General features: G+C 41.7%; 4 protein-coding genes and 3 long non-coding RNA genes across 21 annotated transcripts; 3 read left to right on the plus strand and 4 right to left on the minus strand.

The window, feature by feature from the left end:
- Positions 1 to 53119: 53119 nt before the first annotated feature.
- On the minus strand, positions 53120 to 314088 carry bcor (BCL6 corepressor). 11 transcript variants are annotated; one of them, XM_055644605.1, is made up of 17 exons: positions 312862 to 314088; positions 312481 to 312562; positions 107714 to 107841; positions 103619 to 103712; positions 97686 to 100508; positions 96185 to 96241; positions 95581 to 95761; positions 92762 to 92839; positions 88796 to 89152; positions 86985 to 87347; positions 75213 to 75550; positions 64660 to 64929; positions 62561 to 62727; positions 60381 to 60526; positions 57229 to 57306; positions 55319 to 55466; positions 53120 to 54376 (listed from the first exon to the last, which is right to left on the minus strand). In XM_055644605.1, the coding sequence occupies exons 1-17, from the start codon at positions 312969 to 312971 to the stop codon at positions 54088 to 54090; spliced, it is 5709 nt and encodes a 1902-aa protein (XP_055500580.1). In that variant the 5' UTR covers positions 312972 to 314088; the 3' UTR covers positions 53120 to 54087. The 11 variants fall into 11 exon arrangements, with proteins under 11 accessions (XP_055500580.1, XP_055500579.1, XP_055500582.1 ...); XM_055644604.1 differs by having other exon boundaries at positions 86985 to 87350; XM_055644607.1 differs by lacking the exon at positions 96185 to 96241 and having other exon boundaries at positions 86985 to 87350.
- On the plus strand, positions 136618 to 158565 carry LOC129702696 (uncharacterized). The gene is made up of 2 exons (XM_055644617.1): positions 136618 to 138223; positions 156744 to 158565. Exon 2 carries the CDS (start codon positions 156955 to 156957, stop codon positions 157873 to 157875), a length of 921 nt encoding a protein of 306 aa, XP_055500592.1. The 5' UTR covers positions 136618 to 138223; positions 156744 to 156954; the 3' UTR covers positions 157876 to 158565.
- LOC129702698 (uncharacterized) lies at positions 274539 to 304445 on the plus strand. 2 transcript variants are annotated; one of them, XR_008724419.1, is made up of 4 exons: positions 274539 to 274961; positions 280267 to 280439; positions 292557 to 294228; positions 299452 to 304445. It is a non-coding gene; the product is annotated as an uncharacterized LOC129702698 (long non-coding RNA). The 2 variants fall into 2 exon arrangements; XR_008724418.1 differs by lacking the exon at positions 280267 to 280439 and having other exon boundaries at positions 274541 to 274961.
- A 136-nt stretch (positions 314089 to 314224) lies between the features above and the next one.
- Positions 314225 to 340606, plus strand: atp6ap2 (ATPase H+ transporting accessory protein 2). The gene is made up of 9 exons (XM_055644616.1): positions 314225 to 314447; positions 319035 to 319162; positions 319962 to 320090; positions 324897 to 324992; positions 325872 to 326009; positions 328029 to 328082; positions 331457 to 331606; positions 338996 to 339115; positions 339372 to 340606. The coding sequence occupies exons 1-9, from the start codon at positions 314240 to 314242 to the stop codon at positions 339564 to 339566; spliced, it is 1218 nt and encodes a 405-aa protein (XP_055500591.1). The 5' UTR covers positions 314225 to 314239; the 3' UTR covers positions 339567 to 340606.
- Positions 323730 to 328038, minus strand: LOC129702700 (uncharacterized). The gene is made up of 3 exons (XR_008724423.1): positions 327898 to 328038; positions 325736 to 325839; positions 323730 to 324800 (listed from the first exon to the last, which is right to left on the minus strand). It is a non-coding gene; the product is annotated as an uncharacterized LOC129702700 (long non-coding RNA).
- On the minus strand, positions 334251 to 350378 carry LOC129702699 (uncharacterized). Of its 3 annotated transcripts, XR_008724420.1 has the most exons (5): positions 350301 to 350378; positions 345950 to 346071; positions 342176 to 342486; positions 340797 to 340966; positions 334251 to 334389 (listed from the first exon to the last, which is right to left on the minus strand). It is a non-coding gene; the product is annotated as an uncharacterized LOC129702699 (long non-coding RNA). The 3 variants fall into 3 exon arrangements; XR_008724421.1 differs by lacking the exon at positions 342176 to 342486; XR_008724422.1 differs by lacking the exons at positions 342176 to 342486; positions 345950 to 346071.
- A 4489-nt stretch (positions 350379 to 354867) lies between these two features.
- med14 (mediator complex subunit 14) lies at positions 354868 to 427787 on the minus strand. Of its 2 annotated transcripts, none has more exons than XM_055644620.1 (31): positions 427393 to 427787; positions 425743 to 425769; positions 419021 to 419126; positions 416161 to 416334; positions 413697 to 413826; positions 412755 to 412883; positions 411847 to 411954; positions 410479 to 410611; positions 408302 to 408452; positions 406722 to 406833; positions 405594 to 405719; positions 403990 to 404068; positions 403665 to 403824; positions 402234 to 402434; positions 394048 to 394182; positions 393062 to 393138; positions 387607 to 387767; positions 384731 to 384877; positions 384551 to 384642; positions 384218 to 384370; positions 378688 to 378957; positions 377708 to 377845; positions 376395 to 376503; positions 374884 to 375015; positions 372449 to 372622; positions 370954 to 371189; positions 370448 to 370627; positions 362777 to 362884; positions 361793 to 361918; positions 358561 to 358750; positions 354868 to 355495 (listed from the first exon to the last, which is right to left on the minus strand). In XM_055644620.1, exons 1-31 carry the CDS (start codon positions 427563 to 427565, stop codon positions 355422 to 355424), a joined length of 4311 nt encoding a protein of 1436 aa, XP_055500595.1. In that variant the 5' UTR covers positions 427566 to 427787; the 3' UTR covers positions 354868 to 355421. The 2 variants fall into 2 exon arrangements, with proteins under 2 accessions (XP_055500595.1, XP_055500594.1); XM_055644619.1 differs by having other exon boundaries at positions 372443 to 372622.
- Between the last annotated feature and the right edge of the window lie 22780 nt (positions 427788 to 450567).

The following is a 450567-nucleotide window of genomic DNA, read 5'->3' on the forward strand; positions in this document are numbered from 1 at the left end:
AAGCTCCCCCGCTCACGTGACCATGCCAGCCAATAATGAGGGTTCGATATTACCAGGGCCACCACTAGTGCCGCTCCAATACCCTTATCCTGTATCTGTACACTGAACAGCTTGATTGTAATCATGTGTAGTTTTTTCGCTGACTAGAAAAGCCTTGCACTGTACCTCGGTACACGTGGCAATAATAAACTAAACTAAATCTATCTGCACCTTCCAATTTAAAACTCTCTGCAAACCTCAGTTTCTGTAACTGAGCTTCATATCACTTCTGCTATTGCTCGTCTGACCTGGCATCTGTTTGGTTCATTGCACCTGTATTATTTTGGAAAATAAATTCTATGTTAGTATTGCTCTTTAATATAAAGCTTTGTTATAATTAACTTTTAAACTATTACTTCCAAATGTAAAAGCAGTCTTTCTATAAATCAGACTAAGGCCAGCGCACCATCAAACAATTCAATGTTGAATAAAATCTTACTGATTGATGTAACCTTTTTTCACTTGACTAGCACTGGCGAAGCACGCTAGGAGCTGGAGGAAGATATTTTTTAAACACGATTCTGTTATTGTTGGCGGAGGAGGGATTGAAATTGTAAGTGATAAAATCTGATTACATTTTTCAACTATTTTACCATCTTTATGCCTGGATATGGTGCAAAGTTCATTTACTATAAAACTAACAGAATACGAAATGTCCAAAATTCCTCTACACCTAGTTAAGGAACAACTTTTAGTTCACTGAGCTGGTGTGAAATTGAGAATTTAACATGACTTTTCACAGTGTGGCTGATTAACTTGCTTTCCAGTGTGAGAATTACAACAATAACATTTGAAATCTCCAAATCTGAGGAAGGACATTATTGCCATAGAGGGAGTGCAGAGAAGGTTCACCAGACTGATTCCTGGGATGTCAGGACTGTCTTATGAAGAAAGACTTGGTTTATACTCTCTAGAATTTAGGAGATTGAGAGGGGATCTTATAGAAACTTACAAAATTCTTAAGGGGTTGGACAGGCTAGATGCAGGAAGATTGTTCCCGATGTTGGGAAAGTCCAGGACAAGGGGTCACAGCTTAAGGATAAGGGGGAAATCCTTTAAAACCGAGTTGAGAAGAACTTTTTTCACACAGAGAGTGGTGAATCTCTGGAACTCTCTGCCACAGAGGGTAGTTGAGGCCAGTTCATTGGCAATATTTAAGAGGGAGTTAGATGTGGCCCTTGTGGCTAAGGGGATCAGGGGGTATGGAGAGAAGGCCGGTACGGGATACTGAGTTGGATGATCAGCCATGATCATATTGAATGGCGGTGCAGGCTCGAAGGGCCGAATGGCCTACTCCTGCACCTAATTTCTATGTTTCTATTTCTATGAAATAAGAGAAAAACAAGTCATAATTGAATGATATCAGGCTTAAGTTTTAAAAAGCCAGTTGTTAGTGGAAAGATATTATTATTTATTTATTTAGTGAATGCAAAGTCCTTTAGCCAAGCAGTTGCCTCTTGATTTGCTGTATGAAGGGTGACAAGTCCTCCTTTGAGTCTTTGTTGAGGGCATGCTTCAATGATGTGTTGCATTGTTTGCTGCTCTCCACAAGCACACCGTGGGGTTGGACTGCTGCCCCATTTGTGAAGGCTGCCAAGCAGGGGCCATGTCCAGTCCTGAATCTATTCAGCCTCACCCACTGCTTCCTTGGGAGATTGGTGCCAGGGGCCGGTAGGGTGGGGTCTGACACCAGATGTTTATTTGGGACGTCCTTGGACTCACATTCCTTTTTCCAAGCTGATTGGATGGTGAAATCAGCTGGTGGTGGGTTCTTCCAAATTGGTCGTCTAGATGGAAGTCGAGCAGTGGGTGGGTTGAAGATGTCCATGCGAATTGGCAGGTGAGGGGAGTTTTTGGTCTTTTGGAGCATCCTTTGAGTGAGGACTACTCGCCGGATGTGTGGAGGGGCTATGTTGGATAGGACAGGGAGCCAGGGGAGTGGTGTTGAGCGGATTGTTCCTGTGATGATCCTCATTGTTGAGTTCAATTGGGTGTCCACATGGTGTGTGTGGGATGACCTGGACCAAACAGGGGCACAACATTTGGCTGAAGAAAATGCAAGGGCTAGTGCTGAAATGCACAGTGTGGGGGCTGCTGCCCCCCCACTTTGAGCCAGCAAGCTTACTGAGGAGATTATTTCTGGACTTCACCTTAGCTGCTGTTCTTTTGAGATGTTCCTTGAATGATAGGGTCCTGTCAAGGGTCACTCCGAGGTAGGTTAGAGTGGGGGCATGCTTCAGTTTGGTTCTGCTCAGATGTTTGGTTCTCTTGTGGCTTCTGCATTATGGAGGTGGAACACACTGGAGACCGTTTTTTCCTGGGCTTGGTTTTAGGTGCCAGGTTAAAAGATATTATAAACCAATTCCATAGTTTAGAGATTATTTGAAAGATTGATTTACTTGGCGAGACAGGTTAATGAGACTTGACCACAACAATATAAAGAAGCAGAGGGGAGAAAAAACACTAGGATATCCTTAATGGCTCTGAGCTGTTTAATTATTAATTATTATTAATTATTATTATTAATCCTAAACTCCTCAATCAGTAAACCAAAATGCAGAAAATATTCTTCTTTATTACAGAGGATTATCCAATTTAATTTACACTGTTAAATTAAGAATTATTATGTGATTGTTTTGTTTGAGTATGTTGCATAAATAGATTAATGTCCCTTTAGTGTTTATTTTAATTACAAAATTAAAAGGATGACAATGGTAAAATGGAGCCAAAAGAAGAATATGCCTAAATACGTTAAGGCCCAAATTTAAGGCACAAAACAGGTAATATGAACGTAGCAGGAAATTGGTAAACTGACAAACATTAGTGCAGAAAGAGGAAACATTGCAACGTTGCATTTGATGTTATTAGGTCAGTAAAGAATACAAATGCCTTTGGGCTTTGTTTCACTTGTAAATCAAGGTGACATTTTTACGGCGTTGTTGCACTAAGGTAAACTGAAATGACAACCTCCAATTTTTTTAAGAAAACACAAATTAAAATTTCTTTAAACTTGAAACAACGCAGTTTCAAAAATAATTGTTTTAACTATAAATCTGCCCCACACTCCTCATAATAGGTGAACTGGCCTAATAAACATTCAACAGAAAATCCTGCAGTCAGTGCATGCACTTTTTGATTGGTAGTCCCAACCTGCCAGATTCTATGGCATCGGGTCAGTTGTTTAATTGCATTGTTTTTGTGGATTGCCTTGGCATCTGGTTAGCCATGCAAGAATCGTCGGGAATCCATAAGCATCGAGGAATGAATGACAAGTCCTTGGGAATCCTGAGGGAGTCTTCCCACATACAGACAGTGCAAGCAGTGACACCTTCCAAAGAAGATTTATTCAGCAGAGTAGCTGCCGTTTCTTGCATGCACCTGCACTACTTACTTGCGATGGTCCAAAAATGTACCAGGAGTTATGTAGCACCTTCAGTCGCAACATGGATATTGCAGTGATATCTGCAGTCACGGGATTCTGGCCATCTGGTATAAATGATTTAATCTCTCCCATTTTTCCCCCCTTTCTACTGGCAAAGTAGCAAACATATGTTCTCAGCAAAGAGAGCTACAGCATTCTGCCTGATGCTGCACTGAATGGTCAATTAACAAACCTGGATTTAAATGATTAAGTTACATGAAAGTTTGTTTCAGTGGCTTTAATTACCATAAATGTGTTTGTACTGGATATTTTTTTTACAAGCCTCAGTATATGCCTCCTGCCTCCCTGCTGTAGCATAAGGTCATTCACAACATGTCCAAATTGCTGTACAATATAATTTTGTTAATGCCTGTGGACGGGTGCCAGGTGCCTGTTATGAAGACGCACTTCCTTCTTTGCATTCCTTTCACTCCTCCAAATCCAAAACAAATCATCGGCAGGCCTGTCGGAACATCGCCGCTGTTACCTGCAGGGATGAACTGTAGGCAGTGGAAAGATAGCAATGGAAAGTGGACACTAAATAAACATTTCATTTTGAAAGAAAGCAGCTCAAAAAATAAACACTGATGCTCAAAGATGTAAAAATCTAAATCCAAATTGCAAATGTTAATATAGTTTTAATTAATCAGAGAATGCCCCATGCAAATTCCTATTCCCTTTTAACATATCTACTCAGGCAAGTAACACGAAGAACTCTCGGCCTCTTCATGAGAGTCACCCATTTCTCTCCCTCCAGATTTATATTTCACTTCTCCCCATCCTTCCTTATCTGATATCCTATTTGGCTCCATTTCAATCAAGTCATTGTTACCATTGCCACCCATCTGCCAATCACCTCTCCTCACCTGTATCCACCTAGCAATTTTTTCCTCCAACCCGCCTTACTTTGCAAGCTTTCCCCCCTCTATTCCATTAGTCCGAAGAATGGTCCTGACCCAAAACATTGTTTGGGGTGCAAGTGGTTCTTCATTAATTTCCCTTCTATCTTGAGGCAGAGCGAAGTGTAAGTAAGTTTATAGGCCAAGTATTCACATACAAGGAATTTGCCTTGGTGCTCCGCGCACAAGAAACAACATGACATACAGTGACAGTTACGAATGACTCAGAAAACACTAAACATTAATAATAATAAAACATTAATGATAAAACACCATTGATCATGCATGTGAACCAACAAAATACCAGATCAAAGGGAGGCTACAGATTTTTGGCTGTTGAGTAGAGCAACTACTCGTGGATAAAAACTGTTTTTATGTCTGGCTGTGGCAGCTTTGACAGTCCGGAGTCGCCTTCCAGAGGGAAGTGATTCAAAGAGTTTGTGGCCGGGGTGAGAGGGGTCAGAGATGATCTTGCCCGCTCCCTTCCTGGCCCTTGCAGTTCATCAAAGGAGGGAAGGTTGCAGCCAATAACCTTCTCTGCTGATCAGACGATTCGCTGCAGCCTCTAGATGTCGTGCTTGGTGGCTGAGCCAAACCAGACCATGATGGAGAAGGTGAGAACAGACTCTACAATGGCTGTGTAGAATTGGACCATCATTGCCTGTAGCAAATTGTGCTTCCTCAGCTGCCGTAGGAAGTACATCCTCTGTTGTGCCTTTTTGACTGTGGAGTTGATGGTAGCACCCCACTTAAGGTCCTTGGAGATGATGGTTCCCAGGAACTTAAAAGACTCTACAGATGCGACTGTGGTGGTGTTGTTGATGGTGAGTGGGGTGAGGGGAGGGGGAGCTCTCCTAAAGTCTACAATCAATTCCGCTATCTTAAGAGCATTGAGCTCCAGGTTGTTGCGATGGAATCAATGGAGGTGGGAAGGTGGGGAGGTGGTTTTCATGATAGACTGTGCTCGTTCACAACTTTCTACAATTTCTTGGGGTCTTGGGCAGAGCAGTTGTAGTAGGCTGTGATATATCCCTATAGGATCCTTTCTACGGTGGAGATATGCTAAATGTCCTTAGTCTTCTGAGGAAGTGGGGTGTTGGTATACCTTCTTGGCATAGCGTCAATGTCATTGGGCCAAGACAGTTGTTTGGTGTTTGGAAGTTCACCCATACAAAACAGTATAAATCACTTGTGAGATTTAACCTTTTGTGAAAGATCTGGGATTTACAGCAACTCCGTTGCCATGAGGAGGAATGGCATTGGAACTGCATGTGCTGCATCAGCAAACCACCCTTGGCCACAGGCAGATTGCATTCTGGCAGAAACAAGGCCACTCACTTATTGCAGCAGAGAAGGAGGAAGCCATTTAGCCCTTTTAGACCATGCCAGCTCCCATTTCCCTTATCCCTGCAGTTTATTCTCGCTCATCCACCCAGCAACTTTATTTGATTCTTTTACCATGCCTGGACTAAGGAATAATTTAGTTTTGAATTAACCCACCAGCACATTTTTTGGGATGTGGGAGGAAACCAAACACCCAACTAAAAAACCCACAGTCGCGGAGCAAACTCCATACTAATAACCCTTGAGCTCAGGATCAAAGCTGGAGCTATAAGATGACAGCACCAACTGCTGGACCACCATGCCATCCAAATTAACATGTCCACAGTGTAAGACACTGCCAGTGATATCAGAATATAGCTGAATTTGTTTCAGACTGGGGTTAGAGTTGGGGGATGGGAAGAAAGCAGCTTGTAATGACTTCACATTGAAGCAGCTAATTTTACTGAACAAATTCAAAACAATGCTTTGTTCCAGCCCTGAATATAATGATACGATTGAAGATTAAGCACAATAATCAAGTGTTCTTTGATATGAATGTACTCACATTTGCAACTTCGACATTTGTAAAGAATATAGGGCTATACAGTGCTTGGAAAAATACAACCCACTATAGTCTTTATAAATGCGCTTCCCACTGCTACTGATATCAGTTTGAAAATGCCGCAGGTCTTTAACCCTCTCAGGACCCAGTGAATATTAGCTCCACTCAATGAGTTAAATTTAGTGTTGCCGACCTTTATACTTGACTTGCAATCTTGTTCAGTGAGAAATCATGCTCAAAGCGCCGTCTTACAATTTAAGGGCTGTGCTCTGAAAGCATTTTATTTTTTCCCTGTAATTTATTGTAAATACAGTCATTCACCCTCAATTTACTTTATGCAAAATGCTATTTATACAGAACCTAACATCCTTAAATAATCACTGTACTGGTACTTTGCTGGGAATGTTCTCCTGAGAAGATTCTTTTGCCTCACTAAACAGAGATAGAAATAGAGATATACTTTTTGTATGAATTGTGTTCAAAGGTATATGATTTTTTGTTTGTATCTTTGAAGCATCCTCAGATGGATTGTCAATCATGATTCCACATTCATATGTGGACTATGCTTATTACATGCCTGTCCTGCTACACTGATATCTCCTCTGATTGTCCCACATTCTAACTTTAAAAAAATATCATATCCCTGCCAGACTTGTCTATGGATTAAATTTAAAGCAACACAGGTAAGTGGCAGCAGTGCACCTTTGTTTCTTTATGATTTGAGATCAGAGTATTGGAAGTGAAGTTCCACATTCCTCCTTTAACCTAGTGATGATGCTTCCAATGAAGCTCATGTGACAAGTGCAATATAGATTACAGGTTGTTTTCATTTTGCACTGAGGTGATTTGCAGTCTAATTTTTTTTTTAATTCAAATTTCACCCAATTTCTTTTCTTTGCCAATTCTCTCTCCCGGCCTTTCCACCTTAGTGTCAGAAAAATGCATCCTCAGGGGACCATACACTTCTGACACCCTCCCTCTTAGCACTTAGTTATATCAGGCTGTGACAGTGAATTATCTACATACAGCCAAATCCATTACTGTTCACCCATGCATTTCCAAATGGCTGTTGCATAACCTTTGGCAGCAGATTCTCAGGTTATATTCCCCCCCCCCCCCCCCCCCCCCCCCCTCAGTAATCCAGAGGAGGTGCAGACAATTGAATTGAGCTAGCATTGCACGGAATGAATCTTTTTTGATTCAGTTGCTCACTGCAGCACTAGGGGGCTTTCATCTCAGTTGTTTGAATTTAATTAAATTTAATTCAGAATTTGAATTTCAATTGCTGCATCAAACACTATGGGAACTCATTAAAGTGTCATTGTTTAACTTTTTTCACCGTTTAGTTTTCTTCTTACACTTTAGATCCATGGCTTCACATATGCTTTTCCTCACTAAAAATAAGTTAGGTCACTTAATCCCAGGGGTCTGTGATTTCCAGTATGAAATGACCCACAAACGTGAATTCTCCAGAACATTTTGTTGTGGGCTGATACTCCAGTTTTCATTTTGATTACCTCAATCACACTTATTAAATCCATTACATCCCTGCTGGCAGGCTATACAAGTTTGAGAAAAATAAAAACAGATTTACATTTATATAGCAATTTTCACAACCATAGCACATTCTAAACAAATTTACAGCAAGTTACAGTCCATATTTTCTACTTTGTAAATGAATGTAGGAAACTGCAGACTGATTAAGCACAACAAGCCTCCACTGCTGTGCAAAAATGACCAGATAACCCAAGAGTTATTAAATTATTGATACTCCTAACTGATTTAATTAAAAATATATTATATTGGCCTGGATGCTATTGGTAACTCTCCTTTTAGTTTCAGCTGCCAAAGGTAAATGGACCTTAATTATATATCTCAGTTGAAGGATAGATTAAATCAATATATGATTGATTTATTAAACATTTAGAGTTTCAATATATACTAGACCAAGTGCAGACCCGTTGGGTCTGTTCCCCCAACGTGCGGTTGCAGAGAGGGGGAGGGGGGGCGTGGGAGTCCAGCTGCGGGAGGCGGGGCACAAGCGTACTTGTGCTGGGCGCAGGGCTTTAATCCACAGCGGCGGGGGGGGGGGGGGGCCGGGGGCCTCGATAGGGGGGCATTGTGCCGTCAGCAGCTCAAGCGGCGATTTTATTTTATTTAAAGTGAGTTTGTGGTCAATTTTATTCAAAATCTGGGGAAATAATTGACTTTGTGAATTTGTGGAAATAAGTGGATTTCTGAACTCATAAGATAAATCCCTACCGAAATTGTAAAAATCTCCGCGTTTTTGCGTCAGGTTTTCGAGGAAATACGTTTTAAAGGCAAAATGCCGTACACCCCCCCCCCCCCCCCCCCACACACACACACACACACACACACAGAGTTTTAAAAGTATACTAGACCAAGTGCAGACCCGTTGGGTCTGTTCCTCCAACGTGTGGTTGCGGGGAGGGGGGGGCAGCATGTGGCGTCACACACACTAACTACCCCCTTGATATTACATTAATATTATTAACTTGCTCCTTTTACCCCATAACGGCCTTATCTACTGACGCATAGTCCCCAACTAGCAGGCGCTTCTAGAGAGGGGGGGGGGGGGTAGAGAGAGTGAGGGCAGAAAGAGAAGGGGCAGAGAGACAGAGAGAGAGGAGCAGAGACAGAGAGAGGGGCAAGAGGGAGAGAGGGGTGGAGGGAAGGAGAGGGAGGGTGGGAAGGGAGGGGGAGAGGGGGGGGGAATGGAGGGTGAGGTGAGATGGGGGGAAGGGAGGGAGTGAAAGGTGGGGGGAAGGGGGGTGAGAGGTGGGGGGAAGGGAGGGTGAAAGGTGGGGGGAAGGGTGGGTGAGAGGTGGGGGGAAGGGAGGGGGGGAGAGGGGGAAGGGGTGAGAAGGGATATGGATGGGAGGAGCGAAGGGGTGAGGGGGGTAGAGAAGGGGGGGGCGGAGGAGAGGGGGGTTTGTTACCGAACTGAACTCACTGTGGAATGAATCCATTAACGGAGCCACTCTGCTGCTGTATTCTAAGTTGCCCTTGCCTTCCCTCTGGAAGCTTCCTTGTCCCCATTAGATGCCGAGTTCCCAGAGCCCTGGTTAAACGTGGGGGCCACTCACGGTTAAGTCTGTGAAAGAGGCCCCATCAGAGACTGAGCAGCAGCAGTTCCTAACGTGTAGAATTAAAATATAATAACTTGGTTTGTACTTCTAATCTACCTTTAAATTTATTGTAATCATATAGGCTTTACTTCCGAATCAGGGGTTAAAGTACATTCCAAACCATTTGGATAAAATTCCTCTCAGCTAGCCATTGAATCCGAACTGTAAAGCATTAGTGAGCTCGTCTCCATTTTCTGCGACTGACCCAATTCCAGCGAAATGATTTCTAAACTAATGATAAAGTTGTAGAAACTGCATTTGCACTGATCATGCTATGAAATTAAAATTCTGGAACATTTTGACAATTGTGAATGAACTGCACTGAAAAAAAGCACTGCAACAGAACGGAAACTCCACCCCATGATTTATGCACCAATCAATGGAGGGCTTTTATCTTTCGGATAAAAAGACAAAATCATTCTAGGTTATTTCAGTATGTTACTTCTGCTTGGTCGCTGGAAGAATTTCAACAACTAAACTGAGCCTGTCACCTTCATGTGAAATAATCCCTTATTAACAGCTATTGAACCTAATACTGAACGTTTGTCATTAAGCCTTTAATTTTCCAGCACTGCTTTTACTCTGTTAAGTTTCAGTTAAAGAAACTAATAAGATTTGCAATTGCAGCAAGCTGAAAGAAATATTGTCAGGTATGGTGTAGATGAACATTTGTGTATCTTTGTAACTTTAATGATTTGTATCATAAAATAAATATTTATTGTGAATTTTACCTTGGCTGTTTTCCAAAATCATTAGCATTCTGTTCTGTACACAAATGAAACTGGATGAAGATAAATGAATATTTAAAACAAAATGTATTCAATTTTTAAGAAATTGATTGTAAATTGTCTAAATAATATACATTGTAAAAGAAAGAATATATGCAATAAAATATTGTATTTTGCTCCAATCCATGTGTTTTGAGCAAGGGGAACCAAGAGTTATTCTGATTTGTAAATAAGTTTCAGCACAATGAATATTATTCATTTTGTCGCCTTTTCCACGAAGCATCGTCTCTAATGGGCGTGTCCCACAGGCGATTTTTTTGGGCGATTACTGGCAACTGTCATAGTCGTAGCAGATCGCCAAAAAAACGGCGACTGGGCCTCCCTATGACAAAGTCTACAACAACATACCTCCCAGTCGACGTCAAGCTACAGCAAGCTACCGACAACCGGCGACCATTAGGACGTCCACCTACGACAAACTACGTCCACCCGCAACAAGCTACCGCAAGGTAAGACAATGCAGTCGCCGGTTGACGTAGGTAGTCGCCAATGGAATTCACCGAAGTCAGCACCAGTGACAACCTATGCCATCCTGGCGACAACCTACGTCATCCTCGTGCTATCACCTACGTAAGGCTACGATTGTTGGCGTCAACCCACGGGCGCCAGCTGTCGCTGAAAAGTTTTGAACATTTCAAAATCCAGCTGCAACCCGAAAAAGGATGCAACTCTTTGGGCAACTGAGGAGACCATGCAGGCGACACCCCGGCGACCATGTGGCGACAGCCTAGTCGCTTAAAAAATCGCCTAAGTGGGACGGGGCATAAGTACATCTTGAGCTGACATTTGAGTGCCTAATTCGCTCTTTGTGAGAGATTTACTCCAGGGCACGTCATGCTCAATACAGCTTTGTTTTGTGTTATGGGGTTTATAGAGCATGAAAACAGGCCCATAGTGTTCACACTCTGCATCGCCCCTGTGATCACACTAACTATTTTCAGCCCCAAGGGTCCAGTTGAGCTATAGGCCTCATTTTACTCTGTCCCACGAGGTGGAGTACTAGGTCTCAGGTGATGGATGCTGAGCCTCATCACAGCTCATGCAGGTAAACAACATTTCTTATGTTTCTAACATAGCTTTAAATTAATTCGTTTTTATTTTAAATAATACTATAAAAAAGAATTTATATGAGATTAAGTTAAAAACAAACTACCTTTACTACCCTTTTCGATTTAGATCAGCAACCCTATTGAGATGGGTTGGTGTACAGCTGAAGGGCAAGATCCAAAATTATCCAGCCCCTCAGTTCAGGATAGATGAAATGCAGCCTTGGACTCAGCTGAAGGTCAGCTCTGCTTCCGACTTCCACGCCGCAATACATTGAAAATCAGAAGCACGCTGACCCGCAAAGAAGACCTCGCTATAATTTCTTTCTTATTTACAAATTAAATAAATTATGGGTCTTTGCCACAAACATTATGGAGCTCATTATTAATTGCTCATTATTAATTGCTGCAACACTTTCGGTGGCGCCATGGAGCAGTAAGAGACCCTCATTTTAGCTCCGCTCCGAAAAACGCGTTAAAACGCATTAAAATACCTGGAAAGCAAAACGGACCGAATGAAAAATACCTACCGGCAGATGCCTGACGTTGCGCAAGTGACAGCATCAGAAATCGACGTATACCGACTGGATACCGGTATCTTAAATGCGTAAACGGATTCTGCCGACTCGACCTCAGACTAGACAAAGAACCTGACTGCAGGTTCTTCAAGAGCAAGAGAAAGAAACCTCTGAAGAATCTGAGGGAGAATCTGAGGAAGAAGGACTTATTTCTACCATGGAAGAGCAAATACAAGAACAAGCTTTAAGACGGGCTATGGCAAAAGACTGGAGAAATTCTAACTGAAAAGCTTGGAAAGCTAGAAACAAGACATGATGTCGGGAATAAAGAAATTTGCGGAAAAATTGACATTCTACAAGTTCTCATCGAAGAGGTAAACACCGTTTTGAAAGGAGAAATTAAAAGGGTCGAAAAAGATATTAGCAAAAAGTTGGAGCCCATTCTCCTCACTTCCAAAAAACAAAACAATGCTATCAGTGAACTCAAAGCTACTACTATGGACATCTCTGACACAACGCAAAGACTGAAGGAAGATCTAGACCGTGTCTCTGGGCAACTGGCCAGAATGACCAACAAATGCCTCGATCTTGAAGCCCAGTCCAGACACCAAAAATTAAGAATTGTTGTAGTGAAGGAAGGGAAGGAAAGTGGAAAAGACCCTCGGGTCTTCACTGCCAACTTACTGCAACAGGTATTTAATCTGCCTGAGAGACCTAAAATTGATCAGGCACATCGAGTCCAGAGAGCCCGATCAGGTGCTGGAGCCCCACCAAGACAAATTATTCTTAAACTACACGACCTATCAGTTCTTGAAGATATCATGAAGAAAGTGACAAGCGGTGGAACCCTGATGTTTGAAGGAGAAAATATAAGAATCTTTAGAGACGATCCAGCAGAGGTTGTCAAGAAGCGAGCCTTTTCACCAAGACACGTGTTATTCTCAAAGACATCCCAGGCTTAAGATATGGAATAATGTATCCTGCCAAATTAAGAGTAACATACGGAGGATCGGAGCGTTTCTTTATCGACCCAGAAGATACATTTAAATACGCGCAAGATTTTAAAAAGGACCTAAAGGGATAAGTGGATAAGAAATAATTGGCATAGCTTGTTTGATTAGCAGGGCTATGGCCTACTGAACTTTCACTGAACCTGTTTGATAAATCGTGTGTTTAACGTACACCTTTTATGTGTATTTATAAGGGGTAGACTGATATAATCTGTTTTTTTATATAAAAATAAATATAAAAACCTGCAAATAAGATGGCCGACAGGTTCACAGGCGGTTAAGTCTAGACATACTTATCAGAGATAGATTGTAAACTAAGCGGGTAGACGGTTCAAGGTTTGTAGCTGGAATATTAGGGGCATTAATGAGCCAATTAAAAGGGGTAAAGTTCTTGCCCAATTAAAATCGATTAATGCTGATATAATATTTTTACAGGAGACGCACCTCAAAGATCGAGCTCATATCAGGCTGAAGGCTAACTGGACTGGTCAAATATATCACTCCTCTTTTCTCTCCAAAACTAGAGGTACTGCAATTATAATTTGTAAGGGTATGCCATTTAAACATAAAACCACCATAGCAGATAAAGATGGCAGGTACGTCATAGTATCTGGGGAGATATATTCTACCCCACTTACTATGGTAAATATCTACGCTCACAACTTTGATAATCCACAATTTTTTAACAACATTTTTAATATAATCTCAGATTCCACCCAGCAAAACCTGATAATCAGGGGAGATTTCAACTGTGTTTTGGCAAATAATAAAATGTCCTGATTTAGTCCAACTAACAGCTGACAATTATCCCATTCCTTAGCTTGCATCTGAGGAAAATTTATTTCAAAACGCATTGATAGTTTACGATTATTTAAATGGTAAATGTAGCTTCAGAAGCGTTTTCATTTTGCATGTTAAAACCCACCTGAGAACCATGGGCGATTTTGCAATTTTACTGACGGATTTTTCACTTTTAAAACTTTTCATATAACAAATGAATAAAGATAAAAAAGTCAATAATGCCTTACTTTTGATGAAATGCAGCGAGCAAACGCGATAATTCCCGATATTTTGGATCTTTAAATCTCCACGACAAATGTCCGCTGATCACTTCCGCTGGATTTGCACCTTCAGCTCCCTCTTGAATTTACCTTAGTTTCTATCTTTTTTTTGGACTGTAAATTTAGGTAGCTGTGCCTCACGGTCACCCCGACTGGCACAGTAAATTGCAGCTCAAAAACTGGCCGTTTTCGATGTTTTTAACGGGTGTGAAAGTGCGTGTTTTCCCATTCACTAACATGTACCGGAAGTATCGCATGTACTCCACTTTAAATTTTCGGTCACGTGGGTGCGGATCTACGCTCCAGTGACCTTTCGTGAAATCACCCTATTGGCGGTAGAGTGCTGACATGGATAGAGAACTGGTTGGCAGACAGGAAACAAAGAGTAGGGATTAACGGGTTCCTTTCAGAATGGCAGGCAGTGATTAGTGGCAGTGCCGGCCTTAGGAGGTGCGGGGCCCAATTGGGAATTTTTCGTAGAAATATATAAGTAAATAAATATGATTGAGTCACGTGTCGTGAGTAACATGACAATTCGGGGGAGAGTTCCTTTCACAGCGTGTGGAATCTAGCCAGGGATAAAGTTGCGAGGAGGGAAGGAGCGTTGAGAAGGAGAGGGTCGGGCTCATGCCAATAACACTCACTCACCGCTGCGGGTGCCCACCGCATTGTAGCCGGGGAGAGAAGCAGCTCGCATGGCTACGAGTGGCCTCCATCACCGGATAGTGGAACCGATTGCCATCTCAACGCCTTCTGCCGGCCCGTTCACCTTTGGCAGTGCTCTCCGTCTGACCAGTGAGGGGACCAGCTCAAGAGTAAAGATCATAGAGCGGAGTGGGTCAGCGGGTGATGGATAACATCACAGCGGGCGGTGGAGCTTAATCCTGTGTCAGCGCGAACAAGGGATCAATTGAGGTTACGCGCAGCGACTCTGGAGAGAAGACCCTTCTTTAGACTGAACTGAACTCTCGTCGGTGAGAGTACGTGTGATTGTCTGAAGAAGGGTCTTGACCAGAACCGCAACCCTCTCCCCAGAGCCCCTGCCCGTCCCGCTGAGCCACCACAGACAGGGAGTTGAAGGTAGACACAGGGGGGTCCACCTTCAACTTCAGAGCGAAACAAAAAACACAGAGTGCTGGAGGAACTCAGCGGGCAAGGCAGCACCTGCTGAGGGAACACATCACTTAACAGGAGCCGCCACGGGCCAGGACTCTTCCCTCCCCCCTTAACAGAAAGGAACCGCAGATGCAGCCATCACCGCAAAACGTCTAAGAATTAACTGTAGATGCTGGAAAATCGAAGGTAGACAAAAATGCTGGAGAAACTCAGCGGGAGCGGGTGTGAGGCAGCATCTATGGAGCGAAGGAAATAGCCAATGTTTCGGGCCGGTCTAAAGGGTTTCGACCCTAAACGTTGCATATTTCCTTCGCTCCATAGAGGAGGGGGGATGCAGGGAGTCAGATGGACTGCGCAATGACAGGGGGGGGGAGGGATCCCAGTGTGAGAGTGAGTCACCACCTGCGTACAGTGTTCCCACATCCCTTTTCTCCACCAAGCAAGGCACACCTCTCTCCCTTCCGCCCTCTCCCCCCTTCCTTCCCTCATCCTCCCCCCTCTCTAAAGAAGGAGCCGGGGGGGGGAGGGTAGGGAGGTAGTGAGAGGCAGGGAGAGGGAGATCTAAAGGGTAACTGGTTTTGGTCTCCAATCACCTCACAAAGGACAGCCAACAGTGGTGGTGAGGCAGAAGGGAGAACTCTCTCTCTCCGTCTCTCCCGCCCCCTTCTCCGCACCCCCTCTCTCTCCAACTCTCCCTCCTTTCTCTCTTTCCAATATCCCCCCCTCTCTCTCCCCCCTCTTCCTCTCTCTTCTCTCTCCAATTCTCTCTCTCTCCCTCTCCCTCTCCCCCCCCTCACTCCTCTCCCCCTAGCCACGTTTATATCGGCAATTCACTCCACGAGTGTGTGTGTGTGTGTGTGTGTGTGTGTGTGTGTGTGTGTGTGTGTGTGTGTGTGTGTGAGCCGAGCAGTATTTCCCATTGACTCTGTTCCATGAGCTGCTCGTATTGACAGTAATCGTATCCACCTCTTAACTGAAAACAAGTGGTTTGCAAACTGAAAATCCCCCCCCTGTATCTCCACGCCCCACACACACACACACACACACAGACAGAGAAACACTCGTAGACACACAAGCAGATAAAGAGAGACACACACACAGCCACAGACACACACACAGAAACACAGAGACATACACAGACACAGAGTCACACACATACACAGACAGACAGACACCAATGTTAACACAGACTCAAACCTCCAACCAGAGCTGCTGTTGTACGGCACCGAACGAGTTAACACAACCTCACCCCCACTCACACACGGCCCGCCTGCCCGCTCCCGGCGTTTAGCATTGAATACTCACGGCTGAGTTCGCTGCGGTGCTGGGGCTTGCTGCCCTGTAGACTCCCCCCCGGTCTGCTCCAGCGGCAGCGAGTGACACAAATAACGCATTTACTGAGGAATGCATTGTTTAACTACTTGCTAACTACTGCCTGTTTACAAGTGTTACAGCAGCAGTTAACACATCGTTTGTTATCCATATTCGTTTTGTTAAAAAAAAATCCGTATGCCGAATGTTTTTAAAAAAATCTTTATTTAACATAGCGAATTTGTATTTCGCTATGTGGGGCCCAATTTGGAAAAATCGGTCCAATCGGCCTAGGGCCGGCCCTGATTAGTGGGGTACCTCAAGGCTCGGTGCTGGGACCGCAGCTATTTACAATATACATCAATGATTTGGATGAAGGGATTCAAAGTAACATTAGCAAATTTGCAGATGACACAAAGCTGGGTGGCAGTGTGAACTGTGAGGAGGATGCTAAGAGAGTGCAGGGTGACTTGGACAGTTTGGGGGAGTGGGCAGATGCATGGCAGATGAAGTTTAATGCGGATAAATGTGAGATTATCCACTTTGGTAGCAAAAACAGGAAGGCAGATCTAAATGGCGTCAAGTTGGGAAAAGGGGAAGTACAACGGGATCTGGGGGTCCTTGTTCATCAGTCTATGAAAGTAAGCATGCAGGTACAGCACGCAGTGAAGAAAGCGAATGGCATGTTGGCCTTTATAACAAGATGAATCGAATATAGGAGCAAAGAGGTCCTTCCGCAGTTTGTACAGAGCCCTAGTAAGACCACACCTGGAGTATTGTGTACAGTTTTGGTCCCCTAGGAAGGACATTCTTGCTATTGAGGGAGTGCAGCGTAGGTTTACAAGGTTAATTCCCGGGTTGGCGGGACTGTCATTTGCTGAGAGAATGGAGCAGCTGGGCTTGTACACTCTGGCGTTTAGAAGGATGAGAGGGAATCTCATTGAAACATATAAGATTGTTAAGGGTTTGGACACGCAAGAGGCAGGAAACATGTTCCCAATGTTGGGGGAGTCCAGAACCAGGGGCCACAGTTTAAGAATAAGCCATTTAGAACGGAGACGAGGAAACACGTTTTCTCACAGAGAGTTCTGAGTCTGTGGAATTCTCTGCCTCAGAGGGCGGTGGAGGCAGGTTCTCTGGATGCTTTCAAGAGAGCTAGATAGGGCTCTTAAAAATAACGGAGTCAGGGGATATGGGGAGAAGGCAGGAATGGGGTACTGATTGGGGTTGATCAGCCATGATCACATTGAATGGCGGTGCTGGCTCGAAGGGACGAATGGCCTATTCCTGCACCTATTGTCTATTGTTTGAAACTGAGTTTTCTTTTGAAAATCAAGATTTTTAATGTAAATGAGATTCGGGATCCCATTGTGACGTCATTGTGATGTAGAACGGTCTCCCATTGTGACGACATTGTGATGTCGATCGTGTCTGACGGGCAGGGCAAATAGAAAGGTGGTTTGAAAAGTGATTTTTGGAAAGTTTAAAATGTCAATAACTTGTAAAATAGAACATCAATCCGAACGAAACTTGTTTCATTTACATCCCAGGACAATGGTGAGTAAGGTGGGCCAAACATTTTAATGCTATCTTGTACCGTTCTGGCGGGGTTTTGGGATATCACGCACACGCACGCATACAAACAAACAATATATATATATATAAATGTGCAGTGAAAGTTTATTTTTATACAGAGAAGTGTGGGTGCCTGGAATGTGCTGTCAGGGTTAGTGATGGAGGCAGATACAATAGTGACAGTTAAGAGACTTTTAGTTAGGCGCATGTATATGCAGTGAATTTTTTACCATCCTCTCATTCCCCTCAATGACACAAACAGCAATGTTATGTATGAGCGTCATACCTTCCAATCCCTTGATACAACATTAATGGCTGATTTCAATAATCTATCTACATAAACCAGTGACTCCACTGTAATGTGCAAAAATAAACAGATCAAAAGTAGTGCCGAGAAAGAATACATTTTAAACTACATTCCATTGTAGAGAAACATTACAGCTCTGTAAACGCTTCAATTTCTAAACTACAGACTGCATGGGCTAGTAACACGCCAACGGGCTAATGTTTCCTTCCTGCACCTCTAATGTAATTGGTAAACTCATTTGTCTTATGAAATGAAAAGAAAGTCTACTTTTTTTTAACCAGGAAAATATCAAATAGGTTATCTTTCTCCTCAACAGAAGTGCACAAGTGCTTTGAAACAAATATTTTTGATGAAGGATAAAGCAGGAAATTGGCTCTTCAGCACACAGTCCACGATGACCATCAATCAACCATTCAGACTAGTTCAACGTAATCCCACTATCACACCCACTACCTACACACTAGGGCCAATTTACAGAGGCCAATCGACCTGCAAGTCTATTGGGATGTGGGAGGAAATTGGAGCACCCGGAGAATATGCAAACTCTGCACAGATAGCATCCGAGGTCAGGATCAAACCTGGGTCTCTGGCGCCACTGTGCCACTATATTTGTAAAAGTGGATTATGCCATGATCACCACACTTTAATACAAATCTTCATTGTATTTTCAAGGGTTTTTTAATTTATACATGCAAATGTTATATTTTTATTCAGATATAAACATTATGAGAATGATATAACGTTTAATCCAAGTGCTCTATTTTAAGGAAGGATATATACTCAATTTCAATGCGGATATTTGTTCAAAATAAGTTTGGATGATGTAACCGGTTGTGGGGAATAAGTACACCAGTTGTTCCAAACCCTGCGTCCTGGTACACAGTCTGCAGAGGTTAAAGTGGTTTGGATCACGTCCAGTGCAACTGCAAATCTGAATTAACTCTTTACACCTTTGCAGTAACAGCATTTTTACCCATCTCACTGCCTGGCACAAGCAAGAGCGAATGGCAGATTGCCACTCTGAGTAATGGGCAGCGCTACTGTAATTCACTTCTTTCCAGCTTTGACGCTGCGACTCACAGTACACTGTCTTGTTTGTTAATGTCCCTCCCAAGAGGTTATTTGCTAACCTACCAACATTTCATTCAGAGACTTGCCAGATTTTCCATTTATTCATCTATGAGTTTCACCTGCAAGAACAAATTTTGTTCAATTAATCCGAACTTTGAGTGGAAATCAGAGTGGGACAGGTCACAGGGTAAACAGGCATCTAAACATCAGGCTGTACTTCATCTGTTCTGTCACCAAGATTTCAAAGGTAAACCAATATTCTGATTTAGTTTAGTGTAAAGATACTGCATGAAAGCAGGCCCTTTGGCCCACTGAGTCCACACCGAACAACGATCACCCATTCACACTAGTGTATGTTTTGTTTTTAGAGATCCAGCATGGAAACAGGCCTTTCAGCCCACTGACTCTACACCGACCTTCGAAACACCCATTCACATCAGTTCAATGTTATCCCACTTTTTCATCCACTCCCGACACACTAGAATCAATTTACAGAGGTCCATTGACCCACAACCCCACACGCCTGGGAGGAAACTGGAGAAAACGCACATCGTATCAGGGAGAATGTGCAAACTCCACACTGAAAGCACCCGAGGTCAGGATCGAACCCGGGTCTCTGGCGCAGTGAGACAGCAGCTGCACAACCGTGCCAAAATTATTGGTACATCAACTCCTAAATGGTAATTGTAAAATGTTTTAGATGAAGAAAAAGTCAAATAGGTCAAAGTCTAAAAAAGATTGCAAGTCTTCAGCAAGCTGTGGATACATTGAAAGCTGATTCTAACAGCTGTGCATGTGAACCCTGCTTTAAAATTGATTTTTTAAACATAATTTTCTGTGATTGAATGGAATTTGTACTGAGCAAATCCTTCAAAATGGGATGAATTCTGTCCATGCTTGGCCCCTGCCGTAATGACTGACCTGCTATATGTGGTCAGGTCTCAGGCTTTCTGACAGTGCTGTTGGAAGTTGACAATCACTTGTTAACATGCCTTACAGGGACACCCAAGATTCCAGATCGGCACGGCCATTACACTGAAATACATAGCCAGGTAAAAATGCTACATCATTCCTGTTGCCAACATCAGCTAAAGCAAGCAGAATTGGTGATTGCTGGAATCAGAGCCTCTGGAGATGATTTATTTTCTTTGCTCACATCTGACCTTGCTTCTAATACCCTGAAGGCTTGAAAGAGAGAGTATCTGTAATCTTTTTCTTCTACAACTTACCATGTAAGAAATGCCGAGCTACAATTATGGGCGTCCCAAGGGATTTGCTAAGGGAGAGGAACAACAGGATGAATGAAATGTGGGTTAGGCAGTGTTTGAAGAAGTTGCATCCTCCTTTCCCCATTAATCCACATCCTTCACCTTCCATTCCCACAACAGACTCTGCATTTATGGAGGATTTAGGGAGTAGCTTTTGCCTGGAGAATGCATTTAGGCCTGAGGGGTGGGGTGCTTGTTGTATGTGCCTCTTTACATGGTCATGGGGACTGTGTCAAATTGGTCCTGCCAGCTCACAACAATGACTCCTTGCTGTGCATTTGTGTGGAACAGATTACAGAAAATTGAGATTCATTGATAGTATTTAATGGTCCTGAACATCTCTTAAAGTGAAGGTGCACAAGGAAGCCAAGAGAATGGAACAATTGTGCAGAAAGAATTGATTGCAGACCTTGCAAACTGGGTCCCGAGAACATCAATACCACGTTAGAGCCTCTAGTGCACGAGGAGAAGGAGAAAAGAAGGACATTGAGGGTGACAAGTGTTCTGTGACTGAGGCAGCTTCAGGGTTAGGTTTGCTTGATGATTTTGTTTCCCCTTGCAGGTCAGACTCTAAAATGCAGAAATGTTAAATCTCTGGCCCACTGAAAAGGTATTATACATTGTGTTCAGACCTGTCTCCACTAAAATCATAGCCTGTGTACCCTGCATGCAGCTATTGTTCCTCATGTTCTCATTGAAAATCTAAACAACTATTTAAAGCAACATCAATAATGTAAGACTTCTCCAATTTCAGGTCGTATCGTATATTACAAGAGCTTTTGAAGAAAGCATTATGTTACCTTTAAATAAATGTTCTTTTAAATACATTAAAAAATGTAACATTTGCCAGATAAATTATTATGAATCAAATTACTAGCTCACAGTTCACCTTGCCAATGGGAGTTTTTTCTGTTGGTTGACTGATCATAGTTCCAGTGATGAATCACATACTTGAGCTTTGCACGTCTGTCTTGAAAAGGGAGAAACCTCATGAGAGTCTTCAGATTTGCCATCTGCTAACTGGAACTGCAGTCCTAAGTCCTTGTCCAAGCTGGCAAGTGAATGATGAACTGCAAACTGCTTCGAATTGAATTAAGAGATACTGCTTGGAAACAGGCCCCTCGGCCCACTGAGTCAACACCAACCATCGATCACCCATTCGCACTAGTTCAGTGGGGATCACGAAAGAAGCCTCCTCATGGCGATCCTCGGAAACGATGACACGATGCACTCTGTGACGCGTTGGGCGACCAATGCTGTCAAAATGTTGGACGACGACAGAAGCCAACAGCGAGCTGTAAGTCATCTGACACACTAGTGAATGAACTCGTTATTATCTCACTTTTGCGTGCCTCATGATTGTATTCATTCAAAATGATCATTTTTTTTAACTTATTTTAGCCACAGTAATTAATTGTTCAAACATTTTTACTTTAGTTGGGATGTAATTACCATTTTGAATTCTCAGTAAACATCTCTGATATATATGTACATCAACACTCATCTTCCTCAAAATCTGTTGATGTAATATCAACAAATCCAGCATAAAACAGATTTGTGCTGTTAGGAACCAAGCTAATGTTGTCCAGATTCCACTTAGATTTCTAACTTTCTCCTATTTCCTCTCAATTCACATCTTTCATTGCTTGAAAGATACAGCATGGAACTAGCCCTTAAGCCCACTGAGTCCACATCAACTATTGATCACGTGTGCATACGAGTTCTGTTATCCTACTTTCACAACCAATCCCTACACATTAAGGACGATTTGGGGGGGCAATTGGGGGGGGCTACAAACCTGCCCATCCTGGATGTGGGAGGAAACCAGAGCACCCAAAAGAAACCCATGCGGTCACAGGGAGAACATGCAAACTCCACACAAACCGCACCTGAGGTTAGGATCGAACCGGATCTCTGGCACTGTGAGTCAGCAGGTCCACCAGCTGTGGCACTATGTCGCCCCTCTATTTCTTCTTGCATTTCATATACACGAGACTAACTGGTGTTTGTTCTCAAGGGTGAGAATGACCTTAACTGATAGCACAATGAGAAACTTGAACCCCAATCTCTGCTTTGGCTTGCATTATGGAAACCTTAGTTCAGGATTACATGTACAGGCACTCCTATGTGCCTATGTAATAGGCGACTTATGTAAACCTACAGTTACATAAGCAATTCCTTAAGGCCACTGATGCCCAAGTGGCCTCCATGTTGGAGCTCCAACGTGGTAGTAACGCACTAGCACTTCCGTTTCTGATTTATGTTACATCTGACTTATGACACAAGGGCCGCAGGACATATTCCTTACTTAAGTAGGGGAGCGGCAATATTTGCTTTATCCATGTCCTGAGTCGGTGTAGGATCTGGTTCCTTGTTTGTGGCCCTGAAATACCTGGACTGAAGGAAGACATACATTGGTAGCTGTGTCAATGGATTAAGTGTAAGATCACTAGGTTTCCAGCTCAAAATACAAATTCATAACCGGCCAATACCAGCCCACTTGGTGTCACCAGGCATATGTGACTTTAGCATTCCCATCTGCTTCCTTGTTTGTGTGTCTCTGTACTTCAGCTAGAATTGCCGCATCACCTTATTCAGCGAAAAGAAAATGATTAAACGAAACTGCCGAAAGTGAAAATCCCTTTTGCAGACTTTGAACCATTTCTTGGGATTAATTGCATTCGTTATCTGTGAAGACCTTTGTGATTAAAGGTCATTACAGAGCACCTATTTGAAGGCGGTAATCCCATTTTACATAGAGATAAAGGGAGGGGAGAAAAAGCAGCCTCAAAGAGAAGCAGAATACACCAGAAGAGATCCCTGTGGTATACCTCCAGCACAATGTTATGCTGTGCACTCTCACAAGTTGTGTGTCAAGAGACTGCATATGTTCATTGCTGCAGCCACAAGATCCATGAAACATGACTGCATCAATTTTATATCATCTACATATATATAATATAAACATATGTATGATATATATATAAATATATGTATTATGTATATATAATATCGATATTATAATAGACTCATTCCTTGGGGCGACATTAAATAAACCAGAAAACAGTTTACAATGTAGAGGCTTCGATCTGAAAACAATTTCTGATGATGAGTTTTCAACATGAAACATTAACTCTGTTCCTCTATCCACAAATGCTGCCTGGCCTGTTGCGTGTTTCTAGCATCTTCTGTTTTTATCTCAGATTTGCAGTAACTGCAGTTTATTTCTTATTTTCAATAACCGATCTATTGCATGTTGATCAATCTCGTCACCAATGCTATTTTCAGCAGGAATTCACCTCAATTTATACATATTGACACCAGACCCAGGTGGATGTGTGAGAGCATAATAATAATTATTCAGAATCTACCAATCCCCCAGGTATGTAGGTGTATTGATTGCGTCCACAAGACATTGCATGCTTAAAATATGAACCCAGTGTTCACAACATTTGCAATAATAATGATAAGTTTTGCTAAGAGTAGTGTTATACCTTTTTACATAATTAGTCTAATGTCCTAGAATCTCAACACCCAAATCCCATCATAAGTGGAACAGTTTAGAGGTTACAGAGCAGAACGGATGAAAATAATATATAATTAATATGTGGTGAAGAATATATAGGATTTGTTAATATTCCTATTGAGATTGTGAATAATTAATTAACATTTGTTCAAATGTACAACAGGCCAAAGAGAGACACAAAATACTTGAGTAACTCAGCGGGTCAGGCAGCATCTCTGGAGAAAATGAATAGGTGGAATTACAGAAGCCAATTAAGCTAGAAACCCGAACGTCTTTGGAATGTGGGAGGAAACTGAAGCACGCGGAGAAACCCCACGTGGTCACAGGGGCGAACGTGCAAACTCCATACAGACGGCACCGAAGTCAGGTTCGAACCCGGGTCTCTGACGCTGCGCAACTGTGTCGCAGTGTTTAATGTTTGACATTTAAATTTTTTTTTTCGATTTTAACAATTTTTGATTGTCAGTATTATTCGTTGATAGCCTATATTGCGAAAATATTTTTTTCCATCTGCATCTGCCCTGTCCGCGCGGTAACAGGTCGAAGGGTTGGTGTGTGACTGGTCATTCAAAAGCAGGATTGGATTGACCATTCTGTATGCTAACGGATCCGCAGAAGATAATATATTTACCATGTGGGTTACCCACAAAATTACACAACCGTTCGAAGCATTATTTAATTGGCTTCTACTAATATGAATAATGTTTATGTCAATCAATCTTCCAACATAAATTCACGTTGCAACTTCCAGCGCAGCTCGGGTTCACTGTCGGATCCTCCGCACATTATCATTAGAACAATTTCGCATTTCAAGAAATGAAAATGCAATGGAGGAACTTAAGAAAATTTTGCTGGGGGTTTGCGAAAACTATGAACATTGACTCAAATTCTATTGGGACTGGATACTTGGATTTAGGCGCGTGCTCTGCATTATTTCAAAGAAGAATAGTATGAAAGTAAGGATAAGCCTCCCCGGGAGGTCCCGCGCGAGGACGCCGGCCCAGGCCCAGGCCAGGCCGCCGCGGTGCTGGACGTGCAAGGAGGGGCAGAGCAGCGGCGTCCATCAGCCCGCCAAAGGTAAACACCATTTCATTTTCAGTTCTCATCATCTTTGGTTCTCAGTGTAGCGGAAACGGAGGGCCGAGCGGCTGAAATTTCCGTCGTTTCCCACGCGGCTTCTTTAGTGCCGGGGCTCGCGTTCAATGATCTCAAACCATTGGGCTGATAATTTACGCTTGGGTGACGGGGAGGTTAAAACCAGAACCACGCTTTCTCGGTTGTTTAGTCAGTGATAAGTTATTATTTAAAGGCCGTCTTCTGTGAACAGCACACTAGTCTCAGCAACTATCAACTTCTATGGACTGTTTTTGTTTACACAATGGACTTTGGTCATTTTGCACTAGTATTATGTTCGTTCATCTCTATTTTTGATTATGTTTTATTGTGTTTGGGCTTGTTGTGCTGTTGCAAGTAAACATGTCATTGTTGCTTTGGTGGTACATATGACAATCTTGAATCAGTCCTGATGACTTTGTTTTGAAAACTATCCCATAGAATTCAGTCTGAAGGGTCTCGACCTGAAACGTCGCCTATTCCTTCGCTCCATAGATGCTGCCTCACCCGCTGAGTTTCTCCAGCATTTTTGTCCACCTTCCGTAGGGGGGTTGCACGTAAGGTCAAAGGGCGTGACCCACAGAATAACTCACTCCTTCTGTAGTACAAGACCGCTTCTGCACTAGTAACACACGAAACACGTATGTTCTTACCTGTTAAAAACCGCCAAAATGGTCAATTTGTTCGCTGTAAAAACTTGTGGAAATAGGGGTAACCGTGAGAAAACCCGCCAAAATCACTGCTGCTCACTGACTTGCGAAAGAGCGGCGTGCCGGCGGATTGAGGGCAAGTCCCGGCCAATGACACCCATCAGGGCTGGAGGGTGACTGAGCCCTCTGAACCCGAGCACCAAGGTGTAAGCGGCTGAAGGAACGGATCCCTCGGGACAGCCCCCACTCTTCCCCGGGGTCAGCGCTGTCCAACCAGGGCCGTCCTCCGCCCCGTCTCCCCCTGTGTGGCCGGGCTGTGGGTCGGCAGCGCCCACACACGGGGCCGGGTGGAGCGGGGCCACGGCTCCGGGCAGCGGACACACGGGGCCATAAACCCGGCAATATCCCCATCAGCTGATGCAGAGTTGGGGACAGTCTGGTCCCTACGCCCACCCAGAGTCATTGACCGCGCTGCACTGGCACCGGACCCGACCCCCACACCGGGGTGATTCACCCACCCGACCCCCGGACCCCCACCCACACACGACACACCGGGGTGATTCACTCCCACGACCCCCACCACCACACGGGGTGATTCATCCCACCCCCCGGACCCCGGCCCACACACAAGGTGATTCCACACCCCGCCACCCACAGACGTCCTGGGGTCTGCGAGTGTGGAACCAGTCAGCGTGGAGTCTGGATGCTGGAACAGAAGACGGGCCCGCTGTACTGGCAGCCACAGTAAGTGCTTACCTGACGTTCACCGCTTGTACTCCAGAAGGCGTTGCGTGACAACAGTACAGGTCACGGGTCGTGACCTCGACTGCCGTGCAACCTCCCTATAGAATTCTGAGTTGATGGGTAATTTGGGCCGCCAGTAATGGGACATGTGCCACACTACTGCTCAAACCAGTTACACACTGAGTTTGTGTGAGATGCAGCACTCAGTAAATTGAAAAAAAAACTGAATGGAGTGTGCTCAGAATTGTTAAAAGAAGTAATGTTTTGGTGCGTGATTGTTTGTGTGAAGAATGCCAGGCCCACAACTTCATTGCCAAGATGCAGAGGAAGCAAAAGTAACATTGCTGTAATGTTAAAACCCAGTCGGAAAGGACACATTCCTCACAGTAGCTTTGAAGTCCCCAACTTCGCACTAAGAATGGGATGGCTGTTTAAATTGAACACAGGCCTGACCCTTTGCTACACATCTGGCTGAGGTCAGTGCCTGACTTGGGGAAGATTTAAGGTACTAATCTAAGACCAATTTAAAAGTGATGGCTTGGGCATATTTTGCACCACTTTTGACATGGCTTTCAAGAAGTCCCAAAGTATTTTGCAAACTATTAAGGTCCCAAAATATGGGAACTTAGAAATGCAGCCAATTTAGAGATGCAGCGCGGAACATCATGTATCCAGTTATATTAATCCTATCCTGACTCATTTTATTCTCCCCACATTTCTATCAACCCCCTCCAGACTCTATCACTTACCTACACAAGAAGCAAAATGTACAGTGGCCAATTAACCATCTTTAGCACATGTGAGGAAGCAGGAACACCTGGAGCGAACCGATGTGGTCACAGGAAGAGCTCGCAAACTCAACACAGATAGCATGGGTGGTCAGGATTGTAGCTGGAACTTTGAGGCAACAGGTCATCTTGCTCTGCCACTATGTTGCCCCTTTGCATAGCAATATCCCACAAACAGCACAAAAAACAAGATACAGTTGAGCCTGCATTATGGGGTGGGGAGTTTATGTTCCTATAAAAAGATCCACCGTGATATAAAATATATATACATAGCTCCCTGAAAGTAAAAACACAAGCAGAAAGAACGATAAAGATGGCATATGGCATGCTTGCTTTTATCGGTGAGGCATTGAGTATTGGAGTCAGGAAGTCATGTTGCAACTTTGTTGAACTTTGGTTAGACCACATTTAGAGGATTGTGCACAATTCTGGTTGTCGCATTGCAGGAAAGATCGTGAAGCTTTAGAAAGGATGCAGAAAAGGTTTAGGAAGGTGCTGCCTGGGTTAGAGCCTATTAGCTATAAGGAGAGGTTAATCAAACTTAGCTTATTTTCTCTGGAATGCCAGCAGCTGTGGATAAACCTGATCTACAATTATGTGAGGCACCAATAATGTAGACTTTCAGGACCTTTTTCCAAGCATAGAAATATCAAATACTCGAGGACATAGATTTAAGGTCATGGAGAGCATATTTTAAAGGAGATGTGAGGGGCATATTTTAAAGGAGATGTGAGGGGCATTCAAGAGGATTTCAGATGGGTAAATGAGATCACATGCAGGTACAAGGGAGTAGTTTAACATATTATGCTTGCCACGGACATCTTTGGCCGAAAGGCCAGTTCCTGGAGTGTATCATTCTAACCGCGGTAACATGAGGTGAATGGGCTTCAAGCATTATGTGTAATTGAAAGAAACTTCCAAAATTGGAATTAAATGTAACATCTCCAAGTTTGCGGATGGCACAAAGCTGGGTGGCAGTGTGAGCTGCGATGTGGATGCTATGAGGCTGCAGGGTGACTTGGATAGGTTGGGTGATTATCCATCTTGTTTGTAATTCTCAACATCCAGCAATGAACAATATTAGCTGATATTTCCCACTTAAAGAATTCAAGTCAAGTCAAGAGAGTTTATTGTCATGTGTTCCAGATAGGACAATGAAATTCTTGCTTGCTGCAGCACAGCAGAATATTTTAGGCATAAATACAGATACAAGCGGAGTGGAGAGCCAGTGAGATCGCACCGTTGATCTGTTGTGGTGGTAAGCGAACTGCAGTGGGTCCAGGTTTTTGGCGAGGTATGAGTTGATTTGCGCCATGATCAGCCTCTCAAAGCACTTCTTCACCACAGACCTTAGTGCCACTGGTCGATAGTTATTGAGGCACGTCACCGTGCTCTTCTTGGGCAATATTGATGCTCTTTTAAAGTAGGTAGGAACCTCAGACCTCAGAAGTGAGAGGTTGAAAATGTCCGTAGAAACTGCAGCCAGTTGGTCCGCACAGGTTTTTAAAACACGCCTGGGTATATCATCAGGTCCAGGCGCTTTCCAAGGGTTCACCCCCCTGAAGGATCTTCTGATGTCGGCCTCTGTGACTGTGACAGAAATACCATCACGGCGAATGGGGCTAGAGAAGGCACATCAGTGTTCTCCCTATCAAAGTGTGCGTAAAGCGCATTGAGTGATGCTTCGCTGACATTTGAGCTGCCTCCTTAGTTCACCTTGTAGGAAGTGATGGCATTTAAGCCCTGCCACAGTTGCCGAACATCTGTCTCATCCTCCAGCTTGGAGCAGAAGTCCCTTTTGGCCATTTTGATGGCCTTACCAAGGTAGTATCTGGACTTCTTGTAGACCTCTGTATCTCCAGACCTGAATGCCCGGGATCTGGTCTTCAGAAGAATGCGGATCTCATGGTTCATCCAAGGCTTCTGGTTAGGAAACACTCGGAAGGTTTTTGTTGGGATGCGGTCCTCCACACATTTCTTTATGAAGTCTGTAGCGACTGTGGCGTAAACTGGCTAAATTCAAAGCTTTGTGCAATTCAGGGTTAAAACTTAGGAATAGATGAAGCTGATTGAAGAACTCAAGCATGATATTTATGTGGGTCATATAAATAAGGGGTAAATAATGACAGTCACTGAAGAGCTAGGGAAAATAAATAATGCATCAATGAAAGTTTGTTCTTTGGCCTATGCCAGTACATTGGATTATGCACTTGGGCATTGGTAAGAAGTCTATTGCAGTCCATGAGAAGGAGGTTATAGCCTTCAAGGGTCCGCTCCAAAACCCGAAAGAACGGCAAACATTGATGGAGAAACCCAGATGATTATCTGTGTTTGCAATAAATGAACATCAATACATGTTTCCTTCTCTACTTCCTCCCATTTTAATGAGAACTTCAGTGTTTTTCCACTGTACCTTGCTCAGCTCCTCTGGTTAACTCTTTAAAAGAGTAGCAAATTATTAGAAAAGCATCCCAATAAGCATCACCGAATAATGAAAGGCTTAGATAGAGTGGGTGTGGAGAGGATGTTTCCAGTAGTGGGGGAGTCTAGGAACATAGGGCATGTCATTGGCTACTTTTAAGCAGATATTGTGTACAAAGGAACTGCAGGTGGTGGTTTGTACCAAAGATAGACACAAAGTGCTGGAGTAACTGAGCGGGTCACGCAGGTCTGAAGAAGGGTCCTGACTCGAAAGGTCGACCATCCTTTTTAGGGGCATCAAAGGTTATGTGTAGAAGGCTGGAGAATAAGGTTGAGAGGGAAACGTATATCGGCCATGATCGAATGGCAGAGCAGACTCCATGGGCCGAATAGCCTAATTCTGGTACTATGTCTTATGTATACTACTGAACCTGAGAAGCTTGCTTGAATCCCATCCTGGCAAATGTAGAATTTAAATTCAGGTAATTAAATAAATCTGGATTTTAAAATCCAGTATCAGTAATAGTAACAATTCAAGGTTTCGAGGTCAGTTTATTGTCACATATACCAATTAAGGTACAGTGAAATTCAAATTACCATACAGCCATACTAAAAAAAATGCAACAAGATACACAACTACATAAAAGTTAACATAAACATCCACCGCAGTCGGGGTGATCGCACCCCACATTCCTCACTGTGATGGTAGGCAATAAAGTCCAGTCTTCTTCCTCTTATTCTCCCGCGGTCAGGGCAGTCGGACCATCCGCAGTCGGGGTGATCGGAGCTCCCGCAGCCAGTGGTCGGGGCGATCTAAGCTCCCGCGTCGGGATGGTTGAAGCTCCTGCAGTTTGGAGTTCCCGAAGTCAGTCTCTAACCAGGGACCGCAAGCTCCGCGGTGTTAAAGTCCGCAGGGTCCTGAGGTTAGAGCCCGAAAGTCGATCCCCGATTAAATCACCAGACAAAAAACTCCTTTGTGTAAGAAGGAACTGCAGCTGCTGGTTTAAACCGAAGATAGACACAAAAAAGCTGGAGTAACTCAGCGGGACAGGCAGCATCTCTGGAGAGAAGGAATGGGTAACGTTTCGGGTAAAACAGTTATCCATATGCCAATTTTTCTTAAAGTTGCTTGTGGTGAGCACAGTGATTTGCATAATTGAAAGTTGATTGAGGGTTCAATGGAAAATAAGCAACTGATAATGTTTAACATCTCCTTCAGAAATAATTAATCGAGATACAGAGGATGCAATGCCCGCTGATGCCCTCAGCACTAAACCTGGCAGAATTTGGAGGGTGTGCAAGAAAACAACTCTGTTGAATTGCTGACACAAAGAGCTGCAGATGCTCATTTACAGAAAGGTGCTGGTGTAACTCAATCAGTCAGATAGCATCACAGGCTCTATATCTGTGCTACGATGGAGCTACGATGCTACGATCTCTGTTTCCTCATGTCCGGTTCACAACAGGCCAGTGTGCATGAACAGTGTGCATACAATTGTTTATTGTGAATTTGTATCTTCATATGCATCGTTAACTATCTACACAAGGGATGTGACTGTAAACTATATGAATGCCTCCTGGATGAGAGACGGAATTGTTCTATTGTGAAGCATCTGTATTGTAATGTAAAATAACGCTGTTGTTCTTTCATTGCAGAATAGAGTTGCAATCTGCATTATAATAGTGACGAGTAAATTAATTACAGTGGGGGATTCGGGTTCCTATCTACTTTCTAAAAGTCAAATATATTTCCCTGTAAAAAATTTCTCATGTTTTATTATATTTAGTTTGAGGTTTATCTTTCGGTAATCATAGAGCTAGAGAATTGCAAAATGTGGAAACAGACCATTCGGCCCAACTTGTCCACTACGAACAGCGTGAGAACCCTTCTATTCGGATCCCATCTCCCAACATTTGATTGAAAGCCTTCTATACTGAGGCAATTTGAGAGGTCTTCTGTCAGTAACACAGCTTTAACCACTCTCTCAGGCAAAACGCTTCAGGTACTTACCACCTCTGGATGAAGAAAGTTCCTTCATATCCACTGAAAATCTCTTTTCCCCTTTCCCTAAATCTATATCCTCTATTGTTATCTATCTGGAATACAGGGAAAAGTTTACTGCAGTCTACCCTATCAATAACCATCAATTAGATATACTGCATTCATATCCCCTTTTAACCTCCTCCACTCCAGGGAGAACAGACTTCAGTCTCTCCTCATAACTGAACCCAGGTGATGTCCTGGTGAAACTCTTCTGCCGCCGTCCAACAATAATACATCCTTTCTATCGCATGGTGACCAGAACTGCACACAATTTCCCAGCTGAGGCATGACTAAGGTCTTATAAAGCTCGAACATATCCTCCCTACTTCTGCAAGTAATGCCCCAATTTATGAAAAGGAGTATCTGATATACTTTTCTCACCACATTATCTACCTGTGCTGTCACCTTGTCACCTTCAAAGGTCTACATATATATGTACTTCAAAACTCTTCCATTCATGGTATATGTTCAGGCCTCATTAGTAGTCTTAAAATGCATCACCTCTCATTTTTCAGCCCAGTTCAACCACGTACTGATATTTTTCTGCTGTCTTAAGGCACACAAATCTGCGTGTCACCTATGAACTTGCCGATTGTGCCTCCCATATTCACATCCATTCACGTGTATCACAAACAGCAAGGGTCCTAGCACTGATCCTTGTGGGACACCAAAGGCATCCAATTGCAAAACCACCCGTATAGCCTAACCCTTTGACTTCTATTGCCCAGCCAATTTTAGATCCAATTTGCCAACTTCCCAGATCCTATGGGCCTAAGCTTTAGAACCAGTCTCCGACATATCAAAGACTACTAAATTCCATTTAATTCACCTTCTGCCCATACCTCATTAATACAATAGGTTACCTCAACAAAATATTCTGTTGAATTAGTTGAACAGTATCTGCCCTTGATAGAGCCACGTTAGTTGTCACTGATTTGATGCCTTTCCAAATGATCATTACTCCTCTCCTTCATCATTGTCACCAGTATCTTCTCTACCACTTGTCTGTCAGGATCACGTCTTTCATGAAAACCTTTGTTTGCGTCCTAGCCAGCCAAATCATACAAATATTACCATCAGTGGGCTGCTTGCCCTGTAGCCATTTTTGTGTTATTATCCTCAAATAAAACGAAATTCCATGCAGTTCATTAGTTTTCCCATGGCATACAATACACTAACCTGGAGTGCAGGAGGATGAAGGGTGATCTTATATATAAGGTCATGAGTGAAATAGATACGGTGAATGCACAGAGTATTTTACCCAGAGTTGGGGAATCAAGAACCAAAGGACATAGGTTTAAGGGGAAAGATTTCATAGGAACTTGAATGGCAACGTTTTCCACACATAGGGTGGTGGGTATATGGAATGAACTATCAGAGGAAGTGTTTGAGGTAGGTACTATAATGACATCTAACAGACATTTGGACAGGTAGATGGATAGGAAATGTTGAGAGGGATATTGAGCCAAACTCAGGCAGATAGGACTAATGTAGATAGAGCGTCGAGATCGGCATGGGCAAGTCAGGCCAAAGGGCCTGTTTCCATGCTGTAAGGCTCTATGTTTACGGGCTTCTCCCTGCTTCCGTTCTTGAAAAGTGGGACCAGGTTTGCCATCCTCTAGTCGTCAAGTATTTAGCATGTGACCAGGCAATGTTCACCACTTTCTGCAGCCTCCTTCGTTCCTGGGCATTGGGTTACTGAACCTTGTTGACATGCCAATCAATATGCTCTCTGCCTGTGCATCATTGCATCTCTACTACATCATACTTGTGCACATGACAATAAACTACATGTTCTCTTATTTTCCTGTTGCAAGGTCTTGGTTCTCAATACCATCTCAAGTGCTCCTTCTACAGTTTGAGCACTAGCTTTCTGTAGGCAATAGATATCAGCAGAATGAATTTTCATGAAGTGAAATTAGTCTGAATGGAAATAGCATTATTCTGTTTGACTTGAAGGTCATTGAGCCCAGCCAATTCTCAGCAAGCCTTTTAATGCCTTTTCCAGAAGAGCTTGATAGCCAGCAAAGAGAAACAGGAGCCATCACCAATTCCTCTCTTCCCCACAGCTTAGAATTCCTGCAGTATTTGTAGTGACTGCACTGCACAAGAACTTAAACTTAAAACAGACAAAAAACATACTGCAAAGGATAGTAATCAGAAAGAAGGACCACAAATATTTGAAACCATTAATGAATCTAGCAACATACATAAAATAATCTCAGAGTGTTAGTGTGTTGGGTGAATGGCCTTCCAAATTCCACTAGGGCTTTTGTTTAAACTAACATGTAGCAGATTGCTTGTCGCAGTATCAACACAGATGGTCCATAGGTCTTGCCCTCACTAATCCATCTCCAAACCGCCCCTTCCTTGACTTCTCGTTCTCTTTTTTCACTAAACCTGTCTTCCAAAATGTACTACAAGCACAGAGACTTCCACAGCGTTCTGACTGTGTGACTGTGAATCAGCCACACAGATTGTAGCTGTACTTGAAAAGGTCTTTATTCAGGTATGATAAACAGCCATTCTGGAGAATCCATCTCTTTCAGAGAAACTCGGGAGAATATCTCCCAACTCAAAATACATGGAGTTAAGAATAAAGATAATAGCAGGTGTTTTAATGCAATTTCAATAGGTACAGTTGAACAGTTTAATTCAATATTTTGAGTCTTGACAAATAGTTCCATGGAATTAGGCAGTCACTTTAGGAGTACGTTGTAATTGACAAGATATGTCTGAATATTCAAACTCCTTGCTAGGGACCAAGTAATTCACGTGGACTGTCCGAAAGCTTCTAAGGACAGACATCCCAGACAATGTAGTAACGGCTGGATTTCAGCGTGCACAAATACTCTCAGTTATTGATTGCTCAGCTGAAGATGTCTGCTACTTGGTTTGATATAGGCTAGTTAATGCTCAATGGATCAATGGTGCTTTATGATCACATGTGCATTGTACAGTGAAATTCTTTTGCATAGATCACACATGCACGAGTTGCCATATTTTGCCACCATTTACAAAAACTCCAAAGTCCAGTCCATGCTCTTGATGTACTGGAGCGGCCCGTGGTTCAGGAAAGCCACAGGCTGCTGCAGGGCCTCCTCCATCGCCCTCGGCCGACTCAGCCTGTGAATCAGCGTCCCTTTGTGTCCACCTTTGTGTCCTGGGGGCTCTTCCTGCATCTGAACTTGAAGGCGCTGGAGGCAATACCCTGAGCCCCATTATTTTGCATTTGGCCAATGCAGATGTCAAAAAACACAAAGTGCTGGAGTAACTCGGGGGTCAAGCAGCATCTCTCGAGGACCTTATGGGGCTGTCCCACTGCGGCGACCTAATCCGCGAGTTCTGGCGAGTTTGCCCTCGACTAATACTCGCAGCATGGTCGGCACGAGGTCCTAGGAGGTCTTTGTAACTCTCCTTCATGCTCGAGAGTGGTCCCCGTGTACTCGAGGCCTCAGCTAGGTCGCGGCGAGGTTTTGAGAGGCGGGGGATGATCCCCCCCTCATTTTTTGTAATCCGGATTTTAAAACCTGGTGAAATCACCACTTTCCGTGAGACAGTGGGGGTTGGACTGCTGATCGAGGGTGCCGATTGGACGAGAGAGACGTCGGTCAGTAGGCAATGGGGGCGGGACATGATGAATCAGCGCGATCATTGGAGGAGGGAGATGTCGGTCAGAGGCGGATGTAGGGGGGTGGGACTGAGGATACCGTGCGGTGATTGGAGGAGGGAGACGTGCCAAAACACTGCGCACAGACCTGCGCCTCCAGGATTGATCCCGGCTCTCCGGCGCTGTCCCGTCCCCACCCGATTGCCCCGCCCCACCTCCCCATGGGTGGCCAGAGACGTCGGGAGTCAGACGGGAGCTGTGCCCCCAGGCCCACAGCCAGCACGGAGAAGCAGCGCTGGTGTCCTGTCAGTCCAGGCAGGGCTGTAGGTTAACCCGGCGAGAGAGGCAGAGTTGAGCTGTATTTAGCGCTGGATTGAGCCTCCGAAGCGTCGCGTGTGTCTGTGAGTGTGCGCATGTGTGCGCGGCCGCCAAGAAATTGTGTTGCCCCGGTCCCCTCCATATTTTGATAGCGATTTCCATGCCTGCTTAGGGCCTACACTTTCATTTATTCTGGAAGTCTACAAAGTGCTGTTTGTTTCTTTGGGTGGGGATTTCTCAAAACAATAGGCAAACGTTTTCACCATGTGAGAACCTTCTATTTAGCTGCAATCTGTGCTGCATGGATGGACAATGTAAAAAAAATTCCAATATCATTTCAAGAAAAAATAAAATACTGAAAGGCTCTGGGTGAAAGACTCTGTCCTTCGATCCCTTTGTGTTCTTCTGGCCCCTTCCAATCTTGCCCTTTATCATCCCCTCCAAGATTCTGCTCACCATCAATAAGATCTACGTTTTATTGCCTTACGCCCCCCCAGTGCACCAACACTACCAGAGCAGAAACATATGATGTGTGTTTGACAGTACTGGGACTGTACTCTCTGGAGTTTAGAAGGATGAGGGGGTTCTCATTGAAACTTAAAAAATAATGAATGGTCTGGATAGAGTAAATGTGATAGATGATGTTTCAACTGGTGGGAGAGTCTAGGAACAGAGGCCATAGCCTCAAAATAAAAGGATGTACCTGTACCTTTAGAAAGGAGATGAAGAGGAATTTCTTTAGTCAGAGGGAGATGAATGTGTGGAATTCATTGCCGCAGACGGCTGTGGAGGCCAAGTCATTGGGTATTTTTAAACTGTAGATTGACAGATTCTTGATTAGTAATGGTGTCAAAGGTTAGAGGGAGAAGGCAGGAGAATGGGGTTGAGAGGGAAAGATTGATTAGCAATTATTGAATGACAGAGTAGACTTGATGGGCCGAATGGCCTAATACTGCTCCTATAACTTGAACTTATGAAAGCATTGGCCAAGATTTTGCACAGCAAATGCAGAGAAAATGTCGAAGCTCGAATTATTATTGTGTGCTCTTTACATCAACTTCTGGCTTCAGCCAGTGCAGTCAAAGGCAACAAATGGAACTTGCTGCCAGCAATGCCCTTCTCCTCAAACTGATTTTTTTTTTGTCAGGGTCAACAAAGAGTTTATTTTTCTACAAATATTTGCAGACTATCTATTTAAATAAAAAGAATATTTTCCTTCAGAAGGAACTGTTCAGCCACTTATCGTCAAAATTAATGGCAAATATTTTAACTGTCCTAAAAAATTATATTTACAAGTGTGGTTTCAATCACCCAGAAGGATACTTAGATTTTAAAAAAATTAAGTATAATTTTATTTAGAATGTGTGTGATATTTTAGATTTTCCCCAAGCCTGTATTTTTGTCTCCATTTTTATTTTGCTTTCTGTTCAATGATAAAAATACAGTATAATTCCAAATTTTCTTTTACATCTTGCATTGTTGTCTCTAAGAGCTGTTCAAGATAATTGGTTAATTAGGTTTTCACCAGTCTGTTAATAGATGCTCTGGGTCCACTCTACATGGCACAGTGAGTTCGGTATTCCGACTGCGCATGCCCAGGTCATAGGTCACTAGCTATTAAACAGTCTCGGCACTGGTGGTGCTGCATTGTGCGCAGGCTTGCGTTTCGTCCGTGGTCGGGGTCGGCTCTCCGTTGTTGCGGATGCTGTTGGGTTGCTGCTGGGCCGTCCCCCTCCCTGTTGCCTCCCGGTGAACTGTCCCTGTCCGGAGGTGTCTGGGGTGGCCCTGGGCTGTTTGGGGCGGCCTTCGACTTGCAGCTGCTGGTTCCAGCTCGGCTCTGCCTATCCCGCCGGGTTGGGCGGCAGCCCTCCACCTCCACCCCCCTCCCCTCAGTCCGAGATCCTGATGAAGATGGGCGTCCACCGGCCCTGCTCGAAGACGGCCAACTCGGAGCCGCTGCTGCTGGAGTCATCCTGGTTGGAGAGAGAGTCTGAGGACGGGCTTCTGCCGGCCATGGGCAGGCCGGGCGCCCGCTGGAGCTGCTGGTGCTGTTGGTGGTGCTGGCGGCAGCAGCAACCTCTTCCCCCTCCTTTGACAAGCACCCAAGCCCAGAGTCTGGAGAAGGCTGGCGCTCTAGTGCAGGCCAGGCCGGGGCCCTCGCTCCTCCTCGGGTGGAAGTGGCAGCGAGTACCGTAGGGGCAGAAGCTGGTGGTGTGGAAGGTACAGCTTGTACTTGGGGTAGTGACTGAGGGAGCGCAGCTCGGCCAGGCCATCGGCGAACTGGCACTTGTGGCTGTAGCGACCCATCGGGGAGTGGGTTCCTCTGGAGTTGGAGCGGGGTTGGGCTGAAGTTGGCGCTGGCTGTGGGTTCTGTGGACCTGGGGCCACTGGTGTTGGTCCGAGCTGTCCGTTCGCCCGGCAGGAGAGGTGGAGGTGAGTGGAGTTGGCGCTTCGCACTGGGCCGGGGGCCAGAGTCCCGTCCGTCTGGACATATCCGGCTGTCAGGGGCACGGGTTCGATCCTGGCTCCCATTCTTCCCCCCCCCCCCCCCCCCCCCCCCCCCCCCCCCGGTCTACCCCAACCCCCCTCGATTTTTGAGGCAATATTATCTGTAAATTTGTCTGTAAATTTGAGTTTGCTAATTGTCATTCAAGCACAGGAAAGACCATGCAGTGGTTAGCTCATCCCACACTATCCTGCAGGCTAGGCTACTCCATGGGGTATCACAGCCTACCTCAACCTATCTTTACAGTGCCCAAGATTCCAGACAAGAAAAATCATAGGAGAAATTATTATAACTGATGTTAGAAGAGTTTCGACCTGAAATGTCACCTATCCACGTTCTCTAGAGGTGCTGCCTGACTTGCTGAGTTACTCCAGCACTTTGTGCCTTTTTGTGTAACTGAGGTTTGTCTCCCTAACTGATGGTCATTGAGATTACTGGCCCAATCTTTTTACTGTTCCCCTGCTTTCAGCTAACTCAGTGGATTAGAACCTAAATCTTCCTGCATGATACTAGCCCGCTAAACTCTGAAACATCAGGGATAAGCTGCGGTTTTGTCATGAAAGCCAGTTTTTATTTTAGTCTGTGCACAAACTACAGTGAAGCAACAAATTTCCGAACAAAATTACAGCCATGGTGCTTGTCAGTACCTCCCCACTAAATGTGTTGTGTTGATCGGCATTATATTTGCAAGCAATAATTTTTTGTTCTGTATTGTTCTGTTTGAAATGCAGTTTGCACCCACACACACTGTAATAAGAATGATTCTAGGTCATGCTTATCTTTTAATCTCAGTACACTCTTTCAAATCTTCAAGTACAGTCCTTAATGGTTCTCCAGAGACCACTCTCAATAAGTACATGGTGTCGGGTGTGGTTTTGCAAATACTTCAGGAAAGCTCCACCCCTGTCCCGGCCTAAGTTTTCGCAATATTTCATAGATATTTAAGTTGGCAATGTGGAAAATATTATTAATGGAACATGTGAAATTCATGTTAATTTTATTGCCACTTATTAAAATGTGAATTTCTAGTTTGCATTTCCATTTTACCTTCTTAACGTGATTTAAAACACAATCCGTGATCTCTGCTGACCTGCGTGTTTTGTGGCTCGGTGCCATAATCTGGAAAAACACCACTGCCAACCTTTCATCATCATCGTTGAAAACATTAGCGACGCAGTGGCGCTGGTTTCCAACGGGAACGGTGACGGACGCACCACACATCTCTGTCCTCCAGTTCCTGCGGACTTCCGCCGCTCGAAGTGTAGGATTTTGGTGTGTGTGCTTTATCATCATTCCTTATGCCCCTGTCCCACTTAGGAAACCTGAACAGAAACCTCTGGAGACTTTGCTAGGACATAGGTAAAAAAAAGAGAAGAGGTCCTGAAAGAAGAATTTAGGGAGTTAGGTAGAGAGTTAAGGAGAAGGACTGGAAAGGTAACAATCTCAGGATTACTGCCTGTGCCACGCGACAGTGAGAGTAGGAATGGAGTGAGGTGGAGGATAAATGCGTGGATGAGGGACTGGTGCAGTGGGTATGGATTCAAGTTTCTGGATCATTGGGACCTCTTTTGGGGAAGGTGCGACCTGTACAGAAAGGACGGGTTGCACTTGAACTCAAGGGGGACCAATATCCTGGCGGGGAGATTTGCAAAGGCTACTGGGGAGACTTTAAACTAGTATGGTTGGGGGGAGGGACTCAAATTGGGAAAGCTAGCAGTCAGTGTGTGAAGCAGGGGGCAGAGAATGGTAGCACTCTGACCCAAAATGTAGGGGAGAGAGAAGAAAAAGAAAATAATCAGAGAATAAGAGAGGGTGGGTTTCTTAAATGTGTATATTTTAATGCTAGGAGCATTGTAAGAAAAGTGGATGAACTTAGAGCCTGGATTGACACCTGGAAGTATGATGTTGTGGCGATCAGTGAAACATGGTTGCAGGAGGGCTGTGATTGGAAATTAAATATTCCAGGATTTCGTTGCTTCAGGTGTGATAGAATTGGAGGGGCAAGAGGTGGAGGTGTTGCATTGCTTATCAGGGAAGATATTACAGCAGTGCTTTGGCAGGATAGATTAGAGGGCTCGTCTAGGGAGGCTATTTGGGTGGAACACTTAGTAAGTAAGAATACTTAGAGATAATATATATAAGCATCTGGATAAACAGGGTCTGATTAGGAACAGTCAACATGGATTTGTGCCTGGAAGGTCTTGTTTAACTAATCTTCTTGAATTTTTTGAAGATGTTACACGGGAAATTGATGAGGGTAACGCAGTGGATGTTGTGTATATGGACTTCAGTAAGGCCTTTGACAAGGTTCCTCATGGAAGGTTGGTTAAGAAGGTTCAATGGTTGGGTATTAATGGTGGAGTAGCAAGATGGATTCAACAGTGGCTGAATGGGAGATGCCAGAGAGTAATGGTGGATGGTTGTTTGTCAGGTTGGAGGCCAGTGACGAGTGGGGTGCCACAGGGATCTGTGTTGGGTCCACTGTTGTTTGTCATGTACATCAATGATCTGGATGATGGTGTGGTAAATTGGATTAGTAAGTATGCAGATGATACTAAGATAGGTGGAGTTGCGGGTAATGAAGTAGAGTTTCAAAGTCTACAGAGAGATTTATGCCAGTTGGAAGAGTGGGCTGAAAGATGGCAGATGGAGTTTAATGCTGATAAGTGTGAGGTGCTACATCTTGGCAGGACAAATCAAAATAGGACGTACATGGTAAATGGTAGGGAATGGAAGAATGTAGGTGAACAGAGGGATCTGGGAATAACTGTGCACAGTTCCCTGAAAGTGGAATCTCATGTAGATAGGGTGGTAAAGAAAGCTTTTGGTGTGCTGGCCTTTATAAATCAGAGCATTGAGTATAGAAGTTGGGATGTAATGTTAAAATGTAACAAGGCATTGGTGAGGCCAATTCTGGAGTATGGTGTACAATTTTGGTCGCCTAATTATAGGAAGGATGTCAACAAAATAGAGAGAGTACAGAGGAGATTTACTAGAATGTTGCCTGGGTTTCAGCAACTAAGTTACAGAGAAAGGTTGAAACAAGTTAGGGCTTTATTCTTTCGAGCGCAGAAGGTTAAGGGGGGACTTGATAGAGGTTTTTTTAAAATGATGAGAGGGATAGACAGAGTTGACGTGGAAAAGCTTTTCCCACTGAGAGTAGGGAAGATTCAAACAAGGGGACATGACATGAGAATTAAGGGACTGAAGTTTAGGGGTAACATGAGGGGGAACTTCTTTACTCAGAGAGTGGTAGCTGTGTGGAATGAGCTTCCAGTGAAGGTGGTGGAGGCAGGTTCGTTTTTATCATTTAAAAATAAATTGGATAGTTATATGGATGGGAAGGGAATGGAGGGTTATGGTCTGAGCGCAGGTATATGGGACTAGGGGAGATTATGTGTTCGGCACGGACTAGAAGGGTCGAGATGGCCTGTTTCCGTGCTGTAATTGTTATATGGTTATATGGTTTGCGCCCCACCCAAGGTTTCCTTGTGGTTCCCGGAGGTTGTAGGTGGTTGCTGGAGGTTGCAGGTAGTGGAACCAGGTAGAGAGACTGACAAAAACCTCCGGGAACCACATGGAAACCTTGGGTGGGGCGCAAAGTCTCCAGAGGTTTCTGTTCAGGTTTCCTAAGTGGGACAGGGGCATAATGCCAACTATCCGACCATGGAGCAGGAAGCACGGGATTACATGGTACCCGTGGCAGGCGAAACCCCCCCGATCTGACCTGAAGTCCAGGATACCTTGGAGTTTATTGGTAGAAAGGCCAGACTGATATACTGATGAGGTAGCCAGTGATCCTCTGGTTAGTTTATGGGAATCAAAGGAAAATCCCTCATATCTTCCCCCTGCAAAATACCCTGTAATCCTACTGAAGAATTCCCCAATCAAAGTTTAAAATGTGTGTACTAGGTCAGGGAAGATGGATGTCAGCTGGATATTGCTTCTACTTGCAATCCACTCCAAAGTACAGACGTGGACTTCAGGTGAAGTCCGCATTAATTTTGTTGTGATATCTTCTATGAACAATGTATATAAATAATTGACAAATACTGAGAACCTTCTGGCGCATACTGGCTGCAGTTAGCACCTTCAGAATAGGAAGGGAGAACATTAGGCAAAGAATCATAGAAATGCTTGATTAATGCTATTAATGCTGTTGGACAAATGTTTACCATGCATCAAATTCCCCTGTTTTATCTGAAAATAAATAATAAAGTGCCCTCCACAATGTTTCAGACAAAGACCCATCATTTATTTATTTGCCTCTGTACTCCACAATTAGAGATTTGTAATTAAAAAAATTACATGTGGTTAAAGTGCACATTGTCAGATTTTTTTAAGGGCCATTTTTAAACATTTTGGTTTCACCATGTAGAATTACAGCTGTGCCATTTCAGGCCACCATAATGTTTGGGACACATGGCTTCACAGGTGTTTGTAATTGCTCAGGTGTGTTTAATTGCCTCCTCAATGCAGGTATAAGTGAGCTCTCAGCACCTAGTCTTTCCTCCAGTCTTTCCATCACCTTTGGAAACTTTTATTGCTGTTTATTAACATGAGGACCAAAGTTGTGCCAATGAAAGTCAAAGAAGCCATTATGAGACTGAGAAACACAAATAAATTTATTAGAGATACAAGCCAAACCTTAGGCTTACCAAATTCAACTGTTTGGAACATCATTAAGAAGAAATGGACCACTGGTGAACTTACTAATCACAAAGGGACTGGCAGGCCAAGGAAGACCTCCACAGCTGATGACAGAACAATTCTCTCTATAATAAAGAAAAATCACCAAACACCTGTCTGACAGATCAGAAACACTCTTCAGGAGTCAGGTGTGGATTTGTCAATGACACTATCCACAGAAGACTTCATGAACAGAAATACAGAGGCTACACTGCAAGATGCAAACCACTGGTTAGCTGCAAAAATAGGATGGCCAGGTTACAGTTTGCCAAGAAGTACTTAAAAGAGCAACCACAGTTCGGGAAAAAGGTCTTGTGGACAGATGAGACGAAGATTACCTTATATAAGAGTGATGGCAAGAGCAAAGTATGGAGGAGAGAAGGAACTGCCCAAGATCCAAAGCATACCACCTCATTTGTGAAACACAGTGGTGGGGGTGTTATGGCCTGGGCATGTATGGCTGCTGAAAGTACTGGGTCACTTATCTTCATTGATGATGCAACTGCTGATGGTAGTAGCATGATGGAAGTGTATAGACACATCCTATCTGCTCAAGTTCAATCAAATGCCTCAAAACACATTGGCCGGCTGTTCATTCTGCAGCAAGACAGTGATCCCAAAGCAACAAAGTTTTTCAAAGCTAAAAAATGGTAAATTCCTGAGTGGCCAAATCAATCACTCAATCTGAACCCAATTGAGCATGCCTTTTATATGCTGAAGAGAAAACAGAAGGGGACTAGCCCCGAAAACAAGCATAAGCTAAAGATGGCTGTAATACAGGCCTGGCAAAGCATCACCAGAGAAGACACCCAGCAACTGGTGATGTCCATGAATCGCAGACTTCAAGCAGTCATTGCATGCAAAGGATATGCAACAAAATACTAAACATGACTACTTTCATTTACATGACATTGCTGTGTCCCAAACATCATGGTGCCCTGAAATGGGGGGACTATGTATAAACACTGCTGTAATTTCTACGTGGTGAAACCAAAATGTGTGAAAATGGCCTTTATTAAAATCTGACAATGTGCACTTTAACCACATGCGATTTTTTTCTATTACAAATCTCAAATTATGGAGAACAGAGGCAAATAAATAAATGATGGGTCTTTGTCCAATACATTATGGAGGGTACTGTACATGTGAAATATATAAGAGGATTAATTCCTTTCAGCTTATAGCATTATTTTTCAATATATCATATTAGAATAGGATATATTAAAGAAATATGTTATTTAGATTTAGGTATGTACCGTATTTCCCGGCAATGAAGAAGCACCTGCGTCCGAGACGTACCCCCATTTTAAGTCGCCAAATTTTGAAAAAAAGGCTGGTGGGACAGGATCAGGTTTAGTCAGTACTAAAGATGTGAAACTCCTTCAAGGAGGCAACCTGGACCGGGGATCATCCATCCTTTCCTGTCCCACAATGCGCTGTGCGGTTCAGGTCTGAGGGACGGGGACTAGCATGGGAAGAATCCTAAAAAATCCTAGCATGGGAAAGTGGTGTAATTTGCATAATATGCAAATTAGTGTCCGCCATTAGAGAAAATTAATAATTTCTACTGTGGTTTGTAATATGAGCAGCAATTCCAGTATCCAAAACCATGTTTTCATGATCTGTGAACATGATGAACATATTCAAAGGTTAATATTATGTTTAACTTGCATGATTGTATTGTATTCAAATTTATTGTCATTGTCTCAATTTGAGACAAAAGAATTTCCCTTACAGGCAGTATCATAAAAATAAAAAATAAAAAAATTAAAAATAAATAAAAAAAAGATTTAGCTTTTTCAATCAGCGACAATAAAAATTGGCTGATATCTTTCCATCCGTGTGCTGATACAAACAATGGCATCTAAAAGTCATAAGAAAGCAAGCATGAAAAATTAGATAAAGCAGCAAGAAGTAAAACCTGGAATATTTGAGGTAGTGTCACCCAATCAAGATGAGAATAGCCATATTTATAAATAAACATTATATATATATATATTTGACATTCGTTCTCACAACTACAACTTGGCTAGTGTTCTTCGTGAAATTTCAGGCAATGTCACTCAGCAGCACTGCTGTCATCTATCTCCATCCGAGATGAATTTCCACAACTTAGACCTTTACACACTCCACACATCCATGTGCAGTCAATGGGAATACTCATGCAGGTGCATCTTCTGGTGTTGCACCTGGTTATGCAGTTACACCTGAATATCTTGGTCAACTTCGCTGGTGCAGAGGGGAGATGTGTCTGTACTGGCATTAATTGACCAACAGTGATCTTCCATCCCCATTCTTCTGGTTTCAATTGTCCAGTCTGAAAGTATACTTGCAGACTATGATACTGTTGGCGGCAATGTCTGAGGCTCCACAAATTTGTTGCTTTTTGCCACCTTCTCACAGAAATGCTTGTAGCACAGAGCATCTATACATTCACCCTTCTTGCCATTAAAGATGTAGACTAGGGCTTTCTCTCCTGCATCAATGATATCTTTCTTTGCAGCACCCTCTTTTGTAAACAGGTCGGCAACTTGCTGGAAATCAACATTGTTCTGGACTTGCTTTAGGGCTCCTGCTTTGCCTACACCAAAAACCTTGATATTGTGTCACATCCAAGCAATGCATGTACGAAGAGTAGTCTGGAACAGATTTTCTTTCCCAAGATCTTCATTGTCTTCTTAATGTTCCATACCCTGTGGTTTTTGGTGTTGGCTTTGGTTTCAGGTTTCATGAATAGCTCCTTCTTGATTGCATCTCCATTACAGATCTGTATCATCACCAATAAGAATGGTGTCAACAACCTTGGCTGACTCTACTGCTGCCTTGGCGAGCATGATGTCTGCATCTCCTTTGGCATGAATCGTTGTGCAGCCCGCCCTCTCAAGGAAGGAACCCAGCATATGAAGAAACCTTTGTTTGTTTACTTTGTTGACAAGCAACTCATGTTTCTTCAGCTTCATCAAAATCTCTCCTGTGAATATCACATTTGGTCCCTTGGAGATAGTTGGAATGCATTCAAACGCTATTGAAGGTTGTTTGATGGCTAATGAAGGCTATTTCTGGACTGAACTGTGGAGAACCACTGCTACCAGTTAGACAAGTTGCCATGTTCCTGAAATTAATTATGAAATATTATTTTTCTCTAATGGCAAAGCTAATTTGCATATTATGCCAATAACTCCACTTTCCCATGCTAGGATTTTTTAGGACTTTTAGTAGGTGATTAGGGGACCATACTGGAATGGACTGCAGTAAAATAAATTATTTTGCAATTAGTGGTGGGTAACCCCCTCAAATTTGCTAGATTGACTGGACTAGTAGTGCCCAGGTTGGTTCGCTTGGTCTGGATGCAGTTCCCAGGTCGCGAAAACTAACTGAAAAAAAATACGCCTGCGGGCCGGATGAGTTGGGGTTACGGGCTGGATCTGGGCCGGAGGTTGCCGAGCCCTGTGTTAGGCCTCATTGTGCCCCCCCCCCCCATGTTTTAAAAGCGATTTGGCCCAAGTCTATCTTTATTGGCTAACAACCTAACCTTCGGCCTCCAAGAAGCAGGTACATTTTCGGGCAAAAAATAGCGTCTTCATTGCTGGGAATTACGGTAATTATCATGTGCCCCGGCGAGAGAGAAAAACGTGTTTCGTTGATATCAAATAGTACTGTACATAAATACAATCATGTAAAAGGTAAAACACAAAGAAAGATACAGAGCGCAGGATAGAGTTCTCAGCGTTGTAGCGTTACAGTTCCTGAGAGAAAGTCCAAAAAGTGGAGGCATCTTAGATAGGACATCTTGGTACAAATATGGCAGAAAAAGGTACTTTTGTTTATGATTTCATTACTTGCGAGTTATATTGAACAAACAACTTTACCAAGATTTGACATTCTCCAGGTTTATGAAGACTGTGGGATATGTTTTCTGACCAGTGTAATAGTTGTTGAATCTTCATGTATTCACTTATTCCATAATGTTCTAGCAGACCCATCAACTCTTTATTCCAGTTTTCTTTTCATATCCCGACATGTATACTTAATAGCCTACTTCCTTCCTAGTCCAGGATCAATGATAACTTGAAGCTGGTTGATGATGGCAGAATTGGCGGTTGTCCTGGCCCTTGTCGTTTAGTACAAAGGCCACCGATCATTAAAGCTGTTGGAGAGTTATGCAATCTGTGGGTTTCATTTCCTGGCATAAAATTGAATTTGGCTCGAGTTGAGAAGTTAGCCAAAAGTTGATTTTGTACATGTCGTTTTCATTCTCACCTTTTTTTAAATTAAGTTTTCAGTTAGCCTCCTTCTACATGAGTGCAGAAAAATATAATTTTAGTAAAATGATACACTGTAAGTGGGTGTAAATTCCAGTAATTCTCTGGTTTGTGCTACAATTGAATTAACATGCAGCCAACAGCGAAATGAACAGGATAATGGGAGTCAGTAAAATGGTACCTGCTGCTCTTTGATAAGTCAGAAAATGTTTTGCTTTGTCACAAATATAAACTTTGCCAAAATAGAAGGTTGTTGTTAGAACATTAAATGCCATTAAATATGTCAAAACAAGGAACTGCAGGTGCTGGTTTGTACAAAAGGACCCAAAGTGCTGGAGTATCTCAGTGGATCAAGCAGCATCTCCAGAGAGCATGGATTGGTGACATTACAGGTCTTGACCCCTTCATCAGACAAAAATTGAAATATCAGCATTCTCCACAGAGGCAGCTTGACCCGTTGAGTTACTTGAGCAGTCTTGTGGCCATTTTGGGCACCATGTTATAGGAAAGATGGAAAGGGCGCAGAGAAGATTCACAAGAATATTGCCAAGACTCAAGGGCCTGAGCTATAGGGAGCGGTTAAGCGGTCTAAGACTCTATTCCTTGGAGCGCAGGAGCATGAGAGGTGATCTTATAGAGGTGTACAAAATCATGAGAGGAATCGATCGGGTAGACAGACTGAGTCCCTTGCCCAGAGTGGGGGAATCAAGAACCAGAGATCATAGATTTAAACTGAGGAGGGAAACATTTATAAGAGCCTGAGGGGTAACTTTTTCTCTCAAAGTGTGGCGGGTGTATGGAATGAGCTGCCGGAGGAGGTAATTGAGGCAGGCTCTCACTCATGCAGTGTACATAACTGAAGCCAAAGCCCGTGCAGGATTTACTCAGTGCTTGCCGATGTCAAGCGGGTAATATACTTGGTTCCTGAGCACTCCTGGGATTTGAAGTTTTCTCCTTGGAGAGAGACCAAGAAAATAGAATATGTGATAGATTTTTAACACTGTCTTCCAATGATCAACCTGAACTTGGGTGGTGAATAACATAAATACCACCTTGTATCATTTCATCAGGGTTCTGTGTTTGTGAACCGAGGCTATCATGGCACACAGGTACAGCAGTAGAGTTACTGCCTTACAGTGCCAGAGACCCAGGTTTGATCCTGACTATGTGCGGAATTTGCACGTTCCCTGTGACCGCGTGGGTTTTCTCCGATTGATCCATAATTTCCTCCCACATTCCAAAGATGTGCAGGTTTGGAGGTTAATTGGCTTCTCTAAATTGTCCCTAGTGTGTAGGATAGAACTAGAGTATGGGATAGCACGTACTTGGTGGGACAAAGGGCCTGTTTCTATCCTGTAAACTAAATAAAAATTCAATAATATTAAAATCTTGGCAATAGTGATATTGCTCTGCAATAAAGCTAACAAAGTGATACAAAGTGCCTCAGGCCGAAACGTCACATATCCATGATTTCACGAGATGCTGCCAATCACACTGAATTACTCTAGTACTGTGTGTCTTTGTTGTAAACCTGCACTTGCAGCTCCTTGTGTCTAAAAAAAGTGATGTTTTTGTCTTTTGCTTCAATGCAAGTATGGGAGGGAGTGAAGAAATAACGTGTTTTGAGCTCTGTGGTGAGTCTTCACTGAGTCTCACTTCCTCTGTTCATCAACAAATTTGGCATTTTCATTATGAACTTGGGATTTGTAAAAGGGCGATTGTCTCAATTTACTATTTTGTCAGTAATAAATGGGATGTCGGGCAGAGATTTTGGAAGTTTGAAGAGGAAATAGGTAACAATAGGTAAATAGCTAGACCTTCTGATGTGATCAGATAAGCTGTCACATAGGCAACCAGGTGGTGGGAGAGGTGTAGTGCTGCTTACCTTTGAACCGATTCGTACAAAGTATACTTGATTGTAGAATTGTTATAATTGTAAAGAGTTTTTTCCTAATAGATGAGCTTTGGCCTCAGTGCGAGAATAATGAGGTAAAATATTTCCATTGATTTCCATTCCTCACTGTCCACTTGTTACAGTGGAGTTCAGCTTGGTCTCTATCAAACTTCTGTAAGCTATTAATCTGTTTTATTTGCTGGTTTTTACATCCTTAGGGTGTTTTTTTCCTCTGTCACTGTATTTGCCATCTTCTATCAACAAATAATCTTTGCATTATCATGACCATTTACTTCCATCTACATTTGATCATCGTCTTTGTATGTGCCTTGGCTGACCTGTTGGAGACTTACCTTTAACTTTGTTATCTCAAGACTTGACTGTTCCAATGGTTTCCTGCTCTGCTTTCATCCTTGACCTCTCCATACACTTCAGCTCATCCAAACATGACTATTTAGCCTAAACGCTCTCGAATTGATTGATTGATTGAATAGCCTTGTGTGGCAATAAAGGATTGAAAATATGGGCCAACTAAATTGCCTGTCACCAGTGAGGGTAATAGTCATGGGTGTTTTGATTAGTAAGGGCATCAAATATTATGGTTACGGGGAGAATAGGGTTGAGAAGGAAAAATAATCCAGTCATGATCAAACGGCGTAGCCGAATTGATGGGCTGAATGACCTAATTCTGCTCTTATGTCTTATGGTTTCGTGGGTGATGAGAGTAATAAACACGATGTGCAATTGTCCTACTGCTGGCAAACATACTTTAACCAGTGCTAAAACTGCATTTGCAAAGCCATACATCTTCCAGCCTGCATTTCCTCCCATTCAGACATTCTACAAGAGCTCTCACACTTGTTACTAAATAAGCTCTGAATTGCAACAGACTTATTATTGCACTATATTTGTTATTTATTATGTGTACACACACTGAACTTTTTTTCTTCTCCCGTTACATACTGTGTTTACATATTCTGTTGTGCTGCAGCAAGGAAGCATTTCATTGTCCTATCTGGGACAAATGACACTCTCTTGACTCTTGATCTTTTCATGTCTTGGCTGTTTATCAGCCTTGTTCAGGTTTGCAAACCTCCTTCACCTCTGCAACTTGTAACCCTTGTGTATTCTTTAGCTATAGAAAATCCCCTCAGTAAAACATTGACATTTCCTGTTTATTTCCCTCTCACTCCTTTTAAAAGACTTGTTAAGGTGTGCTTATTTGACCACGTCCCGTCAACCATACTTATAGTCATAGATTGATACAGTGTGGAAATAAGCCCTTCGGACCAACTTGCCCACATTTGGTCCATATCCCTCCAAGCCTGTGCTATCCATACACCTGTCTAACTGTTTCTTAAATGTTGGGATAGTTCCTACCTCAACTACCTCCTCTGGCAACTTGTTCCATACACTCACCACCCTTTATGTAAAAAAGTTATCCCTCAGACTCCTATTAATCTTTTCCCCATCACCTTAAACCTATGTCCTCTGGTCCTCGATTCACCTTCCCTGGGCAAGAGGCTGTGTATCTACCCGATCTATTCCTCTTATGATTTGATACACCTCTATAAGATCACCACTCATCCTCCTGCGCTCCAAGGAATAGAGTCCCAGCCTACTCAACCTCTCCCTATAGCTCAAACCCTCTAGTCATGGCAGCATCTTCGTAAATCTTCTCTGTACCCTTTCCAGTTCGACAACATCTTTCCTACAACATGGTGTCCAGTACTGAACACAATACTCTAAATATGCCTCACCAACGTCTTATACAATTGCAACAAGATCTCCCAACTTCTATACTTAATACTCTGACTGATGAAAGCCAATGTGCCAAAAGCCTTTTTGACTACCCTATCTACCTTTGACCCACCTTCAAGGAACCATGCACCTGCACTCATAGATCCATTCTGCTCTACAACACTCCCCAGAGCCCTGCCATTCACTGTACAGGTCCTGCCCATGTTAGACTTCCCAAAATGCAACACCTCACACTTCTCAGTATTAAATTCCATCAACCATTCCTCAGCCCACCTGGCCAATTGATCAAGATCCTGCTGCAATTTTTCACAACCATCTTCACTATCTGCAAAATCACCCACTTTTGTATTATCTGCAAACTTGTTAATCTTGTTGCATATGTTCTCATCCAAATCATTGATTATACATGACAAACAGCAAACAGCAACAGTCCGAGAAGCAACCTTCCACCATCACTCTCTGCTTCCTTCCATGAAGCCAATTTTCTATCCATTCAGCTATCTCTTCTTGGATCCCATGCAATCTAACCTTCCAGAGCAGCCTACCATGTGGAACCCAGTTACATGACAAATCTTGTCTGCAACTGCTCCCATGGAGAAAATTTGGTTGCTTTAGTTTGTTTAATTGTCATAGTCATACATCATTGAAACTGGCCCTTTGGCCCAACATGCCTATGCCAACCAAGATGCCCCATCTACACGTCCCACCTGCCTGTTTTTGGCCCATATCCCTCTAAACCTTTCCTATCCATGTACCTATCCCAATGTCGCTATAGTACCTACCTGAACTACCCCCTCGCCCCCTCCCTCTGGCAGCTCCTTCCATTTACCCACCATCCTGTGGCAAAAGTCAGGTTCCTATCAAATCCACCCCCTCTCACCTTATTTGCAAATTAATATTTGATAGGCCAGCCTGAGTGCCAATGATAGACTTTCAATCCCAGTTGGACGTCATTATCTCCAGTATGCTGGAGTTGTACAAATGGATTGAATGATCCTTTCCCCAATTCACTTATTAAATGTTCTTCTAAAGACACTGCCAGCAGGAGAACAAATTTCAATGCTTACACATTTTATCAGTATTAAACAATCACAGATCAGGGTATATTCAAGCCTTATTGGCCTTTCCAGCAATGTGCCATGACTCAAATGACATGGTTTGAGTAGGTTCTGAAATTAAGCAAAATTATGTTTTGTTAAAGCTAATTCACAGTCTGTTAGATTGATCAGGTTTCTTACTTGTATTAAGTATAAAGATGAATGCTTGAGTTCCACGGACAAAGCAGTGTGGTGTGACTTTGTACTGTGCTAGCACATGGTTGGCTCAGTATTTGTATTCAATCATGTGTCAAATCTGGCAGTGCTGGCCTTCAGATTATTTTGGTGTTGGTATTCACAGTGCTGTACTGTTACCTAAACCATGTTATTGCACATTTCATATGAGTTTTTCCATGGTATTGTTTTGCTAAGATGCTCCCTAAGACATAGCTTTGTCATTTCCACCCTTGGGACAAAGGTTCTACTCTATCCATGCCTATCAGAGACATTTGATGAGATGAACAAGAAGCAATATGAACAAATGATAGCAATAAATATCAATAATTGATAGTGGCTCAGCATTAGATGGTCACCAGCAACAGAGACAATAACATTGGATAGATTCTCTGCAAAACATCTATCCTTTGTGGAAGAAGGGAGACTTCCCTTTAGACAGTACGTTTTTGATGTACTTTTATGGAAAATCAAAAGCTCAAGAATTAGCCAAGGCATGGTAGACTAATCAACTCAACATCTCACCTAAGGTCAATTCATAAAAGGAGCCAGAGAAATGCTCTCTATGATATTGGGAAGAATGGTCTATTAGAGATATTAAACATGATGTTCAGAAGCAATTTATTTTTTAACAAATTTGACAGATTTTCTAGATTAATAGATTGGGTGTAATCTGGTTACAATACTGTATGATTTTGTAGAAAATCCTTCAATAAGACACTTCACAAGACAAATATGCTGGATTAAACTAATGGAAAAGCTGCAATGTCAAAATAGTGAGCGTCTTAATATATTGAAGCATGAAATGTTAAGAATTTTTCCTATTTAAATAATGTTGCACACAATCCTTAAAGGTATCCAGTGCAACTGAGTTGGTGGTATATTACCTAAGAAAGGTGAAGATGAAAAAGATAATTTAGAATGGGCAATTATTTTGATTGATAATTTTGAAAGCACATACCTCTGTGGTAATTGTGGTACCTTACTTAATCACTTCCGGGCTTGCATTGTGATTGTGAGATTATACGTGTACACGAGTAATATGGCACATTATGTCCCTTTATCAAACCATGTCTTTATTACGAGACACTTTTTTTTGGCTTTTGTTTTAAGGAAAAAATTGTTTTAGTCACTGTGTAAAATATAAACCTAAATATACAGCAGTTTTACTTACAAAGTTAAACAGATGGTCTAAAATATTATACAACTATCAGAAACATTTAGTTCCCCAACATCCACAGTGTATAACTCCACTCTTGACAAAACAGATTTTATTGTACAATCCTCTAAAATCTTAAATTTCATAATTTTGTACAAAGTACAGAAAAAATATTAAATTCATTTTTAAATAAAATCAAAAAAGTAAAACATGTTTACATATATGTATAAGGGACTGGATGATGTCTGAGGGTGGTTATTTAAAAGTAAATCCAAATCAATTTTTATCTGATGCAAGGATACCATTTTCATTATCTTACAAGCTGCTGGATTTTACCCAATTAAGTGTACCTGACCACACAGCAGGTAACTTTGTAAACAATAAAGTGAAGTGCCTCACCACAACCAAGCCTCCCAAACAGATTGTGTGACAGAGTCCACAGGATCTGAAAGTGGACATCATCTTAAAATCAGTGCTTCTTTAAAAAAACAAATTAAAATAAAATATTTTATCAAATGAATGTGTTTACATATGCATTGGGTCAGGAAAAACATTCCTAACTTGGGCTACTTGCCGATATGCAGAAAAATACATTTACATAAAGATAAGAAACGGACAGCATACAAAAGAAATGTATAAACAAAGAGATACTTTTCTGAAAAATTGCGTTTCCATCCAAAAAGGAATTCTGGTTTTCAAATGTACAAGAACATAGACAACATTATGTCATTTAGTATTTAGAATATCATTTATCTCCCCCCAGACACAACGATCCACATCATTTACATAATTTACAAGCATTTCTTTAAAATGTAGGCCATGAATGTAAGAACAGCTGTTAATGTGTGAGAACTGTTCCTTCAACAGTTAATTAAACGTTTCCACCTCATTGTCAGCATACAGGTATGTGACAGATGATCCCAATAAGTCCTGAAGTTCACTTGTGAATTCCACCAGCTCCAGTGTTTCTTTATTGTCATTGTCTGGAGTTTCAAAATCCTCCGGATAAGTAAAAACTTGACTCAAAGAAGCCTGTCTATAAAATTCCACCTCAGAAATGGTGGCATTTTCAATGTGAGGGAATGAGGTCCGAAAGATGCGCGCTGATACTTTCAATCTCCGTAGTACATCAGTGAATAGCAGCCAGTTCCGGGGACTGTTTTGGAGAACAAGAAAGAAACATGTTACAAGTTTTAAAATAAGCCAAGTCATTATAATGGATTGCATGAACAGTATTATAGTTTGGAAGACTGTCAACTAATGCAATATAACAGTCTCAACACCTTGCAAAACTCATTCTGACTATCCCAAAGTACATACTCTAGAGTCTGATATAGTTTCAAAGTATTATTTCAATTCTAATGTAATAAAACATTGACCAATCTGTGCAAGGAGCGCTCCTACAAACAGCAATGTTAGAATGATTAGATTTTTTTTTAGGATGTTAAAAAGAAGGATGTCAGAGAATGGATGCTCCCCCCCGTCCTGGCTTCTGAAAACCTCCACAGAACCCATCTGCCCTGAACTACCACCATCTTTTTACCCCAGTTCCTCCCATTCCTTTCAGCCAGAGCTGCCTGTGGCCACCTTGAACTAAGTCTCAGAAACAAGCACTGAGTGTACATTCTCAATACCAAGAAAGTGCAATTTAAGGCATTTTGGAAAATCTGACAGTTTTTGCCTGTGGATAATTGGAGATGGATGGAGGAGGAGAAGATGGCAAATGACAAACAGTTGTTGATGCCTTGCCTGAAGTGCCAAAAGACATAAATAGTCATAAACGACCACAATCACATTTCACTTTTCAGGCGATTTGTACTTTCATCTGAGACTCTGAAGAAATTAGGTTACAACACCAGTAAAGCCATCAGGTACAGGGGATGGATGAGGGATTGGGAAGCATGCTGTTTTTCAGTGTGCCCTCCAGTTTTGGGTCAGAGGAACACAACCCGAAATGTCACCTACCCATGTCCTCCAGAGCTGCTGCCTGACCCACCCAGCACTTTGTGTCTTTTTCTGTCCATCAGTATTACTTGTTAGCTGCTTACATTTACCAATAATCACCTTGGATAGCCAAAAATAAATGTTGAATACATACCCCTGAGAGAGTGAAACCTGAATATTGTAACAAGGTAAAAGAGGCGCATCAGAAAACTCGAATTCCAACACATCATCATTATACTCTTCCTCATCACCAGGGTTTGGTGGATTAGCCAAGACATTAAATCCAGACTCTTCCACTGGTTCTGAAATGGCAAAACATAATGGTTACTTGCAAAATAGAACAGAGCTTATTTTTGTGGCTATAAAATTCTAATGCATAACTATTAGAATCTTCAGAATGTACAGCTTGATACCCCTTTCCCTCCTGAAAAAGGCAGAGCAAGGCTTTGGACACAATTGGTTTTTCACCCATTGGGAAGGGACAGAGTTCAATTAGCAACCACACAACTCACCCAATTGGGTGCATGAACTGCCAGGAATGTATAGTATTGAAAGACTGCAAAGGTTCATTAGTATGCAGATATATTTCTTGTCATATCAAGTTTTGCCTTTTAAAGTATCAAATGACATAAAACAAATAATCTTACAAAATATTTTTTTTCTATTCACAGGCCACTTTCAAACAATATCAACGTGTATGCAAGTGGATGCAAGTCTTGTTATTGAATTCCAAAAGGAACAAGGATGCACTAACGTTCAGTTCGATATCCAAAACCCAAGGGCCAGTTAACATTTAAAAGTTTTCTTTTATTGTTTCAGCCTAAGATGCCAAGTAAAATGATAGACTGAGCCCTTTGAACTGGTCTGGTCCAGTGCGTGAAGGAATTTCAAGCACTGTTAGATATATGTTCTGGGAGTTCGATCCAGTGACAATCAAGCAGCTATATTTTGACGTTATGATGCTCAGACCTTGAGGTGACCCATGTACCTGGTGTACAAATTCTTTCAGGTGCTGGAGACTTTGAGATTGGTAGATGCTTTCATCAAAGCTGTGAATTACTGTAGTGCACCGAATAGAAGGTAACTTTGACAATAGTTTACATTCTGAGGGAGCAGATCCAATACTCAAGCTATGGCACATGGTAGAATTTCCTACAATATCCCGTGTCCTCCAATTATGGAGAAATTGAGTTGAAGGTTGGTATTGGAGACAATCACCATGCAGATGAAGGGGGGGAGTGAGGGATAAGGCACATGAAGCCAGGAGTGAAGCGAGTTAGGAGGGGATCTGATCCATGGGAAGATGTACTACTGTAGGGAACTGAAAACTGGAGAACAATAGCTATCCAGACTTTCTGGCAACAGCCCAGGTATGATGATCTCTTCAAATAATGCCGAAGCCGGCCAATAGCCAGTACCTAGAGCTTTTGCTGTCCCATCTCACTAGTAACGTTACCTTTCAAGGAGTAATTGGTCTTTTTTTTTTCTAACAACATTTATTAAACTTGCATTTACCAGCATTGGTTCATTTGGCAATTATACAAACATTTAGCAGGTTTATTAAGGCCACCTTGTATTGTTGCAATGATGACAGAGCACAGGTGGATCCCGCTCTAACTCACTTCCACCACCATAACTGCTAAATAAAATGCGAAACCCTATCACCTCACCCTGTACAATGGACACACCGTGCCCTGAAGGTATAGCAATGAAGGACAACCTACTGCATATACTCCAATGACCAAAGCAATCTCCACCTCTACATCGTGCTCCCCCTCACACTTCCCTCCTGTCTCCATCCCTCCCTTAATCTTAACCATCCCTCTTCTCCCTTTACTTCCTCAGGTCGTGTTTCTTCCCTTCAACTCCCCTCTTCACCTGTCCCTTCAATTGCTGTCATTTCTTCATCCATTTCAACTACCCCCTCCCAACTTTCCTAGACAATATGTAGAAAAAAACAGATAATCTTGAAGGGAATTTGTTTGTTGCATTGATATAGTACTTTTGTATATATTTAATTATTACTTTTCTGCTGAAATTGCAGTATCTTTGTGTATCACTCACCACACACAGAGCTGCCATAGAAATCCCAGTACAAACCAGGGTCATCATTGATTCGACCTTGCAAGTCGGCAAAATACTCTGGGGGTGAGGTAAAAACACACATATTGGTCAAAGCACTGAAGGCCAAATGACTACACATTGTAGTTGTGACATACAACATAAAAAACATTAACAGAAAACAGCAGCAAAACATATATCCCAACTCAAGTTAGAATTAAAATGGCTGATTTAACAATGATGAAGCCAAACATGTAAATATAAAGTAACAATGTGTTTGACCAGATGCAGAATATCATTTACATATGAAATTCCAGTATCTGAAGAAAAGCATTCTTGATCCACTTCACCCTACAACATTACTTCCCTTTATTTTTAAACCTGGCTTTTCTTCTCTCCTAGGAGATTGCAGGCTTTGGTGAGGGGATGTAATGCACGACCTATCATGATGTTGCGTGGCAGACTACACCAAATGGACAATGCCTGTCTGACATTTATGTGTGTTCACATGTAAAATATAATTACATAGCTATACAAAACACTAGGCATCATTTTTATGACATTTCAAGGCTGCATGTTTATTTGTTCGGTTCTCTGCCGTCAATGACACAGATTTGCCTTTTGTGAAGTGGGGAAGGAGAATCGAGAACAATGAAGCATCATTGAGATTTAACTGCTAGTTTTGAAAAAAGGTATCAATGCATTTTTTGATGAAACAGCAAAGTCCATTCAAAGCAACTCAACAACTGTTAATTCAGTGTCCCCATTAATCGTGTCTTTTATTTAGATAATTAGGGAAAATATTCTGCATTTATAGAAAGAAACAAACAATTAAACAAACTGAATGTTTTATATTAACAGTAAATTATTTATTTTAAGCAGAAGGAGTATATATGTATGTTTATACAATATATCTAAATGCTAACCGAGTAACTATATGAGCCGGCTTAAAGTTGTCTGACTGGATTTGCATAGACTCCAGAAACACCTGCAATTACAAATTTGGGGTAAATTGAGATTCAATGCAAGAGTGCCAGGTATTTATATTATTTTGTGCTACCACTCCCTTATGGAGTCAAGCAATAGTACCCAAATAGGTTAGAAGTTTCTTTGGGCAAATAGTAAGTCCTTGAGGATACCATAAATCAGTGCCTGTTTTTTCAGCCAGATAGCTGTGTTAGTGTTCATTTAAATAACAGCTAAGTTAAGTACTTCCTAAAGGCAACTGGGTCCTATCCCATTGCAGAGATACATCTGATGAAATATTTTTTCTTAGTCCAATTTAGTTCAATTCCCCTGTGACATATAGAGGGTAATACTCTTCCCAGATAGAAAGGAAATTAAGTTGCATTGGTCTAAGTGACTATGACCAAATTATTACAGATCATTTGAAGTCAACCATCCTCCATCTCAAACTACAAACATACAACATTGAAGAGTAAAGCACCAGAACAGGCCCCTTAGGCCAGAATATCTGTGCCGAACATGATGCCAATATGTTATCTACCTGCATATGATCGATATCACTCCATCACTCCATATTTGTATGCCTTTCCAAAAGTCTCTCAAATGCTAATCTCTGCAACAGGATCTGCAGCAATTGCCCTATATTTATTAGGAGAGTTTACAGTGGTCTCTATCATCACTTCTGTTTCTTTCATTCATTTCACAGAATCAGTTTTCTGAGCAGATCAAATTTGTTTTCTGCAGAATTAACTGATTGCTGTGGACTTGGATATGCATTTGACCTCATCTTTAACTCAATGACTGTGCTGAGAGCAGACTTATTATCATGCATTATACATTACATTCAATGCACTTTGCTTAAGAAAAAAAGATTCTGTTTTGTAAGTTGGCATTGTCATTGTGTACAACATCATGTGATGAAAGCACGTACATCTATGCCCAACCTCGACCATTCCCATTCATTGTTTTAGTTTCAGAGATACAGAATGCCAACAGGCCCTTCGGCCCATCTGTACACTAGTTCTACCCTGCTCATTAGGGACAATTTACAGAAGTCAATTAACCTACAAACCCGCACATCTTTCGAATGTGGGAAGAAAATGGAACACTCAGAAAAAACTCACATAGTCACAGGGAGAATGTACAAACTCTGTACAGACAGCACCCATAGTCAGAATCAAACCTAGGTCCCTGGGGCTATAAGACAGTTACTCTATCGCTGAGCCCATGTCTAAAACCTTGCCCAAGTTTTGATCAACTGGGTATTGTATGTAATATTAAATGCACCTGGACTGTTCCTTAATGCTGACCTTGCATTTTTGTTATTGGGAACATGTGCTCAGTACACCACTGGTACACGCAGTCTCTGACTTGATTTGCAATGGAAGCATTGTGCCACTATTGCCTTATCAACCTCAACAAGGCGGCCCCAAATAACGGGCAAACAATGATCACATTAAAGCTGAATCAACTCATGTGACAACTTGTGTTATAGATTTTACCCAAGCAAAGTATGCCACCCAATTAATAATATTTGTGATAAACAACTTATAGACAAAGATTGCAAAGACACAGTGTGCACACGCACGCACACACACACACACACACCCCCCTGAGGTTATCAAATCAGGTTGATATAAGTCCAAGACTCTTCGTCAGACACATATCCATGTGCCTATCTAAAAGCCCCTTAAATGCCACTATCATAGCTGTTTCCATGACCACCCCTGGGAGCACATTCTCTGTGTTAGCTCAAAGTATATACACAAGGCATGAAGGACGTTTAAAAACAATCTATTGAGCCAATGGAATATTACTGTTTTAAATATAGAAGATAAACACAAAGTTCTTGAGTAACTCAGCGGGTTAGGCAACATCTCTGGAGAAAAAGGATGGGCACATCTACACAGTTTTAAATATGCTGGGTTCAGGTTATCTGAATCCATCCACAGAAAGATATTTTGTCCATATTAAGATTATGTACTCTTGCTACAGTCAACCATTCTAGATTTCATGCTTGTCAGTTATTCTTACAATGTCATGTTTTTCATAGGAGAGAATATCCCATTAAAATATAACCTGTGGTAATTACTTGAATTAAATAGTTTTTAGTCTTCCACTGTTGCGCTGCCAGGTTTATAGCAGAGGGAATTTTACAAAGCACAAGTTGAACTGGAAGATGAACATACCTGACAGAAACATTTCCATCACTTCACTATGTGCCATTTTGAGAATAGTTCGACCAGAGTACGTGGCCAGAGTTGGATCTGCGCTGTATGAAAGCAAGAGTCGGACCACTTCCAAGTGATCGTTTTCAACTGCATCATGGATTGGCCTGCAGAAAAAAAAAGCTATTTAATTTGATGTTCGACTAGCATGTTTCCTTCCTCTCACTTCTGCTGTAACTTATGATGGGTTAATGATATATATATCATTATATATATATATATCATTATCATTATATATATATAGATATATATATATCTATACCGACGGTAAATCACCGAGCACTGGTCATTCATGATAACCTTGTAGCAGTAACCAATTTGTCCATAATTATGTATATTCCATCAGAGACCAATAAACACCAGTTTGGCATTAAGCTTGAATTAGTAATTTTACTTCCTTTGAGAAGGATACAGGATTGCTATTTGTTGGGGATATTTTGATGGTTCTCTGCAGCCTAAATTAATCACGCAGCTGCATATGCAGGGGTAAACTCAGTAATATTTTATTTAGGGAGTATTTGTTTAAGAATCAGATGTATAGCTGTTCAGTAGAAAGACAGAAGTACTGGATATCGAAGGGTCAATTGAGCAACATTACTAATGGCAAATATAGTTCCTATCACTGTGCTCACAGAGATCATGTAACATGTCCTATCTGAATACCTCTTGGCTGCATTGGGCAATGTATTTGACAATGTTTAAAATAAAATACTCGTGTATAGTACCTTGCTTCATATCCAGACATCACATAGAAACATAGAAAATCGGTGCAGAAGTAGGCCATTCGGCCCTTCGAGCCAGCACCGCCATTCAATATGATCATGGCTGATCATCCAACTCAGTATCCTGTACCTGCCTTCTCTCCATACCCCCTGGTCCCTTTAGCCGCAAGGGCCACATCTAACTCCCTCTTAAATATAGCCAATGAACTGGCCTCAACTACCTTCTGTGGCAGAGAGTTCCAGAGATTCACCACTCTCTCTGTGAAAAATGTTTTTCTCATCTCGGTCCTAAAGGATTTCCCCTTTATCCTTAAACTGTGACCCCTTTTTCCTGTACTTCCCCAACATCGGGAACAATCTTCCTGCATCTAGCCTGTCCAACCCCTTAAGAATTTTGTAAGTTTCTATAAGACCCCTCAATCTTCTAAATTCGAGCGAGTGCAAGCCGAGTCTATCCAGTCTTTCTTCATATGAAAGTCCTGACATCCCAGGAATCAGTCTGGTGAACCTTCTCTGTACTCCCTCTAAGGCAAGAATGTCTTTCCTCAGATTTGGAAACCAAAACTGTACGCAATACTCCAGGTGTGGTCTCACCAATACCCTGTACAACTGCAGTAGAACCTCCCTGCTCCTATACTCAAATCACAAAGCATATTACAGCTAATGAAGATTAGTCACTCAGTAAACCTGAACAAACATGGATGACAATGTCCGGACATTCTATTTTATTTTTGGTAACCTTAATTGCACTGGAAATATTGATTCGGACACTGGAAATAACTCCCCTGCTCTTCAGATTGGTGCTTGGACAGTTAGAATTCATCTGGGATAACAAACAGGTTTGGTCTATTGACTAAAAGACAAAGTGCTAGAGAAACAAAATGAACAGACAAACTGTTGTTAGGCCATTTCCATCCGCAGATGCTGCCTAACCACTCAGTTCCTCCAAAACTCAAGATTCCAGCATCTGAAATTCCTTGTGCTTCCTGGTTTGGTTTAATATTTTACTGAAAAGATGGCACTAAGCACAAGGAAACATTCTCACTTCACCACACTATAATAAGTCTAAATCTCAGGAGCAGGACTCGTACCCACAACCATCGCACTCAGTCGCTCTCTGTCACAACTATCACACATGAGGCTGAACCTTGGTGCTGCAATGAGAAAATGCTCCATTCCTTGTTTAATTCTACTTTGCCCAGCTAAACAAAAATAACAAAGTAATTTATATGCAAAAAAATTACATTTGTACAGGTACATGTGAGAGGGATTTGGTCCAAATGCTAGCAGGTGGGAATAATGTAGATGGGATATCTTGGTCAGTACGGGCAAGATGGGCTGAAGGGCCTGTTGCCTGTTGGGAGAGGGGAGAAGAGGGAGTAGCCAGGAATGACTCCAATAACCAGAGAAAATGTATACCTTGTTCCATCCTGGGCACTGCAGTTGACATCAGCTCCATGTTCCAGAAGGTGACATGCAATGCTGAGCCATCCTCTGGCACAGGCTTCATGTAGAGCACAATAACCTGCATTATCGTGATGATTTACATCACAAACCTTGTTTTCCAAACAGTACAACACGACCTCCTGGCGAAGAAAAACACAATGAATTAACTTGCATTATGAAACAAAGGTTAGATTTCTGCTGCAAATGTACCTGCCAAAATGCCCCAATCTTTCAATTCACCAGCCTTCATTTCCCTCCCTTAACCTCAATGTTTTTCTACCTGCTTTCAAATATTCCTCTTAAAGCAAGCTGTCATCTGAACTTGTATCACCATTGGTGGCCTTGAATCTTGTTCAATAGCCTTCCCTGTGGAGGACCGTGGGAGTTTTTGTTCCATTAAAGTCTTTTACATACACATTTGTGTTGTTATTGAGCTTCCAAATATTTCAAAGGTTATTATCTTAAGCTAAAAAGTTGTAGCATTGAAAAAACTATTTTGCTGTAGGATAATCAATCTAAGCCTTGTACGTTGAATTGGCAAATATTTTCTAAATTCGTTAAAGTTGTTTGAATAATGTGAAATTTCCAACGTAATAAGATATAATAGTGGTTTATGAAGGCATTTAGATGGGCACATGAATATGCATTGAATGGAGGAACATGGATCATGTGCAGGCAGATGGAATTCATTTAGCTTGGCATCATGGCTGCAAACCCTGTACCTGTACTGTTCCATGTTAATTAGTAAGGGTGTCAAAGGTTATGGGGGGAAGATAGGGTAATGGGGTTGAGAGGGAAAGATAGTTCAGCCATGATTGAAGGCGGAGTAGACTCGATGGGCTGAATGGCCTAATTCTGTTTTTATTACTTCTGAATTTATGTTCTAATCCATTTGTGGGCCTGAAATACCTTAGGCATGATGGTAGTGATGATGATACAGTGTTGGTAAATTACATAAATACCATGGTAGAATAAGGGAGTTTCAGTAAATATGTGGGCAATGGGAAGATATTGAAAAAGGGAAAGAACAAAGGATGACAGATTTGGAAAGGTTGCTTCAAATATCTTGGATGTCATGTTGTGGGTGTCCAGATTCTCAACCTGCCCTGCCAACCATCTGGAGCATATACCTATGTATCTCTGTTATTGTAGTACGCATTTTAGAAAAGTATCCTCTAGATTGCATTGCCTTTATTCTTCCTAAATGTAAAACCATTTTCTAGGCATTACATTTCATCTGTCACCTATGTGTGAATTTGGAAATTGTGGCCAAGTGGACAGACCCTTTAATAAGAACCTGAGGGGCAATGTGTCTCACTCAGAGCATGGTGGGTATGTGAAATGAGCTGCCAAAGGAGGTAGCTGAGGCAGGTACTATAAGATTTAAAAGGCACGTGGACAGATTCATAGATATTAAAGATTTAGAGGGATACGGACCAAATGCAGGCAAATTTAACTAGCTTAGATGGGCATCTTGGTCAGCATGGATGAGTAGGGGTCGCGGGGCCTGTTTCTGTACTGTATGACTGACGCTTGCCTTGGAGATTGCAGAGCTAAATTGCCAACTGGTATCAAAGCTGAACTACGAGAAGAGATTGAGTAACACTGGAGTTTAAAATGATCAACAGGTGATGTCATGGATTGTCAGGTTGCACGCTTTTTCCTTCAGCTGAGGAATCTGGAACCAGACAGCAGTCTCAGAGTCTTGTGTAGGCCATTTAGGACTTGGACAAACAGAATTTTTTTTCTCACGATGGCTATGGATCTTTGGAATTCTCCACCCAAAACAGTGTGTACTCAACTGTTGAGTACATTTGGCAGCAGGAGAAGTATTGAAATCAGCAAGGAAACAAGATTAACCGTGATCTTTTTAACAGGCAGAATAAGCTCACAGTACTATTCAATTTATCCCTGTGGCCATTTCTTATTTTTTTATGGTGTACTCTTAGAAATTGCAGTATACAATTTTTGTTCTGTTTAAATATTGCATGTGCCAAAATTATTGTGGCTTTTAAAAATAGGATACAGTTTTAAGAAATTTTAAAATGATTTCTGTTTAAACAAATATCTACCTCATAGCCTAGACGTGCTGCTCTTTGCAATAAGGTTTCACCGGCATTTTTATTGACAATGAGTCTGCGTGCCTCCGGTGGCATGGGGCGATTTATTGATGTCTCCTGTGGACTGATGAGTGCTTGTGCATTCAGAGGCCGGGAGGACTGCAGTATTAATGGAATCGGCAATAAACGATCAGAGGACTTCTGCTCGCATGTTTTCTTTGGTGTGGCATCTGTGTCCATAGTTAGTGCTGGGCGTTTTCTGGAATTCCTGATCACACTGACCTGTAGTAAATTAACAACGGGAAGATTGTTACTAGGATGGAATTTGCACAAATAATTACTTTGTGGACATTTGATCTAAATTCTCTGCTTAATTAGGAATAAAGACGGGTCAGGTGAAGAACAACAAAGCAAATTCTATCATTTACATAGTGCCATGTTTTTCTGAAACATCTCAAAATTGCTTTCAATGCAACAGATTATCATGATGTGAAATCAAGGTAATTGTTTAGACAAGACGAACAAAATTCTGCACATTCTTGGAACGGCACACAACTTAGCCCAGAAGTGAAACATGTCAGACATATTCAAAAAATATAATCTACACAACCAGTTGAAACTTGGCATATGATCAATTCTTAAAATGGTGACTTGCTGGTTCTGGGCTGTCAACACATGGATTGTGGGTTCAAATCTCCCCTGTGACAATTTCTGGTGCAATGGCTTTCAATTAATCTGAATATGTGTAGACTAGCACCAGAAAACAAACCACTGAAGTTCCAGACTGTTATTAAAACTCAGCTGGTGCTCTGATGAGGAAAGGAGTCTGCAATCCCTTTTCAGTATGGTGGCACATCCCTTTAGCACCTTCCGTTCACATCACATTGAGACTGCCTTTTTCAGTGCAGTCCGTTTTCCAAGATGAAATTAAAAATGAGATACACAAATGCTTAGATTGGCAGCAGTGTTCTCATATGGCTGAACAATTGCCAATGCCTATTTATTTTAAATAGGTTAAAAAAATGTAATATTTTATATTAAAAATAGCAGGATTTCGTCTCCTTTAGGTACAGATATATAAACTTGATAATCAGAAATAATGCATGTTGAACCAGGTGAAGTTATAACAGTAGAAACAAAAGCTTAGCAGTGTTAAGGAGAAGAATGTAGTTAAAATGCCGCAGTTTAAATTTGAAGAAACAAGGAACTGCAGATAGTGGTTTACAAAAGATACAAAGTGCTAAAGTATTCAGCAGGTCAGGCAGCATTTCTGGAGAACATGGATATGTGACGTTTCAGGTAGGAAACATATGCAATTCAATGTAGGGCTTAGTAACAGTTTGGCAGTAGCCAATAATAAGTTGAAATGGAGAATACAGAAAGTATCAAGATATTATAGGAATGATGAAGGAAAATGTTGCAGAATATGATAGGGGGCAGATAGAAATAAGGAGGAAAAGAGACCCAATGTAATCAAGGTCCAAGGTGGTCACAGGTGGGATTTAGTGCAGAATAGAATGGGGGCATCTTTAGGTTTGGATAAACCAGTTTATATAGAGTAGATGACTGGAGGCAAATGAAAAGAGAAACTGAATGGTCAAGACTGGAAGTGATCAGATGACTAGGAGTAGTTTATCAGCTAATGGATCACAGAAACAGTGAGAAAAGGTTATATGATGCTTAAAATCTCGTTTAGTTTAATTATGAAAGTCATAACAAAAAGAAACTTGCAATTTTGAGTGTCTGCAGGCTTTTTCAAAGAAGAAACCAGTTTGTTGGCTATTTCTACCTGTTTGTGGAATTTTATTATTTATGCTGTTTAATAATACTGAATCTATTTACAACATCCCATCAGGCAACAGTTTCTAAATAATTCCAAATCTTCTAGTGTTCCCTGCTGTAATGAGTACAGATTCTTCAATCTACCATACCATCCAAAAATTATTTTATTCATCTTTTCCAAAACCTCACATGCTTCCCAAAATATTGCATCCATTACATTTTTCAATCATATTTTTTTTTAAATATAATAACACGAGATGTTGTCACATTACCAAATCCTGGAATTTGTCATAACTTACAGTAAATGTTGTTTATAGTTTGTGAGCTAGCCTATGGAAAGGTAAAACCATTATTTATCCACATCAGTGGTGAACAGCAATTAGGAGACAGGTATATGTATAAAATAGAACTGAAACAAGACCAACTAACGAACAGTTTAAGATTTAGCTACATGACAGGATAGGAACTCCAAATCCTTTTGCAAAGGCACCTGAAGACAGGGGACTCGATTTGAAGGTCTGATAATCCTCCAATCCAAGAGCACTTGATGCAACATGTGGGTGATGCTGTAAACTATAGCATGTTAAACTAGTTTGCTACCAATCTAGAATATGGCTGATTCACACCCTAAGCACTCTCAACCCTTGCAGTCACCCAAAGTCATCACTCTTCAGGGGTGCTTTGAAGGAATACCAGCTTAGGTGTCAGGAGTCAAGTGTGTTTTATTGTCATATGTCCCAAAATGAAACAATGAAATTTACTTGCAACAGCACAACAGATATGTAAACATAGTACTCAGTGGACACCACAATACATTTCTCAGTCTAATTTCTCAATTCTCAATCTAAGCAGAATCATATAGGGATACCCATTTGTTTCATATTCATGGAGAATATGAAACAAATGTGCAACTAATTTAAATATTTATTGAATTACTTTTCCATTTTGATGATAGCAAAAGTTAGAAGGCAAAATAGATTGCAAGTGAAGGATTGAATATGAAAATACATCTCAGGGTTGTTGTCCAGTTATTTCATAAATGTGGTTTAAGTAATTGGGGGCAGGGGGATGGAACACCATGGCATTTTGGAATCTGGTGAACCATTTTTCTTTGCTACACATTAAAACTAAATCATAGAATCATAGAAAGATACAGCACAGAAATGGGTCTTTACAACTGACATTATCCTTTATCAACTGTGATGCCTAACTATGCTATTTGCCCTCTTTAGGCCCGCATCCCTCTACATTAGGCCTGCGTCCCTCTACAAGTATCAAGTACTTGTCCAAATCCCTTTTTAACATTATAATAGTATCTGCTTCTACTACCTCCTCTACCAACTCATTCCAAATCTTCGCCACCTTCTCTGTGAAAAACATACTCCTCGGGTCTTCTCAAAATGTTTCCCCTCTCACCTTAAACCCATGCCCTCTAGTTCTAGACTCCTCTACCCTGGGGGAGAAAGGATTGTGACCATCTATCCTATTGTTCACCCTTTGTAATAGGCATTTATCAGGTAACTCTTCAGCCTCCTACATTTCAGGGAGAATAAATCCATCGTATCCAATCTCTCCATGTAACTTCAGCCTTCCATACCAGACAATATCCTGGTGAATCTCTTATGCACTCTCTCCATTGCTACCACATCCTTCCTGTAGTATGGCAATGAGAACTATAATTTTATAATTGAAGTTCTTAAGTGTGGTCTAAGCAATGTTTTGTACAACTGCATGCAACATGATGTCCTAACTCTTGAAGTCAATGTCTTGACCTTTAAAGGCAAGCATACCAAATGTCTCTGTCCTCTTTCCACCAGTGTCGCCACTTTCAGGGAGCTATGGACTTGCACCCCTAGGTCTCTGCATTTAAGCACTCCTAAGGTCACTGCCATTTACTTTATATGTTTGACCAGAATTTCTCCCACTCACCCCTCCAGATCCCCAATACCATAATTGCAACTAAGATAGTACATGAGTGCTATTGATAACTCTCTAGGAAATCAAGCAGGAATGTAAAAATAACTCTCAAGATAATCCTGTTTGGATTATGTTGCACCAGGTCTATGGTGAAAGGTATTAAACACACGCTCCACTAATAACCTGACTTTGGATTCCATGATATATCTGTGAACAACCTACCCCAACACGAGTCTAAAAAGAGTTTGATCCTATAAATTACGGTCATATTTACGGCTTCTGCTAATTTAATGTGGTATGACACTTTGTAAATCTTCATGAAAGGAATGACAGTTGAGTTAATGCCTCTGTCTTCATCAGATCTGTTTCCACCTTTATAAGATAGCTGCGTACAGTATAGGAAGTCCAGTATACAATGAAGGGAAGTGGTTTCATAGCACACTGAATGCAACGTGGCACTATGTGACAAATCTTTCCTGCTCTTTTTTATTTTTCACCACTATGTTTAACGATATATGATCACGTGTGCAATGACAGTGGCAACCACAAAACCAAAAAAGTTTCACTCTCAAAAACAAACTTGCTCCTTGCAGTCACTCCTTCAAACATCTATTATTAAAAATAATGCCTTGTATTAAAATGTACTCACAATCATATGGACACAACATTTCTTGGCTCTAAATTACTTATTTTGAGTAAGTTAGCATCACACATCATTTTCACCTCCTGGCCACATTAATCTTGTCAGAAAGTACAAGAACTACCACAATGCTAACATTACGGCCTCCTATTGTTCAACTGTCTAATACTTAATTGTGGACATATGGAATTGTTACAGCACAGGAGCTATCCATTCAGCCCATTCAATGTATATATACTGGCTCCTAAAGTAAACCAATCTGTCCCATAACCCTGCTCTTTCCCCACAATCTCAAAATTATTTTCCGATAGGCCTACAAATTTCCCCTCGCATTCCTATCCAGTTCCATCTTAAAAGCCTTGATTGATTATGTTTCCAATCCTCTTGCAGGTAGTGAGGTTCAAGCCATAGCAACTTTCTGCAGAAAGGTAAATTCTCATCAAAGTACTCTTCTATGATTGCAGCAACATTTTAGACCTGTGTCCTTTGGTCCTTGCTAAATAGACAGCTTCCCTCTGTTTATATTGCCTGATCCAGCCGTGATCTTGCACAACTCTATCAAATCTCTCTCAAACTTCCATGTTGTAAGCACACAACATGGCTTCTCCTGTCTTGCCACCTAGCTGAAACCGTTCATCATTGGAACTACTCTGAGAAATCGCCCCTGCAGCCTTAAGTCTGGTGATCATAATCAGTTCCAATATTCCAGGTACAGCCCTGACCAATGTTTTGTACAGATTCAACATCATTGGTTTGTTATTGTTACATATACCAAAATACAGTGAAAGACGTTGTTTCCATGCTATCCCGTCAAATCATACTAATACACGAGTGCAAACAAGCCATAAACAAATACAACAGGTGTTGCAAGGGGAAAAATAACCAAGGTGCAGAGTAGTGTTATAGCATTACATAGTTACAGCTACAGAGACAGTACAGGTAAAAAAAGTGCAAGAGCCAGTATGAGGTAGGTTGGGAGATTGGGACTATACCCGTAGTTTATGAGTGGTCCGTTCAGCAGTATGCTAACAGCAGGAAGAAGCTGTTGCTAAATCTGTTTGTACATGCTTTCAAGCATTTATATCTTCCTCCTGATGGGAGTTGGGAGAAGAGGGAATGACCAGGAAATAGGTGGTCCTTGATTATCTTGGCTGCTTTCCCGAAGCAGCGTGAAGTGTAGAGGGAGTTGATGGATGGGGGAGGGGAGACTGGTTTGTATGATAACTTTCCTGCTTTAGTGTTCCATGCCTCTATTTATGAACCGCTGATCCCATATAATTTACTAATCACTTCTCTCAACATGCCCTGTCACTTACAAGGATTTATGTTGGCACAGTTTCCAGGGCATTACCATGAAAGAGAAACTTATTAAAATCTACCTTTAGTTATTTTAATCAAATTCATTTTAAGTGCTGAATATAAAGGAGTTAAAGCGGAAGTTTAAAAAACAGTTTTATTTCCATATTAGCATGAAATTTCTAAAATTGAATTAGTAAAAACCTGAAAAATGCACTATGAAATTAAACGCTAAACATAATTAGGCATATGATGCCATGCAAAACCATGCATATATCTGATTATCCAACATAAATCTTCCCAAAATTAACATTTCCCTTAAACTCCACTAAAACCGTATTCACATTACAGCTACAAATCCAGACCATGAATCATGCTGACCATGTGTAGATCATGCAATGCTAGTAGTTTGGGTAAACAAAATCTCCCACCTCTTGTTCCCTGAAGTAGGCTGTGTTAGAAGACATAATAGTTCGATTTAAGCTGATATAAATGGAGGTGATTCACCTAATTTATTTTTTTGCAGAAATGGAAAATTCTGCATAAGCTAGTTTAAAAGAATAATAATGACTAGCATGGTATTGAAACTTAACCTGGGTAACAACTGTTAATGCAAGCAATATTGCAAGCAAACATTCATAAGAATCTGTAGGGAATGTTATCTGAAATATAAGCAAGCAAACGAAATGGCAAGTTGTATGAACGCTGATATATTTGCCTCAAGTGTTCACCAGCAATAAATTATATAAATCTTGAATTTTTCTCTTTGCAAGCAAAGTGAAAAATTCCTTTGAGGTAAACGAGGAAGGAAGGATTGGGAAGTAGAAGGATTATTCTCCACTATATAGAAAAACAGGTCTACATTGTAAAGCTGAAATCAGGATCCCTTTGGGAAGAGTTCATAATAAGATTTGCAGTATTCTAGACCTGAACAAATGTTCTCTCTTTCCTGAAGAGTAAGAACATCTTGTAATGCAGCCTAATCCCAACTGATTAGCCATATGGTTGCACATGGCAAAATCTCACACAACAAATACTGAAAGTGGTGCATGACTTGTAATTGGATCCTGAGCAAGTTCCGTTCTAAATTAACCAAACAAGCCCAACAGATGTGTGTATAGAAGTACTAACCAAGAAAATAAGGAACCAGGACATTTATGCTAAAGTGTGTAATTACGATTAATTGTTTCCATCCAATGATTTAAAATGACACCACCAATTCATGCATCCAAATTTAAAAATCATTGCACACAATTTTATATCATTAGTGTAGTTGGACAAAGAGAAAGGATATTGAACCTCCCTGCAGAGAAAGGTAACACCTAAAACAGTCTCCCTTCTTAGGATTCTCTCCTCCCATGGGGCAACTAAAGAGTTTCCCAAGATCCCTGTTCTGGTCTCAAGTGAACATTCTTTAAGTTGGGTTCAATCCTTATCTCACATGAACTCCAGACATTGTTTGTCAGCAATGACGATGTACTAATAACAAAAGAATCCTTTGAATCATTCTCAGGAAGTTTTTGCAATTCTCTACCAAATGTGATATTGTGTGGTGGCTCAGGTGTTATGTATATTCAAGATAGTAGTCAATAGATTTTTACATATTAGACCTAGGGATTTTTGCAAGAGCTAACGTAAAAAAAAAATCAGCTGCAACTTATTACTTGACGAAGTAGGCACAAGTCAACTGCCTTACTCCAAGTTCTTAGATTGTTACGTTCCTTACCTAAATTGGGGACACTAGGGGAGCACTTGTTCTATTAACTTCAATGAAAATAGCTCAAATTACTACAAATTAAGTATTACAGAGAACAATAGAGCACAGGGCCAAGCCCTTGGACTCACAATGTAAGTGCTGAACATGATGGCAAATTAAACTAATCCCTTCTGCCTGCACATGTCCCATATCCCTCAGTTCCTTGCTCATTCATTTGAAAGCCCCTTAAATGCCGCTTATCGTATCTGCTTCCACCACCAATCCTGGCAGCGATTCCAGGCATCTGTCAGTTACACCGCACATCTGCTTTAAACATTCCCACTCTCACCTTAAAGCTATGCCTTCTAATATGTGGTAAAATGTTCTGACAGTATACCCTATCCATGCCTCTCATAATATTATAAACCTTTATCAAGTCTCCCCTCAGCTTCCGATGCACCAGAGAAAATAATCCAAGTTTGTTCAACCTCCCCTTATAGCTAATATCCTCTATTCCAGGCAGCATCCTGGTAAACCACTTCTGCACACACACCAAAGCCTTCATATCATTTCTGTAATGCTGTGACCAGAACTGCACATATTACTCCAAATGCACCCTAACCAATATTATTTTAATAAAATTGCAACTTGTGTTCCTGATTCTTATACTCAATGAAGGCAAACACACAATATGCCTTTTTTTTTTAAACTATTCGATCTACATAAGGTAATATTTTAAGGGAGTTATGGACCTGGACACGAAGATACCTCTGTACATCTATGTTGTTAATAGTTCTGCCATTAACTGTATGCTTTCCCCTTACAAATTGCTCTCCCACTGGACCTTTGACTTTCTCACACGCAGACCACCAACAGTGAGGATAGCAACAATAATTCTCAGTGCCAGTGCCCTGCAAGGATGCTTTCTCAGCCCCTTACTCTACTCCCTTTGCAGGCATGACTGTGCAACCAAGTTCTGCTCTAATTCCAATTACAAGTTTGCAGAAGATAGCAGTGGGCTGGATCTCAAACAACGACGAGATGAAGAACAGGAAGGAAATACAAAACTTAATAACATGGTGTTGAACCAACAATCTCTCTGGTTAGAGCTAGTTATTGACATCAGGACGCGAGGTGGAGTACATGCCCCCACCGGCATTAATGGTGCCAAAAAGGTGATGGGTGAGAGCTTCAAGATCCAAGGCATTAATATCACCGACAAATTTTCTGGCTCAACCACACTGAAGCTACGGCCAAAAAAGCACACCATGCCTCTACTTCCTCAGGAGACTAAGGTAGTTCAGCATCTCCCACTATTCGTAACAACTTCTACAAATGTACCATAAAAAGCACATTATCAGGTTGCATCACAGCTTAGTTTGGGAACAATTCTGTCCAAGACTGCAATATCCAGGTTAAGTAACAAATAAATAGAAAATAGATATTTTGAAGGAGAAGATTAATTTAAATAAACTAGCAGCCACTATACCACAATTAGCACTACTAACAGAATATGATTTTTTACCGTTTTATCTGCTAAAATGGTTGACTGTAATGGCTGGATAATGCAGTAACTGTTCTCAGGTTTTCGGATATCCAGAGAGGGAGATAATAACTAATATATTAGAATATAATTGTGTGAGCAGTCTTTCAATGTCTCTTTCAAGTGTCCACTCTTCGCAAACTATTCAACCAATGTCGCCAATATGAGGCCAATCTCATCATTACCCCATAGCATTAACTACAGTAAACCCTCGTTATAAAGAATCATGGGGGGAGATGGAGGACCGTTATTGCGATCATCCGCCATAACCATGTAGGTATTATCGTTGTATGTAGTTGAAACAGAGAACTGCAGATAATGGTTAATACACAAAAGAAACACAGAGCATTGGAGTATCTCAGCGGATCAGGCAGCATCGTTGGAGAACATGGATAGGTGATGTCTGGACCCTGCCTCAGACTGATTCAGTCAGCTGAGTTACACCAGCGCTTTGTGTAATTTCACCTTGAAACTAGGCGGCGATGCCACTGGTCTGCACCAGTGAGCTCTTTTTCATTGGTTCACGCAGCTGTTGTTGTGGCAGACACTTTGGCCCTGAGAGCGCTTTCTTCAGGCTGCTGCCAACGATAGGACGTGCTCGGTCACTATGGGGCTTCCTCCACTCGCACTTGCTGCCGCTTCAAGGTGGAGTATGTCGGCGACTCCAGGAGAGAAGGTGGAGACGGTGGCGGGGAGACTGGGGGGGGGCAAAGAGGATGGGACGGGGAAAGATGCCATGGAGTGGGGAGCAGACAAAGCCACCGAGCAGCAGCAGCAGGTGAGAGGGGAGGGAGCCCCACAGTAACCGAGCATGACCTATCGTTGGCCGTGGCCTGAAGTAAGCACTGTTCCCAGGGGCTATAACCTGAGTGTTAACAGACCATGCGGTGGGTGAGGAAGGACTCGCTTGTGCACCTTGTGAGTCGGGGTGGGGTTGGAAGTCGGAGCTCTTAACAGCCGGGGAGATGGTGCGAGCTGGGGGTGGCATCAGCAGGTCCGTCTGCTACATCTGAAATCCATTATAAAGGGGTCCGTTAAAACGAGGGTTGACTGTACATTTGAGTCTGAAGAAGGGATCTGACCCAAAACCTCACCTATCCAGTCTGAATAATGATACCGACCCAAATCACCACCTATCCATGTTCTCCGGAGATGCATCCTGACTGTGGAGTACTCTAGCATTTGCATCGTTTTTTTTTAATAAACCAGCATCTGTAGTTCCCAGTATCTACTTTTGGGCTGTGGTCATTGTGTCCTATTTAAGGGAAGAAAGCTTTGCTGATCATTCTTTTCATTTCTAAGTCCATTGGTATTAACAAACTGGTGCCCTAACTGAGATCACAATTAAGCACCAAACTAGAATCAAATATAGAATTATTGTAATCTGGATGACTCAGTAAGAGAACAGTGGGCATAACATCTCATTGAACCATCAATGGAATTCGGCAGTATAATTATTGTGCAGTATTTGATGAATAATTGTACTACCAAGAGAGTTTAAGCTCCGTTTAGTATCATGTATATAAATTACAATATACATGGTTTTTGTATCTGACTGTGAACTTTACCTGCAACTGAGGATGACAGAGATATTTACAAGATGATATCTTCCATGATTGTGACTGTCAGCCATATAAGCCAAATATAAAAATATCTATAAATTATGGAATAATAATAAATTATGAATATACCTTGTCTTCTGAACTCTCGATATCAGTGGAGTCATCTGCTGTCAAAGACGACCTTCTTCTATCTTGACGTGTTAGGTGTTTTGTTTTAAATTGACGTTTTCCTGAAGGCTTTTCCCGGTCAGTGTTTGAATACTTTGGTGAAACTGGTGAATAAAGTTGGTCATCTTCCTTTCCAAAACACAAGATACTCAGTTTACGACTTTCCTTGCTTCTTTGCCTTTTAATTGATGATCGTGGCACTGGTGTACTGGTTGAGTTTGGCTGTAGTTGCCAACTACTACTTGTTGTCCCAGATAGAGTTGTCTTCTTCCTCGGTGACACTGGAGGTGTTGAGAAACCTAAAAAGTGGACATCATTTTCAATAATCAATTAATGACATGTTAGACCAAGCACCGAGTTCCATAACCTCAGTGTAGTACCATCATAGATCATTTAAACACTGCACAATTAATATGGTGTTCTGTACAAGTGTGAAAAAGCTCAGTGGTCAACTTTGGAAATAAGTTCCAGAACTCCTTAATGCAATGGGCTGGGCAATGTTTACATGTTTAGTACCACAGCAGGAATGACTAGTCGGCATAAATAGTCACTCATTTCAACGCGTACCTTACAGCCACTATAATTTCCTATATTAACCAGAGTGCACACAGGAATGATGAGTGTACGCAGGAACAAAGAGTAGGGATTAATGGGTCCCTTTCAAAATGGCAGGCAGTGACTCGTGGGGTAACGCAAGGCTCGGTGCTGGGACAATGCATTTTGTTGTCTCTGTACTGTACACTGACAATGACAATTAAAATTGAATCTGAATCTGAATCGGGGACCGCTGCAATTTACATTATACATTAATGATTTAGATGAAAAGATTAAAAGTAACATTAGCAATTTGCACAAAGCTGGATGGCAGTGTGAAGTGTGAGGAGGATGCTGTGAGGATGCAGGGTGACTTGGACAGGTCGGGGGAGTGGGCAGATGCAGTTTAATGTGGATAAATGTGAGGTTATCCACTTTGGTGGCAAAAACAGGAAGACAGATTATTACCTGAATGGTGTCAAGTTGGGAAAAAGGGAAGTACAATGAGATCTGGGGGTCCTTGTTCATCAGTCACTGAAAGTAAGCATGCAGGTGCAGCAAGCAGTAAAGAAAGCTAATGGCATGTTGGTCTTCATAACAAGAGAAGTTGAGTATAGGAACAAAGAGGTCCTTCTGCAGTTGTAAAGGGCCCTAGTGAGACCACAACTGGAGTATTGTATGCAGTTTTGGTCTCCAAATTTGAGGAAGGACATTCTTGCTATTGAGGGAGTGCAGCGTCGGTTCACATGGTTAATTCCGGGGATGGCGGGACTGTCATATGTTGATAGAATCGAGCGACTGAGCTTGCATACTCTGGAATTTAGAAGGATGAGAGGGCATCTTATTGAAACATACAAGATTATTAAGAGATTGGATACACTAGGGGCAGGAAACATGTTCCCGATGTTGGGGGAATCCAGAACCGGGGCCACAGTTTAAGAATTAGGGGTAGGCCATTTAGAACAGAGATGAGGAAAAACCTTTTCTCCCTGAGAGTTGTGAATCTGTTGTATTCTCTGCCTTAGAAGGCAGTGGAGGCCAATTCTCTGGATGCTTTCAAAATATAGTTAGATAGAGCTGTTAAAATCTGGGGATATGGCGAGAAGGCAGGAACGGGGTACTGATTTTGGATGATCAGCCATGATCATATTGAATGGCGGTGCTGGCTTGAACGGCCGAATGACCTACTCCTGCATTTATTGTCTATTGATTGAGTTATCTGGGACAAAAAGTGCAGGTTAAATGGCAGCTTTTTCAAGCATGTATTTGTACAGTTCTATATGTGTATACGTGTGTGTGTATATTATATATATATATATGTATATATATATATGTATAATATACACACACACACACACACAAAGGTTCTGATAATGATTTCATTTGTAACATCACATCATTGAAGCACAGGAAGATACTGTTAATAAAAATCATAATGACACTATCAGATGTGCATCACGTCATACATGAATATGTACATGACGTGGCTGTTAGGTGTAGTCTGAGGAATCCTGTTTGAAGTAATGTTTGTGCATTCTTCTGTTCCATCTCCGCAATTCCAATCACATCACAAATTACCCCACCCCCTCCACATACACCAATTCCTTGTTTCCTCTCCCCATCAATTGTTGATCCTCGGTGGTTACACAAAAAAGCTGGAGAAACTCAGCGGGTGCAGCAGCATCTATGGAGCGAAGGAAATAGGCAACTTTTCGGGCCGAAACCCTTCTTCAGTTCGCTCCATAGATGCTGCTGCACCCGCTGAGTTTCTCCAGCTTTTTTGTGTAACCTTCGATTCTGCAGCATCTGCAGTTCCCTCTTAAACAATTGTTGATCCTCTCTGCCCTCTAACGTTGTGTTCCTGCTCCCCCTCTCCCTTACGATCTCCTGCTCCCCTTCAATTGCTCCCTGTTCACACGTTTGACTCCTCCTTCAATCTTTTCTCCTTGTCCCACTTCAATGTCCAGGCGAACCTCAATCTAACTAAAAGAAAAAACAGCTGCCACAGACAACAGACTCCAGCTGGGTACATCCAGCCCCATGACATCAGATGCTCATCAGTCGGTGAGTGGGGGAGGTAGTGGGAGGAAGGTAAGCAAGGATGTTGCTTGTCTCCCAGTCAAGTACACGAGCACAAAAGACCACATTTTCCATGCCAGAAACCACTGCCAACTTGGTGGATGTGTTCGACTGTCAGGGTTACACTTCATGAGTCAGAAATCACTTCCAGGAATTTGCTCTCTCAGGATTAGACTCGCCCATCACCAAGCAGTGAACCAGTAAAGTGCACAGTTGTGGTAGAAGGTTGTATTACAGAAACTGTTGCACAAGAAAGGGTAATTTTTCACCAGAGGATTGTCACAAGTTGCAGGGTGAGTTATGTCCCTTGTCAGGAAGCAACACATAATTACAAGCAACATGCAGTAGAGTTAGTTTCAATGCCATAATTTTAAAGGTTTCACTACACTACAATAAAACATAACAGGAGCAGCAGTAGGACATCAGGCCCTTAAAGCTTGCCTCACCTTCTAACAGGGCTGCCAACTCTCACGCATTTCGCCAAATTCTCACGCTGATCACAAATTTCTCACGCTCTGTCATGAGAAATTCTGTGATCAACAAGAATTTCAAAACTCATATCAACTGCATGGGCCGCGGGTGTTGGAGAGCCTGGGCTGAGGGAGGGATGGAAGCAAAAGGGTGGGGACAGGTGCGGACGGGGAGCCGTGGCTGGCTAGTGTGTGCCGGGCTGGCGAGTGTTTGCCGGGCTGGCTAGTGTGTGCCGGGCTGGCGAGTCGCTCGCTGCAGCTCCGGCCATGGAGGAGCCCCAGTGCAAGAGTCCCAGGCCATCGGAAGCGTTGCGCCACTGCCGTGAGAATCTCTGTGCCAAATTCACCCTGGTGCCCGGCATGGATCAGGCTGCGGCTCGGTATATCCTGGAGGACAACCAGTGGTTGTTGGAAGTAGGTACCAAGCACTGGGTAGAAACGGTGGAAGATAGTGGCCTTCAAATGGGGGTGGTTGGAGAAAGCATCCTGCTTGCCTGCTAGATTTTCACTTACTGTAACTGCAGGAAAAAAATTCCTGATGTTGGGGGAGTTCAGAACCACGGGTCACAGTTTAAGAATAAAGGGTACGCCAGTTAGGACTGAGAAGAGGTTCTTCGCCCAGGGAGTTGTGAATCTGTGGAATTCTCTGCCACAGAAGGCAGTGGAGGCCAATTCACTGGATGTTTTCAAGAGAGAGTTACATTTAGCTCTTGGGGTTAGCAAAATCAAGGGATATGGGGAAAAAAAAACAGGAAGGAGGTACTGATTTTAGATGAACAGCCATGATAATATTCAATGACAGTGCTGGCTCGAAGGGCTGAATCGCCTATTCGTGCACCTATCCACCTTGAGTATATGGCAATAAAACTCGACCACTTGATTTTGAAGCAGTCATGCACGGTGGAGGTATAAACAGGCCCTTCGGCGCAACTTGCCCACATCCGCCAACGTGTCTCAGCTACACTACCTGTTTTTGGCCCATATCCCTCCAAACCTGTCCTATCCATGTATCAATCTAACTGTTTCTTAAATGTTGGGATAGTCCCTGCCTCAGCCACCTCCTCTGGCAGCTTGTTCCATACACCCACCACCCATTGTGTAGAAAAAGTTACCCGTTAAAAAGTTATCTCTTAAAAATACTTCAAACAAAAAAACATTGAAATCATACTTCTACAGTGCACTAAAACATGATTTTAATACATCAAATTTCAAAAAGACCCTACCCTGGGAGGGGAGGCAGCCCCCTCCCACACCCTCCCCCATTCGGTCACTCCACTCCCTCGCCAGGTACCCCCAAGGCCAGTGATCAGTGCTCGCTCAGCCCCCCCACTTTCAAAAACGCTCCGTGGCCCCTGGTTCAGACAGAGAGCACTGGCAGATGTGAGCGGGGAACTGAGACCAGTTGTCCATGATGTTTGGATCCCAATGCTCAGCGCTTCGTGTTTCGGAGTTGGCTAATTTATTGATTTGTAATTAGCCTGATTTGTAATTAGTTGACAAAACCTTAATTTATTAATCCAGAATATCCAAGGCGATGGGATAAGTGTAATTTTAAAATTACATGCAAGGTGTCAAGCTGTCTGTCACAACATACAGCCCCGAAAACCCATTATTTCCTTCAGTTATATATTGGGAAGGTAGCATTATTGTCATTTGGCGACTATTAGTTTTAGCTTGAACCAGGACATCTGAAGATTCAAAGTTTAATATAGTAATTGCGCTGATACCGACTCCAACCAACCACGTAATGAATATTATCCATTCCAGAGGTTTTATTTTTCTGAGACCATTTAAACCTCACTTGGATTTCAATCACTTAAATGTAAAAGTAATTGGGAATGGGGAGCATTGGAACAAAAAATTGCCCTCAGTACATATTAACTGTAATATAATAATGTATGCAGTTATTGGACTTTGTATTTCTGAAAAGTCCCAGCTGAGAGGAAGACAGCAAATTCCTGAAACACACAGTGCTGGAGGAACTCAACAGGTCGGGCAGCATCCGGGGAGGGAATGGACAAGCAACATTTTGGGTTGGGTCCCTTTTTTGTCTCTTCCCTCCATAAATACTGCCTGACCCACTGAGTTAGAAACATAGAAACATAGAAACATAGAAATTAGGTGCAGGAGTAGGCCATTCGGCCCTTCGAGCCTGCACCGCCATTTAATATGATCATGGCTGATCATCCAACTCAGTATCCCGTACCTGCCTTCTCTCCATACCCTCTGATCCCCTTGGCCACAAGGGCCACATCTAACTCCCTCTTAAATATAGCCAATGAACTGGCCTCAACTACCCTCTGTGGCAGAGAGTTCCAGAGATTCACCACTCTCTGTGTGAAAAAAGTTCTCTCTCGTCTCGGTTTTAAAGGATTTCCCCCTTATCCTTAAGCTGTGACCCCTTGTCCTGGACTTCCCCAACATCGGGAACAATCTTCCTGCATCTAGCCTGTCCAACCCCTTAAGAATTTTGTAAGTTTCTATAAGATCCCCTCTCAATCTCCTAAATTCTAGAGAGTATAAACCAAGTCTATCCAGTCTTTCTTCATAAGACAGTCCTGTCATCCCAGGAATCAGTCTGGTGAACCTTCTCTGCACTCCCTCTATGGCAATAATGTCCTTCCTCAGATTTGGAGACCAAAACTGCACGCAATACTCCAGGTGTGGTCTCACCAAGACCCTATAACAACTGCAGTAGAACCTCCCTGCTCCTATACTCAAATCCTCTTGCTATGAAAGCCAACATGCCATTCGCTTTCTTTACTGCCTGCTGCACCTGCATGCCTACCTTCAATGACTGGTGTACCATGACACCCAGGTCTCGCTGCATCTCCCCCTTTCCCAATCAGCCACCGTTTAGATAATAATCACATTTATCCACATTAAACTGCATCTGCCAAACATTTGCCCACTCACCCAGCCTATCCAAGTCACCTTGCAGTCTCCTAGCATCCTCCTCACACCTAACACTGCCCCCCAGCTTAGTGTCATCCGCAAACTTGGAGATATTGCCTTCAATTCCCTCATCCAGATCATTAATATATATAGCTGGGGTCCCAGTACTGAGCCTTGCTAGTCCACTAGTCACTGCCTGCCATTGTGAAAAGGACCCGTTTACTCCTATTCTTTGCTTCCTGTTTGCCAGCCAGTTCGCTATCCACATCAATACTGAACCCCCAATGCCATGTGCTTTAAGTTTGTATACTAATCTCTTATGTGGGACCTTGTCGAAAGCCTTCTGGAAGTCCAGATACACCACATCCACTGGTTCTCCCCTATCCACGCTACTAGTTACATCCTCGAAAAATTCTATAAGATTCGTCAGACATGATTTACCTTTCGTTCCTTCAGCTCTTTTTCTTTTGCTGAAGATTTCCTGCATCTGCAGTTTCTTGTGTCTCAATGACTACCAGAATACTTTGGTTTTAATTAATTCACTATTGTTTAACCTATCTTCAGTAAAATTATTTACAATGATTTAAAAAAAGAAAAATCATTTGAAACTATTTAACTCTGTTTAAAATCATGAAGTCTGATTGTCACTCATACCCTGCCTTGCCCCATGAAAGAACCATGGAGAAGAAAGGTTGAGTGCAGTGAATGCTGTAGATACTGTAGTAGACTGATGGAGGCCGAGTGTTTTGGCAACTTGGATCAGGCTTGATCCAGTCCACAGCAAATCCTATCATTAAAGCAAGTACTAATGTTGGGAGGCCACATCACAGAAGTACACTACTATCTGTTGATGCAGGGAACATTATATTTGCAATTCGTTGTGCAGCATAGAGCCATTCCAGAGCCATCTGTAACACAAAACAGAATGGCAGTCTATGCATCTCCTACTGTCAAAGTTTGGCTCATTTCACGGTCACGCAGATCAGAAGAGGTGGGGAGACAATATAATGGAGAGGCATTAGGTGCAGTTTGGGTCTGTATTCCTTGGGATTTAGAAGAACAAGGGATGACCTTATTGAAACATAAGTCCCTAAGAGGGCGTGACAAGGTACATGTGAAGACATTTGCACTCACGGGAGAGTCACAAGAACTTTGCTACCAAAAAAGGTATCAGCCATTCAAAACAGCTGAAGGAATTTCTTCTCTTGAAGGCAGAAAATCTCTAGAATTCTCTGTCCCTATAGAGGCCAGATCATTACATATATTTAAAGTGGAAATAGATAAGTATTTGAAAGGTCTAACATTTAAGGGCTATGGGGAAAAGACAGAGTTAAGACCAGCACAGATCAGGAATAATGATACTGAATGCAGAGTAGGCTTGAGAAGTCTTCTGGCCAACTCCATGTATTCTTGTGGTTCGTTTGTTCTTGTGTGCTGCAGCCAAAAATGATTTTGTTCTCTTCTAGAACAACATGCCCTTAGCCTTGTCACTCATGCCAATACTTTGCTGCATGGCAACTGCTAATATGATACAAGATCTGCAGACAGTTCACCCACTCCCCTGTTCATGGAGCTAAAGGTCGTCTTCAATCTCAAGCATCTCACAAACAGCTGTCTAGCCTTTTCCATACATTACTGATCAGAACAAGGTAAATAATTAGTATTAAAATATAAAATGGTCACTTTGGATAAGGATGCCAAACAAAAAGAGGTAGTGGAGTTCAAAATCGCAGCTCAGAAATGATGCAGAAAACTGGATAAAATGTACACACGAGTGGAGTACCAGGTGAAATTTGGAACAGTAAAACACAAAGTAAAAATGGATCGGTGACTTTGATACTCCAATAATATCGCCAAAGTTATTAGAAAATGTTGACTGAAACATGGCAGCCAATTTAGCATCATTCAAAAGTGCAACCAATTCAGAACAAAATAGCCAAAAGAATGGAATGTCTGACATGGCCATGATCAAACTGCAGAGCTCTTAACAAACAAATCTGGAACCGTTTTCATTATTCCCTCACTGGCAAGGCATCATCTATTCCTAATCTGGATTTAAATTGAGGAGTTAAAAATCAACCACAATGACAGGTCTGAGCAGATGGCCAGATCAGGGAGGAATGGCAGCCTTCCTTTCTTGAACATCTGGAAAACAGATGTTTTTAGGACAACAATTTCATGTTTACTGCTGCCGAGACTAGCTACATTGTAACTGTTAATTACCTGAATTTAAATTCCACGACTGCTATAATAACATTCAATTTTGTGTCTCCAGATCAATGTTGTAGAACTCTAGCTACTTGTCCAGAAACATATCTATTAGCTACGATGCCCTGCATCACGTTTGCCAAGGCACAAGAAGAGCCTAAAGGAGGACACTGAGGATCTTGGCCGTTTAAGACTAGGTATCTAACAAATTATTTCATAGATGTTTGTATGATGATAAAAAATAAGTTGTTCTTTAAACTGGTATAAAATAAGGTTTAGGGAACAAACTGTGAAATGCTTCTTAATACAAATGCCTGGGACAGACTTTTGGACCAGATTAATGGAGGCAAAAATCTTCAAGGCATTTGAGAAGTATTTGGATACAGCAAATAGTGGTATTTTAGGTTTTTCTGGGTGAATGACACTCTGCCTTTATTCATGCTGTGTGTTTAATCTGTAAAATCGTGAAACATTTAGCAATCCAGAATGTCATATCATGCATTGATTGCAATATACTGGTTGACAAATGCAGAACAGGCAAGTTATGTTTATTTTGATAAACTGAGTTATGTCCCTTTGTCAGAATAATTCAGATGAACAATAGTAGGCAGCATGCACCAACCCACAGGTTTATGGGAGGGATGGGAAGAAGCAGAACAATTTGAGGATTCCAGGAAACACAACTGTAATTTGTCTCTATAAGGGTAAGCATGTGTGTGCAACACAAGATATGGTATTCTGTGGAATGGAAGGTCACAGCTGAGCTGAATATTTATTGAGGTGCAATCTCAGGTACATTTCACTGCACCTTATGGTGCATGTGACAAATACATTTGAACTTGAACTTGAGGGCTGGCAAAGGCAAATGGGAAGCAGAGCCTTGGTCTTGTGCAATGGAGTATGTGGCAATTCAAAATATTGTCAAGTGCTTTAGCTGGGATACACTGAGTATTTCAGGACAGCTTGATCTTTCAAGAACTCGCCATGTGACGTGCATAATGATGGATCATAATCTCATCATGAATGAGCTCCGTTACTGTACACAACTTTCAAAAAGGGACTGTGAGCCAATAGAGCAGCTGATATACCTCATTCAAAACATCTAATGTAAACATTTGCTGAGAGCAAGAAACAAGAGGATGCTGAACTCCTTCAAAGGCACAGTGGCACAACAATAGAGTTGCTACCTCACAGCACTAATTTGATCCTGACTTTGGGTGCTGTCTGTATGGGGAGTTTGTACGTTCTCCCTGTGACCACTTATGTTTTCACCTGTTGCTCCGGTTTCCTCCCACACGCCAAAGACATACAGGCTTGTAGGTTAATTGGCTTCGATAAGTTGTAAAATTTCCCTTAGTAGGGTGATTGCTGATCGGTGTGGACTCAAAGAGCCAAAAGGCCAATTTCCACGCTGTATCTCTAACGTCTAAAGAAAGCCATTGCGATTGGCCAGAGATATGAATGGCCAGTAACTTTGGTGATACCTAAATGAGCCACAATTTTGAGAGAGAACGTTTAGGATGACAGAGAGTCATCAAATATTTGAGCACAGTACAGGCCATTTGGCCCAACTGTTTGGGCTGCTGCTTATTCTAATTCCACTCTCCCTCTTCTCTTTGCGTACCTTTCAAAATTATTCCTTTATACGAACCTTAATTTTGAAATACATTACGGAGCCTTTTCCAACGGCAGATTGCACTAGAGAATTTCCCCAGTTAATAAAAATGATTTTTTTTTGCCATCTATCCTTTTATTTGTTCTGTAAATGTCCACAGTTAATGTTCTCCACTTAACACCTCACTGTCCTGGAAATCACGCAGCATTTTTTATTTTAATATTTCATTTCCAAAGCCTTTTAATGAATCATGCCTTAATCCTCTAAATTTTATTGCAAAAAATCCCCTTTCCAACTGCTTAAATTTCCAGTAAACTGTGACTTGGATAATGATGTTTCTTTGCTCTGCTGAAATCTTAATACTGGTTTCTGTACTCAATTATACTACTTACTTTTTACTTTCCCATGTACTCTAGTTATCAGATACATTGACATAAAAACCATAAAAAGCTATTATTTTAAGCAGGAAACACAAAACAAGTCATTTAGAAACCGTGATAAATGTTGGATAGAAAGTATGTCCTTGTGGTCAAAATAGAGAAAATAGATTTTTCTTTAATAGAAAATCCTTTAGAATAATGGCAATTCATATGTTATAATGCCTTTGTATTCAATTGAACTCATTTTCAGACCAAATTACTCAACCCTATTGCTTTCTCTGCCACATTTTCCAGAAATTATGGTGCAGAAACTTTATACAAAACATACTAAATTATCACAGCAGTTGACCAAGGAAAATAATAAAATTGTAGTTTCTATCTACAGCTTTGGTTGACTTTTTCTAAAGAAAAACTAAATGAACGTTGACTTGCGTTAACAAATTTTGATCATTCATAAAAAGCTGATCATTCATAAAACAAACCCCTCAGAAGGCCAATTCTGATGTTTCAACTTAATCTCATGTGTGTTATGATACACATTGGACTTAGTTATTCCATTCTATACTCTAGCCACTTTGAATTCCTCTTTTTACCCTCTCTTGTATGTTAATTTTCTGTGATCATGCTCTAAAATTTACAAATCCCTTCTTCTGGACTTCATGGTCAGTTCTGTTCTCTTCTATTTCCCCAGTTCATTCCAGTACATCTGTATCGTCAACATTACAATCCACACTACATCTTCTGAATATCTTCTATTCCCTCCAATTCTTCCATTTCCTGCTTTTCCTTTTGCATGTAAACTTCCCATGAAAACACAGGAGAGACAACAACTGCCCATTTACCTTCTTCCTTCCCACCAAACTGATACCAAATGTTCCTTCAATTGAGAGATGATCAATCTGAATTTTTGACTGTCTCTCCATTGGTCCCACTCTACTTCATGTGTACTAAAAGCATTTTATTTTTACTTCAAATTTCTAATACCTTTCATGTGTCATGCATCTTAAGCTTGGCAATATTAGGCTAAATGTTAGTATCATCTGACATGGTATAATTTGATAACAGCCCCTGTCGATTTACCCTGAAGTAAATCTTAACAGACTAGGTAATCTATGCTTAAAACTGCAGGGTTTAAAGTGGTTTGTGAAACAAAAGTGGGAGCCAATCAATAAATAGATAACTGCAAGGAAGTATCTAATAACTTTTTGCTCAGGAATAATAATATAATCAGTATAAAAATCAAATGAGAGTGAGGTCAAGTCCTATAAATTTTCTTTGATTGTGACTTCTCCTAAATAGCTACAATGCGCTGCAATGCTGAGATCTACATTCTGCATGCTGCACCTTCCCCTTTGCTCTAGCAATTGTACTTGAGTTTGACTATGATATATCTGATCTGATTGAACAGTATGCAAAACAAAATGTTTCACTGTACGAAGTACCTGTATAGGGAGAATCTAACAAGAGCCCTATTTTCCTTGATGAGTACATTCAGTGTTTCATAATTAAACAATTAAACAAATATACAGACTATTCCAGATTTCAAATGTACCTTTCTCAAAGTCACTTCTATTGAAGGTCTCTTCAGATCCATTTCTGTTGGACTTGGTCACTGATGCTTTCTTTATGGTTTTTTCATCTGTCCGGTCCTTGACTTTTGTTTCTTTTGCAATAATCTCTGACTCCTTGCCTCCAGCTAAATCCTTCCTGCTGTGTCGATCTGTCTTGGAAGGCGAGGATTTGTCGGGGGACACTTGCTGCTCCCAGAGTGCCCGCAGATGATGCAAATGCCTTTGCTTGCGTGGATGGAGTCCTGTCAGTTCAATGCACACCTTTAGGTTTGTTACTTCGCTTGTGTGCGAATCTTCTGAATTATCCGTGGAGTCATCATTCATCTCTTTTTCAGTCCATTCATCTACTTTGAAAACAGCTTAGGTTAATGATAGATGCCCTACACCTAACACTATAAATAAAATCATGTTGCTCTAATGTTCTGAGAAACACCTAAATATTATGCTTTTGAATATTTCAATAGAGATGTGTTTTTTTCCTGTAAATCACAACAGACTCCTTACAACTCACAAAGAATATGTCTCCTTAGATGGACATAAAATACTGGAGTAACTCAGCAGGCCAGGTAGCATATCAGGATAAAATAGATGGGCAACGTTTCAGGTTGGGATCCTTCTTCAGACTGATTGTAAGGGAAAGCAAGAAAGGACCAGGACCAATTAGGGGCGACAACAAAAGACAGGGTGGTTCCAATATTGGTCAGGGAGATGTGATCTCAAGAGGAATACATCATTGAATGTATCTCCTAAGTGGACTCTTCGTATCTCCTACATATGTGTCCAACTCATTCCATCAAATGAAGCTCAACAATTTATGGACAGAAGTATCCTTCTATCCTACAAAGACATCCAATTTTCTGCAAGTGACATTTTATTTGCCAATATTTTTTTTTTTAAAGCCAAATGAAATATTAATAAAGTGTTTGATTCTTGTGGATTTAGTTTCTGTAGGGCACAGCTCCTGAATTTAAACATCGATCGAATTTAAACACTCATATTCTATGCTGTCACACCATTAATATATCCACAGAAATTTCATATATTATATCACATATTTCATTGTGACATAAAAGGCAGCCAATTTGACCCATCGAGTATGCTTCTTCCCATTGCTCAAATAATTTTCCTTGCAATTCATTCTCTCCAAATTTCTATCAATAGTGCTCCTCCCCCTAGATTTCACCGCCAGTGGTAATTAATGGTGGCTATTCAAACTACCAACCCACATCACTTTTGGATACAAGAGAAAACCAGTGGAAACCGTGCAAGGGAGAATGAGCTAAGTCCACATTGACCACATTGTGGCCAGTATCAAACCTGGGCTGCTGTGCCTAGAAGGAAGGTAATCTGCTAGCCCACAAATTAAGTGGCAGCCTGATTATTCTTATTATAAACAAAAAAATGTCCATCTAAAATGATTTATTATTTTGGCACAAGTGATTTAGACTGCCCTTAAATATATAAATTGCTTTTCTATTGATAATTAATTAAAATTTGATAGAATAGAAATTGATTAGATTAATCAGTTTCTGTTTAATGCATTATATAATTGTATATTCAATGCGGAGGAAGGAACTGCAGATGCTTGTTTAAACGGTAGATAGACACTAAAAGCTGGAGTAACTCAGCAGGACAGGCAGCATCTCTGGACAGAAGGAATGGGTAAAATTACAGGTTTAAAATCGATGGAATTTTTCACATGGAAAAGCTGTTTAACCTATTTTACCCAACTGAGTCTTAACTTTATTATAACAACACAAGCAGTCAAAAAGTTCAAAACATGTCACCTTACCCAAAATGGAATTTTGTCTTTTTCTTTTCATCCTGAAAATTTCTGGCATCATTGATCGATTGATGCAAGTCTCATTGTACCCCTTCATCTCTGATTGTACTTCATGAGTGTATATTTCGTCCTGGTTGCTTCCTAAAATGTCCTTACAATATTGATTATCCTGATCAAAGGTTGACTCAGAATTATAACTTGCATCCTCAGGATGAGATGTCTGTTGAGGCTTTTCAAAGTCCTGATTAGAAGAAGATACTTTCTGTGTGGTGGAACTATCTGCCTTGCTTTGATCAGTCCAATATTCGCCATTTTCATAATTTTCAACCAACCGATCTAGGTGCTTTGCATTGCCATCTAGATCATCTGCAGAAAAAGTTGCTAATTAGTTCCCATGTACTTCAATGTGATAACAAGCAGAATTCAGTGTATTTTCTTCCAAATAACTCCTTTGGAAATAAAACTTTTTTTTCAATTGAGAGAAAAAGTTAATTAATGACAATTGTTCAAGCCTTGCCCAAACCACTGAAATAGCTAGAACAGTAGTGACAAATTGTTTCGTTTCGTTTAGAGAAACAGCGTGGGAACAGGCCCTTCAGTCCAGAGTCCGCACCTACCAGCGATCCCCGTACACCAGCACCATCCTACACACTAGGGACAATTAAATTTTTTTACCAAAGCCAAATCACCTTATACATCTTTGGGAGGAAAACAGAGCATCTGGAGAAAACCAACAGTGATCACGGGGAGAACGGACAAACACCTGTGCAGACAGCACCCGTAGATAGAATCAAACCCGGTTCTCTGGCGCTGTACGGCAGCAACTACACCAATGTGCCACCCGCCCACCAGTTGGATACTGGAAATCATGCAAAATGATTTTAGGGTGACAGATGTGTTCTGGGAGCTTGTTCAAAAGAGAGAAAGCAAAAACCAACAAGTACACTCAACTTGTACTCATGTCATGTTGGGAAATTCCCTGGATGAGGTCAAAACTGAAGGAACCCTTGTGAGTTTAAACAACGACACAAGGTTAAAAATGCAAGGAGACCAAGCCATGAAGGAATTTGAACCTGAAAGTGTGGTATTAAAATTAGTTTGCATTTGAGGACCAGGAGCTAAATATAATTTTTTTAAAATATAATTTTGCATGTACTTGCCCAAAGAAAATTAAAAATTAGAAGTGCAAATTCAGCATAATACATTAGCTGTTACAGAGACAGGATAAGAATAATGATATAAACATAACTCAGATGAAGTGTGTGTATATATATATAAAAATAACTTTGAGCCTTTTGTGTGGAAGAAAGTATGAAGTTAATTCATATCGACAGCTTTGAAAATATGATTCCACGTGGAAAATCTCTTTCTCCACATAACAAAAATGTAACTTGTTCTTTCTATAGACCCAAATAATTGATTTGTACAGAACTACAAAATTGAAAATGATCAGCTCTCATCCATTGAGGAAACATGATAGTTGATAATTAAAATGTTAAATCTTTACTTAGAATGGAAAAATATCACAGATGAACAATGTAAGAATATGGGAAAGGAAAAAGGAACACAATAAATACATGAAAAAAGAAAGGCCTACATATACTTATGTTTTTCATCTTATAACGATGTCCCCAAAATACTTTACAGATGAAGTATTTTTTGAAAGTAGAAGCAAGGACTTAGGTTTATAAAACATAGACACAAAGTGCTGGAGTATCTCAGCGGGTCTGAAGATGGCTACCAACCTGAAACATCACCTATCCATCTCCTGGGATACTATCTGACCCGCTGAGTTACTCCAGCACTCTGTGTTGTTACTTTTTGAAAGTCATTGTTGTTACACTTAGAAATGTGGGAACGAATGTATGCACATCTAGGTCCCATTAACAGTCAAAATATGATGGGTACACAAGAGTAAAAAAAAGAGCAGCTGGAGAAATTCAGCAGGTCAGCATCCGTGGAAGGAAATCGACAGTTGACATTTCGGGTCATTACCGTTTATGCAGACTGAAAGAGTAGAGTAGAGTTTGAGAACTGAAGAACTGTTAAAATACGAGACATGAATTTACAAATGATGGAATCTTGTGTAGAACACAAAATGCTGGAGTAACTCAGCAGATCAGGTAGCATCTCTGGAGGACATGGATAATTCACATTTCCGTTCGGTATCCTTCTTCATACTAAATAGAATGTCTTGTAAAGTGCTAAGATGGGAATTTGAAAATGGTTACATCAAGGAATGATGAGGGACACAAAAATTGAATGAAGGAAAAAAAAGAGTTTGAGAAGTTTTCAAAATGGATTAGTGGGAAAAAGGGATGTATGAAAAACTTGCAAATGAAACAGAATCAGCTCATCCGCAAATTGGGGAGAATGAGAGTACCAGTCACCCTACCACAGTTGGCTGTTGTGCACAGGTTTAAGGATCTCATTACAGAACAAAGATTGGAACACTAGAGAAGGAACATTTAGTACAGGTCATCCATGGCTAACAAACGGATTCCATTTTTACAGATGTCCACAAGTCAATTTTGTCCAATAGGCAGAAAATACATAAAAAATCACTCAATATGGTAACCATAACGCCACAGTGTTGTAATGAATAGCATCAAAAGCACATGAGAATGATAAGAAAGAACAATTACTAAAGTAGAGAGAAGAAACTAGTGGTGCTGTTTGCAGGAACAAACGTGTATATATATACACATCAGGCATTATTTCCCAGTACTTGTACAGATGCTTCTTAGAAAAAAGTAGTTGCCTCCACCATCTTCCCAGACAGTTCATTGCAGAGGATGGATGTAATCTGGAACATACTGCCTTAGAAGATGGAGGAGTACTTTCATTTAACTAAATTTAATTTAACCCTCAGTTAGGAACTATCAATGGAGATTTGACTTGCTAAGACAAGAAGGCATTGGACAAAGTGCTGGGTAACTGGGATTTGTACAAATAAGTATTTGACATGGTGGCCCAGAGGGCCAGGTTCTATGCTCTTTGACTCTATTAGTTGGTAAACAGGTAAAAGCAGCATAAATTTGGAAATAGTAGAGATCAAAAAGATCATACAACTATTAACACAATGCTATTACATTGATAGCGTCCACAGAACTAAGCTCATTACATTTAAAGCCGAGTTAGATAAATATTTGAAAAACATTGCTTAAAAATCATTCAGAGAAGAAGCATGCAGATGCGATGAGAGTAGATAGTTGGCATTGACAGATTAAAAGGTATTAGAGGCTAGATTTTTGACATTTCTACCAATAGTTAACAAGAAGAAGAGACAGATTTTTAGTAAGGATTCTGTCAAATCAAATAAATGAAGATTTGCAAAATCTCTAGTTTATTAGGTCCTTTTTATTTGTGCACCCATTTTCCTAAGCAATAATGGTTGGTTATAACTCATTTATGCATGTACCTAGTTTCAAATTCATTTCCATTTTAAATCAAAAATAACAATTCCATAAAAACCAAATCAATTACCAATAAATCAGTAAAAACTTCCATCTTCTAAGAACCTTTCTATTTGATCTGAACCATTTTGGCGATAACATTTTTGAATTAATATTACTAAGAATGTATTATAAGTAGTCTGTCACCATTTCACAAGCCACCGAATTGTTGTACTCGAGTGTTAGTCAGCACTTGGACAATTATTCTAACAGATGAAATGTTATTTCGGTACATACCTCTGATAAGTTGAAGCTGTTTTTCTTTTGACTGTACCAAGAACAATGCTTCAGAAATGAATAGTTACTGAACTGCACCAAGATGCTGACCACATACACCGTAAGTTTGAACATTATGGACATTTTAAAAATAGTTCCTTTGGCCACAACTGATCACCCCGAGCACTGAATTACAAGCACAACATTTTTGCTAAATTAATAATACTTTCTGAATTTTTTTAAATGTGTGGGGACCCATTTATATTCCTTGAACTTTCCTCAATAGTGGAAAATGAATACATACCAGACTTGTTGTGCGCTCGCACTTGCAGAAGAAGTGGAATAAAGTCTTGGAATCCATTCTTTTGTTTCTTTTGGAAGGCTAATTTAAAGGCAAAAAAAAGCATTGCCTTATCCAAACAGTTGATTTTTCAAATAAAATAAGCTCAATACTATAAGCTGTTTTGGATGATGATCTTTTCCATAATACCATAGTTGAAGAAATATATAGAGAAATTACAGATTATATTGAATGCTTGATGCCTTCATGCTTACTATTTTAGCAGACACACGAACCCATTTTAAGTAAATGAGTTAATAATTGCAATAAAATAATAAGTAGGCAAATGGCATATAGAAACATAGAAAATAGGTGCAGGAGTAGGCCATTCGGCCCTTCGAGCCTGCACCGCCATTCAATATGATCATGGCTGATCATCCAACTCATATGAAGATATGAAAGTCATTTGTCAATATCATTGACATCAATTTAAAACGTAATAATTCTTATTCTATTTATATACTCTAACCTAACATTCACACTTAGACATTTTAGTGGTTATCATTGTGTAATGTTTGTTGCCGAGTCTTTTAACTTTAAATTTTCAAGTCACTAGATCACTTTGTTATACTTTTCAGCTGTATAAACTGGGATGTTCTGTAATTTGTTGGCCACTATGCATCAATTAAGCTGCATTATAAATCGTTTTATTTGTCCCTAAGCTACGTGTTGCTGGAAAATAAAAGGTATCTGCATTTTAACTGAGTTCAGGTAGAGACTCATCTCCGATCAAATAGTCTGAACTGGCTTGTATGTGAACAGGCACCTAGGTAGGGACTCCCACCATCATGCATCAATGGCACTGAATAAAAAATATTTTTTACAATATAAATATGACTTCTTGCTAGTGTTACTGTTAATAATATGCAAGATGAATATCGGTAGTGTTTAGCCTTCTAACCAACAGAGGACAATTATTTGTATAACAGTGCATTTGTGTGAAATCATTTGATCACAGCTAACAAGAATCATATGACTCATAGCACATCCTGTAATTTATCACCATGTGGTATACCATGGTAATACTCCATAGCATTGTTGTCATGGTAATAGTTTCAATTCACCACAGCAACCAGGCAATTTCATTACTAGTCTTTCACTGTCAGGTAGATACAAAGTGCTGGAGTAACACAGCGGGTCAGGCAGCTTCTCTGAAGAAAAAGGATGGGTGATGTTTCCGGGCGGGACCCTTCTTCTGATCGAAAGGAGAGGGGAGGGAATTGGAGGTAAGAAAAGGAAGGGCTGGCAACAGATGACCAAGGAAGGGTGTAGCTCATAATTGCCCATTGTTGGCTTGGGAAGAGGTAATAACGAAGGGATGCAAGGATGCGAACCGTGGAATTGGTAGGATGACTAAGGTGGGGGAGGAGGGAGGGGGAAAGGGTGGAATGCAGGAGTGCTGGGGATGCTGCCAGACCCACTGAGTTACTCCAGCACTTTGTGCCTATCTTTGGTATAAACCAGCCTCTACAGTTCCTTTCTATGCATTTGCACTGCCAAGTTCAAATGGCAGACAAGTAGGAAGACTAAGAGGGCATTCAAGAATTAACCAAAAGTTCCATAGCATTAACCACTTTGAGAGAGAAAACTTACTTGCTGAATTGATCAGTGACACTTGTACCTTTCACTTCTTAGAATCACTTTCTGAATAAGGTATTGAAAACCAGGTGATACTATAAGATACAGAAATACTAACTGCAATAGCCAAAAACACACAAATATATCGGGATGAAATAATTGTTTGTTTAGAAAATGGGTCCTGGGTTATTATACTACACTATTCAGTCTGTTGTCTCTGATATCATATGAATTTCACATGTTGGGATTAGGTTTCTTCTTGCCTGTGCAACAAACTTTTGAATAATTCAAGCATAACTATCTAAACCACAGAACATGTGTGAAATTTTAAACTTGTTATGTTTCTGTCAAATCTACATATTTTTTCTGCAATCTTTCAGTTTTGATCAAGGTTCAGATCCCGACACAAACTTTGTGAGATCCTGAAATTGCGAGATTCCATCAGTAAAACTGGCTCAGGTCATCTTCAAATTTACCAGAGGCAATGGCTCAACATGTATTTACATGTTAGAAGGAATTAATTTACTAAGAAACTGCAGTATTTCTTTAAAAATGAAAACTAGGCTGGCTGGTTGCAATGGTGTCCACTGTTCAAAGAATATATTTCTGAAAGTTGATAAATCCTCTTTTATTTTATAATAGTTTTCTTTTTCTAATTTATGACAATAATGGCATAACCAAAATCAAGGTTATGTAAAATGAACAATAATTCAAAAATATATACTGCTCAACACATTTCTTCAAAAATATTTCAGACTATCAAGGTAATGTAGATAAAATTAAATTCCTATCATATCAATGGTAACTGCAAAACACTTCCCTTAGTTCATCTGGGTAAAGATTTGAGTTTCTAACTTCTGGATCAAAACAGAGTGTTATTGTTCAAAAATATTTACTAGATCCTGAAATACTATTCACTGCAGTATATTCATGCACTATCCCATGTAGAGTCCAGAGATGCAGCTAATCCCAAATTCCCAGCTCCTGTCTGGGATTTACTTTTCTTTGAACGGCTAAATGTTGGCGTCTCTGAGTGGAACTGCCAGTCACAGCGGACATGATATGGTGCACCGATTTGAAAGTCATCATGGAGGAAAATATATTTTAACTGGAACTAACGTAAATATATACCATTGCTTGCAATTAATAGATCACTAACCCTTCCACATGCAATAATTTATCAATACACCTGCAATGTAATTCACCTTCATCAAAATTCTCTATTGATGTAAACTCATCTTCCGAATCTTCCTTTGACTTTTCTTTCTTCCCAGTGAAGTTCTTCCATTCAGTGTCATCTATTTTGTTGTCCTCTAAACCATCCTCAGATACCATACTATCATCCCGCTGTTTCATCTCAAGCTCAGAAAAGCGCATCATAGCACGCTAGAATTATAAATGAAAGTATTATTAAATGAAAAACATAATCTCTTATTGTCAGCAGTAACAAATTTGCCTTATTTTCACACCTGTACTGAATGCTCATTGAAAGAGAATTTCTAAAATCAGCAAAAGCTAACACTGAACAGTGTTCTTAAGTTGTATCAATGCACTATTTAATAAAATGAATAACCATAGTATCCCCTATGAAAAAAGAGGATTGTTGCATGTTTTTTTAAAAATCAGTATATTTCTATTGTATATAATCTTTGAAACATGCTTGAGAGTTTCAACACAACCAAAGTAGTCTGTAGACTAGTGCTGGGGTCCACATCTATTCACTCACTGCCCAAACTTGTGTTAACTAAAATCATTTAACAATTCTTTTCATGTAAGTTAAACAATCTGAGAAAAATCTTAAGAACTGACCTCACAGTAAGCAGCAGGCTGATTTAAAATACTGTCCTCTTGTGATAATCCTTCCATCTATTCAATTAAAATGATCACTCAGTGGGGAACTTTATCATTCATTTTTACAGACACAAACCATTATTTCACAACAAGAATGAAAATCATCAAGAGGCTTTTCACCTATCAAAAATGTGTGTAAAGGTGGAATGTTTACTGAAAACCTTACATACAATAAATATATACAGTACAAATGTGTGAAAAAAGCAAAGAGGGAGGATGGGGAAGGGGTGAGGAATTCACCTAATTAATGGACCCATATGTTACATGGCTAGTGTAGGGAGAAAACGTATTTTTAAGAGGTCATTAAACAGATCTCTAGTTTATACTGCTACACACTTTCTGGTTTAAGATTATCGTACAAGAACAATAATAGCAGGCAGTGCGAAGCATGTTTTAACATGCTACAGAAATACAAAATAAGTGTGGCCATGCAGATTTCCAAAATTCATTCAAATAAGCAGCACAACCATGAATACAAGGACAAAGCCATTACATGAAAGTGAACAAGTCTTCATGTTATTTCCTAACCACACTATATTTGGTGATTTTTTTATACATACATATTATTTTATCCCTTGTTTTGAAAATATGCATTATGTTGAGATGATACGAATGAGATGACTTTGTTAAGAAAACAGAAAATGAATGTGATCTCAATGGTATAACATATAAACTGGCATCAATTAGACAAATTTGTTTATGAAGGAACTGCAGATGCTGGTTTAAACCAAAGATAGACACAAAATGCTGGAGTAACTCAGCCGAACAGGCAGCATCTCTGGATAGAAGGAATGGGTGACGATTCGGGTCGAGACCCTTCTTCAGTCCCTTCTTCAGTCTGAAGAAGGGTCTCGATCCGAAACGTCACCCATTCCTTCTATCCAGAGATGCTGCCTGTCCCACTGAGTTACTCTAGCATTTTGTGTCTATCTTCGGGACAAATTTGTTGATTGATGCCAAAACATATATGGGCACAGTAATTTAGTGGTCATGGTATTGCACCAACAACCAGAAGGTCTTGAGTTCAAATTCCACCATGGCAATTTGAAGAAATAAATCAATTACATTTTGAAATTTGTGGACAATATGGTCTTGACTCCAATCAAAATCCTCCAAGGTTTGCCTGGTCTGGCCTGCAAGTAACTTCAGCCCCTTGCTATGTGACTGGCCATTCAGCTCCCCAGGATAATGAGAGGGTCACTAAATATTGTCTTGCGGGTGTTGCCAATTTACTTTCATGCTCATGAAATTGTTATGATAGATTAGTCCACTGAATAATTCCTTCATTTCATGGCCTAGCAATAGGGTGTATGGAGCAGCCTTCAGAAAGTTTCAGAAACCTATTTTAAGTAGTGTTCATGTCTCTCAAGCAAGAATATTAAACGTTAAAAATGCTTTATAAAATCAAATATTTTTTTAAAATAAAGAAGCACCACTGACAAACAAGTTAACAACTCACCTGTAGTGCTCGTTGTTCTCGACTAAGTTGGCTAGAGTCTGCATATAGTTCAGTTGTGACACACTTAAATTTATCTCCCACATACCCAGCTGAGTTTGCTATTCGCTTAGTTAAATTAGATTTCTTCGGCTTCATAAATCTAGCAGCTGTTACCTCCAGATCTTCAGTTCTGTCTTTGGTATCACTGTGATTCAATTGAGCGAAAAACTGCCCAGTTTCAGCACCAAATTCCTTCTCTGTATTTGTTTTGCCAGAAGAGGTGGCAACATGGTCAAACATAGGACTGTTCTCCGAGACATCAGCAATTAATTGAACTGTTGTGCTTTCTTTGCTTTGGCTGTCTGAAGTATTTTCTTTGTTTAAGTTTTGATTTGGTAAACAATGGCCCTTTGATAAGTTACAGGTCTCTACTCCCTTATGGGCATCTCTGTCTTTTTGGATACCATCTTGTATAGAAATGGTTTCCACAGAGTCAACTGTTTTGTCACTGTTTTCCTTTCCAGAATTTTGTTTGTTATTGCCTTCTGATGGGATGCACTTTTTAGATATTTTTGCTTCAATTTTACCTCGTTGATCATTGTGTTCTAAGATCAGGTGTTTGTCCTTATTATCTTTGGCAAAGGTTTTGCCATGATTCTTTGCACTGTGACATAATAGTTCGTTTATTCCTGAAACAAGTAGCTGGTCTGCATTTATTTTTTGAGAAATCTCTGGTGGTCTCTCTCTGGTAACAGGCTCTTCTCTGCATCTAAGACGATCATGTGATCTGGATCGCCGTTGTGTTCCTTCACTCCGTTTTTCTTCATGAATGCTGTGTGACGTGATAATAGGGTTGATCAAATTCTGGGTGTTGTGAAATAGGGTATATTCACTTCTGCACGTTGGCAAGCTGCTATAAGAAAGTCTGTGCTTTGGTGTCAAGTTTCCTGCATATAGGTTGCCACTGGGCAATAAGGCAGGATGGGGGAACACGAGTCCTTTGTCGGGTAAGGGAAGGTGGCTAATTGGGATTCCGTCTGGCGTTGAGTAAGTGAAATACCGATTTGGATATGGTAAAGGTGGGGATAGAAATGTCTCATTTGGAGTTAGAAATATTGAACCTGATGGATGACCACTCTCAGTTGCATGCGACACAAAATCTTGACAGCTTCCTTTGGTCCCTTTAGTGGGCTGCTTACTTGGTATTGGAGAGGACTGTCCTGTTTGGTGAATGACAGATGTCTTATTCGAAGAGTTATTCCTCTGTGCCTTTTCAGACTGAACCCACTCAGTGTTAACATTTGGTGAAGGTGAGGCGGATGCAGGTCGGCCCAATCCAGAGACCGAACATGGAATATGAGTAACAGAACTATTGGAACTTCCAATCCTTGGACACGAGGAGCTTCTCTGGTGTGGAATTATGCGCTCTAGAGTTTTATTGCTCACCAATATACTACCAGTTGGATGGTCTGCCGGAGAACCGGTACTAGGAATGGCCCAGGTTGAGTGCAATTTATTGATAATAGCAGGCCTTTCAACAAGAAGATCATTATGTATTGAAGTTGAAAAGCTTTCAGAATGTGTATCCTTGCTTGCCAATGAAGAGTTGTTTCTCCATTTGCCAGGTGCCACTTTATCGATGCTCTCAGTCTTTGACACCTGATCACTCGTGATCTCACCACCGCCTACTTTAGAAGACAGATCTAGAGGCTTTTCATTACAGTCTTTGGTGGACGGCTGCTTTTCTTGCTGCACTGGAGTCTTAGTCATTTTTTGTTCAGGCTGAGTGTTTTGTGGATGTGCTGCTGTTTGTTGGAAGTTTTCACTAGATTCTGGCTTTGAGGTTTTGCCATTTACTGATCGAACGGGAGAAGTAAATTCACTACTTAGACTTAAATAACCATGAGGAAGTGCCATTGCAGGAGAAGGCCCAGATATCCTAGCAAGATGCTTCTGAAATTCAGAACTCTCTCCAATCTGCTGTGAGGTTAGGTGAAGCCGGGAAGATGGTCTTGGAGATTGCAACAGTGAAGCTGGGTCAGCAGAATTTGACTTTTCATTAGCTGGAACCCTTGTTTTCTTGTTAGTTGAAATTTGATGAGTCAAAATATGTGGATCAACTGGCAGTCTCGGGTTACCTGTCATTATCCCAGAAAGGCATTTTTCAGAACAGTGAACCATAGAGGGCATTATGGGTGATGTTGCAGTTGGCGTAATCCTTAGTGGAGAAGGAAGAGATGATGGGATGGGAGGCAAGCCATAGTGTGATGGTGGTATGTATAAGAAGCGGTCACTGTGACTACAGACGGGCGAATAGGTTATGTGCTGCGGTAAGCCATAAGAGTTCTGCGAAGGTATCAAACATGTTTTATACATGCTCCTTGGGTAATTGCTTGATGAGTCCACAAATGAATACATGCCTGTTGCTGGGCTCTCTATGTATGGATTAACCCACGGAAGTCGCAAGTAACTTGGACCAGTTCCATTCACCGGAGTTTGTTTGCCAGCTGAAGATCCTTCTAAACCCATTGGTTCACCTCTGGCACCAGCAGCATTTTGTAGACCAGGAGGTGATTTGTACAGCGTACTAAAGCTTTCATGAGCCTTTGTGCAACCACTGCCGTTTTCCAGTGTTTCTGGTGGATGTACTTTGTAATTCAAATCAGGCATTCTATCGGTCATAAATCCCAGACTGGTCATGGCCACTGCAGCCTCTTGTTCCTTTTCATTTCTTAGCCCATGTGCAGTAGGGTATATAATACCATTATGGTTTCTGAGCTCCTCTTGCATGATCCCACTGGCAGCTCGAACTCGATCAATCTGTCTCACTGAGGCCGCATCCACCTAGACAAAATTTCATAAAGATTAATTGTACATATATTATTTGAGAAACACAAACATCTTCTGAGTTTTTTTGTTCTTTTTCTGTTTTTCTCATCTGTTATTTTAATAAAATGATAAAATCCATTGTCAATAAGTATATGAAGGAAAAATAATCCAACTGCTGTAACCTAACAAAACATTACTGGGTAAAGCAACCAGACAGTAGAATGGAAAGTATTTATATTCTATGTCTTGGCTCTTACCAGAACATTTCTGTTTATAGAGATAAAATGAAGTAACTGTTCTAATGATCACCAACTAATTTACTGTGCCCCAATTTAGTACCTATTTAACTGCACTGCTTCCTTGCCACTGATTATCTTGCTCCCACAAATTGTTCACCAACTCCCATTCATTCTATCTCCTTCTAGTACGTCAGCCATCATTGAGTGAGGTGTAAAATCAAATGTACCGGTTACATAATCAGCTAATTTTTTGGCATTTTCAGCTCAATCATTTCAAGCATCACCGTGCTTTATCATCACAGTGCAGATTATTTGCTAATGCCCAAACAACAGTAACAATTTCCAATTACATTGTGCTTTTAACACAGGAAAGCTACCCAAAGCTGATCACAGCACATTCTCAAACAAAAAGTTGAAGCCGAGTTATACAAGAATTTGTTAGGGAAAATGATCGAAAGATATGGATCTAAAAGAAGAGAGAGAGCAGTTTAGGAATGGATCTTGGCAACTTCAGGAATAATTGCCAATGGTGGATATTTTGGAAATTGAAATAATACCAATATAGGGAGGATCGAGACCACAGATTTCATTCCAAAAGCAAGACCCATCACAAGGTGTTAAGTAATTCAAGAGAGCACAGTTCCCTCATTCTCTCTATGCTTATGACCATTTCCATAGGCAAGGAATTAACAGATTGACTCTGACTATCTCCAAAGATGTAGCAATTTATTCTGCTATTGGTTTCCTTACTCTCTCTTCACCTCAGTTCTGTTCTGTACTGCCCCACTCCTTCAACACCTGAACTGTTACCATTGTGAGTTTTTGCCAAGATCCTGGAATTAAAAAATGAGCAAACAGCAGCAAAAATCCCACCTAGTCCCTGACCCATGTTAGTTGTTAGTTCAGGTTTGCATTCTGATAAGTATTCAAGGGTAGGTTGGATTGGCCCAGTGGCTGCTTTATCCAGTTCAGGATGATTTATTTAGTATTGCTGAATGGGTGCACTGTTTGGGATCAATGGCAATGCATGTACAGAATAGTGTCTTTTTATCCCTTTTCTCCAAATGGCTCTAGGCAGGATTGGGTAAAAAAAAAAAAATGCATGTAGTCGGGCTTGGGTCAGATGGCCACGGTCAGGATTTAATTTTACCCCTTACAGCTAAACTGTAATGCTCTGTTGAGTTTATGATAGCAGGAAGCCATTGATGGCTGTTGTATTGTATATAATCTTGGACCAAATCTTGCTCATTCAACTGATTCTCAATCCCAATCCCATTGACAGGTTGCCTTCATTGAAAACCATCCATAGCCACTAAATAACCCTGCCACATACGTCAATAACTTGCATTCATGTTTGAGGAGCCTCTATACACAACAGTGCACTGACACACCCCATCCTAACTCAACAGTAACATAAGCCTCCTGTATTGACAATTTAGCCAGCCTACTATCCCACAATCCTTCAATTCTATGTCCAAGCTTCAAATCCCACCAGATAGCAAATCCCCAAAGCCTTGGCATTGCTCAAGCCCATCACCTTGTCATTTCAATCTTATACATTATGATTCATAAACCACCACATTTTAATGCAAGTGGTGTCCTCATCATTCCTTCTCCACACCAATCAAATCTGGCAAACTTGCTTCCAGGCCTGACACAGTTCAATCCCTCCCCCTCCCTAACCTCCAATCCCTTCCCATCTTGCAAATACATGTACCTAATATCTTAAGCCCCAAAACTGCAATTGGGCTTCAGGCATAAATGAAAATTGTAGCAGGGTTGGAGAGGGGACAGAGGAGTCATGCTGCCCACCGATCTCATGAATCAAAAAATATATCATTTTTTAAAATATATATTACTAAATAGTTCAGCCAATCTTTTTATTTTTATTCCTGTTGCTTCTACATTGAAATGGTACCACCTGGGATTTAATGTTGCATTCAAGTCTAATTTTCTCAATCAGTTTAGCTTTATGATTGATGAAGAAGGGTTTCGGCCCGAAACGTTGCCTATTTCCTTCGCTCCATAGATGCTGCTGCACCCGCTGAGTTTCTCCAGCTTTTCTGTATACCTTCGATTCTCCAGCATCTGCAGTTCCTTCTTAAACACATTAGCTTTATGATTGATGTAGCTGCTAATATTTGAACAGCCTTTTGTAAAACTTGAATGTAGTATACGGAAGATAGGCACAAATCGCTGGAGTAACTCAGCGGAGCAGGCAGCATCTCTGGAGAAAAATAGGTGACGTTCTGGGTTATAACACATCTTCAGACCAATAGTAGAGTTTGGGGTGGGGGCGGGGGGAGGAAAGGGGGGGGGGGGGGGGGGGGGGTGGGGAGAGAATAAACAGGAGGCGAGAAAAGGCCAGCACGAATCAGGACCTCAGGAAGGGTTGTCCCCATAATGGCCCGTTGTTGGCTGGGGAAGATGAGATAATAAGGTATAAAGATGTGAACAGTGGAATTGGTAGGGCGACTAGGATGGGGGGGAGGGGGGGGGGGGAGAGAAGAATGCAAAAGTTACTTGAAATTAGAAAAATCAATATTCATACTGCTGGGCTGTAAGCTGCCCAAGCAAAATATAAGGTACTGTTCCTCTAATTTGTATGTGGCCTCACTCTTGACAGTGGAGGAGGCCCAGGACAGAAAGATCTGTAAAGTGAAAGTGGTAGCTGGAGGAGTTTAAATTAATCCTTAGTGCTCAGGAAAAACAATATACAATTTCATCTTGTGACTTTGTTCCAAAAAGTATAAACTTTGAAACTACTGTTCAATAGAGATCAAATTCCTCTTATTTTAAAAGAATCATAAACCCATTGTAATAAATTAGATAATTCGTCCATTAAAATATCAGAAAAAATATGGACAAACTAAGGGAATAGCTTACCACACTCAAGTTGTGGGTCATATGATTCTCTTCTCTCATCCCAAAACGCTTCATGTTCTTTTGTATTTCACCATCACTTACAGATACCTTCCTACTGTAAAAGGAATTCATATTCAATCATTTCTATTTACATTCTTTATATTGCATTTAATAGTTATTTTTTAAATAAAAGTCCCAATTATTATCACTTCCCCCAAGTTAATCTTAACCTGCACACACAACACCATTATATTAAACATATAACAAGTGGCTTTGTGGATCATTATCACACTTGTATTATTCCAGTAGGTGTTTCTCCCATGGGATACAAGTAAATAGTTTCACTCTTCCTACAGTAGTTATGGCAAGGTTTTTGTTCGTTATTTCAAAAATTTCAATATACACTGAACAAACATGTAAACTTCTGTCAGATAAAATCCAGCTCAGACACTGTCCCTGTAAACTCGAGTCAAGTAAACTTCTCTTTTCAGCTTTACTAATGAAATTGCCAAAGGGTTTCTCCAAATTGGCCAATGGAACCAGTAAAGATCGGCAGACGTCGTTTTTAAGTATTTCTCTGGGCTTTCGGCATCTGATTTATGCACTATATCAGTTTTTCTGTAGGAAATAAATTGTAGGCAAGTAATAGCAACATCATCAAATGATAACATTTGAACAAAAAAAAAGATGTAAAGTGAGGTCAGAAAGAGAAACAAATGCTTATAGAGAGAGGATCACATATGAATCAAGCAATTTTTGTTATCTGCAATAAATCAACTTGTAGGATTCCTTAAACAGGTACACAACTGATTTTCCGTTTGATAGTCTGGCCACCTCTTAAAATTACAATACAGAAAATATTTTGCAGCTGCAGTATATGTGAGTACCCGGTCTTCCCTGTGTCTTTGGAAAGTCTGCGGAATCCTTTTTCTCATGTGTTTAAAAAACAAAATCTGATTTAGAGTGTGTATGAGCCTGAGGGCTGCGAGTTGCCCGATGTGAGATCTAGTGAATGGGCCCGGTTAGGGGACAGACAGGGAGCACCGCAAAGCAGTTCCTGCACAGCAGCCCAGCTCGATTTGATGTGTGCTTTTACTTTACGTTGTGTGCCGGTGACTGCTCACGTCTTCGCCCTTCTTGTTCTCTGGATAAACCAACATGTCGAGTGAAGACAACTCATATTATTATTATTATTTTGCATTATTATTATGTGACCACTGTTGTTCCGGCAAAACGGACAATCTGGCAAGGCTCTGAAACCACAGATGTCAGAAAATCGGTGGCAGATCTGTATAATCAACCTCCAGTAACATTACACGATAAGTTACGCAGAGCAAAAACTGATGTTTCAATCCCCCCTGGCTAATTAGACACAAACTAATAAAACAATGATCGCCAACTTGTCTTGCTCCGATAATAACGACTTAAAGCATATGTAGTTAGAGAGTTTGAAGATGGCCTCAAGACAAACCATTCACATGCTGGAATAGAAAACAACACAGAGTGAGCCCTATTATTCCTGGTTAGGCTACAGTAACCAGCAGAGTACACCACAGTGGGCTGTTAGAATAATTGCAGCATTCATGTTGAAGCAATCTAATTTATTCACATAAATGAAAAGAGAAAGCTCTTCATAGAAAGTAACCGCACACGCACACGATTGCATTCCTAAGCTCTACGAAACAATATTCTCATCTGCGTTGAACCCTGCTAACTGGGGCTGCCAGAGCTGTACTACCCACAACAGCCCAGTACCTGTCACCTGTCAAAAAATATAGTTTACCCTAATGGCTCAGAATTCAGTTCAATTTTCCACCTTGTACCAGATAAAATGAAATGCTGTTTTATTCCTTGGCATTTATTTTGTTTTTGATTCTATGTAAATATGGACCATCCTAAAGTGCAAGTGAAAGACAATTTGAGATAGTTTTTTGATATAGGAGTCTGGTTTACTTAAGTCCTGAAATTCTGTGTTGAAATACTACTGAGAACTAAACACACGATGGTTAACCTTAAAATCATCACACATACATGGGCGAAGTGTGAATCTCTTATTGAATGAGAAAAAAAATCAAATTTAGTTCTAGAGTGTTACCTGTTTTGAGCAACATTTCCCAGCATCAGTAGATAATCAATTTAATGGCATGTGCTTTGTAGCAGTAATAATGCAAAACGATAATTGTTTGCTATCATTACATAACAAGACCGACAACAACTCCAGTATTTCCACAAATGCTTGTTTTAACCCAGAAAATCCATCAGTACTCTCAATGTGCCCTGCCTCTTGTGGAAGGCTGTCAGATTGCAGACTCCATGGTGCACCAGCTTACCCGTTGTCACTGGTTAAAGCTAGAAACAAATCAAGGAAACAGCACTATTCAGAAGCCCCTTATTGAGCATTTCATAGGGACTTCTGTGAGTGGCGGGACAAACCCTTAGAATCTGCCTTAGAATCAGAGTCCTAACTCATGGAGATATGGAGGAAATTTCACCTGACACTTTTTTCACCTTGCACTTTATACTGTGCTCTTTTACCTCTTCCCACCATTCAGTGGCCTAATCATTCCATATGAAACAACTCACTTACATTACTTCCAATTTGCATCACTGCTTTCAATGCTCATAATGTGGTCTCCTCAGTGCTTGAGAAACCAAAAGAAGTTTAGCCATTCACTTTGCAGAACACTTTGCTCAGTCTGCAAGGGGTCCTGAGCTTTGAGTTGCATATCACTTTAATTCTCCACCCTCCTCCCCCTTTGACTTCTCTACCTTTGGCCTCCTACACTGCTGCAACATCGGCTTGTAATAACACCTTATCTATCATATGGAGAGGTTGCAGACATCGGGTCTTAAGATTGCATTTAATTTTTTTCTTGCCACAGTAGTGGCTGTACTTTTCTGTTCTAATGTGCTTTTTTACTGACGGTTTTAAAAGTGTGACCGTGGACAACTACAGTCCAGCTGTTTTCACTGATATTTCTCTGTTCTCCTTGTCCTTGTCCCATTCTAAAATTTAAAATACATTTGTTTTGTATTTGTCAGTTTATGTATTTATGTATTCTGTCCCTTCACGGATACTTTTAGGATACTGTTACAAAACATCTAGTCTTAAACTCTGTTTTTTGTGCTACTCATAATGTCACCATAGCCTGCATGTTTACTAAATATCCATTCATTAGTTACTTCATTTAATTCTTACTAATTAAGGCTACTTATTTCTTTCTCATTCTCTAAATCCCTTATAAATTGACAGTATTTGTTGAATGTTCTGACCACCGTGTAGCCATATGTCAGTAAATGGCTGTAACATTCCAAGGTGAATTCACATGAAATGTCTTCCTTACTCCATATTGTACTTAATAAAGTTAATTTTATAAATGTGACTGGTAGTTTCTTTGCATACATATTTAAAAATTGAATAGAATTTAAAATTGCTTTTGGGAAGTGTATTTGACATTTTTGTTTCCACCTTAATTACTCGTCCATTTTATAAATGTTATTTAGTTCTCTGTACAATTTATTGGAAAAATTGTGTTTTTTCATTCACGGCTTGTTGAGTGAAAAATCTTTACTGTAATCAGCTGCTCAACTACAACAATTTTAAAAAGTAGATGATGCCAGGGATTCTCTCAAAATGACATTGACAGCAAATACCATGACAGAAAATTATGTTAATATTATGAAGATCGCAAGGTCTTTTTGGAGAAGTCTTTCATGGTAAACGGTAAGTACTATTGCTTTCCCACCAACCACAAATTCCACCAGGCCACTTCATGAAGGTTCAGTTCTTGTAAATCAATCTGAAATTGGTTGTCACCTCCCGTACATTTATTATTTCTTGTGATAACTGAAACAATTCAATAAATTGATTGATTCTGCTTGGAAAAGGAAACATTTAGCCAAGACATCCAAGCATTAAAACAGATTACCACTGCCATATAATTCAAGTGAACCAAATCCAATCTGTGCATGTTTAAGAGCTGGCAAAATTATTAAGTATCTCTGTGCTCATAATGAAAGTCGCAATCCAATCCGTTGTGTTTTTCAATAGATTGGATCCAAATGGATCAAAAATTTGTTTTATTTACTACCATGCAAAAATATAAATTATCTTACCCTTCCTCATTAATCCCACACATGCGAACTCTATCAGTACTCATCCAGCTGTGAAGGTTGCTGTACAAAGGGGTTGCTGACAGCATGACGTCTTTTTGATTGAAGCTTCCCTTCTCCACAACTTTGTTCTGTAAAATAAAAACAAATCTTTATCAATATGTAAATATACATCCTTATTACCAGAAACAATGGACATGCAACATTTAAAACATCTTATTTCTGACACATCTTTTGCACGGTTGCCAGAAACATGGCGACTCTTTGTGTACTGCCTAGGTGAACTCTGCTGTATGATTTGACCAGATTGTATGCCAAGACAAAGAATGTCACTCTTCCCAGGTACATGCGACAATAAAGTATCATTGACATCTGCATTTCTTTTTACAATTATTGCTCTCATCAAGGACATTTTGTATGGCGGCACAGTGACGCAGTGGTAAAGTTATTGCCTTACAGCACCAGAGACGCGGTTCGATCCTGACTACAGCTGCTGTCTGTATGGAGTTTGTGCATTCTCCCTGTGACTGCATGGGTTTTCTCTGGGTGCTCCGGTTTCCTCCACACTCCAAAAGCATACAGGTTTGTAGGGTAACTGGCTTTGGTAAAAATTTGTAAATTGTCCCTAATGTAGGATGGTATTTGTGTATGGGGTGATTGCAGGTCGGTGAGGACTCAGTGGGCTGAAGGTTTCAGTACACTGAATGTGCAAACCAAATGTTTCTGCACGGTATCTCCAAAGTCTAAAATATGTTCTTCCTGCTCATAATTTGGTATTAAAAAGTAATAATATCTCCACCATTAATAATATACAACAAATGGCAACTTTTTAACATGTGATCAAAGCTGATTCTATGAATTAGTTAACATTTCTACTAATCATTTCAGGTGCAAAAACATTAAAAACAATTAAACTTGTGTTCTGTGCTTTCTGTGTAGCCTCTTGACCAAAATTCTACTTCACGATTATGCTCATTTCAAACATTTAACAATGCAAAAGAACAAGTACTTTGAGGAAAGAGAATACCGTACAGAATATTACGGTTACAGTGTTTATTTTGTATAAAGCATTCAGTTTGCCGAAAACCTGGCTGCAAATCTTCGCTTAGGATGGCACGATGGTGCTGCGGTAGAGTTGTTACATTACAGCACCAGAGACCCGGGTACAATCCTGACTACAAGTGTTGTCTGTACGGAGTTTGTACGTTCTCCCCTTGACGGCGTGGATTTTCTCCCAGTGCTCCAGTTTCCTCCCACATTCGAAAGATGTACAGGTTTGAAGGTTTATTGGCTTCGGTAAATTGTCCCTAGTGCGTAGGATAAGTGCTAGTGTACATGGGTTGCTGGTTGTTGTGGACTCAGTGGACCGAAGGACCTGGTTTGATGATGTATTTCTAAACTAAACTAAACCAAATGATTCAAGCAATTTACACGTTGCAGTATTGGTATTGCCCTCAAAAGTTTGACAGATTTTTTTTTATTTTTAAAAATTTTTTTATATAAGGTTTATACTAATAATCTACATTTACATACAACCACCCAACTCTGCAGCAACACAGTAAAATAATTACAAATGGAACCCCGGCTGATTTTGCACTTTTTAATTGAGATATTCGGAGTCAACTGATTTACACCTGACAAACAACTGCTAACACAGTCAAGGGCCTGTCCCACTTGGCGATTTTTCCGGCGACTGTCTGCATCATTGACACCGAAAAGGTCGCGGCGTGATGACGTATTGACGCACGGAGTCTCCTCAAGTGTTGCAACTTTTTTTTTGTTGCCGCTGGATTTTGAGATGTTCAAAATCTTTTGGTGACCCTGATATGTCAGTCAATGACGCCGGGAGTCGCCGAAAAAACTCGCCAAGTGGGACAGGCCCTTTACTTTGCAATCTGATGCGGCGCCTTTTTATGCCACAGGGAATGCTCAACAGACACAAGAGTTTTTGCATTATTTTCTCCTGATGTGACCAATTACACCTTTTACAATTGTAATCTCAGAAAAGGGATTTGTTAAATTATTGCATTCAACATTAAAAATATTTTTATCTAAGTGATTTCAGCAACTCTTTATAAACATTTTAATGAAATTAAATAACATGCTGTGATGATATAGGAACAAGGAACTGCTAATGTTTCATTTTCCCTAATGCATTGGCTGTAGCATTGTTCATCATAACTAGTAATCAGGGGTAAAATATCTCCAAAAGAGAGATTAAACTCTTAACTTAATTGTGCACACCTCAAGGCTCAACAAATTTAAGTAATTAAAAATGATTAAGTAATTATATACACGAGACGGCAGATGCTAGAATTCAGAGCAAAAATCTCCCCCTCTTAACCCCATTCTCCTGCCTTCTCCCCGTAACCTCTGACACCCGTACTAATCAAGAATCCATCTATCTCTGCCTTAAATATATCCACTGACTTTGCCTGCACAGCCTTCTGTGGCAAAGAATTCCGCACATTCACCACTCTCTGACTAAATAAATTTCTCCTCATCTCCTTCCTAAAAGAATGTCCTTGAATTCTGAGGCTATGACCTCTAGTCAGACTCTCCCACTAGTGGGAACACCCAGATAATTACTGGGACCTGCAGTTAATCACCACAGAAACTACTTTCACCTTGTTTGCAGACTGCAAAATGAAAGCAGATAGTCATATACACCGTCTGCAATAATCTCAAAATGCTCCAGCAATGCAGCTATGTCCTCATTATGACTTCAAGCAACTGTTACAGAAACATGCCTGATAATAATCTGCTTAAATTTAGCATTAACTCAGACTCAGATGTAGGTGGACTAGGATGCTAATTGGGGCCCTGCCATATGGGCCCATAATGCTCACAGTGTGACCTTTAGTTTACTGCTTAGCTAAAAATCTTACTTAAGAGAAGGAAAACATATGTTTCTTATTAAAATCCTGCAATCTATGGTGTAAGTCAGTCAGTAATTAAAGAAAATATCCTTGGTTGTGATATTACTGTAAGGCAAGACACACCATTCCTGCTCACCAATAAATAATAGGTGCATATATGAGGCTTTGGCGGTAACCATAATCTGTTACTGCGTTCCAGTGCAAGAATTGATGCCTTCAGTATCAAAGATTGTCATTTGAATTATGCATTTTAAAAAGCAAATGCAGGTCCCAACACTTGGCACTGTTGCTTATTTTGTTCAGTAAAGATGTGCATGACTATCTTCCTGAGCATCTAAACAAGTTGCTACTACCTTGAACTGACATCTTGCTGGTATTATGAACTCTCCTATTAGTAGAAGTGCCATGTTCTCTTGTGGCCAAGGTCTCAGACAGTTCATAATTCCATAGACTCTCTTCAGCTCCTTTGAAAGAAAAGGTTAGCGTCATTAAAAGTTGGAACCTGGAACTCAAATCACGATTGTTTAGTACAGTCTAGTACTTGACACAAACGGAGGTTGATTCTACAGTACTGGAGGCTCATTGTAGAATTATTTCAAGAAATCCACTAGGAATTGACAGGAGATCTTTGAACTTGAAAGTGAAAGGAGTTAATGACCAAACCTACTTCAATGATATGTCACAACTATGACTGTTATTAAGTGCCTTCACACTGTTGGGCTAACCAACATTACCATGTGTATCACAATAATCTTATCAACACATCAACACGACTTGGTCCACAAAAATTAAAATCAAGACGTTGATGGAAACTAACAGAAGGATTTAGTTTAGTTTATTTTCTTTTAGAGAAGCAGCATAGAAACAGGCCTTCAGCCTACCGAGTCCATGCAGACAATCAGCCATTCATACTAGTTCTATGTTATCACACTTTCACAAACACTCCCTATCCGTTTGGAGCAATTTTTTAACGAGGTGAATTAACCTACAAACCCACATGTCTGTGGGCTGTGGGAGGAAACCAGAAAACCTGGGGGAAATCCACGCAGACAGCACCCAAGGTGAGGATGGAACCGAGCGGGGTCTCTGGTGCTGTGAGGCAGCAGCAGGTGGACCAGCTACACCACTGTGCCGCCAAATGCTAAAACAGAATTCTCAAAGTGGACACATCCGCCTCAGAATTTATTTTTGAACAAAGACAAAGTGGGTGGGTTGCTCAAGATCAGGGGGGCATTTAGACCAATGTTCAAGTAAAGCATTTAGACTTAAACTCTTCCCAAAACAGAAGATTAAACTGTGTGCTGCTGATCACACAAGTAGCAAATAACTACATTTAAATCAAGGTGGTTAAATCCAACAAGCAAAACAAATTCATATCAACTGGAACAGAACATCTGCAAACTGCCAAAGATTACAGCCTACAACAGAAATCTGTATTTCCTTTCAAAATAATATCCTGTCTTAAAAATTTGCATTGAAGCCATATTGCATAAAAAGTGCTGTATATTTTGAAAAATGCACAGGCTATATAAAACTTTAAAAAAATACTAAATGTGAATTATATGCTATGTATTGTGATGCTGAGGTGGATTCTATAGAAAGAATTGGCCTATTTATTTACAAATCTAAGTTCACGTTGAACAGCTTTGTTCCTTTCACTGAACACAAACTCTTGTGTACACACGCCTTCTCAACTACGAACTACTGGGGGGAACAGAGGGGAGGACTACATTTAACAATGGACCCATTTTATTAATCTAAATAGTTACAGGATTATCATTTAGCAGCACCTAATGCATTCGCATTCAGGTCACTGCTAAACTGGTCAGGGGTGAAAAAGAGAGGCTCTTTGTAACCTTGTTTTAACAAATCTCACTTTAACATTGAAATGAGGCTCTAAACAAAAAGTAGTTGATTAATTTAACAGACTAAACTTTTACTTGCTTGTAAAGATATTCCTCCTCATCTCAAGCTTTACCAGAACCCGAGCAACCTAATCGACAAGATGTCCCTGGAGTAAAACAAAAACCCCGAAAATGAGTGAGATCAGAGAGTGTAGCTGTGCTCCTCCTGGCACCATATAGCAAGCTATGCTCCTGCTCTTGAGCCACAAATAGGCCACACATGCCCTCAAGCATGTTTCACTGTTCAGAAAGATCATAGCTGACCCTGTACCTCATGATCATTTTTCCACCCAGAACCAATCCTTTGACACGGGTCTTGGAAAAAAAAATCCCTGGTCAATTTAGAAGTGACTTGAACTCCAAAGTAATTAGATGCAAGCCCTTGTGCTATTAAAATATATTCCTCTACTTGTTTAAAAGTCATAAAATGTGCGCATTGATAAGTCTGTATCACATATCCCTAGTGTATAAAAATACATCAGTTTTGATTGTACTCACTGGATGAGTATTCACCGCCCTCTGGGATACAGAATTCCAGAGATCGACAATCCTCTTAATAATGACATTGCTCCTCATCACAATCCGAAATCGATGACCCAGTATCCTGAAATTATACTGCCGAATCCTACAGTCTCTAACCAGTGAAAGTCATTTTTCTAAGCTCAATGTCAATTATTTTAGAACCTTACCTGTGTCAACAAAACCACGTCTAATTCTTCCTAACACTAGTGGATTTAGGTCAATCTTACTCATCATCTCCTGGAATGATTTATTTTCCCAGGAATCAACCTACTTAATCTCTACTGTATCACTTACAATGCAAGTATATATGCAATCTAAGGCTAGTGGGCACCAAAGGGATCAGAACTTCATCCTTAATTATTTGAGATCTACATCAATAACTATCCCTAATGTCATAATTTCCAAGTTTGCTTGGTGAGATTGTGAGTAGAAACGAGGATGTAAAAAAGTTCCAGGGAGATAAAGGCAACTTGAATGAATGGGCAAGAACAGAGCAAATGCTGTGCAATACGGAAATATGTAAAGATATCCCCTTTGGTGCACTGGGCAGGAAAACAGAACAATTTTAAAGAATGAAAAATTGGGTAATGTTGATCTTCAAAGATACTGAAGTGTCTTTCTACAAGAATCACAGAGCCAGCATGCAGGTGCTGTCAATTAGATAAGCAAATGTTAAATTAGCTTTAATTGCAAGAGTATTCAAATATATGAGTTATGGACATTTTGCTGCAATTATACAGAGTTGAAATGAGACTACACCTGCAGTAATATTACAGTTTTGGTCTCCTTATTCAATAAATAAGATACTTGCCAAAGAGGGATGATTTGTTGGACTGGTACCAGGGATTCACTCTAAGGGACTGCCTCATTGGTACATGTGTGCCTGTTGTTTTATTTTTGATGAAGGCAGAGATTTAATTTACTTTATCAATATATAATTTCTGTCAGAATATTTGGGCAGTTTACACGTCACACCAAGATCTAAAACTGCAATAAAATGGAACGGAAGGTATTGAAACAACAGCATTAATCAAATCCCATTGTGAGTTTTCGGCTATATACAAAAAGGTTTACATTTAAAGAAAGTCAGAGATCAGAGCAAAGTTGCACTCTGTAAAATTTTAATCTCCTAGTTGTTGGTCAACATTAATAAAGTATAGTTAAACACACCTGTAACGGGAACTCTGTGTACAAATGGGACTTAACAACTGATTTTAAATAGTTTTACTTCAAGCACATATTATTAATTCTACATAGATTTATATACGAAAGTTATCCTGTTTCAGTATTGGACGGTTAGTAACATACTGTCGACTGCTATTTGCAAGTGAAACAGCAGGCAGCAGCACCTTCTATCAAAATTGTGGAAATTGCAGCACAAGTCACAACAATGAAAAACAAAACAATATTTAAGACATTGTCGACAAAGGGATTAGAGTAATATTGGATTGTTGGAACCAATCCAAAATATGGTCTTTAACAAGAGATGGTCTTTAACAAGACAAGAGATTATTCTTGACCAGCCTATAAGTAAGTCAAGATATAGCTCGTCTGTGTAACAACAGTAACTTCATCATCCTATGCTAAATCATTCCAAAGAGTAGTAACCCCCATAGCTCTCTACCCAATTATCTTGTTGTACTGGGGCAGTTCAGGTTGCAAATGACCCGAGTTATTGAAATACAACTTTATGCAAATTCTCCTCTACATTTTTAAACCATTTTTCAAGCTATTAATAATATGAAATATTAATGTCAGTGATAACAATAATAACAAGGTGATGAAGAGTCCTGACCCAAAACGTCACCTATCCATTCCCCCACAGATGCTGCCTGACCCACTGACTTACTCCAGCATTTTGCATTTTATGCAAGATTCCAGCAACTGCAATTTCCTGTTTCTCAATAATAATAATAATATATTTTATGGTACCCATTATTAACTGGATACAACATATATCTATTAGATGGTGAACAAGGTTATTACAAACTGCAGCAGGATCTTGCTTGATCAAGGGGATAAGCTAAGGAATGGAAAATGGAGTTCAATTCAGATAAATGCGAGGAGTTGTATTTTGGGTCATCAAACCAGGGTACGACTTTCACAGTGTGCGGTAGGGCCCTGGGAGTGCGATGGAACAGAGGCACAAAGGAATATAAGGTACAAACATCTCTGAACTTAATGTCACGTGGACAGGATGGTGAAGATGGCTTTAGCACTAGTCTTCACCAATAAGCGCATTGGGTATAAAAGGCAGCACATTATGTTGCAGTTGTACTGTTGATGATGCTGCACTTGGAAATTGTGTTCATCCTGTTATAGGAAATATGCCATTAAGGGAAACTGCAGAAAAGTTTGATGTAGAGAGGGTGAGCAGGCTTGGATTTGATTTCTTAGAGCATAGGGGGCTGAGGGCTGATTTTATAGACATATAAAATCACGAGGACAATAGATAGGGTGAATGCACAAAGTCTTTTACCTAGGGTAAGGGAATCAAGAACCATAGGTTTAAAGTGAGAGAGGAAAGAAGGAACATAAAGGACAACTTTTTCACTCAGAAGGTGGCGGGTACATGGAATAAGCTACCAGAGGTTGTTGATGGAGGTACTACAACAACATTTAAAATACATTTGGACAGGTACATGAAAAGGAAAGGTTTCGAGGGCTATGGGCCAAATGGGACATGTAGATGTCCAGACTGGTTAGAATGGTTCCCTGTTGGATAACTCTAGAACTATTATTTTAATTATGGATAATGAAATGAAAAAATGATCGTATATGTAGAGCGATATGATATGGATGCCACTAGAAAATGGGCATTTCTGACGTAGATAAATTGGCTGACAGACAGCTCCCAGGAACAGAACCATGAAGGCAGAGAATTAATTTACTTTATCAATATATAATTTCTGTCAGAATATTTGGGCAGTTTACACGTCACACAGATCTAAAGTGCTCAATGCTCTTAAGACAGTAGAATGGATTGTAGACTTTAGGAAAGCTCCCCCTCCCCTCACCCTTCTCACCATCAACAACACCACAGTCACCTCTGTGGAGTCTTTTAAGTTCCTGGGAACCAATATCTCCAGGGACCTTAAATGAGGGGCCACCTTCGACTCCACAGTCAAAAAGGCACAACAGAGAATATACTTCCTGCGGCAGCTGAGGAAGCACAATCTGCCACAGGCAATGATAGTCCAATTTTATACGGCTGTCACAGAGTCTGTCCTCACCTTCTCCATCATGGTCTGGTTTGGTTCAGCCACCAAGCACGACATCCGGAAGCTGCAGCAAATCATCTGATCAGCTGATAAGGTTATTGGCTGCAACCTTCCCTCCATTGACGAACTGTACACTGCAAGGGCCAGGAAGCGAGCGAGTAAGATCATCTCTGACCCCTCTCACCCTGGCCACAAAACTCTTTGAATCACCTCCCTCTGGAAGGCGACTTAGGACTGTCAAAGCTGCCACAGCCGGACATAAAAACAGCTTTTTTTCCCCACGAGTAGTAGCTCTACTCAATAACCAAACACCAGAGCAAAAGGCGGCTACAGATATTTTATTTAATTCACATGTTTATTCAATAATGTTTTATTATTAATGTTTAATGTTTTATGTGTCATTTCTAACTGTCACTTGCGGGCGGAGCACCAAGGCAAATTCCTTGTATGTGAATACTTGGCCAACTTATTCATTCATTCATTCATTCATAACAGAACCCATCGACTGACTGTTGCTTTTTAAGTATTCATAAAAAAGCTATCTACATTTCATATACCAACGGTATGGGAGGAGCTTCATTACATATGTCCCACTGCAGCGACCTAATCCGCAAGTTAAGAAGAGTGGCTTTGACCTTCAAGCTCGAGAGCACTCGCCTGGAAAACTTCGAGCTGGATCGACCATTCGCGTTGAAACCACGAGCTGGATTGACCGACCGCGTGCGTGCGTACGCACACACACACACACACACACAAAGGTGGGGGCCAGGGAAAGCAGGGGAGCGCTGTCTGAAATTCATACCTGCGATGAAGAGGAAGGTAAACAGCTGCCACAGTGTACGGTAAGTCCTTTAGAGAGTGGGGGGGGGGGGGGGGGGGGGGGGGGGGGGGGGGGGGGGGAGAGAGAGTGGGAGAGGAAGGGGGAGGGGAAGGGGGGGGAGAAAGGGGGGGGGGGAAGGAGTGGAGACACTTTTAAGAAGTGCCTGACCTGCTGAGTTTCTCCAGCATTTTGTCTCTCTCTTTACTATAAACCAGCATCTGCAGTGCCTTTTAATTACATTTGGTATTGTCAAACCTGTACTCAGAATTGAAGAACTCACTGCAAAAGTTCTGATAAGTCGCCGCCACAGGACTTTATGGTCAAGTTAAGACTCAAACATTTTTAACAACTCTGAATATGAAGAGCACTAGATGACGTTGGACACGTCGCGACTCTTGCACTGTGCCTCAGTGCAATCTACTATTCTTACACTCTTATACTTAAGTAAGATTGTGCCAATGTATAGTGAGATTTTTACTGAACTGTGTGCATAGGACTTCAAAATCCTGTTAACCATGATTCAAAATGTAAGTGACCCAAACACTTCTTCAAATCAGACTCCTGGAAAATGAACTCCATCTTTCATAATACAAAGTAGAAATTCCTGACTCTAACTTAGCATTCAATGAGTGCAATATAGATTGTGCCCTGATGTACAATGGGCAACATCAATCCAGGCACCCATTTACATGGTTAATTAAAATACGAGTACGAAAAATCTGGAGTGAAGAATTAGATTTGTTAAACTTAATGATGAGCGACCGTACATTAAACAAAAAGGATGTTTGTCAGTAAAGTAAGAGATAAATACCAAGTTATTAATTTCCGAGGATTTACAAACATACTTGTTACAAACTTCAGTGCAAGTGCTTCAAGTCATGCCCATGCCATTTACACAAGAGGCAGTGATGTAGTGCAGCACTGGAAACATTACTACTGTCACCTCTATGGCCACAAGCAGGCTGAATAATCCCAATATTACGGAAGATCTCAGCAGTTTTGAGAAAATCTGCACAAGGCAGCATATCTTCCTCTTTTGGTTCAGATGAACCATTTTCCAATGTTAAAGGGAAGGATTCCAGAATGTTATAGCATATCAATCTGAATCTGTATCTAAGTTGTCTAAAAGGATCACGATACCGATGGGTTTTATCGACTCATATGGCAAACTGATCAGCCCCAATTGATCCAAGAGAAAGTGATAATTAAAGCCACAAACAGTACAAGAAAAAAACAGTTAGTTAGATCCTGACTCCAAAGAAAGGATAATGATCAATGAGAGTTTTAGTGATAGGAAAACTATACCAGGTGAAGGTTTCTGTGCTACATTTCAGTGATCTGGCCTTAAATTTAGGAGTCATAATTTAAAAAAGTCTTCTGATGATGCACAAAATGGTCAGAGTAGTGAATAATGCCAGAACGTGGTGGTGTCATTTATTCCATTTGGTGAGGGCAAATAACGCAAGGAAATATACTACATGGTAGGATTTTGAGTGCTGAAGAGAAAGAGGGGATGTTGGCGTGTACATCCACAGGCTTTTGAAAGTAACATGGCAAATGGAAAAGATGATTAAGATGACAGAGGATACATGCCTTTATAAGCCAAAGCACAGAACACAAGGGATGGGAGATCATTGCCAGAACTGATAAAACACTAGATACAGTTCTGATTACTACATACAGTTCTAGATAGAAAAGATGCAATATGTAGAGAAGAGGTGTAGAAGAATGTTATTTGGGTCAGTGAAATTTTGTCATGAAGAAAGATTAGATAGATTTATTTTACAGGAGGAAAAGCTGAGGGAAGACTAAATAAAGCATGGTCTATAAAATTACATGAGGGCCAGAGAGGGTGACTAGTAAAGCCCTATTTTCTTTAGCAGGGAAATCAATAACTAGGGGCTTAGATACTGAGAAATTAAAAGAGTTGAGCAAAAATGAGAGTATCAGGGGTCTAGAACTCAATGCTTAAAACAGGGGCAGTGTCAGAGATCCTCTTCTTTAATTAACTGGTTGGACACTTGATATTGCACAACCTATAAAGTTACAGATCAAGAGCTATGAAGCGGGATTTGTCGGAGTAGATTTAATTTTTTAATTAGAAACGGGGGGGCTGCATGGCCTCCTGTGCAGCAAATTGTTTCGGTTCTATGACGCAAAATCTTTGTGATTTCAGTTTCATCTCCTAATTGTTTACCTTGCCCATCCCTTTGCAAAACTCTTCCCACCCCAGAGTTCCAATTGTTAGTTGTACAGTTGATCTTCTGTTCTAATTTCTTGGGACCAAGCATTATTTGGATTCTGGGCAACTTTGGGTTACACATAAGCAGTGTGTTTGAGTACCTGTAGTTTTTAAATGTTATTTGCATATTATTACATACAAATTATGAAGATTTCCACATATATTTAGACAAGATCTTCTGCTGTAAGCTTATAGATCTACTTTGATAATTATTATATATTCTTTGACATTATCAATTCAAACTTCAGATGACAAAAAGCAATGGAACTTGCACTAATGTAGAACAACAAAATAATCTGCTGGAGGAACTCAGTGCGTCAGGCAGCATCAGTGGAGTGAAATGGACAGTCATTGTTTTTGGTAAGGATACTTCATATGCACTGAAGGAGGGGAGAGAGCCAATATAAAGAGGTAAAGAGGAGGGATGGGAAAGAGGTGGCAAGTGTTAGATGGATCCAGGTGAGGAAGATTGATTGGTGGATGGAGTCAGGTGGAGGAGGAAAGGGTGGAGATCACAGCAGAGGCTGGGAGGTGATACGTGGAGACAACAAAAGCCTGCAAGTCATGCATGGACTCTTGAGTTTAAGTTTAGTTTCAAAACTAATACTTGATAACTTGATAAGAAAGCAAGGTAAAGCATGGAACCCAATATGGGAGGTAGGGTGGGCTGTCATTTTATATGTTGAATAGTGGAGGCAGTTCCTGTAGTGGCCTTTAAGAGGGTTCTGGATATGCAGGGAATGGAAGGATATGGGGGATGATGCACAGGTAGATGAGATGGATTTATCTTGGCATCATGTTCAATACGGACATTGCGGGCCCAATCGTCTGTACAAGTGCTGTACTGTGTTCTATCTATAATCTTCCCGTTAATCAAATCTCCCCATTTGAGATGTGGAAGAAAACCCGCACAGCCGCAGGGAGAATGTGCAAACTCCACACATACAAAACTGAATGTCAGCATTGATTATCCAAGGCTATGAGAGAGTGGCTCTATAGCTGTGCCACCCCATATACCAAGAGGAGAGGTACTTCTGATTTTAGGAAAGTTTGGAAATTTTACTCTCCTTCTTGGAACAGAAAATGTCAAGAAATTGCCTAACTAGAAGTTACAAACTGATGAAAATAGATTAGGGATTCAACAAATATGAATAAACACATTATAATGTTATGGATATAGGTTAAGTTGTCAAACTAAGTACAACCTTTCCCCTTTTTCCTTATTCTCCCTCTAAGTTTCTTTGGGAATAAATCAAATTCCCCATGATTTTGCTTTTAATCATTTCTTGGTTTTACCAACATTTTTTTCTTTCTCCAAATTTTTTGTTTGGTATTCTGTCATCTATTGTAATGAGTCGAGTCATACACACATCAAGATACAACACATGTTTATTAAAGTCCACTTACAGCATCGGTCTGCAGGACATTACAGTAACTAGCAGCTACTCAGACTGACTTACGTAAGCAAACTCTTGGTAATATGAATTGCATATTAGGCGGAGCAACTACTAACAAGCACTACAATTGGTTAGTAGGAAATAACCAATCTACATCTACCACTAAGAGTGTGGTAATTCCTTCTTCAGATCAATCCATTTGGGTTCTGTCCACTTATTTTATTAGTGATGCCCTGTCTAACTGCTGCAATAGTTATTGTTAAAATTAACAAAACAAACCTACATTTCTTCATTCTCTATTATGCTCCACAGAAGTAAATGCAATTTAAATAAAATGTAGATCACTTGTTAGAAGTCAGCATTTTTGTTACCAGTTTCTCAGTTCTGATTACAACCTCCATTCTCTTGGCTTGTTCGTGGTGTGTACAGTGCTTCACATGAAATTAACATGGTCTTGATTCTCATTGCAACAGTTTCATTAGTGATGTTTCATTGCTTCCTATAATCATATCTGTCCTCTTATTTATTAAATTTGCACTCTTTTGTACCCCGACCTGCACCCTTGTCTCAAACTTACTCTTCAGAGCTTTAAGCTACTATTATTTCTGCCCCTCGCATTATGTTCAATTAGTTTGTATAAACCCGTTTTTCTTTTCATTCCAGGTTCAGGGAATAAAATGAAAAATTATGCAGTGCACAACTGTTCAGCCAGCTCTACAATTTAGTATTGATAAAGGATGCATACTTGAACCACCATATCAAGGAACTGCAGATGCTGGGTTACCACAAAGAGAGACACAAAATACTGCAGTAACTCAGCAGGTCAGGCAGCATCTCTGGAGAAATGGAATTGGTGACGTTTCAGGTCGAGACCCTTCTTCAGACTGTCTATCTGTCCATCATATATAGTATTTTGTCACTACAGATGCGGACTGAGCTGCTATCAATTCAACAGCTTCTGTTCTTGGTTTACATTTTCAACAAATAGGCAGGCTCAATTTTGAACCAAAATTCTTACTTTAACAACATTGTTGAACTGCATGGAATAAATTGCATACTGTAAATCAAGTTCCAAAATTTAAGATGCAAGCAACCTTCAAAAAGGTAGGATAACTACAGTATCGTATCCACAGTAATGTTATCATTTTTTGCATTCAAATTGGAAATTTTTTACTGCACTTTCATGAGAAACTAAATCATAAAATGGGAGTAGATTTTCTAAAATTTAATTTTAGTCCATTGCTGGGGTAACCATTTATTGGCAATGTACAAAATCACTAGTGTTGCTTCTTGTTCCCGATCCCTGGAATAGCAGCAGGAGGCAGACCACAATGAAGGAAGGGATAGAAACATAGAAAATAGGTGCAGGAGTAGGCCATTCGGCCCTTCGAGCCCGCACCGCCATTCAATATGATCATGGCTGATCATCCAACTCGGTATCCTGTACCTGCCTTCTCTCCATACCCCCTGATCCCTTTAGCCACAAGGGCCACATCTAACTCCCTCTTAAATATAGCCAATGAACTGGCCTCAATTACCTTCTGTGGCAGAGAATTCCAGAGATTCACCACTCTCTGTGTGAAAAATGTTTTCCTCATCTCGGTCCTAAAAGATTTCCCCCTTATCCTTAAACTGTGATCCCTTGTTCTGGACTTCCCCAACATCGGGAACAATCTTCCTGCATCTAGCCTCTCCAACCCCTTAAGAATTTCTTATAATTCTGCAGGACCAGTAGTCCTGATCTTACAAAATTATTGTGAGAAATACTGCTTACGAAAACTTTCCTGTTGTTCAGAGCAACAGTCTGTTGGAACAAGAAATGGTGCTGAAGAGGAGGAAGGTGGCAATGAAATTTGGGAGAGAAATAAATGTAACTGAAAGAATAATAGTGTGAGGATGGAGGAGGGGTACAAAGGTGCCACCCTTAACTGAAGGCAGATGAGGGCGGGAAGAGGAAATGTTAGTGTTAAACGTGGCGGAGAAATTAAAAGCCTTCTGTGATCTGGGGATGAGTTACAGATGGAAATCAGCATATCTGCAAACTCTGGGAAGTAAGCTGAATAATTCCTCCAAGTCACAGAGCCAATCATGCAAGGAATTTAAAAATTATTATCATTAGCTTGAAAAACAGCAGAATACAAAATCATAATTCAAATATATTTCATGAATGAATATGACAAATGTCTTACTAGTATTTTGAATACTAGTGCCCCATATCTTTTCCCATAAGTCACAATTTATTTTCAGGAATATTTCGGAGTTTGTTTTTGTGGGGTTCTCCTACCATTTTTGGTTGTTTGTCTGTTCCAAATTGACTCAGCTTCCAATCCCCACTGTTGGTTCCTTCTATAATGCAGACGAGAATCTCTGATCATGATCAATCAGTAATTCCCATCTACAGATGTGTGTCAAATCCATTACTGAAGTAGCATCAGAGAGCCAAGACTATCAAGAATGTTGTGGGAAGCCCTTATGTGTGTGTAGTTAGAAGTACTTAGAGGTTGATGCTGCCTCTGTCTTTGTGTACAGTTATCAAAGAAGGGAGTTGGGAAGAAATAGAACAGAATGGCACATAATCATTTGGGGGATTTCTCAGGTTGGTCTAATGCCAAGAGCCAAATGCCAATTTTTTCATAGAAACATGAGGAACTGCAGATGCTGGAATCTTGAGCAAAACACAAAGTGCTGAAGGAACTCAGCGTTTCACTGTACCTTGGTACACGTGACAATAAAATAAACTAAACCTGTGGAGGGGATGGACAAGTGGATCCCCTCTGCCAATCAACCCCACCTAATCCATCTATCATTTGCCAGGCTTTGTCCTGTGCCACTATTTTCCAGCTCCCCCTACTACAATCAGTCTTACATGTAACCTGTCCATTCCCTTCATAGATGCTGCCTGACCCGCTGAGATCCTCCAGCACTTTGTTCTTTTTAAAAACTATTTGTAATCTACAGTCAAACTACAAATGATTTAAATCGCTGCAAAACATGGACATTTACCTTTAAACCTGCCTAAAATGTGAAGTGGGTGGGAGGAGCGGTTTCGGATTAACAGTTTGTCTCCACCAAGGTGAAACACAACAGTTCTGAGAGCAACTAAGCCTTTAAGAATAGAATAATAAGTCTCCAAATCAAAAAATCAAAGAAACTCCGTAAAAAAAGACTGAAAACGGGCAACGTTGAAATGCTAGGTGCGTTTAGATAATGAATCAAAAACACTTCTAATTAACTCGTCGCGAAATTCTAACGTTGCAGATTTGATTGCGGGTGCCAGTCAGTGGAATATGCTAAGTTTTAAATGTACTCCACCCAGGCCTTCAAATGCCCTTATGATCAATATCGCTACAGACAGAAACACGGGAGAGTAGAAATTCATCTCAGGCAGTGAGATCAAATCGATCGCCCACGAATCTGCAGGGCCCGCTTTTTAGTTCCACGGGTGCATATTCTTACTTTATACGTTATGGGTGGGTCGTCTATTAATTATTCATTTAACGTCACATGGGACTATCATTTTATAGGACATGATGTATGTCCTAAAAATAATATGCATTTCCGCAAGCTAGGTGGTCAGATTGAATCAAAACCACGGTCACGTAGCGTTCTATCGTGCAACAAATGAAAGATTCAAACGCACCCAATTTGCCGTAAGATTGAATCCTTGGTAGAATTAAATGTGGTGGCTTTTGTTCCCTGTCGCGCGATTTCCCATTTCTCTGACGGAGAGTTGATTCCTCAGCACAATCGTGTTAAGAAGTCGTAAAAGTAGATTTTGCGCCTTCCCAGTGTTTGTCGACGCGTTTTTCGTGCTTGGCAGTACTAGGCAGCCCAAACGCACATGACGATGGTTATCACATTCATCTCCGCAGGGTACAAGCTAGTTAGGATTAACTGAGATCGCGCTGTTCCCCCGGGGCATTTGGCATTGCCGACTCGAGTCTACTGATAAAGCGTTGCCTTCGCCCGCAGCGCAATACCTCCAGAGACCAGAGGAGGTAAAATGACACACCGAAAGCGACAGAGAAAAGAAACAGACATCGAGATAAGGGATATAAAGAACGCGGAGACAGAATCGAGACAGAACAGCGGTGGGTAGTCGAAAGCGAATTAAAACAGCGAGGCAAAACGGGAGTGAGGGGTGAACGCGGGGGCGGAGAAGAAAAGACAAAGGCGAGAGAGGAGAAAAAGGGGAAGGAAATCGAAAGGAAGGAAAGGGGAGCAAGGACGAGGCGAAGAGGTCCACGAGAGGAATAATAGGGGCTCCGAGAGGCGACAACGGCCGCCCGGGGGAAGTCGAAACAGCGAGTGCCCCGAACAAAAAATCTGCGGCGAAATGAACCAGAACAAAAAAACAATTCACCCGCGCCAGTGCTCTGTTAAGCATCTGTCTTGCGGGGTGGGAGGGGTGGAAGCGTGTAAGCCGGGAAAGGCGGGGGTAATTATCACATTACTTGCACAAAATCTATAACTAAGAAAGCCGTCTCATTGATTTGTTTCCCAATAAATCTTCCGTAAACAAACGGAGCCCCTGTCATACACCCTGCTTATCGGGACGATGGTGACTGCACTTTTTTTTAAACAAAGCACTTCGGAAATTCACACCATGCGAAATAACTTATCCCTAAACACCAGATAAGACCACCAAAATCGACATCGGTTAAGCTTCTATTAATAGTCGCTATAAAATTCACTGTTTTATTGAAACGTGATTCCCCACGCAAAAATGAGTTGCCGTGTTTATTGGTTCTAAACTGCTACAAATCAATATTTAAGATGTCAAAGCAGCGCCGTGCCCCATTTGAAACCTGTAGCATCATTCTGAAATGACCCACGTTATTACAGTAACCTACTAACAACAGTACTTAGTACTCAGCGGCACTGACGATCACGTGTTGACATTTTGAATGATGAAATTGACAGGAGTTTTTAAAAGCATACTTTACATAGGTTGGAAATAAACTTATATTTAACTTCAGGCTGAACTTTAAGTGAACTGTTGAAGATGCTATGCCGGTTGCCTCACAAAACTGCGGCGCCAGTAATCATTTTATTTCAACAGTAACTGGCTATAACAGTTTAAACAACAACGACGTTAGGGTTTTCAGTGAGGACGGCAGCTACATTTGGTCTGACGAGACACATTCAGTTGATATTCATAGAAATGATTCTTTAACGATACATTACCTAGCCATGTCTAACGGGTCAAAGCTGTGGGTGTTCAGTGTCTCATTGTTAGTGGTTCTCTACCAGTGTACACAATTGTAAACAGTTCCCCCTTTTCATGCGAGTACAGATAACACTCGACTCCCCCCTCTGGTGGCAAGTTCTAATGTTGAGACCGAGTAAAATAGGCCACACAGACATAGGCCACATAATCAGCTGGCGATGCAGTTGCGATAGTCACGATACCTTATTAATTAGGTAAAATAATACCGTGAATTTCATTACGAACCAAGTTGGTGATCAGATAGCCATAGACACCCCGTCACGTAAACCAATTGGCCTGAAGAAAGGTCGAAATCCGAAACGCCGACTCTCTCCCCAAATGCTGCCCGGCCCGCTGAGTTTCTCCAACACTTAGTATTTTGCTCAAGACTCCAGCGTCTGTAGTTCCCTGTAACCAGAGGCATTGAGAGATGCAGCATAGGAACAAGCCCTTTGGCCCTCGGAGTCCACGACGACCAACACTAAACTAATCCCACTTTATTCTCTCCGTATTGTCATCAGCTTCTACAGCTCATCTGCGCACAAGGGGTAATTTACAGCGGCACAAAAAAAAATCACCAACCCGCAAGTCTTTGGGATGTGTGGGGAAAGCAGCGCTCGCGAAGGAAACTCACAGGGAGAATGTGCAAACCCCACACAGACAGCATCCAAGGTCGGGATCAAACTCGGGCTCTGACCCTGTGAGCCAGCGGCTTTACAAACTGCGCCCATGGGTGGCGAGGTTGACGCCAGCATTTCTGAGTCCGCAATGATTAAAGGCCAAAGGAATATCGCATCGTCGCCAAGAACATGACCATCCCCATTTAAAAAAAAATTAAATCGCCTGAAATCTCAAATATTTGACACAGACATGCATTTCACCTGATAGGATCAGCTGTCCAAACAGGTATTAATCGCCCCCGAATCACTATTTAGACTTTTCGGCTAAAATAGTACATTGTTTGTCAATGTTATTAAGTTGAAGATAGAAGATAATGAATCACTCAACGGGAAGTAGTGATAATGGGGACCCTTCATACTTATGGAAGATCATCTGTATTCCTGTTCCCCAGAGATTTTAATTTTATGCACAGTGCACTGAGTAGCGTCTGGGTTTAATAACTCCCAAATGCAGTAGGAGGGTAGAAAGTGGATAAAAAACACGATGTTAAGAATTTGCAATGTTTTCCTATTAGCTTTTTAAGCCAAGTTTTGTGTTTCTGTTAGTTGCTCATACATGTCGATTATTCACACAACTACATCCTTGCTTATATACGTTTAAAATAACCCGCAATGGGCGTACAACACAGCCCCCCCTCCCTGTTAAATAATGTGATCTCGTGACACTACTTGTAAATGGTACCAGCTGGTAAGTCAGTTTTGTAAATAAACGAGCGATCTCTCCGTGTCTGTGATATAAGCATATGTACGGATGGATGTAGTTGTATATTGACACAAAATGAGGAATGTTTTTAAGGTGTAGAATAATAATGTAACGTGAACGCATTGCCGTGTCGTGTTTTATTATTAATCTGCCTCTTGACCTTTTTGGGAGGTCAACGGCCGGCTGCTCGGACTATGTAATGCTTGTTCTGCAACCACGATGTCAATGCTGAGAATAGAGGTGCATTTACACTGACGTTAACATTCTCGGGCCTGCTTTCCTGGAACCTGAACTACAGGTACTAACAGGTTCTTGACGGCAAGTCCTGTTTACACTGGCGGCTTCCCGCATGACTGAAAGTTTAACTGTCTTGTTTAGAGAGAGAGAGAGAGATCGAACATCCTTGGATACAGAATTGTGTCATAGCTGCTACAAATATAAATACAGGGAGAGCTGGAAGAACACAAATTCCATCTCAGTTCTAAACGTTTGAATTAAGGTTGAATAGGATTACAACTTGAAGACGGGCGGCACAGTGGTAGAGATGCGGCCTCACAGCGCCACAGACCCAGGTTCGATGCTGACTATGGGTGCTGCCTGTATGGAGTTTGTGCGTTCTCCCCGTGATTGCGTGGGGTTTCTCTGTGTGCTCCGTTTCCTCCCACATTCCAAAGACATGCAGATCTGCAGGTGAACTGGCTTCTGTAAATTGTCTCTAGTGTGTGAGAAATAACCAGTGTACGGGGATTGTTGGTCGGTGCGGACACAGTGACCCGAAGGGCCTGTTTCTGTGCTGTATCTCTAAATTAAACTAACCTAAACCTCGCATACATGTGCACACGTGCATTGTGAGTGTATATTCCTCCGTATGGTGATAAACTAGACCTATGTGCGGTTCAATTCAAACCCGCAATGCAAAGACACCCAGACTCAAATTAGGAGGCTACTTTTAGCAGTTTTGAGATTCTGTTACGAAAGTCACCATTAATTCAGAAAATGCGCGCGACGACCTCTGCGACTATCTTTCATATGTGGATACGATTGGCATTTCACCCGGGTAAACTCCAGGTTATAATGGTTGCATGTTTAATTTTGCTACTCGATGGAGCGCTTGGACGAATTACATTTAAGGGCAGCTGCATCGCCATTGTCTAAACGTTTAAATTAATTACAGGCAAGATAAAGGTGTCAGAAAGGCACAAGAATTAGATCTTAACAACTGATTTGACACCACACTGAATTTACACACCAGGAAGTCTCGCTCAGTTTTGCATCAGTAGTAATGGTAATGCACAAACCTTTTCAGAAATGGAAAAGTTACTAAGCAAATGCACACATTGCACAACTGTTATGTTGTTATAACTATTATATAGCTTCAGCCCTATCTGTTAATTTGTGGCATTTTTAAAGTCGACAGCAGTGTCAAAGGACGGCTTTAATCTCCGAATACCATGAATTTAATCTTCCTTATATAAGGTAGATACGAGGAACTACAGATGCTGGTGTACAAAACAAGACATAACGTGCTGGTGTAACTGAGAGCTCAGACAGCATCTCTGGAGAACATGGATAGGCACGTTTGCCTGCAACCCCCCCCCCCCCCCCCCCCCCCCCCCCACACATCAGTCTGAAGAAGAGTCCCAGCCTGAAACATCACCCTATTTTTTTTCTCCAGAGATGCTGCCTGACCCAATGGATTACTCCAGCACTTTGTGCCCTTATTTCTTCCTTCTATTATGTTATTTATTGTTGCATACGAGGCAAACACTCTTGTTATATTTGTCCAGTTCTTGTGCAGTGACAAATAAACCTAAACAAAATAGGTAAAGTACTCAAAAAAATAAAATATCACAATTTAAAGAGCCCACATTACTAGTCGTGGAATCCAAACAAAAAGTATTTCCTGAAATAATCGACATTACAAAATAAAACACAGAAAATGGATTTTCAAAGTGTGAGGAAACCAAACACAGCCAAGAGATGAACCAGGTACACTGCAAACTGACCAAACTGGCACAGCACTAATTGGCACAAAGCAAGGCTTCAATCCATTGTCAAAGATAGCATTTATGTAAAAAATCTTTTCTGCTGCACACTAACATTTTTGTAAACTCTGAGCTTGTACTTCATCTCTCCTTACAGTAGCACAAGGGTGGAAAGGTGCATGAATCGTTATGAACATTGGAACAGCTTTAATGCAATTAAAGGAGGAAGGCTGTTTATGAATGTTTAGGCTTTGTCGATAGTGTAATCATAATACATTTGTGTTCAGTGGGGGAAAAAAGGTGAAAGAAACAGAAGGATGATAATTATCAGGGAGTAAGGATTGAGATGGGCTGTATTTTAACACTTTCTACAGTGTTTTGCAACATTAAGCATTTTTGAGGTATTGTTACAAGTTTTACTTCCGTGCTTCTGGCACTGAATTGTTTCAAGGTTGTGCACTGTGTGTGCAGTGAATATTGCTGATATTCAAATGCATAACGTATTTTAAGAGAAATGTTGACATATTAAGTTGGAAAGAAAACAATATAAAACAATTATGGGTTTCTTACTAACTGTGGATTACTTAAACAAATAGTAAGCAGTATTAAAGGTACAATATTTGTGGCAAGGAGTATACCTGTGTACCTTACAAAACAACTTAGCCACTAAGTCTGTATGATTTTAGTGATATGGGCATGAATAAATATTTTCTCTCCCAATTCTACCATTCATGTGACTCCACACAACAGAATAGATTATAATTGCCAATAGTCCTCTTGTATATTACTCCCAATATATAGGAAATTGATTATTAAATGTAAAGCAGGTTGACATAAAAGATTATCAGTAAATGGAATGTTATGATAATGTACAATATTTGACCATAATTGCTAAACTTAATCCAAAATGGGCAATAGATTATTGGAATGTGGGATATGATATAATTAAGACAGCACAAAATTCTGTTCGTTAAACGATTTAGGACACGATTGGGAATGGCTATTTATGAAGCAGCACCATGATAAATAAGAGCGGCATGGTCTTATTCAGTTTTCTTTCACAGCTGCTTATTGAATAAGGCTGAGGTACATTTTTGTTAAACCATTAATTTCACTCATCCATATTCTCTGCATTCCAGCAACATGAACATCTACATTTATTCAGTTGTGAAATTGCCAGTTTGGCTCCAATTATATTTTAATATTAACCTTAACAGTTTCCTTTCATCCAGTTTGTATCTTAAAATATCTATATCCATATTTTATGGTTTTCCATGATGGCATGTTTGTGAACTAGTTACATTAAATATATGAAGTAAGGATATCGAACAATGCAATATCCATCATTGGGAAATTATCCCCCAAGTTAACTTATCTGACCAACCGGCTGAAAGTGATCAAGCACTTAGTCAAAAGTTATGGGGCTTAAATAGTATTATTTGCGGGACCACACTGCACTGTGGACAGCTTGATTGTAATCATGTAGTCTTTTCTTTGACTGGATAGCACGCAAACAAAAGCTTTTCACTCTACCTTGGTACATGTGACAATATATATATAGACTAAAGCTAAACATTCTTATTTCACTTCCTAGCTCGTATTTTTAGTATAAGCATATTCCATGAGAAAATATTCAAAAATCATTTATCCTAGATAATATTTCTATAAAGGCTGTACTTTCACTCCAAATATAAATCAAAAAGCAGAAGGCGCTTATAACTTGATGTTTTTTTTAAAAATCCATAAGATATTCACACTGTTCCATCCTATCTACGGAAAGGTGAAGTTACAGATATATATTTTACCTGAGTGAACAAGAACAAATCACCGATTTAAAAATGTAATAATGTGGACAGTGTCCGGGAAAAAAACGTAGAGCATGTCATTCATTACTGTTAATTAGTTTATTTTTCTCAAAAGTCCGTTCACGTTAAACACAAATGAGAATCAACACACCGTAAATTAAATTAAGTCACAGCACTATGTTCTTAACTCCCTCTTGGGACCAAATTGCACGTCATATTACAGGAGCGGTGGGGAAAAAAAGCATCTCTGCAAAGCGTCGCGCATAGGTTTAAAAAAATCACTGCTCGCATTCAAAAGCACACTCAGAACCAGCAAAACAATGCGGCGTCTCTAGCCATGTGCGGGCTGGCAATGCAGAGTGGTCACTGGATTGTTCCCCATATCGCACCCCGCACCCGTGACAAACACGTTATTTACATGGTGGGTAAACGGCTCGAATTTATTACAGGTCGACTTATCTCGCCGACGTATCCTGACAATTATTACACATGACAACGCATTCAGGGCTCTGACAGCTGAAAGCGATACATAACTTCAGGGAAGAGAGGAGTGTACCCGGACCCATCACGTGCAGCCGGCTGAGAAATGACCTTGAGGGCTGGTCCGTAAACACATGTAACCTTTGTTCTCATCTACTGGCGGGATCAAGTTGCCCGGGTTGGAAATAAAAAAGAGGTGGAGGGGACGCCCAGAGAAATTTCACTTTCAGAGACCGACCGATAAAACTTCGATGAGAATCTCTGACGAACTTGTTTGCAGCCAAACGGTTAGAGGGGATCGGTGGCACGAAAGAGAAGGCTTTTTGGTTTCGCCCCGACTGTGGCTTCCACCCAAGTTTCATCCGATCGTCTCCTTATACATTTACAAAACGTTGATTCTTGGCAGTTTAAAATGGCGGCAACCCGCAGTTAACTCCACTCTTATATAAGTCCATATTTACAATTTGAAAAAAAGGGAGAGGAGGGGAGGGGAGGGGGGATATTTCCGTTGGCCACTAGGCGAGGAAGAAAGTTGCAGATGTGTAAAATTGCACCGGAAGGCCCTGGCAGGGCGGAAGGTACAAATCAAAGGGTTTTTAACAAAAACATTGACTGCATTTGACACACTATCTTTGTTTGGCACTTTAATACTTGGGACTAGAACCCAAGCGCCCGGACAGACAGAGCCGCTGCTGAAGGCGACGTTGCCTGGCAATGAACCGACTCATGCGATCAATAAACCAGGTGGACAGGAGGAGGGAAGTTTGGGGGGGGGGGGGATACTGATTTGGTTTACAACTATTGCTGCTGAACATTTCGTGACCGACCGCTCTCACTCTGCCCCGAGACTGGATTAACTTTAACGCCGAGACCTTCTCCATTCCGCACAGACTGCGCGCCATTTTAGAAACTACTCCTGCTCGCCAGACACAAGGAAAGCACTGCTCCGTGGGGACTGAGTTCATTTTCCGGCTGCGCTGCCCTCCCTTGCGCCACAACGGTGCAATCCCGATCCTTCTCACTCTGGCTGAATGTGTTGCATGCCCCCCCTCCTCCCTCTCCCTCCTTTAAAACGGGATAATCAGATTCACAATGAAAAGCTGGTTGGCTCAAAAGCGGAGCTGCCAGTCAAGACCGCCTGAAAACAAAGATAAATTCGAAGGGACGTTAGGAGATATTGATCGCGGATGGTTGATTTTTGCATAATTGTGGAAGGCAGGCAACGAGCCGTATTCCCCTTTGACGAAGCAACAGCTTAGTCGGCAAGATCGATTAGCGGAAATCCCTGGGGGAACCCGAGAGTAGTCTGCGGGACTCCTGCAGCAGTATCGAGCAATCTTTCTCAGAAAAAGCAGACAATTGGCTTGGACTTTTTTTCAAATGCCCCTTAATTTCTTCCAGCTAATACGGAGGAAAATATAAACGTTGCGAGAACCGATAAATCCCTGAATGTTAAAGGGAGAATACGGGATGTGATACGATGATGGTCAATTGGAACATCAATCAACTGGATTTCGGATTTTGTTGCGACTAACTTTAGAGAAATGAGATGCGTTGGCGTCAACAGAACCGTGTTACAGCGAGAGCTGTAAACCGGGCTTGGTTTTATTTATTTCCCAGACCAGTAAACTTCAAAGTGAGCACGATCTGATCTGCAATTCCTACGATGGCCTCCTCCTAGCTTTAGCAAAATCAGCCGTCCGGTTAAACTGCAGAATCGCTCCTCCTTTTCCTGACGGTTGGCGGAATCGGCAGCTTCCTTGCAAAACTGGGAGAAATGATCGCTGTGCAGGGCAGAAACTGCACGCGGTTAAAATGAGCGTAATCGACAGACTTCGACAAGGGTTTGCAGAAATGCAGCTTCATCGGGGGGGGGGGGGGGGGGGGTTACCAGCAACTTCAGTAAGCAAAACATTGGTCAGCGGAAATCCAAATGGGATTGAAAGGAACATCTCCAAGTTAGACTGACCTGATGGAAATACAACGGACTCTTAAGAAAATTCCCCACGTGACACAAAATCCAGCCCCACCCGGTTCGCAAACTGCCTAAAATCCATCAAACGGCAGCAAAACGTCCAGATCACCCAGTGTACAAGAAATCGTCCCTTCCTCGCAGAACTGTCCGGTTGAAGGGGACAAATTCCCTCCTGCCATCTAGATAATAATATCGGTCGTTTTCAGCCAAATGCTGGAACAGTTAAAATGCGCATAACGAGATTATCCCACACTTCAATTCTTCAGTATTAACTCCCCTCCCCCACTCTCCTTATCGAGAGACAAAACCGGTTCCTTGTTCTGACTAAAAAATAGAAATGCTGATAATACTCAGCAGCTCGGGCACCATCTGTGGAGAGAGGTGCAGTTATCATTTCAGGTCAATGACCAGATGAAAGGTCGTGGATTTGAAACGTTAACTGTGTCACTTTCTACTGATGTTGTCTACGCTGCCGGGTATTTCCATTTTATTAACAATTCCAACAAACACAATAATTTTCTTTATTCGGACCGGCCTCTTTTAACTAAGAGGTTGTCCATAAACAGCCCCCTCCTCTTTTGAGATATGCCAGCTGTTTAAGTTTGTTTTCTAGTTACTTTAACATTATGACTGGGGTATTGATATGATCAATGCACCGCCCCGAACAATACTTCACTTTTTATCTGTTGTACTGCTCCCTTCAACCGACGAGCTGGATGGATTCCGGTATTTTTTTTATTATAACTGCAAGTAAGAATTTCATTGAACCGTTTCGGGACACATGACAAAAAACACTCTTGACAACTCAGGGGAATCATGGATCACGGAGTCCTTATGCAGGATAACATAACGGCGCCGACTAATGCCTGCGTGTTCCATGTCCATTGTAGATTGCTATATATTTTTTTGTAACTGAGAATTGAGTTATGCTGTGCGAATTCAATAAATTTTAAAAAGCCACGTTCTGTTTCATCACTCAAGATCTTAACTGACTCTGGAGGGACGCGACCTCTTGGGAGAGAAGCAATCCCGCTACTTGACACTAGGACCATAGTAACATCGCGGTATAAATCCCATTTAAATGTGGTCAAATGTGTGTTAACGCTCCTGGACATTTCTGAAAGTTTCAAGTATTAGGGAGCGAAATGCTGCCCCGGCCAACTTATAACATTTAGTTCTGGGCAAGCTGCATAAACTTGGTTCTAACTAACTGGAGCCAATAAATCCAGTTATAAACACGACACAGCGCAGAAACAGACCACTCCGTTCAAAGGGTGCATGTCAATGTAAACTTACCGACCCCAACTCCATTTCGCCCTGTCAAAATATAATCCTATACTCCCTACTATCATTCTGTGTACTGGTCACCCCTTAACTGTGTTAATACTATTCTCCATAAACACCTCAGCTCGTACCGAGTTCCACGTTATCGCCATTCTTCTGAATGGTTGGGCTGTCTGTCTTACAATCATATGCATTTTCAGACTTTTCCTCCTATTGAGAACTGACACCCCCCTCCCCCTGTATACATAAATTATGCTTTGCTGTACCAAATTATACTTTGCTGTAGCTTTTCATATACATATATATATATATATATAGACACACACATATGATCAAGACACTGTCAAAACTGTACATAGAATTAAATTGAAAAAGTTTAACAGGTTACCTACCGATTCAGAATGCTCACCCTCTGTGTTTTGACACTTTAGACTAGCGTTTACCTTCTTAGGAATATACTGGGAATAAAATGTCAATCGAGGGGTATGCATCACGTGGAGAGGAGATGAGTTTAACGCAACATCATGTTCCGTACTGACATTGGAGGCAGGACGCCCTGTTCCCGTGCTATACTATTCTATGTTCCTCATGGTCAGACGGACAAAATGGAGGTGGTTTGGTCGGCAAATCATATTTCTAGTTTATCTCCTTACATAATGGGTGACAAGGAAGCGTATTAATTAGGTAGCTTTTTGATCTAACCCTTCGATTGATAAATCCGGAGAATTAATACATGCCTTCTTGAAGTTATCAATATTGGTTTTATTCCTTGTTCTTTGTTTTGCCTTAGAGCCAACACTTCCTTTTAATGTTGGTTTTCCAAAATAACAAGACACCGCATTCGCACTTTTGAAATTAAAAATGACACAATTTCAAGATTGCTGTAGCGAGATAAAACCAGCAAGAAGTACAGATCGACGAAGAGGAGACATTTTTTTGAGGGGAAAAAATCCACAAAGCGCTGGGGTAACTCGGCCGGGTCAGGCAGCGTATCTGGAGGACACGTATAGGCCACGTATCCGCGTTCTCTAGAGATGCTGCTTGACCCGGCCGAGTTACTCGAACACTGTTTTTTCCTTGTGAACCAGCATCTACTGTACCTTGTGTCTCGACAATTTTGGAGAGGCAGATAATCTGAAAGGGTTAATCTACATTTCCATAGACAAATGTAATCTTATATATTAAAACGCTGCATTTTCAGAACTCCGTCCATGGTTTTTTTTTTAAAGAAATCATCACACTGGCAACGGAGTTGTTACCTCTTTTTTTTTTAAAAAGAAGAGGTGGGAGTTCGCATCGAGGCTGTCTCCTGGAACAGATGTCAGATTATTTCCATTCGTCTCTCTGGATCACCGCTGTAAAAACCAGACTACATATTCTCCCAGATGAAGGAAGACCACGAATCCGCCCAACAACAACGTCATTGTTCTTATTGCTTTAGAATCCACAGCGGCAGCTGCTTTCTCTAATCATGAAATCAACCTCTATATATAGAAAATTATCATTTGCGAAAAACACAACAAGCTGATTTCAAACACAGACCCGAGACTGAGTGAACAGGGCCTTTATTTCCTAGCAGTGTTTTTTTTTCACCCAGCCGCAACTGAACAATTAATCACACTAAATTACAGGGAATCTCTGTTACTGTACAGGGTGGGTTATTGGTTTGTGGCATTGCCCTCCGTACATTAGTAAACCTATACTTTTCAAAACGGGCCAAGTATCTATTCCTTCCACAGTACGATGTGTAACCCTATGCAGCAGAAGCAAAACAAAAAGAAAATGCGACGATGTTTCTGGTTCTCTTTCACTTATATCGCACGTGTTTCCAGTCACAGTGTAGAACATATCCGCATCATTGAGAGACTATCTCCTGGGTATGGATCTCAAACCAACTGGATACTAGACAGGGTATATCATTCAATTGTTAGAAACTCATTCTGGGTTGCCATGGGGCTGAACATGACAAAACTTGCTTTACATGTCTGACCGCAACGCTTTGCGGGGAAATTATACCCGTTTCAATTATACGTGTATTTTAAATGTTAAAAAAGATACAATGCGAGATGTTTAAAAGCAGATCTTAAATCTTCTCTGCGCGGCCGCAAAGCACAAAACATTCAAACCTAGGGCGGGCGTGATGATGGTATATGTAAGAATGTGCCCGAACTGGCTTCAAAAATCCATTGCATCCAATGCCTTAGGATTACGTAACCAAGGGCCTCACTTCTTTATCCAAGAATATTCCAATTATTTCAAATTAGTGTAACAAATCTGCTCGCGGACGATCCATAAACCACGCACCCGTTTTACCCGTCTTCTGGTGCCCGTGACACCTGTGCAATTAAAATAGAAAATGTTCATTCGCCACACGTGATTCACACGTCCTCCTTTGGAAACTCGTTTTAATCTTCCACTTTTCATCACACATCTGTTTAAAATGTGTCGTTAGGCAACAAGAAAATCCACAGTTGTCACAGTGGTCTGTTTTACGTTTCAGCTATTTTTTTCAGGAAAGGATTCCAATTGGTGTTCAAACAGCAGATAAATAATTTATTCCATGCACGTTTTGAGTGCTTTTTGTAAATAATTTGAATTGCATTTTAGCAATAAAAAGGAGCTGTGCGGTTATCAAGTTTTATATAGACTCAATTTTCTAATGTGTTTAAATGCAATGCATTGCCAAACTAGTAACCATCGCGCGCATGGGCATTCTGGGCGGTGCATTCAAATAGTTGCAACTTAAAAACAGATATTTATATTTGCGATTGGTAATGCGATTGTCTCGAGCATCTCAGAAATTAACGATACCATTAGCGAAGTTCGACGTCTGGACTTAATTCCATCCATCCCATAAAGTTAAGCCACTACTCACTCACTCACACACACACACACAGGTGCATACGTCCAGTATATATGCCAACGATTAACAGGGTACGTTTTAAAAAACGATAACGGTATAATGCGGTTCCTAAAATGTGCTATCTCAGTCAATCACCGCTAGAACACAACTCGATATTCACAGCAGAGGCACAGGCTGCCAGAATCCTCCAAAGAGCTCAGCGATCCGTGCCTTCTCGTCCCTTTTTTCATAAAGGTTTTTTTTTAAACGGCTCGCGATCTCAGGTTTCAGGGCTGGTCTCCCAGGGGAGGCAGGAGCGGAGTGCGCTTCAATCAAACCCTGACTTCTCCTCTGGGAGCCGAGCCTGAAATCTGATCTCGCCCACTTACTGCCTGCCTCATTCCACGCGTTTTCTTTGGGCGTAATAACCTTTTAGTTTATTGTAAACACAGTCGGGAGCGATGCTCGATCTTTTAACAGGATGCGTGGATGGCGAAATTGGCGTCTAGAGCATTTACTGCGCTTTCTGGCCGCTATGAAGTGGTAACATCCAAGGCCAACGCAAGTAAGCATATAACCATAGAGCCTGATAATTAAATGGCTGCATGCATTCAGAAAGCCCCGTAAGAGGCCACAGAGGCGAGCTGCTGCTGATGTGAAGGTAACGTGGACGTTCCATGCAAAAGTGAGAACAGCTTCTGGGTGTGCGGTCGCCAACGTTAAAACAAGGTTGCGCAAAGAGCTCACCCGTCCCACTCTCAACGCACACTCTTAATGCACACGGATCATTTCAACAAATTGTAGAAATTGTGCGTTGTTTTCGCATCATAACTTATCTGCACCGACATCCACGGTGCAGAGAATATTGAATAGAACGCAATCAACTAAAACATGTTGAGCGTATGAGAATTTACAATCCTCACAAAAGCTTTTCCATGCGCCGGTATTATCAGGTCTTAATTGTTTTTTTCATTTAATAACCCAGCATGAAATAAATACAGTGTTTCACATTTCCGCGTGTCCCCTTAACGTAGAACTACGATGTAACCAAAATAAACTGTTAATTTGGTAATACCAATTGGACGGGTTAAGCAAGTCCAAGTTAATTAAGTCACAGTCATCGATCTGGTTCCAGAAATATTCGAAGAATGAGTCTCGCAATGAAGATTAGGACAACCCATATGACATTTTAAAGGAATTAATTGTTTTGTTCTAAATTTTTTAAAGTCTGCGCCACACGACGACAAATTATGTGAACACACACCATTTCAATGATCTGTCTTGCAACTGATGTTAATCCAGTGGTTGTGCATTGCTAACAATTTCAATTACTGAATGTATTTGCACTAAAAGTTAATGAAACAAACCAGAGCCTTTGTTATCCTGAGACCGCTACTAAATTTAAGTTGCTTTTAAATTCAGGGCGAGTACAATTGAACAACCTTATATCTCCTGGCAACACGTGCCTGTATATGAGGGAATGCTGTTATGTAAATAACAATCCATTAGTTAACAGATGAAGGCAATATGTATTTTAAACTTCCTAGCATTTACTGGTGACCAGTTTGCAGGATAAATGTCAACTGAAATATTTCACACTATTTCAATTCAGATCCAAACCTTTTTATAAATAGGGCATTATTTAACAAATTACTTTTTATACAAGATTTATTTGCATTATAATGACTAAATTCCCATTGTTCTGCTGTTGTCAGGTTATAGAATCCACAAAAAATGCAGCATAATCCAAAAGTAGAAAGTGCTAGTGTGCGGGTAGACCATATAATTCTGTAAATAACAAAATGTTATTCATTTTGCAAGGGAAATTCAATAGAGATATGCAATTTATGTATGCGAGGGATTGGTGAGTTCACATCTGAAGTACCCTACTGCATACAGTAATGGACTGGAATAAATAGGCTGGAAGTTCAGAGGTTTTCTAAGCCAACATCTGGAATGAGAGAGCATTGTCATATGAAAAAAGATAAGAAAGACTGTGCTTGTACCCATGGAGCTATGGCGATGGGACTTGCTTGTAAAGCATGATATCCTGAAGGATCTTGACAGAGTGGAAATGGAAATGATTTTCCTCTCGAGAAAGTATGTTGAGCTAGGAGTAAGTCTTTAAAAGTGAGACATTACCCACTTAATTCATTGTGACATAGGCCCAGAAACAGACCCTTTGGCCCACAGAGTTTGCGCTGACTATCAAGCACTCATTTGCACCAATCCTATAATACTCCAATTTAACTCTCCCAAAATCTGCATCAATTCCTACAAACTTCACACACAAATATACACATCAGATTCTATCACTTACCTACACACAAGGTATCAATTAACTTAACAACCCACATATCATTTTGATATGGAAGAAAACATGAACATCTATAGGAATCCCACAATCATCAGGAAAATATGCAAACTCCATATAGCCGCTGGAGGTCATGATTAAATCTAAGATGTGAAACATTATCTCTAAGATGGACACAAAAAGTTGGAGTAACTCAGCGGGTCAGACGGCATCTCTGGAGAAAAGGAATTGGTGACTTTTCGGGTTGAGACCCATTAATTTCCTCCAGAGATGCTGCCTTGTCTGCCGAGTTACTCCAGCTCTTTGTGTCATCTTTGGTTTAAATCAGCATCTGTAATTCCTTCCTAGACATTATCTCTACTAGCTGCGATACTGTACCACCCAATATTGAGATTATGCAATATTGTTTTCTCACGGCATCCCACGTCTTTTGGAATGTACTTCCTCAAAGATTGATGGAAGCAGAGTCTTGAAATATTTTTAATGCAGGCATAGATAGGAACCTGATTTTCAAAGGGGTGAAAGAATACCACAAGTTGATGGGACTGTGGAGTTGAGGTCACAGTGCTCTCCATAATGTTTGGGACAAAGATCCATCATTTATTTATATTTCTCTGTACTCCACAATTTCAGATTTGTAATAGAAAAAAAAATCACATGTGATTAAAGTGCGTATTGCCAGATTTTATTAAAGACCATTTTTATACATTTCGGTTTCACCATGTAGAAATTACAGCTGTGTTTATAAATAGTCCCCCCCATTTCAGGGCACCATAATGTTTGGGACACATAGCTTCACAGGTGTCTGTAATTGCTCAGGTGTGTTTAATTGCCTCCTTAATACAGGTATAAGAGAGCTTTCAGCACCTAGTCTTTCCTCCAGTCTTTTTTATCACCATTGGAAACTTTTATTGCTGTTTATCATCATGAGGACCAAAATTGTGCCAATGAAAGTCAAATAAGCCATTACGAGACTGAGAAACAAGTATAAAATTGTTAGAGATATAAGCCAAACCTTAGGCTTACCAAAATCAACTGTTTAGAACATCATTAAGAAGAAAGAGAGCACTGGTGAGCTTACTAATTGCAAAGGGACTGGCAGGCCAAGGAAGACCTCCACAGCTGATGACAGAAGAATTCTCTATAATAAAGCAAAATTCCCAAACACCTGTCCGACAGATCAGAAACACTCTTCCGGAGTCAGGTGTGGATTTGTCAATGACCACTGTCCATAGAAGACTTCATGAACAGAAATACAGAGGCTACAACTGCAAGATGAAAACCTCTGGTTAGCTGCAAAAAAAAGGATGGCCCGGTTGCAGTTTGCCAAGAAGTACTTAAAAGAGCAACCACAGTTCTACAAAACAGGCCTTGTGGACAGATGAGATGAAGATTAACTTATATCAGAGTGATGGCAAGAGCAAAGCATGGAGGAGAGAAGGAACTGCCCAAGATCCAAAGCATACCACCTCATCTGTGAAACACGGTGGTGAGAGTGTTATGGCCTGGGCATGTATGGCTGCTGAAGGTACTGGCTCACTTGTCGTCATTGATGATACAACTGCTGATGGTAGTAGCATAATGAATTCTGAAGTATATAGACACATCCTATCTGCTCAAGTTCAATCAAATGCCTCAAAACTCATTGACCAGCAGTTCATTCTGCCGCACGACAATGATCCCAAACATACTGCTAAAGCAACTAAGGAGTTTTTCAAAGCTAAAAAATGGTCAATTCTTGAGTGGCCAAGTCAACCACACGATCTGAACCAAATTGAGCATGCCTTTTATATGCTGAAGAGAAAACTGAAGGGGACTAGCCCCCAAAGCAAGCATAAGTTAAAGATGGCTGCAATACAGGCCTTATACAATATTGTTTTCTCACAGCGTCCCATGTCTTTTGGTATGCATCACCAGAGAAGACACCCAGCAACTTGTGATGTCCATGAATCGCAGACTTCAAGCAGTCATTGCATGCCAAAGATTTGCAACAAAATACTAAACATAATTACTTTCATTTACATGACATTGCTGTATCCCAAACATTATGGTGCCCTGAAATGGGGGGACTATGTATAAACACTGCTGTAATTTTTACATGGTGAAACTAAAAGGTATAAAAATACCCTTTATTAGAATCTGATAATGTGCACATGTGATTTTTTCTATTACAAATCTCAAATTGTGGAGTACATAAATAAATGATGGGTGTTTGTCCCAAACATTTGGAGGGCACTGTATAATCAAAACACTCATGGTTTTACCAAGTGGCAAAGTAAACTTATTAATTCATACATTCAAGTGTAACAATGTAGTATTCATAAGTAAAACGTCTGTAAAAACAAATCTTGCAACATTGTCACATCTTGGCACACGTTCTACATTTTTGTCCAATGTCATATATGATTGCAATAAGATTCTGCTACTTCTACCATCTAGAATCCTTTGGCCAGATGGGAACAAAGAGATTGTTTTACAATAAATAGCCGTTTTCAAGCACCAAATCTTCATGAGTCTGAAATAGATTGTGTAAACACTGTACATTTATCCTCAACCATTGACCATTTAGAAGTGGTTCTAATGTTCGTTTCATTGTTACCAGCATGCATAAACTGCAGCTTGTGGAGAATAATGCAAAATCAGTTACTATTGGACAAGATCAAATGTCCACAACATTAAGTTATTCCATTCTTTTAATTAAAAGCCAGATGCAGCAAGTTTCTGCTCAGCACACTAGTTTATGCCGAACAGATGAAGGTACGAACTTCACACATAATTATAAGAAAGAAGCTTGCATGTTAAAAAAAAAAATGTAGATCTAATCAAGATCTAATCTAATGTAGATGTAAGTCTCATTTGTGAAACATGATTTAAAAATATTTATGTTAAATTTTAAAGTATATGAGCGAGAATATTTTTAGCATGGTATTTTTTTTTTTTAAACAGTCAGTAGATTACTAAGTATTAGTGGCCAACACAATAAAATTGGGGAAAACACAAAGAAATACAATCAGTTGTAAGAGGGAAAATCTAAAAAAGATTGCTGCTGTAGGAAATATGAAATGAATAACAGAAAGTTGTGGAAACACTCAGTTGGGCAAGTGGTGTTTGTAGAAAGATAAATAGAGTTAGGTTTTAGGTCTATGACCCTTGGTCAGATCTTTGGCCCGAAATGTGAACTCTGTTTAACTTTCACGGATGCTACCTGACCCACTGTGCGTTTCCAGCATTTTTTGTTTTTAATTAGCTATTAAAGTACAGGATGAAACTAGAAAAATAACAATGAAATTACAAATACAAAATCCATTTTACTTACGAGTTATAATTTTTATTTTGGCACCACATTCAGCTAGCAAACAGCCCATTGTATCCGTTACATCTAACGGTTGTGTCTTGTCACATCAGCTGTTCCAACATTAAGTATTTCTGACAACTGTTCTGATTAATAGTACTTCACCAACCCCTTATGCCATGGACATAAGCCAATATTATTAGAAGTGAAGTTTTGTTACAAATAATAGCATTATTGCTAAGTAATACCATTATTATAAAAATAAGGAAAAAAATTGTAAACTTCACGTTCAAATCAGATTAACTATTGAGTTCAATTCATGAAATTTAACCGAACATGGCCAAAACTTTACAGTTTATAAAACTTAAATGAAAAATTGAGCGACCATTTAGCTCACTTAATTTGCTTTAAAATTAAATATATAAGAGTAAGGTCTCAAACATAAGAAAAATGTGTTACAATCCAGTTGTATGAATGCTATGGCTATAAGGCCATTCATCATGGAGGTCTTAAAAAAGACAATGGATTGTTTTTCCCGAAACATTTACATTTCAGTACATGAAATCTGACTGCATCATGTAGGGGACCATCATTCGATTTTTTTTTGGACAACTGAATACAACTCGGTGTTGAGCATTTACTTTCTTTCCTCTGGTTACCATTAATTAAATGCAATAAATCCACCCCGTGCTGTGCCTGCCAAGTTAAAATCAACCTAAGAACTAACCCCTGTAAAACTATCAGTATCTCAATGTGTGATGATCCCTTTATGCCTGTCACTTGAATCCATTCTTGGCACACAACTTCTGTATTGATCACGCCTGTCTGTGAGCCTCTGAGATAAAAATATGGATTCAGTGGTTTTGTACCAATGTGGAGGAGTCAACCTTATGGATGTTTCAAATAAGAGGCAACAGATGCTTAAAGTTATATCTTCACTATTAATTTTGCTTAACAAAGAAGTTGAATATTGGATTAGGTCACATTGAATCCAACTAAACATTTTTGATCCTGATATCAACTCTAATTCTCATTTGACCATAGTACATCTACTAACGTGCTTTTATATCTGCTGAATTGCATGGACATCGGTTCTGATCTTGATCTTGAATTAGAAACAGGGACCTAAAATCTACAGCCCGCTGTTTATATAATGGGATACCATTGGAGATACCAGGGCAGAAGGAGAAGGAAGAAAGAAGACCAGAAATCCCCTACTAAATCACTCATCAACTATGTGTAAATACACCAAATAAATAATCAAGGCCGAAAAAGGATCACACATTACACTTTACAGAGCCCTAATAGAGATAATTTTCGTACGCTTGATTTTTGCCATCCCTCTCAAGTAACAACTACAAGAGTTCACTTGTTGCTCGCCATCAGAAGGTGTGTCACAGATGGTTTTAGAGGGGCGATATCTGGAAGGAAATATCCAACCAAAGGAACTGCAGATGCTGGTTTACAAAAAGTAAACGTAATGCTGGAGTAAATCAGCGGGTCAGGCAGCATCTCTGGGGAACATGGGTAGGTGCCGTTTCAGGCAGGGGCCCTTCTTCAGTCTGATTGTATTCGGGTGGAGGTTTTTTTTTGTGTTATATCCTGTGAACTGATTAAGATGTTCAATCATAATCATGGGCCATGGTCAAAGGTAAAGCAAGGTTTGTTGGCTACTCTGCATGGTTTATGCAGGTTTGTGCCATGGATTATTGAGGAAAGATTAGAATAATGACATTTACGTACAGTTCCTCCCCAGTAATTATCTTCAATGACATTCAGTGAACAAACGTGTATTTCAGGTTCCTCTCTTCTTGGTTTACATTGCATGGGGTTAAATGGTGACATTATCCAGGTTGCACTGTCAAAGTAATTTACTTTCCCTGGTATTTATGTTCGAGTGGATTTTCTTTTACCTGACTACTTTCTACTTGTGCTCCACGGAATTTCCAGGTAATGTATCTCTCCATTCCAACCCTCTTCACATGGATTTTTTTTCTGCAGTTAGGATTTTGGACTCTGACCAGTTGGCGTTGTAAGTTGTCATAAATATATTACACATGTATCAAGAGTCCACGTATATAACGTTTCCATCCAAGTAGTGTGTTTTAACATAGCTAATGAAGTTCGCGATTGGAAACAGCCTTAGTACATGGTTACATATGGTCGGAAGAAGGGTCCCAAGCCGAAACGTCGCCTCTCCCCCTCCCCCCCACAAAAATGATAAATTATAGCGATCACTATGTGATAAAAGACGTGTGCTAACTACGTGTTCAATGGCACCGAAAATAAGATATCGTCAACAATTGTATCAGAATTAACACATCTTATTGTTCATGTAAAAGATACCGGTGAACCTACGATTTGGGTAACGGGGGTTCGATGACAGCGGAAATACTTCTGAATGGAGATCGGCAGCACTGAGGTGTTTGTAGTTTATGTCGAACAGCGCGGCGGGACTCTGTTTAATGACGATTGACCAAGGGACCCATACAGGAAAAGCTTTATAACCTTAGTGGCGAAATAAAATTAACAAGCCCGTGGAAGTCGAACATGTTGGAGATTCTGACATTTCCAAACACACGTTTGCAAATGGATATATTCCCGGATTCTTGACAGGTGAAGTGAACTTAGGATATTAATACATTTGTCTTTTTTTAAGTAATTTCCGACCATGCAGATGCGCAGAGCATGTCTGCAATAGTGAGTCAGTGCTGTCGGCGCTTCCACCTCAATCAACTCTTTTCATTCGGTGGTTTCATTCATTTCAGTATTACAAAAAGTTCAAGAGAAAGGCTGAAGGATATTGGAAACACCATAGCAGGGGTTCGGTGAATTGTACAATAGTAATTTTGGATATACAAGTGTACTTGCGCTTAAAGGTTCAAGTATGTTTCATGGTGTTAATCCGGTGATACGCGCGGGAGGGCGAGAACACCTACATTTGCGCAAACGCCTACTGAACTACGCCCACAGCAAGACATTCCCAACCAAACTTTAAATTCCTCATCCGCTCGGAGGGCTGCGGTACGTTTAGAAAAAAAAGACAAGGCGCATCTCAGAGTCCAGTTTACTTCCCCTCAGTATTTTCCCCTGCGACTACAGTCCCTACTCCCCGGGCTTCCAGGGAGCCGACCACTGTTGTCTAGACCGATCGATCATTTAGACAGAGACGTACAATACGGCCAAAGCCTTCAATCAGGCAGAACTGGCAGCTACCATACGGGTACATGTCACCTTTCAGGTAACCAGCTCGCAGTTGAACAACCTTCAACACATCTCGCTCTAACATCCCCCCCCCCCCCCCCCCCCCCCCCCCCCCCCCCCCCAGCTGCTCAAATGACAGTAAACACGTTGAGGGGGAGTCGGTGCGTTGTCTATATATTACTCTACAACGCAAACACTTGATAACATTAAAGGTGCTTTCGCAATAACCTGGAAGACACAGCTCTGTCAATATATATCACTACGCTGCACCCACAAGGTCTTTCACTGGCACTCTTCGCTTTTGTAAGTCTAGAACCGTAAGCACTTTATTGGTAAAATATGCATAAATATAGAACTGTTCTTCGGTGTTGCCCGCCCTTCCTCGCCAAAAATAACTTACATTTTCTACTCGAGATATGTACAAAATAACCATGTTTCCGTTATCTTCAGCTCGTGTTAATTTTAGAATAAAGATAACAAATGCGTAAAAAGGTTTAAAAAGCATCTGGTTAAACCTCCAGAGCGGAATTCGGAGGTTGATCATAGCTATCGCTGTGTGGGGGGAAGGGGTGATACTGCACGGTTCAGCTTTGCGGTGGGAAGAGATCCGCGTTCCTTTGTACAACACAGGCAGAGCGAAACAGTATTTGCAAAAGCGCCAGTTCCTCTGCAGACGACGAGCGTATTTCACAATGCGCCTTTGCACTTAAAAAAGGTCAGATTGATGTTTGCAAGTCCGCGGATCTTAGCAGATCGATGGTGTTTGGTGAAGCCGAATGGATCAGATAGTGAACCGAATCGCGAAGTTGCGTTCGGACCCACACAGACTGCTAATCCCGAGTCCCGAAACTTATCCTCAATATTAGCTCGAGGTACGTTTTCTAGCGAAACTGGTGGGATTTTATTTGCACATCTACTTTTACTGAAACGAAAAAAGTGACTGAGTATCGCACGTTGTGGAGCGACGACTTCACCCAGTCTCCGTTTTCCGACAGTCCGCGGTCCCACAGCGATATTAGAGATTAGAAAAGCCCCGTCCATATCCATTCAGTTCACATAACCCTTTCTTACCTGTTTCCAATTTATCCACGTAATATAACTAGACAAGTACTCCGACGTCGACCTCTTGGTTTTCTCCGCTGCATCCACGTGTCTTTATATTTTCTATAGCCAAGATATACTTCTTTTATCTGCGCATATGAAATGCGAGAGAAGCAAGCTTATCACCCCACAAATCAGGATGTCCACCAGAGGGAAGGGGGAGGGGGTCCGCTCTTTAAAAAGGAGAGAGAAAACCCATCAAGGGAAAAGGCCTTTGACTGCCCACGAACGGTGCGTTGTGTGACCGCCGCGACTGCTCGCTCCAGTTTAGTCTGCCACGGTTTCAGTATAAATGTTCGCTGCACAGGTGGAGATCGGCCCCGATCCTCTGGCACGGAACTGTTCGCAGCGCCATGTTGCCTCCTCACTGTACACACAGCGGCCAAACCATCCGGTCTATCGCCTCACACGCTCACTTCGTCGCCCCTCATCCCCCAACTTGTCGAACCTCAGGCTTGTGGGAGGAGAGAGAGAGAGAGAGAGAGAGAGGGGGGGGGGGGGGGGGGCGGTGGAGGAGCAGGGGGTGGGGTGGGCGCAGCAGTACTGAAGTGAAGAGCCCTCCGGCAGATCACTGGCGCAGACGTGGTTCGGCTACCACAGTGTGAGCCGATTTTTTTAAATTTCCGATCCAGCCCGAACGTGTAGCTCCGCTCCGGGACTGGAAAAAAACCCCACTCTACCCATAAGGCCAGTCGTTAACTTCAATTACCATAAACATCAAGGTTCAGCTTGTAACCCCAGAGCAAGAATCTCTCCCGCACCAGCAACATCGCGAGCAGTACACGCCGCACAACGCTCGTTCATTAAATATATTTCATAGGCACACTGCAAAACAACTGACGCTTGTATCATCCGAGCACAAGCTTCAATCGCGCAAGATATAAATGGCAAGGCTGTTAAAAGTTTCTGTCTTGCGGACCCTTCGGATCTCGTCTGTGGTCTAACATTGCACATTCTAGATCATAGATTCCCAAACTGGCAAATAGTGGTAGTTTTTAATATGGAGAAGGAGGTGCCCCGTTTATATTATTCGCTGATTACCGTCACTGACGAGAAATTCTATGCTGAGTTGTTAACATTACCTATCAACTATACTTAAACATCGGAACCGGTCACATTTAGGCACACTAATTCGGATACTTAATCGGTACGGATAATGTTGTAATATTCAAATCACACGTTGGTCAAGTCATTAGCCAGTTCCTTCATAAATGTGTCTTAAAACTGAGATCAGCTCAAGGGCGGCACAGTGGTGCAGCGAGAGTTGCTGCCTTACATCGCCAGAGACCCGGGTTCAATCCTGACTAAGGATGGTGCCTGTACGGAGTTTGCACGTTCTCCCTATGACCGCGTGGGTTTTTTCCGGGAGCTCCGGTTTCCTACCATACTCAAAAGACGTAAAGCCTTGTAGGCGAATTGGCTTCGGCAAAATTGTAAATTGTCCCTGGTGTGTAGGATAGTGCTAATGTACCGTCAGATCGCTGGTCTGCGCAGACTCGATGGGCCGAAAGTCCCGTTTCCGCGCTGTATCTCTAAAGTCTCCAAGTCTAAAACTTATTTCACGGTAATTTTTATTACATTATTTCAAGTACATAAAGTTATGAGCGGCATTGAACTTTGGCATAGGTAGGCGTCAGAACTTTGTTTCCCCCCCAGGGAGGAAATGTCAAAGGCTTGAGGGCAAAGCTTTAAGGTGAGGTCTAAAGGAAATAGGCGAGACAATTTTTTTTAACACCGAGACGCGTTGCCAGGGTTGGTGGTGGAGGCAGATACGATAGTGGCATTTTAGATAGACACAGGGATATGCAGGGAATGGAGGGATATGGATCACGTGGAGGTAGATGAGGTTAGTTCAAAGGCGTTATGTATAGTACGGACATTGTGGGCTGAATAGCCTGTACTTTTCTACGTAGTTTCCAAATATTTCATAGATATAAGGAGAAGAACATTTACGTTATGAATAAATACCGAGAAAAATAAAACATTGCGGACCACTCTATTGTGTTCATTTGAAATTTTGCAACATTGTCCAAATATCTGACCGTTTCTTAATCGCTTCTTCAGAATACAAACGGAACTTGTATTGGTAATAGGTGTAGGCACTAATGATTAAACGTGTCACAACTGTGGTGCTCAAACTGACTCGATTGTCTCCGCAAACTCTTCCCTTGCCCGTCCCTGGGGAGTTGACCAAAAGGTCAGGACGCTTTGCGCACGTCCCGCGCGGGAAAGCTTCCTTCCACCTTCGGACACTCATATTCCACGCACAAGGGGGCACCTATATAAAATATGACATGTTGTCACGTAACCACGGGTCCCACAGAGAATTGTACACTCATCTCTTCCCACGTCCTCTCGCAGCCAACACACTCCTGACCTGTCATTACCAAGACACAGCTTCCCTTACAATCTGTCACTCACACACACAAACACACTCTTCTCACGCTCAATCAGTCCTGCTCCCGCAGCCCGACAAATAACTGTTCCGTCCCTGGCACTACTTTACTCTGCCAATCTCACCCATAGTCTTGAAATAAGGGCTTACTCGTCCGTGCACACCCCGTATACCCTCTCACCATCGTGGTCTCAGTCTCAGAATTGCACGCGCGTTACTCCTCGACTCACACACGCATACTTCCTCCTTCACACGCCCATAGATCACATCCTCCTGCTTCGCCTCTCGCTTTCTCTCAAACAGTCCTCGTTTCCCTCACACACACAAGCACGTATCTACACACACACACACACAAGCACGTATCTACACACACACACCACACACACACAGTCCCCGTTTCCCTCACACACACAAACACGTATTTACACACACACACACAAACACGTATCTACACACACACAACCACACACAGTCCCTGTTTCCCTCACACACACAAACACGTATTTACACACACACAACCACACACAGTCCCTGTTTCCCTCACACACACAAGCACGTATCTACACACACACACACACACACAACCACACACGCAGTCCCCGATTTCTTCATTTCTCTCACACACATGGTCGCAGTTTCCCTAATATCTCTCTCTGCCTCATACATGCACGCACAGTCAGTTTCCCTAATCTCTCTTTCACACACGGGCATACACCCGTTTCCCTCACTCCCGCCCTAAAACACACACGGTTCTAGTTTCACCCATCTCCCCCCCCCCTCCCTCCTCCCCCCCCCTACACACACACATATACACACACACACAGTTTTCCCATTTTCCCTCCTTAAAACACACGGTCTCAATTCCCCCTAATCTCCCTCTCTCCCCTCATTCACACACAGTCCCAGCTTCCCCTTTTATCTCTCTCTCTCTCTCACACACACACACACACGGTCAGTTTCCATAGTCTCTCTCTCCCACACACACAGTCCCAGTTTCCCAATCTCCCCTCCCCCCATACACACGTTCCCAGATTCCTAATCACACACACACACGGTCCCGATTTCCCTAATCGCGCGCTCTCTCTTACACAGACGCTCCGTTTCCCTAATCTTACCCTCTCACACACATATGCACGCAGTCTTCGTTTCACTCGCCTCTCTCTCCCCCACACAGTTTCCCCATTTCTGTCTCCTTCCCTAAAACACACTGTATCAATTTCCCTAATCTCTCTCTCCGTCATGTACACATATATACAATCCCAGATTCCCTAATCTCCCTCTCACACAAACACATACCTCGTTTCCATCATTTTCTTTCCCTAAAACACACACGGTCCTAGTTTCACTAATCTCTCTCCCATACACACAACGTTTCCCCATTTCTCTCTCTCTCCCTCTCCCTAAAACACACGATCTCTCCTCCCCCCCCCGTCATACACATGCAGTTCCCTTTCCTCCCAATTTCTCTCTCCCCAAAACAGTCCCAGATTCCCTAATATATCACACACAGACACACAGTCCTTGTTTCTCTCATTTCTCTCACCATCCCTAAAACACAAACGGTCCTAGTTTCCCTAATCTCTCTCACACATACCGATTCTCTCCCTCCCTAACACACGCACACAGTCCCAATTCCCCTAACCTCTCCCTCTCTCCCCCCTTCACACATACAGACCTCATTTCCCCATCTCTCTCTCTCTCTCCCTCCCTAATACACACACAATCCCAGATTCCCAAATTTATGAAGGGTCTCGACACGAAACGTCACCCATTCCCTCTTCAGAGATGCTGCCTGTCCCGCTGAGTAACTCCAGCCTTTTGTGTCTATCCCCAATTTATCTCTCGCTCTCACACACACACTCACAAACACATGCACACGTCCCCGTCCCTCTCACTACTCTCTCCCTCATATACACACGGTGCCCGTTTCCCTCACTATACCAGTCCCGCTCACATTATCGCATCACCCAAAGGCCTCCTTCCACACTTCCACCTTAATTGGCTTCGGCAAAAATTGTAAATTGTCCCCAGTGCGTGTAGGATAACGCAAGTGTGCGGGGATCACTGGTCGGAGCGGACTCGGTGGGCCGAAGAGGGCCTCTCCTTCTCTCTCTCCTCCCCCTCTACCCCCTCCCTGTCGGCGCACAATAACTCAAGCCCCCCCCCTCCTCTCTCTCTCTTCCTCTCAGTTTCAGACATTCGCTATCCTTTCGACATCCTAGGTGCAACAACCTCCGTTGCAACCACAGAGATTCGCATTCCCCTTCGTCACACATTACTCCCCCGCAATCGCATTCAGTCACGTATAATCAGCCACACGCATTCGTGCACCCGTGGCCCCGCACGAACAGTTCACAGCAGCAGCTGCCTCACGGCTGCGAAGCGTTCGCAGAACCAGTTTGTGTTTCTCTGAACCCGAGCGGAAACAGGGCGCTCCGAGGCTGACTGGACTCCTGTTAAGGACTGTTTTCGGCACCATCTCAAGGAAGCTCGACTGTTAGTCAAAAAGAGACCACCGCTCTTCCCACGACTTTCTCCAGAAATAACCTTATTGCAACATCTTTCTATTTCAATGCGAGGCAACAAAAGAACATCGGGGACTGGGGCTTATTTTAAATGAGAATAGTTTCAGAATACAAGGATAATAACTTTGAAAGATGAATCGATCCGGACGTCCAAACGCACGAAACAATTTGTGCAAGAGTTAGAGGCCCTTTTTTTTTTTTAATACATTCGCATCTAGTCTCTTTTATAATGACAGAGAAAAACGTTTTATTTAAAAAAAAATACACTGGCCGTAATTTATATGCCAAAGATAGTCCCTCTCTATCCCATGAAGTGATCCACTCTCTTTTTGAACCATTAACCCTGGGACAAAATGAAGATTAGATTCTTAATGCCAAGAATACACAAGGCGAAAGGGGGGTGGAGGGGCGTTTAACGACCCTCCCCCCTCAAGGGAGAGAGGTTGTTACCACTAAAAAGATTAGTCACAATAGAAGATCTGGCCGTTTGTGTTCTCTGCATTGTTTAATGTAACAACCATGCCCTGGTTGGAGGTGTGCTTTCACACCAATTTGTGTCAGCGTGTTGCGACTGCGTGGTGCTTTACTTTTGTCGAGTATTTCGAGGTCTGCACACTTTGGCCTCTTTAAATCACTCGCAGCCTTGGGCTGCGTGCTTACTAATGTGCCAGAATTTCCACCGGTGTTACAGACATCCTTTAGTATCGCCCTGATTCCAAGCAGAGACAGCGGGGAGGTTGCGACAGTTCACTTTAGAGAACACATCTGCTCGAGTCTGTTTCACATCCTAATTCAGGGAACCGCGACCTTCTCTCGGAAGGAGCAGCCGATACAATTAGAACTAACGTCAGCTGATTTCTGTAATTCCCCCAAAGGAAACGTTTGTTTTAGAGGCAACAACCCGGTTCGCTGGTTTGTTATCTGTTGTTACAAAAGTGTTATCAGTTACGATTGTTTCCACGTTCTTTGTTCCACATTTTACTTTTGGGTGAAAATAAAGCCGTGGATGTCTGCGCCTACACGTTGTGATGCGATCCTTATATACATTCGGCGTTCATTGTGAGATTGGTGTAATTTGATATACGGTTTAGGTTTTTAAATATTCAAAGGGATTACATCCCTTTTTCATTGATTTCACTGCCGATAACGAGGGAGAGCAGCGCGAAGTGCGCCACCTGTCTCGCTGCTAATGTTGCGCTCCACCACAAAACCAGTACAGCGACTTCACAAGACAAAGATGGCGAAAGCTCCCATCCCCCACTCTTCAGAGCAACTTCCTCGACCCGACCGCTTCACCGTAATATGTACAGCGCCAATCTCAAGCTTATTACCAAGACTGAAACGCCTCGAAATAGACACAGGAAACATGAAAAAGGAAGGCACGAGAAAGGGTGGACACAACAACAAAGCTGCACAGTTTAAACGTGAAAAAAACTGGAATCATCTCCACGCTGTTGGACAACGTAGAGCTTTCTCAAAATGATTTCATTATTTTATAACTTGCCCGCACGAACAAAGAACGTCAAATGTACCTCAAAATTCGCCCGATGAGCGGCGGGAAGGGCGAGACACGTCAAAGTATCGATATCTGCTTACAATACAAAGCAGAACAAAAGTCTAGCAATGACTAAACTCCGACCGTAAACCTTTCTACACAGTAAAAACAACATTTTAAAGGAACGTTATTTACTTCATAAACTACCGGGGCATTAAGAGCCACCGTCCATTTAGAGAATTGGCTGCTCACAAACACACGCACCTCTCCACCAATTTCGGCATTCGCGTTTCCTGCATCGCGATTCGAAGTTGCATAAACACTCATTTGTGACCAGGCTCAGACACAGGCTTCTCTGCGTGAGTTTGACATCGTTGCCAAGTTAAATCAAACAAATTTGGTTCAAGACAAAATAAAAATAAAAATTAGGAGATTGTGATTTTGAAAGAAGAACCTCATCCTGCACTATTGCGATGATCCTATTTCGAAAACTTATTAAAAAAAATTAAACTGAAAAGACATTTGTGCTGCATGCATACAATCTTGCCAAGCAACAATCTGCCCATTTAATATAGGATTATAAATATTACTCGCCGACTTTTAAAATGCAAGCCATCAAAGACGCTAACACGCATTTACACATGTCAGACACCAAACACATTACCATAATTTATCTCTTAATATAAAAATTGCAATTTAGTACAAGGTATTTGGGACAAAGTGCAATTTGTTTACATAATTTGAAAAAAGGAAATAGAAAATGTAGTTCTACTTAATACATTAGTCTGGAGAAGGGTCCCAACCATCCCCTGTCCAGCCCCTCCACAGATGCTGCCTGCCCTGCTGAGTTCTTCCAGCACTTTGGGTTTTGCTCCAGATCCCAGCAATTGCGGTTTCTTTGTACCCATTATACTCCTCCCCATTGGAAAGGAGTAATGGATGTGACTACTGAAACACCAGTGTAAAATCGATGGTACACAAAAATGCTGGAGAAACTCAGCGGGTGCAGCGGCATCTATGGAGCGAAGGAAATAGGCAACGTTTCGGCCCAAAACGTTGCCTATTTCTTTCACTCCATAGATGCTGCTGCACCCGCTGAGTTTCTCCAGAATTTTTGTGTACCTTCGATTTTCCTGCATCTGCAGTTCCTTCTTAAACACAGTGTAAAATTGATGTTATACTTCAGAATTTGACAAGGAACAAATTCCATAAGTTGGAGGTAAAACAACAGAATGCAAAGATCTAAAGGCCAAGACTTTGCAAAGTCGAAGGAAGAGTTCAAAGATTCTCACTTTTGGGCACAGTAAATAAACAGATGAATAGCAACGACTGGCTTAGGCCTTTAAATAATTTGGTCAAATATTGTGCCAGCACCCATTGTCCTGTATTCCTACATGAACAACATGATGTGCGAGGTTCCATAAATCTATCAAAAGTCATGGAACTCAAGCAAATGTCGATGCTTTGAAAAGAGAGATAAAATTACAAAAGACCTAAATCTATGATATAGCTTTCACATCCTCAATACATGCTAAACTGCATTACAACCAATAAATTACTTTCTGGGCTGCAGTGTAGAAACGGCAAATGAAAAATACTACAAATTTGTTAGAGGTTCAATGCATCTCGTATAGCATGAGATCAGGAGCACCACAGATGACATAATTGACTACAGAAAATGCAGGATATAGTTAATGAAGAACACTTGAGTTGATATCAGACCTATGGCACAGGAGTTATAAAGATCATCATTTTGAGTAGATTAAATAAGATACTACATTGTTTCTTCCACTGCGTACAGTCCAAAAACCTGTGGGGATTGACGCATTTAAAATTAAATTGAATTATTTTCCATTAAGATTCTGAAATGTTTAGATGGCACTTTGGAATCATAGGTCACTGCTTTCAGGAACCCCCTACCACAGTTACTCTCCCCCTTCTCCCCACACACCAACCTGACGCACGCACACACTATGTTAAATTTCTCTAAAAGAACCAACTATTTAGTTCCATTAACCAAATAGCGTCCCTCACTCCCAAATTCTTTTTCAAATGGAGAGCTATTAAAGAGACAAAGCAGCCTTTTGTATCTTTAATAGCTCAAAGAAATGGGACCCACTCATCAAGGCTAGAAGAAAGCTACCATCGTTTTAACTTTTTGAAAAAGGGGGATAGGCAATGCTAGCACATTAGCAGGGAAAATACATGAAAATATCACCAGAGGTGCATTTTATCTTATCTGGGGCAACCAACATGGTTTGTGGCAAAAAAGCTTTTTTGTCACAGATCTTAATACTTGGAGGAGTTACCAGATTGGTGGGTTTGGACGATGCAAACACGTTGACATCCTGGTTTTCAGAAAACATTTCATAAACAACCTCATGAGAAGATTCTTTACCGAGGAGACTCATGATGTATTGGTTCTAGACACAAAATGTTGGAGTAACTCAGTGGGACAGGCAGCATCTCTGGAGAGAAGGAATGGGTGACTTGTCGGGTCGAGACCCTTCTTCAGACTGATCTTCAGTCTGCAGCATTTTGTGTCTATTTTCGATTTAAACCAGCATCTGTAGTTCTTTCCCATGCATTGGTGCTAATCATCTGAGGGGAACTGACAATTGGCCTAATCTCTGCAGGCTGATAGTTATGGGGAATGGACGAGTTTGCTCGGAAACTGGTTAGCAATGATGTCCCACGGAGATTAGAGTTAAGACTTGGCTAATTTTTATATTTGTTAATAATTTTTACATATATTTTAGGAGTCGCTCCACCGTAGAGGCCACGGAACCATCTAAAACGTGCAAACAAAGACGTGGGAAGCGGGGAGGCTATCGAGCTAGGCTGAAATCAAACCCGCACCAGCCAGCTCTGCCCAGCATTATCCGCGCGAATGTCCGGTCCCTGGTGAGTAAAATCGACGAACTACGGCTGCGGATCACCACACACAGACGGATCGCCGACTGCAACGCCATGGTCTTCACCGAAACATGGCTCAACGATAACATCCCGGACAACGCCATCGAGCTGGAGGGGCGCACTGTCTTCAGGGCCGACAGAACAGCGGAGGACTCCGGTAAGACCAAGGGCGGCGGACTGTGCATTTATGTGAATAACACATGGTGTACGGACGTTGTTAGGATTGGTAGTCACTGCTCTGCTGACCTGGAATACCTGATGATAAAGTGCAGGCCCTTCTATCTGCCCAGAGAATTCACATCGACTGTTATCACTGCAGTCTATGTACCCCCAGACGCTAATGCCAGGCTAGCAATGGAAGAGCTGCAAGCTGCTATCAGCAAACAACTAACTGCACACCCAGAGGGGGCATTTATTGTTGCGGGTGATTTCAACCACTCCAACCTTAAAACTGTACTCCCCAGGTTCCATCAGCATGTTTCCTGCCCAACCAGAGGAGACAATATTCTGGACTTAGTATACACTAATATTACTGAAGCCTACAAAGCCCTCCCCCTCCCCCACCTGGGCCAGTCTGACCACCTCTCTCTGTTCCTGCTCCCCAAATACACACCTCTGATCAGACGTGTGAAACCTACCGTGAGGACAGTGAAGGTTTGGCCTGAGGGGGCTGTCTCTGGAACAGGACACAGTTTCAGCAAACAGACTGGAGTCTGTTTGTCACCCAGGCCACCTTTAACTCCCAAGTGGACATCAACTCATACACCTTGGACCATGACCCCACTGCCGATCACCAGGCCACCATTTCTAGCATCATCACTGACTTCATCAATTCCCACGCCCTGCCCGACCAAGCGTCCAACCTCATCGTTCCCCAGCCCCGCACGGCCCCTTTTTACCTTCTCCCCAAAATCCACAAATCCGGCTCTCCCGGCAGACCCATTGTCTCTGCGTGTTCGTGCCCCATCGAACTGATCTCCACATACCTTGACTCCATCCTATCCCCCTTGGTCAAATCCCTTCCTACCCATGTTCTAGACACCTCAGACACTCTCCGCCGCCTCCACGCGTTCCACTCTCTAGGCCCTCACCTCCTCATCTTCACCATGGATGTCAAGTCACTATACACCTCCATCCCCCACCAGGATGGCCTCAAAGCCCTCCGGTTCTTCCTCGACCAGAGGAGCAACCTATACCCAGCCACTGACACTCTCCTCCACTTAGCGGAGTTGGTCCTCACCCTCAACAACTTTACATTTGACTCCTCCCATTTCCTCCAAACACAAGGCGTAGCTATGGGCACACGCATGGGCCCCAGCTACGCCTGCCTCTTTGTCGGGTACGTTGAACAATCCTTGTTCAATACGTACCAGGGCCCCATCCCCGACCTCTATCTCCATTACATTGACGACTGCTTTGGGGCCACCTCCTGCACCTACACACAACTGACTGACTTCATCCACTTCACCACCAACTTCCACCCGGCACTCCAATACACCTGGACCATTTCCGACACTTCCCTACCATTCCTTGACCTCACCATCTCCATCGCAGGGGACAGACTCCTGACCGACATACATTACAAACCCACTGACTCACATGGCTATCTGGACTACACGTCTTCCCACCCTGCCCCCTGTAAAGACTCCATCCCCTACTCCCAATTCCTCCGCCTACGCCGCATCTGTTCCCAGGATGAGACATTCCATTCCAGGGCATCAGAAATGTCCTCGTTCTTCAGGGAACGGGGATTCCCCTCCGCCACCATAGATGAAGCTCACAACAGGGCCTCATCCATACCCCGTAACACTGCTCTCTCTCCCCATCCCCGCACTCGCAACAAGGGCAGAGTCCCTCTGGTCCTCACCTTTCACCCCACCAGCCGGCAAATACAACACATAATCCTCCGCCATTTCCGCCACCTCCAACGTGACCCCACCACTCGCCACATCTTCCCATCTCCCCCCATGTCTGCCTTCCGCAAAGACCGCTCCCTCCGCAACTCCCTTGTCAATTCTTCCCTTCCCTCCCGCACCACCCCCTCCCCGGGTACTTTCCGTTGCAACCGCAAGAAATGCAACACCTGTCCCTTCACCTCCCCCCTCGACTCCATTCAAGGACCCAAGCAATCGTTCCAGGTGCGACAAAGGTTCACCTGCATCTCCTCCAACCTCATCTACTGCATCCTCTGCTCTAGGTGTCAGCTGATTTACATCGGGGAGACTAAGCGTAGGTTGGGCGATCGTTTCGCCGAACACCTCCGCTCAGTCCGCAATAACCTACCTGACCTCCCGGTGGCTCAGCACTTCAACTCCCCCTCCCATTCCCAATCCGACCTCTCTGTCCTGGGTCTCCTCCATTGCCAGAGTGAGCAACAGCGGAAATTGGAGGAACAGCACCTCATATTCCACCTGGGGACCTTGCGTCCGGATGGCATTAACATTGAATTCTCCCAATTTTGCTAGCCCTTACTGTCTCCTCCCCTTCCTTAACCCTTCAGCTGTCTCCTCCCACCCTCCTATCCGCCCGCCCTCGGGCTCCTCCTCCTCCCCTTTTCCTTCCTTCTCCCCCCCCACCCCCCATCAGTCTGAAGAAGGGTTTCGGCCCGAAACGTTGCCTATTTCCTTCGCTCCATAGATGCTGCTGCACCCGCTGAGTTTCTCCAGCAATTTTGTGTACCTTCGATTTTCCAGCATCTGCAGTTCCTTCTTGAAAACTCATACACCTCAACAGTTTTGGACTATATAAAATTCTGCACTGATAACGTCACTACCCACAAAGAGATAAAGACCTTCCCTAACCAGAAGCCGTGGATGAGCAGGGAGGTCAGACTCCTGCTGAAGGCTCGCGATGCCGCTTTCAGATCTGGCAACGCTGAGGGATACAGCTCATCCAGGGCCAATCTGAAAAAGGGAATTAGGAATGCTAAACTCAATCACAAACGGCGGATTGAGGAGCATTTCCAAAACAACTCCGACCCCAGGCGCATGTGGCAAGGAATCAAATCCATTGCCGATTACCAGAAAGTTAACACCCCCCCCCCCCAGACAACGCCTCCCTTCCTGACGAGCTAAACCATTTCTATGCTCGCTTTGACCGGGACAACAAAACTCCAGCCATCAAAGTTGCTCCACCCCCGAACGAACAACCCCTCAGTCTCTCCACCTCTGCTGTACAAGATGCACTGAGCAAGGTGAATGAGCACAAAGCTGCCGGCCCCGATGGCATCCCCGGGCGGGTGCTCAGGGCATGTGCTGGACAACTATCCCTGGTCTTCACTGACATTTTCAATCTGTCACTGGCCCAGGGTGTTGTCCCCACTTGCCTCAAGACATCAACCATTGTGCCAGTGCCCAAACAATCAGCTACAGGGAGTCTCAACGACTTCCGCCCAGTGGCACTCACCCCTGTCATTGCAAAGTGCTTTGAGCGGCTGATCTTGGCTCACCTCAAAGCCAGCCTCCCCCCCACACTGGACCCCCATCAGTTTGCCTACCGGACCAACAGGTCTACAGAGGACGCCATATCGGCGGCCCTACACTCTGCCCTGACCCACCTGGACAGCAATAACACCTACATCAGGATGCTGTTCATTGATTTCAGCTCCGCCTTTAACACTGTCATCCCCGCCAGCTTGATCACCAAACTCAGCGGACTTGGCATCTCCACCTCCCTCTGCAATTGGACACTGGATTTCCTCACCAACAGACCACAGTCTGTTAGGGTCAACAACCTCACCTCCTCCACTATAACACTGAACACCGGCGTGCCACAGGGCTGTGTGCTCAGCCCTCTCCTCTACTCCCTCTTCACCCATGACTGCATCCCTAAGAATGGCTCCAACGCCATCATTAAATTTGCCGACGACACCACGGTGGTAGGACTGATCAGTGACAACGACGAGTCAGCCTACAGGGAGGAGGTCCAGCACCTGACAACCTGGTGTGCCAACAATAACCTCGTCCTCAACTCCAAGAAGACGAAGGAAATTATTGTTGACTTCAGGAAGATCAGAGGGGGCAGACATACCCCCATCCATATAAACGGGACTGAGGTGGAGCGCGTCTCCAACTACAAATTCCTCGGGGTACACATCTCGGAGGATCTGTCCTGGTCCCTCAACACCTCCAAGCTGATCAAAAAGGCGCAGCAGCGCCTTTACTTCCTGAGGAGGCTCAAGAAAGCTCACCTGTCCCCCCAGATCCTGACCAACTTTTACCGCTGTACCATCGAAAGCATCCTGACCACCTGCTTCACGGTATGGTACAGCAGTTGCACCGTAGCAGACAGGAAGGCACTACAACGGGTGGTGAAAACCGCTCAGTACATCATCGGTGCCCCGCTCCCTGCCATGGATGCCCTCCACCGAAAACGGTGTCTGAGACGGGCCGGGAAGATCATCAAAGACCCCTCCCACCCCAACCATGGACTGTTTGCCCTCCTCCCATCAGGGAGGCGGTACAGGAGCCTCAGGTCTCGTACTAGTAGGATGAGGAACAGCTTCTACAACAACACTATCACATTGCTGAACTCGGAGTCTCGCCGATAGATTTCTACAGTCTCTACGTCCACATTGTTTGCTTATTCTGTATTTTTATTTCTATATTGCACTATTACTACGGACTGACGCTAAACTGCATTTCGTTGTACCCATACTTGTATTTGTGCAATGACATTAAAGTTGAATTGAATTGAATTGAATAAATAACCATTCTCCATAACTAACTATCCATATACATTATAGGACATAGAACAAAAAAATAATAGTGAAAGAATGAGATTTGAAAGTTATAATATCATACTCTAAGATGCGACTCTGTAGCTATACAAACAGGGCTTTTGTTTGTCCCTGCTGATTCCTTGATAGAATAATGTTATCATTTAGTAATTGGTCTGGAGTCATTAGTGAGAACTTTAGACTGGACTACTCAGCCATCTGTTCATTTATTATTTTTAATTTTACTATTTAGTTTTTCTTTCCCAAAGTGTTGTAAATATCTATCTTATTGGATTACATTTATTCAGTCCAGTTTTTCAACGCCTGCTTGTAGGAGGTCCATGATTATTCAAACATTTTGATTTGTATTTCTGCAAACTATCATGTGCTCATAACAAATTCTAGTCTTCTCGGCTCTGGTGGAACTCAGCAGGCAAGGCAAGATCTGTGGAGGGAAATGGACAGACAAGTTTTAGGATGCGACACTTCAGTTTCGAAGAAGGGTCCCGACCCAAAACAACATGTCCATTTCCCTCCACAGATGTTGCTTGGCTACTGAGTTTCTCCTGCATTTTGTTTTTACTCAAGATTTTAGTATCCACAGTCTCCTGTGGCCCTAAGCCTCTATAGTTATTTTCATGAGTTCAATGGTAACTGTCACTTCTGTAATTATTTTGAACAATTTCAATTATGGGATTAAACACTGCCCCATAACTATTTTTATGACAGTACTGCACAAGCCCATAAATTTAACAACAACATATATTAGTGCTAGAAATGTAAAATAAAAACACAAAATGCTTTGATGCTCATTAGGTCAGACAGGATCCATGAGGAAAAATTCCAAGGAACAGAATCAATGTTTCAGATCAATGGTCCAAGGAAAAGCATTTGACTCCATTAGTAGTTGAGGCAAAGAATACAAACAAGAGGATTATGCCAGTAACATATACAACACTAGTTAAATGCTGCATTAAGAAATGCATTACAAGAAATATATGATTGCACTTGGAAGGTTGCAGTAAAAATTGAGAGAGTTGCCAAGACTGGAAAATTGTAGCCTGGAGTATATTTTGGGTAAGGTAATGTTGTTCTCCTCGGCAGTGTATAGCTGAGGGGAGATTTAGCAGAGGAGCCTAGATTTGAAGTTGAATTATAAAGACATGAAGATATATTTTGTCACACAGGTGGTGATAGGACTTTGGAACTCATTTCCTGAAAGTGAAAGAGACAGACATTTTCAGCCCATTTAAATAGCATTTGGTTATAAACCACAGGGCTATGAAACCTTTGCGAGGAGGAGGTTGGACTATAGAGCTCTTATTAACAAACATGGCCACTCTGCATCATAAATATGCTCCAATTCCTGAACCGAGGGCAAAAGTTCCCCCAAAGACCAAAGCCAATATTCTTGATCTCCATGACAAAATGTATCCCCTGGTCATTCCTCTTCATGGTCTTGAAAGACTTGAACCAGGCTTTTGGCAACCCTAAGGTCCTACTTAATCTTAAATGGAACTTCTGCTATAGAATCCTTCAGATCTCCATGACCCCCTCATCCCACCTCTGTAACATTGCCTATCCTATCATAAATTCAATAGTCTACATGTGCCTTAATTTATTTACCAGCTCCAAATATGGCACCAAACCTGGTGATTCTTGTATGCTGCTTCAGTGTATTATTTCTATACACTTGTACTGTATCTAACATGTGCTTATGTATAATAATATGTACTGAACTGTATGCAAAAATGAATTTCACTGTACCTCAGTACATGTGACAATAAAGGACCATTGAACCATATTACTGTTGCTGAAATCCTCTCTGATGCATTTATGTTTCTCAATTCAACTACTCCAATGCTTGCTTGGCCAAATTCCCACCTAGTTGTTTAAATATGAAGTAATATGGTAGTCTGCATCTTGCATCTTCTCCAAGTTTCTGACATCCGACACCATGGCCATTGACCTACATTTTAACCCTAGCAATCTATCAGTTTCAACTTTTGATTTCCTTTATCTAGTATCATAGCTGGCTCATTGTCAAAGTTTGCTTGAAAATCATATCAGCGAAGCAAGTTAGAAGATCTTACTCTGATAAGTCACATGAAAATACAACTAATTCTGTTATTAAAAATGCATAAGTCCATTAAGTTTCAAAATACAATATTTAAATAATTATTTTCCAAAACCCTTTGGGAAAAAATATCAAAAGAACTCAAAGCTCATGATGATGATCCCCATATTCAAATCCGAATCATATATGCATCATGAGCAATGAAACCCCACAATAATCTCTGGGGATGTGACTGTTTACATCCCTTTGCTCTGAAAGATCATCACAAATCTGTTTTCCATCTTTGCACCAACATCCTGTCCGACATTTGCCTTAATTTATTTACAAGCTCCGATTATGGCCTTGTATCAAATTAATTCTGAAATCCCTATATGTGCTCTCAATATTTTCATTCATCAAGATAGCATTATTTCCTATTAAAGTTGTTAAAAAAAAGATTGTTCTTCTTATTTTTTGAAACAGAGATGAAATGTGCCAGCCTTAAGTCCTTTGGCATTTCTAAGCTTGTTTGGAAGATTGTGGTTAGAACTTTCTGACCTCCCTCATCATTCTTGGATGCATTCATCAGCCATATACATAACACCAATATTTATTTTTCTTATGAATATGCTTGCTTTTCAATAAATGCCGTGATTTTAAACAACCTTTTTTTTGCTTTGTATATCTAAACCAGTAATCACCATCAGCCTTTGTTATATACAGCTAAATGATGTCCGTACTGAATGAACAAACATACCTTTAACATGAAATGAAAACTTTATGTACATATGAACACTGCACCTTACAAACTTTTAACATCACAGAATGTTAATACAAATTTCTGCATAACACTTAGAAAGGAAAATAAAGAAGCAAAGAAAGACATTTGCAATGTACAGAGTCTCCAGTGATAGAACATATTGAAGCCACAATGTCTCCAGCTTCAATTCACCAATGTAGGAACTGGCCACACATTTATTTCGTAATCACACCTTGCAGTCTGAGAAGGAACATATTTACACACTTCTGCAACAGGATAATGTACTGCTTTTAAAACATTATGCAAACTTCCTGTAAGAATGAAAATAGCCAACTTCTTGTGAGCTGCATTCAGGAAGATTTGTGTGTGCCCAATGTACACCCCTATCATAGCTTGTTGCTGTTGCATATTTCTAAGCAATTTTAGAATATGTTAAGAAAGTGAGGAATTTCCAGATTGATTTTTCTAATCTGCATTCTTAAATTTACAATTGGCTTCAATAATTTATTTCCGCCACTCCTCCCGCAAGGAGAACATCAGTAGTGACCCTGAAAGGGAATTATCAAATTGGCAGCTGGACTTTAAACTGTGCTACTGATGCCAGAAGCAGTAAGAAAAATGCTATAAGGGATTTAATATTTAAATTCATGTTCCTAAGCCACATGAGCAGAATTAGGCCATTCGGCCCATCAAGTCTACTCTGCCATTCAATCATGGCCCAAGAACCCCAATCTTTTGTATTCTCCCCATAACTTTTGACATCCTTACTAATCAAGAACCGACCAATCAATCTCTGCTCTAAAAATACCCAGACTTGGCCTCCACAGCTGTCTTTGGCAATGAATTCCACAGATTCACCATCCTCCATCTAAAGAAATTCTTCCTTATCTTCTTTATAAATGCACATCCTTTTATTCTGAGGCTATGCCCCCTGGTCCTAGACACTCCCACTAGTGGAAACATCCTCTCTACATTCAATCTATCCATGGCTTTCATTATTAAGTAAGTTTCAATGAGATCCCCTCCCCCCTTTAAAGATAGAGATGTTTGTGCTGCATGTCACTTCAAGAAAGCTTTAAAAACATATTAGATGGGACAGCACAAGTTAAAATAGCAGCAAAATTACAATCTGAATGCAGTTGGACTAAGAGTATGAATATAGTTTCCATTTGATTAATGCAGATACAAGTAAAGAGAACCTACTGTTTCAAATCCATACTTCATAGAATGTGGGTTTTGATGTAAACAGAAAACTAAACATGAGCATCGCAATGCAAATGATTCATAGACAATGCTGTCTTAATCCTGCTTTTGTAAGCCTACTATTTGCAACTATTTATAGAGAAATGTCTCAAGCAATACATTTAAAAAAGAATCTTCATAAATGTACCTGCTGTGCTGATCTTAACCATTTGCTATGCTCAATATCACCGTCTCATTTATCTTACATGCTACTCTACAGATCACCAAACTCATGTTATTTCTTAGAGTCCTTTATCATGTGTTTAACTTCAGATCCAAGTGTATGTCACCAAATTCATATTTGTAATTGCCCAATTAAGTTTCTAGTGTCCTGTCCTATCATCACAGCAACATATGACTTACTACCTGCAAAGTCTTCAGTGTTTGATACAATCAGTTACATCATTCTGTTGCAATGGCGTTTCTTTGTATTGCAGCATGGTTGGATTTGGTCAGAAAATCTGACCATGCTGCCATTTTCCTGTTGCCAGAGTATAAACAGAGGATAGTTCGGGAAGCGGTAGAGACGAGGGACGTAAAGCGGTGGTCCGACCAGTCAGAGGCCATGCTGCAAGATGCACTGAGTGATGTCGACTGGAATATGTTCGAAGCAAGTTCCAGTGACGTCAGTGAGTTCGCGGAAGCAGTCACGGACTTCATCGCAACAGTAACCGACAACATCGTCCCCACGGTAAAGGTAAGCACCTTTCCGAACCAAAAACCCTGGGTAGACAGGTCTGTTCATGTGGCCCTGAATGCTCACACCGCTGCCTACAACTCGGGCCTGGCATCAGGAAACATGGACGTCTACAAGGCAGAGTCCTACCGACTGCGAAGGGCGGTTAAGGACGCAAAGAGAAGGTACAGAGACAAGATGGAGTTACAGATGGAGCAGCAGGACACCAGAAGCCTGCGGCAGGGGCTACGGATTGTAACCAACTACCGGAGCACCCCTCCCTCATCCGCAAGTGCCGGCACCTCCCTAGCTGATGACCTGAACTCCTTTAACGCTCGTTTCGAGAGGGGCAACACCACTCCAGGTCTGCCGACTATCGACAATACCGCCAGCGGGCTGGCTACCGAAGCTGAAGAGAGGAATGTGCACACATTCTCGCTGTCCGAGCACGACGTGAGGAGGGCTCTGACACGGGTGAACACGAGAAAAGCTGCAGGCCCTGATGGCATCTCGGGGCTAGTACTCAAGTCCTGTGCTACGCAGCTAGCTCCAGTGCTCACTATATTATTCAACCTCTCCCTGGACAAGTCCGTGGTCCGTGCCTGCTTCAAAAAATCCATCATTGTACCGGTATCAAAAAATGCCTCCCCAGCCTGTCTGAATGACTACCGTCCGGTGGCCCTTACCTCGGTAGTCATGAAATGCTTTGAGAGGCTGGTGAAGAATCACATCTGCGCCTTCCTCCCTCGGAACATGGACCCGTTGCAGTTCGCATACCGTCCGAACAGATCCATGGACGATGCGGTCTCCCAGGTCTTGCACACCGCTCTCTCCCAAATGGACAGCCAGAAGGGGGGCTACGTGAGGATGCTGTTCATAGACTACAGTTCAGCCTTCAACACGATAGTCCCCACCAGACTGGCCGGGAAGCTAATGGAATTGGGGCTCAACACCTCCCTGTGTGCCTGGGTCCTGGACTTTCTCACCGCCAGGCCCCAGGTAGTCAAGATGGGAGGGAATACATCGAAGTCCGTCACCCTGAGCACAGGATCGCCCCAGGGTTGCGTCCTCAGCCCCCTATTGTACTCCCTGTACACACATGACTGTGTGGCTAGGTTCAGCTCCGACTCATTAATTAAGTTTGCTGATGACACTGTGGTGGTGGGCCTGATCTCAGACAACGACGAGAAGGCCTACCGGAAGGAGGTGGCTGATCTAGCACTCTGATGCCAGGATAACAGCCTCCTCTTGAACATCAAAAAAACAAAGGAGCTGATCATGGACTTTAGGAGGGCACATCATCCGAGGATGTACACTCCATTGAGGATAAATGGGGATCCTGTGGATAGGGTGAACTGTTTTAAATATCTGGGAGTCCACATCTCCGAGGATATGACATGGGCATCACACACCTCAGCACTCGTGAGTAAGGCAAGGCAGCGCCTTTACCACCTCAGGCAATTGAGGAAATTCAGAGTGTCTCCGAGGATCCTCCAGTGCTTCTACGCAGCGGCGGTGGAAAGCATCTTGTCCGGGAACATTACCATCTGGTTTGGGAATTGCTCTGCCAAGGACAAGAAGGCTCTGCAGAGAGTAGTGTATTTGGTCGAACGCACTATGGGAACTTCACTTGCCCCCCTGCAGGAACTATACATCAGGAGGTGCAACTCCAGAGCCAACAATATCATGAGAGACCCCTTCCACCACTGCAACGGACTGTTCCAGCTGCTACGGTCAGGCAAACGCCTCCGTTGCCATGCGGTGAGAACGGAGAGGTTGAGAAGGAGTTTCTTCCCAGAGGCCATTCGGACTGTAAACGCCTATCTCACCAGGGACTAACTCTACTGAACGTTTTTCCTTCCATTATTTATTATGTAAAAGAATATGTGTGTTATGATTGTGTTTATAGTTTGTTTGGTTGTTTGGCTTTTGCACAAACGTCCGCGAGCATTGCCACTTTCATTTCACTGTACATCTCGTATGTGTATGTGACAAATAAACTTGACTTGACTTGACTCTAACCACAGCATCCTTCCCTTCCTCAACAATACAGTGCCTTCCATAATGTTTGGGACAGACCCATCATTTATTTATTTACCTCTGGACTCCATAATTTGAGATTTGTAATAGAAACAAAATGTGTGGTTAAAGTGCACATTGTCAGATTTTATTAAAGGCCATTTTTATACATTTTGGTTTCACCATGTAGAAATTATAGCTGTGTTTATACATAGTTCCCCCATTTCAGTGCACCATAATGTTTGGGCCACATGGCTTCACAGGTGTTGGTAATTGCTCATGTTTGTTTAATTGCCTCCTTAATGCAGGTATAAGAGAGTTTAGAAGGATGAGAGGGTATCTCATTGAAACATATAAGATTGTTAAGAGCTTGGACACAATAGAGGCAGGAAACATGTTCCCGATGTTGGGGGAGTCCAGAACCAGGGGCCACAGTTTAAGGATAAGGAGTAAGCCATTTAGAACGGAGACGAGGAAACACTTTTTCCTCACAGAGAGTGGTGAGTCTGTGGAATTCTCTGCCTCAGAGGATGGTGGAGGCAGGTTCTCTGGATGATTTCAAGAGAGAGCTAGATAGGGCTCTTAAAAATAGCAGAGTCAGGGGATATGGGGAGAAGGCAGGAACAGGGTACTGATTGGGGATGATCAGCCATGATCACATTGAATGGAGGTGCTGGTTCGAAGCTTGCCAAGAAGTACTCAAAAGAGCAAACACAGTTCTGGAAAAAGATCTTGTGGACAGATGAGACGAAGATTAACTTATAGTAGAGTGATGGCAAGAGCAAAGTATGGAGGAGAGAAGGAACTGCCCAAGATCCAAAGCACACGCCCTCATCTGTGAAACACGGTGGTGGGTGTGTTATGGCCTGGCATGTATGGTTGCTCAAAATACTCAGGCACGGAAATCGCTAGGAAAATATGGAGGGGACCGGGGGGGACACAATTTCTTGGCGGCCGCGCGCACATGCGCACGCTCACACGCGAGACTTCGGTGGCTCAACTCTGCCTGTCTCGCCGGGTTAACCTACAGCCCTGCCTGGACTAACGGGACACCAGCGCTGCTTCTCCGCGCTAGCTGTAAACCTGGGCCATATTTCCCGCTAGTCCAGGCAGGGCTGTCGGGTAACCTGGCGGGACAGGCAGAGTTGAGCTGGGTTTAGCGCTGCTTCTCTGCGCTGGCTGTGGGTCTAGGGGCACAGCTCCCGTCTGACGCCCGACGTCTCTGGCCACCCCGGGGGAGCACTCGAGTGGGGACGGGGATGGTCCATTGGCAGTTCGGCAGCGATTGTGGCGCTGGAGACCGGGATCGATCCTGGCTGTGGATGAGGTGCAGGTCTGTGTCCAGGGCTGCCGAGAGTGTTTTGGCACGTCTCCCTCCTCCAATCACCGCACTCTATTCTCAGTCCCACCCCCCCACCCCCATTTGCACCTCCCTCCCCCCAATGATCGCGCTGAATCATCATGCCCCGCCCACATTGCCTGCTGACCGACGTTTCTCTCTTTTGTCCAATCGGCTCCCTCGATCAGCAGTCCCACCCCCACTGCCTCGCGGAAAGCGGAGGTTTCGCCGGGTTTTTAAATCCGGATTCCATAAAATGAGGGGGGGGGGGAAACATGTCCCCCCTGGCCCCACCGCCCCTGAAGGTACTGGCTCACTTATCTTCATTGATGATGCAACTGCTGATGGTAGTAGCATAAGGAATTCTGAAGTGTATAGACACATCCTATCTGCTCAAGTTCAAACAAATGCCTCAAAACATTAACCGGCAGTTCATTCTAGAGCAAGACAATGATCCCAAACATACAGTACTGCTGAAGCAACAAAGGAGTTTTTCAAAGCTTATAAAAAATGGTCAATTCATGAGTGGCCAAGTCAATCACCCAATCTGAACCCAATTGAGCATGCCTTTTATATGCTGAAGAGAAAACTGAAGGGGGCTAGGCCCCAAAACAAGCATAAGCTAAAGATGGCTGCAATACAGGCCTGGCAGAGCATCACCAGAGAAGACACCGAGCAACTGGTGATGTCAATGAATTGCAGACTTCAAGCAGTCATTGCATGCAAAGGATGTGCAACAAAATACTAAACAAGTTGCTGTGTTGACATTGCTGTGTCCCAAACATTATGGTGCCCTGAAATGGGGGTAACTATGTATAAACTCTGAGGTAATTTCTACATGGTGAAACCAAAATGTATAAAAATGGCCATTATTAAAATCTGACAGTGCACTTGAACCACATGTGATTTTTTCTATTACAAATCTCAAATTGTGGAGTGCAGATGCAAATAAATAAATGCTGGGTCTTTGTCCCAAACATTATGGAGGACAGTGTATAACAATGCTGCTGTTGACTCCAATCCAACTTTCACTCAATTCACACCCATCTGATTGGATAATTAGATAATTATCTGAACAACATTGGTTATGAATTGATTTTCACTTCCATAAATCAGCAATTCTAAAGAGCTATTGGATAAAACAAGTTTTTCTCAGCTGAAATCACCAAACTCAGCACAGAAAAACAATCAAACTAAACTCTTTCCTTGTTTGTGTGGCTGCATTAATCTCTATGTAAACCTTTTAAGTAATTGAGCTAATTCTGTATACACATATTTCAATCAGTGCAATACGTATATTACGTATTTATGCTAAAATTATTCCATCAATTCAAACTTGCATTGTGGCAAAAAAAAAAGTCAGATTGTGTTCTCAGAGCAACAATTTTGGGTTAAGGATTTGCTGCTAGAACTTGAATATAAATACGGGCCACTCAGTCTAGCTGAATTAATTAAAATTGCAATGTACTTCCGATTATGAACTCTGATTTATTTTGAACATTGCTATGTTCAGATCCAGAATTGAATTAAACAATAATGCATCTTACATTGTCAGTTCACAATTATTATCTTTATCAGAGAGTGAGACGCACAGCAAAATCGTCTCTCAGAATCTCTTCGAATAACTAACTTTACCAGAACTGATGTAAGAATCACTGGTTTATAGTTTCCCGGCTTATTGCTGCTGCACTTCCTAAATAAACACATAATGTTAGCCATCCTACATTCTTCCAGTACCCAGGTGTACAAAGTTACCAAAATCTTTGTAAGGACCCCAGCAATCTCCACTCTTGCTTTCCATGATAGCCTAAGATGCACCTTGGCCAGGCATCAGCGATTTATCCATCTTCAGGCATTTCAGGAAATAGAATACCTCCTTAAAAATATTGATATGTTCCTGAATTTTCATTGGTCTCTCCCCTGAAGTCACTAGCTTCCCTGTCCTTCTTCACTGTAAATATAGGCATGAAATATTCATTCAAGATCTCGCCTATTTCACATGGCTCAACACATAGATTATTACATTGATCTTTATGAGGAGGTACCCTCTTTCTTGCTATGCTTTAACTCTTAATATACTTGTAACAAAGAGGAAGAAGATTGAACTTTATTGCCTTCCATCACAGTGAAGGAATGTGGAATCCGCTGTGATGGATGTTTATGTTAACTTTTATGTGGTTGTGTGTCTTGTTGTTTTTCACTCAGAATGGCTGTATGGTAACTCAAATTTCACTGTACCTTAACTGGTACATGTGACAATAAACTGACCTAGAAACCTTGATCTTGAACCTATAATCTTTTAGGATTCTCTTTGATTTTATCTGACAAGAATCCTATTCCCATGGCCTCATTCTGCCCCCCTAATTTTCAAAGGATTCAATTGATCTCAGCTGCCTATATGCCAGACCCCATCCAGTAGTTTAAACGCTCTTGAGTAGCTTCAGCAAATCTTACGTGTATTCATAAGATCATAAGTGATAGAAGTAGAATTAGGCCATTCGGCCCATCAAGTTTACTCTGCCCTTCAATCAGGGCTGATCCATCTCTCCCTGCTAACCCCATTCTCCTACCTTCTCCCCATAACCTCCGACACCCATACTAATCAAGAATCTATCTCTGCGTTAAATATATCCACTGGCTTTGCCTCCACAGCCTTTTGTGGCAAAGAATTCCACAGGTTCACCACCCTCTAACTAAAGAAATTCCTCCTCATCTCCCTCCTAAAAGAACGTCCTTTAATTTAAAGATCGCATGAATGAATTACAATTGTTCATCCCTGTTGCATAAAAATAAAACAGGGAAGGCGGATCAACCGTGACTAACGAAGGAAATTAGGGATAGTGGTTAAATCCAAGGAAGAGGCGTATAAATTGGCCAGAGGAAGCAGCAAACCGGAGGACTGGGAGAAATTTAGAATTCAACAGAGGACAAAGGACAAAATTAAGAGGGGGGAATAGAGCATGAACAAAAGCTTGCAAGGAATATAAAAACTGATTGTAAAAGCTTATATAGATATGAGAAGAGGAAAATATTAGTGAAGACAAATGTAGGTCCCTTACAATCAGAAACAGATGCATTTATAATGGGAAACAAGGAAATGGCAGACCAGTTCAACAATACTTTGGTTCTGTCTTCACCAAGGAAGACACAAACAATCTCCCACAAAATACTAGGGAACTGAGGATCTAGCTGGAGGGAGGAACTGAAGGAAATTCACATTAGTCATGAAATGGTGTTAGGTAAACTGTTGGGACTGATGGCAGATAAATCCCCAGGGCCTGCTGGTCTGCATCCAAGAGTACTCAAGGAGCTGGTCCTCGAAATTGTGGATACATTGATGATCATTTTCCAATGTTCTATAGACTCTGGATCAGTTCCTGTGGACTGGAGGGTAGCTGATTATCGACTGGAGTTGATTATTAACGATATAATAGCAGCACATTTGGAAAGCAGTGACACGATCTGTCAAATTCAGCATGGATTTATGATGGGGAAATCATGCCTGACTAATCTTCTTGAATTCTTTGAGGATGTAACAAGTAGAATGGATGAGGGAGAGCCAGTGGATGTGGTGTATCTGGACTTTCAAAAAGCCTTTGACATGGTCCCACACAAGAGATTAATGTGCAAAATTAGAGCACATGGGATTGGGGATACGGTATTGACATGGATAGAGATCTAGTTGGCAGACAGGAAGCAAAGAGTAGGAATTAACGGGTCCTTTTCAGAATGGCAGGCAGTGTCAAGTGGGGTGCCGCAAGGCTCAGTGCTGGGACTACAGTTATTTACAATATATTTAACGATTTAAAGGAATTAAATGTAAAATGTCCAAGTTTGCGGATTACACAAAGGTGGGTGGTAGTGTGAGCTGCGGCGAGGAGGAAGCTATGAGGCTGTAGGGTGACTTGGATAGGTTGGGTGAGTGGGCAGGTGCATGGCAGATGCAGTATAATGTGGATAAATGTGGGGTTATCCAATTTGGTGGCAAGAACAAGATGGCAGATTATTCTCTGAATGGTGTCCGATTAGGAAAAGGGGAGGTGCAATGAGACCTGGGTGTCCTTGTACATCAGTCACTGAAAGTAAGCATGAAGGTGCAGCAGGCAGTGAAGAAAGCAAATGGCATGTTGGCCTTCATAGCGAGCGGATTTGACTATAGGGGCAAGGAGGTCCTACTGCAGTTGTACAGGGCCCTGGTGAGACTGCACCTGGAGTAGTGTGTGCAGTTTTCGTCTCCTAATTTGAAGAAGGTAATTCTTGGTATTCACCAGGTTAATTCCCAGGATGGCGGGACTGACATATGATGAAAGAATGGATCGACTGGGCTTGTATGCACTGGAATTTAGAAGGATGAGAGGGGATCTTATAGAAACATAAAACATTCTTAAGGGATTGGACAGGCTAGAACCAGGGATCACGGGTTAATAATAAACGGTCGCCATTTTGGACTAAGATGAAGAAAAACGTTTTCACCCAAAGAGTTGTGAATCTGTGGAATTCTCTGCCGCAGAAGGCAGTGGAAGCCAATTCACTGGATGTATTCAAGAGAGTGTTAGATATAGCTCTGACGGTTAATGGAATCAAAGGATATAGGGAGAAAGCAGGAACGGGGTACTGATTTTGGATGATCAGCCATGATCATATTGAATAGTGGTGCTGGCTCGAAGGGCCGAATGGCCTACTCCTACACCCATTTTCTATGTTTCTATTGATTCTGAGCTTATCCGAGTTTCTATTGTTTCTATTGATTCTGAGTCTGGTCCTAGACTCTCCCATTAATGGAAACATCCTCTCCACATCCACTCTATCCAAGCCTTTTACTATTCTGTACATTTCAATGAGGTCCCCCCCCCTCATTCTTCTAAACTCCAGCGAATATAGGCCAGGTGCCATGAAACGCTCATCATTTGTGAACCTACTCATTCCTGGGATCATTCTTGCAAACCTCCTCTGGACCCTCGCCAGAGCCAACACATCCTTCTTCCGATATGGGGCCCAAAATTACTCACGATATTCCAAATGCAGTCTGGTCTCCCTCTAGTGCAGATGCAACCCATCCCTCTTGTATAGGTCACCTCTGCCCCACACAAGATCTTAGTGATCCAAGTAGCTGACACCCGCATGCTTGTGTCCATCTTCCGTTTCTTTGTTTGCCTCATTATTATATCTTTTTGTCATGCAGAAGGATTCACTTTGCAGAAGTTATAATTCCTGGGATCAAAATTATCACAAACTTCCTCTTTTGTTTACTTCATAACTTACCTCAATTTGGCACTTTCCACATTAAATATTTTATTTCTGATTATAAGTTATTAACCAGGGTAATATTAACCCCATCTCTCTCTTCACATGCACTGTTTGACCAATTGAATGAATCCAGCAATTAGTTTTATTTCACACTCCTTTTTATTATTTCATACGCATATTTAGAAAGCCACAATTGTTGGTGTCCTTGTTCCGATCCTGTTTGCAACGCTGAGCCAATACTTGCATAAGGTAACAATGTTTGATCATATAAATATTGGGAAATCTTCAAAAAAAGATTTCCATTGTGTTGATAGAAACTGAAGAGATAGACACAAAATGCTGGAGTAACTCAGCGGGTCAGGCAGCATCTCTCAAGAAAATGGATAGGTGACGTTTCAGGTTGAGACCCTTCTTCTTCAGACCTTTCTTCTTGAGTTACTCCAGCATTTTGTGTTTGAGTATTTTGTGTCCTCCAGAGATGCTGACTGACCTGCTTAGTTATTCTAGCATTTTGTGTCAGCCTGCAAAAGGGTCCCAACCTGAAACATCACCTGGTCCTCGAGTTAGTCTTGCATTTTGTCTACCTTTGGTATAACCATCATCTGCAGCTCATTTTTATTACATTAAAGTAATACAGTGTTGTTATTTTGGTGAAAGAAAAGTCAGGCTCAAATTGGTGTTCCTCAAAGTCTCTTAGTAAACAATTTTCCAGAAAGCTTAACTAGAAAGAGAAATACCTAGCTTTGGCATTTACCAGACTATTGCCAGAGAACTTTGATGCTGTGAGGCATATAGTTTACAGGGTTTGTTTGAAAGGAGAGTTATGAAAACAAGTAAATCTTGGCATTGTAAAGGTCACTGGCATGGACAATATCCCTGTAATCGAAAAATTTTACAAGATTATAACTGGTATTTCTAAATTCACTGACACTTGACTGCTGAAAAGTGAATTGCACTACAAAATTGCAACATTAGTATTTTAAGTGGCGTGTTGACAGGTGGTGCACAACAGAGATGTCTGGGTTTGGTCTCTTGTCCATGTTAATCAGCAGGGCTGCAGTGGGGCCGATGAAAGTTGTCTCAGTGTCTCAGAACTGTGAAAGAGCTGAGCCCTACCAGGTCATTCCCATAGTTCCAGTTGGAAAATGATTAATGGCAGATTAAGTTTAAAGCAGATTTGATTGTTTTGTCCATTCTCCCTTTCCAACATGATCAAAAAATTACAGAACTTTATATATTAAAAAATAGCAACTTCGATGAAACCATGGAAATACTCCAGCAACAAATATTTCCCGTTGATATTATCTGACCATCAAATATTAAAAAGGAAAACAATTTTTAAAACTGCTTGTGTAGTTTATCTGCCACAGTTCTCATTGGATCTTTTGATAGAGCAGAGATGTACATTGTTCCAAAAACAGTTTATATTTATTGTCGATAAAAAACATAGCATTGTTTATTATAAACAAAACATGTCGAATGATTGATAACCATTTCTTTTGTGCTTTAGTAAAGCTAATGCATCTCATATCCTCGTTTTAACTGGATCATGGATTTGGTTTAATCTTTTACCTCCATTATTTCATTTCTCTCCCAGTGTGCATTGCTAAGATTGATATTCAAATAATGGGCAACTCATAAGTGTGATATGCATATCTCCGAAGCTGACCCTTGAGTGCCTGATAGGATATACAAAAAACATAATTATAATGTTCTCTCAGATATCTTGAAATCCTTATACGAAAGCCAACATTTAACATTTGCTGGATGTAGCACAATTGGCTGCCTAACTACCTTTTCTTACAGAGAATGTCTGAGTTTCTGAAAAAAACAAAATGATAACAAACCAGCTCCAGGTTTTCCATATATAATAGCAGCTTTAGAAACAAGGAACTGCAAATGCTGACACAAATGACACAAAGTGCTGGAGTAACTCAGGAAGTCAGACTGCATTTCTGGAGAACATGGATCAGCGACGTTTCAGGTTGAGACCCTTCTAGGTCCTAGGGGTCTCGACCCAAAACATCATCCATCCATGTTCTCCAGACGTGCTGCCTGAACCTGCAGATTGTTCCACCTGGTTGTGTCCTTAACAGCAGCTTTAGCTGGGTTTTGTGTCATTTGCCTAGTGGTAGATTTATTAATCCAAGGAAGTAAGGAAGGTATCCAGCCAAACAACGAGCAAGTAGCACTACTAGCAACAAACTTTGCTGTGGACTTCAATTTAAAAATGACTCAATTTAATTGTAATTTAAAACTGAAGTCAATAGCAACACACATTGATACAAATTGACTTATAGGGCACTTTGGGAGCTATAAAACATTTTTACATGATTTTTAAATAAGTGTTGGATGGCCAACGTGGCATCTGCCTGACGTGTGTCTTGGCCAAAGTCTACAACTGCTTGATTCTCAACCAGATTAGAGCTGCTATCGACCCGAAGCTACGTTACAATCAGAACGGCTTCAGAGTGAAGAGGAACATGGTCACACAGATCCTTGCCCTCCGAAGAATCATTGAGGAGGTGAAGAGTAACAACCTGCCTGCCATCCTAACCTTCATAGACTTTAAGAAGGCGTGACTCGATTCATCGATGCAAAATGATGAGGATTTTGAAGGCTTACAGTATCCCTCCTCGTCTCCTGAGAGCTATTGAGGATACGCACTTGGGCACCACGGCCAAGGTTGTCACCCCAGATGGCGAGAGCAAAGTGTTCAAGATCCTCGCGGGGGTCTTACAGGGAGACACGCTGGCACCCTTTCTCTTCGTCATTGCCCTTGATTATGCCATGAGGCAGGCGCTCAAGAACATGACGACCTCGACTTCACAATCACTCCAAGGCATTCGAGAAGAATCGGGCCAGTCAACTTGTCAGACCTCGACTTCACTGATGACATCGTCCTGCTGTCAGACCAGATTAGGGAGGCACAGGAGCTGCTCGGCAGGGTGGAGACGGAATGCGAGAAAGTGGGCCTCCGCCTTCATGCCAAGAAGACGGAGTACATGGCGTTCAACCTTGGTGACCATCAGCCTCTCAAGACCAGTGGCGGTACATCTCTCAAGAAAGTGGACGACTTCAAGTACCTGGGAGTGAGGATGCAGAGCTCAGAGAATGACATCAAGGTCCGGAAAGCGCTCGCATGGAAAGCCCTCAATAACATGGGGAAAATCTGGGCGTCTCGGATGTCTAAGAGTCTCAAACTGAGATTCTTCCATGCAACTGCAGAGACCATATTATTGTACGGGTGTAAGGCAAGGAGACTCACTCGAGCACTGTCCACATCTCTCGATGGTACCTATACCCGAATGCTCAGAAAAGTTAAAAATGTCAGTTGGAGAGACCACATCACCAATGCCCAGCTCAATGGGGAGATTCCACCTCTGACCGAGAAGATCAGGTCGAGAAGGATGAGGCTCGCTGGTCACTGCCACCGCCCCCAGAAATGCCAGCAAACAAGGTTGTGCTGTGGGAACCCACCCATGGAAGACGCGACTCAGGATGGCCAATCATGATGATGCTGAAGACGCTGATGGAAGACACGTGTGAAGAGACAAATGAGGAGCTTGCCTGCTGCATGGAGGACAGAGATGAGTGGTGCATTGGACTAAATTGAAACAATGCTTGGTTACTAACTAAAAAAGAGAAACAAAGATTTAAAACAAACAACTGCTGGAGGAACGCTCCATCAGAACCCGATTTGAGATATCAACAATTCCTTTTGCATCCCCCCCCCCCCCCCCCCCCCCCCCCCCCCCCCCCCCCCCCACCACCCCAAGAAGCTACTTGACCCACTGCATTCCTCCAGCATTTTGTTTTTGCTCCAGTTTTCAGCATTGCAGTCTCTCATGTCTCCAAAGAGTGAAAAAAAATCATTGCTCACCATACCTTTTACACTCAGAGAACCACTTGGCAAATGTATTTGGATGTGGACGCCTGCATCTTGTCTTACTGGTCTTTTTATCATTAAAATAGTGGGATTACTGGCTGACAAATACCAGGATCTGATGGCTTGCATCCAATGATCTTAAAAGTGGCTGCACTACTTGCAATCTTCTGAAAATCCCTACTTTCTTAAAATGTCCCAGTAGATTGGGTAATTGCAAATGGACACCTTTATCCAAAAAAGGGGAGAGATAGAAACCAGGAAACCACATCCAAATATGATGTGTTCCCTTTGTGTACACTATTTGTTACATCCCTCAAACACTGTAGTTTTGTGTTAAATGCCATCTCCCTTTCATAAAATACAACAACTGTTTAATTATATTGGCTGCCACTACCTTAATAACATCCATCATTGGGAAAATGCTACAATCTATTCACAAGGTAGTATAGACAGTGAATTCTTTCACCGAGTTATGTTCAAGGAGATTGAGGAACTCAATTTTTTGCATGTGAAATTCCAGTTAATGCTTTGTCTATCAAACATTAAAGTTACTGGGAAAACATTTAAGAAAGAACTGCAGATGCTGGAAAAATCAATGGTAGACAAAAATGCTGGAGAAACTCAGTGGGTGAGGCAGCATCTATGGAGCGAAGGAATAGTTAACGTTTCGAGTCAAGACCCTTCTTTAGACTCGACCCGAAACATCACCTATTCCTTCGCTCCATAGATGCTGCCTCACCCGCTGAGTTTCTCCAGCATTTTTGTCTACTGGGAAAACATTCATCTGAGCAGGCCTTACTTCATGTTATTGATTATCTTTTGTATTCTATTATTATTATATTAATGTAGATTGGATCCCGACAAGATCAGCACCGGATCCCAGCAAATTATCTTTTTTTAAAGTTTAAATCAGAGGCAATGAATTTGGGGCTGAAGTCAGATGAATTGAAAACAAACAAATAGGAACACATGCTGATACTTTATAATAATACATTCCAAAAGTCTGTCAGTGAGGACATAGATTATGCCCATCAAAGTTCAATGGATATGAATAAAATGTGAATAGGTCTCCTCAAATATAATCCAAGTTGAGGTCTTGTAGCTTCATTAGGTAACCACACTAGTTTAACACTACATTTCCAAACAATGTAAAACATAATTAAGTTAGATTTATATTATCGCTCTCCTATCTGCTCAGAATACAGAATTTGATAGATTATACAAGTTCGTGTTCTTATATTAATCATTAAAAAATCTAAAAAAAAAATTCAAAATTTCATCCCTGCTTACTGATAGGAACACTGAGATACACAGTAAAGTTCATTTTAAATCATCCAAAAGAGTTACTGGGTGAGTGCAGACATCATAATTCGTTATCTGCCGCAGTATCTCAGCAAATTCTCACAGGCACAGCCTGCATGTATGCTGTCATCATGGGCATACAAGCAACATAATGAAAGTAAGCAGTACAAGTGCAAAGTGGCTTTGAACAATGTGGTTGTGGTAATCTCATTTTATCAGGATCGGACCGTCAGGCAAATTCAAATTCTGCCAATGTATGTGGAATAGAGCTACAAAAGAAGCCACAGTGCCCTTAGCATGCTCTCCATTTTACGTGGCCAAGCACTCAACAATCTGTTAATCATGTAAATCAACTGCTTCAATATCGACCAAGTATCCTTGCTCTTCTGTATGTCCTGATGTTATAACATCACAGTGGACACTTGTAACTGGGCAATGCGTTAGACTTCATTTGCTGCAAATGTCTAAAAATGTAAGAACACCTCCATCCTAAGGTGATATATTGGCACCAAGACATACGAACAGTTTAGTGTTATTGTAGAATTAATCCCAATATGTGGTAAACTGAACTAAACAGCCTGTTTGATTAATTCTAATGCCTTAAAACCAACTGTATACATTCAAGTCTAAGTTTGGTCACAGATTAAATGGAACAAAAGGCAAGGCTAAATTATAATCATTACTACAGCAATTCTCATGTCCAATTTGATCATGGGGGTGCCTTTCAGGAAGTCCATTCAGTCAATAGCCTGCAACATGCACAATCCTGGGACTTCTAGAGCTTGAATCGAGTGGCTACAGTCCATTGCTTTATGTTTTCAAAATAGTTTCCTTTGTCTTCCTCTCTGGCCATTCATTGTTACTGCAGGCCTAACACTTGGTTGTCCTTCATACCACTGCAATGGGCAAAAAAAATAGATTGGCTCCCACATCAACTCTGTGCCGTCTCGACTAATTCTTCTATTTTTGACAGCATGTCCTCCACCATTGGTCCTATGAATCATCAGTAAAAGCTCACCGTTTACATACAATTGCAGTAAAAAGCATTTTGGATGATTTACAGGTTAGCTAACCACTGCCCAGCTACACCATTACCCAGTCATTGGTTGTACTGTTTACCATCACTCAACGGGCAAATAGAACATGGCTGACCCAATCTTAGTCATCAATACCATTAAGTTAAATAGCCAGTTAACAATTACTACAAACAACATAATTATCTGCTAGACACAAAAATGCTGGAATAACTCAGCAGGACAGGCAGCATCTCTGGAGAGAAGGAATTGGTGACGTTGTAATCGGTGTAATCCAGCATCCTTCCTACACATCCATCCTTCCTACACATAATTATCTATATCCTGTTGAAGTAAATTAAAATTCTGCTTTCCAATTTAATGAGCACAAATTGATTCCTGCACTTGTATTTAAAAAAAAGTTATATACCTTAAAAATTAATCACTGATTGTGATATTTTTTGGGACATTCGTGTTTCCCTTCATGAATGGTATTATTTACTGAATGCATTTAGCTCAACAGATTTTTCTCAGCAAATATTTACCTTCAGCAAATACTATGGACTTTATTTAGAAACTTAGGAATGATTAACATGTGCAATACAAAACTTAACTTGACATTTAAAATCCAAGCTTTACTCTGAAAGAGTGCAGATAGCATGACACTCACCTCAGTTATTCCTGCTTACTCACTCAGCAGATGTTCCTTATTTCAACACTTCACTATCATCCTTCCCTAATTACCTTCAAATATTGATCATCTACTATCTTTACTTAAAGCCCATGGTTCCTTCTTTGCAGTATTCCCATTTGCTTGCCTTCACCTCAGCACTGTTTTGAATATTACTCATCAAGTGACCTTAACCCGGCATGGTGGTGCAGTGGTGGAGCTACTGCCTTATAGCGCCAGAGATCCAGATTCAATCTCGACTACGGGTACTGTCTGTAAGGAGTTTGTATGTTCTCTCTTTGACCTGTGATAGTTTTCTCCGAGATCTTCGGTTTCCTCCCACACTCCAAAGATGTACGGGTTTGTAGGTTAATTGACTTGATATAAATGTATAAATGTAAAAAACGTTGTCCCTAGTGTGTGTATAAGTGTTAATGTGCGGGGATCGTTGGTAAGTGCGGACTGGGTGGGCCGACACTGTTGGCCTGCAAGGATGCATTCTCTGCATTTACCAGTTTGCAGATTACAATACTGTAGTGGGCCGGTTTAATGAACTGGCCCACTACTATAAGACAGAGTGCAGGAAGGAGATAGAGAGCTTTGTAACATGGGGTCAAGGCAACACCAATGTCAGCAAGATGAAGGAGCTAGTTGATGACTTCAGGAAACTAGGTGATGTATACGACCCAGTCAGCATCAATGGTGCCAAACTGAAGATGGTTGAGGACTTTAAGTTCCCAGGCATAAATATCACAAACAATGTCTGTACTGAAGCTCTGGCCAAGAAAGCACACCAACACCTCTACTTACTCAAAAGACTATGGTAGTTTGGCAATTCTCCAACAGCTCAAATCAACATCTACAGATGTATTGTAGAAAACATCATATTGGGGGATACATCACAGTTTGGATTGGCAAAAGATCTTACTAACACCACAAGAAATTGCAGACAGTTGTGGGTATAGCCTATTTCATCACAAAAAACAAGGCAGGAGATACAAAAGCTTGAAAGCACTTACCACCAGATTCAGCAACAGCTGCTCCCATTGTGGACCTTGCACTTTTAAAATCTGCATTTCCTATGTAACAATAATGTTATAACGATGCAACGCTATGTTCTGTACAGCGGTATTTTTCTCTTTACACCACCAATTGCACGTATACAGTTTGATTGTACTCGTATGATTTGACTGAATGGCACACAAAGTTTTTCCGTGTATCTCGATATACATGACAATAATAAACCAATACCAATGCTAACCTGATAAGACAACCAACCTCTCACATTCTAACTTAAAATGTCAACTTTGTTTCTCAAGAAATGCTGCCAGATCTGCTGCGTGTTTCCAACATATTCCTGTTTCTATTTCAGATTGCCAGCATCTATACATTTTTGCTTTTCAACCAAAAATGAAAATTCTACTGCAAAAGACCCTCTGTAACATACTTGATTTTTACCAGTACAAGATGGACGAATGGAATGCCATGATTACACTCACCGTTCTTTAATCCATCTGCACCCCCATATACACGTTGCCCATTTATCCAGTACTTCAAGTGTTGATTCCTTATCTCAGGACCTCCTTCATGCTTCATTCAGCAAACTTCTATCATTGTCCTCTTACAACATCAATACATGCTTTGTGCATCCAAATACATGATCATCTGTCGTAGCATTTCCACAGAGTTTACACAGTAACATTTCAAATTATTTTTCACCACAGAAATCGTGTTGTTTAAACTCACCATCATTTCAGCCTTCATCTTCTTTACCCCATGTACTCCACATCAGCAACACTGCTCCTACTCTTCCATTCCTACCTCTCCTTGAAACTATCATCATCAGAGTATCCCCTGTGTGTACGTCATTTTTGTTTTGCCGTGGGGCATTTTGGACTGCTTCTATTCATTATCTGCATGCTGCCCTTTGGCAAAATTATTGGCAAGCATGATCAATATTCACAGATGCAGTCCGCTCCACCAATTCATCACCACTGACACAAGTATTGTAGCTGTAGTGTCCTATGTCAAGTCATGGACTTTGTTCTGTTCCCAGCATTTACTGCTTTTACATTAACTCCTGAAATAAATTGTCCCATCATACAACTCAGAAACAAACACGCAAAAGTATCTTGCACACGTGTGTCATTCTGCACTTAGTCAACCACTCAATCTGAACCCAGTGGGGCAGTTTTCAGTAATACTAAGAGTTCATGTGCCAAGATGATCATATTTGGAAATCTAACAGTAACACTCAACTGTAGCCTATCTTTCTGTTACAGCACCTTAAGCAGGGAGTAGCTGAAATTATGGGACGGAATCCTATTACAGTACTGTCTCTAATTTCCAGCTAGCTTCTCTTTCCATGTACTGTTCATTTCCAATACTTCACTGTTATATGTTATTCTGTTTAAAGCCATAAATATGTCACCAAAATTTTTCAATGCTCTTACTTTACAACAAGCTTAATCTTTCATTAACTTATCTGATCTCCCTAACTGTTATTGACTTGCTTCAAACATGTTTTTTTGTTTTGGTTTCAAATTTCCAACATGTACAATTAATACAAAAATCTCAATATAATTTTCATCCTTGCAACCACCCCACACCAATCCAGTTTTCCATTTAATCTCTTAAAGATCCCGATCCTCATTTTCATATCCTCCATGTCATGTCACTCCTCCTTCTGAAATAAACTCCCAACTATTTATTTCCAGCCATCCCTCATCACCCACTTGGGCATCTTCATCTTTAAACTTACGCTTCACTCACTTGGAACTGTCCCAAAAATATCATGATCTTCAACCTATTCCCTTCGCTTTCAATAGCCTTCCAAAAAAACCTCCTTCTCTTGATATATTTTTTTCAACCTGTATTTCAAACTCGTTTTAATTCAGGATAACAAACTGTGTTTAAGCTTGTTGCTAGGACTAGAGCAGTTAGTAAACGCTGATGTTTCAATACAGCAATTGAATACCCCTTTCTGAAAGAGGTTTCTCTTCTGAAATTGAAAATAATGAGCGATGTCATGTCTGCTCAAGTGAAAAGAGAGTAAATGCAGAAATACCCTGGCACCACGTGAAGTTTAACAGAGACATTTCCTTGTATTTTGTTCAATATTTACCTATCACCCATGATCAGCATAGATCTGTGAATTATTTATCACTTTTTGCAAACAAAGGATTTTGCTTAATCCTAAATGTGGGAAACTTGCATTTCCTCTTTTCAAAATTTATGCAAGAAGCATTTATATTATACACTAGACCACGTGGAACCCATTGGGTCCTGTCCACACACGCAGGGGGGGGGGGGGGGGGGGGGGGGGGGGGGGCTGGTCGCCGAACGGAATATTCCACCACTCACCCATAGGTCCCAATACTAACCAATCCCTAGAGAGGGAGGGGCGGCAGAGAGGGAGGGGGGGGGGGGGGAGGGAGGTGGAGAGGGAGAGGTAGGGGGTAGTGAGGAGGACTAGGGGGTAGAGAGGGAGGGAGAGGGGGTAGAGAGGAAGGGGATAGAGAGGGATGGTAGTGGAGGGGGGGGGGGTAGAGAGGGAGAGGTGCAGAGAGGGAGATGGGTAGAGACCCTACCCCATTTCCTCCTCATTTCCCTCCCCCCCCCCCCCCCCCCCCCCCCCCCCCCCCCCCCCACTCCTATTCCATGCCCCAGGACCTACCCAGGTCATAGAGCAGCTCCAGGGCCTGAAACTCGGCCTGGTTCTCGTACTCGACAAGGCTCTGGCTGTAGACCCAGGCTCGTCCTTGGTTCCAGCGGCAGCCTACAGACATCAGCTCGGCCGCCACCTGGGCTCCTCCAGTCCAGGTTCCGACTTCACTGTCCCTGGCTCTGGACCCAGGCTCGTCCTTGGTTCCAGCGGCGGCTTCTTTATCAGCCCCAGTCATGGCCCCATCCCAAGCCCCGGGCTCAGCCCTCACTCCAGCTCAAGCACTAGGCTTGGCTCCAGCCAGGGCCCGCGGCTCCACCCTCGCCACCAGGTGTCGGGCACCGGCAGCAGCCGCACCAGCGCTGGAGTGCCCCTCCCTCCCGGAGTGGCCCGTCCTGCCTTGCGAGTCCATTGTGACGTTACTCGGGATTTTTTTCTCGAAATGGGCGAGTTATCGGGCTATTTTTAAAACTTTAAACGATTAAAAGGTTCAGAAATATAGGTGGGAATGCGACGGGAAGATGTTTATCACCTCGACGGAAATAAATGAGTAGAATGTGTGAAATGGGAAGGTTGTGGCCTAGCGTTTGGAAGAAAATGGAAATTAATCAGATTTTGCCCAGATATATATCTCACACACACACACGCACACACACACACACACACACATTTAGTAAGTTACTATAGCAAGTGTTCCCTCAACACAAGATTCCACCACTCACCCGTTCCCCCAACGCAATATTGCACCACTCACGCATAGCCCCCCCCCCCCAACTGCGCAGGCGTCTGGAAAAGGCAGTCATTATAACTTTTAGTTTAGTTTGGTGATACAGCATGGAAGCATATTTGTTCTATGTTATCCCACTTTTGCATTCATTTTCTACACATTACTGGCAATTTACAGAGGCCAATTAACCTACAAACCCACACATCTTTGCGATGTGCGAGGAAACTGGAGCACCCAGAGGAAATCCACACAGCCACTGGAAATCTTGCAACCTCTACAGAGACAACAGGCAAGGTCAGAATCCAATATCTGACCCTGTGAGGCAGCAGCTCTAGCAGCTGAGCCATTATGTTGTCCTTGTGTAAAAAAAATGTATAACTCATTCTTCAGAACCAAAACCGGGATTGTAACTGAAACTTGAAAGCACACAGAATATGTGTTACTTCTATTTCCATTATAGAGTCATGGAGTGATATAGTGTGGATACAGGCACGTTGGCCCAACATGTCCAGCTACACTAGTCCCACCTGCCTGCACTTGATCCCTATCCCTCCAAACCTATCCTATCCATGTACCTGTTGAACTGTTTCTTAAACGTTGGGATAGTCCAAGCCTCAACTACCTCCTCTGGCAGCTTGTTCACCATTTGTGTGAAAAAGTTACCCCTCAGATTCCTATTAAATCTTTTCCCCTTCACCTTATCAGAGGTTCTGTGCATATACCCGATCAATTCCTATCATGATTTTGCAAACCTCTATAAGATCACCCCTCATCCTCCTGCACTCCAAGGAATAGAGACCCAGCCTACTCAACCTCTCCTTATAAACATTAGTTGTCATCCTTGACTCCATCTTGGCTGTCTTATTGTGCCATAACACTGAGCATCCACTCTCAGCATATATGACCAACAAGGCCTTAAATCAAACCTTAACTTTTCTCTCTTTCCACAGATGCTGCCTGACATGTTGGACATTTCTAACATGTGGGGTTTTTTTTTTAAACTGAATATAATGTATTCACTTTGGAATGTGCAATTTCAATTTCACCTATTTCATGACATTTAACTAACCAAGTTTGTTGGTTTTCTCTTCGAGTTTATAAGCAGCCTATCAGAAAAACGATTGCTGGAAGTGGGGGGTGTGGTTTGGCGGTCACGAGTGGAATTGCAAATTTAGGTTCTGAAAAGATAAAAATGTGAGATGCAATATAATCATCTATGCAGTGCAATTTACCCCTGGTGATTATGAGAAATGCTTACCTTGCGCAGACCCAGGCTCGTTTATTTCCTACCCTGGTTTTGTCTACGCGTACGGTTTACCCTGTATGATGTGGATGGCACAGGAGTTGTAAGAGCACAATGAGTAATGGCGTGTCAGCAGGTAGAGAGAGCGCTTATCCAGTCATGGCTAATGGTCGCCTGGGGCAGTTAGCTCTGCAAAGCCTCCCGTTGACCCGAACTGCACAGCACACACACACACAAACATTTCACAGTCCCTACAAGGAAGAACCCAGGTTTGCATGGAGCAGCAAGGACTGCGATCGCTATTGGAAAGCTAGAATTCATTATGGAACGTAACTGGGATTAAATGGCACAATTTTCGCGAGAAACCCAGCTTAGTGCAAGGTTCGCGATAAATAATGAAAGAGGCCAACCTTAAGGCTTAACCATTGAAGTAATGAAGAGTCTCGTGCAGGGAAATCTAAACAAATCGCTACAATAAAGCAAAACCTGTGAACAGGAAACACAGCTGCTTTGAACACTGGCTTGTTGCTCCTATTGTTCATTTTACACATCAGGGCGACAATAAAGGAACTTTTTACCGTGTATCACGCTGCACTTTCCAGCAAGTTCCATTGATAATGAAGCGCTAGCTTCATCAAAAGCCAGGCGTTGAAATGAGTTCTGCATTGGAGTTGAAAGTATACCATTCAATAAACTACCAGCTGGGTTAATGTTAATGGAACTCTATGATGTTCGCAATAACGTCCAATAACTGCACAAGGCTGGCAATATTCAGATATCAATTTATCACGAGAGTCTATCAATCCTCTCTGCTCCGAACCAATATCGTGGCTTTTTTAAAATATATTAAAAAACAGATAAGTCCATACCTGAAGCAGCAGTACTGTTCGGTCTGTAATTTATTAACTAGCGCGTGTTGTCATAGCATCTTTCCCCTCGTAAGTAGGAAGTAATGTAAATTTACCAATATTAAAAGCTGCGAAAAGTGTAAATACGCTGCTAATAAATAACAGCAACAGGTTAAACTTTAGGTTTGAAATGATGCGGTACACGCACCTTCCACGGGCTAATAAAATCAATATCATTAAAGAACTGTGATTAATTTAAGATTTCTGCAATTCCCCACACCCACTTCGGAGGAAAGTTTATAATGAACCAGCGGACTCTGGAAAACAAATGACAGTACCTGCACCTTTCGAACCGCTGTGTGGATTAAGAGTTTTCCATAGAAGCAACACGCTTCCGGAAAAAAAAAGTATTGCATCTAGTGATGCCAGTAAAATTCATAAAATATTAATGTTAAAAAAAATCAGGTGCTGCTAGTCTTTAAAGCATCTGAACGGTTAGTTGACAGATTAAATTCACCAATTGTTTTTTAAAATATAAATCATTAATTTATTTTTTAGTCGAAATGGCTTGAGCAGCGCTGCTGCTGAAGGCGACTCTCTCCTGTAATGGTTTGAGCAGCGCTGCTGCTGAAGGCGACTCTCCCCATGCAATGTACAACACTGACAACTTTCTGAAACCCGGACATAAGGACACACGCAGCGAGCCCACTGCACGTCACTTTACAATGTTCGCGCTGAAACAAATGCTTTCACTGCTTGCAATCAGGGGTGAGTCATAAAGGCATACAGCGTGGAAACAGACCCCTCGGCCCAACTCACCTTACACCGACCAACATGCTCCATCTACACTATTTCCACCTGCTTGCGTTTGGCTCATATCCTTCTAAACCTGGCCTATAGATACATGTACCTGCCCAAATATTTCTTAAACGTTGTGATAGTACTTTACACGACGTTTAAAAAAAATATCTGATGGAAATTTGAAACTGCGCGATAATTCTGTATTCTACTACCTAGACGCAAGTTTAAAATAACCCAAACCACAGCACGTTTCCAGGTAACACAAGGAAGAGGTTAACCAGCATCTGCAGTTCCTTCTTGTACACCCCAGGTGACATAAGCAAGTTTCACTCCTTGCGTCCGAATTCTGAGACAATTAACCTTTAGTGGTCTATAAATACTATAAGAAAATAGAATTGGTGTATACAATCATGAGAGGAATAGATGGAGTAGACACGCAGAGTCTCTTGCCAGGATTAGGGGAATTCAGGACCACAGGACATAGGTATAAGGTGAAGGGGAAAATATTTAATAGGAATCTGAGGGGTAACTTTTTCATGGAAGATAGACACAAAAAGCTGGAGGAACTCAGCAGGACAGGCAGCATCTCTGGAGAGAAGGAATGGGTTATGTTTCAGGTCTGCAAAAGGGTCTTGTCCCGAAACCTCACCCATTTCTTCTCTCCAGAGATGCTGCCTGTCCCACTGAGTTACTCCAGCTTTTTGTATCTATCTTTGGTTTAAACCAGCATCTGCAAGGGTAAATTTTTCATGGTGGATGTATAGAACGAGCTGCCAGAGGAGGTAGTTGAGGCAGGGACTATCCCAACATTTAAGAAATAATTGGACAGATACATGGATACGACAGGTTTGGAGGGATATTGGCCAAATGCAGGCAGGTGGAGCTAGTGCAGCTGGGACATGTTGGCCGGAGTGGGCAAGTTGGGCCGAAGGGCCTGTTTCCACGCTGCATGACTCTATAACGGTTTAGCACGGAACAGGCCCTTCGGCCCACATGCATGTGCCGACTATGATGCCAAGATAAACTAATCTCATCTACCTGCATATGATCCATATCCCTCCAACACCCCCCCCCCCCCCCATCCCATGCCCTAACTATCCACATACCAATCTAAAAGCCTCCTAAATGCTATTATCATTGCTTATATCCTTTATCATCACTTTGTATTTTAATCAAGACTCCAGTGTTTGTAGTTCTTCGTGTCTCCACTGTCATAACTGCCTCTTCCACCACTCCTGGTAGCGCTTTCCACCACCCACTGTGTATAAAACTTGCCCGCATTTTGATATTGTTTAAGACAGACTGTTGCTACTGGAACTAAACTACATTTGACGTGCACCAATAAAAAGTGACAGGATGTTACAACCAACCTACAGATCACATTTTTGATTATTTTCCTCCTTCAGTAGTTTGGGTTGCTGAACAAAGAGGAATATGTTCTCACCACTGATACACCTACCTATGACGTCACAGACAGTCAATTTATAGCGGATGTTTTCTTTCCACCTTCCTATCTGCTCAGTATCTGTATTTTGTATCCTGCCACAAATGGTTACTACTAGAAGGTATACAGGACCCAGAGCGAATGCAGATTGAAAATGCAGCTACCTATTTTTGGTGGAATGTATGTGGTATCATCAGCATTTTTACAGGCAATCTTTAAGTCTCTGTTGAACAAGAAATATAACCCATGGACATTGTATGGATCTCATTCGCAGAATACCCTGTTTAAATACTAATTGTAGTTGATTGTTTAAAACGGACCAAAATACATCAAGCTGGGTTATTTACTTGGTTTCTGTTTTCCATAGGCATTTTCTCACAGGCAAATCTCCTCACAGAAAAAAAAGAGTATGAACATTAATTCACAAGAGCAGAGCACATTCTAACATTGACACATTCATTCACATACATAAAATGGTAGATCACATCATAACAGTCAAGTTATCCATTTTCCACAAGGGTAAGGCTAAAACTGCAGCGATTAGAATAAAATACAGAGGGAGATTATCTGGAATTGGAACCTACACAGGTAGTGCACTGTACCTGTGTAGGTTCCAATTAGTGCCAAAACCACCTCCCCACTGCTTGTTTCCCCAAAATTACATAAATTAAATCAATTAACTTTTCGATCATCATCTGGCAACTGTTATGAGCAGATACAAACAACATGGACATTATTGTGGCTTGTATTTCTGTCATCACAGTGGCTTTGCTGTTAAGCATATTCAGACATTTACTTCCACTTTATCCTTTGACCAAGTCTACATTCCAAAACCAACGCAACATAATCCCTGTTTGAATTCACGTGCTGAATATTTTCCTTTGAACACATTAGGTTCATTCAATCGACTCTACAGAAACAATTGCCAGTTCTGATGAATGTACTAGTTGCTTAGATTTCAGTTTTTCTGATCTCTTCTGAAGTGACATTCTGTGAGTTGGCCCTGGAGATGCCAGCAGCCTTCTAGTATCGACTCACATCATATAGTTCAGACAGCAATTGCCGATCAGCTAAGTCACCCAACAGCCCACATCATGCATCATGTTTAGGAAGGAACTGCAGATGCTGGTTTAAACCGAAGATATACACAAAAAGCTGGAGTAACTCAGTAGGACAGGCAGTAACTCTGGAGAGAAGGAATGGGTTTTGGGTTGAGACCCTTCTTCAGACATCATGTTTACCTGTGGCAAAAGAACAATGTGGTTCTGATACCATACTATTGCACCAGAAATCCAGGGACCAGAGTTAATGAGACAGGGATATAAGATCAAATATGGGGGCATTTAAATTCAATTAAATAATCCTGGATTAAAAAAAATAAAATAAATATGGAACCACCACAATTCATAAAGTCTTCCTCACAACTCTTTTGGTAAGGATTTGAGAGTGCTTACCCAGTCTAATTTCTACGTGACTCAAAACCCACGGCAATGTGGGTGACTCTTAACTGCCTTCTGAAATGGCATATTTGGATTTACTAAAGTTGAGGTCAGTTGTTCGCATTACATGGAGCTGCTGCAATGATAAACATCAGTATGCATAGATTTTCACTGGAAGCTAATTGAAATAAGTATAATGGCAATACACAAGTGCCTGGAAACTCCCAATTATGCTAGACTAATAATGGTACAAAAACTCTGGTGTCAACAAGGATTCTGGTAATGTCAGCAGGTCAAAATAGAGCAGTTAAATGTCACTAATGAATACTGAAAGACTAGATTAGGTGTTTGCGATGATGGCATATCTGCCCACGGTAATTTACAGATGTCAAGCCAGTTACACTGCTGGCTCTCAGTGGCATCATGGAATTATCACTAAAAATGCTTATCGAATCTTGCTACAGGATGTGCTATGAATTGCAACATTTTGTTCAGCGTCTTTTCTTTCATTGTAAAATAAAAATATTAGCAATGCATAATAATTTGAACTTGAGCAGCAATAGTTTATGACTGTACTATGTGATTCTTCATCACTGTGAAGCAAATTGCAACCCTATAAAGATGGACTACTGAGGTTTAAGAGTTAACATCTAGTAATAGGCGATAAATGCTTAATTTCCCAGCAATGTCTGCACACCAGGAATAATTTATTATATAACAAAGTGCATTGTTGATCAGCTAAAATGTCATGTTTGTGATAGTCACTTGGACGAAGAAGCAAAAACAATCATTTGTGTTTCCTCCTGCTGCTCAATGTTGATGCCCTGCAGATGTATGGACATTTTGTTTTAATCATTCATGGGATGTGTACATCACTGGCAAGCTCACAATTTATCATCCGTCTCTAATTGTCCATGAACTAATTTCTCTTTTTCTGAGGATTCAGAATTCCTTACTATGATATAATTTCTCATATGCTTGCTATTTTCCATTATTATGTATGAGCAACTATTATTCATTGGCAAAACCAGATGGTGGGACAAGTTATCCAAGCATTGATATCATGATACTCAACTACTCACCCATCACCCACACACGCACACTTATAGTTGCCATTCAATCAGAATCTCCAATTGCACCGTTGGTACTTCAGGAACACATTTGCTAATTTTACTCAGATAAAGGATTGAACAATGATGAAACTATATAGTTCAAAGACATTCATTGCGTTTGTGAGCCATCCTGTGAGCCCAAATGGGCATTTAAAAGATCAGGGTGCTGTAACAAGATGAAAGTAATTGAATAGCTTGTTATTTCTCCTGACTATACAATTCCTGCATAAATGGTAATGGCAATATTCATCCATGAAATGGACAGAAAACAATAGAGAAAACAAACATTTCAATAGTCATTATTTTTGATCACAGCTAATCCTAGTGTGGGAGATTGCAACCTTCACATGGTCTGCCCTGTTTCAGTGAATGCAATCAACCTGGCGTGCACAATCAAATAAGATCAAATAGAACAAGTTGTCCCACAACTTTAGGCTGTGCACGCCATACGCAAGAAGAAGAAGAGACAGCTAATCCTAGTTTTACTTCAAAACTAAGCATGCAGGTGCACAATGAGAAAGGTAATGTAGCATTGTAGATCACTCCAGGTGGGAGCAGCAGAAGGCAAACAATATATTATCCTTGGGGGAGGGGGGGGGGGGGGGGGGGGACAAGGGAAATTGCTGCATAAATATTTACGTAGCCCAAAAATTTGGTTGGCAATGTGATATTTATTGGAAAAATGGTCAGATGCATTAATTTAAACATTGCATCAACTTCCTCCCCCTTCTATCAACTTCATAAATGTCTTGTGGCTGTTGTTATTTTTTAATTCTGTCAGCTGATCTACATCGGTGAGACCAAGCAGAGGCTTGGCAATCGTTTCGCCGAACACCTCCGCTCGGTCCGCATTAACCAACCTGACCTCCCGGTGGCTCAGCACTTCAACTCCCCCTCCCATTCCGTATCCGACCTCTCTGTCCTGGGTCTCCATCATGGCCAGAGAGAGCAGCACCGGAAATTGGAGGAACAGCACCTCATATTCCGCTTGGGAAGTCTGCATCCTGGGGTCTTGAACAATGAATTCTCCCAATTTTGTTAGCCCTTGCTGTCTCCTCCCCTTCCTACCTCTCCCTCAGCCTCCTCCTCCTCCTTTTTCCATTCTTCTCCCCGCCCCCCACCACCCCCCATCAGTCTGAAGAAGGGTTTCGGCCCGAAACTTTGCCTATTTCCTTCGCTCCATAGATGCTGCTGCACCCGCTAAGTTTCTCCAGCATTTTTGTGTACCTTTTATAGTTTTATATAGATTTCCAACTGTCAGTTAAACAGATTTTCACCGCATTGTTAAATTCGGATGAGGATAAGATTAACAGCTGTAAATAGTTATTTTTTAAATAGTTTCCTGCGTAAACAACTGCAGAAAAGTGGTGTAGGAAGAAACTGCAGATGCTGGTTTACACCGAATATAGACACAAAATGCTCTAGTAATTTAGTAGGTCAAGTCAAGTTTATTTGTCACATACACATACGGTCAGGCTGTGTCTATGGAGAAAAGGAATAGGTGAGGTTTTGGGTTGAAATTCTTCTTCTGACGCAGAATGTGGACCATTTGCTGGCATTTTCAAAAATTGCTTCTGAATTTCTTTACCAGCATTATTTCATTTACAAGTATTCCCTCTGCCAATCTACTTGCATTATGCTCTGCAATTTACTTAAAATCATCATGTGTTATTGGTCAGCAGTTTGTAGGTACCAAACAAATCCTCTACAGCAAGCTAAAATACTGCAAATGCCAAAATTCTGTGATTAAAAATTGCTGGAAATGTTCAGTTGGCCAGTCAGCAACCGTGAATAGAGAAACAGAGTTCGTATTTCAGGTTGATAACCTTTTGTCAGAACTGGGTAACATTTGAGTAAAACAGGTTAAGCCAAGGAAAAAGAGGAGAGGAGTAGAGCAGACAATGGGTGCTTGCCTGTATGGAGTTTGTACGTCCACCCCGTGACCCGAGCGGGTTTTCTCTGGTTTCCACCCATAGAAACATAGAAATTAGGTGCAGGAGTAGGCCATTCGGCCCTTCGAGCCTGCACCGCCATTCAATATGATCATGGATGATCATCCAACTCAGTATCCCGTACCTGCCTTCTCTCCATACCCCCTGATCCCCTTAGCCACAAGGGCCACATCTAACTCCCTCTTAAATATAGCCAATGAAGTGGCCTCAACTACCCTCTGTGGCAGAGAGTTCCAGAGATTCACCACTCTCTGCGAGAAAAAAGTTCTTCTCATCTCGGTTTTAAAGGATTTCCCCTTTATCCTTAATTATAAATAATGTGCATACTCCAAAGAAGTACAGGTTTGTGGGTTGATTGGCTAAGTATAATTGTAAATTGTCCCTAGTGTGTGTAGGATAGTGTAAGTATGCGGGGAACGCTGGTCGGGCGGACTCAGTGGACTGAAGGGCCTATTTCTGCGCTGTATCTCTAAACTAAACTAAGGTAAATCTGCGAGAGGATGGAGGCCAGGAGCAAAAAATGGCAAAAGGTGCTGACATCTTACAACTTGTTTTCCTTCTAACTTTTTTCTGTTGTTGTGGATGATCATCAAGCTGAAATTTTCCATTCCATCTTACATTCAATTATCATAATATTTTCTATATGCTCACCAATATTAGTTGCAAATGAAACTTAACCAGGTGCGCAACACTACATATCAGTGGGCATAAAAGTCATGAAATGGCAAAAATATCATTCTATGCATATAGTTCATATGAGCCAGGTGAGACCAAGATCTACATTTAGAAACTAATGATAATAATATTTGAATGGCAAGATATCAACCACATTATAATAGTCAGTTTAAGTGCAACATTGCATTGTAAATAGAAACATAGAAACATAGAAATTAGGTGCAGGAGTAGGCCATTCGGCCCTTCGAGCCTGCACCGCCATTCAATATGATCATGGCTGATCATCCAACTCAGTATCCCGTACCAGCCTTCTCTCCATACCCCCTGATCCCCTTAGCCACAAGGGCCACATCTAACTCCCTCTTAAATATAGCCAATGAACTGGCCTCAACTACCCTCTGTGGCAGAGAGTTCCAGAGATTCACCACTCTCTGTGTGAAAAAAGTTCTTCTCATCTCGGTTTTAAAGGATTTCCCCCTTAACCTTAAGCTGTGACCCCTTGTCCTGGACTTCCCTAACATCGGGAACAATCTTCCTGCATCTAGCCTGTCCAACCCCTTAAGAATTTTGTAAGTTTCTATAAGATCCCCTCTCAAATAAGGTTGAGATCAGCTGCAGAATGAAGCACAAGAAGAGGAATCTTGGTTATTAGACGTCCTGTTCTTGTTTAGTTTAGAGATACAGCACAGAAACAGGCCCTTTGGCCCACCGAGTCCACGCCGGCCAGCGATCCCCGTACACTAGCAATATCCTATGCACTAGGGGCAATTTACAATCTTTACCGAAGCCAATCAACCTACAAACGTGTACATCTTTGGAGTGGATTGATTATAACTGGTGAAACGTGCACCTATATGTACAGAAGGTAGATGTTCTGTGATTCCCCACAAGTAAATAAGTTTCTAACTCATGTGCCAACTCACACTTTCAGTCAAATACGAAGGAGACCCGGAATTAACTAACAATCAAGGTTGACAATTCTCTATTAAAGACTCCTATTAGTTATAGGGGAGACCCCAAAATGAAGAAGTTAATGCAAATAACACGAATAAACAGAAACTATATCCAAAGAGATTTACCATGTCCTATGAAAAATATTAATATGTGACGTCAAGATACAATAATAATACAGGTCTATCAAACATTTACAAATCTTCAACTCGGATTGAAAATAATGTGCATTAGGGAACTAGAATATAAAGTTCCAAAATCATAACCGATTAACAATATAAATGATAAATAATGTTGGGTGTTTCCTCAATATTATATCTATATTATACACCACACAGGGTCATAATAGACCATGTCAGCCAAAAAGGTTCCATCTTCAATCACCAGTTTCTATTGAATTAGCTGATCCTGGGAATATCTATCAAGTGACAGAGTCATCATTTAATATGGCATTAGTCTTTGCAGGTTAGAGACGCAACAAGTCAGTCTTCGCTCCTATTTTCTTCACTATTCAATGATACTTATTAAAGTGCATGTGCTGACATGATTAACTTCAAGTGCAATGCTTTCAACTGTCAGTTCCCAAATCTGAATTGTCTATTCCATATATCTTCAACCTGCCCTACCCCTTCCCTCCCTCAAACAACTTGGACCCCACATAGAAATGAACTACTCTTAAAGTCACACATAATATCCTAGGAGACTGTAATTATCTTGGTAAATTATTTTTCCCATGACTTTGACATAGTCAATCACATTATCCTCCTTCAATGCCTCAACTCTGTACTTGGGCTATTGCATTCATTAGTTTCATTCTTAGATGTTTAATTAAGGTATTGGCTCTCCTTTAAACCCCTATTTCTTAGTCTAATGCGGCATGTGATGTGTTTTCCCTGAAGAACATGATCAGTCCCCATATCAATGCTGATGATAACCAGCTTCACCTAAATCTCACCATCCAATGAGTCCATTGGCCAAACAGCATGACAAATTGACAACAAATCACCAACACTACACCATAGATTTTTTGCCACATTTACTTATATCAATTTCGGGATCTAGCTTTATTTGACAGCACTATGTGAAACACATTATGACATCAAGTAATATTAAAGGTCCTACATAAAAGTATATGCCTCCTGTTGACACCATCCTCTTGACCATTCTTCAAAGCAGCATTTAAGTGAAGCTATGAAAGAACATTTACACCAAGGACACTGGGAAGCTGCAGAAGAAATTGGAGGCGTCCTGAGTCAGATATATGAATCATCATTAGACATAGGTGAGGTGCCAGAAGATTAAAGTGTTATTAATGATGTGCCTCTCTTTAAAAAGGGCTGCAAAAAAAACCTGAGAACTAGACCAGTAAGTCTAATCTCGGCAGTTGGCAAGTTACTGGTGAGGATTATGAGGGATAAGATATATAAGCATTAGGAAAGATAGGGGTCGTCAGCATAGTTTTGTGCATGGAGATCATTTTATTTAGTTTTTTGAAGAAGTAACCAAGAAGGTTGATGAGGGCGGGGTTGTAGATAGAGCCTATATAGACCAGCAAAGTATTTGTCAAGGTTCTGCATGTTACATGGCTCTGGAAGGTAAGATCACATGGGATCCCGACAGAGCTAATTGACTTTATGGTAGGAAGCCGAGGGTGGTGTTGGAAGATTTTTTTTTGGACTGGTGGACTGTGACTAGTAGAGTGCTTCAGGGATCAATGCTGGGCCTATTACAGTTAGTCATCCTTATGAACGATATGAATGATTATGTACAAGGCACTATTAGTAAACTTGCAGATGACCCTAAAATAGGTGATTTGGTTGGCAGTGAGGATGGTTATCAAGAATTACAATGAAATCTTAATCATTCAGGCAAGTGGGTCAAGGAATGGCTAATGGAGTTTCATCCAGATAAGTGTGGGCTGTTGTATTTTGAGGTCAACCCAGGGTAGCATCTTCACATGGAATGTAAGGTAGGGCCTTGTGAAGTGTTGAGCAGAGGGATCTCCAGTACACAATTCCCTGAAAGTAATGTCTCAAGTAGATAGGATGGTGAAGAAGGCTTTTGGCATGTTGGCCTTCATCAGTCAGTAAATTGATGAATTTGTGTCATGATACCAATGTCCAAGACATTGAGAGGCAGCACTTGAAGTATTGTGTATAGTTTGGGTCATCCTGCTATGAAAAATATGTCATTAAACTGGAAAGGGATCAGGGAAGATTCATGAGGAAGTTGCCAGGACTTGGGGGCCTGAATTATAGGGAGAGATTTGATTGGCTAGGACTTTATCACTGAGCAGAGTAGGCTCTTATATAGGTGTATATAATCATGAGGGGAATAGATAGGGTCAGTACACAGTCTTGCCCCCAGGGTTTGAGATTCAAGAACTAGAAGACATAGGTTTAGTGAGAGAGGAAAGATTTCATAAGAACCCGAGGGGCAACCTTTTCACACAGAGAGTGGTTTATGTATGGAATGAGCTGCCAGATGAAGTAGTTGGGCCAGGTACAATAAAAACATTTGAAATATATTTGGATAGGTACATGGATAGGAGGCATTTATGTGGATGTGGGCCAAACACAGACAAACAGCCTGTCTTAAATGGGTATCTTGGTTTGTCAGCAGGGACTAGTTAGGAGAAGGGGTCTGTTTCCATGCTGTATGCATGACGTACAGTGATCTCCATAATGTTTGGGACAAAGACCCATCAGGTTGGGTGAGTGGGCAGATGCATGGCAGATTAAGTTTAATGTAAATAAATGTGAGGTAGCAAAAACAGGAAGGCAGATTATTATCTAAATGGTGTCAAGTTGGGAAAAGGGGATCTGGGAGGTCCTTGTTCATCAGTCAATTAAAGTAAGCATGCAGGAACAGCAGGCAGTGAAGAAAGCGAATGGCATGTTGGCCTTCATAACAAGAGGAGTTGAGTATAGGAGCAAAGAGGTCCTTCTGCAGTTGTATTGGGCTCTAGTGAGACCACACCTGGAGTAATGTGTGCAGTTTTGGTCCCCTAGTTTGAGGAAGGACATTCTTGCTATTGAGTGAATGCAACGTAGGTTTACAAGGTTAATTCCCGGGATGGCGGGACTGTCATATGCTGAGAGAATTGAGCAGCTGGGCTTGTATACTCTGGAGTTTAGAAGGATGAGAGGATATCTTGTTGAAACATATGATTATTACGGGTTTGGACACGCTAGAGGCAGAAAACGTGTTCCAGATGCTGGGGGAGTCCAGAACCATGGGCCACAGTGTAAGAATAAGGGGTAAGCCATTTAGGGATGAGGAAACGCATTTTCACACAGTTGCGAGTCTTGAGAAATTCTCTGCCGGTTCTCTGGATACTTTTAAGAGAGGGCTAGATCTGGCTCTTAAAGATAGCAGAGAGTCATGAGATATGTGCTGAAGGCAGGAACGGGGTACTGATTGGGGAGGATCAGCCATGATCACAATGAATGACGGTGCTGGCTCGAAGGGCCGAATGGCCTACTCCTGCACCTATTGTCTGCTGTCCGAAGACCGCAATAATGAAGCGCAGAACCAATCGTAAACTGTAAGCTTGTCTCCAGGCTCCGATGGTAATCTTACATTCATGGTCCTGGGTGGAGAGTTCCTGGAATCCTTATTATAATTTATTGCATGAATTAAAAATCTCGAGGATCTCAAGAACAACCCTAACCAATAAAGTCACAGTAGGCTTCGCTATTTCCCACTGAACTAACGAAGTCCTGAGACCAAATGCATTCAATTCTAAAGAGCCGAGCGTCGTGTTTGAACCAGTTTGGCTGAGAAAGATGGGACAAGCAGGGCGCGCGGCGGTGTTTTTAATTGCACAACTTTTCTGCATGCAGATCCTATTCTTTGCAGTTCGGCGCGTTTATCGCTAAAAGACTAACATTTTGCAGAGGTTGCAATGATCAACATGAATGTCGCCAGTGGAACTAACCCAATCCGGGTTCCAGATTGCTTCTAAAAAGACGTGTGATTTCAAACCCTTAACCACGCAGCCCGAAATACAATGACTTCATCCTTCGGCTTTCAGTTCATTAAAGAATGAAGGATTTTGCATCAGAAACCCACTGTATGCTCCAGTTGCTTTCCGATCCACATTATTTGCACGAACGTACATCTCACACTCTATACCTAACCCTGCAGATTTCGCCTTTTAATTCTGGTGACTGCTTTAACATCGAAAGAAAACAGGGGCAATTCCGTAGACACCGCGGTGCTTGCTATTAAAAATGGATTGCAAAACCCTGGTGATGCCGAAGTCGTGTCAGCCGCCAGCAGCTCTGATGCAGATTAATTATCCGTTTTCGGCTTAGTTTACCACTCCCCTGCCCCGGGTGACCCTAGAGCAGAGCGACGTCTCAGACGGAAACTGATGAATAGAGATCAGTTACAGCGCTCTGCGTCTCACCTCCTGCTCACAGGGATCCATCCCACCAAGGGCAGGGACGCAATACCTCCTGTGCAACCAACGCAACAGACAGCCGCGGGATTGCAAGGATATGTGCTTCAGAATTGCTCAACGTGCGAGACGCCTCTCCACTCGGTCGGGAGAGTTTCCCAGTCCTGTTATTTATAAAGCATTAAATTAGCGACATACCGTCTGCGCAGTCACTATTTTGCATGGAATAATAAAGCTGTTCCTCTAAGTATGTGTACATACATACACCTATCATGAGCGAATGCCCTCGGAAAAATATTAACAAAAATATACAATGCTGACAATAACCTCTGTATTTAAAAATGCCGAGATGGCAAATACGGGTCGTGCACATTCGCTGCCTGACCTAACTCATCCAAATATTGGAATGAGACCTTCCAAAAATGATTCAGATTACAACTGGACAACAAATGTCGGTTTCTTCTTGCGTTGTGCTATTGTACCAATGTATCACAATTCCAGTGCCAGCTTTATAAGGTCATGAACCAAGATTGGGCCCTTACGTCAATTTGCACACATAACAAAGGTTTAATCGCCTTGGTCAAAGAGTTAAGTTTTGTAGAAAGACCTTTAAAGAGAAGAGTGAGAGATGTGGAAAGGATCAGTGGAGTTACTCCAAACCGTTGACCGACATTAATGAAGGAGGTGGACACAAAATGCTGCAGTAATTTAGCGGGACACGCAACATCTCTGCGTAGAAGGAATGGGGTGACGTTTCGGGTCGTGACTTTTCTTCAGACTGAGTATCAGGGGAGAGGACGATACAGAGATAAGGAAGGGTAAGATATGACAACGAGAGTTCAAAGAGGGATTGAATCAGGCACGTGTTTGTGACCAATGTGATAGACCGCGAGATTTCAGAGGTTCCTAGGATAAAATGGAAGGCAGATTCAATGCTAGCATTTTTATCAAGAGGGTTGGAATACAAAAACATAGATGTAACGTTCAGGCTCTATAAAGCGCTGGCCAGGCTGCATTTGGAGTACGGTGAGCAAATCTGGGCCCCATTTCTGAGCAAGGATGTGCTAGAGCAGGTCAAGAATTATTCCAGGAATAAGTAGGTTAGCATATGATGAACATTTGACAACACTGGGCCTCTACCCGCTGGAGTTTAGAAGGTTGAGGGGGGACTTCATTGAAACTTACCGAATAATGAAAGGCATAGATGGAGTGGACGTGGAAAGGATGTTTCCACTGGTGGGACAGTCTAGAACCAGAGGTCATAGCCTCAGAATTAAAGGGCATTCTTTTGAAAAGGAGGTGAGGAGGAACTTATTTTATCAGAGGGTAGTTAATCTGTGGAACTCAGGGCTGTGGAGGCCAAGTCAGTGGACATTGTTAAGGCAGAGATAGACAAATTCTTGATTAGAACGGGTGTCAAGGGTTATGCGGAGAAGGCAGGAAAATGGGATTAGGTGGCAGTGGACAGCCACGATTGAATGGCGGAGTACTCGATGGGCCGAATGGCCTAATTCTACTACTATAACGTAAACTTGTTCTACGGTTAGCAGATGAGAAATAGGATGTAGTGCGGTTCAGGAAGGATTTGAAAACAAGGTTAAGAATTTTTAATTGCTAAAATGGAAGCTACTTGTCCGCAAGGATGAAAGTGACTCGACAGTTGGCAGCATCTGTGGAAGGAAATGGACTAGACAACATTTCTGGTCCTGACCCTTCTTCAGTCTGAACACCCTTCTTCTGTCCATTTCATTTCACAGATGCTGACTGACCTGATGAGTTCCTCCAGTAGTTTGTTTTTTTGCAGAAGATTCCAGCACCTGCAATTTCTTGTGTCTCCTACTCAGTTCAGGGCAGGTGAAAGGTGACTGACTGTTCGGCAAGGAGTTAGATGAATCTCAAGACAATAAAGACATGGATGGGGGTTTGCAAAGGAGGCGAAAATAAGGCAGAGATGGGAGTCAGACAATGTTCTGGAGATGGGAGTAGGTGGCTTCAGCAGCATGGAAACAAGGTGTAGTAGTAGGCCATTCGGTCCTTCGAGCCAGCACTGCCATTCATGGCTGATCATCCAAAATCAGTACCCCATTCTGGCTTTTCCCCCCATATCCCTTGATTCCCTTAGCCCTAAGAGCTAAATCTAAAGGCCTTGTCCCACTTGGCAACTGCCGGCATCATTGACGGACGTATCAGATCACCAAAAAATTTGCGGCGAGATGACGTATGACACGCAGTATTTTTCCAAGTGTCGCAACATTTTTTTTGTCGCCGCTGGATTTTGAAAATCTTTTGACGACACTGATATGACACCAGCAGTCATCAAAAAACTCGCCAAGTGGGACAGGCCCTTAAGCACGCTCTTGAAAACATCTAGTGAATTGGCCTCCACTGCCTTCTGTGGCAGAGAATTCCACAGATTCACAACTCTCTGGGCGAAAAAGTTTTTCCTCTTCTAACCCCTAAATGGCCTTCCCCTTATTCTTAAACTGCAACCCCTGCTTCTGGATTCCCTCAACATGGGGAACATTTTTCCAGCATCTTTCCTGTCCAATCCTCTAAGAATTGTATATGTTTCTATAAGATCCCATCTCATCCTTCTAACTTCCAGCGAATATAAGCCCAGTCGACCCATTATTTCATTATATGTCAGTTCCGCCATCCCGAGAATTAACCTGGTGAAAAAAAATTGGAAGCTCAGGGTCAAATAGGACATGAATACTATGAGTGGATTGTTTTGGTCTCAGACCAGGGTCAATGCCAAGAGAATGGGGTTTACAGTGGGGACTAAAGACAATGGATTATTTCTACAATAATTAGGGGAAATGTTACTAGTGCTTGGAAGTTAGGCCTTCACATTTACAGCCAGGATTACATTTTCCATTTCAAAAACAAACTGCTTCACATTATTTTCACTAAATCCCACAATTAATAAAAGTGACATTGGAAGGCAAACGGATTTAGCCTTGTTCTCAATCTAATATCAGTCATGCCACATTAACATTTCTTCAACATCCTGAATTGAACCTTCTGTATAAGTGGGTGAAGGTGAAATCAAATTAGTTTGTATTCGAGAATATAGTATGGGTCATGTCACCTTGTTCCTTCTGCGAAGCTTCGGGGCCGCACTTGCGCAGCCTCGGTGGACTGCTGGCGAGTCCTCCATCTCCAGGATCACCGTGGAAAATGATTCAGCCAGGCAAGTCCAGGATGCGGTTCTTAAGTTTCGCTGGAGGAATATAAACCTCCGTTTATGGCTCCTGCACATTTGATGCATTCGTTGGGCGATCGTCGACCGAAGTATGCCTCCCACACGCAGCCAGCATTTGAGGCGCTGCCAACATCATTCACAAGTCAGAACAGCGAAATCTAATCCTGACCATCCGACAATTTGTTCAGATCAATTCAAATAACGCGAGTCTTTTTAAAGATCTAACTTATGACAGTGGATATTATCTCACATCGGCCCCTTCATCCTTGATACGTTAGTTTTTTTTAATAGCTGCAAAAATGAAACGGTATGCAAAGAGAAATATGCTAGCTAAAAGAAAGCTGGAGCATTACAGCCGCTTCTCAAATATGCCTGGCCAAGCCAGCCCGTGCAATGGTGTTGCGGCGAAAAACTGTAACCTCCCGGCTCCCCACCCAGTTAAAAAAAGATTAGCAGCTCGTCGGGCTAATCTCTGAAGTTCTAACGCCGCTTGTCTTTTGCAACAACAGCCTCCACCAGGATTATCTTCGAACAGAAGAGTCTCGGGCCTGACTGCTACTTCCTGCCTTCAAGAATGCGGCCTCGGGAAATAAATTAGCTGCAATAAAGCGAAACAAAATAGAGTCACGTGAACACGGCTGCCCATTCACCAGCCGATTCGCCCACAACTTGAGCTCAAGTTTCTAACCCTGTCTTGATCCTTGGGAAACCGAATTTTCAAATCGCATCAAAAAGAGCGCAGGCTACACAAATAAACACAGTAGATTAGGTGATGGGTTATATCTTATTGGTTTATTTGCCGAGTCAAGTCCTTCAAAAGCTGGCAACCGTCGAATGCTGGAGAAATGTCGAGTGTTTCGAGTAGGTCTTATTCTGTTAATATCTTACACAAATGATTATCACCCTCCCCCCCCCCCCCCCCCCCCTTATTTCCCATGTTAACGTCGTGTCATGAATGGAAATGCGATGTGCATTAATTTTCAGGCAGCGATCATCCCCAGAAAGGTTGTTGTCCCGAGACTTGTGTTTCTGAAAGAGCAGCGCCTCAGAGAGCGGTTCACACACAGTCAGTTTTGTGTGGGAGTCGAGAAACGTATAGGCTGGTCAAAGTAAGGACGTACGTTTATTTTTGTTTCACATGTTTAAACCAATTAGATTTCAATGGCAATCCGGCAATTTCATGTGGCATTTACTCATGGAACATTCACTTGCAGATTTTACAAACGTTGATTTTGCAGCTGCTACGGCAGGATTTCAACTCCCATTGCCTACATATTAGTTCAAACGTCACGAATATTGGACCATAGGTCTTTGAAACATAATGGCCCGTGCTTTTCAAAGCTTGATAGTCAGGGATGTTTGACGCCATCAGCTTTGCATTTTATGCTATGTTCGATTATCAAGCCCGTCAGCTGTACAGTCAATTTGTTCTTATCATTTGAATGTTCACCTTCCTTCTGGTCTATGTGAAGTAGTGGCTTACACTTCCATTATAGAAGAAAGTTACCCTGGTTCGTTATTTTCAGATGCTTGCAAATCTGGTATCTATTTCCACCACTTTGGTATTATCTTATGGAGCAGACCCACAGGGCTGAAAAGTCTAGTCAAGCTCCTGTTTCCTATTTTACAATCTTATGGCTTCTTCCCAGCAACCATCAGGCGGCTCTTCAACATCACAAAACACAAACTAAACTATGAACTATGGACTCTATTTGGCTGCACTAAGGTATTTGGACTTTTTTGCATTAGTATTCTTTTTGGGGTTACTGATTTATTGATTTTTAAATTTATTATGTTATCTATGAGTGTTGTGCTCCTGTTGCATAAGTGTTTACTATCTGGTGCATTTGATAGAAATGGCCTGAAATGTTATCATCATTGTCCTTGATAATAAAATTAATTTGGTATTTTTTTAATCTGCCCCCCTTTCCAGAAGATTCAGATGCAAATTATATTATTCCAGCTATGTCAGTCATCCTTTAATACCTCATACAGAAAGAAAAGCTCGAGGTGTGAGAATGAACATCGTATCGACAAGCTACTGGAATGTGGAAAAGAGGCAGACCATGTGTCAGCCAGCACCTGTCTATTGAATAATCATGTTTCAGAATGTTTCAGCTGTAAGCATCAGATAATGTTTAGGAGGCATGTGTAACATTTCCTCTTTTTTATTGTTCTTGTAAAACTTCTTAAAACATAACACTTTCAAATAATTTGAAATAGGACAGAAAATAGCCGCAAAATTTAGCACTACGGGCAGCATCTCTTTTTATTTGGAAAACATTTTTAGTAGAAGAGTTCTTATTGCAATTATATTGGTTCTTGATGAGACTACAGCTGGAGTATTGTGTACAGTTTTTGTCTCCTTATTGAAGGATATGCTTGCCAGAGAGTGCAGCAACATATGACAAGACTGGTTACATAGCAGGTGGGTTTGCTATATGTCAAGAGGTTAACTAGAGAATATTTTAAATATATGACATAATCTCAGTGAAACATATACACAAGAGCAGTCCTGAGCTACTATTTACCCCATTGGGGACCCTTGGACTATCTTTAATCAAACTTTACTGGACTTTATCTTGCACTAAATGTTATTCCCTTTATCCTGTATCTGTACACTGTGGATGGCTCAACTGTAATCATGTATTGTCTTACCACTGACTGGTTAGCATGCAACAAAAGCTCTACACTGTACCTCGGTACACGTGACAACAAACTAAACTAAACTAATTTCTTGAAGGGTAGGTTAGAGGTTGGGAGGATGTTTCCCTTAGCTAATAAGTCTATAACCATTTCCAGTACAAGGTCATCCCACCTAAAGCATTAACTTTATTTTCTTGCCACAAATGCTGGCTGATATGCTGAGTACTTCCAGCATTCTTTTTTATTTCAGATTTTTAGCAACTGGCGCATCATGTGTCTTACAATTGCAGCATTTTTTTTCTTCTCTCCCCCATCCCCTCCATCTCTTCACGTGCCACATTCGCTTCCCTCTAACTACACTCCTTCAGATTGATCAACTATGATTACAAAACATTCATCGCACTCTCTGAGACAGCATGAATGTCACCTGACCCATCTTGTTCTCAACCCCGTTTCAGTCATTCTTTTTGTTCTTTCCACCACTCCTGTTCTCTGCAACATAAACCAGTCTTGCTTTCACATTTTTCACGATGAGAGTTCATTGAACCAAATTATTGACTCCCCCTTCTCTCCACAACTGCCTTGTGGAGTATCTCTAGCATTTTATCTTTATATTTGAGATTGTGAGCATTCACACTTTTTTGCTTCTCAAAGACTACAATTTGTTAACAGTTCCAAAATGCAATCTGTAGTTAAATAGACTTTTCCAGTCTTTTACTGATATTATATTTATCTCTTCTAATGTCAGCAAGGCAAAGAAGATATCAGTCAACTTCAGGAAGCAAAGCGGTACACATACCCCGGTTTGCATTGACAGCGCCGAAGTAGAGATGGCTGAAAGCTTCCGAGGAGTTCCTAGTTCAGAGGAGTAAATATCACCAACAATTTCTCCTGGACCATCCATATTGAAGCAATGGCCAAGAAAGCACATCAGCGACTCTACTTCTTTATAAGCCTTAGGAAGTTCGGCATGTCCCCAGCAACTCTCACCAACTTTTACAGATGCGCCGTAGAAAACATTTTATTGGGATGCATCACAGCATGGTTTGGAAACAGCCCCATGCAAGAAATTGTAGAAAATTGTGGATGTAGCCCAGACCATCACACAAACCAACTTCTCTTCCATTTACTCCATTTCTACCTCACATTGCCTCAGCAAGGCCTCCAGCATAATCAAGGACGAGTCACACCCTGACCATTCGCTGTTCTCCCCTCTCCCATCAGGCAGGAGGTATTGAAATGTGAAAACGCACACCTCCAGATTCAGGGACAGTTTCTTCCTAGCTGTTATCAGACAACTAAATGATCCTACCACAACTAGAGAGCAGTGCTGAACTACTATTTACCTCATTGGAGACCCTCGGGCTATCGTTGATTGGACTTTACTGGACTTTCTTGCACTAAACGTTATTCCCTTTATCGTGTATTTGTACACTGAGAATGGCTCAATTGTAATCATGTATTGTCTTTCCAATGACTAGCTAGCACGGAACAAAAGCTTTTCACTGTACCTCTGTACACATGACAATAAACGAAACTAAATCACAGGCCCCTAGAAATGTTGTCTTGAATTTACCTTAACAAGGGCGGTAATAATTTTGAACACATCCAACCACCCATAATTTTTTTTACCGTTAAATGTCCAGTTTCCCCAGTTACCCCTTATAACCAACAGATATTTGAGTGATGGCAGCAATTTACAAAGTCACCACTGATCCTTCACTGTGTTGAGATTGATCTTGCAGCAAAACACTGAAAACTAGATAAATATTTCTAAATATTTGCTAAGCCATTATTTGACTAAGTGTAGCATTAATTTGCTTTATACTTGATTCAGTTTATTTTTAAAATCATGCATATTTTAAATTAAAATAGCTTTTTCGGTCTCCTCCATTAAACATTTGCTATTTGAGTCTTTGAATCTTCCATTCATGACTACGTAACTTTTTACCTGCATTTGCTTCTCTTCTAGATGCATAATTTCCATTCTATTACTTGCTATCAGCCTTCATCGCATGGTAAAAAAAAATCACTTCATTGCTTAGGGCGCAAGGGCAACCAAGAGAAAAAGTTAGGCAAATCAGTGACAACCATATCAATGAACCATGCATCATAATGATGATATGTTTAATCTAACATGGTAGCGTAGTGCTGAGAAAATACTGCTCTGCCATTGGTACTCTTGTCATAGAAACTATTAATACAAAGCCAACTTTCATGACCCTATGAGTTATTTGAACAAGAATTGAACAAGATAGTTAGTGTCTTGACTGGTCAAGTTTTATACGTCACAAATTACGAATGTAGTGGCCCATTAATTCCAGTGGGTCAACTGTAGCCACTTATTAAATCTGTAAGTTTTGAGGATCAGTGAAAGTGAGAGATAAATTTCTTGGAGGATTGTAGAAGGGGTAGGGAGGGTTAACAAGAGGATCCTTTATTGTGAGATCTGGTGAATTACTCCCATTTCATTCTCGGCAAATGAAAACACAAGAATCAGCAGGTGCTGGAATCTTGAGCAAACACACAAAGTGCTGGCAGAACTCAGCGGGTGAGGAAGCATCGGGGGAGGGAATAGACAGGCAATGTTTTGGGTTGGGTGAAGAAGGTTCCTGACCCAAAACATTACATGTCCATTACCTGCACAGATGCCGCCCGACCAAACTGAGATCTTCCAGTATTTTGTGTTTTGCTCATTCGTAAGCAAGTTATTTTCCTCTGATAGAAGGCTGGTGTTCCCTAACATAAAGCAAATTTATGTTGTAGTGGGGTCTTAGGCAGGCATAAGGTACTTTACTTTAATTTGCTCAGGTGTCAAACCCCATCATGTGTAGAAATAGAACGTTTTTTTTGTTTTTACCCAATCTATTTCCTTCCAAAGTTTGTACATACTTTCCAACCATCATTTAGAATCAATCATTTTTTTTGTGACTGTGTACAAACTGACTGCCATGTTTTCTTTCATTACGACATGATTGAAATAAAAGTATTATTATCCATGAGGAATGTTGGAATATTCTGAGAACTTGAGGGTCAAATACACACAATTGTTTTTTATATGTAACATGCAATGAAGGACCAATGGTACAAGTTATTTAGTGCACTCATCATGCCAATCTTATGTCACTGCCTCAAACTGAACTTCAAACAATCCCCAATTTCTAATTTCCTAAAATGAACTGTGGTTACAACATTGCAAATACTGTGAGGTGCAGCCAAACGTATGCGAGACAGCATATCAAGACAGCATATCAAGTCTCATAACTGAACGAAAATTAGTACTTAAAATGTATGGTTAAATAACATTCAAGAAATCTTTCATGGCATTTGCAAATCACACACATTCTAAAATTGAAAATGTCATACAGTGGGATATAAAGAGAGGCAAAAGACTGAGGCCCAACATCAGCTGCAGCTGAGAAATGGAGATCCCATAGGAAAATGAAATCTGCTGGAAGCCATCTGTTTCATAGCCAGAGAATAGTGAGAGAGAATATGATCATGTGTATCAATATCTCCAATGAGGGGGAAACAATTAGTAAACTAATGTCATAATTTCTGATCCCCCTACACTCTCAGGTAAATTATAATGGATCAAAACCTCCCCAACTATCCCCTCTGACTGAACACGAGTTAGTCCCTTCACTTCTCCTTGTGAAGCAGCAACTGGAAAGATCATATGCCTTTTTTGCCTGAAATGACAAACATCCACATTAAGTGAAAGATCAAGACTGAAAGAGGCAAGTGCGAGCCAAAAAGTTGGAACCAATTAAGTGACTATTTGTAAAACAGCACAAACATTTTATTTCTAAAGTGGTCAATTAACATGACAAGATAACAAAGATCCTCCCCAGTGAGCAGAATCTGCCCACCAATAAAGATGGAATATAATACTCTATCATTGGTTAATAACAACTAATAAGCTCCAATACTGATCAAGAATCATATATTCAATTCACGCTCATCTCCAAACCCGAAAGAAGGGTCCCAACCCAAAATCTAGCCTATCCATTCCCACCACAGATGCTGCCTCGCCTACTGAGTTACTTTGTGTTTTGTTCAGGATTGCAGCATCTGCAGTTCCTTGGGTCTCCAAGTTGGACAGTTGGACAGGCTAGATGCAGGAAGATTGTTGGGGAAGTCCAGGACAAGGGGTCACAGTTTAAGGATAAAGGGGAAATCCTAGGACTGAGATGAGAAAAACATTTTTCACACAGAGAGTGGGGAATCTCTGGAACTCTCTGCCACAGAAGGTAGTTGAGGCCAGTTCATTGGCTATATTTAAGAGGGAGTTAGATGTGGCCCTTGTGGCTAATGGGATCAGGGGGTATGGAGAGAAGGCAGGTACAGAATGGGATGATCAGTTGGATGATCAGCCGTGATCACATTGAATGGAGGTGCAGGCTCGAAGGGCCGAATGGCCTACTCCTGCACCTATTTTCTATGTTTTCTATGTTACATATACTGGGTTGATCAAGATAACTCTTGCTACAAGACCGTACCAAGTTTTACTCTTGTTTACCAAGACCTTAGCAGTAAAGAGCCCTCAGGCACCATACTTCTTCTTATCGAGTCCACACACGAGCCAGAGCTGAACACACTTCTAGTGATCTGCATACAATGGTGTCTGTCTTGCATTTCTTGTGCTGGTGGTGGAAAGATTGGTGCAAAGAGGGCCGCGATGTGAACGCTCTTTCCTTGTCCCCAGGCACAATACTGCTATGGCACCTTTCTTGGATAGCTCTTGACAATATTTGACAGGATATAAAGTTTTGCCTACTTAAGAGCTGGTTTTGTATTTTATAAATTATAAATATCTCTGATATTCCAGATTTTAAAAAAATCATTAAAAAAAGTAACCTAAAAGTGTTGAAATATTCATATAAGTATATAATTGAAATGATACCATAACATAACAGATGCATTAAAATTATTTGTGGACACGAGGAACTACAAATGTTAGTTTACATAAAAAAGATACAAAGTGCTGGAGTAACTCAGCGGGTCAGGCAGCATCTCTGGAGAACATAGATAGGCAATGTTTACAACTTTATTGGCAATGTTACAACTTTAATAGCGTCATTGGATATTTTCCCTTGTTCAGCTAGGAAACTATTAGTGTGATGGAACTCAGTATAGAGTAAATATTTTGAGAATATGGTTTGAGAATATGAGAATATGTTGGGTGTCAGGCATGCAAATGACATAGGCCAACGATGATGATCATCAACGTTTAGGGATCCTTAAGTAGAAACAGTAAGTGCTGGAAAACTAGGCATAACATTAGGAAGTTTCTATGGAACAGTTTACATTGGGATTCTAGTATTGGGGATGTTGGCCATGGAAAATATACTAACAATGATTCATGAATCCTGCCAGTGAATGTGGAGGATTATATACCAAGTACAGAGGTGGTGTCTATCTAATGTGTCATAAGATTATACCATAAGCTTTATGCCAGCTTTAAGGTCTTGGTCTACAAACATAATTTTCCTCGGACGGCCAAATATCATTCGCTTAAGGTGGTGGTGAACTTCATTATCAATGTCTGCCTTTGATGAGACATAGCTTCCAAGATACAGGAAGTGATCCTCATTTCACAGTTTCATTATGAGTTCTTTATTGTAGGAGGGTGATATAGCACAGCAGTGTCAGGTTGGTAACAGCCCTTTGTTGCATAGATTCATTGTACAAAATCGATTCTCTCATCTACCTCAGGAGTGAGTCAATGATGACTTGTAACTTGATCATATACATGTTTCAACTGTGCACTGCAGCCTAATGACGGAAGTTGTGGTGACCATTACTCTGGAGTGGAGGTGACAGTGATTGAACAGACTTCCAATTTATCTGTAGATTTATCTTGCTTGATATCTATCTGCATTGAGATTGAAAGGTATGGAATGTCCACCTTCCTCCACACATGGAAGATGAAGTGTGGATTGGTGACCAAAGCTCCACTCCACCAAGTTTTAAAGCTTCGCCAGGGGTACCATCTACTCCAAAAAAAATGTTGTTCTTCAGCAGATATAGTCTTTTCAATATGTTGTCAATCAAGGCTGAACAAAATGTAATTTGCTGTGGATTCAAGTATCTCACTTGAAGGATAGAATAATGTCGGAGAAGTGCTTTAATGTCTACCTTTCAGTGAACACCTAGTGCCTCTCTGTTCCTCATATGTTCATTCTTAGCTCTCACCAGGGTGGGCGTTTCGCGGTCGCAGTGCTGATGAATACACACACACGTCATAGTTATCAATGAATTACTGAACCTCCACCTGTCATTCCACCCACCATCTGTTATTTTGGTCTTCTTCAGCAGTCCCTTCGTACGTGATACTTGTTTCCACCCTGATTTTGTGGATTCCAACATGGCTAATGAGGCCAACGTGGGAACGGCAGAGCCTTCCAGGGGATGGGATAAGCGGTGTGTGTGGTGATACGCTCTTTCTGCTACCTACACAGGACTTCTGTACGTTCCTGATATACAGCCTCTAGGCATCCAGTTTTTTTGCAGCAGTGTCTACAGCTGTCAAGGCTCAGGCTCTGAACTGCCCTCATCTCTCCCTCCTTAAATTGATCATTAAACTCTCTTTGTTCAACCCTAGATTATGCGAATTAACCAGCTCCCGTGACTCACTGCCAAGATTTGTTTGATCGTAACAAAAAAACCCGAAGCGCTGATGGAACTCAGCGGGCCAGGCAGCATCCGTGGCGGGCGACGTTTCGGGTCGGGGTCCTGGTCCAGCCCGAAGAAGGGTCCCGACTTGAAACGTCGTCTGCCCATCCACATATGCTGCTGCGGCCTGACCCGCTGAGTTCCTCTAGCACTTTAAATTTTGCTTAAGATTCTGGCAACTGCAGTTCCATTAGTCTCCATTTGTTTGACGGTGTTCCTTTGAAGTGCCTTGAAACGTTTCACCACGTGAAAGGCACTATATAAATACGTTGTTGAAAACCCCGGATATGCATCTTAAGGCTGCAAGCTTCAAGCACTCTTGTATTATTCATGTTCAGAGCTTCCGTAACAATGTTGTTCAAAGATCCACACCGACCGCTCTAATCACTCGGGCCAGTTTCATTTACTTGCGTTCTCCCGCAGCAAAACATGTACTTTGACCCATTGAGTAGCAACAGAGTTTCCCACACCGTATTAACTACAGGTAGACACAAAAAAAGAGTATCTCTGTGGGTCAGGCAGTCACTGGAGAAAAGTAATAGGTGAGGTTTCGGGTCGAGACCCTTCTTCAGATCCGACCCGAAACGTCTGTTCCTTTTCTCCAAAGATGCTGCCTGACCCGCTGAGTTACTCCAGTATTTTGTATCGATCTTCGGTTTAAACCAGCATCTACAGTTCCTTCCTACACCAATTTAACTACAGCAGTCAACAAAGACGGTTCAAAAGACGGATTAAAGGAAAAACATACAAAAAGAAACGTCCTTGGGCCCAGTTCCCCACACTATAGTGAATTCTGGAAAACATTAAATGTCCATTTTCTCTTACTCTGTAGGTAGACAGTGCTGGAGTAGCACAGTGGGCCAGGCATACTGCCAGACATGCTCTCTGGAGAAAAGGGATGGGTGACGTTTCGGACCCTTCCTCAGACTAACCGGAGACTGCTCTGACCATGTGACCGCTGAATTCTGACACATTGTCTATTCCTCCCGTAGCATCCCGCCAAAAAGACACTGAAATGTTAAATTATTAAAACTAATCTGTAATATGAAAATAATGCAAGCTAGAGCTCGTGACCCATCCATTTTGACGAGGTTGGGATGTTCATACCATTTCCCGATAAATTGTCAGATTCCAAACCGCGAAGTTTATATTTCTTGTTGAACATCGTGATCAAATTAAGATAGAATTTTGGTTTGATAATTGGAGGTATTGCAATGCATCTTGAGTGATATAAACCGAAGGCCTGTTAAATAACAAGTGTCAATAGTAGTATAGTGGCAAGTAGTATCGATACATTCCCAAATGTGTCCTGACCAAACATCAACAAAAAAAGTTAAGGAATTAAATAATTGGGTTTTTTTTGTATTAAAAGTTACTGAGCGCATGTTTACATTGATTTCAATGCTTCGCAGAGACATCGTCTGCATTCTTGGAACGAGATTTCGCAACTCCCCTGGCGAAAGCCTGGGGATTGTAGCTCCTGGAGTGAAAGAGGGCAATTTTATAAGTAGGTTGCCCTTCCTTACCCGGTGTGCCCATGTTGCCGTCCTTCCAATAGCTGGCCTCGCTGTTTGGATTGAGCCCAGCACCCGCTCGACGCTGTAAAACGTCAATCAGCAACTGTCGGCCTCTCCGTGATAATAGGCAATCAACACAACATCACTGCCGCAAGGCACTCTCACGCTTACAAAAGGAGCTCAATTTTGCACCGCGCCATAATTAAACCACTGAGATAAATAAATCAACGTCTAGGAGAAAATATTTACAGCAAATGATCAAGCTTTGATTTTTGAATGTTCATTTCTCTTACATGTTTCCGTATTCAAACTACCCGAAAGCTTTTTCATTAATTCAGAACTGCCAGATAGATCCACTAACGGCTGGAAATCCTGACGAGTTGGGAGCAAAGAACATATTCAGCAGCAAAACAGCAACTAAATGCTCAAGAGCAAACGTTTTACCAAATTTAACCAATCGCCGCACTTCAAAGCCTACAACGCGAACCCACATGAAGTCTGATGGAAATGCTGAGTGCCCTTTAAAAATTCAGGTTGCGTATTGAGCACATCAATCAAGCAGCTAACATCAATCTAGAGAACGAGGACACGCTCACAATGTCGCCGTTGTACACACGCAGGCTGGAGCCGTGTAAACGGTATATATGGTTTCGTGTGTTCAGTCTGAAGAAGCCGGATGGGGGAAGAATTACAAATGTGCGAAACATTTTGAAACCGAGACCACGAAACACCTGGCAGAGCGATCAGGCGAAAAGCGGCTGAATGAGGCGCCTCAGTGCGGTATCGCGGCTCCATCTCTCATTACATGCTTGTGTCAGCAGAACGGCCGTGAACTCATTTCCTCTCCACTGCTGCACCGCCAAAGGAGAGGAACAAAACACGTTCAACAATGCCCTCAACTGAACAACCCTTAGGATCTCTATGCTCGCTTGTCGGTTCAATAGACGAAATAAAACACATACACGCCCGGGCAGTTATTTGGACGATCACAGACTTCTTGGAAACAAACAGCACATGTAACATCACGTTGTTGTATAGCAAGAAGGAAACGTTAAAAGTTCCAGCCACCTCGAGCTTATTTTTAAATATGACGAATGGTAAAAGGACTGCCTGTCAAAGTTACATCTGAGCGAGTCTGGCTGTGACCTTTTACACGCGAATATGAAATGGATAAAACAAGTAATTTACGCCGCGTCACATAACCACTCCCTCCCCCACTCTCACCGAGAAACCTCCAGCGACCATACGCCTGCCTCCATGCACCCAGAGAACAAACAAGTATACATACATCTGCTGTGCAGCCGCGAGATTGAGGCGAAATATCTATATATATTTATTTGTAAGTTATCACTCCCACATCCCTGGGATTTAGTTTCCCCCGTCCATGCAGCGACAGCACAAACCCAATGGCGATCCAGCTCCGCTCGCAGTTCAATTATTGACTGACATTGCTGCCAATACGTGACAATATTGTATTCTTTATTTAAAGTGTGGAACAAGTAAATTACACTTAGTTTAGTGTGATTTAAACGACAGAAACACCTCCCTAATGTATGCTGCGGTGAACTGTTTCTGTTCCCATTTTAAAAGCAGAAGTCGAGCTCGCAGCTAGAAACCTCTCTAGCCCTGGTGTTTTAACCGCCTCCCTTTCCTTTAAGCAGTCATTTCTGTTGAGGTCCTTGAACACGCGGGTTTCAGAAACATCAGAACTTCCTTCCGCTCAGCTGCACACTGAAACCAGTTTATTTCAAAGCAGTTCGAGTTCGAGTAAAAATCGCGCCATCCGTTCCCATCTTTCCACCCACCGTTGATACATCATCATTCTCCCCACTAACAACCCCCCCCCCCCCCCCCCCCCCCCGTTCCCTCCGGCACCTGCGAAATCTCGCCTGACATATCCAAACAACCCAGAAATTTGCAAACGCGAGAAGAAACATCAATCAGCAGAAACCAGCTCGACCAGGCCCTGCCTATCAGCCTACAAACACATTATTACTTCTTTGTATCAGAGCTTCACAGATCTTTATGGCTACCAGGCGCCGCTCCCTCCCCCTCACAGTTGTAGCTAATGTTTCGCCAAACAGCTAGTGTGCAAAGTCATGATGTTTCGCGCTGAGAGAAACCATACCCGCACGGTGCCTCAGCAGCGCATCGCTAAATCGCCTGTCGTAGTCGGCAGAAATGTGTTTCATTTCAATTTTTGCCTGCATTGTTTGGAGTTAAAATAAACTTGCACAAACGGCACCTCTTTAGGGTTGCTAAGCCCGGTCAAGCTTGATTTCATTCAACGAGTGTAAAGCAAATAAATAAGAGGAAACATTAAATGTATTGACATTTATAGCTTTCACTTGCTTGGCCTGACCAGCTTTCTCTCCTCCACCCACCCCTATCAGTCTTCAAGAAGGGTGGGTGGAGGAGTGGCGGCTGTCTATTCCCTCCAGAGATGCTGCTTGACCCGGAGTTCCTCCAGCTTTTAATTTTTGTTCAAGATTCCAGTAGCTGCAATTTCTTGTGTCAGAATTTGGAAGTCATCGGGCCTGAAATGTTTGAATATCGAATGGACGATTTTTTGAAAAAGACTGCAACATTGACCAATTCACTGGATTGTTTTCAAGAGAGAGAGGTTTAGCTCTTAGGGCTAAGAGAATCAAGTGATATGGGGGGAAAAGCCGGAACGTGGTACTGATTTTGGATGATCAACCATGATGACCCGAATGGCCTACTCCTGCACCTATTTTCTATGTTTCTATAACCTGACGTTGTATGCGCAGATATTCGGGTGAAAGTCAACAGGGCTATTTATAGATATTCGGTATGTTTTCAGTTTATCAGTTTCTGCAACTTTCTGGCTGACCAGCTAATGAGGTCAATAAACGAGCCTCGTCTCTAAATTGACTCCAATAGAATATTCGATAGTACGAGCACCATTACATCTGTAAAACAAGATCAAAAGTGAAGCGTGGTTGAAATGACAAAGGGATGGCAAAATGAGAACTCCTAAAAGAATAATGGTGGATCCGAAATCTCAGCTTTGGGGTTCCAAGACAATCAATTTAAACATGCATTGTATGTAGATGTATTAAATATTTAGAAAAGTTCTAGAATAGGGCTGCACGGTGGCGCAACCAATTTACATCGTTAGAGACCCGGGTTCAATCCTGACCACGGATACCATAATGTATGAAGTTTTTACGTTCTCCCTGCGACCGCGATGGTTTTCTCTGGTTGCTCCCACACTCCTAAGACCTACAGATATAATTGTTATCTTTGGTAAATCGGTAAAATTGTCCCTAGCGTAAAGAATGCAAACGCAATGCTAGTATTTATTTCAAGAGGGCTAGAATACAAAAACAGAGATGTAATGCTGAGGCTCAAAAATGCGCTGGTCAGGCCGCATTTGGAGTATTGTGAGCAATTTTGGGCACCATATCTAAGGAAGGATGTGCTGACTCTGGAGAGGGTCCAGAGGAGGTTTACATGAATGATCCCAGGAATGAGTGGGTTAACATATGATGAGCGTTTGACGGCACTGGCCCTGTACCCACTGGAGTTTAGAAGAATGAGGGGAGATCTCACTGAAATGTACAGAATAGTGAAAGCTTGTATATAGTGGACGTGGAGAGGATGTTTCCACTAGTGGGAGAGTCTAGGACTAATCATAGCGTCAGAATTAAAGGACTTTCCTTTAGCAAGGAGACGAGGAGGAATTTCTAAGTTTGAGGGTGGTGAGTCTGTGAAATTCTTTCCCACAGAAGGCTGTGGAGGCCAAGTCAATGTTTTTTTCTTAAGGCAGAGATAGATAGTTTCTTGATTAGTACGGGTGTCAGGGGTTACGGGGAGAAGGGAGGAGAATGGGGTTAGGAGTGAGCTGTGTGGCTAGGTTCAGCTCCAACTCAATAATTAAGTTTGCTGATGACACTGTGGTGGTGGGCCTGATCTCAGACAACGACGAGAAGGCCTACCGGGAGGAGGTGGCTGATCTAGCACTCTGGTGCCAGGATAACAGCCTCCTCTTGAACATCAAAAAAACGAAGGAGCTGATCATGGACTTTAGGAGGCCACATCATCCGAGGACGTACACTCCATTGAGGATAAATGGGGATCCTGTGGATAGGGTGAACTGTTTTAAATATTTGGGAGTCCACATCTCCGAGGATATGATATGGGCATCAAACGCCTCGGCACTCGTGAGTAAGGCAAGGCAGCGCCTTTACCACCTCAGGCAATTGAGGAAATTCAGAGTGTCTCCGAGGATCCTCCAGTGCTTCTATGCAGCGGCGGTGGAAAGCATCTTGTCCGGAAATATTACCATCTGGTTTGGGAATTGCTCTGCGAAGGACAAGAAGGCTCTGAAGAGATTAGTGCGTTCGGCCGAACGCACTATGGGAACTTCACTCGCCCCCCCTGCAGGAACTATACAACAGGAGATGCAACTCCAGAGCAAATAAAATCATGGGAGACCTCTTCCACCCCTGCAACGGACTGTTCCAGCTGCTACGGTCAGGCAAACGCCTCCGTTGCCATGCGGTGAGAACGGAGAGGTTGAGAAGGAGTTTCTTCCCAAAGGCCATTCGGACTGTAAACGCCTATCTCACCAGGGACTAACCCTACTGAACATTTTTCCTTCCATTATTTATTATGTAAAAAAATATGTGTGTTATGATTGTGTTTATAATTTGTTTGGTTGTTTGGTTGTTTGTCTTTTGCACAAAAGTCCGCGAGCATTGCCACTTTCATTTCACTGCACATCTCATATGTGTATGTGACAAATAAACTTGACTTGACTTGAATTGACTTGAGAGATAGATCAACCATGATTGAATGGCGGAGCAGACTTGATGGGTCAAATCTATATCCTTGCACACCCATGTGCCCATGTAAAAGTCTCCTAAATGCTGCTATCATGGCAGCGTCTTCCAGCCACTCAGCACTCACTGTGGAACAAACACTTACTTCACCCATCTCCTTTAAACTTTGGCCCTCTCACTTTAAAGCTGTATCTTTGATATTTTCACTCTGGAGGAAAAGGTTCTACCTGTCTATTCTCATATATATTGTTGCCTCTCATATAATATACTGCTTACAGGTCTCCTCTTAACCCACGGCACTCCGGAGAAAACACTCCAAATTTCTCCAACTTCTCCTTTCTGCTAATACCCTATAATCCAGGCATGGAAGGCTCTGGACAGAAGGTAGGGAACTGGGTTTAGAAGAGAGAGTGCTTGATGACTGGAACCGTCACGGTGGTCTGAAGAAGCGTCCCGCAACAAAACGTCACCTATTCATCTTCTCCAGAGATGCTGCCTGACCCGCTGAGTTAATCCATAACTTAGTGTCATTTTTCAGTGGACTAAAGGGTGCTGTATAATAACATGTATGCAATGACCTTTAACGCTTAATGCCGCGTGGCTTAGCTTACATTTAAACGATCATCGCGCAATTTGTCAATGACGGTTCTTGGCCAATTCTAATCGTAAACCTTACATAATTTGGCAATTTGCCCAACTGTTTTTTACAATTGTCCTTACAAATAGCTAAGTGGTATTTAGTTTACCTTTACGGTCTTGGAAAGACCGATCTAATAGTGAATTCTATATACGTCTGGTCACTACTGCCAAGTAAAATTGTGGAGACCAGCACATTTTGGAACTTAATTAAAATGTCTCCGGTCGCTTTACAAATCAATATGATAGCTATAGTGGAAGTCTTAAGCAACCTGGCTTATTCATTTTAATTGGATATATCCCATCAATTCTGTCAGACAAAGCTTGTGAGATTTTAATTTCAGCAATAGGCTAGGACCTATTTGGATATAAAACTGCCAGCTGGAAGTGTGTGATGGCAACTTGGTAGAAATTATTAGCTGGTGCGAAAAGTGAACCAAATGTCCTTGGGTTACTATCACATTGGCTATTGTGCCGATTGTGCCCAAAATTTTGTAAAGACAAATATAGTCATAGGGTGATATGGCCCAGAAACCGGCCATTCAGCCCAATTTGTCCATGCCAACCAAGATGCCCCATATAAGCTTCTGAAGAAGAACCCCAGTCCGAAACTTCATCTATCCACGTCCTTCAGAAGCGACGCAGTGGCGCAGCTGGTAAAGCTGCTGCCTCACAGCGCCAGAGAACTGGGTTCGAACCCGACCTCGGGGGCTGTCTGTGTGAAGTTTGCACGTTCTCCGAACGTGAGGGTTTACGTTGGGTATTGCGGTTTCCTCCCATATCCCAAAGACATGTGGGTTGTATTGCCTTTTTCAGATTGTCTTAATATGTAGGGAGTGGATGTGAAAGTGGAAAACATAGAACTAGAGTGACAGGCATGATCGATGGTCCATGTGGACCAAAGGACCCTTTTGCACACTGCATCTCTGATCTAAACTAAACTAAAGATGCTGCCCAACCCGTTAAGTTACTACAGCATCTACAGTTTCTTATATCCCCATCTAAGCTGGTCCCATTTCTGTGTGTTTGGCCTATACCCTTCTAAATCTTTCCTGTACCTGTCCAAATGTCTTTTAAATATTATTGTACTTGCCACAAATACCCTCTGGTAGCTCGTTCCATATAGCCACCATCGTCTGTGTGGAGGAAGTGCCGCCCTCCCCTCGGGTTCATATTAATTCCCCCCCCCCCTCACCTCACAATACACCAATGTCCTCTAGTTCTTGATTCCCCTACCCAGGCAAAATAAGACTGTATTCACCATGATTATTCCACCAAATCCCAAAGATGATCCCAAACTTATGAAACCCAGCAATGTGGAAGAACCATGTGGAGCCAGTACAGTTATGTCAAGAGAATTGTTAAATGGGAAACAGAGTTAAAGTTTCAGATCCATAAACTTTCATCAAAATCGTTTCTCTCTCCACAGATGCTGCCTGACCTGCTGAGTGATTTCTGACCTTATTTCATATTTTCAGCATCTAGATTTATGTGCTTTTCAATCTCTCAGATGGTGCTCAAACTGGACAGGGTTAACTGAGATCTGGTGAAGCGAGGTTATTGCGCGATCTGAAAATAAGGGTAAGCATTTCAACAATTGGGACTTACTGAAATGGAAGCCAGTTTAAGTCAGAGTGCATGGGTGATGGGCGAAGAGGGCAAAACTCGAGTTATGATGGGTGTAGCGTTGATCAACATACACCGTTGGGATACTGCCCATTTAACTGTTAAGTTAAAATATTTCGAAATTTGAGAAAAATAAATTATTGAATCCCAACAAATAATATTTGGCTTCTGAAATATTCTCTGACGACTGGAAGACATATAAACTAAATCTCAACCAGGCATACGTGTTAACCAGGCATACGTGTTAACCACTCAGCCTCATTTCGCAAGAGTACTACTACAAAACGACATTTTGTTTCCTGAAATGTACTGCACACATTTTTCGACACTCAACGCAGTTTTTTCAGGAATAAAACTGAGCAAACAAGTAATACAATGTTGCACAACCCAAACGCTTGATGGAATAACTTATTTTTATTTAGCCAAAATACAGCAACTTTCACAGCCTGGAATTAAATTACACCGGAATTGACAGTATGGGCAGAGGTCTTAGTTTTCATAGATATATATACACATCAGAGAGCACCATCATCAATACACTGAACAACAGGCGCACAATGATTCTCAAAGGAATCATTATTCTCTAATTTGTTGAGTAGGTGCTTTTTCCAAAATTGTTGAATAGGAAATTTGTGTTTACCAAAAAAAAAGATTAGGGAATAGAAAGATTCCATTAATCAAAAATAACTGGTTTTTTTAAAAGTCTAATGTCATTACAGAAGAGAGGAAGATGAGATTATTGCCAGAAAAGTTGCGAAACACTTAGAAGTTCCGGCTGTTGATAGAAATGATCCCGTGGGTAAACAAGGCAATTGGAGACAATGGTGACTGTGCAGGCCTAGACGCGAACGGTTTAAAAATGGGTCCTTTTCAGTTAGAAGGTGAAATTGAATAAGTCAGTGAACCAATCGAGTCAGGGTTGCAGCTTTTAGTATTTGCTATGTTTTACTGTGATAAAGTGCTTTATAAATAAAAGCTGTTGAAGTGCAGGAATGAAGCAAGTTTCAGCTACTTTGACCCAATGTTCACTTCCTGTCTGAAACAAACTGGTTAAATGATTTGAAACCAGAATTCTCACCAAGTGATTAATTATTCTTTGAAGAGGTGGAGAAACTTGTGGGGAGGGGGGGGGGGGGGGGGGGGGGGGGGGGGGGGGGGGGGTGGGGGGGGGGGGGGGGGGGGGGGGATACAAATGCAGTTTGGATGTGGATATTATTTCACACATCTCAGTTATACTTTCATGTACTGAAATGCTCTGGCTGTGGCAGGCAGTGTATAAAGTGAAGCGGTGGTATTCATCCACCCCAATATGCCCCGGTTTTGCAGCGTCCCTACTCAAGTACAGGACACGGTGGATTCCATGTGGAACCAACCATGAAGGCACACCCACTACTCCAGATAATCCACTTCTCACACCCTATACTAGAGTTTTGCAAAAAGCACCAGGGCATTGTAAAATTTCACTTCCGGTTTTGAATCCTGTCGAAGTTTGTAAGGGCATTCTGGGGGAAAGATCATAAAGCAGCACCATGACTGAGACCTCTTCCTGCCTTGCTAGATGCATCAGTAGTGCTCAATCAACCCTTAACATTGAGCCCAGGCAACTGTAAATAAAAGGCAGTGAACCAGTTCGATTAACCTCCAAAGACAGCACAAAAAGCTGGACCTACTCAGCTGTTCAGGCACCATCTCTGGAGAAAAGGAATAGGTGATGTTTCGGGTCGAGATCCTTCTTCAGACTGAGAGTCGGGAAAGGGGAATGAGAGATATAGACAGTAATTTGTAGAAATTAATGGAAGATATGCAAAATGCAACAATAATCAAGAAATTTTGTGGCACACAATAAGCTATTGTTGACCTTCAGATAGTTAATAATGACTATACACATTGGATCTCCACACGATGACAGTAAAACTAGTACGACTAGGGAGGGGGAGGGACGGAGAGAGAGGGGATGCAAGAGTTACTTGAAGGTAGAGAAATCAAAATTCATACCACTAGATTGTAAGCTGCCCAAGTGAAATATGAGATTCTGACCCTCCAATTTAGGTTTGGCCTTTCTCTGACAATGGAGGCGGCCCAGGACAGAAAGGTCAGTATGGGAATGGAGGAAGTGTTAAAGTGTTTGGCAATCGGGAGATTGTGTAGGTTTAGGCAGATTGAGCGAAGGTGTTCCACGAAACGATAGCAGAGTCTGCGCTTCATCTCACCGATATATAGGAGTCCACACCTGGAACAGCGGATACAGCAGATGAGGTTAGAGGAGGTGCGATGTTAACCTCTGCCTCACCTAAAAGGACTGTCGAGATCCCTGGACAAAGCCCTGGGAGGAGCTATAGGGACAGGTGTTGCATCTCCTGCCGTTGCAGGGGAAGGTACCTGGGGAGCGGGTGGTTTTGGTGGGAAGGGAAGTTAACCAGGGAGTTGTGAAGGGAACGGTCTCTGTGGAAAGCACAAACAGGAGGAATGGGAAGAAGTGGCTAATGGTGGGATCCTGTTAAAGGTGGCAAAATTGTCGGAGGATTATGTGCTGTTTGCAATGGCTGATGGAGTGAAAGGTGAGGACTAGGGGAATACTGACCCTGTTGCGACTGTGGGGAGGTGAAGCAAAAGAGCTGCGCAATAATGAGAAGACACATGTGAGGGTCTCATCTATGATAGAAGAGGGGAACCCCCATTCGTTAAAGAATGAGGACATCTCAGATGTCCTGGTGTGGAATACCTCATCTTGGGAGCAGATGCGACATGGGCGGAGGAATTGGAAGTAGGGGATAGAGTCTTTGCAGGAGGCAATGTGGGACGAAGTGTAGTCTAGATAGTTGTTTGAGTCAGTAGGTTTATAATAGACATCTATCAATAGTCGGTTACACAAAAAAGCTGGAGAAACTCAGCGGGTGCAGCAGCATCTATGGAGCGAAGGAAATAGGCAACGTTTCGGGCCGAAACCCTTCTTCAGACTGATCGGGGGCGGGGGTGTGGGTGGGGACAAGAAAGGGAAAAGGAGGAGTAGCCAGAAGGCTGGGGGATGGGAGGAGACAGCAGGGGGGCTGAGGAAGGGGAGGAGACAGCAAGGACTAACAAAATTGGGAGAATTCGATGTTCATGCCCCCGGGGTGCAGACTCCCCAAACGGAATATGAGGTGCTGTTCCTCCAATTTCCGGTGCTGCTCGCTGTGGCCATGGAGGAGACCCAGGACAGAGAGGTCGGAGGCGGAGTGGGAGGGGGAGTTGAAGTGCTGAGCCACCGGGAGGTCAGCTTGGTTATTGCGGACCGAGCGGAGGTGTTCGGCGAAACGATCGCCCAACCTCCGCTTGGTCTCACCGATATAGATCTGCTGACATCTAGAGCAGCGGACGCAATAGATGAGGTTGGAAGAGATGCAGGTAAACCTCTGTCGCACCTGGAACGATTGCTTGGGTCCTTGAACGGAGTCGAGGGGGGAGGTAAAGGGACAAGTGTTGCATCTCTTGCGGTTGCAAGGGAAAGTGCCCGGGGAGGGGGTGGACCGAGAGGGAAGGGAAGAATTGACAAGGGAGTTATGGAGGGAGCGGTCTTTGCGGAAGGCAGATATGGGGGGAGATGGGAAGATGCGGCGAGTAGTGGGGTCACGTTGGAGGTGGCGAAACTGACGGAGGATTACTTTTTGTATGTGACGGCTGGTGGGGTGAAAGGTGAGGACTAGGGGGACTCGGCCCTTGTTGCGAGTGCGGGGATGGGGAGAGAGAGCAGTGTTGCGGGGTATGGAAGAGACCCTGGTGCGAGCCTCATTTATGGTGGAGGAGGGGAACCCCCGTTCCCTGAATAGTGAGGACATTTCAGATGTCCTGGTGTGGAACGCCTCATCCGTGGAGCAGATGCGGCGTAGACGGAGGAATTGGGAGTAGGGGATGGAGTCCTTACAGGAAGCAGGGTGGGAAGAAGTGTAGTCCAGATAGCCTGTCCCCCATCTATCAATAGTCTATCTTCTGTGATGGAGATGGTAAGATCAAGAAAGGGGAGGGATGTTTATCATAAACTCAGGGACTGGAGCTTCACAGTCCTTTTGAAGAGAGAATTCCAATTAATTACTAAATTCTAGATCAAGGAATTTTGCTTAATTTCTGCCCTGTCAATCCAAAATCCTCTGCCCCTTGGTTGTACACATTCCAGATAGTGACAGCATTCCTCATTCTATTATGACAAGAATCATAAGAATTTTGTACATTTTAATTGGATCATTTATCATTCTTCTAAACTCAGGAATGCACTAACACAGTTTGTTAAATTCTCACGCTATCCCAAGAAATATAATTTTACAGCTACACTCCACTCCCTCTCACATAAGTAAGTTATTTCTTAAGTGAGATCAGAACTATAAATAATATTCCAAGTGCAGCTTCCTCAGGACCCTAAATAATTCCAGCAGATTATCATTATGTTTCCATTGCGAAACATGTACGAGTGGTGTCGCCATCGAGTGTGGCTGCCTAGCCTGCAGCTGTCAGTCCTTTCATTCTTTTTGTTATTTTTAGTCTGTTCTAAAGTGTGTTTTTGGAGATCTTGTAGTCTTTTTTTATGTGGGGGTAGGGGGAAACTGTTTTCTTGGTCACTTCCTCGTTGAGGATGTGACTATTCTCCGAGCTACATCTTCGCCCCCCTCCTTGCAGCCTACCACCTGGATTGGCGCGGCCTTTCCTGCCGGAGACCGGCCAGAGCCTCAGCTTCAGCAGCGGCGGCGCAGCACTGGATTCCATTGCGGAGTGAGCGATGCCGTACCGGGGTCGCCGTGTTGGAGGTCCGGAGTGCTGGGACTGCCGACTTTGACACCGTGGAGCTGTGGTCTGCGGAGCTTCCTGCCGCGGGTGGCACTGACCTTGACATCCCGGAGCCTGGGACCTCTCGCTGAGGTCGCTAGCGTTGAATCTCCGCCCAGCTCGGCCTGTGGACTTCGGAAGCCACGGTCTCCGGTAGGAAGCGGTCGATTCGCAGGCTTCAGGCCGCTGAGAGTGTTCTTCCGTTCGAGGGCCTGAAACATCAGGCCCATAGCGGCGACTGCGGAGGCCTCAATAGGCCCCGACCATGGGTGAATCGAGGAAGAGGACTGAACTTTGGTGTCTTCCCTCACAGTGGGAAACGTTGATTCCACTGTGGCGGGATTTTTTTAATGTTTTATGTTAAATTCTAGAGTGTTGTTTATCTTATTTTGTGTGCTGCACGGTAACTCAAATTTCACTGCACCAATTAGTGTATGTGACAATAAATGTCCTTCGTATTCAAATCCTCATGCAGTGAACACCAATTCACCATTTGCGTTTAAAAAAACCCAAAGTGGAATAACTGAGTGGGAAACATTGATAGGTGATGTTTTGGGTTGGGATACCATTTGCCTTTTAATCGTTAACTTTCAATGATTTACGCAGAAGGACATATAGGTTGTTCCAAATGCCAAACCTCCTTTAAACCCTCACCATTTAGAGACACCTAATTTTTGCTATTTTTAACGGTTGTGTGATCTAATATAGCATTTTTAAATTATGGTCAGGATATACAGAAAATGTTCCCACTGGCAGAGGAAGTAGAATGAATAATTGGCAAAACTCCATTAAATGACAAGGGTAGTAGTGGAGACGCCCTCAATTGTAGCACTGAAAAGGGTGCAGATTAAGTATGTAGATAGATAGAATGTTCATAGCAATGTGGAGAGGAATGAGCTAGATTTGTTCTTATGTAGAGCTGATACAGTCTCAAGGCGCTGAATAACCTGCTTCGGTGCAGCAGCACAATCTCAGCATTCTGCAATTATTTTTCTTCACCTGCGATTGCTTTAAAATATGTAGGAGGAACTGCAGCTGCTGGTTTAAACCATACATAGGCACAACAAACTGGAGTAACTCAGCGGGACATGCAGCATCTCTGGAGAGAAGGAATGGGTGACGTTTCAAGTTGAGAGTCAGAAGAAGGGCCTCGACCCGAAACGTCACCCATTCATTTTCTCCAGAGATGCTGCCTGTCCCGCTGAGTTACTCCAGTTTTTTGTGTTTATCATTGCTTTAAAATACATTGTCTGTTCTCGCACTAACCAAATACACACAAGCACCTTCAGCGATGTGCTTTCAGTTTTATTCTCTGCATTAACGAACTGGCCTCATGCAATCAGAGTAGATAGGTTCATAGATCCTCAACTTGAGTAATTTGTTTAATTTTCCATCATTTTTCATAATTGAATGCAACAGGATTGGAGCTTTGATCTGATCTATTGATTGTGGGACCACCTGGCATTGTCTATGTTTCCACTTCAGTTTGTTGACACGTGGGTTCTATGTTTACCTTCACTGGCATTGCATTATATGGTATGGGGTATGCCTGGTGCTCCTGCTCCTGCTCCTCCTGAAGCAAATTTTCCAATCTCTTGTTTGAAGGTAAAGGCAAGATGAGGGATATACCAGGTCATAGGTTACGTATGGAGTACAAACCTTCTGCCAAGCAGCAACAGTACTCCACAGTTTTGAACTGTTCAGAATTTATTAAAGTTAATCCATATCATACAGTACAATGGAGACGGTCTTTGGTGGTATTTTAGCTCACAGGATGTAGATATTGTCATCAAGACCAGCATTTATTGGCTATTCTTAATTCATTCTTAAAATGAGAAGTTTATTGTGTATTCAAGACTAAACCACATTGGTCTATATCTAATTCCAAGACCGACCAAAGATGGCAGTTTTTCTTTTCATAAAGCACAAAGCATAATCAGGTTTTAGGACAATCCAGTAGTTTCATGGTCACCCCTGTCAGCTTTTTATTAGAAATGTAGATTAATAGAGATTATTATAAAACTCTGATCTTGGATGTGGATGTATTTATTTGTGTGTGTCTTGTTTGTCTGTGATTCACATCTCCTCGAAAACACGACTCACTAACGGTGACATTTTTACATATTCCGATAGAGATAGAGTTTTCCAAGCTCTCATTTTGAAGGAAAAAAAATTCCGACTGACGACACAATCAACTCGCAAGGCAGGAAGGGACACTCCGCATGGGAGGGGTACTCAAACGTTCTAATGACATTTTCCACAATTTTAAAATGCAAGTTTTTCGTGGGTTTTCTCCAAGATCTTCAGTTTCCTCCCACACTCCAAAGGCGTACAGGTTTGTAGGTTAATTGGCTTGGTGTAATGCAAATGACCAGTCTGAAGAAGGGTCTCGACCCGAAATGTCACCCTTTCCTTCTCTCCAGAGATGCTGCCTGTCCCGCTGAGTTACTCCAGCTTTTTGTGTCTATCTTTGGCTATCACCAGGACCCAGGTGATACCCAAACCAGTATCACCGCAGTGTAGCCTTGGACCAAACGCAGCCTAAAGAGCTAATTTATGGAGGTGGGCTATAAGTAGCTTTTCTTGACATCAAGGCAACGTGTGACAGAATGTAACATCTGGTAAGACTGGTCAGTGGGAATCAAGGGGAAAACTGTCCAATCATTGAGCTCCAACCTGGCACAATAAAATATTTTTCAGTTATTCTAAGTCAATCAAGCCAGTCCCAGTACATAAGGGTTTCTCAGGAAAATGTTATAGGCCCAAACCATTTTCAGCGTTTTCATTAATGACTATCCTAGCATCATTAGATATCAAATGGGGATGTTCACTAGTGAATGCACAATGTTCTGTCCATTAGTGTATGCAAAAACACATGGAAAACCTGATGGCTGATAAGTGGCATACTGCACTGATGCTGCAAAGGTGTCAAGTAATGACCATCTACCATAAAAGCAAATCAAACTTATTTTAGATAGGCATATGGGTATGCAGGGAAGAGGGATTTATAATCATATGCAGGCAGAGGAGATCAGTTTAACTTGGACCGGGCTTGACTCAGACATTGTGGGCGGCAGAGCCTGTTCCTGTGCTGTGGTGTTTTATGCTCCATTCTTAATGTTCATTGACATTGTCATCACTGAATCCCCTATTAGTAAACTCTTGGGAATAGAGAGGGGAAGACCAACCAAATTAATATTGTAATCAAATCAGAAAATGCTGCAAGCACTCAGCAGATCAGGCAGCAACTGCAGAAGGAGTTATCGTTTCATATTGAAGATCCTTCATCTGAGCAGTACAGTAATGCGTTTCCAACAGCCAGTCAGAGGTTGTATATTCTGCATCCAGTGACTTGTCTCCTCAGGCCCAAAGCCTTTCCATCATTCATAAGGTATAAGTCAGGAGTGCGATGGCATATTCTCCATTTGCTTAAATGAATGCAACTCTAGCGTCACTCAGGAAGATAAAGTAACACGGTCGGCATTCCATTCACCGCCATAAACCCTCGACCATCAGTTCAAATTTGGCAGAGTGAGTACTGCCTATTAATGCATTGCAAATACTCATCCAGACTATGCACTCAATGCTTCCCAACTCCACAGTTTCTACCATCATGAAAAATTGGCTTCTGGAACACAAGAACACAATCATGTGCAGGTTCCTCTGAATTGGAAATTCCCTACCTAACAGCAATGTAGATGGCTCTGTTTGTAGGACCACATTAATTCAAGAAGTGGCTCACCACTACCTTATCAAGGGCATTTGTAGATGGGCAATAAAGCAGATCTTGTCAGCAAAATTCACATCACATGCAATGAATAAATAAATGGAACAGAGCCCTAGATCAGAGACTTCAGCTGTAAAACAGTCCAGGTCTTATTGTTAAATTTGGAAGGCCAAAAATTATCTTTATGCTGGAGAAAATCACCACTCAAGTTCTGCATGAGGTTGGCTCTGGCTCAGAATCAGTGAACCAATTCGTTTCAAGGAGGTTTTGATCTGGAGCAAAAGTAAAGATAAATAACTTCATTAACCTGGAGCAAAATCATTTTGTTTGTAATTGGATTAGTTTTTAATCCTTTCTCATATTTTAAATTTAAAATGTCTTTGACGTTTGTCTCTGTTATTAAAATGACAAAAAGGTTTCACAGCTCAAGGTTTTACACCAAGATTCTTTTTCTTGCGTTTGAAGCAGCAGAAGTCTGCAGCAGGGTGATGCCAGCCGGTTCGTCATCCTTTGGTGCCCGCCCTAAAAAGGGCACATGCTCCAAGTTGGCGCCAAGCTGCGGCGCTGCTGCTGTCTGTTGCTGTTAATAGTGGTTCAGGACACACCTGGGAATTTGTCACTTTAGGCCCAGTTGTCTACATTTTGGTGCCAGACCTCAAACGAGAACGAGTTAGAAAGGGTCTCTGCATTTTGGCAAAATAAGCGTGGAAAGTGTTGAACCATATTTCCAGTAGGTGGACTGGATCCAGCATTATCTAGATCATACCTAAATATCATTCAATTATTTATTTATTACCTCCATCAATGTCACACAATGGATGTAGTGTATACTACGCATCACATGCAATGCAGTTATTTGCCTTGTGTCAACACCTCCGAAAAATTTCTCCCAAATTCAATACCATCCCGACTTGAATACTTCTTCCTGTTCCTTCATCACCACTATTGAATCCTGGATTTTACCTCCCTGGCAGCAGTTTGAAAGTTCATGACAGGGAGTGCAACTGTTCCAGAGGGTGGTTCGACATCATGTTCTCAAAAGCAATTAAGAATGGGCAATGACATCCAGATCAGAGAACCAAATAATGAATAAAAGAAAAATGTACCACCTAAGAATTAAGAACACAAAATTGATTGCATTATACTTTAATCATTCTATGCTTAAACAGAGATCATGTATTCTACATCGTAAAGAGATAGATCATGTTTTTCTGTGTAGCCCATAGTGATCATGCATCATGTTTATGAAGGAACTGCAGATGCTGGTTTAAACCAAAGATAGACACAAAAAGCAAGAGTAACTCAGCGGGACAGGCAGCATTTCTAGAGAAAAGGAATGGGTGACGCTTCGGGTCGAGACCCTTGTTCAGACTAGTTAGGGAAAAGGGAAACGAGAGATATAGACGATGATGTAGCGGGATAAAGAACAATGAATGAAAAATATGCAACAAAGTTATGATGATAGAGGAAACAGGCCATTGTTAGCTGTTTGTTGGGTGAAAACGAGAAACTGGTGTGACTTGGCTGGGGGAGGGATAGAGAGGGAATGCCAGGGTTACTTGAAGTTACAGAAATCAATATTCATACAGGGATGCATGCTGTCCAAATAAAATATGAGATGCTGTTCCACCAATTTGTATTCATCATGTTTTTCTACACTGTAAGGTGGAACAAGAGAGCTACAAGATGGAGGAAACAGGTGAAAATAGGAAGACTAAACTTAGAATTGAACATGATAGAGCCATGAGTTGTACAAAGATATGAAATAGTAACTACTGCATAACTAATAATGAGGGAGTGGCAGTGTAGGTTTACAAGGTTAATTCCCGGGATGGCGGGACTGTCATATGCTGAGAGAATGGAGTGGCTGGGCTTGTATACTCTGGAATTTAGAAGGATGAGAGGAAATCATTGAAAAATATAAGATTATTAAGGGTTTGGACACGCTAGAGGCAGGAAACATGTTCCCAATGTTGGGAGAGTCCTGAACCAGGGGCCACAGTTTAAGAATAATGGGCAAGCCATTTAGAGATGAGGAAACACATTTTCGCACAGAGAGTTATGAGTCTGTGGAATTCTCTGCCTCAGAGGGCGGTGGAGGCCGGTTCTCTGGATACTTTCAAGAGAGCTAGATAGGGCTCTTAAAAATAGCGGAGTCAGGGGATATGGGGAGAAGGCAAGAACAATGTACTGATTGGGGATGATCACATTGTTGGCTCGAAGGGCCGAATGGCCTACTCCTGCACCTATTGTCTTCTTCCCCATGTAAAATTAGGAACTAAATGCAGCAAATTATGGGGACAGCTGCAAGGAATTCTGTTGCAGAAGAAAGTAGAAATAAAATAAAATTAACAGCAGAGCAATACAGTAAAGTTGAGAGAGAAATATATACGTACAAATAGTAAAAAAGGAAATGAAACTAAAAAAGTGAATTGGACGATAAGTTCAAAATATAGAATCTCAAATGGAATGACTTGCTTTTACTCCATTTCTAAAGATTCTGATGTCGCTACTATGCAATCTCCAGTCCTCAACACATGAAGTTGGAGGTACTTGAAGGGGCAAGGAGGGAGGTTCTCCTCTTCTCACCTGGCCTCCTCGTGCTTCCATAGAAAGACAAACTGTTTGGCCTCCCCAGATCATGCTCCTGAATTTAAAATGCTAATGAGCTAGGGATTTTCAGTACTGAACAAAGTGTATGATCTTGCAGCTTATAGAAAATGTAACATGCAAAATATCCAATGCACTTCCTATGTTATAACATTAAAGAGGTAACTTCTCAGAAAGCATGTAAAAATAATTGAGAGGTACATAGGTATAAGGAGGGAATGACAGAACATAAGAGCTGGGCAGCTGAAGATATTGTTGGCAGTGAAATAAAGAAACCCAGGAGCATGCAAGAGGCAAGAAGTGAAAGGGCACAAAGAGCGTATTGATTCTTGGGCTTGGGGAAGCTACAGAAGAGAATCAAAAGTCAAGAGAACAATCAAGATATTATTGGACTTGGAGCTGACGTTGGTCAGCAACCTTCAGGTGATGGTTGAATATTTACAGCAACTTAAAACCAAAGAAGATGCATATGTATTTATTCTGAACTATGATTCCGAGTCCCTTTGCTATGCTTTGATTGTGGCTTGTGCATCACTTCAGTAACTGTTCATCTACAATAGTGTTTTAGAAGAACCCAACCAAATCCAAGATCTCATAATATCTCAAAATACTTGTTTAAACGAATGCGCTGCATTTACAGTCATTGTACTGCGCAGTACAAATTTCATGATCTGAGAAAGTTCAAGTATCTTGACCCACATAATAACATGACCCAGTGAATAAAATTTGTCTGCTTGCACTATATTTTCACACTGTTCTTGTAATAAAATGCTACTGCATAACAATTCAAATCACACCTCCTCAGTTGTGGCACAATTACCGATGAACACTGTCAAATGGTGCCCATCATCAATCTCAGTCTTTGAGAGATATTCCCCGTGTTTAATCCCTCCCTCCCCTACCTTCTCTGTGATTTAAAACTAATCGATGTTCTCTACCCCAGTAGAGACTGATGCCCCCCCCCCCGCCCCGCCCCCCACCTATCAGTCTGAAGAAGGGTCTCGACCCGAAACGTCGCCTATTCCTTCGCTCCATAGATGTTGCTTCACCCGCTGAGTTTCTCCAGCATTTGTCTAACCTTGAGGTTTGTTTTGTGCAAAGATTCATCATTTACAAATCAGCCGTTCTGTGTTACGATATATGTATACCAGTGCTGCGTCCTATTCACAGTTAAGGTGCTGTTATTCCAGCTCAACTAATTTTGCATGTCATGGCCATCGTGCCGAGTCTGAGGTAGATCTAACTTAAATTGCTACTTTTATCTGGAAGGCTTCAATCTAAATTGGTGGGTTAATGTCTTCGAGGACATTTTACGATTTTCAATAAGATGGCACACCTAGAGGCATTCCAAAAGCACTGTGTCAATTATTCAATATACTTGCTGTCGATATACTCTTTCGCTTGATGGGCACTCGAAATGTACAGCGCTGCTCTGCCAGCCCCACACCTCAGAGCGGGTTTGTGTCATCGCTTAGAAAAGGAAGCGGTGTCTTGCTAACACATCGCCTGCAGTCAGTGCTCAACCGGTGAGTGTGTGCGAGTGTGAGTGCTCAGAGGCAGGTAGGCGGGTTGGGTGGGGGTGGGTAGACTGAGACAGATGACTTTTTTTTTAAATCATAAACGGACACCATGACGATACAAAGGAAACGGGCATCCACCAGGCAGTTCAATATTGGTGAAGGCCGCGTTTATTCCAAATGATCGTCAATGGCCACAAAACCATGTTCACCAGCAGTGTATGCGTTTTAGACTCGGCACACGGTGGTGCAACCCCGTCAGCGTGCAACGGCAGCCAATGCTGTCAGAAGTTACAGTACTGCATCTCTCGGCCTTCCTGTTACCTGGGAACTGTCCCGACTGAAATCAAGTCGAGACCAGGCTTCCTGCGTGTGGCAGTATTATGTAAACCAGACTTTAAAATATTCATTTTATAGAGACAATAAAGCCGACGTGGTGCCTCTCCTTCAGTAAAGCAGCCAAAGAGCGCTCGGACTTCCGCTTCCTCGATGTGAACGTGCCTCGGTGACCACTGTGGCAGTCGCTTGCGTTACTGCTACAACCACCAAGCCCCATCGCTCGCCTCACACGGCAGCACCTATTTCCATTGTGCACCACGCTCTCTTATTCTTCTTTACAAATGAATCAGTTAGCTAATAAAGATTCGAAGAAAAATATACCGAGCTCAACTCTAAAACACATTTCCGCCCGATGATTTAACTTAATCGGGCGAATTCCGGAGAATGTATTTTCAAACACAGACCGGCATTGAGACACAGAAGCATCAAAATGCAACACGTTTCCTGCATGGAATCCATGGTGGATATTAGTAATTTACTCCACCTGCCGCCTCCCACCCCCACCTCTCCTTTACCACATGGCTTAAATGGAAAACATTCGTCATTGCGTGAACTGAGTGAAGCTCACAGAAGCTCCTAATGCCATGGGATTTGAAGGCAACGTGGAAATCCTTATTTATTATTCCCGAGTATTTGGAATCCATCCATGAATTCAGACGTTCCCTGTGGCTTGCTGTTCGATAGGTTTCCCCAGCTTCGAACCAATATAATCTGATTATATAAAATCTGTCATCGGTGATTCAGTTAAAGATATTTCCAACCGACAGGCGTTGACCGCGTGACACGCTAGAATGAAAGAGGCTTTGCTGATATATCTTTTACTCCAGCCCACAAAACTCCTAGTTCCAGCAATGTATCAGCACGATGTTGACCGACACCAAATAAACTCGGCTGCCCACGGCGTTGCGCCAAGTTTAGTGAGCGTTGCGAGTGCACACAAAGGAAAGATAACATGTACATTTCACGCAGGCACAAAAAAATTATTCCTGATACATGATTCACATTCCACGCACAAAACCGACGCAACATTTCACCTCCCACCTGACAAACTTCAACACTGGCTTACCACACGCGTCATCTCCCACTCTGACATATTTACACACCACCACCCCCGGTCTTGACACAATCGCATTAGCAATGAGCTCCCTCCATTCACTCATTTTCTGTCTCGCCTTCCTTCACCTGTGTAATATATAAGCCCAATGCTGGGCTTCTCTACCGCAGCTTCTACTGCTCTTCGCACCACTCACAACAACAGTGCGCGAATCTGCGAGCACAATATAGGTCAGCTCAACCCAGCAACAACAATTAAATAATGACCTGGTATCTAAAGAGCCCCCTCAAAGATCCATACCTTTTCCAAGTATCCGATTAGGCAAAAACAGACAAAGAATAAAAAGACAGTTGACCCAAAGCTTGGACAAAAAGGCATCTTTTAATGAGCAACTAAAGTTGGAGCAGGGTGGAAAGGTGGAGATTACAGGCATATTGCACAATGTAGGGCCAAGATGGCCTCCCATACAGAATGAAACGACACTCACCAGAGTAAATAAGGATGCAGAAGAAGCAATACTGAAGGAATCGAGGCTTGAGAGAATTGTTGCAGGGAAAATAAATACAAGGAGAGGTGGATTTAATTAAACTGGATGTGAACTTCAAATAAGATCAGTGGACTGGCATTGAAAAGTTCACAGATTAATTTGTCTTGGAAAACTGAACCAGAAAGGTGGACGTTTAATGGGATTGAGATTACAAAAGTATGAAACTATTGTATTCAGAAGAATTTCAAAAATAAAGATAAAATTCAAGATTAAAAAAAGCATGGACAGACATTTTAAGTGAAATATATACACGTGGGAGATACTACATAGCTTCATAGAGTGATACAGTGTGGAATCAGGCCCTTCAGCCCAACTTGCCCATACTGGCCAACATGTCCCAGCAACACTAGCCTCACCTGCCTGCGTTTGGTCCATATCCCTCCAAACCTGTTCTATCCATGTACCTGTCTGTTTCTGAAACGTTGGGATTGTCTCAGCATCAACTACCTCATCTGGCAGCTTGTTCCATACACCCACCACCCTTTGTGTGAAAAGGTTACCCCTCAGATTCCTATTAAATCTTTCCCCCTTCACCTTGACCCTATGGTCCTCGATTTCCCTACTCTGGGCAAGAGGTGCATCTACTCAATTTATTCCTCTCATTATTTTATACACCTCTATACGATCACCCCTCATCCTTCTGCGCTCCAAGGAATAGAGACCCAGCCTACTCAACCTTTCCCTGTAGCTCAGACCCTCTAGTCCTGGCAATATCCTCATAAATCTTCTCTGAACCCTTTCAAGCTTGACAATATCTTTCCTATAATATAGTGCCCAGAACTGAACACAATGCTCCAAATGCAGTCTCACCAACTGGAATATGACCTCCCAACTTCTATACTCAATACTCTGACTGATGAAGGGCAATGTGCCAAAAGCCTTTTTGACCACCTTATCTACCTGCAACTTGACCTTCAAGGGACCATGCACCTGCACTCCTAGATCCCTTTGCTCTACAACACTCCAGAGGCCCGCTATTCACTGTGTAGGCCGTGCCCTTGTTAAACTTCCCAAAATGCAACACCTCACATTTCTCTGTATTAAATTACATCGACCATTCCTCAGCCCACCTGGCCAATCGATCAAGATCCGCTGCAATCTTTCACAACCATCTTCACTATCTGCAAAACCACACACATTTGTATCATCAGCAAACTTGCTAATCTTGCCCTGTATGTTCTCATCCAAATTATTGATGTAGATGACAAACAGTAACGGGCCCAGCACACCACTAGTCACAGGCCTCCAGTCCGATAAACAACCTTCACCATCACCCTCTGCTTCCTTCCATGAAGCCAAATTTGCCTACCATTCAGCTATCTCTCCTTGGATCCCATGTGATCTAACTCTCCAGAGCAGCCCACCATGTGGAACCTTGTATAATGAATACAACTCTGCCCTCATCGACCTTTTTGGTCACGTCTTCACCAAACCCAATCAGATTTGTGAGATACAACCTCATACATACAAAACCATGCTGACTACCTCTAATCAGCCCTTTCCCATCCAAATGACTGTATAACCTGTGTTTAAGAGGGAACTGCAGATGCTGGAGAATCGAAGGTTACACAGAAAAGCTGGAGAAACTCAGCGGGTGCAGCAGCATCTATGGAGCGAAGGAAATAGGCAACGTTTCGGGCCGAAACCCTTCTTCAGACCGAGCTTGGAAAGCTATGAAAGATTAAAAATGACTGTATAACCTATCCCTCAGAATTCTCTCCAGTAACTATCCAACTACAGATGTAAAGCTCACCAATCTATAGATCCCTGCACCTCTACTTGAATAGAGGCACAACATTTGCCACCCTCCAGTGTTCCGGCACCTCTCCTGTATTTAAGGATGACTCATAAATTTCAACCAGGGTTCCCGCAATTTTTCTTTCTAGTTTCCCACAATGTCCTCTGATATATCTGATCAATGGTAGTAAAGGATGGCCTTACCAATGAGTAAGACATGGAGCAGGGTGTGGGCATAGTGGCACTAAAAGCATGGTGTGGGAAGAAATTGATGGCCAGATAATGTTTGAGATGATGGCCCAAAGGTAATGTGAATTGTTTTTATATTTCAATTAACAACCTATAGTCAGTGGAGAGCTGGTGCCGAGGTACTGCTGGATTCCATCAGTGTATGCATTGAATTTGACTGTGTTTAATGCCATTGAAGGGGGAGAGTAAACAGGCAGAGCTTATAGTCCATTTTGGTGTCAACAATATTGGTGTAAACAGATGAGGTCTTGCAGGCCGAGCTTGGAAAGCTATGAAAGATTAAAAATCAGGACGTCAAAAGATAGCAATCTCTGGATTTCTACCAGTGCCAATGACCTCAAAGTAGTAACCTCTGGATTACCCGTGCTAAATCCTACTGAGTAAAGAAATAGAAACACAGAGCAGATGAATTTATGGGCAGGGCAAGTCGAGTCAAGAGTGTTAAATTGTCATATGTACCAACAATGAAATCCTTACTTACAAGCACAACAAGCCTGTAAATGCAGTATACATGGATATATAATTTTAAAAATCAATAAATTATTAACAATAATACTAGTGTAAAAAAAACATTGCCCTTAGTCCAAAGACTTAGTCCATGGAAATTCTTCATTGAGATCAGTGCAGTGTAGTGCTCAAGAGCCTGATGGTGGTTGGGAAGAAGTTGTTGTTGGACCTTGTGGTCACGGTTTTCAGAATGCTATACCTTCATCACGATGGTTGGAGTGAAATGAGATTGTGCCCAGAGTGATAGGGGTCTTTGATGATATTGACCTCCTTTTTGAGGGAGTGCTTCTCATAGATCCTTACCATGGTGGGGAGGTCAGTACCTTTGATGAACCGGGCAGTGTCTACCAAGCTCTGTAATGACGATGTAGGTGGAAGGATTTTAGATTGCTGTAGAAATATGATCATTTCTGGAAGGAGGTTCGATCTCTACAAGTCAAATTGGTTGCACCTCTACAGGGATGTAGACAATATATTCATAAGGAGTTTTGCTTGTTCTGTTATGGAGGGTTTAAACTAGGCTGGTGAGGAGTCGAGAAACAGGTTGGATTCAGGAGAAAATCTATAATAGAAATTGAAGGCATCTGTTAAGATGAAGTGTTATTTCGGAAAAGAATTATGGCAATTGACTGATATAGGAAGGAGCAGAGCATAAGACTGAACCAACAAAAAAATCAGAATATGGAAAAAGACATTCAAAGACTATTATTCAAAATGGATCCCTCACATTATACAAGCTGATAACCCAAATAAAAAATAATCAGGATGATCTGATAACTATTAGAAAGGTATGGTTGTAAGGTAACAAAGGCTGAGATTTAAATATTTGGGGGATATTTGCCATTTTGAAAGGATTGTTTAAAATAAATAATGAGGTAGAGTGGCTCTAGTTAATAAATGATGAAATCAATCAATGGTGGTGAATGATGTTGGGACAGCTTAAAGCACGAGGAATCAATTTGGCTGGATGTAAGAAGGGGGTGACATCAATGGTGGGAGTAATATAAAGACCCTCTAAAAATAAAAAAATATCGCTCCATAAATAAATAATAGGGGATGGCAATAATGGCACTGGAATAATCAACATATACTGTAGATTGCAGAAATGAAATTGGCAAGAGTAGCCTTGGGAACAAACTCATAGTGTGTATTCAGGATAACTTTTCAGAGTCATTTCTTGTGAGACCAACTGGGGAACACATCATTTTAGATCTGGTATTGTGTAATAAGGTGGGATTAATGAACAATCTCTTGGTAAAGAATCCCCCAGGAAACAGTGATCATTGTATGGTAGATCATTGTATACATTTTGAGGGTAAAATCTACGGTCTATGTTTAAATTAAGGCAATTACAATGGTGTAAAAGCAAAGTGGACTGGGAGAATAGATTACAAGGGTAGGATCCAGGTTTGCAATGGTAGACATTACAGCAAATAGATAATATGTCTAAACATGGATATAGTTCAGTGTCCAGGGCTAACTAAGTTAACTGGTATCAATTTAAAAGAGAAGGCAAACAATGTTCTGAAGATTCATGGTAGGCCAGAAACAAAATATATATAAAAAGTCATGAAAGAGCAAGAGAGCAAACTAGCAAATAATGTACAGATAGGTGATAAGGGCTTCTGCAGGTAAATAAAAAGGATGATGGTAGTGGAGGTACTTATTGGTCCTTGGAGATTGAAACTGGAACTTATAAAAGGAAATCTGTAAGTGTCAGAGAATTATTTTGGATATGGCTTCAAATAAATGGCAAAAACATCCCAATAATAATTCATATTCAATGGGAAGGAGCAATTCCAACTGATCACAGGAAAGAAAATGCCGGACAAACTAGTGGGGCTAAATGCTAATAAGTCTCCATGAACCTGTGCTTTTTTTCCCCCAGAGATCTTTGGTTTCCTCCCACACTCCAAAGATGTACAGGTTTGTAGATTAATGGGCATTGTATAAGTGTAAATTGTCCCTTGTGTGTGTAGGATAGTGTTAATGTATGGGGATCGCTAGTCGGTGCGGACTCGGTGGGCCGAAGGGCTTATTTCTGCGCTGTATCTCTGAAATATACTAAACTAAACTCAGATAGGATGCATTCTAGAGTCTTAAAAGAGGCTGCTGTAGTGATAATGAATGCATTAGTTGCAATATACCAACCTTAGATTCTAAAAGACATATCAGGGGATTTGGATACATCAAATGCAAGACGGAAAGAAGGGGAATTGAGGAGGACAAGATTCAGATGCCTGTAAAGAATTTTTACCATAATTTAATTCTAAATTACCAATTTCTGATTGCTGCACGTTTCTGGGTTCCCCAGCTGTGTAAAAATCATCCAAGCATCAAGCCTTTCAAATCTCTCCAAGACTTGGTATGTTTTGTTTAAGGTCACCTCTACACTCAATAATGAAGGCAAATCCACTCAATTTTTCCTCAAGAGCAATCACTTTAACCTAGTAATCAATCCAGTGAACTTTTCTTTCACTCCCACTTTTTTAGGCAAGGACAAAAAATCTGCATACATCACTCCAAGTATAGATCTCCAAAGGCCTTGACTGAATCAGTCTGAAGCAGGGTGCTGACGTGAAACATCACCTATCCCTGTTCTCCAGAGATGCTGTTGAATTACTCCAGCACTTTGAGTGTTTTTTTCTTTACTACAGTGCTAATCATTGGAATAACATTCAATTTTTGCACAATTACCTCTTATGCAGCACTTAAGTGAATACTCTTTGATATTCCAAATACATTATGCCCATTATCTTCCATTCATCTGTTACAATAGCTGCAACCACTGAATTAGTCAAATCTAATTTGAAAAACCTGCAGATATTGGAGATGCAAAATAAAAAGAGGAAGTACTAGAAATACTGTAGGTGGGACAGCATCTGTGAAGCGAGAAACAGAGTCACATCAATGTCCTTCTTCTACTTGAGAGGCATAGCGGTAGTGGTGCTGCCTTACAGCGCCAGAGACCCGGGTTCGAACCTGACATCGGGGGCTGTCCATATGGGGTTTGTACATTCTCCCAGTGGCCGCGTGGGTTTTCTCCGGGTGTTCCGGTTTCCTCCCATACTCGAATGCAAATTGTACCCAATGTGAAGGATAATTTTAGTAGAAGGGGTGGTGGTTGGTGTGGGACTTGGTGAGTCGTAGGGCCTGTTTCCACGCTGTATCTCTACGTAAAGTCCAAAGTCTTCATCAGAACTTCTACCAATTCTGACCAAAGGTCATTGACATGAAAAATTAACTATGTTTGCCTCTCCATAGATATGCCTGGCCCACTCAGTTCCGAGTCAACCTCACTCATAGCCCTTCTCCACTGGGGCGGATTTTCTTGTGTGAAGAGTCACACTTACACAATATTCTCTTAACACCCCTCCCCCAACCCAAATCTTCATCAGAAATCGGAGGTGAAAGTAAGCGGGCACTGACAAATGGGAAGGATAAATGCGAAGTACCTGATGAAATTGGCCAGCGGACATTCCAATACATTGGCAGTGTCAACAATATCACATTACCGGAAGAAAAAAATAATGTACTTTCACCCTTGCTGGAATAAATGACAAAAGATTTACGCCCAATTCATTGCTACCTGACATCCTGAGTTTTTTTTAACACTTAATTTTAATTTCAAAATTCCAGAGTAGAGCTATGCTGCATAAAAACAGGCCTTTCAGCCCAACGTCCATGCCGACAAAGATGGGACTCTGGGCTAGTCCCATTTGCCTGCTTTAGCCTAAAACCTTGAAACCCTTCCTAATCATATTTCTGCCCAAATGGCTTTTTACAGTCATCGTTGTAACCGAAAGCTTCCTCTGGCAGCTCGTTCCAGATACCAGCTGCCCTCCGAATGAAAATGCCCCGAGGTCCCTCTTAAATCTCTCCCCACACCTTCTCTGCAATTTTGTTCCATTTCCAATTAAATTGTTACAATTTGATTCAATTGTTGAACTGTGTTGACACCCTCTCTCCGAAACCTATCCAGAAAAATAGGTAGCAGTATCGAGGACCTCCGCAAAAAGTATTTCCAATTAAATTGTTACAATTTGATTCAATTGTTGAACTGTGTTGACACCCTCTCTCCGAAACCTATCCAGAAAAATAGGTAGCAGTATCGAGGACCTCCGCAAAAAGTATCTAAAACGTCGAATATTTTTCGACTGCGATTTGAGACTTCAGTGAAAAGTCTGCATCAAGACCCCTGATAGATATGCCTATAAACACTCAGACAAATCTAAACGACACTAAACAACCCACACTACTCCATATACAATCGATCTCCGCAGCAGCAGTTCGCTACTCCTCAGCTAAGTCATCTTCCACCACACGCCGACACATCTTAACGCAAACCTCTTTCCCGTTAAAAACTTAACTTTGTTTACTGCGCAGATGCTGCACAATACAGCGTGCAGCCAGGCAACACGACTTCATTCATTCTGGAAAACTGCCGAGTACGGACGTGCACCAGGGCGGCGAGAATCCCCACCGCTGCCAAGTTAACACTTAAAATCCACAGTACTGCAAATGTTTGAAAGACTCTGTGAGAGACGGGCACACTTTCAAATCAACTCGATTTTACGTGGCACACAATTTCCAAACATAATCTTGTAAGCGCACTGCTATCACTCTAAATAACAGACCAATCCCGCATGATACACAAATGATTCTCATCGAGCTCCAGTACAGTCCTTCGTATGAAGAACGGGGGAGAGAGCGATAGAACGTCCATTTCTTTCACGCAAACCACAGCCTTGTTTACTGTAACTCAAACCGGGATAATTATTCACGAATCGAGTAAGTGACCTTAGCGACCAAGTGACCGCTGCATCACAAAACGTTGGATATAAGTGACCAACGAGTTTCACAAAAAACAACCGAACATGTTTGCATTGTTAAAGAAAAAAAACACGTATCGCTGTGTGGATCACCGCAAAACTGCGAGCTACAGATATCCGTTACGATGTTTTTTTTAAGCGGGAGATAGTTATCATGCTGGTTCTTAGTTTCAGTTCGCAGCGCGGCCAGACAGGAGTCCCTCTTGCGCTGGATAAAGATCTGTACTGCCACCCAACCTCCGTCATAAGTCCGACATGCTTCCTGCTGATTACAGAAGCAAGCTGTCTTTTATGACCCATGATAAATTTACAGACCACGCTTCATTTAAATACAGTGGAACATGCGGTTCCCATCAAGTCTGTTGCACTAACTCTAGTCAACAGTCGTTTGATGTACCGTATTCTTCATTAATTTCCCCAACTTTTATCTGAAACACTGCGAGGAAGCGTAATCACTGTAATGTTTGAACTTGTTCCTCCTTTGTACGGAATCAGAGCCCCTTTGTATGAGCCCCAACACCACAAAGCTGGTTTTAAATAGAGTATGTAAGTGGATTCACATTTTTGTTTGGAGTACATGCTTTTTCCCGTCACAAATAAATATCCCTTGTCGTCTGGTCCCTTCGGTGTAGAAAGTTTCATGCACACAAAACCGCATACGTGGGGTGGGTTTGCTCTACTCTAGTTTAACTAACATGTACTGACCCACGAGTAGCGCTTGGTAATGGAACAAAGTGCTTCGCCGCCGGAAGGCGGAACACACACAAGGCGACGCAATGTTTTTGTGTTTAAATGCTAATTAACACAACACACCATGTTATGGAATAAAGTATATTTCAAAGGATGAAGCGAGCAAACTCAAGGAGCAAGTCAGGCCAATCAATCTACTTTTGATACGATGTTCACATTTTTAAGAAAGACAGTTGGCCTGAGTTGAAGATAGATCCTACGTATTCGACCAGCGCAGTGTTAAAATAACTGATGTTAAACCCTGAACACGATGAAAAGAAACAAAGCTATTTAAAAAAAAAGCAGCATAGTTGCGTGGTGTTGTGAAAGTGAACCACGCCAGTAGTTTAATTACATTGCAGTGTGTAGTGTGCACAACAAGTGAAAATGACTATGCTTATTAGCGACGTGTTTAGATTATCTGCTACAATTAAACATAGCGAGTCGCTGACACGTCTATTCCCTGCAATATGAACACGGGTAATTGCATCCCACAGGTGAATTAACTCCCTCGGCTACGTTTGCGGCTCACACAGTCACAATATGTCACATTTCGGTTATAAAACAGGAATTTAAGGAGAGCGAGGATGAAACACAATTTAAAATGCAATGGTCACGTTTATGCTTACCTTAATTTTTTTTAATCAACGTGCGTGAGTGTAGGTCACGCGGTTTATGGTTTGCTCTGCAATGTGTAGCTGAATACAAGTGCGGGTTATTTACGTTTAGCGCACTCGGGGCTGGAGAGCCGGGTCACGCCTCAAGGGAGCTGCTGAAAGCACGTGACGTGTGCTCCAATTTCACCGCCTGACCCCCAACACAGCTGGCTGCACCTCATCGCAGCGGGAGTCCCTTCAAACTTCCCTCCTTTTTTTACATTTTAAAAGGGACAATACATCTAACTTTTAAAATAATAAATAGATGCGTCAATTTTCTTTTTCCAGGGCCCCTTCAAGGATCCTGGAAAAGATAACACCCTATTAAAAAGGAGTGTTTTAAAAAAAACCACACACACCCTTACGTAAATGATAAAGAAAAGCACGAAGAGAATAAATAAAACAGTGACATGTTGTTGGGTTATTCTACCTCTATGGGAAACTGTTATATTCTACTATTTCAAAACTCCCCGTCAGATCCTTTAAATCGCAGATCTGTTAAACTTTTAGAGCAGATGTCGTGCGAATCTTACAGGCTCCATAATTACCATGTAATTTGTGGGATGCTAGAAATACGTACAAAGGGCTCTGTGTGCTTTACACTCTTTTTCATTTAATTAACAAAAAAGATTCAAATACTATCCGCGGTCCGAGCAAATTGAATCGCACTGTACAATAAAATGTATTGCGCAGACTGGGAGATGGTGGCTTGTAGAATTTGTTTCGATAAGGGATGGTGCAGCAACACCCTTACATTTACAATGTTCTTGCTTGAGAGTTGGTTTGTCTTATAAACAATCATTTGCCTGACAGTGGATCATCTGAAACAACAAAATCGTATCGACACAATTTCGTCACAGTATTAAATATTGTTTGTTGCGAAAATGACATCTAACACCACGGTGTTGATAATGACACAAGATAATGCAGGTGTTGGAATCCTGAGCAAAATGTCAAGTGCTGGAGTAACTCAGCGGGTCATACAGCGTCAGTGGAGTGAATGAACAAACGATGTTTTGGTCAGGGCTCTTCTTCAGACTAATTGTAGGGGGGTTGGGGGAGGGGGAGATAAGCTTGAGATGGGACAAAGCCTAATAAGGAGCAGGTGGATAGGGGGAACAGGGAAAAGAGAAAAGAGAGACAATAGGGGGAACATTACTTGAAACTGCGGATTCAACGTTCATTCCATTGGGTTGTAGGCTACCCAAATGGAATATGAGGTACTGTTCTTCCAGTTTGCATGTGACATCAATCTAGCAATGGAGGAGCTCAAGGACAGAAACATAGAAACATAGAAAATAGGTGCAGGAGTAGGCCATTCGGCCCTTCGAGCCTGCACCGCCATTCAATATGATCATGGCTGATCATCCAACTCGGTATCCTGTACCTGCCTTCTCTCCATACCCCCTGATCCCTTTAGCCCCAAGGGCCACATCTAACTCCCTCTTAAATATAGCCAATGAACTGGCCTCAACTACATTCTGTGGCAGAGAATTCCAGAGATTCACCACTCTCTGTGTAAAAAATGTTTTTCTCATCTCAGTCCTAAAAGATTTCCCCTTTATCCTTAAACTGTGACCCCTTGTTCTGGACTTCCCCAACACTGGGAACAATCTTCCTGCATCTAGCCTGTCCAACCCCTTAAGAATTTTGTAAGTTTCTATAAGATCCCCCCCTCAATCTTCTAAATTCTAGCGAGTACAAGCCAAGTCTATCCAGTCTTTCTTCATATGAAAGTCCTGACATCCCAGGAATCTGGTGAACCTTCTCTATACTGCCTCTATGGCAAGAATGTCCTTCCTCAGATTAGGAGACCAAAACTGTACGTAATACTCTAGGTGTGGTCTCACCAAGACCCTGTACAACTGCAGTAGAACCTCCGTGCTCCTATAGAGCAGTATAGGAATGGGATGGGGGATTAAAATGAATTAGCAACCAGGAGCTCAAGCAGGTTTTGGCGGACAGAGTGCAGGTGTTCAACTAAATAGTCGCCAAGACTACGTTTGCTTTGGCCAATGTAAAGGAAGCCACATTGAGAGTACCAAATGCAGTAGGCAACACTGGAAAAGATGCGTGCAAACTTCTATCTCCCCTGGAGTTCTGGGGGTTCCTGGATGGAGTGGAAGTTTAGGGAGGAGGTGTCACATCTCCTGTGTTGTAGGGGCATGTGCATGGGAAGGTTGGGTGGGAAGGGATGAGCACACCAAGGATTATGAAGAGAGTGATCTCTATGGAAAGGGGAAGGGTAGATATGACTGTGGTATGATCACGTTGATAGTGGTGGAAAAGTTGGAGAATGATATATTGGATGAGGAGGCTGGTGGCAGTGCTTCCACACCTCGACAAAAAAATTCCTGAAATAGAATCCCAAATTACCTGGAATTTGATGGTATTTCCAGAAATTTTCAAAACTACTTCATGCGTGCTATTTGTTGTTGGGGTTTTTTTTTTTTTTTTTGCGGGCACACGTTAACAACACAAAGAAGAATTAGGCAAAACAGATCTATGTAACTACACTGTATCTGCCTACTTCTCTTACTCACTTGTACAATGTTATGCAAGGCAGCTTTCATTGACTCAAACAGCTTTCGTTGTCTTAGTTTTTTCAACCTGCTCCCATGTGTCATGTCTCATGCTCTGTCTCTCCCTCTCTCCCACCCATTTCCTAAAATTACCTGGGCACCCAGAATTTCCTGAATTTCCGGTAATATCCTTCAAAGTGGAAACACTGGCCAGTGGGGTGAAAGGTGAGCTAGAGCAGAACTGTGTGATTCTGAGACTGTGTAAGGATCCCATCCACATCAGCAGGGGTGAATGGATATTTACTGAAGAAAGAGGATGTCCTTGAGTGGAAAGCCTCATCTTGGGATCAGGTGCAGGAGGAATGGAGTTACTGAGAGTAAGGGATGGCATTCTTGCAAGAGGCATGGTGGGAGGTGGTGTAGTCAAAGTAGTTGTGGGAGGAGGTGGATTGGTAGAAGATGTCAGCCTTGGAATGAAGACAGAGAGATTGAGAAAAGGCAGAGAGGTGTCAGCGATAGTCCAAGTGAATTTGAGGGTAGGGTGGAAATTAGTAGCAATGTTGATGTAATCAACAAGTTCTGTAGTACAGGTGCATGAGGCTACATCACCAATGTAGCAGAGAATGTGTTGAGGATGGTGCTGGGATAGTTTGGAACAAGGGTTTCTTAGTTAAGAGAAACAGCTTGGGAACAGGCCCTTCGGCCCATTGAGTCCACGCTGACCATCACCCTATACACTAGTTCTACATCCCACATATTACAGAATCCTGCAATTTACAGAAGCCAATTAAACTACAAGCCTACATGTCTTTGAAATGTGGGTGGCAACCTGAATATCAAGAGAAAACCCATATGGTCACAGGGAGAACTTACAAACTTCACACCCATAGTCAGGATCAAACTTGGGTCTCTGGTGCTGAGGCAGCAGCTCTATTGCTGGGTCACTATACAACCCTTGTGTTGATGCTTTGATTATACTATACCAAGAGTCCGGTGTCCTGCTTCAATAACTACCACCCAGTAGCACTTGCATTCATTATAATGAAGTGCTTCGAGAAGTTGATTATGGCACAAATCAACACCTGCCTCAGAAATGAGTTTCAACATGGCTATTCCTACCACATGTCTATAGCAGATCCTATCTCACTACCTCTCCACTCTGCTCTGGAGCATCCAAATAACAGAAACACATACATCAGGCTACTGTTCATCGACTACAGCTCAACAGATAATGCAATCATCCCCATCAAACCAGGTCTCTGTCTGTCCCTTGGAAACTGAATCCTTGACTTTTTACCTCATCGGCAGACCTCAAACAGTGAGAATAGGTAACAACACGAGAGGAATAGATCTGGTAGATGCACAGAATCTCTTGCGAAGAGTAGGGGAATCGAGGACCAGAGGACATAGAGGACGTATGGAACAAGCTGCCAGAAGAGGTAGTTGAGGCTGGGACCATCCCAATGTTTAAGAAACAGTTAGCCAGGTACATGGATAGGACAAGTTTGGAGGGCCATGGACCAAGCGCAGGCAGGTGGGACTAGTCTGGCTGGGACATCGTTGGCGGTGTGGGCAAATTGGGCCGAAAGGCCTGTTTCCACATTGTATCACTCTATGACCATGAATATCTCCTCCTCACTGATCAACAACTCAGGTGCACCCTTGTACTTAGCCCCATTCTTCTTTCTTTATATGCCAAATTACAAATGGTGATGTGTCAGTGATATAGAACTCCTGGTTGTGTGGTGTTGCAACAACAACCTCTCGCTCAACAAAACCAAGAAAATAACCATGCACTTGTGAAAGGAAAGGTAGGGAGACCATGTGCCAGTTTTCATTGGTGGGTCAGTTGGGGAGAGAGTTGGCAGCTTCAAATTTATAGGCATTAAAATCTCGGCTGACAAGTCTTGGGTCCAGCATATGGATGGAATCACAAAGGTGGCACACAAGTGTATCTACCTTCCGAGAAGTTTAAAAAGACTCGGTGTATCAAATTTCTTAAGATGCGCTGTAGCAAGGATCCTGACTGATTGTATCATGGCCTGGTAGAGTAATTAAAATGCATAGAATGCAAGAGGCTGTAGAGAATGGAGGACCAGCCCGTTTCATCATCGTCACAGCCCTCCCCACCGTTGAAAGCACCCATAGTCAGGATTGAACCCGAGTCTCTGGTGCTGTGACGCAGCAGCTCTATTGCCATGGCATTGTATCGCCCTTGTGTTGATGTTTTGATTATACTATACCAAGAAGAGTATGGTGTCCTGTCTCAATAAGTACCATCCAATAGCATGAGGCACTCAAGGCAACAACATCGATTATTAAGGATCTCCACTGTCCAGGCCATGCCCTCCTCTCACTACTACTGTAGAGCAGAAGGTACAGAAGGTGGAAGACTCACGCTACCGTGTTTAGAAACTGCTATTTCTTACAACTATAATGTTCTTGAACTATCCTGCACAACCCTAATCCTACCTCAGCAACGGAACACTACGGACTATATCTTGCACCACCATGGACTTGTTTTCCAATTGCGTTTTTTGCACTAATCTTTTTCTTTTGCAGTCTTTTTATTTTTTTCCCCCTGTATCCATAATTTACGTACAATTTATGTTTTGTGTTGTCTGAGTCTATGTGGCTGTGATGCCGCTGCAAGCAAGATTTTCATTGTACCTATACCTCACCTTACTTGCGCAGATCATAATACACGACTTGTTCTTGTAGACCCTTTCAATGTTTTGAATTAGTCAATCTGTTCTTGATGTTGTTGATTATGAGTAAAATATCACTTAAGTCAACAGGTAAACTTCCTTCCTGTAGATGCACTGCAAGATTCACTATACCTGTCTAAATCCCTGAAATGACCAGTGAGCAAAAGTCACATATCTAATCTTACTTGATCGTGGTTATCACCAATAAAACAGCAAATAATCTATATTTTAATGCCATCAATGTGCCAAAATTATGAGAGAGATTGTTACAAGAGAACCTTTTGAGGGAGCAATACATTTAATACAAATAGATGAGGCTCGCACCAGGGTCTCTTCAATACCCCGCAACACTGCTCTCTCTCCCCATCCCCGCACTCGCAACAAGGGCAGTCCCCCTAGTCCTCACCTTTCACCCCACCAGCCGTCACATACAACAAATAATCCTACGTCATTTTCGCCACCTCCAACGTGACCCCACCACTCGCCACATCTTCCCATCTCCCTCAATGTCTGCCTTCCGCAAAGACCGCTCCCTCCGCAACTCCCTTGTCAATTCTTCCCTTCCCTCCCGTACCACCTCCTCCCCGGGCACTTTCCGTTGCAACCGCAAGAAATGCAACACCTGTTCATTTACCTCCCCCCTCGACTCCATTCAAGGACCCAAGCAGTCGTTCCAGGTGCGACAGAGGTTCACCTGTGTCTCCTCCAACCTCATCTACTGCATCCGCTACTCTAGATGTCAGCTGATCTATATTGGTGAGACTAAGCGGAGGTTGGGCGATCGTTTCGCCAAACACCTCCGCTCAGTCCGCAAGAACCTACCTGACCTCCCGGTGGCTCAGCACTGCAACTCCCCCTCCCATTCCCAATCCGACCTCTCTGTCCTGGGTCTCCTCCATTGCCAGAGTGAGCAACACAGGAAATTGGAGGAACAGCACCCCATATTGCGCTTGGGGAGCCTGCATCCGATGGGCATGAACATTGAATTCTCCCAATTTTGTTAGCCCTTGCTGTCTCCTCCCCTTCCTTAGCCCTCGAGCTGTCTCCTGCCATCCCTCAGCCCTCGGGCTCCTCCTCCTCCTTTCTCCTTCCTTCTCCCCCTATCAATCTGAAGAAGGGTTTCAGCCCGAAATGTTACCTATTTCCTTCGCTCCATAGATGTTGCTGCACCCGCTTAGTTTCTCCAGCACTTTTGTGTACCTTCGATTTTCCAGCATCTGCAGTTCCTTCTTGAACAATAAATTTAATCAAGCTGGTATAAATTCAGAAGCCTTTTTTTTCATGTATTGCAAGCAGTACAGTCTTGGAATAGGCTCTTCCTTCAGAAGACTGGCTGTGAGCCCTCATGTACCATATTCACACAGCAGAATTGGATTGAAAAATAAACCTCTGCTATCAGCACACAGCATTTAAATCACCCATTGAGCAAATATGATATGATCTCCTGATAATTGCCACAGACTCCATGGGTGAAGGGCCTGTTTTAGCATACTCATATGCCAAGTACGCCATCTTTCTTTTAAAACATAGATGCAAAGGGATGTTGGGTACTGGCTGCTCAAACCAAACATCCATGTTTATTAAATAAGATTGATACAGTTTGTACATCTAGTTAAATTCTTCCCATTCTTTAGTTGCACTTGTTGAGAACATTGCTTTTTTTGGCTGTCAGTGCATTCTTCCTGTGTGTTCTTTTCGTTTCCTGCAGACATTTTAATAAACTATGAAAGGATTTGAGCAATTAAATTCCATACCACTTCCCTTTTACTGAACAAGGAAAATATGTTCCTCGGTTAAAAGGAAACCAAACAGTAGAGGTGGAGCATGCAAACATGGGGTCGGAGTGGAGACGAAAGCAACAGATCTTTTCACGCCAATGCCTCTGCCACGACAATTACTGACCTTGTTAAGAAACCCAAAAAGCAATAGGTGGGTTTGAACTCAAAGCCTGAGCACTTTTTGTTCCATACATGTTACTTCCATAAAAGAAAAGAGAAGTATGCTTTGCAGGTTTTGCACAAATACATTCAAAGAGGTGTGCAATGCTTTAAATATTTTCTCTCAAACCATGTTCCCCTTTCCAACTCAATCATCCAATGTGGTATTTCAATCAAAGGTCACATTTTCTGCACTTTAAAACAAACTGCTAACTTTAGGTCCTTTAAGAGTAATTTCTTTATTGATTATTTAGTTGTTATCAGGCAACTGAATCATCCTACCACAATCAGAGAGCAGTGCTGAACTACCATCTACCTCTTTGATGACCCTCAGATTATCCTTGATCGGACTTTGCTGGCTTGACCTTGCACTAAATGTTATTCCCACCACGTATCTATACACTGTAAATTGATCCATGGTAATTCTCTCTGGTGAGGAGGGAGAATGGGTAGGAGGGGGAATAGAGGGAGAGGAGGGCAGTAGGGGAGGTGAGGAGGGATAGTAGGGGGGATAGGGGGTGAGGAGTGGGGGAGATGGAGGATAGAGGGGGGTCGGGAGGGGAGAGGAGGCGGGAAATTAGCTGTTGGGGGCTATGGATGAATGGTGGCATATTGCGTTGGGGGACCAAGCCTCCTGTGTGAACTTAGCCTAGTGTATTGTATTCCTGATGACTGGTTAACACAGAAAAGCTTTTCACTGTACCTCGGTACACGTGACAATAAACTAAACTGATTCCAGACCACCTGTGCTGCAGGCTTTATCTTTCTCCTGCACCTTATTCAGAATAAAGGAAGTTTGGTTTAGTTTAATTTAGTTTAGTTTAGTTTATTATTGACTCGTGTGTACCAAGGTATAGTGAAATCACCCCCAATACCATGTCCCCTAATTTTGCCCACTAATCTCCTATGTGGGACCTTATCAAATGCTTTCTGAAAGTCCAGGGACACTACATCCGCTGGCTCTCCCTTGTCCATTTTCCTAGTTACATCCTCAAAAAATTCCAGAAGATTAGTCAAGCATGATTTCCCCTTCGTAAATCCATGGTGACTCGGACCGATCCTGTTACTGCTATCCAAATGTGCCGCTATTTCATCTTTTATGATTGACTCCAGCATCTTCCCCACCACCGATGTCAGGCTAACTGGTCTATAATTCCCTGTTTTCTCTCTCCCACCTTTCTTAAAAAGTGGGATAACATTAGCTACCCTCCAATCCACAGGAACTGATCCTGAATCTATAGAACATTGGGAAATGATCACCAATGTGTCCACAATTTCTAGAGCCACTTCCTTAAGTACCCTGGGATGCAGACCACCTGGGCATTTATCAGCCTTCAGTCCCATCAGTCTAACCAACACCATTTCATGCCGAATGTGGATTTCCTTCAGTTCCTCCGTTACCCCAGCTCCTCTGGCCACTAGTACACCAGGAAGATTGTTTGTGTCCTCCTTAGTGAAGATGGATCTAAAGTACCTGTTCAACTCATCTGCCATTTCTTTGTTCCCCATAATAAATTCACCTTTTTCAGTCTTCAATGTTCCAACTTTGGGCTTAACTAATGTTTTCCTCTTCACATACCTAAGGAAGCTTTTACTATTCTCCTTTATATTCTCGGCTAGCTTGCTTTCGTACCTCATCTTTTCTCCCTGTATTACCTTTTTAGTTATCTTCTGTTGCTCTTTAAACATTACCCAATCTTCTTGCATCCAGCTCATCTTTGCCACGTTATACTTCTCTTTTATCTTTATACTGTCCCTGACATCCCTTGTCAGCCACGGTAGTCCCTTACTCCCCCTGGAATCTTTCTTCCTCTTTGGAATAAATTGATCCTGCACCTTCTGTATTATTCCCAGAAATACCTACATGCTTACTTTCATAATTATGTGTGAGCTGTTAAAATGTTTATTGATGTTCTACAGCAATCATTACCTATACTCATTTTGGAATTCTGTCATTTCTAACTTTCCAATAAAACAAAACTTTGTCGATAGCAAAACAAAATATAGTGCATTTATTTTAAGAAACCCATGAAAGCTCAATAGTAGTCGGATCACCAAAGTTTACAGAGCCATTGTTCAACTTGCAAATCTTCTGCCTCCCTGATCTTTCTGTCTTTTTTTTGTAAGGAAGTCTACAAAATATCTTTTTAAGAGCTGCTTTTAGAGTCTGAAAAGTAACTTTAAGCCCAGAATCCCTGTGTAGCTTGACACTAATTCTCTATGAGTTCAGTGTCCCTGCTGTTGTCCCTCCACCCCTCCATCTCCAATATATACACTAATAAAGAGAAAACCATACCAAAAAAAAAGAAATATGCACTGCAGATGCCCAACGGGATGCATCAACAACTTGGTTTGGTAACAGTTCTACCCAAGACTGCAAGCCATTCCAAAGAGTTGTGGATATAGCCCAGTCCATCACACAAAGCAGTCTCCCCACCTTTGACTCCATCTACACTTCATGCTGCCTTGGGAAATCAGCCAACATAATCGTGGACTTTTCTCACCCCATCATTTCCTCTTCTCCCCGCTCTCATCAAACAAAAGCTTGAAAACATGTACCACCAGATTCAGGAACAGCTTCCTCCCCGCTGTTATCAGACTACTGAACAGTTCTCCCATAAGCAACAGTATAATCTTGACCTTCCAACCCACCACATTGCAGTCCTTTGCCTTTTTCCTTCTATAACTGTAACGCTAAAAAGCTGTAACACTATATTCTGTGTTCTTGAAATTTTCTCTTTGCACTATCTATTGTGCTTGTGCAAGGCTCGTATAGTATGATTTAACTGCATACCATACACAGTTTTTCACTGTATCATGGTACATCTGACACGAATAAACCAATACCAATATCAAATAAGAAAGCTATCCAACCAAAACCAACATTGGGTAGTTCAAATTACAATTGTCCAAACTGAGTTTAAAATGGTGGCTGCCACCTCCTTATGATTATCAAATTTGGGATTACCAAAGCAGAATTTTTCTGAGTGATCACCCACATCATATACCAATCGTTGGGTAATGTAACTAACATAGGAGCAGGCAGATAAAACAAGAACCCATTTGATTTGTTCCACATGACAAATGTATCTAGTTTAATGCGGATAAATGTGAGGTTATCCACTTTGGTAGCAAAATCAGGAAGGCAGATTATTATCTAAATGATGTCAAGTTGGGAAAAGGGGAAGTACAACAGGATCTGGGGGTCCTTGTTCATCAGTCAATGAAAGTAAGCATGCAGGTACAGCAGGCGGTGAAGAAAGCAAATGGCATGTTGGCCTTCATAACAAAAGGAGTTGAGTATAGGAGCAAATAGGTCCTTCTGCAGTTGTACAGGGCCCTAGTGAGACCACACCTGGAGTATTGTGTGCAGTTTTGGTCCCCTAATTTGAGGAAGGACATTCTTGCTATTGAGAGAGTGCAGCGTCGGTTTACAAGATTAATTCCTAGGATGGCGAGACCTTCATATGCTGAGAGAATGGAGCGGCTGGGCTTGTATACTCTGGAATTTAGAAGAATGAGGGGATCTTATTGAAACATATAAGATTATTAAGGGTTTGGACACGCTAGAGGCATGAAACATGTTCCCGATGTAGGGAGAATCCAGAACCAGGGTAAGTTTAAGAATAAGGGGCAAGCCATTTAGGACAGAGATGAGGAAATATTTTTTCACACAGAGTTGTGAGTCTGTGGAATTCTCTGCCTCAGAGGGCAGTGGAGGCCGGTTCTCTGGATACTTTCAAGAGAGAGCTAGATAGGGCTCTTAAAGATAGCAGAGTCAGGGGATATGGGGAGAAGGCAGACGTGATACTGACTGGGGATGATCAGCCATGAATGGCGGTGCTGGCTCGAAGGGCGAAATGGCCTACTCCTCCACCTAATATCTATTGTCTATTAGAACAAAACATTTCAGAGAAGAAGTCACACATTAAGAAGCTTCTTCATATTGTGAAATATAGCACTGCTGCTGTGATAAAATCATACTTAATAATATTGACATGCAAATAAGATAACACATGGTGAAAGGAATTCCAGCAAATGCACGCTAAATCAGCTGATTTTATTTATCTGCAAATGCTCATTTTTCTGACTACTCAGTAATTATTCAGTTGTTGATTGACATGAAGTACTGGAGTAACTCAGTGGGTGAGGCAGCATCTCTGAAAAGAAAGGGTGGGTGAAGTTTTGGGTCGAGACCCTTCTTCAGACTGGAAGTAGAGGGAAGGGAACTGGAGGTGAGAAAAGGCCAGAACAAAGCAGGGCCCACAACAGATGATCAAGGAAGGGTGGAGCCCATAATGTGCTTGGGAGGGAATCTGAATGGCAGAATTGTTAACATAGTTCTGCAATCTGGGGATAGCCAGTTCAAGATGATGAGAATCTTCTCTAATTCTAGATTATTTGGCCGATTGGGGCTCTTTTGAACTAGTTCAGACTGGATTAATCCACAGTATAAAACATCCCAAATTTGATAGTAATTGGTAAAGTCACTGTGGTACACTGTGTACAAGTTAACTGATCTGGATAAAGAAAGAAACGTCACTGCAAAAGTAGAGTCTGTTATTCTGGTGTTGAATCCATGTAAAATAAATTTAGGGTTTTAGCATTAGGGATTAGGGAGTTGGACTGCTGGAACGAAGAACAAAGGGGAGAGATAAGACTTTGCCTTCCATCACAGTGAGGAGGTGTTGGAGACTCACTGTGATGGATGTTTATGTAAACTGTGTTAAGTGTGGGTCTTGGGTTTTTTTGTAATGTAAAATACTAGTAAATGTAATTTTGTTCAAACCTAGGTTTGAATGACAATAAATAGCATTCCAAGAAGGCAATTAAAGAACCACAACTTCCTGGGCCTGCTCTCATCTCACTGCTACTATTGGGAAGATGCAGCGGGCTGAGAATCATTACCTCCAGGTTAACACACAGCTTCTTCCCAGCAACTATCAGGCTCTTCATCTGCCCTATGCAACCCTAAGCATAACCCTACCTCAGCACCAAATTACTAAAGACTTTGTATAAGGTTGCACCTCATACTTCAGTTTGCACGATTATGATCCTGTTAACTAGAATAACTGATATGTTATTCCCTTATTGTTTATTATATATTTACTTGTTGTGTTGATGCATTAATGTGGCTGTAAAACTGTAGCAAGAATTTAATTGTTCTGTTCCAGGTGCATAACAGTGCATCAGTAGTAACTCTTGACTCCTACTTGGGATTGGGAAGTGCTATTGTAATTAAGATTAATAATTAATAATAATAATAATACATTTTATTTTCAGACGCCTTTCAAATCTCAAGGACACCTTACAAAGATTAACAGAAGGCAAAAAAACATATAGTCGGAGAAAAATAAATAATAAGGACATCATCAATATACAAATTAAAGATAGAAATCGCTCCAAAGACACAAAATCAAAAAAATCAAAAAACACAATGTGAAGAGAGAGCAGCGGCAACTAAAGCGCGCCAGTGTCCACTCTCCCTTCCGACAGCCATCTTGGACACAGACTAACATAGTAACTACACACAGAAAAATCATCCCCCCACAGTGGTTACCACTGTGGGGGAAGGCACAAAGTCCAGTCCCCAACCCCAGTTCTCCCAAAAGACAGGCCTATTGAGGCCACCGCTATTGGAGGCCTGATATTCCTGGCCGTTCTGGCCTAGTGGTGTTGCCCCGGCGTCGGGAGAGTCCTCTCAGCGGCTGGGCCACCTGGAACAGCCGCTTCCTAGCTGGGGATTGTCGGCTTCCGAAGCCGACAGGGACGCACCGGGTTGGAGCTCCCAGGCTCCCGATGTTAAAGTTCGCGCCGCCCGCTCCGTAGACCCGCAGCCCGGAGGTGTTGATCACGGCGGTCAGAGCTCACCGGAGCTCCAGCGCGGCGACCCAGGCAAGGCATCGCCCGCTCCGCTCCACGATAGCGCTCCACCGCTGTGCCGCCAACGAAGCCGAGGTGCTGGGCGGTCCCCGCCAGGAAACGGCGCTCCAAGCCCGCTGGAAGGCCACGAGGACTGGTCGACGGGCAGCCCGGAGAAAAAGCTGCCTCACCGACCAGGTAGGGACCTAGAAGTAAGATTACCTCCTTCCCCCCACATTAAGAAGTCTATTTCTCCTACAAACGAGAAACCAGACTTACTAAAAACTGAAAATAAATGGATTAAACGGACGGCTGCTGGTTAGCAGCCGTTCCCCAAGATGGCTCATCCTCCGCTTCTGTTGTACTCCATACTTTTTAATGACACTTCTGTGATACGCTAGGTACATTTTCCATTATTGTGAATGTTACAGCTAACTTCACGTCATCAGTTTGACCGAGGGTTCTTATTCCTGAACTATCATTTTGGATAGCAAATAGATCCTCACACAGAGAACAGAATAGATGCTGGGAGGCTATATCAACAGGCTAAAGAATCTCAAAGTACGGCCATAGTCTCAGGACAAGGTGTCAGACATTTAGGACTGAAATGAGGGGAAAAAAATGTTTTACTTAGTGCCTTGCATATTTTTCAGACCTCTTTATCCCAGAGACATGTGGGTGTTTATTTGTTGATCGTGAATACAACTGATTTGCAAACATATTTAGACATTTAAGAATTATTTGGAAAAATCAGATGGAGGTTCATCTGTAATCTTGTTCAAAGGTGAAATATGCTTAAGGAATCATACAACTTTTTATTTCTCAGGTAGACAAAAATGCTGGAGAAACTCAGCGGGTTAGGTAGCATCAATGGAGCGAAGGAATAGGCGATGTTTCGGGTCGAGACCCTTCTTCAGACTGATTTCTCGTACACTTTTGTGCTCCTATGGTTTCCAGACTGGTGTTGGCAGTAATATTCTTGGCACAGAAGCTGGTTGAAAAAATGGCCATTTGAATTATATATCTGATTGTGATTGAACCTCATGAATAAGTAACTCTTCTCAAGAGAAGTGAAATAAAATAATGTAATACCATCAGTTCTGAACAGAATGGCAGAATGGCCTCCTTCTGTGTCATACATTTTCTATGATTCTACAACTAAAAATGATTTGCTGTTATTACACACAACCTTTGTTCAGCTTTAAATGGTGATTTCTGACATAATAACATAAAAATGTGCTTGAGAGGGAATCTGAATGGCAGAATTGTTAAAATAGTTCTGCAATCTGGGGATAGCCAGCTCAAGATGATGAGATGAGAATCTTCTCCAATTCTAGATTATTTGGCCGATTGGGGCTCCTTTGAACTAGTTCAGACTGGATGAATCCACAGTATAAAACATCCCTAATTTGATAGTAATTGGTAAAGCCACTGTGGTACACTGTGTACAAGTTAACTGATCTGGATAAAGAAAGAAACGTCACTGCAAAAGTGGAGTCTGTTATTCTGGTGTTGGATCTATGTAAAATAAATTTAGGGTTTTAGCATTAGGGATTTTGAACATTTGACTTTGAGAAAGGGAGAGGTCAAATTGAATCTTGGTTGAATAAAACAGACAGTAGTGATTTGACCATTTGTTATACAGTGCCCTCCATAATGTTTGGGACAAAGACTCATCATTTATTTATTTGCCTCTGTACTCCACAATTTGAGATTAGTAATAGAGAAAATCGCATGTGGTTAAAGTGCACATTGTCAGATTTTTATAAAGGCCATTTTTATACATTTTGGTTTCACCATGTAGAAATTACAGCAGTGTTTATACATAGTCCCCCCTATTCAGGGCACCATAAGGTTTGGGAAACAGCAATGTCATGTAAATGAAAGTAGTAATGTTTAGTATTTTGTTGCATATCCTTTGCATGCAATGACTGCTTGAATTCTGCGATTTACGGACATCACCAGTTGCTGGGTGTCTTCTTTGGAGATGCTCTGCCAGGCCTGTATTGCAACCATCATTAGCTTATGCTTGTTTTGGGGGCTAGTCCCCTTCAATTTTCTCTTCAGCATATAAAAGGCATGCTCAATTGGGCTTCTGATCGGATGATTGACATGGCCACTCAAAAATTGACAATTTTTTTGCTTTGAAAAACTCCATTGTTGCTTTAGCAGTATGTTTGGGATCATTGTCTTCGTGTATGAACTGCTGGCCAATGTGTTTTGAGGCATTTGAGCAGATAGGATGTGTCTATACACTTCAGAATTCATTATGCTACTACCATCAGCAGTTATATCATCAATGACAATAAGTGAGCCAGTACCTTCAGCAGCCATACATCCCCAGGCCATAACACCCCCCACCTTTGGATCTTGGGCAGTTCCTTCTCTCCTCCATACTTTGCTCTTGCCATCACTCTGATATAAGTTAATCTTTTGAGAGATCTAATAAGACCTTTTTTTCAAGAACTGTGGTTGCTCTTTTAAGTACTTCTTGTCAAACTGCAACCTGGCCATGCTATTTTTGCGGCTAACCAGTGGTTTGCATCTTGCAGTGTAGTCTAGGTATTTCTGTTCATGAAGTCTTCTGTGGACAGTGGTCATTGACAAATCCACACCTGACTCCTGAAGAGTGTTTCGATCTGTCGGACAGGTGTTTGGGGATTTTTCTTTTATTATAGAGAGAATTCTTCTGTTATCAGATGTGGAGGTTTTCCTTAGCTTGCCAGTCCCTTTGCGATTATTAAGCTCACCAGTGCTCTCTTTCTTCTTAATGATGTTCCAAACAGTTGATTTTGGTAAGCCTAAGGTTTGGCTGATGTCTCTGTCAATTTTATTCTTGTTTCTCTGGCTTATTTGACTTTCATTGGCACAACTTTGGTCCTCATGTAGATAAACAGCAATAAGAGTTTCCAAAGGCGATGGAATGACTGGAGGAAAGACAAGGTGCTGACACCTCTCTTATACCTGCATTAAGGAGGCAATTAAACACACCCGAGCAAATACAAACGCCTGTGAAGCCATGTGTCCCAAACATTATGGTGGCCTGAAATGGGGGGGGGGGGGACTATGTATAAACACTGCTGTAATTTCTACATGGTGAAATCAAAATTTATAAAAATGGCCTTTAATCAAATCTGACAATGTGCACTTTAACCACATGTGATTTTTTCTATTACAAATCTCACTTGTGAAGTACAGAGGCAAAATAAATACATGATGGGTCTTTGACCCAAACATTATGGAGGGCACTGTATGTTCCTTCATGGCAGCCAAGTTTTACCCAGTTGGCTCCCATAACGGCAATATGATGCTATCTAGATTGTTTGCTTCAGCAATATTGAGTGAGAGTTAAATATTTAAAGTCACAGAATATTACAGCACATAAATATGCACTTTGGTCCAACCTGTCCCTGCTAATTATGGGTTGTCCCTGTCCTACCCAATGACACCTCTCCCCTGTTTTAATCTCTGTGTCTCAATCACAGGGGACAAACGTCTTCTACAAACCTACAAACTCCCACAGTTATCTGGACTACATTTCCTCCCACCCAGGCTTTGTCCTGCTCCTTTTCTCTTCCAGCTTTCTGTCCTTGTCTATTACAATCAGACTGAAGAAAGGTCCCGACCCAAAACGTCACCTATCCATGTTCTCCAGAGATGCTGCCTGACCCGCTGAGTTAACCCAGCACTGTACCTTTTTTGATAAAACAGCATCTGTAATTCCTTGTATCCAATATCTTACTGTACACTGAGACTAATTTCCCCAATATCCACAACCCCACCATTTCTGTGTCATCTGTAACCTGATAACATATTAGGGATGTAATGGTGATAGCTAATGTTGCAACTCTTCAGCATAGTACCAGTGGGCTTATTTTATGTCCATGGGAAAGAATGGACTGGGTTTTGGTTTTAAGGCTCATCCTGAAGAAAGTGCCCTGACAATGCTGCACTGGAGTGAGACCTTAGATTTTTTTGGATTGGGACATAATCTGCAAGTTTCTGAGAATAAGACAAATACACTACTATTTGAGTCACATTTGACAGCATTAGTTGAAAAGTTGCATTATTGTTTAGTTTCGTTTATTGTCATATTTACTGAGGTACAGTGAAAAACATGTTATTCAGTCAGTGAGGGACTATACATGATTACAATCAACACGTGTACAATGTACAGATACACGATAAAGGGAATAACGTTTAGTGCAAGATAAAGTCCAATAAAGTCTGATAAAAGATAATCAGAGGGTCTCCACTGAGGTCGATGGTATGTCAGGACTGCTCTAAATCGGTGATAGGATGGTTCAGTTGCCTGATAACAGCAGGGAAGCAACTGTCCCTCAATCTGGAGGGGATGAAATTTCACACTTCTATACCTCTTGCCTGATGGAAGAGGGGAGAACAAAGAATGGGTGAGCTTCGTCCTTTTTTTATGCCTTCTCATTCATCCCCAAAATGCTACTGCTGGCCAGTATTATTTCCCATTGCATTAGTCTCTGATATCATTAAGCTTACTGAATTGAACAAATTGCCAGGAATTTGCAGCAATGTCATTGCAGTTAAACATCGTGAAGTAACACACCAAGCATCTGGGCTCACACGTGCAGAAGTAAAAGCAGCATAACTGCAGCTTCCAACTGAAAACAAAATCTTAGATGCTTGAAAGAAACGGACTGCAAAAACCTCAGTGCAGCAGCAAAATCAACTAATTTTTGAAATAGCCTATGGCATTCTATACCTTTGCCTATAATAAATAATTTAATATCAAGTTGCAGAAAAAATTTCCAAAGGTTTTCTGTCCTCGCTTGTTATCCTATAATATTTCTGTTCATTCATTTTACAGGATTGAAAATTGTAGCCTGGAATGCACAGTGGAGTAACAGTTGAGAAATTTAAGATCAATAGAAGAATTTAATATTCTGGTACAGTGTAGCATCTATGGCACTTTTCATTTTATCACGTAAACATGGATTTAACAGGACTTTCTTTGTACAATTCATTATCTGTGCAGGAAAAAAAAGCCAGCGGTTGTAGAAATTACTTGATAGAATAGGCTATGAAACTTTTAACATAAAGAAAATAAGAATGGAGATGAATTAACTACCTAAAGAAAACTCAGATGGTTCAGTTCTACAATGAGTAATGACAATGATGTGAAGGTTAATAAAGGAAAAATTAACAACAAGATATCTTTTGAAAAATGTCATTTAGATTCTATTAAATCTGGATCAAGGGCTATGGAAGCACATTTTATTTTTGTGAAAATATTACTATAAAATATGAAAGCAGTTAAATAATGATTACTTAGGCCTTCATTCATGTGATGCAAAATCGTGCAGTTATTTGCTTGCATCATTACTAGCATTGATGAAAATACTTGACAAAGCTGGTCTGAAAGATATTATTGATACATAGTTTGCATTTATCAATGACCTATAATCACAAGTTTATATGATAATTGAGTTATGTGGCGTCAAGGAAGACGCTGGGTTCTGCAGTGACCAAATTGATACTCACAGTAGAGCAAACTCACGTGATATGGTTTATTTAGAGACAAGAAAGTCGAGGACCACATGGTGGCTGAGTCCCTTGTTGTCAGGGCTCATGTGAGGTGGCACTAGCGATCTTGGGCTTGTCCCAGCAACTCAGTCCTGGTCATGGAGGAGGCGTGGTGATCTCAGACTTCTTCATGCAGTTCACCCTTGCCTCAAGAGGAGTTGCTGGAAGTCTCAGGCTTATCCTGGTGGTTCAGTTTTGGTCTTGAAGAGGCAGCGCTGGCGATATCAGATTCATCTTGGGAGAGTTGAAGGGCCGGCAAGCACAGCTCTTTACCTCCGAATCCTCCAAGATCATCTTCCGATCCAGGGTCTGCCACGTGGAGCAGGATTAAACGTGCTTAGGTTCAGGAGGAGCTTGGTGATGAACAGCCTGAGGGAGGAGGACGGCTCCGTAACATCCTTTCAGATGGACATGCTGAGGATCTGCAAATCCTTTTATACGGATTTGTATGACAGAAAGGCCACAGACAGCACCGCCTCTCAGAACATCCTGTCCTCTATCACGGAGGCCTTGGAGGACAGCAAGCGGGAGAGTCTGGACCAACCACTGACCCTAGAGGAGCTGACTGGCTCCATCCGTTCCTTTGACTCGAGTAAAACTCCCGGAAGCGATGGCTTACCGGTTGAGTTGTATTCGGCTCTGTGGGACTGGGTGGACGCGGACCTGCTGGAAGTGTACAACAACATGCTTCTAGCCCACAGCATGTCAGACTCTATGAGGAAGAGCAGCATCACCCTAATCTACAAGCAGAAGGGGGAGATGAAGGATATAAGGAATTGGAGACCCATCACATTGTTGAATGTTGATTACAAGATCCTGTTTAAGGCCATCGCCAACCGGGTCAAGTCTGCTCTGGGACGGATGATCCACCCGGACCAAACCTGTGTTGTACCTGGCAGGAAAATCTCAGACAGCCTGGTGCTGCTCAGAGATACCATTGCTTATGTGCAGGACAGATGGGTGAATGCCTGCCTAGTCAGCTTGGACCAGGAGAAGGCTTTCAACAGGATATCGCACGTACATGAGGTACGTGCTCTCCAAAATGGGCTTTGGGGAGGGAATACAAAATTGGATCCAACTGCTCTACACCGATATCTGTAGTGCAGTCCAAATCAATGGGTGGGAATCAGACAGCTTCCCCGTCAGGTCTGGAGTCAGGCAGGGTTGCCTTCTATCCCCTGTCTTGTTCGTCTGTTGTATTGAACCTTTTGCCGAGTCCATCAGGAAGAACACGAGTATAAGAGGAGTGACATTGCCAGGCAGTGGGGGCACTCAGGTCAAAACCTCCCTGTACATGGATAATGTCGCTGTCTTCTGCTCGGATCCAGGGTCGGTCCGCAGATTGATCAGCATCTGCGACCAGTTTCAGTCAGCCACAGGAGCCAGGGTGAATCGCAGGAAGAGCGAGGCCATGCTCTTTAGCAACTGGCCCGACCGATCTTCCGTCCCCTTCACCATCAAGCTTGACATCTTGAGGGTACTGGGGATCAGGTTTGGGGGGGGCTAAGGCCTATGACAAGAATTGGCTGGAGCGGATAGCCAAGGCGGGGAAGAAACTGGAGCTGTGGAAGCAACGCTCCCTCTCTATAACGGGGAAAAATTTGCTCATTAGTTGTGAGGTGCTCTCGGGGCTGCTGTACTTAGTGCAAGTGTGCCCTGTCCCTCCCTCCTACGCCACAAGGATCACCCGGGCTGCCTTCCAGTTCATCTGGGGATCAAGGATTGACCGGGTACGACGGGCCACAATGCACAAGTCGGCAGACAACGGGGTTAAAGCGTGCCCAACATCGTCCTCACCCTGATGGCCACCTTAGTGTGAAGCTGCATCAGGCGGAGCGCAGAGCCAAGGCACGTGGGCACCAAGTGTCAGTACCTGGTGAGGTTCTACCTGTCCCCGGTGTTGCAAAGGATGGGCCTGGCGCAGATGCCACACAATGTGTCAGTCAGCTGGACATTGGCGCACCATCTGTCACTCGTGGAAAGGTTCTTACAGACCAACACGTTTGACCACAAGTGTAATAGCATCACCTTTGGTTGGAGGATTGTGAGTGATTGAATAAACCACAGAGCAGCTGTGCAGTGAAGTTCCGGTCAGCAGCGAGTTAACTTGGTATTCTGTGTCTGAGCTCAAGATGTTACAAATTGGCGACGAGGATGGGATCGTGGATTCCCCAGCTTTAATTGTTTGTGTAGATAAGGAATTCTACGTAGGCATGGAAAAGGTTGTATAACCTTTGGTGTCAGGGAAAGCTGAAAATCTGATCAAAGTTTGGATTCTGTGAGACTGTTAAAAAAAATCTAAAATGGCGGTGCCCAATGGATATATCGGAAGATTGGGTGAGTTCAAGTAAAGCCGGGAAACATTCAGTGCATACATCGAACGTTTAGAGATGTTTTTTGCTGCAAATAACATCACTGAAGTAGAAGCTTCTGATGCAGAATCAAGGCGTGAATGAAGCAATTCAAGCTAGGAAAAGAGCAATTTTTCTCACTGAAATGGGCCCCGATGTTTATGATACAGTAAAGAATTTGTTAGCTCCAGCCAAACCAAAGGACATGCCCTTGAAGGATATTCTTAAGAAATTAACAGAACATTATGATCCTAAGCCCATAGAAATAGCTGAAAGCTTTCGATTTGGAACGAGATGCCAACTTCCAGAGGAGAACATTAGTCATTTTATTGTGGCTATCAATTCATTGTAATTTTGGAAATTTCCAAGATTGGGCATTAAGAGACCATTTTGTGTGTGGATTGAGAAGTGAGCGGATCCGAAGTAAGTTGATGATGGTGTATGAACTGACATTTGAAACAGCTTGTAAAACTGCTTTGTCAATGGATATGGCAGAGAGGGGTTCTAGGGAAGTCAGGACAACTTCTAGAGAAACAGCAGAAGAGTTGAACATGCTGCAGACCAGCAAACCAAAGATGGCTAAGTCGACAAAGACGTCAGAGAATCCTTATCCATGGAAGGGTAGCAAGACTACTGCAAAATCATGCTATCGTTTGTGCTCACATTTAGCACAGTCTTGTCCGTTCTTCAAGGCAGGGTGTTACTCGTGTCACAAGATGGGACATCTATCGAAGGCTTGTCGCAAGGCTAAGCAGAAAATAGGTTCAACAACAAGTAAGCTGCATTCTGTGGATCAATTACAGGCAGAGGAAGAACTTCTCGACATATACACCATCTGCAGCAATGAGCTAATAAACAAACACACCTCACACCACTTCTGGTCAAACACCAGCTGAACTGTTCTTGAAAAAAAAAACCAGAACAAGGTTTTCACTGTTGAAACCAAACTTGGCTCAAACAGTAGAAGAGGAACAGGAGAAACAAAAAGCATATCATGACAGAAGTAAAGTAAAGGAAAGGAGTGTTGAGTTGAATCAGAAGGTAAAGGTGAAAAAAACCATCACCGCAAGTGGGTAAAGTGGTTACCTGGAAGAGTAGTGAGAAAGTACAGGCCACTTGGTCAAGATTTGGAAGTGGAAAGGTGAGAAAAGTACACATTGACCATGTCATTCCAATGCAAGCACAGATGGGTTTACAACCAGACCAATTAGACGAGTCAGATAATTTGGTTACCACTCAAGTACCGACGGATGAACCAGAAATGGTACAAGAAGGTACAAAAGATAGTGAGAGTTTGAACCAGCCTGAAAATGGAGGCTCAAGTGTGGTTGACAGTCCAACAAAATTGACTGATGGACTGGAATTTATGAATGTAGGTCAAAAGGAAGACTTGACTCGATCAAAAATGAGTCCAAGTGGTTCTAAACAGTCAGAAACTTTGGGTCAGGGAGGATATCCAGAAAGAAGGAGAAACCCAGTGATTAGGTTTAATTTGTTAAGTTTATTGACTGAAATGCACATCTCATTGTGTATGCAACATATATGCCTCATGCCCTAATTTTATTGTTATACAAAAGTAAACTATCAGACAAGATTGTACTAAATTCATACCGTTTGTATTATATTAAAAAATGTCAACAAGGCAATAACTTTTTCATTAAGGTGGGAGGAGTAATATAGATATTACTGCAATACAGACATTGAATCTTCCCTGTTGTGAGAATAAATGTAATCACACAACACTTTTTTCCCTTCAGTATAAAGCAATTGAAAATTGATTGTTTTCCCTGGAGTGAAATTTGATAACAACCACATCCAGGTAATTTGACATCACTCCATAAATTCTGCCAGATATGTCCGGGTTAAGTCATCCTCATGACTAGAAGTGATTTGCATATTGGCGGTACCTCGGGCAGGTAAGGGGTGGGGGAAGGTGTGGTAGCTGGAAAAAGATATCCAAACCTGTTTCGTGGGTCAAGGATAGGGGCAGAAAAATCAGGCCACTGATCAGCTCATTCCTTTGCAATGTTTGTTGGTGCATTGTGTGGTACATTGGATAATGATGTTCTGGTGGTGACCATCAGTATGCACTCCAAGCTGATTGGGGACCAACTATCAAATAAGTCCGATACTTAGCTAGAATTATTCAGTTTAACATCCAAACATGATGATATTCCTATGACCAAACCTCCCAAATTGCTCCTGGACCCTCAACACTCCTACCTCTCAACCACCCTTAAGGACCTCAAAAGATATTTTAATCTCCAATAAAGACTATGCTCAATCCTCATATGCAATCCTCATTCACCATCCATGTTCCTCAGCTGATCATTGACCTGATTGATCTCTCCCACTCCTCCCATTTCTGACCCATGACAAAGGCTCAGATTATTTTCTTCTTGCCCCCACCTGCTCATTTTCCCCCCACTACAATGCATCACATTTATTCCTCCCACCCATCAGCTCAAGCCATAGGCTCCAATTCCTCTCCACCCGCATTTAGCCAGAAGTATCAAAAGGATGTTATAAATTGCCTTCCTACCAATATGTCTGCTCCCTGATAAAAAAGAAAAGGCAGAGTGCATAAAAGACTATGGGACCAGACAACACCCTGACTTTAATATTGAAGATTTGTCACTTGGAACTAGCTGCATCATGATCCAAGTTTTCCCGTACAGTTACAATACCAGTATCTATAGGGCAATGTGGAAAACTGTCGAGAGCACATCAGGAGTGTTTATGCACGGGATAGGAATCGGAACAATACAATTCTTACTTATTACAGCTTTATAGGCACATTAGACTCTATAACAACAAAAATCTATGATCAATTATCAGTTATTCTAAGTATATTAGTCCATGATAGTGTAAAACCCCAAATATGTAGAACAGCCATGATAGTGTAAAGTCTGTAACCCTTGTCTAAAGAGCCGAGTTCCAGAAGTGAGGTGACTGTAACTGCCTTTGGCCTCAAGGCAGCACTTGACTGAATGTGGCAACATGGAACCCTAGTTTAACAGAAATCATTGGGCATCATGGGGAAAATATTTCAGTGGCCAGAACATATTTCACACAAAATAAAATGGTATGGTCATTGTAGATCAATCATTTTCAGTCTACAAAATATCTGCTGAAGTTTCTTCAGTGTTGATTAATCCTTCCCTTCATTGTATGGTTAGATGTATCCTTCGTTGTATGGATGTTATTTGATGATAACACAATGTTGAACTCCATTTCCTCAAGAATAAAGCAGTCCATACCTACATGCAGCAAGATCTACACATCATTCAGACCTGGGTTAACAAGTGATATTTAAAATTGGTACTAAAAGAAATGCCAAGCAGCGACTATCTACAAGTTAAATCACAAACATTGACATGTAATAGCATTATAGCCACTTACAACTATCGTCCAATTAAATACTATACCTACAAGAGCAGCAGAGATGCAGCACATCCTGTGCTGAATAACTCAACGCCTAACACCCCAAAGCCTTTTTTGAGGAAGAGGTGGCTCGGCGCTTGATAAACAAAGGGAATGCACAGTTGAGGTTACAATCAGATCAACCATGATTTTATTGAATGGCAAAGGCTCAAGAGGCCAAGTTAGCTACTTCAATCCTCAACTGTAAATTTGTATGTTGATTTCCCAGATTTCAAATAATATGAAATGCTAAAATGTGTCTGTGTACCCATTCTCTGTAGAAACAACCTATATAATATCTACCACACTACCAAGTATTTTAAGGATCTTATATGTTTCAATCTTCATAAGATGGTCTGCCCTGCCAGTTAGAGGTATAGGCCGCAAACATTATTTGAATGGTTTACAATACATTACATTATAATGCAGGGTCTTGACCTGAAACATCAACCATTCCTTTGCCTGCACAAATGCTGCTTAACTTGCTGAGTTCATTTAGCCTTTTTTGTAGTTCCAGTTTGCAGCACCTGCAGGCTCCTGTCTACATTAGCATCCTTCTTTAAGTAAAGAGACCAATATTTATACAGTATTCCAGATGCGCTCTCACCAGTGCCTTGTATAAATGAAGCATAATCTCCCCTCGTAAATGAACTATAACATTCTGAAAGCTTTCCTAATTATTGGCTGTGTCCGAATGGCATTTGTGAAACATACACCAGTATAACCAGATCACTCAGCATCTCAAAACTCTGCAATCTTTCACCATTTAGACATTTATTTTATTTTTCTTGCCAAAACACATAATTTCACATCCATTTTCAATCCATTTGCCAGATCTTTGCTCACACATTTAAACTATACATTTCTTTTTGCAAGTTTTTATGTTCTCCTCACAGCTTATTTCCCTACCTATCCATATTCACAAGCAAATTTCTACCAAACATATCCATTTATATAAATTGTAAAAAGTTGAGGTCCCAGCCAAACAGTTATCACATTTTCCCAACCAGTAAAAGACCTACTGATATCTACTGTTATTTCCTGCTAGCTAAACGACCTTCTACCGCACCAACATGTTACTTCTTACACCATGTATTTTTATTTTATGCAATAACCTTTGAAGTGACAACTAATTAAAATAAGGAACTACCTGCTATCACTAGCTCTGTTCTCTGGCCAGAGATTCTCTCCCTCTTCCTGGCAACTGACTAAAACTAAAATAGGCCGTGTCTAGCATAGAGCACCTGAAAATAGGAGGAGTAGGCCACCAATCCCTCAAACCTTCCCTATCATTTAATTTGACCATGGATAATCCATACTCTGTCGTAAATTCCTTTTCTGTGCTATTTCTCCAGATCACCTCCACTTTCACCTTCTGCCGCGGCAGCGAATTCCAGAGATTACCACCTTCTATGAAAACAATTTTCTGTGCACCTTAGTTTTCAATGACGAGCCCCATATCTTGCATGGTCACAGGGAGAATGTACAAACTCCATAGAGACAACACGCATAGTCAAGATCGAACCCGGGTCTCTGGTGCTGTAAGGCAGCAACTCTACCACTGCACCACTGTGGCGTTCTCAAGTCGACTTAATTATATTAAGGTTTCTTAAATGATTTGCTGTTTCCTCCGATTTTTGACTCGTTTTGCTTTTCTCTTTTTTAACATGATCATCACATTGACAGTTTTCCAATCTTCTGGACCCCTTAAAGAGTTTAGCAAATTATGAAAAATATTAACCAATGGCTCCACTATCTCTTCTCAAAAACCCTCGAGTGCAATCTATCGGGTGTTGGCGACTTCTCCGCCTTAAGTCTTCTGACTCGCTGCAATACTTCATATCGTTTTTTGCTCGATGTTAAAGTTCTCTCCATAATCGCTCCAGGATCTCGCCATTTCTCTGGGCTAGAATCCCTTCGAGGTCACCGTGGGGCGCTCTGATTGATCTCTCCGACATCTCCCCATTTAGCTGATCCGCAATCGGTGCTAACGCATTCAGCTGCCAAGCTCCCAAACTCTGAAAATCATATTCCAAATAGCCCCTATTTGTCATATAACATTTAAATCGACAGTTAAAACCTACCAAGCCCCGGTTGCCTGTAACGTCCACCTGTGTGGCCGAGTGCTCGATTTTCTTTGAATTCGCTGTATTAAAATGCATCGAGACGTTTTTCAACATAAAAACACCATATAGTAGAAAGTTAATGTTGCACAGTATTCGCCAGTACGTGGTCCCAGGGAGCTTGCTTGTGTGTAGTCTCTCTTAAGAGTTTGACGGAACAGCTAGTTATCAGTGATTGTACTTTGTTCGGTTTTACAGTAGGTGTCAGGTCCGGGCCAGGACCCTTCATTAGTCTGAAGGTGGACCATCTGTCCATTTCCCTCCACAGATGCTGCCTGACCCACATAAATCCAACGACAGTTTGTATTTTACTCCGTTTTACAGTGCATCGATTTACAATACTATCCGCTAATAATTGATCAGCCAACCTCCTCGCACCACCCCCCGCGCCAACGTCTACCCCCAAGCTCCTCCCGCTCCACTTTCTGTCAATTGTGTTCAGGATACTCATTGTGAATTTATGTGATTTTAAGATTCAGTGGATTTAGTGTGTGCTGCAATTGTTTTGTTTGGCATCGTTTTTCGCAGTAATGGTCTCAGCTGAAATTAACGTTATATAAGGATGCTTGATAGTCCTAGACTCTGCATTGCGTTTTGTTCTGTCGTCTTTCAAATAGGCCGCTTGGATACTTGTAAAAGAACCACCAAAAATGTTAACCAGTGTTGAAACACAGTGGCGTCATTAAAAACCCCCATCGCTACACGACAGTCAGAGAAGGGAAATGCTGGACCTTTGAGAAGCAGACATTTTGACTTCGGAGCTATTTTCCTTTGAATTAACCTGACGTTGTTTCTGAGTAGTTTGCCATCCAGACCTAAAGGTTTCAGGCGAAATCAATAAATGGTCATCTCGTTTCTTGACCCAAGTTGTGTGAAACCTTCCTTCCGCCTAAAGTAATAACGGTTCCACATCAACGGAGCACAAGGGCATCGGGATTAGGTTCAACAACTTTAAATGCCACCGGCCGCTGAAGAAATCAAACGTTTTTTATGGTAAAGGACATTAAGCAAATATTGGGTAGGTTGTCCGAAAGCGCATATGATGCAAGTTCTTTTCTTTTGATCCTATAATCAACGTGGCACGCGTCTGTCCGTCAGTTTCCTTCATGTAATCTAAATTAAATTGTACATTTGATTGGGAGCACCTTGATGGGTTAAATTCGTCAGTATAATATATGCAGGCACAAGGAATTGCAGACGCCGGTTTACAAATAAAAAGACACAATGGGGGTCAACGACACAGTGGGTCAGGCAGCATCTGTGTAGGCGACGTTTCGGGTCAGGACCCTTCTTCAGACCAACCATAGTAGGGGAAAGAGTAGGAAGAGAGGTGGGGGTGAGGCAAGTGATACTGGAGAGATAAATTACCCAACCATATTCACTACAAAAGACATCGTGGCTGTCATTCCACCACTTCATTTTAACCTGCAGATTTAAAATGTTTCAGTCGAACGAGAGAAAGAACGCAGTGCTCAATAATGCAACAGCACTCACGAAATGAAGCCGTGATTTTCCCCTCTAAGGCAGGAAGAATTATTATTTTTTAATCTCCCAGTGCACAAATGTGCCAATTTACGAAATCCGGTGAGCCAGTGGAAGCAGGTTTAATGTGGTAATGTAAGCGTGAAACTGTGATAGAGGAATAGCGCTGCCTGGAGTGTGCCCCATGGATTACACAAAATCAATAATTCTGGTCATTTGTAGACCGATTCTACTTTTTTTTCTTTTTTTTTAAACACCCCAAGATCGTTCAGTTGGTTAACACCGGATCATTTCAGGATGGAAAGATATCTTGCATCTGGTTTGTTCACTAAACTGAAGTCTCAAATCACATTGCTGATCTTCAAGAGTGTTTTATACTAGATACTAGACCAAGTGCAGACCGTTGGGTCTGCTCCCCCAACGTGTGGTTGCGGGGGAGGGGGGTGGGACGGCATGCGGCGTCACACACACTAACTACCCCCCGCACACACGCTAACAACCCCCCTTGATATTATATTAATATTATTAATTTGCTCCTTTTACCCCATAACCGCCCTACCAACTGATGCATAGAGAGGGGGGGGGGGGGGGGGGGAGAGAGAGAGAGATGAGAGCAGATATAGAGAATGGGGAGAGACAAGAGAGAAAGGGGCAGAGACAGAAGGGGGAGAAGAGACAGAGGGGGAGGGGGTGAGGGGTGAGAGGAGAGGGGAGAGAGGGGGGGAGGAGGGTGGGGGGTGGGAGGGGGGGGGAGGGGGAGGGGAGAGGAAGGGGGGGGGGGGATGGGGTGGAGGGAAGGGGGTAGGGGAGGGCAGGAGGGGAGATGGGGGGTAGGGGAGAGAGGGGGAAGAGTGGGGAGGGGGGGGGGGGGAGGGGTGGGGGCAGTCCATCTATTTCCCACTCCCTATCACCCCACTCCTCTCCCTCCTCACCTCCCCCATTCCCCCTCCCTACTCCCTCCATCCCCCCCACTCCCCCTTTTCACCTCCCCAGGACCTCGCCTGTCCTCCGGATCTGCAGAACTTGCTCGTTCACAGAGGGGGGGGGGGGGTTTGACGTAACTCGGCCTCGCGACGCCCGCAGCCGTTGATAACTACCAGCTGACAACAGCCCTTTAAAGCCGCTAAGGCAAGACGCGTTCGCCCAGGAGCGAGCATTCACAGCAAAGAAGCACCGGCTTCTGACTCTCCTGAAACCCACAGCTGGAATGAGCGCGCGGGGGATGGGAGGGGCGAACAGGGCTTCGCGAGCTGCGCCGGCTGTGAGGAGAAAGTTCAGCGGAACTTACGTGGAAAAATTCAGCGCGTGAGGAGTCGCTGCCCCGAGATCTGTAGAACAAAGAAGCTACAGCAGAACGCAGCTGTAGAATCTTTGTTCTGCAGAACTTTCTTGATGTTTCTGCGCCTTTAATCCACAGCAGCCGGGGCGGGGCCAGGACGCAGGTGGGCCTGGATTGGTCAGCATGTGGGCATTGTGACGTCAGCAGCTGGTAAGCGCCTTTTAGATTAAAAAAAATGAGTTTATGATCAATTTTATTCAAAATCTGGGGAAATAATTGACCAAAGAGTGGATTTCTGAACTCGTGTTAAATCCCTACCGAAATGGTAAAAATCTCGGCGTTTTTGCGTCTGGTTTTCGAGGAGATGCGTTTCACATACAAAACAACACACACCCCCACACAGTTTTAATAGATATATGATGTTCCCGGGACAATGAAATTCTTACTTGCTGCAGCACAACAGAATATGTGAATATGTAAACATTGTATATAACGGGGGAAAAAAAGTAAAAGTTCAATAAATAACAAATATAGTGCAAATAACAAATAATAATATAGTACTAGACCAAGTGCAGACCCGTTGGGTCTGTACCCCCAAAGTGCGGTTGTGAGGGGGAGGCAGCATGCAGCGTCACACACTAACTACCCCCCCCCCCCCCCCCCCCTAATGGAGGGGGGAGAGAGAGAGGGGGGGGGAGGAGAGAGAGGTGGTAGGGGTGGGATGGGGAGGGGGTAGGGGTGGGGATGGATGGGAGGGGGGAGAAAAGGGAGGGGATGGATGGGGGGGGGGGGGAGAGGGGGGGGGGGGGGGAGGGGGGGGGGGGGGGGGGGGCAGGGGGGGGGAGGAGGGAGGGAGAGGAGGAGGAGGAGGAGGAGGAGGGGGGGGCGGGAGGGGGGGGGAGAGGAGAGGGAGGAGGAGGGAGGGGGGGGGGGGGGGGGGGGGGGAGAGAGAGAGTGCCTTTTTACTTCAACCCAAACCCAAACAACCATTTGCAGGCAGTGCTTTTTTTACCTCTAACCATATTTTCATTTTCAAACCAAATTAAGGGTACTCACAGTGCTGTAGACATTTGTCAGTGTCATTCAGAGCTCTGATTGAGGCACACCACTTGCAGAGACTGATTGAGGCACACCACTTCCTGGTTTTATAGTCCCTCCCCCCTGCTGCCAGCGGGGGCAGCAGAGAGAATGGAGAATTTTGTAAAATCATTAATATCTCTGTCATATTTCATCGACGGGAAAAATCCTCGGCACACATACGGCGGAGGGGGGCTCTGAGCGAGGTGGCCAAAAATGATGGCCGTAGGTGGCGGTATTCTCTCAGAAATCGCAGCACAGATCGCCAAAACCGGTCAAGAACAGAGTTTTAGTAATATAGATTTTGCAGTTCAGAGCTCATAGCTTATTTGTCGTGTTTAATAGCCTGATGGCTGTGGGGAAGAGTCTGTTCCTGAACCTGGACGTTACAGTCTTCAGGCTCCTGTACCTTCTTCCTGATGGCAGTGATGAGATAAGTGTGTGGCCAGGATGGTGTGGGTCCTTGATGATTTTGGCTGTCTTTCTGAGGCAGCGACAATGATAGATCCCTTCGACGGTGGGGAGGTCAGAGCCGGTGATGGACTGGGCAATGGTCACAACTTTTTGTAGTCTTTTTCACTCGTGGACGTTCAAGTTGCCAAACCAGGCCACAATGCAACCAGTCAGAATGCTCTCTACAATGCATCTGTAGAATTATCTTTTATTTAAAAGGTATATTTGATTATCTTTTAAATAATCTCATAAATTATTGGATTGTTAATACATCTTTGTGTAGTCAATAAATGCACTTCTATCAACGTTGCCCATATCCTGAGCACACTATTAAAATGGGAGTTAGTAAAACTCAGGTTTGGAGACTTTATTTCCTTGCTCTGTGTCAATGATGCACAGAAAATTTCACAACTAGCAATGTAACAAAGGAAATTGCAAGGCTTTCAAAAGATGAGAAAGGTAACTATACATGGAGGTATTAGACTAGGGTATAATGCCAGGTTAATATCTTGTTCCTGTTTCTCTCTTCACTAAAACTGCCTGACCCACTGAGAATTTTTTTTTTTTTCAGATTTGGTCAGTAGTGCAACAACAAATCCACAGCAAGTTACAAAATGTACTTTTCATTTTGGTCTTTGATGTTATTTAATAACCAATTCAGGGACATAGTTGAGAATTCACGGATACTTGTCCACCTGTTTTAGTAATGATGACGTGATAGTGATGTGTTTGTAAAATGCAAAATAAAGGTGGCAGTGCAGTTGGATAACATGGTTACGAAGGAAAATTAAAGATAGAAATATTAATAGCTTAGAGTAATGTTTCTAATATATCTTGATACGTCATATTATATATATTTTATTGACTGTGTAAACATAATGCACTCAATCACATTTTAAGTGGGAAGATGCCAGTGTCTAGACACAAGTGGCAATTCCAATTCCACTTTGGTGAGGTATTAGTCTTTAGAGCTACCTACACCAGAAGAAGCCATTGTGGGAAAGAAGATTTAGTGGGGGCAAATTCCTTTGATAAGTTGACAAACAGTTGCCTATGCAAGAATCCTCCAACCGTGATTTTCTATTTGGTGAATGGAAGAGATGCTTTGGAAATGGGCAAGAGTGAGAAACAGGAGTTTTTCTTCCTTACATTATCAGTCATATATTACTCTAGGATTTGCATGCTGATGTCTGGTTCATAATCAGATTTGTTTGATTGGAGTTGAGGGCAGGATGTCTCTGATGATTCAGTTCCCAAAACTCACTCCTCTTATTTCCTAATTCTCTTTTTGGACCCAACTGATTTTAAGTTTCCTAAAATCCATAACTATTTATCTTTTCTCCACTGTTAAAAAAAAATCTTTATACAGCAGCTCTCTGTTGTACTTTGAATCATTGTTACTTTTCTCAACACCACTTCTGATGACTGAACAGCATTTTAAAGTGGTAATTACTGCACACTGAACTTCAAATCTGGTTTATGTTTATGTTTCCTCTCTGGGAGACTCACCTCAATGGGCTGCGCCAGACATAAATGTCCAAAATGTTGTAAAGGTCTAATGTATAACAATTAGGATGGTGGTGGGGCTGCTGCCTCACAGCACCAGGGACCCAGGATCGATCCGGACCTCGGGTGCTGTCCGTGTGGAGTTTGCACGTGCTCCCTGTGACTGCATGGTTTTCTTCCAGTTGCGCCAGATTCCTCCCACATCCCAAATATGTGCAGGTTTGTAGATTAATCGGCCTCTGTAAATTGCCCCTAGTTTGTAGGGAGCGGATGAGAAAATGGGAATAACATAGAACTTGTGTGAACGGTTGATTGATGATTCGTGTGGACTCTGTGGGCTGAAGGGCCTGATTCCATGCTGTATCTCAAAACTAAACTCTCTTATCCTATGTTTGGGTATACCGAACCAGTCACAATCAGGGTTTGGCACAAAGGTAAACGATAAGCTATTAATATAAAAATATGTCGGGGGTCCCTAACAGGTCAGGCAACATCTGCGAAGAAAGAAATTGAATTCAAGTCCGTGAACCTTCATCAGTTTCACATGATGCCTTTACTTTATCCACAATGGAGGAAAATATGAACAGCAGTCAGATTACTTGACCAAATCACAAAATCTTATAATGATTTTATTATATACATTTCAATATTTGAAAGATTGCAAACATAAAGAGCTTGGAAATAAATATCTTAAAAACTACAAAATTTAACACAAAGTATGTATCACAAATTCAAGTGTGTCTATCTCTCGTCATAAGTCTGTCTCCTTAAAAATGTTCCCGATGTTGGGGGAGTCCAGAACCAGGGGTCAGTTTAAGAATAAGGGGTAGGCCATTTAGGACTGAGATGAGGAAAACCTTTTCACACAAGGAGTTGTGAATTTGTGGAATTCTCTGCCACAGAAGGCAGTGGAGGCCAATTCACTGGATGTTTTCAAGAGAGAGTTAGATTTAGCTCTTATGGCTAAGGGAATCAAGGGATATGGGAAAAAGCTGGAACTTGGTATTGATTTTGGATGATCAGCCATGATCATATTGAATGCTGACTCAAAGGGCCGAATGACCTACTCCTACACCTATTTTCTATGTTTCTCTACACAAACCCTCTTCACTGCCTGCTGTACCTGTATGCTAACTTCCAGTGATAGATGTACAATGACACCCAGGTCTCATTGCACCTCCCCTTTTTCTATTCTAACTACATTCCAAAATGTCAAATAATTTTAGAAATGATAACCACATATAATGTTCATCAAATAATTTTACAAACATTAACCACATTTGATCTACATCATAGGAGAATTTATATTGGTTAAATTCCAAAATATTTGTGAAAAATAAAATAACTTTCAAGTGCAGAAAATGTATAATTATATAAAATTAAATTAAAGAAATACCAATGTAGTACATTTACATGCAAAATGGGAAATGTGATGACAATAAAAAAATTGGTACAGACAAAATGCAATGCAATGCCCTCTTTCAAGAACTTACTGTCTGAATTATCTTCACTCAATTTAAACAAATTGACCTAATAAAAATGTCTCTCGGTGTCAACTCTAATATTTCGAGCAGGATCATGAGTGTAGAGGTAAAAACAAACAGGTGGATCAAATAAAGGTCCTTAAACATTAAACAGCTGCAGATTATAACAACTTCAACAAAGGTAATTTATTGACCTTAATTTTCCACAGGCTGCCTCTGCCCATAATTGTCGATCACTTCCCTATAAAACAAACAGCCTGATCGCCTTACCTGCAGAATTATTTTGTCAGCTTATCCTCCAAGGCTGAATGAGTCGAGAAAGCTGTCAGAACTTGAATGTTTCCGAATACCTGTGATATTCACAAACATTGCGGGTCTGAAGAAACAGATTAAATCCTTCACGACTACATTGTCGGTGGGCTAGTCCATACTCTGTCAATGCAGATGAGCAAGCCATTACCATCACAGACTTCATCAGTAAGTGTTTACGGGAAACACATGCCAAAAACTAAACAAGTGTTCTCCAACATTGTTGAAGAGCGAGGTCCAGTCCCTGGTGAAGTCCAAATCTGCAGCAAAGTTTATTTCCCACCTCCCTCCCCACCTTGACTTTCAGTCTGAAAAAGGATACCAACCTAAGACGTCACCTATTCTTTTTCTCCAGAGATGCTGCCTGACCCACTGAGTTACTCCAGCATTTTGTGTCTGTCTTCAGTATAAACCAGTATCTGCAGTTCCTTCCTACACATTTTGTCTGCAGCATTCAAGTTGAGTGATCCAGTACAGGGAATCCATTAACAAGCTTTGCAGCCATCAAAGATTTCAAGAGGCAATTCCAGACCAAGCAAGAGCCCCAGGATAACTACATGGATACCCATCGATTGTGGCAGGGTTTCCATGCTATGAAGGGCTACAATGTGAAATCAGGCAGTATTGTTGGCAACATCACGTCTTTTCCCAACAAGCTCAATGCATTGCGTCCTTGTTTTGAACAGATGGATGGTTGTCTGACACAATCCACCCCGACAGCCTTCGGTATGCCTGGCCTCATGGTCACTGTCGAAGAAGTCCAATCAGCCTTCCTGAGAGTGCACCTGCAGAAAGCAACAGACACAAATGGAGTGCCCAGCCAGGTCCTCGGGACTTGCACAAATCAACTGGTATTCAGGTGCATCTTTAACTTCTGCCCACTACATTCTGAGATTCCCATCAGCATTAAAAAGTCCACCATCACCCCGATAACAAAGAAAAGCAAGGTAGCTTGCCTTAATGACTATCGTCCAGTGGCTCTGAAGTGTCCTGAAGTGACGCCGTCATGAAGTGCTTCGAAGAGCCATGAGGCTGGGTTGGAGGAAAGATTCTCCTTGGAGAAGAGGCCGAGGGAAGATTTGATATAGACGCGCAAGATCATTACTTGTTTAGATGTTGTAAACGGAGGAAAGCCATTTCTATCAGCAAATCTTTCTCAGATTAGAGCTGCAGATTTGAATCATAGGGAAAATAGTTATGGAGTGGAACTCTGCCTAAAGAAGTGATGGAAAAAAAACATTAAATAGCCACCGCAAAATGGAATTGGATAGGTGTTTGAAAGAGAATAACTTCTAAAGCTCTGGGCAAAGGGAGGGTGAATAGGTTTGACGATATTGCTGTAGTTGGAACTGGCATAGACACAGAAACATAGAAAATAGGTAGGCCATTCGGCACCGATCAATATGATCATGGCTGATCACCCTAAATCAGTACCCCGTTCCTGCTTTCTCCCCATATCCCTTAATTTTGTTAGCCCAAAGAGCTATATCTAACTCTCTCTTGAATACTTCCAATGAATTGGCCTCCACTGCCTTCGGGGGCAGAAAATTCCACAGATTCACAACTCTCTGGGTGAAAAAGTTTTTCCTCATTGCAGTCCTAAATGGCCTACCCCTTATTCCTAAACTGTGACCCCTGGTTCTGGACTCTCCAACATCGGGAACATTTTTCCTGCATCTACCCTGTCCAATCCCTTATGAATCTTATGTTTCTATAAGATTCTCTCTCATCCTTCTCAATTCAAATGAACAGAAGCACAGTTGATCCATTCTTTCATCATATGTCAGTCCCTCCATCCCGGGAATTAACCTGGTGAACCTACGCTGCACTCCCTCAATAGTAAGAATGTCCTTCCTCAAATTAGGAGACCAAAACTGCACACAATACTCCAGGTGTGGTCTCCCCAGGGCCCTGTACAACTGCAGTGGGACTTCCTTGCTCCTATTGGGCAACAGTGACCATAATATGGTGGAATTCTGCATTAAGATGGCGAGTGACACAGTTAATTAAGAAACTAGGGTCCTGAACTTGAATAAAGGAGACTTTGAAGGTATGAGACAGGAATTGGCTAGGATAGATGGGCAAATTATACTTAAATTATACAGTGGAGATGCAATGGCAAAGATTTAAAGATAAACTTCAGAAATTGTTCATCCCTGTCTGGCGAAAAAACAAAACTGTGGAGGCAGCTCAATCGTGGCTGACGAGGGATGTCAAGATAGTGTTAAAGCCAAGGAAGAGGCATATAAATTGGCCAGATGAAACGGCAAACCAGAGGACTGGCAGATATTTAGAAATTTAGAACTCAGAGTTGAGAATTAAGAGGGGGAAAAAAGAACATGAAAGAAAGCTTGCGGGGAATATAAAAACTGACTGTAAAAGTTTCATTAGGTATGTAAACAGGAAAAGATTAGTGAAGACAAATGTAGGTCCCTTACAGTCAGAGACAGGTGAATTTATAATGGGAGACAAGGAAACGAGTACTTTAAGGAGTACTCTTCTCTAAGGAAGACACAAACAATCTCCCGGAAATACTAAGGGACCGAGGATCATGTGGGAGGGAGGAACTGAAGGGAATCCACATTAGTCAGAAAATGGTGTTAGGTAAACTGTTGAGACTGAAGGCAGATAATTCCCCAGGGCCTGGTGGTCTGCATCCCAGAGTACTCAAGGAGGTGGCCCTAGAGATCGTGAATGCATTAGTGATCATTTTTCAATGTTCTCTCGACACTGGATCAGTTCCTGTCGGGTAGCCAATGTAACTCCACTTTTTAAGAAAGGTGGGAGAGAGAAAACATGGAATTATAGACCAGTTAGCCTTGCATCGGTAGTGGGGAAGATGCTGGAGTCGATTATTAAAGATATTATAGCAATGCATTTGGAAAGCAGTGATGGGATCGGTTAAAGTCAGTCTGGATATATGAAGGGGAAATTATGCTTGACTAATCTTTTGGAATTTTTTGAGGATGTAACAAGGAGAATGGATAAGTGAGAGCCAGTGGATGTGGTGTATCTGGACTTTCAAAAAGCCTTTGACAAGGCCCCACACGAGAGATTAGTGTGCAAAATTAGTGCACATGGTATTGGGGATAGGGTATTGACATGGATAGAGATCTGGTTGGCAGACAGGAAGCAAAGAGTAGGAAATAACGGGTCCTTTTCAGAATGACAGACAGTGAATAGTGGGGTGCCGCAAGGCTCGGTGATGGGACCCCAGTTGTTTACAATATATATTAACGATTTAGTCGAGGGAATTAAATGTAACATCTCTAAGTTTGTGGATGACACAAAGCTGGGTGGCAGTGTGAGCTGCGAGGAGGATGCTATGAGGCTGCAGAGTGACTTGGATAGGTTGCGTGAGTGGACAGCAGCGGCAGATGCAGTATAATGTGGATAAATGTGAGGTTATCCATTTGGTGGCAAGAACAGGAAGGCAGATTATTATCTGAATGGTGCCAGATTAAGAGAAGGGGAGGTGCAACGAGACTGGGGTGTGCTTGTACATGAGTCACTGAAAGTAAGCTTGCAGGTACAGCAGGCGGTGAAGAAAGCCAATGGCATGTTGACCTTCATTGCGAGAGGATTTGAGTTTACGAGCCAGAAGGTCCTATTGCAGTTGTACAGGGCCCTGGTGAGACTGCACCTGGAGTATTGTGTGCAATTTTGGTCTCCTAATATGAGGAAGGACATTATTGCTATTGAGGGAGTGCAGCGTTGGTTCACCAGGATAATTCCCGGGATGGCGGGACTGACGTATGATGAAAGAATGGGTCGACTGGGCTTGTATTCGCTGGAATTTAAAAGGATGAGAGAGGATCTTATAGAAACATAAAATTCTTAGAGGATTGGACAGGGTAGATGCAGGAAAAATGTTCCCGATGTTGGGGGAGTCCAGAACTAGGGGTCACAGTTTAAGAATAAGGGGTAGGCCATTTAGGCCTAAGATGAGGAAAAAGTTTTTTAACCCAGGGAGTAGTGAATCTGCCACAGAAGACAATGGAATTCTCTACCACAGAAGGCAGTGGAGGCAAAGTCACTGGATGTTTTCAAGAGAGAGTTAGATTTAGCTCTTAGGGCTAAAGGAATCAAGGGATATGGGGAAAAAGCCGGAACGGGGTATTGATTTTGGATAATCAGCTATGATCATATTGAATGGTGGTGCTGGCTCGAAGGGCTGAATGGCCTATTACTCCACCTATTTTCTATGTTTCTGTACTCAAATCCCCTTCACTGCCTGCTGTACCTTCATGCTTACTTTCAGTGACAGTTGTACAAGGACACCGAGGTCTTGTTGCACCTCCTCATTTCCTATTCTGACTACATTTGATGGGCTGAATACCGTCCTCCAAATTTCCACAAACATGAATGCCACCAATTGGACTGCAATGCTCTGACACGGAACTCCTCACAGAGTCCCGTTGCAAAACTCAGCATTTATGCTCGTGGGACCTGTTGCAGGAATGGAAAGCTTATTAAAATGAATGGAGAGTAATGGATGCAAACTGGAAGGATGTTAAAGGTAATTTACAGTTGATATTTAACAACAAATTTTAATAATCAACTACATTTGTGGTTTTGACAGTTTTGTTCTTAATTTTAGGAAGATAATATTATGTTTTTATCTGTTCAAAACATGTTATACATGCATACAATTAAAGCATACACTAGTACAAGAGGTAGTACAAAGATTAAAATACCAGTGTGCAGAATCAAGTGTGACAGCGTTATAGCATTACAGTTACAGATAAGGATCTAGGTCCACAATGAGTTAGGTTGGGAGATGAGAACTACACCTTTTGCATATGAGAAGACTGTCCAGTCATCTGATAACATAGGGAAAGAAGCTGTTTCGGAATCAGGCGGTTTGTGCATTCAAGCTTTTGTATCTGCTGCCCAAAAGGAGAGGGAAGCAGAGGGAATGATGGAGGTGAAAACAATCTTTGATTATGTTGGCTGCTTTCCTGAGCAATGGAGTCAATGGTGGGGAGCTGATCTGTGTGATGGATTGGGGTATATCAACTACTTTCTGATATTTCTTGCAGTCTTGGGCAGAGTATCTACCAAAGTGATGCATCCCAATACGGAAGTTGGTAAAACTCGTTGGGGAAATGCTGAAATTCCTTATGCCCGTTCCACTTAGGAAACCTGAACGGAAATCTCTGGTTACCTTGCCCACGACCCAAGGTTTCCATGGGATCGCCGGAGGTTTAGGTCACTCGCCTGGAAGCCTCGACCTGGATCGACCGAAGCATGAGATGCATCTACCGACCAAAGATCCTATAGGATCTTTGCTACCGACCGCACACACGCACAAACACATCGCAAAGGTGGGGGCCATGGAGACCAGAGGAGCGCTGTCTGCACGATGAAGAGGAAGGTAAACGGCTGCCACAGAGCACGATAAGTCCTTTAGAGAGCGCGGGGGGGGGGGGGGGGGGTAGGGGGGGGGGGGGGGGGGGGGGGGAGGGGGGGGGGGGGGGGGAAGGGGGGGGGGGGGGGGAGAGAGGGAGTGGAGACAGTTTTAAGAAGGGGGGTGGAGTTAGTGGGCATGGACCTACCGGCGGGTCAGTTCAATAAGAAAAATGGCCGGTCAGCGAAGGAGATGGCCTTCGACTGCCTGTAAGTAAATAGCGACCCCACTCCACTGGCTTCAACCAAACGGCAATCTATTTTCACGTGGTCGAGGCCAGTTTTGATTTTGTTGAAACAATCGAAGCAACCTAGATGAAGCCTCGACCACGTGGAAACCACTTTCGACCATTAGGGAGAGTGACCAATACCTCCGGCGACCTCATGGAAAACTTGGATCGCGGGCAAGGTCACCAGAGGTTTCCGTTCAGGTTTCCTAAGTGGGACAGGGGCATTAGTCTTCTGAGTCTATGAAAGCTCGTCTATAGCTTTCTTGGCTATAGCTTCAATGTTGTTGGTCCAGGACAAATTGTGGGGAAAATCTTCGCTCATGGAATTGAAGCTTCGACCATCTCCACATAGGCATCATTAATGTTGATGGAAGCATGAACTCCACCTCTCTTCCGGGTCAATAATTAGCTCATTTGTCAAGATGTTGAGGAAGGGGTTGTCCTGACACCATTTTACAAAGCTCTCCATCTCCTTCCTGTATTTCATAACCATGATTGAGCTTTCTTTGCAAAGAATGTCTCAGTTCTATAAATATATTTTACAAACTTTGTGCGTGGCAAGGTAAAAGTCAGTTATTAAAAGCTTCTTCTCAATATGAAAACAAACTGTAAAATGCCCTATTTTAGAAACATAGAAATTAGGTGCAGGAGTAGGCCATTCGGCCCTTCGAGCCTGCACCGCCATTCAATATGATCATGGATGATCATCCAACTCAGTATCCCGTACCTGCCTTCTCTCCATACCCCCTGATCCCCTTAGCCACAAGGGCCACATCTAACTCCCTCTTAAATATAGCCAATGAACTGGCCTCAACTACCCTCTGTGGCAGAGAGTTCCAGAGATTCACCACTCTATGTGTGAAAAAAGTTCTTCTCATCTCGGTTTTAAATGATTTCCCCCTTATCCTTAAGCTGTGACCCCTTGTCCTGGACTTCCCTAACATCGGGAACAATCTTCCTGCATCTAGCCTATCCAACCCCTTAAGAATTTTGTAAGTTTCTATAAGATCCCCTCTCAATCTCCTAAATTCTAGAGAGTATAAACCAAGTCTATCCAGTCTTTCTTCATAAGACAGTCCTGACATCCCAGGAATCAGTCTGGTGAACCGTCTCTGCACTCCCTCTATGGCAATAATGTCCGTCCTCAGATTTGGAGACCAAAACTGCACGCAATACTCCAGGTGTGGTCTCACCAAGACCCTGTACAACTGCAGTAGAACCTCCCTGCTCCTATACTCAAATCCTCTTGCTATGAAAGCCAACATACCATTCGCTTTCTTTACTGCCTGCTGCACCTGCTTGCCTACCTTCAATGACTGGTGTACCATGACACCCAGGTCTCGCTGCATCTCCCCCTTTCCCAATCGGCCACCATTTAGATAATAGTCTGCTTTCCCGTTTTTGCCACCAAAATGGATAACCTCACATTTATCCACATTATACTGCATCTGCCAAACATTTGCCCACTCACCTAGCCTATCCAAGTCACCTTGCAGTCTCCTAGCATGCTCCTCACAGCTAACACTGCCCCCCAGCTTAGTGTCATCCGCAAACTTGGAGATATTGCCTTCAATTCCCTCATCCAGATCATTAATATATATTGTAAATAGCTGGGGTCCCAGCACTGAGCCTTGCGGTACCCCACTAGTCACTGCCTGCCATTGTGAAAAGGATCCGTTTACTCCTACTCTTTGCTTCCTGTTTGCCAGCCAGTTCTCTATCCACATCAATACTGAACCCCCAATGCCTTGCGCTTTAAGTTTGTATACTAATCTCTTATGTGGGACCTTGTCGAAAGCCTTCTGGAAGTCCAGATACACCACATCCACTGGTTCTCCCCTATCCACGCTACTAGTTACATCCTTGAAAAATTCTATAGGATTCGTCAGACATGATTTACCTTTCGTAAATCCATGCTGACTTTGTCCAATGATTTCACCACTTTCCAAATGTGCTGCTATCCCATCTTTAATAACTGACTCTAGCAGTTTCCCCACTACTGATGTTAGACTAACTGGTCTGTAATTCCCCATTTTCTCTCTCCCTCCCTTCTTAAAAAGTGGGGTTACGTTTGCTACCCGCCAATCTTCAGGAACTACTCCAGAATCTATGCAAACTTTTCAAACTTTAATCGAAGTCTAGGCCAAACACTTGTAGTTACATGTTATTAAAGTTGAGTATAATAAATATAAACATGCAAAATGTTGGATATTGTAACAAAATAATATTGGCTCACTCTGGAAGGGAACAAGTTTTCAGCATTCAAATGATGTTGGACATAATATAGAATTCCCATTTTACCCTGATGAGAGGGGAGGCGGGGGGGGGGGGTTGGAGATCTTTTTCAGCTTTTATGTTCAAATGAAAGGCCCCAGTCTTTTTAATGTTTTTTTTAAAGAAGAAAACTATAATATAGAAGTGGTTCCATTTATTTTTAGGATCTTTAGACTGTCTGGCAACATGCTGCAGCAGGGGGTGGATCATAGCTGGGGGACAGCTTTGACTCTTGATAATTATAACTTAACTGAGACATTCTTAGCAAAGAAAGCTCAATCATGATTATGAAAATTACAATTTCTGATCCAAAAGCTTGTAGTGTCTCCTGTACAGCAAAGCTTACACCGTTTGCAAAGAATGTGCACTCACAAGCAAAGGTGCGACTTGTTTATTCTTCTTGCTAACGAATAACCTCAAAGTTTATACTTGTCTATATAATCCCCAATTTGTGGTACACCATTACTGAACTTTAGTTTTTCCCCTGCAGAGAACTGGTTGAGATACCAAATATTCTATGATCATGTACACAATTAATTATGTATCACCAAATGAAATTCTTCCCGAATCCTGTAGGCCATTCTACAGCTACTCACAACATTAATCTTAAATCCATTCAATGATCATGGAGATCCAATGTAGTAGGTCCACATTTGGAAGCAAAATTTGGTCAACAAATATTCTGCAGCATCTGGAACTTATTTTAGAACTTCAGAATGTGCTTAGAAGTACAGGTGCACAACCTTTTATCCGGTGTTCCGGAAACCGAAAAACTCAGAAAACAGGCCATTTTTTCCAGGATGTCGTCTGCACACCAAAGCTCGCGTTTGGCGCCAAACTTGACCCGAAACGACCCACGGTCAACCCAGGTCTGTAGTACTGTAGCGGCTGCCTCCTCCCCGGAGACCAGGGAGACACTTAAACATCTGTAAATCATTGCTTAAATGTTAGTCAGTTAGTTTGGAGGGCTTTTATGTGAAGGGGGGGTGAAGGGGTAAACTTTAATTCTTAGTCCCCTACCTGGTCGGAGAGGCGGGGAGCGGTCAATGTCTTACCGGGTCGCCGTGCAGTAAGCTCCGCAGCGCTGTGGCCGCCACCTCCCAGCTGGGGCTGCGGGCGGCGCCGGTTGTAGCTCCGACCCCGGCAACTCTACCCCTGGCTGCGAGGCGCTCCAAATCCACCGCCGCCCGCGGCCGCGGCCCGGACGCCCGCAGCCCCAGCTCCGCGATGTTGGGAGTCGCCGACCAGGTAGGGGACTAAGAATCAAAGTTTCCCCCTTTACCCCCCCCACACCACCACCACATAAAATCCCTCCAAACTAACTGACTAACATTTATGCAATGATTTACAATGATTCCCCGGTCTCCGGGGAGGAGGCAGCCCCTCCAGACTTTTCAAGCCGCCCGCGCTACCTTCCTAATCTACGCTAAAAATCTTCCATTCGGAAATCCGAAAATGTCCGAAATCCGACAAGTGGCTGGTCCCAAGGCTTTCGGATAAAAGGTTGTGCACCTGTATAAAGATCCAGGTAACGGAATATGGGGTGTTGTTCCTCCAATTTGCCTGTGGCCTTCTTCTGGCAATGGAGGAGGTCCAGGACAGAATGGTCAGTATGCGAATAGGAAGAGTAGTAGGAATGGGTAGCATCTTGGTGTACTGATTGCAAGTGTTTGGCAAATTGTTGGTCTCTTCGATATGCAGGAGTTTACGTAAGAAACACCCAATGTAGTAGATGAGGTAAGACGGTGCAGATGAATCTCTGTCTCACTAGGAAGTCCCTGCATGGAGGTGAGCGAGGAGGTATAGGAACAGGTATTACATCTCCTGCAATTGCAGGGAGTGGGTGGGAAGGGATGAGTGATCCAAGGAGTTGCGGAGGGAGTGGTCTCTGCTGAAGGTGGGGATGGAAAAATGTGACTGGTGATGGGATCACATTGGAAGTTGGAAGAGGAGGCAGCTGGGGTGAATGGCGAGGACCTGAGAACACTTTGTTCTGTCTAGTGGGAGGGGGCACTAGGGCAGAACTACAGGACACAGAAGACGCGGGTGAGAGATCCATCTATGACAACGGGGGACAAACAACATTTACCGAAGAAAGAGTACATCTTGGATGTCGTAGAATGGAAAGCTTCACAGCTTTTCAATGTTATCCACTTTCATTCCCTTTTCATCTGGGTTCTTGGACTCAAGCATGTAATTATATTTAGAAGATAATGGGTATAGGAAACTCAACTGGGTCTGTAACAATTTGTTTTAATTGTCCAAACTCAAACAGGTCAAAAGGTCACTTCAAGAGTTTGTTAAACCATTACACGATTCAAAACTGTAGAAGTGAATTGAATAAAAATTAGGCAAAATCCTGACAATCATGTATCATCTGGTCGTTTGGACGGACCTTAGCTCAGCAGAACATGGTACAGACATAGAATCACATGGGACAGAGCGGAGCAGAAGACATTGGTGGAAATTGTTTTTACGTCTCCTGAATAGACTAGTGATATACGACAGGATATGTGAGGAAATGAGATATGCTTGTTACCAGGATCTTTATCTCCTCCCCCTACATTCCCTCCTCTAGCTTCACAATTCGCAACTCTTCAATCATTTTTCTCACATCTTCTGCCTTTTCATCTCTGGCCCTTGTTCAATCATCTGCCTATCAAAAAACCTCATGTGTGTCAGTCTACAACCAAACCTCATATTCCACTTAGGTAGCTGACAACCCAATGGAATGAACACTGAATTTTCCTATTTTAGGTACCCACCCACTAAACCCCCCCCACAACTTCTCCCCCACACCTCTCATTTTTCTTCCCCCCGCCTCCTCTTCTCCTCTGTGCCAAGTGTGGGTACGAGAGAGTTAAAAACAGAACTTCAGGTTAAACTGCTGTTGCTGATGTAAAGCTGGAGGAAGAGTAGGATTGCATTAACTCTTATCTCAGAAACAAAAAGACAGAAGTATTTTTAACCAATTTACTGGAAGTAACAGGCTGATCACTAGATTTCTTGGGTGTGATTATGCTAATCACTCTAAAATAGGAATCATATGTAACAATGCCATCTGCAGGCGTAATATGTATTACAATCAAAAGTTGATAGAAGTATTTTCCCATTGGCAAGGGTCCCGACCTGAAGCATCACCTATCTGTGTTCTCCAGCGCCATTTCCTTAACCGCTGAGTTACTCCAGCAGTTTGTGTCTTTCTTTCTTGCCATTGGCAAAAGTTGACTTTGAACTGGAATGCACATTGAAATAGACTTTGCAACTCCTTAACTTTAAAATATAACGTATATTATTGTTGTATATTTTCTGTAATAATAGTAAGTAATGAAATGCGGTTATGCCTGCACTGTTTATGTATTATAGCTGCTATGGTTCATGGTTCCATTCAGGCTCTTGTCACAATTAGTTGTAGGTTTCTACTAAAGTTAAATGCATTGAATAATACCCTATTCATTCAGTTTGCTGCTTTTATACAGGAAAAAAATCACAATGTTGGTGAAATTGGCTGTTTTAAACGTTATCAGTCCTTTTACAAAGCCTTGCTACCAAGAGAAGTAATTGAATTTAAAAACAACAATTTTGTCAGTCCTGCTGAGTTTGACAAGCTTAATGCAGAGGGTTACTGCTAATATTCTGGGTCTTATAGTGATCTACCTTATTGCATCTTTTATTCAATGAACAGAAAATTGTAGAAAAGTCCTTCAAGTCTAGTGTACGAAGGAAAAAAGTTCCTTAAGAAATTTCAAACACTCTACATGTAATTAGATGAGTATATTTCATCATTTTATTTTGAATTGTTAACCATCCTGTATTAAAGTTGCTTATGAACACAACATATATATGCTTTGCTCTATTTATCAGTTGATTTTGGAATTAATTTATGTTATGATGGAAAGGATTTTAAAATGTGTTTTCAACTATTTGACTGGATCCCATCTTATCATTTTATTAGTAACATGCAGACACGAGAAACTAAATGCTTTTTTAAAAAAACGTGCTAGGGAGGATCCTGACACAAAACATTGCTTATCTATGCCTACCAGAGATGCTGCCCAACCTGCTGAGTTACTGCAGCACTTCTTGTTTTTATTTTTATTTTATTAGTAACTATACTCTTGCTTATGAGTTGTTTTATGCCTATTTTGTTCCTCTCAGTTTAGGCATGAATTAAAATTGACATTAAAGATATATCTTCCCAAAAAGTGTATCAGTTTGAAGTGTAAGGAAGGTATAGACAAAAATGCTGGAGAAACTCAGCGGGTGAGGCAGCATCTATGGAGCGAAGGAATAGATAACGTATCGGGTTGAGACCCTTCTTCAGACTGATGGGGGAGTGGGAGCGGAGCTGGGAAGGGGAGGGGAAAGAGGGAGAAACAAGGACTACCTGAAATTGGAGAATTCAATGTTCATACCGCTGGGGCGTAAACTACCCAAGCGAAATATGAGGTGCTGCTCCTCCAATTTGCGGTGGGACTCACTCTGGCCATGGAGGAGGCCCCGGACAGAAAGGTCGGATTCGGAATGGGAGGGGGAGTTAAAGTGCTGAGTCACTGGGAGATTAGGGAGATAATACTTTCTTATTATTTAACTGTTAAAAAGTACTACTTTAATAAGTCCTTCCAAGTTAGTGCTTAACATTCAGTGTTCAATGTGTGGCCTCCTCCACACTAAAGGAACCAAACACAGACTGAGTGATCAGGGCTCAGGAGCTCATCCCTCAGGAGTGACCCTGAACTTCTAGTTGCCCGGCATTTTAATTCAACATCCCACTCTCACCTTTCTGCCTGTGGCCAAATTCTGCGATTTTAGATAATTTGCTTTCTCTCCGCTTTATTAGAAATACCCATTTTCACTGCAATCCATTTTTTCTTTTCCTTTTTATAGTCAGACTAGAAATACCATATTACTCAAACTATACAGCATTAGTAATATACCACACAAAGAAGCTTCATCCTATCTTAACTGACCATTAGTTTACCTCATGAGAGTAAGTCATCTAACCCACTCATCCACCCCCACGTTCTCAACTGCCTAGATTAATTTGTTTTTCTTTTTCACAGTTTTGATGAAGGATCTCAGATGTGAAACATTAATTGGAGACACAAGAGACTGGAATCTTGGGGGAAAAAAATAGGAACAGCAGGTCGGGCAGTATCTGTGGAGGAAATTAGTAGATTATGTTTTGGGTCAGTACCATTCACCAGTCTGAACACAAGCCCATCCTCCTCAATGGAGCTGCTGTAGAGATGGTTGAAAGCTGAGCACCCATATCTGGACTTGACCTGGTCCCTTCACACTGATGTGGTGATCAAGAAAGTGCATCACCATATTTACTCTCTTTAACATCAGAGATTCAGCATGTCCACGAGGATTTCCTCGAATATCGTCGGATGCACTATAGAAGGTATTCTATCGGGATACGTCTCAGCCTGGTATGGCAATTGCTCTGCTCTTGACCTACACCTGCAGACTGGTGAACTCAGCCAAGTCCATCGCAGATTCATCACTTCCTTCCATGCAGTCTATCTTAATGGCACATTGCATCAGGAATGTTTGGAGTATCAAGGATGTCAATCTTCTGGCTATTCACATGTATCTCTGTTCTACCTTCTAGGAGATGATACAGATGCTTGAAAGCCCGGATGTCCATACTTAAAAACAGCTGATTTTCCACTGCTATCAGACTCCTGAACAAATCACCCCTTTCACACCCCTTCCAAGAGGTGTCACCACATACTCTTAGCTTTAGCTCATTTGGTACTCTGTATTGTACTTTTGGGTTTTTTTGCATTATAATCTGTGCATCACTCTGCTGCTTTGCATTTGTTGGTGTATTTATCATTACCATGTATGTGTTCTCTATGAGCTTCATGCTAACAAGGAATTTCATTGCATCCATGCTCAGGATCTCAAATATTTTAACAGCACTCAACTTCCCTGTCACTTTCAAAGATTTCTGTACATATAATTGTCCAAAAGGTTGTGTTCTCGCACATCCTTTAGAACTGTGCCATTTAGCCCACATTGCTTCAACTTGCTCTTTCAGCCAAATTGTATCATTTTACAATATCTGTATTAAATTTAATCTGCTAGCACACTGCAGTCTCCTACTATTATCTTCACCACTTGCCACACCTTAAAATGGTCTGAAGATTTTGAAACTTTATCCCACACATCCATGTTCAAATCATTAACATTCATCAAAGCAGCATTGATCCCTGGATAACACCACTGTTTTCCATCCTTTCGGCTGTTGTCATTAAGCCAATTTTTATGCATGCTGCCATTTAACATTTATTCTATGGGGCTCAGCTTTGTTTACTAACTGTTTGCAGCAGACATTGTAAAATACCTTCTGAAAAGCATACTGACAACATCTACAGGGTTTCCTCCATGTATCTTTCATGTGGGTCTGAGATTCAGGGCAATGCTGCTCAAAATCTTGCAGTGACCTACACTACTCCTAGGGCTGAAGAATCAGCTTCTTTGGTCCCTTGCATCTGACCTAGGTGGATCATGGGGAAATGCAGCTCATTTTGACACTTACTTCTCCCACAAAAGACTTATGTGCATACAGTGGTGCAGCGGTAGAGTTGCCGTCTTACAACCCGAAGACCCGGGATCGATCCCGACAATGGCTGCTGTCTGTACGGAGTTTGTACATTCTACCCGTGACCTGCGTGGGTTTTCTCCGAGATCTTCGGTTTCCTCCCACACTCCAAAGACATACAGGTTTGTAGGTTGATTGGATTGGTAAATGTAAAAATTGTCCCTAGTGTGTGTCGAATAGTGTTAATGTATGGGGATCGCTGGACGGCACAGACCCGGTGAAGGGCCTGTTTCCGCGCTGTATCTCTAAACTAATAACAGTTTCTCAACTTCTGCAGGCTGGAAAGCAGTTTACAGCCAATAACATTATGACACAAGGAGCACAGCAGAAATAGTGAGCACAGAAGTGGAATAATGACCAGTTATCTAGGATTTATTTTGATGGTTTTGGTTGGGAGATAAATATTCACCCCAAGGCTTCACTTCTGATGATGAACTATTCAATAGACAATAGGTGCAGGAGAAGGCCATTCAGCCCTTCGAGCCAGCACCGCCATTCACTGTGATCATGGCTGATCATCCACACTCAGTACCCCATTCCTGCCTTTTCCCCATATCCCCTGACCCCGCTATCTTTAAGAGCTCTATCCAACTCTCTCTTGAAAGCATACAGAGAATTGGTCTCCACTGCCTTCTGAGGCAGATTCACAACCCTCTGTGTGAAAAGGTTTTTCCTCATTTCCGATTTAATGGCTTACCCCTTATTCTTAAACTGTGGCCCCTGGTTCTGGATTCTCCCAACATTGGGAACATGTTTCCTGCGTCTAGCATGTCCAAACCCTTAATAATCTTATATGTTTCAATAAGATCTCCTCTCATCCTTCTAAATTCCAGAGTATACAAGCCTAGCCCCTCCATTCTATCAACATATGACAGTCCCGCCATCCTAGGAATTAACCTTGTGAATGCACTATTAATGCACCATGACAGTATCAATATCAATGTAAATTTTATGCTCAAATCCTTGGAGTGAAAATTAAACTCAGTCTGACTGAGACAGCAAAAAAAAAGTTATGGCTGACACCAAAAGACAAATAAATTGTTACAAAATGACAATGAACAATACATATACATTCAATATACAATAGACAATAGATAATAGTTGCAGGAGTATGCCATTCGGCCCTTCGTGCCAGCACCGCCATTCAATGTGATCATGGTTGATCATCCCCAATCAGTACCCCATTCCTGCCTTTTCCCCATATCCCCTGACTCTGCTATTTTTAAGAGCCCTATCTAGCTCTCTCTTGAAAGCATCCAGAGAACCTGCCTCCACCGCGCTCTGAGGCAGAGAATTCCACAGATTCACCACTCTTTGTGAGAAAAAGTGTTTCCTCGTCTCTGTTCTAAATGACTTGCTCTTTATTCTTAAATTGTGGCCCATGGTTCTGGTCTCCCCCAACATCGGGAACATGTTTCCTGCCTCTAGCGTGTCCAAGCCTTAACAATCTTATATGTTTCAATGAGATTCAAAAGACATTTGGATAGGTAATTGAATAGGTAAGATTTAGAAGATTTAGAAAAGAGCCTAACACAGGCAGGTGAGACTAGTGCACATGGGGCAGTCGTCATGGGCAAGGTGGACCGAGGGGCCTGTTTCCATGCTGTATGACTATGACTCTATTACATGCACATTACTTTGTAAAATAGCAAAGATGAGCCCTCAATCTTGTAATATTACATCTCTTTGCAGGGAACCTCAAACTATGCTTTCCCCTTAATATACCTAACATTGCAATAAAAAGAACCGGCAACATGGGGAAAACATATCTAGATCCAATCATGGACCAATATTTCCAATCACCTGCTCTATCTATTATTATGTTTGAAGTTGTTTATTAGGATGCTTCACAGAATTGTTGTTTTCTTCACATACCACATGCTAACGAGTCAAATAAATACACAACCTTTCCACTTTTGGTATTAAAAAAAAACTGTTTTATCAACTACAGTGGCAGAAGACATGTGGCTGAAGAAGTGCAGCTGAAAGGTTCATTTATAACACGTTGTTCTTGGGAGAGGAAGAATGGTGTAATTCTAGAAGTTACAAAATTAGTTTGTGTTTCAAACTTTAAAATTATTTATTGGATTAAACAACAGAACACCATATATCAACATGTATATGGGCACGTGTTCCTGTTTATAGATATTCATGATGGAACAGAAGGCAGAGTTAGGTGCCATTCAGGGCCTATGGATACATCAAGCTGATATCAACAGAGCAACCTACATATTCTTGCAAGCATTCTTGCTTTAAAGAGCTAATGCACTGCCAATCATACAGTATTTTGTGCAACTATGGTTGCACTGTCTGCTCATTCTGTTCAAGTTAAGAAACAAAGCTTCATTTGGGTAATTAAACTCAATCTGAGCGCAAGTCACCAACCTCCAACTTCTGTTCTTTAAAAAAAGTTATTTCCTCCAGAGGTGGTGACTCATAATGGAGTAAAAAACTAAATAAACTTCACAATGTTACTACGTTTCATACATTTCAGCAGACCGTTTCACCAGAAACAACAACATAGCAAAGTCCAATCATGTTATCATTTGACATTCAACCAAACAATCCTATTAATAAAGCATTCATTTATGGTAATCAAGAAAATCAGGGGTCAAATTTCCCTTTTTGCAGGACAGGATACTCTATTTTATTACTGATTCACAAACTCAAAAAAGGGAACAAACTCGATCCTCCTGCTTCCTGTGACCCGGTGACTCACGCAACGTGCTCTCAGTGATGCTGCCTTCTCCCTCCACTGCCTAACATCACCCAGAGTTTAGTTACCCCAATTAGGTAGTTGGTAGCTCAGGGCTGCTCTCTAGTTGTTGATAGGATGGTTCAGTTGTCTGGTGACAAATGAGAAGAAGCTCCCTGAATCTGGAGGTATGCGTTTTTCACACTTCTGATACCTCTTGCCCAATGGGAGGGTAGGGGAAGAGTGAGTGAGAATCGTCCTTGATTATTCATATTGGTCTGAACATAAAGCCAAACTTATGCCCGAGTCAGTTGAAAGCTAACTGGGATGTCTACAGCAGGAATGGACATATTGTAATTAATCAGATCCCTCCCCATCCTAAAGGGATTTCTCAAACTAGCATATTTTGCTGGATACAGAAATTGATCTACTTCTGAGAATACAGTGAAAATGAAGAGCCATTGGTGGTAACAACACTTTTTAAAGCAGGACATTGTATAGGAAAGCAGAACACCTTGGAGAGCTTTGCTAGGAAACTCATTGGAACAGCCAACCAACAACTTGAAAAGGAGCCCAGTGTCAGCACTGATGTCATCATTTCACAGCTTCTTACTAATTGGAAGACATTAACCAGCAAGGAAGCCAAATGGACAATAAAATCTATTCAATGCAGTTTCCTCCGAACATTCCAGAGCAGACAGACTTATCAAGCTCTTACACAAAAGGGGAACTGTGCAACACCTAAATCAGAAAAACACCAGGAACCAATGGAATTTATCCAGAGTTTCTTAAAAACCAGACCACAGTGAAGAGAGTAGCCAGCAGGGCTGTATGCTGAGGTGCACAACAGAGGAACATTTCAAACATCCAACATCAATCCAAATGGCTATCACCAAGCCAGAGAAACACTTGACAATCAGGTCATTACCATCCCATTGCTCTGCACTTAAGGACCTAGAATGTCTCCTACTAAATAAGCAGAACATACACTAGAAGAAGCACCATTCACTCATTGGCCACATTAATCCACATTTGGATTCCAGAATGAGCAGCAGGTAGCAGCCTCACTTGTTGAACGTTCCTGTGCCCACAACAGAATGTGGCACACAAGCATGTTGCTAAGACACCAAAATTATTTGCTGAGTGAAAACTCGACAACTATTCTAATTGGATGAAGAGCAATTGACAGTTCATTTCCTGTAGAAAACCAATAACTTCACAACTGTTACTGAAATAAAAATAACTGCATGACACATGACCAAAAGTTTAAACAGTTGAAAGAGTAGAGGATAAACTAGTGGCACGTGGAAATTCAGAATTCAAAGGATCGAAGTGAAATTAAAAATTAAACATATTGTTTCTGATTTGTACCTAACATAAATTACCCCAAAACTTAAGTATTGCACAAAGCTGAGGTTACTATATTAAAGGAGAGAGCTGGGAGCTTCTTGGTGATGCTACTCACACTGGAAAATTTTAGTTATGAAGAAAACTTGGATATCTGAAACAGAGGAGGCTGAGGGTAAATATTATTGAGACAACTGAAAATATGGGGGGCTCAGGAAAAAGATGCATTTTCTTTTTTTGTGGTAAAAACCAAGTAAAATATATTTTAAATAATTTGTAGGATTAACAAATATTTTCCATTCATGTCATTTTCCACTCTTGCACCTATTGTCTATTAACATTCAGAGGATGGGCATAGTCTGGAACTCACTACCAAAATGGACAGTATATTTAGAGAGAGATCATTACATTTTAAAAAGTACGTGAATGTACAATTGAAGAACAAAGAGCAGCAAAAATACCCAAGAGCTGGCAAATGGAATGGGCTACACAACTCTTTTTCATCCGGCGCAGAAATGATGAGGCCATTGATTTTCTATGACTCTGGAATTAGAAGGTTTATTGTGACAGCAATTAGAAGTTTGAGGTCCAATGTGTCTACAAGTCAAAAATCACCTTACTCTTCTCCCCTCATCCTCCCCCCCCCCCCACTTCCTCCCACCCTGTATTCTCCACCCTCTTCCTCCCACCCCCTATTCTTCATCCTCTTCCTCCCACCCCCCCTCTCTCCCTCCCCCTCCCCTTTCCCTCTCTTCCCCCCTCTCTTCCTCCCCCCTCTCTATATTAATAATATCAAGGGGGATGGTTAGTGTGTGTGTGTGTGGAGGGGGGGGGGGGGTTTGTGTGTGGGGGGGTGTGGTGGTTAGTGTGTATGTGACGCCGCAGGCCGCTCTCCCCCTTGCAACCGCACATTGAGGGGACGGGACCCAACGGGTCTCCCTTGGTCGAGTATATTTTAATCCCATCTTTAGACCCTAGAGATACAGTGTGGAAACAGCCCATTCAGCTGGAGGAAGAAAGGGTGGAAGGGGAAGAAGTGGGGAGGGAAAGGACGTGGGGAGATGGGAAGGATGGGGGGAGGGGGGGGGGAGGAAGGGGGGGGGGAAAGGGGGGGGGAAAGGGGGAGGTGAGGAAGGGGGAAGGAAAAAGAGGGGGGGGGGGAGGACACACTATTGGTTAATATAAATATATCCAAGCAGACAGCATCAGTAAGAAGAACAGATGAGTTAACTTTCAAGTGAACAGTATTTATGGTGGTCACACACCCACATTTTAAACTTGAATTCATCTGCTCTCTCTACAGAACCCTCTGCGTAGGAAGGAACTGCAGATACTGGTTTAAACCAATGATAGACACAAAATGCTGGAGTAACTGCGGGACAGGCAGCATCTCTGGAGAGAAGAAATCCGTGATATTTCGGGTCGAGACCCTTCTTCAGACTGGTTGTCAGACCCTCTGCTTTCTATTTGCAACATCTTTAAATTTAAAGTCATAGAGTGATACAGTGTGGAAACAGGCCCTTCAGACCAACTTGCCCACACCCGCCAACATGTCCCAGCTACACTCATCCCACCTGCTTGTGCTTGGTCCATATCCCTCCAAACTTGACCTATCCACGTACCTGTCTACACAATACACAATACAATTTATTTGTCACTTGAACCTCATAGAGGCTCAAATGAAATGTTGTTTCTGCAGTCATACACACATGAAAAAAAAAGACCCAAGACACAACACAATGTACAGACATCCATCACAGCGCATCTCCTCCTCGCTGTGATGGAAGGCAAAAAAAAACTTATCTCTCCGTTGGGATAGTCCCAACCTCAACTACCTCCTCTGGCAGCTTGTTCCATAAACCCACCACCTTTAGTGTGAAAAAGTTACCACTCAGATTCCTATTAAATATTTTCCCCTTCAACTTGAACCTATGTCCTCTGGTCCTCGATTCCCCCAAGAGATTCTGTGCATTTACCCGATTCTTTCCTCTCATGATTTTATACACCTCTATAAGATCACCCCTCATCCTCCTGCGCTCCAAGGAATATGAGCTCCAGCCTACTCAACCTCTCCCTATAGCACAGACCCTCTAGTCCTAGCAACATCCTCGTAAATCTTTTCTGAACCTTTTCAAGCTTGACAATATCTTTCCTATAATATGGTGCCTAGAACTGAACACAATTGTTTTTTGTTGGGTTTTAAAGTAACAACAAATACTGAACAGATTTATTTAGAGGCAAAAAATTACGAGTTTATGGCTAATCTCTTGATTCTTCAATACACAGCATAGATCGTAGTAAAGGCACCATTAGTGATCATAATATTATGTTTTAATACACAATTTGAGAGGGAGAAGGGATAATTCAAAGTGTCAGCATTACAGTTGAACAAAGGGGAATATGGAGCCATGAGGTAGGAGCTGGCCAAAGCTGACTGGAAAGATACCCTAGCAGGGATGACAGTGGAACAACAATGGCAGGCATTTCTGGGAATAAAACAGAAGGTGCAGGATCAGTTCATTCCAAAGAGGAAGTAAGATTCCAAGGGGAATAAGGGGTGACCGTGGCTGACAAAGGAAGTCAAGGACAGTATAAAAAATAAAAGGGAAGATGAGTGAGAAGTCAGAGGATTGGGTAAATTTTAAAGAGCAACGGAAGATAACAAAAAAGCCAATACAGGGAGAAAAGACGAGGTACGAAGGTAGGTTAGCCAAGAATATAAAGGAGGATAGTAAAAGCGTCTTTAGGTATGTGAAGAGGAAAAAAATAGTTAAGACCAAAGTTGGACCCTTGAAGACTGAAACAGGTGAATTTATTATGGGGAACAAGGAAATGGCAGACGAGTTGAACAGGTACTTTGGATCCGTCTTCACCAAGGAAGACACGAACAATTTCCCTGATGTACTAGTGGCCAGAGGATCTAGGGTGACGGACGAACTGAAGGAAATTCACATTAGGCAGGAAATATTGTTGCGTACACTGATGGAACTGAAGGCTGATAAATCCCCAAGGCCTGATGGTCTGCATCCCAGGGTACTTAAGGAAGTGACTCTAGAAATCATGGACGCATTGGTGATCATTTCCCAATGTTCTATAGATTCAGGATCAGTTCCTGTGGATTGGAGGGTAGCTAATGTTATCCCACTTTTTAAGAAAGGCGGGAGAGAGAAAACAGGGAATTATAGACGTTAGCCTGACATCAGTGGTGGGGAAGATGCTAGAGTCAATTATAAAAGATGAAATAGCGGCACATTTTGAAAGCAGTAACAAGATTGGTCCGAGTCAGCATGGATTTACAAAGGGGGAAATCATGCTTGACTAATCTTCTGGAATTTTTTGAGGATGTAACTAGGAAAATGGACAAGGGAGAACCAGTGGATGTAGTGTACCTGGACTTTCAGAAAGCATTTGATAAAGTCCCACAAAGGAGATTAGTGGACAAAATTAGAGCATATGGTATTGGGGATAGGGTACTGACATGGATGGAAAATTGGTTGGCAGGCAGGGGTACAAAGAGTAAGGATTAACGGGTCCCTTTCAGAATGGCAGGCAGTGACTAGTGGGGTACCGCAAGGCTCGGTGCTGGGACTGCAGCTATTTACAATATACATCAATGATTTAGATGAAGGGATTCAAAGTAATATCAGCGAATTTGCAGATGACCCTAAGCTGGGTGGCAGTGTGAACTGTGAGGAGGATACTATGAGAATGCAGAGTGACTTGGACCGGTTAGGTGAGTGGGTGGATGCATAGTAGATGCAGTTTAATGTGGATAAATGTGAGGTGGCAAACACAGGAAGGCAGATTATTGTCTGAATGGTGTCAAGTTGGGGAAATGGTAAGTACAAAGAGACCTGGGGGTCCTGGTTCATCACTCACTGAAAGTAAGCATGCACTACAGCTGGCAGTGAAGAAAGCAAATGGCATGTTGGTCTTGTTAACAAGAGGAGTTGAGCATAGGAGTAAAGAGGCCCTTCTGCAGTTGTACAGGGCCCTAGTGAGACCTCACCTGGAGTACAGGGTGCAATTGTGGTCACCATATTTGAGGAAGGACATTCTTGCTATTGAGGGCGTTGCAGCGTAGGTTCACTGTTAATTGCCGGGGTGGCGGGACTGTCATATGTTAATAGGATGGAGCAGCTGGGCTTGTATACTCTGGAATTTAGAAGAATGAGGGGATCTCCTTACCATGGAGGACTTACACAGTTCCCGCTGCACCAAAAAATCCCAGAGTATCATAAAGGACATTTCCCACCCCGGACACTCCCTGTTTGAACTGTTGCCGTCAGGCAGACGGCACAGATCTACAAGGACAAGGATTGTGAAGACCGCCAGCAGGATTATTGGTGCTCCACTCCCTTTCCTGCTGGACATATACAGGAAGAGATGTATCAGCAGAGCCATCTCCATCATCAAAGACCCCTACAACCCATCGCATCACATATTCTCCATCCTGCCATCTGGGAGGAGGTACAGGAGCATTAGCTGCAAAACCAGCAGGATGCTCCTCAGCTTCTTCCCACAGGCTATTAGCCTGCTAAACGGATTTTGCCCCCGCCAAAGTATCGCGCACCAACCACCAACCTGGACACACTGCAGCAGAGCCACTGTCGTGCCGCTGCCGATCGGAACGCCTGTTGAATGTTTAGTAGAGTGTTAAATTTGTTCATGATATATGTATTTTTATTTCTATTTATTTTTTAATACACACTGAATGGACACTGGTTGAGCAACGTTTTTTTTGTTTCCTCTGGGTATGTGAATACTCAGGAAATGACAATAAAGATATACAATACAATACAATACAATACGAACAGACTAAAAAACAGTTTTTACCCCACTGCTATAAAAGCACTAAATGTAGCCGCCAAGGAATGCAGGGGCGATACATACTAAGGGAATGTGGTACATTGTGAAATCGACAGAAGGATGGAGGGTTGGGTGTTTATGCGGGCTATTTTCGTGATATTTATTTTAGTTGTTTATCTTTTAATATTTTATCTTGTATGTATCGTTAGCTTTTAGAAATGTTTGAATGGTGCACTGACTGGCTGACATTTTTAAATTTCGTTGTACATGGTTCATGTTACAATGACAATAAAGAAACTATTCTATTCTATCTTATTATAACATATGATTATTAAGGGATTGGACGTGCTAGAGGCAGAAAACATGTTCCCGATGTTGGGGGAGTCCAGAACCAGGGGCCACAGTTTAAGAATAAGGGGGAGGCCATTTAGAACGGAGATGAGGACAAACTTTTTTTACTCATAGTTGTGAATCTGTGGAATTCTCTGCCTCAGAAGGCAGTGGAAGCCAATTCTGTGGATGCTTTCAAGAGAGAGTTAGATAGCTCTTAAAAATAGAGTCAGGAGATATGGTGAGAAGGCAGGAACGAGGTACTGAATGTGGATGATCAGCCATGATCACAGTGAATGGCAGTACTGGCTCGAAGGGCCGAATGGCCTATTCCTGCACCTATTGTCTATTGTAGTCTCCCAACGCAAAAATGTTGTCAGAAAATACTCCAGAGTTTAGCGCAGCAGCGTCGCTGGAAGTATGTGTCCGAGTGTCGTCGGCTGCAGCAAAGTTAAAAAATAAAAATAGATACTTCTATATTGTTGTGCCTAATAGAAAGAGATGGATGCAAGATGCTTATTTTGTCTTTCTAAAATTAAGCATTAACTTTTATAACCGCGTTCTTCATAATGTAAACATGAGTGGGAGCGCTGATGCAATTGCGAAGGCCGTTTCATTTTCACAGCAGCCACAATACGTTTTACTTTGACATAATTCCATGAAGAGCAAAATCATCTCACATTCAGGACATTGTCTATACGTGATGCGTTTAACATGGTTCCAAAATAACTTTCTGTTCACAGTCCTCGGTTTTACAGGCCACATGAGATGGGGAGGGAAGCAGCTCTTGGAGCTCGGATATGACAATAATCTATCAACTACCAAAACTTTATATCGCTCGCTTTCGTCATTGTTTCCAGTACACGTTTGGATAAAATGTGCTCTTAAGAGATCCAAGTGATGTGCGCAGCAAAGTGAACTTCGAAAGACAAAGATAATTTGGTATCCTAATTTCTCTATTCCTGACGCTTGCATATCCTCCGTTCAATCAACATGCTCGATTAGCATGGCTCTGACCTTTGCATTGCTATAGACCTATTGGACACCGACTATCGATTAAAATAGCTTATGTTTGGGGTTTTCGTGGAAATAAGAACCCACAGCCCACACCTTGGAGCATACGTGACCAACAAACGCTGCGTATTTGCCACTGTGTGGTATGCTTGAAAGATCTAGACACATCCAGCAAAAAGATCGACAGACCACATAGCACCTTAAAATAACAAACTGTTTTGGTCGATTTAATACCAAAGGTTCCAGTGTGGATTTATCTTAGTGTACATTTTGTAATCAGTCGCGACAATGGAAAGTGTTTAATACCACTGCAGGTTCGCGATCGTACTTGCTTTCGACCCCAGAATGATGCGGAGGGCACACGTTTTCAAGGCGGTGCTATTGTTTTTGCTGCTGCTGCATTTTGAATGCAAAATATGACCGAAACCCAAAACCACGTTCTTAACTATAACCTTCGTAATGGTAGAGATCACGATATAATCCAGACTGATTAGCACGTGATCGTACTCTATAATTCAAACTGTGTAATATGTAAACGCGCCGCTGTTGCTGACTGCTTTCCCGCTCCCGAGTCGGAGCCATTAGCTGAAGCCATTGTCTGTGGGTAGGCAGTCAGAGCCAAGCAAATATTCAGCGAGTCTGAACAACACTGGCTTCCCTCTTATCCCAATCGCCCTCAGAGACGCAGCCCGCGTGATCTATGTCCACATTCCGCAACTGATTACCTACCACAAGGCGAAAGGCATTGCTATCACTGGCAATGAAGGATATGATATCAAACTTTTTCGACTCCATTTTTGAGTATGTATGGTTGTGTTCGACAGGCGGGTACAGGCGACACGGCCGGGAAAGATACTCATTTGATAAGACCGGCAATCCCTTTCAGCGACCATGCTCTATAACTCGAGCTGTGCAATCTGGGTTAAATACGTGAACGATTAACGTTGTAAATACACGAATGTCTTTTTCCTTAAATAAATTTTAAAAATCAACTCGAAATGTATAGATCAGCACATATCATAATTAAATAAATAACAAATGTATATTTAAAGAATCCATTGTTAATAATGAAAATTAGTATCGCAGCATTTTGACATCGTTCAAATTAAAGCACGTTATTTTTAACCTGAAAAACTAATTGTGTTAATTAAAATGCAATTATTCTTAAATGTTCGGTGCGACCATATAATACTGCACAGTTGCAGGATATTCACCGGAATTGTTTAAGTATTAACCCGGGTGACAAAGTTAAATAAAGCCCCTTTAAATTCAATCTGTTTATTTCATGTTCCGGATTGCAGTTAATGATAGCTGGAAATCAGAACTTAGAATCCTCTAAATTCATCCTGTTAACTCTTCCTATAGCAAGAAACAGTTTTTATTTGTAGACCTGCGTGAATAGCATTAATTTATAAAAACTATCAACTGTAGGAACAAAAAGTAAATCCTGCGCAGTTACGTTCTGCAATACTTTCTAAACTTCACTTGTTCGGCAGCATGAAACACGTTCGTGCAGATCTTTCAGAAATCTAGAACATTATAAAGCACGTATTTTAAAGATCACACTTTTTAAAAACAGTGTAAATGGACATTTGGTGTACTACATCATATACAGCAAAATGTTTCTAATGATTGTATATAAAGTTAAAAATGTTTAATATTGCAAATGTACGATTCACAGGAGATCTAAAGCTCCCTTGTGCGACCTTCCCCAGTGACTCACATGACTGTTAGCAAGGATGGCACAATACATGTAAAGCTGAAAATTTGGTAACAATGATCCACCTTCTTCCGAAATTATTTACATTGTCGCGACTGATAATTAAATTCTCCACTGTGGGTTTAAATGGCAACAAACTGATTTGTCAGACGATTGCTGTTAAACGGTAAAATACAGTACACATCATCATGTGATTGATTTGCTGATTTTGGTGCTATTTTGCAAAAGACTATCGGCTTGATTGATACATTTTTTGAAGCATTCATCGAGAATCAATAATTGGACCCAAAGTATTTTTGCCGAATTGCCCGCTAAATGTGATAGTCCAGGACGAAACTGGGACAGTAGTAATAACTCGAACACATTTCTGTGTGTGTGTGTGTGGGGGGGGGGGGGGGGTAAAAATATGTAACCACATTGACCATTTCACAAATGGTACTCAGCATACTTTGTTCATTATTGCTCGATTACTGCAGTTTACATTCTCAAATAATGCATGGTCTTATTCAACCGGAAGTTTACGATTATTTTCAAAGGTTTAAGATATCAATAAAGTACAAAGAATTTCCAAGCACGGTTTATACCGTCAATAATGATGACCGTGGCGATCTATGTGATTGGCAGGAACATCCATATAAATGGTGGCGCGCATGGTGAGTGGGAGCTAAAGCAACCACGCAAGTTAAAAATGCTAATTTTCCTCCTCATGCAGCCCCCCCCCCCCCCCAGTCAATTGTCACATTATTCGGGGAACAATTAGGAATGCATTTAGTATCAACCATATAAAATATTTTTATTTTCTTGCGAAATGTTCACTTTTAAGATTGCGCTTGGCTCTCACATACAGTTGTTCGCGTAAGCCTCTAGTGTGAACATGTGTGTGCAAAGAAAGTTGACAGCGAGTGGTGAACAGAGAATTTAAATCACATGCACTTTGTAACAAACAAGTGGTTATCATCCTAACACAACACACAGAATATACATTTCTAGACCACAATATCTGCTAGATTAGAAGAATGCATGCAAAATGTTTCTCCCAATCTGGTAGGAATGAAACTGGATTTAACCCTTTACATCCACGATTTTAATATCACATCGGCCTGGTAAAGATTTTCTTCCGTAGCTGCACACATTTCTCAGAATCAAGGATTCATAATATTTAAAACACAACTTAATGGTTCTGCACAGAGGTCCGGTTAAAGCAGCACCGCCAGTGACCCTCTAACCTCTTCATTGTGGTTAATTGATAATAGTATTTTTTTAAGGTCTGCCCAGACGATTTGTCTAAAAGAACACATCCCACAAAGAAGTCGAGTAAAATTGAAGTAAAAATATATATAAATTGATATTTAATTTTATATGGTTTGAGATATAAGACTATGGAGTAGAGGTGGGAATTGGTTCCACCATTAAATAAAACGATGTAACAAGAAATTTGTTTAAATAGTATAAATAGTTATAAATAATATTCGGAAACTTAAAAGAGATTGCAAGTTCCAATCAGCATATGCAATGGGGAAATTACAGTTAGGACGAAGAATTTATTTTTAAAAATGGGTTAATGGCATATTCAGAATAATAATCATACAAATGAACATCAAGTGAACAGTTTGTAACTAGAATTTTTCAGATATCTTGTTCCACCCCATAATTAATTATTGAGTTTATAGTTTGCTACTTATCTTGAGGGAGGGAGGAGAGACAAGTAGCGAATTATGTGTACCCACTCTTTGGTTACAAATAAATAGGCACTTGCTGTCCCCTAAAACAATACCCAAGATTTCAATATTTATGAGCCATGACAATAAATATTGACAATCCAAATCTGTTCTCACCCAGTATGTCCTTTCATGAGCAATCTTTGATTGGCAGGAAGAATTTTTCTGTGGTTGATAACATTGACATTTGTCTTCATTACACATGAACAGCAAGATGGCAGACAATATTTTTGTTCTCCATAAGATATCAATTGGGGGAAAAGGTGTAATGTCCAATTACCACTGTGGCCAGATTAACTAATTCAGTATTTCAACATGAGACAATGCAGGTCTCCATGATTCAGATAGTGATTTGAACAAAAAATGGTGCCCTACAAAAAGACGACTGTTTTCAAAAATAGCATTCTTATCCCAAATTTCAGTTAAAGAAATTCCTTGTACAGTCAAAGAGTCACACAACACAGAAACAGGCCCTTTGGCCCAACTATCCAGAGCTTTGAACTGAGTTTGTTTCATTTGGCCATATCACTAAATTTTCCTCTCTATCTGCCACTCCACCAATTTTGGTCTCATCTGCAAATTTACCAATCAATACATCTACATTTATATTCAAGTTGTTTAAATATATCACAAACAGAGTTCCCAGCACAGATCCTTGTAAAACATCACATGTCACAAATCTCCAACCAGATTAACACCCTTCATCCCATATCCTCCATCTTCCATGGGTAAACCAGTTCTGAATCCAAACTACCAAATTATCCATGATTCCATGCATCTTAATCTGGATGAGCCTCCCATGAGGGACTTTATCAAATGCCTTACTAAAATCCATGTAGACATCCCCTGCTCTACCCTCATTTATCACCTTCGGCATCTCCTCAAAAAGCTCAATCAAATTCATAAGACGTGACTTGCCATAAACTAGGCCATGCTGACCATCCCTAATTATCCTATTATCTTCCAAATGCAAGTAAATCCTCACCTGAAGAATGCTCTCCAATAGCATCCATACCACTGATGTGAGGCTCACTGACCTATGATTCTCTGGATGATTTACACCTTCATTCTGAAACAATATTGTACTGCATTTCATTGTCTCTGTACCGTACACTGACAATGACAATTAAAGTTGAATCTGAATCTGAATATTGGCAACTCTCCAATTTTGCAGACCTCGTCTGTTGCAAGAGAAAATACAAAGATCTTCAGCAAGGCTCCTGCAATTTCCTCTCTCATCTTTCTTAACCTGGGAATAGATTCCATCAAGCCCTGAGGATTTATGCACCTTAATGATTTTCTAAAGATCCAGCACCACCTCATTTTTGATCTCAAACTGCCCTAACATATTAGTATAGCCCACACTGATCTCACTATCATCCATGTCCACCTTATAGAAAACAGAAACAAAGTATTTAGTTAGTACCTTGCCTACATCCTCACTGCAAGTATAAATTTATTTCATTATCCTCCAATGGTTTACCTTCTCCCTAGTTATCCTCTTGTTATTAATGATAAAAAATACCTTGGTATTTTCATCACACTATTTTTTTCCCCAATAACATTTCATGGCCCTTTTGGCTCTTCTAATTGCCTGCTTGAGTTATTTCCTGAGTGTTTTATTTTACTCCATCTTCCCTAAACATTACATCTGTTTCCTTTCTCCTTTCGACCAGATTTAGAACCTCTCTGCTCATCCAGTGGTCTTTTAGCTTGCCATCCTTATCCTTTCTGCTTACTGGGCTTGTCCAATCACAGCTGCTCCCAATGTACTCTTCCCAGTTCCCCCAGACGTGTCCTTATTCATGACAATCTTAAAATGTACAGAGTTGTGATCACTATTCCCAAAACCAAATACAAGTCACCTGGCTGGTCTTGTTTTTCAACACAAGATCAAGTATGCCCCCTTCTCCCTATGAACTGTTTCAAGAAACCCTCTTGGATACACCTAACAATTTCTGCCCTATCTAAGCCTTTTGCACAAAATCACACACTACGACAATCCTATTGCATTTGTTAAGGATCTGTCATTTATTGTACACTACCCAGTTACATTTGACCTCTCAAAAATACACCACCATAATTGTCCCGATTAAACCGTATCTTGCATTTTCCACCCATTTTCCAAAAGATCTATATCCTACAGTATCCATTAACAACCTTCCTCACTGTCCATTTTTGTGTGCAAATGTACTCATTAACCTACCTATATTTTCATCCAAATTATTTGCATATAATCAGAAACAACCTAGGTCACAGCAATGATTCCTGCACAAAAATGAATATCCAACTTTTTTTCTTGCTTCTAATGTTGGCCTCATGCACTGTTCTTCCACCTTTCATCATGATTGTCAACCTATCTCAATCCCTCTATTTTCTCTGCAGAGCCAAACTGATCATCCAACATTGTTTTCAATGAACTAGGTTTTTCTTTTACTAAGTAAAAGAGATGAATCCCATATTTTTTTGACATTTTTCACTGACTCCATACAGATGTCAATGACTCGATCATTTTCCCCCGACTTTACCTCAGATTGTGGCTGCTTTTTTCAGTTATTATGTCCTTGCTGACCCTGAGGAGAGCGGCCAACCTCATATCCTTCCTTTCACAAAGACCTGCTAATAACACCTCCATGGCAACACCCATTTTACTCATACTTCAGTACTTCAGTTATTGGAACTTACAAATTAAGTCAAGAGAGATTGTTATGGCACCACTCAACAACCTTTCGCTCATATAGCATTTTTATTTTTGGACTAAACTACAGTCTTTTGTTATAACAAAAGAAGAGTCTGAAGGGACCCGACCCGAAATGTAAGTTTGTGGAAGTGTCCTGATCTAAAACATCACCTATCCATTTACTGGATCATCAGAGATGCTGCCTGACCCACTGAGTTACTCTAGTATTTTGTGTCTATCTATAGAAACACTGAAAATAGGTGCAGGAGCAGCCCTTCGAGCCAGCAATATGATCATGGCTGATCATCCAGAATCAGTGCCCCATTCCTGTTTTTTTCTCCATATCCCTTGATTCCGTTAGCCCTAAGAGCTATATCTAACTCTCTTGAAAATTTCCAGTGATTTGACCTGCACTGTCTTCTGTGGCAGAGAATTCCACAGATTCACAACTCTCTGGGTGAAAAGGGTTTTCCTCATCCAAGTCCCAAATGGCATACCCCTTATAATTAAACTGTGACGCCTGGTTCTGGACTCCCCCAACATTGGGAACATTTTTCTTGCATCTAGCCCTTCCAATCCTTTAAGAATTTTATGTTTCTATAGTCTTTGTTTCTATAGTCTTTTGTTGCTGAGTAACATAGCCTTTTGTTCATCATGATCTAAAAAAAAGTTCACGTTATGTTTGTGTTTAGTTCCCTCCATAATGCCACTAACTACTCCCACAGAAACCTCCTGCCTTAACATAGAACAGTCCAGCACAACAATAGGACCTTCGCCCACATCATCTGTGCTGAATATGATGACCATCTCTGATTTACCAACGTATAATCCATATTCCTCCATATCCATATGCTTTTCTAAAAGCTTCTTGAATGCCACTATCGCATCCAGGCACTCAGTGTAAAGAGAATTGCCCCACACATCTCCTTTTAACATGCCCATCTCACCTTAAAGCGATGGCCTCTAGTATTTGATTTTTCCATCCTGGGAAAAACATTCTGACTGTGTACCCTACCTATGCCTCTCATAATTGTCTATGCATCTTTCAGGTCTCCCCGCATCTCCAGCATTCCATAGAAAACAATCCAAGTCTGACCAAGCTCTCGCTGCAGCTATTCCAGGCACCATTCCAGTAAAGCTCCTCCGTGCCATTTCCAAAACCTCCACATCTTTCCTGTAAGGAGGCGACTAGAGCTTCATGCAATATTTCAAATGTGGCCTAATCGATTTCCTATAAAACTGCATCATGACATCCTGACTCCTATATGCCCCAAACTATAAAGACAGCATACCATATGCCTTCTTTATTACTCTAATTACTTGTGTTGCCACTTTCAGGGAGCTATGGACTTGGACTCCATGAACATTAATGCTGTTGAGGGCCAGGTAAGACTTTTGTTCTTTTTACTCCCTCTGCCACTTCACTGACAGTAACCAGCTATCAAGGCGCAGATATATCAGAGATGGTCCTGTCATGATGTTCGGCACAGACAATGTGGTCTAAAGGCCTGTTCTCATGCTCTATGTTAACGCGTTTGGTAATTCTCGCCCCTAAACGTGTCTGCCTCTTTATGTCTTCGTATCCTTCTATGAAACATCTTTGGACGTGTTATTTTCACATGAAGGTGCGTTACAAACGAAAAACGTTGTAAATATCGGTATACCTCGTAATAGCGCGCTAACACCTGAAATAATTCACCATAAACATTGAAAATGTCACATTACGTGCTACGGAACTGTTAAGGTACATATACATTGCTTTACTGCACGACATTAACATATCTGTAAGAAATCTGGCCAAACCTCTGTAAATCTGTGCGTTACTATTGCATCGCGAAATTAAGATTATGCGCGTTTAAGTAGACAAGGAGCCAGGAAAACCATGCCATTACCTTGATCAAGAAAGTATATCAAACGCTCAAATACTTAGTCACTGTTTCAATGAAAAGCCTCTCTTTCACAACCATCTTCAGTCACTCCGACCTTGGATGTTTTATCTCTATGATAACTTATTCTGCGCTTTCCGGGTGAATTGGTTAAATAAACAGAAGCAAGACCCACCTTCTTTACACTTCGTAAAGACTGAGAATCGGCCACATTATAGCCCTCGCATCGTCCTCTGCCAACTTCCGAGTCCACCAGCCTGGAAAAGACGATGTCGAGGATTTACAGTAATCAATTAATAATCGACAAAAAGTTAATGAAAAAATATCATAAAGCCAAGGGAAAATGCATTTATTTAAAATACTAGTATAAAATGTTTTATTGCAGCGCAGTTGCAAATTTTAAGATATGTTGTGACATGCATTTATTCCATAGCATTTATTTCTATACGCGATTGTATCTGTATATAAAGTTGTTGAGACACCGTTTCTTAAGTGAATCAGCAGATGAGCTAGGGTGGAGAAGGGTGATGGTGACCAGAACGGAAATTAAACTCACTTGGTGTTGGGCTTGTCGCGATCCTTCTTGCTGCCGATGCACTCTCCGGGCACTGAACGAAAATCACCACACGTTTCTTTCCAGACGCATTTCTCTTTAGTTTTCGCCATGATTATTTACAGGATAGACTCATATAAAAGTCTATTCGCTTCTTTCATGCGACCCAAAGACTCTTTTGATTCATGGTTTCTCAAACTTAAAAGGGGGTAAAAAAAACCTTCCCTCCCGAGAAAATGTTGCCAAACTGCGTCCGCCCTACGACGACGACAGCAGCAGCATGATGATGATGATGATGAGTACCCTTGACTTCCACTCCCGAGAAGAGAAAAAATCGAGGTCGTATGGGATCTTGTGAAGCGCCAAGTGTTCCTCCGTCAAGCACTAGGGACGAGACGTTGTTCCCACGAGCAAATCTTCCAGCAACTTCAACCGCTGCCTTCTGCCCAAACACGTCAGAGGTTCATTGCAACGCTTTTTCTTTTAATTCCACATTGATGATGCCGTGAGAGAAAAATAAAACAGGTTGCAGCTTTCCAACCTTGTTAGTATTTTGGAAATCCCGTAGTGACAAAGCATTCAAATTGATACCGGTTGTGACCAAGGTATCCGATGACCTGTCACCACTTTCCCTCAGCCCAAGTCCGGGTTGATGTTAGCGTTTATCCCACAGGTTCACCCCTTTGGTTCTGATAAGAGTTGGGTTTCCAATCTTCACCCTCTCTCGTTGTATTTTACTTGTTTAAAGTTGCATATAATTTCTTTTTGAAAAGAGAAAACGCCACAGTAAAATAAAGGAGGTAAATACCCGAGGTAAAAAATCCCAGCCCTGTGCTGCAGCCGCCAACCCAGATCGTTTTGCTGGCCCGGTTCGGCGGGCACCACCCGGGAAGTTTCGCTGCGCCGACCCGAGAGGAACTGAGCCAAGCCAGCCCGACGTCACGCCTCATCAAACGGCACAAAGCTCCCAGTAAATAATTACGGAAACATCTCAAAGTGCGAGCCTGTGTGGGGCGGGACAGAGTGGAGTTCTGTTGCCGGAAAATCTTATTTATTTATTAATTCGTTCGGTCGTTGGTGAAGGATCACACCGGGCTGCTGCGCTGCTGCTCCTGCACACGCCATCCCCCAGCTCGCGAGCTTCCGAACCATTCTCACTGATCGCGAGCGAACGAGCTCGAGCTCCACAATTGGACACGCGCCAAGAGAGGCGGGACGGAGAAACGCTCGCTCAATCCCCATTGGCTCAAACCCGGGGACAGCCGTGCCGACTCTCGATTCCGAGTGGCCTCTCGGGCTGTCAATCAAATGATCCGGACACCCTCCGTGCTACGCCCCGGGTGTTTTCCTTCCATCATCCGATTGGTCTCCATCGCTGCCGATGTCCGCGGCCGATGCAGGTCACGAGTCGGAGCGCGGCGCGCGGCGCGGCGGTTGTCACGAGTCCGTGGCTGACGCAGCTTTTCCTACCCCCACCCGCGCGTCATATGCAAGAGAGTGCGGCGGTAAGATGGCGCTGAGATCCGCAGGCTTTATGGGTTGTGCTGGCGTTTGTCAGCTGTTCTTCCTCAACACGGCCCTGACAACCGGTAAGTATTTTGCAAACTCACCTTTTTAGCCCAATCCCTTTACCCGCTGAGTCTTTGGCGATAATCTTTTCATTTAACAGCAGTCGGCTGGATAACATGTTCAGCAATTAGACGGTCACAGGATCATTATGTTGAACGCAATTTCGTTTACTTGTGCAATCGTAGATTTGCTGGATTATATTCATTTTTGTTTTGTATTCATGGTTTCAGTCTAGAATACGAGTGCTTAAGGAGGTGGAAAAATCATGTGATTTTTTTTTCCCTCTGAGTTGCTGGATTAAACTGGAGTTGGTTTTTTAAATGTAATACGGTTATTCAGCTGAAACATCAAGTAATTGGGAAGTAACTTCTGTGGGTTTCATTTGTCGGTTAACTAACTAGGTTTTGAATGTATTAATTCAAACTCCATTTATTACTTAACGGAACATTTAATTGATTGATCGCCATATCTCAAAGATCGGATTGACCTGAGGGCAATCGGTGACTCGGTCTGCAGTATTTCTTTCCTGACCACCATTGGCCTTGAATGAGGATCCGCGTTCGTTGGACAACTTTGAGGCTTAAGCTAACGGTGTTGGATAAGTAACTCTTGTGTTGATGACAATCAGTAACAATAAAAAGTAGTATATCTAACAAAGCCAGAAGTCACCTATGATGGCGCTTTAAATAAACTAGACGAAAAGGTTAATTTGGTATCCCTTTTGAGGGTGGTGGGGTGGTGAAATTAAAGGTACGAAAAGCAGATGCATGCATTGGATTTGATGGCATACATCGCAATGACTTAAGTAGAAAAAATAGAACATTTGTGGTTATCTTTCAGAATTCTCAAGATTCAAAGTTCTGGTGAATTGGTAGGTAGCTGGAATTCACTTAAGTTGAAGGATATTCAGGAAGTCATAATGTGATCAGACAAATTTGTCATTATATTTCTGAAAAGGAAATAGTGTTTGAAAAATGGCACTATTGCAATTGTAATTGGTACTATATATAGGGGAATAGTAGATCCAATTTTCAAAAGGCATTTGGTAAGTATCATAGGTTTTACATAAATATGTAATGTGATTGGGGATCACATTTTTTAATTATGCACGGGGATTTGGATGTCAATGGTGGCATGGGCATTTAGCACTCACTATACCGTTTAGGAGGATAGTAGTCAGCCTCGTTAATGTCTCTTTATACAAAAAACAAGTGTTGTAACTCAACAGGTCAGACAGTTACTCCAACATTTTGTATTTGTCAATCAGCATCCACAGTTCCTTGTGTCCATATCTGAATGTCTCTGCTTGCCCACACAATCGACTAGAAAATCTGGCATCTTTGCCGAAATGATATTGGTTAGCCAATTTGTGTCAATATTGTTTTCTTATAGTTAATGTTAATAGCCAAATTGTCATGTACTTTGAATAAGTCCCAATATCAACATTTCTTGCCCCTGAATTCAATCCCAGTAACTTAATCACTATTGTCACTACATTCCAAAAGTAATCAATTGGACATAAGATGCAGTGAGTGTGATGAAGTTTTACTTCACAACTGTAATTTAAAATTTTACGCTGGGCTATCATGGCAGGTTTTAACTTGATTTTTCTTGCTAGGTTGTGATGTATGTTATGGCAATAATCATTTTCAGAGTCACCTTGCTGGTTTGTATTTTGCATGTTTAAATAATTGGATGAAACTTTATAAATTAAAAAATACATCTTTAGATTGGATTAACCCATTCATTTGATTAATAGCAAGTTGGTAAAAAAAGCGCCTTAAAGAATGTATTTATGATTTAATAAGAAAGTGCCTTAAATGGTGTAGTTAAAATATTGTAAAGTTTGTTCAAGAAGGAACTGCAGATGCTGGAAAATCGAAGGTAGACAAAATTGCTGATATTGTAAAGTTTAGTCTCTATTGATAATAGAAAAGGCATATTTAGTTATGAATGTGTACATTTTTCTTATTAAAGCTAATCTGTACATTTTAACATTTCGTGCTTATATTCTGTTAATCACTGAATCATGTCAGCTTGGAGAAGATATTTAAGATTTAAATAAGATTGTATTCACAAATCTAATTGACAGAGTGTGGAAGAGTCATCAATCATTCTACTTTTGGAATCTCGTTACAGGCAGTTTAGGTCATTGTAGATTCGTTATTTGCTGCGCAATCTAGTCTAATCTAGTCAGTGTGGACTAAGTAAATCTTTACCAGATTTGGTAAATTCAAAATTCCTTGCATTGTTTCAGCACAATCCCTATCCTGGAATATTTTCAATTTTAAGCCTTTTTGAAGGGTATTCTTCCAGTATTTAATAATGTTCTATTCATGTAGTTAGTTTACTTGATAATGCAGCTGTATTGGAATTAATGAAAGCTTTTCATTTTACAGCATCAATTTTCTAACCCTATAGACTCTTTAACAATATGCCAGCTGTACTTTACTGTACTGTATTTCATGTTAACAGGTTATTTTGCTAGTATCAGAAGTAACAGCCTAATAAATCTATATATCTGCTTTGCACCCCTCTACTTGCAAATCTAGTTACTTTTTCATAACTGTAGACAACAGGAACTGCAGATGCCGGTTACAAAAAATACATACAGAGCTGGAGTAACTTAGTGGGTCAGGCAGCATTTTCAGAGATGTTGCCTGACCCGCTAAGTTACTCAAGCACTTTGTGCCTTTTTATGTACTTTCCCGCAACTGGTTTTGTTAAAAATGGTTGTCAGTTGACATAAACATTCCCAAAAAGAATAAATTAATGCATGATCAGATAATCTGTTATACGTGATGTTTTAGCATTGAATGTTCATCAGAATGCTAACAAACTCCTGCCTCTCTGATTTTAAATAGTACTTTGTGCCCAGCTGGACATAAATGGTTGGACGAGAGATCACCCAAAAGTCAGCATCTTTAACAATGCTATAGAACCTCACTATTGTATTGTGTGTGTGTGTATAGTCAAGTCAGTCTTTTGAGACAAGGTTTTTCCATGTGAACTGGTTTGCAAAGTTATGCAATGTCAGTCAAGAATGGTATTGTTCTTGGAGTTGCCTCTTCTTGTTAACCATTTACTTGTCCACTACCAATTACAACTACAAGAGGTGGGACTACAGAGCTTTGGTCTGATCTGTTGGTTGCATGATAATTTAGCTCAGTCCATTGCATGCTGTTTAACATGCATCATGTCACCCTGCTTTGCTTTCCTATCACTTTTCCTCTTTGAATATTATTTCATTGTGGATGTATTTTCAGGAGTGGTCATAAGTGATGGAAGTAGAATTAGGCCATTCGGCCCATCAAAGTCTACATTCAATCATGGCTGATCTAGCTCTCCCTCCTAACCCCATTCTCCTGCCTTCTCCCCATAACCTCTGACACATGTATTAATCAAAAATCAATCTATCTATCTCTCCCATAAAAATATCCTCTGACTTGGGCTTTACAGGCTTTCGTGGCAAATAATTCCACAGATTCACTACCCTCTGACTACAGAAATTTCTCCTCGTCTTCGTCCTAAAATAACGTCCTTGAATTCTGGGGCTATGACCTCTAGTCCTAGACTCTCACACTAGTGGAAACATCCTCTCCACATCCACTCTATCCAAGTCTTTCACTATTCTGTATGTTTCAATTAGGTCCCCCCCCATTCTTCTAAACTCCAGCGAGTACAGGCCCAGTGTCAACAAACGCTCATCATAGGCTAACCTACTCATTCCTGGGATCATTCTTGTAAACCTCATCTGGACCCTCTAGAGCCAACACATCCTTCCTCAGATATGGTGTTTAATGATTTTTAATACAAAAAAAGGTGACTCTGCTATCAGGTTAAAATGGTGAAGTCACCTGCCTGTTACTGTCCTTGCCAAGCATCCACCCATTGAAGTGCAGTAAAAAGAATGGGCCCACTGCACATTTATTTATCAGATTTTCTTCATTGCTCAAGGCCAGTAATGACAATTATGTTGTCCCTGATGATTTTTAGATTGAGATCAATTAACTTTGAACTAACTGGGAATTGCAACTGAAGCCTTCTGGTCGATAAAGTATGTGGCTCTTGCCAGCAAAGCTCTTGATGTACATTGTTCACGAACTTAAAGACTTTATACAATTTATTCTGCCCGTCTTGCAGCCAAATTACCATTGTAGAAGAACATTTTTTATTGTTCTACAAGAAGCTGATTTAGTTTTAAAAAGCTTAAAAGGAAATTTAAAAAATCTTCCTCGGCGCTTTCTCTATTCTCTACCCTACCACCTGATTTAATTATTTGCATATACTAGAAAGCAGTTGCTCATGGTTTGTTAATCTCAATAATTTTTTTTACTTAAACATCTAAGAGTTTGGCTTTTCTACAATCTAATTATCTATTCTGCCGGATGAATATCTACTATTGTCCAATTTATAATGGAACTCTTTTCAACACAGCAAGGAATTAATGGCATCGGAGACCTTTCATTTATTTTCCACAAAATTAAACTTTTTAAGTCAAATTTTGCTTCTATTGAGGCCACTATGGAACAACTGAAAACAAACTATTAATGAGTGGGTTGGGGAAAGAAAAAAACACTTAACATTAATCTATATATATTTTGCAGGAGTCTTTGGTGACCAGTTCAGCATATTGAAGGCATCACAGTCTGTCCACTTCCAAAATGCAGGGCCTCTGCCTGGCGGCCGTATTCCAGATGTTGTATCTTTGTCAATGGGATTTTCGGTTGAGGAGGTAAATTATACTTTCTCTGTATAGTGGTGTTGAATTTTATTTGTCTTTGCAAACATTTGTATAACTTTCTAGGATGCATGAAAATGCTAAGCATTTTGCATTCTTAAGTTTGTGATACTGTTCAATGCAATTAAATATGCGGTGTAGTTCCGCTTGTAATAAAACATTAAAAAAATGTTTGCCTTCTATAAATGCCTCTCCCTAAAAATGTTTTATTGCAAATTGTGGTACAAGCCTTTGCACTGGCCATTAATAAAATTAAACAGCAACAGGCTTGGTCAAATGTTGTCAGAAACCTGCATGCAAGTGTTTTTTTTTGCTGGATTTCTAATAACATATTCCTGGACTACATACCGTGGAAAGTTTGGGCAAGTGCAAATTTGAAGAGTGACTAGTGCCTTTCGCTTGTTGCCATCTGCGAAAGTCTCATCCAAAAAATAGTCCTCTGCAGAATATCTTCAGCCGACATCAGGAAGACCTTGAGGCAACACAAGGGGAAAAATTGTTCTGATTGTAGCAATGTTACAACATTTTGAGATTTAAAAAATCGAGTCTGCAATTTATCCCATCAGATAAAGCATAAAAAGAAGTTTAATTTGACACCTAATTCGCTTTCATATCTTCAGTATTAAAAATGTTATGGCCATTCTCGTATTCGGAAATTAGCACCTAGTTCCCTATTGATTTTCCATTGACTTAACACGTTGTGATCAAGGACAGTCAAATGTCTAACCCTAACCCTAATTAAGAGAACTGAAATAAATTTTCAGTTATTTTAAATCCTTTCCTTTTTTCCAAGGATCTTCAATGGCCTGGACTTGCTATCGGCAGCTTGTTTCATCGACCACGTGCCAACTTTTTGGTAACTGTCAGGGGAGTTGAACAGTTGGTGCTGCCCAAGAGTGGAATCTCATACACTGTTGAAAACGTAAGTAGTTTATCAACACTTTGTGTAATGTATTTTGGAGATTTTATCATTAAGGATTTGGAAAATAACTTGTTATAACATCAAATGCTGGTGGTGTATCCCAGTTGAACTTCAGAAACTGTTGACCTCAAACCATTGACCTGATTTATGAAAGTTTGAATTTTGAAATATATCAAAAAGGAAAGAAACATCTATCTATACATAACTAAAACTCTGAACGTTATCTTCCGGTTTGCGCGTTCTTTCTATTTGCGCAAATAATGGTATGCGATAGCGCTACGATTTTTCGCCAGCGTACTCACCGTTCTCCTCTGCTTTGAGTGCACCAAGTTTCATTCCGATTGGGGATCTAATGTAAACGTTAGCGAGGTTTAAAAATCGTGCATGCGCAGATCGATCTGCTCTCCTGCCTCTGTTGGCGCCGCATGGATTGGCCTTTTCTCTTGTCACTCCGTGCGACGGTCCGCCCCTTCCTACGCCACAGTGTCTTTACTGGAGCTGAGGGAGGCTCTGGATGGTCTCCAACCAGACAGAATTTTCGGAGGGACCAGAAACTGCCCAGCCCGGCACGGAGTCGGAGATGTCGCCAGACTCTGATCCCAGCGGAGAGCGTCCAGCGACCAGCGCACGCTGTGAATCCTCAGTACACTGTCAGCTACAGCCCCTACCCTTCTGGTCCCCCTTGCTGGCTCCTGCCCCCCTCACCGTGATACCCCCCTCTATCATTTCTCCGAGCTCTCTTCCCCCCCCTTGCCCCATACACCCCCCCTGCCCCATACCCCCCCCCCGCATATAAACCCCCCCCCCCCCCATTGCCCCCGCACCCCCCCCCCCCCCCCCATGGCCCCACATTCCCTCCCCCTCGCGCCCCATCCCCCCACACTCCCCCTTCCCCAGTCCACACACACCCCCTCCCACCTCACAACCCCCCTTGCCACACACCCCCCTTCCCTCCCCTCCCACACATGAAGAGGAGGGGAGAGAGTGCTGCGGGATGAGGGGAAATGAGCCGCACCTGCACAGTTAGGAGCTTTGGGTGAGTGGTGGGATATTGCATTGGGGGAACGGGTGAGTGGTGGAATATTGCGTTGGGGAATGGTTTGCGTTGGGGGACCAGGCCTCCCGTGTGACTAATAGTCTAATACATAACTAAAACTCTCATCTTGTTATCTTCCGGTTTGCGTAGATTTTACATTTGCGCAAACACGGTACATGATAGTGTTACGATTTTCCGCCACCTTACTCATCATTCCCCTGTGGTACAAGTGCAACAGGTTTTGTTCCGATCGGTGGTATATTTTTATTAAGTAAATCTTACAAACAGCGCATACGCACATTGGTCTCCTCTCCTGTCAGTCTCCGCCGGGATGGCGACGCCCCTTCCTGCACCATCGCCGCAATGATTGGCCGCGTCCGCTGTCAGTCACCAGTGGCGCCTGCCTCTGCGCGGCTTCCGATCGACGCGGCCTCTGGTCAAGGCAACCTCGTGTGTGCGTACGTGCGCCTGTGTGGGACTGGCCCATTAAGGTCGAAGCCAAGTCAAAGATTTCAACATGGTTGGTGGTTTTGTGTGCAATATGTAATTGTAAACAAATTTCCTGAACATTAGCGATTTTGTCTGTGAGGTTGATGTAAATTGTTATGAACACAACAGAACATTACCCACATCCAAACTTTTTGGGAGGGCCAGCAGGATAGCTGATGTTAACTTCCAACGCTGCTATATTTGTAGTGCATTAATTTTAAACGACTTCATAAAGAAACTGCTTCTCAACGCACTTTCAGTTATTGTCTGGTTTAAACGTTTTGTCGGGTAGCCCCATTTTTGAAAAAGTTTGAAAGTTGAAGTTGAACAAAATTAATATTCTATGATTCCATGCGAGTGTGGGGTGTCATCTGGAGTGTTCTGTTACAGTGGTGAGATTCGGGTTGTGCAGGTCAGTTCAAGGGCTGACCTGCACAACACGGGGAACTCGCTGTGCCTGAACATGGTGGTATGAGACTTCATGCCTCAGTGCTGGGCCCGGCAGGTCATCCACAATGTTAAAGCCCAAGAGTCTGAAGCTCTGACCCAGCAATAAAATCTGATAGTGATGCAAGGCCCTAGTCCGAAATGTCGCCTATCCATGTTCTCCAAGATGCCTCCTGACCTGCGGAGTTATTCCTGCATTTAAAAAAAAAAAATTTTGGTAAACCAGCCTTTGCAGTTCCTTGTGTGTAATGAAATCTGGCACATGGTCTCTTGACTTCCTTTTTCTGACGGCAACGATTAGTTCCTTGGTTTTTTGAGAGGTTATTGAAGTATCACTCTACCAGCTGTTTTATCTCTTGCCTGTAGTGAGAGAAGTCATGCAGGCAGATCACAATGCCCTTCCTGGCTACTGGTAAAATAGAGTCCTTTTTTGAATTGGGAGGAACCTCAGGCTACAGAAGCGAGAGACTGAAGATGTCCTTGAATACTCCAACCAGTTCATCTCGCGGATCTTTAGCACACAACCAACTACACCATCTGGGTCAAATGATTTGTGTCAATTCACTCCAAGTATGCTCTGGTGTCGGTTTTGGAAACTGAAATCACAGGATCGTCAGGTCCAGTGGGGGCTTCCTGTAGATGTGTCATAGTTCTCCCTTCCAAAGTGTAAAAAAAGTGATGCATCGTTGCCACTTATGCTTCACCACTTCACCTTGAATCAAGTGATAGCATGCAAGCCCAACCACACTTGTCGAACATCCATCTGTGGCTACAAATTGATTGGGAATTATTTTTTTGCTCTCGCGATGGCCTTCGATGTACCTGGTCCTCTGACATCTTGGCAATCAGTGAGCTTTAGAAAAACTTCAACCAATGGTTCCACTATCTCTGCAGGCAATTCCTATAAACACCTAAAACCGCTTCTGCCATTCTACCTTGTAATTGCTAGTCTCTTGAGGATCCTAACTACAAGATCTCTATTAATCCTACCTTATTACACATGACCAAATGCAAAATAGCCACTTTCTGGGTAGGATCAGTAACAAATTGCTCTCACAAACAATCTGTAATTCACTCCACAAATTCCTCTTTCATGGTACTCTTGCCAGTTTGATTTATCCAATCAATGTATAGATTAAATTACCGATGACAATTGCTTTGGGCAACTGTCAAGCACATTCTGTCCATGAACTTTGCAACATTCATCTAACCAAAGGGAATGAGATGAGGTAATTGAACCAGTAAGAAGGACGAAGATGTCGCTACAGTTCCAAGTCGGGCATATGCCTAACCCCAATGCCAAGCAAGTAGCACAGCACCCACTCATAGAAGGATACGACCCTTGGAAGCCCAATGAGATGATGGCTATTTTAGCAGCTGATGGCTATTTTAATCCCTTCTAGATTCCTCCCTTCTCTCTACTTCCTGTCGGGTTCACTTAGCATGTGCATTCTTTTTTTTAACACTTCCACTCCCTTGCAGGATCCTCCTTACATTAAACATACACCTAATTTTGCAGCATTCTCCTGCCAACTAGATAGCAACAACTTATCCTTTTCTTCCTGACAATATTTTTTCCACAATGCAATTATCTCTTTTTCCTTTATACCGTGTCCTTCTTTCCAAATTATTTCTTCTGCCTTTTTAATTATTTTTTTGCTTCCGATTCCCTCCCAGAGGCCAAAAATCTGGTCCCAGGAATTTATTTGAATTTCCTGATAACTGTCGTAACCCGTTTGTCTGTTTGGGATAAATTTCACACAATCTCTGTAATGGAGAATCAGGGTCACCCATAACATCTATGTTATTGCCCATTCTCCTCTTCCCTCAGTACTGACCTCTAAACAAATTTACCTCAGTACTGACCTTCAAATGAAAAGTAAATTTTATGTCAGCAGTGACATTCTGTACTTTTACCTCAGTACAGGCCTTTTCTTTATTCCCTCAGTACTGACCTTTTTTATTCTCTCAGTACTGACCTTTTTTGTAATCTCTATTGGTCGTTGGCTTCTTTGATCGACCCAAGGATCTCGTCGGGATCAAGAAAGACTCGGTATCAATGATTTAACTACGTATTAGACTTGGAGCTGGAGGAAACCGAATGGTAAAAATCACTCACCCCGGTGGCCACTTTCCCGCAGTCTTGCCCAAGATCAGTTGAATACTTATTTCACGCTGAGTTGACTTGTCCGTTGAGATCCCACTCCTGACACCAAATGTTAAACTGGATTCTTTTCCCCTCGATCTTTACTCGGTAAATGTACTGAACCAACACACCGTTCTTGCTTCAACAAATTTATTTGTCACCCCGGGGGATTTACTCTGGTCCACGACCTGTCACTCTCTTGGAGTTCCAAGTGAGCGCTTTCTTGGCCCTCCAATCATATCATGACATGGTATGTATATAAAGGCAAAGATCAGGTTCCTCAAGACAATTGACTCGCAAGCGCATGATCTCATTATCACCAATGATCAGGTTCCTCAAAATGAGTGACTAACTTCGTCATCACAGCTGCAACAGAACCCAGCATTTTTCCACTCAACGCTGTAATTTTCCACTAAATTACACAGCAAAACCCAAACTAGGCAATATCAAAGTTAAAATATCTCATTGAAATCCATCTTCCTTGAAGTGAATAGTCTCTTGCCTATGCCAACTGTGGGTGCATCTTGAGATTAGTTATTCTTTGTCATCGTCTCTGTTCAAATGGAGTTTGAAATCCACTATTAATATCAATCTGCATTGAAGAGAGAGATAACTGCATCTCTTCCACAACATATCATTTCATATAGTGCAATGTGTTACAAATCATTTAACCCTTGTTTCATTGCAGCCGGTTCCTTTCACTTTGGATAGTGTTTCCAATTCTATCCACTCAATGTTTTCCGAAGAGACACCAGTTATTCTGCAGCTGACCCCCAGTGAGGAGGTGAGTGATCAGATTATTTTATTATTCCATGGCGCTGTGCAGGGTATGAATAGACCATTCTTAGTCTCCTAGCTGATTCCTTGTAACCAGCACAGCCTAGTTCATAGTCAGAAGAAGGGTCCCACCAAAAAGGTCACCTTTCCATGTTCTCCAGGGATGCTGCCTGTCCTGTTTAGTCACTCGAGTGCTGTCTTTTTTTGTAAACCAGCATCTGCAGATCTACAATCTATTTCATGGTTATGTTGACAATGATTAAAAATGTTACGCAAAACTGGACCACCCTGGGTATGTATGCTGCGTAGATGTCTAGCTGAAATAAAATTGTGATTCATTGAACAGCATGTGAACTTCCTGTGAGCTAAATGCTATCTTTACCTGGAAATTCATCAATCAAGGCCATCCACCCCAATGTGAGTAATCATAGATGGCACCTTTGACTTATCTACAGCTATTGACCAACAGCTGGTTCCCTCTAAAGTATGTCTGAGGGAGCAGGCAGATGTACTTGTATACCCAACTGCAAAATCCTGCTAAGTGGACAGTCTAGAACATCAATTTGGATGTCCCACATATTTATGGGCAAATAGACTTATCTCTAAAGGTTAGCCTTGTTGCACCACTGAAACTGGATGGTCTGCATGAGTGGCTTTGGGTAACCCAGTGCTATCTACCCCACAAACCCAGTTTCCTAGCAAATGATGATATTCTCTAATTTTCCGCACTTTTTAAAATAATTTTCTTACCCCAAATGCCTTGCTCTTCAAGCATCACCAGTGTCTGATAAGGCAACAGAGAACGTACCAGTTTGTTAATGTCTTGGTTCTTAGTTCAAGTTTTGTTTGTGAAACTGAATAATGAAAAAGATTTATATTGTTTTAGAGACTATATATGGTTGGGAAGGCAAACAGTATTTTTGAAGATCTTCCAGTGACATTACGACAGATGAGAAACCGTTTATACCAGGACAACTCTGTTTTAAACTTGATTCATTCTTATTCTTTGAAAGAAAATAACGAGGTAAGAGAATGTAGGGAGTTTTGCTTTCTTTTTCACTAAACACAGTGAAACACTGATAATTTACCATGCTAAAGACATTGGTGCCAAACTAGCTAATTTTCAAGGCTATTGGATGTTGTTCCCTAATAATGCCCCAACACATTTTAAATTTAAATATTTAAAATACTACACAATATATTTTCCCTTAAGCATGATAATTGTAAAGAGAGCATGGGAACAAGGGCCCCAGTGAGCAGAAAGGGGCCCCAGATGGAGAGAGGCAGAGGTTCATTACCCTCTGAATGAAAGGTTTCTCCAACCCACTCCTGAACATCCTCACCCTAATTCTGATACTGTATTCCTAGTCCTAGCTCATCAGTTTCATGAGATTGCATCTGATTCTTAACTCTAGAGAATGGAGTCTCGCTCTAGTTGATCATTCTTCATGAAACCTATCAGCCTGGAACCCATCTAGTTTTTGTTGCACACTCTATGGAATGCATATCCTTTCTTGGCGAAGGAGAGCAAAAGTGTACATTGCTGGAGTTAACAGCTCAGATTTTGTGCAACAAAGGGTTCTCAGTTCCAGTAGTATTATCTCATTGAGATGCAACAACCTGGGGCTTGCCTGAATCTAGCACAACTTCTCATAACTAGAGTGCAGACTATACTTTGAAAATGGTGCCTCTTACATGTGGAGTCCGTAGACTATTTCTGTACACTTCACTAATCGGGGATGTGCTTGTGTATGGAAATACTTTACTGGACTGTAGGTAAGAAAATAATTTAATTGTGCATTTGCATGTGACAATAAAAGCACCATTGAACTATTGAGTATATAGTCACGTTTTTTTGTCACATACACATACAAGATGTGCAGTGAAATGAAAGTGACAATACCTGCAGATTGTGCAAAAACAACCGAACAACAGAACGGAATAGAACAGAACCCGTATTTACATTTTAGAATAATTTTTTTTTTAAAAAGACACAACACAACAGTAAATTAGTCCCTGGTGAGATAAGAGGTTACAGTCCTGATGGCCTGTGGGAAGAAACTCCATCTCGGCCTCTGTTTTCACAGCGTGACAGCGGAGGCGCTTGCCTGACCATAGCAGCTGGAACAGTCCATTGCTGGGGTGGTAGGGGTCCCTCATGTTGCTGGCTCTGGATCTGCACCTCCTGGTGTATAGGTCCTGCAAGGGGGTTGAGTGTTGTTCCAAACGCACTACTCTCTGCAGAGCCTTCCTGTCCTGGGCGGAGCTGTTCCCAAACCAGATTGAGATGTTGCCAGACAAGATGCTTTCTACAGCCCCAGAGTAGAAGCACTGAAGGATCCTCAGAGAGACTCAATTTCCTCAGCTCTCTGAAGTGGTAAAGGCGCTGCCTTGCTTTACTCACCAGTGCGGCAGTGTGTGTTGTCCATGTTAGATCCTCTGTGATGTGGACTCCCAGGTATTTAAAGCTGCTCACCCTATCCACAATAGTTCCATTTAACTCCAGTGGGACTAAATGGGAGATTTACGTCCTTGTATGTTGAGCCCTTCCAATCATCGGGAGCAATTTTAGGATTATTGCTTAAACTGCGCATGCAGAGAAATCTTTAGTTTTGAGTTGTGATAACATTTGCTTGTTAAAGCAATTGCTAGAGCAGAATAAAAATAATTTAAAAATCATCTTATCCCTTTCCTTTTCTGAGGAAATACTGGGTAAGGTTGTTTGAGATGTCATTTTCCAAATATGGAGAAAAACTGCCCCAGCTTTTTGTTTCTATCCAATGGTACATGTTTTGTTGTGGTCACGGTGGGTCAAAGGGCCTGTTACTGCGCTTTATGGCAAATTAATATCTTGCCATATATTTGTAGATTGTTAACTTAAGTCTGTAAGAAGTCAACTTTTGTATATTTACCTAGTTTTAGAGCCGTTGTGTTGCGAAATACTTTGGATTATTTTTTTTGCAGTTATCCATGCAGCAGAATACATTGTACCCCCACCTCCAATAGATAAGTATTTTAAAAGCTTTTGGTGTTTTCCTTTCAGGTTGACCTTCTGTTCCTTTCAGAACTCCAAGTTCTTCATGATATTTCTGCATTGGTGAGTTAAGCACAACATTACATAACACATGTATTTTCTAGACAGATTGCTTAAAACTTAGCAGATGTTGAGGTTAATAAATTAGCATTTTATTTATATTTAATCTAAAATCATATATAGATGCTTGACAAGTGAGGCATATTATTGTCAGCACTGGGCAAGAAATCGTTAGCTGGTTATTTAGTAATTTCATAGTAACATGTCTGATTTTTGAGGAACAGGAAGCTCCTTGACTCCATCTGCTTGTGAAGCCTGCCTTATTTCCTGCAAAATTCAGCAATTACGTTTATTTGAAAATTTGCCCTGCCAACTTGTATTTACAACCAACAGATCTCCAGCAATAACCTTCCCTGATAGTGTTTGATTAACACTGCAGTAATCTTTCCTTGCCTCTTCTGCTTGTTCTTGCCAACTTATGCTGGATGTCTGTGAATGGAACCCTCAACTTGAGAATACGTGTAGCAGAGACGGAGAAATTATGAGAAAGGTGGCATTTTTGCATGGGATGATGTAGGGAAATGTGTAGGTAGCTGAAGGATTTGGTGGGTTTATGGTAGAAGTCTGTGGATGGCCGGTCTATTGAAATGGAGAGACGGATCAAAAAAGAGTCAGATGGATGGTCCAAGTGAATTTGTTGGGGCCATGGGACATGAATTTTGTGAGCATGGGAGGTCAATTTTGTGGGTGCCCTGAAAATATAAAAAATGACAATGATTTAAGGGTAGAATCTCATGACTTGCTTGGGAAATAGCTGACTACAAATGTTATGCTGCTGGTCAATATTGAATTTGAATTAATTTTGTTCTGTTGTTTATTCATCCTCCTGACATGATTGTAATTTCTTTAAACTGTCTTCCAAGTTTCTTCTGTCTGGACATTCAGTGGAAAGAAATGTTCATAAAAATGTGTATTAATATGCTTAACGAGATATTTTGAATTCTTCCAATATTGAACTTCTATCCCCTTCAACCTCCAATTCTGGCATCTCTGCACCCCTTTACAATCCCCTTTGGAGACGATGACCTCGAATGAAAGCTGTCGGCCAACATTTTTTCATTTGTATTCTTAATGCATCTTCCTAACTATTATCTCTTATTTATCCCTTTTAAAATACTTTGATCTTTATTTCTGTATTGGGTGTAAAAATAATTCATGTTTATTTTAAGATAAGACTATTCCATATACTTTGTTTTGAATTATTTGGTCAAAAAGATATGGTTTGCGTTGTTATGCCATAAAATATCTGCCAAACCAGCTGCATATTAACACAAAACAGCTAGAACTTAAGACTCATTTTTCTAAAGTATAGCAATTGGTAGCTGTTGAAAATGTCGTAAAGCATGATTTCAGTTTTGTTGAAATGAGTAGGGTTGCTCAGCGCAAACTTTCTGCACATCCTATATTAAACAATGACCACCTTTTACAAGTATAGTGTTTGCAAAGTGTTTTGGGATCTGGAGATCAAGGTAAATTCAAGTGCAAGTCTTTGTTACTATAAATTACGTCTTAATTTGTCAATTTGCTAATGTTATCAGATTGTTGTGAAGTAAATGCTGCTTCATGGAATGAAATAATATTGGGAAACTTTTGGAAAACATTGTTCTTCTTCTGGTTTAGTACATGTGGACTTTAATAGGCCTTTTTCACGGGGCAACTTGACGCAAGATGTAGCCAGAGTGAAGTGGTCGTGGTCTAGCACGATATCACACGATATAACGGGGGGTAGACAAAGAGTTCCCACGGTACTCGGCATTTCTGTTATTTGTGCGAGTGACTTGTCCGTCTCCTGAGCTTTCCCGTTAAATCTTGAATGACATTGTATACTGTCAAGTGTAATTAAATCATCACGTGGCACAAATGATGTCACTTTTTTTTTCACACACTATAAATATCCTCCCTTGGTTGAATTGGTATATACACACACAAAGCAGAGTTTTACTGTGTATGTGGGAGACACAGATGGAGTGAGCACAGTTACTCGGTCTTTACTGTGTGTGGGAGAGGGGGAGAAATAGACGTACACTCACAGAGGCAGAGTCTCTCAGCCTGTGTGAGAGGGAGAGAGAGAGAGGCACTGACCACCGGGCTGGTTGTCGGGGCTGGCATGTTGCGTTTCACAGACCGAACTTGGGACGGGACTGGAGTTGGGAGGGAAAGGTGGGGGAGGCGAGGGAGAGGAGGGGGAGACAGATGGGGGTGTCTTCATTTAGTGGCGGTGGGTGGCTGTCACTGAAACAGGCAGGTGAGATTTCACATCCACCTTGTGTGTGCCTCTCTCTCTCCCTCCCTCCCTCTCACACAGGCATGAATGGATGAACTCCGCGGGCCAGGCAACATCTATGGAGGGAAATGGACAGGCGACCCATTCTTCAGGCTGCCTTATGTCTCTCTCCCCCCCTCCCCCCAACTCCCACCCACACACACGAATGCTGGAGAAACTCTGGAGCGTGTCAGGCAGCATCTCTGGAGAAAAAGTATAGGTGGCGATTCGAATCGGAACCCTTCTTCAGACATCCTAATCAGAATTGAGTCTGAAGATGTGTCTCGTCCCGAAACATCACCTATTTTTCTCCAGATATGCTACTTGACTCGCTGAGTTACTCCAGCTTTTTGTGTCTGTCTTCGTTTTAAACCAGCATGTGCAGTTCACTCCTTTACACGGGTATCTGGAGAACATTGATTGGTAGCGTTCCGGACCCTGCTTCGGAAAGGCATCGATCACTGGTCGGCGAGGACTCCGAGCTGTATCTCTCAAAGAAGTACATGTGAAAAATTTCTCACGGACCATAAAAATGCGGGACCTTTCAGTAAAGTCCCTTTTAAAGATTATAGTTATTTTCTTGAATCACATTAACATAACTCATGAATGAGTTGATGTCCATATGCGGATGCAAATCTTTATTTTTTAAATTCAATCCCACAGAAGACAATTTTTACTCACCTTCTGTCCCCTCTGTCCAGCTTCCGGGTTCACCGTTCGCAGGAGTTCCCACGGTACACGCAAGAGTCAGTACGGATATCGCACTGGCCACTACGTGCATATAATGTTGCAATATTCAACCACAAGTGTACAAGTCACTCTTGGAGAAAGTCAAGCTTGTTTGAATTTTCTCCCGAGTCACTAAGTTACACGAGTGCCTGCCGTTAGCGCCACAGTGGTCCACGAATGCCGTACGGTTATCGCAAGAGGTTCCCACGATGTTCAACTTTGGTTAACTCTTGCGTCAAGTCGCCCCGTGAAAAAGGGGTTTAAGAATAAGCTTTGCATTTTTGTGCAAGTAATACCCACAAATTCTGTGGCTGCAATGACACAATTGCAATAATGATCAATCCTTAAAAATAACCATGCATAAAAAAAAAAAATGTTTTTGCAGCTATCCATGCACAATCATTTGGCAAAAGACCGTTCACCTGACCTTTATTCACTGGAGCTGGCAGGTCTGGAAGAGATCATAAAACATTATGGGCAAGACTCCCAGCAGTTTCGTGATGCAGCAGAAATCCTAGCTTCAGTCATCCAGAAGGTAAAAGAACATTGCTGATATCAGTGATCTATCCATGTACAAATATTGGCACTGAGACACTGTACTTCTCTGCTACAAAATTATTTTTTTCAACCTGTAGCAAGGGTTAAGAATATTTTACGTAGTTTTTTTTACTTGACACATTCAAGGTGCACCTATAGTAGCATGGATTGTAAATGTTTTGGCAGAGTTGCTTTCAATGTTATTTCAACCCTTTCCAGAGAATAGCAGAGTCGAATGCAACACCAGAATAACTTTTTAGAAATTGTACAAGATTAAACATGTTTTTGCTTTTTAATGCTGATTTATGTTAGTATCATCATCTATCAAAGTCCATAGTCTCAACTTCATAATGTCCTATTCTTGCTGCAGATTGGTTAAATATGGTAAAACGCATTGAAAATCAAAATTTAAGATAATTTGATCAAATGTTACACATTTTCTGTGGTAAGGGCCAATGAAGGCAAAAACAAAATAATGTGGAGGCAGGAAATGTTAAATCTGCAGCTGTTAACATTTCTCTCCACTGAAATTTCCTGACTTCTGAATTTCCGAATCACTGAATCACTTTCTGAATTTGATTTTTTTTAATCTATATTAGTTAGTATGGGAGCCAGGAAGAGGCAAATTTAGATTTGATTCTAACTATTTGAATATAGTGGCTTTGCGATGTTAACTGTACTGTGATTGAATGCAAGGTACTGAAATTGCAATTCATTCTTATTTTAAAAGGAGCCCTCTCATAGACTTTAGTAATTGACTGAAGTGCAAACTGTCTAACCCTTAAGGTCTGGCAATGTTGGCCTTTTGAAATGAAATACTAGGTATAATTTGTTCATGTGAACAATTAGTTTAATATTGGTGCCGCCTGATCGCTAAGCACACTTCAATTTTGAGTTTGTCATATCTTTTAACTTGGGGAAAATGCACTCTAAATATTTAATCCTGTTGGGATTAAATATAGAACTACAAAAGTATCTACTTTTCTGTTTAAGAACATTTAAATTTATCTTTGCCAAAAAATGAATTTAACGTTAAGTGCAGCCCAACATAAATGTTATTTCTTTGATATTTTTCCAAACTTGCTTTTGGGGGGTTTCACTTTTAAATAGCGAGACCAATTATTGAGAAATGAGCAACAAAGTCTGTTGTGTGTTTTAAAAGTAAGAGATTACAAAATAATGAATTTGTTTCAAATGGTGTTTTAAACAACTATTTAAATTAGAAATTACTTGATCTATTGTAAATATCATTTTGTTATTACAACTTTTTTCATGTCCAGTACTAAGGACCTTTGTAGATTAATTGGCTTGGTATAAATGTAAATTGTCCCTGGGATTGTGTTAATGTGTGGGGATCGCTGGTCAGTGCAAACTCGGTAGGGTCTGTTACTGCGCTGTATCTCTAAACATAAACTAAAATTGCTGGTTATTTATTCATCATACAAGATGCACATGAGGTGCAATTTATATCCAGTGCTCCTTTTCAACTGTTTTGAGATTGAGTGCCATCTAAGAATTTATGGGATTAAAATGTTTTGAGTTTTATTTATTCCTTCCATTCTGCAGTACTGTTAAATATTACATTGGTTTATTTTCATGTATTGCGATACGGTGCAAAAAAGTTTTTCATGCTATATAGCCAAATTATACCATATACAAGAACATCAAATGGGGCAAAAAGGAAGAATATAGAATATAGTTACAGATACATATCAAAGTACTGATTTTTTTTAAATATCCAAGGTTCACAATGAGATAATTTTGGAATTCATCCTTAATCTGTGACTGGTCTATTCAAGAGGCTGAAAACTGCAGGGAAAACGCTGTTCTTGAGTCCGATGATGCGTGTTTTCAAGCATTCAGTGCAAGCTTCACATGTGATGGGATATAAGCTGCAGTAGGTGGTAGGAAGGATGTTTCACAGTTGAATATTCCAAGTCCAGAGAGCTGGAACTCCCCAGGATCACCGTGTCAGAGCAGCACGAGGTGTTGATTGGGAAGTACACCCCTCTGCCTCTTACCTTGCCCGAAGATTCTGTATGATCCACCCAGTGAATTGAGAAGCCCTTGGGTGATTTGACACATTCGGGTGGAGCAGGTGTGAGCCATGTCTCTGTAAAACAGCACATCTGGGTGTCTCAGTTCCCTGTGGTAGGTGAGTCTATAGTTTTACGTTCATCCAGTTTTTTTCAGTAGCTTGGACATTTGCCAGGAGTATGGTACGGAAGGGAGGAGTTAAAACTGTTTCAGTCTCAGCTGCAGAGTAGGGCTTCCCCTGGTAAGAGTCTGCTTCTGGTCGAGCTTGGGACTCGGCTGTTCCAGGAGGTGGGTGGATGTGGATGTTCGGGTTCCAGGAGTTGGTTTACAGTGTCGGGCACTGTGGAGGGTTGAGGTGCTGGGCATTCCACATGGTTGTGCCCTTTGTTCAGTCAGGCCATGGGGTAGGCCGCACCCGCGAGCGTGCTTGTCCAGGTCGGGCCTTTGAAAGGCTGGCAGGTTATTGGCTGCTTCTCTTGTTGCCATGGGTTGCGCTGTTAACGCAGTGGGCAGTAGGACAGAGTGGGAGGAGGTCGAAATCTCTGCTTGGTCGTGAGGTTGGCTGCTCCGGTTGTGGAACTCTTTCTGTCTGGCCATGGAGTCGAGTGCTTCAGAAAACTGGTAGGCCACGAGTATCATTGGTCACAAATGTTATGCTTCAATCTAGGCCGAGCTGGTTGGATTCATTTGATCTGGGAGTCTGGTTGTGGTCAGGTGTTCCTGGTGGATGGAAGATTGCCTGACCTGAAAGTCAATTCAAGAGAGCATTGTTCGTACTTATGGTCTCAGAATTGAGGTGTGCAAAAGTAGCACGATTGAAAAAGTTGTAATTGGATCTGATGGGGGCCAGCTCGCACAAAGTCATTAGGCTCCTGTGCTATTCTCAGCATTGGCCAAAATGCCTATTGCAACAACTTTGTTCCTCCATTTTTGAAATTAATGTATGGCCAACCTATCGAACATTTTCAAACACCACGTTTCCAATCGAATTTTGGCAAATTTAGGTAAACCAGCATAGAGCGTCATTATGAAAGTGCTGATTGCAAATTAAGGGATTGCAGTTAATCATTGGATGCATTCAGCAGCCAGAAGTATTTTGTATCCATTCACAGTGGGATTATGTAATATAAACACATCTTCAATCTGTCACTGGCCCAGGGTGTCGTCCCCACTTGCCTCAAGACCTCAACCATTGTGCCTGTGCCCAAACAATCGGCTTCAGGGAGTCTCAACGACTTCCGCCCAGTGGCACTCACCCCTGTCATCGCAAAGTGCTTTGAGCGGCTGATCTTGGCTCGCCTCAAAGCCAGCCTCCCCCCCCACACTAGACCCCCATCAGTTTGCCTACCGGATCAACAGGTCTACAGAGGACGCCATATCGGCACCCCTACACTCTGCCCTGACCCACCTGGACAGCAATAACACCTACATTAGGTTGCTGTTCATCGATTTCAGCTCCGCCTTTAACACTGTCATCCCCGCTAGCTTGATCACCACTCAGCAGACTTGGCATCACCACCTCCCTCTGCAATTGGACCCCAGTCTGTTAGGATCAATAACCTCACCTCCTCCACTATAACACTGTGTGCTCAGCCCTCTCCTCTACTCCATCTTCACCCATGACTGCATCCCTAAGTATGGCTCCAACGCCATCATAAAATTTGCCGACGACACCACGGTGGTAGGACTGATCAGTGACAACGACGAGGCAGCCTACAGGGAGGAGGTCCAGAACCTGACAACCTGGTGTGCCAACAATAACCTCATCCTCAACTCCAAGAAGACGAAGGAAATTATTGTTTCACGGTATGGTACCTGCTTCACGGTATGGTACAGCAGTTGCACCGCAGCTGACAGGAAGGCACTACAACGGGTGGTGAAAACCGCTCAGCACATCATCGGTGCCCCGCTCCCTGCCATGGATGCCCTCCACCGAAAACGGTGTCTGAGATGGGCCGGGAAAATCATCAAGGACCCCTCCCACCCTAACCATGGACTGTTTGCCCTCCTCCCATCAGGGAGGCGGTACAGGAGCCTCAGGTCTCGCACAAGCAGGATGAGGAACAGCTTTTTCAATAACACTATTACACTGCTGAACTCAGAGTCCCGTCGCTAGATATCTCTAGTCTCCCCCAATTGTATACAGTATTTGCCTATACCAGTTTTTTTTTTTCTAATCCATCCACATTCCACACATTGTTAACCAGTACTCTTTTACTCTATTGTATGCTTATTCTGTATTTTTATTTTCTACTTCTGCTATCTTGCACTATGACTATGACCAGGCGCTAAACTGCATTTCGTTGTACCTATACTTGTATCTGTGCAATGACAATAAAGTTGAATTGAATTGAATTGAATTGAATTCCCATCTTGCATAAAGTGCTAAGCCATGAACATTATCTCAACAAATCAATTCATCTCAACAGTTCTTGGGGTTTTTTTATAACTAAATGTTTTGCAGATGTCAATGTAGAACAGTATTTCCACCACTTATTGCTACATGACATTCATGTTGGAAGTGAAATTGGGGATAATGTCTCTGTCTGTAGCATTGATTATCCTGCTGAGACTGCTCAGGGTCATGCACATTATGCCTGTGATGGCAACGACATGGTTAATTCCTTTGACAAAGTCTAATGGGATTCTGATCTAAAAGATAATAGATCATGTGATCCAGGACCAAGTTGGGCAGAACAACTCCGGAGACCCATGTGCAATCCAGACCTTGGGTTGTGTCTGAGTGGAGTTTGCACATTCTCCCTGTGACTGCATGAGGTTCCTCCAGGTACCCATGACAAAGATGTACAGATTGGCATGATAATTGTCCATCATAAATTCGCCCTCGTGTGTAGGTGAGTATTGTAATCTGGAGAAGTTTAGTTATAGATACAGCATGGAAACATACTAGGGGCAATTTATAGAACAATTAAACTACAGACTGCCCGTCTTTGGAATGTAGGAAGAAACCGGAGCATCCAGAGAAAGCCCACATTCACAGGGAAAACGAATAAACTCTGTACAGACAGCACCCGTAGTCAGGATACAGGGAGAATGTACAAACTCAGCACAGACATCAGTCAAGATGGAATATGGGTCTCTGGCACTGTGAGGCAGCAGCTCTATTACTGTGCTGCCAATTCAGACAAGTGTGAGGTGTTACATTTTGGTAAATCAATCCAGGGCAGGACTATCACAGTGAATGATAAGCCCCTGCGAGTATTGTAGAGAAATCTAGGGATACAAGTTTAGAGTTCCCTGTAAGTGGTGTCGCATTTGATAGGGTGGTGAAGAAAACTTTTGCCATGCTGGCCTTTGTCAATCAGGGAATTGAGTTGCAGTTGCACAGGGCATTGGTGAGGTTGCATTTGGAGAATTGTGTTCAGTTTGGTCTCCCTGCTATATTAAGGATGCTATTAAGATGGGAAAAGTGGAGAGATTATTGACAAGAATGTTACCAGAACACGAGGGCCTGAGCTAGAGGGAGAGATTGTGGAGGTAAGGACATTTCCTGGAGTGCAAGAGGCTGAGTGGTGAACCTAGAGGTTGATAAAATAAGGGGAATAAATAGGGTGCATGCACAGACTTTTATCCAGGAAAGGGGAATCAAGAACTAGAGGGCATAGGTTTGAGATGAGAGGTGAAAGATTTTAAAGGAACCTGACAGGGAACCTTTGAAGGTGGTGAGTATATGGAACGAGCCGCCAGCGGGAGTGGTTGAGGTGGGTATAGCTACAATAGTTAGAAGACATTTGGACAGGTACATGGATAGCAAAGGTTTAGAGGCACATGGACCAGACGTGAAAAAATGGGACTAATTTTGGGCATCTTGGATGGCATGGCCAAATTGGGACAAAGGGTCTGTTTCTTAGCTGTTAAGTATGACTATTTTGTATTCAAACTTAACAATACACATGTTCAGCTGGCCCCTTGTCCTCAATCGAGTTGACCCTAATCCTCAAATTTAAAACAATTATTCACCGAAAACATTCAGAAATTATTCCCCTTTTAAATATTATCCAAACGTGTAGTTAAATCTTCCAATTTGATCCCCCCCCCCCCCCATACCAACTTCCTTTCACTTTACCTCTGAATAATTCTGTTGGATTTCCTTACTGATTTTTCACCATCTCATGGTGATTCCTCATGATACCGTGTCATTAATTTGGAAAGCATTGTTTCCTAACAATGCCTCTTGGCACTTTGGGACATGTTGCTACATTAAATGTTGCATGCAGGTACAGCAGGCAGTGAAGGAAGCAAATGGCATGTTGGGCTTTATAACAAGAGGAGTTGAGTATAGGAGCAAGGAGGTCCTTCTGCAGTTGTATAGGGCCCTAGTGAGATCACACCTGGAGTATTGTGTGTAGTTTTGGTCCCCTAATTTGAGGAAGGACATTCTTGCTATTGAGAGAGTGCAGCGTAGGTTAACAAGGTTAATTCCCCGGATGATGGGACTGTCATATGCTGAGAATGGAGCGGCTGGGCTTGTATACTCTGGAGTTTAGAAGGATGAGACGATATCTTATTGCAACATATAAGATTATTAAGGGATTGGACACGCTAGAGGCAGGAAACGTGTTCCCGATGTTGAGGGAGTCCAGATCCAGGGGCCACAGTTTAAGAATAAGGGGTAAGCTGTTTAGAACGGAGACGAGGTAACACTTTTTCTCACAGAGTTATGAGTGTGGAATTCTCTGTCTCAGAGGGCGGTGAAGGCCGGTTCTCTGGATACTTTCAAGAGAGAGCTAGATAGGGCTCTAAAAGATAGGAGTCAGAGGATATAGGGAGAAGGCACGAACGGGGTACTAATTGGGGATGATTAGCCAATGGCGGTGCTGGCTTGAAGGGCCGAATGGCCTACTCCTGCACCTATTGTCTAAAAGTGGTCTAAAAATAAAACTACCACTTAGTAAACTTCAATTATTTCATACAGATATTTCAATATTTTTTAATGGCGATTGAAACAATTTAAGTGTATGTTTTCATTTTGATCTTTAAATTTCAAAAGTGGCCAATGCTCTTTATTCAAGTGTTTAAGAAGGAACTGCAGATGCTGGAGAATCGAAGGTTACACAAAAAAGCTGGAGAAACTCAGCGGGTGCAGCAGCATCTATGGAGCGAAGGAAATAGGCAACGTTTCGGGCCGAAACCCTTCGGGTGAGGGTTTCAGCCCGAAACGTTGCCTATTTCCTTCGCTCCATAGATGCTGCTGCACCCGCTGAGTTTCTCCAGCTTTTTTGTGTAACCCTCTTTATTCAAGTGCTTGGATACAATTTGTGTGATTACTATTTTTAGAAATGTATTTTCACTTTGATTAAGCACAAGTACAAATTTGTATTTTTCTCAGTTTGCAGACGATGTGTTTTCCATTTACAATGAAAATGCTTTGATTGAGTTGCTGACGGTAAAGACGTTTGAGGCTCCTCTTCTAAGAAAAACTAGATCTATCCTGCAGTCTCCATCCATAGTACGTATAGTATACAAATTATTCCCATAGTCCAACTATCTTGATTCTGATTAAATTTACATTTGATATGAAAGTGCTTGTATTGATAGGCATTTTTATAAATGCCATGTAAATACTTAAACACAATTAAAATATTGAAATGGTATAATGTGTTATGGTATGATATAGTTTGCTTAAATGCATGTTAGATTTTGCTCAAGACTTCGGTTAATGGAGACATTGGCATGTTATTAACCTCCTGTTATTTTCTTTGTAGAGCAACCCAGGCAGTCCGTATGGTTTGGCCTACCAATATAACTACAACTATGCCGTTGTGTTTAATATTATCCTTTGGTTGATGATAGGTCTTGCATTATCTGTGATCGTCGTTGCCTACAACCTATGGAACATGGATCCTGGCTATGACAGCATTATTTACAGAATGACTAGTCAGCGAATTAAAATGGAATAGGCTGCTTGCTTGATATAGTTAAAAAAAAAACAATCAGTGATAATGGAAATTTCAAAAATTCTGGAAATAGTTGGAAAAAACACTTAGTTTGTTCTTTCTTGGAGGGTTCTTTCTTACTGCAGTGAAGAATATGATAGAATTTTGAAAACACATTGTAACATGTTAAATAGTACTGATAAAATATCATTTGGTTATCATGGTTATAATCTGCAGCTTGAATTGATGATGTTACCTGGTCATGTTTTTTTTGTTTTATCATTTTGATAGTGGTTTAAGTAAAATACAGGGGTGGGAGTTGGGAATGGTAAGGAGGAGGCAGGCTGGTCGGAAATAAAATTGAGGAACATTAGGTTAAGGAAGCCCTTACTGAACTTGGAATACTTTAGAAGATGCTTAATGTTGATTATGCCTTGTCCAAAAACACTCTGAAGCAAATAATTTTGCCCAAATGTATTTGGAACATAAATTTTCAGTATGCAACACCTGATTTAAGAATCGATGCAATCTGTCTGATTCTGCAATCCTATGTAGATTTGATCACAATTTAGTTCGGTATCTTCTCAACTTTACTTAATGAGCTAGCCTAATTTTACCGTTTATAGTTAATGTTACTATGTATACTGTTTATTCTGCAGTTGTGAGCTGAGAGATTAACTTCTGCTTATCCATTGAACAGTACAAAGTCTTTAATTTCCATCTTATTTGTGTGCAAATATTGTCCATGTCTTTCTTGCTCTGTATATTGCCATTGTGTTCTGCATTATGATTTGTTACTGTCACTGTTATGAATAGATCTGCCAATTATGGCCTGAAATGCACTGCAAGACGACTTGATTGTCGTAGCTAGTGAATGTGGTAAGAAATGTAAACTACGATAGTCCTGAATGGTGGTCAATTATTTTTCTGTAGTCTAATCGTAATTGTTACAGCACTGGTATTGTAATGATTAAAAGTTATTGTGTATACATGATTGATCCTGCTATTTATGAATGCTTATTTTGTGATGTTAATAAAGAATTTCCTGTGTGGTTTGATGTGAACATCGACTATGTTTAAGTAAGCTTCCAAAATACAGTTGTGGTTACAAATGTTAGATAGAAATTGCTAGTGAAACTTTACACAGATAGATGACACATTCTGTTAATACTTGAGAATGTAGGCAAGACACTTCCTCTCTCCCCTAATTACGCTGAAATGCAAAAGTGATATGGAAATAAGCTGTGTCTTTACCATTGTTACCTCTTTCCCTCCAGGCTTCAGTTCCGACATGTTAATTTTTCGTAGATCTTTGCCATTACGCGACCTCAGAGTAAGCAGCTGCTGTAGCTCTTTGCGAAACACACTTTCAAGCTTTGTTTTGTTTAAAAAATTCTGTGAGTGTATTCAAACTGTTTTAACTACTGTAAAAGAACAAAGTAATTTAACAATCGGATGCACTGAAATTCAGTCATGAATTTAATTTTTACTTCAGAAACTAATTTTCCAAATTAAAATTTGAAGCAAATAAAATAGCAATTTAAATACTGCATTTTGAACACAATGGCTTTTTGTGGACAAATATAAACAACTTGCTGGATTTGTTTCTTTAAAGCTACAAATGCATTAATACTCTACCTACAGTGAAGACTTGTTCTTCCAGTGCAAGGCCCAGCTCCTCTTTCTATTATTTAATCACATCAAATTCAAAATTATAGATCTCTTCAACACTGACCTCAACTGCTAGCTCCACTCTAGCATCCATTGTATCTGTCATACAAATGTTTCAGTCAGCTGATATGATCCATTAGTCCAACAAGAGAATATGCCATAAATTATATAGTAACATTTTAATACACAAGGCCAGCAAGAATCTAACCACCTACCCTTGACAAGGATTGTCACTATGATTATCCAATCTCTAACCACCATGCCGAAGTCACACCTGACCAATGACGTAGCTGGACCAGCAACCTGATTAAGGCTGCAAAAGCATAATAGCGAGTGAGTAACCTGCAGCTCAGCTCAGCTCACCTCTGGTTGCCCTTGTTTTTCCACAAAGATACAACACAGAAGCATAGCAGAGGGAACACTTGTTATTAGCTCTAAAATACAAGAAACACCACACACAATTCCCTACTTAATTGACACCCTCTTTCTGTTTTAAACACTCACTATCGCCACCATGGTTGCAGAAAGCACTATCTGCAAAATGCACAACATAGATACATATACAACAGTTGCAACACTGCCATTCAAGGTGATCATGGCTGATCATCTGCAATCAGTACCCCATTCCTGCCTTTTCCCCATACCCCTTGATTCCGCCAGCACGAAGAGCTCTATCTAACTCTCTTTTGAATGCATCCAGTGAATCGGCCTCCGCTGCCTTCTGAGGCAGAGAATTACACAACTCTCTGTAAAAAAGTTTTTCCTCATCTCAAAGAGTGTTTTATTGTCATACGTCCCAGATAGGACTATGAAATTCTTACTTGCTGCAGCACAACAGAACATGTAAACATAACACAACGGGAGAAAAATAAAAGTTCAGTGTCTATATATACACATTCACACATACTCAATAAATAAACAAATATAGTGCATTAATAATTATAATCTGTTATAGTTCAGACCTTATTTGCTATTGTGTTTAATAGCCTGATGGCTGTCAGGAAGAAGCAGTTCCTGAACCTGGTTGTTACAGTTTTCAGGCTCCTGTACCTTCTTCCTGATGGCAACGATGAGATGAGTGTGTGGCCAGGATGGTGTGGGTCTTTGATGATGTTGGTCACCTTTTTGAGGCAGTGACTTCGATGGTGGGAAGGTCAGAGCCGGTGATGGACTGGGCAGCGGTCACAGCTTTTGCAGTCTTTTCCGCTCCTGGACGTTCAAGTTGCCGAACCAAGCCACAATGCAGCCAATCAGTATGCTCTCTACTGTGCACCTGTAGAAGTTCAAGAGAATCCTTGACATACAGACTCGCCGTAATCTTCTCAGGAAGTAGAGGTGATGATGTGCCTTCTTTATGATTGCATCAGTGTGCTGGGTCCAAGAAAGATCTTCGAAAATATGCACGCCCAGGAATTTAAAGTTTTTGACCCTCTCCATCATTTAAACAGGGTTATGGGTCCGCATCCTCAGTTCCTAATGGCCTACCCCTTATTCTTAAACCGTGGCCACTTGTTCTGGACTCCCCCAACATCGGGAACATGTTTCCTGCATCTAGCGTGTCCCATCCCTTAATAATTTTATGTTTCTTTAAGATTCCCTCTCATCCTTCTAAATAAGCGAGTTCGGTATCTCGATAAATGCAAGGAATCATGGGATTTGTCAAAGGTCATTCGGGATTAATAAAAAGTGAAAGCAGCGCTGTTTAAATTGTTAATATTCTACCAAGGAATTATTCTAGAATTCTGACAACTCAATAGCTTCCTTTCTTGTTCTGCTGTTCACACACTACTTACACAGTCCCAGTTCTATTCATTAATCTGCAATTATGAGATATTCAAAAAGTTAAAGAATTTATTATTTTCATTTAATCCTTAATGTGCTTGCTACTGGAATAAGAAAAGATTACTTTTGTTTGAAACATTTTCTTATCTTTATTCATAATTTATGTGTAAAAATATATTTAATCTGAGGCAGGCAGCGACTGGGCTGTGGTATGGGCTGATGCTTTACCTACAGGCGGTGTGAATGTACCATTAAGGCAACAATTCATCTCCAAGGAAAACGGAGTACAGGGTTGGCCCTGTGGAGGGTCTGTGCTGTCCCAAGGTTGCGGTGCGTTTCCCCCGGCCATCTCGCCCAGTGCACGTTGACCACACCGCGCCAGCCCTTGTTAGCAGAGGCTCTTTGTGCAGGTGTTACCCGAAGGCCAAAGGTTTTATGGAGGTTCTGCGTTAGGATCGGGCACGCAGCGAGCTAACAAGAGGGCGATCAGATCAGATTAGCCCAGGTTGCCGAGTGGCGGATTTTAATGGGTCGTTATTAAACTATTATATTCCGTCTGTGCGTCAGCTCTCTCTCTCTCCCAGATCCCCCACCCCAACTGTCGACAAAGTGACTGAGAAAATGCTCCCACACATATTACGGGTTGGCTCCGCGTTTTCCCACTCGCTGGGGCGGGCGACGCCTCCTTCAAGGAGAGCGAGAACAGGTCCCGTCAGCTGGTGAGCTGCGATCCACTCCTGAGTGAAGCCTCTAGTTTGGCTGCGGTTCAAATGGCTGCAAATTCTCATAATTATCTTCGCCTAGTCACCCGGACCCGGCTCCCAACTGTGTGCCCTGACAAACTGGAACCAAAGCCAGAAGTAAAAGCGACAGCATCTGTATTTATGCCAACCCCCCTCGAAAGTTTAACCAGCCTGTTCGAATCCAATCTGAACTTTCCACCCCACCCCCGCACAGCACATTCTCGTTTCCTTCAATCCAGGAAGGTTGTTTAGATAGGAATGCAAGGACTGCCTCAAATTGGTTGACCACACAACTTGTAATTCATATAAATCAATATTGAATTTGAATGGCTGTGACTCAGGCTAATGCCAGGGATTTGATAATTGACATGTTCGTTCCAGGCATTTTTGCTTTTTCAAGGCTGGTGCTGCATTGAGTCAATAATTTAAAAAGATACAATTGTGGATTTGTGTAGCCTGCAGTACGCTGTGGCCTAATGCTGACATATTTGACGGATACATTTATTGATAAATCTCATTGAAATGAATACGCAGGTCCGTACACACACAGTAGCTCAGCTGACGAGAATGTTTATCCCGAATGACCCATGACCTGGGCATGCGCAGTTGTAATACCGAACTCGCTTATTCTAGTGAACACAAGCCCAGTCGCTCCATTCTTTCATATGACACTCCCGCCATCCCGGGAATTAACCTTGTGAACTTACGCTTCGTTCCCTCATGAGCAAGAATGTCTTTCCTCAAATTAGGAGACCAAACCTGCACACAATCCTCCAGCTGTGGTCTCACCAGGGCCCTGCACAACTGCAGAAAGACCTCTTTGCTCCAAAACTCGTTATGAAGGCCGACATGCCATTAGCTTTCTTCACAGCTTGCTGTACCTGTATGCTTACTTTCACTGACTGATGTACTAGGATACCCAGGTCTTGTTGTACTTCCCCTTTTCCTAACCTGACACCATTCAGATAAAAGTCTATCTCCCCGTTCTTGCCAACCAAGTGGATAGCCTCATATATCCACATTATACTGTATCTGCCATGCATCTGCCCACTCACCCAACCAGTCCAAGTCACACTGCATCCTCGTAGCATTCTCTTCACAGATCACACTGCCACCCAGCTTTGTGTCATCTGCAAATTTGCTAATGTTAATTTTAATTCCTTCATCTAAATCATTAATGTATATTGTACCGATCCTTGGACCGATCTTGTTACTGCTATCCAAATGCACGGCTATTGTCTTTGATAATTGACTCCAGCATCTTCCCCACCACCGATCTCAGGCTAACTGGTCTATAATTCCCTGCTTTCTCTCCCTCATTTCGTGAACAGTGGGATAACAATAGCTACCCTTCAACTCACAGGAACTGATCCAGAATCTAATGAACATTGGAAAATGATCACCATTGCGTCCACAATTTCTAGAGCCACCTCCTCGTGTACCCTGGGATGCAGACCACCAGGCCCTGGGGATTGTCTACGCAATGCGATTTCCTGCCTAATGTGAATTTCCTTCAGTTCCTCCGTCATCCTGGACCCACAGCTAGATGCAGGAAGATTATTCCCGATGTTGGGGAAGTCCAGAACTAGGGGTCACAGTTTAAGGATAAGAGGGAAGTCTTTTAGGACCGAGATGAGAAAATGATTTTTTACACAGAGAGTGGTGAATCTGTGGAATTTTCTGCCACAGAAGGTAGTTAAGGTCAGTTCATTGGCTATATTTAAGAGGGAGTTAGATGTGGCCCTTCTGGCTAAAGGGATCAGGGGGTATGGAGAGAAGGCAGGGATGGGATACGGAGTTGGATGATCAGCCATAATCATATCGAATGGCGGTGCAGGCTCGAAGGGCCGAATGGCCTACTCCTGCACCTATTTTCTATGTTTCTATCCATTGGCCACTAGTACATCAGGGAAATTGTTTGTCTTCCTTATTAAAGATAGATCCAAAGTACCTGTTCAACTCGTCTGCCATTTCCTTGTTCCCCATAATAAATTCACCTGTTTCAGTCTTCAAGGGACTACCTTTGGTCTTAACTATTTTTTTCCTCTTCACATACCTAAAGGAGCTTTTACTAGCCTCCTTTATATTCTTGGCTTGCTTACCTACATACTTCATACAGTTCTATGCCTATGCTATTCTGACAGCACCTTTACATTAATGACATGTAAAATATAAAAACCTGTATCACTGAAATAAATTTATATGAGTTACCTCTTGGGAATCTGCTGACATTCCTGTAGAAGTGCAAATATCTCCTGTCTATAGTTTTTTATCCATTCTATGTAAACACTCATTTCCACAGAGTGCATCAGCTCATTGCAACATTTAATCATCTGAAAAATCAAAATACTATTGGTATGAATATGATCAGTACCTGATGGGACATACTACATAACAATGTGTCTCCCTAGCCAAGACACTAAAAGAAGAAAGTGATTGGCATGACTTGATATTTAAATCCAGAAGGACTTCATAACTAAATCTGTATGAACAAGCCTTGTTTTTACTCATAGTAAAAAAACGGCTAAACCTATTTTAGTCATTTAAATATGGTGATTGCTTTCCTACTGCACCACAGAAACAGTCAACCCCGCCAACCCACCTGTATTCACCTATCAGTTTGTCCACTTCCCTTTTCCCTTAACTTTCTTCCACCCTTCTAAAGGGTTCTGATTTCCCAACCCAAAACATCACTTATCTATTTCCTCGACAGACGGTTTACTTCAGCACTGTTTTTCTCGCCATACAAGTCAAATATGTGGTTGAACACAAAAAGCTGGAATAAGTCCACGGGTCAAGCAGCATCTCTGGAGAACCCGATATGCGACATTTTGGGTTGGGAGCCTTCTTCAGCCTGATTGTGGGGGGAGGGTGGAAGAAAACTGGAAGAGGATGGGACAAAATGTGCACACATTTCCTGTCTCAGCTTTCTTCTCTCCCCCCGCAATCAGTCTGAAGAAGGGTCCCGACCTGAAATGTCACCTAGCCACATTCTCCAGAGAAACTGCCTGGCCTGCTAAATTACCGCAGGACTTTGTGCCCTTTTGCGTAATCCAGCATCTGGAGTCCCTTGTTTCTGCTGGACTAGTCACCCACTAAGAAAACCATGCTTATGATCTCATTAGTTTGCTCTGTGGAGGGAAATGGGCAGACCGACGTTTCAGGTCTGGACCCTTCTTCCAACAGGTAAATTAGGCCTGGTTAAAAAATGCTCAGTCAAGTAAGTAGGAGAGGTAGATAATGATAGATTAGTGTAGGAAATTATTTCCACAATATGAGGTTAAGATGGCTCAAGCCACAGCTGCCGAAAAACTGTAACAGGGTAGAATGTATAGAGGGAGAGGCGTTCACAACAGGAAGAACTGGACTCTGCAGTGGAGAAGATTACTGAGCTTCAAAACAGTACAAAGTGGATTAGAAAAGTCATGAAGAGATTCACAGAGGGGTAGGAATAATACTAAACAATCTTTCAGGTAATATTTCAAAGTGTAACCTTTATTTCCTCAATTATTTTTTTGCTTTTCAAAGTGAAAATGATCACAAAAAATAAAAAGACTCAAATGAATCAACATTTTCTGGCTGTCTGTTGGCCTGCCCATGAGGCATGTAGTAGACCTGTAGAATTGAATCACATCTAAAATGTAAACAGAACAAATTCTTGTTTCTTAATACAGGTTTAAAAACATCTAGTAATAATTCAACTGTTATGTCCTACACGGAAGCCCAAAGGATCACAAATTTTGAATTAATTTTATCACAGTTACAACATCAACCTCAGCAACAATGGACTTCCATGGACTGTGTTTTTGATTGCACTACAGATTTTGTTCTCTTTTGTACTAGTATTATTGTAATTTATTTAAATATTTTATAATTATATATTTGTGTACATTGCATCTACGGACCTGTTAAGCTGCTGCAAGTAAAACAATTATTGTTCTGCTGTTGGTACATATAACAAACAAATACTGTTGAGTTTGCATAAATTATAGTCATTTAAGGAACCTGATGAGGTAAACCATCTGGTAAGAGTAATAGTAACCGTAAATATCCTCTGCCATCTTTTACTTCCATAACAATGTGGAGGTTTAAGCCCCAAGTTACAGTCTGCAAACTTCAATATGCTACATGGAATTTTTACATTGGGATTTTGGTCATCGGCAAAACTATTTTAAAGTAGAGTAAATGGCTTGGTGGGACATCACATTGAGTGGGATCCTCGGTTTGTTACTCCTGTGATTTAAGTGAATTATTTTCTTTCTACAGAAATCTGGTGAGATTGATGGAGTAGGTTCCCGACCCAAAACATCACCTATCTATGTTCTCCAGCAATGCTGCCTGACCCGCTGAGTTACTCCAGCACTTTGTGTCTTTTTTTGATGGAGTAGCTAGTCAATCACAAAGATGCCAATTTTGTGACTGCTAACTTGCCTGCAAATCCACATCGTTGGCAACAAGCTCCAGATGTTACACTGGCAAGTGGCCCATCAACCAGCAATCAACATCTGCCAAGTTTTATTTGGCATTACCACTGATTGAGGAGACCCCAAGGAAGACCAGGATCTCTGGATCAATCTAGGAGTATTGGCGGGTTGGGGAGTGGGATTGGTGGTGCATTCCATACACATTTGTGCCCAAATAATTATTTGCTCAAAATACCATACAAAATATTGAATATAGTACAGTATTTTAAAAATTCTGATCTCTACTTCGAAGTTGGTTGGCATGGTAACCTTGGTGATGTTTTTCAGCTTGTTCTTTAGGAGATATAACAATAGGACATTTTGTTATCAGTACAAACATGGGCTGGTCATATGAAATCTTCCATATGTGTATTTTTACAATACTGGAGAGATTTTGAAAATCTACCCATCATGTGAATCTTTATAAATAACAGATATAAATTAGATAACTTCAAGACCAAAAGTCAAAAACTTTTTTCATGACAGACAGGAGGTGTTGCTAGGCAGTTGGTTGGATGAAGGCTAGAGAGGAAAAGAAATTAAAGGATTAAAGAGTTGTGAATTATGAAACTAGATGAAGGAATGTAGGTGGAAGGAGGGGGAAAATGGGTGCATGTCCAGTTGGGACACAGGATGGGGGAGGTGGGGGAAGGAAGGGATCTTAGATATTCATGGCGCTGGGTTGTGAACTACCCAAGCAGAATGTGAGGTGCTGTTGTTCCAGTTCACGTGTGGCTTCACTCTGGCAGTGGAGGATTCCCAGGACAGAAAGGTCAATGGGAAGAGGACTTTAAATGGTTAGCCTGTCCCTATTCCTCCTCCCTCACCTCCATCCAGGTTGACATCCTCCTCGTCTAACCTCATCTACTACATCCGGTATTCCTGATGTGGCCACTTGTACATCGGCTTTCACTGGACACTTGCCAAGGCCTACTGGATCCTCCAGTTGCTAATTATTTTAACTCCTCTCATGTCACTGTATGTCAAGTTGTCACTTGTGGGCGGAGCACCAAGGCAAATTCCTTGTATGTGAATACTTATTCATTCACTCCCATACTGATCTATCTGTCCTGGCCCTCCTCCAGAGTGAGGCCACATGCAAACTGGAGGAACTGCACCTCATATTCCATTTGGATAGCTTACAACCCAAAGGTATGAACATTGAATTCTTCAACTTTAGGTAACTACAAACTGCCCCTCTTTCCCTTCTTCCCCCATAAACCCCCTACTTTCCCCCTTCCCCTGTGCACCACATGGATTTCCACCTATTTCTCCCCCCCCCCCCCCCACCCCCCCTCCATTTCCACCTACAAATACTTATCATTAACTGTTCACAAAGTTTCTCCATATAAAGAACTCCTTTGCCACTTCCCATGGTTTTGTGGGCCACAGCGAAAGAGAGCAGTCCCCCCAATATATTGTGCTATTTTGATTTGTATGGTGATTCAGAATTTCCTTTTTCCATTTGTTACATACAAAACAGGCCACATGAAAAGAAAAGAACACTGTTAAATTTTTTGCTGCACTGTGAAATTGTTAAACCCAAACATTAAATTCTCCAATTGTAGGTAACTACAAAACACTCCCCCCCCCCCCCCCCCCCTCCCCTCCACAGCTCTACAATCACTCTGAAGAAGTGTCCCGACATGGATCCCGTTCCCTATCCATTTTCCCCAGAGATGCTGCTGGACCGGCTGAGTTATTCCAGCACTTTGTGTCGTTTTTTGTTTAAATAAAGAGAGAAGGAATGGATTTGTGCGTTGTACACTTTGTGCTTTGCTCGTTTCGTGGCACTTTGTAGTAATATATCAAGTGTGGGTTAAGACAAATCTGAGAATGTAATACTGTTATGTATTAGACACAAAGAGCTAGAGTAACTCAGCGGGACAGGCAGCATGTGTAGGAAAGAAGGTAGGCACAAAATGCTGGAGTAACTCAGCGGGTCAGGCAGCATCTCCGGAGAGAAGGAATGGGTGACGTTTTGGGTCGATACACTTCAGACTGGTTAGGGATATGGGGAAACGAGATATATAGACGAGAGATAAAGAACAATGAATAAAAGATATGCAAAAAAGTATATATCATCCTCATTTCCTCACCTTTGTTCCTTGAGATCTGCAAGAATTTGTGCATCTTTTTATCTGCAGAATCGAGTTGGTGTCACTAAGAAAGTTGTGGAATTTATAGCAATGTTACAAAATTTTGAGATTAAAAAAATCAAGTCTGCAATTTATCCCATCAGATAAAGCATAACAATAAGTTTAATTTGACACCAAATTCACTTTCATATCTCAAGTATTAAAAAAGTTATGACCATTTTCATACTCGGAAATTAGCATCTTGTTCCCTATTGATTTTCAATGGGCATTACAAAAAAGCTGTGATCTTAGATAGTCAAAAGCACATTTCTTAAGGAAAGATTAACATTTTTAAATAGCCTAAGTGTCCAAAGATTATTCACAAATAATTCACAATATAACATGATTTTTATATCTAATTTACATTAATTTATAGGCCAAATGGAAGGAATTTAGTGTTCAATTGCTGTAAATAAATCGGTTTTCTAGTGGGTTCATGTGGAACGCGCAGGTTTAGAATGTTGACAGCGCGCTGGATTAGTGCCCTCAAATGCCGAGAAAAATACTGGGGGATATAAAAAGCCCAAAATGAGCTACTCGCTATAGAAAATTATAATTATAGGGTTATATACATGCCCCATTTAATGTAAAAATAAGGTACATACCTTTAATTGTTTGCTTTATAAAACCCTGGGGCTGCCAGAGCTTGCGGAATGAACGAGAGCTTTTAAATTTATTTTATCTACTCTTCGAGGCCTATAAAACTAATAATAGCTTTTGGGACCGGGTCTTGCAGCGATTCTCCGTTAATGATTTACTAGGCTGAACATCTGCGATTGGAACAGCCTAGTAAAAATCGGGTTTTAAACCCGCCCCCTCCAAACAGCTCCAAAATCACACACAAGGGGAGGGGCAGATGCTCAGCCACGATTCAGGTACGTTTTGTAACATACCTAGAATTTAACGATTTCGGTGCTGACGAAGCCCAGAGAGGGCAGTCCCTGATTTTCAGCAGACACCAGCCTGCCTTCATCCAATATTTGTAACCTTTATAATTAAACCGAATATTCAGTTCCGATTGCATCACATTCGAGATGAAGCTAATGTTGGTTTCCAACACTTCACACGGTAGCCGGCTAAGTGTTTGGGGGAATCTGCCGCAAAACTTGCACAGCCGGCCACCACTTCCGAACCTAGTGTCGGCCAGCCCGCTGCGCGCGCAAATTGGCGGCGCGCGCCCGGAGACGTGCACGCGCGGGCAAAGTTGGCAATGCTCTCGTGGACGCGCACAGCCACGAAGAGGTCAAAGGCATTGCTGGCCAAAACTGATAGGAAGTTTTGGTAAAATGGTCACCAGATTCATTTGTGCTTGTGTAAATAAAATAATCCCCATGCACGAATTTCTGATTCCAATGGTGGCTCCTTTGTGAAATCAGGAACACCATTTGAATCTCTTTTTAACACTTTCCTGGTTATTTTGTTTGCCGGGCTACCACATTTTGCGCAGTCACTTTCGACTTTGTACCTTTATTTATTCTGCGAAATTTTTACCCTCGCTAATGTTTACTGCTCCATAATACTTATCTCCATCCACACAGCACAAAGCTAGGCCCTTCCGCGTAATTCATCTATACCGACTATGTGTCTGTCCAAGCTCATTATATTTGCGTACGTTTGGCCCATTTCCAGCTAAACCTTTTCTATCCATGTTCCCATCCTAATGTCTTTTAAACATTGTGATTTTACCTGCCTCTACAACTGGCAGCTCGTTCCATACACCCTACTTCCTTTGTAGGAAAAGTGTCTCTTTGGGTTCCCTTTTAAATCTTTCACATCTCGTCTGAAATTTGCACCTCTCATTTTGACGCCTCTTCTCCCAGAGAAAAGATTGTGAACATCAACCTCATTACATGATTTTATTTGCCATTTATGTCATCCCTCAACCTCCTATGCTATAGGAAAAAAAATAGACAGGGACCAAAGGGATATGGGTGGGACTAGTGTTAATAGGGCATCATGGTTAACATGGAAATATTGGGCTGAAGGGCCTGTTTCCCTGGTGTGTCATTCTACGACCCTTAACTAAGGCCTTAAAAAAGGTCCCGAAATCCATTTTCTCAAGCAATGCAGCCTGAACCACTAGCGTTTTGGTATCTTTGGTATCAAGCAGCATCTGCATTTCATTTTTATTATTTTACTAGACCAAGTGCAGACCCGTTGGGTCTGTTTCCCCAACGTGCGGTTGTGGGGGGGGGGGGGGAGGCGGCATGCAGCGTCACACACACTAACTATACCCCCCCCCCCCCGCACTCACGCTAATTACCCCCCTTGATACTATATTAATATTATTAATTTGCTCCTTTTACCCCATAACCACCCTATCTACCGACACATAGGGGGAGGGGGAGAGGGAGGGGGGGTGGAGGGGGGGTGGGGGGGAGGAAGGGAGGAGGGAGACGAGTGAGGGGTGAGAGTGAGAGGGGGGGTGAGGAGGGCAGGGAGGGGAGGGGAGGGGGGGAGAGAGGAGGGGGGAGAGGGGGAGGGGGAGGGGGGGGGGAGGGGGAAGAGAAGGGGGGGGGAGGGGGGGGGGGAGAGGGGGGGGGGGAGGGGGGGAGGGGAGGGGAGGGGGGGAGGGAGAGGGGGAGAGGGGAGAGGGGGGTGAGGGGGGGGGGGGAGAGGGGGAGGGGGAGGAGGGAGAGAGGAGGGAGGGAGGGGAGAGGGGGAGGGGAGGGGAGGGGGTGGAGGAGGGGAGGGGGGAGGGGGAGAGGGGAGGGGGGAGGGGGGGAGGGAGGGAGAGAAGGGAGAGAGAGAGGGAGAGAGGGGGGGGGGAGGGAGGGGGGGGGGAGAGGAGGGGGAGGGGGAGGGAGGAGAGGGGGGGGGGAGGAGGAGGGGGAGGAGGAGGGGTGAGAGGGGGGAGAGGGGGGGGGGGAGAGGGGGGTGGGGGGGGGGGGCGAGAGGGGAGGGGGTTTGAGGGAAGGGGGGGGGGAGGGAAGGGGGGGTGGGGGGGGAGGAGATGGGGGGGGGGAGGAGGAGGAAGGGGGGGGAGGAGGAGAAGGGGTGGGGGGAGGAGAGGGGGGAGTGATGAAGGAGAGGGAGGGGGGTGAGGAGAGGGAGTGGGAGAGGGGTGAGGAGAGGGGGAGGGGTGAGGAGAGGGAGGGGGGTGAGGGGGGGGAGGGGAAGGAGGAGGGGGGGGGTGAGGGGTGGGGGGGGTTGGGGTGTGGGAGGGGGGGGGGGGGGGGGGGGGGGAGGGGGGGGAGGGGGGGAGGGGGGGGGGGGGGGGGGGGGGGAGAAAGGGGGATAGATTGGGGGGGGAAAGGGGGGCGGGGGAGGGGGTGGGAGGGGGGGAGGGGAGGGGGGGGGGAGGGGGGAGGGGGGGGGGGGAGGAGGAGGGGTGAGGGGAGGAGGAGGGGGGGGCGAGGAGGGGGGGGGGTTAGGGGGGGGAGTGGAGGGAGGAGGAGGGGGAAAGGGGGGGAGAGGGGGGGAGAGGAGGGAGAGGGGGGGGGAGAGGAGAGGGGGGGAGAGAGGGGGGGGGAGGGGGAGGGGGGGGAGAGGAGGAGGAGGGGGGGAGGGGGAGGGGAGGGGGGGGGGGAGGGAGAGAGGGGGGGAGGGGGGGTGGCGGGGGGGGGGAGAGAGAGGAAGGGGGGAAGGGAGGAGGGAGGGGGAGGGGGGGGGGGGAAAGGGGGGAGGAGAGGGAGGAGGGGGGGGGGGAGGGGTGGGGGGGGGGGGAGAGAGAGAGAGAGTGCCTTTTTACTTCAACCCAAACCCAAACAACCATTTGCAGGCAGTGCTTTTTTTACCTCTAACCATATTTTCATTTTCAAACCAAATTAAGGATACTCACAGTGCTGTAGACATTTGTCAGTGTCATTCAGAGCTCTGATTGAGGCACACCACTTGCAGAGACTGATTGAGGCACACCACTTGCAGAGACTGATTGAGGCACACCACTTCCTGGTTTTATAGTCCCTCCCCCTCCCTCCAGCAGGGGCAGCAGAGAGAATGGGGAATGTTGTAAAAACATTAATATCTCTGTCAATTTTAATCGACGGGAAAAATCCTCGGCACACACGCGGCGGAGGGGGGCTCTGAGCGAGGTGGCCAAAAATGACGGCCGTAGGTGGCGGCGTACTCTCGGAAACCGCAGCACAGAAAGCCGAAACCGGTCAAGAACAGAGTTTTAGTAATATATAGATGATACCTTCTTATAACTGGTCAACCAAAATTACACCCAATACTGCAACACTTGCTCCAGTACATCAGATCTTCATGTTTCATGCCAACATAAGTTAATTCAAAAGTTTATATGAGAGAAAGTACAAAACAGTTAAAATAATTCATTTAAAATTCATTATGTAACAAAATATGAATAAAAGTAAAACATTATTGATACATAAACCTTCAGAAAAATATTAACACTAAGTAACTGTTTAGAAGTTATTTCATGTTGTGAAGTTGTTGTAAATTAAAAAGTAAAATAAAACAACTTTAGAAAAGGCTTTGAGAAGCAAGAATAAGGTTAATTCATAGGCAAATGTTTGCTGCTGTACATACTACACCATGTTCAAACTACTGAGTATATTACAAGGAATAGTGGTTTGATTTACTTGTTTATTAAATATTGTTTCTGAGCCAATACCAAAGGACTCAAGTTTTCTGTAAAGATTTAAAGCAGTCATAATAAAATACAGCTCCATTAAAGTTTCACACTTTACATTACAACAACCATCAATATAACAAATAAGTATGAGAACAAATGAAATTCAAGCTGCTATGGCAGAACATATGAAAACTGACATTTGTGTTCTCTCTAGAAAAACAAAACATCTTTGGGCATAATCATAACCTAATCCTTTCCTCGTTAATATTATAACTAGGGTTAATTCTAACTCAAACAGAAATCTTTCCAGATTTTATATTTTTCTTGAAATGTAGTTTATAAAATACACTATATAACAGCACGTATACAAACTGATGTATCTTTTGTTGGAAAAAGTTAATCCCTGAAGAATAATCATGCTCTTAACTTGCATTAGAGCACAATACTAAGAATCCTTAATTCTGTTTTGCATCACAATCTGTCCAATTAATTATGCTGCACAAAATCATCTTCTCCACAAAACCACAAATCCAGAATGTGGAGCATTACTGTCGACCCCCAGGGGGCAGTGTAAGGTTTGCCATCAATTCCCTCACGGCTGCATAGATTGTGCAGTCACCTGTGAAAGTAATGTAACTAACATTAGTAGTCATACAAACAAATAAAACAAGTGAACATATGCACCATAATCTTCGACAAAGTTTATTTGATCATGTATTGAAATAAGCACTTCTGCAACAATAAGGGGGGGGCGGGGTAGAGCTGTTGCCTCACAGTGCAGAGACCCGGGTTCAATCCCGACCTCGGGTGCTGTCTGTGTGGAGCTTGCACGTTCTCCCTGTGACTGCATGGATTCAGGGCCGGCCTTAAGCCGATTGGGCCGATTGCTCCCCGTGCTAGTTTTCCGTATTTCGTACGGAAATACGAATTCGCTTTGTTAAATAAAGATTGAAAAAAACATTCACCATACGGATTTTTTTTAAAAACAAACATGGATAACAACCGCTGCACGGCCATCAGGCATAAACGATTTGTTAACTACTACTGTTAGCACTTGTTAACAGCCAGTAGTTAACAAGTAGTTATACAATGTGTCATCAATGCATCATAGAAACATAGAAAATAGGTGCAGGAGGAGACCATTCGGCCCTTCTAGCCAGCACCGCCATTCATTGCGATCATTGCTGATCGTCCCCTATCAATAACCCGTGCCTGCATTCTCCCCATATCCCTTGACTCCACTAGCCCATGGAGCTCTATCTAACTCTCTCTTAAATCCATCCAGTGATTTGGCCCACTCCCTCTGTGGCAGGGAATTCCATAAATTCACAACTCTCTGGGTGAAAACGTTTTTTCTCACCTCAGTCTTAAATGACCACCCCTTTATTCAAAGACTGTGGCCCCTGGTTCTGGACTCGCCCAACATAGGGACCATTTTTCCTGCATCTAGCTTGTCCAGTCCATTTATAATTTTATATGTTTTTATAAGATCCCCCTCATCCTTCTAAACTCCAGTGAATACAAGCCTAGTCTTTTCAATCTTTCCTCATATGACAGTCCCGCCATCCCAGGGATCAATCTCGTGAACCTGCGCTGCACTGCCTCGATCACAAGGATGTCTTTCCTCAAATTAGGAGATTAACATGCATTCTTTATATCATTACAGTCAAAGAGTTAGGAACTTGGTAGCAAAATGACAAATGGTTACTGCACCCAAAGTGATTTTACAGCCTTTATCAATTACAGTCTGGGTTTTTGATCCCGTCAGTATTAAACCAATGGTTAAATGGATTTTAACCAGGGGCAGCACAGTGGCGCAGCAGGTAGGGTCGATGCCTCACAGTGCAGAGACTCGTGTTTGATCCTGACCTCGGGTGCTGTCTGTGCGGAGTTTGCACGTTCACCCTGTGGCTGAGTGTGCTTCCTCAGGGTGCTGCAGTTACCTCCCACATCAGTAAGACATGCGGGTGTGTAGGTAAGTAGGTCTCTAAAAAAAATTGCCCCTAAGTGTGTAGGAAGGGCATGTGAAAGTAGAACAACTAGTGTGAATGGGGGATCAATGGTCAGCGTGTTGGTGGGCCAAAGGGTCCATTTTCATGCTGTATCTTGCAATCAAGAACAATATAAAGCTTGGAGTTCATATTGTAAAAATATAAATGACCTATAAAAAATGCCATTGTATTGGAATATTTATCACTCTCTGTGTGACCTTCCTGGCCAAATGATTCCTCTTCCTCCATCCCAACTAAAGCCTAATCCCAGCCTCATCCTACTGCATGTAACAATGAAAAACACTTGCATCACGATACTTCCAAGTTCTTTGACATAACCCATCAGCAACAGATCCCTCACAGACTATATCTTAACCAGAGTATCCTGGCATTATCGGCCTACCAACTGCTATTAATAATTATTTCACCACCAGAGCATAGTTTCTGGTTCCAGATCTATACTTGGGTCAGACAGCACAGAGTACCTCAAAATAAACAGCAAACAGACCCCATTTTGCAGCACAGCAATTTCTGGCTGATGGACCAGAAGGTCGAGGTTTAGGTGTATTATTGTTGCGTGCATTGAGGTACAGTGACAAACTTTTGTTTTTGTGCTATCTAATCAAATCTGATAATAGTATGCATGAATATAATCTAGCCAAGCACAAAGTACAAACAGTAAAGCAAAGAGAAAGATACCAGATTGCAGATTATGCTTCTCAGCAATAAGCTATTTGTTTAGTTTAGTTTATTGACACCTGTACCAAGGTACAGTGTAAAGCTTTTGTCGCGTGCTAACCTGTAGCATTCCTGTTCCAAAACAAACTTTTCTAGCATTTCTTCAGTGATCATTCGGTCATTTAATAAACAGTGGAGCACTATGAAATACATGATAGACACAAAATGCTGGAGTAACTCAGCAGGACAGGCAACATCTCTGGAGAGAAGGAATGGGTGATGTTTCGGGTCGAGTCCCTTCTTCAGACTGGAATCAGGGGAAAAGGAAACGAGAGATATAGACAGAAGAAGAAAGATATAGAACTGAATGAAAGTAATATTGAAAAAGGTAATGATGCCCCTCAGCCAAAGGGGGCGGGTTTAAAACAGTCTATTAGCTGTTTCTAGAAATGAGAAAAATCGAGAAGCTGGTTTTATAGCGACTTGGGTGGCCCCAGGGTTTTAGGCAAACAATATCTGTACTCATTTTTACATTAAATGGGGCATATTCCCCTGATATCCAAGTTATCTGAGTTCAGAAGGGTATTTTTCTCGGCACAGGGCACTAATCCAGCATTACCCCATTCCTGAACCCACTCTCCAGAGATGCAATGCACTGTCCTGCTATAAATTAATGAGTAGATACTCCAGCAATTTTGTGAATAATCGATCTTCAGAAATTTTTGACTATCCAATCACAGCATCTGCAGTTTCCCTACACACTATCAAATACAAGTTCTCTGCACCTTGAAATTATTAAATTAAGGATGACAGAATCGTTTTTTTGGCTTACCCTGTGGGGTGACTGGTGCACCTCTGAAAACCTCCCATCAAAATGTTGTCCTGCTGAACCATTTTGTGTCGATCTTCAGTTTAAACCAGCATCTGCAGTTTCTTCCTACACACTATCAAATACAAGTTCTCTGCACCTTGAAATTATTAAATTAAGGATGACAGAATCGTTTTTTTGGCTTACCCTGTGGTGACTGGTGCACCTCTGAAAACCTCCTCAAAATGTTGCTAACCATCGTTGCAGCTGCTCCCGATGTATTCTGTGGCCTTGGAATATCAGCTTGCTGTGTTGCCCCTGTTGCCATATCGTAGACAATTGGCACAATAATGCTGATTGGTTCCTGTGGAACTGTCAGTCGCTGAGTGAGTTGCAGCTTTTGGGAGATAAGAGCGATGAAGGTTATGGAGGAAACATAGAAGAAAAAGTAGTCTTACATTTTGGAATTACAAACTCTGACATAAACAACCAACAATTCATCTTCTATTCCCAATTCTAGCTTTGTAATGGGCCTTGTTTCATTAGGTCTTCTGTGGCCAAATTCAGATGATATAGTTAGCGATCAGTACATTGGAGGTGCTAATTGAATATCCACAAAAGCTAATTCCCTGATCTGTCAAGATTGCAAATAGCAACAGAGGTCTCCAAATGTATTTTTCAAGAATTTTGCTCTGCTTTTGACTGCACACTACTGTGTATTTCAAGGAAGACTTTCTACAGAATAGGAATAGATCTGCAATTTATACTGACAATGCTCACGCAATGGTAGAAGTGACCATTGCACATCCCTGTAGAGACAAAGTCCTGTCACCAAAGACACCCTCCAATGTTGTGGGAATATTGGGTAAACACAGACTGATGAAGTTCCAATGTATTCCAAGTTTTCAACCCAAAATATCAACTGTTTTTCTTTCAGGAGATGCTGCTTGACGTGCTGAGGATTTTAAATTCTATATTAGACTTGGAACAGATTTGGAAGCCACAAGGTTGTGAATCATCAGCAGTAAAATAAAATGCACTCCACCTATACTCTGTTACCCAGCCTGTGGCTCAATTTATCATTACTTTCAAGCCAAGGGATGGACCCTCCTTCTAGGAGTGCAGTAAAAAGCAACAACTAACATAACTAAAAGTGATTAGACACCACCTCAGTACAGCTGCAATGCAGGACTATATACATGCTCAACGGTATGTAATAGAGCTGAATGGTCTGACAATCAATAGGATAAAGAACAGCTCTGATATCTAACCGCATCCAATTGCGAATGGTGTGGGCAATTAAATTGCTAATTTAAGGAGACCGCTCCAAGAGCATCTCCATCCTTAATAATGGCAGGACCATCAAAAGAGTGCAAAAAAATCAAGTTGAAGCATTCACAGTCACGTTGTTCCAGAAATGATGAATAGAAGAGCTTAATCCTGTGAACTAACCATCATAAATGCCAGTCATCAGTCAATTTGACTACATGGTGGTACTGGCTGCAGTAAAAGACTATGGCTGTAGAACAATCAGTGTAGCTATTCCAGTATATTTACATCATTGTAATCTACGTGAAAATTACTCAGTTATTTCTGATGAGTCCTATTCACAAAAAGCTTAACATATCCAATATGGCTCATGACTGAACAATTACTCCACTTTTCATCATCAGCAAATTGATGGAAAACCTCATCGACAGTACTATCAAGTAGCACTGACTCACCAACAGCCTTCTCCCCACATCCATATTTAGTCACATTTGAATTAATCCACTCTGGACTTCGTCACAACCTTAGTCTAAACTTGAGATGAGAGCAACTACCCTTGACATCAAGGCAGCATTTATTGAGTGTGGCATCAAGGTGCTCCAGTGAAAACTGGTGTCAATTGGTATCAAGGGAAACGTACTTCAATGGTTGGAGTCATACCCCCACAATGGAAATAGTTATAGCTGTAGGAGGTCATTTAACCCAGACCTTCACTGCAGGGCCAACTTAATCTTTAGCCCAATGATTTTCAGCTTGTTCATCAAGAACTTTTCTTTCATCATGAAGTCAGAAGTGGGGATGTACTGCACAATGCTTGCGCAATGTTAAATTCCTTTTGCAACTCAAATAAAATGAAGCTGCCTGTGCCTTCCTGTAACAGCATCCACACAATGTGCAATCATGGGATGATAATGGCAAATAGCATTGTACCACAAAAGTGTCAGAAAAGTGATTATCTCTACTTAGAGTTGAGCCAGCTACCCCTGATATTTAATGACTTTACCAATGGAACTTCCTGGAACTTGCTGACCGATGGTATGTGGGAGTCTCATCATCAGGGCTGTTGTGGTTCAAGGCAGCAGTACAGCACCACCTTTCCAAAGACATTATGGGCAATAAATGCCATAAAAAAATGTATTTTAAAAAAATCATGAAACTATTCATCTTTAAAAGCTGTATCATCAGTTAAACAAGTCCAAAATGTTTACCCATCTTGGAAGTGTACTATCTAATGATGCAAAGATTGATAAGGAAGTGATTAATCACATTCAGACAGAGATCATATTTTGGTAGTCTTATGTTAAGTACACAAACCAGCCTGCTCATTGAAATCTGTATGTGAAACATATGGATACTCTGAAGGAAGAGCATCTTAAGGAAGATTCTTAAAAAGCCATTGTCCAAATAAGGGCCATAGGGGTCCCGACCCAAACGTCACCTCTCCATGTTTTCCAAACCCCCTGAGTTACTCCAGCACTTTGTGTCTTTTGTTGTAAACCAGCAGCTGCAGTTCCTTGTTTCTACATTCAAAAGTTTCCAAGATTTATTAGAAAATCTGAGTACTTTGCACCTTGTTAAGTGGAACGACATCATGGACAGTAAATTAGTTGAACTTGCTGTCACTATCAACGCTAAAGTTGCATTCATCAATGACAAGTTCTGTTGTGTTGAACAAGTCAGGACAGTTGCCAAAGCAAGAATTTAGAGAGTCAGGTGGAGCAGAACAAAAGCGGCAACAAACAAAGGCTTTATATGAAGAAAATGAAGCTTCACTTGAAACAATATTAAAAATATCCATTGTTTCACTGGGATGGTCACCAAGAGTTGGTAATTGTGCGCAGAAAGGTTTGGAGCTACAATAATATGCAATTGGAGGCAGGACATGAGAGGAAGGAATCAACACTAACACTAAGTGAGCAAAGAAAACAGAATTCACACGGGAGGGATATTTTGACAACATCCATCACTGGTCAGCCAGCGTAGTCAATGATGCACCTGACTATCATGAAGTTTAGCTCCCTCTACCACCATTGCCATTTTTGAATACACAGGACACCCCATTTTAATAATTATCTTATTATGGCACCAAATCCAATATATCTTACATTTATGAGTTACTATCACTTGACTTTAAACTGCAAGGAACTCAAAGTAAAGGAGCTTTACTTACAAAGAACAGCATCTTGGATTTTAACACCACAGCGGGTGTTCCCGGTGGAGCAATTGGAGGAGCACTGGGAGGAATTGTCAAGCAGAACTGCACATTCCATCTTATCTGGGTTGCTTGATCGGGAAACTTCATTGCAAAATAGAACATTATTTATTGAAATACAAAATGAAGATGAGAATTATTTTGGGTATATAGATGTATAGTATTAGTTTTTATTTTCTACAAATAGAACTGTGTTGGAAAATATCTACATACCCCAAATAATTCTCATAATTTTCAGTATTTATTTAAATATTTTGTCAGTATAATGTGCAAATATACCATATTCAATATTTTCTTCTGTGATTAGTACTTCAAGTAAAGTTTTAAAATATTACTCTCAAATTCATAATTCTTCCCAAGCTAATTCTGAATCTGTAGAATTCTATGACAAAAAATAACTAAAAGTAATACATAGTTGCACAATGTTATTAATGCTGGTATATCTCCAGACCATTTTAAAGAAGATTTTTGAGAAAGTGTTCTTAAATTTAATACTGCAAAACTTAAAGCAACAGTGTTAATAGGTTTCAAATTTTCACTCCGTTTTATCCACTTCAGTTTGCTTTTCTAACTTAACTGCCAGCAAACAAAGTTGCAAACAGTGGAGTACTTCATGAGAAAGACAGGTAAAAATCAACTACACACATACTGTAGTAAAACTACTCTGCCATTAAGTGAATGTAATATATTTAGTTGCATAAGTTCTTTTACATAAATATTAAAATGGAGCACAAGAAGGAATTTTAAGCGGGGCAAAAATGATTACATACATATTTAAAGTCTCAGTTTGCAAAATCCATTCATTCCAAGCAATAATTAGCTCTAAAATCATAGACTGAAAAATATTACAAATTATGCCTGGTTAAAGAAGTATTCAGAGGGATCATATGATGTTACTAGAATGTTGTGACGCTGTTAATGTTCCGTTACAATGTCACTTACCAGTTCTAGTTTCATGATGCGCACACAATCTCTCAGGATGTGTGTGGGAGCTCCCAGTAGCTTGGCAAAGGCATTTAGTGTATTAGCTTTAAATGGTGGTCCAGCAACCTTATCGAACAGAAACAAACAATTATATACCTGTAATGCTAGGATGGTAATATATGAAAAAGTGATTAATAACAAAAATAGCAGGTTATTTATTTAATGTAATTGTTATTTTGTTTGAGTTCAATAAACGTAAAGGTGGATTTTTTGCAGGGTTAGAAACATAGAAACATAGAAATTAGGTGCAGGAGTAGGCCATTCGGCCCTTCGAGCCTGCACCGCCATTCAATATGATCATGGCTGATCATCCAACTCAGTATCCCGTACCTGCCTTCTCTCCATACCCCCTGATCCCCTTGGCCACAAGGACCACATCTAACTCCCTCTTAAATATAGCCAATGAACTGGCCTCATCTACCCTCTGTGGCAGAGAGTTCCAGAGATTCACCACTCTCTGTGTGAAAAAAGTTCTTCTCATCTCGGTTTTAAAGGATTTCCCCCTTATCCTTAAGCTGTGACCCCTTGTCCTGGACTTCCTTAACATCGGGAACAATCTTCCTGCATCTAGCCTGTCCAACCCCTTAAGAATTTTGTAAGTTTCTATAAGAGTATCCCAAGCCTCTCCAGTCTTTCTCATAAATTCTAGAGGAATAGTAAACCTTCTCTGCACTCCCTCTATGGCAATAATGTCTTTCTTTTGGAGACATAAACTGACAGTCCCAGGTGTGGTCTCACCAGGAATCAGTCTGGTGAAACCTTCTCTGCACTCCCTCTATGGCAATAATGTCCTTCCTCAGATTTGACTGGTGACCAAACACTGCTACGCCACCTAGTCGGCCACCATTTAGATAATAGTCTGCTTTCCCGTTTTTGCCACCAAAATGGATAACCTCACATTTATCCACATTATACTGCATCTGCCAAACATTTGCCCACTCACCCAGCCTATCCAAGTCACCTTGCCGTCTCCTAGCATCCTCCTCACAGCTAACACTGCACCCCAGCTTAGTGTCATCCGCAAACTTGGAGATATTGCCTTCAATTCCCTCATCCAGATCATTAATATATATTGTAAATAGCTGGGGTCCCAGCACTGAGCCTTGCGGTACCCCACTAGTCACTGCCTGCCATTGTGAAAAGGACCCGTTTACTCCTACTCTTTGCTTCCTGTTTGCCAGCCAGTTCTCTATCCACATCAATACTGAACCCCCAATGCCTTGTGCTTTAAGTTTGTATGCTAATCTCTTATGTGGGACCTTGTCGAAAGCCTTCTGGAAGTCCAGATACACCACATCCATTGGTTCTCCCCTATCCACGCTACTAGTTACATCCTCGAAAAATTCTATAAGATTCGTCAGACATGATTTACCTTTCGTAAATCCATGCTGACTTTGTCCAATGATTTCACCACTTTCCAAATGTGCTGCTATCCCATCTTTAATAACTGACTCTAGCAGTTTCCCCACTACCGATGTTAGACTAACTGGTCTGTAATTCCCCATTTTCTCTCTCCGTCCCTTCTTAAAAAGTGGGGTTACGTTTGCTACCCGCCAATCTTCAGGAACTACTCCAGAATCTAAAGAGTTAGATGATTAATGTCACGTCACTAATTATTAAATCAGTCTTATGACTTATTTTGATGGGGAAATTACATCTTATCCAAGGATCCTATGCAATTTTCTAAAAAAGCAATCAAATATGCTCCACTCTGTCAAGTATCTGTGCTCTTCTATAAATGGCAAAACAGGTAGGCTACAGTGACAAAGTAGCTCGATTCAAAGCTAAGTAGAAGTTTTAGGAGTCAACATTCTAATTAAAACTTTTAATTTCACATCTGTCAGATATTTAAACTAAACCTGTACCAATTTATTTTTGAATTAGGACAATGAGAATTTGTATGGCATGCCAGAGATATAAGCGCAAAAATGAAAGTTAATGTCACATTGCTGTGCTGAGGAAGTGCTGTACCATTTAAGGTATCTCTCCTTCAGATGAGACTTTGATTTGCCTTTCTGGTGCATTTAAAAGATTCCGTGGAATTATGGACAATATTTACCTGCCACTGTCTGGTTGCTACCACAATTGTTTTGTGAATTATTGGCAACATTTCTTATTCCAACAGACCCTACACTTGAAAAGGTACTTAATTACCTAAAAAATACTTTCAGAAGTGAAAAGCACATTGAACTGCAAGTCCATCTTTTAACTAGAAGTGAGTCGCTCTGTGATAATGTTAAAGTGAATGCTTTAGTTTAGATAAACAGCACGGAAACAAGCCCTTCAGCCCACCGAGTCCGCGCTGAACAGCGATCTCCGTAAACTAACACTATCCTACACACACTAGGGACAACTTACAATTTTACCAAACCAATTAACCTACAAACCTGCATGTCATTGGAGTGTGGGAAGAAACTGGAGCTCACAGTGAAAACCCACGCAGGTAACGGGGAAAACGTACAAATTCATACAGACAGTACCCGTTGTCAGGATCTAACATGTGTCTCTGGCACTGTAAGGCAGCAACTCTACTGCTGTGCCACTGTTGCCGCAGAAGATTTGTTTTATTTACCAGAAGAAATAGACCAGGAAATAAAGGTATCACAAAAGAAAGAATAACTGGTATTTTGAGTCATAGAGTGATAAAACATGGAAACAGGCCCTTAGGCCCTACTTGCCCATACTGGCCAACATGCCCCAGCTACACTAGTCCCACCTGCCTGCATTTGGTCCATATCCCTCTAAACCTGTCCTAACCATGTACCTGTCTAAATGTTTCTTAAATGTTGGGATAGTCCCTGCCTCGACTACCTCCTCTGGCAGCTTGTTTCATACACCCACCATACTCTGTGTGAAAAAGTTACCTCTCAGATTCCTATTAAATCTTCTCCCCTTAAAGTTCTTTAAGTTAGTTATACTTGCCACCACTGCAACCCTACCATAGAATAGGTCAGTCAGTAACAGCACCCAGCTTCCAACTGCAGACTTCACACCATGGGCAGCACCAAACAGGATTGTTTGCTACTTTTCAACTACTACCTACACAGGGCTCGAAATTAACGGTTGCCCGGGTGCCATTGACCACTCAAAGTGCAGCCGGGCAACCTAAATGCCGACTCATTTTGCGTGGCTTGGCAATCAAACACTGGTTTATACCGATAGACACAAAAAACTGGAGTAACTCCATGGGTCAGGGAGCATCTCTGGAGAATAGGAACGTGACGTTTTGTGTCGGCGGCGGCGGCTGTATTCATCTAGTATCTTTGATTGTGGGGCAAAGATACTAGGTGCGTGGTGGCGAAGGGTCGGAACGAAAGACGGGCCCCGAACAGCGGCCGCGAAAGCGGCTCCACCGCCTCCTCCTGCACCCCGCCCGGCGGAAGGAACCTCCATCTCTCCCTCCTCCCGGCTTCGGCGTGCGGAAGAGGTTGTGAAAGCTCCGTTGGCGGATTTGCGGCCGCTATCGCCCTGATAACGGTCGCTGCTTGCAAATCCGCCAACGGCGCTTTCACAACCCCTTCCGTACGCCGAGGCCAGGAGGAGAGGTAGGGGGAGGCGGAGGCCTCCTTCCGCCGTCTGAAGCAGCTGCACGCTCGGCCCCGCACCTTCCAGTCGGCTGGCAGAGGAGAGGAGGCGGTGGCGTGGAGGCGGCGGCACTTTGGCGTTGGACAGGGACGGCCAAGGCAGCGGGGCGATGTTGTCCGAGGAGCGCTGACCTTCCTTCCTCCCCACCTCCTCTGCACCTTCCATCCCCTCTCTCCCTCTCTCGTACTCCCCTTCCATCCCTCTTATTCTTCACCTCTGCCTATCCTTAGCCCCACATGCCCCTCCCTTTTCATCTGTGCTTGAATTGCCTCATATTGTGTTTTGAATTGAATTCTGTCTTTAATTTGTGTACTAGTCATGTCTCTACTATTTATTTCATTCCCCTTACATGTTTTTCCTCTACTTGCAAAATTTTTGTAAGGTGTCCTTGAGACTCTTGAAAGGCGCCCATAAATAACATTTATTATTATTATCCTGGGACCCCTCCTCTCCATCCCGCACTGATCCCCATTCCCTCCTCCTCTATTCAGTCCTCACTGACATCCCCTGTGCTCCCCTCCCCATCTCCCCCCCCCCCCCCAATCTATTCATCACCCTACCCACCTCGCATTGATTCTCCTGCCACCCCCCCCCATCCATCCTACACTGGTCCCCCAATTCATCCTGTACATGACCCCAATTCATCCTGTACTGACCCCCCCCCTCCTTTCATCCCGTATTCATCCTTCACTTCTCCCCCCATTCATACGGCACTGATCCTCCTATTCATCCCGTACTGACCCACCCTCCATTTACCCTGCACCAATCCCCCCATCCATCCTGTAGTGATCTCCCCATTCATCTTTTACTGATCACCCATTCATCTTTTACTGATCTCCCATTCATCCTGTACTGATCCCCTCATGCATCCTGTACTGATCCCCTCATTCATCCCGTACTGATCCCCCATTCATCCTATACTGATCCCCTCATTCATCCTGTAGTGATCCCCCATTCATCCTGCACAGACCCTCCGATCCACACTGTGCTGACCCCCCCCCCCCCCAATCCATCCTGTACTGATCCCCCCAATCAAGAAGAATGGGGGGAACAGTTTGAAGAAGGGTCTCGACCCAAAACGTTGCATATTTCCTTAGCTCCATAGATGCTGCCTCACCCGCTGAATTTCTCCAGCATTTTTGTCTACCCCCATTCATCCTGTACTGATCCCCCATTCAACACCACTGACATCTCCACTCACAATTTTACATGCTCCAACCAACACGTACTAATTCACCTGCCTCAATCCATCCATTCCGCACCGATTGCCTTCTCAAACCCCCCCACCGCCATCTATCCACCCCGCACTGATTCACACACACCCTGACCCTATTGTGCTTCATGGTCTTCAGAGCGAACATTGACTATGTTTGATAACGGAATGCAATCAAATGTGTTTTAATTCCCAATGTTATTATTTGTTTTGACACCTTTAAACATATTACCAAAAGAACATTTGCTGCAGTTATGTCCTTTGGCCATCTCTTGTCAGTTAGTGTAAGATGGGAATAGCACTTTTGTCTACCTTCGATTTTCCAGCATCTGCAGTTCCTTCTTGAACATAATATGTGAATGCTTCATTGAGCATAATTCCAACTGGTAACTACGCACTTCATCCAAGCCCATTATCACACGCTTCATGCAAACCGTCTTAAATGACCACCTAAACTGTCATTTGTCAACCTAAAAAGCTGTCAAGGTTGCCCGGCTGGCAACAGGGAAAAAAAGTTAAGCGAGAGCCCTGCTAAACAAAGAGGTTATAGAGTTGGAGGAGGATTATGCAAATAGGGAGGGGAGGAATCCAAAAACAAGACTGAAAATTTAAAAAGTGCGGGAGTGTTGGATAAATGAGGATCCGTGAGTTAGTTAATGTGGCAGGAGGGAATTTACAGAAAATAGACCGACAAGACCATTGAAAAGTGATGGAATAATAAAATCTGGAGACGACAAGACATGGATGAGGGCTTTATGGATGGACTGACTCAGGAATAAGGTTACAGAGGAGGAAACAGGCATTCTTCATGCTGGCATGAATCTAAGTGTGCAAAGCTGAACACAAGCTCACATGACTCGCTGAACACAAGCTCAGTGCACAAGCTCAGATGCACTGAGCAAGGTGAATGAGCACAAAGCTGCCGTCCCCGATGGCATCCCCGGGCGGGTGCTCAGGGCATGTGCTGGACAACTATCCCTGGTCTTCACTGACTTTTTCAATCTGTCACTGGCCCAGGGTGTTGTCCCCACTTGCCTCAAGACATCAATCATTGTGCCAGTGCCCAAACAATCATCTACAGGGAGTCTCAACGACTTCCGCCCAGTGGCACTCACCCCTGTCATTGCAAAGTGCTTTGAGCGACTGATCTTGGCTCACCTCAAAGCCAGCCTCCCCCCCCACACTGGACCCCCATCAGTTTGCCTACCGGACCAACAGGTCTACAGAGGACGCCATATCGGCGGCCCTACACTCTGCCCTGACCCATCTGGACAGCAATAACACCTACATCAGGTTGCTGTTCATTGATTTCAGCTCTGCCTTTAACACTGTCATCCCCACCAGTTTGATCACCAAACTCAGCGGACTTGGCATCTCCACCTTCCTCTGCAATTGGACACTGGATTTCCTCACCAACAGACCGCAGTCTGTTAGGGTCAACAACCTCACCTCCTCCACTATAACACTGAACACCGGCGTGCCTCAGGGCTGTGTGCTCAGCCCTCTCCTCTACTCCCTCTTCACCCATGACTGCATCCCTAAGAATGGCTCCAACGCCATCATTAAGTTTGCCTACGACACCACGGTGGTAGGACTGATCAGTGACAACGACGAGTCAGCCTACAGGGATGAGGTCCAGCACCTGACAACCTGGTGTGCCAACAATAACCTCGTCCTCAACTCCAAGAAGACGAAGGAAATTATTGTTGACTTCAGGAAGATCAGAGGGGGCAGACATACCCCCATCCATATAAACGGGACTGAGGTGGAGCGCATCTCCAACTACAAATTCCTCGGGGTACACATCTCGGAGGATCTGTCCTGGTCCCTCAACACCTCCAAGCTGATCAAAAAGGCGCAGCAGCGCCTTTACTTCCTGAGGAGGCTCAAGAAAGCTCACCTGTCCCCCCGGATCCTGACCAACTTTTACCGCTGTACCATCAAAAGCATCCTGACCACCTACTTCACGGTATAGTACAGCAGTTGCACCGTAGCAGACAGGAAGGCACTACAACGGGTGGTGAAAACCGCTCAGTACATCATCGGTGCCCCGCTCCCTGCCATGGATGCCCTCCACCGATAACGGTGTCTGAGACGGGCCGGGAAGATCATCAAAGACCCCTCTCACCCCAACCATGGACTGTTTGCCCTCCTCCCATCAGGGAGGCGGTACAGGAGCCTCAGGTCTCGTACTAGTAGGATGAGGAACAGCTTCTACAACAACACTATCACATTGCTGAACTCGGAGTCCCGCCGATAGATTTCTCCAGTCTCTCCGTCCACATTGTTTGCTTATTCTGTTTTTTTATTTCTATATTGCACTATTACTACGGACTGACGCTAAACTGCATTTCGTTGTACCCATACTTGTATCTGTGCAATGACAATAAAGTTGAATTGAATTGAATTGAATTGAATGACCCCTAAATTGTAAATAATCTGGTTTATTTTAAGCAGCAATGAGAGAGGGCTGCAGTCAGTCCTTAGAAAGCAGACACTGCATGGACTGAACACAATGGCTACTCAATACATTAACGCATTTTCTATATGAATAAATATGAAAATTTTCATGTATTGGAAAGAACTGCAGATGTTGGTTTACACCGAAGATAGTTTACATCCCTTGTAGGGGGAGGAAGCAATAGGACCCAGGAGTCAGACCATGTGGTGTTGGAGCCATCAGCGTGGAGGCTGTGGCCCTGGAGCCGAGCCTGGAACTCAGGTGAGGCAACGGCTCCGGCCTGCTGGTGGAATCTCTATATAAACACATTTTCTGCTCACCAGGATTGGATGTTAGGTAAAAAAAAAATGCAGCGCTTTTTCAAACTTACTCTCGTTTCAAAGAACTTTTCTAAAACCTGTAGTTCTTCTTGCAACCATGGGTCTGTTGTTTCAGGTGTTACTTTGAATTGCAACGTCTGATACGTCTGTGGGTTCAGTGCCACTCGACACTTCAGTGCTTCGGTCTTAAACATGATCACACCAGGTTCATTGGAATTTATAAGCTGCAACTGGAGGAAAAAACAATGACCATTTTTGGTTTCTTTTAAATAAGCTGATTAACAAATCATAGCTACGATTGCGAAAAATTACATTATCTGGACATTATCAAAAAAATGCAAGAATTATATTCTTCACTAATCATGATGAAGAATATACTGCAAGAAATAACCATTTAATGCAAGTTAATAGTAAATGTAGAAATTTGGAAAAAAACTTTAAAATTTTAAAATACTTAATATATGATTTTTCCCCCTTTTTTACTCTTAAAAAGATATGCTAGATTTCATATTAGAGCATTTGTTGATTTCACTTGAAAAATTATTATTTTTCTTACTGGTTCCTGTTGTATGATCCTCTGTAGGTGTCGTCTCATCATAACTGATCCCAAGAATCGTTCCAGTGGGGAACAAAGGTAACTTCCAGCCAGTCCTGGAACAAGACCCGGTGTTGGTGATGGACAAAGGAGAATGTGCAAGGCATTATGTGTTAAGATGGTAGGTATCGATGCAGCCCACGAACGCTGAGGTAGTGTACGAGGAGGGGGCATGTTGGTCGGCATTATTTGAGTACCTAAAATAAAAAGACAACATATTATATTTGCCATAACTATTTATGCAAAGGTAGTATTTTCCATTATGGGTGTCAAAGTGTATTTCACATGAACCACAATTGAACTCGCTATAAATGTGATCTGCTTTACTTCATCACAATTCGAACCTGAAAGCAATATTCCAGTCATATGAGGAATAAAGTAAGAGATAGTAACAATAGAAGAAATGTGCTAGCACAATGAGAGATACTCACCCCTAACTGTGCCCTGCCAAACTAAATATCTTCTTCTGATTAATTGTAGGTTAACGGTGTTAACAGTGGAGTTTCTGATTATTTCCGATAAGTCTAGAAACATTTTAAAGAATATTCCGCATCTCTTTTGGCCTTAAATTGTTTCCACTTTACTAATGATGGAGTTAGTAAATGCCATTTGCATGCTTCTGTAGTATAGGCAGGTCAGTAGGGATGCAGTGGGCATCTTTAAGCTGCCTGTCAAACCCCAAATATGCCACTTTGTCAGCACATCAAAACACCCCACCATGAAACACTCAAAGATTAATAATCAATTCAAATGCTTTATTTAAAAAAAATATGGATACGGATTTTTATCCTGCATTACAATAATTTCTTGTCAAATACCCATCCTCTTCCAACATCACATAATTGAGGATGATTCAAGTTGCAGATCTACCAATGGTTTCCTCTTAGCTGAATGTATTATTTAAGTGGCAATGTTAGTGTTCCACTCCTCGATCAAAACAATGATTAATTACCCCTTCTCAGAAGGCATTTCATCCTAAGATCTCAGCACTGAACACATTTAAGACCAAGGGACAGTAACTATCATTTATCATAATCATATTAGGTCGACGATATGCATCACCAAGATAATCATCAGTCTTTCCATATATTTCATTGGTATTTTGCCATAAATTGCAAGATTTCCATTATCTTTTTCAGTGTAGAAATGCAAACATATCTAAAATGTTCAATCTGGATTTTGCCACCCAAAGAAGTAAAAAAAAAAAAGTGGAAGTACAGATATTAATATAGCTTTCATGCTCTGTATACAAATATTTGTGATACTTGCCATTTTCTTTAAACTGTTGAGAAATTTAATTTATGCTTTAGTAGTGGCAGGCATAGCAAATGTATACAATTAAAATTAACCCAGCATTTCTATCCACACAATTGATTATAGATAGAATTTTGTACTTTTATGAAAAAACTGAACATCATTTGGAAATAAGATAATAGACGTTTGAACTTGCTTGTACCAGCTCTTGGGGAGTGAGATACTTCAGGGATCGGAGAGTGCAAGGATGGATTTGCTGGAGACATTCCTGGAATGCGTGCTAGAGTTGATCCAGGTAACTGTGGAGATCCAGGCCAGTTTCCAGGACGCTGACTGGGTGACATCATTGAATAAGGTGAGCTCGGATCAATTGTACCTAAATAAAAGAGTAAGATGAATCAGCACAATGTCGTTATTCCTTTACCAACTCTCTGAAAGAAACTAAAGAAGACATTTATGCCATACCACTATCCAAAACCTCTAAAATCAAAGGTAAATCTTGAAATGATCTCAGACTTAAAAATAATGTGTTCATGATTTGGAATGAGCATTTACTTGTTTATCGGTCCAAAAAGCCTTGGGCTTTTTAAGGGAATTTGAAAGGCATCACTTCTAGTCATCTAAAGTCCAACAAAATAACTTGTTTTGAAGGTGCGTTTGTAAACCATTTTGCTCCAGACATGAAGGAATACTGTGCTTCCAAGATTTTATTGGTTCTCAATAATGCCCTTGGGCATCCTGTATTTTGTGGATGATTTTCTTCCCAATGACTAGTCTTCTTGAATTTTTTGAAGAGGTTACTAGGGAAATTGACGAGGGTAAAGCAGTGGATGTTGTCTATATGGACTTTAGTAAGGCCTTTGACAAGGTTCCTCATGGAAGGTTGGTTAAGAAGGTTCAACTGTTGGGTATAAATGCAGGAATAGCGAGATGGATTCAACAGTGGCTGAATGGGAGAAGCCAGAGGGTAATGGTGGATGGCTGTTTATCGGGTTGGAGGCAGGTGACTAGTGGGGTGTCTCAGGGATCTGTGTTGGGTCCTTTGTTGTTTGTCATGTACATCAATGATCTGGATGAAGGTGTGGTAAATTGGATTAGTAAGTATGCAGATGATACCAAGATAGGGGGTGTTGTGGATAATGAAGAGGATTTCCAAAGTCTACAGAGTGATTTAGGCCATTTGGAAAAAATGGGCTGAAAGATGGCAGATGGAGTTTAATGCTGCTGATAAATGTGAGGTGCTACACCTTGGCAGGACAAATCAAAATAGGACGTACATGGTAAATGGTAGGGAATTGAAGAATACAGTTGAACAGAGGGATCTGGGTATAACCGTGCATAGTTCCTTGAAGGTGGAATCTCATATAGATAGGGTGGTAAAGAAAGCTTTTGGTATGCTAGCCTTTATAAATCGGAGCATTGAGTATAGAAGCTGGGATGTAATGTTAAAATTGTACAAGGCATTGGTGAGACCAAATCTGGAGTATGGTGTACAATTTTGGTCGCCCAATTATAGGAAGGATGTCAACAAAATAGAGAGAGTACAGAGGAGATTTACTAGAATGTTGCCTGGGTTTCAACAACTAAGTTACAGAGATAGGTTGAATAAGTTAGGTCTTTATTCTCTGGAGCGCAGAAGGTTAAGGGGGGACCTGATAGAGGTCTTTAAAATGATGAGAGGGATAGACAGAGTTGATGTGGACAAGCTTTTCCCTTTGAGAATAGGGAAGATTCAAACAAGAGGACATGACTTCAGAATTAAGGGACAGAAGTTTAGGGGTAATATGAGGGGGAACTTCTTTACGCAGAGAGTGGTAGCGGTGTGGAATGAGCTCCCAGTGGAAGTGGTGGAGGCAGGTTCATTGGTATCATTTAAAAATAAATTGGATAGGCATATGGATGAGAAGGGAATGGAGGGTTATGGTATGAGTGCAGGCAGGTGGGACTAAGGGGAAAAAAATTTGTTCGGCATGGACTTGTAGGGCCGAGATGGCCTGTTTCCGTGCTGTAATTGTTATATGGTTGTTATATGGTATGTCGAGGTTGTTTACTAAGGAATTACGGTGTTGAAGGCAGAGCTACAGTCAATAAATTGGAGTCTTATGTAAGTGATACAAGTAGTATTTGTTAAGAGTTTTAGTTTATTTATTTCAAAATTAAACTTATTTCTCTAAAAATAAAACCTCAATAGCACTAGATTACAGAACTACGCATTAAAAGCCAACTTTCAAAGTACAATTTGAAAAGGAAAAACAGCCGACACAGAAATAATAAAAATGAATTGCAGATATTGGTTTATATCAAAGATAGACTGGGAGTAATTCTGTGAGTCAGGCAGCATCTCTGGAGAAAATGGATAGGGTCCCGACTTGAAACGTGACCTATCCATTTTCTCCAGAGATGCTGCCTGACTGGCCAGCATTTTGTGTCTATCTTTGACACAGAAGTAATCTCAGTACAAAATATACATAAATATCAAAAGAATAGAAACTAATCTACATATCTTACAAAGTATTCCAATATCTCTCACCATCAAATAATCACAATACCTTTGAAGAAAGAAGCATTCGAACGCCCAACCATAAATTGGTAAAACATGCATTTATTAATTTTAGTCATCAAATCAGAAAATCTCACCATGTGGACTTGCAAAGTTTGGTGTCGGTCCCATTGTAATTCCAAGGGAAGATGGAGATGGAGAGGGTGCAAATGATGCTGGCGAGGGTGCTCGAATTGCACCACTAGGGGAATTTGCCGAATGTAAATTCCCTGCGCAAAGTACAAGTTTAATTTTGCATGCTGTTAGCAATCTACTACTTAAATGACTCAAGGAGCCGTTAAGCATTAAGCAAACACCAGGATTACACCAGTGCAAATTAATTAAAATGTGTTAACATTTGACATGATTAAAATGCAACACTCTAAACAAATGCAAAACATTAAAAACTATTCTCTTTTCAAAAGGGGAGTATTATAAGCATTCCTTCTCCGATTTAAAAAAAAGCCCATTCTCTTCCAAATCTTGCATTTCCAAGATGGCACCCAACCCAGGCAACTCTGTCACAGAATTGGATCTGCAATCTCTTATTACAATCACTCCACACTCTTAAATCTTTACTTCTACGGCAACATTTCTTACCTTTACTCTGTACACTGTGAATGATTAGATTGTAATCATGAATTGTGTATTGACTATCTGCTGACTGTTTAGCAAGCTACAAGAGCTTTTCACTGTACCTCGGTATACGTGACAATAAACTAAACTCACATAACATCCAAGTAAATCTTATCCAAAAGAATCCTCTCCAATAGCTTTCATATATCTGATGTGACACAATATCCCTATCTCCCTTCTTAAACAAAGAAATAACATTAGCCTCCTCCAGTCTTCGGGGACCTCAGCTATGACAACAGAAGATAAAAGATCAGGAACCCAGCGATCTCTTGTCTCTCTCAATAACTTGGGACCAATCCTATCAGGCCCTGGGGATTTATCCTCCTTAATGCTCTTTAAGACACAATATCACTTCCTTCTTGATGTAAAAATACCTTAGCACATTTGTGCAATAAGGACCTGACTATTCCTCATGTCCTTCTCCTTGGTAAATACAAAGGAAAGCATTAATTTATAATCTCACGCACAACCTCCGACGCCACAAATAAATTTCATCATTTATCTTTCAGTGATCCTACACTCTCCCTGGTTATCCTCTTGTTCTTAATTCATTCATTAAATGCCTAGGGATTCTATTTATTCCAACCTGCCAAGAACATTTCATTATCCCTTCTCGCCCTCGTAATTCCTGCTTCAGTTTTTTCCCCTGCTTTCTTTATATTTCTCAAAAGCCCCGACTGATTTCATCTTCCTAAACCTAGCATATTTTATTTACAACATATATATATATATATAATATATATATATATATATATATATATATATATATGAATATTGATACATAATTTGGGCATTGCATTTGCAAGGTTGCCCAAAACACGCAAATATTTGGTATAGCCATTATTGCCACATTGTTTGCAAAAGTGTCATTTTCAGGCGTTCTAGATCATATAATGAAAAAATGTTTTGCAGCTCATATACAAGCCTCTGAATTTAGGATTACAATATGTAAAAAATTGCACTCTTCGCTTACCAGGTGATTGGGTCGGCATTATTTGTTGTGATGGAGTGACTGTATTGTGGTAGGATGTAGGTGGCGATGTCAGAGGGTATGTCACTGTTGAACCAGATTTGGCAAAAGACTGAAACAAAAAAGATGTACTTGTGCCCTCAAAACAAATAGGAAATAATTGGTCTTGTCTCAAATAAAGCAGGTTAACCCCCTCATATTTTAAAACATTTCTCAGCAGTACTGACTGGCTTCTACCACTCTTAGTTTCTTCACATAACAGCTACAGTTAACAGTCATAACTTAACAACAATTGCTTGGTTAGGTACATTACTTTCCCCATCCTCGTTCAAAAACTTGGTAAGTTGCAAAATTAAAAGCCTGGTCAGTAAACAGACTAGTGGCAATAATAGAGAGAGATGTCCTCCAGGAATCTCCTAAAGTATATCAAATGTAAAAGATGACTTTACTTTAGACTTTAGTGATACAGCGCAAAATCAGGCCCTTCAGACCTATGGAAACAGATTCTTCAACCCAACCAAGATGCCCCATCTAAGCTAGTCCTATTTGCCCATGTTTAACATGTTTGAGAGACAAGGAACTGTAGATGCTGCTTCAAAACAAAAAGACACAACTGCTGGAGTAACACAACAGGGGTCAGGCAGCATCTCTGAAGAATATGAATTAGTGTCATTTCCGGTCGGGACCCCAGATTAATTATGGTGATAGACACAATTATGGGTGACGTTTCTGGTTGAGACCCTTCTTCAGAATGGTTAGAGATAAGGGAAACAAGAGATATAGGCATTGAAGTGGAGAGATAAAGAACAATGAATTAAACATATGCAAAAAAGTACCGATGATAAAGGAAACAGGCCATTGTTAGCTGTTTGTAGGTTAAGACGAGAAGCTAGTGTGACTTGGGTGGGGGAGGGATATAGAGAGAGGGAATGCTGGGGCAGTTTACAACCCAGTGGTATGAATATTGATTTCACTAACTTCAAGTAGCCCCAGCAATTCCTCTCTCACTATCCATCCCCTACCTAAATCGCACTAGCTTCGCGTCTTGACTCCAACCCCTTTCCGCCACTGACACAATTATCTTTATAACACAATTTTGTATAACGCAAGGTTTCTTAGGAAAACAACTATCATGTTGGACCAGAACTACCTAAAACCGAAAACAGCAGCTCTACAGACTTAAATAGCAGATAGTCATCATTCTCTCACACAAGCTGCATTGCTTTTGACTGCTCCACATAGGATGCAATAAACATTTGGAAAAACAAGAATTGTCCCCGCCTGTATTTATTGCATAACTAGAAGTGCATTAATACCTGTTGTGATTGTGACTGAAGCTGAGACATTAACGATTCTATCATGTCGCCACCAATAGGTGATGGTGGGTTATCATCTTCATTCACTGATCGTCTACGTGCATCTTGGGTACTGTCTACAAACATGTTCAAGAAAGTCTGAAAGATGATCAATAATTAAATGATTAATTCTTCCATATTATGGTGTACTTTGCAACAGAGCGCGAGGAATTCTCAAACATCTTACACACACTTTCGGCTTTACTTTAGACTTTAAAAATACAACACAGAAACAGGCCCTTCGGCCCACTGACCAGCGATCACCCCGTACACTAATACTAAAATTTATAATTTTACCAAAGCCAATTAACCTACAAACTTGTACGTCTTTGAAGTGTGGGAGGAAACCGGAGCAACCGGAGAAAACCCACACAGTCACAGGGAAAACGTATACACTCTGTACCGACAGCACCAGTAATCAGGATAGAGCCTGGGTCTCTGGCACACGTTGTGAATTATAATAGGTTACTCATTGCTGACAATATCTTTTCTCAATGCCACATCATTAATCGTTTTCAATAACATTTGTCCTGATCCGTTCATAATTGGGTCACGAAATGTTTAGAATTCCTGGATCATACATATATGTAGCACAAGTTTCACTATCAAAGCTTGCCTACAACAAACTTTAATTAAAAAAAAGAATGATCTATTTTTAAAAGGTTATTACTTTTTATAAGCATCATGCAATAAAATAAAATCAAATTAATTCAGTATGTTTTAACACATACAAGCACTTCATTTAGGATTTAGTATGTATAATAAAAATAGATGGCTTATTTTATTTTTAAAAGAATGAATTGCTGAAGACATTTTCACTATATTCTTGCAATGTGTCGATTGGAATAAAATGACATTGTACAAGGTATAATATAACCCCAGTAAATACGTTTAAAGATAACTACCCTTTACTGTCTTTAGCAATCTGATCAATGACAGACCTTTAAGCCTGGAGCTGGGTGAAATCCTTCTACGATTTTACTGTTGTCGAAAAGACTGTAGGCACCATCACGGATAGCCACGACACCACGACTTCGGCAGTATATGTCAATACAGTACATATTGCGGAAAGCAAGTCTGATGTGTGTGGGTGACTGTGGTAGTATTGAGAAACACTGATAGACTGTATTTGTTCGATGTGTAAGTCCCAACATCGGCACTGTTGGGAGTTTATTGATGGCATTGAGTGATGCTTGTGTATCATACAATATCTGTGGGGTAAAGAAAATATTATTTTTACTTCACACATTAAATGCAAACATGTAAAATAAGACATATATACATCATTAAAATCTTGCTCATATTGTAAATTAAATTAATACATTATTATTCTGGTTCAATCACAATTGAAAATTGTATTATTGTATTTCTGTGTTTATTTTGTGGTGCCTTTTTACCCATTCACCCTCACTTCCATGTAGGATGATTTATTGCACAATTCAGTTCCCTTTTTAAATAGTGAGACACTTCGAGAGTATATCTAGACTATTTAATTCTTGCAAACATTTATTATGTTATGTGAAATGTGAAAAGAAAGAGATTAGTTAAAACAAATGTAGGTCCCTTGCAGTCAGAAACAGGTGAGTTGATCATGGGGAACCAGGATATGGCGGACCAATTGAATAACTACTTTGGTTCCGTCTTCACTAAGGAAGACATAAATGATCTGCCGGAAATAGCAGGGGCCCCGCGGGTCAAAGGAGGTGGAGGAATTGAGTGAAATCCAGGTTAGTCGGGAAGTGGTGTTGGGTAAATTGAATGGATTAAAGGCCGATAAATCCCCAGGGCCAGATAGGCTGCATCCCAGAGTACTTAAGGAAGTAGCTCCAGAAATAGTGGATGCATTAGTAATAATCTTTCAAAACTCCTTAGATTCTGGAGTAGTTCCAGAGGATTGGCGGGTAGCAAACGTAACCCCACTTTTTAAGAAGGGAGGGAGAGAGAAAACGGGGAATTACAGACCAGTTAGCCTAACATCGGTAGTGGGGAAACTGCTAGAGTCAGTTATTAAAGATGGGATAGCAGCACATTTAGAAAGTGGTGAAATCATTGGACAAAGTCAGCATGGATTTACGAAAGGTAAATCATGTCTGACGAATCTTATAGAATTTTTCGAGGATGTAACTAGTAGCGTGGATAGGGGAGAACCAGTGGATGTGGTGTATCTGGACTTCCAGAAGGCTTTCGACAAGGTCCCACATAAGAGATTAGTATACAAACTTAAAGCACATGGCATTGGGGGTTCAGTATTGATGTGGATAGAGAACTGGCTGGCAAACAGGAAGCAAAGAGTAGGAGTAAACGGGTCCTTTTCACAATGGCAGGCAGTGACTAGTGGGGTACCGCAAGGCTCAGTACTGGGACCCCAGCTATTTACAATATATATTAATGATCTGGATGAGGGAATTGAAGGCAATATCTCCAAGTTTGCGGATGACACTAAGCTGGGGGGCAGTGTTAGGTGTGAGGAGGATGCTAGGAGACTGCAAGGTGACTTGGATAGGCTGGGTGAGTGGGCAAATGTTTGGCAGATGCAGTTTAATGTGGATAAATGTGAGGTTATCCATTTTGGTGGCAAAAACGGGAAAGCAGATTATTATCTAAACGGTGGCCGATTGGGAAAGGGGGAGATGCAGCGAGACCTGGGTGTCATGGTACACCAGTCATTGAAGGTAGGCATGCAGGTGCAGCAGGCAGCAAAGAAAGCGAATGGCATGTTGGCTTTCATAGCAAGAGGATTTGAGTATAGGAGCAGGGAGGTTCTACTGCAGTTGTATAGGGTCTTGGTGAGGCCACACCTGGAGTATTGCGTGCAGTTTTGGTCTCCAAATCTGAGGAAGGACATTATTGCCATAGAGGGAGTGCAGAGAAGGTTCACCAGACTGATTCCTGGGATGTCAGGACTGTCTTATGAAGAAAGACTGGATAGACTTGGTTTATACTCTCTAGAGTTTAGGAGATTGAGAGGGGATCTTATAGAAACTTACAAAATTCTTAAGGGGTTGGACAGGCTAGATGCAGGAAGATTGTTTCCGATGTTGGGGAAGTCCAGGACAAGGGGTCACAGCTTAAGGATAAGGGGGAAATCCTTTAAAACCGAGATGAGGAGAACCTTTTTCACACAGAGAGTGGTGAATCTCTGGAACTCTCTGCCACAGAGGGTAGTTGAGGCCAGTTCATTGGCTATATTTAAGAGGGAGATAGATGTGGCCCTTGTGGCCAAGGGGATCAGAGGGTATGGAGAAAAGGCAGGTACGGGATACTGAGTTGGATGATCAGCCATGGTCATATTAAATGGCGGTGCAGGCTCGAAGGGCCGAATGGCCTACTCCTGCACCTAATTTTTATGTTTCTATGTTTCTATGTTATTGGGCACACTCGGCAATTGAAACCAGATTAAAGCACATCATCACCTGGCTCATTCAATGTAGCTCAATGCATTGTACAAGATACATTTATTTGTCACATGTACCAATTGGTACAGTGAAATGCGTGGTCACCATACAGCCATACGAATATAAAAAAAAAACACAACACACGATAGACTCCAACATAAAACATCCCCACACAGCAGAATCAAAGTTTCCCACTGTGAGGGAAGGCACCACAGATGGAACAAGTAAAATTTAGTCAGCATACACTGAAATGTTGATAATCTTACCTGTACTATATCTGTATATTTACTCAAGTTAATTTAATAGGAAAATAAAGATAATTAATATATTCAAAGCTGTCAAGATCCAGATAATCCAGAACAGAAAAGAAAAAAATGGATAAATCAAGTGAATGTGTGTGGGTCAGACCACTTACGGTCAAACCCTCGTCAGTGGTTATGAGGGCTATCGCGCGACGTCATTGGTTAAGGGGAGTGTCCTGCTACATAAGCAGACCTCACCTTGAAATCTAGAGTCGACAGGTAGCTGAGCTTGAGACAACACCCTCGCTCAGCTGCAATGACAATATGTTAGAGGACCGAACTTGCATGTACGTCAACCATGTAATGTCTGAATAAAGCAACTGTTTGTTCACCACGTTTGGTGCCACTACATGTGTATATTAATAGGCAAAAAACATTTGTACAAAGAAAAAAAGTTAATGTTTCATGTCAAAAACCCTTCATCAGAATGTCAGAAGAACGTCTAACTTGTTTATATAGACTTTAGAAAATGTGCAATAACATGTAGTTAAATTCAAATCTATGGAATTATCGATGTTAAAAAATTACCACTGTGGCTGGAGACAAAGTGCAGATAATAGACTGATATTCTAAATGGCCGGGCGTGACATGGTGTCCTGCAGAGATCTATGTTAGTTCTCTACTATTGACCATAATAACAAACAACTCAGATGATGGAATTAAAGCCACTCATCAAGGTTTGTTGATTACATTAAAAATTTAGCCTTGTATAAACTGATGATAGATGTATAAACTATAAATAGACAGTAATTGATTAAATTAACAAAACTGTTGAAAATGTATTTCTACATTTGTAATTGCAGTTACAGAAATTTGAATTCACTTCTGCAACTGGGGTGGCACAGTTGGTGGAGCTGCTACCTCAACGCCAGACACCTGGATTTGATCCTGAACTCTTGTGCTGTCTGTGTGGAGTTTGCACAACCTCCCTGTGACCACATGGGTGTCCTCTGGATGCTCTGCTTTCCACCATATCCAAAAGATGTGTGGGTTTGTAGGTTCAGTGGGCTATGGAAATTGCTCCTAGTGTGTAGGGAATGGATGAGAAAGTGGGATAACACAGAACTGGTGTGAAGAGGTGATCAATAGTCGGCATGGACTCAGTGGGCTGAAGGGCCTGTTTCCATGCTGTGTAGCTAAACTAAAACTGAACTACAATTGATACTAGACAGACATTTCTCAACCCAAACAAATACAAGACACAGCTGCGTATGCAGGGTTAAATTACAAATCAGCCACAATTTCAAAGTACAGCCGGACAGGCTTAAAATGCTTAATGGTCCATTCCCTTTGCCACATTTCCATCATGTTGATGAAATATGCAATGGCTGATAAGTTTCAGCAGTGGTTTTCTGAGAATTATGACACATTATAAAGTGAACTCCAATTGAATCCCAAGAAAATGAGGTTGATTTGTTACCAGAGCAACTGACTTGAAAACCTACATAGAATTATTGTAACAATTTATTAAATGGTAAATTTATCTCAACAAATAAAAGCATGAAATGCAGTTAGCTATAAATTAACAGGTTTTCTTAAGGCTTGTTAATGATGGATGGTTTCAACACTATTCCTGAATAACAGTATTGAAATGCCATTTTTGTTGATGCGAATTAAAACCAAGATTAGGAACATTCACAAAAAAGCCCCCTAATCGGATTATTTAGTTTTCCTTGCAGAAGGCGTCTGGTCACAGATTGGTAAAATAAACCTCCCTGCTTCACTGCCTGAAAACAGCCTCTCATTAACTAAACCGATACAAGTCTCTCTCATTGATTGCGTTCAGTCCTGGGCATCATATTTTTATAAAAGGATATATTATCTTATACTTGCTAATCAGGCCAATTTAACAGGAAGTACTTGATCCAACATAAACACAAGATATATCCATGCACAACAGGGATGAAAAACAAAGTTGCATTTGATGTGAAGTCTGTACAGAATCAACACAAGATATGCAATAACAATTTTTTGGATGAAAGGTTGCACAAAAGTGTTAATCTTCCCTTCTGCCAAATATATTGCTACACTTAATTTAGAAGTTAAAATGAAGTGGGCACTGAACGACTGCTTATGAGTAAACAAAAATATTGAATGTTACATTGCCGCCCCCAATAAAGGCTTCACGATTTTCCCCACAACAGAATTGACGTTATTTCAAAGTATTCAGTTAGTTAGTTTAGTTTATTGTCATGTGTATCGAGGTACAGTGAAAAGCTTTTTTGTTGTGTGCTATCTAGTCAGCGGAAAGGCTATACATGATTACAATCACGCCGTCCACCTTGTACAGATACAGGGTAAAGGAATAACGTTTAGTGTAAGGTAAAGTCCCATTAATGATAGCATGAGGATAGTTAATTAGGTAGATGGTAGCTCAGGACCACGCTCTAATTGATGATAGGATGGTCCTGTAATGGAAGAAACAGTCCACGAATCTGAAATCTATTGTATCCTACCTTTAATCGTTAATGGATTATTGATTAGTACCAGTAACATTCAACTCATTTCAAGAAGGGTCCTGATCCGAAAGGTCACCTATCCAGAATGTTGCCTGGTTCGCTGAGTTACCTCAGCACTTTGTCTTTTTTTTGTAAACCAGCACCTGCAGTCCTTTCTTTCTGCCATTCAACTCCCATTGTTTTATGTGGTTCAATATACAACAGCTGGTGATAATAGCCAAATTTACAGTTTCACGTGTTTTACAATAAAATTCCCAATCTATAAAACTAGAAGCATAGATTTCATTAAAAAATATACATAAATAATGCAGGTACCTGTAATAACTGAATAACATTTGGTGATTTGTTGAACATTTCCTGAAGTTGGTGGAGAATGATGTTGTGGCAGTTACTACAGCCAGAATCTGGACCTACTGTTCCTAATGATATGTGGAATTTCTGGTGTGTGGGATTCCACTGGATAGTTATCTGAAATGCAAAAAGGAGCAATATCTTAAAAAAAAAATAACGACACCATATATAATCTTTGTTCTTCAAATATAAAATTTGGCATTTAAACGCATATGATTTACAGATGGTTACATAATAATATTCCACTGTAAATTTACAAGATTACAAAAAAAGTAAAATGAAATTTACTGTACTTACCGAGCTGCCCTTTGTGGCTCCATAGCATATGATAAGTTTACGGTAATTATAAACGCGTATCTCTGAGAAGTGATTAAGGTGGGATGGTATTTCTAAAAGATGAATTATTAGGAAGATTATTTCTCATTTCACTGTTGCGGCAATTTCATATGAAAATAAATGTGAAATTGTGGCAAGTACCTGGCAGTGATCGTGCAAAGTCTAGGACACAATCATAGAGCTTAGCAATGCTATTCCACTCGTTTAGGAATGCCTCAACCACCTTTCGACCTCCGACAGGTTCTGATAACAAGCTTTCATATGTCAGATAGACATGACGTGTTGAACCTAGAGACAAATGAGATCAGTATATTGGCAGACACAAGATGCTGGAGTCTTGAGCAAAGTAACAAACTGCTGGAGGAACTCAGTGGGTTAGGCAGCATCAGTTGGAAGAATTAGAAACAAGGAACTGCACATGCTGAGTTACACCAGCACTTCGTGTCCTATAGTGTAACTCAGCATATCAGGCAGCATCTCTGGAGAATATGGATAGGTAACATTTCGGGTCAAGACCCTTCTTTAGACTGTTTCGGGTCAAGCCTCTGACCCAAAATGTCATCTATCCATGTTCTCCAGAGATGCTGCCTGACCCAGTGAGTTTCTTCAGAAGTTTGAATTTTGCTCATTTCAATGGGAGTTATTTAACATGACTTTCTATGTCAGCTGTGACATACCTGTGACATACATAGTATCTTACATGTGATAATTGAATATATCAGCTGCTGACGTTTCTCAGAAAGACTGTGGGAACAACATAATAAAATTACTTTGCTCTAATGTTGTAGAACGAGTGAGACTCCAGTCCAATTTCCCCCCTCAGTGTTAATACTGCTCCACTTCAGTAATTTGACTTTAAACACTCAGTGATTGTCAAAAACTATAATGAAGCATTATTCACTTTTTCTGATCTACTTGATTGAAAACTGTGTCATATTCAATAGGTATTATATATCTTATCTGAACAAAGTAACCCGTAGTTCAACTATGTTTGGACACGTTTAGGGCAAGTAAACACACAGCTTTGGAGCCAAACATTTTCACATTTGCAAATATCCAGGACATCAAGGTAAAACAATTTTGGTTTAATTTGGTTTGATTTTGCAAATGCAAATGGATCTATTTTACACATTTGAGTCAATGAAAACAGCTCCCTGCAAGGTGATATGCAAATTAAAATCAAAACAATTGTAAATGTTGGAAATTTAAACTAAAAATTATAAAATGCTGGAAATAGCAGATCAAGCCATATCTCTGAGACGTGAAATAGAGCTAAAACGTTTAGGTTAAGATCCTTCATCAGAACACAGGAGTCGACATAAAATAGCTTGTTAAACTACAAGGAGGATGGAGATTCTCCAAAAGGATAAAACCGGAGTGACCACGGAAATAAACTATAAATAAAGTTATTTTGTTCAGGACTGAACGGGGAGTAGTTAAAGAGTGAGAGCATGAACAGGATTGTGGGAGTTAAGAAATGCAGAAAGACATGTGCAGTGATCACCCCGACCTATGTTTGTTTGCTGTAAACACTGTAGAGTACACTCAATGGTAGAAGTGTAAGTAAACCATTGCTAACTGCCAACGTGACACTGACCATCTTGACCTTTGCATGCCCTTTTCATGTTCTAACTTAAATTCCTTTGATCTTGCAGCACCTCATTCACTATGAATCAAACACGAGATAGTCATCAAATCCACTGATAAAACTGATGCTGCGACAGTCTGACAAAATGACCTTCATCTCACAGAAGCCAAATGTCAGCTCTTGGTCACCTCCTCATACCTCCTTTTGAATCATGACTCTACCATCCAGGCAGTCATGGATCTAATTTCCGTGACAAATCTTCCTTCCACAGCTTCCAGCCTAAAGGATACAAGCTATACACATACTGCTTTTATCTCCTGGCCAAAACTACAAGCAGGACTGCCCCGGCAAACCCATTGTACTATTCTAGCTCCAAAGTATTTATTTCTCCCTGCTTTGAAACTCATTCTTCTCCTCTGGTGCAGTCTCTCTTCACTTATATCCATGACACCTCTAACACCCTCCATAACTATGATAGCTTCCAATTCTAATAGCCCCAACAGGCTCATCTTCCAATGAGCAGAACACAATGCGCTGGAAGAACTTAGCAGGTTAGGCAATATCCATGGGGAGAATAGACAGGCGACGTTTCAGATTGGACCCTGGAAAAGAGTCCTGAACCAAAGAGTTCTGAACCATTCCCTCTACAGATGCTGCCTAACCGCTGAGTTCCTTCAGAACTTTGTTTTGTTCAAAATTCCAACATCGCCTGCTTCTTGTGCCTCCATCTTTTCAATGATGTACATTCCCTTTACACTTCCATCCCACATTAGGATGGTCTGAGGGTGCTCAGCTTCTACCCAGAGCAACGGCCCAACTATATCCTCTCCATCAACACTCATTCGCCTGGCTCAACTTGTTCTCACATTGAACAACTTCTCCTTCAACTCCAATAATTTTCTTCAGATCAAAGACATAATTATGGGCACTCACCCAAGCTATGCCTATCTTTGTTTCAGTCTTACCTAGGCCCACTCTCTCATCTGTTTTACCCACAATACATGGATGATTATATTGGCCCTGAACCCCCCCCCCCCCCCCCCCTTTACTTCTTCCCCTATCATCTTTTTTCTCCTCTGGGAGTGGTGGTCATGCCCAGCATGATTTGCTGGACACGTCTGCCTGCTCTGCATCCCCCTCCCCCAGCCTCCCTGCATCTTAACTAATTTCCTTGTCTCCTTCTCAGTTCAAATGAAGAATCTTCAGCCCAAAACATTAGATCTATTTCTCTTCCCACGCATGTGACTTAACTTGCCAGAATTTCCTCTATTTATGATAAATGAATTACTTGTTTCCACAAGGTAATCTGAATCTCTCAAGTCAATACACTTTCTGCACAACACTAAATTTTGAGAAAAATCAAACCAAAATTGAATGGTTTTGGACATAGCATAGATAATTCTAACAAGAAAATTGAAAAGTAGCTAACCTTGTTCTTTGGCTGAAGTACTATTGAGAGGGCAGTTGGCAAACACCAATTCTGCCACCCACGTCCGATTATTTCTTCCTTGCAATCGGAAAGTACAATCCAACAAGGAACGGTCTAAGGCCTTCTGCGTCTCCTCACTGACACTTGAGCATATAGGAATCCTTGGAAACATGAAAACCCACTTAGTTCCAAAACAGAAAGCAGCAAAGAAAGGTTTACTAGGTACAAAGTATTAGCCATGATATGGAAACAGCCAAGATGAACATTGGGAAGAAATGGCCAAGACAAAGAGGTCAAGTATAAACCAGCTCTTTTTGCTCCAGCTGCTGTTAGTTGAAGAAACGACAGCTTTTGACTGACAAAATAAAGTTCTATGGAACAATGCCAATGAAATGATTGGCAAAAAGATAAAGCTGTTCATATTTGATCAGTCTGTGGAAAACATGTTATTCATTATCAATTTGTGAAATTTTAGTCTATATCAAGTGCAGAAATATAGCTTTTTGTAATTCAGAACAAATCAACAATCTCACTCGTACATCTCGGTGGCAGCAATCAGATCTGCTTTCACAAAAATAAATTATTTGAAAGCAGTTAGCCCGGGTGGAGTCCCTGTGCAGGTTCTGAAATCACGCACTAATTAACGGCCCAGTATTTACTGACAACCTCATTTCAACAGTCTATATTCTCTTAACTGCTTCAAGGAAACCCCTATCATTGCACTTCCCAAGAAAAGTAAAGTGACCAGTGTTAATGATGTCTGCGCTGCAGCTCCAACATTGACCATAATTAAATGTTTCAGACTTCAACATCATTATATCGATTAGGCTCATCTCTAAACTCCTGGACCTTGGCCTTGGTCCTCCATGACCAATTGTCCTTTGAACTTCCTGACCAGCAGATCTCAATCAGTTGAGATCTGGTCATACTATTTCTTTCACCCTGGCCCTCAGCACTGGAGCTCCTCAAGGTTGAATGCACTGTTCTTTGCTCTACTCCCTGTACACCCATAGTTTGCAGACAGGTACACCGCCAATTCAGTCGTTAAGCTCCCCAATGATACCACGGTGGTCAGCCAGATCAACAACAATGATGAAATTGTGTATTAGAAATAGATTGGGAACCTTGCGTCATGGTTTCAGAGCAGCCATTGAAGCCTTAATGTCAGCATGAGTTGGTTATTCAAAGGGAGTGGGGGAGGGTGGTTGAATACAACCCTGTCCTCATCAACAGAGATGATCGATAGCTTCAAGTTCCAGGACATCCATATCACCAGCAAACTAACCAGGTGCCTTCACACCGATGCAGTAATCAAGAAAGCACATCAGTGTATTCACTTTCTTAGGCATCAGAGAATATTCGGTATGTCCTCAGGGTTTCCCTTGAACTTCTACAGATGTGCTTTAGAAAGTATTCTCAAGGGATGCATTTCAGCCGAGTATGGCATCTGCTCTGCTTTTGGCTGCCTGAACCTGCAGAGAGTGGTACACACAGCCAAGCCTATCATAGGTTTGTTACATCCTTCCATCGAGTCCATCTTCACGGTTAATTGCATCAGGAAGACATTCCCTTTTCCCTTCTGGTAGTAGGTACAAGAGCCTGAAAGTCCAGACCTCCAGACTTGAGATCAGCTTCCTCCCCAATACTACATGACTCCCGAATCAAGCGCGTCTTTCACATCCCTTTCCTGAAAGTACTGCCATATAATCTTATTCTCATTCAGATATTCTTCTTTTTTGCATTACTTTGGATTTTGCATCTTGCATCTTTTGGCATTAATTATTGTATTTATTATTGTGTGTATCATTAGCATTTATACTGTTTATTCCATGAATTTTGTGTGAACAGGAAAGTTGTGGCACTGGTGTATACCACATAAACTAATCATAACCTTCAACATAGGTTGGTCTTCATCAGATCCAAGAAAGATTCATGTTGGTAGAAAGGAAACCTGCCATTTTAAAAATAACTCTTCTTAACATTAACAGTTACCATTTACAGTGTATTCAGAAAGTATTCAGACCCCTTCACTTTTCCACATTTTGTTACATTACAGCCTTATTCGAAAATGGATTAAATTATTTTATTTTTTATCCACACACAATACCCCATATAAAAAAGCGAAAACAGTTGTTTACAATTTTTTGCAAAGTAATTAAAAATAAATAACTGAAATATCACATTTACACAAGTATTCAGACCCTTTGCTATGACACTCAAAATTGGGCTTGGGTGCATCTTAATTATCATAGATTATCCTTGAGATGCTTCTACAACTTGATTGGAGTCCACCAGTGGTAAATTAATATGATTGTACATGATTTGGAAAGGCACACACCTGTCTATATAAGGTCCCACAGTTGACAGTGCATGTCAGAGCAAAAACCAAGTCATGAAGACAAAGGAATTGTCCGTAGACCTCTGAGACATGATTGTGTCAAGACACAGATCTGGGGAAGGGTATAAAACAATTTCTGCAGCATTGCAGGTACCGAAGAACAGTGGCCTCGGTCATTCCTAAATGGAAGAACTTTGGAACCACCAGGACGCTTCATAGAGGTGGCTGCCCAGCCAAACTGAGCAATCGGGGAGAAGGGAGAAGAACATGATGGTCACTCTGACCGAGATCCAGAGTTCCTCTGTGGAGATGAGGGAAACTTCCAGAAGGAGAACTATATCTGCAGCACTCCACCAATCAGGCCTTTATGGTAGAGTGGCCAGACGCAAGTCACGCCTCAGTAAAAGGCACATGACAGCCCGCTTGGAGTTTACCAAAAGGCACCTAATCAAGATTCTCTGGTCTGATGAATCCAACATTGAACTCTTTGGCCTGAATGCCAAGCATCACGTCTGGAGGAAACCAGGCACCACTCATCACTTGGCCAATACCATACCTACGGTGAAGCATGGTGGTGGCAGCATCATGCTGTGGGGATGTTTTTCAGCGGCAGGAACTGGGAGACAGGATCAAGGGAAAGATGAACAGAGCAAAGTACAGAGAGATCCTTGATGAAAACCTGCTCCAGAGCGTTCAGGACCTCAGACTGGGTCGGAGGTTCACCTTCCAGCAGGACAATGACCCTAAGCACACAGCCAAGGCAACGCAGGTGTGGCTTTGTGACAAGTCTGTGAATGTCCTTGAGTGGCCCAGCCAGAGCCCGGAGTTGAACCCAATCGAACATCTCTGGAGGGACCTGAAAATAGCTGAGCATCAACGCTCCCCATCCAACCTGACAGAGCTTGAGGGAATCTGCAGAAAAGAGTGGGAGAAATTACCCAAATACAGGTGTGCCAAGCTTGTAGCGTCATACCCAAGAAGACTTGAGGCTGTAATCGCTGCCAAAGGTGCCTCAACAAAGTACTGAGTAAAGGGTCTGAATACTTATGTAAATGTGATATTTCAGTTATTTCTTTTTAATTATTTTGCAAAAATTTCTAAACAGCTGTTTTCACTTTTTTATTATGGGGTATTGTGTGTAGATTGATGATAGAAAAAATGAATTTAATCCATTTTAGAATAAGGCTGTAACGTAACAAAATGTGGAAAAAGTGAAGGGGTCTGAATACACTGTATTTGAATCATTGAAGCACACATACAATCAATCACAGCTAGACTTTCATGTGTTCATTATGATATCTAGTTCTTTAAATTTTCGTTCACGTTTTAAATTCTGATCTGGGTTTCATTTATTTAAATAAACAGAACAGATAAAGCAACAGAGATTAAGGGAAGCACTTCAAATAGCTGCTGATAGAAAGTTTTTAAATTGGAAAATAAAACTGACAAGACGAGCCAAACAATGTTTAGATTTTAGATCATTTTGAAACAAAAGATGAGGCATTGGCATAATGCATTAGAATATTTCCATGACATAAAATATCCTTAAAAGTAATCAAACAAAGTTTGTTGATGACTTTCAAGAGATGGAAATATCTAATCAATGTTTAATAATGCTCCATGAAAATACAGATTTGGACAGGGTTCTTCAATGGCTCCTGAATGAAATCAAATTTCAAGGTGACTTGGATAGGCTGGGTGAGTGGGCAAATGTTTGGCAGTTGCAGTATAATGTGGATAAATGTGAGGTTATCCATTTTGGTGGCAAAAACAGGAAAGCAGACTATTATCTAAATGGTGGCCGACTAGGAAAAGGGGAGATGCAGCGAGACCTGGGTGTCATGGTACACCAGTCATTGAAAGTAGGCAAGCAGGTGCAGCAGGCAGTGAAGAAAGCGAATGGTATGTTAGCTTTCATAGCAAAAGGATTTGAGTATAGGAGCAGGGAGGCTCTACTGCAGTTGTACAGGGTCTTGGTGAGACCACACCTGGAGTATTGCGTACAGTTTTGGTCTCCAAATATGAGGAAGGACATTATTGCCATAGAGGGAGTGCAGAGACTGATTCCTGGGATGACAGGACTGTCTTATGAAGAAAAACTGGATAGACTTGGTTTATACTCTCTAGAATTTAGGAGATTGAGAGGGGATCTTATAGAAACTTACAAAATTCTTAAGGGGTTGGACAGGCTAGATGCAGGAAGATTGTTCCCGATGTTGGGGAAGTCCAGGACAAGGGGTCACAGCTTAAGGATAAGGGGGAAATCCTTTAAAACTGAGATGAGAAGAACATTTTTCACACAGAGAGTGGTGAATCTGTGGAACTCTCTGTCACAGAGGGTAGTCGAGGCCAGTTCATTGGCTATATTTAAGAGGGAGTTAGATGTGGCCCTTGTGGCTAAGGGGATCAGAGGGTATGGAGAGAAGGCAGGTACGGGATACTGAGTTGGATGATCAGCCATGATCATATTGAATGGCGGTGCAGGCTCGAAGGGCCGAATGGCCTACTCCTGCACCTAATTTCTATGTTTCTATGTTTCTAAATGCTAATTTCCAATGTATATTCTCAATCTAAAAATATTTACTGAATTGAATTAAATTACATTGGCAAAATTCACCAATAAAATAGTTATTTATTAATTTTCTCTTGGAGACATCGGACAGCCTATTCACTACTCAATATGCCAAACATTCAATCCAAAACCTCCAAAGTCTTCCATGTTCTTGTGGCAACATTTTCTGAAAGCCAAGAATTACTTAGATTGATGTGACATAGTACGGGATTCTGCTTGTAAAATTCATCAAACATAGCTACATTTGTAATTAAATACTCAACAGATGGCACTATTTCATGTTCATGCTGTGGCACAGAGTACATTATGGCCAACCTGAATTTTAATGGTCACATAAGCACAAGATTTCCACAACAATAAAAGGACATGTTTCATGTTCTTGCTGGGATAATTGTTTAGCAGAACGGTGAAGAGAGGAGGATACACAATGCTTCCTAGTCCTTTGAATTATTAACAAAGCAAATTATTTCAAATTAATGTAGTGCAGGTGACTTGCCTCATTTCATCAGCAATTGCACGAAGAAACAAGATTGTTTTAAAGTTACCTTAGAATGCGTATAGCATGACAGTAGCTATCTCCTTCCACTTGAACTCCTTGGTGAGGAATATCCATAGCAGAAAGCTGTAAAACAACACTTAAAAACTCAGAACTTTTTGTTATAGAAACATAACTGCAGCAAAAACGTGTCAATTTGTTTTGGCCCTACATAAAAATAAATCTAGAAACATTTTGGTACAGATTTACAGATGCAATAATGTATACAAACATACTTAAAGTTCGGAATAACGCGTGCAATATTGAGCTCCACACTAAGGAACAAACAGCATTGATTACTGATACAAGAACAAGGCAAACTGTGAAAACTTTCAACTTTTAGCATCAGATTACAGGTGGTCAGGAGCAACTTGTTAAAATTAGGAAATGATGCAACAGTAATAAACAGTTGCTTTCTAATTTGTTGAATTTTACCAGCGTTCACATTATGCACTTTTGCACCACTTTCACACAGCACGTCTCAAAGAAATATTCAAAAATGACAAAATCAAGTCAACCGCCATTAGATTTGGGCAGCATCACATTGCATTGATAAAATATAAGAGTCAAGAGAGTCAAGTCAAGAGTCAATTTAATTGTCATTTTAAATGACAATTAAATTGACTCTTGACTCTTGATTGATAAAATATAAAACATTCAAATGTACACTTAAAAGAAAAAAGCTGCATACAACCAGATCAACCTGTTTTCACCCCCCTCATGAATGCACAGAGCATGAATCTATGTTAGAAACATAGAAACAGAAAATAGGTGCAGGAGGAGGCCATTCGGCCCTTTCGAGCCTGCACCGCCATTCAATATGATCATGGCTGATCATATGATCATGGCTGTAGTTCTACTGTATGGCTGTAGTTCTACATGTTCTAATGTAACTGTACTCTGTTATAACGTGCAGCTCTTTTGTGCCACAAATTTACTATAAACCGATAATCAAAAAATAATTACAAGATGGGAAGAAATTCTGAAGATTCTTACCTCACAACGAAGTCCAATGAAGGGCATGTTCGTGTCACACATTGCTACAAGGTGTGCGAGGACCTTATTAAAGGCACACATTTCCCCCGATCTCTTGGGCTTTTTTGGTGCTGTAGGTCCTTGATCAGCCAACAGCTATAATTTAAACATATCAATTATCAGAGGGTTTTAAAATTAAAGTCAAGCTTTCTTCCAAAGGCAAACTTGGCTATAGTATCGGTATATAAGCCAGAAACATCACAATTTTTGAACATTTGTCTTACAAGGGATCTAAAGATCAGCATCCCTGATTGTAGTCATGAGTCAAGAGTGTTTAATTGTCATATGTCCCAGATAGAACAATGAAATTATTACTTGCTGCAGCACACCAGAATACATCCATGTTTGGGACAAAGACCCATCATTTATTTATTTGCCTCTGTGCTCCATAATTTGAGATTTGTAAGAGAAAAAAAATCACATGTGGTTAAAGTGCACATTGCCAGATTTTATTAAGGGGTATTTTTATACATTTTGGTTTCACCATGTAGAAATTACAGCTGTGTTCATACATAATCCCCCCCATTTCAGGGCACCATAATGTTTGGGACACATTACTTCACAGGTGTTTGTAATTGCTCAGGTGTGTTTAATGCAGGTATAAGAGAACTCTCAGCACGTAGTCTTTCCTCCAGTCTTTCCATCACATTTGGAAACTTTAATTGCTGTTTATCAACATGAGGACGTAAGTTGTGCCAATGTAAGTCAAAGAAGCCATTATGAGACTGAGAAACATGAATAAAACTGTTAGAGACATCAGCCAAACCTTAGGCTTACCAAAATCAACTGTTTGGAACATCTTTAAGAAGAAAGAGAGCACTGCTGAGCTTACTAATCGCAAAGGGACTGGCAAGCCAAGGAAGACCTCCACAGCTGATGACAGAAGATTTCTCTCAACAATAAAGAAAAATCCCCAAACACCTGTCCGACAGATCAGAAACATTCTTCAGGTGCGGATTTGTCAATGACCACTGTCCATAGAAGATTTCATGAAGAGAGGAATACAGAGGCTACACTGCAAGATGCAAACCACTGGTTAGCCGCAAAAATAGGATGGCCGGTTTAGTTTGCCAAGAAGTATTTAAAAGAGAAACCACAGTTCTGGGAAAAGGTCTTGTGGACAGATGAGACGAAGATTAACTTATATCAGAGTGATGGCAAGAGCAAAGTATGGAGGAGAGATAGAACTGCCCAAGATCCAAAGCATACCACTTCATCTGTGAAACACAGTTGTAGGAGTGTTATGGTCTGGGCATGTATGGCTGCTGAAGGTACTGGCTCATTTATCTTCATTGATGTTACAACTGCTGATGGTAGTAGCATAATGAATTCTGAAGTGTATAGATACATCCTATCTGCTCAAGTTCAAACAAATGTCTCAAAACTCATTGGCTGGCCATTCATTCTACAGTGAGACAATAATCCCAAACATACTGCTAAAATAACAAAGGAGTTTTTTAAGCTAAAAATTGTCAATTCTTGAGTGGCCAAGTCAATCACCCGATCTGAACCCAATTAAGAATGCCTTTTATATGCTGAAGAGAAAACTGAAGGGGACTAGCCCCCAAAACAAGCATAAGCTAAAGATAGCTGCAATACAGGCCTGGCAGAGCCTCACCAGATAAGACACCCAGCAACTGGTGATGTCCATGAATCGTAGACTTCAGGCAGTCATTGTATGCAAAGGATATGCAACAAAATACTAAACATAACTACTTTCATTTACGTGACATTGCTGTGTCCCAAACATTATGGTGCCCTGATTATGTGGGGGGGGGGGGGGGGGGGGGAGACTATGTATAAACATTGCTGTAATTTCTACGAGGTGAAACCAAAATGTATAAAAATAACCTTTATTAAAATCTGACTATGTGCACTTTAACCATATGTGATTTTTTTTCTATTACAAACCTCAAATTGTAGAGTCCAGAGGCAAATAAATAAATGATGGGTCTTTGTCCAAAACGTTATGGAGGGCACACAAAATGCTGGAGTAATTCAGCGGTGAGGCTATGGGGAGAAGGAATTGGCGACGTTTCGGGTCAAGACCCTTCTTCAGACTGATGTCAGGGGCGGGACAAAGATATAATGTAGGCAGAGACAGTAAGACTAGTGGGAGAACTGGTAAGCGGAAGGGGAAGGAGAGAGAAAGCAAGGGCTATCTGAAGTTAGAAAAGTAATTGTTCATACCGCTGGGGTGTAAACTACCCAAGCGAAATATGTTTACTTGAATGAGACTTCGCTAAAATAGGTGAGTAAACTAGATTTTTATTTAATGATTTTAAGTTCGTCATTATTAAGTATTGCAATGGAAAGCTTAAACACAAAATATGAACAATAAAAAAGGAAACAATAAATATAAAAACGGTTACTCTGCTTTTAATTCACACATTTAACCAAATGGACCAAATGGACATTACTACTCAAGGTCTGCTGCAAAAACTTGAGGCATCAGAAAACCATGTAATAATAATAATAATAATAATAATAAATTATAAAAATCATTAGCACAATCAGAATTTGGCTTAGATAGTTATTTAATTGCAAAATTAATGTAATCTTTCTGGTATAAATTAGCCTAAGGATTTGATGAAATCATGCTTGAAAAATGTAACAAAAAAAGGCAAGAAAACACAGACATATCTGATACTTTTCTTTGTAAAAACAGATTAATTTTTTTTTGCTTCATCTCGTTATTTTGGCTATACACCATGACCTACACTTCTTAAAATACAGGATATGAAACTATATATATATACTACTCATGTATATATATGTATGTGTGTATATACATAAATATGTGTGTGTGTGTGTGTGTGTGTGCATATATATTTGTCGCCTCCTTTTGCTCTGGTATTTTATTTAATTCACATGTTTAATCAATTTTATTATTAATGTTTAATGTTTTATGTGTCATTCCTAACTGTCACTGTATTGTCACTTGCGGGCAGAGCACCAAGGCAAATTCCTTGTATGTGAATACTTGGCCAATTATTCATTCATTCATATAGACACACACACACACACACACACATACGTACACACAAGTAGTGCAATAATAACAATAATAGTATATTGTAGTTCAGAGCTTATTTGTGGTTGTAGTGTTTAATAGCCTGATGGCTGTAGGGAAAAAGCTGTTCCTGAACCTGGACTTTATAGTTTTCAGGCTCCTGTACCTTCTTCCCGATGTGGTGTGGGTCTCTGATGCTGGCTGCCTTTGAGGCAGCGACTCTGATAAATCCCTTGGTGGGGAGGTCAGAGCCGGTGATGGGCTGGGCAGTGTTCACAATTTTTTGAAGTCTTTTTCGCTCCTGGGTGGCCAAGTTGCCGAACCTGGCCATGATGCAACCAGTCAATATGCTCTCTACTGTACACCTGCGGAAGTTCAAGAGAATCCTCTCTGACATACCGAATCTCTGTAATCTTCTCAATAAGTAGAGGCGTTGATGTGCTTTCTTGTGCTGGGTCCAGGAAAGATTTTCGGAAATATGCACGCACGGGAATTTGAAGTTTTTGACTCTCTCCACCTCCACTCTCTCCTGTTTAATATAAACAGGATTGTGGGTCCTCATTCTTTCTCTTCCAAGGTCCACAAACAGTTCATTGGTTTTACTGATATTGAGAGCCAGGTTGTTGTGCGGGCACCATTTGGTCAATCGATTGATCTCACTTCTGTACTCTGCCTCATCACTATCTGTAATTTGTCCAACAACGGTGGTGTCGTCGGCGAACTTGAAGATGGAGTTCACACTGTGTCCGGCTACACAGTCAAGAGTATAGAGTGAGTAGAGCAGGGGGCTGAGCACGCAGCCTGGAGGTGCTCCCATACTGATTGTTAATGAGGATGAAGTGTTTCTGCCAATTAGAACAGACTGTGGTCTGTGGATGAGGAAGTCGAGGATCCAATTGCAGAGGGATGCGCAGAGACCCAATTCCGTGAGCTTTTTTTTTTTTTTTTAATCAAAAAATGCATTCAATTATTAAAAATAATATTTACATTACAATAAAACAAAACAGAACCCACCACCATAATACGACAAACAAATATACTAAACAAACTACTATACAACTATGTTACAATCCTTGTCAAGGAAGCATTCAAACCCTGCGGTGCCCATCGGTCCCAGAAATCCCCCAGGGTGCCAGTGGACAGCGCATAGTCCCTCTCTAGTACCACCCAGGCGTGGGCGTAACCCTGGAAAAAGGGCAGGCAGTTGGGTCAGGCATGGAAACCAGCTTACAGGGAATGCCAAGCTGTAGTCTATAAACAACAGCCTGACGTAAGTGTTTTTATTGTCCAAGTGGTCCAGTGTGGAGTGGATAGCCTGTGAGATCACATCCTCCGTTGACCTGTTGTGACGGTAGGCGAACTGTAGTGGGTCGAGGTTTTTGTTAAGGTAGGAGTTGATTTGCACCATAACCAGCCTCTCAAAGCACTTCATCACCATGGACGTTAGCACCACTGGTCGATAGTCGTTGAGGGATGTCACCTTACTCTTCTTGGGCACTGGTATTATTGATGCCATCTTAAAGCAAGTGGGAACCTCAGTAATGAGAGGTTGAAAATGTCCACAAAAACTGCAGCCAGTTAGTCTGCACAGGTTTTGAGAACTCGACCGGGTATACCATCAGGTCCAGACGCTTTCCCAGGGTTCACCCCCCGAAGGATCTTCTGAAGTCGGCCTCAGTAACTGTGACAGTAATACCATCAGGGTGTATGAGGGTTCGGGAAGGCACTTCAATGTTCTCCCTAGCAAAGCGTGCATAGAACGCATTGAGCTCGTCAGGGAGTGATGTTTCGCTGTCGCTTGAGCTGCCTCCTGAGTTCGCCTTGTAGGAGGTGATGGCATGCAAGCCCTGCCACAGTTGCCGAACATCCGCCTCATCCTCCAGCTTGGAGCGAAAGTCCCTTTTGGCCTTTATGATGGCCTTTTCAAGATCGTATCTAGATTTTTATAGACCTCTGCGTCACCAGACCTGAATGCCCGGGATCTGGTCCTCAGAAGAATGTGCTGTGAAGTAACATTATACCTGTCTTGGGTTATGGGGAGAAGGCAGGAACATGGGGTTTGGAAGGAGAGATAGATCAGCCATGATTGAATGGTGGAGTAGACTTAATGGGCCAAATGGCCTAATTCTGCTCCTATCACTTATGACGTACCTTTCTGTGCTACTCTGACAATCAACACAATTTGACTCAAATTGTTCCCAAACCTGTCGCTGCACTATCAGCTCATAAAATATATGCTCACTCCAGCCCCAACAAATCTAGATGTTACAGTGATACTGAAGAAAGGCACAACACACAGTAGGCAGAATGAGTTAAAATGCTGTTGCCAACGCCCTTAGCCAGTGTAAATGCTGAGCATTGGTTCTCTCAGATTAATGCAAGTGACTGCTGCTCCTTTGATTCATTTCCCCCATCAAACCTTATTTTGTGGATAGTATTAGCATTTGCTCGTGGAACTATCTTCCTTCAGCACCACTCCTTAATTCACTGAATTCATTTAAAATAGTTATCTGTTCTTTTCCAGAAATTCTGACGAGACCTTCCCCTTTTACCACCAGCAGTCTCCATATCTGATGACTCAACCTTTGCCTTCAAACTTATTATCTTTTTGCCCTCCCTAAATGTAATCTCCTACTCATTTTTTACCACCCCATCAACCTTCACCACCCATTTCACCAATCAGTTAGAGCCACTTACAACCACATTCCCCTCCGACTGTGTATCCATGCCTAGGGTTCAATTTCAACACGAGAAGGCAGTCATTCAGGACAGACTTGAGAATAACTTATTTTCCTCAGAGGATGGTGAACGGTTGCAATTATCTACCCGACAAGGCTGTGGACGCTCAGCTGCTGAGTATATATTGGGCAGCACAGTGGCGCAGCAGTAGAGCTGCAGCTTTACAGCACCAGAAACCTGGGTTGGATACTGATCTCAGGTGCAGAATTACCATTCTCCCTGTGATGGCGTGGGTTTTTTCCAGGTACTCCAGTTTCCTCCCACATTCTAAAGACATGTGGGTTTGTAGGTTAATTGACCTCTGTGAAATGCCCATAATGTGCAGGAAACGAAAGTAGGATAACATAGAACTAGTGTAGTTCTACGTGGTGTAGTGCATGGGTGATCAATGGTCAGCGTGGACTCAGTGGGCCGAAGCACCTGTTTCCATGCTCTCTCTCTAAAATTAAAACTAAAACTATATTTAAGGCAATGACAGACAGCTCTTTAGATATCGAAATAATCAAGGCTTTTGTGGTCAGTGCAGTAAAGTGCATTGAGGTACAAGGTGAGCTGTCATCTTAATGAACAGCAGACCAGTCAAAAGGGGCTTCCTCCTTTTCTTTCTGAAGGGCCTGTCCCACTGTACGAGCTAATTCAAGAGCTCTCCCGAGTTTTAAAAAAATCAAACTCGTGGAAGCACGTAGCATGTACGTAGCGGGTACGTCAGAGCTCGGGACGTCTCTTAGCGGCTTGTAACGCTAACGGCAGGTACTCGGGAAACGCAGTAAGCTCGTGAAGATTTTTCAACATGTTGAAAAATGTCCACGAGAGCCCCGAGTACCTACGAGTGGCTATTGCCCTAATTCTCCGAGGTCGAATCAGGGGAAACTCGGGAGAACTCTTGAATTAGCTCGTACAGTGGGACAGCCCCTTTATGCTAATGATTCAAGCCTAGGTAGGCATCAGAATAAAACATTTGTTACAACACCCTAATGGTGTGGTGCTTTCAGTAATGGAGTAGGTGGAACAAAGACATCTGACAGCATGACTGTCAATCAACTGAACCTGAACTCAGGAATGTAAATGTTAATTGCAGAGCACCGTATGCACCACTGGGTGGCATCATAGCAGCAAGTTTGGATCAGGACTAGCCCCCTGACATTTTAACAAAGACATTATAAATTATAGAGAAAGACACAAAGTGCTGGTGGAACACAGCGGGTCAGACAGCATCTGTGGAGGGAATGCCGGGTGACGTTTCAAGTCGAGACCCCTCCTCAGACCAACTTTAAATCATAGAACCTGACCAGATAGAAGATGCATTGCAGATGCTCAAATCCTGTGTCGAACATAAAATGCTGGAGTAACTCACCGGGTCAGGCAGCATCTCTGCAGGACATGGATAGGTAGTTTGAGGCGATTTAAAATCAACCTTTGTCTCAGTGCTACTTCACTTTGAAAGAATTATCCAGTTTCTTACAATTTTTTTAAACCTCAAAATTCATACCTCTGCCTTCACCAGTATAATTCATCATTATACTTCTTTATATTAATTATTTATTGGCACTGAGGGCAGTTCAGAAGAGATGCATTAATGTGAGTCATCACATCATGAGCAGTTAATGAAACTAAATCTGTTTTTTTTTTTGTTGAGAAGTAATGAGGGATGATCTTATTGAAACATATAAAAAGATCTTTAGGATGCAAGACAAGATAGATCTAACAATGTTTCTGCTAGTGAAAGAATAAGGGTCAAAGGACAATCATAAAATTAGGAACAGTCATTTAAAACCGAGGTGCTGAGGGGCTGCTTCTTGCATATAATTGTGAATGTCTGGAATTCTTTACTCCAGAGTGTTGTGGCAGTTAGGCTATTGGAGGTACTTAAATATAAATAGATATCTTCTTGAAAGAACAAGGAATTTGGGGCTATGGATTATTGGTACAGAGGAGGCCAGAAACAAATCAGACAATATCATATTGAATAACAAGGTTGAATGACTTATTCCTATTCTCTCAGAGGTATGTAAAACTAAAGGGGACAGATAGGGTATTTAGTAAAAATCTTTTTCCCCCCCAAGGTGGAGATGTCAAAGACCAACAGGGCATAAGGTGGTTTACAGGGAATGTGAGGGAAATTTACTCCCCTATATAGAGGGAATGGAATCTGGATTGCAATGTCTGAAAAGTGGTAGAAGCAGGCATTTTTTACAACATTTATCAAGCATCTCGACAAGTATTTGAAAGCACATATGGGACCATGGGTCTAATGCTAGCAAATGATATGGGTGCAGATAGGGACAATGGAAGGTATAGACAGAGTGAGCTCAAATGCCTGATTCTGTGCTGCAGACCCTCAGACTCCCGTAACGTCCACTGGCTTCAAGCCTTAGGTTTAATTCATGATTCAAACCTTGTGTTTGTCTCCAGCCTTGGGTTGCTTCCCAGCTTTCACATCCAGCACTAGCTCCTCAATGTTTGGTTTGAACTGTTGTAACAGCAGTGCAGTAGGAGGACAATCATCTGGATCAGTTAACCCTTGACTTACGGAAAGAAAATAATATTTATACTGCAAGTCTACAGGGCAACCTGGCCAGTCTAACATTTCCACAACCTGTAAGAAAAACAAAAATGTTAATCACTTAATGACCAATAAGGACACCCAAAATAAAATCTATTCCATAAAATTTAGCAATTTTAATTCAATTTGGATCGCACAAATTGAACGTATAAGAGTATATACATATTTACTGAACCCGGCAGTTGAAATAGACAAAAGGAGGCGAAAACAGTGCATCAACTTTTCTTGTATTCTTCCACAGAGATATTAAAGACTATTACTAGTGGTCTAAGGCTATGACTGCATCTTGCCATCATGAGCTGAGAAAACTGTTTGTCAGGGGTTGACATAGACGAGAAAGAATAAGGCAACATGCTTCATAGCAATCAAGTAGCATTCTAAATATCAGTGTAAGCAACCCGCAAGCCATTTTGTTGCTAAATATTCTAGGTTTATAAATATTTTCCTTATGCAGACAACCCCACGTTACAGGGGTATCCATTCCTTGTAAATGGCCTGCATTAAATATTCATAAGGCGAAGATAAGTCATCTGCTCATGCAGCAGGGGATGGGAGTTTTTTAAAAAGTGTTTGTTTGCTTACTTTTATTTCCCCTTAATTTTCATATGAATTACATTTTATTCTGTATCCCAGATGTTTGGCAGAGATTTGTGAATTCTGCAAGGTACAACTTCTGATCCCAAAACTACCATAATGCAGGGATTGCTGGTACAATATTTATCAAAGGATGATTTATAAGTGAAATAAAAGTAGAGTCATAGACTCATGCAACGTGGAAACAGGCCCTTCGACCCAACTTGCCCACAGCGACCAACATGCCCCATCTAAACTAGTCCCACCTGCCTGCTTTTGGCCCATATCCCTCCGAACCTACCCTATCTAAGTACCTGGCTAAATATTTCTTAAACATTGCAATAGTACCTGCCTCAACTACCTCCTCCAGCAGCTTGTTCCATACACTCTTTGTGTCGTTATGCCACAGGTTCCCATTATATTTTTCCCCCTTCACCTTAAACCTATGTTCTCTGGTTTACAATTTCCCTACTCTGGGCAAAATACTCTGTGCGTTTACTCTATCTATTCCTCCCATTAATCTGTACACCTCCATAAGATCACTCCTCATCCTACTGCACTCCAAGGAATAAAGAGCCTGCTCAACCTCTCCCTATAGTTCAGTGCTTAGAGTCCTGGCAACATCCTTGTATATCTTCTCTGAACCCTTTCAAGCTTGACAACATCTTTCAATATCTCTCAACAACTTACAATATAATATTGAGGAAGACGTGTTAGCTTGATGAACAATTTGTGTTTTGAGAGGTTTCCAACTGGATGAGAAGAAAAGTTTGAAAGATGCAAAGTCTCAATGCAGATTGTGGGAAGATGCCTCATAGACTGCTTGCAACGTTGTTGTCCAAGCCAAAATCTGAAAGGCAATTTTTAAAAGAATGTAGACAAAGATTCCATTTGAAGAAATATTGCCTAGATTTAACAAAGTAAATGTCAAGGAATAGTTTTCCCTCCCCCCACCCCTCCTAATTGGTTCTTAACCCTTCCATAATGTTGGAACAAATTGATATTTCATACTTACTTCAGCTGCTGTAACCAAGGAATAATTCGCTTCATCTCATCATTGATGGACTTTTCAATGTCGTCTAACGTAGACTGGTCTGATGAGAGGCAATGACGATGTAAAAATAGAAAGACAATGTAACCAATAAAGGAGAAATGATATGGATCACATTGACAGAAACTTAAGAAAATTTAAGTATGGAAACAATTATTACAAATTGTCTTTAGTGTCCAATTTAGTTGCTTCTGTTAAGGTATTGAATATGTACCTACAGTGGCAAATCATTGCAAATTCCATCGATTGAGGAGATTATTTAATAAAATCCCCTGAAATAATTAACTTCTACCTTTAAAAATATACAATAGGGAATCTTGTAAACCAATTGAATTCTTGCCATATTGTTAGACAATTGTAGAAAATTTGACACCATTAAGCTTCGTGTCTGTGCCAACATCAAGACCATGTAACTCCCACTTCAATAATAATATACAAATCCACATCGTCCTCTGATCCATCTGCTCCCACAATCTTTATGTGCACCTTTGTTCATTCTAAACTTGATTACTCAATGATGTTTCTTCCATATCCATCCTCCATGAATGCAATATCATCCAAAACACCACTATCCACGTGCAAACTACCATCAAGTTGCATTCACCCAACAGCACTATTTGTACTGACCTCAACCTGTATTGCGCAACCTTTGTTTTAAAATTGCTCTTCGGAGTCTTACTCCACCCTATATTTTGATATCCCCCAGCCCCAGAATGGCTCATTATTTCTGGCCTCTTCATCATCTTTGAATTTAATCATAGCAGCATTGTCAGCTGCACATCACTTCTAAATATCTTCCTTTCTTTAATCCAACCCCCAGTAAAGATTTTGTCACTTGTAGGTCTTGTGAATTAGTGCCATTTTCCAAGAGTGTAAAATGCCCTTTGAACATTTTGTTACATTAAATTGTGGTATCAGTAAGTTGTTGCTGAAAGCTGAATGCCAAGACCAAGTTAAATCACATCTTTAACAATAGATTTTAAATGTCTAATTTATTTGTCAATAAATGGTTCTATTAGATACCTGTACTTAAGAACAAGCCTTCTGACAGCTGTACATTTTCAATGATCTACCCAGAAATAATTTCTGCGTGACATAACTGTACTATTGGCATCTTAGAACATCCAATACAGCAGAGGAACAAACCCTTTGGCCCACGTCAGCACCAAACAATATGCCAAGTTAAACCAATCTCATTTGCCTGTATGCGATTCACATCCCTCCATTTCATGCACACCCATGTGCCAATCTAAAAGCTTCTTAAATACCACTATCGTATCTGCCTCTTCCACCATTACTCTGGCAGTGGGTTCCACCACTCTGTGTAACAAAGTACCTTGCCCCATACATCTCTTCTAAACTTTGCTCCTTTCACCTTAAAGCCAAGCCCTCTAGTCTTTGACATTTCCACCTTATTCAAAACAAAATTCCTCCTTTCAACATTCTGCATTCGTTGTGGAAAAATTAACATTTACCATATTTTTTATCAAAGCCCTTAACAAAAACACCTCACACTTTTAATTTTTATTTTGTGTTAAATCTAAGTGATACAAGATCCGTGCACTTACCAATTGCATATAGCATAGGTTGAAACATTCCTGAATGCAGATCCACAAAAATGTGAAGACATTCGGATCGACCACAAGGTTCTAAGATTGGAATAACCAGTGTTGGTAAGGCTGTCTCAATAAAGGCTGAAAAAAAAAATTAAAATCACAACATTGCAGTTGTTTTTATTATTTTTATCACAGGGATAAAGATGGCAAAAGTTGCATTCAAACAAAAAAAATAATGAGAAGACACAAGAGACTGTAAATGCTTGAACCTACACCTGAAAACACAGCAAATCAAGCAATAGCATGGAGGGGAAAAAATTAGTAATGTTTTAGGTCAAGAGCTTGAATCGGCACTAAGTGATTAGTAAGGGTGTCGAGGGTAATGGGGAGAAGACAGGAGAATGGGGTTAGATGGGAAGAGATAGATGAGCCATGATTAAATGGCAGAGTAGACTTGATGGGCTGAATGGCCTAATTCTGCTACTATCACATGACCTTATGAGTGCAGAGAGGGAAAATAGCTAAAGTAGAGAGGGAGAGAGCAAGACAGTGACCAGTAGGTGGACTGAGGAGAGGTGAAAGACTATGGGCAGATGGATCCAGATAGAGAGGGGGTAAAGAATGGAGGTGGACTTGGGAGGTTGGTAACTAGGTGACAACAAAAAATAAAAAAATCCAAATGGAACCAGGTGGGGACCAGCGGAGGAGAGAATAAAAATGGATTTGGTTGCTGGAAGGTGATGGGCAGAAACACAAAGATTACCGTGGAATCTGAAAAGAAAATATGTTATAATGGGAACCATTAAGTGGGAGATGAAGAGTAGATGATATAATTAAGCCTAATAACTAAGCCAACTACCACCAAATTAAATTTCAACTACAGAATATTATTCCTGTAATTATGCTAGATATTCTCATCCATCTATCCGTTCTGAAATCCAGCTATTGAAATCACATTCTATGCTCAAATGCTCAAATTCTATGCTTCTTAAAGGCAGTAAATTCAGAAAATAGAGAAATCTGCAAAAAACAATCATTGAAGCAGCAGAATTTGGTTTTGCATCAATAAAACTGTCGTTATTAAAATAATATACATAGACTAATCTTATTTTCCCCCCAAATCCCAATATTGCAACATACAGTTATCATTGTGGTTATAGCTCTGTAGAATGGCTTTCAGCTCCTGTAGCTTCTGATGTGAACGCGCGTGGACACTGTCAATCAAAAGCTTCTCAACAGAAAGGTGGTCAACCTATGGAACAGAACACTTTGAATTAATAACTCATTAATCCATGAACATTTTAAGTCAATGTCGACACAAATAATTTGGAAACAATGCTACACCACTCAAGTAACTGTAAATTGATTTTATTTTCTTCCATCTGTGCTATTGTTTTTAAAAATTACGCAAGATCTTTACGGATAAAGGGGCTTTCACCAAGTTCCATCCCATGATATTTATGTTGGCCAAGTATTAAGGTAGAGGTTTAATGGTAGCAAATAATTCTCGTATTCATTTGTCGAATGTTGACATAAAGTTGTACAACATGGAAACAGGCCTTGTCCATGCCAGCCAAGATGACATACTGGGCCAGTCCCAAGTGCCTGCATTTGGTCAATATTTCTCGGAACCCTTCCTAACCACCTACAGTGTCTGTCTAAATGTCTTATTAAATTCGTAATTTTATCAAGTCTGAGTGGGCCACATGCTGGTATTTGGATTTATATACGGCCGGAAAAATCCTTTAAATATTAATTGAAAAGCAGTAAAATTACTTGACAAACATTTCAGTAATAGAAAATGAACTGAAGATATAAACAAACAGTTAAGAATCTTAACCTGAAAAAGTGCTGGAGTAACTCAGCAGATCTGACGGCATCTCCACAGAACACAGATAGTGATGTTTCAGGTTGGGACCCTTCGACAGATTAATTAGTTTAAAGAAGGGTCACAACCTGAAACATCACATATCCATATTCTCCAGAGGTGCTGACCCACTGAGTTACTCCAACACTGAATCATTTTTTTGTAAACCAGTATCTGCAGTTCCTTGCTTCTACAAACGTAATCCAAACTTTCATAGAGTGGTACAGCGTAGAAAACAGGCCCTTTGGCCCAACTTGCTCACACTGGGCAACATGTCCCAACATGTTGCTTATTGAAGGTCAGTAACCCCATTCCATTGAACAGGATTGCTATCTGAATGCCAGCAATGGCAAAAAGCTGAAGGGCCCAATAGTGCACCCAACCTCTCAACTCACTATGATCCATAACATTAGCAAATGGACTAAATGGAGTCCAGAAATGTGTTTGCATCTGACCTTCAGTGCACCCGACACTGTAGAGCACAGACATGAAAACAGACGGAGTCAGAGGGCAGACAAATGGCACTTCCTGACTGAATTAACACCCACATTGGAACTCATCCCAGCCCAATATCACAACATACTGGATTTAAATGCACAAATCCACTAATGGAGGATCAATTGCTTCCCCCCACCCTCCCCGCACAGAAACACTTGCCACAACACCAAATAAGGTTTGTTTTGCTTTACAGTGCAAAAAGACCCAATTACATACATAATATATTACTCTAAAGGAAATTAACCAGGACAACTATACAAAAAAGGCTAATGATGAACAAGTGAAATTGTACTGTTTTCTTCCCAACTGTAATTAATAAAAGAAAAAATGCAGAAAGACATAAGTATCATATTACCTTCATAGCACGTTCTATTAATTTAGAATCGCCAGCTGGTAAAGGTGGATCATGAGATATTTGTAAAGGCTTAGAGCAGTCATTCTCATCGATCTTTATCATGACCTTGTGAACTGAAGCACTGCCTGTTCTTCTTCCCAAGACTTGCTGGCTGTAAATCAAATAAAAACGCAGTGAATTATTTTTTCATGTTATTTTATCAAATCATCGTACATAATAAGTTATTGGTATTGCATTCAGGTTCAGAAATTAATTAATATGCAAGACTTCGGAGCAAAACTTTATGATGAAAATCCCATTAATCGTAGACATTTGTAAACAGTGGAAAGATACATTGATAGAATATGCATTTTAAGCCACGTGGACACAACATTTAGTGCACCTATGAAGCTAGAACACAATGTGTCCATGAGGTGTATTATCCTTCTACAGAATCATGGCCCAAAAGGTAGAATTTGGGAATATTTTTACAATAATTACAAATTAAACTGAGATCCCCCAACTACTGCTCTCTGCCAGTGGGTTTCTCCGACCTATTTATATGACCACACCAGAGTATTATTTTGTTTCTTATTTCATGTTCCAGATGTACAAAAGCACAAAGAAATAGTGGACATATTCAGTAGAGGATATGAACAAGCCAAGTCAAGAGAGTTTATTGTCATGTGTCCCAGATAGGACAATGAAATTCTTGCTTGCTGCAGCATAACAGAATATTGTAAGCATAAATACAGAACAGTTCAGATCAATTCAATATACACATAAATAAACAGATAAAGTGCAAAGGCTGTTACAGTTCAGAGTCTGTTTGTTGGCGAGTTTAATAACCTGATGGCTGTGGGGAAGCAGCTGTTACTGAACCTGGATGTACCAGTTTTCAGGTCCTGTACCTTTTACCCGATGGTAGCGGAGAGATGAGTGCATGGCCGGGATGGTGTGGGTCCTTGATGATGTTGGCAGCCTTTTTGAGGCAGCGACTGCGATAGATCCCTTCGATGGTGGGGAGGTCAGAGCTGATGATGGACTGGGCAGTGGTCACAACTTTCTGCATTCTTTTCCACTCCTAGACGCTCAAGTTGCCGAACCAAGCCACGATGCAACCAGTCAGCATGCTCTCTACTGTGCACCTGTATAAGTTCGAGAGAGTCTTCTTTGACATACCGACTCTCCATAATCTTCTCAGGAAGTAGAGGCGCTAATGTGCTTTCTTTATAATTGCATCAGTGTGCTGGGACCAGGAAAGATCTTCGGATATGTGCACGCCCAGGAATTTGAAGTTCTTGACCCTTTCCACCATCGTCCCGTGATATAAACGGGATTGTGGGTCCCTATCCTACCCCTTCCAAAGTCCACAATCAGTTCCTTGGTTTTGCTGGTGTTGAGTTAGAGTTAAGGGGCTATCCCACTGTACGAGCGAATTCAAACGCCCTCCCGAGTTAAAAAAAAAATCAAACTCGTGGAAAGCACGTAGAATGTACGTAGCGGGTACGTCGGAGCTCGCGACGTCTCTTAGCGGCTCATAACGCTAACGGCAGGTACTCGGGAAACGCGGTAAGCTCCTGAAGACTCGTGAAGATTTTTCAACATGTTGAAAAATGTCCACGAGAGCCCCGAGTACCTACGAGCGGCTATCACCGCAATTCTCCGAGTTTGAATCAGGGGAAACTCGGGAGAACTCTTGAATTAGCTCGTACAGTGGGACAGCCACTTTAACCGTAAAATTTTAACTCTTCCAAGTTCTGCTGATATAGGATTTAAGTTCAGAAGTAAAGAGGTGGGGGGTGTGGAAGAGGTGAGTAATAACCCCCCCCTCCCCCCGAGTCTCAACCCGAAACGTCGCCTATTCCTTTGCTCCATAGATGCTGCCTCACGCGCTGAGTTTCTCCAGCATTTTTGTCTACATGATTCTTAAGATCATTTATGAACTACTTAATTAATCCTTCAAGATCCAGTGAACTATTTAAATCCACTATAAAACACATAGTGCTGGAGTAACTCAGCGGGTCAGGCAGCATCTCTGGAGGAATGGAAAAGCAAGTTGGAAAACAAGTCAACTCAAGTGAGAAGTTCATTTATTCATAATACTTAATTCACAATGCTTCTCTGTGTATACCCAAACAATACATTTCATCATCTCCTGAAAAACCCAATTTGCAACATAATTAGGATTTACTCACTTCCAAACGACCAAAGTCAGGCACTTTCCAGGCTGATACCGTTCCACCTGAACTAGATCACCCCAACGTTCTCGAATTAGCATCTGCGCCTGCGAGTGTAAAACTTCCAATTGCAATGACAAACAAAATGAGTCTGAGATAAAAGATTAAGGAAATTAAGTAAAATAGACAACAATTCTTGATGCAGTTTCAAAATGTTATCTATTTTGCAAAATGAAGATTAAAAAATAAACTTTTCCTGTGCAGATACAAGTGAAGAGAGAAAATTAATAGTGTGAGGTAAAGACAAGAAATAAACCAAGTTTTAAGTTTAGAGAAGATAGTAGGGATAGAGGGGGCTAAATGGAATAGCAGTAGTGGTTGAATAATAAAAGTAGTCAAGGTGGCAGCTCAAAGAAAACATTCAAGGCCAAATAAATAACAAGCTATATGAGAGTTGTAAGTGAAAGATGAATGATATCCAAAATTCCCCCAAAAGAATAGAAATCAAAAATTGTAAGCTGGAAATGCAAAGTGGAAGGCTGGAATGTATGATTATGCTACATTCAATGCTGAGTCTGAATACAAAGAGAAAAAAAATGAAAAATTAAAGTTTTGAGTTCGAAGACACTTCGCCAGCAACATCAACTCCTGATCCTTTCACCATTCCCATCATTTTGTTTTTATTGTACAATTCCTGCAGTTTTCTGATTTTCAATCGTCTTGATTATGTCTCGTTGAAGATGATGTGATGAACCTCAAAGTTCACTGGAGCATCTTAGGAGGCCAGGAACAGCCAGAACAAGGAGAGTAGAAATAACAGTCAATTAAAAGCTTAGGGTCATTCATTACGTGTGTTGGTTCCCCAATATAATGGACACCACAATACCAACAGCAAATGCAATACACTAGAATGGAGACTGCAGATGCGGGAAGCTTTCATCTTACAAGATGTGGCACTGAAAATATGCAATGTGCAACATTTGATGCATTAAAAAAAGTCTTTCATGATAAATGGAGCAATAGCAATGAATCAGGTCGACAAAACAAAAGATTTAATCTACGTATGAAAAATCCTTGCAGTGTGCTTGAGTAGTTATGAACCCATTTTAAAAGAATACATTTATGCAAATATACAATTTAAAAAAAAAAAAACTGCATTAGTAAAAATTTACAAGTAAACAACTTACTTTTGGTATGTTATTTTGGTATTGTTACTTTAGCCACATCTATTCAATAGACGTTACAGCACTATGAAGAAAACCTCTAACTTTTCAATGATCAATGTTTGATCTACATTAGATCATTAATAGCAACATTCAGTGAATATAGCATTAACATATTCTTCTTCAAAAAAGGTCACATTGTAGAAGTTAATATTTTGGATACGTAAACAGTTGTACATGTCCTGTAGCGGTTTGTCATCAGCAAAGAGTCGGGACTGTACCAGCCGATGAATAAAATTGATTTGCATGCTATGAACTAGAGCACGACCATCTGAAATAAGAACACAAAGACATTAAACAAATTATTTGAAGATATCTGCGACAAGAAGAAAATTGAACCAGCAATCTTTTTGGCGACAATAAAAGGTCATACTATTATAATAATGAGTACAGGGACTTCAAATAGATTAGGATGTGTAGCTTCCATCAATATAGTCTGAATGAAGTTATAATATCGCAAATATCTAGAGGTATCCCACAATATCAAAAGGATACTTAACAGGAATAAAAATTAGACAACCACTCACTTTTTGGCCAGACCATAAAATGAAAAATGATCCATGAGTATGCCATCAGTATGGATGTTTAACTAAAATGGTCACAATATGGCCACTCGCAATGGGTAAAGTATCTCCAGCAAAGAATAAGCAATCATGCTCAAGAAATAATTATAAAATAAATTGCAAATAATAAGTATGGTGCTTCTTTTCATTTGAATATAACATAGTGTTTCTTTTCATTTAAGTAATTTTGAATTTATTAATGGAGGCAGGGACCTAGAAAATAAAATGGAAACTTTGTTTGACCAAGATCAAAGCACAAAAAGCAAACAGTAAACTGTATCTATTTTACATTATTCTCACTTCTGTGCAAGTCTTACATTTCATAAGCCTAGTTTCCAGTCAAATTAAAATATGTTCTTCATTTGCTGTAATGGATGAGGACCACACTTAAACAAAAACTCAAAGACTCCAGTTTAAGTACTGGCTGAAGGGAATGGAAATATCATAAAACTGTTATTGATAATTAGCTCTGGTGAATATTTGTGTTTTATGCTAAACAGCAAATTACCTCCCGTTTCCTTATCTTCTACAAGTATTTCTAGCTTGAGGAGGCGCCAAGGAATTTCAGGATCATCGCCCATCACCGTAAGTGTAGCTTCAAATTCACCTTCTACACGAAACTTAACACGTCCATTTGCTTTACAGAAAGGACCAGAATTTTAAAATTAGAATTTTTATTTACATCTTTATGCATTGTAACCTAAATTACATTATTGCTTGAAAATAGCTTCAATCTAAATGATGATGCGAAAAAGATCTTTAAAGTATTAAACCTTGATGTATTTCAATCTCGGGCTTATTTAGTATATACATACCCTTTGTCTTTTTAGATCACATTTCAACATGTTCACATAAAAAACCAAAACTATTTTGTTTATGCAATATCTTGTGTGAACATAGTTTAAATTATATTGTTGTTAAATAATTATTCAATATTTACCGTGCATTTCTAAAATTACTTACTAATCATTTTAGTGTTGCACTGTGAGGTTTATACACACAAATTCTGCATATTCTAAGCAAATTATTTCAACTCCATACTTAGCTTTCCAACCAAAGGATGAACATCTCAATGAGAAAACACAGTCTTAATGAAAATAAAATAGGTTGCATTGATGTCACAGGAATAAACAATTAAACTAAATTAAATAACTGAACACAAGAACAATCAATCTGCAAAAATATTTGAGGAACAAAAAATTACAGATGACAAAATTATTTCTGGAAGTTAGATCAGGGGTGAATACAATTTATTTGCAGCCAGTACCTGCTGACACATCCAAAACATTCACATAATTAGAATTTTTTAAAAAGTGGATAGCCTTCAACTGCTGCAAAATTATTGCAAGATAAATTCCATAACTGTTTTAAGTATTTAAAGAGTGAAAGCTTTGTTTGCGGTAGAGCACAGTGACCTCAATTAATACACCAACTTGAATAAAATTCTTACCAACTGTAAGGTTTGCTAGTTGTGGAGGAAGATCTGTTGTCACTAGTCGATGTCTCAGAATCTGATTGAGTTGATGCAGTGTAGATTGCTTCTCACTTTTTGTTATTGGATTTGGAGGAATGATTTTATCCTATTGGCAATTTACAACCAAGTTTAATGAGAAGCCATGTTCTAACTGTTTCAATATAAGCTGAATATAATTTATAAGAAACTAATTGTACTCATAAACACAAATGTACATACAATTGTAACCATTAACTTTTACAGAAAGTTGGTAGGATGGCCTAAAAATGTTTCTCTGCATACAAGCAGGTGAAAAAAAAATACAATCAACATGTCTAATACATTAATTTTACTAAAAAGTAAGCCAGGAAGCGAGCGGGCAAGATCATCTCTGACCCCTCTCACCCTGGCCACAAACTCTTTGTATCACTCCCCTCTGGAAGGCGACTCCGGATTGTCAAAGCTGCCACAGCCAGACATAAAAACAGTTTTTATCCACGAGTAGTTGCTCTACTCAACAGCCAAAAATCTGTAGCCTCCCTTTGATCTGGTATTTTGTTGGTTCACATGCATGATCAATGGTGTTTTATCATGAATGTTTTATTATTATTATTAATATTTAGTGTTTTCTGAGTCATTCGTAACTGTCACTGTATGTCATGTTGTTACTTGTGGGCGGAGCACCAAGGCAAATTCCTTGTATGTGAATACTTGGCCTATAAACTTACTTACTTACTTAAAAAGCAAAGTTCTTCAAAGGGACCTTTTTAAAAGTAAAACCAAGATACATTCCACAGTTCCTTCTACCTCCGCCTCTCCCCATGCACTACCCCTGAAGACTAATTGTTTTCTCTGAATAATTTTATGACTCTTGGTACAGTGGCGCAGCTGGTAGAGCAGCTGCCTCACAGCACCAGAGACCCGGGATCAATCACAACCTCGGATTCTCCCTGTGACTGCATGTTTTTCCTCCGGGTGCTCCGGTTACCTTCCATATCCCAAAGATATGCGGGTTTATAGGTTAATTGGCCTTTGCCTTTAGTGCGTAGGGAGTGGATGCAGATAGGGAAGGGGGATAACAGACTAGTGTTAACAGGTGGTCGATGGTCAGTGTGGACTCAGTGGGCCAAAGGGCCTGTTTCCTTGCTGTATCTCAAAACTAAACAAAATATCACAAATTTATGTGAAAGTATTTAAAATCTAGACAATGTTTTCTTCGCAATTAAGTGTTTAACTGCACCCTCCATTTTTCTGAAACAAACTCATACATTATTTCAAACTAATACAGTTGAAAATACTTCAGTGTTATAAATTGGTATAACTTTAAGAAAACCCCAACTATATTTGCTCAGCCCCATTTGGGGTTAGCAATGGTGTTAGACAAGGGGGAATTTTGTCCCCAGTCCATTTTAATCCATATATTGATGATCTGTCTAAACAATTGAAAGCCTGTAACACTGGGTGCGTGATTGGTAATTATTTTAGTGAACCATATTATGTATGCAGATGATCTTGTGGTCTTTAGTCCATCTAGCGCTGGTCTCCAGCAGCTCCTTACTATATGTTCCGTGTATGGTGTGGAATATGACATTAAATATAATGCTAGTAAGAGTGCTGTTATGGTCTGTAGAACCAAAGAGGATAAATGCCTAAAATATCCTGTTTTTAAATTGTCTGACAACAATCTTAGTGTCTGTAATAAGATAAAATATCTAGGGCATATTATTACAGAACAAATGACAGATGATGAGGATATTTATAGGCAACAACGCATGCTGTATGTACAGGCAAATATCCTCTTGCGTAAATTTGGTGCGTGTGCAGATGTGGTGAAGATGTCGCTATTTAGAGCATACTGCACACTCCTCTACACTGCGCACCTGTGGTCGAACTATTTAAAGAAAAGTATGCAGAGACTAATGGTGGCATATAACGATGCCATGAGAACACTGCTAAGGCAACCTAGATGGTGTAGTGCCAGTAATATGTTTGTGGCTGCAGGAGTCAGTACTTTAGAAGCTATCCTAAGACACCACATGTATAAATTCATTTGCAGGATAAATGACTCTAAAAATGTGCTTATTGTGGCCTTGACAAACATAAGGGTTAGCACTACACGCTACGAATCCCAGTTGTGGACACTGGTATCGTTGTCTCGTTGTAGGGCATTGATCATCTTTTAATCTGGATTTTTAACTTAAGTATTGTGGGTTTTTGTTAAATATAAATTATGATGTTTTTATGTGATATACCATGATTTTATATATATTTATGATATTTGATATGCAATGCATTTTTAATGTAATGTTGCCCCTTGTCTGGACCTTGAGTTCGTAATGAAGTTTATTATTATTATTATTATATTGACTAATAACTTTGTTTCGTATATTCTATTGTATGTTACAGTGCATGGTAAATAAAGTATCATTCATGTTTTTACATGCTTGGTCGAGGGTCTTACCCGAATACAAGTAGGCAGACGAGGGTATGATCCTGTTGTGAGGACATCAATAGCGAATGGAATTGCAAAACTTGGTAGGCGAGCATGGACCAATGCATCTCTTGCCAATGATGCCATTCGATCAGCAGTGTCAACAAAGATGAAAGCCTGTTGATCCAGGAAATTTGAAATCATCTAGATGGGAAAAGAGAAACGAAAATGAAGAGTGCAATTTACAATTAAATAGCATAACTAAATTTCAACAAAAACTGAATAAGGATCTGTTCTCAAGGATATTATTCCGAATTCAATAACGAACAAAATCACTCAAACCAAATAATTGAGTTTAAGCAATTTAGTCTACATGAGAAAAGTTAGCAAAATAAAAGTTATTTTCCAGTTAATGTTGAGAGAGAAAAAATATTATTAGAGTCTCTAACAAACAGTGCACTCAAGAGACATTTGTATTGATCCTTGCAGTTAAGACATCTTTTAGTCCTTGGAATACAACAACAATGAGCAAATTCTACAAATCCATATTTGAAGCCAAGCACTATTTGCCAGAAGAATAGTCTTGAACAGGATGGTGTCCTCGTGAATTATTTTACCTTCACATCTCAATCCCTCATTCATGAAAACTAAACTGAACATTAAAAGCATCCAAACTTCACACTATTCAAGTTTTATACAAGTGCACAACATAAAAAATGGCGAGGAGAACGTGTTTAGTTAGTGAAAATCCTTTAAGGTTTGACAATGGACCGATAGAAGGCATCAAATTGACATTTTTAGAAATTTGACATCGGAAAGTAAATATGAGTCGTCATTCATTTTCAGTGAGAGAAAAAAAATGAAGAGACAGTCATGAAACCTCTCTCGTACATCTCCCATGATTGGGTATAGACTGCCACTGGATAACAGGAAATGGGGATCTTCAAAGAAGGGTGGTGGGGGACAGGAGCTAGCAAGGATCTTGCGAACTTAGTCGAAGAGGTTATCCAAATACAAGGAGAGTATGTGTGAAGAAAAGACAAAAAATATTTTGTATTTATTTAAAATACTGCTTAGAAATAGACTGCAATAAATTTGATCAATTTATATTGATTCTATCAGTTGGAATATACAATGAAAACATAACAATTTAATTATGATTAGATCCTACTTTACCATTGGATAAGAAATGATATAATTATGAAATAAGCGTCTATAGATGGAATGATGATAATTATAAGATGAGCATATCTAGCTCTGTTTCATACCAAATCCTCAGAGGTTTGTGGTGACTGAGCCTAAGTTTTAGTGAGAGAAATAAATGGCTAAGTCGCAATAAAATTGAAGGAGACCCAGAAATTGAGCAACAAGACAAAGTCAGGCCTGTTATTGATATGCGCAGGTATCCACATAGAAATAGAGATTAAAAAATAAAAGCTGATGGAATTTTAATTTCAGTTGCAAAAATGAAGGTGGTGAGAAAATGTGCTGCACTAGCCTCCGAATCTGATAACTGTTAATCTTTCCGTCAAACATCGTGATAGTGATATGCCTAAAACTCAGTGTAGTGAACCAGTGCTCAAAATAGTTCCAAAGTGATAGGCAAAGGCAATCTCAGTTTTAACATCATAACAATTCCTGCAACCAGATTGGTGTTCATGTCAAGCATGAAAAATCTCATCTCTCCCAGAAAAACCATGTAACTTCACATGGATTAATGTATCCCGAGTTGTACATCATTTTGCCATGTAGCTAAAACCCATCACCAATGTGAGCAAAAAACATGCACAATAGTAAATAAATGAATTATCAATTAACCCTTTATTGATAATAATAATAATAGTTGAGGGACAAATGTTCCCCGAAATATAGGCAAATTCCCTCCTTTTGTTTAAAATGCAATCAAATCTTCAATGTCGGTTTAATAAATAAACAGAACCGTAATTCCTGATCCAGTAGCAGTGTGTACACAGCAGTCAAGCTCACGGGGTCAAAAACCCAGGACTTATGTCTGCATTCTAATTCAGATGCTGCCACCAGTTGAGCTAATTTTATTCACACCCTGCATCCCAATGAGTTTCAAAACAATACTATTGAAGTCCTTTGGGATCACTCGAAAGGAGACATTTTGCTGTTTTGAAAGAGTAATATTGCAAAGGGGGTGTTGCTGACGGCATACTAAATTTATGTCCAAACATAAATGTCTCTTAGCTATTAGCTCCTAGAAGAACAAGAGAAAATCCCCAGATGCATCTCAGAACAAACAAAAACAAAATGACAATCAGGCTCTGACATGAAACATTAACTTTGTTTATCCCTATGTGGATGCTTCACCACTTGGTAAGTATGTCCAGTATAATGATTTATTTAAGATTGGCAGGAGCAATCAATGTCGGTCCATGAATAAAATGAACAAATATGGCAAGCCAGTGTGTTGTGCCAGTTTCCATATTCAACCCAAAAGCTCCATGGTAATTCAAATGCCTGGGCAGGGTGACCTACCAATCAATATTTGTTAGGAACTTATAATTCGCCCTTCCGCTCATGGTTAGGGTATTTTCAGTAGGATGTTTATCAAAACTCCACATTAAAAAGTCACATTGTTGACACTTAACACTATCTAGATGCAAATGCAGGTTTCTCGATCTTGGCTATTAATTTATGCCTAAACTCTCTTTTAGATTAGAGTGTACTCTATATACAAGGCAAAGAAAACTCTGCATGGACAATAGCTGCATTTGGACACCTTGAACTATTAGATGTGCCAGACACTGAGTGCATTAAGACATAACATGCCGGTCTAGGAAAAGAAAAATAATACAAACGGATCCCCTCTACATCTGTATAAATGTCTATTGAGTTGTACCTTATGAGCCCTTAATAGACTTACCGCGCATTTTTCCACCTTTCCAGCATTGCTTGCCCATTTTACCAATGCCAACAAGCGAACAAAAAGTTGACGAGTTCGGCTAGCAAACTGAACTATTTCAATTTTCCTGTGGAATTAAAAAAATATATATATATGATCAAAGTATTAATGCAGACAACAAATTTGCTTTAATGCATCATGCAATCATATCCAAAGCAAATCAGTGGCAACACTGATAATGATTCCTTTCTCAAAGTGGCAAGAATGAGAGAGGCCATTACTCAGTACCTCGGTACATACAAACAAACACGATTATCATCTCTATCAGGGCTGATTCCATGGCTAAGAAGTTGCTAAGTAACAATGCTACTGATTTTTGGAAAGAAGTGAGAGCTCTTAACAGCGCAAAACATCTCTGCCATGCACTGTAGATGGAATCTCCAGAACACCTAATATCGTGGAGTTATGGCGACAGCATTATAGTACTTTATTCAACTGTGTCCAAGATGATTTGTATAGGGGGGACAATATTGAGAGTAGTGATTCAATGGTGATTATGTCACATGAGGTGTATCATGCCATGAACAAGCTGTCCAACAACAAAGCAAGTGGCATAGATCATATTTCTGCTGAACATCTTAAGTATGCGAGAATGAGGATAGCTCCTCTCCTTGCTATTTGTTTTACTGGCTTTAGTATTCATTGCTTGTTACCAGACTCAATGTTGTCTGTTCTGCTAGTGCCGGTCATTAAGGACAAAGCTGGTAAAGTAGGCAGCCTAAATAATTACAGGCCCATAGCTTTAGCCCGCATAGTGTCAAATGTCCTAGAAACAATTATGCTGGATAGATTAAATGTTGGTTAACTCCACAGATAACCAGTTTGGTTATAAACCTAAACTTGGCACTGACGTGTATATATGCCCGAAAGCAGATTGTAAAGAAATATAGAGGTAAAAACTCATCAATTCTTATGTGCTTTATTGATGCTTCCAAAGCCTTTGATTGTGTTAATCATAGAGAGCTGTTTGTTAAATTGAGTCAAAGAGGGGTGCCTAAATACATTGCGAGAATTCTGGCCTACTGGTATGCCCACCAGACTATGCAAATAAAATGGGGCAATAGGGTCTCAGCCCCATTTGTGGTTAGCAATGGTGTTAGACATTTTGTCCCCAGTCTTTTTTTAATCTTTATATTGATGATCTGTCCAAGCAATTGAAAGCCTGTAATACTGGGCGCATGATTGGTAATACTTTAACGAACCATATTATGTATGCAGATGATCTTGTGGTCTTTAGTCCATCTAGTGCTGGTCTCCAGCAGCTCCTTACTATATGTTCTGTGTATGGTGTGGAACATGATATCAAATATAATGCTGGTAAGAGTGCTGTTATGATCTGTAGAACCAAAGGGGATAAATGTCTAAAATTTCCTGATTTTAAATTGTCTGATAATAATCTTATAGTGTCTGTAATAAGGTAAAATATCTTGAACATTTTATTACAGAACAAATGACAGATGATGAGGATATTTATAGGCAAAGGCATATGCTTGCTGTACAAGCAAACATTCTCATACATACGTTTGGTGCATGTACAGATGTGGTGAAGATGTCTCTGTTTAGAGCATATTGTACACCACTCTATACTGTACACCTGTGGTCAAACTACAGAAAACAAGTATACAGAGACTTGAAGTAGTGTATAATGATGCCATGAGACTACTACTAAAGAAACCTAGATGGTGTAATGCAAGTAAAATGTTTGTGGCTGCAGGAGACAATACTATACAAGCTATCCTAAGAAATCATATGTATACATTTATTTGCAGGATTAATGACTCTGAATACAAAATTATCTTGGTCTTACAGGGCTCTCACAACTTTTTTTCCCTGTTGCCAGCTCGGCAACCTTGACACCTTTTTAGGTTGCCAAATGACAGTTTAGGTGGTCATTTAAGACGGTTTGCATGACGCGTGCGATAATGTGCTCGGACGAAGTGCGTAGTTACCAGTCGGAATTATGCTCAATTAAGCATTCACATATTATGTTCAAGAAGGAGCTGCAGATGCTGGAAAATCGAAGGTAGACAAAAGTGCTGGAGAAACTCAGCGGGTGCAGCAGCATCTATGGAGCGAAGGAAATAGGCAACGTTTCAGGCCGAAACCCATCAGTCTGAAGAAGGGTTTTGGTCCGAAACGTTGCCCATTTCCTTCGTTCCATAGATACTGCCACATCCGCTGAGTTTCTCCAGCACTTTTGTCTACATTCACATATTATTTCTGCTTCAAATAACTCACAAACTAAACATATTCACCAATCAAGACATGATATATACCACAATGACATGCAGCAAAATTATAATACAATATCTCAACTCTTTTTACACATTGCAATGAATGCAATTTCTATTAGTTCTTTCCACTTCAAAAAAAAATGTGGTTGGGTTATTCAGCATATGATCAACCTGTGTCAATAAATCCTGGACCATTGTAACATATATGCTTAACCATGCACACTACAGATTGATGCAAGCATGTTTTCTGTGAAGGACCGAAAATTACCATGACATGGCCATAGCATTGGTCGTTATTGCTATTGGCACAGAAACCCTCTGGCTTCCCACATAATTTATCCATAACAAAATATACAGGTTGCAAGGAAATTTCTAAAGGCATTTAATGATAATAGCTGTTAAAACTGACTATACCCATCTGACAGGTTAAACATTACACTAACTGACAAGAGATGGTCAAAGGACATAACTTCAGCAAATGTTCTTTTGGTAATATGTTTAAAGGTGTCAAAACAAATAATAATAATGGGAATTAAAACACATTTGATTGCATTCCGTTATCAAACATAGTCAATGTTCGCTCTGAAGCCATTTCCAGCACAATAGGGTCAGGGGGTGTGTGAATCAATGCGGGGTGGATAGATGGTGGGGGGGTGGTGTGGTTGAGAAGGCAATCGGTGCGGAAATGATGGATTGAGACAGGTGAATTAGTACGTGTTGGTTGGAGTATGTAAATATGTGAGGGGAGAGCACGGGGTATGTCACGGTGTTGATGTGGGGGGGGTGTCAGTACGGGATAAATGGGGGGGGGGGGGGGGTCAGTACAGGATGAATGGGGGGGGATCAGTACAGGATGAATGGGGGTAGACAAAAATGCAGGAGAAATTCAGCGGGTGAGGCAGCATTTATGGAGCAAAGGAAATTGTCAACGTTTCGGGTCGAGACCCTTCTTCAGACTGTTCCCCCCATTCTTCTTGAATGGGGGGTTCAGTACAGGATGGATGGGGGGGGGGGGGGGGGGGGGGGGTCAGCACAGGATGAATGGGGGGGGGGGGGGGGGGTCAGTACAGGATGAATGGGGGGGGGGGGGGGTCAGGACAGTGTGGACCGGAGGATCTTTGCAGGATGAATGGGGGATCACTACAGGATGAATGAGGGCTGCAGTATAGGATGAATGGGGGATCAGTATAGGATGAATGGGGGATCAGTACGGGATGAATGAGGGGATCAGTACAGGATGCATGAGGGGATCAGTACATGATGCATGAGGGGATCAGTACAGGATGAATGGGGGATTAGTAAAAGATGAATGGGGAGATCACTACAGGATGGATGGTGGATTGGTGCAGGGTAAAGGGTGGGGGGGTCAGTGCGGGATGAATGGGGGGGATCAGTGCAGTATGAATGGGGGAGAAGTGCAAGATGGATGGGAAGGGGTGTCAGTACAGGATGAATTGGGGGTCCAGTGTAGGATGGATGGGGGGGTGGCAGGAGAATCAATGCGAGGTGGGTAGGGTGATGAATAGACTGGAGGGGGGGGGGGGGGGGGGGTAGATGGGGAGGGGAGCACAGGGGATGTCAGTGCGAACTGAATAGAGGAGGGAATGGGGATCAGTGCGGAATAGAGAGAGGAGGGGTCCCAGGGATGAGGGAGAGGGGAGGGGGGGGGAGGGGGAGGGGAGGGAGAGGGAGGGGAGAGGGGAGAGGGGAGGGAGAGGGAGGGGGGAGGGGGAGGGGGAGGGGGAGGGGGAGGGGGAGGGGGAGGGAGAGGGAGAGGGGATGGGAGGGGGGGGGAGGGGGAGGTGGGGAAGGTCAAAGCTCCTCGGACAACATTGCCCGCTGCCTTGGCCATCCCTGTCCAACGCCAAAGTGCCGCTGCCAAAGGGGGTGGGAAGTTGGGATCTCCTCGCCAACACCTCCCCTCCTCCGCCAGCCAACAGGAAGGTGCGGGGCCGAGCGGTGCAGCTCAAAGATCCTAGCTATGGGATCTTTTGTGCAGCTGCTTCAGACGGCAGAAGGAGACCTCCCTATCAGGGCGATAGTGGCTGCTGCTTGCAAATCTGCCAACGGCGCTTTCAAAACAACCCCTCTCGCACGCCGAGGCCAGGAGGAGGGAGGGAGGGAGAGGCGGGCCTCCTTCCGCCAGGGCGGGATGCGGGAAGAGGAAGCGGTGGAGCCGCTATCACAGCCGCTGCTGCTGCCGCTGTTTGGGGCCCGTCATTCGCTCTGACCCTTCGTCACCCCGCACCTAGTATCTTTGCCCTGCAATACAGCCGCCGCCATCACGAAACGTCACGTTCCTATTCTCCAGAAATGCTTCCTGACCTGCTGAGTTACTCCAGTTTTTTGTGTCAATCGGTATAAACCAGTATCTGCAGTGCCATGCCGTGCAAAATGACTCGGCGGCACTTTGGGTGGTCAATGGCACCCAGGCAACCGCTAATTTCAAACCCTGTCTTATCAAACATAAGGTTTAGCACTACACACAACCAATCCTAGTTGTGGAGACATTGGTATAGTTGTCTCGTTGTAGGACACTGATCTTTCTTTTTATTCTGGATTTTAAACCATGTATTGTGTTTTTGTATATAATTTATGATGCTCTTATAAGTAATTTACTAAGCTTTTATGTGTATTTTATGATGTTTTTATATGCAATGTATTTTATGTAATGTTGTCTTTTATCTGGACCTTGAGTTTGAAATAAAGTATAATAATAATAATCTGCATCCCATGACTTCATACTCCAAAACATTCGAACAGCAAACCCATCCCATACCAATTACCCTAATAAATATCCTTTGATCCTAAAACCGTGAAGTTGATTTCAATTTCTTTGATGAGCCGTGACCTAGGACCAGAAAGTGAACATGACCTGTTGCACTAAAAACTCAACGGGCTCATAATTGTTCAACCAGCATAAATTGGTATCTCCCTTTAGTGGTTATCAATAATATTTTAATATGTACTCAAAATCCATAAATAGCTAATATTAATGTATGACTATATACTAGGATACACATAATAGTTGCCAGAATTCACCACATCACATAAATAAATATAAAATATGAATCTATATGGAATATAACTCAGTAAAAAGCATTTGTCTTTTGAAGAAAAAAGTTGCATGTATGCTGAGCAGTGGGAAATTTCTGGCACTTTTGGGTCTATCTTCAAAGTAATTGTGCGCTTTGCTTTCAACATTTACTCATGGTCCAGTTCAGTAAAGGCATCAATTCAACAGTATATTAAATACGCTATGCTTGGAATGAAGTCCCATTAGATAGCAGAGGCCCAAATAAAACTAAACTCTTCCATATTCAGGACAAGATGTTAGAAGCCATACATGGGTAACAAAGCGATCCGGTATTTAAAGACAACTATTCGTCGATTTTGTTCGCAAGTTGGAAAATACACAAAAATCACTTGATATGGTAACCATACCTCCACAGTATTGTAGTGAATAATGTCAAAAACACATATGATTGATAATAAAGAACATGTAGGAGAGAGGGGAAATTAGTTCTGTCTTTCATAGGAACAAATAAATAAACATACGTCAGGTTTCTGAATTTAATATTATTATGGGAGCTTGTTTATATCTTGTGGTGTCCATAAATCAGGCAATCATAACCCAATGATGGTCTACACAAAACAATGATGCATTTAACATCCAAACTTAACTGAACAGACTGAGTAATGGAGATTAATGGACAGATTAAGTAATGGAGACTTCAGAAGGAATGGAAATGTCATATGCTGCACTGTTTCTTGCCCAACCTACATGCATGTTACAACAGTGAATGGTGTGAATTGGAACACAAACCTTATCTTTCCAATCCTTAACCTAGGAACACCAAAGTCAATTATAGCTGTTCTCCACTCTGCCCTACTGAGATCAGCTTATTCACAGAGGCTAACTGAAGATTATTTGACTAAATGACTTAGGACACTAAATGTCTTAGAAAACAAGGGTTACTTGTAGAGAATTTAATGTTCATACCACTAGATTGTAATCTACCCAGGCGAAATATGAAGTGCTGTTCCTCCAATTTGTGCTGGGCCTCATTGACAATGGAGGAGGCCCAGGGCAGAAAGGTCAGTGTGGGAAGGGGGAGTTAAAGTGTTTAGCAACCGGGAGATCAGATAGGTTTAGGCGGACTGAGCAAAGGTGTTCAGCGAAACGATCACCAAGCCTGCGCTTGGTCTCGCTGATATATAGGAGTCCACACCTGGAACAGCGGATACAGTAGATGAGGTTGGAGGAGGTGCAAGTGAACCTCAGCCTCACCTGAAAAGATTGTTGGGATCCTTGCATGGTGTCGAGGGGAGAGATATAGGGACAGGTGTAACATCTCCTGCGGTTGCAGGGGAAAGTTAAACTCATCTAAAAAGAACAAATCTATACAAAAGCACACAAACGAGAGCAACCAGAAAACAGTAATTTACCGTTCCATGTCGGTCTTGCGAGGTAACCTGAAAAAAATAAATCCATTACTACTGAAGTAAAAAGTTCTGCAAATACTTTGCAAAATGATGAAAATAATATTTTACAGTCTATCTGTCCATGGATATTTCCAGATACATTTATGTAACATTTTTTACACACAAAAGCACCTTAAAGAACATTACAATAGTTACAATAGTAAACCCCCCATAAGCTAAAACAAGTAAGTATTACAAAGTTGAAATTTAGATTCTGTGAAAATTTTTGTCCTGGCTTGAGTGTTGCAAACGAAAGGCCGGCCATTCAAGATAGAGATTAGATCTTTTTATTTCTCAACCCAAGATTGTGAAGATTATTCAGCTGGTGAATATATTCAAGACAAAAAAATGATTTAAATCAATCCACCGATTCCCTTATTTTTAAAATTAAGATAATTGAGCATTGCAGCATTAGTGCAGGAAAGTGGATAGCAATTAAATGATCAGCCACGATCTTATGGACTAGGCAAATGGACTCAAACTAGTTTATTCCTATGTACTTATGGTTATGAATAATGGTTGCTGTAATGTTGTGATACCAGGTACTTCACAGAAAACTAATCAATAGGAGGGGACAAGTGCACATAGAAAATATTGAGAATTCACAAATCAGGACAACATATTTGTTGTGTCTTTAAAAACTCTGATTTTTAACCATCGGGTAGCAATAGTGTGCTCAAGTAAAAACCCTAATGGTCCTTGAGACACGGCAGAGAAGAATTATGAAGAATTAGCAGTAACAGAAACATAGAAAATAGGTGCAGAAGTAGGTAATTCGGCCCTTTGAGCCAGCAGCTGTTGAACAGTTATCCATATTTATTTTATATTAACATCACAATACCAGAATATAAACTTTATTTGGTCAGCTCAGTGAGACAAAGCACAAATACACAAATAAAATCCCTACATAATGTATGAAGTTACTTCAACAAAGTTTTTAACTTATTGGGATTAATTTAATAACCCAGGCATTGGAGCAGGTGGAAGCCCTAAAGTACATTTCCTGTCTTGATTGAAGTTAACTGAATGGTAAGTTGAAAAGTGTGGTTATTTTCCATTATCTGACGCTGCCTGGTGAAGATGCAAATTTCAGCTCTGTCCCCATCTGACAAGGGACACAAAACACGCTCTGGAATTTAACGTGGATATTCATCATGTAGGGAAACAACCAATCTATGTAGGATCAAATACTGAAAGGCGGAGCGCAAGGGACGACTGAGAAGTCTGCAACTAATGATGGGGGCGGTATTTCACCCACTAATATCCATTATTTTAAGAACTGTCACACCGGAGCATGGATGAGTGTATTGTCTCGTTTTACGTTGCAATGATTCTATACAGAATTGATTACAATATTATTTAACACACCCAAATTTGAATAGCCTGGAAATATAGTTAGATTGGTGAGCTAAAAGTAAACCAGCTGGCGTTAACATGAGTGCTCAACCGAGCAGCCGGGAACTAGAAATAACACAGAATCAGTGTCTAAAACGACGATACGGTTGGTTTCTAGTTTGAAATGGTAATCAAAGCGAGTAGTGAAGAGTTGGCAGGGAATAATAAGAGCGGTTGAAGGGTGTGTGCCCAGTGGACACGCTGACTGCTTGTACTTACAGGTCGGCCAGCACCGTGATTTCATGGTAGGTTCTCTGCAGCAGGAAGTCGATCAACATGCTGAGGCGGACACCAGGGTTGGCGGCCACGGCGGCGGCTGCCGCGGCTACCGGCCCCGAGGTCTGGCCGCCCCCAGACACCAGCTGGGAACTCTCCACCTGAACCGGGGCCATTTTCCACTTGCAGCACCGACACCGACCCCGACGCCCCCCTTACACTAGCTCCGTCCACTGGCAGTCAGTGGAAGGGTCGCGCTCGCTGCATGCCTGCGCACCGCGTTGATTTGATTTTTTTTTTTGTTTTAAATTCTTCCCCCGGACGGGTTAGAATATGATTGTTTCGCGCTCGCTGAACAGCAACACATCCTATTGAACAGGGCCCGCCATATTGCCGGGGATCGGGAAGTAAATGTGGGTGTTGACCCGGAAGGAAACTCGAGGGAACACCAAGTAAACACAACAACAACAGCAGCTGAGCTCCTTTACACATTTGAAGAGCCTCAAACACATTAACAATGACTGGACTAACTGAGGGTGTAAAATAACTTGTAACAAGGATTCTTGCTATCAAAAATAACATGCAAACAGAAAAAAAAAAAGCCTTTTTTTACAATTGATATCATTTTTATTATTGTTGTGCTTTTTCTGTAATTTCTCATTGGAAGTTCTCAGACAGGTGAGTGCAATTAAAATGTATAGTTTCCCATCACCCATGGATTGTAAAATCATTCATTGCCACTGAGTTCTCCTCCACCCCGCTAATCTCGGTGGAGAAATAAGGAACTGCAGGCTGGTTTACAAAAACATTTACAAAGTGCTGGAGTAACTCAGCGGGTCAGGCAGTATCTCAGGAGAACATGGATAAATGTCATTTTAGGCCGCGACCCTTTGAAAAGTTGCTGAAGGGGGAAATGATGATGGAGGAGGAAATGGGACAGGAGGAGGGGTGATGGAGGAAACAAAGAATGGGAGGTAATAAGTGAACACAGGCTTTTTTTTTACAATGGTTTCTTGGTGGGTTCACTACTAAACTGAAAACTCAAATTTGACTCGGATCAAGCCTAGGTGGAACTGCAGATGTTGGAAAATCGAAGGTAGACAAAAATGCTGGAGAAACTCAGCGGGTGAAGCAGCATCTATGGAGCGAACGAAATAGGCAACGTTTCGGGTCCAGACCGTTCTTCATACCCTTCTTCAGATCAGCCCTAGGCATCACTTCCTGACGCCTAGGCCTTTCCAGCATGTGTAAGGCGAATCAAAGATGTAGTTATGAAACTTGCGTGACTCCAATTTACGTCTTTGTCCGGTGGAGTCATAGAGCCAGACAGCACCGAGACAGGCTCTTCAGCCCGACCTGTCCATGCTGGGTATGTGGAATGGTTTTTGTTTCAGTTTTATTTGAGCCCTCTTACTCAACTGTTTTTTTAAATCAATAACTGCTTCCTACACTCTTAGAGAACTCAAAGATTACTTTTGCTTCCAATTTCCATCCTGCTTTCTCCTTCACCGGATCCATTATTATTTTTTATTTTCTATATCTCATTTCCATCTCATGGGATAGGACAAACACTGACAGCCATTTTTAGCCCTTATACCCCCGCAGCAATGTTGACCATACTTTCATCCTGCATGGGATGACTCCATTTCATTCCCCAGATGCTCTGTCTCTGTTATTATTTGCTCTGATGAGGATATTTTCCACATGGGTGCCTCTGAAATGGATGAAGAGTATTTGATCTGAACTGTTAATTGCTTTTCTTTCTGCAGATGCAACCTGGTCTACTGAGGATACCTTTTCAGAGGCAAATGCAACTGCAGATGCTGGAAATCTGAAATAAAAACAAGAAAGGCAAAACCAGAAACACATCAACCTTGATATGTATGTTGTCTTCTGGTCTGGTGCTGTTCCAACTTAATTTTTTTTAAATCCTTTTTATCCAAATCCCTTCAATGCTTTGCCATGTCCCACCCTCAATGACCCCAATCCTCAAATGTCTCCCAGCCTTTGTACCATCTGCACTCTAGGTCTGAATTCCCAGTTTCAATAACTCAACCATTAGCAGCAGTGCTTATGGGTACTAGTGTTTTACATTCCAATATGTTCTGTCTAAATCTCCCTTTCAATCTTTCATTCTTTGTCACACACTCTATGATATATCTGTGTGATAGGTCAGATCCCCCCCCCCCCCCCCCCCCCCCCCCCCCCCCCCCCCCCCCCCCCCCCCCCCCCACAAATAATAATTCTTTGAAAGGCCTTGAATTGTTTTATAACCTGAATGGCATTACTGGTAAAAGATGGGGCTAAGATTTTTAAGTGGGAAAAGCCCAGAGCGATTTGACAAAATAAAAGATATGCAATAATATTTTGATCACTTGACAAATGATGGAATGGAACTAATGTAAAACAAGTGTGTTGTGGCCTTTGAATTGAGAGAGACATTATGGATGATCTCAGGTAGATGTGCAAATCTTGGATTAAGTTTTAAGAAATTAAACTTAACTGGATACATGCAAATGGGTATATTGTGGTTAAGAATGACAAGCAAATAGCATTTGTTTGTGCAGAATAACAACTGTAGAGGTGCACGTGGAAAGACCAAAATAGAAATATCAGGTTCCATTGAGAGTTGGAGCAGGTCATAATAGATTGCTCCCAGACCTGAAGAGAAAAAGGGCAACTCGGGTGAGAATAGGTCCCCTTAAGGATCAACCTGGTCATCTCTGTGTGGAGCCTCAGAGATGGGTGAGGTGTGAAATTATTTTTTCTTATCTGCATTTACCATGGAGAAGCTTATGAATTAAGAGCAATGAGCAATAATGTATGGGAACATACCCACATTACAGCAGAAGGAACATTGGCAGTCTTGTGACATATTAAAGGTAGACACAAAATGCTGGGGTAACTCAGCCGCTCAGGCAGTATCTCTGGAGAGATGGAATGGGTGACGTTTCGGGTCGAGACCCTTCTTCAGACTCGTGCAACATATAAATTACTGGGACCCAATCCAGTGTATAAGAAATTACAGGGGCTCTGGCAAAGTTATTAACATCACCTGTTCCCATGGGAGACTGGCTAATGTTCCTTTATTTAAGTAGTGCTAAGTACAAGCCCGGGAACCACAGGCCTGAGCCTAACATCAGTGGTGGGAAAGTTAGTGGAGGAGATTCACAGGACTAGTCTACCAGCATTTGGAAGGACAAGGACTGATGGGGATGGGGGGGGGGGTGTATCAGTGTGATTTTGTGCATGGGAAATCATGCATCGCAAATTAAATTATTCTTTTGACCAAGTGGATTGAGGAGATTGTCTACTTGGACTTCAGCAAGGCCTTTGACAAGGTCCCAAATGTTGGCTAGCCTGGAAAGTTAGATCACAAAGGATCCTGGGTGAACTAGCTAAATGGATACCAAATTGGCTTGGTGGAAAAAAATCAGAGGGTGATAGTGCAGACATCATTCAGATTGGAGGCCTGTGACTCACAGTGTGCCTCTGTCCTGGGCCCACTGTCGTTTGCCATCTATATCAATGATTTGGATAACATTCTTGTGAACATGGTTAGTGAGTTTGCAGATGACACCAAATGTGATAGTATAGTGAACAGTGAATAATCTTAACTAAGAATACAACGGGATCTAAATAACCAGGGTAGTGGGCCAAGGAATAGTGGATGGAATTTAATTTGCAAGGTACGTATTTTGGTAAGTTAAAGTAAGACCGGGTTTACATTAAATGATAGGGCCATGGAGAATGCTGTAGGTCAGAGAGACTGAGGTGTACAGATGCATAGTTCCCTAAAAGTGGTGGCGCAGGTAGACAGATTGGTAAAGAAGGTGGTTGGCATGCTTGACTTCAATGGTCAGGGCATTGTTATAACATGTATGTTATAACATACACATGTTTTAACTGTACATGTTGCTGTGAGACCACATTTGGAGAATTGTGTGCTGTTTTGTTTGCCCAGCCAGGGGCGGAAAACCCGGGGGATCATGACCCCCTCTGTTTTGAGAGGTGGGGGACATCCCCCCCCCCCAAGTTTTTGTAATCCGGATTTTAATACCCAGCAAAATCTTCGTTTCCGCGAGACAGTGGGGGTGGGACTGCTGATCGAGGGCGCCGATTGGATGAGAGAGACGTCGGTCAGCAGGCAATGGGGGTGGGACATGCTGATTCAGCACGATCATTGGAGGAGGGAGACGTGCCAAAACATTCTCAGTACAGACCTGCGCCACATCCGCAGCCAGGATCGATCCCAGCTCTCCGGCGCTGTCCCGCCCCCACCCCCACGGGTGGCCAGAGACCGCGGGAGTCAGACAGGAGCTGTACCACCAGCCAGAGACCGCGGGAGTCAGGGAAATATGGCTAGCGCGGAGAAGCCGCGCTGGTGTCCCGTCAGTCCAGGCAGGGAAAAAATGGTGTGTCCCCAGTCCCCTCCATATTTTTATAGCGATTTCCGTGCCTGTGCCCAGCTATAGCAAGAATTTCATTAAACTGGAAAGGGTGCTGAAAAGAATGTTACCGGAACAGGAGTGCTTGAGTCGCAAGAAGAGGCCGGGTGGGCTAGTATCTTCTGTTGGAGGGAACTGCAGATGCTGGTTTAAATTGAAGATCGACACACAATGCTGGAGTAACTCAGCAGGACAGGCAGTATCTCCGGAGAGAAGGAGTGGGTGACCCTTTTGGGTCGAGACCCCTCTTCAGACTGACGTCAGGGGAGTGTGACTTCTTCCCAGGAATGTAGGAGACTGAGGAATGACCTTGCAGAGTTATATAGAAGTATGAGGGTGTTGATAAGCTAGCTGGTCACATTTATTTTTCCAGAATTGTGGAGTCTAAAACTAGAGAGCGTAGGTTTAAGGTGAAGGGGGAAAGATTTAAGGGACATGAGGAGGAAATATTTTGCACAAAAGATGTTGGGTATACAGAACAAGCTGCCAGAGGAAGCTGTAGAGATAGGTAAAATGTTTAAAAGATATTAGGACAGGTACATGAATAATAAACGTTTAGATGGATATGGGCCAAATGAAGGAGAATTAGACTCGCTCAGATAGACATGTAGGTCGGCATGGTGGATAAGGAGGACGGGCCTGTTTCCATGCTGTATAACTCCATGATGATTGTTTCTGGGTTTTCTTTGTTTATCAAATCTATTTATTAATTGTACAGCCACTCTGATTAGAATTTTCAAATGTTTATTTTGCACAACTAAAAACTAGATAATAGTGTAAGGAATTTCAATGGGTATTTTTTTTTCCATTTTCACATTTTTATGAATTAGATCTGTCCAATCGATTTCATAAAAAATAATACTGTTGTATTCATAAAAATACTTAAACTGAAGTTTGAAAATCTGATCTTTGGAGTAACTATCAAATTCACTTTATCAATTTAAATATATCTTTAAAAAACAGTTAATTTCCTGTTGCATGTCGGTTTTTTAGGCTAAGCCTAATATAAGGCCAAACTGGCTTTAGAGAATAGTAACAGGGAACACAAAAGTAAGCAAGAATCAGTGGCAGAGGACATCATCACCAGCTGCCGGACAAAAAGCAGGTTAGTCACAACTACCAGTTTAGTTTCGTGAAAGTACTGCATGTAATTGCAAAGTAAACTCTAACAGTCAAGTCAAGTAAATTTTATTTCTATAGCACATTAAAAAACAACTCTCGTTGACCGAAGTGCTTTACATTAGTGCAGGTACTAACGTGCTACAAACAGTGGTACATAGATCAACAATACATACATAAATACATACATACAGCGCTCCCTTAGAGGACCTCAAGAAAGGCTTGAGAGTATAAATAAGTTTTAAGTCAAGACTTAAAAGAGTTGATGGAGGAGCCAGTTCTGATGGGAAGAGGGATGCTGTTCCATAGTCTAGGAGCTGCAACCGCAAAAGCGCAGTCGCCCCTGAGCTTATGCCTAGACCGCGGGATGGTCAGTAACCCCAAATCGGCCGATCTGAGGAACCTGGAGGTGGTGTGGTGGGAAAGCAGATTTTTTGATGTAAGTGGGGGCAACCCGTTAAGGGCTTTGTATACATAAAGAAGGAGTTTGAAATTGATTCGGAAATGCACTGGGAGCCAATGGAGAGAGGCCAGAATCGGGGTGATGTGGTCCCTTTTTTGGGTGCCCGTCAGGAGTCTCGCTGTGGCGTTTCGGACCAATTGCAGGTGGGACAGAGATGGTTGGTTGATTCTAACAGGAAGAATAGGTCTGAAATTTAACAACATCAATGACAAGATTTATGCGCCTGTAATGCTACTCAAACTGCCTGAAGGAGAATAATTTAAACATTTTATCAGTCCCACATACGGTAACTAGTTTTTATTTTTATTTTTTAATTTAATTTTTTCCATGTCTTTTCATTTTTAGTAGTTTAATCTTTCTTTCCAATTTCTCTTTCTGCATCTGATTCTACTTCACTCAACTTTGGTTGTTAATCTGTCCCTTTCTAAATACTTAAATTTTATTGTTGCTGTAATTCACCTCGGTCTCAGTTGCCTCGTGCTGTGAGGGGGAAAAAATTATTTGAGCTAGACAGGAAAAGTCTGATAAAGCACATTGCAAGATGGTTTTGCATTTTTTGATTGTGCACAAAAACAGAGTAGGATTAAGATTTTTCAGATACTGCACCTGTTGCTGTCAATTTAAACGTATATAGCAGTACATTAAAAACACTGGGTTACTGCCAAAGATTACACAACAAAGCACGTAAAGTAAGTTCAACGAATATACAGAACAGATTCATAGCTAGGGTACTGATTGATTCACCCCTATCCCACTGAGGACATTGGACTTTATCTAAGGAACAGATGTGCTACAATGCTGAGAACTATATTCTGCACTCTGTATCTTCCCCTTTTGTATTGTATTGTATTGTATTGAATTTGAACTGATTGCATTTATGTGGTATATCTGATCTGTTGGGATAGCATGCAAAACAAAGCTTTTCACTGTACCTTGGTATATGTAACAATAACTAACCTAATGACTAGAACAGAACAGGGTAGATGAAAATATTACATTTTGGAAGAACCTGAAAAAAGGAAGTCTGAAGAAAGGTCTCGACCCAAAACGTCACCCATTCCTTCTCTCCAGAGATGCTGCCTGTCCTGTTGAGTTACTCCAGCTTTTTGTGTCTATTGAAAGGAAGATGTAACCCAGCATTGACTGAACACTTTATTGAACTTTCAAATTGAAAATGATATGCAGTTGTCAGATATAGAGAAATCATAATATAAATATGAAACAATCAAAAAAGTTAACAAATGCACTTTTTTTTTAATGCATAGGGATTTGGCAAGTGAGGGAGAACCAGCCACATCAGCACGTAAATATGAAGCCTGTAACAAATGGTCATGCATTGACCTCAGATCAAACAAATATGCAGCAGTGCTTCTGCCCATATTATTACCAGCAGCACAACTTTTCCCTTGTCCATTTAATTTAAATTTGTTCCAGAAATCCTCTCATGACATAATTCAGAGAAACCATCCACCCCCACCCAATCCGTGAGAAGAATGGCAGAATCCACCTCGATGTGCATGAATCACACCGCCATTGAATCCCCAGCCCCACCCCTTCTGCTAAATAACCAATTTAGCCCTCGGCATTCAGTAGAATCATCGATACAAACTGCTTTCTTAGTCAACACCAAGTCACCAATAGGAAAACCATCTCAGTCGAGCATAAAATAAGTATTTCCTCTTCCAATGAGTGTAAATGACTACTTCCTTTGCAAATGAAATGTGATTGTTGGTTCCATGGATAGAAGTACTCCACTTTATATAAATGTTACCATCAAGTCCATCACCTTCGTCAATGGCAATTAGGGAGAAATTAAAGAGAGATGGGATTCAAGGGTGAAGACTCGTGGAAAACTTACAACTCTCCAATCGAGGATAAAATCAATTTTTACCAAAGATAGACACAAAATGCTGGAATAATCAGCGGGACATGCAGCATCTTTGGAGAGAAGGCATGGGTGACGTTTCGGGTCGAGACTTTCCTTCAGACTGTTTACCACGCTTTAGTAAGGATAAAAAGATCCTACATCATTTCATAATTAGCTCCATCTAGATAAAAATTAGGACTATTTCTTCCTCTCTTCAAAAACCATTCACAATTTAGCCCCATTCCTTTATTTCTGCAAGCAGTAATTCAACATTCATTAAAGAAAAGTTAGTATTTTCACTGAGCGTGCAAGAAATTTATGGCACTTGAAATCAATAAGTGGAAGTGACTTAATACAACACCACCTTGATATGAAACCAACCCTTGCAATAATGTTCTTACAAGAGAAAAAACATCTGGACAGTGAAAGGGCATCAGAACAGGACCAATATTTCTATTATATATATATATATATATACAATTAGAGACACAATTGTGTTAACAAAATTCATCGAATGGCCAATCTGCCCTGAGCCACAATGCCTTTAATTTCCACCCTGACTTCTACCCTTTGTTTCTTTGACTTCCTTTCCACATTTTCCTGTCTGCTTTCCTCTACGTCTATTTTCTCATTGCTTTCTCGTATTTGTCCCACCATGAATAATACTATTTCCTTCCACATATGCAGCCTGTCCTGGTGAGTTACTCCAGCTGTTTGTTTTTTACCCAAGATTCCAGTATTTGCAGTCTTTTGCGTCTCCATAAATAAATGCATATTGACCAATTTCCGATTCCATCGCTGTCCACTGTTGCTTACCCTTGTACATCCAATATTAATGATGAATTCTCAATTCACCATTCTGTTTGAATTATACTTCTGACCCTACATCCTTCCCTTCACAATTTTGATTATGTATATGTGCATTGTCTCCCACAACTTTCTCCACCATTCCACCAATGTGTCCTGAAATGAGAGGAATAGAGTTAATGATTTGGATCCACAAGAAGAAAGTCTGAAGAAGGATCCCAACCTGGAGGGATGTTTGCCCATTTCACTCCACGGATGCTACCTCACCTGCTGAGTTTGTTTTTGCCAATGATTTGGGTCCATTAACTTTTATTAGAACTGGAAAAAAATAAAACAATGATGGGTCTGGAGGAATTGTAAATGGAAATAAGAGATTAGTTATCCTCGTGATTGTTCTTCCTTCATCTTGCATGAGATATTGGAACTTTGCAGCTGGATAAAAAGGGAGTTAAATGGGGAATTAAAGTGAGAGGCAGCTAATAATTTGGGATAATATTTGTGGACTGGGTAGATGTGTTCTGCAAGGTGGTTGCCATTTTTTAGAGTTCCAACCAAACGGACGTGCATAATGAAGAGCGAACAAATAAACTAGATTGAAAGTGGATCATATGTTCATAAATCATTTGAGCAGATTTAGGCCATCCGGCCCATGAAGTCTACTCTGCTGATCGATGGATTGCTTGGTTCACCTGTAAAAAGATTTCTGGTCCTTGATACCGAGAGTAGAGGCAAAAATGGGTAGATGTTGCATTTCTGAGAAATATTCATTCAAGCCTGAACAGTGAGACAGTGAGAGTATAGGAGGTAAACGGGCAGGAAGATACCATAGGAAAGGGAAGGGCTGTTGATGGAGGAGTGATTTAGGGTGTTGTGTAAAGGAATGCACCTTAAGAATACTGTCTGAAGTACTGGACTGGATCTACATTTGGTAAAGCTCATTCAAAACATTTACATAAATATTCTAATTTTCAGAAAAAAAGCTATTCATCCATCGTTGATATTGTAGTTTATTTCTCGTTCTTTAGTTTTGATCCCGTTGTGATCCCACTTGTCTATCTCTATAACCTTCAACTCTCACTCTCATTTTCCAGTCGTATATTCAGCCAAAGTCTCACTCAGGACCACAATGAATGTAAAACATTTAACATGTTTTGTTAAATGTTTGACTTCAAGTCATTACCTTGACTTGAAGGTCACAAATGGCTTAGAATACTAGAATAAGGCATTAGATAAGACGGAGCATTAGGTACACACTTTTTGTGTTGTCATTTAATATATTGTATCATGCTGAGTGACCTGCTGATTGTTTCCAACATTTTCTGTTTTTATTTTAGCTTGAAAGGTTTTATGCCTTTTGTGTGACAAGCTAAGAACTTTGCCTTATAGCCTTTTGCCAATGTTTATTACAAAAGTTGAACTTTGAACTAAGGGCACTTCACTATATTTTTAATCTACTTCAGACAGGTTGTAAGGCATTCCCCAACAAAAAATTGAAGCTGGGGTTTTCCAAACTGGGGACCATTACCCAATCAATAGGGTCATTAGCTGTGCAGCTAGCCCACTCCCCTCTCCCAAAGCCTCTAACCTCTGTGTCAACCCTGTCTCTTCTGTGACCAATTCCACTTAATAATTGGAATATTACCTGACAAAATAAAGTGGTTCATAATAACTCTTTTTGTACTACTCCAAACAATATACAAATTTATTAGTGTGTTTTAACTGATAGTTTACTAGGTGTGAGAAAGACAAGCTTCCAGTTTTGAAATTTGGGCTTTGAAATGGTTGAGAGTCCCATGCAGAATCCTTAGACATTATGAAGGATGGTGCCCAATAGGTGGGTAGTGGATTACTTAATGTGTCATGCACTGTTTCTGTTTGTGCATGGCTTTTTTATGTCCCACAGAAACCTGCACATCTTTGAAATGTGTGAGGGACCAGAGCACTCGGAGGAAACCCACGCAGTCACAGGGAGAACCTACAAACTCCATACAGATAGCACCTGTAGTCAGGATCGAACTGGGGTGTTTGGTGCTGCAAGGCAGCAACTCCACTGTTGCGCCACTGTGCCGCCCTGTTGATTGTGTTTGAGACATATATTTCTGATGTTTTTTTCAAAGAAAAGTCTTCAATGTACACTCCCTGTCCTTGAGATCTCTTGCTGTGGTGGAGCTTGGAGAAAAATGCTCACATTTGGTGTGTATACAAAACAATATACAATATTTTATTACATGTAATTTGAACCTCAGTGAGGCTCAAACGAAACTCCGTTTCCATGTGAACAGTGAGATTCATCTAAAGGAATTGATTGAGCGTGACCAGTGCCACATTTCTGGGGATGTTGGTTTGGTAGAGGACACTGACATTGGTCTACCTTTCCAACCAATGTGTTTTGGGGATTTTGTGGAGACAGTCTTTTGCAGTAATTTCTGTTGGTTGCTTATGTCTTCAAAGTGTGTAGGAGGACAGGGATCACAGCTGCTGAGTAGATCATGAGGTGATGTCCCTGCAATCTCAGATTCCAGCTCTCGCATCCTTTACCTTATACAATTTGTTTTCAACCAACAAGTTGGCTTCATTTCAGATGCAGGTAGTGCAACCCAAAGAACCTATATTTTAAATGGCATAGTGTACGATGGCTTTGTGATGCATTGTTTGTTGAGGCTTAGTTTTCTGCAGGTAATGTAAGAACCAATCCCTCCCTTAACTCTTATTTCATTGAATTTAACTAAATGAATTGCATCGGTTCTCATACACAAACACAAGTGTAGGCATATTGAGCTGCAAATCTGCTTAATGTCTATACTTCAAATAGATTTATGTTTCTTATTTTCCTCTTGGTTTGGCTAATCCTCTGCTATTATTTCATGAGAAGGCTTGGACTGTTGTTTATTCATTTGACCAAACCAAAGATGGCGCCCAAGTTGAAAATGGATCTGCAATCATTCATTACATTCGTTCCACTCTTTTAAACCTCTACTCCAACAGCAGCATGCTATCCCTTTATCCTGTATCTGTACACTGGACAGCTTGATTGTAATCATGTAGTCATGCATCTAACAACAACAAAAACACGTAACAATGAACTAAACTCGACCAAACATAAAACAAAGGAAAACTTGAGACTCCATTAACTTAGTTACAAACTTTAGTATGTATATATTTCAATTAAGTAGTTAACTAGCGTAATCAATCACTGCAGGTGATCCAGAAGTGATATGAGCAAGGATTCTTAGTATCACAAACACTTGGACTACATATCATTTTACATCTTAAATTAAGACATCAATGGAATTGAAATAATCTAATGTAATATGGTTGTTATGAGATGTGCAGTTTTACATTCAATCCTTGTTTTGGAAATGACATGTTTCAGTTACCAAAAAAAGAAATTGTACTGAGATTATTTTAAGGCATAATTTTTAATGGTTACTACTGGACCAAATGGGATCCGTTGGGTCCCTGTCACACGGGAGGGCTGGTCCCCGAACGCAATATTCCACCACTCACCCATAGCCCCCAACTGCGCAGGCGCGGCTGACGGGTTCCCGTTGTGATACCAGAGATCCCCGTTGTGACGCGAATCATGGATACCCTCCCCAAGTGCACCTCTCCATCCTTCTTCCTACCCCTATCCGCCATTCCCCCTCATCCCCAGCACTTCCTCCCCCTCCTCTTCACCCTCCCTCTTCTTTCCCCTCTCCTCCTCCCCTCCCTCACCTCTCCCTCCCTCTCCTTTCCCCTACCCACAGTCACTCCCTTCCTCTCACCATAACCACTCCCTCCCAGCACTGGACTTAAAAATAAATCCAATTGCACTGCCCCTGCCTCCCCCAGCACTTCCAATTACACTTCCCCCCCCCCCCCCCCCCCCCCCCTGTGCTGCCAGGACCACGACTAAGTGTTCTATGATGGCAAAAACTGTGAGATCCCATTGTGACGTAATAGCTTCAAATGCAAGAGCAAGGTCACAGTTATTCTTTTCAAAGTCGACTTTTTTAAACTTGTAAATATCCATAACTTGTGATATATTACATCAAATCTGAAGGAACGGTGACAAGTTCGACGACAGGAAAAAGGGGAGAGAAGTGGGGGAGTGGGGAGGGGGAGTGGTGGACGAGGGACAGAGGGGAAGGGGGTGGGGGGAGAGAGGGGGAAGGGGGTGGGAGAGGGAGCGGGGTGAGGAGAGAAACATAGAAATTAAGTGCAGGAGTAGGCCATTCGACCCTTTGAGCCTGCGCCACCATTCAATATGATCATGGCTGATCATCCAACTCAGTATCCTGTACCTGCCTTCTCTTCATACCATCTTATCCCTTTAGCCACAAGGGCCACATCTAACTCCCTCTTAAATATAGCCAATGAACTGGCCTCAACTACCTTCTGTGCCAGTGAATTCCAGAGATTCACCACTCTCTGTGTGAAAAATGTTTTTCTCATCTCGGTCCTAAAAGATTTACCCTTTATCCTTTAACTGTGACCCCCTTGTACTGGACTTCCCCAACATCTGGAACAATCTTCCTGCATCTAGCCTGTCCAACCCCTTAAGAATTTTGTAAGTTTCTATAAGATCCCCGCTCAATCTTTTAAAATCTAGCGAGTACAAGCCGAGTCTATCCAGTCTTTGTTCATATGAAAGTCCTGACATCCCAGGAATCAGTCTGGTGAACCTTCTCTGTACTCCCTCTATGGCAACAATGCCTTTGAACATTGGGCATTGTGACATCACACGATGGAACGTTCACCATGGGCTGGGTCTCCTGCAAAGGCATATGTAAATTAATCCATTCCGATTGGACATATGTGAACATTGGGCATTGTGACATCGCACGATGGAACGTTCACCAGGGGCTGGGGCTGATGCTGATTCTATGGGTGAGAAGCCAGTTTATTTTTGAAATATTGGTGGGGGGTGGGGGGGGGGGGAGAAGGAATTGATTAAAAACGTGTACTTAAACACGACGAAATGTAATGAGGAGCAGATACTTAGAAAGAAAAGTGAAATCTCTACCAAAATGGAAAATATGTCGGCGATTCTGCGTGTGGTTTCGGAGTTGCAGGGAATCAAAGGAAGAAAGGTGGCCGGCAGCCGTCCACGTAAATGGGTCCATTCCGATTGGACATCTGCGAGTATTGGGTATTGTGACATCACACGATGGAACAAATCAAAAGGCAGCCGGCAGCTGGACGGACGGACGGCAGGCGGCAGCCACAGACTTTTATATAATAATAGATACTAGACCAAGTGCAGACCCGTTGGGTCTGCTCCCCCAATGGTGTGATTCCCCCAACCCAATATTCCACCATGCACCCGTCTCCTCCAATGGAACTGAAGCCGTTGCCAAATGTAAGTTTCCAGCACTCCCCTGCCTCCCTCAATTGCACCTCCCCTGCCTGCTGCAGCAGTGAAAAGTTCAGTGTTCCTGTCTTGCAACTTTGTTTTGAAGTGTGTTGGAAGCTGACAGGAAGGAGCAGCGAATCAAAAGGAAGAAAGGCAGCTGGCAGCCGGACGGCAGGCGGCAGCCACAGACTTTTATATATATACTAGACCAAGTGCAGACCCGTTGGGTCTGCTCCCCCAATGGTGTGATTCCCCCAACCCAATATTCCACCATGCACCCGTCTCCTCCAATGGAACTGAAGCCGTTGCCAAATGTAAGTTTCCAGCACTCCCCTGCCTCCCTCAATGGCACCTCCCCTGCCTGCTGCAGCAGTGAAAAGTTCAGTGTTCCTGTCTTGCAACTTTGTTTCGAAGTGTGTTGGAAGCTGACAGGAAGGAGCAGCCGTCAACGAATCAAAAGGCAGGAAGGGATCCGTACTGCAGGCGGACGGATGGATTTGAGTTTTATATATTAACTAGACCAAGTGCAGACCCGTTGGGTCTGCTCCCCCAATGGTGTGATCCCCCCAACCCAATATTCCACCATGCACCCGTCTCCTCCAATGGAACTGAAGCCGTTCTCAAAAGAAAGATTCCAGCACTGCCCTGCCTCTTTAAAAAAAAATCCCTGCCTGCTGCAGCAGTGAAAAGTTCAGTGTTCCTGTCTTGCAACTTTGTTTCGAAGTGTGTTGGAAGCTGATAGGAAGGAGCAGCCGTCAACGAATCAAAAGGCAGGAAGGGATCCGTACTGCAGGCGGACGTCAGATGGATTTGAGTTTTATATATTAATAGATAGATAGAAGATAGATACTAGACCAACTGGGACCCGTTGGGTCCCTGCCACACGGGAGGCCTATTCCCCCAATGCAATATTCCACCACTCACCCATGGCCGCCACGGGAGGCCTGGTCCCCCAATGCAAACCTTTCCCCAATGCAATATTCCACCACTCACCCGTTCCCCAACGCAATATTCCGCCACTCACCTGTTCTCCCAACGTTACCCGTTTCAACCACTCGCCAGTTCCCCCGTTGCAACCCGTTCCCCGAACACAATATTCCACCACTCACCCACAGCCCCCTACTGCGTAGGCGTGGCTCATTCCCCTTAAAAAAAATCCTTGCTGCCAGGAATATTTTAAAAATGCACCCTCAACTTAAAAAAAAAATCCTTGCTGCCAGGAATATACTTGCTGCCAGGAATATTAAAAAATGGATTGCAACATTGTAGCTTGCAATTGCACTTGCTAGTGGTGGCAGCACTGAGTGTCCTGGGTTTGCAACATTGTAGCTGGTAGGGTTACAATCCCATTATGAATTCATAGCTGCAGAGGGAATAATTTTTTCTCAAATTTGGTTTTTTTAAATTTTTAAATGTGAAATAATTTGTGAAGTATAACATCAATCCGAACGAAACTTGACATAAACAACCACATGACAATTGTGAGTAAGGTGGTACAAAATTTTTAAGCGCTATCGTGTACCGTTTTGGCGTAGTTCAGATAACGAAAAGCTGGCAAACAAACAAGATCACAAGATGAGAGTTTTAGACCATTGGGTTCGTCACACGGGAAGCCTGATCCCCTAAGTCAACTTGTTCCCCAACACAATATTCCACCATTCACCCGTTCCCCATATTTCAGCACTCACACATAGCCCCCAACTATGCAGGGGCGTATCCCCCAGCACTACCTCACCCTCCTCTTGCTTCAAAGACTTTAACAAATAATGCAATTTCCCCCTCCCCCTCCTGTTCAACTAAAAAAGTTGCTGGAAGGACTGAGTGTTCCTCGATTGCAACTTTGTTGCAAGCTGGGCCAGCAAGGAGTTTAGCTGCTAAATTTTTCTTAAAGTAAAAAATTATGAATAACTTGTAAAATATAACATCAATCTGAACGAAACTTGACACAGACCACCACAGGACAATGACGAGTAAGGTGGTACAAAAATCTTAACGCTATCTTGTACCGTTTTGGCGTAGGTACTTGATCACACACATATACGCGCATAGATAGATAAGTAGAAACAAGACAAGTTTTAGTAATATTAAGCTGTGGGCCGAGCATCAAAAATGTGTCTAGAAATCGACCCTATATTTTGAAACTGTCACACTGGCTCTAGGCTCTCCAGAGAAAGCAAGATGCATTATATAATTTTGCATGTTCCAATGAGATCACCTTCTTCTAAATTCTGGACTATTTATGGCAAGTCTGCTTTCTCTTCAGATGCTAAGTCCCTGTCATTTAACTCAATCAGCCTTCATCTTTCTTGAAGCCTCTCAAAATCCTTTTCACAACTGAGCTTTATGTCATGAACAGACTTGGATGTATTGTCCCTGATCACCTTAACCAAACATTGAGCCAATTTATGAAGATCTAGAACTTCAGTACTGAAAATGTCTTGCAAACTGAAAATGACCTATTATTGAATTAAAAAAGATACAAACGCTGGATTAATTCAGCAGGTCAGGCGGTATCTCTGGAGAATGAAGAGGCAACATTTCAGGTCGGGACCCTTCTTCAGACTGATTGTAGTGGGGGGGGGGGGGGGGGGAAGAAGAAAGCTAAGTGGAGGCTGTACAAAGCCTGGCAAGTGTCAGGTAGGTATGGTGAAGGAGGGTTTTAATTGTCAGATGATTAGACATAGACCAGAAGACCAAAAGTGAGTCCATAGGAGATAAGGATAGACGAGGCATGAAATATGAAGCCAGAAGAAGGAATCTAGGTGGAAGGGGACGAGGGGAATGGAATGAGATGAAATGGGTTGCATTCAGCTGGGGCACAGAGAAAAGAGAGAGAATAAAAGGGGGGGGAAGGTGGGAGTTGTTTACCTAAAATTGGAGAATTTGATATTCATACCGCTGGGTTATAAGCTACCCAAGCGAAATGTGAGTTGCTGTTCTTCCAATTTGCATGTGGCCTCACTCTGGCAATGGAGGAGGCCCAGGTTAGAAAGGACAGTAGAGGAATGGAAAGGGGAGTTAAAATAGTTAGCAACCAGGAGATCCAGCAGGCCCTGGTGGTCTGAGTGCAAGTGTTCAATAAAATGGTCACTTAGTCTATGCTTGATATTGTCAATGTAAAGGAGGCTACATCAGAAGCATGGAATGCAGTAGTTGGGGTTAGAGAACGTGCACATGCATTTTGTCTCACCTGGAATGACAGTTGGGGTCCCTAGATGGGTGTAAAGAAGGAGGTACAAGGACAAGGGTTACATCTGCAGTTGCAGGGGAAAGTACCAGGGGAGGGGTGGTTTGGGGGGGAAGGGATGCGTGAACCAAGGAGTTGCAGAGGGAACAGTCTATGCAGAAAAAGGAAATGGGTAGTGATAGGAAGATGTAACTGGTCGTAGGATCACATTGAAGGTTGCGGAAATGTTGGAGAATGATGTGTTGGACGCGGAGGCTGGTGTGGTGTAGGGCAAGCACCGGGCAAATCCTATCCTTATCCATTTATGGGAAGGGGGAACGAGAGCAGAACTACAGATGTTCCATGTTTTGTCTTTTAACAACCCATATCAGTATTTCTAGCCCTATTACTATGCATGATAATTTTGTCTAGTAATCTACAATGTGGCATATTTTTGGAGGCTTTCTGAAGGTTCAACACACACATAAACTGGTTCCTCATATCCTGAAACTTTCAACCACAAACAAAATTAAACAGATTTGCTAAACACAAATTCTCTTTCATTTATCCATGTTTACTCCATCCAGTTATATTATTAATACCTAAGAACGCTGTTACTAATAACAGATTCCAGAGTGTTAACAGCTTTAAAATTATCAGTATCAATAGACAATAGGTGCAGGAGTAGGCCATTGGGCCCTTCGAGCCAGCACCGCCGTTCAATGTGATCATGGTTGATCATCCCCAATCAGTACCCCGTTCCTACCTTCTCCCCATATCCCTGACTCCACTATTTTTAAGTGCCCTATCTAGCTCTCTCTTGAAAGCATCCAGAGAACCTGCCTCCACCACCCTCTGAGGCAGAGAATTCCACAGACTCACCACTCTCTGTGAGAAAAAATGTTTCCTCATCTCTGTTCTAAATGGCTTACTCCTTATTCTTAAACTGTGGCTCTTGGTTCTGGACTCCCCCAACATCGGGAACGTGTCCAAACCCTTAACGATATTATATGTTTCAATGAGATTCCCTCTCATCCTTCTAAACTCCAGAGTGTACAAGCCCAGCTGCTCCATTCTCTCAGCATATGACAGTCCCGCCATCACGGGAATTAACCTTGTAAACCTACGCTGCACTCCCTCAATAGCAAGAATGTTCTTCCTCAAATTAGGAGACCAAAACTGCACACAGTACTCCAGGTGTGGTCTCACTAGGGCTCTGAACAACTGTAGAAGGACCTCTTTGCTCCTATATTCGATTCCTCTTGTTATAAAGGCCAACATGCCATTTGCTTTCTTCACTGCCTGCTGTACCTGCATGCTTACTTTCATTGACTGATGAACAAAGACCCCCAGATCCCATTGCACTTCCCCTTTTCCCAACTTGACGCCATTTAGATAGTAATCTGCCTTCCTGTTTTTGCTACCAAAGTTGATAACCTCACATTTATCCGCACTAAACTTCATCTGCCATGCATCTGCCTACTCCCCCCAACCTGTCCAAGTCACCTTGCATTCTCACAGCATCCTCCTCCCAGTTCACACTGCCACCCAGCTTTGTGTCATCCGCAAACATGCTAATGTTACTTTGAATCCCTTCATCCAAATCATTGATGTATATTGTAAATAGCTGCGGTCCCAGCACCGAGCCTTGCGGTTCCCCACTAGTCACTGCCTGCCATTCTGAAATGGGGCCCGTTAATCCATAGTCTTTGTTTCCTGTCTGCCAACCACTTCTCTATCCATGTCAGCACTCTACCCCAATACCATGTGCCCTAATTTTGGCCACTAATCTCTTATGTGGGACCTTATCAAATGCTTTCGAAAAGTCTAGGTACACTACATCCACTGGCTCTCCCTTGTTCATTTTCCTCGTTACATCTTCAAAAAATTCCAGAAGATTAGTCAAGCATGATTTCCCCTTCGTAAATCCATGTTGACTCGGACCAATCCTGTTACTGCTATCCAAATATTCGGCTATCTCATATATTATAATTGACTCCAGCATCTTCCCCACCACCATCTTCCCCATCTTCCCCACCACCAATGTCAGGTTAACTTAATAAACAGTCTATAATTCCCTGTTTTCTCTCTTCCGCCTTTCTTAAAAAGCGGGATAAGTTTACCCTCCAATCCACAGGAAATGATCCTGAGTCTATAGAATATTGGAAAATTATCACCAATGCATCCACAATTTCAAGAGCCACTTCCTTAAGTACCCTGGATGCAGACCATCAGCCCCTGGGGATTTATCAGCCTTCAGTCCCATCAGTCTATCCAACACCATTTCCTGCCTAATGTGGATTTTATTCAGTTCCTCTGTCACCCTAGATCCTCTGGCCACTACTATATCAGGAAGATTGTTTGTGTCCTCCTTCGTGAAGACAGATCCAAAGTACCTGTTCAACTCATCTGCCATTTCCTCGTTCCCCATAATAAATTCATCTTTTTCGGTCTTCAAGGGTCCAACTTTGGTCTTAACTATTGTCAGTAACATATAATGTATTGATTGTTGATTCATTCTACTGGCATTATAATTACTGACAGAAGAGGCAAGCCCTGGATTCTGAGGTAAATATGCATGGTGGAACTATAGCTTGGGTTAGAACTCGCAGGTTGAGTTATAAATAGAAAAATAATTGATTAAAATAAATAACTGAACCAGTTAATGGGACCTTCCTTGTATAGATGATTAACTTTAAACAAACCTAGAGTTATCAGAACAAAAAGTATGATGAAGTGTAGAAACAAGGAACTGCAAAGCTGGTATTTAAAAAAAAAGACACAAAGTGTTGGAGTAACACTGCAGGTCAGGCAGTATCCCTGGAGAACAGGGATAAGTGGTGTTTTGGGTTGGGACCCTTCTTCAGTGTGACTTATTTAGATCATTCACAGACTAGTGTTAGACACAATTATTTCGCTGCTACTGTGAAAAATCTTTGCCAAATTTTCCTAAAATGTAAAAATACGTTAGGTTAAAAGCTTGTTGCTAATCGAATTTGCATCAGATAACGCTTTCTGTTTGTATCAGAAATGGCTAGTTGTGCTGTAGTTATCCATTTGGAATATGAATCAGGTTTTTCTCTCTTTCCTGAGACAGCCTGGTTTGATAACTATTTCCTTCAGATCGAGATTTCACAGCTTTTATATTCTTTTGTATTCTCTCCGCAACCCATCAACCAGATAGTTTTATCAACAGCTTATCACCGGCAACCCTGGCCTCACTCAGTCAGAGATATTCCTTTTGTCTTATCCATTCCTGCCCCACACTCTTTGCAACTTAAATCTAACACTTTTTATTTTTCTCCATTCTGAAAAGGTCTTCAACTTGAAAGCTTAACTTGGCTTCTCCTTCTGAGTACAGCATTTTCTGTTTTTGTTACCTTGCAAACTGTTTGTTCTCCCTTTCTTCTTTGGAGACAACTGAATGCTTTTATTTTCTGCATTAACATGAGGATTTTTGCCAGTCATTTAAAAAGGCAGTCTTTAAATTATTATGGGTCACAAACATATAGTTGAAATTCTAAAGCTAGTTCAAGCCCCAGATCTTAGAGGCCTGTTTAACTGTTACATGCTTTTAGTTTAGTTTAGAGCTACCATTTTGATTTGTAGCATAAGCTTAACAACATTGAAAATAATTTACTTCCTTTCTTATATATATTATATATTTCATCAAGAATCAAAGAAAAATGTATAATGTTTTTATTGGTTTTCATAAATTTGACAATTTATTGGTAGCAATTGTCAAAAAGATTTGAAGATCCGTTTAAACAGATTTAACTTTATTTTTTTCTATTGCATTTTGAACTATAGATGTTTATAGCAGAGAATGAGAGATTGGTATTGCTTTATTATTGTCACATGTAGATACACTCGGCATCACAGGTAGATAGGGTGGTCAAGAAGACTTTTGGTACATTGCCCTTCATCAGGCAGTGTATTGAGTATAGAAGTTGGGATGTTATGATGCAGTTGTACAACATGTCAGTGAGGCCATGCTTGGAGTTCTGTGTTCAGTTTGGTCACCCTGATACAGGAAGGATGCCATTAGCTGAAAGTATAGAGAAGATTTACAAGGATGTTGCAGGACATGAGGGCCTGAGCTAAAGGGAGAGGTTGGACAGGCTAGGACTTTATTATTTGGAGGGCAGGAGGATGAAGGTGTATTAGATCATTTTGGGAACAGATAGAGTAGATGCACAGAGTCTTTTCGCCTGCACAGGGAAATTGTGAACCAGAGGACATGGGTTTAATTTGAGAGGGACAAGATTTAATACAAACCCAAGGGGCAACCTATTCATTCAAAGGGTGGTGGGTATATGGGATGAGCTGTCAGAGGAAGTAGTTGAGGCATATACTAAAACAGCATTTAAAAGACACTTGGACAGGTACGTGGATAGGAAATGTTTAGAGGAATATGGGCTGGTGCAGGCAAATAGAACTCGTTTTGATGGGAAACCTTGGTCGCCATGGAAGAGTTGGGCCAATGCACCTGTTTCTGTGGTGTACGACTCTACGACTTGATACAGTGAAAAATTGTTGGCATGCTACTCAGCCCAATCATACTATACATGTGTACAACACATAGTGCAAAGAGAAAAACATCAGAATGTCGAATACAGTGTTACAGCATTTTTGCAATTCAGTTATAGAGAAAGTGCAGATAAAAGAAAAGTCCAAGTGCTGCAATGAGGTAGGTTGGGAGACCGGGACTTCACCCTTAACTCGCAAGAGCACTTTTCAGAAGTCTGATAACAGCACAAAATGAGTTGTTCTTTGGCCCATTATATCTCCAGTCACTTTGCTGCAGGGGCCACTGAACATTTTTGAAAGTGGGGGGGGGGGGGGTCTGAGCGATCACTGATCACCAGCCTCGAGGAGGGTGGCACAATTATTATTTTTTGCTGTTGCTCGACCTCCAAAAACTGGTGGATAATACAGGCTATATACAGGATATATCCCCCCCCCCCAACTCAAAAATTGGGGGGGATATATCTCTCTCTTTCTCTCCCCCTCCCTCTCGGGGCCTACTCTCCCTCCCTCTCAGGGTCCACGCACCCTCCCTCCCACTTGGCGGCTAATCACAGCACTTCGTTCACTGCCCCATATCTCGACTGTGAATCTCGCTGTGATTGGCCGTTGAGCGGAATGGAGGGAGGGTTTTGGGGGGGCAGTCGGTTTCCACCAAGGCTGGTTGTGGTTTTGCCGTCCTCACTGTGCACTTGTTCTGAGATTCTGGATGTCGGAGGTCCTCAGAAGAAGAGAAAAATACGGCTGTGGGCCGGATAATTTCGGGTTATGAAGCATGTCTTGCCAAAAAAGTGGAAGGGCTGCAGCCCCCCCACCCTCCCCGGTTCCGAAGCCCATGTGCTGGAATTATCCAACACTACCCAGTTTTCATTCTATCTTGTGGAGAGATGTGAGGGTGATGGGCAGATGGGATATGGTGATCAGTCTAGATAGGTGGGAGAGGGGGGTGGCGGTAATGGAAAAGATGAACAATGGGAGAAAGAACAGAACTGGACAGGTAGGAATGGAAAAGGAACACAGAGGGTGTGGGTTACTTAAGTTGGAACTGTAGCTGCCATTTTTGTACATCAGTGGTGTTGGTATTGGTTTATTAATGTCACATGTTCCAAGATACAGTGAAAAGCTTTATCTGCCTGCCACCCAGTCAAATCATACCATGCATGAGTACAATCAACACATACACACAGTATTGTGGAGATGAAGGGTAAATCTATTTAATTGAAAATGAATGAGGGAAACATTATGGCCAAGAATGGATAGTTTGAAACAGTGTATTTGAATTGTTTCCATCCACCAAATACAATGCGCATCTAGAATCTCATTGTTGCTTTGGTTCTCAAGCCTTGGAAATGGAATTTGAACTCAAACTTCTAACTTAAGAATGGTCCTCGGAGAGCCACATCTGATGTTCAAGTGGTTCCAATATCTCATTAATGTAGATTT

The sequence above is a fragment of the Leucoraja erinacea genome, chromosome 13 (assembly GCF_028641065.1).
Source record: "Leucoraja erinacea ecotype New England chromosome 13, Leri_hhj_1, whole genome shotgun sequence".
NCBI lineage: Eukaryota > Metazoa > Chordata > Chondrichthyes > Rajiformes > Rajidae > Leucoraja > Leucoraja erinaceus.

Excerpts from the sequence above, each read along its gene's own strand:
- LOC129702696 (XM_055644617.1), top strand. The coding sequence starts at position 156,955 with ATGGTCTTCACCGAAACATGGCTCAACGATAACATCCCGGACAACGCC.
- bcor (XM_055644604.1), bottom strand. The coding sequence starts at position 312,971 with ATGGCGAAAACTAAAGAGAAATGCGTCTGGAAAGAAACGTGTGGTGAT. Across the intron at positions 87,351-88,795 it reads AAGACAAAATTCCATTTTGG|TAGATGAATGGACTGAAAAA; the intron begins GTAAGGTGACAT and ends CTGTTTTCAAAG. Across the intron at positions 54,377-55,318 it reads CAGGTTTCACTCTCTCAGGG|TCCCCGGAACTGGCTGCTAT; the intron begins GTATGTATTCAA and ends TCTCCAAAACAG.
- atp6ap2 (XM_055644616.1), top strand. The coding sequence starts at position 314,240 with ATGTCCGCGGCCGATGCAGGTCACGAGTCGGAGCGCGGCGCGCGGCGC. Across the intron at positions 326,010-328,028 it reads CTTTGAAAGAAAATAACGAG|GTTGACCTTCTGTTCCTTTC; the intron begins GTAAGAGAATGT and ends TTTTCCTTTCAG. Across the intron at positions 339,116-339,371 it reads TCCTGCAGTCTCCATCCATA|AGCAACCCAGGCAGTCCGTA; the intron begins GTACGTATAGTA and ends TTTTCTTTGTAG.
- med14 (XM_055644619.1), bottom strand. The coding sequence starts at position 427,565 with ATGGCCCCGGTTCAGGTGGAGAGTTCCCAGCTGGTGTCTGGGGGCGGC. Across the intron at positions 384,878-387,606 it reads TACTTCAGCCAAAGAACAAG|GTTCAACACGTCATGTCTAT; the intron begins GTTAGCTACTTT and ends ATTTGTCTCTAG. Across the intron at positions 370,628-370,953 it reads GGATCATACAACAGGAACCA|TTGCAGCTTATAAATTCCAA; the intron begins GTAAGAAAAATA and ends TTTTTCCTCCAG.